This window comes from Homo sapiens, chromosome 3, assembly GCF_000001405.40.
Source record: "Homo sapiens chromosome 3, GRCh38.p14 Primary Assembly".
NCBI classification, from domain to species: Eukaryota; Metazoa; Chordata; class Mammalia; order Primates; family Hominidae; genus Homo; species Homo sapiens.
The window spans coordinates 43,266,217-43,842,932 of NC_000003.12; the positions used below are offsets into that span (position 1 = coordinate 43,266,217).

The window sequence follows — 576,716 nt, forward strand, 5'->3', positions numbered from 1 at the left end:
ATGTAGTGAACATGCTCAAACATACCTCCTTATGCCAAGGTGTGTGGGTTTCTTTAGAGGAGAAACCATGACACGCTGGAAGGTGGAATTGCTGGTAACGGAGGGCTGAGCATTTTGAATGTTAACAGCTCTTGCCCGCGATCCTTTGCACCTTCAGATTTAATCCCTTTGTTTGGGGGTTGATTCACACTAAGTCTGGAATTAAACGTTATGTTTTGGCATCAGAACTTCTGCTCCAAATATGTTCAAATTCACTTCCTCGCACTACTGGTAACAGCTGACATTTACTAACCTTTCTAAGCACTGCTCATGACTTCACTCATTTAATCCTCCACCTCAACAGTCCTTTGAAATATTTGAGGGTATTTGCATTACCCTCAGAATACAGATGCCAGCCTGAGGCCTTGACCAAGTTTGGACAGCAATGAAATAACAACCCAAGATTCAAAGTCAGTGTCTGCTGCTCTCCCTTGTTTGCTATTCAGAGTTCTCGGTAAGCCAGGGACCTGATCGGACTGAGGCATCTTAAATGTTGGTTTGAACCCACATATTTATAATGGACTTATCTCAGGAAATTACCAGTAGGATTTGCACTGTGTCAATCCTATCATATGTTTAAAATATGTACATCAGAGCTTTATCCAAGGCTTATGGAAGGTTTAATAGAGGTTGTAGAGGCAGAGACAGAAATTTCTGAGAAGTCATCATAAGCACTATTGAAAACAAAACGAAACGCAGGCAAACATTTTCCATCCATAGGTAAGAATGTGCCCAGGCCTCAGCATTCAATTTTCACCTTGTGAAGTTTCTCTGACATGAAACAAAAGGAAGCTGACCTCATCTACCTTCTCTGAATGGAGCTTTCTCATGGTTCTCTGGAGTTACATTCAATTCAATATATATTGAATTTAAAAACAGTCCCAGCCCTCAGTGCATCAGGATGCAACTGCACTCAGTCTTTTTATTTTTTTTCCTTTGACACTTTTTACAGAGAGAAAATGTGTGACTTTTTTGATGAGCAAACAGCCAAAGGTGTTTAGGAAAGGTCTGTCATTTTTCTGGTGGCCAGACACCCCAAACTAAATTCATTAACAGCTCTTCTGTTGGGAATTTTAAAATATTCTGTGACCTATATAAATTCCTTGTTATGTCGTCTACTAATATAAGAAAAGTAACTGACATACACTGTGGCTACAGATCAAGGAAGCAGCATGGAATCACAGGAAGGAGCTGGGAGATTGTCACCTCACCGTTGAAGACGTAGAAATCCATGTCCTATGCCCTGCTTCTACCCCTCCCATGAAATGTTCTTTGTTTTTTGTGAATAGTAACAGTTGCTTTTTGAACATTGATTCATTTTCTCTTTAGTTTGACATGTATGTGTCATTCAGTCAAGTGTTTCTGTATTTTCATAACTTCTAGAAAATATTAGAGGAACACCCGGACAGAGGAACAAGAGTTTGGCTGTGTTTTATGAACAACTAAGTATAATGAGTGCCATCAGCCACATGCTGGGCTGGTGACCCTAACCTCAAATTAATCAATTCACTTCCTTGCTTCTCAGTTTTCTTTCCCAAAATATCTAAATACATGACGCAGATTTGTGTCATTCATTCATGCCAGTATACACGACATTGGTTCATCCATATAATAAATATTCATGGAACCCTTACTCTGCGCCTTGCATCAATGAAAGGGGCTGGAGCTGCAATGGTAAACAAAATACATGAGATTCCTGTCCTCATAGAACTTAAATTGCAGAGCTATAGAAGCATTGCAGAGGCAAAAATTCTGTACCAGTCAAAAGCAACACATGCATCTGCTTACAGAGATTTCTTTTTTCCTCTATATCTTAAATCTACAGCTCTTGCATGTCTACACTGTGTACTGGTGCTTATTCTACAACACCTTGGCAGAAAATGAGCAGCAACCTCCTTGACAGAAAGATATGGCTTAGAGTTTTCATGTCGCCAGTGTTTAGGTTGATGGGGTAGCTGGCTCTGAGCCCTGAACATAGCCAAGAGTCCCTAGGCTTTCTCCTTTTCCAGGGCCTTTCAGCTGGGGCAGGTTATTGTGAATATCGAATAAAATGATAATGATGATGATTATGGAACTGATATTTTCCTACCAGAACTAACAATGGGTGAATCTGTTGAGAGGATACTTTAAACAATATTAATGATTCGAATGATCCAGTCTTGAGTTTATAGACATTTGCAGACAGTACATTTTATGTTCATTAGACCTCAATTGGTTTAGTCTAGTGACTTTTTCCCCTAGTTTATGACCAGAATTAGCAACTCCAGAGAGCTGAATTAGGCCCTTTGGTTGATTTCATTTAGAGTAGGGTTAGATATAGCTCACTGGTTATAAGGAATTATCCTGTTTGCAGTCTCAGTTAAGATTCGGGTATTTTAAGGCCCTTCCCTTGGATCTGAGCTTCCATAAATACTCCATCACCTTGAATAACTGAGAGTTTACTTTTGGGAAATATGGGGATTGTCATGAATAATCCACACCCATCCTCTTTATTGCAGATTGATATCTAGTAATTAGCATCAGGTACAGGCAATAGGCCCTTGTTGGGTGGGGCCCCAGTACAGATTAGGGATCTGACTTTAGTCATTTTCTGGATGAGTCAGGCTCCCATGTAGCATCAGGAGTGTGTAAATGTCAGAAAATAAGAGTTCAGCTCTTGCCAGCAACTTTTGTTCCTTTCCCCACTATCCACACCCCTCAATTTTCCTCCATTAAAAGAGGCAGACGTGGATTAGATGAGGAGGACAAGTCAAATGACCTCCCCCAGTCATTCCAGAGAAGGTGGCTTCTTAAAGAAAAAAGAAAAAAGGAGGGATGATGGATGCCTGTATAACTCATTGCACTTCTTATACCAAATCTTTTCACCACTTTCTGAAGACTATGGTTCCTCCCTTTCAACATTATTGACTTAAACCTTGTGGAGAAAAGTTTTGTTGTTGTTGTTGTTTGTTTGTTTGTTTTAAACACCTTAACAAGTAGGATAGTCTAAATGTAAGGTCTTAACTACTAGACTCTTGAATCTTGAAAGTCACTCATTCAACTACTTGGTATATTCACTGAAAAGTGTTTATTGAGTAGCTACCTTGTGTAAGTCACTGGGGATTCAAAGGTAAAAGACTTTCAGTCCCTGTCTTAGAGATGAGCTTACAAATTGGTGTAAAATTAAGAGATTATTGTAATAGCACATTGGAAGATCCATGACAGATGACTTGTGTTGTGTTATGGGAACGGAAGGTAGAAAATAGGCCACCCAATCCAGATGGAAGAGTGGAGGATGTGACACTGAAGCTAAGACCTGAGGGTCATGGAAGTAAGCAAGGAAGGTAGGAGATGGGCGTGTGGGTGTGTAACTTTAGAGGGCTACAAAATTGTGGTTTGTAACTTTAGGGGGCATCAGAAAAAAGATAGGTCTTTCCTGAAGGTGGGCTGGATGGAGTAGCCGAGTATGACCTCTGACCATAGCCTGGCTCGGAGTAACCAGCAAGGCTTGGAGAAAACCAAGGTTGTTTTCAGTCAGGAGTGGATTGTCAGGCACACAGTGTATGGCCATGACTTGGGGGCCAAAAGTCAAGAAACAAGTAAACCAAGTAATTTCCTGGTTTCTTTTCCTTGGTTCAGCAAATTCAAAGCTAGAGCAGAAATAAAGGAAGAGTGAATGGTTCTGAAAACACGAGTGCCAAGGATTTCGCTTTTATTATTATTATTAAAAACAATACTATGTTTTCTGTGTTATGTAACTACTTATAATCTCCCCTGCCTAAAACAATTTCAGTAATGTCTTCTAGAAGGATCCAAAACTATCATGGCAGAGAACACTGAGTTTGTTGTGAGAACTGGGGCTGGGGTGGGAGGCATTGAAAATGACACATTTGCATTGGTAGAGGAAGGATATTCCCATAAAGAAGACGACTTCTAGAATCAGCAATAAGTAGCATCTGGAATCAAAAGTAGCACTGGATTAGGAACCAGGAGTTATAGTTCTTGGGAATGGTTCTTATTCTAATGAATTGCATCATAGCTCAGGAACTTAACCCTTTAGGGTTTCAGTCTCTACAGATATAAAACATAATGAATTGGGTTCTGTTTATATATTCCCCAAATATGTATTGAGCACCTACTATGTGTTAACACCATCCTAGATGTGGGGAACGCAGAGAATTATAGGAATTGATTCTTGGTCCTTGGTAGGAGATGGGAGGACAGCTCACAGCCTGGTGGAAGAGGATGAATAAGCTGTTAAAAGTCCATGGGAAGGCCAGGCCCAGTGGCTCACGCCTGTAATCCCAGCACTCTGGGAGGCCGAGGCAGGCAGATCACTTGAGGCCAGGAGTTTGAGACCAGCCTGGTCAACATGGCTCGTCTCTACTAAAAATACAAGTTAGCCAGGCATAGTGGTGCATGCTTGTAATCCCAGCTACTCTGGAGGCTGAGGCAGGAGAATCACTTGAATCTGGGAAGCAGAGGTTGCAGTCAGCTGACCTTGAGCCACAGCACTCTACCCTGGGTGACAGAGCGAGACTCCATCTCAAACAAACAAACAAAAAACAGCAACAAAACAAAAGAAAAGATGTCAATGGGAAGAGCAAAGTGCTCTTGGGAATACATGGAGCAGAGGAGAAAACCATCCTGGGGAGTCCCACAGGTGGACAAGAACACGGATGTATGCTGGGCAAAAGGACTCGTAAAATCCTACGCTTTATAGGTACATAGTATTGCTTTATATCCTAGTTTTGTGAATATAGCATTTGTTTTAGCTTTTATGAAAATAACACTGTGAAGAAAGGAAATATAATTCAGGGGCTTTGACAGGATTTTTTTATTGCTTTTTCATTTCGCTGCTATTACCATCTAGAATACAGGAAGAAAAAATAATCACCAGTTAAAAAACTTTTTATACAAAATGTTCAGCTATGTATAAAAGTGGAGAAAAATTATAATAAACCCCTTTCTGTGTCACCCAATTTTGTTTCCTCCCTACTCTACCACACACAATATTTGCTGAAATATTTTAAAGCAAATTCCAGAAATCATTTCATGTCATCCGGAAATATTTAAATAAGTATCTCTATCCGATAATAACTTTGTAAAAATATAACTACACTACCATTATTATGGGACATAATACTCAGAACTTATTAAAATTGTCCTAATTAGCTCAAATAATATTTTTATTTAAATCAGTATCCAAACAAAAGCTAAATATGGTATTAGTTTTTTTTTTTATTTTATTTTATCTCTCTTTTTTTCTTTATTTTTTTTTTTGAGACCAGGCCTCACGTTGTCACCCAGGTTGGAGTGCAGTGGTATAATCTTGGCTCACTGCAGCCTCGACCTCCCAGGTTCAAGCAATCCTCCTGTCTCAGCCTCCCAAGTAACTGGGACTACAGGTGCACACCCCCACACCTGGCTAATTTTTTTAATACTTTGTAGAGATGGGGTCTTGCCATGTTGCCCAGGCTGGTCTCATACTCCTGAGCTCAAGCGATCTGCCTCTGCCTCCTAAAGTGCTGAGATTACAGGGGTGAGCCACCGCACCCAGCCTATTCTCTCATTTTTTGAGATAGGGTCTCACTCTGTCACCCAGGCTGGAGTGCAGAGGCACAATTACGGCTCACTGCAGCCTCAACCTCCCGTGCTCAATTGATCCTCCCAGTAGCTGAGCCTACAGGCACACATCACCATGCCTGGCTAATTTTTTTTTTTTTTTTGACATAGTCTTGCTCTGTCGCCCAGGCCAGAATGCGATAGTCTGATCTCAGCTCACTGCAACCTCTGTCTCCCGGGTTCAAGCAATTCTCCTGCCTCAGCACCCAGAGTAGCTAGGACTAAAGGTGCACAACACCACGTCGGGTTATTTTTTTTTGTATTTTTAGTAGAGACGAGGTTTCACCATATTGGCCAGGCTGGTCTCAAACTCCTGACCTCAAATGATCCGCCCACCTTGGCCTCCCAAAGTGCTGAGATTACAGGTGTGAGCCACCACATCAGGACTAATTTATGTATTTTTTTTGTAGAGTCAGGGTTTTGCCATGTTGTACAGGCTGATCTTGAACTCCTGAGAACAAGCAATTTGCCTGCTTGGACTCCCAAAATGCTGGGATTACAGGCTTGAGCCACTGCACCTGTCTTCTTTTTTAACTTAAGATTGAGGGGGTACATGTGCAGGTTTGTTACATGGGTATATTGCATGATGCTGAGGTTTGGGCTTCTAATGATCCCATCTCCCAAGTAGTGAACATAGTACCCAATAGGTAGTTTTTTTCAATCCTGGCTCCCCTCCCTCCATCCCCCTTTAGGAATCCTCAGTGTTCATTGTTCCTATCTTTGTGTCCATGTGTACCCAATAAACAATGTATTTTACTGAAAAGACTCTTAAGTCTCTTTTACTTTACAAGTCTTTCCCCTTCCACCTTCCCCCTTTTTATGCCATTCACATGAGGAGGGAGAGAAAGGAGTCATTTTTCCTGTAGAATATCTCACATGCTAAATTTATCTGATTGTTTCTTCTTGAAGTCATTTAGCTTGATCATCCATTTCTGGTAAACTGGATTCAATTCTTCTTAAAACAGTTTTTTGGCTAGAAAACTTAATAGGAGATGGTGTGTACCTTCTGATGTATCACATCCTAAGGGACATATCCGATTGTTCCATTTTTAGAGATGTAAAAATTGAGCAATGTGTTCAAGTGTTCTTAGCCTGATCCATCCATTATTAACAGTTCTCTGTCATCCTTTTACCTAATGGTTATTGATGGTCATTGACTAGATTCATTATTTCATTACATGCTGTGAAGTGGTGATTTTCTAGTTCTATCATTCCTTCTGTCTTTATTAGCTGGGATGCTTCCTTAAAGAACTTATCATCTCTTTGGTTACTCTGAAATACAGTTCATACAGGAAAGGCAGGAGAATTGCTTGACCTTTCCCTTTATGTATCCATTTTCAACAAATTTTAATTCATTGTAGGTTTTTTTAATGCTCAGATTATCCCCTCCTTGGCCAGTGGAAGGCCCTTCAACTTGGCTCCTGTGCTGTTTTGATCTGATCCCAATAGTCTCTGATACCTCCCGTGCTTTCAGGAACTAAAAGCATCCACAGTTTCTTTCTGAGGCATTAATTAGACTTGGAAAACCCTTGCTGTACTCCCTACCCCCACCCTTTTGCCTATCCATGACAAGTAATGGTTTATATTAGTTGTATCCATTAGGAATGCTTTCAGCTATAAGGAAGCATAATGAACAGAGTTCTCTATTTATTCACAGAACAAAACGTCTGAAGCAGGCAGCTGTTAGCATTAGTTCAGCCGCTCTTGATGTCCAGAGCCAGTGTGGCTGTGCTTCTCCCAGCCACTCCTTCATGGCTTCAACATGGCAGCTCCTATTCCAGGCATCATGCCCACCATCAGGGCAGGAGGACAGGGGAAGGCCAGAACCAGCTGCAGCTGTCCCTTTGTATGAGAAAAACAAAAGCTTTCCACAAACCCTTTCCCTTGCCCCACAGTTGAATTCCATCTGGATCTATTGGCTAGAACCAGATTCTATGGCCACCTCTATTTACAAAAAAGCATAGGAAAATGAGCAATTAGTTTTGCTGGTCTCTACAGTCCAGGCAAGGGAGTGGGGTTTGAGAGTGAATATAGGGCTACTGTTTCTGGGAGCCCTAATAATAAAACCAGGGTAAGGCAAGTAGATTCTGGGACCAAGACCAGATTCTGGTCTTGGTCCCAGAATCTACTTGCCTTACCCTGGTTTTGTTATTGTCAATGTTACATGTGTAACACTTCCTAATTTTGAAGCAGAGTAGAAAAGTTAAAGAGAATTGTGATCTGGAAATTAGTAAAGCTTTATTTTCAAGACCACCTAAGGAAGTAAGCATCAGCTGTTTTGACCTCCAGGCCCCAGTGCTTCAGCTCAGCTCTGTTCAGTTATTGGATGCCAAGTCCAATGGCTGGGTCTGCACTGTCCAGTGTCCCGTTTCCTCCTGTCTCTAAAGGGATGGATCAATCTCACCCTCATCAAAACACACACTTCATTTGAGCTACAGTGATTCCTCGTGATGGTGGAATACCTCATGGCCACAGTTTCACCAGAGGCTGTCCAGCCTTCACACTGTTTTGGTAAAGAGCAAGGCAAATGTTCAGCAGCACTCAGTACTGATGATAAAACACTAAGCTTATTCTGCACCAACTGATAAATGGCCACTGCCTGGAGCCCCCAAGTCCTTGGTTATCCCCGCTCCTCTTGGAAGTCCAGACAAGACCTCCTCTCAATCCAACAGCTAAGGGTGAAGGCCTGGCCTGGTGGGGACCCTAGGACTCTACTCTAGCCAGCACTAGGGCCATCTACTTTGTGTCCATCCATTTAGGGGTCATATGGCTCCAATTTTTAAAGTGTCTTGAATACTTTCCATGAGAAAGAAACCTTGTCACTATTCTTTCCTGTCATTTCTCTTGACCTTCCCTGTCTCAAGGACAAATGGGTAATTAATGATAACAAACTCAAGGAATGGAGGTGGATAATTTCATCACTGATAGTCTTGGTTTCTTCAAAGCTAATTCATAAATTTCTTATTAGAAAATTTGAGCTGCTCTGATACTGTTTTTTTTTTCCTTTAATATTCCTACTGCAAGTAAAAAAAGTCAGCCACAGAAGAACCCACTTGTATGATCCCATGTATATGAAGTTGAAGAAGAGGCAGCACTAATCTGTGTTGTAAGAAATCAGGTAGTGGTTACCCTGGTTGGGATACTCATGAGGAGGAAGCACAGAAGGCTTCTTGGGTGCTGGTTTTGCTCTTTTTTCATGATCTGAGTGTAGAGACTGATAGTCCATTAACCCAGTATCACCCTCCTCTTTTCTCCTTTCTATCAGAACGCTGATTTCCTTGTTGGAGCTGGGGTGGCATGTGATTGAGCTGAAAACTATATTTCCCCATCTTCTTTGGAAGTAGGGCTGGTCATCTGACACTCTTTTGGCCAATGAGATGAGATGCAAGTGAAAGTTCTTGATGGGACTTCCAGGAAATCTTCAGGTGGACAGGCTTTGTGGCCAGTGTCCTTCACCCTTCCCTAAGTACACTAAAGAATACATTGCCATCAGCCTTGGTCATCCCAAATGTCCATTTATGTGCTCATGTGTAAAAATCTCCCACGTGTTGCCTGTTCACTCATTCAACTAATACTGAGCACTTACTACCAGTTAGGTTGTGCTGATCAGGTGTTACGGATTCAGATGTTCCAAAGCCAGTGCATTAGTTCATTCTCACACTGCTACAAGAAATACTTGAGACTGGGAAATTTATAAAGAAAACAGGTTTCATTGGCTCATGGTTCTGCAGGCTGTACAGGAAGCATGATGGCTTCTGAGGAGGCCTCAGGAAACTTTCAATCATGGTGGAAGGCCCAGGGGAAGCAGGCATGTCTTACATGGCCGGAGCAGGAGGAAGAGAGACGGGGGAGGTGCTACACACTTTTAAACTGCCAGATCTCGTGTGAACTCTGTCAGGAGAACAGGACTATGGGGATGTGCTGAACCATTAGAAACCGCCCCCGTGATCCAATCACCTCCTACCAGGCCCCACCTCCAACTTTGGGGATTACAATTCGACATGAAATTTGGGTTTGGGTAGGGACACAAATCCAAACCATATCAGCCAGGCCTATAATTGGAGATGTAGGCCTGCAGTGAAGGACAAAAGCGGTGAACTGGAGGCCCTAGACCCTGGTAAACAAGGAGCACAGGGAGAGTGCTGCTCAGCTCTAGCAGATGTTAGAAATTCAAATCTCAAGTTGCAAGATCTTCCAATTTTTCAAGAGAAGCCAGAAATCTTGATTTTATTTTTCAAAATTAACTCTGCCAGGAGGTAGGACTTCTAGCTATGGCAGAGTCAAACTGGACAAAGTTGTCATATTAGTTTTCTATTGCTGCATAACAAATTACCACAAACAGCAGCTTCAATAACACACACTCATTACCTCATTTTCTGTAGGCCAAAATTCCAGGTAGACTCTACTGGGTCCTCTGCCTAGTGCTTCACAAGACTGAATTCAAAGTGTTGGCCAGACTGGTCTCTTATCTGGATGTTCTGAGAAAGAAATTGCTTCATTCAGGTTGTTGGAAGAATTCAATTTCTTGCAGCTATAGGACTGATGTCCTGTTTCCTGGCTGTTGGCTGGGAATCACTTAGCTTCTAGAAGCTGCACTCTGGTCCTTTGTATATGGCCCTCCATCTTCAAAGCCAGCCATGGAACATTTTTAATTCTTCTCATGCTTTGAATCTCTGACTTCCCCCTTCTTCCCACTAGCAGGAGAAATTCTCTGATTCTAAGGAGCTCACATGATTATATTAGGCCCATCAGATAATCTCCCTTTTCATATAAAATACAGGCGTACCTCATTTTATTGTGTTTCACTTGATTGCACTTCACAGACAATAGGTTTCTTACAAATTGAAGGTTTGTGGCAACCCATAATAGGTTTTTCATAAGTTGAAGGTTTGTGGCAACCCTGCATCTACCAACTCTATTGGCACCATTTTTCCAATAGCACGTGCTCACCTTGTGTCTCTGTGTCACATTTTCGTAATTCTCATGATGTTTCAAACTTTGCCATTATTACTTTATCTTTTATGGTGATCTATGGTCAGTGATCTTGATGTTACTATTGTAATTGTTTGGGGGCACCACACACAGTGCCTGTAGTAGACAGCAAACTTAATAAATGTGTGTCTTCTGACTGCTCTACCAACTAACCATTCCCCCATCTCTCTCCCTTTCCTCAGGCTTCCCTATTCCCTGAGAAAGAACGATACTGAAATTAGGCCAATTAATAACCCTACAGTGGTCTCCTAAGTGTTCAAGTGAAAGGAAGAGCGGCAATCTCTCACTTTAAATCAAAAGCTAGAAATGATTAAGCTTAGTGAGGAAGGCATATCAAGCTGAGACAGGCTGAAAGCTAGGCTTCTTGCACCTAACAGTTAGCCAAGTTGTGACTGCAAAGGAAAAGTTATTGAAGGAAATTAAAAGTGCTACTCCAGTGAATGCATGCATGATAAGAAACTGAAACAGCTTTATTGCTGATATGGTCAAAGTTTTAGTGGTCTGGATAGAAGATCAAACCAGCCACAATATTCCCTTAAGTCAAAGCCTAATTCAGAGCAAGGTCCTAACTCTCTTCAATTCTATGAAGGCCGAGACAGGTGAGGAAGCTGCAGAAGGAAGTTTGAAGCTACCAGAAGTTGGTTCATGAGGTTTTTTTTTTTTAAGCCATCTCCATAACAGTACAAGTGCTGATGGAGAAGCTACAGCAAGTTAGAAGATTTGGCAAAGATTATTGATGAAGCTGGTTACTTTAACAACAGATTTGCAATATAGAAGAGACAGCCTTTCATTGGAAGAAATTGCCATAGACATCATCCATTGTGCAACCCATGGATCAAGGAGTAATTTTTACTTTCAAGTCTTATTGTTTAAGAAGTATATTATGGAGCCTGGGCAATATAGGGAGACCTCATCAGCATGAAAAATAAAAATTAGCGGGGCATGGTGGCACATGCCTGTGGTCCCAGTTATTCAGGAGGCTGAGGCAGGAGGATCTCTTAAGTCTGGGAGGCCAAGGCTGCAGTGAGCCATGATCATGCCACTGCACTCCAGCCTGGTTGACAGAGCAAGACTCTGTCTCCCCTCAAAAAAGAAGAAGAAGGAGGAGGAGGAGGAGGAGAAGGAAGGAAGGAAGGAAGGAAGGAAGGAAGGAAGGAAAGAAAGAAAGAAAGAAAGAAAGAAAGAAAGAAAGAAAGAAAGAAAGAAAAAGAATATTTTGTAAGGCTATAGCTGCCATAGATAGTGATTTCTCTGGTGGAAATTGAAAACCTTCTAGAAAGGATTCACTATTTTAGATATCATTAAGAACATTCATATGGTCAAGCACAGTGGCTCATGCCTGTAATCCCAGCATTTTGGAGGCCAAGGAGGGAGGATCACATGAGCCCAGGAGTTTGAGACCAGCCTGGGCAACAGGGCAAGACCCCATCTCTACAAAAATTTTTTTAAAATTGCAAGATGTGGTGGCACGAGCCTGTGGTCCCAACTACTCGAGAGGCTAAGGCAAGAGGATCACTTGAGCCTAAGAGATCAAGGCTACAGTGAGCCTTGTTTGCACCAATGCACTCCAGCCTGGGTAACCAGAGCAAGACCCTGTACCAAAACAAAACAAAACAAAACAAAACAAAACAAGAAGAATATTCACGATTCATGGGAGGAGGTCAAAATATAGACATTAACAGGAGTTTGTGAGAAGTCGATTCCAACCCTCATGGATGACTTTGAGGGGTTAGAGACTTCAGTGGAGGAAGTCTCTTCAAATATGGTGGACACAGCCAGAGAATTAGAATCAGAAGTAGAGCCTGAAGAAGTGACTGAATTGCTATAATATCAAGATAAAACTTGAATGGATGAGGAGTTGCTTCTTATGGATGAGCAAAGAAGTGGTTTCTTAAAATGGAACCTACCCTGATGAAGATGCTGTTAATATTGTTGAAATGACAACAAAGGATTAGAATACAACATAAACTTAGTTAATAAAGCAGCAGCAGAGTCTGAGAGAATTGATTCCAATTTTGAAAGAAGTCCGACTGTGGGTATCACACACTCAAACGTCATCACCTGCTGCAGAGAATTCTTTCGTGAAAGCACGAGTCAACTGAAGAGACAAACTTCATTGTTGTCTTATTTTAAGAAATAGCCACAGCCACCCCAACCTTCAGCAACCACCAACCTGATCAGTAAGCAGCCATCAACATCGAGGCAAGACCCTCCATCAGCAAAAAGATTATAACTCACTGAAGGCTCAGATGATTGTTAGCAGTTTTTAGCATAAAGTGTTTTTAAATTAAGGTGTGTACATTTTTAAAGATATACACTTAATAGACTACAGTAGAGTGTAAACATAACTTCATATGCACTGGGAAACAAAAAAAGCTGTGTGACTCACTTTAATGAGGTGGTCTGGAACTGAACCTGCAATATCTGTGAGGTGTGCCAGTATTACATATCACAGGAGTGACATCTCATCATATATACAGGTTTCACCCAGACTCAGAGGGGTAGGGATTATACAAGGGCAAGGGTCATTGAGGTTCATTCTTAGAATTCTGCCTATCACAGTTTTCAAAAGCAATGATTTCTTTTTTGAAAATTTTTAAACATTTTAATTTTTGTAGAGATGGGATTTCACTATGTTGCCCAAGCTGATCTCAACCTCCTGGCCTCAAGTAATTCTCCCACCTCAGCCTTCCAAGTTGCATGGATTACAGCGTAAGCCACAGTGCCTGGCAAAAACAATGATTTCAGAACACTAGAAATAGACTAAAATCAAATGAACAAAACAAAACCGAAAAACGAAAAAAGAGAAATATTCGTTCATGAAGAAATTCTAAAACTTCAGATATTAATAGTGGGAGTATGTATTCCATTCCCCAGTCCAACCCTCAGCTCAGTTGGTGAGGTAGTGTTTACCAGGGGATGACTGGCTATGAAAACCAGTAGTGTTGTTTTGAAAGACAGCTCATTTGATTTGGAGTGGAGGGCACAAACCCACGCTCTGTGGTATTATCTGTAAAAGTAGTAAACATGGTAGGAAACAGAGGGGGAAAATACATAGCTTGGCTAGTCTGAGCCTGCAATCCTTGGTGTAAGGAATGAACCAGAAAAAATGTAAAGGGAAGAGCATGTAAAGAAGAGATCCATTGAAGGACTAGATAGATAAGCTTTCCTCACATCCCTGGCTGACTGGGAAGGTAAGCACATGTGCCAGGGAGACCTGAAAGGGTTTAGCAGAAAGTAAAAGCTGAAGTAGGCTTGAAAACTACCTTGCTTTTCAATTCATGCACAGATTCATCAGCAAAGTGTGGAAACCTTATGGGTTTGGACACAATGTCTGCCCGATCATTGGCTGACCATTAAGATATGCAGATACAGAGGCAACCATGGGGAAGCCAGACTAAAAAATATAACTAAGAACAAAACAACTGAGCAGAATCATGTGCTGCACATCATGAGGGAAGATTCTGCGGATTAAGTTCAGGCAAGCTACTAATGAAAGGGGGGGAAAGCTTTCAAAGGAGAAAATCAGAATCCAGAGCTGCTACAACATATAATTTTAAATGTCCAGTTTTTAATAAAAAATACGAGACATGGAAAGAAACAGGAAAATGGGACTCAAGATGAGGGGGAAAAAGCAACTATTAGAAACTGACTGGCCAGGCACGGTAGCTCATGCCTGTAATCCAAACACTTTGGGAGGCCAAGGCAGGTGGATCACCTGAGGTCAAGACCAGCCTGGCTAACGTGGTGAAATCCCGACTCTACTAAAAATACAAAATATTAGCTGGGCGTGGTGGCAAGCGCCTGTAATCCCAGCTACTCAGGAGGCCTAGGCAGGAGAATCGCTGGAACCTGGGAGACAGAGTTGCAGTGAGCCGAGATTGTGCCATTGCACTGCAGCCTGGGCAAGAAGAGTGAAATTCTGTCTCAAAAAAAAAAAGAGAAAAGAAACTGACTATACATATCATATTCATGAATTGAAAGACTCATTATTGTTAAGATGATAATTCTCCCCAGATTGATCTATTCATATAACATAATCTTCATCAAAATTTCAAAAAGTCAACAATTTTTTTTGTGGAAATTGACAAGCTGACCCTATAGTTTACACGGAAATGCAACGTGCCTAGAATAGTAAAACAATCTTGAAACAGAACACTATAGATGGAAGACTTACTCTACTCGTTTTCAAAACTTACTATATAACAATAGTAGTCAAGACTGGATCATAATGGTGTAAGAATAGCCATATAGATCAACAAAAATGAATAGAAAATCCTTACATTAAGTTGATTGCCAACAAATTGCCAAGGCAATTTAATTGGGAAAGGATACCGTTTTCAACAAATGATTCTGGGATGATTAAATATCCATAAGCAAAAATCAAATGAAAAAAAAAGCCCCATAGCCTCTAAACCTCTCATCATGAGTAAAAATAAATTCAAAATGGATCATAGACTTAAAGGCCAAACTTAAAACTATAAAACTTGAAAAGACCAGAGAAGAAAATCTTTGTGACCTTTGCTTAAGCAAAATTCTTAGATATGACACCAAACCAAGGATCATGAAAGAAAAATTGGACAAATTGGAATTCACCAAAATTCAGAACTTTATAACTTCTAAACACATCATTTTAAAAATGAAAAGACAGGCCACAGCCTGGGAGAAAATATTTGCAAATCACATTTCTAATTAAGGACTTATATCCAAAAAGCATAAAAAATTCTTACAACACAATAAGACAAACAACACAATTAAAAATGGGCAAAAGATTTGAAAAGCCCTTTTATCAAAGAAGATATATGAATGACCAAAAATCACATGGAAAGCTAAGGAACATCATTAGTCATTAGGGAAATGCAAATGAAAATCATGAGATACCACTATATATGTATTAGAATGGTAATAATCTAAAAGTCTAACAGTGCCAAGTGTTGGCAGGGATGTGGAAAAACTAGAACCCTCATACACTGTTGGTGGTAATGTAAAGTGGTACAGTCATTTCAGAAATAATTTGTCAGTTTCTTAAAATGTTAAGCATAGAGTTATTGCATGACCCCAAAATTCCACTCAGCAATGTACCCAAGAGAAACGAAAATATGTCCCCACTAAGAGTTTAAACAGTCATAGCAACAGTATCCATAATAGCAAAAATCTGGAAATAAATGAAATGTTTATCACTTGGATGGATAAAGAAAATCTAATATATCCATATAAAGGAATACTGTTCAGCAACAAAAAGGAATGAACTACTGATACATGCTAGATGGAAAAACATTATGCTACATGAAAGAAGTCAGACACAAAAGAGTACACATGGTATGATTCCATTTATATGACATTTCTAGAAAAACACAAATCTATAGAGACAGATAACAGATAGTATGTGTTGAGGGCTGAAAGCTGGAGTGGGATTGATTGCATGTGCACAGGAGAGACCTTTTGGGGTTGATAAAAAAATTTTTTTTTGAGATAGGGTCTCACTCTGTTGCCCAAGCTGGAGTGCAGGGGTGAGATTCCAGCTCACCGCAGCCTCGCCCTCCTGGGCTCAGGTGATCCTCCCACCTTAGCTTCCCAAGTAGCTGGGACCAAGGTGCATGCCCCCATGCCCAGCTAATGTTTTTCATTATTTTTGTGAAGACGGAGTCTCTCTGTGTTGCTCAGGTTGGTCTTGAATTCCTGGCCTGAAGTGATCCTCCCACCTCTGCCTCCCATAGTTTTGGGATTACAGGCGTGAGCCACCTCTCCCAAGCCAGATGAAAATATTTCAAAAGTGGATTGGGGCGATGGCTGCATAACTTTATAAATTTACTAAAAAACCATTGAATCGTCCACCTATTATTGGTGAATTTTATGGTATGCAGATTATATTCAATGAAACTGTTAAACAAAAGTATTAAATCTCCCAATTTAAAAATGTTCTCAACTAATTCAAATTCTTAAAGAACCTATGTGGGGAAAAACAATGCCACAAGTCTGTGGGTGAAAAGCCCTGGGACTGCCTATTTGCAACCTCAGTGCTAGGTGGCAGGAATAGAAATTTAAATAAAATACAATCCTTGTCCCCCCAGAGTTTAAGATCCAAAGGGAGAAAATGGAACAATAAAATTACAAAACTGTATGATACTATGAGTGGGAGGGTATGGGGGTCCCAGAGAACTCCTGGCTCTGACTGGAGTGGGACAGTTAGGAGTAGCACAGAGGATGTGACATGGGAGCTGGATTTTGATGGGTAAGTAGGAATTCAGGAAACTGCGGGTGTAGTAAGTGGAGAAAAGGAGTAGGTGACATTTCCAGACAGAAGGAACAGAATAGGCAAAGACTGGGAATTGTGAAAAGTCAATTCTCTTTGTGAGAACTGGGAAGGCTGGAGACAGGGTACACATGCAGAAAAGAAAGTGCAGGAGAGGAAGCCAGGGACCAGATCAGGAAGGGCTTGGTAGGCTGTATTGACGTTTTTAGATAAGGGATTTATCAGGATTTATTTGCTGAAAGAACAACATGGACATGCTTCTTTTGGCCTAAATTAGACTTTGCATATTTTGGCAAGATCATATTGCACACATTAAAAAATATTCATTAATATACTGCTTACTATATGCCAGCCTTTGTTCTAATACTTTATATAAACTCAATCTCATCAACTCTGGTTCTCAAACTCTAATCTGTCTCAGAATCACCTGCAAGTCTTAAAACAGAGAAATCAGAGTTTCTGATTCAGTAGGTCTGAGGTGGAACTGGAAAATCTGCATTTCAATCCAGTTCCCAGGAGAAGCTGATGCTGCTAGTCCAGGGAGCACACTTTGAGAACCACTGCTTTACATCAAACTTATAAGAAAGGTATTATTATCATCACTGTCTTTCTCATTTTACAGAAGAAACATATAGAAGGTTATGCAACTTTCCCAAAGCCATCTTGCTCTTAGCAGTAGAGATGGGGTTAAATGTCAATGTCTGTCCTATCTTCTAGTTCACTGGTTGCAAACAAGCAGAGTTAAGGACTGGCATTTCCAATTCTTGTTTGCAACTATCAGAAATATCTCTCTCTCACACACACACACACACACACACACACACACACACACACACAGGACCTTAACTGACATCTGAGATAAAAGAGTAGAAGATGTTAACTGATGCCCATAGGGTGGTGAAGGAGTCTTTGAGGAACTCTTTAGGTCATTCCAATTAAGTATTATTTTGATCCTACTGGGGTGAAGCCAGGATCTAGAAATGCACAAGTATAAATGTATGAAATAACTAGTTAAATATGTAAAAGGGAATGTTGTTAAATAAAATGTCACAACTCAAAATTGAACTGTGTATGAATATTCAATGTCTGTTGTTTTAAATACATTTATTTTAAAATTTGAAATAAATTACAAAAACTAACAATATCCAGAGAAGATAACCTTGTTACATATGCTGCTTTTGGGGTTCCAAAGATGAAAATGACAATTCTTTCATCAGTCTGCTCAATTTTCACATTTTGATCTAATTTGTGGCACCTCCCTGGTTTCCTTCCAATAAACAACATCTTCCTTAAACTGGTGGCATTATGTTATTTTTGAGATCTGAATCACAGAGACTGTAATACAAGCAAGCATGCTTCATCTTGTCGTTTTGTAGAATGCTGTACATCTAATTAAAGCTTCTTACAGGTCCATAAAAAGACCCAACATTAAAAAAGCAGTGTGTTGGAGAAAGCCCCAGGGCAGAGTGGAAAAGGAGTTTCTTCATTAACTATAAGCACATTTGCTTAAATTCCAACTTAAGTAATACTATTAATTTGTACTTGAATATCTTAAAATATTGCCGAAGCATAATCAAATCATGTCACCACATTTATGGTGTGGAACCAAAACTGGGTCATATTCTTGCCAGCAGCACTTCAGCTACCCAAGAAATACTGGGGATGAATAAATGATTTACCATGTGGCCAGTACTGCGTCCTTCTCTAGAAGAGTATTGCAGCCAACTTCATTTAAATCAATTTATTATTTTGCCCTTTTTCATTTGTTTTGCTCTTTTATGCCTTGTTTTCCTTAGAAAATTTATTCAAAACCTAGTTAAACAGCAGCAATATAAATACTTTATTTTTCAAGAGCTTATATATTATCGTCATTGTTCTGTAGTTACTGATATAACTCAGGGACTACAGACCCAGGGGTGGAGGCCTTCGACCACTGGAAATCCCTTGGGAGACCATTACAGTGGTATTTTCTCCCTTTAGTTGGCTACAGAGTTCCCTGAATAGTGATATCTCCCTGAGGAGAAAAGTGCATGGTCTTCCTGATTTCTAGCAACAAAAGGACAAATTCTACAAATCCAAGTTAGGAGCTCTTGCTTAATATGCTGCTACAGTTACGATTTCCATGTCAAAATGAGATGACTCTTTTATGGTCTTTTCAGGTCAGAGTGATCCCAGGTGGGACCCTAAGGCGCAGAGGCCTAATCTGAGGCTTTCCCTGGTGCTCTCCCACCACCTGATGCAAGGGTATTAGGGTAACTGGGAGTCCCCTTGATCAGAAAACCCTATGTTATTACCCTAAGAATCAAACTGTTTGCACCTCCCAACAATCCACTCCTGCTTCCCAATCATCTTCAGACATGCAAAGTTGATGCATAGAAGCTAAAAGGCTTTTGACATTTGCAGGTCAACAGAGATTTGCTAAAACCATCTAGATTTCTCTTCGCAGTCCAGTCAATTCAACCAAGCCTGCAGCATCTCCGCAGCTCTTCTGGCTTGTGTCCTTCCTTGCTAGGGGTCCTTTCTTGGGGAAGGGTGGACACAACGTGGGAACAGAAGGGGAAAAGCAGGTTGAAGAAATCTGGCGTCTGGTTTGTTGGTGTTCCCTTCCAGGAACCCTGAAGAGCTGGTCTCTATTGCATGCCATGCTTCCAGGGGTGGGAGTCGGGAGTCCCCTCCCACCCTCTGCGGCCATCCCTAAGCTCCCTTCCAGAGCAACCTGGCCTGGCGACCATACCACTGAACCATCAAGGGCTATGGTTAATGCCCGGCGTGTTTTGAATCTCTGACTTCACGTGCTTTGATGTGTCCCCACGACCGTTTACTTTTCTATGCTGTTGCCAGAGGCTGCCTAGCAGGGCCTGTGTCTCCCGCTGACCTTTAAGGCCAGCACTGCATTCAGATGTTGGGCTTTTCCAATTTTGCTTAAATAACAACAAAATCAACCGAATTTTTTCAAATTAGAGTCCCAGGGAGAAGAAACTACAGAGAAAAAAATCATATTATGTATATATATGTATATACATATGTGCATGTGTGTATGTATATGTATTTTTACAATTTTTTTATCCTTGTTTAAACCTGGGCGGGAACCAAAGAGTAAAGCGCGTGCGGCTCCCTGCCCCCTGCCGCCAAGACGCAGTCCTGTACAGACGCGGTCCCTTCCCTCCGATTTCCCCTGACAGCTCGCGCTACTTTTTCCCGGCCATTGTTCCGTGTCCCTGGTGCTTCCTCCTCCCCCGTCCTCCATCCTCCTTGGGCGCCTTGCCCGCTTTGTCCCGCCAGCCGCCTCAGCCCCGACTCGCCGGGGTCAGAAAGCCGCCAGGATGCCCTCCAGCAGCCCGCGCGCCGGCCGCAGGTGCGCGCCGCCCCGCCCTGCCCTTCCCGCGGCCCCGCCCCAGCGCTGACGTCACAGTGACGCGCAGCCCGCGCAGGCGCAGCTACCCGGCACCCCCTCCCCGCGGCCGGCAGCCCGCTCGGTATTATGATTAGCGCTGGGTGCGGGGTTTCGGCGGCCGGGAGGGAGTTGTCGGCGCCGCGGCCGCTGCGGACGGACGCTCGCCTGCCGGCTGAGGTAGGGGCGAGCGCGGAGCGCGGCGGGGCGCGGCGGCCGTAGGCAGGGGTGCGGGGCCGGCCTCCGCCGCCTCAGTAGCCTCCGCTGTTGCCGGGCTGGGCGCCCGGGCCGGGGCGCTCGCCGCAGGCGGAAAGTAAGTTGCGCTCTCGGCGCCGGCCGCAGCGCGCGGCCCGGGAGGACGCGGGGCCCGGGCTGCGGTGGCCCGGACCCCGCGGCGCGGCCTGGCGGCGGGGCGGCGGCGGGGCCCGGCGGGAGCCGTCACTGCGGCGGCGGCCGCGGTCGCCTGGAGGCCCTGCCCTTGCGGCCGCGGCGGGATTGCGGCACCTCGGAAGGCGCCCGCATCCCCGCGCCCCGCCCCGGAGCGGGCCGAGTGCGGCGCCCGCGGGGCCCCGCGCCCTGGGCGCTTGGTAGGGTGTGTGTTCTTTGAATGCGTTTTCCCCTTTCAGAAGACTGTAGAAATCCGGCCTCAGCAAAAGGGTTCCGTGGTCAAACTGCTTTACAATAGAGTGGGGATGTTGTCTGTAGAGAAAGGGCAAAGGGGTAAGGAAAGAGGAGCAGTGCCATTCCCGAGGGAGAGCTAGAATTTTTGCAGACTGGGAGACTGGGAAATCTACGTTCTTTTCCATAGTCATCGCCTGTTGATTTCTTTCTGGTCCATTTTACAGGGACCTTCCTGCCTTTTACTTGGACTTGGGTTGCAGGAAAGTGGCAGCCTTTTATCTTCGGGGTTCTTGGAGCTGTGCTATTTGTAACTGTTGGATCGCATACAGTCCAGTAGTTTCATAGGGAGTTTCAGGCTTTGGGGAGAATTTAGCAGTGGAGTTCCTAAATCTATAGAGGTCTGAGGATATGGGACCTTTCAAACTGTCATGTTACTTTCCACCCCCCTTCCCTTTAATTATGTGCATTCTTAAAGTCTTAGGAACCGTGGTAAAGTTGACTTAATGCCTTAAACATTTTGTCAGGTTTTAAGGTGAAGCATGGCTTGCAAGTGTTGGACATCCTGTTGAATCTCCACCAAGTTCCTATCAAACATGAAATGCCTGAGTTTGGGCTCCTTGTATGGGATTGGAGCACTATGTCCCAAACCAGTCTTTAACTTATCAGAATATATACAGCAGTGTACTTTAAAGCCCGGGTTGTCAAGGCTTATGTAATCAGTTTGTTAATTTATAATCTCGTTACATTGCTTTCCAGATTTATAAAATAATTCCCTTAAGGAAATCTGTCCTCAACGTCTGCTTAAATATTTCTCTTGGAATTGGATTCTTGAAGAGGAATGTACTGTACAAGTGATGATTAAAGCATACTAATTAGACAAGTTTCTTTTTTTAAAGAACACCAAATACCAAATTTTTAATCTGATTATCTGTGTAATTGTCCTTGAGAGGAGAACAGGTGGACATTCCCATTTTACAGAACTAGAAATGAGAGAAATTACATGACATTTCCAAGGTCACATATTGAAGCAGTGTAGAAAGTCAGGTGCACAGTGCTAACTTTTTATAATACTCTCATCCTGAAGGCTTTTCAGGCAGGAAACTTTCAGTGCCACCTTTCAATTTTTTTTTAAATTTGTATAATCAGTTTTTAATTGTTCATTTTGTGCACAAAAATTACTCTCACCGTATTTTTTAATAATTCTGAGTATTTTTTTCTGTTTTACTGCAGTAAGATCCATTAGTCTAAAACATGCTAGAACTCAGAAGTTGTACTAATTTTATTTTTCTAGACCAGAAGTATAGGTTGGGTCTTTATGGTTTAGATTTAATCACATAATCCTAAAAGAAAGGCTTTTAAATGTCCTTATTAAAATTGAAGGGCTTTCGTGATATTTTTACTGGTCACAGGAAATACTGTTCATCTGAACTTCACTGTGAGTACTTCCCTCATACAGAAAGTGAAACCAAATAGAAAAATATTTATTTCTGGAGATACTGAGCAGCCATGGTTCTAAGTACTGGTATAAATAAGACATGATTTCTTCCCTGTAGCAGCTTGTCTAATCCTAAGAGCTCTTTACACTGCCCAAGAAGAAAAGGGTACAAATGAACTTTCCATAGGCCAGAATCTTAGGAATTAAAAACCGTAGATGAGAAACTCTAGACTTAATGTAACTGCATCCCAGCTGTTTGCTTAAAGATAGAGTGTTTATAACTAAGATGCTTTAGTAAGAAAACTGTTATTCAGAATTTAGGTATTTCCCAGTGTGTATCTATGTGCAGGTAAACTTAGAACAACTTAGGTGGAAAAATTGAGTGGATCCTAGCAGTTCTGAAGATAAACTTAACCTTTGATCATTTATTCATGGAATGTTTGTGTGTCTCTTTTGGTGGCCCTAGGGTAGAGGGAGGGCAGCAGTAGAAAAGTGAATAAAAACCAGTTCCTGACTGTAGGTTCTTAGAAGCTACTGGGGAACACCAAGGTAAACAGTAACAGTACGAACAGATGAACTGTGGTGAGGCATAGGGAAAAACCTGCAGAAGCACAAGGATGGCGGCAGTGAACAACCTGACATGGAAATGCTTCACAGAGGAGGTGATGGTTAAACTGGTCTTGAAGAATAGGAAGAATTCCCAGGCAGAGAAAAAGGGAAAAGGCTCAGGGGGTTCAGGGAGGGTGAGAAGACAAGGTCAAGTGGTGGGTGGGAGAAGAACATAGATCCAAGTGGGTGAAAGGGAGTTGAGAAGGCTGAGACAATGCAACTGTTCTTTCCTTAAAGCATTTGAAAAGGAAGGAGGGAAATGGGGCAGTTGCTTTGGGGGATGGAGGAGAAGGATTTTGGTGAGGTGTTTGTTTTGTTTTGTTTTAACTTTGGGAAGAGCTGGTATAAAATTCCTCAGATTTAATGGCCTCACGAGTGAGCACTGGAACTGTGTTGTCTGCTCTGGATAATCCAGAGCTACGTCATTGATCCTCATCTGCTTTTCTGCACATCTGCTTTGGGTTGTGGCTCTGTGTCTCATGGGAAACCATTTCTTGCTGGTGGTAGGGAAGGAACCTGTCTAAAGAGGATTCCTGCTTTGCCCTCCCTGAACATTTATTTCTCTGCTGTCACTTCCAGAGCCTCCTGAGAGTCTGCTTTGGCATCCCCAGCATTTGGCCTCTGCTCAGGTAGGCTGTTCCATGGCAAATCAGGCCTCTTTCCCTTTCCTTTTGCTATTATGCCCCCTAGTCTGCTGCCATGTGGCTACTCAAAAGTTACTTCAGACTCAGAGATCATTAGTTGTTCATCTAACATGTTTTAAGTTTTGGAGTATCTTCAGGCCCAAAGCAAGATTAGGTCTATCTGCACATCTAAACACATACCCTCTTGACTAATATTTGCCTGGACCGTTTAATGTAGGTTATGACAAAAATGCTCCAGGAACCTGGATTACACAACATAACGGTGGTCAAATCGCAGCCTCACTGGGCCTCAATTTCTTAATTGTTGACCTGCAGTTATCTCTCTTAAACCCATAATACTGTCAGCTCTTTGAAGGCAGAGACTACTTCTTTGATCTGTACATTATCAGACCCAAGTAATGCCGGGTACATAGTCTGTACCAAGAAGTGTCTTGGTGAAGAAGGTAAAAAAATCTAATCTTTAATTTGTTGATTTTATCAGCTTGTTATGGAAACCACACCCTTTCTAATAAAGCTGGGTTGGATTTGAATTGTTTTTCAATCATACAATTTTAGAACTAGAAGCAAATCCTCTACTTTCTGCTAGCATGTTGTAGATGTTCCTGTCCTGAAAGTCCAGTCTGAGAGAATGGCATCACCAGCTACCACTCTCCGCTAGAGTCATTCTGGATTTCTCCCTTTGCTTAGCCTCCTGTGCATTGAGTTCTTGGATTCTACTTCCAAAATGTGTCTCCTCCACAACATCCTTATCATCACTGCCCATATACCAGCTGCCCTCATTTTTAAGTCTTTAAGTAATTTACCTGGAGACATTTTCAGTTGTCTGCTTACCTGTCTTCTAGCTCTATTCTCGCCCTTTCAGTCTGATCTTCACTTTGCTGCCAGAGTAATTTGTTAAACCATCATCTCTGATTGCCATTCTCCTGCTCAGGATTTTTCTTGAGCTCTTGTTTTTGGCTCTTTATGCTAGCCTTCATTTGTTCATTTAATAAAATATATCTGTATATTTTGAGTAGATGCTATACTTGGCAGACCCTGGGATAAAGAACTAAATAAAATGAACATGATCCTTATGTGAACTGAGCCTGTCATTTAGTTTAGTGGGGGACACAGATTATTAACCACACAGTCACACAAATAATTATATGACCTCACATTTGTGATAAGGGTCATAATGGCAAAGGACACAGTGCTGTGAGTGAGTATAGGGAGCTGTATGTGCATGGAGTTGGGGAGGGCAAGGGGATGGTCAGGAAGTCGTCCTTTAAGCTGGGCCCTAGAGCATGGGTAAGGGCTAGCCTAGACCTAAGAAGTAGAAATTGATGAATTATATGGAATACATGCCTGACCTTGTCCCCTGCGCTCTGCATATATTGTTGTCTGAGTCATACTAAACTTCCTTGGGCCTCTTTCCTGAAAAGCCTCTTCCTTACCGTTGCCAGTTTCAGTTCTTAGCTCAAACACACAAAATTTATTTCTCCAGAATGCTGTCTGTGGCATTCTCCAAGGCAGATTTAGGAGAAAAGAACACCTCTTTTTGCGTATCTGTTCCCGTAAGAGACTGTGAATAAGTTGAGACAGAGACCTTCCTAGTATCCAGTACAGGTGTTTAGGGGCCAGTTTGTTGGGCCAATAGAGGATGAGGTTACTGATAAGAAAATGAGATGGAGAACTATATATACAACCCCTTTCAAATACTGTAATCTCATGGGAGGGAGGCCAGTTCTAAAGTTAGGGGGATAAAATCCTTAGGTGATTTGTATTCTACTCACACCCTGCTAATATATATTATCCCATTTAACTTTCACAATAACTGTCCAAGGTGGTGATTATCTTTATTTTATCAAGACATGCCTTTTCATAGAAGTTGAGTAACTTGTTGGGCTGTAGATCCTGTGGTACTCTTTCCACTGTGCTGTCATGCCACTCTGCATATGTGCTTAATAAATGAATTCTGATCATTCCTGAAGTGTACCTCTATGGTGAAGATAATAAGAAAAGTTAACTATGTGGTACTTTGAAATGTGGAATCTTAGGACTGTTATCCTAGCTCCTCCTCTGATGTTCCCTCGCCCCCAGGCAACTCTTAACTGGGTGTAGGACCTGGACAAAGTGAGTTTGTAACCTCATTGGCTTGGCCCTGCTTTTTCATTTGTAAAATGGGTATCACTCTTAAGGAATTAAATGATATAATGTAAAAAGTGCAGTACATACATAGATTCCTAGAAATTAAAATCTGTTTTCTCATTTTGAGACCTGCATTCAAACAAAACTGGAATTCTAATGGCCAACTGAGGCAGCAAAAGACATTTTAAAAATTAGAAATAAGACAAAAATCCATGGTTTTGCTTTACTCGTTTCTGTATAAACCTGCTTAGGTTACTAATAGATTTTTAGTAGTATGTATATGGGTGATAACGAGAGAGATCTATTAAGCCACAACAAAAATGTAGTGTTTTATGGAACTTTGTAGTGAACAATGAACTTTTAAAATTTGTTTGAATTCTCTAATAAGCTTATTTCTGTGTTGCTTTCATGTTAATATGTAAAGGATTTTCCTCTTTCATTGAGGCTCTTTGATGAGAAGCTTTTCCTGTGCATTTTTTATTCTTTAATGACGCTTTGACTAAACTTAAGTATAATTCAAACACAGATATGTGGTGAATTAGTTAGTATGGCAAATTTTCCATTTGTTTTGTCCAGCACGGTTGCTTAAATGATGAGCCAGTAGGTATTCTTCAGAATCAGCTGTAGGTATTCTTCAGAATCAGCTGCCTCTCTTAAAATTTATCTGACTTCCACTCCCAAATCATCACTTCACCTAAACTGGTGTTCTTTCCTAAGCCAGCCAGCTGTAGGCACTCTTACTTTGTTTCTTGTTTACCCCACTTTCAGGAATGGTGTTCCTCTACTCCTGTTGAAGGATAAGCCCTGGTCTGTGGGCTGCACCAGTCCTTGGTGAGCCTGCCATCTATAGTGTCCTCTATTCTTCCTCTGACATGCCTCACCTAGGCTCACTTGTGTAATTATTTCTCTTTTTATATGGGGATACTATTTTCTTTTCTTTTTTTTAAGTACTGGGATACATGTACAGAATGTGCAGGTTTGTTACATAGATATACATGTGCCATGGTGGTTTGCTGAACTGTAGGTCCTGTTTTCCTAAATCATTTTTAAGATTTGAATGGACAGGGACTGTGTTGTGTCCTGTACAGTTAAGGCTCAAATTATTTGTTAATGAAAATGACTTAGTGTTTCTGTTATTCAGACTGAAGCAGTTGCATACCTTTCTTTTCTTTTTCTTTTTCTTCTTTTTTTGAGACAGGCTCTTGCTTTGTCTCCCAGGATGGAGTGCAGTGGCTGATCTCGGCTCACTACAGCATGGATTCTTGAGCTCCGGTGATCAGCCTGCCTCAGCTTCCCAAAGTGCTGGGGTTACATACAGGTGTGAGCCACCACGTTGGGCTGCATACCCTCTTTCTCAGAGGAAGTAAATATTTCATTGAATATGCCTTGTTTATTAACATTACATAAATAGGCATTAGATAGTATAGTACGCAGTGTATTTTCAGAAAAATTGGTGTATTTCATAGATCTCTTAATGGAAAAGTAAATGGAATGAATAATTATGTACAGAAAGTCAAAAATTGAGTAGTCTCTGCCTTTCCTGGAGTATGAAAGCAGCACATATGCACTGTCAAAAATTTTAAAAGAACAGAAAAGCATAAAGAGAAAAAATATCCTGTAATCTTACTAATTTAACATTTTAAGTTTTTAAAATATATACATTCATACAGATTATATGCTTTTTATGAAAGATTGGGACAGGCCAGGTATAGTGGCTCACCCCTTGTAATCCCAGCACCTCGGGAGGCCAAGGCAGGTGAATCACTTGAGGTCAGGAGGTCAAGACCAGCCTAGCCAATATGGCAAAACCCCATCTCTACTAAAAAAAAAAATTAAAATTAGCTGGGTGTGGTGGCATGTTCCTGTAATCCCAGTTACTTGGGAGGCTGAGGCAGGAGAATTGTTTGAACCTGGGAGGTTGAGGTTGCATTGAGCCAAGATTGTGCCACTGCAATCCAGCCTGTGTGACAGAGTGAGGCTCTGTCTCAAGAAAAAAAAAAAGATTGGAATTACATGCTGTGAAGTTTGGTATATACAATTTTTTTTAAACTTAACATTATGTTGTGAGACTTTCCCCATGAAATGTAGTAGCCTCAAAATATGGTAGCATACTGTTAACGTTGGGTATATTGTGTTTTATTTAACCATCTCCTTATTGTAGACCTTTAGATGATTTGATTTTCTTTTGCATGTATAAATATCACTGAACATTGTTGAATATAAATATTTGTCCTCACCTTTCTTTGAGACATGAATCTAGTAGTAAGTTTATAGTCAAGGATATTAATTATTTTAAGGCTTTTGAGACAGATTGAGTATCTCTTGTCTAAAATGCCTAGCATCAGAAGTGTTTTGAATTTTGTCAGATTTTGTAACATTTGCAATATACATAATGATGGGACCCAAGTCTAAACATGAAATTAATTTCTGTTTCATTTATACCTATACATATATGCTAAAGGTAATTTTATACCCCATTTTTAATAATTTTATGCATGAAACAAAGTTATTACTGCATTTCCTCTCAAAAACTAATAGAAACTGTGATTGGTCACATGAGGGTTTTTTTTAACTTGTGGTGTCTTGTTGGCACTGAAAGTTTCAGATTTTGGAGCATTTTGGATTTCGTATTTTCACCTTAGGGATGCTCAACCTGTACACATATTGCCAAATTGTTTTTCAGAAAGGTAGCTTGCTTGCAGTCCCACCAGTGTAAGAGAATTCCTGGAATGAGCCTGTCTTTGAGTCAAAGTCAGTGAAATGTTAGGTGCCAGTATTTTGGTTTATTGATTAGTTTTTTTTTTTTTCTGTTCCACAATTCTTTTTTTGACCATTTTTTAATGATCACTTTTATCAAAATATTAGGAGGAATAAAAAGATGGTAGGGAGTTAAAGTGAGTTTTGACAGTGTTAATAAAAGCTTTAGATCAGAGATTTAGATTATTAAAATTCTCCATAACTTAATATTCTGTTTTCCTGGGCACAATAAGTAATTGTGGGTTGGCTTTATTTATTTTGGAGTAATTTCTATACACCCAGCTTTTGTTTAAGTCATTACTTATTATGTGAACACTTAATGCTGGAGTTGTCACCATACTAATTTTTAAGTCCTACTTACACGTAGGCAGAAATGATGACATGCTTAGCATTTTTCATCACTTTGACCAAGAGGCAGAATCTGTTTAGGAATTTCATCTGTGTTGCTGGTCCAGGTCTTGTGGCTTGGATGTTAATCTCTTCCTCTCTACAAATACTAAGTACTGTACATCAGTTAATGATTTGCCTAACTCCTGAGTACATTCAGATTACTTGATATATGTTGGACTGCAGCTTGTTTTACTTAGAGCAAATAAAGATTACTTAAACCAGTACTTCAAGGATTCTGCATTGGCAACCAAATCATTGCCTCAAGAAACTGGAACAGGCTTCTCACCATGACATTCCTAGTCCCCTCAGCGGCCCCTAGCCCATCAAATTGATGAAAACGAAGAACATACTTTAGTAAGCAGCTACCTTGTCTTGGAAAATGCTTTCTTAGAGACTCAGGAGTACAAATTGCTGGAAAGAACATTTCTAATAATAAATGACTTTAATCTGTTAATTTGTAGATCCCATCTTGATTCCATCCAGTGATTGCAGACTGGTAACTGCATAACCACATAGTAATACAACCAATCCAGTGAAAAACTCTGAATTCTTTTACAACTTAGGGCCTATTGACCTGTTTATGGTTCTTATCTTTGGTTTATAGCTTATATTAATAACTCCTAGGAGGAGGCATGCTGTCCTTAAAAAGTGAAATATTGTTTACTTTTTTTTTGTTTTGAGACTGAGTCTCACTCTTTTGCTCAGGCTGGAGTGCAGTGGCGTGATCTCTGCTCACTGCAACCTCCACCTCCTGTGGTCAAGCGATTCTCCTGCCTCAGCCTTCCGAGTAGCTGGGACTACAGGCCCATGCCACCACGCCCAGCTAATTTTTGTATTTTTAATAGAGATGGGGTTTCAACATGTTGGCCAGGCTGGTCTCAAACTCCTGACCTCAAGTAATCTATCCGCTTTGGCCTCCCAAAATGCTGGATTACAGGTGTGAGCCACCACGCCTGGCCAAAATATTATTTACTTTGAATAAAGAAAACAGCAGTGGTGACTGCATGATAGGGTTGTGTTTATTTTGCTTGACTTAAAGGTTATTCCTGGAAGACTTAGTTTACTGTCTTCCTTTCAGCCTATACCATTTTTAAAATTTTAGCAGTAAAATCAGGTTGGTAATATCATTGAGAGAGTGTTAATTCCTTTACTTAAGTTGGTTTTTCTATAGATGTACAATTTGGTCTACTGTTTCTCAGGAAGGATTACAGTTTTCATTTCTTGGTATGTGTAAAATATACCAGATAATTTATATGTATGAGAAGCTTAAATGCAGTTTTAGTGTAGCTTTGCAAAAACTCAACTTTTAGTTGTTTGTATTAGATGGATATACTGGCATATATATATATATATATGTATATATATATATTTAAGCATTTAATATGTTTGAGAGGAATATTGGTCGTCTGATTTTGGAGGAAAACTTATATTCTAAATGAAATGTTTATTATAGATAAGCTATAGAAGTAGTACAATTTTTGTGCACAGCCCTTTTTGTTCAACTCCTCTACTTTCTCATGCCATGGATTGGTTCACAGTGGTATCCAGGCAGAGCTGCCTTTGTTGAGCATACTGTTTTGTCCCTACCTCTCTCTAAGAGGTGTGAGGAAGAGGCATTTGTTTGATGTACAGATGAGACTGCAATGGTGATGATGTTGATGAAAACCTAAAAGTGAGTTTTAACAAGAATAACAGGGTGAATTCCAAATTGATAGTAGGTTTAACAGAAGCTGGTTCTACAACTGTTTTCAGCAGCTTGCAAAACGTGTGTAGGGCCACCCACACTTCCTTCCTCTTCTCCAGCCACACCCACATGCTTCAGTTGCTTCTGCTGTCTTCAGTAGGAGAACATCAGTATATTCTTGCAGCACATAACAGTACTTGTTTCTCAGACATAAGTTTTTATATTATGAGCACTCTTGGCAAGTTGGCCTATTTCATTTAGGTCCAGCCTAGTTATATGCCTGTGCTAAATAAAAAGGTTGCTCTAGAATGGCCTATCTAGTGGTTGCTGTGTAAAGACATGTTATCTTAGCTGTATAGTCATTTAAAATATTGATCTAGAAGAACTTAGTGCATGGGAAAATGTTCAGTTTATAAAATAGAGGAAAAAGTAGTTATCAAACTTCATGTCGAAAATCTTAGCTTTGTAAAGAACTGTTAAGTATAGAGGATGTACACTCGGACCTGATGAGAAGTCATCATAGATGAGCGTATAGGTGATTTTTACTTTCTTCTTTGTGCTTTTATGCATTTTCTAAACTTTCTAAAGTGAAAGTCTTGTATTAACTTTTCCAGCTTGTTTTTTGGAGAGAAGTATTGTGAAAATAGTTACAAATCTCTTTTTACCCTGACATCCCCCCAAGCCCGTAAGTATTATCCCCATTTTATTTTTTAAAATTGTGTCTGGCCATATATTATGAATAGAAAATAATTTGAAAGAATCTATACCAAAATGTAAAGCGATGTTATCATAAAGGGTGGGATAATGGATTTTTTTTTCAAAATTCCTCCCCCCCTTTTTTACTAGTCTGTATGTTCTAATTGTAGTTTTCTCCTGAATTAAACAGATTTTTCTTTCATAATTGTTTTTGAGATTTTCTGTAAGAATATATTTGATGTGAAAAAATGTAAAGGAGTATTAAGTCCTTTTTGAAAAGCTAAATTTGATAGAAAATTATATTAATATCATTTTAAAAGCAAATACTTACATTTTGTGAGATATTTTATTGAAAAACCCCCAGTCTTTGATGCCTAACTAGAGACATTATTTCCTATACCTTACAGCACTCATTTTCAATTTATTTTAGGAAACTGAACAGCAGTTCAGTTTCTGAACTGGTCTATCTTATGAAAGCAAAAGAGAGATAATAGTTTGGTGAATTCATTCGCTTGAAGTAGGGTCAGCAACTGAAAGAATTTCTGCTTGGATGGTGGGAACGTCGTCTGTAACAATGATGGTGGTGGTGGTAGCTGGTATTTACAGAATGCTTACTCTGTGCCAGGCACTATTCTAAACACTTTACCTATATTAAGTCGTTTGATCCTCACCATATCTTATGAGATTGTTTTCTTATTACTAACATTTTCTAATGAAGAAACTGACCATACAGAGAGGTGAAGGTAACTTGCTGAGTTCCTTTGGCTAGTGATTGGTGAGCTGGGATTCAAATGCAGTTGTTGGTCTTTAGAACCAGTACTTATTACTGTACTACCGCACTGCTTTGCCACAGAGACTAGGGATGAAACAGGGGCTGCTGGAAAAAGAGAAGCAGGCAAGGATAGTGGAAGGAGCTACTATATCCCTCTTGGAGCTGAAGAACCAGTCAGGTAGGCATCCCAGGGTTCATCTGTCACTAGATATGGACCTGTGCCCATGGCTTTGCCAGCCCTGTGTGTGCTGCAGAACTGTTGCTCCACATTCCCTCATTCCTGGCAGGACACTTGCTTTCATATCCAGAGGTCAACCACCTTTCCTCGTCCTTTCACCTGTCCTATCTTGTTTCCTCCATTCCCTTGCACTCCTTTTCTCCCAAGTGCATTTGAACTTTACCTGGACACCTCTCACCATTAGTGTATAGTGTAAATTATCATGTTGGCATAATGTGAATGTTTAGGCCTCTCTGTTATTCATGTAATAGTTTATTTTCATGGGAAGACCTGCAAGGCTACCTTGGTCAGTATTCCCTCATTGTGCCATGAAGTTTGGATATAAGTGATTTGCTCACATTCCTTTTGTTTGTGGTGATAGTTTCTTTGTTACTATCAAGTGACAGTCCTCGGATGATGAAGGTGCTTTGTGTGATCCCTAATGCTGGCATCATAAGTGATTTCCACTTGCCTTCTAGAGGACAGTGTGTTGTAAAGCTTGCCGTCCTTGGCTGCTATAGCGTGAGGGTTTCATGAGCCTTTAGGGGCTCCTAGAGACTGGGTGGTTTTGGTGCCAGGCTGAGCATGATTGGAGCTAGAGACTGCTGCTTCACAGGCAAGTTAAGCCTCATTGTACCTACTATGCAGTTTCATGGGGAGGATTCAGTGAAATGTGAGTTCGGGGCCTGTTGCAAGAGGCATTTTAAAAATGGCAATTGTACTGTTGTTCATTATTATTATTATTTTTGAGATGGAGTCTCGCTTTGTCACCCAGGTTGGAGTGCAATGGCGCCATCTCGGCTCATTGCAACCTCCGCCTCCTGGGTTCAAGCAAGTCTCCTGCCTCAGTCTCCTGAGTAGCTGGGATTACAGGCGCCCGCCTCCACGCCTGGCTAATTTTTGTATTTTTAGTAGAGACGGGGTTTCACCATATTGGTCAGGCAAGTCTTGAGCTCCTGACCTCATGATCCACCTGTCTCGGCCTCCCAAAGTGCTGGGATTACAGGCGTGAGCCACCGCACCCGGCCTTGTTCATTATTATTTCTTCATTCCAGTGGAATAATTTTTCTGACCTGTCTACCTGGAACAATCTCTGTTCACTCTGAAATCCCTGTTTATTAAATTTCGCTTAAAGGAGTTGTAATTCACAGAAGGCAGAAGGATAATAGGAGACTGGGTTACTAAAGACAAATTTTACTATTTTTATACATGTGTCTAGATCCAGCCTTAGAGTATATACTTTGACTTTAAGCAAAATTCAAACAAATAGAACTAAACCTGTATCTTTTTCTTTATTTTCTTTTAGGAAAAAGAAGCAACTAACAAAACACTGTGATAATAAGGATTATTCAGTATGCAGTTTGCAGGGTATGTCTTGGAGACAGTACAAATTCACCTTTACTTTATATAAGCCACATCTTAACATTGGGCATTGATGTTCAGAATGACTTTTGGGAGCTGCAAGATCCTCAGAGATCAAAAAAAATGATTTAGTTACTTTGTACTCTAACTCAAAATGTACTTAATAGTAGGATTAGACAGTAGACTAGTGTTTAAAAAGATGTTCAGGAACAAGGATATTTTTCGTCTAAACTTTCAGTTAATCATTGTGTCCTGTTCTTAGCTATACAATTTAATTGTGGTTTCATAGACTATGGAAAAGGGGTGCTCATATAAAAAGTAAATTATTTGGTAGTAAGAGTGATTGTTTCACTATAGGGTACTCATTGTGAAGATACCAATTAGATTATTTCTATTTAATCTATAGCTTGCTATAGATTAAAAATCATTTCACTGTGCCCTCTTGCTGGCAAAGGTTTGGGAAGAGAAACATTAGGGTTTAATAGTACTTATCTCTAGGTGTCTGAGGCTCTGAAAAAAAAGCTTTTTCATTTATTTTTGTAATAAAACTTTTATTTTCAAAAATCAGATTCATTTATAAAATCTGATTTATATGTCACTTTCCAGGAACACATCTAAACTAAAATGATAGATGAAAAGAACAAAGTTATATAACTTGGGGGCAGCCTGAAGGAATGTGTTTTGAAAGCTAAAGTGGCATTTGCAAGCTTATGCAATAGCAACAGACTTGGGTGGAATTTTAAGCATAATTATTGCCCTTGTAATTAATTGAAGTTAAATATTTAAAGATAGTTTCCTGCCCCCCCCCCAGAGTTTTTATATTTGAAAATTAAATATACCCAAATTAAAATTTCTTTTGGGGAACTGCTGTCCAAATAAAGCAAGGTCTTTCAATTTGGATTTTCCTGTTAATCCTGTCATTAAAGTTATTAGTTCAGATGACAGGGATAATATACATATGGAAGAAATTTGCTTCCCCCCACACACACCTAGGCATTGTATCAGTTTCTTATTTAAAAATCTTAATAGTTTAAAAATCTTAATAGCAGGATTAATAGTTTTGGTTCTGAAATCAGTTTGCAGACACAGCGTAGCATAGTGTTTTAAAGCACGGACTTTGGTGTCAGACAGCCGTGGGTTTCAGTCCCAGCTCTTTTACACACTGGCCATTTGGCCTAGGCCAAGTTACTGTGCCTCAAAAGGGGGTTAATAATTCCTGTCTTTGAGGGGAATTGTGAGGATTGAATGAGGATAATGTGAAGTATTTGGTATGTGACTGGTGTGTAATACTCATTCAGTAAATGGTAGTGCTATTTATTATTACAATAATTACTAAAGTGCAAAAAATATATTAGTAAACATATTAACATTGACTTTTTGAACTTATAATTTAACATACATAAATTTTTTGAGGGGGTTCTAGGTATGCAATTCAGATCATTTCTGAAGTGGTATAAATATAAAAGTGACTTTATGCTTCTTTTATAGTTGGTATTTTAACTCTAAAAATAATATTATCCTAAATGGGGCATTGATTAGAGTGGCCAAATGTTTATAAACAATGTGGGCTTTGAAATGTATTAATTAGGTGTGAATCCTAGGTTTTGTAGTTAATGTCACTTGTACCTAGAGCAGCCTATTGCCTTAGCTATAAAAATGAGACCAGTGCTGACTGGCCAGGCACGGTGGCTCCAGCCTGTAATCCTTGTACTTTGGGAGGCCAAGGCAGGAGGATTGCATGAGGCCAAGAGTTCAAGACCAGCCTGAGCAACATAGCAAGACCCTGTCTCTAATAAAAATAAATAGCAGTTTTTAAAAATTAAAAAAAAACTTACCTATTATATGTCAAATTTCGTTTTTTGGGATATTTTTATCTAAGTGGACTCAATAATTAATGCTCTTAATATGTAACTGAAAATGTGAAACTGTATATTGAGAGCAGTAGAAAAAGCTTCGTCAAAGGGATAGATACTGACTAATGGGAGAGAGCTAGCCTTAGGAGGTTGCTATATTCCTTGTTGGATTTTGTTACTCAGTTCTATTAAATGTTGGTCAGAACAAAAGTGAGGGTTCAGCCTGTGAGATATAAAGTTGCATCTTGTTTAATTTTATACACGTTTGTTTTTCTGAGTCATTGTCATTTATAAATAGGAACCTATTTCTATTCATTTATTGTAAAAGTTGAAATTTTTAAGTACAGTACGAAATGTGGTTCTTAAAAACCAAATGATTTTTAAGACTTAAATCATCTGTAAGAATGCATGCCTGTTTACTCTTGGAATATAATCACGTTATGCTGGGTTGTGATTGACAGTTGGAAAACAATCATTAAAAATCAGCATAACTGCTGAGTACCAGTAAATTAACAAATATTTACTAAGTACCTACTACCATATACCTAGAACCCCCTCAAAACATTTATATAAATTCAATTATAAGTTTAAAAAGTCAATGTTAATATGTTTACTGATATGTTAAGCACCTACTATGTGCCAGGAGCTTATCCTAAACAGTAGTGATGCAAGAGCAAACAATTACCTCCTAAACATTTTGGAAAAAGTTGCATTTCAAAATTTAATAAGACAGTTTTGATTATATGCTATTTGTAACCACTGTTCTAGGTGTTGGGGGAAAGTAGAAGAAAAAAAAATAGAACCTTAGAATAGAAAATCCCTGAGAACCTGCTACTGTCAGGTTAGAGGAGATGGTGTACCCAAATACCTGTAGAATAAGACCACATAGAATAGAGGTGTCCCAAGGTGCTCTGGGGATATTGAGGAGAGAAGGTAATTCCAGCTGGGAGAGTTAGAGAAACCTTCACAGAATGGATTTTTTTTTTTTTTTTTGCACTTAAAGGAAGTGGTGTTGGTCTTGGGGAAACTGAAAAGTTGTTGGGTTTCTGTGCAAATGTTTATTCTTTGTGTTTTCCCTTGTCAACTGTTGCGTTATTTTTTAAGACACTAAAATTCCTTTTAGAAAATGTTTGTTTTTTAAACATGCTTATCAAACTTGCCAGTTTTCTTATTACTCACATCACCAAAAAATTGCTTCCAATGAACTAATTTTTTTTTCAGTTTGCAAAAACTTGATATGGTATTTAAATTCAGCCTTTGTAATATAAAGTCTAAATGTAAAAATAGGTTTTATTAATGACCCTGACTCATTTTTTATCTCAATTTATTTTCTTCAAGTTTCTCTTAAAATGAAAAAAACAAAAAATGAAGTGATTTTAAAGTTTGTGAAGAAAAGTCGCAGAAACTTAATTTTGTTTCTCTTCTTATTTTGTAGATATCCATGACGACATTGAAAATGAATTTTTTGTATTCACCAGATATTCTTATATGAGAAGATCTATTTTAAACAGTCTAAATATTTTTTCTTCTGTTGGACCAGCATGGCAGGATTTAAGCGAGGGTATGATGGAAAGATTGCTGGATTATATGATCTGGATAAAACCTTGGGTCGAGGCCATTTTGCCGTGGTTAAACTTGCCAGGCATGTCTTTACGGGTGAAAAGGTGGCAGTAAAAGTTATTGACAAGACAAAACTGGACACTCTAGCTACTGGTCATCTTTTCCAGGAAGTGAGATGCATGAAACTAGTGCAGCATCCTAACATCGTCCGCCTTTATGAAGTTATTGACACCCAGACCAAACTATATCTTATTCTAGAACTTGGGGATGGAGGAGATATGTTTGATTATATAATGAAACATGAGGAGGGTCTTAATGAAGACTTGGCCAAGAAGTATTTTGCTCAGATAGTTCATGCTATATCTTATTGCCATAAACTCCATGTGGTTCACAGAGACTTAAAACCAGAGAATGTAGTCTTCTTTGAAAAACAAGGTCTTGTAAAGTTGACAGACTTTGGGTTCAGCAACAAATTTCAACCAGGGAAGAAGCTCACTACAAGCTGTGGATCTCTTGCATATTCCGCTCCAGAAATTCTGCTTGGTGATGAGTATGATGCACCTGCAGTAGGTAGGTAACCTCGGTCCAGTATTTGGCCATTTGAATTCTGCCAGCTAGAGTTGGTCAGATCGGTTGTTTATCTAAAAATGATTTCTAGAGAATTTCTGTTAAATTGGCCTTAACTAGCAAATTGGGTTTCATAAATGCCATATATGCCTAAAGCTGGCATTTCGTTTATTTCAACCTTTAGATGGCAAATGTCTAAAGTATATTTGTGAGTACAAAGGAAAATGAGTAAGTTATCATTTAAAGTAATCTCTTTTCTGTTCATTGTCATTTTTTTCTTAAGGTCTGAATGCTTTTCCTCAGATTTTTCTTTTAGTGGCTCTCTTTAGCCATCTCCTCTCTGTGCATATCGTCTAACAATCATTGGAGACCCATATTGGAAAGGTACTGTGAATATTACAGTGCAATATAAAGAATTTGGGTATTAGAATCATTTATTAACTGTGAACTTGAACAAGTGCTTGACCTCTCTGCTTCATTTTTTATCCATAATATAATATTGAATCAGGTACAGGTGTAGCACTCCCATATTATCTTGTTTACTTTTCACAGCGACCCGTGGGGTTGTTATTGTCTATCTCATTGTTCAGAATAGGAAACTGACATACAGAGGCTTTCTGTATGGTGGATTCTGGAATTGTGGTACCTTTGGCATTCCTAACTACCTTCTTTCCCTCTCCACACACTTTGTGCTCTTTCACTTGTCAAGATTTATCTATTTGTGGTGAAAGTATTTACTGCCTTTCAGTTTGTGTCAACTTTGTCTCCTTGGGATTGTATTTGTTTTGAAGATCATGTAGGAATTTGTTCTTAATTTTTTTAAAGGATTTGTTGATCCGAAGGTGCAGTCAGCTTTTTAATTTGTTAATCTTGGAAAAAAATACATGCACATGATGTCAGATTCATATGTATGAGTATTCTGCTTGCATTTGTGGTAATTTGAAATGCAGGTTAAAGGATTAATGACAAAGGTGCACTTAACATTGAAGAGTGTTGATGTTATATTGAATACTCTGTACACCAAGACACTGATTTTCATGTTATGACTATCATGTTCTGGAAAAGAAAGGGTTAATGAGCAGTTTCTGCCTACTACAGATAACTAGACTTCACTGAAGTCTTTCATTAGAATATCTGAGCGGAGATTTTTGATTAATGGAGCCATTCTAATCAGACAGTGAAGCCAGGAATTTCCAGGAGAGGAAACACAAATGTCTACCCAAGAAAAAATCTTCACCCTCATTAGTGCAGATTTAATAAGAGTATCTTATTAAAAATAAAGTACTCTTTAAATCTATTAAAAATAAGATACTCTTTCATACTTTTCACATTGGGAAAAACTGAAGTCAGACAAAACTAAGTGTTGGTAAGACCATAGAATATCAGGAACTCTTATTTAGAAGACAGTTTGGCAATATCTGGTAAAGGTAAAGATGTACACATCTGATAACCTAGCAGTTCTCTCCTATATATGCACCTCAGAGTAGCTCTCACTTATGCATACAAGAGATTTTCAAAGAACGTTTTTAACAGCATTGTTGAATGTACAGCAGGGGAATAATTCGTTCAGTATTCATATTCTGTATACGGTGAAAATTAAACAATTTGCCAACATGATTGGATCTCACAAGCATACTTTTTAAGAGAAACAAAGCAAATTGATGAAGAGTACATATAACATTTATATACAATTTTTTTTTTTTTTTTTTTTGAGACAGAGTCTCGTTCTGTCACCCAGGCTGGAGTGCAGTGGTGCCCTGTCGGCTCTCTGCAAGCTCTGCCTCCTGGGTTCACACCATTCTCCTGCCTCAGCCTCCCGAGTAGCTGGGACTACCGGCCCCCTGCCACCACGCCTAGCTAATTTTTTTTTTATTTTTAGTAGAGACGGGGTTTCACCGTGTTAGCCAGGATGGTCTTGATCTCCTGACCTCGTGATCCACCCGCCTCAGCCTCCCAAAGTGCTGGGATTACAGGCATGAGCCACCGCACCCAGCCAACATTTATATAAAATTTTAAAACATACAAAGCAGTGTTATATATTGTTTAGGAGTACATGAACATGTAGTACATGTAGTAAACTCTGAAGAATGCATGAGAGCAAGATAGGTTACTTCTGAGGGGCAGGCATATCTGTAGGCTTTCAGCTGTATTGGTGATGTTTATTTTTGAAGTTGGGTGGTGGGTACACAGGAGTTCATTGTAATGTTCCTTTTTCTTCCCCCCTTATGTCTTAAATATTGCATAATAAAACTTTTAAAAAGCTATTAAAAAAGGAAAAGAAAACCACTTGGGAAGATGTTCACCAGTCTGATAAATGATTACCGTGTGTTGGTGAAGTAGGCTTGGGTGGAGTTCATAGGTAACTTTTTCATTTTCATTATTTATAGTTATTTCAATTTATATTGTGTGATGTGTGATTGAAATAAATATAGAATTGCTATTTTTAAAAAAAAGGACAGGTGTCTTTCTGTTAATCTACATTAGTTTATCATGCCAAAATTAGTCAGTGATTTTTCACAAATGTTTAGTAAAATGAGCATACACAAATATTAAAATCTGTCATTATATTGTGAGATGTTACTAAATAAAAAAACTTTGGTTCTTTTTTTTGAATAAGTGTTTTATAGTATACTGGTCCTCAGCATTGAGACTTAGCTGAGGAATTGTCTATTTTATTATTATTTTCAAAAGATCAGATTTGATTTTATCAACTATACTTTTTGTTTTAGATGTCATTTTTTTTCTTTCATCTTTATTCTTTCTAGGATCTTTGAGGTTTCCTATTTTTTAATAGCATCATGTATCAAAAGCTTATTTCTGTGTGTCTTGATTTCTAACAAATGGTTTATTAATGCTATTTAGAAGACAATTTGGCAATATCTGATGTGTACATCTTTAACTTTAATGCTATATGATGCCCTCTCCCACAATCCCTGATGACATTCTAGGGGTTTCACTCTGCAGTTGTCCTTGCTAAAATTTGTCTTTGGTTTCTTACTTAACTGAAAAGTTATTTAGAAAGGTGTTCCTTTTTAAAAATTCCAAATGGATAGATTTATTTTTCTCTTTAGTTGTCTGGTTTTTAACTTCTAATTTTAGTACATTGAAGTTAATTTATGCCCAATTGATTTCTGCTTCGGATACTATTTTTAGATTTTCTTTGTGGCTTGATACATGGTAATTCATACCATGGTGACTGTTCTTTATGTGATTAAAATATTTGTATACTTGGAGTTTTTATACATACTTAAGATTATGCATTATGCACCTTGTTCCTTTGTACCCTTACATGTTTTTATTCTGACCTGTCATTTTCTGAGAGAATAATGGTAGTCTTCTATTCTCATCTGTGAATTTTGTAATTTAACCATTTTTTGCTTTATACATGGTATTGTCAAGCTATAATTGACAATAAAGATATTAAAAGTTTCTAATATATTTTACATGATGAGTTATACCTTTTATCAATACGAAAGTATACTCCTTGATACATATTGCCTTAAATTCTGTTTTGTCATTGCTTTAGATTTATCCCTTTTAAACAAAGGCATACCTCATTTTATTGTGCATAACTTTATTGCACATCTCAGATCTTGCGGTTTTTTTGTTTATTTACAAATTGAAGGTTGCCGCAACCCTTCATCAAGCAAGTTTCTTGGCACCATTTTTGCAACAGCATATGCTGACATCATGCCTCTCTGTCACATTTTGGTAATTCTCAAAATATTTTAAACTTTGTCATTATTTATTTTTTATGGTGATCTGTGATCAGTGATCTTTAATGTTACTATTGTAGTTGTTTTGGGGTGCCAGACACAGCACCCAGATAAGACAGCAAACTTAACCAATAAATGTTGTATGTGTTCTGACTGTTTTACCTACCAGCCATTCCCCCATCTCTCTCTCTCTCTGTCTCTCTCTCTCTTCTTGGGCTTCCCTATTCTCTGAGATACAACAATATTGAAATTAGGCCAATTAATTACAGTGGCCTCTAAGTGTTCAAGTGAAAGGAAGAGTGGTACATCTCTCACTTTAAGTCAAATGCTGGAAATGATTAAGCTTATCGAGCAAGACATAGTGAGGCAAGATAGACTGAAAGCTAGGCTTCTTGCACCTAATAGCCAAGTTATGAATGCAAAAGAAAAGTTCTTGAAGGAAATTAAAAGTGCCACTCCAGTGAACACACGAATGGTAAGAAAGTGAAACAGCCTTATTGTTGATATGAAGAAAGTTTTAGTGGTGTGGGTAAAAGATCTAACTAGCCACAATATTCCCTTAAGCCAAAACCTAATCCAGAGCAAGGCCCTAACTCTCTTCAGTTCTCTGAGGGCTAAGAGAGGGGAGGAAGCTGCAGAGGAAAAGTTTGAAACTAGCAGAGTTTGATTCATGAGGTTTAAGGAAAGAAGCCATCTCCATAACATAAAAGTACAAGATGAAACAGCAAGTGCTAATGGAGAAGCTGCAGCAAGTTAGCCAGAAGATCTAGCTAAGATAATTGATGAAGCTGGCTCCACTGAACAACAGATTTTTGATGTAACTAAAACAGCCTTCTATTGGAAGAAGATCCCATGTAGGACTTTCATAGCTAGAGAGGAGAAGTCAATGCCTGGTTTCAAAGCCTCAAAAGGCAGGCTGACACTCTTTGTTATGGGTAAATGCAGCTGGCCACTTAAAGTTGAAGCCATGCTCATTGACCATTCAGAAAATCCTAGGGCCATTAAGAATTAAGCCAAATATACTCTACCTGTGCTCTATAAATGGAACAACAAAGCCTGAATGACAACACATCTGTTTACAGCATAGTTTACTGAATTTCTTAAGCCCACCATTTTAGACCTACTACTAAGAAAAAAACATTCCTTTTAAAATACTGCCACTCATTGACAATGCTCCTGGTCACCCAAGAGCTCTGATGGAGATGTACAAGGAAATTGATGTTGTTTTCATGCAGATAACACAGCATCCATTCTGCAGCCCGTGGATCAAGGAGTAATTTTGACTTCCAAGTCTTTACTATTTAAGAAATGCATCTTGTAAGGCTATGGCTGCCATTGGTAGTAATTCCTCCGATCCATCTGGGCAAAGTAAGTTGAAAACCTGGAAAGGATGCACCATTAAGTACATTTGTGACTCATGGGAGGAGGTCAGAATATCAGCATTAAGAGGAGTTTGGAAGAAGTTGATTCCAGCCCTCATGGATGACTTCGAGGGGTTCACAGTTTGTGGAGGAAATAACTGCATATGTGGTGGAAATAGGAAGAGAAATAGAAAGGGAGCCTGAAGATATGATTGAATTGCTGCAGTCTCTTGATAAAACTTGAATGGATGAGGAGTGGCTTCTTGTGGATGAGCAAAGAAAGTGTTTTTTTTTAGTTGTTGTTGTTTTATCTTAATTTTTTTAAATCCATGAATGCAGGTGAAGAAAGTGGTTTCTTGAGATGGATTCTATTAGTGAAGATGTGAATATTGTTGAAATGACAACAAAGGATTTAGACTATTATGTAAACTTACATAGTAAGTTTGATAAAGCAGTGGCAGGGTTTGAGAGAATTGACTTCAGTTTTGAAAGAGGTTCTACAGTTCTACTGTAGGTAAAATATGTCAAACAGTGTTGCATGCTAGAGATAAATCTTTCATGAAAGGAAGAATCAAATGATGCAGCAAACTTCATTCTTGTCTTATTTTAAGAAATAGCCACAGCCATGCCAACCTTCAGCAACCACCACCCTGATTAGTAAGCAGCCATCAACATCAAGGCAGGAACTTCCACCAGCAAAAAGATTATGCCTTGACTCATTGAAGGCTCATTTTTTAGAAATAAGGTTTTTTTTTTTTTTTATTCTTTGAGATAGGGACTCTCTCTGTAGCCCAGGCTGGAGTGTAGTGGCATGATCATAGTTCGTTGCAGACTTGAACTCCTGGGCTCAAGCAATCCTCGCACTTCAGCCTCCTGAGTAATTGGGACTACAGGCGTGCACCACCACATCCAGCTAATTTTTAAAGTTTTGTAAAGATAGAGTCTTACTATGTTGCCTGGGCTGGTCTTGATAAAGTTTTTTTTGTTGTTTGTTTGTTTTTTTAATTTTTTGCCCGTGACACAGCCCCGGGAGATTCTGAGAAAATGTGCCCCTCGTAAAGTATTTTTAAATTAAGGTATGTACATTATCTTTTATAGACATAATGCTGTTGCACATTTAATAGACTACGGTATAGTATAAACATAACTTTTTATGCACTGGGAAACAAAAAAATTTGTGTGTCTCGCTGTATTGCAACATTCGCTTTATTTCAGTGGTCTGGAACCGAACCCACAGTATCGCTGAGGTATGCCTGTGTATAGCTGTATTTCGTGTCTAATCTATGAATCAGTCTTTGAATAGGTGGATTTAATTTATTTATATTTATTATTACTGGAGTGTTTGGACTTGTCCTATCTTATTTTGTGGTTTTCATTTGCCTTATTATTTATTACCTTTACCCATATTTTGTTAAATTATTCAAGCTTTCTTTGCTCTTTCCCCAGTAGTGGTTTGCACGACATGTAATCTGTTTCTCTCTGTGTTGGCGTCCACCTTTAATGTCTAGAGTCAGACAGTATCTACATTATTTCTCCTACCCTACAAATAAGAATCCGTTTGTTTTTACTTCTTTTTTGGTTAATAACATTCTTATTTGCTTGTGTTTGTCTGTAATAAATACTTACTTTTTACTTAATTTTATGAATTTCTTGGCCTCCCTGTCCCTTTCTTGGATTATTTTTATTGTGCTTTGTTTTGTTTGAAACCCTTTCAGAGAGGATTTGTGAAAAATTCAAGTCCTTATGTGTCTAAAATGTCTTCACATTTTAATGATAATTTGGCTGGATATAGAAATATATATTCAAAATCATTTTTCTCCCAACTTTGAAGATACGTTTTTCACAGATACTTGTCTGTCATCTTTTTGCTTTTAAAGTTGTTGGTGAGAAGTCTGATGCAAGACTAATTTTCTTTGTAGAACTACATTTCATTGATTCGGTGGAGCATATTTTGTTTTTTTTATTTTAACAGTTCCGAAAGTGCTTCATTAAGCAGGTTTTCTTGGGTGCTGCTGCTTCTGTTTGATGAACTTGGTTCCTCTCTCTCATTGTACTCAATTTTTCCTACGTTCTTGGGGATGTTAGTTGTTTGTTCATCTCTGTTTTTGAGATTTCCAGATACCTTGTCTGTGAATATGGTGTCTGAGTACTCTAGTGATATGGGAGAGGAGCAGGGTCATACAGCTAACTGGGAAGCCCTGGTATCTGGTCTTACTATTTGTTAGGTTGTTAATATACCTCTTGGACACCATCCCTCTCTCTGTGTTCCTAATGTCCACAATAGAGAGGAACATCCTCAACTTGATAAAGACAATCTACAGAAAACCTGGAACACATGTCTGCGTGGACATGGTTGGGGCTAGTGTAGAATTATAAGGTAGGAAATTAGTCCTCAGTTAATCCTTCTAATGGTTGTCTGGGTGCAGTTCTTTCCTGTTTGCAGTGTGCCTCATCTAGAAAAGAGCACCACAGAAGCTCCCCCAGCTGGGTTTTGGGGCTCTGGCTTCCTCTTTCAGTCTGATCCTACCTGCCTTCTACTGTTTCTGTCGTATCTAGGGATTTGGGAAAAGGGAGGGTAGCTAGATCATGCTCATGCACTATTGATTCAGTCAGCTCTCTGGGCTTTCAAGAATGTGTATTAAGTTGATTTCACAGAGTCAGAAAGGATAGGGGGAAAAAGGATCTGTGTGAAAAATCCTGGAATCTCTCATTGCAGTCTGTGGAATTCCTGTGGTAGAGTGCAGTGCAGTGGTGTACACCTGGAGAGCTCATTGCTGCTTGTCACATCAGTTTATTCAGTGGAAGAAGAGACAAGGCAATGAACCTGTGCCTGCTGGGCTAAGACAGGAGTAATGTCTTTGCTCTGAGTGACCAGGCTCTGCTGAAACCGATGGATGTCTGGCTGCTTGTCCTGTGGGGTGGCCTGCTTGTAGTGAGGTTCCAAGTGAATTTCTTGGTAAGTAAAGGTTTTGTCAGAGCAGCATTAGGAAAGAACTTACTCTTTAAAAAATGATACTTTAAAATTTTCTTCATTTTAGAAACTCTAAAATGGGAAAATTGTTTCTTAAATAATAGATTCACAACTTTTCAATAGTTGTAAAACCCTGACATTATTTATGACCTTTTTCTACTTTCCTAAAAATTCTTATTTTCAAGTTAAAATGAGTTAAATTTGGTATTGGGAACTTCGCCATCTCACCTAAGGTTTGGAGTCTTCTAGGATGTTACAGATCTGGATTTAAAAACCCTTATTTTAGGCGTTTCCTAGTATACAGACTATTTCAAAGATGAAATATTCAGTCTCTGCATTAATTCTTACTACCAATTATGCAATAATCAATGAAAGCTGAATTACTTGAAACATGGCTCCATATGGATACAGTGCAAATGTTTGGATTTAGATTAAGTCTTGAATATAAACAAAAAGCCTATATACACTCTCTACAACATTTCTCATTTGCAGTTCAGCATTTAATGGAAATTGTTTAGAGTCATGGGGTGTGTCCTCACACATATTGGTGTGTAAAAAACTAGACATCTTTTCTTTATAAATCTGTATTTTGTCCTACATTAAAATATTACTCTTTGCCTGCTCTAAGTAAACAAGGAATAGAGAGGAACATCAACTTTATAAAGAGAATCTACAAAAACCCTACAGATAACATCCTACTTAATGGTGAAAGACTGAATGCTTTCATCCTAAGTTGAGAAACAAGGCAAGGATATACATATATCACTTTTACTCAACATAGTACTGAAAGTTATATAAAGATAGGAAAAGAAGAAATAAAACTGTTTCTGCTTCCAGATGACATGAATGTGTACATAGACAATCTCATGGAATCCACAGAAAAATTCCTAGAATATCAAATGAATTCTGCAATATCACAGAATATTAGATCAACACCAAATCAATCGCTTTTCTGTACTGATAATGAACATGTAGAGACTGAAATTTAAAGTCATGCCAAAGAAAGTGAAATACCTAGATACACATCTAACAGAACACATCTAACAAAAAAATAATGATAGAAATCAAAGAAGGCGTAAATAAATGGAGAGACATGTGTTCATGAATTGGAATAAACATACTACAGATGCCAGTCTTCCCCAAATGGATCTAGATGTTTAACATAATTCCTATCAAAACTCTGCAGGGGTTTTATAGACATAGACAACATTATTCTAAAATGTATCTGGAAAGGCAAAGAACCTAGAATAACTAAAACAATTATGAAAAGAATAACGAGAGAAATCACTACCACAGACACTCTGAAAAATAGTTTGACAGTTTCTTATAAAAGTAAATATGCTCTTATAAAACTAAATATGCAATTGCACTCCTGGGTGTTTGTCCCAGAGAAATGAATACCTGTATTCACAAAAATCTGTACATGGATGTTCATAGCAGTTTTATTTATAATAGCCATAAACTGGAAACAGCCCAGGTGTTATCCTTCAACATGTTAATTGTTATACTGTGGTGTATTCATACCATGGAATACTATGCAGCAATAAAAAGGAATAAACTATTGATACAACAACTTGGATGGATTTCAAGGGGCAACAACAATCATCTCAGGTTACATGCTATATAATTCCATTTATAAAATTCTCTTGATATAACAAAACTATAAAAATGGAGAACAGATTGGTGGCTGCCAGGAATTAGAGATCGTGGTGGGTGGTGTGCCTGTAAAAAGATAGCATGAAGGAGCCTTGTGGTGATGGAGCACTTCTGTGTCTGGCGGTTATAGAAATCTCCACATGTGATAAAAATTTCATAGAAACTACATACACAAATAAATACATGTGAAATGATGAAATCTGAATAAGCTCTGTGGAGTGTACCAATATCAGTTTCCTAGTTTTGATATTTTACTGTATTTAAGCACAATGTTACTATTGGGGGAAACTGGGTGAAGAATACATGAAACTTACCTTTCCATTTGTTTTGTTGGCCACTCTTGTGAATCTATAATTATTTCAAAATGAAAAGTTTGAATATAGATACATATTATTCATTAACTGGAAGGCAAGTATCCCAGTGTGAGTGTTTCTGGCTTATTGTGTAGTGTGGTTTTAGTTTTTAGCAGTAATGCCTGATGATGGTCTGGGAAAGAAGGTTGATGTGACAGAAACACAGTATATTTTGCAGTGTTCAAATGCATTCTAACAAATATCAGTCTTACGCTGGTATTTTTTATTTTTAAAAAATAAATATAAAACCAGATAATCAGCAGAAAAATTTCTCTACTGAGGGAGAGCATTTACCCCTCACCATGTTAAAAGTATGTACTTGTATTTTAGAGCACTGATTCTTAACTTTTTCTGATTCATAATGCCTTAAAATCCTCCATAATGAGGAAGGATATAGACATATCTTAGAATTGTGTTCTTAAGCATCTTTATTTATTTGGCTTAACTTACTACGTGTAAAGAACATTTTAAAATCCAGTATGCATTTAAAAATTGCTATCCCTGGTCTATCTGAAATGAATTGCCTTGTCTTGTGAAAAGGTAAATTAATAAAATATAAATTGAGACATTCTTTATAGCTATTAACTTACTGTTTCTTATCATTTGTATAATATGCCAGCTTTTGGAAATCTTGACATATTCAAGCCAAGAGTTGTACTTAAGACTGTCATTTCTTTCTGTCTACCCTAGTCTGTGATATAATAGCTCCTCAGTAGACTCTTTCCTATAAAAGAGTCTTTTAGAGAATTTTGGAAATGGGTGTCCACCAAAAGAATTGTGATTATAGCATTAAGTATAATGTTAAGATGTTTAAATATTTTTTAAAGGATCACTCCTGCTTGTAAGATAGTACAGCCTAAGTAAGCCGTAAAACCTTTTGATAGAACTTTGAACTATTTCAGAAGGACATAAATGAAGTCAGGCCTCGTAGTGTGTGCCTATAGCCCCAGCTACTCAAAAGGCTGAGGTGGGAAGATTGCTTGAGCCCAGGAGTTCAAGTCCAGCCTAGGCAACATAGACTCCATCTCTTAAAAAAAAATTTTTAAAAAAAGGTCATAAATGAATCAAATTTTCTCTTTGGTTTATAAATAATCTGCAATTATAGCTGGGTATGGTGGCACACACCTATAGTCCCAGCTACTCAGGAGGCTGAGACAGGAGGAAGACCACTTGAGCCCAGGAGTTCTAGGCTGTAGTGTATTATGCCGGTCGGTTGCCTGCACTAAGTTGGACATTAATATGGTGACCTCTTGGGAGCCAGGGTTACCACTAGGCTGCCTAAGGAGAGATGAGCTGGCCTAGTTTGGAAATGGAACAAGTTAAAACTCCTGTGTTGATCAATAGTGGGATAGTGCCTGGAAATAGCCACTGTGCTACAAGCCTGGGCAAGGTAGTGAGGCCCCATCTCTTAAAAAAAAATCTGCAATTATAAGTTGTACAGAAATCAATAACACCTTTATTTCAGATTCCAGAGATGCTATTAATGTATTTATTTTTACAGTCCTTCCCAAGTGGCACCAAATTTGAATGTGTAGTTTCATGTCCCATTTTAAGTCATTGTTTATTAGAAACAAATGTTTTAGTAACGTTTCAGTTTTTCAGAGGACCTTCTCTTCCCAGAGGCAGAATTTGTTTAACTTTTATATTACTTCCTCTTGTACTATTTACCATTTGGATATACAGGCCCTGATGAGTTCTAGATTAGAAGACGTTAGGCTTTTGTCACAGGGACTACTCCTGACTATCGAGTTTGGGATTATCTGCTTTAAAGGGATGATTTGTGCCTCTTCTATGGTTAGGGAAAGAAGTTTGATCTACTTTAAAGTAGCACCTCAGTAAGTTTTATTAAAAATAATACCTGCCTGGTTAAGTGTGCCCAGCACAAACTGCGTTGCAGCCTGGGGCCCAGGCATAGTCACCAGTGTAATATTAAATTGTCAAGAAACGAACAACGTATCCATAGAAATGTAGCACACACCTTCTGTCACCCAGCTGCCAAATGAAATGTCACATACTCTGAAAGATACTTTATACATCTATAATGTTATCACTTGTCATATAAAACGAGAAGGAAAGAATGAAAATCTTTTCCTAAGCTTCCTGAAATTTCACACGCCTATAAGAAACAAATATTTCTGAAACCACAATTAAAAATTGATCTGGCATAAACCCTCTGTAAATAAAAAGTATTTAGAATTAGTAAAGATTCTTGAGCATGAAATGTTTATGGGAGGTATTCTATAGGTACCATATAGGTGGGTTTTTCAGTCATTTAAAAGTATTTGAGCAGACTGAAAAATATGATAGAAATCATTTATATGTTTTTTATTTTCCCCACTGATTTTTAGCTGTGGTACTTATTATTCTCACTGTGTTATAAGGCTCAGATCAAACAAAATATGTTGATACAAATGTATAATTTATTCTAGTTTAGTGGTAGGGTAGGATTTAAACTGGTGGCTCTCAGTGGTCATCATCCATCAGTTTCACCTGGGGGAGATTTTTAAAAAATACCTATGTTGCCTGGGCCCCACCCCCAGAGATTGTGATTCACATTGACTTGGCTTAGGGTCATATTCAGAAGCTTCCATGCAATTATAATATGCATCCAGCCTTGCCTACTGCTGATTTTAACCTATAGAATCAAATATTTTTAGACATTAGTGGAAAAAGATATTTTCAACATTTTAAATTCTGATGTTCTTTAAAAATTGTTTTTAACTTCTTTAAAGAGTAAACAGGAATATTTCTTTTTTGATGTTGATAATTGGAGCTTAATTTTTTTTTTCTTCCCTGCCTCCCATTTTTAACCACTCTCTGCTCATTTAGGGATAAGTGAAAACCATGTTTTAGACCCCTTGGAAATTTTTTCTGATGTGTGTCCTCAGAACCAGTGTCTGGAACTTCAAGCTAGACCCCCCTCCCCACCCCCTTGGAAACTCCTCTGCATTGATTGCTTGTCCTTTCCTCTTCCCTGAGGAGCCCAGAGACCTTCCTGCCTGCTTCCTTTCCACTGCTGTTCCCTGGAGCTTCTGATTAGTGCCCCTGGTCCTGTGCAGGTCAGATTACCACACCGCCTCATTCCAACTCATTTTCTTGGGTTCATAGTACCTTTGCAGTTTTCTAAGGGCTCTTAGTGCTTTTAACTAGAAAGGGGTTTTTCGTTTGTTTGTTTGTTTTAAAAGGGTCCTTAGTGCCTCTTACTCCCTTCCTGTAAAATCCTGTGTAAAATGACAAAAGTGCACAATTGATCATTGTAAGTTCTAGTACATGAACAAAAACCAAAAGTTAATATTTATATAAATTTCAAAGCAGAACTCATACGCTGAATCTGGGTAGTTTGTCTGAACTTCCTAATGGGGCTGACTGGCATAAGTGTGTGTATTTTAGAAAGACAACAAGAGAAAGGAGGGATTTTAGGGGCAGGTTTTCTTTCCTTTGTTCTACCACAGTTCTCTGATGTGGAAAGTTCCAGATGAGAGGAGGATCTGGGGCTTTGTGCAAGAGTATGTCGGGAATTGCAGTGGGGAGCAGCTGTAAGGAGAGAATTCCTTGGGTCAGCAGACTGAGGTAGCAGTTTCAGGTAACCCTTACTCATAAGGAAAACAATGTTTACCCTTTCTTTGTACAATTCAAGTTGGATCATATTATTCCTCTGCTGAAAACTATTTAGAGACCTTCCATTTCAGTCTGAATCAAAACCACCATCCTCACTGTGGCCAACACAGCCCAAAAGATTGGCATCTCCATTTCTTCCCAGACTTTCCTCTCACTACCTTCCTGGTTGCTCCTTCGGCTCCAGCCACGCTGCCTCCTTGCTGTTAGGCACACTCCAAGCCCGGTCCTACCTCAGGGCCATCCATCTCCCTCCTCTGCCTAGCCACTCTTGCCCCTGATTTTCTTGCCCACATGTCACCCCTCAGTGAGGCCTCAGCTTCTTCTCCAGAGGTGTAGGGCCCCAGCACTGCCTGTTATCTTTCCCCACTTGACTTGCATCTCTGGGCTCTGTTACCTCCATTTGTGAAATGGGGTTCATAGTTCCTGCCTTTAGGATTATTGAGGGGATTAGATGAATGAATACATGTAAAGTACTTAGCATAACGCCAGACACAAAATTAGCCCTCAGTCCATCAGATGTCACTGTCTCAGTGCTGCTGCTTTGGGAAACGTCATGGGATGCTTTATGTTTCTATGGTGTTGCTGCTGTGGTCCCAGAGGGACACTTAACATTAGATCCTGGCCTTATTTTCCTTTCCTGCCTCTTTCTCAATGTGGGAGGAAGAGTATCCGAGGTACCCTTGTCCCCTTTGGAAATTTGTCCTCGGGAATTTCTGAAATGTTGGCTGCCGTGGGAAAATGGGGAGGAAGGGCAGGCCTGGGACCTTTGCTCCTGTGGTTTTCTCACATGTTTTTAGTTGTATTTAACTTTCAGAATGTTATGTTATTTGTATTTAGGGAATAGGTTAACTTCTAAAGTAGGGATTTTTCTTTCTTTTTTAAAATGTTAGATAAAAAAAAATGAAAGTCTTGGTGTTTATTTGATAGCAGGTTAGTTTCTTAGAACTTCAGAAGGGCTTTTCAAACCACTCAAAACAGTAGCTATTTTAGTACAAAAATACATATGGAAGCTGAATCAACTTACATTCACCTTAGGTCATAACATGGGAAACCTTTAGGGAGTTGAAAATATTAAATTTTCTTTTTTTTTTTTTTAAACTTTTTGAGGTAAGAAATGTATGCCTGTTGAAGAAGAAAGATAAGTTTGCAAGACAAAAAAATCAGCATTAGAGCAAACTTTCTAACACAAATTTGGAATTGTGTTATTCGCATTGCATGTTGCCGAACAGACTGAACTGTTAAAAGTTGTTTTAGCGTTTTAGAATGTACTAAAGAATCGAGTCCGGCGTGGTGGCTCATGCCTTTAATCGCAGCACTTTGGGAGGCCGAGGCAGGTGAATCACATGAAGCCAGGAGAGTTCGAGACCAGCCTGGCCAAGCAGATGAAACCCCATCTCTACTAAAAATACAAAAATTAGCCAGGCGTGGTAGCGCATGCATGTACTCCCAGCTACTCAGGAGGCTGAGGCAGGAGAATGACTTGAACCTGGGAGGTGGAGGTTGCAGTGAGCTGAGATCGTGCCACTGCACTCCAGCCTGGGCGACAAAGCGAGACTTTGTCTCAAAAAAAAAAAAAAAAAGAATCAGTTTGTTTGTTTATATGCAGGCTGCTATGCTTGATCACTCTCTTGTGCTCACTGAGATGGGCCAGGTGGGACTAGTTAGTGACCGGTCTCAGTTCCTGGAGAGTCCCTGTCCCAGCATGTTAGGAGGTTGCATGTGTGGTCATCAGGTTGATCTATTAGCCTTATATAGGGTTGTAATAAGAAAGTATTTCTAGTGTAGTGTAAACAGTGCCTAATTTAATATTTTTAAAATTTTAATTTAGAATTATTTTAAACTCTGAAACCTAAGAAAAAACATTACAAGTTCTCAGCCTTTGTAATACTGTATCTGGTAAGTCGGAAAACAAGACCTTTTAGAGTGAGACGCTCTTCGTAGATATATCGAAATCTCGGCACCTGGAATGCAGCCAGGCACAGAGTAGGCATACTATTTTGCTGGGTGTAAAAATAAAAGAGGGGCTGTGGATGGCTAAAAAAGGAGGATGATGAAGTTAGGAGAATGCATGCCCTGATTGCTCTTTCTCTTTGGAATTGGATGGGGCGGTGCCAAGCCTGCCTCACTCCAGATGGCTCACTTGTCCCCCTTGCTCAATAGTAAGGTCCTTGAGAGAGGGGACCATGTGTTTGTTTATATTTTGTCAGTGTCCTGTCACCTGGCAAACGTAACAAGCTCATAATATTTATTTAAATTAATGTTAACAGAGATGAACCAAGGAAATGAAGATTACATTAATTGTGGTCACCCTCTGTGGCTCTTCCCAATCTCTTTGCTGATGTCGTAATTCCTTTTCCTTGCCTTGTATCTGTTATATTTAATGAGTCCTAGACTCTTAGAGGACCCAGTGAAAGCTGTGATTCCTGTTTTCAGAGAGATACAAACATGCATTTTGGGTTAGTTTCAGAGGTGTTTATTGAACACTATGAAGCCCTTTTTTGGATCTGATCTTGCAAGCTTATGAGGTTGAGAAACAAGTGGACCCGCAACTATTTGGATGAACACAAACAGTTTTGAAATAAGCTTTGGAACATAAAATACACATGTAAAATAGTGTTCTTATTTTTGTGCCTTTGAATACGTGACTCATTCATTGCTGTTTTATATACTAGATCTCCCATTTTCCCTATTGTGTTTTAAATTTCATGGATATGACTTGAGTAGGAGATTGTAATGGAAAATTGGAGGTAAGGTTATAAATGGGTCTGTTTCCAAAGGAAACATCAAGTCATTGGGTACAGTATTCTTTTTATTTCCTAAAGTCAGACAGACTTGTAGATGTTTGGTATATTTTATATGGTTTTCTTAAAAACCCATTTTGTATAACAGAGTTCGTATGCGTCAACTCTCCACTGACATTTGGAGGCCCTTGTTAGGGTTTAAGAGAAACAACATGGATTGGGAGCTCCAGTAGGTGGAAGGAAGCCCCTGAGATGGTGTGACTGATTCATCACCACGTTCCAGGTTGTGATTCTCAGCTTTGTATTCAGTAGTGATTAGTTTCTAGAGGACTGAAACTGGCTTAACAAAGTGTTTTGTATATATACTAATGAATACACTAGAACACCAATCAGTTGATTTACAATGAGACGTATTAAATGTTAGTCAACGCCAAGCTTGTATTGTATCAGAGTAGCTGGGTTTTTTTTTTCCCCAAATTTACCTATTTTCAGAGTTTTAATAAGATATTCTACCAAAAAAGCCTGTTTATTAGTGCATAATGTAAGTTGATTAGGTTTAATCATTTTTAGGAACATTTGTGATCCATTGAAACTCCTGAGGTCACACTTTTAAGATTCTTATATGAATTTTTGCTTTAGATCTAGAAAGGGCTCTTCATGACTTTGAATTTTAGCTCATGTATTCCTGTTACTCCCAAAACTTTACAAACATGATTTTTTCAAGGTTTTTTTTTTTTTTTTTTAAGTTATTATAGCAGAACCTTCATTTGGCTGAAACCCATTATGTTCCATCTGGAGGCAGAAGATTCTCTTGGTTTTAGATTAGTTCTAGTTTTGTACTCAGTTATCAGTTTGTGAGGTGAGGTACCTTGCCCTGTATCCCATTCAAGGCTGTATTATCAGTGTCAGTAAACAACTTCATAAGAATTTCTTGGGTTTACCATCTAGCTTCAGTATCAAAATGAATTTATTAATTAGTAGAGGCAAGAATAGAGAGAGAACTTGAGTGTCCCCTGACTTTGTAACCTTTGACTCTTCCAGCTGTTGTCAGGAGAACAAAGGGGACAGCTTTTCTTATGGTAAGGAGTCTTTCCAAAATTGTTTTTATGTTACTTTATGTAAGATAAACAATCTTCAGAATCCTTAGCTATCCATGAATCTTACCAATTAGAGGACTGCCTATTGATCATTTACCAGTTTTTGAGTTGTCCTAAACCCAGGAGAGCACCAGGAGGCAAGCAAATAAAGACTCCTGGTAGATGAAATGGACTGTCCTAAGTGCATGTACAAAGCTCATGTATTTTGCTCGTAGCTGTCATTCAGGGTCTCACTCAGACCCTTATTTAGTTAATTTTACGTATAATTCTAGCAAGTTCAGTAAATTCGTATTTCCAGCTGTCAGCTGATAGGTAACAGGGACCTCCTAAAGTCAAGTGCCCTGACTGATAGCAGCAAGATGAGAAAGAATCATGAAATCATCATCAAAAACTTAAAAAACACGGTGTGCGCCTCTCCTTGCCACCTGAAGTCCGAGTGTTTAACAGTGCTTATGGGCACCTCTGGAGGTAAGGCGAGGCGCCTACTTACCATGGAAGCAGCTCTAAAAGGGGAATCTTTGATGGAAGATAAGATGGAGGCATCTTTTAAAGCCAGGTGGTTGTTACTTTCTGTGTGACTTAATGAGCAGGTGAATTTTGGCAAGTCCCAGGACACAAAGTGCGGTGGTGCTGTCTCACCTAGGTCCCTTCATTGCCAACTTTTTAGGTTTCATTATGATTATATCTCAGCACCTAGCACAGCGCCTGGCAAATAGTGCTGCCGCACATTTGTTGAATATACATATCAGTGTCTGCTTTGTGGCTTTTTGGCATAGAGACTGATGCCCCCAGGGGCACTGCTGTATCTTAGCATGGTTCTTCAGCTGGTCATTCTGAGTGATGCAGAAAAAAGAACAGGGTCTAATCATTTTAAATTCCTCTATTATTAGACAACATAAGAGGAAGAATTAATTAATTGACTGGAAAAATTCAACATTTGGAGAAGAAATGATTGATTTCTATGTATGTCTATTTCAAAATAAATTCCAGGTGAATTAAGGATTTGTATGTGAATAATTAAGAACAAAGTGAATATTCATATGATCTTGACCTTTCTAAGAAAGAGTCATAAGAAAAAGGGTAGTAGCTTTGATTACAGTTCGTGGATGTAGTACACATATTATTCGAAACAAAATTATAATGCAAACAAGTTGGGGCAATATTTGTAATATAGGAAATGGTTACTATTCTTAAGGTAGAAAGAGTTCTTACAAATCAATGACAAACTCCCCTATAGACAAATGAAAAGAAAATTTATTAAAGAAGTTATGTAACTAGCCAGTAAAAGAAGAAAAAGTTTAACCTTGCAAATAATTAGAGTATTCAGGACTTAGTAGAAAAGCTACAATGATAAAGACTGTATTGGTAGGCCGGGTGCAGTGGCTCATGCCTGTAATCCGAGCACTTTGGGAGGCCGAGGTGGGCAGATCATGAGGTCAGGAGATCGAGACCATCCTGGCTAACATGGTGAAACCCCGTCTCTACTAAAAATACAAAAAATTAGCTGGGAGTGGTGGTGGGTGCCTGTAGTCCCAGCTACTCAGGAGGCTGAGGCAGGAGAATGGCGTGAACCCGGGAGGCGGAGCTTACAGTGAGCCGAGACCGTGCCACTGCACTACAGCCTGCGCGACAGAGTAAGACTCCGTCTCAAAAAAAAAAAAAAAGACTGTATTGGCAAAGGGTAGACTGATAGATCAGTGAAATAGAATAGAAAGTCCATAAATAAACCTACACATATGTGGCCAGTTGATTTTCAACAAAGGTGCTAAAGCAATTCAATGGAGAAATGGCCGTTTTTTTCAGCAATGCTGTGGCAACAGTTGGATATCCATATGCAATAAAATGAACCTTGATCAGTACCTCACGCCATGTGTAAAAGCTCGATCTGTGTCATAGACATACATGTAAAATGAAAAACTATAAAACTTCTAGAATAAAACATAGGGGATCTTTGCAACCTTAGGTTAGGCAAAGATATTTTGTACAGTACCAAGAGCATGATCCAAAAAAGAAAAATATTGAATAATTCACCAGAAAAGACATAATATGGCATATAAGCACATGCAGATGTTCCACACCATTAGTCATTAGGGAAATGCAAGTTAAAACCACACCTATTAGAATAGCTAAAATTTTTAAAACTGACAATACCAAGTGCTGGCAAGGGTGTGAATGGAGCAATTGAAATGCTCATACATTTCTGGTGGGAATGTAAAATCGTATAACCAGTTAGAAAAATCATTTGGCAGTTTCTTAGAAAGATAAACATACACTTACCCAGCAATGGCCCAGCAAACTCACTCCTAGGTATTTACCCAAGAGAAATGAGAATTTATGTTTATACAAAAGCCTGTACACACTTTTTTTGTGACTTTATTCATAACTGTCCCAAACTGAAATAAATGGTGGAACATCTACACAATGGAATACTACTCAGCCATGAAAAATGGTGACCTATTGATGTGTACAACAACATGAGTGAATCTCAATGCATTATTGAGAAAAACCAGACTGCAAAACAGTCTGCATTATTGAGAAAAACAGAGACTACGTACTCTGTGACTCCATTTCTAGGCAAAACTTGCAAGGACACACAATAGCTGTGGTTGTCAGGGGCTGGGCTTGGGGAAGGGATGACTACACAGAGGCACAAAGGAAATTTTGGGGTAACACAGCTGCTCTGTATCTTGATTGTGGTAGTTATGTGACTGCATTTGTCAGAACTTGGAGAAATGCACCCTAAAAATGGTGAATTTTGTTGTATATAAATTATACCTTAAAGAAATTAGGGAAAAAATAATCAGGCCAGTATACATTGAAACAGATCTTTATAATTTTACCTAATAGGCTAATAGTAAGGATTATCTATGGTGTTGGTGAGGATGGGGCCCTCCCACAGGCTGCTAATAAATCTTACTGGCGTTAGGCCGGGCGTGGTGGCTCACGCCTGTAATCCGAGCACTTTGGGAGGCCAAGGCGGGTGGATCACAAGGTCAGGAGTTCAAGATCAGCCTGGCCAACATGGTGAAACCCCGTCTCTAATAAAAACTACAAAAATTAGCCAGGCCTGGTGGCACATGCCTGTGGTTCCGGCTACTCCGGAGGCTGAGGCAGAAGAATCGCTTGAACCTGGGATGTGGAGGTTGCAGTAAGCTGCGATCGTGTCACTGCACTCCAGCCTGGGTGATAGGGTGAGACTCTGTCTCAAAAAAAAAAAAAAAAAAGAATAAATCTTACTGGCATTAAATATGCACTGCTTTCATAATCTGAAAGAAGTAAGTGTTAATTTGAAAAACAGGAGATGTGTGGTTATATTTGAGAGAACTTTTCTAAACTTTTAATACGAAGGAAAATCTGAAAGTTATAATCCTACATGGAACCAACCAGGTTGTGTATTTATTGTAATTCCTAGAAAGATATACTGATTTTTTTAATACAGGAAAATAGGTTGCATACATTTTAAAACCACATGTCTAATTTAGGTGTTATGCATGGAGAACTAGCCAAAACAAACATTTCAAGAGCTAATATTTTGAATTTTGAAATTTGTTATATTAAATTTGCTATTTAAAGTTCATTTCTCTTTACTCTCAAATGAGGAAGTTAGTTTCCTGGCAAGCTTAAACATTTTAGAGAAACCTGCATAATGTATCTTCTGTTAAAGAACATACCTTGCTTGATTTTTATCCCCAGTGCCCAGAAAGCTTTGTTTCATTAAACTTTCTTTGCTTTTTGAAAGAGAACCCATTTTCTTAGCCTGCCATTTGCAGCAGGTGATTTTTATCAACTGGTGTTTTAATAGCTTGTATATTCATCTTATGTTAGCACACCTCAGCCTCACACAAAAGACTGTGTTTTTTGGTTTTGTTTTTTTTGTTTTTGAGACGGAGTCTCGCGCTTTCACCCAGGCTGGACTGCAGTGGCGCTGTCTTGGCTCACTGCAAGCTCTGCCTCCCGGGTTCACACCATTCTCCTGCCTCAGCCTCCTGAGTAGCTGGGATTATAGGTGCCCGCCACCGCGCCCGGCTAATTTTTTGTATTTTTAGTAGAGACAGGATTTCACTGTGTTAGCCAAGATGGTCTCGATCTCCTGACCTCGTGATCCACCCGCCTTGGCCTCCCAAAGTGCTGGGATTACAGGTGTGAGCCACCGTGCCCGGCCCAAAAGACTGTGTTTTTAACATCAACTTAAGAAAACATCAAAATACTCCACTAGCTGTCAAACTAAAACGTTTAGTTGATGGACACTCCAAATTTATAAAATGCTGATTCATATAGGTCTCTAATCTAGTTGCATTTGACTGACTAGACAAATAGAATTGGACATTTTTAGATGTGGTGCTAAATTTAAATGTTTCTTCTTTCTAGTTCGAAGTTAACCATATAATAAGCCTAAAAATTGCATTGCATTTGTCATAATCTTGTGGGAAATTTGAAATGTGAAATCACTGCTTGAAACTAAATTTAAAAAGCCACTCTGTATCCCTGGTGAAGCAGTTCTCCAATGGGTCCCCCCTTGGATGAGTATCCATATTGAAACTCAGCTAAGCAGCCATCAGAGGATTTGAACCAGGTCTCTCTGAAGCTTTAGGCCAGGCATGCTATTTTCATTAGGCCACACTGAAAGAAATCGCCCAAGTATGATGTTTTCGCCATCTTATCTTTCCGTTTTCATTTGTACTTTTCCTGAGTGGTACCAACAGCAGGTTTGTAAAATGATTTTATGAAGGAATGCTGAGTTGGAAGGGTGTCTGCTGCTTGTCTGGTTTGGATTTGTGTGAATGTGTGCAGTCCCACAATATGTGATTGATAACACTTTGACTTCTTGAACTTTTTCTGTTTTAACTTGAAAAAACAAGTTTGCACAGGGCCTTAAAAAGGTGACTGAAATAAACTGCAGCTTATCTTCCCTGATTTATCCCACCACAGTCTGCTCTGAGCACTTCTTAGTCTCCTTTTCTTCTTAGCTTTGTGTATGTGTGTGTGTGTGTAGGATTGGGAATAACCACCACCTTCCTCTGTACCCTAAAACTCTGCTTTAGCTGTCTTTTGAGGGGGCCCCACAATATTTGCAGAACTCTTTTGAAAAATTTCAGGTTTTCATTCAGCAAACTTGTGTTGAGCAGGCCCTGGCTGAGTGTAGACTAGGGCCTGCTCAACAGAAGGCCCTATTCTGTGCTCAAGGAGCTCCAAGTATTGGAGGGAAATAGAATATCTGTAATCACAGCCCATTGTAATGATGCTGAAATTGTTAGGTAGCCCAGGTTTCTGAGTTGGAGGGCAGTGTGGGAAGACCTTGGGGAAGATGAGGATCATTGGAGGATTTGAAGCACATCATAGAATTGGCAGTGCCTTCTTGATCTGGAAGTCAGAGGACCCTCAGAGTAGGGAGTCTGGGATGTCTCCTAAGTTTAGACTGTACCCACCAGGGTAGATGGGGAGAAATAAACTTGGGGGAAAAAAATGATAAGCTTAGTTTTAGCAGCATTGATTTTTGAAGTCCCCAAGGGACATTTAGATGAATTAAGATCTGGGAAAGGAGTGTTTTAAAGTAGGTATCAGATGATGGCATTCGTTCTTTCTAGGGGAAAAGGAAACATTTCCCTGTTAAATAATAAAACCTTGCTTCTAACTAGAGTATCGATAAAACCAGGAATACTAGACATATCAGAAAATAGATCTAAAAAACTTGTCCAAGTTCTTCATTCCTCTTCTGCTTCTTTCGTATGCTGTTAGTTCAGATGATCTGACAGTTTTCTACTTTTGGAATGCTTTCTAGTCATGTTCCTTAAAACTAACCACTGATCTTGTTTTACAAGAAAGAATCTTTAGTAACCAAAGCTCTACATGATTTTGAATGCAGACAAGTAGTTCTTCTGTGTAAATAGGAATTCAGATGGATAAACATGGGCAATTAGGTTTCTCAGTGTTGTACAAAAAGCAAAGGTCTTAGGTTTTATTATAGAACTCCTGGGACCTACACACTTCTGAAACAGTACTTGCTATTCTAAGAAAGCATTGCCTTCTACATTAGTGTTAGGTCATATGTCAGTGTCTTGTGACCGTAGTTGGAACTGAAAAGTGATTGCATAAATCCTGGCAGCTGTGAAGTGGTCTTGTAAAAGGTGCCCCTATTTTATCTGCTGTGGTTTTAGAACATTCTAGTTCTATTGCTTCTTTCATTATTTATGGCTATACTGATAAAAGAAAGCTGATAAAAGGAAAAAAATAGAGGTTTCTACCTAAAATCCTTCTTCTGGACTTCCCATTTTTATTATTTTCTAATCCTCCTCTTTTGTTGTATAGATAATTCAGTTTAGAAATGACTTTTTAGGAAACCTCTCAGTAGTCCTGAAGTCCCCTCCCCACCCTGTTGGCATTTGCTTTTCCTCAGATGAATGATTAGCATGTTCTTTTATTCTGTTTTGTTTTCATTTTGATCTTGAACTCTACCCCAACCCTAGAAATAGCATAATTCAGTTATATTATATAGACCTGCTGAGTGTTAGCCAGATGAGACTTCAGTGCTCATTTCTGTGACCTTATTTCCAGCTAGCTTGAAGGCAGCCAGTAAGGGGAACTTGTAACTCCCACCCTTTATATTATGAAAAACTTCATTATCTCTTTACTCCTTCCCATAGTTCCATGAGTTGGGTTTTTTTTTTTTAAACCAAGCCAATTACATTTATTAAATATTTCCTTTTTTTCATTTTTATTAACCAAGTGCCTATAGCTGGGTCTGAAATAAAAACATACACTTCAGATAGTTGTATCTATATGATATTTGATTCAGATGGTTGATGTTTGTTAACCCGTGGATCTTTAATATGAAGAGACAGTTCCATTAACATTTTTTGGAAATGATTATAATAAGGTCCCCTGTACATTTCGCTCCATTACACCCCCATCCCCCATTTACGGTTTCAGTGATCCCTTGCAGTCTTAGGATCTCAAGCTGAGGCTGTGGTCTATACCTTAGGAGTTTGTAGTTTTGTTAACACGGTTTTTTTTTTTTTCTTATGGAAAAAGATAATTTAAAATATTCTCTAAAATGAATGGTTTTTCTTTTTTCTTAAGAGATGGGGTCTGGCTATGTTTCCCAGGCTAGAGCACAATGGCTATTCACAGATGTGGTTTAGCACACTGTGGACTCAAATTCCTGGGTTCAAGTGATCCTCCCACCTTAGGCTTCCTGCTAGCTGGGACTGTAGGCATGCACCACTGTGCCTGGCTTAAAATGAATGTTATATTAAGACAGGTACCACTTCCCACCCCCATTTGTGGAGGAATATGGTGGATAATTTTTGTTGATGCCATTCTTAGTCCTATAATACCAGATGTCTAGTTCTGGGGACCCAAGCTCCTGAATCATCACCTTTTTTTAAAAAAAACCTGAATTACTAAGAATAAGAAGCTTTCCCTGTTTCTTCTCTCTCCCATCTCAAACTGTGTTGGCTTTGTGCCTGCTTGAACTTACCTACTGTCTGTTTCCCACATCTGTTTCACTAATTTCCACTGGAGCATCCTTAGTGGCTTGGGAGGCTTGTAAGGGCAAGGGCATCTCTTACTCATCTCTGTCTGCTATGCCAAGAACAGTGCCTGCCACAGATGAAGCAGGGCAGGGCAGCAGCAGCCACCTTTGAATGTTTTCTCTGTGCTGAATACTTAGCATGGATTCTGTTTTAATTCATTTAATGTCCACAGCAGCTTTACAAGAAAGTAGATTACTATTAGTACTTCCATTTTAAAGATTGGGAACACATTTTAAAATAATTTGGTTAAAGTCGTAGCGCTCTGTTGAGTGGCCTGTTTTTATCTCTTTCCTTTGGCCCTTGGGATGAAAAAGTAAAATTATTCAAAGACAAAAGTAAAGTAAGAAGAGAAATAAAAAGTCTGGAAAATGAGGTGGATGGATCATGAGGTCAGGGGATCGAGACCATCCTGGCTAACACAGTGAAACCTCGTCTCAACTAAAAATAGAAAAAATTAGCCGGGTGTGGTGGCGGGTGCCTGTAGTACTAGCTACTCGGGAGGCTAAGGCAGGAGAATGGCATGAACCTGGGAGGCAGAGCTTACAGTGAGCCGAGATCGCACCACTGCCCTCCAGCCTGGGTGACAGAGCGAGACTCCGTCTCAAAAAAAAAAAAAGTCTGGGAAATAAATATATGGAATAAATGGCCCCTTGAATAATCACATTGCCTCAGTGGGAGAGTCATTTGCCCTCTCTGAAACTTAGTTACCCTGCTGTTCTTTTCTAGTTTAAATGCTTCAAATTATGTCATTTAGCTTAGCCAACTACTTGACATAGAATTGTATTTCTAATTTTTTCAATCTTTTAGCATTTCTATATTTAGAAATTATTTGAGCCCTAACTGAAAACTGTGGGACTGTATATTTATGTTGCTTTTCTTCTTTTTTATTATTCTAATCATGTATCACATCATAACAAGCCGAGTGTGTTAAGGGGATTGGACAAATCATCCTGAAGAGAAAATTTCCAAATAATTGGACTTCTTGTTGTTTGTGAGGCTAATCTTTAACAGAAAAAGAAAGTTTTCTTCGGTCAAATAAGAATGTTGGGTAATTGTTAGTTGATATTTATATTATTCATTATATTTTTAAAACATTATTTTGAATAATTGCACTATCAGATATCCAGTTTGGCATGGACAAGAGGTAAAAAACCAAACTAGTTTATGTACAGTTATAGTATGAGATAGTAGTGGAAATAATGTCATTAAACTCATTTTATAAAAGTTGATGTTTTATAGGACTTATATGGAAAGATATGAATTTATTGTATTTCAAATACATATGTATTAGTGGTTAGGTATGATTATAAGTAGTCGCATTAAACATTGTCAATATTTGAACAATAGAAGAAAAAGTTTTTAACTACCTGGATGTTTATTGTTTATGTATTTTCATTGTCAGCCATTTAAAATCACCCCTTTTTTTTGCTGTGGAGGGATAGCCAAGTATATATTATTTTTTAAAACTTGGTAGGTTTCCCTCCTTGGATAATGGACATAGTTGGAAAGGTGGCATTTACTTTACAGTGAATTTCTAAAACATAACTTTTTGTAAATGAAGTGCACATTGCAATAAAGGGAGAATAATTGTAATTGCCACTTGTTCACAGTGGTGGCTTGGGAGTTGGGACAAGTGACCCAAAATAGCAGATTTGAGTGGTACAAAGAGGAGGATTTAAGTTAAACATAAACTATATAAATTTCCTTTAAAAAATCTTAATAAGGTACTACTTCGACTGGGGTTATAAATTCGTTTCACTGGCTATTTAAAGAATAGATGTGACTAGTCGCCATTATTAAGATATGTTTGATTTTTGAATGGGGATGGCTCTCTGGATTCCAAAGTCAGGGCAAAGAAATGACAGTGAATGGAGTGGACTCCTGAGTCAGCTTGCTGTCCTAGGGCAGATAATGCATGCATTCAAAAAGCAATGTCAGACCTCTTAGGGAGACTGCAGAGCCAAGGGTTTGGACTGAATGATCCATAGGTCCCTTTCATCTTCAATTACGTAAATGTTTAATTTCAGTCTGCTTTTTTCATCTGATTCATTAGTTTCCATCAGAGTATCCTTAGTAAAATTTATTGTACGTATTAAAAAATCACATTGTATGTAACTTTTGGGTTTCTGCCTTTGTTGCCAATCTTTGTTTAGTTTGAACCAAGGAAAAGATATTTTATTAAGTTTTAATTATCTTGGGAAATAACATGGAACCTACATTATTTTGGGTGTTTTAAGTTTAAATGGAAACAGCAGTTGAATGTTAACAGATGTGATGACAAAGGCCATGTGGTCTGCCCTTCCATTCTCTTTTAAGCCTTTTGTGGTCTAGAATACTTCTTGAATTCGTTTCTTATTATGTGAATGTTTATATTATCATGCCTGTTCTTTAGTTTCTGGAATGAATGAATGATTTGTGATGCCTTTCCTAAGTCCTTTTCATCTTAAAAATTTTTTTTCATCTGAACAAAAGATCATTTTCCCATATGATTGATGGGTTTGCTTTTTATTTAATGATGAAAGAGGTAAGGAGTTGTTTGTTACTGTCAGAGTTCGTCTAATGCTAGAGTTGAGAGGTCCTTAGATGTCAGCTAGCCCAGCCTTACCATTGGTGCAGAAATGCCTTATGCAAAATTTTAGACAGATGTTTGCCCTGCCTTTGCTGGAATACTTTTAGTGATGGATAACTCACTGCCTTTTCTGGTATTGTAACGGCTCCATTGAGTAGTTCCCCATTTTTTAGCTGAAATGTGTCTCTTAAGTAACCAAGTTTCATCCTCTGGAGTAATATATAACCAGTCTTTTTCCTGATTGACTATATTGATGGCCATGTTTCTTTCCTCCTTGAGCTTTAATTTTCTTGCGTATAAAATGACATGAGTTACATCACCTGGTTACCTCACTAGCGTTGAGGTAAAGAACAACTTGACATAATTGTGACCTTAGGCAAAATTCTTTTCCGGTCTCAGAGTATTAATATATTAGTTTTATTTCTGGTATATATTCTAATGGGAAAAATAGCAGTGTGTTGTCTGTTGGCTTGGGCACCTGGATACTTTTCAGTTGATATTATTGCTCTGTTACCAAAGGCATTAATTTGTCTCTTCATCGAACATTTATTGACCATTCACTGTGTACTAGCAATTACTGTAAAAACATTGAAGAAGATAGACACCTTCCCTGCCCTATTGGGGCTTCTTTTCCTTCATGGATGTTTGTACTTTGAGATATAAATGCTTTTGACTGCTCAAGATAAAATAATATTGTTAGCGCACTTTTAATGTTTTTGGTTTTCTAATTAGTCCAATATTTTAAAGTATGTCTTTGATTTATAGATATTTGGAGTCTGGGAGTGATCCTTTTCATGTTGGTGTGTGGGCAGCCGCCCTTTCAAGAAGCCAATGACAGTGAAACACTGACAATGATCATGGATTGCAAATATACAGTACCATCCCATGTGTCTAAAGAGTGTAAAGAGTAAGTAAAACAAAGTATGTGGAAACCTTAAGGACTCAGATTAAAACCAGAAGTTTTAATTCCATTAATATGTCAAGAAAATTTGAGAGGACTTCAAACATCCAAGCATCTGGGTTGATTTTAATTTTTGAATTTAATATTTCTGCTGTTGTTTCAGAGTGTTCGGTCGGCGGGGGTGGGGGTGGTTAGCCCCTGAATATGATCTGAAATTTAATATTAGAGTACAAAATGTATTCATCTATTTCTTATTCAAGAAATCTATTACATGCCTCTTCAACCTTCAGGAGTGGTGGTTATTTCACTTGAACTGAAGAAATACCATGGGAACTACCTTTCTCTGCATGAGCAAAAAGCAAGATCACCTGGAATTGTTTTAAGTTCCAGAGAAGAGTTAGGGCATTTTCTTTCCTGAATAGACCATCAACACACTATTTTAGGGTTTACATAGTATGTCTCATAATTTTCTTCACACACCTTCTGCTAATTGACTAAAGAGCTGTTTAGGTTTATGTGACTATGGGAAGCCAGCATAAAAAGTATACTCAATTATTTGGAATTTAAAGTAGTACATAGTACTATGATATGTGTAGTGAGAAATATAGTAATGGAATAGAACTGTTGGAAGTTCAGTATTGACATTTTAAGTGACATTTTTTAATGAGCTCAGCTGAGATTATAGCCACTACTTACAGGACTTTGCTGTAGAAACAGAGTTTTGAGTTTCTCCTATCAGCTGGTAAGAAGGAAATCTGATTGCCCAAGGACTTTTTTTCTCTAAATGAAGCCCCATCTCAGGTGGATGTTTAAGAACTTAGGTATTCAAGGCCGAGGCAGGCAGATCACAAGGTCAGGAGATCGAGACCATCCTGACTTACATGGTGAAACCCCGTCTCTACTAAAAATACAGAAAATTACCTGGGCGCCTGTAGTTCCAGCTACTCAGGAGGCTGAGGCGGGAGAATGGCGTGAACCCTGGAGGTGGAGCTTGCAGTGAGCCGAGATCGCGCCACTGCATTCCAGCCTGGGCGACAGAGCGAGACTCTGTCTCAAAAAAAAAAAAAAAAAAAAAAAAAAAAAGAACTTAGGTATTGAAACTCTGGATTCAAATATTGACTTCTCCATTTACTAATGATGTCAGAGTGGTAGAAACTACCATATAGGGTTATTGTGAAAATTAAGTGAATTAATATGTGTAAAGCTCTTAGCTCGGTCCTTAGCACATAGGAAACTATGAATATTGATGATGATTATTTTTATGACGTTACTGTTAACTATTCTCTACCCCAAGAAGCAGGGCAGTTGTCTGGGGGCATACGTTGTCTGCATGTTGGATGTTTGTGATGCATGTTGTAATTCAAGGAGTATTTCCACAGCTTCTACTGAAAAAGCTTATTTTTATATTGATATATATATCATTCAAATAAGTATACAATGTATATGTAGTAAAATGAGGGCCTGTGTACCCATTATCTAGCTTAAGAAATAGAACAGTTCCTAGTATCTTAGTAGCTGTCTGTGTCTCCCTCCTAGAAGGATTATTTTTAATAATTATTGAGGCTGGGCGCAGTGGCTCACACCTGTAATCCCAGCACTTAAGGAGGCCGAGACAGGCAGATCACAAGATCAGGAGTTCGAGACCAGCCTGATCAACATGGTGAAACCCTGTCTCTACTAAAAATACAAAACTTAGCCGGGCATGGTGGCTGGCGCCTGTAATCCCAGCTACTCAGGAGGCTGAGGCAGGAGAATCACTTGAACCCAGGAGGTGGAGGTTGCAGTGAGCTGAGATCATGCCACTGCACTCCAGCCTGGGCGACAGAGTGAGACTCTGTCTCAAAAAACTAATAATTATTATTGGGGCCAGGCATGGTGGCTCGTTCCTGTAATCTCAGCACTTTGGGAGGCCAAGATGGAAGGATCATTTGTGCCCAGGAGTTCAAGACCAGCCTGGGCAACATAGGGAGGCCCTGTCTCTACTAAACAAACAAGCAAAAAGAAAAATTAGCCAGTTACGGTGGCTCACGCCTGTGGTCTCAGCTACTGGAGAGGCTGAGGTGGGAGGATGGCATGGGCCTAGAGGGTCGAGGATACGGTGAGCTGCGATTGCACCACTGCACTCCAGTCTGGGTAACAGAGTAAGACCCTGTCTCAAAAAAAAAAAAAATTATTGGGACTATTTAGGTTTTTAAAATTTTTTCCTATTTCAGTTTTGCTAAGCTGTGTTTTTTAAGGGACATGTCTGCTTTATATAATTTTTCAAATGTATTAACCTCAAGTATTTATATTATCTTTTTTTTTTTTTGAGATGGAGTCTAGTGGTGTTCCCAGGCTGGAGTGCAGTGGCACAGTCTCGGCTCACTTCAGCCTCCACCTCCTGGGTTCAAGCGATTCTCCTGCTTCAGCCTCCCAGTTAGCTGGGACTAGAGGTGTGTGCCACCGTGCCCAGCTAATGTTTGTATTTTTAGTAAAGGCAAGGTTTTAACATGTTGGCCGGGATGGTCTCAATCTCTTAACCTCGTGATCCGCCTGCCTCGGCCTCCCAAAGTGCTGGGATTACAGGCATGAGCCACCACGCCCAGCCTATAATATCTTTTAGTTATATTTTTTAAGTCTATAAGAAGTGTGGATATATTGTCCTTTTTAATTTCAATAGTGATAATTTGTGCCTTATCTTTTTTTTGTCTTGATCAGTTTTGCCAGAAGTTTGTTATTTTATTAGTCTTTTTCTAAGAACTACCTTTTGCTTTTATTAACAATTATAATTTTTGTTTTATGTTTTATTAATTTTCTTTTCTCTTGTCTGTAGTATTTCGTGCCACTCACTTCCATGGGCTAATTCTGTTCTTCCTCTTTCTGTTGTTGGATACTTAGCTCACAAATTTCCCTTTTCTGTTGTAATAATTTAAGGGTATAAATTGCCTACTGATACCATTTTAGCTGCATCCCACTAGTTTTGATTTATAGTCCTTTTGTTATTCAGTTCTAATAAGTATTTTCTAGTTTGTGTTGATTTATTTCATGTGTGAGTTGTTTACAGGGGTGTTTTACATTTCCAAATGTATGGCGTTTTTCTAATTAGCTTTTTATTGATTTCTAACTTAATTGTGTTGTGGTCCAATAATAATAGCCTCTATGGTACCAGTGTTGTTTTTGTTTTTTTGTTTTTTCAAATTGCTGAGACTTGCTTATGGCCTAGCATAAGGTCTTTTTGTTCTGGAAAATAGTGTATATTTTCCAGTTTTGGAGTTCTGCATAAATCCTTAAGATCAAGCTTTTTTATTATGCTGTTCAAAATTATTTGCATCCTGTATGAGTTTTTCTTTCTCCTACTGGATCTATCAGTTACTGAGGTATTCTTCCACTGTGATGGTGGATTTGTTTTTTTTCTTGGAGCTCTGTCAGTTTTTGCTTTGAGTGTTTTGAGGTAATGTTATTAGGTGCAAACAAGTTGAAAAGTGTCGTATCTTCCCATTCTATCAATTTGTATCAATGAGGTAATGGCCCTCTTTAGTACTGCTTTTTTGCCTTAAAGTCAGTCTGTGTTGTCTAATTTCAGCCACACCAGTCTTCTGTTGGCTACCATTTGTGTGCTGTAGAGTTTTTCTTTCTTTTCTTAAACTTCCCATTGTCCTGGTTTTAAATACATCTTTTTTTAACAGGCTGGAGCCGAGTTTTTCTTTAATCCCATCTGATCATTTTTGTGTTTTAAATGGAGAGTTTATTCCATTTACATTTATTGTAGTCACTGATAGATGTAGATCTATTTATGCCATCTTTTTATATGTTTTATGTTTGTCCTACTTCAGTTTTTTTTTTCTTTTTACCCCATTCTTTGGAGTTGATGGAGGATTCCTTTCCTTTCCCTTCCCCTTCATTCTTTCTCTTTTTCTTTCTTTCTTCCCTCCCTCCCTTTCCTTCCTCCCCTCTCTCCTTCCCTTTCCTCCCCTCCTTACCCTCCCTCCACCCTCTCTCCCTTGCTCTCTCCCTCCCTTGCTCTCTCCCTCTGTCCGCCTTCCCTCCCTCTCTTTCTTTTCTTAGACAGGGTCTTGCTTTGTTGCCCAGGCTGGAATACAGTGGTAAAATCATACATAGCTCACTGCAGCCTTCAACTCCTGGGCTCAAGTGATTGTCCTGCCTCAGTCTCCTGAGTAGCTAGGACTACAGGTGTGTGCCACCATGCCTGGCTAATATTTAAACTTTTTGTAGAGACCGGGTCTCACTATGTTGCCCAGACTGTTCTTGAACTCATGGTCTCAAGAGATCCTCCAGCCTCTGCCTCCCGAAGTGCTGGGATTATAGACATGAGCTACCACACCCTGCCAAGGTTTTTCTTTTTCCCCTCATTTGACTTTCCCCCTGAATTAGCTAGGAAGTTATAGTCTGTTATTTTAGTGATTTTTCTACCTGTTTTAACACAGATACACATTTTTGTTTGTTTGTTTTGGTTTTGGTTTTTTTCGAGACGGAGTCTCGCTCTGTTGCCCAGGCCGGAGTGCAGTGGTGTGATCTCGGCTTGCTGCAAGCTCTGCCTCCCAGGTTCAAGTGATTCTCCTGCCTCAAGCCTCCCAAGTAGCTGAGACTACAGGCGCCCGCCATCACGCTTGGCTAATTTTTTGTATTTTTAGTAGAGACGGGTTTTCACCGTGTTAGCCAGGGTGGTCTCGATCTCCTGACCTCGTGATCCACCTGCCTGGGCCTCCCAAAGTGCTGGGATTACAGGCATGAGCCACCGCGCCTGGCCAAATATACATGTTTTTATACCTTTTTTTTCTATTTTTTTTGAGGTGGAGTCTCGATCTGTCGCCCAGGCTCGAGTGCAGTGACACTATCTTGGCTCACCGCAGCCTCCACCTCCCAAGTTCAAGTGATTCTCATGCCTCTGCCTCTGGAGTAGCTGGGATTACAGGCACACGCCACCACATCTGGCTAATTTTTTGTATTTTTAGTAGTGATGGGGTTTCGCATTTTGCCCAGGCTGGTCTCGAACTCCTTAGCTCAGGCAGTCCACCCGCCTCAGCCTCCCAAAGTGCTAGGATTACAGGCATGAACCACTGTGCCCAGGGGCCTCATGTTTTTATACTTAATTTAACAAAATTTATAGCTTATTCTTATTTTTTGGAGGGTGTCGGGGGAATGGTCTCACCCTGTCACCCAGGCTGGAATGCCTCAGTGCAATCATGGCTCACTACAGCCTTGACCTCTCAGCCTCCCAAGTAGCTGGGACCACAGGTGCAAGCCACCACACCTGGCTAATTTTTTTTTTAATTTTTTTGTAGAGATGGTGTATTAGTCCATTTCATACTGCTACAAAGAACTGCTGGGTAATTTATAGAGGAAAGAGATTTAATTGACTTGCAGTTCAGCATGGCTGGAGAGGCCTCAGGAAACACAGTCATGGCAGAAAGTGAAGGGGAAGCAAGGCACCTTCTTCACAAGGCAGCAGGAAGGAAAAGGAACTTAGGAGAAGCTACTGAACACTTATAGAACCATCACTATCAGAACAGCATGGGGAAACTGCCCCCATGATTCATTTACCTCCACCTGGTGTCTCTGTTGACACATGGGGATTATGGGGATTATAATTCAAAATTAGATTTGGGTGGGGACACAAAGCCTAATCATATCAGACAATGTCTGATATGTTGCCCAGGCTGGTCTGAGACTCCTGGGCTCAAGCAGTCCCTCCGCCTCAGCCTTCCAAAGTGCTGCGATGACGGGTATGAGCCACTGCGTCTGGCCTCTTTATTCTCTTCTTGAACAACACAAAATCTTTAGAATATTTTAACTACCATCCAATATTTTAATAACTTTTCAAATGCCACAAAGTAGATATGATTATCATTCTACACAGTTAAAAATTTCATATTTACCCAGATGCTTGACAGAAACTGTTTACCCTTCCAAGTGGAATCACACTATCCTGTCAAAATAAAATTGTTTAGAATTTGTTTGGATGAGCATATGTTGGTGATAAGCATTCTCAGTTTTTATTTGGAATGTCTTCATGTTATTTATGCTCCTAAAAGATGGTTTCATTGAGTATGGAATTCTAGATTGACAGTTATTTTCTCTCAGCTCATGGAAGATATTATTCCACTGTTTTCTGGCATCCATTGTTGCTGTTGAGAAGTCAGCTGTCCATCTTATCATCTTCTTGTCTCCACGTAGGTGTCCTGTCTTCACTTAGGCTGCTTTAAGATTTTCTATTTATTGTGCTTAGGATGTGTTAGGCTTAGTGGTTCAAGATGTGTGCTCTTTGATGAATTTTGGAAAATTCTCAGCCATTATCTTTTCAAATACAGTTTCTTCCTCATTTTCTCATTTCCCTCACTCTGTCCTCTTCTTTTTATAAAATTGTTTTGTATTTCCTAACGCAGTCTATTGATAGTTATTTCCTTAATTTTATCTTACATTAATTCTGTGTCTTTTTAAATTTTGTTTATTGATTTTGTTTTTAGTTACACTGATTATTTTTCATTTTTAGAAGCCCTATTTAGTTTTTTCTCAACTGCCTAGTAATTTTATGTATAGTAGCTTTATTTATAGTATAAAGTATCATCTTTAGTTCCCTGGCTATATTATTTTCAAGATTCTCTTTCATGTCTTAAACATATTTAACACAGTTACATTTTACATCTGAAAATTTCAGTATCTGAAGTATTCGCATTCTGATTTTGCTTGTGTTTCCTAGGTCTTGCTGTTGGTACCTTGTTTCTTTTTTGTTTTTGACTGATATTCTTTGTAATATTATTTGGAGAATTATTTGAGGCTGGTTTTAAGTTACATTCCTACAGGAAGGGTGGGTGTATTTACTTCTCTACTAGTTGCCTAGGAGTGCTTCCAGCTGAAAGCACTATAAATTAACTTCTGTGTACCACACAGATATCATTAGTTTGGAACACAGACTTGTGTGAGGACCAGCTTGTAGTTAGAAGATCTAAGTTGTTTCTCATTTTTCATTTATCCTTACACTGAAGCTGGAGTCCTAGCTCTTTGCAAGGGCTCTAGTTGTGCTGTCTACCTTCAGTAGGCCTTACACATTATATTCTGTTATATGCACCCAACATAGCTTGTAAAGCTGAAGCAGAAACAGGCCAAAGGCCAGCTTTGTCATTCATTTCGTAAGGGTTCTGTTTTACTTCATTTTTAGTTGCTGAGTGTTACTTATTTATTCTGCTAAAATGGTGCCTTTAAATAAAATAGTTTCCTAAAAATACATTACATGGGCCGGGCGCGGTGGCTCATGCCTGTAATCCCAGCACATTGGAAGGCCGAGGCGGGCGAATCACTAGGTCAGGAGATCAAGACCATCCTGGCCAACATAGTGAAACCCCGTCTCTACCAAAAATACAAAACTTAGCTGGGTGTGGTGGCACGTGCCTGTAGTCCCAGCTACTCAGGAGGCTGAGGCAGGAGAATTGCTTGAACCCAGGAGTTAGAGGTTGCAGTGAGCCAAGGTTGCACCACTGCACTCCAGCTTGGCAATGGAGTGGGACTCCATTTCCAAAATATATATATATATATATATATATATATATATATATATATATATATATATATATATGTTACATGGTATTTTAGTTGTTGTCATCAGAAGCATCATTCATTTTTTTCTGAAACAGAAGTGGGCTTGTATACTTTATTCTGTATGTCATTGCTGATCCTTGAATTTAATTCTGGTATGTCACTAAGCCAGCAGTTAATTCAAGAACAGATGTTGATACCTATAGTTAATTCTGGATGATAGGGAGCTCTTATTTGTGCATTTGGCTTATCAGCGTACCTGGAGGTTGTGATTTTTTATTTTATGACTGCAGTGGCACTAAATTTTTATTATTCCCATCTGCCCCACTGCCACCACTAGTGCACCTAATTTAATTGATGGTATAGGAAATCATTTTTGTTAATAAAATGATCCATCATTACTGATCCTTGCAAGCAGTTTGCTTTAACAATGGACTTACCTTCCTTTCCAGCCTAATCACACGGATGCTACAGAGAGATCCCAAGAGAAGGGCTTCTTTAGAAGAGATTGAAAATCATCCTTGGCTTCAGGGAGTGGACCCTTCACCAGCTACAAAGTATAACATTCCCCTTGTGTCATACAAAAATCTCTCGGAAGAGGAGCACAACAGCATCATTCAGCGCATGGTGCTTGGGGACATAGCGGATCGAGACGCCATTGTAGAGTACGTCAATGCCCGTCAGTACAGAGGGCCACAGGTTTAGGATTCTTGGAATGGGCTCTCTCTACTTAACACAGCCTTTGGACACCTGTGTAATAGATAAGAGTTCCCAGTTGGCAAGAGTTGTGTCATTTATCTCTAAAGTTCTTGGCCCAGGGCCTGACACAGGTTTTTTTTGGTGTTTTGGTTTTTATGCTAGTGAACAAGTAAGCCATTGCTGGGTGGTTTCAGTGAGTGCTGTGGCCTTTTCCCCATTCTATAGGGGTGGAATGAAACAGCTTGTTTTGTATCCCAGTATGTACCTTATCTGTGGCACTATTCTCATTCCTCTGTCTCCTGCCGGTCCCCACAGTGATAGGGAGAACAGTACCACCTGCCTAGAGTCCTCTAAGTCAGGAGTTGGTAAATGCTGCTGGCCACACATTTTTATAAGTGAAGTTTTATTGGGCCACAGCCATGCCCATTCATTTAAGTATTGTCAGTGGTTGCACTGTGCTATAATGGCAGAGTGGTTGTGGGAGAGACCACTTGGCCTACAAAGCCTGAAATATTTATTATCTGGCCCTTGAGAGCCCCTGCTGCAGCCACCTGGAGCCTGCAAGTTATACAAGTTGTTAATTACATCCTTTAAAACCAAAGCCAGTTGTTTTTTTGTTTTTGTTTTTTTTTTTTGAGATGGAGTCTCGCTCTGTCGCTCAGGCTGGAGTGCAGTGGCACAATCTTGGCTCACTGCAAGCTCCGCCTCCCGGGTTCACGCCATTCTCCTGCCTCAGCCTCCCAAGTAGCTGGGACTACAGGTGCCTGCAACCACGCCCGGCTAATTTTTTCTATTTTTTAGTAGAGACGGAGTTTCACTGTGTTAGCCAGGATGGTCTCGATCTCCTGACCTCGTGATCCGCCCGCCTTGGCCTCCCAAAGTGCTGGGATTACAGGTGTGAGCCACTGTGCCCAGCCCCAAAGCCAGATTTTAATAAACAGTTTGGAATCAAAGATAATACAGAGGAAAGAGGCATTTGCTTTTTTCTGATAATGATTAATTTCTATAAGAGGTCCTGACTGTAAAAACAAGGAATATTTCCACAAATTAAAGGTCAGAAGTTATTTAATTTGTTGAATGAAACAGTTGGGTATGTTCGAAAGAGAGTATGCTCTAGGAGGCAAAAAAGGGGCTCCCATCAGGAGGGCCCTTTCAGGATTTGATCCAGTTCCCTGACTTCGGGGAAGAGAAGCCTGTTGGCTGGACCTGCAGACCCCTGCTGTGTGTCTTCGTGCCACACACATGCCCACTGGGAGGCTCTGATCCCTGAGAAGGGCAGTGTCTGTATAAAGGACACTTTAGAGTGTTTTACATTACTGGAAAGAAAGGTTTATAAAAATAAACCCAGGTTCTTAATTTTGGTTTAAGCACAATTTTCTATAAGTTTCCAAATGTATTATGGTTCTTTACAGTATTGACTCACAGCTACTTAAATGACCTAAACATGTGGTGGAGACGGGACACTTGCTGTTTCTGCTACAGACACTGACTTTTGGAATGTGTAGAAAATGATTTTTCACTTTTGAGTGGGTAAAAGGCTGTTTGTATCTCTCTGAATTGGCCTTACGTTCTTAGCTTAAATAAATACATATATACATGTAGTAGTGTCATCTAGAACTACTTAATATAAATTCAATTATAAATCCAAAAGGTAGTGCAATTTAAATGGTTCAGGTGACTCCAGTTTGCCAGTTTGTTGGTTTCCCGATAGCTGGGTGAGCGTCTTGCTGTCCTCTCAGCTAGCCTCACTCCGTGCTTGCTGCTCACATCATGAGAAGCTGCTTGTTCTGAGGGTGACTCCTGAGTTCCAACACACACCTTTCTCTCACAATACATTTCCAAACCCAAGCCAACTCCTGTATTTAGTACTTGGCTGAAGAAACTAATAAGTCATTCTACCCTTGAATTTCACCTTGGATACTTCCTTTGTAATCTCATGCCTCAGCCTGCCCTGCCCCCATTAGTTGTGACCCCAGTGTACATTTTGAAAAATGGTGTCTCTTGCTTCTTTCCTAAGTGTTCATTGTGTGAGTATTTTCAGTAACTACAGAAAGTTTCTGAAAACGTAGTTACGTATTTCCTGGCCTTGTGGAATCCGCCAAAGCCAAAGCACACTCCTAGTATGTATGTCCTGTGACAGGTCAGCTACAAGAGAGTGGGCAGGGCTGTGGGCCTTGGTGGGCCTTGTGTCCCAGCACCGTGTCTAGCCAGACTAGGTACTCGGTGAACATTACTTTTTAAACGGATCAATGACTACATTGATTTTATTCAAAGCAATTGATGGTGACATGCTTTCAATTTCTTTAATAATTCTGTAGTGCCTAAATTGCCAGTAAATGCAGAGGGAGTATGAAAATAAAAACATTTGCTAAGTTTTCTGACTGATATTAGTACTTCAGTGCACATTCATGTAACACAGACTTCGTCTTCATGTACTTCTAGTGGAAGCAAGTAAACCACCTGAACAAATACAAACACTGTACACACAAATTCAAATTTTGAATAATGCGTGCACTTATCTTATGTGTCTAAAACTGACGTCTAACTCAGCTGCTGTTGGCATTTTGGATTTTTCTCTCATTTACGAAAAATCTTCATAAAAATATGAACATTTTTATGCAGTTGTTTTTAGAACTTTGAGTGACCTAAATAACTACTAGTTTGGTTTTTTTCTGGTTTGCATTTTTTGCATAATTTTAAAGATTCCAGCCATTGAATTTAACTTGCTTGTACTTTTAAAAATCAATTCTGCTTCTTGTAAAAAAACCTCCTGATATGGCTGACGTTTGCTCTCACCTTGTTTTCCTCAGAGCCCTGGAAACCAACAGGTATAACCATATCACAGCCACATACTTCCTGCTGGCTGAAAGGATCCTGAGAGAAAAGCAAGAGAAAGAAATACAGACCAGATCTGCAAGCCCGAGCAATATCAAGGCCCAGTTTAGGTGAGAAAAAAATCTTCACTGATTTTAGTAAGTTTAACGTTTTGAAATAGCGAACTTTTTTTTTTTTTTTTAATGCTTCCTAACTCTTTGGGGCAAGAGAGTACAAACAGTGATGACGGCCTCATTGGAGAGGCCACACACGGGCTCTTCAGGTGTACATGAGGGTCTGGGTTCCCTCGTCACCAGGGATGCCGTCCCCTTCTGGGCTCAGTGGGGACCGGGGCTGTGTCTGTTGGCATGGTCAGGAAAACATGTTTGGAGAAGCAGCCTCAAGCCAGAGTGTCTTGCTAGTTATTTTCATTAAATTCTTCCAAATCCAACATGTATTAATCTGTTATTTTCTTTAGTTTTTCATTCTAGGAACAAGGCTGAATTTTCCCTCAGTTATTTGAAGTAATTTTTAAAACTAAATAGAGTATTGCTATGCCACAGTGTTCTCTCAGGATTTCCGGGATTGGATAGTCAACATTAGCTAGTTGATTTCTTAGCTGCTTGACCTTGGGAGGTTGCTTAACCTCTCTATGACTTAGCTACCCGATCTGTAAAACAAAAGTAACAATGCTATTTACCTCATGGGGTTGTGGAGAGGAATGATGAATTAATATATGTAAAGCACTTAGAACCAGGGCTTTGTGTGTTTGCCATCACTGCTGGGAATATTTTACCACCATTGTCTTCAATAAAGTCATGAACGTGCTGCTCCCCAAGCCTTTTCTAACCCCCTCTCTCCTCCTCCTCCTCTCCCCCAGCCTTCCCACTTTGCTTTTCTGCCAGAGTAACTTTCCACTTAAAATCAAAGCATGGAAAGGGCTTACTTTTTTCATTATCATCATGAAATTTATTTCGAGTTTATGCACTCAGATAAAGTAACCCATGGAACTGTAGTTCGAAAACAGAAGAGTGCTGCTGATTCTGAGTAAATCTGTGTGTACCTCCAAGTATTTATGAATATATGTGTGTGAATATTATTGTGAATAATAATATTATGATTGTAAAAGATTAAGAAAGCCATTTCGATTTTAAGTTACTTGCAGTTGGCTCGCCATGTGAACTTTGTTGCTTGGGTGGAATGGCAGAGTAGGGGGAGGAAAACATTCCCAGCTTGCCAAACAGTAAAGATTTAGAAGTCTAGTTTAACTAGAACATGAATTTAGTAACTTTATTCATATCTTGGATGCATTCCTCTGTAATAAAAACTAGGCACACTGTCTAGTGTCTGCTTAGAAGAGGACTGAACCCAGGGAGTGAGGAAATTCTTGGGGATGAGATAAACCAGAGACTGATGCTCAGAGGTTACGGTCAACCTAGTCCTGACCTGAGCTCCCTGGCAAGAAAGAGTAACCCCAAGGCAGATCATCACTACTCGCCAGGTGCACCGAGACTGGAGCTACCACCAGGCTTCTGGAAGAGAATATTTAGATTTGAACTCTCTTCTATTCAGTGAAACATACCAGAACTCAGTCTAAAGCTGATTGTATATGTGAGACCAACATTAGCTATAAAGAAATAGTAGGCCAGGCACAGTGGTTCAACCCTTTGGGAGGCCAAGGTGGGAAGATCCTTTGAGCCCAGGAGTTCATGACTAGCCTGGGCAACATAGACCCTGTCTCTATAAAAATTAAAAATAAAAAAAATTTAAAAATACCAGAGCTTTCTGAACTGTTTTCCTTTTGCTGTCATGGAGACTCTGAAGTGGAGAAGCTATGAGCACCTTTTTTTCTATGGCACAGGGCCCACTGGCAGTGGCAGTGTCTCCTGACTTGCCTTCTCTTTGTTGTCACTGTAACGTTATCGACAAGACCCTGGACCTCCCTTGGTTCCATTGCTGGGTATGCCTTGTGGTCAGAATGACCTAGGAGGTAGAAACCTGGACTGAGTCAGGAGACTGTATTTAAAATGGCAACTAGCTGGGCAGGGATGGAGGAAGAAGGGTCAGGCCAGTGAGAACCACAGCCACAGAGAACAGATACATGCTCTGTGGCCAGTGGGTAGTCTGGAAGAATTTGTGACAGGCCAGTTGAGATGAGTGGTTAACAGGAGACTGATATCCAGTCTCCTAGCCGGGCTGGGTGTCTTCACAAGCAGTTCGGTAGGCAGAAAGAAACAGGGATTTGGCCTGCAGGTTCTGGAGTCCAGGGGCAGGGTCCTAGACCTGGAATTGAGGGAGAACACAGGGACTCCACTAGAGAATGAAGTCCCAGATGCCATCTCAAGAATGTAGGTATAAGATGTGGCTTAGCTGAAAGGAGTGGTGTTGGTACAGATAGGATCCTGCAGCAGTGAGGTGGTGTGGTATTGGGAGTTGTCAAATCAAGTAGCTTAAGGTTTCTTAAATTCTAGAACAGATTCTGTTTCAGATATAGTAGCACTAACTTTGTTAAAAATATGAATAATTGTAGGGCTGCCCCAGTACATTCGTATGGAAGAACATGAGGTCTGAGAGAAGGGCCTAGGCATTTAGAATTATTTCTAATTGAGAACTCTTAGGACTGACTGTGTCCGGGGCCTGTCTGCAGACTCCGGAGACTCTTCCTCCAGCCTGCCCTGTAGAGCCGAGGACAGCACTGTTGGAACTCTCTAGGGAGGAGCCAGATAGCAGGGTAGGCATCTCATAGACTGCACCCAGATAGTTCTGGAATGGAAAACCAAGAAGTTAACCCATAAGCAGGACGTGGCCACACAGTGTTAGTCATTGTTCGGTTATGACCACTTCAGAGAATACTGCTTCTTAGCTTCAAATTTAAATTTTTTTTTAATGACAGGTTTATTTTATTAAAGGGGAACCTGTGCAAAACAAAAGAAAACTTGCACATAGCAAGTCTAGTAGATATTCCACATACAGTGGCCACTGGTAAAATTTTGTTCCTGCTTTATTATTATAACTATATGACTATACCCCCCTGGGGAGAGAGGATAGTTGACAGTTCAGAGACGTTTATTCAGAATAGCAGCTAGAGAGCCTCATTTAAAAAATTCATCTTCTTTGGGTACCAAGCAGTATTCTTGTTACTTTGGCAACTCCAGCTCCAGGTTGGGAGATAAAATGAAAGTTTAAATAATGGTGAATTTTGTTATTCACTACTCTTGTATGGGCATTTAAAAATATACTTATTTAAGGCTGGCACGGTGGTGTGCGCCTATAGTCCCAGCTATTCGAGAGGCTGAAGTGGGAGGGTTGCTTGATATCCCAGGGGGTCAAGGCTGTAGTGAGCTGCATTCATGCCCTTGCACTCCAGCCTGAATAACAAAGAGTGAGACCCTGTCTCAAAAGCCAGATATTTATATTTAACTTAGTTTTTTTTAATTGGAGAAGAGATTTTTATATGTTTTTGTATGATGTATACGTGTTATAACTTTTTTAAAATTCAGATCCATTAAACTGTTTCCATTTCATTTTATAAACACCAAGTTCTTACCCCATGGTAAAATCAGGAGCCCTGGAAATTTCAGGTGAATTTTATTTGTAGTAATATACCTTTATGTGATCTAAGAACCAAAGAAACAAGACGTGGTGTTCAGGTTTTGCTTTGCCAATAACCTCCATGGGCTTCTAAAAAATGTTTAGTATAAAGCTTTTGTATAGAAAAGATGGAGTAGCTCTTTGCCCTATTTTCTTTTCTGACACCTGTGATGAAGTTTTCACTTGGCCAATAAGCCACAAACTGAACCATGTTTCAAAACCACATTTGCCCTTCTGGTGGCCTTGCTGATGTTTACAGGATGTTGAATGGGTTTGCAAGGCTGCTGCTTTTTTCTTTAAGTCTGTAGATTTTGTCCCAGTAAGTTCATTGTGATGTACTTTACTATCATCTGCATAATGATTATATGGCTTTTTTCCCCCCAATCTATCTGTTACATAGGCAGTCATGGCCAACCAAAATTGATGTACCCCAGGACCTTGAGGATGACCTCACGGCCACTCCTTTGTCCCACGCGACTGTCCCTCAGTCTCCTGCTCGGGCTGCTGACAGTGTCCTCAATGGCCACAGGAGCAAAGGCCTGTGTGACTCAGCTAAGAAAGATGACCTCCCTGAGTTGGCTGGACCAGCACTCTCTACGGTGCCACCCGCAAGCTTAAAACCCACAGCCAGTGGGCGGAAGTGTCTGTTCAGGGTGGAAGAAGATGAAGAGGAAGATGAGGAGGACAAGAAACCCATGTCCCTCTCAACACAAGTGGTTTTGCGCCGGAAGCCATCTGTAACCAACCGCCTGACATCCAGGAAGAGTGCGCCCGTCCTCAACCAGATCTTTGAGGAAGGGGAATCTGACGATGAGTTTGACATGGATGAGAATCTGCCTCCCAAGTTGAGCAGGTTAAAGATGAATATAGCTTCTCCAGGTACAGTTCACAAACGCTACCACCGGAGGAAAAGTCAGGGCCGGGGCTCCAGCTGCAGTAGTTCGGAGACCAGTGATGATGATTCTGAAAGCCGGCGGCGGCTCGATAAAGATAGCGGGTTCACCTACTCCTGGCACCGACGGGATAGCAGCGAGGGGCCCCCTGGCAGTGAGGGGGATGGCGGGGGCCAGAGCAAGCCAAGCAATGCCAGTGGAGGGGTGGACAAGGCCAGCCCCAGTGAGAACAATGCTGGTGGGGGCAGTCCCTCCAGCGGCTCGGGTGGCAACCCCACCAATACATCGGGTACCACACGCCGCTGTGCCGGCCCCAGCAACTCCATGCAGCTGGCCTCTCGCAGTGCTGGGGAGCTCGTTGAGAGCCTCAAACTCATGAGCCTCTGCCTCGGCTCCCAGCTTCATGGGAGCACCAAGTACATTATTGATCCACAGAATGGCTTGTCATTTTCCAGTGTGAAAGTCCAAGAGAAATCTACGTGGAAAATGTGCATTAGCTCCACAGGGAATGCAGGGCAGGTCCCTGCAGTGGGCGGCATAAAGTTTTTCTCTGACCACATGGCAGATACCACCACTGAATTGGAACGGATAAAGAGCAAGAACCTGAAAAATAACGTGCTGCAGCTACCTCTGTGCGAAAAGACCATCTCTGTGAACATCCAGCGGAACCCTAAGGAGGGGCTGCTGTGCGCATCCAGCCCAGCCAGCTGTTGCCATGTCATCTGACTGTGGCCCCATCTGGCCGCTAGCACGCTTCCTGCTCAGAGCAGTGAAGACCGGCTCACTTCACTGTTCCATTTGGTTTTACTATTTTAAAGTGGGCGTTAGGAGCAATTATTTATTACCTTTCCATTTGTTCGCCTGATGATGTGACAATGCATGGTCTTTGTGCATGCTGCTAGACACTTTTCTTTCCCAGCCGAAAAGCCTATTATGTAATTTTTACATTCATAATTTTAATGTGGATGATCAGGATTAAATCAAGATATATATCTGGAACCTCTTATAAATGGAGCACTTAGAAATTTGTTGTTCTGCACTTAACCTAGAGAGAGAAAAAATGCTTTTCTTTGTGAAAAATCTGAATTCCTGTCCTGACCTTCTGTGATGTGGAAACCCTAGGCTCTGAGACACACTCTCTGGTGTCTGAGACAGAACCAAAGCAATAACGTTGTGATGCCCACAGGCCTGGAGCCAGCTAGCGACCTTGTGCCGCCCAGCTGTCCATGGCCCGTGCAGAGCAGAGGACAGTGAGTGTCTGCACTGAGAACCTTAAACCACAGTTGAACATACCCACACCTGTTTGTCTTAAGCTATAGTGTAAAAACAAAGTTTGGGCTCTGAAAATTTAACTGAAAAAGATTTCCTTGTTTTTGTAATAGGTGAGATAAAGTACTTAGATTTATAAGGCAGCTTCCCCTGTAGTGATAAATTACAAGCAGACAATCTTATTTTGTAATGTGATGAAGTGATGATGTCTTAACTCTACTTAGAGAGTGTATGTCTGTCTAACAGAACAAAAAGATGCTCTGTGTAAATTCCTTCCTGTAGGGCACACTGCAGGATTTCCATGTAGATAGAAGAACTATAGGGCCTAGTACAGAAGGTGCACACAAATGTTGGCAAAGTCAAAACCCCATGAATTAAAACCTACTGGAATTTGGTTTTTAGGAGTTTGGTAATTAGATTATCTCTTTTGTTATTTTCATTCAGTTATATCCTTTGGCTCAGCTAGCTTTGAAATTGGCTGATGAAAAAATATACATAAAAGGGTAAAATTCACACATACAGCAAACAAAAATGCACAAAGCCTGCTTCGTAACTTTTTTTTCTGGAATTGTTTTTCACTTTGCCTTTTTCTGCCAAAACAATAATCAAAGAACTCTTGCTTTAACCTATTCCTGTACAAAGACTGTTTTTGACCAGATAATCATCTGTTGTGGCATTCTATCTTGTAGGACACTGTATATTGCAAATTGCTGATTATGGAAGGGGCCAGTTGCTGTTTTTTCATGCAGTGCCCTGGGAGTCTTAAAAGCAGTGCTTAGCAACATTGGTGATAGCATGTGGCTGGGACCCAGGGCCCTTCCCCACTCTTCAGCCCCGAGTCATGTGTCTGAGGTGACGGACTGAGACGCATCTGGTCCTGTAATTCAGAGAGTGGGCACATCACCAAAGAACTGCATTGCTGTGGTCACTGTTTCTTCAAGTACACACTGACTCTGCTACTTTAGGATAAATATATTTTACTCAGAACTCTGAATTTCACAGTATACTTACTAAACTAAGTAAAAATGATACTTAAAATACTTATTTTACTTTCTAGACCTAGGCTAGATGTTTTAAGCTACAGCTCTAGTTCATTGTGATATTTATAATTTGAAAGCTATGAGAATAGATGTGTGGGTGAAGCCATAGAACATATTTGCTTGAAATTCTTGAGCAGGGATCTTATAAAGGGCCAGAAATAAGATGTGTGGTTCACATAGATAGTGAGCGTAACATCTGTATTAAACATAGGAGAGAAGTTTATAAAGGGCATTGGCAATAAACTCTTTGTTGCAGCTGTTTTCCAAGCAGTGTAAATACTTTTTCCTGTGATTATGTATAGCCTTGGAATGGCACCTTTTAACTAACCCATATGTGTTTGGTTTCAATGGTTTTTTATATTCAGATGTATATATGGTGCTCACTTTAGGATCAGCAGTGTTGACCATTTATGCTGCATAGCTGTATTATAGCCTTATTAGTTGTGTGGTTGACCCTTGGGGTATACAAATGTCAGTCTGAGTGGTGTCTTACTCCTTTGTTTATAAGTGAATGATTGTGCATGTTTTGTATGTCATAGTATGTCGTCACATAAAAGGGAGGGAGCGAAAAACCATTACATTAAGATAATATTGGACCAAACTACTTACTTGCTCTAAACAGTTACTTGTACCCCTTAACCTGTCTTCAAAAGTTGCATATAGTTACAGTAGTGTATAAATTAAATATTGTGGAAAAACAGTCTTGTATTTTTCTGTATGTGTGTATATATATATAATTATGTACTTCTGGCAATTCTATCTGTATTTAAAGATGTGACAATCTTGACACCAATTTTAAGAATAGCTGTGAGACCGAATTAAAGATAATCCCTACCAAGTGAAAATTGATGTGTGTTAAGAGGGTACAGAATTATCAACTGATTTGGTCAGTTGCTTCCAATGCTGGTTGATTTCCCTCATTGTGTAAACATTGACAGGTATGTGACAAATGGGAAAAAAAATCCAAATAATAAAGTGACATATTGGTGTTCAGCAATATAAACCGTGTCCTGTGTTGTATTGCTTCTCATGAGTGTAGCTTTGTGTGATCCCACCTCAGTTAGACCCAGCCTTCTCCATGCCCTGTGCCTGCACCACCAGATTTGGCTGAAAAAGTACAGTCATTATTATGTTTAAACTCATGGCTACAAATCATAGGTGGGGCCAGGGTGCCCATTAAGTATACTTACTTTATTTCTCTATTTCATCTCCTTTCCTCACTCTGCTGGTCACCATGCTGCCTAATTGAATAAAGGGAAGCAATGAGAACTGCCACAAGTTCCCACCTCTGCCTTCCTCCCTTCCTTCATACACATTCACATGCTCTGCCCTTCCTCCTGTTACTGTGATTCCAAGGTCAGCTACTCTTACTCAGTTCTCACAACCATTACCATAATTGACTTTTACAACCCCCCCCCGCCCGCCAAAGAAATCTTGTGCCCTTTGGCATACTTTACCTTGTCCGCAACTCCCTTTACTCCAGCCTCATGCAACCACTTCCTGTGATCAATTTTCAATCCCATGTTAGAATTTGATGAATTGCTCACTTTCTTCCTTATGAACTTCCCATCTTTCAGTATCTCACTTCTGCCTTGCTGCTCTTCATGTCCACTGGTCCTTCCTCATTCTTCCAACCTCTAAATTTGGAATGTCCCAATGTTCAATTCTGGACCCCTGCTCTATCTGCAGTGACTCCTGATCTCAGTTAGTCTAGTATCTATATGCTGATAGAAGCCCAAAATATATTTAGCCCACATACCCTGGGAACACTGGATTTCAACTATCTATTTGACTTTTCTTCTTGGATGTGTCTGTGTGTCTACAGCATCTCAATTTTTACAAGTTCAAAACCCCTAATCTTTCCCCTCAAATCCTTTTACTAGCGCACCCATCTTAATAAATATCAACTCCTAGCCTTCAATAGTTTCATTCAAGCTGAAAATCTTGGTGTCATCCACTTTTTCATCCCAACATTCAGTTTATGAGCAAATCTTAACTTGCCTTTCACAGTTGACTCCTTCTCATTGCCACCACCACTACCACTCTAGTCCATGACACTCAACTGTAAATGCCTCTTAAAGGGTTTCCCTGCATTTGCCCTTGTCTTTCTCATTTATTTTCCACTTAGCAGTATGAGAGATCATTTTAAAGGCTAAATCATACCATGTTTTGAAACGTGTTTAGTTTCCAAATATTTGGGGTTTTCCCACATAGGTTTCTATAATTTTTAGTTTAATTCTATTTTTATCAGTGCATGCTTTCTATAGTTTAAATCTTTTGAAATTACTGAAACTTGTTTTATGGCCCAACATACGACCTATCTTGGTGAATGTTTCCTGAGTGCTTGGAAAGTGCTATTGGTGGAGTGTCCTATACATGTCAGTTCGTTCAAGTTGGTTGATAATGTTCAAGTTTTCTATATTCTTACTGATTTTCTGTCTCAATTATTGAGAGAGGAGTGTTGAAATCTCCAACTATAGTTGTGGATTTGTCTATTTCTCCTTTTAGTTCTAGCAGTGTTATTTTAGAAAATTTGAAGCTCTGTTGTTTGGTACATAAGCATTTAAGATTGTTACGTCATATCAATGAATTGATCCCTTTCCTCATGAAATGTTCCTTCTTTATGACTGGTAAACTATTTGTTCTGAAATCTACTTTGTGTGATAGTGATACAGTAACTCCAGCTTTTTTTTGACTTGTGAGAATATATCTTTTTCCATTCTTTACTGTTAACCTATTGTGTCTTTATGTTTAAAGTTTGTTTTTTGCAGATATCATATAGTTCGAGCTTGCTTTCTTATCCCATCAGCAAATGTCTGTCTTTGATTGAGGGTTTAGATGTATTACATTTAGTGTAATTGTCAATATGGTTGAGTTTAAACCTACCTAGTTTTCTATTTGTCTCGTCTGTTCTTTTTCCCTCTTTTGCTACCTTGTTTTGGTTTAACTGAGCACCTTTTGTTACTCCATTTTATCTCCGCTATTGGCTTATTGGCTGTAACTCTTGTTTTTCAGGGGGTGCTATAAGATTTGCAATACATGTATTTTATTATATCACAGTCTATCTTAATATATCACTTCATGTAGAATATAAAAACCTTACAACTGTATGCCTCTATTTTCCTCTTCCTGTTCCTTATACTACTGTTGTCATACATTTTATTTTTGTATATGTATAAATATTGTTTTAACTAGTTTTTAAGGGATTAAACAGGGGGGGGGGGAGTATTTTAGCTACATATTTGTCATTTGCAGCACTCTTCATTTCTTTGTGTAGATCCACAGTTTGGTTTTCCTTCTGCCTGTAGAACATTCTTTAACATTTCATATAATGCAGATCTGCTGGCATTACATTCTGTCAGCTTTTGTTTTGAAAAATTACTTTTCCTTTATGAAAGATATTATCATTGGGTATAAAAATTCTTGATTCATTTTTATTGCAATGCTGGACACTGAATTTTGCATTGTTGAATGCTGGAATTTTTTGTATTCGTGTGAGAAGTATTGGATTTCATTTTGGACTGCAGTTATTTAAAATCATTGGATCCTTCATGTCTCACTTTTAAACTGTTAGGGCAGATCCTGAGCAGTCTTCAGTCTAGGGCTAATTTGGCCCACTACTGAGGCAATACCTCTCTAGGGACTCTATTGAGGCTTTTCTACTCTGGCTGGTAGGAACATGAACTATTACCAGCCTTGGGTAAGTTCTGAGCATTGTTCAGCCTGCTGCTTTCCAGTGGTTCTTTCTCCAGCCTCAGGTAGTTTTCTCATAAGTACTGATCAGTACTCAACCAAAGACCACAGATTTTCTTTTGGAGCTTGCTCACTATCTGTGCAGCTCCCTCCTCTCTGCCCTGCACATTGATCTTGAACTTCAAACTACCTGCTCAACTCAACCAGACTATTTGGGCTTTCCCTCTCTGTGTTCTGGCAACTGCCTTTGGGCAGTGAGCTGGGGCATTCAACTCAGGGCTCACCTCATTTGCCTCCCTTCTCTCGGGGTGACAGCCCTATGCTGTCTGTTGCTCAATGTCTGGAAACTATTGCTCCATATATTTTGTTTGGTTTCCTAGTTGTTTAAGGCAAGAGGGTCAATCAAATTCCTCTAATTCTATCCTGGCCAGAAACAGCAGTCTAAATAGTGGGTCACTCCCCTGCTCAAAATCCTTCCATGGCTTTCCATCTCAGATTTAAAAGTTTAATCCTTGTGTGGTGGCCCACAAGGCCCTAGTGTGTCCTCTGCCCCAGTTATCACATCTGCTCCTCTCAACTTGCTCATTCAGCTCTGGCTGCAATAACCTCCTTGCTAGTCCTTGAACAGGCCAAACACAGGAGATGTCACACTTCGGGTGGTTATCAATCCATGGCCCTTCTGCCCCCTACAGCTGCTCAGCAGGGACGAGGTTTCTCAGACTTCTGGGATCTGGGGAGAGACAGATGAGAAGGGGAAATAGGATGTAGCCCTTTTTGAGCTATTAGGGCCTAAGGACATTGTGACTACCAGGGAGAGAGTCATATTTTTCAGGACGTCTGAATCCAGGACTAAGCACTTGCTGGACACCTCACTCTGAGCAAGGTGTTACAGATTGGCAAGTCGTCAGAAGAGAAAAAAATGAATCGTGGTTCTTGCCAGTTCATAATGCCCTTGGAGAAGAAAATGGTGATTTAAATTAGCACAAGTTGATGGATCAGAGGTGGTGATGTGTCTGCACAGCACCGCTATCAGGGTCAGGGAATTCGAAGAAGGGCGAAGCAGGGAGGAAGAATGCAGAGAGTGGAGAACTGAAGAGTGTGAGCAGGGCTCCAATCATCTGGAGGTCCCTGTGTGAGCCACAGGAGGTAGCAGTGGACTTTGCTGAGACAGCATTCATTTTGCTTCTTGATTCCTTTATCCTTTTACAAGGACTCCAAGGTTTCTGGATTAGAAGATGAAAAGAGTGGGGGTTAGGGTGGGGCCACTGGTAGAAACAGTCACTAAGGGGAACACCAGCATGAAGGTGGAAACAAGACTGAGTCAATGTCCTGCTGGCAGAGCTGGCTTCATGTGTGTATGTGACCTTTATACTCATTTGGGGGGCACCACACTTAGAAGAGTCCCACACTAAGTTTGATGCTCTGCTGTTGTTTTAAAATTCATTGCCACATGGCACATACTCTAAAATTGATCACACAGTTGGACATAAAACAATCGTCAGCAAATGCAAAAGAAGTGAAAACATACCAATGACTCTCTTGGACCATGGTGCAATAAAATTAGAAATCAAGACTAAGAAAATTGTTCAAAACCATAAGATTATACATGGAAATTAAATAACCTGCTCCTGAATGACTTTTGGATAAATAATAATGAAATTTAGGCAGAAATTAAGAAAGCTACCAGAAGACAAGAAATAACCAAAATCAGAGCTGAACTGAAGGAGATTGAGACACGAAAAACCATTCAAAAGATCGAATCCAGGCATTGTTTCTTTGGAAACATTAATAAAATAGACTGCTAGCTAGACTAATAAAGAGCAAAAGAGAGACAATCCAAATACACATAATTAGAAACAACAAAGAGGATATTACCACTGACCCCGCTGAAATGCAGATAACCATCAGAGAATATTATGAACACCTCTATGCACACAAACTAGAAAATCTAGAAGAAATGGATAAATTTCTCAATACATACATACACCCTCCTGAGACTGAACCAGGAAAAAACAATCCCTGAACAGACCAATAATGAGCTCTGAAATTGAATCAGTAATAAATAGCCTACCACCCCCAAAAAGCTCAGGACCAGACAGATTCACAGCCAAATTCTAGCAGATGTACAAAGATGAGCTGGCACCATTCTTACTAAAACTATTCTTAAAAATTGAGGAGGAAGGACTCCTTCCTAGCTCATTCTTTGAGGCCAGCATCATCCTGATAACAAAAACTAGCAGAGACTCAAGAAAACTTCAGGCCAATATCCTTGATGAACATTGATGCAAAAATCCTCAACAAAATGCTGGCAAGCCAAATCCAGCAGCACATCAAAAAGCTTATCCACCATGATCAAGTAGGCTTCATCCCCAGAATTCAAGGTTGGTTCAACATATGCAACTCAATAAATGTGACTCATCACATAAGCAGAAATAAAGACAGAGACCACATGATTATCTCAATAGATGCAGAAAAGGCTTTCAACAAAATTCAACATGCTTTCATGTTCAACTCTCTCAATAAACTAGGTATCGAAGGAACATACCTCAAAATAATCAGAGTCATCTGGCCGGGCATGGTGGCTCATGCCTGTAATCCCAGAACTTCGGGAGGCCACGGTTGGCGGATCATGAGGTCAGGAGTTCAAGACCAGCCTGGCCAACATGGTGAAACCCCGTCTCTACTAAAAATACAAAAATTAGCTGGGTTTGGTGGCACGTGCCTGTAGTCCCAGCTACCCGGGAGGGAGGCTGAGGCAGAAGAATTGCTTGAACCTGGGAGGCAGAGGCTGCAGTGAGTGGAGATCGTGCCATTGCACTCCAGCCTGGGCAACAGAATGAGACTCTATCTAAAAAATAATGATAATAATAATAAGAGCCATCTGTGACCAACCCATAGCCACATCATACTGAATGGACAAAAGCTGGAGCATTTCCCTTGAAAACTGGCACAAGACAAAGATGTCCTCTCTCACCACTCCTATTCAACATAGTATTAGAGGTCCTGGCCAGGGCAAGTCCTGGCAAGAGAAAGAAATAAAGGGCATCCAAATAAGAAGAGAGGAAGTCAAACTATCCTGTTTGCAGACACATGATTCTATATCTAGAAAACCCCGTAGTCTCAGCCCAAAAGCTCCTTCAGCTGATAAACAACTTTGGCAGTCTCAGGAAACAAAATTGATGTACAAAAATCACTAGCATTCCTATACATCAAGAATAGTCAAGCCAAGAGCTGAATCAGGAAGGCAATCCCATTCACAACTGCCACAAAAAGAATAAAATATCTAGGAATACAGCTGACCAGGAAGGTGAACCATCTCTACAATGAGAACTACAAAATACTGCTCAGAGGTTGCAGTGAGCCGAGATTGCACCACTGCACTCCAGCCTGGGCGACAGAGTGAGACTCCTTCTGAAACAAACAAACAAACAAACAAACAAAACACTGCTCAAAGAAATCTGAGATAACACCAACAAGTGGAAAAACATTTCATGCTCATAGATAGGAAGAATCAATATCATTAAAATGGCCATACTGTCCAATGCAATTTACAGGTTCAATGCTATTCCTATCAAAATACCAATGACCTTCTAAACAGAACTAGAAAAAACTATTTTGAAATTCTCATGGAACCAAAAAAGAGCCTGAATAGCCAAGGCAATTCTAAGCAAAAAGAACAATGCTGGAGGCATCATGCTACCTGCTTTCAAACTATATTACAAGGCCACAGTAACCAAGACAGCATGGTACTGGTATGAAAACAGACACACAGACCAATGGAACAGAATAGAGAGCCGAGAAATAAGTCTGCACACCTACAACCATCTGATCTTTGACAAAGCTGACAAAAACAAACAATGGGAACGGACCCCCTATTCAATAAATGGTACTGGGGTAACTGGTTAGCGATATGCAAACTGAAACTGGACCCCTTCCTTACATCATATACAAAAATCAACTCAAGACAGGTAAGAGACTTCAATGTAAAACCCAAAACTATAAAAAACCTGGAAGACAACATAGGCAATACCATTCTGGACACAGGAATGGGCAAAGATTCCATGACAAAAATGCCAAAAGCAATTGCAACAAAAACAAAAATGGACAAATGGGATCTAATTAAACTAATGAGCTTCTGCACAGCAGAAGAAACTGCCAACAGAGTAAACAGACAACCTACAGAATGGGAGAAAATTTTTGCAAACTATGCATCTGACAAAGGTCTAATATCCAGCATCTATAAGGAACTTAAATGTATAAGAAGAAAGCAACCCCATTAAAATGTGGGCAAAGGACATGAACAGACACATCTTGAAAGAAGACATACATGTGGCCAACAAGCATGTGAAGAAAAGCTCAACATTACTGATTATTAGAGAAATTCAAATCAAAACCATAATGAGATACCATTCTCACACCAGTCAGAATGGCTATTATTAAAAAGTCAAAACAGACGCTGGTGAGGTTGTGGAGAAAAAGGAACTCTTATACACTGTTGGTGGAAGTGTAAATTATTTCAGCCATTGTGGAAAGTACAATTCCTCAAAGAGCTAAAAACAGAACTATCAACATACCAAGGGGTATATACTTTTGATATATACCCAAAGGAATATAAATCGTTCTATCATAAAGAGACATGCACATTTATGTTCACTGTAGCACTATTCACAATAGCAAAGATATGGAATCAACCTAAATGCCCATCAATGATAGACTGGATAAAGAAAATGTGGTACATATACACCATGGAATACTACACAGCCATAAAGAAGAACAAGATCTTGTCTTTTGCTGCAATATGCATAGAGCTGGAGGCTGTTATCCTTAGCAAACTAACACAGGAACAGAAAACCAAATACCACAAGTCCTCACTTATAAGTGGGAGCTAAATGATGAGAACACATGGACACATAGAAGGGAACAACAGACACTGAGGCCTACCTGAAGGTGAAGGGTGGGATGAGGGAGAGGACAGGAAAAATAATAGATACTAGGCTTAATACCTGGGTGATGAAATAATCTGTACAACAAACCTCCATGACACCAGTTTTACCTATATGAGAAACCTGCACATGTACCTCTGAACTTAAAAGTTGAAAAATAAAATAAAATTTTGTTGTTGTTGTTGTTGACAGAGTCTCACTCTGCCAGGCTGGAGTGTGGTGGCACGATCTCAGCTCACTGCAATCTCCACCTCCTGGGCTCAAGTGATTCTCCCACCTCAGTCTCCTGAGTAGCTGGGAATACAGGCGTGCACCACCACACCCGGCTAATTTTTGTATTTTTAGTAAAGACGGGGTTTCACTATGTTGCCCAGGCTGGTATTGAACTCCTGACCTCAGGTGATCCACCCGCCTCTGCCTCTGAAAGTGCTGGAATTACAGGTGTGAGCCACTGCACCCAGCCTAAGATAAAATTCTTAATAATGTTTGAAAAAGGGCATTGCATTTTCATTTTGCACCTGTGGGTTCTGCACCTGGCCAAGGGATTCCTTTGTAGCTCTGTGCTCTGCAAGTATTGAGGAATGCTCTCACCCTTGAGAATGGGAGACTTTGGTGAGAGCTTAGGCCCAGAGAAGGCAGCAAAGGCCCGAGACAGAAGCCCAGGGACCACTCAAATGTGGAGGTGGGGAGTGAAGCCAGAGAGTGGGACACCAGCAGGTGAGCCTGAGAATTCTCATAAAGGCTGTGCAGCCTGTGAGCCAGAGGTCACCCTGAGGCCAAGGGGAATTTTAAAAAAACCTAGGAGTAGGTACTGTGGGGGCCTCTCTGGAAGTGTGAGGAGAGAGGTGGTTAGAACACAGGTGGGCACTCAAGAATGGAATGGAGGGTCTTGGAAATGGGAATTCTTTCCCTCTTAGCTACACTGCTCCTGCCCCTGGCTCTGCCTGGACACCTTCCCTTCCACAGCTCTCTCTAGCTCACCCATGCTGCTCTCAACCCGAAATTCTCGTTGCCTGTCCACTGACTCATGACTTGTGTGCCACGAAAAGAGTCTCAGAGGAGGGCCGGGCATGGTGGCTCATGCCTGTAATCCTAGCACTTTGGGAGGCCGAGGCGGGCCGATCACCTTAGGTCAGGGGTTCGAGACCAGCCTGGCTAATACGGTGAAACCCTGTCTCTACTAAAAATACAAAAATTAGCTGGGTGTGGTGGCAGGCGCCTGTAATGCCAACTACTTGGGAGGCTGAGGCAGGAGAATTGCTTGAACCCAGGAGGCGAAGGTTGCAGTGAGCCAAGATTGCACCACTGCATTCCAGCCTGGGCAACAGAGCAAGACTCCATCTAAAAAAAAAAAGACTGGGCACAGTGGCTCACGCCTGTAATCCCAGCACTTTGGGAGGCGGAGGCGGGTGGATCACGAGGTCAGATCAAAACCATCCTGGCTAACATGGTGAAACCCTGTCTCTACTAAAAAATAGAAAAAATTAGCCAGGCGTGGTGGCAGGCATCTGTAGTCCCAGCTACTCAGGAGGCTGACGCAGGAGAATGGCGCGAACCCAGGAGGCGGAGCTTGCAGTGAGCTGAGATCGTGCCACTGCACTCCAGCCTGGGCGACAGAGGGAGACTCCGTCTCAAAAAAAAAAAAAAAAAAAGTGTTTGGGCAAAAGAGGCATGGTGTGTGAACCTCTTCTCAAAGGCAGACTTCAGAGGCTTAAAAGCCAGAGAATGCAGAATTGTTATTTTGATGGAACCCCACAGAAAGGGATGGGCAGGGCAGGCTGTTGTTTGCATTTCATTTGCAGGGGGCAATGAGGCTCAGAAAAGAGTCTTGGCCAGGGATGCACTGTTTACCTGATCCTGGAGCCCACTCCTCAGGCTGCCCAGCTGGGTGGGGAGAGGTGTGAGAAGATGGCACTATCTCAACTTTGCCTTTGACCTTCTGGTAACAGAGGGCTGAGGAAAGCAATATTAAGGCAATTGACTATAGGAGTCCACTTTATACCACACTCAAGCTGTTGCATAACAGCATAACACATGTATATGCATCTTGTTACCTTTCTAACACCTGAACAAGTCAAAATTCCGTGACACATCTGGTCCTAAGAGATTGTAGGCATGTAGATGAAACTAGGTGAAGCCACTTCTTACACCTCATGATGAGGAACCATTCAGATTCAGGGGCTAAGACCTGGGCTCACAACATTTCCCAAAGAATTCCAGCTCTAGGTAGCTTCCCTGGTCTGGGTGGCCATTCCCTGGGACCAGCTGTCTGAGAGGAAATTGGAACTAGGCAAGAAGTGCCTCTCAGTCCCTAAGATGCCTTCTGTCCATTAGGAATCAATGTCATCAACATGTTTGTGCAAGAATTGCAGCAAAATCCTGCATCAGTGGACGTATTTTAGGTGGAGGCCTGCCACGTCACTGGATTCAGATTATTACTGCAAATCCCAGCCTGCATTCTTCCTTCTGTTGTGGTGCAAATGCCAGCAGCTACAGAGCCATTTATAGCTGGAGAGCAGCTCCTGCAGCAAACGGCTTACAAGGGCACCATGACCAGGCAGGCCACCCCAGTATGGTGGCAGAAGGGCGGGCAAGTCCCAGAAAACAGTCGTTTGTGCCACACTATTGCCCTCCCTGTCTTTATTGACCCCACTTGCTAGGACAAACTCTGGGTGCCAGTTTGTGGCCTTGTGTTCTGGGAAGGGGAGGTAGAGGTGACGGTGAGTTGCTCTTCAGTCTCCCTTAGGATGGAGACACCTTTGGTTTCTGTTTTCTGAGCCGGACAGTTATGTAAAGGGAGGTACATATCCACGTATCCACGTCTACCCTACTGTTGCCCTTCTGGTTAATTTTTCAGAAATATACAGTGATTTTCCTTGTATTGAGCACACATTAATTTGATGATTTGGCCAGAAGCTCTTCACACCTCAGCTGGTTGCCCAGGCCTGGGCCTTGGGAGACTTGGGGGTGCGTTTTCCTTTCTCCCACAGAGGGTCAGCTGGCCTGGATTTATTGAAGCTCTGCCTCCACTTCTTGCAGTGACTGCATCTATCCACCCCCTGGGCCGTGGGACTCTCCGGTGAAAACAGGAGGTAATAATGGGTGGGTGGGAATAATACAAGGGAAGGAGCCTCATAATCCATGTGCTCTGTGCCACTGTTTTCCCCTTTCACTGAAGAAATTCACCAGCACTATAAGATCTATCGAGGAGGCCACCTTTCTTGAGCCAAATGCAATCAGCGTGATCTGTGCCACAAACTTAGGGGACAAACTTCATCAGACCTCTCTTGTCTATCATGTGAGGCCCCCACATACCAATCAGCAGGAAGTCAAGGGTCTCCTCCCTGCTGAGTGGAGATTGCTGCCAACTCTGAATTGCCCAAGAATCTCCAAGGCTTACAGAGGATGGTGGGAGATGTCAGTCATCTAACGCCAGGTGGGGAAGAAACTGGTCTCTTGGGTCCCATACCTTGTTGCTCCTTTCTGTCCTGGATCCTGTTCAGGCCCAGGATGCTTGTGGCTCTAGATCCCTGGCAGCCCCATAGAAGCACCCCAGACCTGCCCCCATGGTGGCAAGTTGGCAGGGAAGGAGGCTGGCTCTGCAGGGGCCTTTAGCATCAGCTGCTCTTGGGCAGAAACCAGCAAGGCTCTTTAACCTGCTGTGGTTCTCGGATTTCAGCGTGCAACAGCATCCAATGCAAGCATTGTTAAAGATACAGATTCCTGGGCCAAACCATCACCATGTGGCTTCTCAGGCCTGGGTGGTGGCACTGGGCATCTGCATGGAACAAGGTCTAGGCGATGCTCTCCCAAGGTCTGTGGCCACACTCAGAGGAACGTGAGGCCCTGTTGCTGAGCCTGGCTCCAGCCACAAGGCCTTGATTTCAGGCTCCCTGCCCACCCTGGTGCAGGCCTTGACTGGGGCCCTGGGCTAGCGAACAAGACCTCCTAACTTTGACTCCTGGAGAGTTAGGAAGCGGCTCCCCACACCCTTCCACGGTGCCTACCTGACTGGTTCCCTTCCCAGGACCAGGAAAAGCATCTTCCTTCTCAAGTGGCTGTGGCCCATCTTGTGGTCGGGACAGAAGGGTGTTCCCAAGCCTGAGGACACAGCTCCCCTGGCTGTGTCCTGTTGGGCTTCCAGAGGTGCTGGAGGCTCCAGGTTCTGTCAGGTCCCTTGGATGGGGCGTAGAGGGCATGCAGGGAGGCCTGGAGCCTGGCAACCCTGTAGACTCAGCTACTGGCAAGAAGTTCACCAAGGCCCACACTGTCTGGCTGTTTATCAAGGCACTGGCCAGGCACTGTCCTTGCAGGGTCATGGGGTTCTTAAAACTTAGTAAGGACCAGTCTGGACCCTTCGGTCCTCAGTGTGTGGCCTTCGGCCTTCCTTCTTCCTGTTGCTACTTTTGTGCTGGAAGAAGGGCAGGAGCCACAGGGTTTGAGGCTGGGAACACGGGTCTCAGGTGCCGGGCAGAGCCTGTGTGGAAGCGGGGCTTGGCACAGATGGCAAAGGACAGATGTGGGTGGACATGGGCTGTGGAGAAATCACTTGAACCCTGCAAGCCTCAGGGTTCCTTTATTAAATGGGGACAACGTGAGGCAACAGTGACCCAGAGGGCTCTTGGCCATCCAGCTTTGCTGCAGGGCTGGTTGGCCATGAGCATTCGCTTCTTATTTGCTAGTGAAGCTGCTAAAATAAAGATTTGTTCTCAAGTCTGAGCTTTTGAGCTGCTGATGGGGAGTTTGGCAGTGTGGCCACCATGAGGGGGAAGGGTCCACTGCCTGATCCCCCTGCCCGGAGGCTGCAGCCCTGGGATGCTCTGGGGTTTCTGTTGGCCTCTGTGTGGGGCTTTAGTGCACTGGAGAGTGAGAGGAGCCGCCTGTGTGGAGTGGGACAGCCCTCCCCCATGGGGAGGGCACCTAGGAAATGTCACCAGCACAGGGCTCAACACGGTCTGCGCTGGTTGTGTGAAAGAGAAGAGTTGGGCTGTGAAGTGAATTGGGCCTGCGGCCAAACCCCCACTGGGGTCAAGTCCCAGTGACAATCTGTGGGACTTGGAGACAGCCTGTATCTCATGGCTTGAGGGAGGCAGGTTAGGGATGCATGCGACAGTCACGACCTCCCTGGCCACTTTTGAGGTGAGGCAGGAGCGCTCGGGCAGGGCTGTCTGCGCAGATACCGCAGGAGCCGCGGGGCACCTAGAGCCCGTCTGAGCAACTTGCAGGGGCGGGGGGCTCCCTGGGAACCCTTCTCCGAGGTCGCAGGTGGAACGGGCTTGCGCGTGAGAACGGGGCCTGGGCTTAACTCACTGGGGCCTCCCCCGGGTGGCCGAGGTTCTTTTCCCACGCCCTGCCCGACAGCTGCTCTCCAGCTGTCCTCCTTGGAAGCTGTCCAGTGCCGGGAGAGCTCTGGGCCTGGGATCCAAATACCTGGGTTCAGTCTCCTGTGGTTCCCTGGCGTGGGCCTCCCTCCTCTAAGCCATGAGGAGTTTGGACCCGGGTTCCGAAGCCTTTCCTACCTGCCCCTGTCCGTCCCTCAGGGGCCGCTGCAGTCTCAGCCTCCTGACTCTTGGCTGCTCTGTCTCTGGGCACTTTTCTTGGCCGGGCGCGGGGCTGGTACCTCCCAGCTCTTGGAAGCCATGGAGGAAGGCGGGCTGGAACCGTCGGGCGGGGGGCGGGGGGCGGGGGGAGTTCACCCTCTGGAGTCCTCAGGGGTGTCGGGGGAACTGGGTGGTCAAAGTGGGGAGGTTCTCTTGGGTAGGGTCACCAGGGGCCCCTAAGGCAGCACCGCCAGGGAGGGTGGGCCCGCAAGAGGCTCGTGGGGGGCGTGGTGGGGTTGGATCTGAGGCTGAGGTGAGGCCAGCAACGAGAGAACAGTGGGCGAGCCAGTGGCCAGAAGGGCTGGGGGATGAAGTGAGGTGCAGGGAAGGGGGTCCCCCAGGGTTCCAGGCGGGGACCGTGACCGCAGGGAATGGCTGTGTGAGGCCAGGGTGTGGGTGGGACGGCATCGGCCTAGATGTCTTCCTCAGTCCAACTTAGATGCGAGGGAGCTATAGAATGTGAAGCAGCAGACACGCTGTTCCTCTACCCCTACTCTTCCAACTATGCCATTGAGTCCTGAGCACCTGCGGCGTGCCAGATGGCACCCACGACAGGCCGGGGGATACAGAAGAGGAACTCGCCACAGCTCCAGCCAGCTAGAGCCTAGCAAACCGCGGCAACCTCCCCGTCCTGCCAATATCCCTTTTGACACAACCCAATTGGTTCCACATCCACCCTCCCCCGTGGCCTTGTGCCTGAGGTCTGGCCCCATTGGAGGGTCCCGTTCTCCCCTGTGCAGTGACTGGCTAAGGCTTAGTTAAGTGGTGTAGTTGTGCCCAATCAGACGCTGAGGAAGGGCAGATGGGCGGCTTCTGGGAAGGGCACAGTCACAGTGCTGGGAGGAGGCTACCTGGCTCTGCGGCACTGCAGGTGGCAAGTGATTTGGTGGCTTCACGTTCCGGGAATCCAGGACCCACTGGTTCACAACCAATTGCATTCATGCGACTGACTCCCAAAGCCGGGCTCTGGGGGATAGGGGGACACTAAGAGCTGGTGCCAAGAGCGCCATTTCAACCCTCTCCTTTCCCAGCAAACAGGCGCCCAGGCTGAAATGGAGTAAAGATCCTGGGTCTCAAGACTCAGGCCTATATTGGTGGCTGCCATTCACTGACATTTCCAAACATGAGCCTGTTCTAGAAACTGTCTGTCAAACACTGAACAACCGCCGAATAACAAGGCCCTGGAGTGGCTCATCCCATGTAAGGGCAGGGACAAAGCTCACTGACATGTGTCCACTCTGTAAAACAGAATGGGCTCACGGGACCAACACAAACACCCATGAAGGGGCAGACAGGGAGAGTCGGGACCTCCAAAGACAAGTGGTGCTTGAATTGGCTTGAGGAGGCTGCCCCATCTCTGAGGTGGAGGAGGGATCAAGATGCCCGACTCCTGAGGTGAGGGAAACAGGCCTCTGCCAACCAGGAAGCATGGCGGCCCTCCCCGCTCTTCACCTTCTCACCTTCTCCGGGTGGGCCAGGGCATCTGCTGCTGTCCGAGTGGAGGTGCCCACGGGTCTGTAGTGTCTTGGCTACAGCAGGACGGCCAGCGCTGGTGGGAAGGGCTGTATACGTGGGCAGCACTGGCCTACATGGCATTCTTGTGCCTGTGAATGCAGGGCAGTCCATGGACACAGCTAGGGAGGTGGGCAGCACCACTGGGCAAGGAGGGCCCTTTTCTCTGCAAGCCCAAGCCCAGGCCAGGGCACCAGGAGTGGCTGCTGGCCCTTGGCTTGGCACCATGGGTACACCCTGCATGTGAAAGCAGCCCTAGTGTCCCTGTAGGTGGGCACCACCAGCAGCAGTTCTCAAAAATGGCCCAGCCTTCAGCTACAAGCTTTGGTGCCTGGCCTCCAGCCAAGCCCCTCACCCTGGGCTCCTGATCTCACCGCTCCACCTTCAGTGACCTCACCAAGTGCTTCAGAAAAGGGAAGCCCATTGCGGTACCTATGTAGGCAGAAGGAGTCAGAGAGGTTGCCTTTAATAGCTCAGTTACTATTGTTTATGTTGATAAAGGGTCTGTTAATGTATTGCAAAAGAGAACCAGGAAAGAGGTCCAGTGTGGGAAGCACTGCCTTACTGTACCCCGCTCACTCTCAACTGAGGCTCCTGTGATGAGCACAGTGGGCACACACCCCATCCCCAACCTGTCCACGGGTCCCTGGGCCATGGTGGGGTTGGGAGTGACACTGCTATGAGGGGAACGTGGAGAGCTGGTGGCTCACTCATGGTGAGAGGCTCAAGGGCGGCAGTGGCTCTGCAGCAAAGTTGGCAGCTGGAGCAGCGTGTGGGGCCCGGGAAGGAACTGGGAAGGAGCAGACAGGGTGGGGCTGGGGGAACTGCCAAGGATCCCGAGCCAAGCCACTGCGAAACTGAGAAGGGTGCTTGCCACATGGGAGCCACTTCGTTTGGCTAAGCATTGGGTCTGGGTTCAGGAGCCACGATGCTGCCCCGGGTACCCCCCCTGCCACCGTGGCAGGTGTGGCACAGACACAGGCCTCTGCCAACAGGGCAGCTGGGCACGCTGGGCACTCAGGTTGCCTTCTCCTTCCCGCTTTCCATTGGTTCCTCCTTCAGGTTCTCGGTCACGAGCTTCATTTGCTGTTAAGAGAAAACAGGACACCAGGTGAGCCACAGAAGCCTAAGTAGTGGCCGAGGCCTCTGCTCTCTGTGGAAGCCTGGCCAGCGGCTTTGACCCCAGGGAAGTGGTGACTCTGATGCTGCCTGCAGCTTCCTGCAAGTCCCTGGGTCTGACTCTGAGGAGATGGGAGACAGTTGGTGTGGTGGAAATGCAATGTCGCACTGTGTGAGCCCAGACCAGCAGGGATTTTAAGGACACTGAAATGAGAAGCAGCTGGCGTCTCCTCCTCCCTGGATGGCCAGGATGAGGGGAATAGGCGGACAGGGCCTGAGAGAGGACGGGGCACAGGCTTGGGACCAAGTGCTTGCTTTGCCCCTGTGCTTTGAGCGACCCTGGCAGTTTGACCTCACTGAGCCGGAGTTTCCAAATCTGCAGTGAGAGCAATAGTGCCTATTTTGCAGGGTGGCTGCAAGTATTGTTGTCCATGAAGTCCCTGGCACAGAACAGATGCCCCAAATCATCAGATGTTTCTCACCAGCCTTTTGTCCCTAGTACAGCCACAGGACTTACACTCACCCCTCCGCCCCCATCCTCACTGGGAACAACCCATGAAGTCTCTGTGAGGGTGACGTCAAGATAGAGGTGCCCTCCTCGAGGGCAGGATGGGAGACTTCCAGGGAGGTGTCAGAAGGGAGAGCCTGTTCCCACAAGTCAGGCAGCGGCGTAGGGGACAGTTCTGCTGCTCCTACCTTCCCCTACCCCAGCCCTGAAGCTCCCAGTCACTTCGGTTTTATGGCTAGAAAACACCACTACAGCTCTGCCCTATTCGTTGAATAAATGAATAACTATAATACTGTGGAAGTTGGCTTCAAACAGATTTTTGATAACAGTGATTCACCTATGGAAAAACAAAACTCTGAGCGCAAACATGGCTGGTACCCCCAGTACCTGGCTACTCATCTTGAGAGCCCCAAGTGCCACCCAGGGCTGGAAGCAATACCATGCTCCCTGTGGCTTTCAGTGGGAGAAGCCCCTTTCACAGACTGTCAATCAAAAGTCCTTGTCTGCTGCTTTAATTTACCCTCCTAAGGATCCTTTAGATCTGCAGCACCTCAGGAAGGTGCTCTCAACTCCTGACCATTCTCATGTTTTCTGAGCCTGGCCTGTCTCCCACAGGGCGGCTCATGATGGCTCCTGGAAGCTGAGCCCTCTGCATTTGGCTTGGGGAGGGGACTGGCTGGCCCTTTCTTATCCAGGTCTAAGCAGGGCTTAGGAGATGGCTTTTGATGAGAAAGGGGGCTACGGAGAGTCAAGGTGACCAGTTTACCTGCGGTGGGGGTAAGAGGGTTCTTTCTGCAGGGGCCACAGCATTTCAGTAGGCCTGGAGTAGGGGGTAGACACACAAGTTAACACTGGCCCAGGGACATGCCCTGTCCAAATGACCCACCACTGCAAGATTTCTATAACCTTCATCCTGCCAGGGGGATAGAGATGGTTTAATAGTTCACAAACCTAGAAAGGCTGAACTGCTAGGCACTGTAAAAGTCTCCCCAGAGTTTTTTGCATCTGCTACCTCTTCCATTACTAACATTTCAGGTCTTCCCACAAGCCCATGCTGTTAACTACAGATATAAAATATCACCATAAATAAAAACTGTAATATTTCAGCCCAGGTTCACTGCAGACTCTTCTAGCTGTTATCATTTAATACTTGTAAGACTTTTAAAATGTCTTTTTTTTTTTTTTTCAAGAGCCAGGGTCTCACTTTGTTGCCCAGGCTGGAGTGCAGAGGCGTGATCACACTGCAACCTCGAACTCCTGGGCTCAAGGGATCCTCCTGCCTCAATTTCCCAAGTAGCTGGGACTACGGGCATGAGCCACTGTGTGCGGTAAATTTAACTAAACTAAAACAATAATGAAGACAGAACATTCCCCAGCTTGTCACGGAATCTTGCAGCCACATTTCCCTGGCATTCCACATGGGGAAGAAAATCAAAATGGGAGCATCTGAGGCTCCTTTCAAGGCATGGTGGCTGGAAGCCCCGTGAGGTCAGGCACAGAAGCATCCAGCAGCTCTCTGGGAGGGGCCCCCTGCTCCACAGTAGCCAGGGTGGATGGGCCTTCTCCTCCAAATGACCAAACCCAATGTGACTTTTGTCTCACTTCCTGGGGCTGCTTCTGGGGTGCCCCCCACTTGTCCTTATAACTGATGTGCCCATGAGGGGCTTCTTCAGGGCCACAGCCCCTTCTCTCAGGCCCAGGGTTGGGGGCTTCACCCAAGTTCAGGGAAGGAACTCGGAACCCACTTGGCTGGGTTCCTCCCACCTGCAGTGCCTGCCTTGCTCAGGGCAGCACCTAAGAGCCTGAGGATGTCCACGAGGTCACAAGGTCATCTGCACTGAACTGCACTACTGGTGGCAAAGGTAGAAAGAATGGCCAGGGACCCTACAGTCCTCCCTTGCCTCAGGCCAGGCAGGAGCCATTTGCACATTTCTGCTCTTTCCTTCACCTGTCCTGGAGCAAGGCTTCTTTTAAAGCCATGAATGACCAAGCCTCACTGGAGTGTTCTGTGATCCCCAAGTTGGGCCACGGCCATGGGATGTCTCAAGGCCAGCTTGGCAGCCAGGGGAACAGGAGGGGACAGGAAGGCTGTGCTCCCAGGGCCTCCACAGGGCAGTGGCAGACCAGGTGGTTTCCTTCCAAGGGCACTCTCCCTCCCAGGGCCATGGTATGGAGGGGGGCTCAGCTCGACTCCCTGGGTTGCCTGTGCCCACAATCCCCAGCTGGAAGACCCTAAGCCAATGGCAGAACCAGAAATTAAAACCTGCAGCTAAAGTCCAAAGAAAAACCCAAGCGATTTGGAGGAAATGAGCTGCAACAGCCCGCTTTCCTGAGACAAGCTAAGTTGTCATGAAATCAGTGGCTGACATTCACACCTTTTCTGTGTAAATGGGGCAGGCCTCTACCTCCCTTGGCTGCAAATGGAGTCAGAGCCACAGATACTCATTACCGGCTGGCTGGCCCTAAGATGGCTTCTCTTAGGTAAACCAATTGCTATCTACCACTCATGAGTCTGCAACCCTCAGTATGGGGGTCATGCGACGTACAACAGGAATATCCCATTTGTTTTCCAGGAGGGCTGTCCTCCTGGTGAAGAGGAGGCTGAGCCCTAACCACAGCCCTGGCCCAAGAGCACTTCCCACACCCTCCCCGATGGGGAAGTGGTGAGCACTGGCAGAAGTGATGTCAGGATCACAGAATTTATGATTAGGAAGGAACCCTGAAGAACAGTCAGTCTCATGGCCACTTAAGAATCCTGAGACCTGGTTAAATGCAGGCCCTGCAGTGGACCCCAGACTCTCTGAATTTTTAACGAGCCTTCGAGTTTTTCCACTGGCCACCCCAGGCTTGCAAGTCTCTGATTTGTTGTCTGTCACCTTTCACAAATAAGCGAGCTGGGGCCAGGAGGGGTGAAACAGATTTCTCCCAGGCCATACTGCAGGCTCTGGCTGCGTGGGCTGGGACGGTGCCTAGGCACCAGGCTGCCTCTGGCAGCTCAGTTCTTTGGCTTCTTCTCCTTAACAAACCTGGCTGGAGGGTGGGTGGGGTGGGAGGGAGCAACAATATCCCCTTAAAAAAAACCTGGCTTCTTTGGGGATCCTTAAATTAAAATCTTCATAAAAATATAAGCAAGATAATAGAGCTGACGACTTCTCCAAAAAAGTATCAAAATGGAGACAGAATGGAATTTTCCCCTAACTTGTGACTCATTAAAACACCCATGCTCCAAATTATTCTTTAAAAAGCACTGACTAATTTTTTGCATCATTATTAGTAATGATTATAATAGGAACCTAATCATTAAGTGTGTTGGCCAAATGCACAGCTTGACCTGAGGAAGACTGTGTGACCAGATCCCCTTGTCTCTGTGGAGAAGTACAGAAATACTTTCTGAGAATTGCAATGCTTCCCACAGACCTGGAATGGCCATGGTGGACTCCATAGACTTGTGATAACCATGGTGGACACCACGGACCTCAAATGGCCCCTTCTCCCTCCCAGCCTTGTAGCAGAGACTCCTTCTGGCTGAGCCCACAATAAACTTTAGGATCCTTCTATTCATAGCATTCAGGGAATCACTACCATTTGATTACATCTCCTGCTCAATTTGAAATCTACTAGCAACTACTCCATTACCCCTTCTCACCCCTGCCCCCCGTCCCAAACCAAGACCTACAGAAGGAATCTGTCTGGGGAGCCCTTGGCTGAAGGATAGAAAATCCCATGCGTCATCAGTTACTGTTCACTAGTGGCCTCACCGTCCATGTCCTCTGAGTGCAGGGTGCAGTGGCTGGGATACAGCCAGGCTGCTGGCCACATAGGGTGTCTAGGAATGGAGTTCTCAGGCCACTTCAGCCCAGCAGCAGCACCTGGTTCCCCCGAGCCACCCCAGCCTTGGGTGTGCAGGCCTGAGATGGAGCATCATGATCACCCATTCCTACTCCCCGACCCAAAGTCTGATTTAATGCACCTAAGTGTGGCCTGGGCACAGGGACTTTTCAAAGCTCCCCAACTGATTCTAACATGCAGCTGAGGTAGAGAGCCACTGCCTGAAACGAAGCCACCCTCCAAGTCTCCCTGAGAAGGGGAATGGCGGGGAAGAAGGGAGGATCAACTTCGAGCCTCCTCCACTCAAGCTGTGCACACACCCCTTATTCACACCTTGCAACCACAAGCAAGGGCTTCTCTACAGGTGTCACTGACATGGCCCTGGGGACTCACAAGGCTAGGCAGCTTATTGAGGACATGCAGCTAGAGTCAGGGCAAAAATCAAGCAACAGCCTGACAATTCAGACAAAAAAGGACAGTGGGGCTTCTGAAGCACCTATTTTCACAGACTTTTTATTTGTTATCTCTATTGAAAAGTTTACCTCAGTGTTCTGAAAATATCATAATATAATGATTAAAAAGTCCAAGCCTGTCTGGGCTTGGTGGTGCCATAAGGCTCTAAACAGCCACGACAGCAGTGAGTAGAGGGGCAGGAAGGTGCTTGCAGCAGCCTGTCAGGCGGTCCTGGAGGGAGTTACATCCACCTCTCCCTCTGATTGTTGCTTCATTTTAACACTTGACAAAATGTAAAAATGTAAGACTTGCAGGCAACCACAAGTGCCAGTGCTCCAGCTCCCACCTCCCACCCCAGCCAGCCTTTCTCCCAGTCATCCCCATCTCAGGAAGCAGTGCCACCACCAGCCAGCATCTCAGACCATGGAACTTCGGCCATCTCTGCGGATGCCTGCTCCCCCGGCCCAGCCCCTCTACCTGTCACACACGCACTGCTCCTGCCTCCCTCCTCAAGGCTGTGCCCCTGCCTGCACTGAGACGGCACCCCAGACCATCCCACTCTTGTCTCAAGGCAGCCCAAGCAGGGTTTTAAACGGGGGGCTGTAGTATGCCACTCCAAGGTCCCTACCATGCTGGGGACTACAGTTCACCCCTTCTTGTCTCTCATCCTTGTCCCCTGCTGCCCCGCAATCCAACCTTGGTTCTGCTCCAGCCACCAGCTCCCTCCACCCAGGCTTGCCTGCCCTGCCTGAGCTTTGCTGGCAACTCCTTTCTGCCACTCAGTCCTCAGCCTGTCTCCTCCTCATCCCTCTATTTCCTCCTCCCCCGTCACCATCCCATCCCTCTATTTCAATTGCTGCACTCCTCGCATTACCATCTGGTTTATTCATTGTTTGCAGATTTTTTTTCTGTCTTAAATGTTCTATCCTACCTGGTATGTGGTCTCCAGAGAGCAGGGCCATGACTAGACCCCAGGACCTATGACAGTGCCTGGCACTGAGTTGGTGCTCCATGAATACCGTGGAAGAGAGACCAGCTTGCAGCTTGCAGCCTGCAGTAGCAGCCAGAGAAATTCTAATTTAGCCAGTAACCTCAGTGTAATTCCGATGAACTTGTGAAGCCTCTTTTTTTCATGCGTATGAAAGAGAAAAGCCTCTTTTCTCATGTAACACATATTCAAGTTCTTGAAGTCAGCATCACTCTCTGGCCCACAAATTGGCCAATCCCATGTATGGGATCACAGAAAACACACCAGTAGGATGGGCTTTATGTCAGAAGCACCGGGTTTCAGGGTTCCCAGCAGCTACCTGCCCTGGTAACAATGCAGATTTGGGTCCCAGCCTAAGGTTTTGACTCAGAAGCTGGGTGAAGGGGTGGGTGGCAGAAATCATGGCTAGCAAGCTCAAGCTGGGTGAGGGTCAGGGGTGGAGTGACGGGCGAGTGTGACAGAAATCATGATTAGCAAGCTCAGATGTGGCTCTGGTGAAGCGGAAGGTGGTCTGCAGTTACAGCTGTGTGGGAGGAGCACGGTGCCAAATTATCAGCTTGGTCCCAGCTAGAAACAAAGACTCCGCCAAGAAAATCAAATCCCCATTCCAGAAAGGCTCCCGCTCACACAACAGGAGACATGTGAGGGAGTCTATGACACAGGCCATTAACTGCATGAGCTAACCGTGGGGTGGGTGGATGTCAGTTCAAAAGGGGAAACAAAGGTGTAATGTCTGTTTCTCAAATGATCTTTTGAGCCCTGCTTTCTCTGCACATCTGGGTTTCAGAGCAAAATTTCCCAAAACAGAAGTTAAAGGACTTTGAAAGGAGATATTTTGAGACTGCAAATTACTTCCCATGGAGAGTGAGGTGCCTATAGAAGCCAGAGGCTGGCTTTCCAGCCATCCCCAGGCACACACTCATTCTGACCGCTTCTGGAACAGGAAGCTAGTCATGTCTGATTAACTACAGCCACCTCCCAAATCTGGGAGTTGGAATCCTCACATACCAACCAACGCTACAGGCCATGAGGTTCCACAGGTGGCCAGAAAGAGCTGGATGCTAACACAAAATGACCAAGCAAAACTGACCCACCTCCCTGGGTCTGGGAAATGTCGTCAGAGGCAGCAAGCCCTCATCAGGGCTGCTCATCGCCTCTGTCCTTTCATGTTCTATCAGTGGACACTGATATTTTCTCCAAGTTATGGATACCCCAAATATACACGAAATCACCTAGTAACTAAACCAAGAGATCCTTCTGCAGAACCCCCAGGCTTCAGCATGGAGTGGACGCACCCATCTAGATGGTTCCTCCAGGCTGTGGGGCTCAGGTCCATGGGTCTGGGCATCAGTCCTATGCTTCCTAGGGTTCCCTGTGCCAGGTTCATGCCAATCTTGGCTACTTAACTCCCCATTTCCTGCATTTCTAATTGCTCTTGTACAGCAAAACCTCTTTTTAACCTCCTTTGTTGATATAACTTTTAATGTCTGTTATATTACCTGTGTGTAATTTAAATTCATAGTGCCCAACACTTACATCACATTGCACGCCAGGCACTGTTCTAAACACTATGCACATTTGATTTACTCCTCATAACCACCCTATGAGAGACATACCATTATGATTTTAAAGAAAAAACAGAGGCACATAAAGGTTGAGAAACTTGCACCAGGTTATAGCAGGTTTGAGCCCAGGCCGTCTGGCTCCAGAGCTGGCTCCTAACCTACAGGCTGCCCGGCCCCTACCCTGATGTTGGATCTAGACGTTTCATTTTTGTACTATAATAATATCACCCAACTATCCACTGGGGTCACCTGTGCTTTGAGATTCAGATTCAACTGGATCACACTTCTAATCCATGAGATCTTGCGAGTATCTCTGAATTATTGGTGTGGATCCAATTTTGTCTTGTCACACCTGGCTCAGATTTTCTGCTTCTGCTAAATCTCTGAAACCATGGCAGCCTGGCTCCAGATACACCAGGTTAACCCTATCTTGATCTGTATGCACACATTTTAGCAAGATATTAAAGAGTGCTTAAAACTTTAAGAACTGGCCGGGCGCGGTGGCTCACACCTGTAATCCCAGCACTTTGGGAGGCCGAGGTGGACACATGACTTGAAGTCAGGAGTTCAAGACCAGCCTAGCCAACATAGTGAAACTCCGTCTCTACTAAAAATACAAAAATTAGCTGGGCGTGGCGGCAGGCACCTGTAATCCCAGCTACTCAGGAGGCTGAGGCAGGAGAACCACATGAACCCGGGAGGCGGAGGGTGCAGTGAGCCGAGATTGCGCCACTACACTCCAGCCTGGGTGACAGAGTGAAACTCTGTCTCAAAAAAAAAACAAACAACAAAAAACTTTAAGAATCATTTTTTTGGGTGGGCGCAGTGGCTCATGCTGGTAATCCCAGCACTTTGGGAGGCCAAGGCAGGTGGATCACCTGAGGTCAGGAGTTTGAGACCAGCCTGGCCAACATGGTGAAACCCTGTCTCTACTAAAAATACAAAAAAAATAGACAGGCGTGGTGGCGGGCGCCTGTAATCCCAGCTACTCGGGAGGCTAGTGTAGGAGAATCGCTTGAACCCGAGAGGTGGAGGTGGCAGTGAGCCGAGAATGCACCATTGCACTCCAGCTTGGGTGACAAGAGGGAAACTCTGTCTCAGAAAAAGAGAATCAAGTTTTAAAAAATATCCAGAAGTCCTTGATGATTTTTTTTTTTAAAGAAAGGCTTCCAAAGGGAACAAGAATAAGAAAATGTGGAAACCACAGTGAGACAGTTGGCAAAATCACAAACGCTAGAGCAGCTGAAACTCAGATGCGGAGACACTTCCTTTAAACACAAATGATTTAGACCAGGTCTCCTACTCTCCTAGCTAAAAGAGGCAGGTGAATCCTTGAAGTCACAACTTCCTCAGAATCCTCAGGCAGGACTCCCTGGACTCCAGAGTCAGAGAGAGCAACAGGACAGTTTATTCCCCCCTTGTCCATGGCAAGCCACAGGAGCCTGGGGGAGAAGGTGTCTTCCTAGAACAGAAGCTCCTTGGGGGATGAATTTAATGCCATATAATATTTTTTGTTTGTTCATTTTTGTTTGTTTTTACAACTTTGTCACATTCAATATTTTTAATAAGTAAAAAACAGGCATGTGCTTTAAATATTATCCAACTTATTACCAACTGCACCCCATTAAAAGGTGTGACCTGGAGGAAAGAGAATGGAAGGAGCCCCTTGGTGGTTCATTGCTGTGTGTGCCCCAGATGTGTTCTGATGGCCTCTTGTCACCAACTGGCTGGTGATGGAGAGCTGCTGAAGAGCACCTCCAACAAAGAGCATGGCAAGAACCAGAAACCTCGATCCGCAAGGGACTGCAGTTTACTAAACACATAAAAGGGAGCAGAAACATTAATAAATTATTCAGGAACAAGAAAGGTTAAAATAAGCCATATCTCCTCCACTGGATGAAGAGAAAAAGCTAGTAACAGATGTTGCTTAAAAGGCTGAATTGAATGGACGGTTTTTTGAAACATCCTGATATGAGCATGGAGAACAGTGGGCTGGGGGTGTCCTGGGGACATCAACCAAGGGGACTAGAGCAGTGGCCTGAGGCTGAGACAGGGGCAGTATTTTGACACTTGTAAAGTAGAGGTATAATTATAAATAAAAAGAATCAAAGTCCCTAACATCAAAAGCAAACTATGACTAATCTTAAAGAAGTAATATAATTATATACGAAAGCTACAATTACTTCTGGAATGACCATCAACTATGTGTGTTATGGCAACATAGGTAAGAGGGCAACAAAGTGAGGAAGACATGGGAATGATGTTCCCAGATGGGAGGACCAAAAAGACAATGAAGGTGACACCAATTCTGAGAAAGGGGGAAATTTTCATATTTTTGCAAATAATAATGTAAAAATAACATGTAATCAGTTTGCCTCCAAATCACAGGGCAAAGAATGAAGTTTCTTTTTAAAATGACTTTGGCATGGCTCCTTTCTAGTTTCACTGTAACTAGATCTACAGGTGTGATGTTATTTTGCAAACAGAAATGCGAAGAGGAGATCTTCCACCCAGGTTCTGCTGTAATATGGCAGTGAGCTGTTTCAGATGCCAGCGAGGTCTACAATCTTCTTGTGTATTATCCTCAGCCCCATGATACTGACACATTCAGTGATGTTACTAGGACATTGTCCCAATTGTTCAGGTCATCTAGATGACCAAGAGCATCTGGTCTGGAGGAGACATTTCCTGGACAAGACTTACATAGCATGACTTCTTTTTTAAAACAATATTTAAATTACTTTTTTTTTGAGACAGGGTTTCACTCTGTCACCTAGGCTGGAGTGGAGTGCAGTGGCACAATCACAGCTCACTGCAGCCTGGACCTTCCGGGATCAGGTGATCCTCCCACCTCAGCCTTCTGAGTAGCTGGGAGGCTGGAGTGTGCCACTACACCCAGCTAATTTTTTGCATATTTTGTAGAGATGGGGTTTCACCATGTTGCCCAGGCTTGTCTTGAACTCCTGGTTCAAGTGATCTGCCTGCCTCGGCCTTCCAAAGCACTGGGATTACAGGTGTGAGCCCCCGCACAGGGCCCACAGCATCACTTCTTCAGGAAGGCTCTCCCTCCTCCTTGCCTGGGAGGAAGGGTGCCAAGTCCTTCAGGAATAACTACTTTCTGGTCTGGAAGCCCTTGGAGCCAAGGAGGGCGGCAGCATTGTTCTTTCACAAGCCAGAGAACCCCCTATGTTGTCATACAGGTCACCTGGGGCCCTTGGGAGATAAGACCCAGAGAGGTCTGTGACCATCCAAGGCCAAGATGACCATCTAGCCAGCCCTCATCTTTGATCTGAGGTTCCATGTTGATAGCTAGAGAGCCAGGGCTCAGGTTCAGGCCAGAAGAGGAGGCGTGGCCAGGCCAGTGGACACCAAGCACAAGTGGCTGTTCCAAAGAAACCCCCGCAGGCTCCTTCAGTGAAAGCCATGGCTAGGTGACATTTACAGATCCAGGAATTGAAGCCTTGACAGTTTGGTTAGATCAAGGAATGACACAAAAGTTTAAAAGCCCAAAGAATAGGAATAAACACTCTAGAAATCAAAGAGTCTCTAAAAGGACCCTGAACTGGGGTGGCACAGTGGTGGCCATCTGAGAAAAGATGCCTTGGTGATCAGAGGTAATCCAGTGTCCAGCCTCCCACTGCAGTCCCGACTCATGGAGTATGAGGGGACACAATTTCACTGTCGCATGAGAAAGAAACTCAGTTTAGAAAGTTAAAGGATGAAGTAAGAGCCTACTAAATGAAATGCAGGAGACAGTCCACTGCCCACATCAGTTTCAACACAACTTAGTAAATATTACTCTTAACTATAAAGGGAGAACAACCTTTAATCTAAGAAAACACTGCCAGTGGCCACAAGGAAAGTGAAAGTGGGATGAGTAGGAGCAGCTGCCAAAGGGTGAGCTCCTTCTCTGCCCAGAAAAGCTCTGCACCCACTTTCTGCACACCTAGGAAGGTAAAGGAGGCACCCAGGCATCAAAGGACCCCTGGTGGTGGCAGAGGGGATTGGTTCCATTCTTAAGAAACACTAAGGCCATCACCAAGGTGAAAACAGATCCTTATGAAATGCAGCCACAACTGCAGACCGCAGAGAAAGTATAAATGTTTCCCATCACCTTTACAATCTTTCCCAGGGCAGTTTTCCCCACATCTGAACACTGTATGGCCCTTTGATAAATGCAAATATCTATATCTTCTATAATGTCATTTAAAATTTCAATATTACTATTATGAGTAAAACAAAATTGATAATTACAACATTATGATTTTTAAAACTCTATATCCCCTCACTGTACAAGAGATTACCATGTACCCTTCCCCCCAGAGCAGGGCCCTGTTCCTGGCCAGTTGAGAAGGGCTACCCCTGGGTGATGACGGCTGTGAGTCATCAGAATTGCAGGCACTAGGCACCCCTTCTATAGAGCCTGGGTAAAGCTGGAGCCAGGGATGGTTGACTTGACTATGCTTGATTTTTGTGTAGGAACAACACAGTAAGTGTTAGGCAGGGATTCTAGCCTTTATTCACTTGACATCATTTTCCCTCAGAAAAGTTAATTTTTACTCATTCCCACCTAGAAACCTCAACAAGCAGGATTAATTACTGCTTCTTCCCAACACCTTTCATTTCACTTTAATTTTCCATTACCTATATCCCTTCCTGAGTGGCAGTCCCTGTAACCAATACTGATCACTAAATACAGGTTGATGAAAACATCATTGAACATTCCTCACTGCTATGCTACAGGATCCTGAGCACACACGGCAGCCAGTCAATATTTTCGCAAATCTAGAACTCAAGTGACACAATGCTGTCCCAGTTGGTGACAAAAGGCCATCAAAACACATCTTGGGATACATACAGCACTGAACTACCAACAGACTGTCTTTCTTTTTCCTCCAGGTTACATATTTTAGTCGGGTACTGTTAGTAATTAATTGGATAATATTTAAAGCATATGTTTTTTATTAAAAATATTGAATGTGCTTTTGCAATTGGAGAACTTAGAAGAAGTGAGGAGTGAGCCCTGAACCTGAAAATGGCAAATAGAAGGAAGGACTAACTTGCAGCTTCCACTCAGGCAAACAGAGCAGTGTGTGGAGGCCCACATCGTGAACTTTTGCTCCAAGAACTACTGCAGGAACATACCAGGAAAGCCAAGAGAATCCACAGACCCTTTAAAGGAGATGGACTGCCTCCAGGCTCTGTGGGACAGCCAGGAACTGTGAGTCTGCTTGCTTTCTCAGCTGGGAGGCATGTAGCCTAGAGAAAGTTCTCAGCCCTGGAAATAAACTCAGCGCTGTTGTGGGGGCACGGTGGGAGGGAGACTGGCCTTTTGGGCTGTGGGCTGCATAGGAGCTGGGTGAGGGCTGTGGCTGCCAGCTTTCCCCAACTTCCCTGATGACCTGTGTGATACAGCAGAGGCAAGGTTGTTTAACACCCCCAAAAGATCACACTAGCTCACCAGCAATGGATCCAAACCAAGATCAAATCTCTGAATTGCCAGAAAAAGAATTCAGAAGGTTGACTATTAAGCCAATCAAGGAGGCACCAGAGAAAGGCGAAGTCCAACTTAAATAAATAAAAAACAAAATGATGCAGGATATGAATGGAAAAATCTCCAGTGAAATAGATAGCATAAATAAAAAACCATCACAACTTCTGGAAATTAAGGATGCACTTAGAGAACTGCAAAATGCACTGGAAGTCTCAGCAACAGAATCGAACCAACAGAAGACAGAATTTCAGAGCTCAAAGACAAGGCTTTCAAATTAACCCCATCTGACAAAGAAAAAGAATTTAAAAAAATTAACAAAGCCTCCGAGAAGTTTGGGATTATGTTAAACAACCAAACCTAAGAATAATTGGTGTTCTCAAGGAAGAAGAGAAATCTAAAAGTTTGGAAAACATATTTGAGGGAATAATTGAGGAAAACTTCTCCAGCATTGCTAGAAATCTAACATCCAAATACAAGAAGCTCAAAGAACACCTGGGAAATACATCACAAAAAGATTATCACTTAGGGACATAGTCATCAGGCTATCTAAGGTCAAGATGAAGGAAAGAATCTTAAGAGCTGGGAGGCAAATACATCAGGTAACCTACAAAGGAACCTATCAGATTAACCTATCAGATTAACAGCAGATTTCTCATCAGAAACCCTACAAGCTAGAAGGGATTGGGGTCCTATCTTTAGCCTCCTTAAACAAAACAATTGGCCAAGAATTTTGTGTCTACCGAAACTAAGCTTCATAAATGAAGGAAAGATACAGTCTTTTTCAGACAAACAAATGCTGAGAGAATTCGCCACTACCAAGCCAGCACTATAAAAACTGCTAAAAGGAGCTCTAAATCTTGAAACAAATCCTCAAAATACACCAAAATAGAACCTCCTTAAAGTATAAATCTCACAGGACCTATAAAACACCACCACAATGAAAAAAACAAGGCATTCAGGCAACAAATAGCATGTTGAATAGAATAGTACCTCACATCTCAATACTAACTGTATTAATCCGTTCTCACGCTGCTATGAAGAAGTGCCCAAGACTGGATAATTTACAAAGAAAAGAGGTTTAATTAACTCACATTTACGCATGGCCCAGGAAACATACAATCATGGCGGAAGGGGAAGCAAATACGTCCTTCTTCACATGGTGGCAGGAGAGAGAAGCGCCGAGCAAAGGGGTACAAGCCCCTTATAAAACCATCAGATCTCATGAGAACTCACCCGCCACCATGAGAAGAACAGCATGAGGGTAACCGCCCCCATGATTAAAACAGCTCCCACTGGGCCCTCCCATGACACATGGGGATTATGGAAACTACAATTCAAGATGAGATCTGGGCCAGGACATGGTCAACCCATGTCACTAATGTTGAATGTAAATGGCCTAAATGCTTCACTTAAAAGATACAGAATGGCAGAAGGGAAAAGAATTCACCAACCAAGTATCTGCTGCTGCCTTCAGGAGACTCACCTGACACATAAGAACTCACATAAACTTAAGGTAAAGGGGTGGAAAAAGATATTCCATGAAAATGGACACCAAAAGCAAGCAGGAGTAGCCAGTCTTATATCAGACAAAACAAACTTTAAAACAACAACAGTTAAAAAGGACAAACAGGGACATGATATAATGATAAAAGAAATAGTCCAACCAGAAAATATCACAATCTTAAATATATATGCACCTAACACTAGAGCTCCCAAATTTATAAAACAATTACTCCTAGACCTAAGAAATGAAATAGACAGCAACACGATAATAGTGGGGGACTTCAATACTCCACTGACAGCACTAGACAGGTCATTAAGACAGAAAGTCAACAAAGAAACAACAGACTTAAACTATACCCTAGAACAAATGGACTTAACAGATATTTACAGAACATTCTACTCACAACTGCAGAATATACATTCTACTCATAAGCACATGGAACATTCTCCAAGATAGACCATACAACGGGCCACAAAACAAGTCTCAACAAATATAAGAAAATCGAAATTATGGCAAGTACTCTCTCAGACCACAGTGGAATAAAACTGGAAATCAACTCCAAAAGAAACCCTTGAAACCCTGCAAATACATGGAAATTAAATAGCCTGCTCCCAAATGATCATTGGGTCAACAATGAAATCAAGATGGAAATTAAAAAATTATTTGAACTGAATAATAGTGACACGACCTATCAAAACCTCTGGGATACAGCAAAGGCAGTGCGGATACAGCAAAGGTGGTGCTAAGAAGAACGTTCATGGCATTAAATGCCTACGTCACAAAGTCTGAAAGAGCACAAATAGACAATCTAAGGTCACATCTCAAGGAGCTAGACAAACAAGAACAAACCAAACCCAAACCCAACAGAAGAAAAGAAATAACCAAGATCAGGCCGGGCGCGGTGGCTCACGCCTGTAATCCCAGCACTTTGGGAGGCCGAGGCGGGCGGATCACGAGGTCAGGAGATCGAGACCACCCTGGCTAACACGGTGAAACCCCGTCTCTACTAAAAATACAAAAAATTAGCCGGGCGTGGTAGCGGGCGCCTGTAGTCCCAGCTACTCGGGAGGCTGAGGCAGGAGAATGGCGTGAACCCGGGAGGCGGAGCTTGCAGTGAGCCGAGATCGCGCCACTGCACTCCAGCCTGGGCGACAGAGCGAGACTCCGTCTCAAAAAAAAAAAAAAAGAAATAACCAAGATCAGAGCAGAACTAAATGAAACAAACAAACAAACAAAAACAATACAAAAGATAAATGAAACGAAAAGCTGGTTCTTTGAAAAGATAGACTAATGGATTAAGAAGAGAGAAGATCCAAATAAGCTTAATTAGAAACGAAACGGGAGATATTACAACCAATACCAAAGAAATACAAAAGATCATTCAGGCTACTATGAACACCTTTATGTGCATAAACTAGGAAACCTAGAGGAGACAGGTAAATTCCTGGAAATATACAACCCTCCTAGTTTAAACGAGGGAGAAATAGAAACTCTGAACAGACCAATAACAAGCAGTGAGATTGAAATGGTAATTAAAATGTTACCAACAAAAAAAAGAATCCAGGACTAGATGGATTCACAGCTGAATTCTATCAGACATTCAAAGAACTGGTAACAATCCTATTGACATTATTCCAAAAGATAGAGAAGGAGGGAATCCTCCCTAAATCATTCTATGAAGCCAGTATCATCCTAAGACCAAAACCAGGAAAGGACATAAAAAAAGAAAACTACAGACCAATATCCCTGATGAACATAGATGCAAAAATCCTCAACAAAATAGTAGCTAACGGAATACAACAGCATATCAAAAAGATAATCCATGGCCGGGTGCGGTGGCTCATGTCTGTAATCCCAGCACTTTGGGAGGCCAAGGCGGGCAGATCACGAGGTCAGGAGATCCAGACCATCCTGGCTAACATGGTGAAACACTGTCTCTACTAAAAATACAAAAAAATTAGCTGGGCATGGTGGCAGGTGCCTGTAGTCCCAGCTACTTAGGAGGCTGACACAGGAGAATGGCGTGAACATGGAAGGCAGAGCTTGCAGTGAGCCGAGACTGTGCCACTGCACTCCAGCCTGGGCAACAGAGCGAGACTCTGTCTCAAAAAAAAAAAAAAAAAAAAAGGATACTCCACCATGATCAAGTGGGTTCCATACCAGGGATGCAGGGATGGTTTAACATCTGCAAGTCAATAAATGTGATATACCACATAAACCAAATAAAAAACAAAAATCCCTGGTTTCATACCTGGGATGCAGGGATGATTTAACATTCACAAGTCAATAAATGTGATACACCACATAAACAGAATTAAAAACAAAAATCACATGATCATCTCAGTAGATGCAGAAAAAACATTTGACAAAATCCAGCGTCACTTTATTATTAAAACCCTCAGCAAAATCAGCATAGAAGGGACATACCCTAAGGTAATAAAAGCCATCCATGACAAACCACAGCCAACATTTTACTGAAAAGGGAAAAGTTGAAGGCATTACCCCTGGAACAAGACAAGGATGCCCACTTTCACTATTTCTATTCAGCATAGTACTGGAAGTCCTAGCCAGAGCAATCAGACAAGAGAAAGAAAGAAAGGGCATCCAAATCGGTAAAGAGGAAATCAAACTGCTGCTGTTTGCTGATGACACGATCATATACCTAAAAAACCCTAAAGACTCATCCAAAAAGTTCCTAGAACTGGTACATGAATTCGGCAAAGTTTCCAGATACAAAATTAATGTACACAAATCAGTAGCCCTGCTATATACCAACAGCGACCAAGCTGAGAATCAAATCAAGAACTCAACTTCTTTTAAAATAGCTTCAAAAAAAAAAAGAAAAGTAAAATACTTAGGAATATACCTAACCAAGGAGGTGAAAGACCTCTACAAGGAAAACTACAAAACACTGCTGAAAGAAATCACAGATGACACAAACAAATGGAAACACATCCCATGCTCATGGATGGGTAGAATCAATATTGTGAAAATGACCATACCACCAAAAGCAATCTACAAATTCAATGCAATTTCCATCAAAATAGTACCATCATTCTTCACAGAACTACAAAAAACAATCCTAAAATTCATATGGAATGAAAAAAGAGCCTGCATAGCCAAAGCAAGACTAAGCAAAAAGAACAAATCTTGAGGCATACATTACCCGACTTCAAACTATAAGGCCATCGTCACCAAAACAGCATGGTACTGGCATAAAAACAAGCATATAGACCAATCAAATAGAACACAGAATCCAGAAATAAAGCCAAATACTTACAGTCAACTGATTTTCGACAAAGCAAACAAAAACAAAGTGGGGAAGGACACCTTATTCAACAAATGGTGGTCGGATAATTGGTTAGCCACATGTAGAAGAATGAGACTGGATCTTCATCTCTCACTTTATACAAAAATCAACTCAAGATTAATCAAAGACTTAAATCTAAGACCTGAAACCATAAAGATTCTAGAAGATAACATCAGAAAAACCCTTCTAGACACTAGCTTAGGCAAAGACTTCATGACCAAGAACCCAAAAGCAAATGCAACAAAAATAAAGATAAATAGATGGGACTTAATTAAACTAAAAAGCTTCTGCACAGCAAAAGAAACAATCAGCAGAGTTAACAGACAACCCACAGAGTGGGAGAAAATCTTCATAATCTATATATACAACCAACAAAGGACTAATATCCAGAATCTACAAAGAATTCAAATCAGCAAGAAAAAAAACAATCCCATCAAAAAGTAGGCTAAGGACATGAACAGACAATTCTCAAAATAAGATGTACAAATGGACAACAAGCATATGAAAAAATGCTCAACATCATTAATGATCAGGGAAATGCAAACCAAAACCACAATGCAATATCTCCTACAAGAATGGCCATAATCAAAAAATAAAAAGTAATAAATGTTGGCATGAATACAGTGAAAAGGGAATACTTTTACACTGTTGGTGGGAATGTAAACTAGTACAACCACTATAGAAAACAGTGTGGAGATTCCTTAAATAACTAAAAATAGATCCACCCCAATCCAGCAATCCCACTACTAGGTATCTCCCCAGAGGAAAAGAAATTATTATACGAAAAAGATACTTGTAAATGCATGTTTATAGCAGCACAATTTGCAACTGCATAAATATGGAACCAGCCCAAATGCCCATCAACCAACGAGTGGATAAAGAAAATGTGGTGTATATACCATGGAATACTACTCAGCCATAAAAAGAAACGAAATAATGGCATCCGCAGCGACCTGGATGGAACTGGAGACCACTGGAGACATTAAGTAAGGTAACTCAGGAATGGAAAACCAAACATTGTATGTCCTCACTCATAACTGGGAGCTAAACTATGAGGAGGCAAAGGTGTAAGAATGACTTTGGGGACATGGGGGAAAGGATGGGGGGGAAGGATGGGAGGGGAGTGAGGGATAAAAGACTACACATTGGGTACAGTGTAGTGCTCAGGTGATGGGTGCACTAAAATCTCAGTAATTACCACTAAAGAACTTATTTATGTAACCAAACACCACCTGTCCCCCAAAAACATATTGAAATAAAAAAAATTAAATGTGACAAAGTTCTAAAACAAACAATACAACCAAACAAACAAAAATATTATACAACATTAAATTCATCCCCCAAGGAGCTTCTGTTCTAGGAAGACACCCTTCTCCCCCAGGCTCCTGTGGCTTGCCATGGACAAGGGGGGAATAAACTGTCCTGTTGCTCTCTCTGACTCTGGAGTCCAGGGAGTCCTGCCTGAGGATTCTGAGGAAGTTGTGATTTCAAGGATTCACCTGCCTCTTTTTAGCTAGGAGAGTAGGAGACCTGGTTTAAATCATTTTTGTTTGAAGGAAGTGCCTCTGCTTCTGGCTGATGGCCACTCCTCTCTTCCTGAAAGCAATCTGAGATAAAATACTTTAAAAAGAAGGAAGGAAAGAAGAAAGGAGGGAGAGGAGCAAGGAAGCAAAAGAGAAAGCAAGAAGGAAGGAAGAAGGAAGGGAAATAAAGAGGAAGAAAGGAGGAAAGGGGAAGGGAAAGGAAAGGGAAGGAAGGAAAGACATCTTGATAACTGAGGGAGTCTTGGCTTTGCATATGGAGCCAGCAACACCTGATCTGAGAAACTTAAATGTCCCCTCAAAATAGAGAAAAAGGGGACCTCACTGTGTGCTGGGTCTCTGCAGGTGGGCTCATTCTCATGCAAAGGTTTCTCTTCCTTGGTAGGAATTCAGGCTGCTCCATGGTGTCTGAGAAAACGGGCTTTTTGAAAGTTGTGTGTAGGTGTGTACGTGTGTGTGTGTGTGTGTGTGTGTGTGTGTGTGTGTGTGTCTCCAAATCAGCTACCTCTGGGAAGGAGGCAGGGAGAATGAGCAGGGGTCATGCCTGGGCTGCCCTGACAGCTCCTCAGTCCCAGCAACCCACATGCATCCCTGGACTCTACAGGTGGTCCTGCTGAGGGAAAGGGGGTTCAACCTGGAGAAAGCCGCCTATGAGTAAGGGTGGGGCTTTCCTAGGGGCAGGACTGAAGCCTGGGATCTCCACTGGGAGGACAGAGGGCCAATCTCGAAATGGGAAAGAGAATTAGGAACTTGAGGGTGCCCTGATGTGGTTGTTTTCTTCACTGGACTCTAGGAACCGTCATACAGTCATATGTCCCTTAACGATGGGACACGTTCTGAGAACTGTATTGTCAGGCAATTTTGTTGCACTGTCAACATCACAGAGTGCACTTATATGGACCTAGGTGACACAGCATACTACACTCCTAGGCTGCATGGTGTAGCCCACTGCTGCTAGGCTGCGAATCTGCCCAGCACGTTACTGTACTGAACACTATAGGTGACTATATGGGAAGTATCTGTGTATCTAAACATAGAAAAGTACAGTAATCATCATTGGGACCACCATCATATATGTGGTCCGTCATTGACCAAAACGTCGTCACACAGTGCGTGACTGCACTTGGTGTCCAGCTTTAAAGTCTCCCTTCTAGCTGTAATTGCCCCTTATCACTCCCATGTCTCCAGCCTCATCTTGGGGTGCTGGGCGGCAGGGAGAGCTTGAGGAGGGCAGGAGGGAGAGCACTGTCAGGTGGAGGTGATGGCTGAGATTTCTAGATCATGGTTTGTGGCAGAGGCCCTACACGCAGCTGGGAGCAGTCTATAGCTGGGGCTAAGTGAGGAGTAGACATGAGATCCCCTTTCCATTTTTCCCCAGATATTCTAAAGAAAGGTCTGTGAAGAGAGACGGCAGCTTCTGGGGCTATGTGAGGCATCACTGAACACCATAAACACTGTGGTTCTCAGTGGAAGCCATTTCAGGATCAACAGAGGTGTCAACGGCTCACTTCCAAGTGGCTGGTACTAGGCACTGCCCCTTCTGTGGGGGAGCTCCTCTGCTGAGGGAGTTCACAGGTGGCAGGACAGCCCCTTTCCTCTGATGGTTTGGTGCACCTGCCCTAGCAGAAGTCCCCGAGTGGCTAAGTCCTGTGGTCCACCCTGTGCTGGGCTTGTACCCCCAGGGAGAGGCTTCCTGTGGAGATCTGAGACTTGGTTTACATATACTAAGGCGACATGTCTGTGTTTTTCCAATTTCTTTTTTTCCTGACAATCCTAAATTGGATATTCACCTTTCTTAGAGGAATAGGTTATAATGGCACACAAAAAGAAATACATGCAGGAAGGCTTTATCTGTGAAAAGTAAATTACTTTTTCACAAACATGTGCACTCTAGGTTTTTGAGAGCAAAGAAATGAAAGACCCTGGTGTGATCAGAACACAGGGCCTGGATGCAGAAATTGGGGCATTTGTGACTAACAACCCCTGTGTACAGCCTTGTCAAACCACACCAGGTTCCTCCTGAGTGTGCAAGTGCTTCAGGAGAGAGCTGGCCTGTGGTGTGTGTGTCGGCATTGGTGGGCTGAGATAGGGTTTTGAGAACTGCAGTGATTATAGAGTTTCACTGGAATCAACCATGAACTCGGTCCCTGTTGGCAGCCAGCATTATGCACACACCCCAGCTGGCTATGAAGAGCGGCGCTCCCAGGGTGACAGGCTGTGGCCCTGGGAGATGGCATGTGTGAATGCATGCCCTTATCCCTGTGTTCCTGACCACATTCCGAAGGCTCTTTTGTTTTCTTACCAAGATAATGGAAATATAACTGCAGCTAGTTTCTTACTCTCTATGCAATATCATAGGCTCACACTTTGATCACCTAATGGATATTAAAAAGTTCTGATTTTTCCTAGGCTCTGAGAAAACTAAGAAAAACTTTAAGTACATGGGTGAACTTGGAAGATGTTTTTGGTTCTTTAGGTAAGACCAATATTACCAAACTTAGATATGTTACTGAAAAAAACTAATGTTTCTGAATTCACAAAGAGGATAAAGGCTAGAACCTAAAATGTTATGGTTCATTCTACACAGCACATTCAGAAGAGTATGCAAAATACTAAGAGAAGTAGTAAAACACATTTCACAAAATCACTATGGAAAGAAGCTAGTCCCAAATACTATCTTCATGCCAATTCCTCACTGCTTCTAAGTCTAAAGTTGCAGCTGTACTATATACTGAGAGCAGCAATGGCTTCTTTCTCTGTTCCCATCACACAAACCTTTTCAGAAACTGGAAAGTTCTATAAAGATGGCATCTAGCCCATGTTACTGGTACTCTTTGGAAGGGAGATCACAGTCACAGATTAGGTTAAACTGTTAGCTAGCATGATCCTGCTTAAACCATATGGCTGCAGACAAATGAACAAAAGTTGTGAAATCTAGAGTGTTAGAACTCTACCTCCTTGCTTTGCTTTTCAGAAACATGAGCTGATCCACCCAACAGGTGTTGAAGTAAATATGCCTTCAAATATTTAGTCCTTCATCTAACATTACTAGTGCTTTCTTATATGAAGCCAAGAACAGCAGAGAGCACAAGAGATAAGCTGTTTGCTAACAGGAAATCCCTTGGTAAAAGTTATAAAATATAGATGATTTTATCCTGCTACCCTGAAAGACCTCCAAGTCATTTTGTTAAAAGGACATGAAATAAATGTTTTAGGAGCTCATGGTCAGCTTTCAGTGGGTGATTCTGTGTTACCTAGCAAAGCCCACAGCTGATTCACAGTTAACTTGGATGGATCTAGGAGAAGAAAGCAAACCAATATTTCCGTAAGTCATTTCAGAGAAGTCAAACAAACAAGCTTGCACCAAATAAATAACCATGCAACTGTATTGGGTTGTGTTTATTTTATTGCCCTTTGAACCAAGCATTCCAGATAAGTATGTAGCAAAGCACATGGATAAATGCTCTTACTTATGTAAACCTGATTAAAAGGGCATGAAAACCAATGGAAAGGAAGATAAAGACATCCACAATGACTTAACAAAATAAGCTCAAGGATAAAAACTACCATTCTTATTTTCAAAAAGGAACTGGTATCAGTATCAAGACTTCCTCAGTGCCCTCGGAAAAGCCAGTCACTCCTATGCGTGTTCCGGGCTGGGAGGAAGTGATGGCTGACCACAGAGGAAAGCACGTACTAGACGGAAATGGAACAAAACAAAACAAAACAAAACAGCGGGTTGAGTCAGAGCCTAAAGGCCTTGACTCAATGAGAGGACAACTCTTTCCAAACAAAACCTTCATCAGGTACAAATGTGCATCACCAACAGTCATACGCAAGAAAGGAACTCTGCCAACAGTTTTTAAAGTCCTGGCATCCAGGGAAAGTTCTTCATTCTTAGGGAAGTAGGGTCTCACACGAACCCCACCTATGGTATTTAAAATGTGCTGAGGAATGTGCAGTCCCTGGGAGAGTGTGGGAGACACCCAAACTTCCAGCCACCAAACTGACACACCTGGACTGGACGTTGAGCCCACCACCTCTGGGTCTCCTCTCCCACTTCTCTACAGCTCCCTCCCCTCCTCCTTCCCCACTGCCCTTCTGGCTGGGAACCTTAGTGCAGAGCCACTGCACAGGCTGTGCAGGCAGCTCTGGGAAAATCACAGATGCCTCTCTTGGCTCTCACTCCCAACCTCTGTGCCCAGTACACTGAACAGTAGCAGGTTTTTTGTTTCAGGGTCCTCCCATTTGAGAGTTCTGTGGCTTTGCACAAACCCATGCATTCCTATCACTCTTTGAAGGCACAGTTCATGTGCCACATCTTCTATGAAGCCTCCTTAGCCCGCCACAGGTGCTCCATTCTGTGGTCCCACTGGGCTGCACCCCATGAGCAGAGGACCCAGTGTGGGAGCTGACATGGCCCTGTTTGTTGGTCTCCCCATATCTGAGATGTGGCACAAAATTGGGGGTGAGCCAGAAGACTTATGGGGAGGACTTATGTACAGTAACCACAAACAGATCTTTGAGGGGTCTCTTCTGCCCTTGGCTTCAAAATTAGACTCAAAAGTGCAACTAGCAATTTCAGATGCTCTATGAAGACAACTTTATGAGTAGAATGAGTGTATTCTCACGCAGTGTGTTCCTAACCTTGCTGATCAGTAATCAGAACGGATCTAAGGATAAAAATAAGTTTCTCAGGTCCCACTTGCAATTCTCATTTAGTAGGTCTGGGGAGGAGTATAAGAATTTCTTTTTCAAAATTTTAACTTTGACATTATCTTACAGAAAAAATTATAAGCATAGTAAAAAGGAGTCCTGAATACCCTCACTCAGATTTACCAATGGCTGACATTCACCCCATTTGCTTGATCACTCTCTCTGCAGCATGTTTTCTGAACTATCTGAGGGTAAGCTGCAGACATTATGCCCTTTTACAACCACTCATGTCAGCGTATATTTCTAAAACAAGGACTACAGGAGAATGTTCCCTAAATGATTTTGAAAGGTGAAGTGATAATCAGTTTCCTAGTTTATCAAACTTCTCAAACTGTATCAAAATGATAAAATTCAGAAAATATCAAAAACAGACGGGAAGTTCTAAAGTATTACTGCAGAACAATAAAGCTGCAACTGACTATTCTGAGGAAAAAAACATATAAGGATGAATGCATGAATTCTTTTGTTCATGAAACAAAAATTATTTCCATGAGTTGGAACAGAACACTACCATATAAGAAGTATTCAACTTTGCTGAATTTAGGGTTTATAGTAGGCAGCCTCTAAATGGCCCCAAGGATCCCTGTGCCTCCTGGGATTCACTCCTTTGTGGAATCCCCTACTCTTGAGTGTGGATTGCACCTAGTGACTCATTTCTAACCAACAGAATACAGTAAAAGCGACAGGCTCACTTCTGAGTTTACAGAGGCTATGGTTTCCATCTTGGGTGCACCTTCGCTCATTTGCTAGCTGTGATGGAAGCCATGTTGTGGGTGGCCCTGAGGAGAGGTCCCATAGTGGTGAGGAACTGGTATCTTCAGCCAGCAGCCAGGGGAGTGAGCCTGGAAATGGATCCTCCCTAAGGTGAGCCTTGAGATGCCTGCAGCCTCAGCCATCACCTTGACTGTGGCCTTGAGAGAGATCCTGAGTCAGAGGCACTGAAGTAAGCCATGTGTAGATTCAAAGAAACTGTGAGAGAGCAAATGTTTGTCATAAGCTGTGAAGTCTGGGGGTAATTTGTTACCTAGCAATAGATAATATGGGATGGGTGATATCTACCTAGATCTAAGATACTCTAGTATCACAAAAACTCATTTTAAGTAAAACTACACCTGATTTCATGGAGCTTCTGGTCAGTGGAGTAATAAAGTATCACAGGGTCCTCACCAGAGAGGCAGGAGGTGGGCCCTCTCCCTCCTGTCTCCTGATTATTTAACTTCTCTCTCTCAACTGAATCTTTCTCACTGACTTTAAAAAAAAATTTTATTGTTAAAATACAAGTACATAGTTTTTAAAAAGTCAAATCAAGCAGTATAAAAATACTGTGAAAAAAACATTTACCCACACTTTTATTCCCCAGTTCCCCATCTTAGCAGCAATTTTCTTGATCATTCTTTCAGTGTGTGTGGTTTAAAAAAATAAATATCAGTGTAGGATACCTCTGGAACATCTATCCTCTTGTTTTTAATACAAAGAATGGCAATAATATATCCTGTTCTGCATCTTGCAAAATCAGCCTGATAAATCATGGAGATGATCCCATATCAGGAACTGTAGAAAGCTCTTTTTATTTAGAATGGCTGCAATAATTCCATTGTATGGACAAGAGAATTCATTTAACCAGTGCTCTGAACCAGGCTATTTAGGTTGTTTTTAAACCATTGCTGCTCACACACGTGTGTTTATCCCCTTATATATATGTGAGTAAATCTAAGGGACAAATTCCTAGAATTCGGCTATTGCCCACTGGCTATTAAACATACACACTAGTTTCTCTTATTAAACCTACAAACAAAGCCCTCTTCTCCACTCCTCATCCCTGCTCACTCTTCAGTCGACATTCTATTTCTCTCCTCTCTTTTCCAGCCAAATGCATTTAAGTTGTCTATCCTGGTTGCTTTTTCAACTCTAGCTCCCCAAACCACTCCACATTGGCTCCTGGCCCTATTCATCCACTAAAATAGCTCCCTCTAGGGTCACCCGTGACCGCCATATTGTTAAATCCAAGGGGGCATTTCCTGGTCCTCATTTTGCTTAGTGCAACTGAGGAACTGAATTTTTAATCTGATTTAATTTGAACTAATTTAAATCCAAATAGGCACAGATGGCCACAGGCTACTGTGGACAGTGAGGCTCTATGTGCTCTCCCTGAGAGAGACCATGCACACCCATGGCCTCAGCCACATCTACATGCAGATCATGCACATGTCTTTATTCCAGCCCAGACTTTCCTCTGAATTCTACACTCACATAACCAATGCCTACCTCATATTTCCCTTGGATGTTAATAAATTAACAACACTAAATTCAAGATCATCTTCCGAAGCAAGGCTATCCTTCCATCAAGTGAAGTGCACAGCCATTCACCCCAGAGCATGGCTCTGGAGCCTCGGAAAACCAAGATTGGTTTTGATTGACTTGATCTCCTAATCATTTCTCAAATTTGTCTACTTCTCTACATTTTGACCACCTTCACATAAATCCATCACAGAAACTCCTGGAACCATCTTCTTACTGGTTTACTTATACCCTCTCTGGCCACATCCCCAATCTGTCTTTTTTGATGTAACCTAAACATAAATCTAAAGATGATACACGTACGCTCAAGCCCCTTCGGTGGCTTCCTGGGCTTTTGGGATAAAGGCAACAGCCCTGTGTGCAAGGCTCCTTCCTGCAAATCCCTGGCCAACTCTCCATAGCCCTCCTCTCTTTCCCTCCAGCCACACTGGTCTCCATGTCTCCTGCATTTACCATGGGCACATATTTTCATTTCTTTTTTATTCTTTTCCCAGTTTTCAACATTGCCTTTTGTAACTCTGGGATGTTACAAAAGGTGATGTTGGGAAGCAAGCAAGCAAAACCCTCCTGTTACCTACACCATGAAGGTTCCCCTTTCCAATCTCCTCCTCCAATGCTCAGAGACTTTGGTCTCTCTCTCTACCCCTAACCCCTCCATTTCCAGATCTTGGCCTTTTCCAGAGCAAGACAATGGCACCTCAAGACCCCCTCTACCTGCTGCCCAGCCCCTAATTTTTCTGCCCTATACATAAGCCTAGGAACTGAGCTAGGAGAGAATGAACACCCCTGGGGGTGGGAAAAGGCTGTGAACACTCACAGGGTATCATAACTTTTTTTTTCTGTCACTTCATTTGCATGAGAATTGGGGGAAGTTTAGGGTGGCTGGTAGGCCTGATAAGTGTTGGTAGATATGCTTTCACATCTTGGAAATCCGTGCTAATGAGACAACATCCTTCCTGTTTGGCCTCCCTGGAAGAGGGGCCTTAGACGTTGTCCCCCTCTGGTCCCTACCCCCAGGCATCACCACCTCTCATGGTCAGCAGCACATTTCCTGTGACCTGCCTATGATCTCTTCTTCTTGTACTAAGGCCTGGCAGGCAGCCACCCCTTGAAAAGTCCAGCTCTATCCTCTATGGGAAAACCTTCCTGTCATAAATATACCACCAGTAGCTCTGCATTTTTCTTTTTCCCTTGTGTCAAATTCTCCCACCCTCACCTCTTGACCCTAAGCCTCTTCAGGATATTTGTTTTCCTGGCTCCCTTCCTGAATTTTTTCCATCCTGCACAGGAATGTTTAATCTCCTCTAAAGAGTTAGAGCCTAGATCTTCTCTTCCAGTAAGAAGATGTAGAATTTATAGGAAACAGTGAAAACGACAACAACAACGCCCTTACACTTGCATTTAGTTTTCCCATTTTACAGAATCATTTCCCATGGTAGTGAAGAAACCTAAGCAGCCTATCTTGGCACAACTGAAAAACGCAACAGTGGTTAAGAGAAGGCCACCTTGAGCTGCCCCGGGTGGAGGGGTGGGGGTGCACTTTGAAGCCCTGATCTCTAATTCTCACAGTGTTCCCATTTACAGATGTAGTAACTGACATGGGCAAGGTCCTACCACTAATAAGCTTAGGTCTTAGGGTAAAAATCTAGGAGTGCTGCTTGGCTCCAAACCACTTTTCTTCCCAATTGCCTAAATTTCCATATCTTCTGGTATTCAAGAGAGGTCCACTCTTATGTGGCTTTTCGTAAAAAGTTTTCTTATTTTAGGAAACTATGATTTTGCTGGACTCTTTTGCTGCTTGGCTTTTTCTCCTAGTGAAGAAAGGGTACAAGGTAAGGGGGACTGAGGTGAGAGGGAAGAGGGTGGGTAGCTGAATTCTCTAATACAGTTCATCTCCAGCCCAGAGATGGTAATAATCAATGTTATTATCAGGTAATTATCAGGGTAATTATCAGTTTTTTAACAATCAGAGGACCCTAGGAAAGTTTTCTAGCAGATTCTCCTGCTTTTCTTTTAGCTTTCTCATTATATAGATGACAAGATTTGGAAGGGCAGAAGTTTTAAATTTTGATGAAGTGTCATTTATCGATTTGTGGATCATACGTTTATGGATCATACTTTAGGAATTGTAGCTGAGAAATCTTTGCCTAATGTAAGGTCTCAAATATTTTAATGTAAGATCTCAAATATTTTATCTTTTTTTCTGGAAGATTTAGAATTTTAGATTTTACATCTACGTCTATAATCCATTTTGGTATGATGTATGGGTCCATGTTCATTTTTTTGCACATGAATATCCAATTGTTCCAGAACCGTTTATTGAAAAGACTATTCTCTACTGCATGGTCTTTGCACTTTTGTCAAAAATCAGTAGTACATACATGTGTGAGGTTATCACCGAACTCTATTCTGCTCCGTTAATCTACACTATTCCCCCCTGTATAATAAGCTTTGAAATCAAGTAGTCTTCCAATTGTGTTCTTCTTTTTAAAAGCTTTGGCTATTCTAGGTCCTTTGCATTTCCATATGAATTTTAGAAGCAAGTTCATCAACTTCTACAAAAAAAAAAAAGCCTACTTAGATTCTTATTGGGATTATACTGAATCTATAGAACAGGGGTTGGCAAAATATTATTAAAAGGCTGGACGTAAATATTTGAGGCTTTTGGGCCATATAGTCTCTGTCACAATGACTCAACTTTCCCACTGGGGTGCAAAAGCAGCCACAGACAACCTGCAAATGACGACTTCTAGTTTCTGCAGATCCATCAGATTTTCTGTGCAGATGATCATGTCATTTGTGAGTAGACAGTTTTTTACTTCTTCCTTTCTATTCTGAATGCCTTTTATTAATTTATTTATTTATTTTTTTTTTTTGCTTGATGGCGCTGGCCAGAACATTCGGCATAATGTTGAAAAGAAGTGGTAGGAATAGACACCCTTTTATTGTTCCTTATACCAAGGGGAAAGCATTCAGTCTTTCATCACTAAGTATGACACCAGTTTTAGACTTTTCATAGATGCCCTTCATCAGGTTGAGGAAATTCCCAATTGCTGGATGATGTCCCATAGTTCACTAAAGCTCTTTTCATTTTTACAATTATTTTTTCTTTCTTCGCTTCACGTTTGATAAGGTTTTTTTTTTGAGATGGAGTCTCGCTCTGTCGCCCAGGCTGGAGTGCAGTGGCGCAATCTTGGCTCACTGCAACCTCCGCCTCCCAAGTTCATGCCATTCTCCTGCCTCAGCCTCCCAAGTAGCTGGGACTACAGGCGCCTGCCACCACACCCGGCTAATTTTTTGTATTTTTAGTAGAGACGGGGTTTCACCATGTTAGCCAGATGGTCTCGATCTCCTGACCTCGTGATCCACCCGCCTCAGCCTCCCAAAGTGCTGGGATTACAGGTATGAGCCACCGCACCCGGCCCATGTTTGATAAGTTTTATTGTTTTTTCTTTTTTTTCCCCCAGAGACAGGGCCTTGCTCTGTCGTCCAAGCTGGAATACAGGAGTGCAATCATAGCTCACTGTAGCTCACATAGCTCAGGAGCTCAAACTCCTGAGCTCCTCCTGCCTTCACCTCCTGAATAGCTAGGCCTAAAGTGTGCACCAGCATGCCAGGTCATTTTATTGCTGTGTCTTTAAGTTTACTAATTTTTTTCTTCTGCAATGTCTAATCTGCTGCTAATCCCATCCAGTGTATTTTTTTGTCTCAGGCATTGTAGTTTTTTTTTTTTTGAGATGGAGTTTCGCTCTTGTTGCCCATGCTGGAGTGCAAAGGCGTGATCTTGGCTCACTGCAACCTCTGCCTCCCTGGTTCAAGAGATTCTCCTGCCTCAGCCTCCCAAGTAGCTGGGATTACAAGCATGTGCCACCACACCCAGCTGATTTTGTATTTTTAGTAGAGACAGGGTTTCACCATGTTGGTCAGGCTGGTCTTGAACTCTTGACCTCAGGTAATCCACCTGCCTCAGCCTCCTAAAATGCTGAGATTACAGGTGTGAGCCACCCTGCCCAGCCCTGTAGTTTTTATCTTTAGAAGTCAGGTGTGCATCTTTTAAAAGTATTTGCATGTCTCCGTATAGTTTTTAAACATATGGAATACAGTTTTCATAACTGTATTAACGCCCTTGCTTGCTAATTCTGACAAGTATTTCAGCTTTGGGTCAGTTCTAATTGATCATGATTCTCCTCATCATGGGGCGGGGGGCGTATATTTATATTCCTGGGCTTTGTTCTAGGATACAGTTAAGTTAGAAGCAGTTCAATCCTCTTGGGTCTTGTTTTTATCATTTGTTAGGTGGGTTTAGAGCAGATCTCAGTCCACAACTTATTATTCCCTACTAACAGGGCAATACCTTTCTGAGTGTTTTACTCAACACCTCGTGTATTCCGATTTTCCTAATCAGGCTAGTAGGAATAACACTGTTCCCTCTGAGCCTCAGAGAGCTTCCTCAAATGCACATGCTCTGCTGAATAGTAAATGGAGCCCTCAGCAGATCTCTGGGGTTATCTCTCCTTGCAGCTCTGCTGTCTCTGGTACTCTGTCCTGTGAACTCTGGCTGCTGTGGCCTCCCCAGACTCTGCCTCTCAGTGGGGCAAACTGGGGCGAATGTAGAACTCAAATAGTCTCTCTTCTATCTCTATCTCTCAGAGATCACTGTCCTTCACTGCCTGATGTCCACTGTTGGAAAAACATTGATTCACGTATTTTGTCTGTTTTGGGGGGTTCTTTCTGGCATGAAGGGGTTTGGTCCCTGTTACTCCATCTTGACAGGAAGCAGGAGTTCCTTCATTTACTTTTGATCTTCAAAACTGTATGATATTTAAATCCAGGTTTTACAGATTGAGAAACTGGGATTCATGGACATATATTACCTTGGTCAAAGCCATATGGGAAATAAAAAGAAGAGGACTCTGGACTCCACAGTTGTCTCCCATATAATAAGGTATGGAGAGGGTTGTTTAGAACAAATAACAACAAATATTGATATGGCAACTTAACAACAAGGACTCTTAAGACTTGGCTAGTGGCTTTAACTTTTAAAAACTGTTTTCATGTCCATTTTATCTATTGTGGGATTTTGTACATGACATAGATTAATGTAGATTAATTTGAAGTTTTAGATTAATGTAAAGATTAATGTAAAGTTTTGATAAATTAGTAGGTAACAAAAAGTCTGTCATTAAAACTTTTTAAATAGTTAAAGTAATATATCGCTTTGTAAAAATTCAAATAATACAGGCATTATAGAGAATAAAGAGTGAATTTCCCTTTCACAGTCTAACCTTGGTCTCCTTCCTCATAGGTAACTTCTGTGAAGAGTTTGATATTTATTCTTTAGATACTTATTTTATTCATTCACCAGGCAAATATTGACTTGGCACACATGGGCCAGTAACTGCTGCAGTCTGCAAAGACAGAGACGGTCCCTGTTTTGGGGGAGCTTGCCTGCTTGTTACAATACTAATTTGATCTTCAATACAGTTGAGTGTGGGCATTGGAATCAAGCCACATGGGCTAAATTCTAGTTCCGCCTCTTTGAAATTGCATGTCCCTGAGAATTTCCTAATCTCTGTGCCTCAGTTACTTCATCTGTAAAATGGGGATAATAGTATCTATCTCATAGAGTTTTTTGAGAAAGGGTCTCACTCTGCCACCCAGGCTGGAGTGAAGTGGCTCAATCTTGGCTCACTGCAACCTCTGCCTTCTGGGCTGATGTGATCCTCCCACCTCAGTCTCCCAAGTAGCTGAACTACAGGCGTGCGACACCATGCCCAGCTAATTTTTGTATTTTTAGTAGAGATGGGGTTTCGCCATGTTGCCCAGGCTGGTCTCGAACTTCTGGGCTCAAGTGATCCACTCACCTCGAACTTCAAAAGTGCTGGGATTATAGGCGTAAGCCACCATGCCTGGACAGATAGTTCTTAAAAGGATGAAACTGATTTACATGCGAAACACTTAGAACAGTGTCTGAAGAGTTGCAAATACTCACTAAATGTTAGCTGTTACTATTATTATACAGCCTTGCCCATTCTATTATGAGTCATTTCTAACGAATCTATTTTGACAATCATGCTTTTAGTTGCCAATAACGCCTTTTTGTTCTCTGATCACTTCTTTTTCCTGTCAGCCTTTCATAATTTATGAATGCAATACTTTTTCAAATCTTTGTAAAGGTTTTTATTAGAATGTTCTCATTTTACTTTGCTGTTTCCTTGTGGGTCAGTTTTTCATTATGGTGTCTGTCTGTCTCTATTGGGGCTCTTCAAATATCTCATGATCCTTGGTGGTTTCTTCACATTTTAGAAACAAGGACTACATGGTTTCTGGTGGTCTACTTGCATTTGGGAAAGAAGGACCAGGTGATGAAAATGAGTAGCTTCCAGAGGTTTGCTCTGTCTTTGTCCCATCTCTCTTCTCCTTGCCCTCCCATCTGAATGGGGGCGCTCTGTGTACGTAGACTGCATATAACAGTCAATGTTTGTATTTAGGGCATATGAGCAAGTGGCAGGCAAATTATCTGCAGGCCTCATGAAGACCCACATCAGAAGAGCCCCCAGGGCACAGATGTAGCATCTTTCATCCCTGGGTACCATAGCCTTTCCTTGCATCCCCTTCTTATGGCTCATGGAAGTCCAGAATAACTTGGAGATCCCTCATAGTTCCAAAGCTCCTTCCCTAAGCTCCCACCCCAATTTTCCTCATTTTGGGGAAGTTAATGAACTGCCCAGGTGCTGGCCTGCTCCTGTTTCATTCCTGGCTGGAATGTCCTCCAATACAGGGAGTGCTCTCATCTCCCAACAGCTGGCTGTATCTAAAGAGGGTTGCAGCTTCTCTGCTCTAGTTCTCTGTCAACTCTTTCCTATTCTGCTTTCTATGTTACAAAAATTTCTCAAAATTATTTTTTGGTTGGCTGATGGCACTCTTTTATTTTCCAACATTTTTAATAGATGTATGCTTTTCTTTCATGTTTCCTTTTGTTTAAATATGGTTTTTGAAGAGGCAGAGGCAAGTGGGGTATGCTCAAGTTAGGAAGTCCTACTAGATGGTAATAAGTGTTAGGGATGTCTGACCCCCCTTTCCCATATAGTGTCCACTAGGTCAACTCCCAGAGATAGAATGCAGAACTAGACAAATCAGCAGGCCATCCAGCAATACTGGATGAAAGCCAGCTGGCTACATAGAGAAAGTCGACTGGCTGGGAAGCTTGGGAAGGTCCTCTGGCTTTCTGGGTCTCATTCCCCAACTGTGAAATACTGTGTCTTCAGAAGATCTTTTCTGATTGGGCATGGTGGCTCATACCTATATTCCCAACACTTTGGGAAGCTGAGCAGGAGAATTGCTTGAGCCCAGGAATTCGAAACCAGCCTGGGCAACATGGCAAAACTCTGTCTCTAAAAAACAAAAACAAAAACAAAATAGCCAGGCATGGTGGCGCACACCTGTATTTCCAACTACTTGGGAAGCTGAGGTGGGAGGATCACTTGGGCCCGGGAGTCTAAGGCTGCAGTGAGCCCTGATGGTGCCACTGAACTCCAGCCTGGGAGAGTGAGACCCTGTCTCAAAATAATAAACAAATAAATAAAATGACCTCTTCTGACTGTGGAATAGCATGGTTGTGTGTAAGGCTGGGGCACAGGCACAGTGAGATGAGGATGAGGGATTGAGGGATGCTATAAGCCACAGGTCAAGTAGGAACGTACTTTGTCAAGACGCAAGCCTATAGTCTGACGTGTCAAGAACTTTTTTTCCCTTCCGTTAATCCTCTTTCATGATGGACTTTAGTCTGCCTTTATCTGTTTCCTGGGAGAAAAGTATACATGTGTATGTATTTCCAGTATCTAGTCAGTACTTGGTAGTAGTACATTTTTAAAAGCTATATTGAGAGACTTCGCTTTTTCCTTTAAAGCATTAATACTCTTGGCCCCCAGCCTTTTGTTTTGTTTGATTTTTATTTCCTGTATCTTTTTTCCTAAGTAAGACAGAATGGCCACAGCATTTATGAAGGACGTGCTAGGGTGATGTACCAGAAACCAGCAGCAAACCCACACTTTCTGTCATGTGAACACTCATGATCCAAAGGAGAACACAGTTCATTTTAAAAAACAAAATAAACAACTCAAAAATTCCCTTGCAGGCTGAAGTTCTGTTATTAAATCACTCTATGTAAAGATACATTAAATTTTTTAAAAGGCGGGGGGGAAACGCCATAAAAATATGCTACAGAGACACTTCAAGAATAGATTCTTTGTTAATGGGCTTCTACTTATGCTTAGATTCTCTTATTAATTTTGATCTAGCTGCTTACACACAGTTTTAATTCATTCAGTCATTTCACAGACCAGTGGTTTCATGGTTCAATTTGTTTCAGGCAAAATGAACTATTATGAAATATCCCAAAGTATTTTCAAGTTGGAAAAATTAATGAATTAAAATCGGGACAATTCTACATGATTGCTTCTTTTGTTATAATTATAGAATGGAGCACTTTCCATATTTAAATATGTTCTGTGATAGGATAATAGGTGTAATAAATAAGATAAATATAAATATCTTCCCATATCTGCTCACTTTCCCCTGGCATTCTTTGGAGCATCCAAAAGCCATCACATTTTTAGATCCATGTTTAACTGATGTTTACTCTGTGGTCAATTATATGTCGGGCTCAGGCACATGCTATCTTCCTTCCTCTGTAGTCACTCAAGGGAGTGGGTGTCACCCTCTGCATTTTCCTGATGATGTGGTACAGCTCTGAGGGTCCCATGCCCAGGTTATAAGGAGGTGCTTTAGGCACAGTCCGGCTTGGGCACAGAGTCTGTAACATCCCCAGTGGGCTCTTCCTTCAATCCAGAGGCTGACAAACCTCGGTGACAACAGCTGGCCTCTGGCATGCCTGCTCACTCACTAGTTTTCCTCAAACCAAATGCACAAACACAAACAAAAAATGTAATTATCATAAATCCATAAAGTATTACTCTTCCCATTAAAAATCAGAAAAAATTTATGAAGACTTGAGGTTGGAAAGAATGACACCCTCAGCCCCTGCGCATGAGCTCCTTTAAGAAGTGGACATGGCTAACAGAGCTCGCTCCACATCACAGCCCCTCTGGGTCTCATCTTCTGCCCTCACCCTCAGACAGGACCACTTGCCTAGATGTGGTATTTATCATTCCCATGTTTCTTTCCCCTACATGTATTATGCCTAAATGATACATAATATTACTTTGCATATTTTAAAACATTATGTTCATTGTAGAGTTGCCTGCCCAGGGCTCCAGGGTGATCTGGCCACAGACACGATGGAGTGCTGATTCCCATGTCCTTGTGGGTTACTTCCCCAGCAGCCCTTACCCCTGTGTGCTGTAGAAATTCTATCACCTGGCTACAGGCTGAAGGAATCCTGGTCTTTTCCCAGGTCATCCCTTCTTCTGTGCCCTTGGTCCTGAGAGGTACCACACTGGCTCTTTTCAAAATGGCACCCTGCCCCACCAGCGACCCTTAGCCAGCCCAAGCTCAGGATATGTGACTATATTTACATGCTTTCCCTTCAAGCTGATTTTTAAAAACATGCCTTAGTGTCCCTATTAAAAACAACTGAACAGTAGACCACTGAAGTGGGCAGTAAATGCCCTACACCAAATAAACAGATTACCAAGACCGTACCATGGTCTGTTAAGGATTTCAGCTCTGCTTCAGGCAAAATATAGGAACATTTTGCCAGGAAGCATCATGCTGTGGCTGGTATTTATTTCGTCTTAAGGCAAAATGATGTTTGCTACCCCATCCCAGAAGCAAACACACTTTGCTCTGCCCTCCCACAGCAGGGCCTCTGAGCCTCAAATGCATCCTTCTCAGTGCTCAAGTCAGCTGTTAGATTATTTTTTCTTCCATTTGCTGTTCCAACCCTGAACACTGGACCTCACAAATAATGAGTGCTCAATGCAGGTAGAATCCTACACAGGATACAGCCACAGTTCCCAAACTATGCCCAGAGGCACCCCTGGGAACTGCAGCAAACTCACAGAGGTGCCACAGATATTTTAAATATTTGAGAAAAACACAGCAAAACTTGACATCTGTCAGAGAGAAACAGAACCCATAATTAGCCTTTCTCCTTCCTCCACACTGGAAGCTTTTGGTCTAATACCTAGTGAAGTGAAACTTACTGAGGGAAAATGGTTTGGACAGGAGGAACAAGAGAAAGATCATCTGGGCACATGAGGAGCTGGGGGGCTGGGCTGGGCCCATGTGGGTCCAACAGCAAGAGCTCAGGGCAGCAGGAGAAGGGCCGGCTACTCCAAGTCTATGGGAAAGAGAAAGGCAAATGTGGCCTATCACCAAATAGGGCTGGAAGCAGGGGAAAGCTGTGGAGCTGATGGATAGGATAACCCTGTGCCCCAGAAGATGGGAAGAAGCATTTTCCTGTACTTCACACCCTGACCTTATTCCAAATTCAAGACAAATGGAATAGTAATATTTTAGATTAGCCACACTTTATTTTAAATAGGCTTGGTCAGCTTACCTATAAGCTTAACTATAAATATCACCCGATTCCTACTGGAACATGTAATTTTCATTCCAAATAAATGATTTATAACAGAATCTTTCAACTTAATAAACATTCAGAGTACCTGTGGTGGACACACCCTAGGGTAAGTCCTAGGCCCTGCTCCCCCCACTACACAATGATTCCCATATCCTGGTAACCATACCTTGTATAACACCCTCCCCTCCTGGAGTATAAGCAGGGGCTGGGACTTGCTTCTCATCAACAGCATGTAGAAAAGAGGATGGTCACTCCCACAGTAGGTTATGTTATATGACAAGGGTGAAGAGATGTTTTCAGATGTAATTAAGGTCCCTATTCAGCTGACTTTAAGTTAACCAAAAAGGAGATTATCCATAGTGGGCCAGACTTAGTAAGTGAGCAGCCATTTAAAAGAGGGCCTCAGCTGTCCCTGAGGCCAGAGACTCTGAGCAGAGAGACTCTTTATAGGTGGCTTTGTATAAGTAAGTGTCATGCTGCGAGAGGACCTATGGAGAGGGATACATGGCAAGAAACTGCAGGTGGCCTCCAGGAGCTAAGGGAAGCCTCTGGATAATAACCAGCAAGAAAATGCCGAACACAGCCTTAAGGCCACAAGGAGATGAATTCCACTAACATCCTCAGAGAGCTTAAGGCAGAACTTTCTGCAGTTCAGCCTCTGATAAGACCAAAGCCCCAGCTGACATCTTAGATTGCAGCCTACTAAGACCCTGAGCAGGGGACCCAGTTAAGCTGTGTTGGAACTCTGGATCCACAGAAACTGCGAAATAACAAATGTGGACTGTTTTAACCCATCATATTTGTGGTAATTTGTTACAGAGCAACAGAAATCTAATACAGTGGCCAAGTATGATGGCTCATCCCTGTAATCCCAGCATTTTACAAGGCTGAGGTGGGAGAATAGCTTGAGCCCAGGAGTTTGAGACCAGTCTAGGCAACATAAAGAGACTCCATCTCTACAAAAAATAAAAAAAAATTAGCTGGGCATGGTGGTGTGCACCTGTGGTCTCAGGTACTCAGGAGGCTGAGATGGAAGATCATTTGAGCCCAGGAAGTTGAGGCTGCAATGAGCCACTGCATTCCATTCCATCCTGGGTGACAGAGCAAGAACCTGTCTCAAAAAAAAAAAAAAAAAAACCACCAAAAAACAGAAAGGAAAAGAAAAAAAAAGCAAAACTAATATAGTGTCAAGCTAGAAACTCTTTATGCTACATTCTTGATGTATACATGAAACATGATGAATACATGAAATAGTTGAGCAGAAATTAGTTACAAAACTTTTTACAGTTTGAAGTAAACACAAATTTAGAAAATGTTTAAGATCTGCACCGTAATTTTCATTGGCAAGTTGATCTAACATGTCCTTTTAATCTTAAACAAATCCAAATTCCTGTGTGTTGCCTAGCTTTTCTGGCAAATTATTCCTAGTTCTGCAGGATTTTGGTGACTTTTAAGAAATGCTACCCTTTGATAAACTGTAAACACCTGAGTCCCAAGCAATCCCATCTGGAGGAATTCTGGGGCAAGAGGGTGTTACATCTTAATTAGAGGAAGGACCCATGGATTCCTAAAGCAGTCCACGGGGAGGAGGGCAGAAGTGATGTGAGAATGGCCACTTGGGCCAGAAGTCCCACTGACCATCCATGAACTCACTGTGTTGTGACTCTGAAGACTCAAAGCTTTCTGTTAATTTATGAGAAACTGGCAAATTATTCAACTGTAGTTTTTTCCTTTTCTTCTTTCTTGAGACAGGGTCTCACTCCATCACCCAGGCTGGAGTGCAGTGGTGTGATCTCAGCTCACTGCAGCCATGCTTTCCCAGGCTCAAGCGATCCTCCCACCTCAGCTGAGACTAAAGGAGTGCACTATCACGCCCGGTTAATTTTTGTATTTTTTGTAGAGACGAGGTCTCACCATGTTGCCCAGGCTACTCTTGAACTCCTGGGCTCAAGTGATCTACCCACCTCAGTCTCCCAAAGTGCTGGGATTACAGGCGTGAGCCACTGCACCCAGCCTGTAGTTTTTTTCAAATAGCTAAAATTTCAACCTAAAATATATACTTATCATTGCCTAATTATTGACAAATGAATCTCATATTGCTAGATCTTTGTCTGCTCCTTTGCCAAAAGTAATTACCTACTTCTTTGAACCTGAAAAGAAAAACAATTTTCCTTTAATTTACTCCAAGTTGCATAGTAGTTAAGGTGAAATAATTATTTTAACCATTCTTGAAAGTATACTGTGAAAAGGAAGGGGAAAAAAAGGAAAGAAATCATCACCCCAGAGCTGGGCCCTATCAGTATGAAAGCAGGCTAACCACAGACCGCTACTGTGATGGACATAGACATGTCCACAATTCACAGTTCTAGAATGGAAGCTCCCAGGGCAGTGGGAAGAATCCCATCTGCATGGCAACCACTCCGTGCCATCTTCCAGCACCTCGGGAACAGGCCTCCAGGATGACGCCAGCCTCCACTCCTGTGGGGCTGTATCTTGAGCAGACTGTACATCATCCATGCTGAGTCAGAGCCTTCACAGCAGTCAAGGGAAATATCAAAAGCACAGGACGTGCAACTGTTCTCACTCACCACATTCAGCTCATTTACAAAACATCGAGCTATAAATATCATGACGACATTTTTTAGAGGCGCATTTTCAAGTGTTGTGAGCCAATACTGAAATAGGGGCAAAAAATAAGCCATCATCACCTATTTACTGATTCTAATTTTGAAACAACAGTCACATTCTTATTCTGCTAAAGTATGAGCACATGGAGAACTGCCTTCTGTACGCATATGACTGACAGAAACACCAGTTATGAATGGCTTACATGACGAATCACATGCCACCGATTCATGACAAAGCATGCAGAACTCACCATAAAGCAAACTGCTGCTTTCTACCCTAGTTACCCACAAAGCTGGACTGTTTCCTTTTAGAAAGTTAAAATTAGTTCACAACTCCATAGCAAAAAAGATGCCATGAACACTATGTTCCATTTACGACATTCTAAATTCCCTCTCCATCTTTGGAAATGGGCATTTTTACACAACAGTGCCAGTTGATCATATGACTATCAACTGAACACCTGAGAAAGTCACTAGGTTATTCCACCTGCAGTGTGCACGCTGAGTCTCGCAACAGAGATTTTTTTTTTTTTTTTGAGAGGGAATCTTGCTCTGTCACCCAGGCTGCAGTGCAGTGGCATGATCTTGGCTCACTGCAACCTCTGCCTCCCAGGTTCATGCGATTCTCCTGCCTCAGCCTCCCAAGTAGCTGGGACTACAGGCATGTGCCACCACACCCGGCTAATTTTTGTATTTTTAGTAGAGATAGAGTTTCACCATGTTTGCCAGGCTGGTCTGGAACTCTTGACCTCAAGTGATCCACCCACCTCGGCCTCCTAAAGTGCTGGGATTACATGCGTGAGCCACCATGCACAGCTGCAATGGAGATACTTTAGAGATCACCTGGTCCACCTTGTCCATTTAATGATGAGAATACCAAATCAAAAGTTACCAGACTTGCCCAAGCTTGCATGGCTTTTCTGTGCCAGCGCGCAGACTGGAATTCAGACCACAGATTCATGAACTCTCTGAATGCTAGTTAAACTCCCTTGACTTAAAGAGACTGCCAAATTGATCGCAGGTGCACTAACCCCAAATATGTTTCTCTCCCTAACCTGCACTTCTCTGACTCCCAGGGACAGGCAAGGCCTATCCCTTAGAATCTTTCCCTGGGATAACAGGGCTGCCTCAAGCAGCAGTGCATGTACCACCTTCCTTGGAAGTATAGATGCAAATATGGGATCACCAGGTCAAGGAGAATGATGTCACTTTTTAGTGCACACCCACCACAAGCTCGGTAACTAAGAGAACACAGAGAAGAAACGCTCTGGTTGTGGCCCAGAGATTACAATGGAGCATGACAAATGCCAACAAAGGACAGCCTCACCATGGTGGTGATCCATGAGGTGAGTCTTTAAAAGGAGGAGAAATTGTCCAGGAGGAAAAGTGGACAACAGGGAACCAGCAGGGTGAAGAGAATGTGCAAAGGCAAAAGAACACAGGGTGTTCTAGGAACAGGGTACAGTCCAGTGGCCAGAGCCCACGTGGGGCTTTGCAGGGGGATGAGGCTGCAAGCACAGCCACATGGAGGGGCTGGGGTTTCTCTTGAGTCATGCAGAGCTGCTAAAAAATTTTGAGCAGGACCATAACATTGAGTCATATTTGTATTTGGGATAGCAAGCTGTGGCAGCAAAAGGAAAACTGGAGTGGAGAGAAGAGAGAATGGAGGTAGGGAGATCAGTCAGAGGGTTGTGGTAGGAGTCCAGGGAGGAAAGGATGAGAGTGCATCAACATACTCCTAAGAAAGCCTCATTCAAAAAATACTGGTAGTCTAGATATCATGTGGAGTCTTAAGTTAGGTATCTGAATTCTTAACCCTGACAAAGAAAATCTAAAACTACAGCTTGTTACCATAATTAGCAGTTCTTGGTCATAGAGAGTTCTCAAATGATGTAAAAGAAGAATTTCAAATCTTTTAAAAGCAGATTAAAATATTAATTAATCTTAGAGATTTAAGTTTCATTATTCGTCCTTAAGATAATTTCTGAAATTTTTAAAGTACCAAATGAAAATAAGGACATAAGGGAAACCAGCAGCATATATTGTGATTTTGAAAATGGGTTTTTCAACTTAGAGCTTGCTCTTATATTTCACTTCCCGACCTGCTCCTTTCATACCGCCTTACATTTTACTTACTGCCCAAAGTACACAAAAGGTGCATAAAGATTGTCTGATGACTGAAGAAGCCAAACCTGCGATCTGAAACCTGGGAGGCCTCAGTGTTCTCTGACTTCATCGAAGAGACTGCAGTGGATGCCCTGCACTGAGCTCCGGATAGGATCACTCTCCTGCCAGCTTTTTACTTTTACTTTCTGGCTGGTGATTCGAGGATAGAACACTACAGTGTAAAAGTGTTTACCTTGGCCAGGCACAGTGGCTCACGTTTGTAATCCCAGCACTTTGGGAGACTGAGGCGGGTGGAACACTTGAGGTCAGGAATTCGAGATCAGCCTGGCCAACATGGTGAAACCCCGTCTCTACTAAAAATACACAAGATTAGCCTGGGTGTGGTGGCATGCACCTGTAGTCCCAGCTACTTGGGAGGCTGAGGTGGGAGAATACCTTGAACCCAGGAGAAAGAGGCTGCAGTGGGTCAAGATCATGCCACTGCACTCCAGCCTGGGCAAAAGAAACCCTGTCTCAAAAAAAAGAGTGCTGTACCTCTAGGTATTTTCTGACTAGTCATGACATCTGTGCAACACCAATATTTTCCTGCTTTCAGGGTACCTTAACCATGAACAGTACCTAAAGTTAATTTAAACACACACATTATCACTACCACTACTACCTCCACTGCCTAATCAAAAATCCAGCATTCATGGAGCAGAAATGAAAATGAAGGAATCTATGAAGCTGTGCCGTTAGGAAATAAAAGGAAGTGTCTGGGCACATGGGCTCATGCCTGTAATTCCAGCACTTTGGGAGGCCGAGGCGGGTGGATCACTTGAGTCCAGGTGTTCAAGATCAGCCTGGGCAACACGGCAAAACCCAGTCTCTAGAAAATATAGAAAAATTAGTCGGGCATGGCATGCATCTTTGGTCCCAGCTACTTGTGGGGTGAGGTGCTAGGATCGCTTGAGCCTGGGAAGCAGAGTTTGCAGTGAGCCAAGACTGCCCCACTGTACTCCAGCCTGGGTGACAGAACGACCCTGTTTCAATAAAAATAAGAAAAGAAAAAGAAACAAGAAACAAAAGGAAGCACTATTCTTACTCCTCTGTAACCAAGTCTATGTCTTTCAGAACCTTGTTTATCCAGATATAAAATACAGTTCATGTTACTTACAGCTAATTACCGCAAAGAACTGGAATGAATTTTTACCAGTTACTTTTAATAATAACAACAAAAGAACAACTATAACCAATGATAAGCATATGCATATTCCATGACTAAACTGCAATCAACCCATCTGGGGTTAATGTTGTGTTAACAAAATATAGTGTAAAGAAAAGGACCATCAAAGCTAAGGGTCTACGCAAGCGTTTTAAGGGGATTTAACTTTTTCTGACTTTTTATATTACATTTGAATATTGTTCTTTCTTTTTTCAGCAGTATTATTCCTGAAGACCCAAACTTTAAGAAAATTGTAAGGAGGATGTAGTGATTTGAGTCCTTCATTTGTGTTAAATGAGAAGTTGGGACTGTTTCTTCCCACTGAAATGGGATATCATGCCAATCGCTTTGGAAAATGAACGATAAAACGTATTACATTTTGTGAGATTACCTTTTTCTTCCCTTACGAAATCTTCCGTATTTAACATAAGATGACAGAAAGGTAAAACAAGAGAACAAGGATTTTGTACAAGTTTTGTTTAACTGTATTTTACTAAGAAGTTGTTGCAAAGATTTTCTCTATGTGATTTTATTTATTTTATTTATTTTTTAGAGACAGAGTCTCTCTGTCTCACCCAGGCTGGAGTACAGTGGTACAATTATAGCTCACGGCATCCTTGAATTCCCGGGCTTAAGAGATCCTCTTGCTTCAGCCTCCTCCCAAGTAGCTGGGACTATAGGTACGCCCTACCACACCTGGCTTCTATGTGATTTTAAATGTCCTATTACTGCCATTTAAAGAGTTTGTTTTAAAATATTATATTGGTCTTACTGGCCCTGTATCTGATTCTGCAAGGCAATACTATTTGAATTTAATTATCTAGATTGCAATGGAACCTTTTATGACTACAAAATTATGAGTTTTCTGTGTTTATATTTTCTTAAACAATAAGACATTCCAAGTCTGCAGCATAATAAACTATTTTGATGTGCTCTTAAAAACCATGAGAACACACGGATATACCTTTTCAACCAGGGTGCAATTTATGTAACTAGCAAGAAGTTAACATTACCAAGTCCATTCCAACTTACTCAGCCTCAGGGTATGTAACTGAACACTCAGAAAATCCATGCTAGCTCAAGGCATTTAGTTGCATGAGAAAATACACTTTGAATACAGTGCAGTATTTATGAATAAGATTTTCTGTGAATGTTTTCAGATGGAGAATATGATTCTAAGTGGTCTGAAGTATAACTTTTCTCTGATAATTCCTGAATAAACGACTGCAGTTCTGGTAACATGGCAAGCAGAAGATAGCACCTCCCTCACGGGCTTACCTATAAGAAAAGTTCCGTAATAGCAGAATGATAAGGTCCTTCCGCAAATCTCTGGTATGTGTACACTTTTTTTGTGCATTGAAAACCAAATTATTACCTCCATAATTATGTCTACAGCCTTAGGCATTATGTGTTTTGATTTGCTAGTATACATAAATGTAGTGACACTGTGAGGAACTGGTCATGGAAAATGGGACATGCACAAATACAGTATGATTAAAGAAGTTAATCAAGAATTTATTGGAAGCTACACTAAGAATCAGAGCAAGGCACAACCCACTCTGATATCATACTTAATATCATCTTTATGGTCCATAATTTTCCTGTAAGAGAAACTTGCCTCCCCATTTTCTTTACAGCCCTTCAAAAGCAGATCATCTGATTTTGACAACTATTTTGCAGCTGAGGGCTAATTACTCTTTGAGAGACATAACGTAAATGGGTACTCAATAGAAGCAGATGAAGTGAGATTTAATCCTTCAGAAGCCCAAGAGAATATTAGGAGAGTGGAGCTCAATTCTGAATAGACACTATATTTTTCTTTGGTTCTTTGTCCTTTAATCAAATCAATGGAAATGAAGCTGAAGTGCCTCTCAGAGCAGGGCTGGCAGGAGTCCTTCCACAGGGCTCCATGGTGCTGCTTCTCTCTCTGGAATGATGCCATTGTCATGGTGCTTACAACAATGGAAAACTCATACTTTAGCTACAAAAAAGCAGATGGTTTCAAGTCCAATGTAGGGCCATCTAAAAATGCCTCAGTCTGTATTTTGGGGCTCAGGAACAACTGCATTTTGGAGCTACTGTTTTGCAGAGAAATTAGTTTCAGGCGGAATAGCTGTGTGCTAACCAACCATTTCTTTCTGAGACTGTCACTGTGTTAGGATGTAATTAACTCACAAAGACTTAGTTTTTTTCCTCTCTCTACAGTTAAGCTGTTTGATTTGAGCTCCCTGTGCCTGTGGATAGGATAGGGCCTAAGTATCACAAAGGAGAAGTTAAAAAAAACATATTTATATATATAATATATATTTACATATTTTATATATTTGTAAATATATTATATATATGTATATATATATTATTTTAAACTGACAAGTCCAAATAATAAGGCTATCTGGATAGTTATAAATGGACATTTGATGGCTCAAATAAGATTCCTGAAGCTAGGAATAGAAAACAGCCAGGTCTTCAACCAAAAGTGAAAATCAAACCCCCTCTGCCCTCTCCTACAATGATGCCTAGCTTGGTACCCCTTAACCACCCTCTGACCAAGCACACAGGGCTTGACAGGCGTGTGTGGGGCAGTGGGACAAAGTGTTGATATCAGAGGCAGATCAGGAATGCCGATGCAGTCGGTTTTAGGAGAATGAGGAAAAGGAGGGGACTAGAGATAACTGCCAAGACCTGTGGCTGTTGACCATCCCAGGTGCCCACTCTGAGGGTGGCTGAACACACCGTTGCCTGCACTGCACTGGGCCAGCTGCTCTGGCGCATTCTCACACTTCCTCTACCAACCCTGCAAAGCTGTTCCCATTCCAGAGTGCGCCCTGGCACTTCCGAAGCAACTGCTCATCTCCATAGGTAGGGCTGCCTAAATCTTTGACATAACTTCTCGTTCACAGTCATTCTTTTTTGATCATATGAAAGAAACAAACTCTGTATTCCCTGTCTTGTTTGAACAATGGAAAGCATGTGTGCTATGATCTCAAAAAAAATCTTCTCTATGGTAGAGCAATATAAGAGCCTGTACTTGGAGATAAAACAATCTCGATGTGGCTGGGCACCGTGGCTCACGCCTGTAATCCCAGCACTTTGGGAGGCCGAGGCAGGAGGATCACTTGAGGTCAGGAGTTGGAGACCAGCCTGGCCGACATGGTGAAACCCCACCTGTACTAAAACCACAAAAATTAGCCAGGCATGGTGGCACACGCCTGTAGTCCCAGCTACTCAGGAGGACAAGGCAGGAGAATCACATGAACCCAGGAGGCGGAGGTTGCAGTGAGCCAAGGTTGCCCCACTTGCACTCCAGCCTGGGCAACAAAGCAAGATTCCATTTCAAAAAAAATCACAAAGTAGAAAAAACAATCTCTATGTGGCAGGAAACAGTTCTGCTTCTCAAAGCTCTGTCATCCTCTACTCTCTCTTCCTGTTTCTTCTCATCCTACTTTTTACTTCTCTCTGCCTGTGTCTATGGAAGAGGCCACAGGAGAGAATGGAGAGAAGTTCTCTCTTCCCCAGGCTGCATTTACTTTTTGATTCTAGTTCAATTTAAGAGCGACTCCTTGTTTGCCATTGATATAGTTTGGTTATTTGTCCCCACTCAAATCTTATGTTGAATTGTAATCCTGGTGGGGGTGTCTGGATCATGGGGGTAGATTTCTCATGAATGGTTTAGCACCATCCCTAATGGCTCGGTGCTGTCCTCCTGACAGTTCATTCTCACAAGATCTGGTTGTTTAAAAGTGTGTAGCACCTCCCGCTCCCTCTCAGTCCTGCTTGTGCCATATAAGATGCCTGTTCCTGCTTCACCTTCACCCAAGAGTAAAAGGTCCTTCAGGCCTCCCCAGAAGCCAACACCATGCTTCCTGTGTAGCCTGCAGAACCATGAGCCAATTAAACCTCTTTTCTTTATAAATTAACCAGTCTCAGGTATTTCCTTACAGCAATCCAAGAACAGCCTAACACAGCCATCTAGTATGTCAACATTTAAAAGTGAGTTAGTTTATGATCATCAACAGCGGCAGACCGTTTTCTTCAGAGAACAGTGACAAATTGACTGCACGGCTGAATCCGTAACAGGATCTGGATTAGATCTATTTTCACCTTGCCTGCTGTTACCAGGAAAGTAGCCTGCATGTCTCACAGGCCCCACCACAGTCAGCTGCACTAGAAGGGCTCTCTCAGGTCCATCTCCCCCTGCCTCCCCACAAGAGAAGGCAGCCTTCATGAGAGAAGTCATCCTCCACACACAGCTTCCCAGGCAGGAATTCTGGCTAACAGCACAGACCACAAGGACCGAGACCTTTCCAAGGAAGGGTTTGAGACAAGAGCTTTGAAGATTGGAAGATAGAACCACCAGAATAAAGAAAGGATGCATGAGCACCAGCAAAGATAAACAGAAGAAAAGGCAGGATATTTTGCTAAAAGGAAATGAAGAAAACAAATAGTAACACAAGCACACACACAAAAAGAAGGGCGTTCAGATAACATCAGTTCAAACAATGGCTACTCTGTGCAGTTAGTCCTTTTCCCTTTCAGAAAAACAGAATAAAAAGAAGACGAAAATGGGGAGAGAGCAGCAAAGAGAAAAGGAATAGTGACTGATACACAGACAAGATACTATACTTGCAGCTCAATTCTATATGTTTAATATTATTAATATTATTAGAAACTCTATGTTCTGATTTATTTCAAATCAACTGCTCAGTGTATTCTGGCATGAAAAGAGTAGATTTATCTTTCAAGCTTGAGTCCCAAAAGAGATATCCAACAGGAGCCTCATAATTTTTGAAGGAAGGCTACTGCTTGGTGACCTGATACCACTCTTCATTTCTAGAAATTCATTTAAAATCCAAATTAGTTTTGGCTAATTAGCCTTTCAAAACGACCTGTTTTTGGTTAAAATACAGTGGGATAGTAAATATTTTTAAGGACTCACAGGTTTGGGAGGGATCTGAGACTGCTTCTTGCCAGAAAGCACGTAATTTTCCAAAGAAAGTGGTTTCTTCTTTTCTGGAAGATCTCTAAGAATGGAGTATTAAAACCATCCATCTCTAAGCATGGAAATATTTTATATCCTGATGGTCCACAATTTCTTTGTTACACTCAATTAAGAATTTTGTGTTACTTATACCCATGTGCTCTGTTCATTCTGCATCTTCCTAATTGATATGGTAGAAAAGCCACAGACTTAAAGTCAATGACCTGGGCCTAACTACTTCCTCACCCTGTATGGTTGTTCCTGTCATTGTGCTTTTTTTTTTTTTTTTTTTTTTTTTGAGACAGGGTCTTACTCTGTCACCCAGGCTGCAGTGCAGTGGCATGATCTCGGCTCACTGCAACCTCCACCTCCTGGGTTCAAGAGATTCTCGTTCCTGAGCCTCCTGAGTAGCTGGGATTACAGGCATGCACCACCACACACGGCTCATTATTTTCTATTTTTAGTGGAAATGGGGTTTCACCATGCTGGCCAGGCTGGTCTTGAACTCCTGACCTCAAGTGATCTGCCCGCCTTGGCCTCCTCAAGTGCTGGGATTACAGGTGTAAGCCACCGTGCCCGGCTGTGCCCATTTTACAGAGGAAGAAACTGAGGCCGAGAGGTTTGGTAACTTGCCCAAGGTTACTTAGTAATGGTGAAAGCTGGTTTTTAAAGACATGTATACCTGATTCCAACAGCCATTTTATCAACACCAAGACACACAAAACACCCACCCTGCTCCTGGTGGATTTTGATTATGTCCTCAGCAAACCAAAATGCTTCACTCAAAAGCCAATGTTTTAGTACAGACTGTGAATAAAAATGACAGTTCTTATTTTTTCTTTCTTTCTTTCTTTTTTTTTTGAGATGTAGTCTTGCTCTGTCGCCCAGGCTGGAGTGCAGTGAGAGGCATGATCTAGGCTCACTGCAACCTCCACCTCCTGGGTTCAAGCAATTCTCCTGCCTCAGCCTCCCAAGTAGCTGGGATTACAGGTGCACAGCACCACGTCTGGCTAATTTTTGAATTTTTAGTAGAGACAGAGTTTCACCATGTTGGCCAGGCTGCTCACGAACTCCTGACCTCAAGTGATCCACCCGCCTCGGCCTCCCAAAGTGCTGGGATTACAGGCATGAGCCACCATGCCTAGCCAAAAAATGACAATTCTTTAGCGAGTTTCCCTGATTATAATTGTTAAATCACACATCATTCTCACAGAAGTGATCTGTGGACAGCTATCCTGGATAAAGTTTAAATAACCTAGACTGATGTTGTTAAAGATGGCTTTCCACAACTGACATTTTAAAAAGTGAACTCAGTCCAAGAAGTTAAAAAAAAAAAAAAAAGTCTACCTGGATTTATTCTATCTCTAATCAAAACAATATTTCTCACATATGAAAGTAGAGGGGTTGGAGCTGTATCTTCCAGACATTTGGCAGTTCATTTTCTCTTGTGCCTGTGACTAAAACCAGACTTGCAAATTTAAAATATGCCTATCTTTTTTCAGAAATATTCAAACAAAAAGTGTCTACAAATCTACGCATACACTGCTTAGAGCAACTTGGATGAAGACCTGGGGAGAATCCTGAGATCCATTTATTTTCCTAATAACAAATAATACAAGATTCTTTCCAAACTGGTTTGGGAGAGAGATCAAACGTTTAGTTATACCTCTTGATAACAGTTAGTTGGCAGATAGTAACTGCCTTGTAGAGTCTATCTAAAAGAATAGCCATCAAAAATAAAAATACAAAACTCAAAAATTTATGGGGGAAAATTCACTTGTTCTCAACCATATTTTTATTAATAGGAAAATACAACATGAAACAGAATTCTGAAAGGAAAAGGAGGAGAAGATGTATTTGTCAACTGAAATTCATAGTCCAGTGGCATTTTAGCAGGTCTGGTATTCTGCTTTTTGCTCTCCCACTACTTACTTGTGAGGCCTTGTTCACATAATTTTAGCTCATTTGTAAATGGAATTACCAAGGACATCTGGTTAAACACCCAGAAAACATGACATAGTCAGAACCCAATACCAAATCTGATTTCATGGTTACCCTGAAAATCCACAGGATCCCCCATCCATTCCCAGCCTCTTAATCCAACCAAGTTTAGAGATTATTGTCAATCATCAACCATTCTGGGGAGGCAAGTCCATTTGATCAATGCAATGGATCAAAAGACGAGTTATTTCAAACATCCACTCTGTGTACCTAACAATCGCCTCATTAACTTATTTATGCCAACAAAAACCCTTCTGGTGTCATTTCCAATTTCAATAGGATTTTAAAAGGAAGGTAAACTCTAATTTAGAACCCATGTGCCCAAAGCTGTGCTAGGCACCTTCACATAGTGATACAGGAGTTAAGAAGAAATTACTTAGGCAGATAGGGTACAGAAGTCCTCAGTAAGGTTTTCCTTTTAATGAAAAGCAGCTCCAAATCATTTTCTAACAAAGAGCAGCCTGTAAAGTCCAGCTGCAGACACAGACAGGCAAGCTGGGAACTTGCACGGGTGAATGCCAGAAGGAAAGAACTACCTGGGACTAGGCATATTCAAAATGGTGGCTCCATCTTCCGTTCTCTGCCAACCACATGTGTAGTAAGAAGGAGACAAGATGGCGCTGGCCAAGGGGAAAGTTTATTTGCATAATAACATTAGGGTGGGGCGACCAGCCTTCCCCACGGCTATGTAAACGTCACACCTGACTGAACCAATCTGTGAGCCCTACTTAAATCAGACACTGCCTCCTCAAGCCGGACTACAAAGTCCGGCGCATCCACTACCGGTTGCTCTTTTCCTCTCGGAAGTCCCCTCTCTTACTAGAGAGAGAGCTGTTTTCCTTTCTTTTTTTCTCTTTATTCTGCCCATTAAACTTCCACTCCTAAACTCCTCGCGTGTGTTCGTGTCCTAAATTTTCTTGGTGCAAGACGACGAACCCCAGGTATTTACCCCACACAATGTAGCTGCTTCAATAGTGCTTTTATTTAAAGTCAAACATAAACTGCTATATTGCGACCTGACAGGTCTATTCTTATAGGCTGTGCGAGGATTAATAAAGATAGTGGACTGCTAGTGCTCTATCAATGGCAAAATTAAATAAATGTTAAATATTATATTTCAGGTCACATGGAGGTTCAATTCCATACATGTCTCACCAAGGCTCCCTCCCTCAGCTCTAAGCTTATAGTCTATGGTCTAAAGAGCCTCAAGGATGGTTCGATAACAGCAATGATATCAAAGTCCAAAGAATTGTCTTGGATGTTAAACTGGAGGTACTAAGGTGGTAAAGAATTGTAAGGAAGGCCGGGCGCAGTGGCTCACGCCTGTAATCCCAGCACTTTGGGAGGCTGAGGCAGGCGGATCACAAGGTCAGGAGTTAAAGACTGGCCTGAGCAACATGGTGAAACTCCATCTCTACTAAAAATAAAAAAATTAGATGGGGGTGGTGGCAGGTGCCTGTAATCCCAGCTACTCAGGAGGCTGAGGCAGGGGAATCGTCTGAAACTGGGAGGCAGAAGTTGCAGTGAGCCAAGACAGTGCCATTGCACTCCAGCCTGGGTGACAGGGCGAGACTGTCTCAAAACAAAAACCAAACCAAAACAAACAAACAAAGAATTGGAAGGAAAACTTAGCCAAAGGGCTAGATCTTTATTGGTTGTTACTTATGCAGGGAGAGGTAGCTAAGAGAACATGGGACTTTAGGGCCAGAGACCTGGGTGTACAGCATGGGCTTTTTCAAAGTGCTGAGGGTCTGATTTTAGACAAATCACATATCCTTCTTAGTGACCAATTTCCTTTTCTTTTTCCATTTTATTATACAAAAGTAGAGAGAATAATGAACCCCAACTTACTCATCACCTGGCTTCAACAATGATTAACTCATAGCCAAACAGTTCATCTGTCACCCAGCCTCCCTTCCTGGATTGTTGATGCATTGGTTATCTATTACTGCGTAACAAATTATCCCAAAACTTAGTGGCTTAGAACAAGCATTTATTATCTCACACTTCCTGTGCGTCAGGAATTTGGAAGCAGCTGGGTGGCTCTGGCTCAGAGTCTCTCACAAAGCTATAGTCAGGATGTAGGCAGGAACTGCAGTCATTCAAAGGCTTAGAGCTAAGGCTAAAGAAGGGAATGGCAATAGGTCCCTAAGCCAAAACTGGCCTACAGCCTGTTCGGTAAACAAAGTTTACTGGAACATAGCCACGCTCTTTCATTTACGTATGTCTAAGACTGCTTTTGCATTACAGCAGCAGAACTATTAGCTGTGATAGAGACTGGATGGCCCACGTGCCTAAAGTATTTATTATCTGGCCCTTTACAGAAAAAGTTTGCCAACTCCTAGCCCAGAGAATCTGTTTCCAAGATCACTTGCTCCCATGGTTGTTGGCAATAAGCCATGTTCCTAGTCCTGTAGGCTTCTACACTGGCTGGCTGAGTGTCCTCACAACATGGCAGCTAGCTTCGCAAGAGGAAGAGTGATTCAAGAGGGAGAAGGCAGAAGCCATCATGTTGTTTAATGACCTGGCCTCAGAAGAAACATAACGTCATTTCTACAGTATTCTACTGATCACACAGAAAAATCAAGATACAAAGTGGGAGAGGACTCCACAAGGGCATAAATACTAGGCAGCAGGGATCACTGTAGAACATCGTAGAAGCTGACAACAACAGCTGGAGATCCATTCCTTAATCTGTAAAGTCAGAATTCCTAAAAAGATCATTTCTATAGAATTTTTCAACTCTAACATTGGACAATTATATGATGCAGAGAACTTCTGATATATTTTTGTGTTTCAATCATAGATGTATTCAATTAGTATTTGTTGCATTTTTTTTTTTTTTTGAGATGGAGTCTTGCTCTGTTGCCCAGGCTGGAGTGTGATCTTGGCTCAATGCAACCTCCGCCTCCCGGGTTCAAGCAATTCTCCTGCCTCAGCCTCCTCAGTAGCTGGGACTACAGCTGTGCACCACCATGGCTGGCTAATTCTTTGTATTTTTGTAGAGATGGGGTTTCACCATGTTGGCCAGGCTGGTCTTGAACTCCTGACCTCAAACAATCCACCCACCTCGGCCTCCCAAAGTGCTGGGATGACAGGCGTGAGCTACTGCACCCAGCTGTTGCTGAATTTTAATATCTGTATTTTCATTTTGAGTTACATATGGGTTCACTATATTACTATTTATGTTCTCATAAGCATTATTTCTTTATGAAGTGATTATTTTCCTTTAGGTAGTATTTAAAAGAGTTCTTAAATCCAAACATTTCTTGTTTTCTACATTCTATTCTTAAGAGAAAGAAACAAATGAGCAAACATGTTGTTCTTAGGGCTTTACTTTAAAAGTCTAAATTTCCTAGCCTATCAATCACTAATATATTTCAGCCCAGTTTCTCTATGTTTATTACATAATATAATATTCAGTCATATTCTTGAGATCCTATAGCATTGGAAATCAAGTAAAAAATATGCTGGGCACAGTGGCTCACGCCAGTAATCCCAACACTTTGAGAGGCTGAGGAGGGTGGATTGCTTGAGCCCAGGAGTTTGAGACCAGCCTGGGCAACATGATGAAACCCTGTCTCTACAAAAAATACAAAAATTAGCCCTTCATGGTGGCGCACACCTGTAGTCCCAGATACTCAGGAGGCTGAGGTGTGAGGATAGCTTGAGCCCAGGAGGTGCAGGTTGCAGGTTGCAGTGAGCTGTGAACATGCTACTGTACTCCAGCCTGGGCAACAGAGCCAGACCCTGTCTCAAAAAAGAAAAAGAAAAACAAAAACAAAAAGCAAAAGCAAAGGAAAAAGACAAAGAAAAAGAAAAGGAAAAAGAAAGGAAAGGAAAGGAATACTGTTTGTTACAGTAAACAAAAAATTTCCTATTTTAGCAGTTTACTAGTAATTAAAAACAAAGTTTTTTTTTAAGTGTGGTTTCCTACACTTTTGGTGTAGGAAAGTATATTAAATATTTAATAATGGTTTCCTGAATCTAATACCCAACTATAACACACACAGGATAATTTCAAAGTCAAAGGATTAGCACTTAATAGTTGAAAAAAGGCACAAAGGGATGGGGCTTTGACCTTAATGATGTTCACTTAATTAATGACTATTTCATTCAACGATTATAAATCTACATTTCTGGAGTAATCCTGCTTCCAAAAAGCTTCTTGTCTGGTAGTCATAGACCAGTATCTTTAAATTCGATGATGCCAACAGTATAATCTTTTAAAAAGAATTGGCCAGGGGCCAAGCACGGTGGCTCACACCTGTAATCCCAGCACTTTGGGAGGCCAAAATGGATGCATCACTTGAGGTCAAGAGTTTGAGACCAGCCTGGCCAACATGGCGAAACCCTGTCTCTACTAAAAATACAAAAATTAGCTGGGCATGGAGGCACACACCTGTAGTCCCAGCTACTCGGGAGGCTGAGGTGGGAGAATTGCTTGAACCCAGGAGGTGGAAGTTGCAGGGAACCCAGATTGCGCCACCACACTCCAGGGTAGATGACAGAGCAAGACTGTCTCAAGAAAAGAACTGGCCAGGGCTGGGAGCGGTGGCTCACACTTGTAATCCCAGCACTTTGGAAGGCCAATGTGGGTGAATTGCTTGAGCTCAGAAGATCTAGACCAGCCTGGGGAACATGGTGAAACTTTGTTTCTACAAAAAATAAAAATAATAATTAGCTGGGCATGGTGGTGCACACCTATAGTCCTAGCTACTTGGGGGACTGAGGCAGGAAGATCATTTGAGCCTGGGAGGTCGAGGCTGCAGTGAGCATGCATTCCACTGCATTCCAGCCTGGGTGACAAAGTGACATCCTGTCTCAAAAAATAAAGAAAAGAAAAGAACTGGGCATGGTGGCTCATACCTGTAATCCCAGCACTTTAGGAGGCCCAGGTGGGCAGATCACTTGAGCCCAGGAGTTCGAAACCAGCCTGGGCAACATGGCAAGACCCTGTCTCTACTATAAATATACAGAAAAATACAAAATATTAGAGAGGTGTGGTGGCTAACACTGGTAGTTCCAGCTACTTGGTAGGCTGAGGAAGCAGGATTGTTTGAGCCTGGAAGGTCAAGGCTGTAGTGAGCTGTGATCGTGCCACTGCACTCCAGCCTGAGTGACGGAGTAAGACCATGTCTCCAAAAAAAAAAGTTTTTTTATTGTGGTAAAATACGTGTAACATAAAATCTCTACCTCCCTCTTCATAACTTTTTCATCTAACAGTATAATCTTTTAATTTCCTAAAATATTTAATAAAAAGTAAATAAATGGATACATAAGCCAATCCTAGGCATTTACCTGCAAAAGAAGAGCTGCTCTCCCATATGTTGACCATCATGGCAATGCAATTATTAATCTAATACAGAATATGAGATTGGAACTCTAACTTTAAAAAAGAATACATCTTTTTTGTTGTTGTTGCTATTGTTGTTTTTTGAGATGGAGTCTCGCTCTGTCGCCCAGGCTGGAGTGCAGTGGTGAGATCTCAGCTCATTGCAACCTCTGCCTCACGGGTTCAAGCGACTCTCCTGCCTCAGCCTCCTGAGTAGCTGGGATTACAGGTGCGTGCCACCATGCCCGGCTAATTTTTGTATTTTCAGTAGAGACGGGGTTTCACCATGTTGGTCAGGCTGGTCTCAAACTCCTGACCTTGTGGTCCGCCTGCCTCAGCCTCCCAAAGTGCTGGGATTACAGGTGTTAGCCACCGCGCCCACCCTTTTTTGTTGTTTTTAAATATAGTTTTAAGCATTCTGATATCTCTAGAATTTATTATGAGGCAAGTTTTTTCTTTACCAATGCAAATACATTTGAATGACATCTGTGAAAATGGTCCCAAGCACACAGCCATCACTTCTACAGCATAGTGGCCCCAAGGCCTTTCTCTGTGGAATGGACCTGTGCCTCCAGGCCCCCTCTTACCACATTGCTTCCAATCTATCAATGGGGTGACTTGAAAAATGGTAAATTTTATTCCATTTCACAGCCTATTCAGTAGTTTTCATAAGAAAAAATAAATCTGCCTATGATTTGGCCATGTTTCTCACATCTACGGGGAATATTAAGATATATAAATTTTACAGTTTGCTTAGCAAACCAATGAGATAAGTAGTCACTTACATACATTGTTTACTGAGGAAGACAACGATCAGAAGAGCTGTAGTTTTATTTTACTGTCTGGATGCCTCTGTGCACTTTAAAGAAATTTTTCTCTAGTGAAAACATAAAATACAGGAGGAAAAAGTCTACCCATCAGTGATAAAAGGAGGATTGCTCCAGAGCCTGAATTAGTTTTCTAGCTAACAAGTACAAGTGCAAAGTACAAACTATTTTAGAATTCTTTCTTGCGTGATTTGGGGTTATTTTACAATCTTGGGGAGCTACTCTTGTTACTGATGTCAATCACAGTCAGATTTTTTTTGGAAAAAAAAAAAAAAGGATTTGAGCTTTATCAAGGCAAGGTATGTGGTCCTTCTAAAGTGTCCACATACAATTCTTCAGAATGCATTCTCTTCCCCAGTGATCCCAGAAAGGCACATGACCTGTTTCCATTTCTGCCAGAGTATCTATTTTAAGACTCTTTTTTTTGTCCAAGGACATCATTTGTCCTTATTTATTTAATATATTGGCTTGTGAATTACATGTGAGTCAACAAACTCAGTTTGATTAAGTGGATATTTATTCAGAGTCTATTGGGCGCCAGGCCCTATGCTGGGTGAGGGGACTCAGCAGTGAGTGAGTCATCACCTGGCCCTCGGGGACCTCGCAGCTCACAAGGGAGACTGAAACAGAACAAACTATAGTGGGGCAAATGAACAGAAATGGGCACCAGGCTCCTGTTACACAATGGGAAGAAGGCTTTCTCCAGGAGGTGGGGTCTGTGAAGCTGACTGCAGAGGGCAGGTATACTGGTGGTCAGAGTTACAAAGTAGGAGTGCTTGGGAATCTTGCTAGACCCAAAAGGTGCAAAGGAGCCAGTATTTATTTGTGCATTAATCATCTTTAAAGGAGGTTATCATTTTATCAATTGGAGAGAAATTTACTGTGCAAAAAATTACCTGCAAATGGCTAACAGACCCTACCGTGGAGAGCTGTTCTGAAGAGACACTGGCACATGCAAAAGGTTTAGAACAGTGCCTGGCTCATGTTCTCACACACTACATGTCAGCTGTTACTACCTCATTGTTATTACAGCCCAGCTGTGTTAGGTCATGAAAATAGGTGGGATTGCCACAAAGGTAGAATTCTGACTCTCCAGGCAAATCTGATGTTACGGTACCATTTTATCCTAGAATTCCTTGCTGGGTTCACCCAGCGAATGCATGAGTTGGTCCTCCTCCTCCCTCATCATCCTCATTCCCCCAACACACTGCTCCATAATGGGTCTTACTCACATTGCCTCATTCCAGCCTCATTCTGACTTTGCCCCATTTGAGTGTTGGGGGGACTCTAATACAGGAAGGTCAAGTCACTTCTCTGCAGCTACACAGGGCTGAAACCTCCTTTGCAAAAATCGTTGCAGTGAGAAAGTTATGACACTGAAAGGGATCTGATCTAACCAACTCCATCTTGCTTCCAACCTCTAAGCTAGCTGCCCTTGCTCATTCCTAGGCAAAGGCCGAACTAACTTTGGAAGAAACTTAGTTTATAGTTTAACTTTGAAACAAAGATGATTAACAGTCCTTTCCTGAAACAAACTCCTTTCTTGCCTGGGAGCCAGACCACCTTTATAAAACTAACAAATTAGCCACAAGACTTGCAACTTCCCCAGTTACTCCTGCAGATAACATGTAGAATCTAAGATCGGTCTTTTAAAATCTCTTTTCCAGTTTTTGCATTTCTGAGGACTGATGGCTCCACCAGATTCACCAACCAGTCCTGTGGCCCTCACCCAGGAACTGACTCAGCTGAAGAAGACAGCTTTGACTCACTGTGATTTCACCTCTGATCCAATTAGTCGGTACTCCCCATTCCCTGGCCCCCTACCCACCAAACTATCCTTGAAAAACTCTAGTCTGAATTTTTGGGGAGACTGATTTGAGTAATAATAAAACTGCTCTCATGTTCAACCTGCTCTGCATGAATTAAACTAGTTCTCTAGTGCAATTCTCCTGTCTTGATAAATTGGCTCTATCTGGGCAGCGGGCGAAATGAACCCTTTGGGTGGTGACAGGGCTGGAAGACAAACCTTCCAGTGAAAGAAGAAAGGGAGAGGCAGGCTCAGACAGGCCACCCAAATGATAGATATACCATAAACTTTGGTACTTTTTACTGGGCCTAGACCTGACTTGGGGCCCCAGGAAGTAGACCACCCCTTCCTAAGGACTGTGGCTATTGGCTTTGTTAGAGGCTAATTCTGTATTTGGATTTAACATTTCATTCTGAACTAGATGTTAGCAGATTAATATGTGATTACCTATTCAATAGTCAAATACTTTAGCACCTTAATTCTAGGCTGTAAAATTTTACAGTTTCCATTAAAAATGCTTATGTATTTACTGTAACTTTTTTTTTTTTTTTTTTTTTAAATAGAGATGAGGTCTTGCCATGTTGCCCAGGCTGGTCTCAAGCTATCTGTCTGCCTTGGTCTCCTAAAGTGCTAGGATTACAGACATGAGCCACTGTGCCCAGCCTCTATTTACCTTAACTTGAGAGCACAAATGGAGCGGGGGGAAGAAGTTCAGAAGTTCTTACGAAATGTTGAAAAAAACCTATTAAATTAGGTTAATATTTAACCTAATTTAACACTGAATACTTAAATATAAACCAAAAATAAAATCCTAAGCTGCTCAACTAACAGAACGGACCCCCTCCCCTGGGCCAAAGGGACCTCAGAGAATCCTGGAAAGCTGAATTCTCAGCCATGACAGGGAGGTTGGCAGGCCTCATTATACATTCTCCCTTTTGGAGTTTAGGTACAAATGACTACCACCAGCATTAACATTAAAATAGAGATCATTAGACTGTCAAAACAGACCCTTTGTGGCAGTAAGATAACAAATTGCAACCTGGCTGCAGTACAGCATCACATGACAGATAGCAGACCCCAAAGGAAATCAAATATTTTACCCCACAATATATTTCTTTGACGTATTTTGAAATGGTTCCACAATACTATCTCTTGTGGGGGAAATCTGCGTCTGTAGAGAATATCCATTAATACAGCCAGTCCTTTCCTGGATCTAGGAGAGATGAACCAAGAGTCTGATACCTCTTAAGGTCTGAAGAAACATTTACCATGTATCCCCTCTGAAGGGTGCTACCATCTACCCAACAAGAACCTTGGCTTCCACAAACCCCTTTATCTTAACTCAGGCATTTCCTTCTACTGCCTCCAGGTCTTTAGACAAAGCTTGACTCTTTCAACCAATTGCCAATTTGAATCCACCTATGACCTGTAAGCCCATCCCTCCCCCGCCTCCACACCTTTCACATCGCATCAATGTATACCTCACATGTATTTATTTATGTCTTTCTCTGTAACTTCTGTCTCCCTAAAATGCATAATGAAACCAAACTGTAACGTGACTGCCTTGGGCACTTTCTCAGGACCTCGAGACTGTTCCCTGGGACTATGGTCACTCATATTGGCTTAGAATAAACCTCTTTAAATATCTTACAGAGTTTGGTTTTTCCATTAACATAAATTAATTTAAATACACTTAACTCTAAAAAACAAAGACATTATTTGATAAGGCCTGGCCCAGTTGGCCTGTCTAGTTAAGGGTCCTACACCTAATTTGAGGCCCCTGAGAGCTATAATTAGTAGTGTCTCCTTAAAGTCCTTCTCTTGTTCATTTAACTGATTCCTGAGGCTGTTTTCTTTCTCAAAGGCTCTAGGCAGCCAGCCCTGCTCCCTGGCTTCTGTGTGTTCTGGGCTCCCAGGAGGGCTGACTGCCCAGAAGCAGGTTAAGTGGATGTTGTCCTTGTGCTCCAGGCCACGGAGTTATCAAATGGTTCCTGCATTAGAATCCTTTCTATTTTTAATTGGATCTTAAAATGACTGAGAGATGAATAAATCAATTTGAAGAGAAATAAAAGGGCATCACTAGGATGATATTTACTGTCTACAATTCTTTGTAAAGGTTTCAGCCAAATAAAGCCTAATCATTTGAAAATGCCCTATGCAAAGTAAACTATTTTATTTTCCTCAGTTTGCCTCCCACCTTCAAGTATGTCTAATTTGCCTATATATTTAGAAACACACATAGCTTCCTATTTGTACCAAAAAAGATCTGTTTTCAGTACATTTCCTTCCCACATTCATTTCAGCAATCCACCACCACTCCTCCTGTCACAAGCTGAGAAGAATAACTGAATCCACAGAGCATGTCTCCAAATGGGATCCAAGGACCCTGAATTAGAATCACTTGATGTGCTGGTTTAAAAAGGAGATTTCTTGGGCCTTCCCATAGACTGGGGAATCCAGTCTTTCATTTTATGAAAAAAAAATATATAAAAATAAAAAACTGAGGTGCGAAGAGGCCACCTGACTTGTCCACAGGTGGCACAAGGTGGCCTCAAACTTGCTTGTTCTTGGCACTCACCTGGCCATGCTTGGGAATCTATTTTTGCTGGGGGGTGGGGATTGATAAAAGTGGGGTGGAGACACAGGAGCATTTTAAAAAAAATGTAAGTCCCTGGGCGCCACCTTCGATTTAGGGAAGAAGAATCTTCAGGGCATAGGGTCTAAGTACATGTGTTTTTCACAAGGGTTTACATGTAAAATGCACAACCCTATTTAAGGACTGTCAAATTTCTCAATCATATTTTGCCCATAAAATGAGACTTGAGTTGAAAAGTAGCAATTAAGGTATAAATTAAACATAATAACTATCCATAAGTAATAATTTCTACTGATAAGCTTACTATCAATATCTGGTCACTTAATAGTGAGACTTCACCCAAATATGTTTTCAATAACTCAATTTCTGATCTGGTCCCACAAACTGACCAGGTTACCTGACAGAAGCTCTCTCTGCTTTTGTTACGTGGGAGGAGCCCAGTGAGTTGAGGCTACTCATAGTTACAAAGCAGATAGTTAAATGTCAGATTAAAGAAAAATGAGAAATCTATTCTCCATCCTAGAAATGGCACTAGTTCAGCAAGTGAACTGAAGTCATGGCCAGTTAATTTTTTGAGTTTCTGAAAAGGAGGTAACCTTTTGTACCTTATAGGACCTCCTGGGCAGTGAGACTAAACAGGAATTGTGATGAAAATGTTTGTCTCTCCTGGTTGGTGGCATAAACTTGGGTGGCCCATGTAGCAGTGTCAACCATGCAGCAAAGCCTTGAGTCAGCAAAAGAGAGTGAGAGGCGGTTGTTACATACGATATCTTTGGTCCAACTTTTACCCTGAACCTTTTTTTTTTTGAGACAGAGTCTCACTCTGTCACTCAGCCTGGAGTGCAGAGGCGTGATCTTGGCTCACTGCAACCTCCACCTTCGAGATTCAAGCGATTCTCGTGCCTCAGCCTCCCGAGTAGCTGGGATTACAGGTGTGTGCCACCATACCCAGCTAATTTTTGTATTTTTAGTAGAGACAGGGTTTCACCATGTTGGCTGGGCTGGTCTCGAACTCCTGACCTCAACTGATCCACCCACCTCGGTCTCCCAAAGTGCTGGGATTACAGGCGTGAACCACCACACCCAGCCAACCCTGAACCTTTAATTCTCAGATTGATAATTAAAAGAAAAAAATTTAGTGGAGACAGGGAGGGAGAATACTTCTTCTGGGTTTGCAAGGCCCTAAGAGAGCCTGACAACACTCATCATTGCTGTCTGCCCACTTGATGGATCAGAGACATTAGAGCTGCACATGTACAAATTTAAAAATCACCTTCAGGGCAAGCTATGAACGTTCTATTAGAAAGCATTCAATAAGTATACTGAATGGAACCTGTTAGACATCTGTCCCTTCAGAATCACCTTTTCTTACAAGGTGGTTTTAACCAGAGAATCAGATCTATGTCCTCAGGGGAAAAAAATCTCAAAGAGACATAACATATTTTAGATTTTTCTTCTTCTTTTTAAGTAATACAGGTTGAGCATCCCTAATCTGAAAATCTGAAATACCCCAAAATCCTGAAACTTTGTGAATGCAAAAAAAAAAAAAAAAAAAAAAGTCATTGAAGCATTTCAGATTTCAGATTTTCCCATTAGGAAGGCTCAGCAGTAAATACAATGCAACTATTCAAAAATCTGAAAAAAAAAATCCAAAATCTAAAACACTTCTGGTCCTAAGCACTTTGGATAAAGGATACTCAACTTGTATGAGAGAGGATTTTGGTCAGTGTTTCATTTCTCAAAGAAGATGAGCATAAATAAATTTGGAATTAGAGCTTTGCCTCACTGTCAGGTAAAGTGTACCTGAAGATATGGGAATCTAAGAGCTAAGATGACTTGAGAGGTCATTTAGCCATATCCATAGTAAACACATATCCATGACACCCTCAATGGCAAATATAACACTCCTGCATTTGGAGTTTTAGGTAAATGTATTTAGTAACATGAGACATACTAATAATATGTTGAATTTGGTGGTGGTGAGGGAGGTTCATAGGGAATGAGGTATAATTTCATTCTCTCAAGAAGAATCCTTTCCTTTTTAGACAAACAAGTAGTAACATGAAATCCTGAGTGATTTTTTCAAAATATCTTTTTTAAAAAAGCAAATTCATGGAATTTTATGGTATATACAGACCATAAAATTTACTGTATAGATATACCACGAAATCCTGAGTAACATGAAGCATGATTCTTCCTAGACCTGGAGTTAAGATATGTATGCACCAGCCAGGAAGTTGCCTGCCCCCATCTACAAAATGTCACCAGAAATGCAATCAATGGAGAAATCTGATTAACTAAAACTCTTCCAGAGACAAGGCTGTACATTCAGCTTTTTTTCTTACATACCTCATAAAGTTTTTAGATGCTTTATGCCCTCTCACGCATTTTTAAACTGACACCTAAAATCTTTTAGTCATAAATTCAATAGCTGCAAAAATGTAGGCAGTGTGTATGTGCATGCATAAGCATAGACAGATCTTTTTTAAAAAAGCAGGTTACTGGAATTTTATTGTATAGATATACAATAATTTACTTAACCATTCTCCTATTGAGGAATTTAGTTATCTCCAGATTTTTGCTAATAAAAATGTTTCAATGACTAAATTTTGGTACTCTTTTCAGATACAACCATTACCCTAGTAAGGTTTGTTTGGTGTTGGAGAGTAATTGAAATTAAATTCAACTGCAATTCGAGGAAGACTGAACCAATTTACACTTCTGTCAGTTATATATAAAAGAATGTCCATTTCCCAAATCCAGTGAGGACAGGCTATCATGACATAATCCAATAGAACATGCGAAATGTGGTATTTCACTGGTGTTTAAATTTATATTTCTTTCATTTTGAATGAGGTTGAGCATCTCTTCATATGCTTTCCTTTCATTACTGGACTGTCATTTTTTATAGATTTGTGGAAATTATTTTTTGAATTAAAGATATTGACTTTGTTATATATGAAAATATTTTTCCAGTTTGTCCAATTTATCTTTTGAGTTTGCTTATTTTTTGTCATACAGAAGTTTTCATTTTTCATGTATTTTACTTTATCTTTTTTTTTTTAATGATTTTTGGGTTTTGTGTCTTGATTAGGAAGGCATTTCCCACTAAAAGATACACCCAGACTTTTAATAGACTTCTTATGGTTTACATTTTTTACATTTAAATCTGTCAACCTTGAATTTTGTGGTGGTGGGGAGGTTCATAAGGAATGAGTTAAAATAAAGTATAATAATTTTCCCAAACAGCTGTTTGCCATCAAACTGTGTAACAAATAATCCTTCTTTTTTCCATTGACATAAAATATCACTTTTACCATAAATGAAATCCCCAGTTTTATTTGGGCCCATTTATGGACTCAATGCTCTCTATTCCACTGATTTTTCCATTTCTTCCCTAATTTAAAATGTATTTAATTATAATTATTGTACTATTCAGAATACATTTTAATATCTGACAAGAGTGAGAGTCCCCATTTTTCTTCTTTATCAGAAGTTTCCTTGCTATTCTCAGATGTTTATTTTGATATATTTGAATTGGTATTGGATATTTACAAGATTGAATCTTTTGATCCCAGTAAAGTTTAAAAAAAATTGTTCTATAAGTTATCTATATTGTTTCCATAAATTACCACCTAAGTTTTTACATTTTGGTTTCTTCTGTAAATGTGAATTTTTCATCAAAAATATTTTCAAACTGATTATTTCTTGTGAAAAGAAACACGATTTTAGATAAACTTTGTAACTTGCTTCCTTACCAAATTTTTTTATTTTTAATAATTTATTTTTAGCTATATAATCCTCTAATTTTCTTTTCTTTTTTTTTTTTTGAGACAAGGTCTCACTCTGTTACCCAGGCGGGAGTGCAGTGGCATGATCATGGCTCATTACAGCCTTGACCTTCTAGGCTCAAGCAATTCTCCCAGCTCAGCCTCCCAAGTAGCTGTTACTACAAGCGTGCACCACCATGCCTGGCTAATTTTTGTATTTTTTGTAGAGACGGGATTTCACCACGTTGCCCAGGTTGGTCTTAAACTCCTGGGCTCAAGGGATCTACCCACCTCAGCCTCCCAAAGTGCTGGGATTACAGGTGTGAGCCACTGCACCCAGCCTAATCCTCTGATTTTCAAGTAATGATAATCTTGCCTCTTCTACTTGAACTTATCTCTTCCTCTTATACAACTGCTTTGGTTAGTACCTCTAGAAGAATGCTAGCTGTCAGTGATGATGATGGATTTTCTGCCATTGCTGGGAATGCTCTGGAGTTTCATTATTGGGCATGATGCTGGGTTCCGGTTTACCATATAGACACACTGGCTAGCCCACATGCCAAAAGTGAACTTGCCCAACCTCTAGGAATGCAGGTAACTTAGTCTTGTCACCTACTGTGTGGCAAACATGAGCACAGCTATGGCTAGTGGGCCTGGGTTCATCCTCTTTTCCACATTCTTATCACAAGTCCTCTTCTGGAGTCACCCTGCCTCATCAGGGCAAGTATTGGTTTGATGTGGGGTTCTCCTGTCCGGCGCACTACCCTTGGAGCCCTCAGGCTTTGATCAAAGGGTCATCTTAGGTGGGTCCTCTTCACGTTCTTTTTTTCTCCCCACTCCCCAAATGTAAGAAGAAATATTTCTATGCATAGTGGTTTGGAGGCCAAAGAAGGAGTATGTGTCCAGGAGGTTCTGCCCAGAGCTTGTCCCCTCAGATGGCAATGCCTTACTGATTCTCTCATTTCTTAAATTCCTATGCAGCACTAAAGATAACAAGTGAGAGATACTCCAGGTGTCTAGGGATCTTCTGTCTACTCCCACTCTCCTACAAGCAGAAAATCACCAAAATGGTCAACTCCAGCATGGCTTTTTTTTTTTTTTTTTGTAGTCTCTGGTAGAATGTGGAAGTCACTGAGGCACAGTTTCTCCTTTCAGGGCAATTTTGCTGCTTCTACACACCTGATCTCATTCTGTCTCGCTCTCTGAAAGCTATTATTCAGGATTTTATTCATTCACTTCTCCTCACTTAATGTTTCAGTAGATGGCAAAACTGGAAGCTGTGGGGAGCTGCCCCAGGTTGATTCTTAGATGTCTGTCTTGTTCTTTTGCTGAATGCTAGCTCTATTCTTTATTTAACATTGCCTGAATATTTTTGTTTCTTTAGTTTAGTTATTTAAACCTATTTGTTGCTCATATTGTTAGGATTTTGGTTTTGTTATGTCATCCTGAACTGGAGTCCTCTGTATTCATTTAAACTGGTAACTTCAAGGCTGAAAAAAATGCTGAGACTGATTCTTCTGAATTATTTTTCCTGTCATTTGCTAAAGCAATACATACATTTTCAGGACAGCTGCTCTCACCTGCTGCTTGAGTGCCTCCAAAGACTCAAATTCCAGTCTGGCTAGTTTCATCTGGATATGCCGTGGCTTATCAGGTATGGCAAATGCAAGTATAAACTTTAAAGCCAGGAGTGCGTGCTGAAAACAAGAAAGAGTACATGTTGATGTGATACATCAGACCATATATGCAAGGAAATAAATTGATATCTAAGCAATCTAGGATTATTTATATTAATCTTGGGTAATTTCTAAGTATTGGCCTGTGAAGTATCAAAGACCAAGCAGGCCCATGAGTTGTACTGAGTGAGTCCACCCTGTTGTGGTACATTCAGTAATTACTGACTTTGCTTAATTCTTTTTTTTTTTTTTTTTTTTTTTTTTTTTTGAGACCGAGTTTCATTCTGTTGCCCAGGCTAGAGGAGTGCAGTGGCACGATCTTGGCTCACTGTAACCTCTGCCTCCCAGTTTCAAGTGATTCTCCTGCCTCAGCCTCCCGAGTGCACCATCACACCTAACTAATTTTTTTTGTATTTTTTAGTAGAGACGGGGGTTTCACCATGTTGGTCAGACTGGTCTCAAACTCCTGACCTCAGGTGATCCACCCACCTTGGCCTCCCAAAGTGCCGGGATTACAGGTGTTGAGCGACCACACCCAGCCAACTTTATTCTTTTTAAAACCAGGTATTCCTGTAAACTGATACCGTAAGGGTACCCTCAATGTTTTATAGAAAAATGGCTTATTCTGAAGTCTTCCACAAACTCTTTTCTAGAAACGCATCTTAGTATACAATATTTGTTGTCACTCCACTCTCTGCCCAATGTCCCTGTGCTGCACTTCAGTTTGAGTTACATGAAACGTACATGTATCTTAAAAATAAGGTGTCATGAATCCTCTAATCCCATAGCATTTGGTGCATTTTCTTTTATGATGTGATAATAAATAAAGATTAATTCAATGATTGTAACTTTATGCTGCTGACTCCATATATGGTAAGTACACAGACATTATAATATGGAAAACTTAAAACCTGGCTATTATTTTTCCTTCTCACACAAGCATCATAAAGAAGTCCTCTATAACATAATGATATGAGATGTATAATTAAGCCAATGGTATTGCTTCCCTTGGTAATCCCGCTGTTCAGATGTATAGGCTCAACCTACTGATACTTCTCCGAATCCAGATCATCTTGTGATCCAGAATCAACACCCACAGAAATCTAAGTGATCAAAGGATAAAGCTGCCTCTGTGGTGACAGCATGAGTTACTAAATATTAAAAGTTGTGAATTTTAAAAGAAATAATTAAAAGGCATTAAGAAAATCAATGAGAGAGATGGAACAGCCTTTAAGAAATGTTGCATTGAATTATTGACAGAAAAAGGACAGTTGAAAAAAATTAAATGAATTTCTTACTGTGATATTTCCAAAAGGAGAAATGAGGGATAAATAACAAGCAGATATCTCCTGGGAGAAGCATGAAATAGTGAAGGAAATCAGCATGATGCCAGAACAAGCAATAATTTAATCAGAAGACTTGAAAACCAGCAGAACCCCAGGACAGGCTAAGCAGTGGCTGGTATTAACAAGAGACAAAGAATAGACCAGGGACAGACAGCCTTCATGTAAATGTGACTGCCATGACCAAAGATGACACTGGAAGATACTGATTAAGGGTCTAGAGTAGGAAAACAAGTAGATAATACAGCATGGACCAGATGATACCCTATGTTGAAATTCTGAACTAACTGAATTAATAAAAACCTGGATATAATCTCCAAAGAATACATGAATAATTCAGAAAAGGCTATGCTGTACTGTTATTTCATTCCATTAGAGTACTGAGATATAATTTTATACAAGACAATCTCTTCAGTGGAAATATCAGACAAGAAGTACACAAATTAGTAGATAAAAATAAATCTTCCATGTATTTCAGAGTCTGTGTGGGCTTAAGTTGCCAGAGCCCTACATGACATGACAAAGTCATGGCCCCTTTCCATCTCTCCTAATAAATCTGTACCCATTTCCTCTTCCTCAGAGCCTTGGCAGGAATGAAAAAAACAAAATATCCTGCTGAGGAAGGACATGCTTCCCTTGGATGTAAGGCATCTGGAAGGTGTAAACTCTCGTTTGGGAACCAGGACTGGCTAACAGGTAACAGAACAAGTAGGTAACAGAACAAGGCTGCCCAGATTTTGCTGCTGTGGTTTCCATGCGAACTGTTCACAAAATTCTCATGAATTGAAAAAAGTTGGTATTGATTAGACAATATTAATCAAAACAGGATGCCATTTTAAACATTTGCATAGCAACATGCTTTTATGAGTAATTCTCTACAGTTTATTTTCCAAAAAATATAGCATCTTCACAATGGTTTTCTTTAGATGGTGGCACTATAGGCAGTCTATCTTTACTCTTTAATGGACATGAATTACTTTTATATGGGGGAAAAACTTATATAAAAAAGAACACAGGGATTCCTATAAATGAATTACATATGCCCTGCCACGCTCCTAAACTCACCTCGTCCTGATTGCTCATTTGCCCAGTAAACAGACAAAGCCAGACAATCTGCAGTTCAGAGAATGTGGCTTTTTAAACTGAAGTCCAAGAATATAAGAAGCTGGGCAAAGTGGGCTGGGTGCAGTGGCTCACGCCTGTAATCCCAGCACTTTGAGAGGCTGAGGTGGGTGGATCACTTGAGGTCAGGAGTTCAAGACCAGCCTGGACAACTTGGGGAAACCCCATCTCCACTAGAAATACAAAAATTAGCCAGGCATGGTGGCAGACATCTGTAATCCCAGCTACTTGGGAGGTTGAGGCAGGGGAATTGCTTGCACTTGGAAGGCGGAGGTTTCAGTGAGCTGAGATCGTGCCACTGCACTCCAGCCTGGGTGACAGAGCGAGACTCCATCTCAGAAAAAAAAAAAAAAAAGCTGGGCAAAGTGATCACTTTGTATTCATTCATTCTGCAAATATGTGGAAAGTACTTATGCAGGGCCAGAGTGCTCAGATGGAAGCCTTCATCAACTACTTCCTAACCTTCTCTAATCTGTCATACTGATTTTCTCCCCACTTTGCCAAACTACCAGAAATTTCACCAATTATAGGTTTATTTGCTTTAATACACATTTTCTATTAAAAGTGAAAGCATCAGTGGGAAGGTTAAGGAGCATCAACCATTCACAGATATTGGTTAATTACTTTAATTAGCTGTTGCTAGCAAGTTATTTCTTGCTATCCTCCACCCCTACCCCTACCCCTAGGCAAATAACAATGAATACTTGTGAGTGAGGTGGGAAGACAACACAGCAGAGATAGAATCAGCTTCAACAGCAGGGGACCTGCTTCAAGGAAGAGGTGTAAAGAGAAGCAGAAAGGAGCCAATATTGTCTCTATGGTCAGGAAAGGATATATTAGACCTTCCCCACCTCTACCCCAACTTTCTTAGGGTTTCTCTTACCCAGGATCCAGAATTCAAGTTAAGCATCATTAAGGAAGCTTTTGTGTTGTAGCCTGGAAGCCTAAATAACATTTATAGCCTCGTGTTTCAAAAGGTCAATTTTTTGGATATTATTTACATTTTCCATACAGCCACTCTGTTTCAAGGCTGGGAACTGCTTTATGCTAACTAATCTGAGAAAGAAAAAAAACCACAAAAAGCATTTTCATCATTTTTTCTTGTTTAAATAAAAGAAAATAAGATAAAATAGGAATCTATTCATATTTGAAGAAAAACACTCAAAATGAACAGAGGGGTGGAAGGAGCCTGTCTATGAAAAAAGAAGACATTTTATGCACCAGAATTGTGATTCTTCATCAACAATCTTCTTTTACAGTAAAACTCACAAAATTATATCCTAAACAAAGTAAAGGAGAAGAACAGTGAAGGTGGGGGGAGGGTAGGGTGAGGAGACGGGCAGAATTTTAAAACTAGCAAATACAAAGAAGTTGGCTCCCCACAAAAATATGCCTTAAAAAGTGATTATAGGGTGTCTGAGTTGGGAAAGGGAAAAAAAGTAACAGGACCAGAGAAAATTAGCACTCAGAAGCTAAATGTTTTCCAGTGCCAGCAGTAAAGTACTGCCCGCTCTGCTATTAGCACATTGCTCACCTTTGGTCACTGCAGGGTTGTCAAACCCTAGGACTCTCATGCCAGCTGCAAGGAGAGCCAGCAGAACCATTTTATTTTGCAAAAACTAGAAAACTTATGATATGATCCATAGTAGTAGCTGTGTTTTGTAGTAATATGTCCCCAACCCTGTCTCTAATGAAACAGAAAATGCAAATTAGAGTTGAATTCTTAGAATTCTGAAAAGCAGATCTGATTCCTACAATGGTATGTATGCAGAGTTACCTGTCTCCATTCAGATGGCAGCCACGACTGAACAAAAGGAGTGCCCTGAAAAAGGTATCCTCTGCTGATTACTAGACAAATTACATGCCAAATGCAAATTAATAAAAATGATTAATGGAGCAGAGATTGAAAAAAATGTTATGGAATTAGGCTCTTAAGAAAACAACCTCAGGGATTTTCATTTTAAGATGGCAGACCAAGCATGTACATCTACTTCTTCTACCTCCCAAAGGTCCCCTGAAATGACAGAAAGATGTATTCTAAAAGAAACAACACTGGAAAATAAGAGAAGTTGCCAGAACTTCTGAGGATAGTACCAAGGTAAAGGCAGGTACTCTCAAAGGAGCCTCAAAGAAGGCCCAATGTCAGATTTGACCCCACAAAGGAAAGGACTGAGCCAGGGAGTCTGCACCAAAGTGAATAAAGAACAGCCATCAGAGAAGCTGGGGTCATAGGGACCTTTCTCATGCCACCTTGAGAGGGAAAGAGAAAGTAGAATGTATACATCTAACTTTCTGTCTTTTCAGAGGACCGCCTGAGGGACTAGTTTCTGCCTTTTCTAAATTAGAGGGCATGTGAACTTAAAGGATATACTTTAAATGCCTAGGGAGTGCTGAGAATAATTAAGAGCTTGTCAGCTTGTAGCAGCACCAGAGAACTTGCAGTACGGCAGACAGATACCAGAGGCAGAAAGAAATTACAATCTCCTAAAAAAGAAGCTGGCAAGCCTTTTTAATCGGGAAATTAGATGCATAATCCCAGAGAAGACACACTACCAGAAAAGATTTGAGAGACTCTCTGATTCTCTAACTGGGCTGATTGGTGAAGGCCTTCCTTGTATAAAGCTAGTCTGTAATGACAGAGAGATGGCTGTTTTTCAGATGCCCAAATGCCAGCAAAAAACAAAAGGGCATCTGAAAAAAAAAAACAAAAAAAAACAAGGAAAAATGGCCCAAGCAAAGAAACACAATAATTCTTCAGAAGCTGACCCAAAAGAAATGAAGATCTGTGAATTGCCTGACAGAGAATTCAAATAACTGTCTTTAAAAAGCTCAGTGAGCTATAAGAGGTCACAGGCAACTAAATAAAATGAGGAAAACAATGCATGAACAGAAAGAGAATATATCAGCAATCAAATAGAAACTGTAAAAAAGAACCCAACAGAAATTCTGGAGCTGAAGAATAACTGAATTAACAAGTCACACCTAGGTATGATGGCTCACACTTGTAATCTCAGCACTTTGGGAGGCCAAGGTGGAGGATCATTTGAGACCAGGATTTGAGACTGGCCCAAGTAACATAGCAAGACCTTATCTCTACAAAAATAAAAATAAAAAATAAAAAACTTAGCTGGGTGTGGTGCCACATGCCTGATGTCCCAGCTACTTGGGAGACTGAGGCTGTAGGATTGCTTGAAACCAGGAATTTGAGGCTGGAGTGAGCTATTATCACACCACCACACTCCAGCCTGCTGACATGGCAGGGCCTTGTCTGTATTAAAAAAAAAAAAATTCAGCCAGGCATGGTGGCTCACGCCTGTAATCCCACTATTTTGGAAGGCTGAGGCAGGTGGATCACCTGAGGTTAGGAGTTCAAGACAAGCCTGACCAACATGGTGAAACCCCGTCTCTGCTAAAAATACAAAAAATTTAGCTGGGCGTGGTGGCAGCCACCTGTAATCCCAGCTACTTGGGAAGCTGATGCAGGAGAATTGCTTGAATCCAGGAGGCAAAGGTTGCAGTGAGCCGAGATGGTGCCACTGCAATCCAGCCTGGGCAACAAGAGTGAAACTCTGTCTTAAAAAAAAAAAAAATTCACTAATGAGGTTCAACAGCAGATTTGAACAAGCAGAAAAAAAGAATCAGTGAACTCAAAGATAGGTCATTGGAAATTATTGAGTCACAGGAGCAAAAACAACAAAAGAAGAAAAGTGAAGAAAGCTTAATGAAACAGCATCAATTGGACCAATTATGTATTATAAGAGTTCCAGAGGAGAAGAGACAGAAAGAAATGGGAACAGAACTTAATTTGAGGAAATAATAGCTGGAAACTTACCAAATCTGAAGAAATGTAAATCCAAATTCAAGAAGCTGAAAGGTGACTAAGATGAGCCCAAAGAGGCCTACACCAAGACACATTATAATCAAACTGTCAAAATCAAAGACAAAGAGAGTATCTTGAAAGCAGCAAGAGAAAAGTAATTTATCATGTACAAGGGAATTCCCAGATTATCAGCAGATTTCTCAGCAAGAAGATTGGGGGCCAGAAGAGAACAAGATGATATATTCAAAGTACTGAAAGAAAAAACTCCCAACCAAGAATTGTATACCTGGAAAAATCATCCTTCAAAAATGTAGGAGAGAAATAAAGACCTTTCAGATAAGCAAAACCTGAGGGATTTCATCACTACTACAACTGCCTTACACATAATGCTACAGGCATTCCTTCAAGCAGAAGCTCAAGGACACTAGATAGCAACACAACAGCATAAGAAAAAATAAACTCTCTGGTAAAGGTAAATATATAGACAAATAAAAAATCCTTTAATAATGCAATGGTGGTATATAAATCACTTTTAATTCTAGTATACACTTTAAAGATAAAAACATAAAACTAACTACAAAAGAATACCAATGGATCAAAAAATGTAATTTGTGGCTGGGTACTATGCCTATAATTCCAGCACTTTGAGAGGCCCAGGTGGGTGAATCATTGAGCCCCAGGAGTTTGAAACCAGCCTGGGCAACATGGTAAAACCCTGTCTCACAAAAAAAATACAGAATTTAGCCAGGCATGGTGGCCCATGCCTATAGTTCAAGCTACTCGGGAGGCTGGGGTGGGAGGATCACCTGAGCCCAGGGAAGTTGTGGTTGCAGTGACCTGTGATTGTGCCGCTCCATTCCAGCCTGAGTGACAGAGTGAGACCCTGTCTCAAAAAAGAAATAGTTATTTGTGACATTGATAATAAAAGTGGTGAGGGGAAAATGTAAACAAGAAGATTTTTTTGCATGCTACTGAAGTTTTTATCAGTTTAAACTATAAGATATTTTATGTAATCCCCATGATAACTACAAAGAAAATACCTGTAAAAAAACACAAAAAAGAAAATGAGAAAGGAATCAAAGCAAGTTCCTACAAAAAAAAATCAACAAAATACAAAGGAAGGCAGCAAGACAGAAAAAGTGCAGCAAAATAATTACAAGACATACTGAAAGCAATGAACAAAACGGCAATTGTAAGTCTGCTCTATCAGTAATTACTTTAAGTGTAAATGGGTTAAACTCCCTGATCAAAAGACATAGAGTGGCTGAATGGATTTTAAAAAAAACCAACAAGAAGAAGATCCAATTACCTGCAGATGTAAAGACATACATACAATGAAAGTGAAAGAATGAGGAAAAATGCTCATTTTCATTTACCATGAAAATGGCAACAAAAAGAGAGCCAGAATGACCATACTTACATCAGACAAAATAGACTTTAATTAACAAACTGTTATAAGAGACAAATGAGGATATTATGTAAAAACGAAAGGGCCAAATTATATAGAAAGATATAACAATTATAATTGTATATGCATCTAACATCAGAGTAACCAAATATATGAAACAAATATTGATGGAATTGAAGGGAGAAATGAACACTAATACCGTAATAGTAGGAGATTTCAATACTGCACTTCAATAATGGATAAAACAATCAGACATAAGATCAATAAGGAAACAGAGGACTTAACATCACAGACCAATTTAACTTAATAGATATATACAGAACACTCTACCCAGTAATAACAGAATAAACATTCTTCTCAAGTACATATAAAAGATTCTCCAGTACAGATCATACCTAAGGCCACAAAACAAGCCGTAACAAATTCAAGAAGACTGAAATCATACCAAGTATAATTTCTGACCAAAATGGAATGGAACTAGAAATCAAAAGCAAAAGGAAAGTGGAAAATTCACAAATTGTGGAAATTAACATTCTTGAACAACCAATGAGTCAAAAAAGACATCACAAAGGAAATTAGAAAATATCTTGAAGCAAATGAAAACAAAACCACAACATACCAAAACTTATGGGACATAGCAACGACAGTACTAAGAGAGAAGTTTATAGTGGTAAATGCTTACATTATAAAAAAAAGAAAGATCTCAAGTCAATAACTTGACTTTAACCTCAAGAAACTACAAAAAGAACAAACTAAAGTTAGCAGAAGAAAGGAAATAATAAAGATGAGAACAAAAATAAACAGACTAGAAAAACAACAGCAAAAAAAAAATCAACAAAAGTAAGAGTTGGTCTTTCGAAAAGATCAACAAAATTAACAAATCCTTAGCTAGACTAATGAAGAAAAGACTCATATACCAAAAATCAGAAATGTAAGAAGAAACATTACAATCGATGCCACAGAAATAAAATAGACTACTAAGAACAATTATACACCAATAAACTGGATAAACTAGAAATAAATGAATTCCTAGAAACATGCAACCTACCAAAACTGAATCATGAAGAAAAAAAATCTGAACAGAACTATACTAGTAAGGAGATTGAATCAGTAATAAAAAACCTACCAACAAAGAAAAGCCCAGGACCAGAGAGCTTCATGGGTGAATTCCACCAAACATTTAAAGAAGAATTACCACCAATACACCTCGAATTCTTCCAAAATACTGACAAGAAGGGAATACTTCCAGACTCATCTTATGAGGTCAATATCACTGTGATACCAAAACCAAAGACATAATTTAAAAAAGAAAACTATAGTCCAATATCCCTAATCAATATTGATGCAAATTCCTTAACAAAATACTAGCAAACCAAATTCAACAACACATTAAAAAAATTACGCAGCATGACCAAGTGGGATTTATTCTTGAACTACAAGGATGGAACAACATATGTAAACCAATCAACATAATACACCACACTAACAGAATGAAAGACAAACCACATTATTTCAATTGATGCAAAAAAAGTATACGACAAAATTCAATACCCTTTCATGATAAAAACACTCAACAAAGTAGGAGTAAAAAGAAATTACCTTAACATACTAAAGGTTATATATGAAAAAGCCTAGAGCTAACGTCATACCAAATGATGGAAAACTGAAAGCTTTCCCTCTAAGATCAGGAACATGGCGAGGAATGCTTAGTCTTGCCACTTCCTGTCAACAAAGTACTGGAAGTCCAGTACTTTCTTAATTGCCAGAGCAATTAAGAAAATAAATAAATAAAAATAAATAAAAGGTATCCAAATTGGAAAGTAGTAAAATTATATCTGTTTGTGGATTACATTATTTTAAATGTAGACAACCCTAATTCTACACACATACACACACACACACCCATTAGAACTAATAAATGAACTCAGCAGAATTGTAGAATACAAAATCAACACACAAAAATCAGTTACATTTCTATATACTAACAATGAACAATTTGAAAAGGAAATTGAGAACTCAATCATTTTTACAATAGCATCAAAAAGAATAAAAATACTAAAATACTTAGGGATAAATGTAACCAAGGAGATGAAAAGCGTGTACACTGAGACCACAAAACATTGCCACAAGAAATTGAATAAGACACAAATAAATGAAAAGACATTCTGTGTTCATGTGCTGTATTAGAACACTTAATATTGTTAAAACGTGTATATCACCCAAAGTGATCTATAGATTCAATGCAGTTTCTAACACAAAAGATTCTTAATCTCCAACAGGGTCAGCAAACTTCTTAAAAGGCCACGGAATAAATATTTTAGCCACACAGTCTCTGTCACAATTACTCAACTCTGCCATTCCTTGCAACATGAAAAGCAGAATATATAAACAAATGGGTGCAGCTGGGTGCCAATATAACTTTAATAATAGGCGGCAGGAGGATTTGGTCCTTTGGCTGGGGTTTGCCATCCTTTGGTATAGATTGTATAGAAAGACTGAAAACTCTATTTAATCAGTTAATTAACTCATATGAATTTGTTAAAAGATGAGAAAGCATCACAAAATGTGTGCCTCAATAACATAATGACTAGGACTCTTCTCTGGAGTTTAAAAGGAATTCTCTGGCAGTGTCTTCAGGCCCTATGCCCTGGTGGTCACCCTGAGAAGACGTCTTCAGGGCAGGGCTGTGTCTATGACCCAGCTCACCTTGCTCCACTCCAACCAAGCTCCATTCCTAGTGTGCTGAGGATCCACACAGGGAATGACAGGGAACCACTAATATCACAAAAGGCCTAGGCCTCTGGGCTGCCTGCATGGGTGACTTTCCAAGATCAGTCGAGTGAACAAGGAGTTGGTCTTAAAAGATGTACAGCAAACCCTTGAAGCTTTGCTGAAAAAACAACTCACAAAAAGCAGATTAACAGGAGAAAAGATGTGATATGGATTCAGTTAATGAGAACTCAGGGAAGTGACCAGCAGTTAATTGTTTTCTTCTTTGGTAGGTCTGGACTTTAGGCAGACAAGGGAACTTTAGAGAATCTAATGCTTTGGGAGAGACAGTATGGGGGAGATCAGGGAGACCTTGAGGCTCCCTTTTCAGTTCAGCATGTCAAAGTGCAGTATTTGGGGGTATTGGTTTCTGAGTCTCAATAAATATTAATAGCTGGAATCTAAAAGAAGTATACAGGGAAAAAAGGGAATATGTTAGAAGAGTCAAAACAATGAGAGAGGGAGAACTGCTCAGTATGAAAGCATGAAAAGTATTTTACTTCCTTCCTTCTTTTTTTTTTTTTTTTTTTTGACGGAGTTTCACTCTTGTTGCCCAGGCTGGAGTGCAATGGCACAGTCTCGGCTCACTGCAACCTCCACCTTCCAGGTTCCAACGATTCTCCTGCCTCAGCCTCCTGAGTAGCTGGGATTACAGGCATGCACCACCACGCCTGGCTAATTTTTTTGTATTTTTAGTAGAGACGGGTTTCACCATGTTGGCCAGGCGGGTCTCGAACTCCTGACCTCAAGTGATCCACCTGCCTCGGCCTCCCAAAGTGCTGGGATTACAGGCATGAGTCACTGCACCCGGATCCTTCTCTATTTCATCATTTAATAGAAAAGGTGATTGGGGGAAATATCAATTAGACCAAATTAATGCAAGAAAATAATCTAAAGGGTTACAGACAAATTAAATCATGTGTCTCATTGGCTCTTCTCTCTTAAAATATAATCTCCATTGTAGGGACCTGCTAATCAAGAGGCTTGTTGTAGTTGAGGGACACTGAATGATGGGGTTGTCATTTGTCCCTAGGGTGAGAAAGCTGGCTTTCAAGGCTTTGGCATGCCCTGTGTCACCAAAGAACACATCTTATACAGCTTAAAGCAATTTACATGTGTTAAAGTTTGTTTTCCTCTCATTCAGAGCCACATTTCATGCACAAAGCAGTTTCTAGAGCAGATCTGATGATGGTGAAAGGAAATAAAATCTGTAAGAGGGTTATGTGTGATTTGGAGCTTGCTTTGTTTTTTCAACAATTATTTTGATCACTTGACAAGTAAAAAAACCAAGGAACATATAAAAACTGTGTGCCCAGAAATATTCTCTAACTAAGGCCTACAAAGCAAAGTGATATCTTAAGATTATGATTTCATTCTACTATATACTTACTTCATTTACTTTAATTGTATCAAGTGAGAATTTAAGTCACAATAGAGAAATACACACTTGTAAACCTTAAACTGTTAGCTATAAGGCAGATGTGGTACCGCAGGGGCCACAGGAAAGTGGGTGGCTCTACAACAGTGCAAGGAGAACACACAATCGACCTCCTGTGGTCACCTGACACAGTCATGGCGAGGACGGCAGGGTGCAGGACACTCCAGGTGGCCTAAATATATGTCAGAGTTAGAATAAAAAGCAAGGCTCAACTATGTTAACTGCAAGAAATCCATCTTAAATAGAGGGATTCAGGTTAAAAGTTAAGAGATGCTGGGAGGCCAAGGCGGGCGGATCACTAGGTCAGGAGATCGAGACCATCCTGGCTAACACGGTGAAACCCCGTCTCTACTAAAAATACAAAAAATTAGCCAGGCCTGGTGACAGGTGCCTATAGTCCCAGCTACTCCGTGGGCTGAGGCAGGAAAATGGCATGAACCCGGGAGGAGGAGCTTGCAGTGAGCTGAGATTGCACCACTGCACTCCAGCCTGGGCTACAGAGTGAGACTTTGCCTCAAAAAAAAAAAAAAAAAAAAAAGTTAAGAGATGCACACAGATCTTGGTTTCTAATACCATTGTCCAAAACAAAGGAACCAGAGCTCCTTGGAAAAATGGCTGAGTCTAGGACCGCAGCAGGAAATATACAAGATGAGTCTTATCAGATAAAAACTAAGGAAATCTGAATAAAGCATGAACTTTAGTTAATAATATTAATAGTTGTTCACTAATTATAACAAGTGTACCATACCAGTGTTAGATGTTAAAAGTAGGGGAAACTAGCTATGGTGTATATGGGAACTATCAGTTCTAGCTTGTTAACTTTTCTGTAATCTAAAACTATCTTAAAATTAAAAACTTTATTTTAAAAAGACTTTTACTTTATCATATATATTTATCCCAAAATCACAGGTAAAACAATGAATAATTAAACTAGGATTCCAAACAAACCATCTAAAAACAACTCAGCAAAATCTGCTAAACCAGTTCTCAGGTTAAGGGTGAATATCCTGAAAATGACCTACATCTCCCAAATCTATGACCATGTTTCCTTACATTAGAAATATCATTGCCTACAACACAGGCAATGCATTTTTTTTTTGTATTTTTTGTTTTTGAGACGGGGTCTCACTCTGTCACCCAGGCTGTGTAGTGGCACTATCTCAGCTCACTACAACCTCTGCTTGCCGAGCTCAAGTGATCTTCCCACCTCAGCCTCCAGAGTAGCTGGGACTACAGGTGTGCACCACCATACCCAGCTAATATTTGTATTTTTTGTAGAGACGGGGTTTTGCCATGTTGCCCAGGCTGGTCTTGAACTCCTGAGCTCAAGCAATCTTCCCACAGCCTCCCAAAGAGCTGGGATTACAGAACACCAAACCCAGCCTTTGTTCTGTCAGGAGCTGTCCAAACACTGATGAGAGTAAAGACAAGAAGCCTGGCGGAGAGAGAAACGTATAGATATCACTGTGTGTAGAATTCTTAGAGTGGGTGATCACTTTGTGACCTCCACTGTCATCAGCTTCGGGGCCCAGGGTTCATGTCCCACATTTTATTGTGCCTTAGGGCCTAACAGAGCATGTGGATTCAGGAAGGAATGCTTCCCATCTTCTACTTCTCAGATTGCATTTAAATTTACTCCTTGTTGAACTTATCAGCAATAACTCAAGCTTCTCAGGTTTTGCTTTAATGTAACCTTTGATATCTTTGTCAGAGCAAGGGAAGTGGGAAAAATGTACAGAGGCAGTGGATATAGAAGAAAGGGGATGAAAGAAGTAAAGCCAACTGGCAAGTCTTTGCTCTGAGAGAGAGCAACTTCATACAATTGAACAGAGAGTTTGTAACAAAAAAGAGTTACAACTTTTTATAACTGCATATTTTTTTCAAAGATAACATTTTCTGTTCTCCGCTGATATATTTTCTTGAAGAAAATACTGGTTTATGGTTTATTACTTGTTATGTTCTTAAGATATGCTTGAGGCACACTACTGTCAGAAAAGTAAGGAGAAATTTGAACTACTTCTTTGAGAAAGTCAGGTTTTCACTAGGGAGACCCTCTCAGTTACAAAGTGACAATAACAATCAATTTTAACAACTCAGAACTTGCCATACCGAAAACACTCGAGGGAAGATGAATATTCATAGGTAGATAAAAATAATTTTTAAGGTTTAACAACAGCAAAAGCGATTTATCCTAGCTATTCTGAATTTATTATTAAAAAATGTATATACCTATATCTTTTTGAACTATAGTTTGAAGGTAATACAGTCACATGGTTAGGAAAAAAGGTATAAAGTGATACCCCTACCCCTGCCCTCATCTTCCCAATGCCCCACTGTGCCTCCTGCCCACATGTACAATCAGAATATATTAATATTTTCTCCATGTTTATATAAAAGGAGCATACAGAAATACTGTTCAGCATTTTCCTTTTTTGTATTTCCTAATATTAGAGATCTTTCCATATTAGTACCTAGACAGCACCCATACTTTATCGACCAGTGATGGACATTTACACTATTTCCAATATTTTTGTTATTAGTAAGGGTGCTGCAATAAATTTCCTCCAACATTTGTCATTTTGTGCACAGGCAAGTATATTTGTGGAATACATTCCCAAAGACAGAACTGCTCGGTCAAAGGATATACACAGTTGTAATATAAGTAGATTCTGTCAAATTGTTCCGTACATGGTATTAAGCACGCATGTACAATCAACAGCTGAATATGAGACTCCCTGGTCCTCCACAGCCTTGTCGACCCAAGGTGATATCCCTCTGGTGGATTTCTGCCAATCTGATAAGGTGACAATAGGTGTTTCAGTTTAGTTTCCACTTGCCTATCTTACTCTGAATGATGTTGAGCACCTATTCACACACTTAACCGCCATTTGCATTTTGCTTTTTTTGTAAACTTTCTGTTCATAATGAAAAGCATTTGAGAAGGTTGAGGGATTGGAGAAAAGGGAAGAAAGAAGAAGAAAGACACTGATTCCAGTTCTGTACAAGTACAAATAACTCATTTTTTGGCTTAAATTGGATCTATATATTAGAACATGTTAAATTCTAATGAAGTTCTACTATTTTTTATTGAGATTTTATTTTTAAAGCAGTTTTAGTTTTGTAGAAAAACTACACAGAAAGTAGAGAGTTGCTGTATACCTGTCATTCTCCCAGTTTCCCCTATTATTAAGGTCTAACATTTGTATTGTTCATCTGCTACAATTGATGTACCAATACTGATACTTTATTATCAACCAAGGCCCATAGTTTACATTAGGGTTCACTATACAGGTTTTCACAAATGCATTGTTATGGCTTGAATTTCTGTGTCCCCACAAATTCACATTTTGAAGTGCTAACCTCCAACACGATGGTTTTAGGAAGTAGGGTGCTAGGGAGGTAATTAGGTTTAGACAAGGTCATAAGGATGGAGCGACAATGATGGGATAGTGCCCAGATAAGAAATGGAAGACAGACCTAGAGCTTCCTCTGTCTACCACATGAGGATTCAAGAAGGCCTAAGAATCAAATCTGCCAGCATCTTAATCTTGGACTTCTCAACTTCCGGAAGCATGAAAAATAAATGCCATTTAGGCCACTTGGTCTGGTATTCTGTTATAGCAGCCTGAGCTGAGACATACATCATGTCATGTATCCACCATTACAGTATCATACATGATAGTTTTACTGCCCTAAAAACCCCTGTGGTTCACTTATTCATTCCACACTTCCTCCCTTGCATCTCTTCCCTCCCCCTCAACTCCCAGCTGCCACTGATCTTTTTACTGTCTCTATAGTTTTGTCTTTTCTAAAGTGTTATATATTTGGAATCATACAGTATATAGCCTTTTCAGACTGACTTCTTCCACTTAGGAACAGGCATTTAAGGTCCCTCCATGTCTTTTCATGGCTTGATAGCTCATTTCTTCTTAACAGTGATTATTATTCCCTCATATAGATGTACAACATAATTTTATCCAATCATCTACCGAAGGACATCTTGGTTGCTCCGAAGTTTGGACAATCATGAATAAAGCTGCTATAAACATCCATCTGCAGGTTTGTGTATGGACATAAGTTTTCAACCCATTTGGGTAAATACCAAGGAGCATGGCTGCTAAATCATATGGTAAAAGTATGCTTAGTTTTCTAAGAAACTGCCAAACTGTCCTCCAAAGTGGCTGTACCATTTTGCATTTGCACAGCAATGACTGAGCTATTGGATTGTTTGTTTATGGATTGTTTTCTTTCTTTCTTTCTTTCTTTCTTTTTTTTTTTTTTTGGAGACAGAGTCTTGTTCTGTCACCCAGGCTGGAGCGCAGTGGTGCGATCTCGGCTCATTGCAACTTCTGCCTCCCGGGTTCAAGTGATTCTCCTGCCTCAGCCTCCTTAGTAGCTGAGATTACAGGTACCCGCCACCATGCCATGACTGCCTAAGTTTTGTATTTTTAATAGAGACTGGGTTTCACCGTGTTAGCCAGGATGGTCTCTATCTCCTGACCTCAAGTGATCCACCCACCTTGGCCTCCCAAAATGTTGGGATTACAGGCGTGAGCCACCATGCCTGGCTGGGTTGTTTTCTCATTGTTGAGTTTCAAGAGTTTTTTTTGTATATTTTGGATACAAATCCTTTATCATTTACGTATTTTGCAAATATTTTCTCCCAGTTTTTGGCTTTTTTCATTCTCTTTTGCAGAGAATAACTTTTTAATTTTGAAGAAGTTTAACTTATAAATTATTTCTTTCAAGCTTTTGGAACTGAATTTAAAAAGTAATTAATTACTAAACCCTAGAACACCCAGATTTTCTCTTATCTTCCAGAAGTTTTATAGTTTTGTGTTTTACATTTAGGTTTCTGATCCATTTGGGATTAATTTTTGTTAAAGGTATAAGGTCCCTATCTAGATTCTTTTTTTTTTTTTTTTTTTTGTATGTGATGTCCAGTTGTTACAGCACCCTTTGTTGAAAGGACTATCCTTTCTCCATTGAATTGCCTTTGCCAATAGTAGATCTATTTTGGGGCTGTTTTGTTCCATTTATTTATTTGTCTATTCTTTCACCAATACCACAATGTCTTCATTACTGTAGCTTTACAGCAAGTTTCGAAGTTGGTTAGTGCCAGTCCTCTTTGTTTTTCTTCAGCATTGTGTTGGCTATTTTGGGTCTTTTGCCACTCCACATAAACAATAGAATCAGTCTGTCAATATACATAAAATAACTTGCTTGGATTTTGATGGAGATTGTGTTCAATGTACACATCAAGTTGAGAAAAACTGACATCTTAATAGAGAATCCTCCCATCCATAAACATGGGATATCTCTCCATTTATTTATATTTTCTTTGATTTCTGTCAGTAGAGTTTAGCAGTTTTTCTCATCTATATTTGTACATTTCTTTTTAGATTTACACCTAAGTACTGCATTTTTTTGGAGCTAATGTAAATGGTATTATGTTTTTAATTTCAAATTCCAAATGTTCACTGCAGGTATATGGGTAAGCAGTTGACTTTTATTCTACTAGTTTCTGCCATTGTTTTTAGAATAAAGTGGAAAAATATTTGAATTTTTTTTCTGGAATAAAGTAGAAAAAATATGAATATAATTTACAGCATGAAAAATCTGAGCCCTGACGGCTGTGAAAAATTATATATCAGCCAGGCACAGTGGCTCATGCCTGTAATCTCAGCACTTTGGGAGGGCGAGGTGGGCAGAAGACCTGAGGTCAGGAGTTTGAGACCAGCCTGGGCAACATAGTGAGACCCTATCTCTACTAAAAATACAAAAATTAGCCAGGCATGGTGGCGGACACCTGTAATCCCAGCTACTCGGGACGCTGAGGCAAGAGAATTGCTTGAACCCAGGAGGCGGAGGTTGCAGCGAGCTGAGATGGTGCCATTGCACTCCAGCCTGGACAACAAGAGTGAAATTCCATCTCAAAAAAAGAAAAATTACATATCTAGCTTTTCACCTATGCCAGAATTATATGTCTCAGATAATTCCCTGGTTATGATAAGGAAATCATATGTCAATAACTGTCATTTGCCACACACTTTTATAAATCAAGTGACAAACCTGAAATAAGATTCCTGAATATGATATTCAAGTCCACGTGAACTAAAGCCATAAGAAAGGTACCCTGCACTCTGGAAAATATTGATGAGAACATTTATGTCATCTTTTTGTAATGTAACAGATTACAGTTCAAAAAGTACTTCCTTCAAACTTTGGCAGAGTCCTGAAAAACTGCATTTTGGTCATAAGTTCCTTAAGCTTCTAATCCATTCACAGATGAATTTCTATAAATGGATTAGGTATCTGCCAAGTCCAGGCATTTTTTTCTGTTGCTTAGGCTTTATAATACAGCACTGATACCTTACATAGTCATAAAGTTAATGCCAATCTGATTAGAAGAAACTCCCTATTTTCAAAGTATATCACAGCACATATCTGAAGTTTATAATGTCGAGATTACTTTGAATCATGGTCCCTAAGCACATCCTTGCAGGAACAGTTGCTTAAGGAGTTGGACCTTGAGAGAGGCAACACTCAGAGTATAAGGGAACTTCAGAGAATGCTGGGACATGCTGCCGAGATGTCCCATCAGAACTGAAGGAATTATTCTCCCAGCTGCTGCAAGGGCTACTAGAAGACACACCTGAGCTGAAGAGAGCCACCTTGACCACACTCGCCTCTGTCTCCTGAGGCTGCTGTACCCACCGACTAGTCTATCGGGATGGAAAATAATAACCTGGCCATTCCAGCTTCAGAGCTCCCTATGAAATCAGCTGAGGCGTTGTTGCCCAACTTCTCCCTCTGTTCAATCGGCTTCCTTTCCCATCCCTTTCAAGTGTTGATTCTCAAGAGCTTTCTCTAACGAAAGTCCTGCACACTAGTCTCCATCTCAGAGTTTGGTTGCTGGGAAACCTGACCTGTGACAGTAATCAATTTTAAAATGAGGATTTTAAATCACCTTTTTTATGGCTTTGTCTAGGTGGTGGTGGTTAGGGATGAAGGGTGGGGATTAGGGGGTGGGTAGGAGGATTTGCAAAAGAAATACAAGACAATTTTTTTGCACACAAGGTGCAATTTAGCTGAGGAGTCCAAATACGCTTAGATAAGACTATAAAGTAATGTAAATGAAGTTTAAAGAACACCCAAGAACTTACACATTCAAATAACTGTGGTTCACTTAGCATTGAGTTTGAGAGGCTCTATGCTTACTCTAGGGAAATGGAATTGCAAAGTCACAAAAGATTTTTGGAACTCTTAGATATCTATCTAGTCACAGTGAGTAAGTGAAAATGGCTTTCTGTTGTTGGTTTTCTACTCCCAACTGTATGAGGCAGTTTGGCTACCGATAAACTCCCAAGATTTGGTATTAAATTATTTTTGGCTATTCTAAAGTCAAATCTACCCTCAAAGGCTAAAGATTAGTTACTAATAAAATAGGCCATAGAACAATTCTAACTTATTTATTTATTTAATCTTCTTGGATACCAATGTAGATCAATTCTAAAAGAATTAGAACACTCTCTAGGCTTGTAAATGTATTCTTGTTTTTAAAAAAACCAACAACACTTTATTGATTCACATACCATAGAATTCTCCCAATGAAAGTATATAATTCAATACCTTCTAGTATACTCAGAGTTTGTGCAACTATCACCACAATACATTTTAGGACATTTTCCTTGCACCCTCCAAAAAGCCTATGCCCCTTAATGGTCATTTTCCAATCCCTTATCTCCCGTAGGCAACCACCAGTCTACTTTCTGTATTAAAGTAGTTATTCTGGAAATTCCACATAAATGGAATCATACAGTATGTGGTCCTTTGTGATGGGCTTCCTTCACTTAGCACAGTGTTTTCAAGTTTCATCCATGTTGTGGCATGTATTACTAGTTCATTTCTTTTTATTGCCTAATAATATTCTATTGTATAAATAAACCACATTTCATTTATCCATTCATCAGTTGGTGGACATTTGGGTTGTTTCCATTTGAGGCTATCACGAATAATGCTGCTATGAATATTAATGTGCAAGTTTTTGTGCAGACATGTGTTTTAATTTCACTTGGGTATATACCTAGGAGTGGAACTGCTGGATCGCATAGTAACTCTATGGTTAACATTTAGTGGAACTGCTAAACCATTTTCCACAGTGGCTGTACCATTTCACATTCCCACCAGCAGTGTACAAGGGTTTCAGTTGCTCTACATCCTCACCAAATCTTGTTGTTATTATTTGCCTTTTTGTTTATATCTATGCTAATGAGTATAAAGTATTATCTTATAGTGGATTTGATCTGTAGTTCCCTGATGGCTAATGATGTAAATATCTTTCCATGTGCTTGCTGGCCACTTAAAAAATCTTCTTTGTAGAAATGTCTATTCGGATCCTTTGCCCATTTTTTAATTGGGTTAATTGTGAGTTTTAATAGTTCTTTAATTATTCTAGATACAAGTTCCTTCTCAGATATGTGATTTGCAAATATCTGCAACCTTTCTGTGGTGTCCTTCGAAGCACAAAAGGTTTCAGTTTTGATGAAGCCCAGTTTATCTTCTTTTCCCCCTTTTTTTTTTTTTTTTTGAGACGGAGTCTCGCTCTGTCTCCCAGGCTGGAGTGCAGTGGCGTGATCTTGGCTCACTTGCAAGCTCCACCACCCAGGTTCACGTCATTGTTCTGCCTCAGCCTCCCAAGTAGCTGGGACTACAGGCACCCGCCACTGTGCCCGGCTAATTTTCCGTATTTTTAGTACAGACGGGGTTTCACTGTGTTAGCCAGGATGGTCTCGATCTCCTGACCTCATGATATGCCCACCTCGGCCTCCCAAAGTGCTGGGATTACAGGCATGAGCCACCGCACCTGGCCTATCTTCTTTTTCTTTTATTGCTTGTGCTTTTGGTGTCATATCTAAGAACCACTGTTTAATTCAAAATCACAAAGATTTACATCCTTGTTTCTTCTTAAGAGTTTTCTAGTCTTGGCTTATACTTAGGTCTTTGATCTATTTTGAGTTATTTTTTGCATATAGTGTGGGGTAGGGATCCAATTTCATTTGTTTGCATATGGCTATCCAGTTGTCCCAGCACCATGTGCTGAAAAGATTATTCTTTCCTCATTCAATTATCTTGACACCCTTGTTGAACACTATATGTGAGAGTTTATTTCTGGCCTCTCAATTCTATTACATTGGTCTATAAGTCTGTCCTTATGCCGGTATTACATATTGTATCCTTCTTAAGGTGTCTGCTTATATGCATTCATTCATCAAATGCTCAGTAGGCAACTACCACATACCAGACACTCTCTAGGTGCTGTAGATTGGAACTAAAGCACAGCTGGAGCTTACCTTTTTAGAGAAGACATATAATTAAACTATTCATAAGTAACATACATAGTTTATGAAACAAAGAAGAGGAAGTTTTGGTAGTAGGACTAAAATGTAGACAGGATAGCCAGGGGAAGGTGACTCTCAATAAAGACCTGAAGGAAGGAAGCTGGGCAGGCTTTCTTCTGGGGGAAAAGCATGTTGGGTCAGGGGAAAGGCAAATGTAAAGGCCCTGAGGCAGTAGCCTGGCTGTTCAAGGAACACAGAGGAAGGCCTGTGTGTCTGGAATGGATTGCAAGAACGTTGAGAGGAGTTGATGATAAGGGCAGAGAGATAATCATGGGCCTGATTCTATAGGGTTTCAAAAGTCATAGTGAGGACATTGACTTTTATTTTAAATCAGATGGGAACCTGCTGGAGGTTTCTGGATGGAGAAGTGATGTGTAAGGTTATTAACAAAACCACTGTGGCTGCTGTGTTGAGACCAGACAAAAGCAGAAGGGTGGCCCAAGAACAGAGCCCAAGACTGTCTGGCCATCAGAGAGAGTGGGCAAGAAGCACACACAACAAAACACACACAAAAAAAGGGAGAGAGGAAGAGAGAAATGGAGGGGAGGAGACATGGAGGGAGGGAAGGAGGAAGAGATACTAAAGAAGAGTGGTCAGAAAGGCAGGAGGAAAAGCAAGTGATGTAGGGACCTGAAAATCAAATGAAAACAGTGTTTCCAGGAGAGAGGAGTCAGGTAAGGTGAGGCCTGAGAAAGGACCATGGCATTAGCAAGGTGCTGATCACCAGAGACCTTCAGAAGTGGTGTCTTGGTGGACTAATGGTTCAAAATAATATGAAAGAAGAAGAACTGGAGACAGTAAGCATGAACAATTTACACAAGTTTTGTTTAAAGACAAATGAGGCAGTAATTAGAGGGAAATGTAAGGCCAGGGTAGAAGAAATAACAGCATGTTTATGCACCGATGAGGATGATCCTATAGAAAGGGAAAAAGACAATGCAAGTGAGAGTGAGGGAGTCTCCTGGAGCCTGTGCTGGAGACATGTGAGAGAATAGAATCCAGCCCCTGAGTGTGGAGGTGTCCCTCATGGGGCGCAGATGTGGGCCATCTGCAGTGACAGGAGAAAAAGTCAAATACATGGGCACAAATGCATGCAAGTGGTGTAGCTGGCGGGAGTTTTCATGTAGTGCGCCCATTTTCTCAGTGAGGTAGGAAGCAAGGTCATGAGCCAAGAGCAAGGGAGGGAAGGAGGCACTGGAGGACTGAGGGAGGAGAAGGCATGAAACAGTCATGTGGAAGGGCAGGAGAGAGAATGACCATGGAAATACACATGCATGCCAAGCAGCATTGAGGGCTATTTGAGGTCAGTGATTAGGAATCTAAAGTGAGGCAGGCCATGAGTCAGAGGTATGACTGTGGAGGTGGGAGGCTGAGATCAGAAGGAAGACAGGTCAGTGGAGGAGAGGTCAAGGATGTCAGCAGCCATGGATGTGGAAGGAGTGACAGGTACGTGTATTAGAGAGGTTCTGCAGAGAGAGGGGGTGAGTCAGGCCCTTAAGTCCTTGAGGAATGGGGGGAAATGACCTGGGGTAAGCCAGGCTAGGTACTGTAAATCAACTAGTTAGCAGGATAGGAGGGCAGTCTTCCATCTCACAGATCCTTTCTGGGGCCAGCTAATTTAATTGTTCTGACTGGTTGATTATTTCTCCTTTCACCACCCTAAGAACCCCTCTCAAAACTTCACTGGGCTGGGCTGCATGTGTGATCTTTTCCTCAGGGTTTCTGAATAAACTACACTTAAAATTTTTCCAAACACCATCAGTCAAACAAACATTGGTTACAAACCTTTTTTTTTTCCAACAGATTCTGACACAAAGATGAATATATAAAGATATATAAAAATAAATTATAATATCCTGTGGTACATGACGCAGTATTTACTTGTTAGAGTAACATATTCCAGCACTGCTATTCTACAGCAAGTTCAATAAACAACAGGAGCAAAGACTTGCGTTAACTCTAATTTACGATGGGATAAAGAAAAGCAAAAAGAGTAACATTAAAAAACATTTAAGCACCTACTAGGTGATGAAATAATTTCTTTAAATAGAAATTGACATGCTACATTTGCCTACTCCTCAAATAACTTGGGCTGGCTCCCACCCTGGGAACCTGGGCTCAGCAGGTGAGCAGGTACGGCGGTCACCAACACCTGCACAGTCATTAGGAGGAAAGGAAAAGGACGCTACAAAAATAGAATCTTCAGACACTGCAGTGTATAATTAATGATACTCTCAGCTGCATTTTTGAGTGTCACCTTTTATACAAAATGTATATATTTTAAAGCTCCAGAAGTCCTATATTATACTGATGGCACTGAGTTTTGCCTTAAAGGTGCTAAAAATCTGCTAAACCTGGGCATTTTCTTCACCTGTGCTCTGAGGTAAGCTCTTGCACACATCCACAAAGAAGCAAACACAACGCTGTGCATCCTTATGTAGCTCTGGCTTTAGAAGCAAAGAGTTGTCCATCGGTAGGAAAATGGATAAGAAAACTTTGGTGTATTCAGAAGATGGATATCTACGTAGCAGTCAGAAGCAATGAACCAAATTCATACATAGCCACATAGACAGATATCATAAACACTGAGTGAAAAAGAATTAGAGATTCAGAGCCCAAAGCCATGCTCATTAATTACAACACACACAAACACCATAATTTAAATAAGTGAAAGGTGGAAGGGAAGGACATATATCAAATATACCATTGGTGCCTACAAAAGGGAGGGTCACAGATGCAGGAATTAATACAATTACAAAGGTGTCTGCGACATGAAGCAAAGAGTAGGATCATTTTAATTTTGTGTAATTGAGGCGGTAGTGGTCATGGGAAAAGTGGATAGCAGTGTTCTTATGAGTGAAACACAGTAAGTACGGATTTTTCATACTTACAACTTTCTTGTATTTGTTACTTGTAAATCTTGCTCCAGAGCCATCTATAATGTGCCATGACAATGCACCCAACAGTACATTACCATTCTATAAACTTAACATGTTTTGGCACAATCATTTCAATTTATGAATGGTATATAACAGAAACCAGAATAAAAATTGCCAAAAACTAAATTAGCTAATACTAAATCTAATGAAGAATAAAGCTTTGATTATGCTTTGAAATAAAGTCAGGGAGGAAACTAGATAAAAAAGACTCCTTTGGTATTGAACTTGACACTGTGGTTAATAACTTGGCACACAAAATGCCTCTTAGCAGATTGCTAAATACACATATCAAAGTTAACCCTGACAGTTAATAACCTGCTGCAGAAACATGCTTGTATTAGTCCATTTTCACACTGCTATGAAGAACTTCCCTGAGACTGGGTAATTTACAAAGGAAAGAGGTTTAACTGACTCACAGTTCTGCATGGCTGGGGAGGCCTCAGGAAACTTACAATCGTGGCAGAAGGTGAAGAGGAAGCAAGCACCTTTTTCAGAAGGCAGCAGGAGAGAGAAGGGAGCAAGAGAGGAACTATTGAAACACTTATAAAAACCACCAGATCTCATGAGAACTCACTCACTATCATGAGAACAGTATGGGGGAAACCACCCCCATGATTCAATCACCTCCCTCCCTCAACATGTGGGGATCACGGGTCCCTCCCTCAATATGTGGGAATTACAATTCAAGATGAGATTTGGGTGGGAACACAGAGCCAAACCTGCTTTACTTTAGAATACATGTATGTTTCCTATAGACTCCTAATTCATTACAAGCTTTTTGCTTGCCATCTCTAAACTACAAATTACTTTCTAAAATAAAATGAACTGCAAGGAGGAGATCAGTACCAGGTGGAAATCAAATTAACTAATGTGTTCTGAGGAGCTGCCACTTGAAATGCTCAGTGCAACATGGAGAGTTCTGCAGTGGTGTACCTGGGGCTTGAGGAGCTTGTAGTCTGATCAACCAAGATGCAAGGCCCCCAACCCATCCCCCACCCCCTACCCTGTTCCTATTCCTATAGGAGTTTGTGTGGGATCTTGGAATAATCACTTAAGTTTCTTTGTCTCCCTTTCATTGAGTGACACTGAGCTCCAGGCAACAAAGACAGTAGACAACCACATATTGGAAAAGGAGTCAGAACTCTCATTTTGTTCCTAGCTTGTTAACCTATAAAAGGGGAGATGACAATATATCCCCACTGTGCTATATATAATCTTTGTCATTTGTAAAAATTATTAAAACCCTGAAGGCTTGTTATAAATGCTGACCCCGGAGTCCTAGTCAAGAGACCCCCTGCAATGGAGACCACTGTGCAATAAGATCCTTATAGCACCCCACAGATGAATCTCCTTAAAGACAGACACACTTTATAAAAATCTGTTCTAAGAAGAAGTTTCACAAAGAATCCAGGATACCTGTTTTTTCCTTCTTGGAAGGATGTTTCTAGCAATAAGACCACCTTGCCCTGCAAAGTTTTTAAATTTAAGCTGAAATAATTTGATTTGCTCCATCAAATTCCTCCACATCCTCCTTTTACTTACCATAACAATAAAATATTCTGAAAATATTTCTACATAGGAAATATTTCTACAGGAATTCTCTTATGCATTACAAATTCCTATTAACATCAAATGAAGACACCATAGACAAGAAATGCAGAGAGCTTTCAATCTCCCATTAGGCTTAAACCGACTTCTTTTTTCTCTTTTTTACTTTAAGTTCTGGGATACATGTGCTGAACGTGCAGGTTTGTTATATAGGTATACATGTGCCATGGTGGTTTGCTGCACCTATCAACTCGTGATCTAGGTTTTAAGCTCTGCATACATTAGGGATTTGTCCTAACGCTCTCCCTCCCCTTTCCCCCTACCCCTGGACAGGCCCGGGTGTGTGATATTCCCCTCCCTGTGTCCATGTGTTCTCATTGTTCAGCTCCCACTTATGAGTGAGAATATGTGGTGTTTGGTTTTCTGTTCCTGTGTTAGTTTGCTGAGGATGATGATTAAACCTATTTCTTATACGCCACGAGCTTCCAAATCAATGTCTCTACAACAGTAAAACAAAGTCTCTGAGCCCCTTGAGTTATGTGTAACCAGGTGGAACATAAATATATGAGAAGAGAAAGGCAGCACTGTTTAATGCCATTAGGTGGGCTCTAAGAGCAATAGCTAGCTGCATGTGTCACTATCATAGGGTGGCACTTCTCAATTTTTTTTTCCTGACTCACTTTCTGTCCAACCACCACCACCCCACCTCCTGCCACTAAGTTGTTTTTATCTTTTGTTCTCTTCTTTCGGTAGCCACAACTTGCTCCAGGATTCGGTGTTGTTGAAGGAAAAGGACCAGTCAGTGCTCAGATTCCATTTCTACCTGATGCACTTCCCTAGTAAATGGAGGATAACCAAATTGAGCATCATCCAATTCAGTAAGTAACAAACAAGGTGGTATTATCAGAGAGAGGGCCACAGATAGTCTTCTGTGAAGAGGCTAAGGGTGAGGGAGGGCTTGCTGGCAATGAAACAAGGTTTCAGAGGTCTCACAGAAATATCTGCCAGTAGAAGAATGACTTGTGGAGAGGAAGGTCCAAGTGCGGAGTGAGGAGAACATGGCCAAGAGGTGACATGGCTAAGAGGCATGATGGAGCTGCCAGTTTCTCAGTGGGACCCTCCTGAGGAAGGTGCTTCCCACTGGCCCAGAGCTAGTGAGTGCTTCCTGCCAGTGCCTGTCTGGAGCTTCTGCTCAGGCCTCCAACCATTCAAGGGGGAAAGTGCTTTTTGGGCCTCAGATGGTAGGAGTTAGTGAGGGCTCGCCCATGGAAGGAGGGACTGAGCTCCAGGCTGGTGGGTTAGTTTTAACACTTCCACCATCATGGTGGAACTACATAGTTGGTACTACTGTTATCTCTATTTTAAAAAACAGGCACAGAGAAGTTAAACAAGTTACTCAGGGTCACAAACCAGTAAATGGCAGCATGGGATTAGGAATCAGGAAAATTATAAACTACTATATAAAGAAGTTAAAAAGAATGCTATGCATTGGTTTAGATGGGAGGTTGAAGATTTCCATTTATCTCTCATATCCATTTGGAGAGATCATCAAAAGAACAGCAAAGAAACAAAAAGGCATCCATAATAATGAGGGAAATGGGAAGAAGGCCATCAGCACATAGGAAAAGTCTGTAAATTTCTGGAAATCAGAAAATAAATCAAAGAGTATAGCATGATAAAACTGAGTGTAGAAAATTACAGCCTAGAACCCAGATGGAGGCAGGCTTTGGCTATGGAAAAAGCCAACCAGTACAGCAAAGCCTTGGAAAGGCTTTGTACCTGGACAATGCCCTCATAATGGTAGGAAGAGTGATATGGAAGTTCATCTCTCCCTATAATCCTATGTGCAAATGGCTGCAGCTAAGTAACTCTCAGATGCATACATACATGTGCCACACATGCACACACAAAATAGATCTTTACTAAACAAATTAAGTGAACTTTCTTGGGGTGGAAGGTAGGAGGACTAAGGGAGCTCAAAACACCTTCCACATTCTGGCATTGGGGGATGGGCAGTGTATTCTGCACCCTCCCCCTCTCCCCTTTGTCTTCTATCATAAAGCAAAGTCTTTGCCTCTTGGAAAACCTCACCCATATCATGAAGGCCTGAGCCAGCCATGCTACTGGCTAATTCTCAATATGAACAGATAGCCAAGACTCACCAAACACTTGAGAAAAGTCTTCATGAAGAAAATCAGACAGACACACAGCTATGCACATATACCCCATGGCAAAAAAGAAGAAAATGAATCCAGATGAAACAGATAATTCTGAGAACAGGAGAGAGGGTTTTTTTTAAAAAAAGGACAGCAGCCTCAGGGAGAACTAAGAAAATCCTGTATTCATACAACAAGAGCAGACACTCACAGAAAAGGAACAATTGAAAGCCAGAAAGAGTTCTTGGAAATTACCATATGATTGTCAAAATGAAAACTTCAATAGAAAAGCTGAGGAATCTAATCTAAGAATCTTTCATATAATAGAACTAAGAAGGGGCTAGAAAAAAAAAACAGGAAAAAATGAAGAAAATATTAAAAGTGTAAAAATCAGTAAAATAGAAATCAATCGATAGAAGAAAATCAATAAGAACAAACGTTTTTTAAAAAGATCAGTAAACTAAACCTCTAGCTAAACTAATTAAGAATAAAAGAAGAAAGACATAAATTACCAATATCAGGAATAAAAAAGGAGATATCATTAAATGTTCTATAGAAATTAAAACCATAACAAGAAAATAATGTGAACAACTTTATACCTGTAAGTTAAAAAACTTAGATGACATAAACAAATAAGGAACAAAATTACCAAAACTGACATAGGAAGAAACAGAACATCTGAATAGCTCCCTCTATCTATTAAAGATATTGAATTCATAACAGAAAATCTTCTCAGGCCCAGACAGTTTTATTGGGAAAGTATATAAAACATTTAAGGAATAAATATTATCAATTGATATGGTTTGGCTGTGTCCCCACCCGAATCTCATCTTGAATTCCCATGTGTTCTGGGAGGGACCCAGTGGGAGGTAACTGAATCACTGGAGCAAGTCATCCCTGTGGTGTTCTCATGTTAGTGAATAAGTCTCACAAGATATGATGGTTTAAAAAAGAGGAGTTCCCTGCACAAGCTCTCTCCCTTTGCCTGCTGCCATTCATGTAAGACGTGACTTGCTCTTCCTTGCCTTCTGCCATGATCATGAGGCTTCCTCAGCCATGTGGAACTGTAAGTCCAATTAAGCCTCCTTCTTTTATAAATTGCTCAATCTCGGGTATGTCTTTATCAACAGCATGAAAATGGACTAATACAGTAAACTGGTACCAGCAGAATGGGGCGCTGCTGAAAAGATACCCAAAAATGTGGAAGCAATTTTGGAACTGGGTAACAGGCAGAGGTTCGAACAGTTAGGAGGGCTTAGAAGATGATAGGAAAATGTGGGAAAGTTTGGAACTTCCTAGAGACTTGTTGAATGGCTTTGACAAAAATGCTGATAGTGATATGAACAATAAGGTCTAGGCTGAGGTGGACTCAGATGGAGATGAGAAACTTGTTGGGAAGTGGAGCAAAGGTGACTCTTGTTAGGCTTTAGCAAAGAGACTGGTGGCATTTTGCCCCTGCCCTAGAAATTCATTTAACTTTGAGCTTGAGAGAGTTGATTTAGGGTATTTGGTGGAAGAAATTTCTAAGCAGCAAAGCATTCAACAGGTGACTTGGGTGCTGTTGAAAGCATTCAGTATTTTGTTTGTTTGCTTTTCGAGAGAGAGGTTTGCTCTTGTCACCCAGGCTGGAGTGCAACGGTACGATCTTGGCTCACTGCAACCTCCGCCTCCCAGGTTCAAGTGATTCTCCTGCCCCAGCCTCCCAAGTTGCTGGGATTACAGGCACCCACCACCACACCTGGCTAATTTTTTGTATTTTTAGTAGAGATGGGGTTTTGCCATGTTGGTCAGGCTGGTCTCGAACTCCTGACCTCAGGTAATCCACCCACCTCGGCCTCCCAAAGTGGTGGGATTACAGGTGTTAAACCACCATACCAGGCCTAGCACTCATTTTTATAAGGGAAGCAGAGCATAAAAGTTTGGAAAATTTGCAGCCTGACAATGTGATAGAAAAGAAAATCCCATTTTCTGAGGAGAAATTCAAGCCAGCTACAGAAATTTGCATAAGTAATGAGGAGCTGAATGTTAATCCCCAAGACAATGGTGAAAATGTCTCCAGAGCATGTCAGATGGGAGGCAGCCCCTCCCATCACAGGCCAGGAGGCCTAGGAGGAAAAAGCGGTTTTGTGGGCCAGGCCCAGGGTACCCATGCTGAGTGCAGCCTAGGGACTTGGTGCCCTGTGTCCCAGCCACTCCAGCCGTGGCTGAAAGGGGCCAATGTAGAGCTCAGGCCATGGCTTCAGAGGGTGCAAGCCCCAAGCCTTGGCACCTTCCACGTGGTGTTGAGGCTGTGAGCACACAGAAGTCAAAAACTGAGGTTTGGGAGCCTCTGCCTAGATTTCAGAAGATCTATGGAAATGCCTCGATGTCCAGGCAGAAGTTTGCTGCAGGGGCGGGGCTCTCATGGAGAACCTTTGCTAGGGCACTGAGGAAGGGAAATGAGGGGTCAGAGCCCCCACACAGAGTCTCTACTGGAGCACTGTCTAATGGAGCTGTGAAAAGAGGGCCACTGTCCCCCAGACCTGAGAATGGCAGATCCACTGACAGCTTTCACTGTGCACCTGGAAAAGCTGCAGACACTTAACACCAGCCCCTGAAAGCAGCCAGGAGGGAGGCTGTACCCTGCAAAGCCACAGGAGCAGAGCTGCTCTTGCATCATCGTTACCTGGATGTGAGACATGGAGTCAAAGGAGATTTTGCTATGAAGAGAAAATAGCTTGTGGATTGAAAGCATTTATAATTAAAGCTTAAAACATGACCTAGATGCTTACATTATACAACCCCAGGTGCCACAAAAGTGTACTTATGCTCAATGCTAAGTACCTACCTCTTGCATTACCTGTATGTGAGACATGGAGTCAAAGGAGATCATTTTGGAGCTTTAAGATTTTACTGCCCTGCTGGATTTTGGACTTGCATGGGGCCTGTAGCCCCTTTGTTTTGGCAAATTTCTCCCATTTGGAATGGCTGTATTTACCCAATGCCTGTACCCCCACTGTATCTAGGAAGTAACTGACCTGCTTTTGATTTTAGAGACTCAGGTGGAAGGGACTTGCCTTGTCTTGGATGAGTGGACTGTGGACTTCTGAGTTAATGCTGAAATGAGCTAAGACTTTAGGGGACTGTTGGGAAAGCATGATTGGTTTTGAAATGAGAGGATGTGAGATTTGGGAGCAGTCAGGGACAGAATGATATGGTTTGGCTGTGTCCTTACCCAAATCTCATCTTGAATTCCCATGTGTTGTGGGAGGGACCCGGTGGGAGGTAACTGAATCATGGGGGCAAGTCTTTCCCATGCTGTTCTCGTGATAGTGAGTAAGTCTCATGAGGAGTTCCACGGCACAAGCTCTCTCTCTTTGCCTACTACCATCTATGTAAGACATGACTTGCTCTTCCTCGCCTTCCGCCATGATCATGAGGCTTCCTCAGCCATATTGAACTGTAAGTCCAATTAAACATCTTTCTTTTGTAAATTGCCCAATGTATGTTTTTATCAGCAACCTGAAAAAGGAATAATACATCAATCCTACACAGCCTCTCTCTGAAAAAAAAAGGAGGGGACATTCATGAGGACAGTATTATTCTGATACCAAAACCTGACAAAAACATTTCAAGAAAAGAACACCACAGACCAATATCTCTCATTGGTATAGACGTAAAATTCTTTAGCAAAATATTAGAACATCAAATCCAGCAATCTCTAATAAAATATGGCCAAGTGGGATATATTTCAGAAATGCAAAGTTGGGCTAGGCTTGGTGGCTCACATCTGTAATCCTAGCACTTCAGGAGGCCAAGGTGGGAGGATCACTTGAACTCAGGAGTTTGAGACCAACCTGGTCAACATAGCAAGACCCTGCAGCTACAAAAAATTAAAAAATTAGCCAGGCATGTTGGCACATGCCTATAGTCCCAGCAACTTGGGAGGCTGAGGTAGACAATCACTTGAGTCCAAGAGGTTGAGGTTGCAGTGAGCCATAACTGCCCCACTGCACTTCAGCCTAGGTGACAGACAGAGACCCCATATAAAAAAAAATGCAAGATTGGTTTTACATTAGAAAGTTATTTAATATAATTCAACACATTAACAGAATAAAGAAGAACAATGATCCATCATATCAATATATACAGAAAATTTTTGACAAACTTCAGTAGTCATTCAGGATAAAAAGTCTCAGTAAAATGGAAATAGAGGCAAATTTCCTCAATCTTAAAAAGATACTGAGAAAGAGAGTCACTAACATCATACTTAATGGTAAAAACTTAATTGCTTTTTCCTTAAAATCAGGAACAAAACAAGAATGATAACTTTTACTAGTTCTATTGAACATTCTGCTGGAGATCCTAACCAGTGCAATCAGGCAAGAAAAGTAAACAAAGAACCTATAGATTATAAATGAAGAAGATAATTTGTTTTTATTTGCAGATGATGTGGTCATGTACAGAGTAAATCCTAAGTTTTACCCCATATAAATAAAACTATTACTAATAAGCAAATTTTTCAAAGTTTCAGGATAAAAGGTCAACATAAAAAGCAATTTTCTTCCTGTCAGCTGTCTTGCATCACTTAACAATGGATATATATTCTGGGAAATGTGTCATTAGATGATTTTGTCATAGTGTAAACATCATAGACAGTATTTACACAAACCTAGACAGTCTACCACACCTAGGCCATGTGGTATAGCCCATTGCTCCTAGGCTACAAAAATGTACAGCATGTTACTATACTAAATACTGTCCCCAGCTGTAACACAATGGTAAATATTTGTGTATCTAAATATATATAAACATATAAAAGGTACAGTAAAAATGTGGTATTGTGAAACCCTGTCTCTACTAAAAATACAAAAATTAGCCAGGTATGGTGGCAGGCACCTGTAATCTCAGCTGCTTGGAGGCTGAGGCAAGAGAATCAATTTAACCTGGTAGGCAGAGGTTACAGTGAGCTGAGATCACACCACTGCACTCCAGCCTGGACAACAGGGTGAGACTTCATCTCAAAAATAAATAAATAAATAATCTTATGAGACCACTGTCATATATATGGTTCATTACTGATTGTAATGTTGTTATGCAGCACATGACTGTACCAGCAATTAAAATTGGAAATGGATATTTAGGGATGAATACAATATGTACAAATTCTGTCAAATAAATCTATAAAATATTGTTGTGAAAAATTAAAGAGGACCTAAATAAATGGAAAGATATACAAAGTTCATGAATTAGAACATTCAATATTGTTAAAATGTCAGTTTATCTTCTCCAAATCAATCTAATGAAATGCAGTCTCAAAAAGTTTTGTAGGAATCAGCAAATTGATTTTAAAATTCCTCTGGGAATGCAGAGAATCCAGAACGGCAAAACAACTTGAAAAAAGAACAAAGTTACAGGACTAACACTATCTGACATGAAGAGTTAAAACAACAGTAATTGGGCTGGGCATGGTAGCTCATGCCTGAAATCCCAGCACCCTTGGGAGGCTGAGGAGGGTGGATCATGAGGTCAGGAGATCAAGACCATCCCGGCCAACATGGTGAAACCCTGTCTCTACTAAAATACAAAAAATTAGCCAGGCGTGGTGGTGCGTGCCGGTAGTTCCAGCTACTCGGGAGGCTGAGGCAGGGGAATCGCTTGAACCCGGGAGGCAGAGGTGGCAGTGAGCCGAGATCACTGCACTGCACTCCAGCCTGGTGACAGAGCAAGACTCCATCTCAAAAAAAAAAAAAAAAAACAAACAAAAAAACCAGTAATCAACACATAAGAATATAGATATATAAATGGAATATAATAGAGTCCTGAAATTGAGACACACATATATGGCAAGATGAATGTAGACAAGGTGCGAAAGTAATCAATGAGAAAAAAGGGTCTTTTAAACAAACGACTAGAGTAACAACTGGATATTCATATAGGAAAACAATGAACCTTAACCTCTCTCTCATACTATAAACAAAAATTAACTTGAAATGGATCATAGGTATAAATGTAAAAGTTAAAACTGTAAAACTCATTGAAGAAAATCTTCAGGACCTTAGGGTAACCAAAGATTTTTCTGACAAGACATAAAAAAGCAATAATCACAAACACACAACGAGAAACTGTACTTTACCAAAAATTAAAAATTTGTCTTCAACACATTATGTTAAGTAAATGAAAAAGCACATCATACACTGGGGAAAATATCTGCAATATATGTATTATATTTGACAATTAACTTGTGTATTGAATATGTAAAGAATACATGAAACTCAATAATGAAAAGATGGTGCAACAAAAATGAGCATAAAACTTTAACAGAATGTTCACAAATAGTATGCTAATAAACACATGAAGAGATGTTCAACATCATTAGTTGCCAGGGAAATGCAAACTAAAATCACAATGAAATATCAATGCATCTATCAGAATGGCTAAAAAAACTAAAAACTGACAATGGCAAATATTTGCAAGGATTTAGAACAACTGGAACTCTCAATCATTGCTGGTTGAAGTTTATGTAAAATGTTAAAACCACTCTATAAAACAGTTAGAAAATTTCTTATAAAGTTAAATATATACTTATCATAAGACTCAGTCATTCCACTAAAGTATTTACCCAAGAGAAATAAAGACATATGCACATGAGAAATGGGTACAAGAATGTTCACTGCTGCCTCATTCATAACGGTAAAAATATGGAAACAACCCAAATGTTCATTAATGGGTGAATGGATAAGAAATCTATGGTATATTCATACAATGGAATAAATATTTAGCAATATAAAGCAACAAGCTACATGCAATGACATGGATGAATCTCAAAAGCATTATGCTAAATAAAAAGCCAGATATAAAGAATACTTACTATGTTATTCCATCTATATGAATTTCTGTAACAGGCCATTGTCATCTGTAGTGACAAGAAAGCACTTCAGTGACAGCCTGTGCTGGGGAGTAGAAGGGACTGATTGCAGAGGGGAGGAGGAAACTTTCCAGAGTGATAGAAATGTTCTAAATCTTCTTGTGGTGGTGATTTTGGATGTATACAATTGTTGAGACCTATCAAGCTGAACATTTAAAATGGGTCCTCTTTATTGTATGTAAATTATACTTCAAGAAAGCTGATGAAGAATAGTGCATAAGGTATAATGCAGTGATCCTTCCTTAACTCTTCTAATTTTAACTGCAACAGTAATAAATACAATGTCAGACAGAGAGATTCACAAACCAAATTGTAAAGACAATTAAAAGAAAATACAAACGAATTTAGAGTTTTCCAGTCAATTTATAGCTATGAAACTACATGGAAAAACACTGACACTTTATTTAGCTTTCATCACAGTGATGGAGTTCTTAGCATTGAGCATAAGTACTCTTTTGTGGTGCCTGGGGTTGTATAATGTGAGTATCTAGGTCATATTTTAAGCTTTAATTATAAATCCTTTCAATCCACAAGCTATTTTCCTTTCATAGCAAAATTACTTTCCTGCTTTGGCCATAATGTCTAATAATTTTTAGCAGTGATTTCTTATGTGTTTAAAAAATTGCTGTGGGCACAATGCTGGTAGGTGGGTAATCCTTAAGGATTTCACAAAGTGGTCTACTCTACAAGTTGGTTTCATAATTTCCACAACTATTTCAGTCACCATGGCATCCCCAGTGTGCAGCACAGTATTGACACATGGGCCCTTGGGAAATGCTGAAAGGCTTATCTCTGACCCAAAACACTTTCCTGTAACAGAAAGAGCCCTGGAAGGATGGAAGCTTCCTGTGAAGGAGTCAAAGAGTGACAGAGCAAAGGCTGCACCAGTGGAAGAACTGTCACCATATGCCTGGTATGTGTGCACATGGCTTTCTAGGACTGTACAAAAAAACAGTGAATTTTCGGGATTTCTGGAGCTCACATAAACTTTAAATGTAAATCAAGCTTTACAAAGTTCCCACAGCACCCAATGTTTCACCTGTTTTCATGAATGCATCCAGGCTTCAAACTAAACAATCTCAGCAGGTCAGACTGTGGTGGTGGTAACTCAAATCTCTTCCCTAAACATCTCAGTGGGTTTTCTTTTTTTTGTTTTCTTTTTTTTTTTTTTGAGACAGAGTCTCGCTCTGTTGCCCAGGCTGGAGTGCAGTAGTGCGATCTCGGCTCACTGCAACCTCCGCCTCCTGGGTTCAAGTGATTCTCCTGCCTCAGCCTCCCGAGTAGCTGGGGCTACAGCTGCATGCCACCAAGGCTGGCTAAGTTTTTGTACTTTTAGTAGAGACAGGGTTTCACTGTGTTAGCCAGGATGGTCTCAATCTCCTGACCTCGTGATCCACCCACCTCGGCCTCCCAAAGTACTGGGATTACAGGTGTGAGCCACCACGCCTGGCTGGATTTTCAATCCTACATCAATTAGCTGCTTTTTTTTTTTTTTTTTTTTTTGAGATGGAGTCTTGTCCTGTCACACAGGCTACAGTGCAATGGCACGATCTTGGCTCACTGCAACCTCCACCTCCCAGGTTCAAGCGATTCTCCTGCCTCAGCCTCCAGACTAGCTGGAATTACAGGCACACACAACCATGCCCGGCTAATTTTTTTTTTGTATCTTTAGTAGACATGGGGTTTCACCATGTTGGCCAGGCTGGTCTCAAACTCCTGACCTCGTGATCCACCCACCTTGGCCTCCCAAACTGCTGGGATTACAGGCGTGAGCCACCATGCCCGGCCTAATCAGCTGCTTTTAGTGATTTGCCCCGCGGACAATTCCTTCAGGTTTATATTGATTTCATCTCCTACTGATTCATCAAATTAACAGGACTTGAAGGCACATGACCTGTCAAGAATCTTTCACTATTCTCTTTTATAATATTCCAGGTCCTGTTCAGTTGTTTCATTAATTGCACTGTTAGGAGTGAAAATTCTAAAGGCTTCTGGAAGTGCCAAGAACCAGTGCTTTTACCTTTATAAATGAAGCTACCCTAAACAAGAGATGCATGGTGGTCATTGCACAGGTATCACAGTCAAAGGTTTCTTCTCCAGAACACCCCCACTAAGGAAGTCCATGGCCTTCAGTCTCCCATTATCCTTAAACATACTTCTATACTCAGTGTTTAATCTTCTTCTAATGACTAGAGTCTTTAAAAGTTTTTGTAGAGGTTCACATATGTCTGTATATATATTAATTCCACACACCCACAAACATATATTTTAAATATAATCCAGCTCTTTCTTAGATAGACAGGAAGCTCCACGAGGCAAGGAATTTGATCATCTGCTTTTGTGATGGCTAGTGCTGTCAGGAAACATTCTTGGACATACTGTGGGTAAACAGTCAATGTAAAGCTTAACAAATGCAGATGTTGCTGAACTTCAGAGAAGTATCAACAATTGGAGTTGTATTTTAAAAACTACATTCTACTTTATAACAGTTTTATTCATAATTGCCCAAACTGGAAGCAATTAGAATGTCTTTCAGTAAATAAATTGATAAACAAACTGTTGCATAGTTATATAATGACATATTACTCAGTGGTAAGAAGAAATGACCTATCAAACCATGAAAAGACATAGAGAAATCTTAAATGGATACTGCTAAGTAAAAGGAGCAGGTCTGAAAAGGCTACCTACTGAATGATTCCAACATTCTGGAAAAAGCAAAACTATAGAGACAGTGAAAAGATCAGAGGAACCTGTTTGGGCTATGGGGAGTATGGGAGATATATCGTAATTCTTTTGTTTTTGTTTTTTCTTTTTGAGACGGAGTCTCGTTCTGTCGCCCAGGCTGGAGTGCAGTGGCGCACTCTTGGCTCACTGCAAGCTCCGCCTCCGGGGTTCATGCTATTCTCCTGCCTCAGCCTCCTGAGTAGCTGGGACTACAGGCGCGCCTGGCTAATTTTTTGTATTTTTAGTAGAGACGGGGTTTCACCGTGGTCTCGATCTCCTGACCTCATGATCTGCCTGCCTCGGCCTGGTAATTATTTTATTTATTTATTTATTTATTTATTTATTTATGTATTTATTTATTTTGAGGCAGAGTTTCACTTTGTCATCCAGGCTGGAGTGCAGTAATGCAATCTTGGCATATTGTAGCCTCAACCTCCCGGGCTCAAGCAATCCTCTCACCTCAGCTTCCTGAGTAGCTGAGAGTACAGCCGCATCTCACCACACACACAGCTAATTTTGTGATTTTTATAGAGAGTGGTTTTTACCATGTTGCCAGGCTAATCTCAAGCTCCTGAACTCAAATGATCCACCTGCCTCTGATTCCCAAAGTGCTGGGATTACAGGTGTGCACCACCGCTCTTGGCCAATATATGGTAATTCTACGTTCTGCATAATTTTTCTATAAAACTAAGACTGCTCTAAAAAAATTAAGTTTATAAATTTATAAATTACATTGTAAATCAAGACTGTTTAATGTTACATCATTAAACAGATATAGTCTGGTTGTAGAATAATTTTCCATTAAAGTATTTTTAGAAGGATGCTATAATGATTTCTTCTCTTACATAACACTGCTGTGGTGACCCAGAAAATATTTAGAAAACACTTTCCCCCAGTTGGAAACCTATTTATAAAAACATCAAACACTCAACCCCAGTTTTAACTAACAGAAAAAGTATATCCAATTAAAACAGAAACATTAGGAAAAAAATCAAGTATAAATAAAAGATTTATTTTTTCCTTACTTGCTTGCCATAAAATATCTCTTATTTAGGAAGAGACAAAGTTTTAAAATTCAATGCTTAGGAAATGGAATATTCCTTGCAAGTCTAGATTTTCTATTCTTGATCCAAAACCTCATCATGTCCCTCTGCCGCAGAGGAGGAGTGTTCAGGGCGTCTGGGTGAACATCAAGGGTGTTAAATTCCACATGTAACCAGTTTTCTTGAAGACATTCCTACAAATGATACGCTCCCATAGGTACTCCCATATTATGATGAAATCCCAAGCTTCTAGACACAATTTCCAATATAATACAGTGACAGAGGAGCAAGTATTTAAAAAAGAAAGAAAAAGAAAACAAAGCAAGCTGGACATGCTACTCAAGAGGCTGAGGCAGGAGGATCACTTGAGCCCAGGAGTTTGAGGCTGCAGTAAGCCATGATAGTGCCACTGCACTCCAGCCTGAGTGACACAGTGAGACCCCATCCCTAAAAAAAATTTCTTTTTAAGAAAAGTGAAACAAAACATCATAGGAAACAATCAAATCCACACTGTGGAACAATCTACAGGCAAGCTGACCTTGCCTCTTCAAAAATCAATGTCATGGCTACTTTATCAGTGAAGATCACAAATAAATGGATGAAAAAAAGGTCAAATGTTTATGGCAGCTCTATTCAAAATCACAAAGGCTGGAAAAAAAATCAAAATATTCCTCTTCTACAGAATGGAAAAACAAGCTGTGGTATATCCACACGATAGTACACTACTCTGCAACAAAAAAGGAACAAACTATTGATAAATGCAATAACATGGATGAATCTCAAATGCATTATGCCAAGTGAAAAACAAACAGACTTAAGAGCCTATGTACTATATGATTCCATTTATATGATACTCTGAGAAAGGCAAAACTCGTAGGGAGAGAGAACAGATTAGTGGTTAAGGGTAGGGAGAGAGTTTGACAATGGAGGGAAATTTGGAAAGGAGGATGAAACTGTTCTATTTCTTAATTTTGATTATTATTACATGAATTAATACAAAAACACACAGGTCTTTACACCAAAAAGTATGACTTTTCCTGTATGTAAATTTTTTAAAAAACCCTTAAAATTTTTAAAATGAAAAAAAGTCACTGATATGGTGGGTAGGGGGAAAGGGTGATAGGACTGTTCAAGTTTAAAAGACACCAAAAAAGAGGGTCTGAAGTTATCACAGTGAGTTATCTCAGTTGATCGTTCATGGTCAGTTACAGATCGAACTCCTTGTTCCACTCTTTCCCCACCCTTCTCACTACTGCACTTGACTAGCCAAAAAAAAAGACAGAGAGAGAGACCAAAGAGGCATAACAACCAAATGCAATGAATTTTGACTGGCTCTTCCTATTTGACGTAGGAGGAAAAATTGCTATAAAAAAAATTTTTGGAAGACAATTGGGGAAATGTAAATATAGACCAGATTTTAGAGGAAATTATGAAATTCTTGTTAATTTTCATAATGTGATAATGGCAATGGGATTAAATAGGAGACTATCCTTATTCTTAGGAGATGTATGCTGAAATATTTAGGTAAATTGCCTTGATGTCTGCACCTTACTTTCAAGAAGTTCATTTTTTAAAAAGTTGTGTTTTTATCTGTATGGTCTGTATGTGCATGTATATACATAAAAATAAAGCAAATATAAGCAAAATGATAAATATGAATGACAACTACAGAATTTGGGTTAAAGGCATACAACTATTCACTGAACTTTTAGCATTTCTGTATATTTGAAAATTTCAAAGTAATAAGTGGAGAGAAATCATTCACAAAACTAATCTTGGCAAATCAGTGTGTTGTGAAATCCTCTCTGGAAGATTTTTGGTCCAAAATGTCTTTTTTTTTTATAGCTGTTTTCCTACTAGACAGAATCTAGTCAAAATTCATGCACAGCATTTGATTATGTCTCTCTGGTCTCTTTTAAACGTGATCAGTGCCCAGTATTGGATCTCTCATGACGAGACACTGTCCGCTTTGCTGGCCTGATTCCATGCCCAGCGCCGTCTACACTCTCCTCCTGGATGTCATAAGCCACGTTCTTCCTCACTGCTAGGCTCCTGCCACGTCACTCTACTTGCTCCCCTTGCCTACCATGATAAAGCTGGTCTGGAATGCTCTGAGCCCTACAGGCACAGTCAGAGAGAGCATGACCACCCCTGTGCTCTCAGTGCCACACGCGCCTCTCCCACATGCCACTGTCATTATTTGTTATCTGTTGACTTTTCTCATGTGTCAATTTACCAGAATGGTAGGAAAGAAATCCCATTCGCTCTTCTACCACTTTATGCCCAATACTGTTCCTAGACATGCTGAAGAAAATAGTTGATTTAACTGAAGGTTTCTCAACCTCAGCGTTTCTCAACCTCAGCACTGCTGACATTTTAGACTGGAAAATTCTTTGTTGTGGGGAGCTGCCCTGGACGTCATAGGATGTTCAGCAGCACTTCAACATTGAATAAATGAATGAATGATCCTGAGGTATTCTTAAACAAATGGCAATTATTGGGTGGGGTTGTGGGGAAGGCTATACAAAGAAAATTACAACCCCTGAAGATGGAGAGGTCTGGAGTCAGTGACAGAGGCCTGGTGATGACAGTGAGAGTGCAGCCCAAGTGACAACACAGCTGGGCTGAGGAGGGTTCAGAGCAAACACACACAGTCATTCATTCCTCCCAGCCAGCATGTGTATACAGTTTTGGAATGATCCAAAGAGCATTTTTATATTGTGTGCAACTGAGAGAAAGTGGTATAACAGAGGCCTTTTTGGTTTTGGTATAAAGCAATTTCAAGCAAAGGCAAAATGATGATTATTGATTTCCACCTAGGATATAAAGGGCTATATAAGACTGATTACACGTGGTCATACCACTTGCTGCAAGTTTCAGTACTTCCCCGCCCCCCCCAACCCCAATTTCTTCCTTTTTCACATTAGAAGATTGTCAGCTCACAAGAGAAAACTGATGGGCTCAGAGGACTTTATCAGGATTGATTATCAAAACTAATATGTTGTTTTTCCAAGTCGATAAAACATTGCAGAGCTCAAAGCAGGAGGAGCAACATTTCCCCAGAAAATGAGAGTTTTTCTTGCTGGCAGCTAAGCTTCTTGGTGGACAATAAACTAAAACAATCTCTCCTTGATTACATTTTTGACTTGTAAATGTTTTAAACTGGCTTAGCCAAAGCTCTCATTAAGAGACATATTCATTAACTTTGGTTGTCCATAATAAATTTGTATTTTAAAACAGCTCTTTGATGTTTAATTCAGAAAAATTAAAACAAACACTGTTTAAAAAGAATGAATGTATAAATAAGTCAAATGTCAACTATAATAAATCATCATTTAAAAATATGACCTTTAGTGGTATTTTAGAATGAATACATGTATTTGATTTTTATGTTTAAAGAAATTTGCATTTATGGTCATTACAGATTCAAGTTGCCACATAAAGAAATGCTGTTATCATGCAACAAAACAGATGGTCCCCAAAATCTTTCTAAGAAATCTATCTATCTAATCTAGTCAAGAGGGGAGTTTGAAGCTCAGTTTTCTCTCTGATTTTATTATCACTAATTATTTTGTAGAATTTTTTTTTGTCCTTTGGTTTTTAACTAGACATGATTATTTAAATATATAATCACTATAGTAGGAGAAAAGAAAGAAACACAGAAAAGCCAAAATAAATAAATTACCCAAATCTTAATAGCCAGAGAAAACTACTGGTGTTAACATTGGATTATATCTGCCCAGGCCATTTATACAAAAGCAAACATCTATATACATGCCTTTATAAGCTTTTCACTTAGCACTATGTCACGGCTGTCTTTCCAAGGATAAATACTTACATACAGTTTTATGTTTATAGTGGCAAGATATACCATTATAAGGATGGGTCAACATTTATTCAATTATCTAATGTTGGACATATAGCTCCTTCTCGGTCTTGAACCTTACACACAACATTAGCGTGAAGAACCTGTGAATTTTTTTTCTTACAGTTTCTCTCTTTGGTGTCATTCTTATAGTCAAGGTCTCCCCACCCAAAGATCAGATAAATATTCACCTATAATTCTTTCCAGTCCTTTTATGGTTTTAATTTGTTATATTCATATATTTAACTTGACTGAATTTCATTTCAGTGTGTACTTTAAAAAAGGGGAGGCTTTATCCACTCTCCCCAAATGGCTTGCCATTTGTCCCAGCAACATTTAATACCTAATCAATCATTTTTCTACTGGCAAAAAATGCCTATCACAAATTTGTGGGGGGGGTTCTTTGTTTTTGTTTTGTTTTGTTTTTGAGATGAAGTCTTGCTGTGTTGCCTAGGCTGGAGTGCAATGGCGCAACCTTGGCTCACTGCAACCTCTGCCTCCTGGGTTCAGGACAGTCTCCTGCATCAGCCTCCGGAGCAGCCGGGATTACAGGCATGTGCTACCACACCTGGCAAAGTTTTTTTTATTTTTTAGTAGAGATGGGGTTTCACCATGTTGGCCAGGCTGGTCTTGAACTCCTGACCTCGAGTGATCTGCCCACTTCAGCCTCCCAAAGTGCTGGGATTACAGGTGTGAACCACCACACCTGGCCTACAAATTTGTATGTATCTATACTTTTGACAGTTCATGGAATTTATGATCTGTTCTATTTATCTATTTATTCTGGTGCCATTATCATAATTTTTCAGTTATTGTGGCTTTATTTTCTTCAAAAATGTCCATGGCCATTATCTCATATTTATTCTATGTGATTTACTTCAGAATCATATATTTTGATACACTGTTTGCTCATATTGTCATTTTATAATGTTAACTAGTTTTACAGTATTTTTTTCTGGGTTTTACAGTATTTTTTTCTGTTAGCTTATCTACTTTCCCCCTAAAATTATCATGTATTTAATCATGTCTAAATAAAAACCAAAGGGGAACAGAAGAAAATTCCAAAAAATAATTGTTGGTAGACCTGAAGGTTGCCCCCAAGTTTTCAGTTTATCTTGGTGATATCCATGTACCCATTCTGTGAATGTTACTGAATCCTAAGGTAGAAAGAGTCTCTACCTCTTCTAGGCCTGCTTTTGATCTCCAATTAGTGGGGTCTGTAGTGGTCTACTAGCATTTGTTAAATTCATTTCTCATGTCATCCCACCAATTGTCTCAGGAAGGGAAGACATTGGCTGGTTCTTGGTGTCTTCCTGAAGTTGGTCTGTCCTTCATGTTATATCAGATAAAAACTTCTCAACACCTGTAGAATGCAACGGACACCACTTCCCTGCCAGCTCCCTGTTTTCTCCTTTTCCTTTTCTTGGTTTATGGAGTTTTCTCCTTACTTTCCTTTTTCTTTGTAGTTTTTATCGGTTTTTTCCCTTACTTCACCATCTTCCCAAGAAATCTTGAGTTAGATCACTTTGTGGAACTTAGTATGAGCAAGCTATACCACTAATAAACATTAAAATAATGAGATAGCCTAAGAGTAACTGCTCAAAGAAAATGAAGACTATCCCCGAATTCATGCATGACCATAGCATGTATTTTGAAAGAAGAAAGAAAACATAGCAAACCTTGCCAATCAATAAGCAATTTGCCGATCAATAAGTAATTTCCCTGTACTATTCAATGCAGGCAGATCTCCACAGTGGGCAGATACAAGAGTTTTTTTTTCTTTTACCATGGGTAAAATTTCTTTTATTTGAGAAAGTAATGTGTATACATAGTTTTAAAAAATAAAGACAAAGAATATACAGAAAAGATCTTCCATCCATTCCTGCTCTGCACCCCTCTACCATCTTTCAGTATTCTCCCTAGAGACAAGCCCTGTTATTTATCTACTGGTTTACAAATAGAGAAATCTTTCATTATCCCTCAAATTAAAACTGATCAGCATATTGAGATGATATGATGTTGAGAAGATACAGTATTATTGTAACTGTTAAGAAAAGCTAGAATAATATCAAAGGTATTGTAGTGGATAAAACTTAGGCAGATGCACAAAAAAGATGTACCACCTCTCCCTTTTTATTAATGAATATGAAAATAATTTATAAATTACTTACTCAAACAAACATTTACTGAGCATCTACCATATGCTAGGGACTGTCCTAAGTGGTATGGACAGAAAATGAAGCAAGACGTACTCCATCTATTACCTTCCATTTCATTTTATTAAGATAATTGTTAATAACAGCTGACGTGTTATATTTTAAGTGCTAAATCAAAATGTCATTGCATAAAAGTCATTTGCAAATCAAACGGAACAATCTGAGCACAGATCTAAAACTCGTAATGCTTCCTTGGATCCTGGACCATAATACTGTACTTGTGGTAAGCTCAGAGCAGGAGGGAATAGCCTGATGACAAATTACCCCTCATCTTAAATGTTCTAACATCCCCTATACTGTCAGTCGACCTTGGGTGTGTTCACACACAATAGCACACAGGAAGACGCGAAGGTGACGTGGCCTTCCTGTTTGGGCAAGGCATAATCTTAACATAGAAGGTGCCTGTTGCTCATTACGGGCAGAAAAAAGAGCCATTATCACTTACAATTGGACAGACCTCTTTGACTTTGGCAGGGGCCCGCCAACCTGCACACCAGAGGCACACATAGGGAGTGAGGGAGGAATGTTGAGAAGTGATTTCCCAATGGCCCATCTCTAAGGAAGTAGTCTCTGTTTTTTCAGTTCACACTTTACCACAATGCTTACCTTGTGCCAGGCCCTATTCTAAGTGCTTTTCATATATTTACTCATTTAATGCTCACAACAGCCCTATGAGGCAGAAACTACATTTATTCCCATTTGACAGATAAGGAAACTGAGGATCAGAGAGGTTACGTATCCTGGCCAAGGTCACAGAGTTAGTGAGCTGTCTATACAAGCCACATGGAGTGAGGTTCTGGAGATGGAAGTTGGGGTTAGTCAGAACAGATGCCTTAAAATGTCCTTGTCAAAGTTGCCTCTTCTATGCAAAATGATAATTCTGAAATCAGCAACCTAAAAAACAGCAGCCATCTATTATGACCTCACCACTGTGCTATGTGTTTTATAAATGAAAAGCCCAATCCTAACAAACCCTTTAAAGTAGGGACTTTAACCACCCATTTTATAGATTAAGAAATTAAGGTCTGGAAAGTAACTTCCCCTAGCTAGTGAGATCTGAAGCCAGGATCTTAGCTGTCTGACTCCAGGACCCATGCTTTTTTCATTTCACTGTAGTGACTATGTGTGAGTGAGAAATTCCAACATCATCACAATCAGAAAAATAGTGGCTCTGTCTACTCTGATGGTTTATGCTTGTGCTAACACAGGCTGTCCTCCTAGTGGGGAGAAGTCTTTGGCACAAGTAATTAATTTACATTAATGCTTAGCTCTCACTCCTATGTAGTATTCATATTTGACACAGTACAATTTTTCTCATTTTCAAACACAGATTATTCACACCATACATATGTAGCAGATAATTCAATAATAAATTGACTGTGATCAAACATTTGGCAAAAGCTTGAGAAGTCAAATAGTTTTTAAAAAGTCTGATATATCCTTAGACTTCCAAATTGTCTCCATTTTAAGGTTAGAGCATCTAAAAGCAAACCCAAGTACCTGTTTTATAATATTATAGCCCCCTACAGAAATGCCTCCACAAGTTAGGGCACTTTAGAAACTATAGTGAACCATCTGAATGGTTTTCTAAAACTATCCTTGAGGACATAGATTATTGTGTTAATCAAGGTTCCCTGATCCTTTTGTTTAATAACAGAAAAGAGGCACTACCTTTTCCTTTTCACTCGTGCATAGATTATTGTGTTAATCAAGGTTCCCTGATCCTTTTGTTTAATAACAGAAAAGAGGCACTACCTTTTCCTTTTCACTCGTGCTAACATGAAAATATAAGAGCAAGCATTAAGGCCTAATTGTATAAAAGCTGTATCATGTCTCATGTGGTAAAAACACACAGTCCCTGTTATCCCAGATGTTCTCTGAAAGTTTCTATACCTAATTATCCTATTTACATTTTAAACATTGTTGTTGCTTTCTTTTTCAAGTAGGTGAAGTTAGAAATAAAAAATAAATATTAAACTTTGATATATTTATTAATTCAGAAGTTGGTCAATCTAAAGTTCAATAATCTATGAAAAATTACCAAATTCACAGTACTCAACAATAAAAAAGAACCAGAGAAGTAAAGACCTCTAATGAAATGTGATTGGTACATCTGCCCTGAAGAGAGCTTTTTGAAAGGAAGGAAAGGAGGGAGGGAAAAAGGAAAGTTGAAGGCTGCAGACATTTCTAAGTGGATAGACTAAGTAGGAGAAAAGTTAATTACCAAATGGTTAAAGTCAAAGTGTAATACTGGGACCTGGAGACCTGGGAGACTTCTGGATTAAACAGATGAACTTACGTCTGCTCTCCCCTCCTTCTGAATCACCATAAAATGATAGCCCACAGTGCCTGGGCCTTGGAGAACCCCAGGAGATAGAGCCTAGGACCTCAGAACGGCTGCAGAAGGGCAGAAGACACTCCTTGACCCCTCTCTATCCTTCAAAGTCCCATCCCCTCTCTCATCCAGTGGAAGACACAAGACTTCCTATCAAGTGAGACTGAACTACAGGCAGCACCAGGGGCAGTAACACAATAATGAAAACGCCTTTCCACTAAAAGAGGAATTAGGAGGAAACAGAGACAAAGCAGAGATCAGAAGAAAAGTACAGAGGGATAATACTGCATTCATGAAATAAAGTACAGAATGCTATTTTCTAAAAGGAGGTGGGAACATTCAGAGAATAAAAAAGAGCTCTTGGATACTAAACTTATGATTGCTGACATTCAATAGAAGAATTGGGAAATACAGTTGAGAAAATCTCAAAATAGACAGAAGAACCCAAACAAACAAGGAGACACAAAAATAGGGGGAAAACATACAACAAATGGTAAGTCCAGAAAATGCAACAGAGGGCCAGAAATAAAGATAGAACATGGAGAAAAGATAATTCTCAAAGAAATAATTCAAGGATTTCACAGAACTGAAGAACAGGTGTCTGCAAGTGTTAAGTCCCTCTGATCGAGGAGACCACAAAGGCATATCATTGTGAAATGTCAGACACCAGGGATAAAGAGAAGACTGTGAAAGCTTCCAGAGAGAATGAACAGACCCCGTGTAAAGGATCAGGGGTCAGGCTGGCATTAGGCTCTCAACAGCAATGTTAGAGGCAATGGGTAATGTCTTCCAAATTTGGAGGGCAGATGGGCATAAAGATGTCTGCAGATATGCAAGATTCCAAACTATCTCTCATGAACCTGCCAAGATAAAGGAGGGGGTTACAAGAAAGGGGTGGTAAACGAGAAGCCAAGTGAATTCCCAAGAAGTTGGGAAGTGAGGACAGAAACCCTGCAGCCAGTCTGGAGGTGAACTGCCCAAATGGGAAGGGAACACCACAGTTCCAGAAATACCCTCTCCAAGGAAAACAACACAACACACTGAGAGGCTGTCTGGTGTGTTTAAGCACACTATGTTTAGGAAAGAATCAATGATAGGTACACAGAAACCAAACAAAGAAAAAACAAGGCCGTTTTCAACTCAATTATGCTTAAGGAAACATAATCATGGCACACTACGTACTTATCTACAAATACAATGTGCATAATAATACAACCACTACATTGTATTATTGTATAATAATTGTATAATAATACAATATACTAATTGTATAACAATACAATCACTGATTTAACCAAAAGTTGTGATGTGAAATTACACTGGCAAGATGGAACATAAAAACATTCATATTTTATAGTAGAGAGTCAATAAAACTGAAAGACATAGTATTTAGAAATATAGAGGTAAACAGCAGAAAAAGGGCTAAAAATTTGAGTCATATACTCTAGGAAATTGGGAAAGGGCAGAGACCCATTCTTTTGTTATTACTCTTAAAGGAATATTTGACCTTTAAAATTATTTATATGAATTACTTTTATAAAAACAAAATATGATTAGATAAAAAAGCTGAATTTGCTTGGTCAACTGTAAGTGAAAAAAATGAGTAAAATGTAGTTTTTAAATTATGCCAGGTACTAAGACTGATACTCAATTTGTGCCTATAAACCAAAAATAAAATTCTAAGCTCCCCATCTGACTGAGGGTCCTTCACTCAGCCAAGGGCATTCCAAAGCTAACCTGAAAAACTAGTTCAGGCCATGATGGGACATGGGGGGTTGAACATGCCTCATTATACCCTCCTCCCTTTGGAATTCAGGCCCAGCTGACCAGCATTAACATCAAAACAGAGACCTTAAGACTGACAGAAATGATAGGAAACATTTACAATCTATTATTTCTGAAGCCCACTATCTGGAGGCTTCATCTGCATGATAAAACCCTGGTCTCAACAATCACTTAATCTTAACCCAGACAGTCCCTTCTACTGATTTTCATGTTTTTAGATAATAACTCTTTCAACCAATTGCCAGTCAGAAAATCTTTTAATCCACCTATGACCTGGAAGCCAGAGGCTTTCCAAATCACACTAAAATGACAGTCCACAGTGCCTGAACCTCAGAGAACCTTTTGGACTAAACCAGTGTACATCTTGTATGTATTGATTGATGTCTTTTTTCTTTTTTTTTCTTTTTTTTTTTTTTTTTTGAGACAGAGTCTTGCTCTTGTCACCCAGGCTGGAGTGCAGTGGTGTGATCTCAGCTCACTGCAACCTTCGCCTCCTGGGTTTAAGTAATTCTCCTGCCTCAGCCTCCCGAGTAGCTGGGACTACAGGTGCGTGCCACCACCCCCAGCTAATTTTTTGTATTTTCAGTAGAGACAGGGTTTCGCCGTGTTAGCCAGGATGGTCTTGATCTCCTGACCTCGTGATCCGCCTGCCTTGGCCTCCCAAAGTGCTGGGATTATAGGTGTGAGCCACCGCCCCCAGCCAATTGATGTCTTATGTCTCCCTATAATGTATAAAACCAAGCTGTAGCCCAACTACCTTGGGCACATGTTCTCAGGATCTCCTGGGGCTGTGTCATGAGCCATTGGTCACTCATATTTGGCTCAGAATAAGTCTCTTCAAATACTTCACAGAGTTTGACTCTTTTCATTGACATGCCTTTAGAGAACCATGGGATCTCAGGATTGGAAGTGCCTGAACAATCATCTAATATGCCACCTGCTCCCCAGTGTGACACCTGCTATGTGAACTGTGAACAACTCTGCCCTTAGGAACTGCTCCCAACACAGTTATGCCCCCCAAAACACCATACCCAGGTAAACACACTAACCTTCCAATAGTCAAAGATGGCCAGGCATGACCCTGAAGCCTCTTCTCTGCTGAGTTCCTACTTCTACTTCTCTCTAGCTTCTGAGGGGCTCTCTCTGAGTCCCAGACTGTGTGACCAAAAAGGCCTTGGCCAATAGCTCCTAATCTCACATCCCTTCAATCTGGGAGAGCAGCCAGACCAAAACAGACTACTCTTTGAGGCAATTTCAAACCTTGCAAGGATGGGTTGCAGGGTGGAGCCTAGGCTGGGTGCTCATGTGCTCACCACTGGGCAGGGTACAGGGCAGGGTACAGGGCAGGGATGGGGACACAGTCCCCACCAGGAGCAAAGCTGTACCCTTGCAGTCAGCTGAGGGAGGAGGGCCAATCTCCAGGAGAAACTCATAATGGGTAGGCAATCCATGAAAAAGGCCATGGATCGTAAAGAAAGAGAATGTTTATTAAATTTGTCTCTTAAAAGATTCAATTTTTGGTCATGTTTAAGAATTAATGATATCTTCTCTAACTAATGATTTTATGCTATAAGCTTCCTGTGCTCTGGGACATGGATGGATGGTCAGCATCAAATGCCACAAGGCAGGAATTCAACAAGATGATCATTCGTTTTTAAGAAAATGTCTTTGTTTATTTCCTGTGGAAATAATGACTTCCTGCGTAACTCTAGCAAGAGTAAAAAAGATCTGCTTCCAGCCCTTAAACCTTTTACTCATAAGTTTAGTAATGGGACATTTTTATAGAGTTTTGGTGACCTTACAATTTTTGTCTTCAGGTGGTGTGTTTTTTGTTCTTTCCATTTGCATTGTAAAATGGTATCTCATCAGAGGAGCCAAGCTGCTAGAAATAGACTCAAAAGTAACAGTTCATGTCCATGCCTCTGGGGTAACACGTAACACTTGGTCTGGTTCCTAACCATGCAATAGACACAAAAGACTAAAATCAATTGCCTCAGCACCTCACATTGCTCAAAAGATTCGTAAGTCAACACTACCCACATGATTGATAAATGTTAACAGAAAAACAAAACTCTGTAAAATATCTCAAGAGGTTTATCCTGAGCCAATATGAGTGACCATGGCCCAGTGTTCAGTTTCAAGATGTCCTGAAACGGTGTGCTTGAGGTGGTTGGGTTAGTTTGGTTTTATACATTTTAGGGAGACAGAAGTTACAAGCAAAAACGTAAATCAATACATGGAAGGTGTACATTGGTTCATCCTAAAGAGGTAGGATACCTTGAAACAGGGGCTTACAGGTCATAGGTGGATTCCAACATTTTCTGATTAGCAATTGGTTGAAAGAATTAAGCTTTGTTTAAAGACAAAAGAAATGCCTGAGTTAAGTTAAGGAGGGCTGTGGACACCAAGGCTCTTTACTATTATTATTTGATACAGGGTCTCATTCTATTGCCCAGGCTGGAGTGCAGTGGTGCAATCACAACTCACTGCAGCCTCAACCTCCCAGACTCAATGATCCTCCCACCTCAGCCTCCCGAGTAGCTAGGGCTGCAGGCACACACCACTATGCCTGGGTTTTTTGTTTGTTTGTAGAGATGGGGTTTCACCATGTTGCCCAGGCTGGTCTCAATCTCCTGGGCTCAAGCGATCTGCCCACCTCAGCCTCCCAAAGTGCTGGGATTACAGGTGTGAGCTACAGCCCACTCAGCCTCCTAAAGTGCTGGGATTATGGGTGTGAGCTACAGAGGCCCAGCCAGACCAAGGTTCTTGTTATGCAGATGAAGCCTCCAGGTAGCAGCTTTCAGAGAACATAGATGGTAAATGTCTCTTTTCAGATCTTAAAGGTGACAAACTCATTTAATCTCCTCTAGATCCCAGAAAGACCTAGAAAGGGAAGGCTTGGCCACATTAATGGAGATATCTCTACAGATGCAAATTCCCCCCACAAGAGACAGTTTTGCAGGGTAATTTCAAAATATGTCAAAGAAATATATTTTTGGGGTAAAATATTTCTATCGCCTTCAGGGTCTGCTGTCATGTGATGCTACACCAGAATCAGTTTGGAATTTGCTATCTTATGTGCCACTCTTTGTGGCAACAAAGTCTATTTTATCAGTCTAATAATCTCTATTTCAATGTTAGTGCTAGTCAGTTGTGCCTAAACTCCAAAAGGGAGGGGGTATAACGAGGTATGTCTAACCTCTCTTCCCATCATGGCCAAGAACACAGTTTTTCAGGTTTCTCTGAGGTCTTCTTGGCCAAGAGAGGGTCCATTCAGTTGGTGGGGGGACTTAGGATTTTATTTTTGGTTTACATCATGGAGGCGGGGCTGTGTTCTCCGCCAACAGGCATGACCAATTGTCTAAGCATTTACAGTTTATGTCTTTTTTTTTTCACCGGGGCGTTCCTGAGTTTATTTGGGGCCCACCCAGGCAAGGGCCCTGCACCTAGAAGAAGGTGTTGGGCCTCTTGGTGGTGAGGCGTGGCTTGTGCTGACGGCTCAGGACCCGGTGGGGCAGCAGGAACTTGATCTTGGAGTCGTGGAACTGCTTGACAGCCGGCCGGCGGCACTTGCTGGCTGCGATCACCTCCACCTTCATCTGGTGGAGTGATCTGGATGGAGTGGGCCCTGGCGCGGTAGCACTGGGTGACAGCGCCTGCGGTGGTCAGGTACCGGTATTGCCGGTACATGTTGTAGGTGCAGCTCCGGGAGTCATAGTGAGAGGCAGGACTAGCTGCTGTTTGCCGCCCTTTGCCACCGTCGCAGACCCGCTGCTGACTTCCATACCTCCGGATCCGACAGGGTGTCCGCTGTGCTCCCCATCCAGGGAGGCGCCCATTGCCGCTCCTGATCGGGCTAAAGACTTGCCATTGTTCCTGCACGGGTTTGTCCTAATCCAGCTCAACACTAGTCACTGGGTTCCAAGGTTCTCTTCCGTGACCCACGACTTCTAATAGAGCTATAACACTCACCGCATGGCCCAAGATTGCATTCCTTGGAATCCGTGAGGCCAAGAACCCCAGGTCAGAGAAGACAAGGCTTGCCACCATCTTGGAAGCAGCCCGCCACCATCTTGGGAGCTCTGGGAGCAAGGACCCCCAGTAACATTAGCGCAGCCAGCTGTCGAAGTTCTTCACCCGCAGTGGGGGCTTCTCAAACACCTGCCCACAGTAGACAATCTCCCCTGAAGCCTTCTTTGTCTTTAACTGAGATACGAAGTACCAGAAGTGGGACCTGTTGACAAATGATTAGGCGCAAAGATTTGCATGTGGTAGTGGGGCAGTGTGTGGCATTCCGGGGTGTGCAGGCAGCGACCCACCACCTTGTACTCTCGTAGTGTGCCCAAGACCTTCATGGCGTCCTCTCCGCGCTCACCGCCACCCGCAAAAGGTACAGTTTATGTCTTTACAGTTAATTGCACTTGAAGAAAATAAAAATATTTTACCCCAAAGTATATTTCCTTGACACATTTTGAAATGGCTGCCACAGGGCCAGCAGACAGAAGTGGCCTTGCAAAGCTGTCTCTTGTTGGGCAAATTTGCATCTGTAGAGAATCTCCATTAATGCAGCCAGGGCTTCCCTTTCTAGGCCTTTCACAGATCTGGGAGAGATTGAGTCTGACACCTTTACAAGTCTGAAAAGACACGTTTACTATCTATTCTCTCTGAGGGCCTCTAGCTATGAGGCTTCATGTACATAACAAGGCCACTTTTGCTAGTCAAGCCTCCTTTATTCTCTCCCCTATAACCTGTCTTGCCATTAAAATCTGTTTTTGGTTCCATATGAACTTTAAAGTAGTTTTTTCCAATTCTGTGAAGAAAGGCATTGGTAGCTTGATGGGGATGGCATTGAATCTGTAAATTACCTTGGGCAGTATGGCCATTTTCACAATATTGATTCTTCCTACCCATGAGCATGGAATGTTCTTCCATTTGTTTGTATCCTCTTTTATTTCCTTGAGCAGTGGTTTGTAGTTCTCCTTGAAGAAGTCCTTCACATCCCTTGTAAGTTGGATTCCTAGGTATTTTATTCTCTTTGAAGCAATTGTGAATGGGAGTTCACTCCTGATTTGGCTCTCTGTCTGTTGTTGGTGTATAAGAATGCTTGTGATTTTTGTACATTGATTTTGTATCCTGAGACTTTGCTGAAGTTGCTTATCAGCTTAAGGAGATTTTGGGCTGAGACAATGGGGTTTTCTAGATATACAATCATGTCGTCTGCAAACAGGGACAATGTGACTTCCTCTTTTACTAATTGAATACCCTTTATTTCCTTCTCCTGCCTAATGGCCCTGGCCAGAACTTCCAACACTATGTTGAATAGGAGTGGTGAGAGAGGGCATCCCTGTCTTGTGCCAGTTTTCAAAGGGAATGCTTCCAGTTTTTGCCCATTCAGTATGATATTGGCTGTGGGTTTGTCATAGATAGCTCTTATTATTTTGAAATACGTCCCATCAATACCTAATTTATTGAGAGTTTTTAGCATGAAGGGTTGTTGAATTTTGTCAAAGGCTTTTTCTGCATCTATTGAGATAATCATGTGGTTTTTGTCTTTGGCTCTGTTTATATGCTGGATTACATTTATTGATTTGCGTATATTGAACCAGCCTTGCATCCCAGGGATGAAGCCCACTTGATCACGGTGGATAAGCTTTTTGATGTGCTGCTGGATTCGTTTTGCCAGTATTTTATTGAGGATTTTTGCATCAATGTTCATCAAGGATATTGGTCTAAAATTCTCTTTTTTGGTTGTGTCCCTGCCTGACTTTGGTATCAGAATGATGCTGGCCTCATAAAATGAGTTAGGGAGGATTCCCTCTTTTTCTATTGATTGGAATAGTTTCAGAAGGAATGGTACCAGTTCCTCCTTGTACTTCTGGTAGAATTCAGCTGTGAATCCATCTGGTCCTGGACTCTTTTTGGTTGGTAAGCTATTGATTATTGCCACAATTTCAGCTCCTGTTATTGGTCTATTCAGAGATTCAACTTCTTCCTGGTTTAGTCTTGGGAGAGTGTATGTGTCGAGGAATTTATCCATTTCTTCTAGATTTTCTAGTTTATTTGCGTAGAGGTGTTTGTAGTATTCTCTGAGGGTAGTTTGTATTTCTGTGGGATCGGTGGTGATATCCCCTTTATCATTTTTTATTGCATCTATTAGATTCTTCTCTCTTTTTTTCTTTATTAGTCTTGCTAGTGGTCTATCAATTTTGTTGATCCTTTCAAAAAACCAGCTCCTGGATTCATTAATTTTTCGAAGGGTTTTTTGTGTCTCTTGTGTCTCTATTTCCTTCAGTTCAAAAGTTCATATGGAACCAAAAAAGAGCCCGCATCGCCAAGTCAATCCTAAGCCAAAAGAACAAAGCTGGAGGCATCACACTACCTGACTTCAAACTATACTACAAGGCTACAGTAACCAAAACAGCATGGTACTGGTACCAAAACAGAGATATAGATCAATGGAACAGAACAGAGCCCTCACAAATAACGCCGCGTATCTACAACTATCTGATCTTTGAAAAACCTGACAAAAACAAGCAATGGGGAAAGGATTCCCTATTTAATAAATGGTGCTGGGAAAACTGGCTAGCCATATGTAGAAAGCTGAAACTGGATCCCTTCCTTACACCTTATACAAAAATCAATTCAAGATGGATTAAAGACTCAAACGTTAGACCTAAAACCATAAAAACCCTAGAAGAAAACCTAGGCATTACCATTCAGGACATAGGCATGGGCAAGGACTTCATGTCTAAAACACCAAAAGCAATGGCAACAAAAGACAAAATTGACAAATGGGATCTAATTAAACTAAAGAGCTTCTGCACAGCAAAAGAACCTACCATCAGAGTGAACAGGCAACCTACAAAATGGGAGAAAATTTTCGCAACCTACTCATCTGACAAAGGGCTAATATCCAGAATCTACAATGAACTCAAACAAATTTACAAGAAAAAAACAAACAACCCCATCAAAAAGTGGGCGAAGGACATGAACAGATACTTCTCAAAAGAAGACATTTATGCAGCCAAAAGACACATGAAAAAATGCTCATCATCACTGGCCATCAGAGAAATGCAAATCAAAACCACAATGAGATACCATCTCACACCAGTTAGAATGGCAATCATTAAAAAGTCAGGAAACAACAGGTGCTGGAGAGGATGTGGAGAAATAGGAACACTTTTACACTGTTGGTGGGACTGTAAACTAGTTCAACCATTGTGGAAGTTGGTGTGGCGATTCCTCAGGGATCTAGAACTGGAAATACCATTTGACCCAGCCATCCCATTACTGGGTATATACCCAAAGGACTATAAATCATGCTCCTATAAAGACACATGCACACATATGTTTATTGTGGCATTATTCACAATAGCAAAGACTTGGAACCAAGCCAAATGTCCAACAATGATAGACTGGATTAAGAAAATGTGGCACATATACACCATGGAATACTATGCAGCCATAAAAAATGATGAGTTCATGTCCTTTGTAGGGACATGGATGAAATTGGAAAACATCATTCTCAGTAAACTATCACAAGAACAAAAAACCAAACACCGCATATTCTCACGCATAGGTGGGAATTGAACAATGAGATCACCTGGACACAGGAAGGGGAATATCACACTCTGGGGACTGTTGTGGGGTGGGGGGAGGGGGGAGGGATAGCATTGGGAGATATACCTAATGCTAGATGAGGAGTTAGTGGGTGCAGTGCACCAGCATGGCACATGTATACATATGTAACTAACCTGCACAATGTGCACATGTACCCTAAAACTTAAAGTATAATAGTATAATAAAAAATAAAAATTAAAAAAAAATCTGTTTTTGGCCACTCTCTGAGCCTGCATTATTTTTATAACCTTAAGGTGGTATATAAGCTTCTGTACCTTACTGAGGGGTTGGATCTTCATTCTGAAAGTTCCCATGTACACGTTAAATAAATCCGCCTTTTCTCCTATTAATCTGCCTTTTGCAAGTTGATTTTTCAGTGAACCTTTAGAGGGCCAAGGGGAAAGCTCTCCCTTGGCCCTTAGGGTGACCAGTGAAGGAAGACACAAGGGGCACAAGAGGATGCAGCAAGTTTTCACAATAAGACTAGGAGATTACACAGTTAGACAGAATGAATTCGTCAATAATTTCATTTCAGGTGCTCAGAACATATAGTTCAATTAACTGGTATTGAAAGTGCATGGCAGAAAAAAATATTTCTCTTTTCTTTTCTTTGAGCTAGAAGACTAGTTTGCTACAAAACAGTCTCTTTGCCTGGTGAAAAAAACAAGGGGTAAAATTTAAAACCTGTTTTTTATCTCATGACCATTAGAGGCCCTGATTTAAGAAAAAAAAAACTATCTTACAAAAATCAACAACTATCTAAACATTTACAAATAAAAATCTCCTTTCACTGAAGAAGTATTCTGTTATAACGAATCACTGGAAAAGAATAAGCCTGTAACAGTATCCTTTGCATCAAAATAATGCCTTAAGGGTTCAGAAGTCCTTGAATATTATTTCTTCTGATCCTCACAGCAATTACATCAGGCCGTTCTCAACGTGATACATGGATGATGGAAAAACAGCCTGAAGTCAGAGAAGGCTTACGTAAAGTCACTCAGCTTATAGGAGACAGGGCTACAGCCAGGCTTTGACATTTAGCCCTGGCCTCCCTCTTTCTGATAAATCCAGTTTCCTTCCCCTTCTCAGATCTCCAACTACGCCACAACAAAAGTCTTGCATGGTGTGTGTGTTCCTCTCCTCTCTAAATATTCCCTCCTGTTGCAATAAGTTTCCAGCCTAAAAATGTGAAATTTAAAAACTTTTTATCTAAACACAAGTGAAATAAAAAGCAAAACAATGAGATAACCAAAAACCTGGCAACTTGGAAGAGGGGGAAGAAAAGTATTTTAGAGGACTCCTTTTAAAACAAGGTCATATTTTAAGATCATAATAGTGAAGATTAAAAACTCAGTAATACTCCACAGCCTTATTAATATAGAGCAGTAGGCATCATCACAGAACAGATACTTGCTATGTACTCAAACTGGTCTAGACCATAGAAAAAGATGGAAGGCTCCTCCTAATTCATTCTAAAAAGCCGGAACACACTTAATACCAAAGTATGACAAAGAAAAACAGAAACCAATTTCACTTACAAATATTGATGCAAAGATTCTAAATCAAGTACCGGCAAATAGAACCCAGAAGTGAATTTGTTACAGTAGGTAGTTAGTCAGGCATGAGGAGGGCAGAAGGGTGCTCCCAGCACCACCCCCACACACACACCTGGAATGTCAGGTGACCATCAGGTGATGGTCAGGCGGTTGCTGACTCTCTTTCTAAAATAATAATTGGCCACAGCCGGTGCCAGGGAAAGGCAGTCTCCTAATAGATAGAGAACACCTGAAACTGGTGAGCAGCAGCTTCCCGATAAGATCTCAGGAGTTGGACAAGTGGGCTCAGGCATGCATATTAAGAGGCAGAATGGCAGGGGGGCGGGGTTTAAATGGCATATGACCTTCCAGGGACATTTGACTGGTAAGGACCTCAAGTGAGCATGCGTACAACTCCAGTAAACACACTGTGCATGCTCATCTCCCAAGCACTAGTAGGCTGCTGTGCATGTGGACATCTCACCTCAAGCGAAGAATCAGAAGGAATCCAAGACCCTGGAAGTATGCCAACATACAAAACCCTAAGTCAGGCCAGACACAGTGGCCTCATGCCTGTAATCCCAGCACTTTGGGAGGCTGAGGCAGGCAGATGACTTGAGGTCAGAAGTTCGAGACCAGCCTGGCCAACATGGCGAAACCCCATCTCTACTAAAAATGCAAAAATTAGCCAGGCGTAGTGGCAGGCACCTGTAATCCCAGCTACTAAGGAGGCTGCGGCACGAGAATCGCTTGAACCAGGGAGGTGGGGGCTGCAGTGAGCCAAGATTGCGCCATTGCACTCCAGCCTGGGGGATAGAGTAAAACTCCATCTCCAAGAAAAAACAACAAACAACCCTTAAGTCAAAGGTCAAACTGCACACTCCATCTCACAAGTCACCTGCTTGGACCTCTTCCACCAAGTGTACTGTACTTCCTTTCATTCCCACTCTAAAGCTTTTTAGTAAACTTTAACTCCTGCTCTAAAACTTGCCTCGGTCTCTCCTTCTGCCTTACCCCTTGGTCAAATCCTTCTGAAGAGGCAAGAACTGAAGTTGCTGCAAACCCATATGGATTCACCACCAGTAACAAATTAACAGAAAAATATACAGAATATGATATAATATAATAATATAACATGGTTTATTTCAGGAATGCAGAGATAGCTTAAAATTAGCAACACTATCAACATAATTTATTACGTTTTTAAGTGAAAAGATAACCATAAATTAAAACATAAAGGTTGGAAGATGGCCAAATAGGAACAGCTCCGGTCTACAGCTCCCAGAGAGATCAAAGCAGAAGATGAGTGATTTCTGCATTTCCAACTGAGGTCACCAACCTCAAAGACCAAAGGTAGATAAAACCACAAAGATGGGGAGAAACCGAGCAGAAAGGCTGAAAATTCCAAAAACCAGAACACCTCAGAAAAAACCAGAGGCCTCAGAAATAACACCACACATCTACCACCATCTGATCTTTGACAAACCTGACACACACAAGCAGTGGAGAAAAGATTCCCTGTTTAATAAATGGTGTTGGGAAAACTGGCTAGCCATATGAAGAAAACTGAAACTGGACCCCTTCCTTACACCTTATACAAAAATCAACTCAAGATGGATCAAAGACTTAAACGTAAGACCTAGGACCAGAAAAATCCTAGAAGAAAACCTGTCCAATACCATTCAGGACATAGGCATGGGCAAAGACTTCATGTGTATAACACCAAAAGCAGTGGCAACAAAAGCCAAAATTGACAAATGGGATCTAATTAAACTAAAGAGCTTCTGCACAGCAAAATAAACTATCATCAGAGTCAACACGCAACCTACAGAATGGGAGAATATTTTTGCAATCTTTCCATCTGACAAAGGGCTAATATCCAGAATCTACAAAGAACTTAAATTTACAAGAAAAAGGCAAACAACCCCATCAAAAAATGGGCAAAGGATATGAACAGACACTTCTCAAAAAAAGACATTTATGCGGTGAACAGACATATGAAAAAATGCTAATCATCACTGGTCATTAGAGAAATGCAAATCAAAACCACAATGAGATACTATCTCATGCCAGTTAGAATGGTGGTCATTAAAAAGTCATGAAACAACAGATGCTGGACAGCCTGTGGAAAAATAAGTACACTTTTACACTGTCGGTGGGAGTGTAAATTAGTTCAACCATTGTGGAAGACAGTGTGGCGATTCCTCAAGGATCTAGAACTAGAAATACCATTTGACCCAGCCATCCCATTACTGGGCATATGCCCAAAGGATTACAAATCATTGTACTATAAAGACACATGCACATGTATGTTTATTACGGCACTATTCACAATAGCAAAGACTTGGAACCAACCCAAATGTCCATCAATGATAGACTGGATGAAGAAAATGTGGCACATATACACCATGGAATACTATGCAGCCATAAAAAAGGATGAGTTCATGTCCTTTGCAGGGAAAGGAAGCCATCGTTCTCAGTAAACTATCACAAGATCAGAAAACCAAACACCGTGTGTTCTCACTCATAAGTGGGAGTTGAACAATGAGAACACATGGACACAGGGAGGGCGACATCACACACCAGAGCCTGTGGGGCATGGGGGGCTAGGGGAGGGAAACCATTAGGAGAAACACCTAATGTAGGTGACAGGTTGATAGCACCATGGCACATTTATACCTACGTAACAAAAGTGCATGTTCTGCACATGTAACCCAGAACTTAAAGTATAATTTAAAAAAAAAAAATTGATGCTTCAAACAGTTGATAATGCCTGTTCTTCAGGACATCAGACAATTTATTTAATATGCCATTTATTTATTGAAAGTATTTAAAATAATGGCAACTAAACAGGCTACCACATTTCCACAAAAAAGGACCATTAGCTCTTGAATGAGGTAAGAAACACAATAAAAAATAATTTAAGGTTAAAAAAACATAAAGGTTAAAAAAGCACTTGCTATACAATAGTTATTCCCAATTAAGATAAACAAACAGAAAATGATCTAAAATAAAAGTAGAAAAATATACTTAAATAAAAATCATTTATTACAAACCCACAGCAAACAACTTAAGACACAAGTCTCATTCTGTCACCCAGGCTGGAGTGCAGTAGCATGATCACAGCTCACTGTAATCTCCAAATCCTGGATTCAGGTGATCCTCCTGCCTCAATCTCCTGAGTAGCTAGTACTACAGGCACATACCACCACACTAGGCTAATTTTCCATTTTTTCACAGAGATGGGGTCTTGCTTTGTTGTCTAGGCTAGTCTTGAACTCCTGGCATTAAGCAATCCTCCCACTTCTACCTCCCAAAGTGCTGGCATTACAGGCATAAGCCACCACTCCCAGCCTGCAAACAATTTATTACATGGTGAAATAATAAGGCTATCACTATTCAAGTAAAGACTAAGACAGAGATGTTTTCAATATTGTTTTTGAGGCCCTAGCTAATGCAATAAGAGCAAACATAAAATAATTAGTATAAGTGGCCAGACGTGGTGGCTCACGCCTGTAATCTCAGCACTTTGGGAGGCTGAGGCAGGCGGATCACCTGAAGTCAGGGGTTCGGGACCAGCCTGGCCAACATGGTGAAACCCCGTCTGTACTACAAATACAACATTGGCTGGGCATGGTGGCAGACGCCTGTAATCCCAGCTACTCAGGCGGCTGAGGCAGGAGAATTGCTTGAACCCAGGAGGCGGAGGTTGCAGTGAGCTGAGATTGCGCCATTGCACTCTAGCCTGGGCAACAAGAGCGAAACTCCATCTCAAAAAATAAAAAATAGAATGAATAAATAAATAAATAGTATGAGTATTAGCAGAAAAAAGAAAACATTATCCTCATTTGCAGCTATGAGTATGAACCCAAGAAAAACTAACAACCAATTATAACTAATAAGAGTGCTTAGTAGTTATGGGACATATTTTTCAAAAGCTCTTCTTTATAGCAGTAAGAACTAGTTAAAAATGAAGATTGATTAGAAAAATACTATTTACAAGAGAAATAAATGCAATGAATTACCAACGAAAAACAAGGAAAGTACAGAGCTTATGTGAAAGAACTAAAAAATTTTATTGAAGGATATGTAATAAGTCATTGACAGAGACAGTGAATACGTTTTTAGGAGGACAAACTCATCACAAAAGTGTTATTCCTTCCAAAATTCATATACAAATGTAACACAATTTCAATCAGGGCCTAATGAATTTTGTTGAAGCTGAACTAAGTAATTTTAAAGTTTATATAAAAAAAATAAAAGAATTATCAACAAATTTCTAGAGAAAAATTGTAGTAGGAAAATTTTTAGGAAAAATTTTGCCCTATCAAATACTAAAACTTACTATAACAACTATAATCAAAACAATATGGATTGGCTCAAAAACAGACAAAAAGGTCAGTGAAATAGAAGAGAATCTCAAAATAACGTGATAAAAGTAGGACTTTAGGTTACTGGAAAAGACGGTTTAATAAATGATATAAATGACTATTTCTTTGGAAAATATGAAGTTGGACTCCTACTTCAAAACAAAAATAATTTTAAAAAAACAAAAATAATTTCAAAATTAATTCAACATCTAAATGTAAATAAGACACATAGCAAACAAAATTCAAAACTCCACCAAGAAATTTTGAGGATTATTTGGAAGTCTTAAGCAAGACAAGACACCAGGAGAAACAAAGAAAAATATACACTTGGGTTATATAAAAAATGGAAAAAAGTATGTATGTGATATATGCCAGAGACAAAAAATACTAAACAACAGATAGAAGAAAATATTTGTAACATGTGACCAAAGAGTTAATATACTTAAAATACAAAATTCCTGCAAATTCACAAGAAGAAGATAAACCACACTCAAAAGAAAAATGAGCTTAAGTCATGTGTAGGCAGCTTCACAGATGAGGCATGGCAAGTGGCCATTGAACATAATAAGAAAGTATTCTTTCTCAATGCTGGTCAGGAAATTGAACCTAATGCCACCTCAGACAACATTTTGCCTATCCAATTTGTGAAAAAAAAATTTTTTTTTTTTGAGATGGAGTCTCACTCTGTCCCCCAGGCTGGAGAGCAGTGGCGCAATCTCGGCTCACTGCAACCTCTGCTCCTGGGTTCACACCATTCTCCTGCCTCAGCCTCCCGAGTAGCTGGGACTACAGGTGCCTGCCACCACACCTAGCTAACTTTTTTTGTATTTTTAGTAGAGACGGGGTTTCACCATGTTAGCCAGGATGGTCTCGATCTCCTGACCTCATGATCTGACCACCTTGGCCTCCCAAAGTGCTGGGATTACAGGCATGAGCCACCACGTCTGGCCAGGAAAAATATTTTTAAGAGCAAGTAGACAGTAAGGTATATGAAAATGGAGCTCTCATAAATAAGTTACCAGGACACTTTTGGGAAAATGATCTCACTGTACCTATTAAAAGTAGTGCCTACTCTTTGATCCAGCAATCCTGCTTTCAGGAATATATACTCTATTGAAAAAGGGTATGTGTATAGAAAAGTTACACTGGTGGTAACTCAAAATATCGGAAAACAATCAGAATGCCTACTGACAGGAGAAAAGCTGGACCATGTGGAATATTCTGTAGCCATTACAAAGAGCAAGGTATATATTTATTTACCTGTATATATTGACATATGCAACCCCATTGTAGCCATGACAAACATGGTACCCTAGTGGTCTATTCCTAAGGAGTGTCAAATTTCAGAAGCACAGATCAGAAACCAAAACCTAATTTAAGAACAATTCTATTCTTTTTTTTGAGGCGGGTTCTTGCTCTGTCACCCAGGCTTGAGCACAGTGGCACGATCTTGGCTCTCTGCAACCTCCATCTTCCAAGCTCAAGCAATCCTCCTACCTCAGCCTCCCGACTACTTGGCACTACAGGGGCACACCACAATACCCTGCTAATTTACATATATATATTTTTTGGGGGTGGGGGAGCAGGGGCAGAGACAAGGTTTCGTCATGTTGCCCAAGCTGGTTATTCTATTCTTTATTTACTTTTTGCATGGTACTTACCATGTCTCCCCCTTTCTTCCCACCAGTTTTCTCCACACTTCACCACTCTGAAGCTTATCCTTTGTCCCCCACCCCTGAACCACAGCACCCAACTAAACCAAGTCCAAACCAAAATTCAAATCCTCCTCTGATTTTTGTTCTCTTCTCCCTTTCTCCTTCCTGGTTCCTCAAGATGTACAGTGATGTAAGCTCCTTCCTGTTCCTGATGATGCACAGTGATTTAGGCCATGTCCTCCCCCAGCTATGGAATTTCCTATATTCATATACTGCATCCTTAAAGACAAAGAACAACCCTACTTGGCAGTATGGGGATAGGGGATGGGACTGGGTTAGCAATTGCAGAATTTTCTTTGGTAGATGGGATGAAGAGTACATATGTGAGCACTTTTTCTTATTCTGTCACATTTCGAAAGATTTTTGTGATTTTGAATTAAGTGCAGACAATAAACCTACTGGAGGGTAAATGTGTGAGTAATTCCTACTTCCTTACTCCACAGGAGGCACATGCAAACTTACCTAGCATACAAAAGTCAGCGTGTGCACAGAAGGAAATCTCTATAATCTTTATCTGGTTGTAATAAGCGAGTAATGCTTTTGTAATTAAGGAGAAAAGATAGAAAACTTTAATAGTTTACAAAACAAAGAAAAGTATCCCCTAGTCACATAACCCTGTCTCCTTACATGTTTCTTTTGCCTCCTCTTTCTTTGGGAGAACTGTCTTCAGAGTTTCAACCTCTGGCAAGCAGCACACACTTTCTGCTCTGTTTTTCCTGATTGCAGAAAACTCCAGTCCCAGAAAAGTAGAGAAAGGAACTCTCTTTCAGGCTTGTGTTCCCTCAGCAGGGTGGATCTAAGGCTAGTTAATGAATCCACCCTACTGAATCTTTGGGAAGCTGTTCCTAAGACAGACATCCTGAGGAGCCTAAGTCCCTGGAGTGAGGGAAGGGAGGGGCCCCTACCACCTCCCAGATGCCCTCTGCCCTCCTACAGAACCTTCCTATGCCTGTGGTTTGCATGGGGGAGGGAAGCAGCATGGAGGGGGATTTGTATATTTCTGTGATATATATTTACATATTTCTATGAAATAAAGATTTTTATTCTGTATTTCTATTAATTCACCTCAAATACAATATTTTTGATACTGTTTTTGCTGTGATATATGAAAGGAAAAGCCAGTACAAATTGAGCTACTCTAAACATGGACTTAAAAGACCTGAGAGTGGAACTCATGCATGTATCTTAATGGTGATGCTTAATTGTAATTTTGTTGCATCATCTCTGTACTTCTTATATGGAATGACTCATATACTGTGTTCCTATCAGAATAAATTCTCAGCTGTGAATCAAGCATTAATCTGGTAATTATTTTAAAAGGATGTAAGTAGCATCAAATTTTCTGTTCATGTATTTCTTTAAAAAGTATGAATCACTGAAGCCTTGTTCTGCACTACAAAGTGTGTATGTGCAGCAGGATAAGACTTGATGCTTGGTTTGGCCACTGACTGGCTGTTGGCAGGTACAGCAAGGAGACAGTGGGAGTTTTCCTGCCCACTTCTTGGGAAGCCACTGGCTGTTCTGACCTTGGATATTTCTAATGCCTCCCCAGAAGATGGGTGGTACTCAGCGGGCAAGCCAACTGCCCTCCACCCCTGCAAAATCCAGCTGATTGAGGGAAGAACTGTGTAGTAGGGCAGATGTGACCTAACCTGGGAGGACAATCCCTGATGGCAGTGTTACCTACCAATTGTGTCAATAGGAGAGACCTGCCCCCAGCATGTCCTAGAAAGTAACAGAAACTCTGATGGGATGGCATATGGAGGGAAGAGTAGGGAATAAACACCACCTCCCGTGGCTTTCAAAGCCTGCCTAAAAGATCCCAAGTCCAAAGCTTAGCACAGAGGAAACCCAGCCATTCCCTTCCCTCTACTTTGTAGTCTGGACTATGCAGCTTACTATAGCTGAGATTTACTGATGCTGTCCTTTGTTTTTCAAAAAATATAATCCTCCCTCTTATTCTTGCGCATCCCCAGGGAGAAGCAAAGAGCAGTCAAAATATGAATGGGACTGTCCTTTTCAGCAGGTAGGGTAAGAGGGGAATAAAAATCAGAAAAATAAGATATAACATTTCTTGTACTCAGTGCTATAAAATAATTTAATCCTTGCTATATGCATATAAGGTAAACACACATATATGATCGTTCATTGTCAAATGGTTCTGCAATGCGACAGTCTTGAGGCTGTGGTGCTTGGGCACTGGGGGTAAGTCCCCAGACCCGACTACCTGAGGTGGTGGTGAGTACTGAGGAAGAAGCTAAAAATCACACCAAAACCTGGGGATTACATTGAGCCTTCTCCACCACAGTTCCAGGGCTCATGTAGAGAAACCACTAGAGAGAGGGGCAGTTTGTCCCTGTTTGTCCTTGTTTTTCACGTGTCTTCAAATTTCTAACAATGGCACAGGCAAATGCAGAGTGAAAATAAACTCGGCAAGTATTTATCAAACGATACTTGTGATAGGGTACAGAGACCCTATCACAAAGAGTTTACAATCTTTTACAGTTGAGGAACCCAGTCATGAAACAAATATAAAACATTTCCACAGCCATGTACAGTCAAGTGTATAGTTCAAATGATATACCTCCATAGAAGTACACTGAATGCTCTAGATGGGGAAGTATTTACTAGGGAGGGTTTGGCAGAGGAAGTCTGTCTTAGATTGAGCATCAAAGGAAGTATAGGAAGTAGGCTGACAGGAGGAGCATTGAGCAGGGGAAGAGGGCATTTGCAAGGCACAGAAGCCAGGATCAGCAGCAGTACAAAAACTGGGTGCTAGAGAGGAAGTTCAGAAATGCAGGCAAACCACACTTCCCACTATTATTCTTTCAACAATCTAGGATACCAAAAACTGTAAGACACCGTAAGACACACCATTCTCCCATATACCACCAAGAAAAAAAAATACTGCCAATTAAATAATTAAAGAAAGTGTTCTTATTACCTAGAATTCTAATTTGAAGGGCTCTTTTTAAAACTTCTTTAGATAGATTTTTTTTTAATAATCACTCCTGTGCTACCTACAAAATATAAGCAAAATATAGGCTTGTTAATGTACTACTAGATTTTTTTTTTTTTTTGAGACAGAGTCTCACTCACTCTATCGCCCATGCTGGAGTGCAGTGGCGTGACCTCGGCTCACTGCAACCTCCGCCTCCTGGGTTCAAGCGATTCTCCTGTCTCAGCCTCCTGAGTAGCTGGGACTACAGGTGCATGCCACCACACCTAGCTGTTTTTTTGTTTTTTGTTTTTGGTATTTTTAGTAGAGACAGGGTTTCGTCATGTTGGCCGGGCTGCTCTTGAACTCCTGACCACAGGTGATCCACCTGCCCGGCCTCCCAAAGTGCTGGGATTAGAGGCGTGAGCCACTGCGCCCAGCCCCATGTACTACTAGATCTTTTAAACATTCAGAGTCCAAGACTTCTAAATCAAGTTTTATCTCAGAGTTGACAATGCACAAATTTTCCAATACAAAATCCTCTTATGTGGCCTCAGCAGTGTGGGTGATGCAGCAGTCCTTAAAACAGTGCTTCACCACTCTATCCAGGATTTCCTTCCAAGCAGCTGGCATCCATTTGCAAGCTTCCATGCTGGTGCTTTTTCTGATCTTATCAAAAGGGGTCAATGAAAGGTTTATAGCCCCACCCAGAATTCATTTTCTATACTGACTGAAACCATGAGGAGTTGCTGTTGCCAAATCACACTACCAGAAATGGCCCAGTGTTGACATTCAAATTTGTCCACATGTTGACGATGGCAGCTCCCTGATATCCACTGTAAAATACATTCAATTTCAGAGGTACTAAAATGTGGGAGAAGTTAACCTTAGGCTCAGTGAAATGTGGTGGTATGATCTCTTAAGCTTCTGTCCTAAGCTATAACTCTGCAGGTATTAAAAGTAAAACCAGTCTTGAATGTAATTGACTGAAATCACGATTTGCCTTTTCAACCCTGAGTGACACTTTAGTGCACAAACACAACCATTACAGAAATTATCCTAATAAATATCTTACTTTATCAGTGTATATACTCTGAATTGGGTTGGCATAATCTTAGAAGGTTTAGAAAGACTCCATAAGCTTTGACATCTACATGACTTCCTATAGCTCAACCTAGAATGGTGATCAACAACAACAACAACAAAAACGGAAGGCAGACCATCTTATAACACAGGTATGTAAGAGGGCTGGGGAGGGCGCTGTACGTACAGTTGAATCAACTCAAATCTCTCAGTGAAGAAATTAGTTGTATTCTGAAACAGAAGATGCCATCGTCCATTAGTATAGCTATGAAGAAATACCTGAGGCTGGGTAATCTATAAAGAAAAGAGGTTTATTTGTCTCATGATTTTTCAGGCTGTACAAGAAGCATGGCACCAGCATCTCCATCTGGTGGGAGCCTCAGGCTGCTTCCACTCATGATGGAAGGTGAAGGGGAGCCAGCTATGCAGTCACATGGCAAGAGAGGAAGCAAAGGGAGGGGAGGTACCAGGCTCTTTAACAACCAGCTCCAGCAGGAACTAACAGAGTGGGAAATCATTCGTTAGCACAAGGATGGCACCAAGCCATTCATGAGGGATCTGCCCGCATGACCCAAACACTGCCCATTAGGCACCACAACATTACAGATCATATTTCAACATGAGGTTTGGAGGGACAAACATCCAAACTATAGCAGGAAGTGTAAAATCTTATAAATTCCCAATACTTTAAAAAGACAATAAAACACAAAATGAAAAATCTAGAGAATCTGAAGCAGTGAAGGGGGTCTGAGAAATCATGAGGTCAAAGCTTCTTAGTAGAGAGGCAGAGGAAAGCAAAGGGAAGAGAGGTTGAAAGAGGCCAAAACACATTACCTGGATGCAATGAAGACTAAGATTGTTACCCTGACAAGAAAGACAGCTCATTATTCACTTTCTACTTTGCCACACAGCCCAGCATAATAATGTCCACACATGACTGATATTCTGCTGAATGGAACTAAATCTGTCCAGGGATTGGTGGAAAGAAATGTGGTGGAAGATGACAGTGAGTATTATGGAGAAGGGGAGGAGGATAGCCACAGACCCCAGCCAAGGAGCTATCAAAATGATCTGTCTCCAATTACTTCACCCACATCCTATTCTAAGCCACAGAGTACAAGAACACCAGTATCAACGATGGTCTCCGTTTGGTGATTTTCCACTTTTCTCCTTACCTCACACCCATAGGATGGCTACTATAAACAAACAAAACCAGAAAATAACAAGTGTTGGTGAGAATACGGAGAAATTGGAATCCTTGTGCATTGCTGGTGGAAATGTAAAATGGTACAACCACTATGCAAAACAGTATGGAAATTCCTCAAATAATTAAAAATAGAATTACCATATGATCCAGTAATTCCACTTCTGGGTATATATCTAAAAGAACTGAAACCAGCATCTTGAAGAGATACATGTATACCTATGTTTATAAAACATTATTCACAATAGCTGCTATAGTTTGTATATTTGTTCCCCCAAACCTCATGTTGAAATCTGATCCCTGATATTGGAGATGGTGCCTAGTGGACAGTGTTTGGGTCATGGGGGCAGATTCCTCATGAAAGGTTTGGTGCCATCCTTGCTGTAATGAGTGACTTCTCGCTCTATTAGTTCCTGCCAGAGCTGGTTGTCAGAAAGAGCCTGGCACCTCCCCGCTTCTCCTGCTTCCTCTCTCACCATGTGATCTCTACACACCAGCTCCCCTTCACCTTGCACCACAAGTGGAAACAGCCAGAGGCCCTCACCAGATGGAGATGCTTGTGTCACACTTCTTGTACAGCCTGCAGAACCATGAGCCAAATAAACCTCTTTTAAAAACAAGTTACCCAGCCTCAGGTATTCCTTTTATAACAACACAAATGAAGTAAAGCAACAGCTAAAAAGTGGATGCATCACAAGTGTTCACCAACAGATGAATGGATAAGCAAAATGCAGTATGTACGTGCAATGGAATATTATTCAGCCTTAAAAACTAAGGGAATTCTGACATGCTACAGCATGGATAAACCCTGAGGACATTATGGGAAATAGGCCAGTCACAAAAAGACAAGTACTATATGACTCCACTTATATCAGATACCTAGTATAGTCAAAATCATAAAGACAGAAAGTAGAAGGGCTGTTTCCAGGAGCTAGGTGGAGGGGATAATAGGGAGTTATTGTTTAATGGGTATAGAGTTTCTGTTTTACAAGATGAAAAGAATTATAGAGGTGGATGATTACTGTGGTTGCACATTATAAATGTATTTAATACCACTGAATTGTACACTTAAAATGGTCAAGACAGTAAATTTTGTATTATGTATATTTTACCACAATAAAAAAACTGGGAAAAAAGAAAAAATGCAAACTAAGGGAGAACACTACAGTTATGGATGTAGTGATCCAGTCATTGGTTAGAGAGATCCTTTTCTATAGGCAATAAAATCAAGCTGTTAAACATTACAGGTTTCAGAAATCAGAACAATATGGGCTCCCTCTAGTGGTTTAAAACACCTTTAAATACTCTCAGATACTGAAAGGAAGATTCTAATTTATTTTGATTTCTTGGTGATGGGTGGGGAGAGAGATCACCTAATTATTTTCTTATTGGGAAACCCAAGTCTCACAAGTAGATCACTACTAACATTCATCCCAATAGATGAGGAGAGGGGAGTAGGCCCATAGATCAAATGTGATGGCTCCAAAGCCACAAGGCAAGTTTATCTACTCCCTTCAGGATCCATCAGAAGCTTAAGCAGCCATGAATGAAGAGAAGGGGGCAGAGCTAAGCCATATGACAAGGAAGACAGCTCACTCCCCCTTTGACTAATATCGTTCTCTTTGTCCTATCACCATAACATAAAAAACGAATTTACTCATGTGGCTATGAAAACATCTCTGAAGAAACCAAATAAAATAGTTTCAAACAGGTTTCAGGCCAAGCCCAGCCTAAGTTTATAGGCTGCCTTGGCTGCTCTGACCGTTAAGATTTGTTTGAATTTCTCAGTGCTATCATACAAAGAGAGGTCTCATCACTTCACAGTCATTTATCCTATTAAAAACTGCATTCTAATCAGGTGATTTTTATGATTTGAAGGCTGAGAGAGGATTTTTTTTTTCACAGTATAGCAAATCTGAATAAGGCTGCCATTTGCACTGAAGCTTTCAGTCTTGTTATATAACACCTTGTTATATAAAGTGTTGGGGATTGGCTGGGTGTGGTGGCTCACACCTATAATCCTAGCATTTTGGGAGGCTGAGGCCAAGGCGGTGGATCACCTGAGGCCAGGAGTTCAAGACGAGCCTAGCCAACATGGTGAAACCCTGTCTCTACTAAAAATGCAAAAATTAGCCGGCACGGTGGCGGACACCTGTAATCCCAGCTACTCGGGATGCTGAGGCAGGAGAATCACTTGAACCCAGGAAGCGGAGGTTGCAGTGAGCTGAGATTGCACCACTGCACTCCAGCCCAGGCGACAAGTAAAACTCCGCCTCAAAAAATAAGTAGATAGGTAGGTAGGTAGGTAGGTAGATAGATAGATAGATAGATAGATAGATAGATAGATAGATAGATAAAAATAAAGCGTTGGGGATCTAAAGTGTGATCTACAGGTGAAAAAAAACCAGTGCAAATAAATCAAAGGCAAAGGAAAAGCATGAAATATCTCTGCTAAGAAATGTAAATAACAATTACGAAACAGATGGGCAATGTAATTGGTACCTAGCTGATTGCAACTGTAGCTATCTATAATGGCATAGTTTTCTGCCATTGCTAAGAGAGTTACTGTTCATAAAAAAAACAGATTAGTTTATGTAGTTTAGAGGAAAAAGCCTTTTCAACAAAATATCAGAGAAATGACAGAAATAATTATTTATTTATTTTTTTTTTGAGACAGAGTCTCACTCTGTCACCCAGGCTGAGGTACAGTGGCATGATCTCGGCTCACTGCAACCTCTGCCTCCTGGGTTCAAGGGATTCTCCTGCCTCAGCCTCCTTAGTAGCTGGATTACAGGCACATGCCACCATGCTTGGCTAATTTTTGTATTTTTAGTAGAGACAGGGTTTCAACATGTTAGCCAGGCTGGTCTTGAACTCCTGACCTCGTAATCCTCCCACCTCTGCCTCCCAAACTGTTGGGATTACAGGTGTGAGCCACTGTGCCCAGCAGAAAGAAAATTATTCTTGAATCCGTTTCTAAAAAATGTATCAACCAGTCCAAAGTTTCTTTCAAAGAAGATGGTAAAAATCTGAACAAAGTTCTTTTGAATTCTATTAAGTGCCATGAGAGTTGCTCTGATTTGCTTTACTAAAATTTAAGTAGAATGCATGAAAACAAAAGCAGCTTCTGGTATAGTATGAGATAGTGTTAGCATAAATAAAATGCCATCGAGTTTTTAAATACTATCTAAGTTCTATACTAAATAGCATGCCACTTACACTTGAAAATAAATGTAATTAAGTACAATGTTTATGGTAATTTCTATAAAATGTTGGGCATCAGATCCCCAGTTAGAATAAACATTTTCTGTCACATCACTTTTTCTATGAGAAAATAAGATTCAAATTAAAATTGTTTTAATTGTCAGAACATTTTTCTGCTGAGCATGAGGACTGTCTATAGGCTGGATTCCCCCAACACTATTTCACTAGTAAATCGACTAAGAAGCATGTGTTTTTCATGAGATGTCATCATCTACATGGGTTTACTCAGGTACCAGTGAAACCCACAATTATACCCCATCAAAGCCCTTTATGTGAGGCATGCTTCAAAACCTCAGTTGGCTTCCTTACTCATCAGGAATGATATAACACATTTTCTTCACGTGCTCTTTCCAGTAAGTCATCTTTCAGATCACAGAACCAAAACACTGTCATTTTGTGATAGATATTCCAGAGGAGGAGGTGACATACACATTCACGAAGTCAAGAAATGAAAAACTGTCAGCCAGTGGGTTTGAATTTGTTATTATTCTGCAGTTTTCACATCATTTATTTATGTTCAACTAAATAATATGGTCCCTAAGGGCAAAGATTATACTTTATTCTCCCTATAGGGCCAGGATATTATGAGTATGTATAATAGGGCTAAAAGATACTTGTGGAAGAAATTATTTTTATGTTTCAATCTGTAGCAGAGAGACATGTGCCTTGTTTCTCGGAACAGCTAAAAATGATAAAGGATTTAAGATGTAAATTATTAAAGAAACAAACAAAAAATATTTCCCCCAAATTCCGATGATGAATAAAATATGTTTAAGATATAGTGTTCCTGCAAAGCTATAATTTGGAATAAGTACACTTTAATGCATTTTACTCTATGTGTGTTAATCCTCACCTTTAAAATAAAGATATAATGCTCTTACAGTATTATCTAGGACTTATTTGACACAAATCATTCATAACGTCATCCTTGTCTCAGAAATGACAATTCCATTTGTGAAGTTGCTCAGGCCAAACCTGAGGGTCATCTGTGATGCCTCTCTTTTGTTACCCCTCACCTCCAACGTATTATCAAATCCTTTATTTTGCATTGAAAATCTATGCACAACCCAACCACTTTGGCTACCTCCACATTTCCTGCCCTGGTCCAAGACACCGTCTCTGTCCTAAGCCATTGCCATGACTTCCTACCTGGTCTCTCTGCCTTTGCTCATATCCTGTGCATTTTACAGTCAACAGAGTATCCAGAGGCCCCATTAACACATAAGTCAGACTCTGACTATCCATTCCTCTACTCAGAGCCCTCCGGCAGCTCCCATGCCACCCAGAGTTAAGCCAAATGACCTAAAAATCCCTGTGTGATCCTCTGCATCATATTTATGGACTCAAACTCCCATCACTCCCTGTGATCCAGCCACGAGTTTCTTTGCTGTTCCTTAATAGCCCAGGCCCACCCCTGGGCCTTTAGGGTGCTGTGCCTTCTGCCTGCACTGCTCTTCCTCCACTAGGTATCTGCATGGCTTTCCCATCACTCACTCCAGGTCTTAACCCAGAAATCATTCTCCCTAGGACATTTTCTCAGACCAACTTCCTTAAAACTATACCACCACCCCCACCGTGGTACTTCCTATCTCCCTTCCTCACCTTATTTTTCTCCTGAGTGGTTATTACTGATTAACATACTATACATTTCATCTCATTATCATCTATCTTCCCCCCTAAAATACACTCCACGAGTACAGAGGTTTTCCTTCCTTTTGTTCACTGCTGTATCCTCACTGCGAAGAAAAGTGTCTCGCATCAAGTAGGTGCTAATATATCTTTATTGAATTAACTGAATGAGTTCTAATTCCTACTTATTGGAAGATTCTAGAAGTCCTGTCAGTTTCATAAGAAAAAGGTGCTTTTTGTTAGCAGGTTTGGTATCATTATCTTTTTATCTACCCAAGAGTTGATAAGTACATTTCTCTCTGTATCCATACAGCAAGGAAAGTCACTGGGTACCTTCTTTCACTAGAGTCAGATACCACAAACAGAGGGATGTGAGAAATTTTCTGGACTGTCCTTCGTAGGAGACAGGGTGGGTTGTATTCTTCCCCTTCCCCTTCTTTACAGGAGGGAATAAGAAGTGTTCAGCGAGGCTCAGGGACCTACCACAGGTCCAGGCCATGTGGGAAGCTGGGGCACAATCCTCACCCAGGGCTGCTTCTTCAACTGGACACTTCAACATGCAGCTGGGTCAAGTGTGCAAGGCATCCCTCCCACAACCCCTGGTGCTGCTGGTCCCTGGAAGTTTAGAAGCAGACCAGTCAGCACTGCCTGGATGCCCTCATAGCTAGGACTGACCCCTTTACAAGGGACAAAAAAAAAAGGAAACACAGCAAACCTCTGATGGTGGCTGGACTGCAGGAGAGTCACTGGTAGGCCCAGTGACCAGGGACACTCAGGAAAGGCATATCTAAATCCTGATGGATGAGGGTAGCCTTTTCTTCTCATAACTGGAGAAAATAAATATACAAGCTCAGGGATTTTCTCTGTGGGTTCTAGGGGGCCGTTCTGTCACTATTAACTGTGATAAAAATGAAATGCCATCTGCACACGGGTCTGGTTTTGAAGAAAAAGGGGGAGATTGTATAGTTAGCATGTAACTGTTGAAGAGCATAAACAATTGCCAACAAATACTTGCAAAAAATGTCATCAAACAAAAAGGAAATGTTCTAGGTGTTTGTAAAAGGCAAGAGAAAAATGTGATGTTCCTTATTAAAGAACATTAAGAACACTGAAATAAAGTATAATTTTAATACTTTACAATATTTTTCACAATCAAGAAAAAGTTTATGTTGCTGAAGAGGGAGTAAAAGTCAAGGGGAAGAAGGTAGAGAATAAAAAAAGAATAAAAATAATTAAAACAGAAAAATGCTCTAATTCTATTGAAGGTACTTCTCCCTATTTTTCAAAAAAGACCAAACATTAAAAAGTCATGAAGAGACCTCATCAAAATTAAAAACTTTTCAAAGCTTATGTGAAGCTACAGACTGGGAAAAAATAGTTGCAAACCACATATCCAACAAAGGAGTACTACCTAGGATACAGAAATATTTTTTAAAACTCAACAACTAAAAAAATCATTAGAAAATGGGCAAAAACTTCAGCCATTGTGGAAGACAGTGTGGTGATTCCTCAAGGATCTAGAACCAGAAATACCATTTGACCCAGCAATCCCATTACTGGGCATATACCCAAAGGATTATAAATCATGCTGCCATAAAGACACATGCACATGTATGTTTACTGCAGCACTATTCACAATAGCGAAGACTTGGAACCAACCCAAATGTCCATCAATGATAGACTGGATTAAGAAAATGTGGCACATATACACCATGGAATACTATGCAGCCATAAAAAATGATGAGTTCATGTCCTTTGTGGGGACATGGATGAAGCTGGGAACCATCATTCTGAGCAAACTATCGCAAGGACAAAAAACCAAACACCGCATGTTCTCACTCATACGTGGGAATTGAACAATGAGAACACCTGGACACAGGAAGGGGAACATCACACACCGGGGCCTGTTGTGGGGTAGGGGGAGGCGGGAGGGATAGCATTAGGAGATATACCTAATGTAAATGACGAGTTAATGGGTGTAGCACACCAACATGGCACATGTATACATATGTAACAAACCTGCACGTTGTGCACATGTACCCTATAACTTAAAGTATAATAAAAAAAAAAAAAAGAAAAGAAAAAAAGAAATCTACAAAGAAAAAAAGAAGAAAGAAAATGTGGCACATATACATCATGGAATACTATGCAGCCATAGAAAAGGATGAATTCATGTCCTTTGTAGGGACACGGATGAAGCTGGAAACCATCATTCTGAGCAAACTATTGCAAGGACAGAAAACCAAACACCGCATGTTCTCAGTCATACATGGGAATTGAACAATGAGAACACTTGGACACAGGGTGGGGAACATCACACAACGGGGCCTGTTGTGGGGTGGAGGGAGGGGAGAGGGATAGCATTAGGAGATATACCTAATGTAAATAATGAGTTAACGGGTGCAGCACACCAACATGGCACATGTACACGTATGTAACAAACCTGCACGTTGTGCACATGTACCCTAGAACTTAAATTTAAAAAAAAAGAAATAAAATGGGCAAAAACATAGACATTTCACTGAAGAGGATTCAGCAATGGCAAATAAGCACTTGAAAAGTTGTTCAGCATCATTAGCCATCAGGAAAATACAAATTAAAACTACAATGCAATATGACTACATACCCATCAGAATGGCTAAAATAAAAATTAGTGATAGCACCAAATTCTGGCAAGGATATGGAGAAACTAGATCACTCACACATTGCTGGTGGGAATATAAAATGGTAAAACCACTCTGGAAAACAGTTTGGCAGTTTCTTATAAAACTCAACATGCAATTACCATTCAACCCAGCAATGTTACCTTTGAACATTAATCCCAGAGAAAGAAAAACTTATGTTAATACAAAAACCAGTACTAAAATGTTCATAGCAACTTTATTTGTAATAGCCAAAAACAGGAATCAGACCAGATGTCCTTCAGTGGGTGAATGTTTAAACAAATTGTGGTATATATATACCATAGATAATAATCAGCAATAAAAAGGAATAAGCTACTGGTATACACATATATTGAATGAATCTCCAGGGAACTGTGCTGAAGGAAAAAGTCAACCCCAAAAGGTTATACACTGTATGATTACATTTATATAACATTTTTGAGAGACAAAATTTTGGAGACAGAGAACAGATTTTGGTGATCATCAGGGGTAAGGAATTGGGGTGGGTGAGGGGTCCCATGGTAATGGAGCAGTCCTGTATTTTGATGGTGGTGGTAGATACATGAACCTATACATGTGACAAAACTGTATAGAACTAAACACAAGGCCAGGCACAGTGGCTCAAGCCTGTAATCCTAGCACTGTCGGAGGCCAAGGCGGATCACCTGAGGTCAGGAGTTTGAGACCAGCCTGGCCAACATGGTGAAACCCCGTCTCTACTAAAAATACAAAAAGTTAGCCAGGCGTGGTGATGCATGCCTGTAATCCTGCCTACTGGGGAGGCTGAGGGAGGAGAATTGCTTGAACCCAGGAGGCAGAAGTTGCAGTGAGCCGAGATTGTGCCATTGCACTCCAGCCTAGGAGATAATAGTGAAACTCTGTCTCAAAAAAAAAAAAAAAAGAACTAAACACAAATACACACACACAAGTACAGGTAAAACTGGGGAAATCTGAATTAGATCAGTGGATTGTATCATTGTAAATATACTGGTTGTGACACAGCTCTACAGTTCTACAAAATATCACCATCCAGGAAACTAGGTAACAGGTACACAAAATCTCTGTGTATTATTTCTTACAACTGCATATGAATCTCCAATTATCTCAATAAACATTTAAATTTTAAAAAAATCATGGAGACATTATGGCCCCTTCTCCCACATCCCTGAGACCTAACTGAATATACCACTGTGTACAAAGAAGTGAGTGAGCTTGGCAGCCAAAAAATGCATTTGGTTCAACTGATGCTTAATTAAACCCATCAAATTTACATAGACACTCTCTAACAGTCCTCTTACTGAGTCAGCCAGGGTTTACATTCTGTATGCTATTCATATCTCCAGCTACAGTTGAAAAAACGATATTTTAAAATAGTAGGACACAATCATATTTAGTTTTAGTATAATCATACTGTTCTCAAGGTGTCAAAAATTACCCGTTTATCCCAATTCACAGTTTAATTAAAATTGTTAAAAAGCAAGATAGTATAGTTTGATTAATGTGTCCAATTAGTGAATTTTTATAAGCAACATTCAAAATTTCATGCTCTTTATGATTTCATTTTTAAAGACGATCGTTTTAAGTCAATTAATGCAAAAAGAGATAATGCCAATAAAATAATGGACTGCAACATGCACAAAATAAAAAGTATTATTATATTTCCAACCTAATTTATTTATACATTATGGTTGTTTTAGCTTTTTTATTGCTGCTCTAGTAACACAAATTAGATTTTTTTAAAATTCACAAAATATAGTCCATATATCAATGTATTTATTGACTTCACAATATCTGCAAAATCTCAGAAAAACGTTTTAGCAATGTCCTAGCTCTAGGCTGACATTTCCAATTCTATTTAGTCCTAGAGTGGAGTCTGCATAAACTGTTCCATATTAAATTAACGTCTAACATCCCATCCCTATCTCTGACTGAAAATAATCTTTTATAAAATAAACTTAAGCATCTTTCTTCACGTGTAAATCATGACTGTGGATAAACAGAGTCAAGCAGAGCCCATTCGTTTGTTTTTCTGCTTATGTCTGTTAGTCATTGCCCTTCATTCCTTGTAGCTCCCACCTTAGTACCCCACTTTTAGTTTTAGGATATACAGCCTGAACTGGCCCTGCTACCTAAGAGGATCAGAGAGTCATGTCTGTAGTCTGGCAAGAACATGACCTGTAAGCTTCTCTCAAGAGAGAAAATGCTTGCTTGAATTCAGAAACCACTTACAAAGCATACAGGGGCTCTCTATTGTGAGATGAAATCATGCCTGTGGGGTAAGAGTGTAGATTTTTACCTACATTAAAACAAGAGCACTGGCTCCAGGCAGCCCTCAGGGCACTGCCTTGCTCCAAGGTGTTTTCCTGAGCAATGCACACACAGGACAATGAGGTCCATGGTACAAGGGCCAAATTCTAAAGCAGCAGAGTCTTGTCATCTAAACCCAGGCAATCAGGCAATCACAAGCTCCCCACTGTGCTTTTGGACAGCCCAGGCTGTAAGCTGGGGTGGGAGTGTGGAGAAGGGTGGGAGCCCCGGATGTGGGGACTTTTACCAGGACAAGTACCAGATGCAGCCCATGATCTCTCACTATGTCAATGCATGATTCTATCATATTTAGCTCCTGTCACCCAACTAGCAAGTGTCTTCTGGGAAGGTGCCCACTCTCTCACCATTTTGTATTTTCCAGCACTGAGAACAACTCTAGGCACAGAAGAAAAGCAAGGTAACATGAGAGAGCAATATCTCAGGGACCAGTCAGACATGAGAGAGAATCCCAACTCTGCCTTTGTCACTTAATAAACACTCATATAATTAATGCACACTGTGCACTATTCTGTGCATTATTTTAAAATAATGACTTACGCTTCATAACAATGTTATGACGTGGTACTATTATTAGGCATTATTTTGCAAAATTAAGACCTGAGGCACAGAGAGACTCAGTAATTTGCCCAAAGTGTGAGTGGGCCACAACGCTAGCAGTAGAGGTCATGAGGAGTTGTCAGATTCTGGATATATTACGTTTTGCAGTGGTGTGAACAAGAATCTTGGACTAGAGGTTGCAGAGAGATAAGTCAAGGATGACTCCAAAGTTTCTGGCCTTAGCAACTATAAAGATGAAGTCACTAATTATAGAAATTGAAAAAAATGTTATTTTCATTCTTCTTACATCCTTATTAGAAATATCCTAACAGACCACTTCCACCAAGATGAAGTAACCCTTCCACCCGAAACAACAACCAAAAAACAAGACAAACTTTATAAAATAACACTTTCAAGACACTGGACATCAGGCAGTGAAGAACTGTGGTTCCTGATGGAAAAGAAGCAGGGTGAGCCTACAGCTGCTACTTACTGCCTAGACAAAGTCTCCAGGCCACAGTGCAGGGAGAAAACGTCAGGATGAGCACAGCAGACTTTCTGAGTCATGATGAGAATCCAGGGACAACATGGCACCAGCTGTTTGCAGGAAAACAAAAGAAGACAGAGCTGCAGAGCAACAGATAGCTCAGGAGGTCTGCAGGTGATCTCCCTCAAGTTTTCAGTAGAGGTCTTACCAGCACACGTATGTGAGGAAACTATCTGAGGTCCGGGAAAGCAACATCAGACCAGGTTGGAAGAAACAGAGCTCTGTTCACACAGGACTGAGAACAGTGTCTGTCACCACCAGCCAGACCAGAAAATCTAACTCAGGGTCACCAGAGAGAGTGTTTGGAAGAGTCTTGACTCAGTACTGGGAAATGATTACGAAGGAGGAGAAAAATGGAAGTAAACTATTGTATGGTTCTTATACTATGTTGTATGTGAAGTGGTATAATATCTTGAGGGTAAACTTTGTAAAATAAAGATGTATACTATAAACCCTAAAGTAACCACTAAAACAACAAAACAAAAAGTTGTTGCCAATCATCAAAAAAGGAAAAATATGGAATTTCACTCACACACAAACACACACTTCTATGAATTTTTTTTTCTTTTGAGACGGAGTCTCACTCTCTCGCCCAGGCTGGAGTGCAGTGGCATGATCTCCACTCACTGCAAGCTCCACCTCCAAGGGTTCACGCCATTCTCCTGCCTCAGCCTCCTGAGTAGCTAGGACTACAGGCGCCTGCCACCACGCCCAGCTAATTTTTTGTATTTTTAGCAGAGACAGGGTTTCACCATGTTAGCCAGGATGGTCTTGATCTCCTGACCTTGTGATCCGCCTGCCTTGGCCTCCCAAAGTGCTGGGATTACAGGCATTGAGCCACCGTGCCCAGCCACACACTTCTATGATTTAAAAGAAGGAAGAAAAGGGAAGAAATGACAGATCAGGCAAATAAATAATAAAAATACCTACGTATTATTTGCTATTTTTAAATATTTAATATTAATATTAAATATTATTTTGTTTGCTATTATTTATAACATAGATGTTTGCTGTTTTTCTATTTTTGCTTGCTATTTTTATTTTGTTTGCTATATTAGAAATAGCATATTATAATTTATATAATTTATTACATTATAAATAATTGCAAACAAAATTAAAATTGCAAGCAAAAATAGAAAAAATAGCAAACACATAAATAGCAATATGATACACTTTAATCATATCAATAATCAGATTAAATATAAATGCCATAACGCCCCAATTAAAAAGGTTGAGCTTGTCAGATTGGATAAAAATACAAGACCTAATGATATGTTGCCAAAAGAAAACACACTTGAAATATATAGACACAAATAGGTTCAAAGTAAATGAACCTATGGATGTAAAAAGTCATATTGTGCTAACACAAATCAACAAAAAGCTGACTTAGTATTAGATAAAGTAGATTTCAAAGCAAAGAATATTACATCCGGGATAAAGAGATTATATCATAAAAAGGTCAATCCATGAAGATGATGAAACAATTATATACCAAATGACAGAGCTTCAAAAAAAAGAAGCAAAAAGTGATAGAACTGCAGGGAGAAACAGACAAAGCCACAATTATAACGGAAAATTTCAATACTGTTCTCAAAAATTAATAGAAAAAGTAGACAAAAAAAGCAGTAAGGATACAGAAAGCCTGAATAAAACTATCAGCCAACTTGACCTAATTGTCATTTATGGAACATTCTACCCAACAATACCAGAATACCCATTCTTTTCAGATGCACATGGAACATTTGCCAAGATAGCCCATATTATGGGACATTAAATAAGTCTCAATAAATTTAAAAGTACTCAAATCAGACAAAATGTTTTCTCTGACTACAATGTAATTAAATTAGAAATCAGTAGCAAAAAGATATTTGGAAAATCCCAGTATCTGGAAACTAACATACTTCTAAATAACACATGGGTCAAAGAAGAAATCAAAAGAAGAATGAAAAAGTATTTTGCACTGAGTAAAAATGAAAACACTTGCCAGAATATGTGGGATGCACTAAAACACTATGTAGCAGGAAATTTTATCTCAATTCCATCTTCAGGAACTAGAAAAACAAAAGCAAATAAAAGAAACAATAAAGAACAGAGCAGAAAGCAAAGAAATAGAAAATAGTAAAACAATACAGAAAATCAATAAAGTCCAAAGTTTCACTGATTTTTCAGAAGATCTATAAATGTGATGGTTAATTTTACATGTCAACTTGACTGAGCCATGGGTGCCAGGATAATTGATTAAACATTATTTCTGGCTGTGTCTATGAGGGTGTTGCTGGATGAAATTAGTATTTGAATCCATAGACTGAATAAAGCAAAAACCTCCCTCAATGTGGGTGAGCCTCATCCAATCCACTGAAGGCCTGAATAGAATAAAAGGCTGGGTAAGAAAGAATTCTCTCTACCTGTCTTCTCCTGCCTTTGGGTAGCCCAGCACTCACATCATGGGCTCTCCTGGTTCTTGGGTCTCCAGACTAGGACTGGAATGACACCATTGTCTCTCCTGGGTATCCAGCTTGTCAAGTGTGGATCTTGAGTTGGGGCTTGGCCTCCATAACTGCATGAACCAATTCCCTATAATAAATCTCATTTTATATAATCTATTGGTTCTATTTTTCTGGAGAACCTAGAGAAATACAATAAACTTCTAGCCAGATTGATGAGTAAGAAGAAAAGATACAAATTACCAATATCAAGAATAGGAAAGGTGACATCACTGGTGATAGAGAAAATAAAAGCACAGCTGATGAGTTGTAGCTGAAGCTATAATCTAGCCCTAGAATCAATGGACACAATCGAGATAACTTCTTTGCTTCGTATTGCTAAGAACTTGCCCCTTTTCTAAAACCATAAGCTGTAAATACCCCAGCCTGGGGCAAGGTTTCCTTCTGACTACTGAATATACCCTGACTATCTTCCCTCAGGAAGTACAATGAAGAGTAAACTTAAGGAATCTACTCCTGCCTTCTGAGCAGAATCAAGGGCACATGCAAAACTGCCTCTTCTGCTCTCCTGGTTCTCAAAACGACGTAGAGAGGCATTATCATTCTCTTCGTGATCTGAGATATTTCACATATAGATCACGACCTTACATTAGCAACACCCCAATTGAGCACCAACCATGTGCTCAGTACTGTGACCTGGGACTGGGGTAATGCCAACTCTGAATACAGCATGGATCCTGCTCTCAAAGAACTGATCAACTAGGGGAGAGTGAATACACAGTAAAGGAATGGATGAAACTTCAACATGTTATGGGAGCATATTAATTAATCATTAACGCTAAACAGAGAGACCAGGGAAAACTGAGGGAAAGGTGATGCCTGAACTAGACTTTGAAGAACAAGGGATCCTCTGAAGAGCAGAAATTGGATGGGAGAAAATTCCAGGCCAAAGAAAACTCCAGGCAAAGACACAAAAGCAGGAAAATGTAAAACACAGCTATGCCTATAATACAGTATGCATGTTGAAAGCGTAGGGCGAAGGGAGACTAGGGACGAAAGACAGATAAGAGGAGATTACAGAGGACCTTGAATCCCTTGTTAAGGAGGCTGGACTTTATTTTGTAAGAAAAGGAAACCAGCAAAGGCTTTTTCAGCTTGCAAGGGATATAGTCAGAACCGTGCTTCACACATATTAGACTGGAGAGAAAGAAACTGAAGTCAAGGATAGTAGTGAGGTGCTTACTGAAATACTCCAAATAAGACATGACAGCAGTGGCCTGGTGCAAGGCTGATAGCACCTTAGAATGGTGGGGATTGAAGGAGTAGGCATTCTGGAGGCAGAATAAGCAGGTGGGAGAGAAAAGAGATCTCCAAAGGAAAAGAGCACAGCTGAAAATGTTCCACAGTTTCAACGTGAGTAACATGAAAATAATGTTCCTATTTGTTGAGATTATAAAACAGAGTAGGAAGGAAGCACAGGGGTAGGGCTCCAGGGAGGTGACATGCCTTCTTCTGAATGGCTGAGATAGTGGTATTTATGGAATGGCCATGGGGACATGTCTTCAGGAAGCCAGAAGGCCAGGGCCAGCAGGGAGATGCATAGATTTATGAGTCGGCTGCACAGGCAGGAGAGCTATGCTATAAGAACAGCTACCATGCTGTAATTACATCAAGCTTAAGCCCAGGCCTCTGTAGGAATTAACTAATCAGTACATTTTTTTCAGTATCCAATCAAGTTTTTATAATCTAATCTCTTGTAAACATTCAATGTTTTACACAAAACAATTTTATTGAATGTCAAGATTATATGAATTTGATAAATATTCAAACATTTGTAACCTAAAGCAAATTTTTTCTAGTTTTTATATTAGTAATATCCAGTTGTGTTTAGCTTAATTATACCTACAGTGCTGCTTGAACTATCTGAGGTGAAGGACCAATTTTTAAATTCCCAGTCCATTATGGTCCTACTGTCCTATGGACTGAATGCCCCCTTGCCCTCAACAAATTCATGTTAAAGCTGTAACCCCCAATGTGGCTGTATTTGGAGACAGGGCCTACAAGAAGGTAATTAAAGTTGAAAGGGGTCATAAGGGTGGGGCCATGATATGATAGGACTATCATCCTTACATGAAGAGATACCAGTGAGCTCACATACTCATTCTCTTTGAGTACACACAAAGAATTGGTCATGTTAGGATATAGCAAGATGGTGGCCATCTAAAAGCTAGGAAAAAAGGTCTCAGAATGGAACCTACCCTGTTGGCACCTTGCTTGGATTTTTGTTCTTTAAGCTACCCAGTCTGTGTTATTGTGCAAACTAATGCATACTACGTGTGACCAAAATGAGCTTGCATCTCATGCAGATCATCATACAAATTGAGCACTACCCTAATTGGTTTACCTTGGTTAACAGGATAAGCCCACTGATTGTGTGCTTAAATACTGCAGCAGCATCAAACTGCCTTAGGAGTTTGTAAACACCTTCCATTTCTGTGCTTATCTGATTGTGGGCTGGTAAAAAATACTTTGTGGACTAACACCAGTCTGCAGATCACACTTTGTCCAGCACCAGTTTACAGTCTTTCTGTGATTGTTTTGTGAAAAAATGCAACATTTAGCTTAAGCACATAACTCAAAGGCAGGAATTTTAAACACACGTATGCTGCAGAGTGAGGGGAATAATACAGAAGCTCAGTCCTATCCTATCTGGGCAAGTGTTGTGGGAAGTCAGGAACCCTGAACGGAGGGACCTGCTGAAGCTGTGACAGAAGAACATAAATTGTGAAGATTTCATGGACATTTATTAGTTACCCAAATTAATACTTTTATAATTTCTTACACCTGTCTTTACTACAATCTCTGAACATAAATTGTGGAGATTTCATGGACATTTATCACTCCCCCAATCAACACTCTTATAATTTCCTATGCCTGTCTTTAATCTCTTAATCCCATCATCTTCGTAAATTGAGGATGTATGTCGCCTCAGGATCCTGTGATGATTGCGTTATCTGCACAAATTGTTTGTAGAGCATGTGTGTTTGAACAATATGAAATCTGGGCATCCAAAAGGAACAGGATGGCTGCGATTTTCAGGGAACAAGGGAGATAACCATGGGGCCTGACTGCCTGAGGGGCTGGACAGAACAGTCATATTTCTCTTCTTACAAAAGCAAATAGGAGAAATATCACTGAATTCTTTCTCTCAGCAAGGAACAGCCCTGAGAAAGAGAATGCTTTCCTAGGGGGAGGTCTCTAAAATGGCCGCTCTAGGAATGTCTGTCTTATATGTCGATAAGGGATGAAATAAGCCCCGGTCTCCTGTAGTGCCCCCAGGCCTATTAGGATTAGGAAATTCCTGCCTAGTAAATTTTAGTCAGACCGGTTGTCTGCTCTCAAACCCTGTCTCCTGATAAGATGCTATCAATGATAATGCGTGTCCAGTGGGACATGAAACTTCATCAGCAATTCTAATTTCGCCCTGGTCCTGTGATCTCGCTCTGCCCCCATTTGCCTTGTGATATTTTATTGCCCTTGAAGCATGTGATCTCTCTGACCCACACCCTATTCGTACACCCCTCCCCTTTTGAAATCCATAATAAAAACTTGCTGGTTTTGCGGCTCAGGGGGCATCATGGAACCTGCTGACATGTGATGTCTCCCCCGGACACCCAGCTTTAAAATTTCTCTCTTTTGTACTCTTTTCCTTTATTTCTCAGACCAGCCAACACTTAGGGAAAATAGAAAAGAACCTACGTTGAAATATCAGGGGCTGGTTCCCCCAGTAGGCAAGATCCCTCAAGACATTGCAGAAAGCAGTTTCTTAAAAATTAACAGCATTGTGCCTTATTTATAACATCCCCTGTATTCTGTTTCCCTTTAGCTCTTCCATCAGTCTCTGTAATCATATCCACAGAGCACATTACATACAATTAGATTACAAACTCACCGCTGGAGCACACTACTTCTTTTTCAATTGAGAATATATATCAATTCACAAAACAGATGCCCTCAAGATACTCTAACTAAGATGGACAAGCAAATTTATTCTTGTGATCCTGCCACTGAGGGGAGAATCCTCTGGTTGCAATGGGGCACCGTCCAACTTTCTGATGTCCATTCCAGAGGATCTTTGATGGAATCTAATTCATACATTTGGTTTCATTTGGAGCCATTACTTGTTTGCTTGTTTGTCCTCCTATAAGGTAGTGTTCACTCATTTTCAAAAGCTTCATCCAACTAGCCTCTACATCAAGTATGAGAACCATGCTTATCCCTTCACTCATATGAGGGCAGACCAGAGATCAGGAGAGATCATCATGGTCTCGGGCCAGGATCATGCTGATACACAGGTAGGTTACAAGATCACGGGGCATATTTTTTGCAAGCAAGATTGCTGTGAAGTTAACTTTGTTGGCTGAACTTTACATTTTTCTTATGTCCAAGGAAAAGAAGTGTTATTTGTCTTGTTTCTTTTCAGTTCTTGTAACTGTAGGGCTTAATGAGGGAGAGCTAATACAGGACAGAATTTCAGAATGTAGAGGTCCACAGGAATAACCAATGGCAACCTCCTTGTAGCAGAGATGGCTATCTATTCACCTAAATCATCTCCTCTTTATTCTGGGCACAGAGCTGGACCACATTTCCCAGCTTCCCAGTGACCATATGGTCTCCTGATACCCACATGGCTGACTTCCACAACCAGTGAAATGTGAGTTGGAGTTATATGTGCCCCTTCCTGGCCTGGTCCATACAACTTTCCTTCTTGCCATCTTCCATATCCTCCTCCCCAGCTCTTACTTTTAGGTCATTAATCCAGTTTTAGTTGATTTTTGTATATAGTGTATGTTAGTCTATTCAGGCTGCTATAAACAAAATGCCATATACTTGATAGCTTATAAACAACAGAAATTTATTTCTCACAGTACCAGAGGCTGGGAAGTCCAAGATTAAGGTGCTGGCAAATTTGGTGTCTGATAATTAACACAACACTGGTGATTAGGTTTCAACATATGAATTTTAGGGGGATAGAAACAGACCACAGCATGGAGTCCAAACTTCATCCTTTTACATGTGGATATCCAGCTGTTTGCACCATTTGTTGAAAAGACTATTCTTCCCCCAATGAATTGTCGTGGAACTCTTGTTGAAAATCAATTGACCATAAAATGTGAAGGTTGATTTCTGGCCTCTCAATTTGAGTACACTGATCTACATGTACATTCTTTTTATTTATTTATTATTTTACTACATGGGCATTCTTATGCTACTATGATTACTGTAGTTTTGAAATTTGGAAATGTGAGTGCGTGTACTATTTTCTTTATTTCAAGATTGTTTTAGCTATTCTGGGTTCCTTGCATTTCCATATGAATTATAGGATCAACTTGTAATTTTTGAAAATAAGTCAGCTAGGATTTAAAATAGGGATTGTGTTGGATCTATAGATCAATTGGAGAAGTACTACCATGTTAATATTTAGTCTTCCATTTTTTTCTTTTTGATGCTACAATAAATGGAATTGTGTTCTTAATTTCATATTTAGTCTGCTTATTGCTAATGTATAGAAATACAATTCATTTTTGTACATTGTTCTTGTCTCTTGTAACCTGAACTCATTTATTCGTCTGAATTGTTTTTAATGGATTCCTTAGGATTTTCTATTTACAAGAGCACATCACCTGCAAAGAGAAATAGTTTTACTTCTTCCTTTCCAATCGACATGCATTTTATTTTCTTATCTACTTCCCTTGGCTAGAACTTCCTGGACAATGCTAAATAAAACTGGTAAGTGGTAAGGGGAGGTACCCTTTTTCTTGTTCCCAATCTTAGAGAAAAAGAAAACATTCAGCCTTTTACCATTAAGTATGATGTTAACTGCAGGTTTTGCACACACATCACTTATCAGGTTGAAAACAAGGCATAAATTTTAAAATGCTGCTGTCAAGCCTTTAATGGTATTTACAGGGAAGCCTTATGTTTGAGAGCTGAGTCTGGCCATAAAATGATAAATAGTAGAGAACCCCAATCTCTTACTTCTAGGAAAAATGATAATCACAGAAATGGAACTTTACTTAACTGATCAAGATGCTCTTGAGACAAATGATATAGTTGAGATGCTCCAGACATATGAAAAGATGCTCAACATCAGTAATCACTGGGGAAATGCAAATCAAAACCACAAGGAGGTACTACTTCACATCCACTAGGTTAGCTATAATTTAGAAAATGGAAAATGAAGTGTTGACGAGAATATGGAGAAACTGAAACCCTCGTACGTTGCTGATGGGAAAGCAAAATGGCACAGCTGCTACGGAAAACAGTTTGGAAGTTTCTCAAAAAATTAAACACAGAATTATCATATGACCCAGTGATTCTACTCCTGGGTATATACTCACAAGAATTGAAAGCAGGGACTCAGATATTTGTATGCCAATATTCACTGCAGTATTATTTACATTTGTACTAAAATAGCCAAAAGGTGGAAATAACCCAAGAGTCCATCAACAGAAGAATGAATTCAGTATATGCATACAATGACATATTATTTAGCCATAAAAAGGAATGAGGTTCTGATACATACTATAACATGGGTAAGACTTAAAAACATAATGCTAAGTGAAATAAGCCAGACACAAAGGGACAAATAAATGTATTATTTTCTTTACATGAAATGTCTAGAACAGGCAACATCACAGAGACAGAAAGTAAAGCAGAAGTTGCCAGGGACTAGGGGAAGGGGGAAATGGAGAGTCATTGCCTGCTGCGTACAGAATTTCTGTTTGGGGTAATGAAAAAGTTTTGGAAATTGATAGTGGTGATGACTGCACAATGCTGTGACTATAATTAATGTGACTAAATTACACACTCAATATAATTAAAATTGCAAATTATGTTATTATATTTTACCATGATAAAAAAATACATTAAAAAAAAGCTCTACAGCTATTTCTGCATCTACACTTTCACCATTCTTTATGATCATAGCAATATTCTGGTGTTCTTTTCTAGGAAAACCCTGTGACTTTCATCATGTCATTGCATATATAGCACAAGATCCTCCTAAGTCTTGTGACTATTCATTTACCTACAAACCAAGAGCTTCATACAACTTTATGCATTAGGGATCTGTCATTTCACTGCAGTTTAATATAGACAACTGTGTTCTGCTCTCTGTCTTTGAAAGTATTGATGCTGGAAATGTAACTGAATCAAGCAGGGTTTTTACTTGCAAGCCACAAATACCAATTCTGGTGTATCTGGGCAAAGAAGAGGTTGGTTAAAAGGTTATCAGGTAGTTCACGTACCCTCTAAAAGGTCTAAAGAACCAGGCTGAGCAGTCATACAGTGAGGAGCAATGTCCAAAGTCATATCTAGAGCTGGTTCAGCAATGATGCCAGGCTGCACACAGGCACAACACCATTGGCATAGCACTGCCACAGCTACTGTCAGCTGAGTGGATTCTGCATGGTACCTGCCTCTTGGGGTCCAAAAGCTTACAGTTCAAAGTTTAGGGTAAAAAATTATTACTGGCTCAATATAGATCATGTGCCCACGTCCATACCCCAGAAGCAAGGGAGGCTGGAAAGGGAGTACCTGCATTATCAGCTTCTATAGTGGGAGGGGGCATCTGCCATGAGGTCAGAGATTCTCTGGACACAGGAAAGAGGTTTATGTGTTCAGTGATAAAACAGGATGACTCATGTATATTACACCAGTCTTTCAGGCAAACCAATATTCAAACCTGTCAACTTAAGCTAAGTATGCCTGAAAAGGGGGTTCTCAGCAGAGGAAACAGCACAGCCTACAATACCAAGTAAGCAAGAGCTCATTCCATTGGAGGAGTCACATGAGCTGAGTATTATTAAAGTGGAGAGAGGAGAGCAGCGGAAAGAGCTGCATGATTTCATGAAGGGCCTCGAAAACTACACTAAAATCTGGGCTTTAATCCTGAAAATGGTAGAGAGGCAGTAAAGGCTTTTAAGGAAGGAGTAAGATCAGATTTCTGTTTCAGAATAATCATTTTAGCAGCAGAATGGATTAGAGAGCACCAAGACTGGGGAGCCTGGATGCCAGTTAAGAACATGCTATGCTGTAGCAACTCAGAAAAGGAATAATGAGGGCTTACCCTAAGGCTACACACAAGGCACTGAGTGGAGAAGAAATGGGTTAGATGAAACAACCACCTGGACAGTAGCTGTTTGAGTGTGAGGAGTGAGGATGACTAACCCCAAGTTCTGGTTATGACTAGATGGATGGTGGTAGATGAACTCAGCTTTGGACTGCTCAATTTGAGATCACTGGGAGACATTCAAGTGAAAGCAACGAAGGTAAATACATACACAATACACATGTAGATGTCCAATGGGCACTGTTAGGCGTAAAGGTAACGCAAGCCATGGAGTAGACAAGCTCACCCAGGGGCTACAGAGGAAGTCATGGGGTAGATGAGCTCATCCAGGGACTACAGTGGAAGCTGTGGAGTAGATGAGCTCATCCAGAGACTAGAGTGTAAGCCATGGAGTAGATGAGCTCATCCAGGGGCTACAGTGGAGGTGGAAGTCATGGGGTAAACAAGCTCACCCAGGGGCCACAGTGGAAGCCATGGGGTAGATAAGCTCACCTAGGGGCTACACCTGGAGTAGATGAGCACAGGGGCTACAGTGGAAGCCACGGAGATGAGCAGATGAGTTTAACCAATGATTGAATGAAGAAGAAGAGGATTGGGAAGGAACCTTAAGAAAGAATAGCCCAGGAAGAAGCTCAGGAACAGGCTTAAGGAGGAATAGCCAAAGAGGTAGGAAGAAAACCAGGAAACGAATCCCTCATAGAAGGAATGACTTTCTAGAATAACTGAGTCATTTGCTTCAAACAAGCATTGTGCTTGGTTGGGGGAAATATTCAAAGAAAATTTTAGGCAACAGTTTTGTCAAGTTTCCAACTCAATTCCTTTTAACTCCCCCTACCCTACCTTTCCCATGTAGATCCTGAGAGCTGTCTATAAGTGGTAATTGCAGCATGCCTGCAACAGTTCCTGCATTTACAGTCCACCCCACAGCAGTAATCTGGCCTGGCCCTAGAGACCAGGAAGGTTTCCTCAAGATGCTTCCTTCCCTCCCCAAGTACCCTGTGCAATGATTATGTGTTGCACAGTTGGGGCAGGTGAGAAAGGGGGAAGGAAAGGGAACATGGATTTACTGATGCAGATGATTCACTGAACTGGGTTTCTAGTCCACCCAACTGCCCACTGGGCTCCTCTTGCCTGTTTCACAGGTACCTTAGACTCAGCGGGACAATGAACACATCTGGGCTCTTCTGCCAAAACACAGATCTCTTCCAGCATCCTTTATCTCAATAACTGGCCCTCCTCCAGTACCCAAGCCAGAAACCTACAGTCACTCATGATATTTCCTCTCCCCTAACACACAGTGTATCCAACACAGCACCAAGAACTCTGAATACTGCTTCCAGTACATGCCTCTCCAGAAGAGTCACTGCCTGTCCTGTTCCAATCTACCAGGATCCTTCCCTAGAACCACTGCAGTTACCACCTAACTCACTGACTCTTCCAACCCCTCTTAAACATTCTCCATGCTGGGTATGAGTGAGAACCATCCTCCAAGTTGAGCAAGACAAGGGTTGTTTTGGTTTTACAAACTGCAAATGTGTTGAGGTCATCACCACAGCCATACTCTTACCCCCCACCGACCAATGACTGCCCAGGGCTCTTAAGTGAGAAAAAGGTATCCTCAATGTGGCCTGTGCAGCCAGGTCATCTGGCCTCTGTGTCCTCTCTAGCCTCACCTCACATTCTTTCCTGCATCTTCATAGCTCTGGGACTCCATGGTCCCTGGGCAGGCTATCCTCTCTGCCCAAAGCATTCCCTCCACAGTCCCTCATCCCCATCTCTCACTTCAGGCTCCATTTTACTGGATACTTCTCCTTAAAAACACCTTTCAGACTCCGGACAAGGTCATGTTCCCCTACTCTAAACTCAATCCTTTTACATCTATCTGCATGACTATCTGGTGCTTTGTGTTCATGCTAGATAAAGCTCCAGTGCCAACAACCATTCCTGCTTCTGCTCAGCCTTAGCACAAGGTGTGAGCACCCAAGTATCTGCTAAGTGAGCACCCCCACGAGGCACAGTTAACCCCATGGTCAGAGGCCAGTGAACTTCCCTTCTCATCACCACAAAGTACTTTCACCATAATTAGTGGGAAGAAGTAATGTAAATGGGATAGAGTTATTAGGCAGGGAAAGATGTTTTGTCTCTCTTCTTTCCTCTTTCTAAGTTCCTAAAATAAGCTTGCAAGTGGTGGTGAAGGGAGCTGATGCATTTTCAAAGAGCGGTGGCCCAGTTTTCAAATTTGTTCCTCTCCATTGTGAGTTTTCCTCCTTCTGTTTTCAATATCAAAATGCCTCAATTTATGAGAAATCTAATGACAGTTGGTCACTTCAAACCTCAGATTTTCTGGAAATCATTCCTTCTAAATCCAAGGGTCTGCTGCCACTGTAGTGTACCAACAACATCGCTCCACTTTGGATTTATTTAGTTGTTTTGCAACAGAGTCATTATTCTATCTTCAAATGACAACATTTAATATATTCTAGCATATTCACATAATATACTTAGAAAGTATTAAGTAAAAAAGTCATTAAATGCAGTACACTTAGAGAAATAAAAGCACTTGAATGATGAAAATGATGAAACCTTAAAAAGGCTGCCAACTTACTTCTTTAGTCAGGGACATGACTAACATATGGACTGTAAAATTACCTTTCCCATTTTAGATTCACTTTCAGAATTAGCAACATGTTAATTGTCCTGTGCAGCCACCAAATCTTTAAATATCTTTATATTTTATTAATCTCTCTAATCAACCATCATTTTGACAAGTTCCTCACTGGATTTAGATATGCAACATGTATGATTATTTTTGTAACACTAGAAACAGGGCCTCTGTGGAGTCTTGTGGCTCTCTGCCAGCCACGGAGAAGCGTCAGCATGCATGCCCACACGGCAACACAGAGGATTAACTGACCAGGGAAACAACTGCTAAAAGAGCACCAGAGTTGGGAAACAATTTCAACATCCTGAGACGATTGAAAATATATCAAGAGAATGTATAGTATAACATATACAGAATTTAAAGAGGCAAAACTAAATGGCAATTGATGTCAGGAAAGTGGTTATTTTGGGTTGGTGGTGACTAGGAAGAGCATGAAGGGGCTTCTGGTAAAACGTCCTATGTCTTATGAATATGTTCACTTCTTGACACTTCATTCAGCCTAACATTCATAACCAGTATCTGTATCTATGCTACACCTTAACAAGCAATTCCTTAAAATATTTTGAATATTTACTTAAGATAGCCTATAAATAATATAGAATATAGCATCTATATTCTTATTTTAGCCCTACTTTAATCAGTAACAGCAGAGGTCCCTTAAGTTCTCTTAGGGTCTAAAATAATCTCTAGTCTACTGGTTGACCTCAACAATAATGAAAAACAGTATATATTTATAAAATACACACATACATATGTGTGTGTATACATATATATACACACACACATATGGTACATACAATGGTACATATATATATATGGTACATACAATGGATGTAAAACACACACACACACACACACACACACAGCATGCTTCTATTTAGTGGCTTGGGGCAAAGTTACACAAGATTTAAATCATAGATTTATGGACTCATCTGTGTAAACTGATTTCTGGGAAAGATTTTCACATTGTGTCCAATGGCTGTTTGTATATTTATACTAATTCTATTTCAAAATGCCCCTTATCCAATTAAACTATTACAACATATCCAGCATGCTCCTTACAGATGACATATTAGAGGTTTACCATTATGTTAACAAGAATAGATTTTGTAATGAACTAGGTATAAATCAAAATAAGTATGATAATTCAAATAATATAAAATAAAATATGCTGCACACTAAACAGAAGATGAAGTACTCTTTAGTTCATATATAAATATATTTAAATTGCCTGAACACACCAAAATGAATTCAATTTTTTCTAGATATAATAACATTATTACAGAGTTCTGGGTTCTCATAGGACAATGGAGCCGTCTAAATCCAAATCTCTCCATATATACTCAAAACCAAAAACAAACAGATCAATAGGAAGAGAAGACAAACTAACCATTCCTCATACCTACAACATTAACTAGGAGATAAGCAATGGCATGAACTTCGTGTTACATGAAAATAGGGAAATAAACATCCAAATCCAGCAAGACTAGCTCCAAAGCCCACACCTAAGTGGCAAGTCAAGTCAGACACTATGAAAGAGAGGGAAATAGAGATCTAGCGATATTGGAACACAGATAAAATCACCCCCAGAAAAAGAAATTTTCACTAAGAAAAGGTCTGTGAACTGCTAGATCAGAGAGTTTCTAGAGAATCAAAAGGATAGTGCTTGAAAATGCACAGAATCAGATGTGGTAGTTTTAGGAAGGCACCATTTTGAGGGAAGGATGGGGAGGAAAGATTTACGGAAGGCTCAGGTATCTCCTGGAGGCTGAAGATTATCGGAAAGAAGAAAGCAAAAGGTAGAAATTAACAGTCCTAAAGACACAAGAACAATACTCACACCTCTCACTACCAAGAAGATACTCGTTAAAAGAAACAACATTTTACTATACCAGCAGAAAAGAGTGCTCTCAAACTAAAAAAACTCAGTAAGCTACCCAAAAACTCCTTATTCTTTCCAACAAGAGCTACTATTGCTAGTCTAGGAAAATTTCAAAATGAAAAAAACGAAAAAAAAAAGCAGATAACATCTGTACAAGGTTACTATGAAAATAAAACAGACATTGAGAATCAAAGTATTTCCATTTTTGATTTTGTTCCTCAACAACATGAAAGCAAACAAAAACCAAACAAAACATAACCAGATGAAAGTTATAACTCAATAATCAAACCTGAATTAAATAACCTTAAATAAGCATTTAAGAACATGAAAAAAAACTTCAGATAAGAAGTACAAAAACTCAGATCAAAAATATCTAACAAATGAACAAAATGGAAGATATGAAATGAAAGTGGCTAAATTCAGTAAAGAAAAGGAAGAAGAGAACAAAATCATCTTAGAAATAGTGATAAATTACAAAATGGCAAGGGGGAAACTACCCAAATGAAAATATAATAAGGGACACTGAAGAAAAGCTTGAAAAACTAAGAGGACAAAAATAAAAGAAAAATATGTGTCAAAATGAAAAAAATGACAAGGAAGACAGGCAAAGAAGATCCAACATATAGCTGGAGACTCAGAAGAAAAAAACAGCAGAACACAATATTAAAAACTGTAACTTACCAGCCTGGGCAACATGGCAAAACCCCATCTCTACAAAAAATACAAAAATCAGCTGAGCATGGTGGTGTGTGCCTGTTAGTCCCAGCTACTCAGGAGGCTGAGATGGGAGGACTGCTTCAGCCCTGAAGGTGGAGGTTGCAGTGAGCTGGACTGCATCACTGTACTCCAGCCTGGGCAACAGAGTGAGATCCTGTCTCAAAAAAAACCCACATAAACAAACAAAAAAACCCTGTAATTTAAGAAAATGTTCCAGAAACAAAAGAAAGCCTGAAACCACATTTGAAAGGGCCCATGTGTATCTGTGATCTGAACCAATCAACTCTAAGACATATGCCTATAAAATAATTACACTAATATTAAACACTTGGTCCTCCAAACAAAATGACCAAGTCACTTGCTAAAGGAAGGAAAGCAGATTCACATCAGAGTTTGACAGCAACAATGCAAGACAACAGTGGAGGGGCATTTTCAAGAAATTTCAAGAACTTTGAACCTTTTGAACCAAAGTATTTTAAAATCCAGCCAAGCTGTCCTTCAAGTATACATGTTATAGAACCTAATATGGAACTTATGTTCAAGAACTTGAGAACTCTTCTTGAGAAATCTTTTGCCACTCAAAGTGGGGTTCATGGCCCACAGCATCTATACCATTTGGGATTTTTTTAGGAGTGGGAATCTAGGCCCTGCCCAAGAGGTCCAGGTGATGAGTATGCTCATTATTGTTTGAGAACTGCTATACTGAAGAACACGTTTCATAGAACAAAGGGGAAAAGGAAAACTTTGGCAAGATGACTGATGGCAAGCAACAAAAAGATTTAAACCTATCTAGAACTAAAAAACATATATGTAAATGGTAAACATTCTGACAAAGTAGAAATAGTACAACTGAAATAATGAGAGCAGAAGAGAAAAGGGAGAAAGCAGAATACATAAATTGTCAAGTAGATAATACATAATAAAGGATATTATTTTAAACTGACAAACCAAACAGTAGAAATCTAAGTAAAAACAAAGGAAATTAGGATATTATAGAATATAAAACTATAGAGGTATAAAACTAACTTTCCTAAATACTTGCTCCCTACCAAGGAAAGAAACATGGTAAATATAACATAATACCAGAGTATATATAACATAAAATAATATGATAAAGTTGAGACCAAACATATTCTGCATCTCAATTAATGCAAATGAGCTTAAGACACTAATCAAAAGAAAAATACCTGACACTTTCTTGCAAAACTAAACCCAATTCTATGCTGTATACAAGAGACACACTTAGAGTGATTCAGAAAGGCGAAAACTGAAGATATACTAAGGAAAAATAGAAATTAAGAAGATAGGGGATGCAATCCTATTATCAAAGTGGAATTAAGGTCCAAAAGCATTAAAGAAATATTTTTATAACCTCAAAGATCACAATTAAAAATGAAAATGTAGCAGTTATAAATTCCTATGCACCAAATAACACAGTAACTACATTTATAAATCACAAACTACAACAGATGCTTTCTAACAGGAATACGCTATTGAATAGACTTTAACAACACTCTTAAACCAAAACAAGTGAACGAAAAGTAAGCAGTAATTTAAAAGATCTACACGTTATGTTTAACAGGATAGAGGTTATATAGGTTATATATTTCTTATATAAAACATATAGCCTATATATTATATATATTTTATATATGGTATATATAAACTATAAAGGTTTTCTATATATGCATACACAGATATATAATAGGTATGTAGTAGTCTCCTTATCCGCAGTTTCACTTTCCACAGTTTCAGATACCCGTGGTCAACTGCAGTCCAAAAATATCATAGTATTTTGAGAGACAGAGAAAGAAAGAGACCCCACATTCACATAACTTTTATTAAAGCAGTATTTTGAGAGAGAGACCCCATGTTCACATAACTTTTATTAAAGTATATTATAATGATTGTTCTACTATTGTTGTTAATATCTTACTGTCTCTAATTTATCAATTAAACTTTATCATAGGTATGTATATATAAGAAAAAACAGTGTATACAGGGTTCAATACTATCTATTGCTTCAGGCATCCACTGGGAGTCTTGGAACCATCCTTTGCAGATAAGCTGGGACTAATGTGTGTGTGTGTGTGTATGTGTGTGTGTACAAATAAAACATTACACTGATAAGAGAGGATATACCTTCTCCTTGGGCACACACAGAATATTCAAAAACCTAATCCTATGTTAGGTCATAGAAAAAGTGTTGATATCAAAAGGCATGTTATGTATGTAAAAGGCCAAACTTGGGTATTCTTTTAACTAAAACCTGTGTAATATGACTAATAAACTCTAGGCAAAAAGACAAAAAATAAGTCTGTGGTCACTAGCAGAAGTATTCTAACTTTCAAGTATGTCTACATGCTGTAGAGCTAATATTTCAACTATTTTGAAGACAAAACAAAATGACAGATCTTCAAGAACCAACCTACATTTTTAAGCAAATTATTTTACTTTGGAGAAATGTTTTTAACAATCTTTAAATTACACGTTCTGGCTTAATCTTTATCTAAAGAATTCACCAAGATCTATGTCATCTTAATAGTGGCTTATAAATTATTCCAGCTTTTTCAAATTATTTTGTGAGAATAAAGGTAAAATAAGGGATTCTCATGACTCAGATAAAGTTCTCTATCTTCTAATGTCTATGGAAGAGTCTTTTCTTGCATCAACATTTTAAAATATGAAATGAAAAGCTACTATGCTGCATTTTAGGTTTCTTATTGGTATAAAAAATAAATATATAGGTCTCTAAAATAAAAATGTGTGATCTGACGATTTGTCATTTACATGGTAATTAAAGCATAATCATGAGGCCGGGCGCAGTGGCTCACACCTGTAATCTCAGCACTTTGGGAGGCTGAGGTGGGCAGATCACTTCAGGTCAGGAGTTCGAGACCAGCCTAGCTAACATGGTGAAACCCCATCTCTACTAAAATATACAAAAATTAGCCAGGCGTGGTAGTGAGCACCTGTAGTCCCAGCTACTCAGGAGGCTGAGGCAGGAGGATCACCTGAGCCCAGGAGGCGGAGGTTGCAGTGAGCCGAGATTGGGCCATCGGCCACTGCACTCCAACCTGGTGACAGAACAAGACCCTGTCTCAAAAAAAAAAAAACAAAACCCATAGTCATGAAAGAGCCAAGAGCATTGTCACAAGCTCAGTGATGCTTCACCCAACAAACTTAAACCCTCTTCACTCAGTCACCCCGTCCACATTGCCAAGCAGCATCCTGCTGATTCATCTGCCAGCCCTATGTATGACATCAACTGTACCTTGCCAACAAGGAGAAGAGCTGAATCACAAGCAGCTAGGATGAAAGTCTCAAATATTCCCCTAAAGCTCTTAGTAATGCAAAAGGATAAAGGTCCCATAGTCAAAAGGACAGAGGACTCAGACTGTCTAAATAAAGAGGCAATAGTCACTGATGCTCTGATAATTGCAAATGCTATGCCTTCGCTTAAACTTCTCACGTTTAATGGCTTAAAATTCTTTCCAAAGATTAGGGGAGAAAAAGCCATCATCGCTGCCTTGCCATCCTTGCTCAGTTTAGAACTAATTTTATACTAAATATGAAAACACAGGTAGGTGTATACATGCAGGGAGGAGTAGATAGAAAGAAATAATCTGACTAGGTCATTGGAAATCCCAATTTTCATAAAGGAGGCTATACAACTGTTCATCCAGTATAATACTGATTCCTTAATGACTTCCACAGATGTATCTTTATTTGCAGAGATACATAAAATTCTCAAAACAAAATTAAATTGTTTTTTATATCATATAATAAAATTGACTGGTGTATTGTTTTATGAATTTTAATGCACGTATAGTTTCATATAACCACCACCACAATCAGGTACAGAACAGTTTCATCACCCACCAAAAATCTCTCAAGCTATATCTTTATAGTTAGATGAAGCAAAATTAATTTTAATTCATATTATTTTAATGCTTTTTCCCATAAAAGAGTAATGCAAAACAACAACAGCAATCTCCCCAAAACATCTAGGAATCTCCAACCCAGAGATTCAAATACAAAGTGATATGGTAAGGTTTCAGTCTAAGTGAGGAGGGGAATTCATGTAAAGCACATGCCCTGTTCTAAAGGCAAGATTCTTTACTTGGTCATCCCTGTTCTGCATGGCACAAACGTTCTCTATACTCTCTGTCTTTGTGTCCTCTATGGCAAAGCCAGGACCTAAATCCAGGAGAAGCTCAATAATACCTCCCCTTGCTTCCAGGCATGATAGAGCCCAAGACTTCATCAAAATAGTCGGTAAAGACTCAAACAAGAAATGAGCTGTTAGCAGAAAAAAAATGGTAGCACATTTCAGATGATGGAAGTGAGAAGCATGTTGTCAAGTGAAACCAAGAAAGCTGACGGATATGTAAGGGTTGGAGAGAAAAGCTGATTTAGCAAAAGCAGGAATGAGAAAGGAGCCAAAAACAGGAAGGTTAAGGCAATTTCATTCAAAGAACCATATCACTGAGGCTAAGCCATGCCCCTGCCTCCAAGTATCTCTCCTCGAAATAAATTATTTGAAGTAGAATTTGTAGGCCAAAAAGTATACTTATATCACATGTAAGTTTTATGCAGCTTATTAAAAAAACACTCGAAAGCTCCCTAATCCAATGCATTTTTGTTGAGTTATTCTACTAACAGATTCTTATTCCATAGTTCCACAATTATCTATTTAAACAAGCTTTGGCCTTAGTAACAGTAAAGAAATTCATTCTTATTTTAAAAACTTTAATAAATGCACAAATAGACAGCTCCTTAGCTTTGACCCCAGTCCAGTACCAGTACTATCCTTGGCAAAAAGCAGGACAAAAATATTTGTTATTCATAAGCAGTTCTTGCTTTTGCTAAATGATGGTGAAACTGATCCAAATCTGAAATAATAAGCACACCAATCATTGTACTTCAACCTGTCATTTATTCATGATGGAAGAATTTCTCTTATTCTGAAAAGGTCAAACTGCTTTGTAAAATACCATTCAAGTCATAAATTCCAAAGTTCAATAGCATCAGAGGTCATCTTACACATGGATTCCTTTACATTGAAAATTTTGTTAATTGCCAATAGCATTCTTATTTGTACTAAACAACTAAGTGTAAAACAAATTAACTAAATTCTGCTTATGAATTAATGCTTATTTACATACACTTGTATACTTGTTTATCTGCACATTAAATATGCCTGGAAGCAAACATAAGAAACCAATCACACTGGCTGCCTCCACAGAAGGGAATTTGTTGACTGGGAGACAGGAGAGGGTTCTTATCACTGTGTTTTTGAGCCTTTTGAGTTTTGAATCATGTAAATGCATTATTACCCAGAGAATAAGTACATAAAATTTAAATAAAGAAGATAATTATTTATGTAAGAGAATACCTTTCTAGTTTGCACATGCTGTCAGCTAATAACAAAAATGAAACTATCAAAAGACATGAGGCAGGCCACCACTGTCCACATGGGAGGTATATATGGGAAATAATTATTTCTCTAAAAATTTGATTAAATGTTACATTTTAGAAGACAAAGAGCTGAGTAGAAATGCTTGAGAATGGTTCTTTCTCCCAATGATTGAAATGGCCATCTGAATGCCTTCTGTTTTCAGAACTCTGTTCACGTGTATGTGAGCATGTGTGTGTGCATGTGAACGTGCGCGCATGAGAGAGAGCGCGCAAGAGAGAACGGGAGACAGAGAGAAAGAGAGAGAGAAGGGGGTTGGGGGGAGGGAGGGAGGAGCAGCCATGTCTCTGTAGAACATAATTCCCTGACTCAGACAACACTCCTGACAACACCAATACACAGAGCCAAAGGGTGAAAGCCACCTCTCTGCAGAAAAGTCCTGCACCCCGACCCACTGTCCCAATGTCCACCTGGAAACAGACAGTAAGGCAGTGGAGCATGACAGCTTGAGAGTCAGGATGGGAGCAACACAGCAGGCACTGCTCCTGCTCAGTAGCTTGAATGTTATCCAAACCCAACAACTGTCTTAAGGAGGAGAGAACCATATATGTAATTACAGTGCTGCAAACCAGTACAGGTCAAAGCACTACTTGTTAGCAGCCCATGAACAAGAGATGACTTGTACCAGAATGTAAATCAACTGTGTCACTAAGCACACTCAGAGCTCTGCTAACTTTTTTTTCCTATATGTAGATTTTTTTCTTTTTTTTTTTTTGAGACAGAGTCTTATTCTGTCACCCAGGCTGGAGTGCAGTGGCACAATCTCAGCTCACTGTAACCTTCGCCTCCCAGGTTCAAGCGATTCTTGTGCCTCAGCCTCTAGAGTAGCTGGCATTACAGGAGTGCACCACCACACCCGGCTAATTTTTGTATTTTTAGTAGAGATAGGTTTTTGCCATGTTGGCCAGGCTGGTCTCAAACAAGTAATCTGCCTGCCTTGGCCTCCCAAAGCTCTGGGATTACAGAAGTAAACCACCATACCTAGACATTCTTTTTTTTTTTTTTTTTTTTTGAAGGGGGGAAGAGGTCTCGCTCTGTCACCAGGCTGGAGTACAATGGTGCCATCTTGGCTCACTGAAACCTCTGCCTCCAGGGTTCAAGCGATTCTCCTGCCTCACCCTCCTGAGTAGCTGGGACTACAGGCACGTGCCACCATATCCAGCTAATTTTTGTATTTTTAGTAGAGACGGGATTTCAACATGTTGGCCAGAATGGTCTCGATCTCTTGACCTCGTGATCCACCTGCTTTGGCCTCCCAAAGTGCTGGGATTACAGACATGAGCCACAGCGCCTGGCCTCCTAGACATTCTTAAGGAAGGAAGCAGGATGTTGATTTATATTTTAGTATGAGCTCCTTATTTTACTGTGAACTACTAACAGTTCTCAGACCAGCACAGTGTGGGCCACAGTTAGAGTAGCACTGTGAGTATAAATGACAGTAAATTTTAGTAACACAGTGACAAAGACAACCAGGAGAAAAATCCTGAAAATCCAAATTCCATTAATCTCAGCTACTGTGTAAACTAGTAACTATGATATCAGTTGATAAAGGCTTTAAAGATTAAGTCTCTTTAAGTCTTCCCAAAGACTTTAAAGATTATAAAACTCTCCTGAAGAGGAATGAATAAGCAGGACTTGGCACCCTAGTTTTGAAAGTCTGTTGTCCCTCATTTTAAAGCATAAAAACTATAAGATAAGTACTGACAAATGTTTGTTATCCAATTGACAAATTAACTTTCACTTGGACCATAATCACATACTTATTAGTCTTTTGTATTTTAAAAACGCTTCTTCAGCTTAAACTCTTAAAAAGTTTCTTGGCTTAGGATACTTTGTAGATTATTTAAACATTCCTGATAAAAGTAAAACACAAAAGTAAATGTAACATTCCAAGTTGTTTAAAATGCTTCTTTCAATTTGAAATTATTTCTTTAAAAAGTACCAAATACAAACTTTATATTTATTAATGATTCCACTGATATCAACTGTGATCCCTCACTCATTAGAGCACTAGAATTCTCAATCACTCCCAGTGTGCCACTTCCTATTGCCCTTCTGCAAATCCTGATGATTCTAGAAGCACATGAATACCCTGTGCCCTCAAAACGGTTAGCAGCAGTAGCATATTACTTTCTACATAGTCATTTGCATTTATGGACATGACCTACATTTTGAAAGAGTGTTAAAACATAAAACAATAGATCATTTTTGTTCTTAAGTTTGATCAGTGAATTCTCAAATGTATGAGAATGATGCCTCACCTCATTAATTTCCTCTCATCAGCAAAACAATACTCAAGATGAGCAGCTCCTTTAATGGTAAAATGGAGTTCTGGGGCTCAAAGAAAGAAAAGCTTAAAAGCCCTCTTCTTTTGTTCCTTTCAGCAATATGCCTAAAAATTCAATTATAAAATCTTATTTGGTGTTTGAAAGGAGCCATTTACTATATAAAATCAAATTTTAGATTAACTGGTTTTCGGTTGCCTTGTTCTTAATTTTGAAAAAGAAAAAAAATCTACTTTTTTCATCTTGTAAACATGTCCTAAGCCACAAAAGATTTTCTAAAGCATTTTTTCAACAAGTTTTTATACATTTTAAAATTTACCTTTTAACTTAAATAGAAAATCACTCATCTTGGTGTATAGCACTTTCAGTTTTAATAAATGCACCCAGCTGTGAAACCATCACCATAATCAAGATACAGAACAATTTCATCACTCAAAAAAAAAAAAAAAAAAAAAGCCCTCACCTTTCACCTTACTCTGAGTCCTTGGCAACCATCCTCGGTTAAGTTTTAATGTCCAAACGTAGACTAGATGTATATTACAGCAATCTCCGGGACAAATTTAATAGCAAAGAGAAGACAATGCCAAGAGCTCTACCTGTCATCTTGCTCATATGTCCTTCCTACACACTCAGTGGGTAAGAGGCTTATAGGCTGTGGAAGAATATCATTGGTCTATCAGAGAGCTCCTCTTTCCTTGGGTTTCCTTTTCCAGCATAAAAGAATATCAACAAACTGTATTCTTTCTACTCATATCCCACCTCCTTTTTGCTGTGAAATATTCCCTCAACCTGAGTTCCTTGTGCACCAGTGACCACATCACAGGCTTAATTATTAGCACAGATGGTGCCAATTAGTTCTGTGTGAAGTGCTGAAATGGAAAGGATAATAGAAGCATTACAAGCTTCCTAAAAATGGTCACAGCTGGGGCCCAATGATGACAGCTTGGGGGCAACCATATCTTTACATTCTGCAGCTCACCTTCCACCTCCTGCTCCATCCACCAGAGCAGAACCATGATCTCAGGCTCAGAGCAGGCATACTTTATAAACCACACACACACACACACACACACACACACACACACACACACGTAACTAATATACGTCAGATAGGAAGAAATTTTCTTAGAAAGTAACCAATATTCAAAAACCTTTCTTTTCTGTTCATTGTTCTTAATATCCTTAGAAATAGTCGATTTCAGTAACATAACATAATGGGACTGGGAACACATTTTATTAGTTAGGAGGAAATTATAGTAGTAGTATTAACATCTTACATCTGTAAGCACCCTGGAGTCCACAAACCACCGTCACATAGTTTCTAATTTAATCCAGTCTTAGCCACATGGCACCCTGGAGGACTACAAAAGAAACTAAAGACCCTCTGAAGCTTTTAAGCTACAGACTAAAAAGGGTGGGGGGACAGAAGTAACAAGACATAAGAACAAATACAACATATCAAAATAACTAGAAACATTAAGATCTGGTCAAATTTATACCATTTCACCAAACCCAAAATACATAAATGTCTATGATACTAAAAAATGATAGTTAGACCTGGCCCTATTTTTGATATAAAATTTCAGTATAAAAAAAACAGCTAAGTGTTTCTAAAAGTGAAATTTGACGTAGCATACTAACACAGCATTTTGAGTTTGGGGTATTGTTAATGTGGGAAACCATTCCTAAAGAAATGGGTTATTGAACAGGGTCTACACATTGACAAATATGAATTTAAGAACAGCATTTTAACTGAGGAAAAAAAATAAGAAAAGAGGTATCAAAAACTGTACTGAAATGATCTTGCTTGTGAGTCCAGCTCTTCCAAAAGAAGGGTGAATTTATTTTCTTTGTATCTCCAGCACTGACTAGAAATTCAGAAAAAATTTTTAAAACGGAAATAAAACAAGTTATGTGAAAATACAGAAGGATACCTTAAAGAACAGGTTTTTTTAACAACAATTACTATGGCAGCTTTGTAATTCTGGCAGAAGAAAAAAACTGTAACGATGGCAGGCATAAAGAACTGGGATCTAACCCACAGGACTGAAGAAACGGAAAAAATGAGGTGGATTTGAGAACAATCAAGAGGAGAAGCTGAGGCAGACTCCAGCTGGTCTTTTGGACTTGAGGGTGGTTGGACCAGAGACAGGAGAGGCTAGATGCAGAGGGGGATGCAGGATGGAGAACGGCCTGCTGTCTACACACACAGGGGCAGGTGCTTCATAGACAAGAACTGTTTCAGCTTCCTCAACCCAACGAAGAGGCTGCTCCTGGTAAGGAGAGGATTGGAAGTTCAATCTCACAATAAGAAGATACAGTAAATTCAATCCACAATCTATTCATTTTTAGAGATCACTGGAATGGCCAAGTAGAATTTATGTTAGTGAATGAAAATGAATACTGCAGTCATGACTTTGAAAGTGTTTTTTAAAATACCATTTTGGAATAAAATGTAAATGGGCTATAAAGTTTTCATCATGACCTTAGAGCCCTCCATCAGTTTCCCCATCCATTACCTCTTATCCCCCAATTCATACTCTCCACTCTCCCTAAGAAAACCTACAGTCTCTTATTTCACCCCTCCTGCTCCCTCCTGGTACTGGAGCTGCCCCCACATTCCACTTTTTCAACGGGTCCCCTGCCACACAGAGCCACCTCAAATGTATTCCCATTAGATTTGAGACTGCTCAACACACAACTCAATATTGCAAAGAACAGGGGTTTCTTATGTGTTGCAAGTCTATTTTCAACTTTCTAAAGCAACACTTGCTTTCCAACCTAGAAAAAAAAAATAAAACCAAACGTGCTTTTTTATCTCCCCATTAAAATAGATAGGAAGTCAGAGAAAGAGGGTCAGTTTGACTCTGGATCAGTTCAGGCATCTGAAAGGAAAGTTAACTGTCATGCAAGAATGAGGTTAGCAAGCAGGTCCCAGAGGAGGGTGACGCACCTAGCAGGTCTGTTGTTGAGAGCGGGAAGCACAGGCTGGGGTGCAGTAGGAGACAGCAGAGGGAGCAGGTAATTGACAGAAGGTCTTGAAAGCATGAAATGAGAAGAGACAAGAGCAACAGTCCTCAAAGATGAATAACCCAAATCAGTTTTTTGTTTGTGGATATCTGAAGTATTTACATTTGAATATGGATACATATGATGTTCTGTGATTTCACTTTAAACAAAATAATGATGCCAGACTTTGAAATTATGGCTTAAGAGTACAGAGAAGCTGTTGAATTTTCTAATGCTTACCTCCTTTCAGACAATTGTTTTCTGAAAACAACTCTATTCTGAGTGTAAAACGATCTCTTGCAGAGGGGTGAGACTTGCCTTCTCCTAAACTTTCTTAGGCAAGAAACAGGTTAGGTTACCCACTGTAAGACCTTAAAAAATTGCAATGTAATCTGCAAAAACTGGATGTTAACTAAGTCATATTTAAACAGATTATACATTAACCATCAATTCCAAGGGCATTGGGTTTTTCAACAAAACAAGTATTTCCCATTACTTGACAAACTTAAAATCCTAATTTAGCACTCCCAAGGAACAGAAGCCCATTTAGATGACACAATTGGGGCCAATAATTCCTTCGTTAATCAAAACAGCTAAAATGCAGAATCATACAAAATGCATATATTCATTTTGTTTTAGCAAACATTTAAATGTACACTAATTTGCAAATCTTTTGCTGTAGAGCTAGGGCCCTTCCTCTGAGTAGGATCCAGTGATGGACTGTCTCACTCTCTGCTGCGCCTAAATAACACCTATAAGACAATGTCTAAGATGCCCAGGTTTGTTTTCTTTAAAGGAGAGTGAAAACTTAAAGACACTTGTGAAGCAATGTAAAAACAGAATCTGGCTGTCCATATTCTGATGATTTTTCCCTAATCTTTTATAATTGTCTCATCTTTATTCAATCTGACAGCAATTTGTCTTTATGAAGTCTTTCCAAAGGTTTTCATAGAAATGATGGCTCTATTTTAGCACACACTTTTCATCATTCTCCATTCCATTTCATTAAATTATGCCAATTACAGTAACAAGAATACCACACATAAACAGATTTGGGAACAAAATGCCTCTTGGTGAGCCATAAACTCAGTGAGTGGACATCTTCCCCATCATCCTCACACCAATGCCCACTCAGCAGGCCAACAGAGCCTGCACTAGTCAGGGCACTGTTAGGAGGGAATGGAGAGAGCTGGGTTAACAGGGGAAGGAGGTGAAGAAAGAGGCCTCCTATTGCACTGAAATGTATCTCTTGCATAATTCTGTCTGTGAGCATTCCTGAAGCCAGGGATGTATCATAGTAATGCCTAGCATATTTTAGCACATAATAAATATGTATTCAATGTAAGCATTTGATTTGACTAATTATTCCCACAACATTAGGAGAACACAGAGCAATGTTTTATCCAGATAACAGCTAAAGAGCCCATGGAAAGACTAGTAAATTCCAAGATTATCACAGGAATAAAGGAAACAAGAGGAGGAAGAAAAAAAACCCAGTTCCATAATTCTATTCAAAAGCACCCTAATCCAAAAATAAAAAACCAACCCAACTCATGCTCAACAATGGGAAATGGTGACCAGATTAGTAACTTAGTTTGTTGTGGGCTCCTTTGTAGGCTAAGTTTTAAACTGAATTCTCAGAACTTAATCAAACCTTTCAATTAGGTGAAGAGACTTCTATGACAACAGATTGTTTTTCAGAAACAATGACAATAATAGCTAACAAAACTAAACACTTAATCTTGCCAGGCACTGTACTAAACATACTGCATGCATTTATTCATTTAATCCTCCTAAGTTTGTAGAAGTAGGTACTCATTTGAAGACACAGAGCTAGTCAGTGGTGTAGCCAGGATTTGAACCCAGAACCTATGTTCTCAACCACTATACCATACTGCCCAATATAGTTTGCCTTTTCTTATAAATGATATAATTTTAATATTTTACTTAAGGGTTTTCTTAGTATACTTCTCAAAGGTACATTATCAAAGTCCTTATAATTATAAATTAATTCTTAAGTAATTGGCACTAACTATATGTACACTGAATAAAAAAACTATATATGACTCATTCATTAATTAATAAACGTTTAACAAGCAGTTACTTAATCACTTGAAAACAAAGAGTTAAAGTAACTCTACTGAGTTACTTTATGAAGCTTCTCAGTTACTGAGGCTTCATCATATGCTGTCCTTGCTCATGCTCTCAGGAAGCTCGATCTGGTAATGGAGCCACGTGATTGTCATACAGTTTTAGTAAATGATAACAGTGACTTTCACAAAGGGTCCTAGGTTATCCAAGGATGGAATGGAAGCCAGGGGAAGTGAAGGGGAAGGAGACTAACAAACATCTGGCATTCGACTAACGCATTTCTTCTGTAAGCCATGGACACCCATGTGAGGGCCACAGCGGAAGAGAAATATGATCAGAGTTTCATTTAGGAATAACCACTCCAGCAGTAGAGAGCATGGGCCAAAGGAGGAAAAGCAGGAAAGCCAGAAGGCTTTCCTTCTGTAAAAAAGATCTGCTGTAAAAGTTTAGGTGAGAGCTCCTGAACTGTATGCTTTAAATAAGGGAATTGTATGGTGTGTGAGTTATGCTCACCACAGCTGTTTTAAAAAGTATGTCTAGATGAGAAATGGTAAGAACATGAACTCAGTGACAAGGGAGAGAGCCGAAACAAATATTCAGAAGTCAGAATCAGCAAGTCTTGATGAGGGATGAATGAGAGGGAGGGAGGGCTAGGCTGAGGCGTGGAAGTAAGATCAGCAGAGAGAAGAAAACAGCCATGCCACAGATAGAAGGTACGTAAGAGAGGGAGATAAACATGTAAGCAGCAAACTGTAACACAGACGGAACCAATGCAATGCTATGATGGAGAGCCTGGCCCATGACAACAAATCTAGAGCTGACAGAGTCATATGAACTAATTGCTGAAAGAGGAACTCATTAACAACAGTGGTGCTATAAACTGTTATCAATTTTCCACTTCCTCCTCTGCATCAAACATGGTGCCTGACACTTCTTGTGTACACTACCAATGTCTCCATTTTATATCCAAGGAAACTGAGACTCAAAGATTAAAAGGAAATGCTGGGATTCTAATTCAGTTACCACCAGACTTTGACACCCCAAGCTACCTCTATGCTGTGACACTACCTGCTTAACCAAATAATCATGAAAATGATAATAAAGATAACGAAAGTTTCATTCTGATACTAAGCTGGTTAGAACTGCAGCTCACATCCCCTGTGCCTTGACCAAGTACTCAGCCCTGTGTTTGGCATTTCACATATACAACCTCATCTATGCCTCGCCTTGTGAGAGTGGTAACAAGACCTGCAAATTAGTAAGCACCTGCTCAATACCAGACACATAATCAGAGTTATACATGTGTTATTTCTACTCTTTAGAACACTCATGCAAGGGAGGCTGCACTGGCCTCACTCTGAAGTCAAGGGAATGGGCTCACAAGACAAGGTGATACCCTAAGAGGCAGTATAGGGATAGAATCCACATTTGTATAGTTTCAAATATCTATAAATCTCTCTCTCTTCTCTCCCTCTGTTTCTCTCTCTCCTTCCCTCCCTCTCTCTTAGTTGAGAGAGAGGAAGAACACATGTGTGACAAAATGTTCAAAATCAGTGAATCCTGATAAAGAATATATAGGAATTATCTGTATAATGCTTGCAACTTTCAAATCTGAAACTAGGAAAATAAAGCCTGTGAGTCAGGGCACAAAAGAACCTGGAAAGGCTCAGTTCATTCTCAGAGGATACTTCTGGTATTACAGATAAGACTCAATTCTGCTTCTTTTCTTTTCTTTTTTATTTTTTTGAGACGGAGTCTCGCTCTGTCACCCAGGCTGGAGTGCAGTGGCCGGATCTCAGCTCACTGCAAGCTCTGCCTCCCGAATTCACGACATTCTCCTGCTTCAGCCTCCCAGTAGCTGGGACTACAGGCGCCCGCCACAGCGCCCGCTAATTTTTTTGTATTTTTAGTAGAGACGGGGTTTCACCGTGTTAGCCAGGATGGTCTTGATCTCCTGACCTGTGATCTGCCCGCTTCGGCCTCCCAAAGTGCTAGGATTACAGGCGTGAGCTACTGCGCCCGGCCTCAATTCTGCTTCTAAGCAGCTGCTGGCAGATGGAGAGGGGGTGCCACATGAAAACTTATTTTTTAAAAGAAACTGTAATTAAATGATATTTTTTAAACCACGAATTAAACATGCATGGTACAGGCAGGCTTGGTGGTCACCAGGCCCTAAACATTAGAAATGCAGTGTAATTTCTGGGATGAGTAGTTAACTCGTCTTCACCTTAGAAAAAGAACCAAATTTAGTAGGTAAATTGTCAGTAATTCAACATGTCTGATAGGTACATCTTGCCAAGTTTAGAATTAAAACTGTCAATTAATTTAGAATTAAAACTGTCATTACTAAAATGAAGTATTATCTAAGATTTAATATTTGGAAGATATCAGGCCATTTCTATTTTTTAGAAATTGGAGACATACATAATTCTGCAGGTAAAGTAGTAATCTTTTGCTAAAAATTACATCAAAAAAGCAAACTAAGTTTGCCTCAAAAAGAAGGATGATAATTACTTAAGGGAAATTATTTGAATATTGATTTAATCTTGAGAGCTGAACTTTATGACACCGCCAGTATTTATTTTTAACCCACAAAAAATGGCATTTTCACATGTTTTCATCTATTACATTGGTAGGCTATTCTCTGGTTCAGTCTACAAAAATTTCTTTATTTTGCAAATGAAAGTAGTGTTCAAGTGTCATCAATTTTTAAAGGCAACACTAGATGGCAGTAAATACACAAAAGTTGTGACAAATGACACAGTTCTCATAATACAGCAGTGATCATTTTTGCCTTTACTCAGTTTCATCTGTACTAAATCAAGCTTTAAAAAAAAATGAAGAATCAGGGCTGGGTATGGTGGTTCACACCTGTAATCCCAGCACTTTGGGAGGCTGAGGCAGGCAGATCACTTGAGGTCAGGAGTTCGAGATCAGCCTGGCCAAAATGGTGAAACCCCGTCTCTACTAAAAATACAAATATTAGCCAAGCGTGGTGGTGTGCACCTGTAATCCCAGCTACTCAGGAGGCTGAGCCATGAGAATTGCTTGAACCCAGGAGGCAGAGGATGCAGTGAGCCAAGATTGTGCCACTGCACTCCAGCCTGGGTGACAGAGCAAGACTCTGTCTGAAATAAAAAAAAAAAAAAAAAAAAAGAATCAGAAACCTGCGTAAAAAATAAAGTGACCTGGCTTTGGAAATGTGATCCAGAAAAGCAATAGAAACTATCAATTCATCCAATTTTAAATTTTGAGAACATTAACACTCAACATCAACTTTATAAAATTGTTACATTTTCTAAGTCGTGTTTGTTCTGTTAACAAATTCTAATCATGTAAATGTATCTAGATATTTATTTGGTTAATTAATTTGGAAAAAAAGCATCTTAAATTGCTTTTTCCATCAAGACGTTAAAAATTTATGAGAATTTTTATATATTTATAGACTATGGCATTTTTTGAGTTAGTAAAATTTCTGCTCTTATAGGGGCCATGAATAAACATATGAAAGTATAGCATGCTGTTAATTTAATATGCTACTAGCAAAACTTTTTTAAATCAATAAGAACATTATGTAGACTCCAGTAAAAAATTCTATTTTAACGTTAATTTTAAGATTTAATTTCCTTATTTGAAAAGATTTTCAGATAAAAGAGAAAAATCTTATAAACAGAAACATGTTAATTGACCCAATGATGGTTTTTTTTTGTTTGTTTGTTTGTTTTTTTTTTAGACAGAGTCTCTCTCTGTCGCCCAGGCTGGAGCGCAGTGGCGCAATCTCGGCTTACCATAACCTCTGCCTCAAGCGATTCCCCTGCCTCAGTCTCCCGAGTAGCTGGGATTACAGGCACGCACCACCATGCCCGGCTAATTTTTGTATTTTTAGTACAGACGGGGTTTCATCATGTTGACCAGGCTGGTCTCGAACTCCTGACCTCAGGTGATCTGCCCACCTCGGCCTCCTAAAGTGCTGAGATTACAGGCATGAGCCACCGTGCCCGACCCCACTGATAGTTTTGATGAACATTCTGTAACATTCTTTTTTTCCAGCTTTATAGAGGTATAACTGACAAATAAAAATTGAAATATATTTAAGTTATACAACATATTTTGAAATATGTATATCCTATGAAATGATTAGCAAAATTAATCTAATTATCATATCTATCACCTCACATAGTTACCTTGTAAAATTCAGAATTAGAATTTTAACATGATTTTACAAACTGAATGGTAGCAAACCAAAAATTTGTATTTTCTATTCTATTTGTAAATGTTACACTTTTTGGATTCATTACAAGACCAGATGGCATTCAGCTGAGGTCTCAGCAACACTAGAATAGCATTGGTAAATTTCTAATTTTTTGGCTATTTTAAACAGCTTGAGCTTGGTTTTGTCCTGACACACAAAATTTTCTATTGAGAAACCAAAGCTAGGGCCCTCTCAAATGTATGAAAGTCAATAAGGTATAAACAAAACAAATATTCAAATACACACTGTGACAGAAAGAGAGGACCCATCTGTGCCAATATAATCCAACTTCTGATCGATAGTTAACATTTTAAAATATCATAAAATAAATAGCCATAGCTTACTGCAAGCACATTGACATAAATACACACTGAAACAGCCAAAACAATCTTGAGAAAGAAGAACAAAGTTAGTAGTCTCACACCTCCTGATTTCAAAACATACTACAAAGCTATGGAAATCAAGAGTATGGTACTGGCATAAAAACAGAAACACTGACCAATGGAATAAAGAGCCCAGAAATAAACTGTATACACAGTCAAATGATTTTGCAAACTTTGCATATACAGTCAAATGATTTTCAACAAGGGTGCCAAGACCACGCATTAGAGAAAAGACAATCTTTTCAACAAATGGTGCTGGGAAAACTGGACATCCACATGCAAAAGAAATACAAGTTATAAAAACAACCAAATGAAAATTATAGAACTGAAAAATGCAGTAATAGAAATTAAAAAAAAAAACACACCTCAGTATATGGGCTCAATAGTAGTGTGGACATATAGAAGATGTTGAAACAGTGAACTTGAAAATACATCAACAGAATTCACCTAATGTGAATAACAGAAAACAGGCTGACAAAAATTGAACAGGGCCTTAGGGACCTGTGGGAAAATACAAAAGACCCAAGATTCATATGAAAATCCCAGGAGAAGAGAGAGAGTGGGGCTGAAAGAGTACTTGAAGAAATAACGGCTATAAAGTTCCTTAATTTGGTTAAAGACACAAACCCACAGATCTAAGAAGCTGAGCATGCCCCAAATGGAATAAACTCCCAAAAAGCTACACTAAGGCCCATTATGATTAAACTTTCAAAAATTAAAGATACAGGGAAAAAAATCTTAAAAGCAGCCAGAGAAAAAAGGATCCATTAACTACAGGCGAACACCAATTGGAATGATATATTTCTCTTCTGAGACCATTGAGACTAGAAGGAAATACCAAAATGTTTTTCATATGCTGAAAGAAAAAGACTATCATCCATGAATTCTATGTCCAGCAAAACTATACTTAAGAATGAAAGAGAAAAAAAGTTTTCAGATGAAGAAAAAATTAAGAGAATTTGTTGCTAGCAGACTGACCCTTTAAAAATTGGCTAACAAAAGTTATTACAACAGAAAGGAAAATGCATTTGTTTCTCAGGGTTGCCAGAACAAAGTTATCACAAACTATTATAGATGGCTTAAAACAGCAGGACTGTATTTTCTCATAGTCTGGAGGCTAGAAGTCCAAAATCAAGATGTTGGCAGGGCTATGATCCCCCTGAAACCTGCAGGGAGCCTTCTTTGATGCTTCCTGGCTTCTTCCTAGCCTTCCTTGATGCTTCTTACTTTGCCAGTTTAGACAATGACAATTAAAACAGCTGTTTTTATACAATGTGAAGAGACAATAAATAAATAAATAAGAGGAGGCATAATGGTTAGAACCTAGAGGGTAACAGCCAAGTATCCCTAGAATGTGCAGATTAAGTGAATCGAGTGAGGATTAGACTAGCAAAACCATCCTGTTTAACACGAGACTAGCCACCTGCAGAACAGTATTTATAGGCCAGTAAGTCTCCCGAATTAAGTAAGAAGAACCAGGCCCTCAATATGTGATTAAGGTATCACTAAATACAAAAGAAAGCAGTAGGCTAATCAATGGTAATATATTGAGCCAGCCAGGAATCTAGAGAAAGTGAGGGCAAAAATCAAGATGTAGACTGTAATGAGCTCATCCAGCATTGCTCAGAAGCTAGCGATGGACACCAAGAGCTGGCTCATGAGAGAGCTCTGCTCTGTGTGGAGGTAGGGATGGTTTTCAGGTTTTCTGCGTATTTCAGGATATTACACCACTCCTGCTCTTGTTCTAAATTTACCAAGAAATCTTCTAATAACCAATCCACCTTCACTTTAACATCCACTGTTACGGTATTGGTAAAGTATCTTTTTATTGTAAATTAACCACCTGGCTTTCTGGTCAATCCCTTGTAAGTTTCATGAGTTTTAAGTTTCAGTCAGTCCCAAAAGCCTTTAATTAACTCTGAGTATACTGGCAAAGACAAATTTTTAGATCTGTGAAGTGAAGTGCCATATTCTAAATCAAGAAAGCACACTACAAGCCTAGCCAGCTGGTCTCTCCCTGTCAAAGGTAACTCTGTCTTGTTTTCTCACTTCCACAGGTCATAAATCAGCCTTGCAAATAGCTCTCCAAAATTCTATTCAACTTACAAAATTCAAAATAGACTACTTGTATCTGTCAGGGCCATTTTCTTTTCCCTCCCACTCACTGCTGTCTAAAATCATTCTCCAAAATGCATATTCCACATATAGCATCTATCATGAACACAGATTCCTACCAAATACAATAAGAGCCAAAAAGAGCAAAGCAGAATATATTTCTTTAGCCAACACTGGAAATGTGCAAGTTCATGATTTCCTTTCCTCTGGTCAGCCCTGAGTCCTAAGGCCTTAAGTATATGAAACACCATTCAGGATCCTCCTAAGTTCTGCTTTTATAGAGTTCCATAACTGTTTTGTTTTTAAAATATCTAAAAATGAAAGGTGGTTACAATATTCTTGACAACTATAATTACAAGCAACAAAAAAAATTCCTACAAATTATTCCATTTACATTTGGTTAGTGCTTAATTTCCAAGATGTTACAGGGATCCATATTCTGAAACATGATAAAAGAAAAACGTAAAAAGAGCACAGACAGCCTGCTTGGGCTTTGCATGTGAAATTATCTATCGTCCTACAAATTACATTTTGAAGTTTGAGAGTGTTTCACAATGAATTTCACACCTGTAGCAAATGAGACTTAAGTCATTATCAAAAAGTGTTTTTAGGATTTGCTTAAGAAAGTAGAACTGTCTTTTCTCTAAAATAGACTAAAAATACATATTAAATGTATGGAATTTGATTTTGAATAGGATTTTTTTTTTAAGGGACAGTGTCTCGCTCTGTTGCCCAGGCTGGAGTGCAATGGTGCCATCATAGCTCACTGTAACCTTGAACTCTAGGGCTCAGTCAATCCTCCTGCCTCAGCCTCCCAAATAGCTAGGACTACAAGAATGAACCAAATTACAGTACCAAATTACATCAGGTACCAAATTACCATCAGGTACCAAATTACATCAGGTAATTTTTAAATTTTTTGTGGAGACAGGGTCTTATGTTACCCAGGTCTTGAACTCCTGGCCTTATGTCATCCTTCTGCCTTGGCTTGGGTGCTGGGATTACAGACGTGAGCCATGGCACCTGATCCTCAAATAGGATTTACCTACTTAGCACTGGGCAGGCCAGCATAATAGTGGAAAAGTCACTTCCTGTTTGCATTGTGGTGACAGTTTTTCATACTTGGGCAATAACCATGAATACACAGCCTGAATCCTCATGTTTTCTATTACTTGAACTGTTTTTGCTTTCTTACCAGTAAATCCATATTGCTCAATTGTCAGTCATGGACAGCCCGAGACAGCACTGCTTTGGAATAGAGAAACGTAATATGGATACTGCTTAAAATAAGTTTAAATCTTTACTTACCTCCACTGCTACTACAATCAAAATGAGGTCTGCTTTTGATTCTGGAAAGACTGCATTCACTTGTGGTGACATTCCAATCAGCGCACAGTTAGTGACCACAGATATAACACTCATCGTTTCAAAAGCCAACTAAAAGAAAAAAGAATGGAAATTAAAAATTGCAATGACTGCTTCCATATTTCCTCATCCTTTTTCATGTTATCTAAAAATCAAGGAAAATGTCTTACCCTAGTTCTAAACATTCCAAGTACATTTTAAATTTTTTTCTCTGTCATGGTATGATTTTTTTAGCTGAAAAAAAAGCCATACTGTTAGGCAGTATTTTAGATACTTTTGGCATGAATATCCCAAAGCAGTATGTTCTATCTTCCTAATTGGAGGCAGCCCTGGACCTGAATTGGGAATACTGTTAAAGTTACTCTACTCACATCTAAGGGGAATCTAAAGTAGGGCTGCCAGGGAAAAATGTTTCACATTAAAAAACAGGTAAGATTTCAAACAGAACTTATGTTGTGAAACCATCCTTCTACTTTGACATCACACACCACATCTGACTCAGCTATAACCAGCTTTATAATCAAGGCACCAGTGATAAATGGTGATCCTTTTCTAGCATCATTTAGCAAATCAAATGTAGAACTTTAGAAAAATATAGATGCTAGGCCCCACTGAGACCTACTAGACAAACTGGTCCAGCATTCCCTGAAGGAGACTTTGGTGCATACTGCCAAGGATGGATGGAGAAATGTTGTGACCATTGCTCTTTTTTTCTTTAATACAAAGTATATGGTGATCACCACTTAATAATTTACCCATTAATTCCAAGAAACACAAGTACTATTAGAAACATTAATTTTAAAAGAAGCAAAACAAAAGATGACTGAATCCAAACTTAATATGAATACATTTTGTCCCATGGAGAACTTCTGCCATCTTACAATTTAGAAATCTTTGTGTAGTCTGATTATTTTTCCACAGTTTTCTTCATAAGAAATCTAAGACTGTCTTTACTTTAGTTTAAAATTTCTATTTATTTACTTTTGATTATATTCTCATGGCTTAAAAATAAAAAATTCTAAGTACATAGTGAAGAGTGTCTTTTTCCCTTGTCCCCTTTTCTTCCACTTCGCAGCTCCCATTCTCCCTAGAAGACAACCACTATTTGCAATTTCTTATGTATTCTTCCAGACAGTTTGTATGCAAAATAAGCATATTGAATATATACACTCTTTCCTACTCCCTTTTCAGCATACTACATACTGTCAGGCCCCTTGCTTTAGTCATTTAAAGTGTCTTGAGGGACTTTCTGTGTCAATACTAAAAGAGCTCCCTCATTCTTTGCCACACTGCTTCTGCATTTTATTACATGGACGTATCAGAATTTATGTAACCATTTTCTTATTGGTGGGCATTTAGTTGCTATTACAAACAGTGCTACAATTGGTGATCTTATAAGTACATCATTTAACAAATGTGGAATTAGGCTAAATTCTGGAAAGTGAAATGGCTGAGTCAAAGGGGACATGCATTTGTAATTTTGATAGATAAATACGAAGCTGCACTCCATGGGTTGACCAGCTCATGCTTCCACCAGCAGCATATGACAGTGCCTGGCTTCCTGAACTTGCAATATGTTTGTAACTAAACTTTCAGGTTTTTTTTAAAATCACCTATATTGAGTTATAATTTACATATAATAAACTGCATGCATTTAAGGTATATACTTCATTACCTTTTGATAGGTGTATTTACCTGTGAAACCACCACCACCACAAACAAGACACAGGACATTTCCATTTCCCCCAAAAGATTCCTCATGACCTTGCAATTCAGCCCTCTCTTTACACCTGTGTCCAAACAAAATATGATCTGCTTTTTGTCAATATAGATTTGTTTGCATATTCCAAAATCACATATACATTTAAGATTGCTATGTCTTCCTGGTAATTTGACACTTTTATCATCATAGAATGGTCCTCTCTGGCAATTTTTGCACAGATGTCTATTTTATCTGATACTAATATAGTCATTCCTTCTTTCTTTTGATTAATATTTCCATATATATCTTTTTCTATTCTTTTACTTTAAACCTACCTAAATCATATTTGACTTGAGATTCTTAGAGACAGCATATACTTCAGTCATGTGTTTTAATCCACTCTCCCAATCTCTGTCTTTAATTGTTGTTTGACCATTTACAGGTAATGTAGTTATTGATATGTTAGGATGTACGGCTGGTCATTTCCTTGTTTTCTGTTTGTTCCCTGTTTTTCATTTCTCTGCTTTCTTTTTCCTGTCTTACTGTGGTTTACTTGAACATTTTTCAGAATTCCATTTTGGTTTATCTATAATGTTCCTGAGTATATCTTTTGTGTAATGTTTTTAGTGGTTGCTCTAGGTATTATATATCCGTAACTTATCACATTCTACTTGTGTCATCTTTTATCAGTTTGAGTGAAGCACAGAAACCTTACCTCCCTCTACCATCTGTTATTTATAATATACTTGTCTTGATATAGGGAAAAGAATCAGACAGTGTATCTTGTCTACATAGGTTGGGTATAGTGGCTCATGCCTGTAATCCTAGCACTTTGGAAGGCCAAGGTGGTAGGATCATTTGAGGCCAACCTGGTCAACATAGTGGGAGCCCATGCCTACAAAAAATAAAAAAATAAAAAAAATTTTTTTCTACATATATTTAGAATCATTGGACAGTATTATAAGTTTTGCTTCAACCATCAAACATAACATAGAAAACTCAATAAGAGAAGAAAAGTCTATTTTGTTTACTAATATTTTTGGTTACCATGTTTTTTCTTCTACAGGTTCCCAGATTTCTTCTTTCATAATTCCTTAGTTAAGAGAACTTCCTATAGCTATTCTCTTAGGATAGGTGTACTGGCAACAAATTCTCTTAGTTCGCCTGCATCTGAAAGTGTCTTGCTTTTTCCTTCATTTCTGAAAAATATTATCTCTGGATATATATATATATATATATATATATATATATGTATGTATGTATGTATGTATGTATGTATGTATGTATGTATATGTGTGTATTTTATATATATACACACACTATTTTCTTTTTGAGATGGAGCTTTGCTCTTGTCACCCAGGCTGGAGTGGAATGGCGCAATCTCAGCACACTGCAACCCCTGCCTCCCAGGTTCAAGCAATTCTCCTGCCTCAGCCTCTCAAGTAGCTGGGATTATGGGCACCCACAACCACACCCAGCTAATTTTTGTATTTTTGGTAGAGATGGGGTTTCACCATGTTGGTCAGGCTAGTCTCAAACTTCTGACCTCAGGTGATCCACCTGCCTCAGCCTCCCAAAGTGCTGGGATTACAGGCATGAGCCGCTGCACCCAGCCAGGATTCTATATTGACAATACTTTAAGGACCTGAAAAATATTTTGCCACTTTCTTCTGGCCTCCATAGCTTCCAATAAGAAATTGCCTGTCATTCTAATTGTTTTCCCCCTATAGGTAAGATGTTATTTCTCTTTTGATGCTCTTGAAATGCTGTCTTTAGCTTTCAAGTGTTTACGATGTGTGTTGGCAAGGATTTCTTTGGTTTATCTTGTTTGGGGTTCACAATGCTTCTTGAATCTGCAGTTTTGGGTCTCTTGCCACATTTAAAAAGTTCTTAGCCGTTATTTATTCAAGTACTTTTTGGGCCCCTCCCTCTTTCTTCTCTCCTTCTGTAACTCCAGTGACATGAATGTTAGCTCTTTTTTATACCCCCACAGGTCCCTGAGGCTATGTTTGTGCTTACAGAATATTTTCTCTCTGTTGTTCAGACTGGATAATTTCTCTCTTTTTTTTTTTTTTTGAGATGGAGTCCCACACTGTTGCTCGGGCTGGAGTGCAGTGGCGCAATCCAGCTCACTTCAACTTCTGCCTCCCAGGTTCAAGTGATTCTCCTGCCTCAGCCTCCCAAGTAGCTGGGATTATAAGTGCCCACCACCACGCCCAGCTAATTTTTTGTATTTTTAGTAGAGATGGGGTTTCACCACGTTGGCCAGGCTGGTCTCGAACTTCTGACCTCATGATCTGCCTGCCTTGGCCTCCCAAAGTGCTGGGATTACAGGCGTGAGCCACAGCACCCAGCTGATAATTTCTTTTATTCTATTTTCCAGTTTCTGATTCTTTCCTCTATCCCTTCCATTCTGCTGTTGCACTCATTCAGTGAGCTTTTTATTTCAATTATGGTATTTGTCACTTCTAAAATATCAATGTGATTCTCTTTTATATCTTCCATCTCTTTGCTGAGATATCCTAATTCTGTTTTTTCATTTGTTTCAGATATGGTCATAATTACTCATTGAAACTTTTATATAAGGCTGTTTTAAAATCTCTGTCCAATATTTCTAACCTGTGTCACCTTGGTAGTGGCATCTGCTGACTGTCTTTTCTCATTAAGCTTGATTTCTTCCTGGTTCTTTCTATGATGAGTGATTTTTCTTTTTTTTTTTTTTTTTCTTTTTTTGAGATGGAGTGTCGCTCTGTCACCCAGGCTGGAGTGTAATGATATGGTCTCAGCTCACTGCAATCTCTGCCTCTCGGCTTCAAGTGATTCTTCTGCCTCAGCCTCCTGAGTAGCTGGGATTACAGGCGCCCAGCAGCATGCTGGCTAATTTTTGTATTTTTAGTAGAGATGGGGTTTCACCATGTTGGCCAGGCTGGTCTCGAACTCCTGACCTCAGGTAATCCGCCTGCCTCAACCTCCCAAAGTGCTGGGATTACAGGTGTGAGCCACCATACCTGGTCTGATCAGTGATTTTTTAAATAGAAACCTGGACATGTTAGGAGAGATAAGATTCTATATCTCATTTAAACCTTCTGTTTTAGTTGATTTCTCTGACACCATTCCAGCAAGGGAAGAGGGGATAACGCCTTATTACTACCAGGTAGAGGTAGAAGTCCAGGTTCCCCATGTAGAAACCACTGGCATCCAGGGGGGATTCCTCATTATTGCTGGGCAAGGATGGGTGCTCTGCTTCCCACTAGACCTCTACTGATTCTTCCTTCAGGGAGAGAAGGACAGGTGCCTCATATATGTTCCCATGTGGCCTCCACTGTGCAGGGTTGTGGTGAAACTCCTTATATTCCACTAGGCTTCCTCTGAGACCACCCCAGGACTAGAAAACTAGACTAGCAAAAACTAAAAAAGGAGTCTCATTACTGCCAGATAGGAGCAGAAGTCTAGGCTCCCCATGTGGCTTCCACTGACACTGTAGCAGAGAGGGTCTCATTAATACTGGCTGAGATGAAGTCTTAGCTGGCTACTTTCCCAGAAGATTGTCAGAGTTTCACATCTAAAAGGGGTCTTAGAAATTATATTTATCTCCCCTAACCCCCAATTTTAAAAACAAGAAAAGTGAAGCTAGACAAAGTTAATGGTTATCCAAGGCCACACAGCTAGTTTGTAGCCAAACAAACAAATTCAGTTTTCCTAAATCTCTCTGTAGGGCTTACTTTTTAATTTTTTTTCCCTGTCATAACACCTCGTATTTTTATTTTTTAAAGGAATAATTTTTTTCTCAAACAATTACCTGCCACACACCAATATTGGCTGAAGGTTCTGAGAATGGACGTTTGAAGACCCTGCACATTTTTAAGGCATCTGAATTTACTTCAGTGAAGTTATTTAACACAGCAAAGGCAGCTGCTAATGGGTAAACACAGGAGAAAAGGCTCACATAACCAAACTGCAGGAATAACTCCAAGTAATCATCAAAGGTGCCCTGAAAATATAAACAAGCATGCATTATTTTAATATCATACAATAGGAATATCCTTTTGCAATACTAATCAAAGCTGTGGCCTCTAACTATTCAAAAAAACCTCAAAGAGTTTCCCCACCATACACCAGTGTTTCTCCAACTTCTGACACCCTCAGGCTTCATGATCATCCCACACACATGCAATAATAATTTCAGTTTAAGAAAAGTATTCATCACAATATTTTAAAGCAATCATAAGCATTAATATTTTCAAATTAATAAACATTATTATTATCGCATCTCTGAATCAGTCTTTCACTAAGATATGCATATTAGGCTCAGTATTAGTGTAAGTCAGAGTCCACTTCCAGTCAGTTTTTCTTATTTTATATTTTACTAAATAGAAAATCTCAAACACAACAATAGGGTATTGGGAATGGCAAAAGGTGCTTCTTCCAGATGTTCTGGATATCTGAATCAAGTATGAACCACCGATTCTGAGTCTCACTGGCTATTTTCGAGGTTCACCAGAAAGTACCACTAAACACATAAACCTCAGAACTGGCAGGTTACATGCTCAACTTGGGATTCAAGGGCGAGCAGTTTCTAAATAACTTGGTTGGTTGCATTTGGCTCTAGATGGTATGTTCTCATGTTGTGTTGCAGCATCTAGTTATGGTTCTTAAATATACCCAGTGACATTGCATCAATCTCTTTCTCTGAAGGATGAATAAATCAAGAGTTGGGAAAAGAGTAAAAATCTTAGCAATCAAGCCATTTTTACCACATTCAGTCTTAAGAAATCCTGATACCCTATGCTCAGCATTCAAAATTGCACTGTTTCAGGCTGTAAAGATCAAGCCTGTGCAGAGATGTGCAGGCAGTTTTTCTCAGGTGTGCTATTGGGAAGCCTCTGAAAATCATGCAAAGGCCTTCTTGGAGTTATTAGTGTATAGCACCAGGGGAGCCCTTTCCAAACACAGCAGCGTGCTCCACACTCTGTGTTTCCCCACACTCTGTGTTTCCATCTCTCGGGGTGATTCTGAGTGATGATAGCTACACGTTAACACTGTATCAGCACCTTTTACACTTCTGAGTGCTTTTGAGCCAAGAAATTTAGCAAACCAAGGACATAATCCAACAGCAAGAAGGAAAAAAAATGAAAATTCAACAAAGAAAACACATACACACACTAAGAATATATTAACCAAGACACAATCTACCCTATTCTCTCTTTTTGTTGGACCATGCTATCAACACTCAGCTGAGAAGTTTTAAACTGATAAAATGTTATTTACTAAAAACACGGAACAAACATAACACACAATGGTGAGAAGATAAAAAAATCAGAAATAAGATAAAGATTCCTGTGATAATTACTTCTATTCAAATTGTATTGAACATACCAGTAAGCCTAGTAGATAATAAAAAGGGTAAAAACTGAAGGAAGAAAGAAAATGGTCATTATTTATAGCTCAAATTACTGTCTATGTAGAAAATCCAACAAAATCTATAGAAAATGTTTTGGAAATAACAGGAGAGTTCAGCAAAATTGTGGGTAAAAGATATAAAAATTAACAGCATTCCCATATGCCAGCAACAAACAATTAGAAATTGTATTTTTAAAGAGATACTATTTATAAAAAGGAAAAGGAAAGTTTCAAAAGTATTGACCCACAGATAATTTATTCATTATAAAATGAAGGAAAAAAAAAAACACTGTGCAATCTGCCTTTTACCAAGCCAACCGAATGATCAAACAAGGTGACCCCACAAAATGGGCAACCAGACGTCAACACATCCTGATGGGGTACAATGGTGGTATACTTCCAAAATCATTTCACTCAAATCTTATGAGAAATAAGATCAAACAATAGATTTACAAAAGCCAATTCCTTGAAAAACGGCAAGGAGGTTGTTCTAGAGCTGTAGTTTTCAAGCTTTTTTGGTCTTAAGGAGCCCTAAACTCTTAAAAATTATTGAGGACATTAAAGACATTTTGTTTGGCCAGGCGCAGTGGCTCACGCCTGTAATTCCAGCACTTTGGGAGGCCGAGGCGGGTGGATCACGAGGTCAGGAGATTGAGACCATCCTGGCTAACATGGTGAAAACCTGTCTCTACTAAAAATACAAAAAATTAGCCGGGCATGGTGGCAGGCACCTGTAGTCCCAGCTATTTGGGAGGCTGAGGCAGGAGAATGGTATAAACCTGGGAGGCGGAGCTTGCAGTGAGCCAAGATCGCACCACTGCACTCCAGCCTGGGCAACAGAGCGAGACTCTGTCTCAAAAAAAAAAAAAAAAAAAAAAGACGTTTTGTTTATGTGAGTTTATCTAGTTGATGCTTTGATGCTTACCATATTATTAATTAAAACTGAGAAATTAGGTCAGGCATGGTGGCTCATCCCAACACTTTGGGAGGCCAAGGTGGGAGAACTGCTTAAATCCAGGAGTTCAAGACCAGCCTGGGCAACACAGTGAGAGCCCATCTCTACAAAAAATACAAAAATAAGCCAGGCATGATGGTACATGCCTGTAGTCCCAGCTACTCAGGAGGCTGAGGTAGAAGGATCGCTTGAGCCTGGGAGGTTGAGGTTGCAGTGAGCCACTATTGCCACCACTGCCCTCCAACCTGTGTGACAAAGTGAGACCCTGTCTCACCAGAAAAAAAAAAAAAAAAAGCTGAGAAATTTTAAAGATCTTCCATTAATACATTTAAATAATAACATATTAACATAAATGTCTTTTGAAAAATAATTACATTTCAAAAAATGTTAATGCAGACTGGCACTTTTTACATTTCTGGCAAACCTCTGTAATGTATCATTTAGTAGAAGGCAGTTCATTTACTGTGCAGCAATATGATGTTCTACTTGGAATAGTCGTCATGAAAATTCAGCCTCACCCAGCTATGCAGTTGGATATGAGTGGGCAGTTCACAGGAAAAGGACAGCAGAGGACAGTGAAGATCTAGGAAGCAACACAGCTTAGTCCTGGGCTGGTGGAACAGCAATCAGGAGACCCAGGGGATTACCATGGGTGGGAATATTACAGAGAATTTCTTTTTATATATTGACTCTATCCTGCATTTTCTAAGTTTTCTACAGGGAGTGAGAAAGTATTACTTTTATAGTAATGTTTTTAAAGTTTCGGCCAAATTGCTTTTTCCCAAAGCTTGGCAACATTATTTTAGACTCACATATAACAGTCAGGATGAGCTTACAGAAAATACAGTTCTAAATTCATTGATTTCAATTAGGAGAAAAATGGACCCAGAAGAAAGGATTCATGCATAGGAAACAATCATCTAGAATAAATGTGATCCAAAAGTATCCCCGCCTCCAAATACATGGAGAGAACTGAAATGGCAAATATCCAACATCACTCCAGTGGAGACGGTGAAAAAGAAACCTGTAAGAGATCAGGAGTGGGAAATGGCCAGATCACGCAGAACCCTGCAGGTCCAAAAAGGAGTGGCACTGTAAACCCTAGAGTTCAGTCACAGACCCAGAGCCTGAGAGAGAAATCAATATATTATTTCCTTTACTTCACATCAGAGAACCTGTGGTGTATAACAGAAAGATTCTGAATTGGGAAGGCAAGGTCTTGAACCTTCTTTCTGATTTAGTCACCAAATAATTAATGACATAGAGCTTCATTTGCTTATTTTTGACATGGGAATAGCCATGCCTCCCTCACCGTCCTTCATAAAGGTTTTGTCAGATACCCTGAAATGTCAAAAGAGGTAAGATCTGAGATTTTGGCAGTGTCACATCACTGGCATACAGTTCTTAGATAAATTAGAATTGCTCAGATGAGGACTGTACTAAAAACCATTCACTGAGCCAGGGGCAAAGCAGGAGAAACCCATCTTCAGAAGATTATGAATCGTGTTTTGGGTACTTCAGGAGATAATGTTGTTTGCCCAAACTATTTCAGAGAAAAAGAACAGCTGAAAGCAGATTCTAATTGATTATAGAAAGAGAAGTAGGAAACTAAAGACAACAATATGGAGAATTATTGCAGAAAACTGTGAGGGGAAGGAAAGACAGGATAAAAACAGCAGAAGATGTGAAGAGTTTGCTTAGTTCAAAATAGGCAAGTTGCTGACTTGGTGGAGCAGTTAGGAGGAGAAGAAGTAGATACAAGAGTACCAGGTGATGGCTGGTGACAGAAGGCCTCCAAAGATGAGGGGGGATGGAATGAGAGTACAGGGGATGGACTGCTGGTGCAGTTTCTATAAGACAGTGAAAAAAGGAAAAGAAATGTGGCCAAGAATACCACCCCCAAGCATAGGCAAGGAAAGGATCCTGACATAATGGGAACTTTTATCCCATAGTAAAATGACATAATTTAACTTTTATCCCATAGTAAGCTAGCACTCAACCAATCCAGAAAGGACAGCTCCACACTTGTGCCCACATGCTCCTTCTCTTTAATTCTTCCTCTGTGAGACAGAGTAGGTGTGTGTCTTTTCTCTATGCTTCATATATAAATATAAACAATGTTACTGTTCAAAGTTTACTATGTGTTTATACTTTGAATCATCTCCCTCAAACACAGCAATGACAGAAGGGGCTAGGATCTGTATCCTATGGGGAGGAGAACCAAGAGCACCCTCTCCCCTGGAGTGTAACTGGAGCCAGGCTTGCTGAGCAAAACCAGGGGTTGGGACAATGCTCCCTGCCCTTCAAAGGAGGCTTTAAAAAAGCTACAACTGCTGCCTGGTAACTACAGCTATGTCAACAGCATGCCACCTACTGGCTCTGTGACCAGATCTATAAAATCCTCATCACCACCACAAGATGGGAGCTCTGGGCTACAAACACCTGGTTCTGGATGAGGGGCTTGGAGGCTCAGTGGGGGCAACTGCAAAAAATAAGGCAGAAGTGAGCAGAGAGAAAAAGACAAAGTCCTACTCAACATGAACATACAAATTCCTAAGCACATGAGAAAAATTATGAAAGTCAGTCAAGACACTCAAAAATCAGGAGATAAACTCATTCAAGATGAAAAACAAGACTATGAAAGTTTCACAATAATGGGCTCTCAGTAAATGACCCACTGAAGGATCTATTTCACCAGAAAGAATACTGTAGCAACAAGGAAGGTGCAGGATGTTAAGAAACAATGGCCTAAAAAAAATGTGAAATATAGAAACAGTGAATGTAGTCAGAGCTCAATAAAAGTTGGCTGAACACATAGATTTTATGAGCTAGACCTTTCAAATATTAAAAGTGTAAATCTCTAATGATCTGCTTGTAGTTCCTAAAAGTAATTCAGAAAGTCTCTGTCTTAAAAGAACTGTTTTATATTTATACAATAGCACTAATGTAAACTAAAATTCAATCTTCAGATTGGCATTCCATTGTTCATCAATGAGTCTCTATCTTTTGTTTGTGCAGCCATCATTTTCCATGAGTTTGAAGTGTCAAGAGCGAGCAATGCTGCTGCCTCTTCAGGGACCATCTCTCCCGTTCTGTCATCTCTGGGGCAACTATTCTACCCTGCTCTCCGCAAAGCAAAGCAGTCATGTAATTCTCCAAATTTGCCCTTTGGTGTCATTATGCGTAACTTTAGATTTCAGACAGCAGTGCTTCAATGCAAAGTTCTATCCCTTTCACTTTAAAGTGGTTCATGATGAGGAAACTGACTGGAAAGCACTTCTAGAATAGTCACATCTGAGATCATGAATGTATAACATTTGTTGAACTCAGTGCATGGCTATTATTCACTCTCAGTAAATGTTTAATTCAGCAATATTCCAACTTACCAAATAAGTTCCCATTTCTTTTTCCAGGATGACTTGTTCATATAATGTAGCATCAATGTCTGCCTTTAAAGCCTGCACCTTCCTCTTCACCCGCACACCATGCTTCCTTTGGAGCCAATAAGGAAGAAAAGATTCCATAATTTGGTTGAGGATCTGGGAGGTAATTAGGAGAGTGGCCAAGCTCTAAAGAGAAGCACACAAATCACATTTTGGGAATACAGCTTAATAAAACTATAGCATTTGTATAAATTATATATAAATTAAACTACAGTATTTATAGCATAAATACAATTATGCAACAAATAAAATGGAATCTTCAATAAATAGCATACTATTGTGTTATAAAAACTAGTATTAGAAAAGCTAGGTGTTAGAATGGTGTTTCTAATTTATGGTTTTTCACATGAAAGACCAAGATTAAAAGATAAATAAGATTATAATACAAATAATGTTATAATAAGAAACAAACTGGTCAATTAAACAGTCCCAACACAAGGAAATAATAAATGTTTGAGAGGATGGATATGTTAACTACCCTGATCTGACTGCGATACATTTTATGTATTAAAACATCACCAAGTACTTCATGAATATGTACAATTATTTGTCAATTCTACAACTTTAAAAAAAGAATCATTACAAAAATGAATTAACTTGCAATTGTGTTCTTCGACATTTCATCCTGACTGCAACATATAAATCTAAATGATGTTGCCAACTCTGGATAAAAAAAGTTTGGCTAAATTCTTTTTTAAAGAATTTAAATTATACCACTAATACATACCCTCACTACAAAAATAAAACAGAAAAAAAATCCACATATTTACAGTCAACTGATTTTCTATAAAGGCACTAAGAATGTATATTGAGGCAGGGTGCAGTGGCTCATGCCTGTAATCCCAGTACTTTGAGAGGCCAAGGCGGGCAGATCACCTGAGATGGAAAGTTTGAGGCCGGGCACAGTGGCTCACACCTGTAATCCCAGCACTTTGGGAGGCCGAGGCGGGCAGATCACGAGGTCAGGAGATCGAGACCATCCTGGCTAACACGGTGAAATCCTGTCTCTACTAAAAATACAAAAAGTTAGCCGGGCATGGTGGCACGTGCCTGTAGTCCCAGCTACTCAGGAAGCTGAGGCAGGAGAATGGCGTGAACCCAGGAGGCGGAGCTTGCAGTAAGCCAAGATCGCGCCACTGCACTCCAGCCTGGGCGGCAGAACGAGGCTCTGTCTCAAACAAAAAAAAAAAAAAAAGAAGTTTGAGACCAGCCTGGCCAACATGGTGAAACCCCACCTCTACTAAAAATACAAAAATTAGCCAGGCGTGGTGGCGCACATCTGTAATCCCAGCTACTTGGGAGGCTGAGGTACAAGAAACGCTTGAACCTAGGAGGTAGAGGCTGCAGTGAGCCAAGGCTGTGCCACTGCACTCCAGCCTGGGCAACAGAGTGAGACTCCATCTAAAAAAAAAAAAGAAGAATGTATATTGGAGAAAAAACACCCTCTTCAATAAATGGTGCTGGGAAAACCAGGTATCTATATGCAGAAGAATGAAACTAGACCCCTCTCTATCACCACAAACAAAAGTCAACTCAAAATGGATTAAAGATCTAAACATAAGACCCAAAACTATAAAACTACTAGAAGAAAACATAGGGGAAATACTACAGGACATTGGTCTAAGCAAAGTTCCCACCATTTTATGGCTAGGACCTAAAAAGCACAGGCAACAAAACCAAAAATAGACAACTGTGACTATATTAAAGAAAAAAGTTTCTGCACAGCAAAGGAAACAACACAGTGAAGAGACAATCTGTTGAATGGGAGAAAAGATCTGCAGACTACTCATCTGACAAGGAACTAATACCTAGAATACCAGAATATACAAGGAACTCAAACAATACCAAAAATACAAATAATCCCATTAAAGTAGGCAAAAGACATGAATAGACATTTCTCTAAAGAAGACATTTACATAGCCACAGGTATATGAAAAAATACTCAACACCACTCATCATCAGGGACATGCAAATCAAAGCCACAATGAGATATCATCCTACTCCAAATAGAATTGCTATTATTAAAAAGACCCAAAAAATCCAGATGCTGACAAGAACGTGCAACAAAGGGAACTCTTATACACTGTTGTTGGTAGAAATGGAAATTGATACAGACATTATATAAAAGAGTATGGCGAGAGGTTTTTTTTTTTTTTTTTTTGAGACATCTAAAAAAAAACCTGAAAATAGAACAACCATAGAATCCAGCATTCTGACTACTGGGTATTTATCCAAAGGAAAAGAAATGAGCATATCAAACGGACACCTGCACCCCCATGTTTACTGCAGCACTATTTGTAACAATAAAGAAACAGAATCAACCTCAGTGTCTATCAACAGATGAATAGATAAGGAAAATGTGGTATATATACACAATGGAATACTAGTTGGCCATAAAAAAGACTGAAATTCTGTCAATTGCAGCAACACGGATGGAACTGGAGGTCATTATGTTAAGTGAAATAAGCCGGGCACAGAAAGACAAATATCACAGGCTCCCACTCACACTTGGGAGCTAAAAAAGTTGATCTCATAGAGATAGAGTGGGACGACGGTTACCAGAGGCTGGGTGGGTGTGTGTTGGGGAGAGGAGGATAAAGAGAAGCTGATCGAGAGGTACAAACATACAATTAGAGAGAAGAAATAAGTTCTAACATATGAGAGCAGAGTAGGGTGATTATGGTTAACAATAATGTATTGTATGCTCCCAACATATAGAAATGATAAATACTCGAGATGATAGATACTCTAAATACCTTGATTGATCATTACACATTTTTTTTTTTGAGACACGGTCTCACTTTGCAGTGCAGTGGCGTGATCACAGTTCACTGCAGCCTGGAGCTCCCAGGCTCAGACAATCCTCCCACCTCAGTCTCCCAGGTAGCTGAGACTACAGGCAAGTGCTACCACACCCAGGTAACTTTTTGTATATTTGGTAGAGACAGGATTTTGCCACGTTGCCCAGGTTGGTCTTGAACTCCTGGGCTCAAGCAATCTGCCTGCCTCAGCCTCCTAAAGTGCTGGGATTACAGGTATGAGCCATTATGCCCGGCCTTCATTACACATTTTATGAATGTAACAAAACAGCATATGTACCCCATAAAAATGTACAACTATGTATGTATTATTAAAAAAAAAATAGAAAAAAAGAGCCACCCATAATTACACAACCATGACAAAACCACTGCTACTTCTTGGGATATTTCTTTCCAATCATATATAAAAATAAAACTATAATTATCCTATATGGATACACTTTGTTTACTGCTTTTCTCACTTAATATGTTTGAGCATTTTCCCGTATCATTAAAAATTCTTTTTTACTTGGCCTGTACACTGCTGTTGAATTAACTATTACTCCCAATTTTGGCTATTATAATGCTGGTGCTTGGATATCTATGTACATGAATCTTTGCTCCTCTCTGAAGATTTACTAGGGATGAGTTAAGTTTCTTGGCAAAGCTATCAAGAGAGCTGGTTTCCAGAGATGTATCAATCTCCACTTTTCTCAGATAGATATGAATGTTTCCATCACACCCCACCTTTGCTGGTATTACAACTGTTTTTTTAAGCGGTCCTCCTCCATTCCCCTATCTTCTGCTAAGTAAAGGAGACTCTCTAAAGCAGAAGAAATGAGAAGTCACATCCAACTAATACACTATTACATGGGACCACTGTTACATGTACATCCAACTCATCAATTCCAAATGTACTACTTTAAACTTTCTCTATTTTGAAAAATAATTTTTAACAAGTGGAGTCTAGCCTTTGAGACTGCTCACCAACAATCTCAGAATATTAAAACTGGGAAAAAACAGCCATTTACTTATAACTGGTTCAAATATAAAAAGGAGAATTTAGAAATCAATAATTTGTTCTTAATTTATTATTCATTGGTATTATGTGATCCAGAAATGACAACACACCAAAATAAATGTCAGACACTTTAGAAAAGATACAGCACTGCATAGGATCCACTGGTCTCTAAAGTTTAACAACTTATTAACTTAAAAATTAAATTTGCGAGACCTAAGGTTACACCAATCATCCCCATCCAAGGCACACAAAACAGTTCAGTTAATGAATACTATATTTTTGCTGTTAGAGTTGCTTACAAGCTTTGAGGTGAACTATATAATTGATTTTACTGCCCTATACTTAATTTTTCAGGTTGGTTAGGTTCAACTCATTTCAGTTGAGCATAATACACAATGCCATTCCTAATAATTTTTTATTTAGAATTTGGCTTAAAAACATACAAAATTTAAAAGATTTTATTTGTAAAAATAATTTGAAGGCAATTACAGCATCTAAAGATAGAAAACCACCTCTATGACCTAAAAAATTGGTATTTTTCTGTTATTTTTACTTACCTGGCGCAAAAGCTTCATATCTTTCAAGACAAAGGCAATATAGAAGAGTGAGGCAAAGCAATTGAGGAAGTTGAACTGCCAAAAAAAAAAAAAAAAAAGATAAGTGTTAAGCACTGCTTTAGAGTACTTTACTACAACTGTAATGCAGCATTTAAAAATGTAATGGGAGCGGGGAGGAGCCAAGAGGGCCGAATAGGAACAGCTCCAGTCTACAGCTCCCAGCCTGAGCGACGCAGAAGACGGGTGATTTCTGCATTTACATCTGAGGTACCGGGTTCATCTCACTAGGGAGTGCCAGACAGTGGACGCAGGTCAGTGGGTGCGCGCACCGTGTGCGAGCCGAAGCAGGGCAAGGCATTGCCTCCCTTGGGAAGCGCAAGGGGTCAGGGAGTTCCCTTTCTGAGTCAAAGAAAGGGGTGACGGACGGCACCTGGAAAATCGGGTCACTCCCACCAGAATACTGCGCTTTTCCGACGGGCTTAAAAAATGGCGCACCACGAGATTATATCCTGCACCTGGCTCGGAGGGTCCTACGCCCACGGAGTCTCGCTGATTGCTAGCACAGCAGTCTGAGATCAAACTGCAAGGCGGCAGCGAGGCTGGGGGAGGGGCGCCCGCCATTGCCCAGGCTTGATTAGGTAAACAAAGCAGCTGGGAAGCTCGAACTGGGTGGAGCCCACCACAGCTGAAGGAGGCCTGCCTGCCTCTGTAGGCTCCACCTCTGGGGGCAGGGCACAGACAAACAAAAAGACAGCAGTAACCTCTGCAGACTTAAATATCCCTGTCTGACAGCTTGGAAGAGAGCAGTGGTTCTCCCAGCACGCAGCTGGAGATATGAGAATGGGCAGACTGCCTCTTCAAGTGGGTCCCTGACCCCTGACCCCCGAGCAGCCTAACTGGGAGGCACCCCCCAGCAGGGGTACACTGACACCTCACACGGCAGGGTATTCCAACAGACCTGAAGCTGAGGGTCCTGTCTGTTAGAAGGAAAACTAACAAACAGAAAGGACATCCACACCAAAAACCCATCTGTACATCACCATCATCAAAGACCAAAAGTAGATAAAACCACAAAGATGGGGAAAAACCTGAACAGAAAAACTGGAAACTCTAAAAAGCAGAGCGCCTCTCCTCCTCCAAAGGAACGCAGTTCCTCAGCAACGGAACAAAGCTGGATGGAGAATAACTTTGACGAGCTGAGAGAAGAAGGCTTCAGACGATCAAATTACTCTGAGCTACGGGAGGACATTCAAACCAAAGGCAAAGAAGTTGAAAACTTTGAAAAAAATTCAGAAGAATCTATAACTAGAATAACCAATACAGAGAAGTGCTTAAAGGAGCTGATGGAGCTGAAAACCAAGGCTCGAGAACTACGTGAAGAATGCAGAAGCCTCAGGAGCTGATGCAATCAACTGGAAGAAAGGGTATCGGCAATGGAAGATGAAATGAATGAAATGAAGTGAGAAGGGAAGTTTAGAGAAAAAAGAATAAAAAGAAATGAGCAAAGCCTCCAAGAAATATGGGACTATGTGAAAAGACCAAATCTACATCTGATTGGTGTACCTAAAAGTGATGGGGAGAATGGAACCAAGTTGGAAAACACTCTGCAGGATATTATCCAGGAGAACTTCCCCAATCTAGCAAGGCAGGCCAACGTTCAGATTCAGGAAATACAGAGAACGCCACAAAGATACTCCTCGAGAAGAGCAACTCCAAGACACATAATTGTCAGATTCACCAAAGTTGATATGAAGGAAAAAATGTTAAGGGCAGCCACAGAGAAAGGTCGGGTTACCCTTAAAGGGAAGCCCATCAGACTAACAGCAGATCTCTCGGCAGAAACTCTACAAGCCAGAAGAGAGTGGGGGCCAATATTCAACATTCTTAAAGAAAAGAATTTTCAACCCAGAATTTCATATCCAGACAAACTAAGCTTCATAAGTGAAGGAGAAATAAAATACTTTATAGACAAGCAAATGCTGAGAGATTTTGTCACCACCAGGCCTGCCTTACAAGAGCTCCTGAAGGAAGCACTAAACATGGAAAGGAACAACTGGTACCAGCCACTGCAAAATCATGCCAAAATGTAAAGACCATCGAGACTAGGAAGAAACTGCATCAACTAACGAGCAAACTAACCAGCTAACATCATAATGACAGGATCAAATTCACACATAACAATATTAACTTTAAATGTAAATGGACTAAATGCTCCAATTAAAAGACACAGACGGGCAAACTGGATAAAGACTCAAGACCCATCAGTGTGCTGTATTCAGGAAACCCATCTCACGTGCAGAGACACCCACAGGCTCAAAATAAAAGGATGGAGGAAGATCTACCAAGCCAATGGAAAACAAAAAAAGGCAGGGGTTGCAATCCTAGTCTCTGATAAAACAGACTTTAAACCAACAAAGATCAAAAGAGACAAAGAAGGCCATTACATAATGGTAAAGGGATCAATTCGACAAGAAGAGCTAACTATCCTAAATATATATGCACCCAATACAGGAGCACCAAGATTCATAAAGCAAATCCTTAGAGACCTACAAAGAGACTTAAGACTCCCACACATTAATAATGGGAGACTTTAACACCCTACTGTCAACATTAGACAGATCAACGAGACAGAAAGTCAACAAGGATACCCAGGAATTGAACTCAGCTCTGCACCAAGTGGACCTAATAGACATCTACAGAACTCTCCACCCCATATCAACAGAATATACATTTTTATCAGCACCACACCACACCTATTCCAAAATTGACCACATAGTTGGAAGTAAAGCACTCCTCAGCAAATGTAAAAGAACAGAAATTATAACAAACTATCTCTCAGACCACAGTGCAATCAAACTAGAACTCAGGATTAAGAATCTCACTCAAAACCGCTCAACTACATGGAAACTGAACAACCTGCTCCTGAATGACTACTGGGTACATAACGAAATGAAGGCAGAAATAAAGATGTTCTTTGAAACCAACGAGAACAAAGACACAACATACCAGAATCTCTGGGGCGCATTCAAAGCAGTGTGTAGAGGGAAATTTATAGCACTAAATGCCCACAAGAGAAAGCAGGAAAGATCCAAAATTGACACCCTAACATCACAATTAAAAGAACTAGAAAAGCAAGAGCAAACACATTCAAAAGCTAGCAGAAGGCAAGAAATAACTAAAATCAGAGCAGAACTGAAGGAGATAGAGACACAAAAAACCCTTCAAAAAATGAATGAATCCAGGAGCTGGTTTTTTGAAAGGATCAACAAAATTGATAGACCGCTAGCAAGACTAATAAAGAAAAAAAGAGAGAAGAATCAAATAGACGCAATAAAAAATGATAAAGGGGATATCACCACCGATCCCACAGAAATACAAACTACCATCAGAGAATACTACAAACACCTCTACGCAAATAAACTAGAAAATCTAGAAGAAATGGATAAATTCCTCGACACATACACTCTCCCAAGACTAAACCAAGAAGAAGTTGAATCTCTGAATAGACCAATAACAGGAGCTGAAATTGTGGCAATAATCAATAGCTTACCAACCAAAAAGAGTCCAGGACCAGATGGATTCACAGCCGAATTCTACCAGAGGTACAAGGAGGAACTGGTACCATTCCTTCTGAAACTATTCCAATCAATAGAAAAAGAGGGAATCCTCCCTAACTCATTTTATGAGGCCAGCATCATTCTGATACCAAAGTCGGGCAGAGACACAACCAAAAAAGAGAATTTTAGACCAATATCCTTGATGAACATTGATGCAAAAATCCTCAATAAAATACTGGCAAAACGAATCCAGCAGCACATCAAAAAGCTTATCCACCATGATCAAGTGGGCTTCATCCCTGGGATGCAAGGCTGGTTCAATATACGCAAATCAATAAATGTAATCCAGCATATAAACAGAGCCAAAGACAAAAACCACATGATTATCTCAATAGATGCAGAAAAAGCCTTTGACAAAATTCAACAAACCTTCATGCTAAAAACTCTCAATAAATTAGGTATTGATGGGATGTATTTCAAAATAATAAGAGCTATCTATGACAAACCCACAGCCAATATCATACTGAATGGGCAAAAACTGGAAGCATTCCCTTTGAAAACTGGCACAAGACAGGGATGCCCTCTCTCACCACTCCTATTCAACATAGTGTTGGAAGTTCTGGCCAGGGCAATTAGGCAGGAGAAGGAAATAAAGGGTATTCAATTAGGAAAAGAGGAAGTCAAATTGTCCCTGTTTGCAGATGACATGATTGTATATCTAGAAAACCCCATTGTCTCAGCCCAAAATCTCCTTAAGCTGATAAGCAACTTCAGCAAAGTCTCAGGATACAAAATCAATGTACAAAAATCACAAGCATTCTTATACACCAACAACAGACAGAGAGCCAAATCAGGAGTGAACTCCCATTCACAATTGCTTCAAAGAGAATAAAATACCTAGGAATCCAACTTACAAGGGATGTGAAGGACCTCTTCAAGGAGAACTACAAACCACTGCTCAAGGAAATAAAAGAGGATACAAACAAATGGAAGAACATTCCATGCTCATGGGTAGGAAGAATCAATATTGTGAAAATGGCCATACTGCCCAAGGTAATTTACAGATTCAATGCCATCCCCATCAAGCTACCAATGACTTTCTTCACAGAATTGGAAAAAACTACTTTAAAGTTCATATGGAACCAAAAAAGAGCCCGCATCGCCAAGGCAACCCTAAGCCAAAAGAACAAAGCTGGAGGCATCACACTACCTGACTTCAAACTATACTACAAGGCTACAGTCACCAAAACAGCATGGTACTGGTACCAAAACAGAGATATAGATCAATGGAACAGAACAGAGCCCTCACAAATAACGCCGCATATCTACAACTATCTGATCTTTGACAAACCTCACAAAAACAAGCAATGGGGAAGGGATTCCCTATTTAATAAATGGTGCTGGGAAAACTGGCTAGCCATATGTAGAAAGCTGAAACTGGATCCCTTCCTTACACCTTATACAAAAATCAATTCAAGATGGATTAAAGACTTAAACGTTAGACCTAAAACCATAAAAACCCTAGAAGAAAACCTAGGCATTACCATTCAGGACATAGGCATGGGCAAGGACTTCATGTCTAAAACACCAAAAGCAATGGCAACAAAAGACAAAATTGACAAATGGGATCTAATTAAACTAAAGAGCTTCTGCACAGCAAAAGAAACTACCATCAGAGTGAACAGGCAACCTACAAAATGGGAGAAAATTTTCGCAACCTACTCATCTGACAAAGGGCTAATATCCAGAATCTACAATGAACTCCAACAAATTTACAAGAAAAAAACAAACAACCCCATCAAAAAGTGGGCGAAGGACATGAACAGATACTTCTCAAAAGAAGACATTTACGCAGCCAAAAAACACATGAAAAAATGCTCATCATCACTGGCCATCAGAGAAATGCAAATCAAAACCACAATGAGATACCATCTCACACCAGTTAGAATGGCAATCATTAAAAAGTCAGGAAACAACAGGTGCTAGAGAGGATGTGGAGAAATAGGAACACTTTTACACTGTTGGTGGGACTGTAAACTAGTTCAACCATTGTGGAAGTCAGTGTGGCGACTCCTCAGGGATCTAGAACTGGAAATACCATTTGACCCAGCCATCCCATTACTGAGTATATACCCAAAGGACTATAAATCATGCTGCTATAAAGACACATGCACACGTATGTTTATTGCGGCATTATTCACAATAGCAAAGACTTGGAACCAACCCAAATGTCCAACAATGATAGACTGGATTAAGAAAATGTGGCACATATACACCATGGAATACTACGCAGCCAGAAAAAATGATGAGTTCATGTCCTTTGTAGGGACATGGATGAAACTGGAAATCATCATTCTCAGTAAACTATCGCAAGAACAAAAAACCAAACACTGCATATTCTCACTCATAGGTGGGAACTGAACAATGAGATCACATGGACACAGGAAGGGGAATATCACACTCTGGGGACTGTTGTGGGGTGGGGGCAGGGGGGAGGGATAGCATTGGGAGATATACCTAATGCTAGATGACGAGTTAGTGGGTGCAGCGCACCAGCATGGCACATGTATACATATGTAACTAACCTGCACAATGTGCACATGTACCCTAAAACTTAAAGTATAAAAAAAAAAAAGAAGTATTTTCCTACATTAAAAAAAAAAAAAAAAGAAAAATGTAATGGGAGACTTCCAGTCTAAATGAAATGGTAAAGACTTGTTTCTCCCCATGTCTCCTTATTAAATAAACAAACTCTGGAAATAACAAACAAGGCAACCAAAGGAGAACTCTGAAAGGTGCTTAAAGGAAGACGAGATGGTTTAGGACCCCAGAGCTGAAGGAACAGCACAGCACGTGCACACCTTAAGTTCCCCCACCCAACAGAAGGAGGAGACCAAGGCCTGACATTTCCCAACCCCAACCTACCACCCAGGTAGCCCAAGTAGGCTCATTCCTCCCACATTTGAATAGGAATCCTGTCAGTGCCAGGGGAGCCCTGCTAAATTGGCAAGGGGAAATCAATCAGGACCCCCCCACCAACAATAAGTTTCCTGGGGAAGTGCTCTTCTTCCTTGCTGGGCCTGGGACTCCCCTGCTCCACAGAGAGATCCCAGGATGGCCAGGCAGCACTGGCAAGAAGGACCCTATCACAGCAAGCCTATGCCTGGAAACCTCATCAAAAGTAAGTGGGGCAGATGGGTGGCACTGGCAAGGGGGCCCCTGCCACAAGGGCCTGATATAAGAGGCCTCTTCATGCCTATGTACCTGAGATTCTCTCTATCGCAGAGAGACAGCAGGTAACTGGGAGGCTATAACAACCAGTCTGGCCTGGGAAGCATCTTTGTCACCATAAGCATGAACTCCCCTGCCCTGCCAGATACACAGAAGCAGGCTGGGTGAAGGGGATTACCAATCAAGGGGATCCTGCCACAAAAAGTGCCATCTCTTCCAGGAGTTCCCTGCTCAAGAACCTATAGCTTACTTCCTGCACCAATGGGTTTCCTTTCTGCCTCCCAGCCCCCATGCTGACTACTTCCAACCCAGTAGCATCACTTAGACAAAGGCTGCTATGTGTACAGGTGTGAGTGCTTAATTACTGCGGAGATGGGGAGTCATTCTAGAAAGTGAGCAGTAAGATCAACACGACCGCAGGACAGGGGTGCTAAGTTAGAGCAGAAGTTGAAAAGCAAAAGCCTGGGAAGGCTAAGAAACACCATCCCCTTAAGATTAAAAAGGAAGAGAGAGGCCTAAGAAGCACCGTGGAGGAAGAAGACTTTAACCAACGGCTTTTTTTTTTTTTTACAAGGAAGTTACCTAACTGTATCTGGCATCATCAGAGAATAATAAAGTCTCATAAATAACTGAATTCTTTAAGACAAACAATGTTTTTACCTCTGAGGGAAAAAGCTCCTCCTGTTATATAACCTTTTCGAATGAACTTTTTAATGTATCCCATATTCCTTTACTTTCTTACACAGAGGGCACAGAACAGAACTTCCTAGCTGATTTAGCACCAACATTTTAAGTATCAGCCATTTCACGGTGTGAAGGAGGCCTTCGAAGCCTTTTGGATATGTAGGGCTACTTTTCCCTTTCCTATTGCCCAATTGTTGAATTCTTATCTCTTATGACAGCTTTTCATTTCCTTACCTGTTCTTTCTCTGTAGGTTTGCCTACTTCCAGAAATCTAAACACCCTCATGATGGTGATTTCTGATTTTTTAAGGACCGAAAAACCAGATAGATAAACTTCTTAGAATGATTTCTACAGCTAGAACAGAGATTCTAAAAGAGGGCCTGCATCCTTCTCTTGGGAGTAAAGTACACGGACTGTGTTAAATCAATTCCAGTTGAAAGTTCAGATGATTCTTCAGGTAACTTTCTTGATTCTCACTTATGTTACAGATGACTGAGGTAAACCCCCGATAAATGAGGTGTTTTCAAGCTGGTACTTCTTTATTATTTATAATAATGGTAGAAAGAGGCACGACATGTCAGCTTTTAACAAACAGCAAGCAGGTTACATACTGCTTTCTCTCTGTCTCTTTCCTCCCACCTGTCAAAACATGCTGGGAACCTTTTGAACTTTGGAAATCTAACAAAAAAAATTTTTTTTAATGTAATATTCCATCACTAAACAGGTTGTGGTGACAGGAAGGATTGCTAAATAGCAAAACATTCAAAGAAATCACCAAAAGGAAAAGAATAGAAACATATCTAAAAAGTGGGTTAGTTTTGTTGTTATTGTTGTTGTTTTTGTTTTTTGAGACAGGGTCTCGCTCTGTCACCCAGGCTGGAGTGCAGTGGTGCAATCTCGGCTCACTGCAACCCCCGCCTCCTGGGTTCAAGCGATTCTCCTGCCTCAGTCACCCCAGTAGCTGGGATTACAGGTGCCACCATACCCGGTGAATTTTTTTTGTATTTTATGGTAGAGACAGGTTTTCACTGTGCTAGCCAGGCTGGTCTCAAACTCCCGGCCTCAAGTGATCCACCTGCCTCAAGCTTCCCAAAGTGCTGGGATTACAGGCATGTGCTACCGTGTCTGGCCCGTTAGTTTCCTTTCTTTCTTTTTTTTTTTTTTGAGACAGAGTCTCGCTCTGTCACCCAAGCTGGAGTGCAATGGTACCATCTTGGCTCACTGCAACCTCCACCTCCTGAGTTCAAGCGATTCTCCTGCCTCAGCTTCCCAAGTAGCTGGGATTACAGGCCTGCGTCATCATAGCCAGCTAATTTTTCTATTTTTAGTAGAGACAGGGTTTCACCATGTTGGCCAGGCTGGTCTCGAACTCTTGATCCACCAGCATAGGCCTTCCAAAGTGCTGAGATTACAGGTATGAACCACCACACCTGGCCTAGTTTTTAAATAACTGGAAATTGGCTATAATACTAACTCCTATATTTTGAAGTCTTACATCACATGCACATTTGTAATAAGGCTACTGAACACAGAGGTACACATATTTATTAATCAATCCTTGCCTATTTGCACAAAATATATTGATATCTTAGATTAGAAGCAACTCTTCATATTTGTATTCCTATATATTATGTAGTATATACCAGTTTCATAAAATGGATTTGTACATAAACGCTGTACTTACCACTAAAACTTTCAGAATTAGATGGTTCTGATAGGCAGATTCCAATCTGTGATTCTCTAAAACATTAAAACACACAGGTAACTTCTCAGTAAGAAAACAATACGAAAGCACTGTTATGAGGTAAAGTGAGTTGCATTGAGGGCGGAGATGTCCAACATCAGAGCCTCAGTCAGTAAATGTACTAGGCTGTCAATCACAGCTATGCCTTACCACCAAGAGCATCAAACAGGGACACATTTTTCAGGGTACTGCAATAGCACTGTAGTCTGAAATTATTTTTTAAATTACTGCTACAAAGAAATTTGGGAAGTGCTGGCAAACAATCCTACAGACAGCCACCCAAAGACCCTGTATAAGAAGTAATAGTGAAAACTAATAATAGTAACCTCTAGAGAAGAGGGCAATAAATAAAGTTTTCTGTAAATAAAGTTCTGTAAGTAAAGTTTCATGTGGCTTACAAGGGTTAACTTGAAAGGAAACTCAAATTTCTATCTTCACCTAGAAAAGGTAATACTGCATAGATCCCAAAACAGCAAGATAAAATGACAAAAAGGAAGATTCTGAAGAGAAGTGTCATCTTACACATAGAGTGTTGGACTGACCTATATTTGAACACCAACTCAGCTACTCAGCCACTGCCTAACCTTGGGTAAGTTACTTAACCTCCTGATACTCAGCCTTATTCCCTCAAAACAAGGCTGACCATCTTCCTCCCAGGGTCACTCTCAGGATCAGAAATAATATAAAACTTTAGCCTAGTATTAGCACAAGGAAAGTACTTGATAAATGACAGCTGATATTGTCATACAACTAATAAAAATAATTTAAATCATCTTTTTTTTTTTGTGAGACGGAGTCTTGCTCTGTCGCCCAGACTAGACTGCAGTGGCACGATCTCGGCTCACTGCAACCTCTGCCTCCTGGATTCAAGTGATTCTCCTGCCTCAGCCTCCTGAGTAGTTGGGACTACAGGCGTGTGCCACCACGCCCAGCTAAATTTTTTTATTTTTAGTAGAGACGGGGTTTCACCATATTGGCCAGGCTGGTCTCGAACTCCTGAACTTGTGATCTGCCCACCTCAGCCTCCCAAAGTGCTGGGATTCCAGGCGTGAGCCACTGCGTCTGGCCCCTAAAACATATTTATGTCCCATAAAGTTAAGGCTTTGACTTCTTCCTAGGGAATAATATAGCGAATTTGTTCATTGGTTTGAATGAATAAATAAAGAGTCAATGGCCTATCAAGACCATTTTCAACTTATAACCAAGTTCCTTTTTTACCACAGATACATCCATAAACACCTGCCTTCAATGAACTCAACAGCAGTCCTCAGTGCCTCACACCAACTAGACACTCCATTTTAGGAAACTGGTCATAGTTGATTCAGCTGAGTATCATGAAGACATTTTTTTTTTCTTTCTTCTGTGGCTCTAGCCAGTGAAACAATTTCAATCTATTTTACCCTCGGCATGAAACACAATGTTATGTATTAGGAGCACAAGCTTTGGAAAGATAGGTCTGAATTAGTCTAGCTCCACTATTTGCTGTCTGAACCTCATTAAGCATCAGTTATCTTTATCCATAAAAGGGTGAAATAACTTCTACTTCACGGTACCCTTGAGAAGGTGATGGTGAGATACTGTGAATAAAGTGCTTAGCAGGGCACCTAGAACATAGTAATTAACACATAATAAATGAGAGTTACGATAACCATGGCATGGAGATCATCAGTGTTCACAAAGCTGATAAATTTTTCCTTATGTCTCTATAATGAGCCAAGAGCAACATCTATTTTCTCTGCAAGGTAGCAGCTATGTGAATCCCATGATCTAGGCAACATTTCTTACAGGCAAGTAAGACGTGAATATAAAGCCTCAAGTCTTACCCCATGAAGTTAAAAACTCGGCAGCATATCGATAGAGACGATTCATGATCTCAATCACAATGGCATAGATGATGCTGGGCACATACAACAGGACACTGGTCCACTCAGACCCGCTGTTCTCATGTAGACCCAAGGCCCAAACCTCCATGTCGAAGTAAATCATCATGACATACAGTGAGAAATAGAGGCAGAGGCACACGAATGGCAGGGAGACCAGGTAAATGCGCAACTGTCTCTTGTAGCTGGGGTACAGAGGCTCCTCCTTCCCAGTGATGGAATTGATACCCAAGACACCATGAAATCCTGGCCGGGGCTCCTCAAACTTTCTCTTCATGAGCAGTGTCCCCCACCTGTAGGTCATGTTGGCACAGCCACGCTTCCACAGTTCCAGAATCACCGTGGACCAGATGAGGTTGAACGAGGCAAAGATCACGTACTTGTCATAGTCTTCCCACACAAACAAGTAGTAAGGTAACCCAATGACAGCCATGGGGATTAATGCAAAAGTGAAATACTCCAAAAATCCAAAGTACAGAGCAATTGTTTCCCCAAAGTAGCCACGAATACTGTCTATAGTGGAAACAAAGAAAGAACATAAGTATAGACTACCAAACACTTTAAAAAATCATTTCAAGTACGCTTATTCATTTTTTAGTTAAGTGGGGATCATTCAACCCTCACTTCCCAAACAGCGTGTGGTGGTAAATCTACCCTCCATGCAGTATAAAGACCCTGCTTGTCTGCATGGCAGGTCCAACATTTCCCCCAGGTTAGGGGCCAGGCCTTAGCTGGGGGGTGTGCTCCGCCAGGTGCCTGGACTCTGTTTCCCCTCACCTGATGGATACCTTCTTCCCAAAGGAAAACTCATCTTGTAGCTTACCCAAAATCTCCAAGGTCCTAATTTAAGTTCAGCCATGTCCACTGAACATTAATTTGGGGGTTTAATTTATGCTCCCCACTTTTCTCCCACTTAGTGTTATAAATGTTCTTTTTGACGAAGACTCCCCATCCACAAAATTCTGCTCTTCCCTACCCAGAGACATAAACTTTCATCAATGTGTTATGGAAGATTTTTCAATACACTAAAGAAAAATTATTCAAAAGCACAAAACAGGATTCTACACATAAACTTCCAGAACAGCCATGGAACACATTTATCAACACTTTCATATATGCACTGGGCAGAAGAAGGTCCAAGCAACATGACTGCTAATGTTCTGTGAACTCAACACAAGCTAAATGACTCTAGAGGGGTCACCAACACTGCATCCTTTGCCAGCCTCATCCACATGGGGAGTGCTTGGATCATAAGAGCATCTTGTACCAGGACCAGGGTGGGAAGCAGGGGGTGAGAGGAAGTGTGACAGTTGGTGTTATTATTTCTTAGTTAATAATACACAGTTAACATATTTTTCTTAAGATAATTTGAGCAGTCTACAAAAATGAGTTAGAATGAACTGAGATAGGCTATTTTCTCCTATCCTTAATTCTTCCCCCTAACCCAAGAGCAAATGAAAACAGTAGGTATGATTTCACCTCAAATTTAAATCAGGTTAAAGAACATCCGATCATTTCTTTTTAAAAGATGCTCATGACACTTGGCTCCACAGCAGATGACCTTCCCCTTTCAATCTCAAGGAGCCTCAAGATCCACCTATGTCCCAGATGCTATCACCAGTCTCAGTCCCCAGCGACCCCAAATCCACTACCACCCCATGCCTAGCCTTCACCATCGACTCACTTTCTCCCCTTACTTTCTAAGAAGTAGCTAACAGAGGCCGGGAGCAGTGGCTCACACCTATAATCCCAGCACTTTGGGAGGCCAAGGCGGGCGAATCACCTGAGGTCAGGAGTTCAAGACCAGCCTGGCCAACATGGGGAAACCCCGTCTCTACCAAAAATACAAAAATTAGCCGGGCATGGTGGTGTGTACCTGTAGTCCCAGCTACTCAGGAGGCTGAGGCAGGAAAATCACTTGAACCTGGGAAGTGGAGATTGCAGTGAACTGAGATCACACCATTGCACTCCGGCATGGGCCACAGAGCAAGACTCCATCTCAAAAAAAAAAAAAAAAAAAAAAAAAAAAAGGAGTAGCTAACAGATAGTCACTTTACAAGTCCTAGAGGCAATATTCAAATTTCCTGCCACTTAAATGCCAAAACAAAGTTAAACAGTTGTTAAGTGTAATATAAAATGACTATTGTATGACCTGGAATTAACAATAACAAAACTTTTCCTTTCAGAGAATATAAACAAAATTCAAAATGTAATTTAGGGTTTGATCTTACAACAATTTTTGTTTGGTAAAACATTATATAATAGTTGTTTTCAGAAATAGAAAACAGAAAGAAAATTATTTTAGGATACCATTAAACAAAACCAAAAGGAAAATGTCCTTTAAAGAAAAAAAAATGATAGTAATGCAAAGGTGAAATCTACCAGCTTAAAAAACATAACCAGACTAAAATATTTGAACATCCATATTGACAAAATTTTAAATAATGTCCAGCACATACCAAATAAATTAATAATTATTCTTATAATTATATTCAAAGAAAATTGACAGATCCAGTAATGCATGCCAAGGTAATTACAAATCACCTCAAAAGATGTTTGGCCTGCTAGTTGCCCTAAGTGTGGCATAGCTTGTTTCATTCTAAATAACTGGCTCCTCAAAAATAGAAATTTTCAAATACAAAATAGTCATTTATAGTCAAACTAAATTCTTATTAAAACTTGTCTGAGGCTGGGCACGGTGGCTCACACCTGTAATTCCAGCACTTTGGGAGGCCAAGGTGGGTGGATCACCTAAGGTCAGGAGTTCGAAACTAGCCTGGCCAACATGGTGAAACCCCATCTCTACCAAAAATACAAAAAATTAGCCAGGCATGGTGGCACATGCCTGTAATCCCAGCTACATGGGAGGCTGAGGCAGGAGAATTGCTTCAACCTGGGAGGTGGAGGTTGCAGTGAGGTGAGATTGTACCATTGCACTCTAGCCTGGGCAACAAGAGTGAAACTCCATCTCAAAACAAAAACTAAAACAAAAACAAAAAAACTTGTTTGGTTCCAACTCTGACACACATTCAGGAAGGCCACTCTGAACTGTCTGTGTTGTTGGTGAAGGGTAGTAAAAGCCTGTGATTCCACTGATCTATGGTAGTATTAGAACATCAAAAAATGCAAGGCACAATAGCTCAGACCCATAATCCCAACACTTTGGGAGCCCAAGGCACAAGGATCGCTTGAGCATGAGTTCAAGATCAGCCTGAGCAACACGGCAAAACCCCGTCTTTACAAAAAATTAGCTGGGGATGGTGGTGCACGCCTGTGATCTCAGCTACTCAGAAGGCTGAGATGGGAGGATTGATTAAGTCTGGAAGGTCAAGGCTGCAGTAAGCTGTGATCATCCCACTGCACTCCAGCCTGTGACATAGTGAGACCCTATCTCAAAAAAAAAAAAAAAAAAGTTTAAAAAAAGAAAAAAGGGGTCATCTAACCTATCTTATTCCCTCCATCAAAATGTTTTCCCACATGTAGCTGGTGATCCCTGCCCAGTAGAGCACTAAATATCTGCCCAAGGGAGCTGACTCCACTGCTAGATCGTAACTTTTCATCAGAGGCCTTCCTCTTCTTTAAGAGAACAAGTACTGACACATACCTATGGGCTGATACTTCAAAGCAAACCGAGTGTACCAGGTGTCCTCAAGCTTCTTCAGGGCTTCACTGTCATGCAGTGGAAACACCTGAATCACGATGCCAGACGTGAGCAATCTTCTCACTGCACAGGGAAAATGTGCCAAACTGCATGAAATGGACTGGAGATTGTGCATGATACGCTTCAGCAAATACTATAAGGACACTCCACAGAGGAGTACAACGCAAAGGTCAATGTCATACTGCCTACTCCAAACCTGTATATTCTTTCATTTTTCAGAATGTAAATATCTTTACTATTCTCTTTGACTATGAAGCAAAAAAGTAAATATAAAATTTTAAACCATATAGAAGTGTAAAAATTAAGACTATGAGAGGCCCGTTAGTCTCTCTTTCCCCTTGAAAATAACCACTGTAAAAAGCAATATAGTGTATAACCAGACATAAAAATATATCCATATATATTTTAAGAACAAAAATAAAATCATTTTATACACACTATGTTGTTTCATAATCTTTTCTCATGTAGTAGTATACAGTGAATATTTTTTGATGCCAGTAAAAATAGAATATGAAATGTCCTTTTAACAATACCATAATATTCCCTTGTATGAAATGCTGTAATTCAACTAATCTTCTATTTAAAAATATGTTTCCTTTTGCTATTGTAAATAATGCTAAAATTTGTACAAATACCTTTCCCTACCTGTCTACTATTTCCTTAGTAAATATACTTAGAGGGGGAACTGCTAGGTCCAAGGGCATAGTATTTTAATATTTGATACATATTATAAAATTGTCTCCAGAAAAAATTTACCAATCTGTCCTTCCACTACAGTGAAGGTAAGAAAATGTTCAGTTCTTTTCATTCTTGTTGATACAGAGTATTTTCAATCCTTTTCATCTCTTCTAATCTGATAACAAAAGCTTACACTCACAAATAGCAAATAACAAAATCAAATTAAGACTTCCTACTTTTAGCAGTCATTTGACTAGTATGGTTTGAACACTCATGCATATATCTGGAAGAGACAAATGAATTTAACCAAAGACCGTATCTCCCAGCAATATTAAATGAAAATTTGGAATTCTGTCATCCACAGTAATTACTTAGAATGACTCAGTGGGTGGAGAAGAGTGTCTTCAGATCTTTAAGAGGAAGTGTGTTCTGTAGATATGGAGAACTCAAATGCAGTGCCTTGTGCCATATTTGGGGAGATGGAATATTTTCCACATGAGTTCCTAATACAGTCTCTTACTAAGAATATGGTTGCTTATAAAATGAAATTTGGCCAGGCACAGTGACTCACACCCATAATTCCAGCACTTTAGGAGGCTGAGGCGGAGTATTGCTTGAGGTCAGGAGTTCAAAACCAGCCCAGGTACCATCACAAGACCTCCATCTCTACAAAAAATTTAAAAATTAGCTGAGCGTGGTGGTGAGTAGCTAGCCTGTAGTCCTAGCTACTCAGGAGGCTGAGGTGGGAGGATGGCTGGAGTCCAGGAGTTCAAGGCTACAGTGAGCTATGATAATGCCACTGCAGTCCGGCCTGGGCAACAGAGCAAGACCTCATCTCGAAAAAAAAAAAGAAAAAAAAAAAAGATAAAATTTGCATTAAGAAAGGATGCTTTGCTGTTTTCATCCATTGATAAGTTTTGAGCTTCTTTAAGGTTTATCAGCTCAAGTCTTCAGAGAGCTACCTCTCTTATCTCTTATCTACCTGTTACCAGAGACAGATGATAAAAATATCAGGCATAAAACCCCTTATTGAGGACTGGCAAATAAATGTCTGCAGTGTGGAATAGAAACACAAAGTTTTTGGCTGGGCGCGGTGGCTCACACCTGTAATCCCAGCACTTTGGGAGGCCAAGGCGGGTGGATCACAAGGTCAGGAGATCGAGACCATCCTGCCGAACACCGTGAAACCCCATCTCTACTAAAAATACAAAAAAATTAGCCGGGCGTGGTGGCGGGCGCCTGTAGTCCCAGCTACTCGGGAAGCTGAGACAGGAGAATGGCATGAACCCAGGAGGCAGAGCTTGCAGTGAGATCACACCATTGCACTCCAGCCTGGGTGACAGAGCGAGACTCCGTCTCAAAAAAAAAAAGAAACACAAAGTTTTCAGTGTAGAAACACTACATAGAGACAATGTATTCTTAGGACAGGTCCCCATCATAAAATCTTCAGAGTAACTTAAAAGTAAACCCAACTTCTTAGACATGAAAAAGAAAAAGATAATCAAGAGATATCTGGTACTAACAATAGGAAAAGTCTGAAAAAAAAGATTCTTCATATATGTTTCTTCCCACAATTATATTTTCATAAGTTACACGAGGAGAAAAGTTTTTAAAAGCTAGGTTTGTGATAAAATTCTCCTTCATGATTGTAAAAAAGTATATACTCAAAGTATCAGTAACTAGGGTAAAAAGACATGGTTGAAGTTACTCAGCCTCTGGTACTGTCGAATCCATTTTTTAATATTTTAATTCTAACATGGTTCAGTGGATTTTTCTTCAGCTTAGAAGAGTTAGAGTTGATCACACATGACTGTTCTGATTCTTATTCCTTATTTGGGGATGTACAGGCTACAGCTGATTCCTTCTTCCTATCACTACTCTTGTAAATTACTACATCAAGTTTTTTAACGGAACTGACTTACAGCATATAAATTATTTTACTATTTCTAAGTTCTCTTTACAAAGATGACTCCATTCTACTGTAGAAGACTTCCCAGGCAGGCATAAAAACCAGTTTCTAAAAATAGGACTGTGAACTGAAGACTCAGAGAGAATATAAAGCTGCAGGTCCTAAATTACTGATCTTCTCTTCATCAGTGCCAAAGTCATGGTTCTGTTTTCAGCTTCTAAAAATAGAAGTTTGCTTTTTGGTTTTTTTTTTTTAATCCTTCAAACTTCTCATGTCAGTTAAGAATGTAATTACTAGGAAGGAGCCTTACCTTCAAAGGAAACCATGATGCCATGTGGGCCTATTTAAAGAAAGCAAAAACTTAAGCCAGATTCCTTCCTTCAAGAGTGCTGAATGATCTCTTATCAAGTACTGGGGATATGGCTGTAATAGCCATTGAACCGTGAGCCAAACAAATCAAAATCTAGTTTAAGAGAGACTATCAGTAATGTAGTTTACAGTAGGACCCTCCAAATTAACTAATGCAATAACAATACTAACACAGTACTGCTTCTGTCTTTGGTTTATGTGATGTGTTTACTTCAAAAGTAAAAGCAAAATCCCTCTCATAACGCCTTACAGCATTTCTGTGGGACAGAGAGGAGCAGGTCATGCTACCTCCGATCCAGCAGGGGGTGATAAGCACAGATGCCCGCAGGAAGTGGTGGCCAGCAGCCTTTGCACGATGAAGACAGTCCCTGTCCCCACAGCTGCTGCTGCACCTAGTACTCTAACTCTAGCACTCAGGTGTGAACAGATCACTTTTGTCTTAATAAAGAAAACAGTATCTTTCTTAAAGAAAATGCTATCATAAGGTTCTAAAAGAATATCTATATAATATTAAAGACATAATATATGTGCCAGGTGGTCCCATCAATCAAAACATGATAATCATCCAATAGACATTTTGAGACACAGCTTTGATCTAAATCAAGTAATATCCCTTAGGATATGGTTAAAATGTTAAGAAACCTTGGATCCCTTAAAAACTCCTCTTTCTAAAACTCTTTCATTAGGTTATTTGCATGATGATTGACTGTTAAGCACTAGGAGAAGGCAGAGTCTGAGGGCATGAAAAGATCTTAGACCACATGAAAACAGGAAATGAATGGCTGTCAAGATGAATGCTTGAGGACTAAGACACATGTAGCCAATTACTAATTCTCCATGTTGCTTGTCATGTGGTGGAATGAGGGGGAACCCCAATATGCATGTAAGGAACATGGCTGTGCTTTGGTTGAGGATAGCCCAAGGTAAACATCCAGAGTGACTCAGCAAGTTTAGAGCACAGGCATATAACTCCACTTGTTATCATAGCCATGTAGCCATAATGTGGCTTTAATAGATGGACAGTGGGAAGCCAGGACACGGCTCGGCTCACTCATACCCAGAGAGAGAGTTAGGCTGCTGACCCTGAAGGGAGAGCCGACCACGCAGCTGTGTATGGGAGCCACCGGACTAAGCAGCTGAGACAGGGCGAACAGTGTGAGAGAGCTAGTGTAAGTAAGCTGCTGATGAGAGAGCTGCTGAATAAAACTACCTTTCACCTGCCTACGGACCCCCTTCAGCTATCGGCTCATCCACCCACTCCCTTTGGACCTCAGCATGAGCTGGAACCTGACCCCAAGCATAACATTTGGCATAGTCATGGACCTACAATGCACATCTCACAGCGCCATCTAACTGCTTCGAAATCATGTTTACGTGACAAAACTTGGTATCTACTTAATGAAAGCGTTCTATCAAAACACAACATTACAGCAAGCAGCAAGCAACTTTACACGCGTGTGTAAAATGAAAATCAAATTAAACGTAAGATCTGGGGAGTGTTTCTCATGAAAGCCCTGGCCACCTTTCAGTCTTGAGGGGTATCACATTGGGCAGACTAAAGCCTCTCCTCTCAATTAGCCTCAAAGAGACTGCCCAGGGGAGCAGCTGCCTTCAAGTAAGATGAAAATAGCTTTTCCTCTTATTTCTATGGTTTAACTTAATGAAAATCTAGTATTTAAGTTACTCTAAGTTTTATTAGTTCTAAAATTTGCACTCTGAAAATAGGTCATAGTTTTAATTATGCATATACCACTTTTCTTCAACCAAGTATTATAAAATTAAAATGATGCAAAAAACACAGCAGTTTAAGGATCACACTCTCAAAGGCATAAAAGAACAGAATAATGCAGCATTTAAAATCCCAGGGTTGACAACTTAATTCTTATCTCAAATAGTATAAAAATCTTTCCAATGACCATGATCAAAATGATTTTATTGTATTCATATTTAGTACCAAAACGGAAGGAAAGGGAAGGGAGAAGAGAGGAAGAAAGGAAAAAAAACAACCTTTGTTTACAAAAGCCTCATCCTGCCAGCAAGAAAGTTATTTCTATTATTGCTTCAGGATACCAGACTGGCTACCTACACAGTTAGAGAAATCCATTTACATATTTCCTTGAAGGTTTTCATTCATCTTAAAATTTCTCTCTTTGAAGCAACTGGAAGCATTTGAAAAACTGCTGCTCCATTATCCCATCTGATCAAAGAGCACACACACTCTTTTCTCAGTCCCAACCACATCCAAGAGAATGTACCTGTGCAGAAACTCACAGGTGGAAGCCGTGATTTCCACATTATCAATGTGGATGAAAAGGGAGAAACAGAATGCTTACGTTAGCAATCAGGACTGTGCCCCAGTCTGCTTTGTATTTTATTGGATGCAGTACCCAGCTGTGTCTGAAAACATGCCTTCCCACTAGGAGATTAAGAAAGATTCAAAAATTTTGGGACAGTATCAAACAACTGCTTAACTACAGAATGTGGAAATCCTGGTTACAAATAGTGGCAGAAAGATACCTCTGCCCTGTTCTTGTTCATGATGCCAAATTAAAAACAAAAGGAAACAAGAAACATAAAAAGAAATCCCTAACTTTGATGCAAGTATGAAAAAACAAACTAAAATTCCAAATCACAAACTATAAAAAGAGGCCTGGAAAATCAGCCCTGGGTAAACTAAGAGCACCCATGCTTCTGCAAACCTGGGCCAAGCACACAAAGGGCAAGGCTCTCCTGGAACTGGGGATGGTAAACCACAGTCCCCTTGCTCAGAATGCAGGCAATGAGGGTGCGTGACAGACACCTGGAGTACGTCTGCTCCCTGCCTGGCACCATAGCCAGATAAGAGGCCAGGTTGGAGGAAGAAGAGCAAGTCTGCCATGTTGGAAGAGTGACCTGCTGGGACCAAAGGATGGAAGGTAACTAGCTGTGGAGCTGTGGGTCTTGGTGGGCCAAAGACAGGCCTAAATGCCAAACACAAAATCCCTGCAAGAACAGGGCTCCATGGAGGTTCTTTTCAGGGACTAAAATGGCTCAAGGAGAACGCACTGCCAGGTAAAATCTGAGCTTCTCACTACCACAGTTCCCTGCTGGAAGCCCCTAGGACCCTTCTCTCTCCCACACACACTTTCTTCTAAAAATGGCCAGTCCAGGAAAAATAAGGGTTCATTAAAACATAAGTAATAAAAAATAAGTAATAATCACAAAGAAAACTGGCATCGAGCTATGCAAAAATACTGCCTGGAAAAAAGGGAAAAACCAAAAATACTACAAGAAAAAATATATAAACAAAAGTCAAAGAACAAACAGCAGAAAATTATAGCATCCAGCAACAAAAAACCATGAAATTCTTCATGAAATTTAAGAAATTCATGCAAACATTCCATCTTTGAAATTAAAACTCAAAGAGGACCTCTGAGAGCTGAAGGAGAGAGCTCAGAGAAGCAATGCAAGAGAAAAATAAATCTGTTACAGATTCAAAGTCATGATAAAAGCAACAAAAAAAGGAAAGACTGAAAATACAATCGGGAAACTGGCAGACAAGCCTAAGAAAAGTATGTAAGAACAAAGACTTGAAAATACTACAAAGAATATGTAAGAGCCCACATATATAAAATTGGCACCCCTCAAGATGAGAACAGAGCAAACACAACCAAATAACTCTTCAAAGATAACTGAAGAAATTTTTCCTGAAATCATGGTAATCCTTACCCTGTATACTGAAAGAACATTATGTCCAACCAAAAAAAAATTTGATAAAAAATAACGTCAAGACATATGCAGATAACTGGAAATGCAGACAAATAAGAACAAGAGTGCCTACATTCAAACTTCCTGATACCTCCTAAAAGCCATACAGATCAACAAGGAGAGCAAGTAAAAGTACCTATAACATATGCCTACAGCACAACCCAGAGACAGGGGAGACTGCAACATGTAAGCCAGGCAATAAAGAACCAAGACCTGGAAGAGATCTGGGCCACAGTCTAGAATGGTGCAGGAAGTCCCAGCAGGAGCTGCACAGAGAAACGGGGAGGCCAGGGGAGTCCATATGGTGTAGGAACCCAGATAACACCAATGAGGACTCATCACCCTCCTTCAGGAGAAGGCCCCACACCAAGTGGGAACTTCCAAGAACAAGTCTGGGACCTGACGGATCATAGCTCTGACAGCAGCAAGGGCTGAAGGGAAGGGTTGGAAAGTACACAGAACAAGAGGCAAGCTGACCGTAAAGCACTGCTTCTGGGAAATGCAAAGGGAAGTGTCTAGAAAAGTAATAGACTTTGGGGGTAGCAGCTTATGGGGAAGGAAAGGAAGTTAAAACATGATTAAGAGTCCTACTGAATCAAGATCCGACATCCCATAAGATCTCCTGCTAATGGGTGACACAGTAATATCCTCAATATTTAAACGTTAATGAGAAAAATTTTTTTAATCAAGAAAAAAAAAGCAAGCACAAATAAGACAAGGGAAAAATACCATTAAAACAGGAGTTTAAAAGATGCTGAGAGAAATTTGTACAAATCAACTCACATAAATTTGAAAACCTATGTGATAAAATGGAAACTTTTCTAGGAAAATATAATTTACCCAAACTGACCCCAGTAGTGATAGAAAGTCTAAACAAACCAATTTCCATAGAACACTTAGAGAAAACTGTCCAAAAACCTAATCCACAAACAAACATCAGAACCAGATGGTTTCATATAGAAATTCTAACATACTTTTAAAACAGATTAGATTTTGACTACACATAGTAATAGAACAAAAAAGAAAACAGAAAATCTTAAACTTCATCCAGAACTTGTATTGTTAATATTAAAATTAGCATGCCTTACAAGCTATTTTATGTAAATTGTAAAATAAAGCAAATTAGTAATTACGGTAATGTTATTAAGAATCAATATTTTCAATATGAGTAAAAAGATACAAATATAAACCAAAGAAATTAAGTAATAGCCTATACTGTTAAATTTGAATTGACTATATCAATATAAATTCATGATTTTCAAAAATATATATCCTAGCCTTTTCCATTGAAATGGGAAAAAAGATGGCATAGCCTATATAAAAGATATTTTAAGCACACAAAAAAGCAATTTCAACATAAAATGTAACATCAACTATGATAACATAGCACAAAATATGTCATTTATTTAAGTTTACTTAGTAAATATTTTACTTAGTATAAATTTACTTAGTAAAAAAAAAAAAAATCCTCAGATTAGAGTGCAAAGCAAAATCCGACTATATCCTGATATAAGAGACCCACATAAAATGATACTGAAAGGGGCTGAAAGTAAAAGGCTGGGCAAAAACATTCTAACAGATGCAAACTAAAATAAGGCAAGAACCACAAGACAAGGCTGAATTCAGCAACAACAAAACATTAAGCAAGATGAGGAATAATATTTCATAATGATAAAAGGTGCAATAGACAATAAAAATCTATCCAAGATCTTTATGCAGCCAAAACATAGCTACAAAATTCATAAAACAAAGGTAAAAGAAAATACGAAGAACAAATTGGCAGGAACATAATGAAATTCTCATGGTTGTTACAGAGATCTAGAGCTATGATGGATCAAGAAAACAAAGTACAAGGGACACAAGAACTACATGACAAAATTAACAATGTATACGTAATATAAATTAACTGTCAAATACTACAAAAAAGAAATCTAAGTACTCATGTCATATGAATACTGATGCAAAAATAATGAAATATTAAATGGAAGTCAGCAGGAAAATAGATAATATAAGCAAGTATGGTTCACCATGGGAATAAATGAATGAGTTAATATTAGGAATTCTATTAACATCGGTTGCCATATTTATAATGTCAGGGGTTATAAAAAAATAGTCTTCACAGATGTCATTAATATAATGACATCTTAATAAAGATGTCATTATACACAAAAACTTCTTAATAAAGTAGAAGAAATGAATGTTTTCTAAACACGATAAAAATTACCTAGTCAAATGCCAACATCATGCTGAATGCTCAATATAACATGCATTCCTTTATGAACTGAAGCAATCGGCTGGGCGCAGTGGCTCACACCTGTAATCCCAGCACTTTGGGAGGCTGAGGCGGGTGGATCATCTGAGGTCAGGAGTTCAAGACCACCCTGGGCAACATGGTGAAACCTAAGACAGTAGAATTGCTTGAACCTGGGAGGCGGAGGTTGCAGTGAGCCAAGATCATGTCACTGCACTCCAGCCTGGGCAACAGAGCAAGACTCTGTCTCAAATAAATAAATAAATACATAAATTAATTGAAGCAATCACTATAGAGAGCAATTTGGCAGTATCTACTCTAAAAGATGCATATACCTTTGATCTAACAATTTCACTTCTGGGAATTTTCCTACTTTATTTTTAATGAAAACATTGAAGGAAAACAATTAGATGTTCATCAATATGAAGACATCTATATGATGGAATACTACATGGCCTAGAAAAGGAATGAGTTAGGCTTAATTTGGTATTCTACAATAATGATCAAAATATATTGTTAAATAAAAAAGCAAGGTCCAAAATGGTATGCACAATATACTCCCCATTTGTCTGAACATGTCTTCTCTTGAACAGAATTTCTCTAAGGTTATATAATAGGGAGGGAACAAAGGGATTTGGAACATGGGACAGGAAAGAGACAACTTATCATTGTCTAAATTTTTGTACTATTTGAATTTTCATCATATACATGTATTATTTTTTAAATTGACAGAAACTAATGGAAAATAAACACAAAAATTGTAAGATGCTTGGGAGAAGTATTTTCCTGCCATATGTTATACAAATTGAAAAGAATCATTTAGATGTCCACAGTACAGATGATAAACCCTGTTTTCATTGGAACTCTGAATACAGTTCACAGTAGGCTAGAATAAATACTACATCTTACTTACAAATAAAGTAAAAATAATAATTTATCCTAAGAAAATACTCTAAAATGCAAGAAGGTCGAGAAAGATTAGAATTTGAAAAAGCTCTGTCAAAAGTAAGGCACAATTCTGAACACAAAAGAGTAAGTTAGGAAGGAAGTTAGAGAGTTAGGAAGCTAGAGAGGCAAATAAAAGAAAATCTCAGAAGGCCTTCTATTCCCCATCATGTCTAAGGAAATCAGGAAGACCAGAGAAGATACAGCATCACCTAAGAAGAATTCTTGCCAAAAATTTTTCCAGTTTTCAGGAAAAACAGAGGATAGGGGAACAATGAGAAAACGATCTAAGAGACAAATGGCATGGTCTCTTCAGCAAGTTGATGCCATGAGGGAAAAAATGGAAAAGAGAAACTATTCTATATTAAAAGAGACAGACATAACCAAACAACATGGGTTAACCTAGACTGGATCTCAGTTTGAGCAAACAAGCTCTAAAATATATTTGGTGACAACTGGGAAAATGTGAATATGAACTGGTTCTTGGGCATCTGTCTGCCTGTGACAGATAGGACTAGCTGGATTTCCTAGGCCGACTAAGAATTCCTAAGCCTAGCTATGAAGGTGACCACACCCACCTTTAAACATGGGGCTTGTAACTCAACTCACACCCAACCCATCAGTTAGTAAAGAGGGCTCACTAAAATACCAATTAGGCTAAAAGCAGGAGGTAAAGAAATAGTCAAATCATCTGTCGCCTGAGAGCACAGGGGGAGGGACAATGATCGGGATATAAACCCAGGCATTTGAGCAGGGAGCGGCAACCCCCTTTGGGTCCCCTGCCATCATATGGTAGCTCTGTTTTCACTCTATTAAATCTTGCAACTGCACATTCTTCTGGTCCGTGTTTGCTCCGGCTCAAGCTGAGCTTTTGCTCACCATCCACCACTGCTGTTCGCCGCAGTTGCAGACCCACCATTGACTTCCATCCCTCCAGATCAGGCAGGGTGTCCGCTGCGCTTCTGGTCCAGTGAGGCACCCATTGCCACTCCCAATTGGGCTAGAAGCTCGCCATTGTTCCTGTGCAGCTAAGTGCCCAGGTTCATCCTAATGGAGCTGAACACTAGTTGCTGGGTTCCACGGTTCTCTTCCATGACTCACGGCTTATAATAGAGCTATAACACTCACTGCATGGCCCAAGGATCCATTCCTTGGAATCCGTGAGGCTCCCCAGGTCAGAGAACAAAAGACTTGCCCCCACCTTGGGAGCAGCCTGCCCCCATCCTGGGAGCTCTAAGAACAAAGATCCACCAGTAGCACCTGGATGAAGATTGGAAGGTGGTATTACACTATTAAAAGTAAACCATGAGAGGTTCCAAGATGGCCGAATAGGAAAAGCTCCAGTCTACAGCTCCCAGCATGAGCGGCACAGAAGAGAGGTGACTTCTGCATTTCCAACTGAGGTACCAGGTTCATCTCACTGGGGCTCGTTGGACGGTGGGTGCAGGACAGTGGGTGCAGCGCACGGACAGAGCCGAAGCAGGGCGAGGAATCACCTCACCCAGGAAGCACAAGGGGTCGGGGAATTCCCTTTCCTAGCCAAGGGAAGCCGTGACAGATGGCACCTGGAAAATTGGGTCACCCTGACCCTAACACTGCACTTTTCCAATGGTCTTAGCAAACGGCACACCAGGAGATTATATCCTGTGCCTGGCTCAGAGGGTCCCACGCCCACGGAGCCTTGCTCACTGCTAGCACAGCAGTCTGAGATCGAACTGCAAGGCAGCAGCAAGGCTGGGGGAGGGGCGCCCGCCATTGCTGAAGCTTGAGTAGGTAAACAAAGCAGCCTGGAAGCTCGAACTGGGTGGAGCCGACCACAGCTCAAGGAGGCCTGCCAGCCTCTGTAGACTCCACCTCTGGGGGCAGGGCATAGCTGAACAAAAGGCAGCAGAAACTTCTGCAGACTTAAACGTCCCTGTCTGACAGCTTTGAAGAGAGTAGTGGTTCTCCCAGCACGCAGCTGGAGATCTGAGAACGGACAGACTGCCTCCTCAAGTGGGTCCCTGACCACCGAGTAGCCTAACTGGGAGGCAACTCCCAGTCGGGGCCAACTGACACCTCGTATGGCTGGGTGCCCCTCTGAGACAAAGCTTCCAGAGGAACGATCAGGCTGCAACATTTGCCATTCTGCAATATTTGCAGTTCTGCAGCCTCCGCTGGTGGTACCCAGGCAAACAGGGTCTGGAGTGGACCTCCAGCAAACTCCAGCAGACCTGCAGCTGAGGGTCCTCACTGTTAGAAGGAAAACTAACAAACAGAAAGACATTCACACCAAAACCCCATCTGTACATCACCATGATCAAAGACCAAAGATAGATAAAATCATAAAGATGGAGAGAAACCAGAGCAGAAAAGCTGAAAATTCTAAAAATCAGAGCACCTCTTCTCCTCCAAAGAAATGCAGCTCCTCGCCAGCAACAGAACAAAGCTGCACAGAGAATGACTTTGACGAGTTGAGAGAAGAAGGCTTCAGAAGATGGGTAATAACGAACTTCTCCGAGCTAAAGGAGGATGTTGGAACCCATCGCAAACAAGCTAAAAACTTTCAAAAAAGATAGGACGAATGTCTAACTAGAATAAATAGCATAGAGAAGAGAAGACCTTAAATGACCTGATAGAGCTGAAAACCATGGCACAAGAATTACGTGATGCATGCACAAGCTTCAGTAGCTGATTTGATCAACTGGAAGAAAGGGTATCAGTGATTGAAGATCAAATGAATGAAATGAAGCAAGAAGAGAAGTTTAGAGAAAAAAGAGTAAAAAGAAAAGAACAAATCCTCCAAAACATATGGGACTATGTGAAAAGACCAAATCTACATCTGATTGCTGTACCTGAAAGTGACGGAGAGAATGGAAACAAGTTGGAAACACTCTTCAGGATATTATCCAAGAGAACTTCCCCAACCTAGCAAGGCAGGCCAACATTCAAATACAGGAAATACAGAGAACGCCACAAAGATACTCCTCAAGAAGAGCAACTCCAAGACACATAATTGTTAGATTCACCAAAGTTGAAATGAAGGAAAAAATGTTAAGGGTAGACAGAGAGAAAGGTCGGGTTACCCACAAAGGGAAGTCCATCAGACTAACAGCAGATCTCTCAGCAGAAACTCTACAAGCCAGAAGAGAGTGGGGGCCAATATTCAACATTCTTAAAGAAAAGAATTTTCAACCCAGAATTTCATATCCAGACAAACTAAGCTTCATAAGTGAAGGACAAATAAAATACTTTACAGACGAGCAAATGCTGAAAGATTTTGTCACCACCAGGCCTGCCCTAAAAGGGCTCCTGAAGGAAGCACTAAACATGGATTGGAACAACCGGTACCAGCCACTGCAAAAAACATGCCCAACTGTAAAGACCATCGAGGCTAGGAAGAAACTGCATCAACTAACGAGCAAACTAACCAGCTAACATCATAATGACAGGATCAAATTCACACATAACAATATTAACCTTAAATGTAAATGGGCTAAATGCTCCAATTAAAAGACACAGACTGGCAAATTGGATAAAGAGTCGAGACCCATCAGTATGCTGTATTCAGGAGACCCATCTCACATGCAGAGACACACATAGGCTCAAAATAAAGGGATGGAGGAGGATCTACCAAGCAAATGGAAAACAAAAACAAGCAGGGGTTGCAATCCTAGTCTCTGATAAAACAGACTTTAAACCAACAAAGATCAGAAGAGACAAAGAAGGCCATTACATAATGGTAAAGGGATCAATTCAACAAGAAGAGCTAACTATCCTAAATATATATGCACCCAATACAGGAGCACCCAGATTCATAAAGCAAATCCTTAGAGACCTACAAAGAGACTTAGACTCCCACACAATAATAATGGGAGACTTTAATACCCCACTGTCAACATTAGACAGATCCACGAGACAGAAAGTTAACAAGGATATCCAGCAATTGAACTCAGCTCTCCACCAAGCGGACCTAATAGACATCTACAGAACTCTCCACCCCAAATCAACAGAATATACATTCTTCTCAGCACCACATCACACTTATTCCAAAATTGACCACATAGTCGGAAGTAAAGTACTCCTCAGCAAATGAAAAAGAACAGAAATTATAAAAAACTGTCTCTCAGACCACAGTGCAATCAAACTAGAACTCAGGATTAAGAAACTCACTCAGAACTGCTCAGCTACATAGAAACTGAACAACCTGCTCCTGAATGACTACTGGGTACAAAATGAAATGAAGGCAGAAACAAAGGTGTTCTCTGAAACCAATGAGAATAAAGACACAACATACCAGAATCTCTGGGACACATTTAAAGCAGTGTGTAGAAGGAAATTTATAGCACTAAATGCCCACAAGAGAAAGCAGGAAAAGATCTAAAATTGACACCCTAACATCACAATTAAAAGAACTAGAGAAGCAAGAGCAAACACATGCAAAAGCTAGCAGAAGGCAAGAAATAACTAAGATCAGAGCAGAACTGAAGGAGATAGAGACACAAAAAACCCTTCAAAAAATCAATGAATCCAGGAGCTGGTTTTTTGAAAAGATCAACAAAATTGATAGACCGCTAGCAAGACTAATAAAGAAGAAAAGAGAGAAGAATCAAATAGACACAATAAAAAATGATAAAGGGGATATCACCACCGATCCCACAGAAATACAAATTACCATCAGAGAATACTATGAACAACTCTACGCAAATAAACTAGAAAATCTAGAAGAAATGGATAAATTCCTGGACACATACACCCTCCCAAGACTAAACCAGGAAGAAGGTGAATCCCTGAATAGACCAATAACAGACTCTGAAATTGAGGCAACAATTAAGAGACTACCAACCAAAAAAAGTCCAGGACCAGACAGATTCACAGCCGAATTCTACCAGAGGTACAAAGAGGAGCTGGCACCATTCCTTCTGAAACTATTCCAATCAATAGAAAAAGAGGGAATCCTCCCTAACTCATTTTATGAGGCCAGCATCATCCTGATACCAAAGCCTGGCAGAGACACAACAAAAAAAGAGAATTTTAGATCAATATCCCTGATGAACATAAATGCAAAAATCCTCAACAAAATAATGGCAAAGTGAATCCAGCAGCACATCAAAAAGCTTATCCACCATGATCAAGTGGGCTTCATCCCTGGGATGCAAGGATGGTTCAACATGCCAATCAATAAACATAATCCATCGTATAAACAGAACCAAAGACAAAAACCACATGATTATCTCAGTAGATGCAGAAAAGGCCTTCGAGAAAATTCAACAGCGCTTCATGCTAAAAACTCTCAATAAATTAGGTACTGATGGGATGTATCTCAAAATAATAAGAGCTATTTATGACAAACCCACAGCCAATATCATACTGAATGGGCAAAAACTGTAAGTATTCCCTTTGAAAACTGGCCCAAGAGAGGAATGCCCTCTCTCACTGCTCCTATTCAACATAGTGTTGGAAGTTCTGGCCAGGGCAATCAGGCAGGAGAAAGAAATAAAGGGTATTCAATTAGGAAAAGAGGAAGTCAAATTGTCCCTGTTTGTAGATAACATGACTGTATATTTAGAAAACCCCATCGTCTCAGCCAAAAATCTCCTTAAGCTGATAAGCAACTTCAGCAAAGTCTCAGGATACAATATCAATGTGCAAAAATCACAAGCATTCCTATACAGCAATAACAGAGAAACAGAGAGCCAAATCATGAGTGAACTCCCATTCACAGTTGCTTCAAAGAAAATAAAAAACCTAGGAATACAACTTACAAGGGATGTGAAGGACCTCTTCAAGGAGAATTACAAACCACTGCTCAATGAAATAAAAGGGGACACAAACAAATGGAAGAACATTCCATGCTCATGGATAGGAAGAATCAATATCGTGAAAATAGCCATACTGCCCGAGGTAATTTATAGATTCAATGCCATCCCCATCAAGCTACCAATGACTTTCTTCACAGAATTGGAAAAAACTACTTTAAAGTTCATATGGAACCAAAAAAGAACCCGCATTGCCAAGACAATCCTAAGCCAAAAGAACAAAGCTGGAGGCATCACGCTACCTGACTTCAAACTATACTACAAAGCTACAGTAACCAAAACAGCATGGTACTGGTACCAAAACAGAAATATAGACCAATGGAACAGAACAGAGCCCTCAGAAATAATGCCACACACCTACAACCATCTGACCTTTGACAAACCTGACAAAAACAAGAAATAGGGAAAGGATTCCCTATTTAATAAATGGTGCTGGGAAAACTGGCCAGCCATATATAGAAAGCTGAAACTGTACCCCTTCCTTACACCTTATACAAAAATTAATTCAAGATGGATTAAAGACTTAATGTCAGACCGAAAACCATTAAAAACCCTAGAAGAAAACCTAGGCAATACCATTCAGGACATAGGCATGGGCAAGGACTTCCTGTCTAAAACACCAAAAGCAATGGCAACAAAAGCCAAAATTGACAAATGGGATCTAATTAAACCAAAGAGCTTCTGCACAGCAAAAGAAATTACCATCAGAGTGAACAGGCAACCCACAGAATGGGAGAAAATTTTTGCAATCTATCCATCTGACAAAGGGCTAATATCCAGAATCTACAAAGAACTTAAACAAATTTACAAGAAAAAATCAAACAACCCCATCGAAAAGTGGGCAAAGGATATGAACAGACATTTCTCAAAAGAAGACATTTATGCAGCCAACAGACACATGAAAAAATGCTCATCATCACTGGCCATCAGAGAAATGCAAATCAAAACCACAATGAGATACCATCTCACACCAGTTAAAATGGTGATCATTAAAAAGTCAGGAAACAACAGGTGCTGGAGAGGATGTGGAGAAATAGGAACACTTTTACACTGTTGGTGGGACGGTAAACTAGTTCAACCATTGTGGAAGACAGTGGCGATTCCTCAAGGATCTAGAACTAGAAATACCATTTGACCCAGCCATCCCATTACTAGGTATATACCCGAAGGATTATAAATCATGCTGCTATAAAGACACATGCACACGTATGTTTATTGTGGCACTATTCACAATAGCAAAGACTTGGAACCATCCCAAATGTCTATCAGTGATAGACTGGATTAAGAAAATGTGGCACATATACACCATGGAATACTATGCAGCCATAAAAAATGATGAGTTCATGTCCTTTGTAGGGACATGGATGAAGCTGGAAACCATCATTCTCAGCAAACTATCGCAAGGACAGAAAACCAAACACCGCATGTTCTCACTCATAGATGGGAGGTGAACAATGAGAACACATGGACACAGGAAGAGGAACATCACACACCGGGGCCTGTTGTAGGGTGGGGGCATGGGGGAGGGATAGCATTAGGAGATATACCTAATGTAAATGATGAGTTAATGGGTGCAGCACACCAACGTGGCACATGTATACATATGTAACAAACTGGCACATTGTGCACATGTACCCTAGAACTTAAAGTATAATAATAATAAATAAAAAATTTTTAAAAAGTAAACATGTGGTCCCAGCTACTGGGGAGGCTAAGGCAGGAGATTATTTGAGCCCAGGAGATGGAGGCCACAGTGAGCCATGTTCACACCACTGCACTCCATTCTGAGTGACAGAGCAAGACTGTCTCAAAAAAACAAACAAAACAACAACAACAACAAAAAAAACAGACTAGGGGACACAGAAGCTTACATGTTTAAAGTGTCTTTTAGGCAGCAAAAATGTTCTGAAGCTTTGCCACTATCTGGGTTTGAAGCAAACTTGGAATTATGCATTGTAGTAAACTTTCATTCTGCAAACTAGTATCTTCATTAAAATGAAATCACACAAAACCAAAATGTTGCAAAATTCTAATTTGCATACCCAGTGAGATCAGAGGAAATGGAAAGAGTGCTCCAGGAAAACACCATGTCTTCCCTTTTATATTCCTCCACAGATTTTCATGTACAATGTTAGGGCATAAAGTAAACTTTGCTCATTTTAATTGAGTAATATGTATATGTATACACACTGGATTTTAAGCTAACTGTATGGTATGAGACCTTGATAAATAAGTAGTCAACAATATAAAACAAACATATTGATTTAAAGATGCAATATACTGAGGTTCCAAAGGGAAAAGATATGTTCATAAAAATACAAGTTATTGTAAGTTTGTGTAAGTTCTTCTGTAAGAGGGAAAAAAGGCATCTATAATTTGCTATTTATGTCTATTAAGAAAAAGACTGGTTGACATAATGACTTACACAATGATTTTCCTGGATACAACTTTGCCTGAGGGTAACCAGGGATCATTTTTTCATCTTTAGCTCTAAGATTTTCAAGTTCATGTTTGATAATGAATTGACATTCTGCCATTGTCAGGAAATCATCATTGTTATCTAAAATAAAACAGAAATTACCAGATTTTAGTAATAATCAAAATAAAAATATTCCAATTACCTGAGATTACAGAAATAATGGTATAAACAATAAGCAATTAACATAAGAAGTAATCAAAGTATGAAGCTGGTAAATTAAATAGAACATAAAGCTCCTTAGATATTTTATAAGAATAAAAAAATTCTGTTATGCCTTCACGTAATACAATTCTACAATAATCATTTTAATACTTATATTAGAAACATTCAAGAAGCATATAATTGATCTCATTTAGTACCAATGAGCAGAAAGCAGTATGTTCTTTTATTCTAATAATGCATTAAACTTATTAACGTATTATTATGTTAAACCAGGGATGGAATTGAAGAAGTTTGCCTATATGGCAAATTATCCTCCTTCAAACTCTCAAGCCCATTCCATTCCCTTCTGCAGTCAAACATCCCTTCTACTAATGAGAGAGAAGAAAGTCTTTTAAGAAAATGTTGTTGCTATTTGACAGGTGAAACCTCTTAAATAAGGTAAATTTCCTCTTGAACATTTATTCACTCAGGTATAAAAATCTAGAGTAAGTGAATCCAAAGAAGTCTAATCACATCTTCTAACTCTGAAAGCCCTGGCAGGGATCAGTTTGATTCTGAAGCCAAGCTCCCATCCTGTTATCATATCCACCCTGGCTTTCCCAGTTCTTTCCTGAAAATATTCTCTACTAGAACCTGCTTTGGGGCCAGTATAGAACCAACGACCCTATCACATTCAGCAGGAGCCAGAAAATTCAGGAAATGAGGTTTCTAAGGTACTGAACTACTACTGTATTTCTTATTATTATAAAATTTTTCTAATAAATATTCACATGTGATTATTTGTAGAAAATAATCTCTACTTATGAGATGCAACTTTTTATAGTTAATTTCTTTTTACATGATTGTTTTCTTGTAGAGTTAGAAAATATAATACTTGGCCAGGCGCGGTGGCTCATGCCTGTAATCTCAGCACTTTGGGAGGCCGAGGCAGGCAGAACACGAGGTCAGGAGATCGAAATCATCCTGGCTAACACGGTGAAACCCCGTCTCTATTAAAAATACAAAAAAATTAGCCAGGTGTGGTGGCGGGCGCCTGTAGTCCCAGCTCCTTGGGAGGCTGAGGCAGGAGAATGGCGTGAACCCGAGAGGCGGAGCTTGCAGTGAGCCGAGATAGCACCACTGCACTCCAGCCTGGGCGACAGAGCGAGACTCTGTCTCAAAAAAAAAAAAAAGAAAATATAATACTTTTTTTGGTGTATTTTGTTGACTTAGAATTGATTGGTGACAATCATTCTGCTTTCAAAAAAAAGGATTTTTCTGTATCAAGCTACTGAATACTCAAATTATAAGAATTAGAATAGAATAATATAAGTAAGTTACATGTGTTCCTCTAATTTGTGTTCATCCAGGGGAGGCAAAGGATGGCAACAGGCCAAATCCAGCCTGCCACATGGTTTTATAAATACAGTTTTATTGAACACAGCCTCGCCCATTCATTTACTTATGGTCTATGGCTGCTTTTTTGCTTCACAATGGCAGTGTTGAGTAATTGCAGCAGAGACCACACGGACTGCAAAACCTAAAATATTTACTATTTGACCCTTTACTGAAAAAAGTTTGCTGATCCCTGATCTATTCATCATAAACTTCTTTTTGATAAATGGATTCTAACAGAGACAAAGAACTTAGGGCTTACCATCAAAACCTTTGAAGTTCTGTCTGGTTCTGTATGTGAAGGCTCTCATGGTGTTATCATTGCACTCTTTTACCAATCCCACTGCTTCTGCCCCTAGTAACATTCTAATCTTGGAGGCACCAACAAGATATAAGTTCTGATTTTCTAGTGTTTCTTGTTCATATTTATTTAACAATGGTCTAAACAACAACTGGGCACCTTCAAAAACAAAAGATAAGCACAATCTTAGACAAACATAAAAGTTTCAAAACTAAAAACTTTCTAAATAAATATAATGTTTCTAGTCTGGTAGAAGAAAAAGAAATTATATTAGCAATTTAAATCCATCTTCCAAGTAAATAACATAAGTACATTAGGGATGGCAGTTCTTTATAGTTTTTCAATAAATGGAAAAACTGAAAAATGTACCACTAAGTAGCCTGCCACTTATTCAAATGAGAAGTAGATGAGACGAGAATTCAATATTTCCGAGCTCTAGGTATAAAAGTGCACCAAATAAAAATATAGAACAAAGATTGCAGTTTAATATAAATAGACGAAAATTTAAGAAAATTAATTTGGAACAAAATGTTTCAGTAAAAAGAAAAACCAAAAATGTAATACAATTACACTGGACTATAACAGATTTTGTGAATGTTAAATACTAAATAACAAAAAGCAATATAACTTTTCAGTGATTTTTCCCATAAATTTCTATGTTCTATTTGGTTTAATAATTTTCTGAAATAAGTTACCAAACATAAAGAGATATCATGATTTGATAATGTACATATAATTATTACTTAAAAGATTATAAAGAAAAAAGATTATTTCTACCTACATCAATTTTTGTTTGTTTTTGAGACAGGGTCTCACTCTATTGCCCAGGTTGGAGTACGGTGGCACGATCTTGGCTCACTGCAACCTCCACCTGCCAGGTTCAGGAGATCCTCCCACCTTTGCCTCTCGAGTAGCTGGGACTACAGGTGTGTGCCACTACACCAAGCTATTTTTTGTAGAGGCAGGGTTTCACCATGTTGCCCAGGCTGGTCTTGAACTCCTGAGCTCAAGAGATTCACCCGCTTTGGCCTCCCAAGTGCTGGGATTACAGGCATGAGCCACAGCGCCCGGCCTCAAACTTTTAAAGGTACATTTATTTCTTTACTATTTACCCTCTAGAGATGGTTGACAGGAATTACGAAAATATTAATCAGATGATAACAGGATCATGAGCAGAATTTATATTTCTTTTATCAAATGGATTAATATATTAAGACACTATCATCTAGGTAATTTATAGTAAAGCTATTAAAGACTTTAGTAAAAGGTATATTCAATTTACAGAAAATACCAATGGCTCTTAAATATAAGATCCTTAACCTCACTCATATTAAGACAAATGTAAAAACTATACCAATATGCTGTTTCTCACTTCTCACACTGCAAAGATGGAAAGTTTGGTAATAGGTTGGTGAGCGTGGTAGCCGTGAAGGTACCCCACTCCACCAGCTCTCCCTTCAAGACAATCTGCTTTGAAGAACAGGGTTGACCGCCAGGCTCCTGGTGCCACACCTTAAGATCCTTCCCCCAGCTGCTTCCAGCCATCAGCTGGGCACGGAGGGGACACCTGAAACAAGGCCATTCCTGCACAACGTTAAGTTTCCTTTAAAGGGCAACTTTAAGCCTGGCTGTTAGTTTCTCCGAACTGGGCTGTGGTCTGAGGCTCTTCCTACTCAATTCTCCTTCCTTTCCTCTCTCCTTTCCCAAGTGTCAAATTGACAAAGTCTGAAGGCTCTCTAGACCCACTCTTGCCCCCTCCTCCTTCTTTCCACAAATATTTCTCTCAATAAACTTCTTGTTCATCAAATCCCATCTCTTGTTTGGAAGACCCAAATAGGCACAGTGAGTGTGTGGGGAAAGGCATCCCAGCCATTTTTAGTGGAATAGAAACTGGCATAACCTTTTTTTATTAATTAATTAATTTATTTATTTTGAGACAGTGTCTCACTCTGTCGCCCAGGCTAGAGTGCAATGGTGCAATATTGGCTCACTGCAACCTCCACCTCTGGGTTCAAGTGATTCTCCTGCTTCCGTCTCCCAAATAACTGAGATACAGGCACACACAACCACATCCAGCTAATTTTTATATTTTTAGTAGAGATGGGGTTTCACTGTGTTAGCCAGGCTGGTCTCAAACTCCTGACCTCAAGTGATCCGCCCGCCTTGGCCTCCCAAAGTGCTGGGATTACAGGCATAAGCCACTATGCCTGGCCTGGTATAACCTTTATGAAGAACTATTTGTCAACATTTTGTTTTGAAAAAGAGCATTTTTCTCAGATGTTTGGTGATCTTTCATTACATGTTCATGTTTACGAAAGAGGCTCTGTGAGGCTAAATGGAACTTCTGAGGGCTTATATGGAGCTCATCAAGGATGGCCTTTAATGTAAGGTCTTCCTCCCCTCCATTAACCTTTCCCTTTCAAATTGTTCAGATGACTCCTTTGTTATTTGTTTTCATGTCATCAAATAACATGCTTATAGAGCTATTTCTTGATTTTTCAGTTTTAAGCATTGAAGATGAGGATTTTTAGCTCCCTTTCTTTCTTCACCATTTCCATTCATCATTCCCATCACCTATTCTCACAGTATGGTTAAGTCATCCTTTGGTTTCAAGTCAGTAGGTGATTATGACTACATGTTATTTAGAGCTAAGCCTTACAGTATGCTATGATTTTCCTTTGTCATACTTTCCATTTTCCCAAAAGTTGCTGTCTTATCATTTGCATAGTTTATTATGTACCTATCTATAATACAAACCCCCAAGTTCTCTGCCAACTGTCTCTCTCCTTGATCCACTGACATAAAAGATAACCTATCAACATCATCTTCTTGGAGAACTCTTTCTTCACTCTGCCCTCACACCTCACTTTTCTTTGTTCTCTTTCTAGAACTCCTTTTATTCAGATGTGTACCTCATGAACTAGTCCTTTAATTTTCTTATTATTTGTTCTCATATTTTCCAATTCTTTACCTTTTTGCTCTTCTTTCTTGGAGGCTTGTCTCAATATTATCTTCTAATAATTTTACTGAGTGCTTTTTTCCTAAAGGATTTTTATAATATCCTATTCTTGATTTATAGATGTTATATCTTTTCGTAACTCTGAGTGCTGCGATGTTTATTATCTTTTGGTTTTCTTCTTCTGAATAGTCTGTTGCTTTTATCTGTTTAGTTTTAGATTTCTCTTTCATGTTAGGAATTGTTCTCAGATGTTTGGTGATCTTTTATTACATGTTCACGTTTAAGAAAGGGGCTGTATGAGTCTAAACAGAAGTTCTGAGGGCTTAGATGGAGCTCATCAAGGATGGCCTTTAATGCAAGGCAGTCTTGTCAAATAATCTTCCGTTAGCAACCCCCTGATTTCTGCACCTTTCGTTATTTTGTCTTAAGCTGGTCAGGTTCTCCAAAGAAAGATTGTCCAATCTGCTTCCTACAAGGTGTGAATCTTGTTGTTAATATTTTGGAAACTGAATTAGGTATGTGAGTGGTGGAGTAGGGGAAAGGGGAATGGTATTCAGTATCTTATTTTCAGTACAGAATCTGTGCCTTCAACTGTGCATAGATTTCTATGCCAAAAACCATGCATCTGACCATCTCCAGAGAATAAACCTCAAGTCTTCTGCTGGGGTTGTAGAATATGGAAGAGATTCAAGGATCTATTTATTTTTATTTTAATTGGCATATAATAATAGTATATATTCATGAAGTACATAGTAGTGCTTCAATACCTATAATGTAGCGTGCTCAGATCAGGGTAGTTAGCATACCCATCATCTCAAACATTTATCATTTCTTTGTGTTGGGAACATTCAATATCCTCCTTCTAGCTATTTGAAACTCTGTATCATTTCTTATATGGATCTCAAACACTTATCTTTTCTTCTTGGTCCTACTTTTATCCCCACCTCCATAGATCCAGTGTCCCTAATTCCTGAGTCATTGTGGGTATTGTGCAGAGTAAACCAAATTGCATCTCAACTTCCTTCCCTGTCAGCTTAACTTTTGGCTTTCTCAAATCTGACAAGTCAATAACTATTCAGCCGCCTGTTTCCTAGCTTCCAATTTTTGCTGCTCTTGTATCTTCTTTTTTTTTTTTGGTCCATGTGACTTCGGTCTTTTATATATTTTTTAACCATTTTATTATTATTGTCAATTTAACAGGAGGTTGGAAGATAATCAAAGTAAACATGAGTATAAATCTACTCCCTTCACCTGGAAGATGCAGAACACTTTTTTGGAAAGATTTTTTATGATCGCCCAAAAAGTGTGGAAAGATGCCCATCCCTTCCCTGTGTGTCTCTGAAGGCACACAATCAGCAAAAAGATGGCTGGGAATACACTGGAATCTTTCACACTGAAACACTACATAGTTCCTAAATCACAAAAATTTTAAAGAACAGACTTAAGTTCAGTGAAATGCTCACATTTCAGCAAGCAAATACTCCTGCTTTTAAGTTTCCTTCTGGTTCAACTGTTTGAAAAAAATTTTAATTCCACTTTGATTCCAATTTTATTCTTAAGAAATAACTTCAGTTTATAGTAACAGTTTTTTTTTTAAAGAGTCTAAGTCTAGTTCAGTGTTCAGAGACTGTGCAGACTAAGGTGTTGTTTTGTATAGTTTACAAAATACTTGCTCATGTAAAACACTAAAACACCCGCTGCTTTCTCACCCAGACTGGGAACCCATGTCACCTGTCAAGAGAAAGCTAAACCTTGGCATCTTAAGTCATTCCTTGCCACTGAAGAAAGTACTGCCATAGTGTCATCTAACCCTTTCCTTTCCTTTTACAGTAAGTATACACGATTCATTTGTTCATGCCATGCACTGCTTTGTGACAGCTCTTCCATGTACTTTTCTTTATTTTGAATTTCTTTCTACCCTGATGGTAACAACTTTGCAGGAAGAGACCATATTTATCTCTCCCTTAGCACCATAACTGGCACATAAAGAGCATACAATAGATACTTGTCCATTCATTTGACAAATATTTTTTAAGCACCTACTATGCACCAAACAGTGTGGTAGGCATACTATTTAGAGCTGTGAAGAAAACCACTCATGCTGCTTTCAGTTTAATGGGAACTTAAAGCCTCCTGTTGATTTAGGACCTCCTTTCAAGTCCCAGATAGATAATAAAAGGCAAAAAATTTAACATTAGTAAATAAAATATATCAACGAAAATTATAAAACACATTTGCAAATACATTTTTAGTGACTGAGCATACAGTGTGGGAGGCTGAGCATACAGTGTGGGAGGCCAGACTAAGTCTGAGCAGTGACTATTTTACTCACCTCCATCTTTTTTTTTAGCTATAATTCTGTTTTTCAGCCATTCTTTGGTTTCTTCTTTGACATCCTGAGCAAGTTCTATGACCACCAAAGGTGTGAAAGAACTCTCAGAAGTATCCAAAGCTGATAAGGTCACTTTCATCTTTGACAAATCTGCGGAAAATTAAAATAAAGAGTGAAAATGGGTTGTTATTATGGCAAAGAGAAATATGCTATAGACTTCATTTTCTCCCAATTATACCTAATTCTGGCTTCCAAGATAAAAGCAAATTTCTCGTGATTCAGATGGGTTATATGACAGACTCAACCAATGGTTCAAAGTACATGTGTGAGCCAAGCTTTGGAAAGAACGCCATCCTTTTCTATAAGCAGCTCAGAATGCAGCAGAATAGACATTTGTGTAAATGAAGGATAACGATGTAAAATGTGCTCTCACACAAGCGGAATAAGAAAGTATTTTCAAAGAATGTGACATCTGAACAGGATTCAGAGGAATGAGTAGCAGTTTGCCAGATACACAATGAGAGGTATCCTAAGTAGACAAAATTATATTTCCCTAGAAAATAATGATGAAAAAACAGCCAAGAGGCTTAGAGAAATACAAATGTTTAGGTATGGTGGGAACATTAACTTTGTGTAGGAGGAAAGAAGGGTGGGAATGAGCTGGTATCCAACTAGGGTCCCAGATTACAAAGGAAATGGGCTTTGTCTAACATACAATGGGAGTCACCAATTCATTATGAGCAGAGAACTGATGTAGTCGGTAGGGAGCTATTACAGATCACAAAGAGTCAGCCTAGAGTGTGGGAGGCCAGTTAGGGGGCCATTAAAGGAGTCTAGAAAAAGCTGATACTGGTCTGAACAATGACAATGAAGAGGAAAGGATAGCTCGGGGTTAAATCTATAGAAGCAGACAACTGGACTGAATATAACTACTAAAAAAAAAAAAGACAGAAAAAGAAAACTGTTAGTGGGTAATGGGTAGTCAAGGTGTAATTATATGGAACTCTCTACAGTACCCATCTCAGCTAGGCAGAACCACTACTATACATTTCCTCCAAAACTACACATCCTCAAAGTGACACATTAACTATGAACACAAGCCAAGACTTCCACTTCCAGGACAGCAGATTAAAGGGTTCAAACTCTTCTGCTGAAGACAACTAGACAATATACACCCACACTCACATACATATATATGTGCATATATATGTGACATCAGAAGTGGAAAATTCCACACGTAAGTACTTAGCACAAAGTTGATCTCACGCACAAAATTATTTAAAATATTATATAAAATTACTTTTAGGCTATGTGTACAAAGTGCATTTGAAACATAAATTTCATGTTTAGCCTTGGGTCCCATTCCCAAGAGATCTCATTATATAAATGCAAATATTCCAAAATGTGAAAAAATCCAAAATGTGAAACACTATTGGTCCCAGCATTTTGGATAAAGAATATGTGACCTGTATTTTTAAAAATTTGTGAATAACAAAAAGCCAACTAAGCTGGACATGGTGGCTTACACCTGTAATCCCAGCTATTTTGGAGACTGAGCCTGGAGGATCACTTGAGCCCAGGAGTTCAAGACCAGCCTGGGCAACATAGCAAGACCCTGTCTAAAAAAAAAAAACAAAACAAACAAACAAAAAAAAAACCAAGGCAATGGGAAATAATGGAGTCCAGAAAGCTAAGCACTTGCAACCAGTTTCTCTGGGGCCTCTGCTGAGAGGGTGAGACACTAAGCAGGGCTTCTGTTGGCCATGGGAGGCTAGGGGACAAAACATGTAATTAGTAGAGAACCCACCAAGGAAGACAGTCAGATAAAATCCCCACTTTGAACTGGGATCTGAAAAGGCTACATTCTAAACATAATAGTGAAGGAGAATTAGATCACCCCGATAGGAACTAAATTCTAGGTTTGCATCATCTCAATCAGGAGAAAAGTTACTACGTATGAAAATGAAAAATAGTAACAAGCAATAGAAACAAACACATAATAGATCCAAATAATGTAAGTGAAAGGACTTTAAAATAATGATCATATATTCAAAGAACTAAAAGACAAGATTGATAATTTTGGCAAAGAACTGAAAATTATTTTTAATGGAAATTCTAGAATTTAAAAATATGAGTCAAAATTAAGAACCCAAGGAAGGCTTTATAGAAAATCAGACAAAGCTAAAGATAAAAACCATTGAATGATAACACAGGCACAAAGAAAATATCTACAATTGAGCCCTGAGGACAAAAAATGAAGAAAACACGTAAAAAGAGTAAAAGACAAGGAACTACAAGGAACTAAAAGGGGGAGGTATTAGAGTACAAACAATATCTGAAGAGACTGACCAAGAATTTCCCAAAGCTGACAAAATATACCAAGGCACAGATTTAAGAATCTCTATATACCTCCATCAAGATAAATAAAAAGAAAAAGCACAGTAAAACATCAGAAAAGCCAAGAGAGAGAAAATTCTTAAAGCAGAAAAATAAAGACAAAGTACCTTGAAGGGCAATAATTAGACTGAAAGAGTATCTTCAGTGTCCCAAGAGAATATTATGGCTACTCCAAAATTATGTACCTGGTCAAAATATGCCTCAAGAATAAAAGACAAATAAAGCCATTTTCAAACATACAAAAATTGACCCTGAGACAGGGTCTCACTCTTTTGCCCAGGCTGGAGTACAGTAGTAGCATGTGCCACCATTCCCAGCTAATTTTTGTATTTTTTGTAGAGACAGGGTTTTGCCATGTTGCCCAGGCTCATCTCGAACTCTTGGGCTCGAGTGATCCTTTAGCCTTGGCCTCCCCAAATTGCTGGGACTTCAGCTTCAGGTATAAGCCACTGCACATGGCCTTTGTTTTGTTTTGTTTTGTTTTTAGACAGGGTCTTGCTCTGTCACCCAGGCTAGTCTGGAGTACAGCGGTGTGATCGTGGCTCACTGCAGCCTCAAACTCTGGGGCCCAAGCAATCCTCCCACTTCAACCTTCCAAGTAGCTGGGACCACAGGTGCGTGCCATGACACCCAGCTAATTTTTTCATTTTTGTAGAGATGGGGTCTCCCTATGTTGTCCAGGCTGGTCTCAAACTACTGAGCTCAAGCAGTTCTCCCTCCTCAGCTTCCCAAAGTGCTGGGATTGCAGGTGTGAGCCATGTGCCTGGCCAAGAGTGTTAAGACAGAAGGAAATGATTGCAAATGATCTGGCATCTGGAACATAGCAATCTTATATTTAGTGAACAGACAGCTTTTGTAATATAGGAACTCCCCTACCGCCTTTTAAATTTAATTTCCTCTTTACTAAATTTCTCTTTTGTTGAATTTCTCACTACATATAAGACACTGTATTGGTACCTAAATACACAATTCTATGTAATCTTCCTAAAGTCCTATAATTTATACTTTAAAAACCAAGAGGAAAATTGAATGAAGAAGTTACTTTGTTAAGCTCATAGTAAGCAAGAAGTTCGTTTCCCATGATACACAGCTTAAAACTAGAGAAAATAGAGTCATTAGAGATATCCAAATTCTGTATGTTTTTTCCTACTAAATGAAATCTTCATTTTGAATTATCTACCATACAACTCTGTTGAAGATGAGCTAAACAGTTCAAGATAAAATGACAAAGTGAAACCATATTACAGAATCTTCTGACCTAAAGCAAAATTAAATGTATAAAACAAGTAAAACAGTGCCCAAATATTAATAACAAAAAATAGCAGCCAAAAAGTAAACCTCAAGCCAAAATCATGACCAAGTGAAGACAACACCAACAATGAACTGATAACAAAGGATCCTTCTAACAATTTGGAGAATTCCAACCATTTACGGTCATACATCACTTAATGACAAAGACAGTTCTGAGAAATGGGCAGTTTCACTGTTGTGGAAACATCATAGAGTGTACTCATACAAACCTAGATGGCATAACCTATTACATACCTAGGCTATACAGTATAGGTATGTATAGGTTTGTAGCCTTATTACTCCAAGGCCACAAACCTATACAGCATGTTACTGCACTGAATCCTGTAGGCAATTGTAACACAATAATATGTATTTGTATATCTAAACATAGAAAAAGTACAGTGAAAATACAGTATAAAATATTTAAAAATGAATACACCTGTATAGGGTATTTACCATGAATGGAGCTTGCAGGACTGGAAGTTGCTCTGGGTGAGTCAGTGAGTGAGTGGTTAGTGAATGTGAAGGCCTAAGACATTATTGTATACTACTGTAGACTTTATAAAACACTGTACATTTAGGCTATACTAAATATATTTTAAAAAGTTTTCTTCACTTTATAAACTTTTTGATTTTTTTGACTTCTGTAATAACACAGTAAGATACAAACACATTGTACAGCTGTACAAAAATATTTTATTTATATATTTATTCTAGAAGCCATTTTCTATTTAAATTTTTTAAACTTTTTTTTAAAAACTAAGACACAAATACATTAACCTAGATCTACACAGGGTCAGGATCATCAATATCACTGTCTTCCACCTCCACGTCTTGTCTCACAGAAAGGTCTTCAGAGGCAGTAACACACATGGAGCTGTCATCTCCTATAACAATGCCTTCTTCTGGAATACCTCCTGAAGGACCTGCCTGAGGCTGTTTTATGGTTAACTTTTTTTTCAATATAAGGAGGAGTACACTCTAAAATAATGATTAAGAGTATAGTATAGTAAATACATAAACCAGTAAAAGTGGGTTCATTACCATTGTCAGGTATTATGTACTATACATAATTATATGTGCTACTTTTATGCAACTGGCAGCGCAGTAGGTTTGTTTACACCGGCATCACCACAAACACATGAATACTGTGTTACACTACGATGTCAGCAGGTGACACGAATTTCTCAGCTCTGTTATAATTTTATGGAACCAACATATATGCAGTCTGTTGTTGACCAAAATGTCATTATCCAATACATGACTGTACATGCATGTGTCTGCAAATTAATCTTTATCACACTGTCAGGCACAGAAAAACAGCTAGATATTTTAGTAGATTGCTGAATTAGACTTCAATGAACTCTAGAAGTATACCAGTTTTATTTTATGAATACTAAATATCAGTAATCCTCAATAATTTATTTAATGGGCAATTAATAAGTAGTCCTTTCCAATCTGTAAAAATGAAAGCCTATGAAATTGTATCCTATTGACTGAAATGAACCCCAAAAGAACCTGCATTTTTAGGATAACTTCAGGAGAGTATCAAGAGAATCTTCAAGACCTTGTCTAAGGTTTCTTGTCTAGTTCTCTACCCAATCCTTTTTCCTTGGTTCCTGTGGCAGAAATTTGAGCTATCCTCTGAAATCCACTCTCCCTTTCTTTGTCTAAGTACACGGCTAGGCTACATTTTCCACACAGTTGGAGTTAGGTGAGCATGAGACTAAATTCGAGACAATAGTATGTGAGCAGAAGTACTCACAACTCCAGATCAAGGCTTTTAAGGGAGTGCTTCTATCTCTCCTCAATGTTTTATTTCCCTTTCCATGGGCCACTGAGATACTGGGGAGATACAAGACAGGGAAGTATGGCTTCCTAAATCAGAAGGGAGTTGAGCCACCTACCAATCCAGAATACCTGCCTTGAACAGTTACATGAGTGAGAAATCTATTATGTTTGAGCCTATTACATATGTCAGGATTTAAACAATACAGCAGTCTAGCTTACTCTGATTAATAGTATACAATCCCTCTGTCTTGTTTTGTTCTAGTGATTTGGACTTTGGTTAATTATGTCTAACTATTAGAATTGATTAAGAGCTTGATCTCTGGAGACAGACAGACATAAATTCAAATTCAATTCATGACCTCTCAGTTATGTGACCTTATGCAATTTATTTATCCTCTTCTGTAAAGTGGGATTAATAAAAGTACATGCCACAGTGAATGGTGTGAAAGGAAATGAGAGACATGTACAGCACAGTGCTTGCCACATAGCAGGCATGCAACAAATGGTAACCTTTTTATTACTGGCTACTAGTATAAATAGAATATTAAAACTCTGGAATTAAACTCTCTTCAGAGAAATTCTAGTCAACTCTGATCAAGTTTCCAGCTCTAACCAGCAAGAACAAATATGATAAGGCTGATAGTAAAATAAGTAGCCATAGGGTAGAGGTAGTCTACCTAGTGTGTCAAAGATATTCTTGTTGGAATAGCCCAAACTTGCTGTTAAAAAATATTAATAACACTTTTAGATGCACAAAAAACAAAACACTTCCATTTAAATTCAAAGTTATCATAGACTCTTTCCTTGGTTTCCAGAATGCTTTCTTACCTTGATTCTCTCCCTACCTCTAGAATCTCCTTTTCCTTCTGGCTTCCCCACCACTATCTGCAAAAATATGCCCAAATCATTCCTCCTTTAAGTGCAGTGGAATAAAGAAAATTAAATATTTTATATATATATATATATATATATATATATATATATATATATATATGCCCAAGAAACAATCTCAAGACTTTTGCCTTCTTTCTGTATTATTTCTCCCTCTAAACCCTCTTTCTTTCTCTTAAATTCAAACTCTAACCTGTGTTGCTGTCTTTGCAATCTGTCTCTAGTTTTGTCTTCTAAGCTGAGCTCCCTCAGGAGTTTCCAACACTGTTATCTCACTAAAACTTGTCTCAATAAAACCAAAACTAAACATACACTTCTCCCCAGCCTCAGCTTCCTTCCCAGTTTCCCTGCCTTTCTCAGGGATACCACCTTCAGCTCTGTTACCAAGCTTGCAAAATAGTGGAGCCAAGCTGGAGACATACAAATGGAGTCAGTCACTTAAGGCTTAAAGGCCTTGCTCTAAAGTGTTTTTCAGGTGACCCTGTCTAACCCAGTGATTCTCAACCAGGGCAATTTTCAGACTTTGGACTTACTTATTCTAACTGTGCACTTCATACAAGCTTTAATGACTCCAAAGTATAAAGGTAAATCAAACTCAAGGGAACAATCACAAAGGAGTGGCCAACACTGCATAACATCTTTCTTTTCTTCAGTAGAAATCATAATCTTGCAGCAATCTGATTAAACAGATTCAGGATATCTGGCTTGAACCATTCAACTTTTTTTTTCCTCTAACAGAGCTTAGGTTTTGTCAGGGGCAAAAAAGGCCTTCTAAGTGAATGTTGGATTAAAATTATACTCCCGGCTGGGCACGGTGGCTCACGCCTATAATCCCAACACTTTGGGAGGCAGAGGTGGGTAGATCACCTGAGGTCAGGAGTTCGAGACCAGCCTGGCCAACATGGTGGAACCTTGTCTCTACTAAAAATACAAAAATTAGCCAGGCGTGGTGGCACACGCCTGTAATCCCAGCTACTCGGGAGGCTGAAGCAAGAGAATTGCTTGAACCTGGGAGGTGGAGGTTGCAGTGAGCCAAGGTCACACCACTGCACTCCAGCCTGGGTGACAGACAAAGCAAGACTCTGTCTCAAAAAAAAAAAAAATCAAGTTATACTCCAAATGTATCAGGAATGCTATTGAAAGATACCAGCCAAATCAATATTCAACATGCTAGGTTCAATGAAGGAAATCAGATCAAGACAAAATCTAGTGGTCACCTCCAAATAGCTAATAATGCAGTCAGAACACTTAATGCATAAAAATTTTGGACCAGGCAATGGGGGACACATGTTCTACAAAAGGAACAATGTGTAAAATCAGTGAAGCAAGAATAAAGACAGCATGGGAAAAGAACAATAAGAAGACTGGCCTGACCAGAGCAGAGGGGCTACATTTTATTAGATGCAGCCATTTAAGGATAACAAATGCTATAGTTTACATCTGATCCAATGGCCAGTACGTTCTTGTAGGTTTCTGAGCAGAGGATTTTGTGTCAGAGTAATACAAATCTCAGTAAGTAAATCTATTGGGCGAGAATATGGGTATACTTTGTGGTATTCTTTTAACTCTCCTGACTGAAATTTTTCATAATAAAAAGCTGGTGGGGGCGAATATTAACCTACTAGTAGAATACAGAGGCTGAGTTCATCACCTTCAAAATGGAAATATCAAATACAATAAACACTTATCATGTGCTTACTATGAGCCAGGCCATGAGAGTCAAAAGGTACAAAGGTAAATAAAGTCTACACCTTGCTTTTGAGGAGCCCTTAGTCTAGTAGCAGAAGCAAGCATGCATCAAATTATTCTAACACATGGGCTAAGTACAGTAGCAGGAACCCAAAAAGTAGGTGTAGCCTCAGGAGAGGGCACTGTCTGGGAAGGGATGATGGGAGCCACACAGCGTTCAACTTAGACTAGATACACAGAAAACCCCAAGGTTTCCAATCTTGGATATGGGAAGAATAACTATGCGTGAAAAAAATAGCAAAGTTGGAAAGAATGTCTAGTTTAAGGGAACAATAAAGTGTTCCGCAGAGTATCTGGGGACACGCATCAAAGGTCAACGTTTTTGAACATTTATGCATTGTTCAATGTGAGTAATAAAAGGACAACCTTATTCATAATAACCAGATCATAAAACAATTTTGCTGAGACACTAAAAGCAGGTTTCCATTCTAAACATGTATATGAGCACTATCTACAAACTCATATATTATTTGCTCACTGATTATTCTCATTTGAGATACTTTATGCCTTTCATTATGCAAGGCACAACCTTAACAGTATTTGCAATATGACAGACAAATTTCACTATCCCTGATATACAAAGAGTCCTTACAAATCAACAACAGAAAATAAAAAAACATAAAAATACAACTCATAAAAGAAATATGCCAAGACACATTTGAAAAGATGTCCAGAGTCACCAATTTTAAAAATGCAAAGTAACAATAAGATACTTTTCCCTTTTCAAATCAGCTGAAGCTAAAAAATGGAAAGAACCCAGTTTGGGGATAGGTGTAGAAAATCTACCATTTTCACGCATTGCTGACAGATGTCATAATTTGATATCACATTTCCAGAAAGCAGAGAGGCAGCAAGAAAAATAATATTAAACGTTCATACTCTTCAACATAACAATGCTATTTCTAAGAATTTATCCCAAATTCTTAGAAGAAAACTAAACTATATATATATATATATATATATATATATATAGGTTCATTACAGTTTTTTATGGAATTTATCTCAAAAAGATAATTAAGCCAAATATGCATGTAAAAGTTCATTACAGATTTTTATTTATGCATTTATGGCAAAAAACAACTTAATATTTCAATGTCCATCAACAAGAAATTGGCTAAAGTCTGGTACAAGAATACAATAGAACCATTAATACTGAGATACAGACCCAACTATATTTATTAACATGGAGAGATTTCCTGACACATTGTAAGGTAAAAAATGTAAAGTATGATCATATAAATATACATAATAAATAAACAGTAATATCAAAATAACACCAGCTATCATTTGCTAATGATTTACCACATGCAAATGTACACTGTAGCCCAGTGTACATTTTTATGTGAATTAATCCTCACCCCTTGAAGAAGAAACTTTAATGCTACCATTTTACCAAAGAGAAAACTTAGGTGAAAGAGATTAAATAGACTGTCCAATATCTTGCAGTAGCAAACAGGGGAGCTGGGACTCACAACCAGACAGCCTGACACCAAAGTCCACATCCTGAAGCATGTGTATATGCACACATCAAGCTATTGTGTGTGTGTGTGTCTGTTTACGTGAATAAAAGCTGCATCAATGGCTACTCAGATATATTTCTCCAAGTTGTTCTTCCTAGGTAGTAGCATTTGGGATAATTTTTATTTTATTATTTACTTTTTTTAATTTGATTTTTAATGAGTGGGTATTTTTTATAATCAGAAAAAAAGTGGCTCTATATTTGTAAAATAGTATAGAAGCCTCACATTTTCAACAGCAAATGTAAAATACACACTTCAGTTAAAGCCAAATTTCATATATATATGTGTATATATTTTTTGTTTTTTGTTTTTTTTTTCTTGAGACGGAGTCTCATTCTGCTGCCCAGGCTGGAGTGCAGTGGCGCAATCTCGGCTCACTGCAACCTCCGCCTCCTGGGTTCAAGCGATTCTCCTGCCTCAGCCTCCCGAGTAGCTGGGACTACAGGGGCATGCCACCACGCCCAGCTAAGTTTTTGTATTTTTAGTAGAGACAGGGTTTCACCGTGTTAGCCAGGATGGTCTCGATCTCCTGACCTTGTGATCCGCCCGCCTCGGCCTCCAAAAGTGCTGGGATTACAGGTGTGAGCCACCGCGCCCGGCTACCAAATGGCATTTTTTAACTATATGATACAAGATATTTTGCTTTTCTTCACCAGATTAAAAGCATGCCAACCTTATATAAAAGCTACCTAGATTTAAAATGTGGTTTGTTCTGAGGAAAGGTCACATACTCAACAGTATGTGAAATAAAAGGATCCGTACATAAGCATATCATCTTCCATCCCGCACCTATCCAGGAGACTGCAAAGCTTCAGAGAGCTGGACAATGATAGACTCTTTAAGAGGGGAAGGAATCTTAGAGATCAGTTAAGCCCTCGCTATCATGTTACTCAGAAAGCCCTCGCTATCATGTTACTCAGACCCAAAGTCACACCACCGGTGTGGCAGAAGCAGAACTGGAATCCAATGCTCTTTGAACAACACCATGCCATCAGAAGACAACCTTTTGTTTTTTTCTTTTTGTGAACTTACCAGCCAATAAAGTCAAAGCCCATATTATGCCCTCATCATCAAAAAATAACACTAGCCTTGCTACAATCATGCAGGTGCATGCTGCAGCTCAATAATAACCTCAAGACCAATACAAGTGCTGGCATTGCCTGGATTCTGCTTTAAGCAATGAGAATCATGTAGGTAGAGGGAAGACAGGCTGCTGGGCTTTTTTAGTGCAAGCTGGTAAGCCTAGCCCCTTTAAGGCTCCAGGACATAAGATGCTCTTGGAGCTTTGAACACTGCAGTGACACGGTCCACAGTAAGAACCAGCTCTGCTCCTCTTGTGCCCATTTTCAGTCACTCTACACTTGTGCCAGCCGTTATGCCACAGTGCACATACAGGCCAGCTTACTTAAGCTGTCTCTTCTTTCTGTCCCTGAAGTTCCATCCAGGGGTGCTCTCTGCTCAGGAAATGTCTGTCCCCATATGGTAATCCCACCTGGGTAGGTCCACTCCTCAGGGAATTGCCTGTATAGTAAAACCTCTGGGGATCCCCTCTCTTTGGGTTATTCCTGCCCCTCTCTGTGTTTTTTCATGCAGCAGGGTTATGGATGTGACAGACTTTCATCTTGCAGTTCCCTGGCCAGGCTTGCTCCAGTCTCTCTTCTCTAATTAGCTGGCTCAATGACGTAAATATCAAGTGTAAGGTGTAAAGCGGTGGAAACAAGAAGCCTCATGGCAGCCTTGGCCTAAACTGAGTTCTGGAATCTACTTTTACCAGAGGGTCTTAATGGGAACTTGCTCTACCATTACCAAGCATACGAGATGAAAAAATGGAAACAAAATACCAGACAGGGACATGAAGGCTTTAAGTCTTCCTGCAGGTGTAGCACAAACCTTATGGTTCCAGTTGGGGCCAATCTAAAAACAATGATTTGACCATACAGACTTCCTGGGCACCAGAGGGTAGAATGATTTCTGTATTGCAGCCAATATCCTCCTTTGATCGGGACTCTCAGCCAGGACAGCAGCCAGGCTGATTATAAGGCACAGAGCAGCCAGGTTCCACACAGACCCTGGGGCGTGGGATTATGAGACAGCGATCCCAAATTGTGTTCTTTATCATGTGTCGAATTGCACACAGGGTCAAAGAGAGACCTACAAATAAGTTAAATTCATGTGGCTTTTACATTAACAACTGGATCACTGGCCCACAAGAGGTAAAGTCTGACCATTGTGGTCAAGATGTAGAGAAACACACTGTGAGTTCACCATGGAGAGGTCAGGGGAGTGTGTGGAGAGTGGGGAGTTATTTTAACAAGGATCAGGAAAAGAATAATGGATTCTTTATTCTGGGGATTATTCTTTTCCTGAATTTGGGTAAAGAAAAAAAAAGTCAATGGAATTATCACAAACTCAAAGGTTAAGAAGGAAATGCATAACACTGTCTTCAGGAATCACCTTATTCCAGATTCAAAGAGAAACAGGAACGAAAAGTATTCTCAGTTATGAAGCAGATTAGGAAACACTTCAGTAAGAGAAAAATGAAGGACCGCACTGCTCAAGCTGGAAGATGAGAGGAATCTCCATAGGACAAAAGTTGCAATTTTAATGGCCAGGCTAAAAGAGGGCCAGGCCAACTCCAGAGGACCCGAGATGCAGAGACACTACTTACCTACAGGCAGGCAGTTAATGGTGAGAGCAATTGTGGGAGCCTCCCTCCTTGTACCTAGGGCAGCTGCCTTGGGGAGTTACACAGATGTAGACAGACGTGAGAATGGAGAATCAGCCCCGCATACACCCATCCTTACTATAACAGTTTCTCAGTAACACAGATAACTTAGGGAAGCTGGTGAGGACCACTCCCTGAGGGAACTCCATGCCCTTAAGATTCCACAGGAAGGTACAGGAGAGGTGAGACACAGGATACTGAAGACAGTCCTGCCACAACAGCCCAGGCCGGATTAGATGCTGCACTAACCTCTGCACACAATCACTCAACTGAGTCTAGCCATGGAAGCACCAGTGAGGAAAACAAGAATATTTCCTCCTCTCACTCATGCCTCCATCTACTCTCATTACCCCAGATACTGCCAAGAGTTTGCTTGTTTTGGCTAGAATAATGTCAGAAATATACTGTGGCATCTCAGTAGAAATGCTCTAGAGGCTGTGAGGTGGCCCTGGGCTGAAGAAGTTCCCAAGACACAGACCTTTAAAACTGGGACAAGTTGATCACACTTGGTAAAGAGTAAAGGCCATTACTCTTTCCTCCAAAAGACCCAGGGACTGGAGTCAGCATCTGGCACTCTGTTTTTGAAAGATTCCCACTGCCAATTCATAGACTAATAAAAGAGATAATAAGCATGGATTACTCAGATCATGCTTTCTAGTCTGTAACTCCCAGAAGATTTAGAAATGGCATATAAAAGTAATTAAAAGGCACCTTATTAGTTATACGTCTTTTTTTTTTTCTTTGAGGCAGAGTCTCGCTCTGTCGCCCAGGCTGGAGTGCAGTGGAGCAATCTCTGCTCACTGCAAGCTCCGCCTCCCGGGTTCACGCCATTCTCCTGCCTCAGCCTCCCGAGTAGCTGGAACTACAGGCATCCGCCACCATGCTCGGCTAATTTTTTTTTGTATTTTTAGTGGAGACGGGGTTTCACCGTGTTAGCCAAGATGGTCTTGATCTCCTGACCTCGTGATCCGCCTGCCTCGGCCTCCCAAAGTGCTGGGATTACAGGCGTGAGCCACCGTGCCCAGCTATGGTTATACATCTTAATCAAACAGTAGTCTATTCATATAGAAAAGGAAGATAAATATCCCCTTCTAAGGGATAGGTTTTGGATATGAATTCAGGGGAGGTGTGTGCTTTCTAGCAGGCCTGCTTCACTTTACAGGTCTGCACCAGGTCATCCTGTTTAGGAGGATGCTCAGGTTAAAAGAGGCTAAGGACATATGACGACTAAATACAGTGTAGGATCTCAGACTGGATCCTAAATATTAGTGGGACAATTAGTGAAATTTGAATAAGGTCTGTAGATTACACTAATAGAATTGTATCAATGTCAATTTTCTGGTTTCAACAATTGCACCATCGTCATCTAAGATGTTCACATCTGGGGAAGCTAGGTGAAGGGCATAAGGAAATTTGTACTATTTTTGCAACTTTTTGTAAATCTAAAATTATTTCAAAACAAGAAACTTTTTAAAAAGAGCCTCTTCCAGGGGCTGGGCACAGTAGCTGAGGCTTGTAATCCCAGCACTTTGGGAGTCCATGGGGGGTGGATCTATTGAGCTCAGGAGTTCAAGACCAGCCTGGGCAACATGGCGAAACCCTGTCTCTACAATAAATACAAAAAAAAAGAAAAAAAAAATTAGCTGGATACGGTGAAGCTCTCGCCTGTAGTCCCAGCTACCCAGGAGGCTGAGATGGGAGGATCACCTGACCCCAGAGGTCAAGGCTGCAGTGAGCTGTGACTGCACCACTGCACGCACTGCAGTTTGGGCAACAGAGTGAGACCTTGTCCAAAAAAAAAAAAAAAAAAAATCCTCTTCCACCCAAAATTCCGTAATTTCCTAACACATACACACAAAAACTCATACACATTAAAAATAACAGTTTTGGATTCACACATGACATGAGATTTATTGTGAGCTTTTAACCATTAAAACAAAGGTTTACTGCTTATAAAAACAGAAGGCTAGAGACAATTTAACTGACAGATGAGAAAAAGGCTTAGTACAGCTCTCATGCAAGCCATGACAAATATATCCATTTGAGGAACACTGATTTTTCACCTCCAAGCACAGTACTAGGCACATAACTAAAACTCTAATATTTAAAAAAAGAATGAATCCACATGATGAATGATTATACAAGCATTTTCAAAGATGTTTAAGAAGAATTTGATCCACAAAAATGCTAAGTGAGAAAATGTAAGGTGGAAAGAAAAAGCAAAAGTATGAAGTAATATAACAATATTACCCCAATTAGGTAACAATACTACCCTAATTTTGTGTACATTCATATACACAAAAATACAAAAATTAGGAAGAAATGCATCAAAATGTTATTACATGTGGCAAAACTACAGATTTTAATTTTCATCCTTATAATTTTCTCTGTCTTCCAAGTTGTCTACAATGAAAAAAGTTGGCCAGCACAGTGGCTCACGTCTGTAATCCCAGCACTTTGGGAGGCCGAGGTGGGAGGATTACCTGAGGTCAGGAGTTCAAGACCAGCCTGGCCAACATGGTGGAACCCCATCTCTACTAAAAACACAAAAATTAGCCGGGCATGGTGGCAGGCGCCTATAATCCCAGCTACTCGGGAGAATCGCTTGAACCCGAGAGGCGGAGGTTGCAGTGAGCAGACATTGTGCCACTGCACTCCAGCCTGAGCGACAGAGCAAGACTCCGTCTCAAAAAAAACAAAAAGAAAAAAGTTTCAGTGGGTTTAAGTGCATTTACACACTTCAATTTATCAAGACTTTTCTATGCCCTTCCATTATTTTAGATCTTTCAAATTTCATTCATCTGCAACTCTACGATTCTTTCAGCAACAGCTGTTCAGAACAGATGATTTACTTTCCATAGCGAATTTTAAACTGTTTATCATGCAGAATGGGCCCTTAGAAAACATCTAGTCCTCTAGATTTGTATGACTTTAAATTAAAAGTAGACACTACAAAGTGGATTTAACCGCTTTAAACCCCACAGGATTAGATTTAAACTCCGCAGGATTTAAGGCAATATGATACAACTGTGTCTTGAGTCTGAATAAACCTCAGCTGCACTTTTTAAGTCTGGGATCTCCATACACCGTCCTGCTGGAATATAAGGTTTTACAGAAGGCAGCGCACACCAATGCTGGTGCTGTGAAGGCACCCACAAAATCAGACGCTGCCTATAGGGGAGAACCCCATTCCATCCACGTTTCTCAGGTGTCCCAGGCACTAGCCAGACAGGTATCTATTATTTAAACTGTACAGTATGTCCCAGTCAAAAGCCTGGAAACTCAGTCACCTCGATGTGAGCATTATCCTGCAAGCCCGCTCCGGCCAAACCTGCTTGGAGACAGCCTAGTCCGCCCTGATCCCCGGACTGCCCGGGAAGCAAGAACCCCGGGACCCGCGAGCTGACCCTTCTAAAAACCACCCTTCACTCCGCTCCGCCGACCACCCCACTCACTGCCTCCTTCCCCAAAGCGCTGAGGCCCCCAACATCCTCCATCCTGACTTCACCAGCCCCAAATTTCCGCCTCACCGCCTTTCTCTCAGGACTCAAACCCTCGCCCCAGACCCATAATCCCCTCCACAAACCTCTCCCCTCCCCTGCGACCGCCGCTCCCCGCAACACCTTCACTCGTCCCTGCCCCCACAGCCCCCGCGCCCATCCTGGTCCCACTTCCCATCCCCAGGGGTGCTGGCACCGGGAGGCGGCCCGGGAACGCAGGGCGGCGACCAGGCGGAGCTCCTGGAGCCTGCAGCGGCCGGGGCTCTGTGGCTGCAAGGGGCCGGGCTCTGCTGCGGACAGCTGGGGGGTCCGAGGTGCCCTCCCCGACTCACCAGCCGCCGCAGCGCTCCACGTCTTCGGAGGCGGGTCCGAGAGCCGGCGAGAACCGGAGGCCGGGCGAAAGAGTGCTCGGTGCGGGGGGCGGGCCAGGCCAGTGGGGCGGGCGCCGCCGAGCGCTGGGCGTGGCGGACGCGGCGGGGCCTAGATGCGGTCACACGCAGGGGGGCGGGGCCGCGGCGGGAGAGGCGGGGCCTCACTGGGCGGTAGCTCCGGGAGGGGCGGAACTGCGGTGGGAGGGGCGGGGCCTCACTGGGCGATCGTAGTGGACGAGAACCTAGACTGGAACCGGTCCGAAGAAAAAAAGGCAGCCCTCATTGGGCTGTCGCCTGGAACAGGAGACCAGGCCGGGAGAAAGGGAGGGGCGTGCCTAACGTACTGTACCACCCATCGAAATCCGGACGGCAGCGGGAGAGGCGCGGCCGAGAAGGCAGAGGCCTGGTTGGGCTGTCACTCCGAGCCGGGGCGGCATGTGGCTGGGCTCTCCAACCGCGAGCGGTCGGGGCAGGGGAAAGGAATACGCCCCTTCACATTTCCCTCTTCCATCTCTTAAAGACCAGAACCTAATTTTCTGGTCACTTTCAGGTATAAGAACAAGTCTCATTTTAACTGTAGCTCACTTTCAAGTTGTGAAAAACGCAGATCCTTTTATAATTAAAACCTAACATCCAACCACAGCCAAATCCCAAAACCCTTGCTCCTCCTAGAAATCGCCAGACACCTTTCCACCTCCAGGCTCAGAGTCTGCCCCAGCCATTCCTTCTGCCCAGAAAGCTCTTCCCTCGGTTGGCTGCTTGGCTCACTTCCTCACCTCCCTCAGTGTTTGCTGGGCTCTCACTTTCTCCCTGAGGCCCTTTCTGACCATCCTACTTAATACCTGTTCTCATCTGCTCCTCACCCCACCATTTCCTTACCTGCTCTCCTATTTCTTCTGTCCACCACACTTTTTGACTTTTTGTTGTTGTTGTTTTGAGATAGAGCCTCGCAATGTCACCCAGGCTGGAGTGCAGTGGCGCAGTCTCGGCTCACTGCAACCTCCGCCTCCCGGGTTCAAGCGATTCTCCTGCCTCAGCCTCCTGAGTAGCTGGGATTACAGGCGCGCACCATCATGCCCAGCTAATTTTTGTATTTTTTGTAGAGACAGGGTTTCACTATGTTGGCCAGGCTGGTCTAGAACTCCTGACCTCAGGTGATCCGCCTGCCTCGGTTTCCCAAAGTGCTGGGATTACAGGCGTGAGCCACCGCGCCCTGCCGGCTTTAAGTGTTTTTAGTTACCCAGGGTCTACCACAGTCTGAAAATAGGTGAGGCCAGAACAATAAGATATTTGGAGAGAGAGAGAGAGACCATATTCACCTTTTATTACAGTCTATTTTTATAATTGTTCTATTTTATTATTATTCATTGTTGTTAATCCCTTACTGTACCTAATTTATAAATGAAACTTTATCATAGTATGTATGTATGTGTAGGAAAAAACATAGTATACATAGAGTTTTATACTATCCTCAGTTTCAAGCATCCACTGTGGATCTTGGAATGTATCTCCCACAGATAATGGAGGATTACCAGCCCCAATGTTTAGAACAGTGTTAGGTCCATAGCAGACAAGCAATAATTCTGAAATGAAAAATTTAAAAAATGAATGAACACTTTCTGCCTCCATACATCCAGCTTTGGCCAGATCAATGCCTCAACAAACTGCAGTGCGGAGAAGGCTGGTCTGTTCTTTACTCCCCACCCTTCTCTGGGTCTTCCAGGTTCCAGGCAGGAGGCAGGGAAACTAAAAGAAAGGAGCAGAAGACTCGTTACTTGGTAGGAGCAGTTTGTCATTCTTTCTAGTCCTCCGATGCTATCATGGCAGCTCACAACATTATTAACCAGTTTTTGTGCAGCTATCTTTTTGTAGGTCCTGTGTGGTTATGTTCAGAAGTTCTCTCTTTCTTCTGAAAATCAGGACAAATTATTTATGAACTTCAATAAGTTTAGACATGAATTACTCCTTAGACTTTTGTTTTTAAATTGTACTCTTCTTATCTTCTCATCCTAGAACGCACGGCCATCCTCCATATAATTTCATTTTCTTATATTTATGTGGCTGGAGGAATTAGGAAGAAAAATGAATGGAAATATAAAAGTCATTTTCTCTTGTATAATCTTATTTCATCTCCACAATTAACAAATTAAAACTTTCTGTTAAGTATAGCAAATTGTTGGACAGCATAAATGGCAAACCTGAGTTAATGACATAGATCCCTATATAGTAGTCCCCCTTAGCCACATTTCAATACCCCCACTGGATGCCTGAAACCACAGATAGTACTGAACCCTGTATATATTATGTTTTTTCGACCTGATAGCCTAGATGGCTGCTAAGTGACCAAAAGGTATGTAGCATTGATATAGTTTGGATCTGTGTCCTCACTTAAATCTCATGCTGAATTGTAATCTCCAGTATTGGGGGTGGGGCCTGGTGCAAGGTGATTGGATCATGGGGGTAGATTTCTCATGAATGGTTTAGCACCATCCCCTTGGTGCTGTCCTCGAAATAGTGAGAGACTTTTCACAAGATCTGGCTGTTTAAAAGTGTGTGGCATCTTGCTCTCTCTCTGTTGCTCCTGCTCTCGCCATGTGATATGCCTGCTCCCCCTTTGCTGTCTGCCATGATTTTAAGTTTCCTGAGGCCTTCCCAGAAGCCAAGCAGATGCCAGCATCATGCTTCCTGTACAGCCTGAAAAACCAGAGCCAATTAAACCTCTTTGCTTTATAAATTACCCAGTCTCAGTTATTTCTTTATAGCAATATGAGAATGGACTAATACAAGGACCTACAGTATGGACACACCAGACAAAGAGATGATTCACATCGCAGGAGGGATGGAGTAGGACAGGCGGAGATTTCATCACGATACTCAGAATGGCACACAATTTAAAACTTATGCAATGTTTATTTCTGGAATTTTCCATGCAATGTTTTCTGACCTCAGTTGACTGAAGGTAATTGAAACCATGGAAAGAGAAACTGTGGCTAAGGAGAACTACTGTATCAATTACCTATGACTGCATGTCAAACAATTACACAGAATTAGGGATTCCTTTCTCCACTTGTCTCTCTTTGGGTATTTCCTCCATGTTCTCTCTGGCTTCCAAGAGTCCCTTTTCCCAACTCCTCTGTCCAGAAGGACAGGTTTTCTCTCAGGTGACTGTGTCACCATACCACTGCAGGGCAGCTCCCAGACAGGGAATGGCTTCAGGGAAACGGAGGGAGAGAAAAAAAGGAATCAGCAGTTTCCACCACTTTCTCTAGCTTGCAGCAGACTTTTTTCCTGGTCCTGTGGCTACATGGTCCGGCTTCTCTCGGACATTTTGCTGATAGTGTCTGGTTGACAATTCCCTATTCATCTGTCCTCAGATCAAAGCCAAGAGGTAAAGGAGAAAAAAATAAAAACAAGACTCTCACTACTACTCTATCTGTCTTTCTTCAGGCTTTGAGTTCCCTGCCATCATGATCCACCTGCTATTATTTACTTTTCAGAGTCCTTGGGTAGTTGTTCTTTACATTTTATCTAGAGGTTTTAGTAGTGATCAATCAGTAGCAGACATGGGCAGCAGTGGACTTACTCTATTTTGGTCAGAAATGGAACTCATCAATCTAGTAGATGAAAAAACATTTTAAGTCGTATTTTTCTTATGAAGAGTGAGTTCGAGAGCATCTTCTCAGGTTAAAGAGACATTTGTCTTTCATTTTCTGTGAATTATCTATTTATTTGTATTGTCTAATTTTCTACTATGTATAGAAACTCTTTATATAATAGAACAGTCCTTTTTCTTAGATATGAATGTCAAAACTTTTCCTCAGTTTGTCACGTCCTTTGATTTATCTTATGCTACTTTGTTTTTGTTTTTGTTTATTGGCCGTGAAAACTTCTATTTCTAACTGGTCAATTTTACCAGGCTTTTCTTTTACTACGTACTACTTCTGGGTTGCATCGTACTTAGAAAGACCTCCACCTCTCTCTCTCTTCAATTACTTTTTTTTTTTTTTAACGGGTCTAGCTCTGTTCCCCAGGCTAGAGTGCAGTGGCATGATCTAGGCTCACTGCAACTTCCGCCTCACGGGTTCAAATGCTTCTCCTGCCTCAGCCTCCCAAGAAGCTGGGACTACAGGCATAAGCCACCACACCCAACTAATTTTTGTATCTTTATTAGAGACAGGGTTTCACCATGTTGGTCAGGCTGGTCTCGAACTCTTGACCTCAAGTGACCCACCCACCTCGGCCTCTCAAAGGGCTGGGATTACAGGCATGAGCCACCATGCCTGGCCCAATTACTTTTTAAATTCTTCCATGGTTTCTTGTTTACATCTCATGATGTTATGTTCTTCACTTTTTTTTTTTTTTTTTGAGACTGAGTCTCGCTGTATCGCCCAGGCTGGAGTACAGTGGTGTACTCCTGGCTCACTGCAACCTCTGCCTCCCAGGTTCAAGCAATTCTCATGCATGCCTCAGCCTCCCGAGTAGCTGGGATTACAGGCATGTGCCACCACACCCGGCTAATTTTTGTATTTTTTTAGTAGAGACTGTGTTTCACCATGTTGGCCAGGCTGCTTTTGAACTCCTGACCTCAAGTGATCTGCCCACCTTGGCCTCCCAAAGTGCTGGGATTACAGGCATGAGCCACCATGCCCAGCCATGTTCTTTACTTTTAAAATTTGACCAATCAGGAATTTATTTTGATTTGAGGTAAATGGAGTGGATCCAACTTTATATCTTGATAGCTACACATTTTTCCAACCCCATTTCATTAATAATCCGTATTTCCCCTACTGATTTTAAATGCCACCATTATCATATACTAAATTTCCTTCCCTATTTATGAACTTTCTATTCTGTCTTATTAATCTGTTGGTTTATCTCTGTACCAGAATCATAAGATTTTAATTTTTGAATCTTCATAATACTTCATTCTCTCTCTTTAAACTCTACAATACAATCAGAAAAGTCAACCCACCCACCCACCCAGCAGTTCCTGTATTTCTCATTCCCTTCATAACCACCTACAATAGCAGCCATTGAAGACTCACTGTCAGTAAATTGTTCATCCAAGGTGACCATGTACTTTCACTGTTCATCCAAGGTGATAATTTACATAATTTTTCTTCTGTATGCTTAGATTCATAGCATCCCATTTTCCACTAAGTGACAAGGCCACCATCCACCATTGTCTTCAAACCCAGCCAGTACCAGATTCCCAGTTTCAGGGTTTGATTTCTGCAACCACTTCCAATACCAAACTTGTCAGTCAAATTTCAGTACAGAAAACAGAAATCACTGTGTGTATTTTACACAGGAAGATATTTAATAAAGAGAACTAAGTTCTTACCAAATCGGTGGAAGGCCTGGAGAAACAGCTCTGGGCTGGACATCTTGGAGTGAACAACTCTACTGGGCCAGTCTACCAAGGAAGCTGCTGGGTCTGAGGCCACTGGAGCCAGGCTAGGCCTGGCACCAAGGCCATGGCCTGAATGTGGACACCTTAATCTGTGATCTAGGGATTTCTGAGTTTGATCAAGAAGCTGCCACAGTCACTACTGCTTCTTAACACCCAGGAAGCTGAAGAATAAGGACTGAAACTTGTGACAAAGAAGCCACAACCTTCCTATTCAGGGGAGGTGTCCAAAGCCACAGGAGGATGGTTTCCTAACCTCCACCTGCCTGATACCAAGATAGTGCATCTAACTGGAGAGCCTGAAGTTGTTTTTAGGACTCCGACCTCTAATACCTCTTTACATAAATCTTGCTCGTTTCTTATAGAGTTTATTTCTAGGCAATTTATCTTTCTAATTGCTAAAGAAACTGTTGTTTCTTCCATTATATCTTCTGATTAGTTGCTGCACATATATATATATATCATTAATTTTGGTATATTAATATTATACTCAGAATAAAATCTCATAGTTTATAGTAGTTGGGTTTTTTGTTTGTTTGTTTGTTTATGTGACAGAGTGTTGCTCTGTCACCAGGCTGGAGTGCAGTGGCGCTATCTAGGCTTACCACAATCTCCGTCTCCCAGATACAGGCGATTCTCCTGCCTCAGCCTCCTGAGTAGCTGGGACTACAGGTGTGCATAGTAGTTGGTTCTTTTAGGATTTCCAAGTTTACAGTCATATAATATAAAGATAATAATTATTTTTCCTCCTTTCTTGTCTTGTTTCTGGTATTAAGAATATGTTTTTGGTGTTTACTCAGCAAGGAGGTGTTGCGGGAAGTCAGGGACCCCAAACGGAGGGACCGACTGAAGCCATGGCAGAAGAACATGGATTGTGAAGATTTCATGGACATTTATTAGTTCCCCAAATTAATACTTTTATAATTTCTTATGCCTGTCTTTACTGCAATCTGTAAACATAAATTGTGAAGATTTCATGGACACTTATCACTTCCCCAGTCAATACCCTTGTGATTTCCTATGCCTGTCTTTACTTTAATTTCTTAATCCTGTCAGCCGAGGAGGATGTATGTCGCCTCAGGACCCTGTGATAATTGCCTTAACTGCACAAATTGTAGAGCATATGTGTTTAAACAATATGAAATCTGGGCACCTTGAAAAAAGAACAGGATAACAGCAATGTTTAGGAAACAAGAGAGATAACCTTAAACTCTGACTGCTGGTGAGCCGGGCGGAACAGAGACATATTTCTCTTCTTTCAAAAGCAAATGGAAGAAATATCCCTGAATTCTTTTTCTCAGCAAGAAACATCCCTGGGAAAGAGAATATGCACTTAGGGGTAGGTCTATAGATGGCCCCCCCGGGTGTGGCCGTCTTCTATGGTCAAGGCTGTAGGGGTGAAATAGACCCCAGTCTCCCATAGCGCTCCCAGGCTCATTTGGAAGAGGAAATTCCCACCTAATAAATTTTGGTCAGACCGGTTGCTCTCAAAACCCTGTCTCCTGATAAGATGTTATCAATGACAATGGTGCCCGAAACTTCATTAGCAATTTTAATTTCGCCCCAGTCCTGTGGTCCTGTGATCTCGCCCTGCCTCCATTTTGCCTTGTCATATTCTATTACCTTGTGAAGTACGTGATCTCTGTGACCCACACCTATTCGCACACTCCCTCCCCTTTTGAAAGTCCCTAATAAAAACTTGCTGGTTTTGCGGCTTGTGGGGCATCACGGAACCTACCAACATGTGATGTCTCCCCCGGACACCCAGCTTTAAAATTTCTCTCTTTTGTACTCTGTCCCTTTATTTCTCAAACCAGCCAATGCTTAGGGAAAATAGAAAAGAACCTATGTGACTATCGGGGCAGGTTCCCCGATAAGGAGGAGATTGACTTTGGATTTGAGATAAACATATTTTATAATTAAGTAAGAATTGATCAATTCTTATTTTGTTGAAATTCTTTACCTATTAGGATGAATGCTGGATTTTATTACATGCCTTTTCATCATCTATGAAGATAGTCATGTGATTTGTTTTTCTTAGTAATTGTGAGTTTTGTTAATAGGTTTCCTTATTTAGCCTTTATTCTAAGAGAAATGAGTCACTGGGGAATTCTGAGCAGATGAGAGACATTATTCAGAATTAAATATTAACAGAATCACTCAGGCTTCTGTGTTGAGATACACAGCAGAGACACAAGGATGGAAGCTGGCTGTTGCAATCTTTGAGACAAGAGATGGATTGATTGTACCAGGGTGGTAGCAGTGGAACTGATGAGAAGTAGTTGGATTTTAGAAATATTTTGAAGGTAGAAGTTTCAGGAATTGATGACATATGAGATGTAAAGTATGAGAGAAAGAGGAGTCAATTGATAACTGAGGTAGGGAAAACTATAGGAAAATCAGATTTGGGAGAAATTCAGGAGCCCTGCGATGGATATTCTTGGGTTTGAGATGCCTTTTGGAAATCTGAGTCAGTAAATAGGCCTCTGACATTCAGGAGAGATGCCAAAGCTAGAGATAAGAATTTGCAAGTTATCAACAGAAAATGATATTTGATGCTATGAGACTGGATGAACTCACCAGAGTTGTGAGTGCAGTTATAGAAGGGAAGAGGACCAAGGACAGAGCCTCAATCATTAACTCCAATAGTAAGAAGTTGAGAGAAGAGAAAATAGCAAAGGAACTTGGGAAAGACTGGCCAATGAGATGCAAGGTAAACCCAGAGAATGGGGAAGGGCAGTGTCTCAGAAGCAAACAAACAATCTGAATTAAAGAGGAGTTCTGCCATATGTTGATGCTAGATCAAGTAAGATAAGAACTGAAAAAATAAAATGACAGCACTAGGATGAACATATTTGTCCTATCAATTATTATAAATCTAAAATCTAAATACTAAATCTAAATACTAAAACTAAAATCTAAATACTAAAATCATTTGTGAATAAAGATATTGAAACTGGATGAATTAAAACTCAGCTCTGTACTCTACATGAGAGACACACCTAAAACAAATTGATTCAAAAAGTTTTAAAATAAAAGATGGGCAAAGACACACCAGGCAAATATAAACACCAATAAAGCCAAGATTCTGATAAAGTTAAATTCAGAGGGAAAAAAAAGCCTATTAAACAAAAGAGAGAAGGGGAGTTTAGAATGTTAAGGTGCAGACTTCACAATGACATAACCTCCTATGAGTATATATGCCCCAAGTAACATTGCTGCCCCTCAAATGCACCCAGATGCCCCTGCTTTGGAGCCTTGGCAGTGGTTGTTACCTCTGCCTGGAATACTGTCCCCCAGAGCACAAGTAACTCATTCATTTCCCTAAGACTGCTCAAAACGTTATTTTCTCAATGAATCCTATTGTGACCTCCATATTTAAAATTGTAACTTATTCTGTCTAATTCTTTTAAACTCTATTTTGCACATTGTTTTTGTTCCTGCTCTTCACATCTCTTGCTGAGTGTTCTTTAGTGTCTGTTCTTTCATGGACTGCTTCCAGTTTTTTCTTTATTTCTTTGATGCCTTTTTTTTCCCCTTTCACTTCTTTTTGAAGTGCTACCAGCTCGTGTTTGATCGGTTGTCTCACTTTCCCTCACGTGAGCTACCTGCAAGAGGTATATGTTAGTAGAGCCCAGTTTCCTGGCTGGAAGGAGTTTGACTGATGGTTCAAGACTGAGTGAGTGAATTGTTTTAGTCTTTACTTCTCCCAAGCCAAAAACTAGGCAGCTGGAAGGCTGCTGTCAGTGCGGTCTTCTCTCCATGTTTACTGGCAGACTGCTTCCTGCAAATAAATGAATTGTCTGCATCTTCATTCAGTTCTGTCCTCCACATGTTGCTCTTCTGGTTAGGATCTGGCTTTGTGACCTTCTCCCACAAGCCCTTTAATTTGTAGTGTGCACCAGCCTCATTTGAGATCTGCAACCCCTTCTCCAGCTTTTCTACTAACCCTCACTGCCTTGATACCACTCCCACATTTTGTATGGTTTTGAGTTTGAGATATCTCCTTGTTTTGCAAAGGTGGGGTTTTCATTTCTGTTCCTCAGTTGGCCTTATTACTGCTGAGTGGTTTCTAAGAGAAAGGAGGAATGCTTATAGTATCCACCCTTCTCAAACCAGAGTTGCCAACTGATTTTCTATAAATTAGGGTTTTACTATTAGCAAAAGCCAAGTTAGGTGTTCCAGCTACTAAAAGGTCTTCAGACTTGGCATAAACATAGTGCTTTTTTTTTCTTTCTGAGATTTGTTTAAAAATATTCTCATTGTATGAGAGGGACCCACTAGATAACCTCTGGGTCCCCTTCAGCTTGGAAATTCCATGATTCTACATAACACACCCAACTTACCTCAATGAATGTAGAGAACCCATTATTTTCTATGGCAAAAGAAAGTGCTTATAAAAAAAAAAAAAGAAGAAAGAAAAGAAAAAAAAAGAAAGTTACAGGCTGGGTACAGTGGCTCACACCTGTAATCCCAGCACTTTGGGAGGCCAAGGCGGGTGGATCACCTGAGGTCAGGAGTTCAAGACCAGACTGGCCAACATGGTGAAACCCCGTCTCTACTAAAAATATAGAGCGTGGTGGTGGGCGCCTATAATCCCAGCTACTTGGGAGGCTGAGGCAGGAGAATTGCTTGAACCCAGGAGACAGAGGTTGCAGTGAGCCAACACGATGCCACTGCAGTGCAGCCTCGGTGACAGAGTGAGACTCTGTCTCAAAAAAAAAAAAAAAAGAAAGTAAGTTACAAAATTGTAATTATCTCCTTCAGAATATGATACAGAGTTCAGTACTTAAGAAAATTGTTTTGAATTAAATTGACGGTGCTGGTTATTTTCTGTTTGTCCACATCTACCCTCTACCCTTCTCCACCCTCCTCTGTGCCCTAGGAGGCTGGCCTCTATGGATGTGTCAGTAGGCTTCCTTGTCTTCTGGTTCCTGATTGGGTTCAGTTAATGGGAGCACTGGCAGGAGACTAGAGAGAGGTAAGAGAGTGAGGTCAGAGTATTTGTTCCTTGGCTACCTCTGTGCTGAGTCATGGCAAGCTGGCCATGTCCCTCAGTGGAAGGCCATAGCTCTAGTCAGGCAGCCCTTTCCATATAGTGGAGTAACTGCTTCCGCTCCTTGCCCTTCAGGCCTAGAACGGTAATGACTCAATTATTACTAGCTTCAGGGTGCACCACCATCCCTCATGGTTTCCCTAAACTTTGCTCACACATTTGTGAATAGTCTCTTTTTAAAACTCCACTCAAATTACCAAATTGGAGTATGCCATCTGTTTCCTGCCAGGACTGTGACTGATGCATTGGACATGTTTTGCTGCCCTAAATATATTCCAGCATCTCCATGCAGCACTACACAGTTTCTATAATAGACTTGACTGCCATCCTAAACTCTTCCCAACATGACTCAGATTTTAATGGAGGTAATTCACGATTTGATTTTTCATGTTTGGACAGCCTTCATAAGGCAGATATGACATAATGAAAATAGTTTAGATGTGAACATTTAGCTTCTAGTAGGCAATGAATAAAAAGTCTATACAAAGAGCAGTGGTGGTAAATAGAATTAATATTCTGATTATAAAAAATTCTATTTAAATATAACAGCAACCTTTAGATCAAATCAATTATAGTCAGGTATTTCGCATCACGTTTAAAATGCCTCAACATATCAAGTAGAAATAAAATGAAGAGAAAAAGAACTTTACATTTTTGCTGAAGACATTTTTGATGTTTTCTATTTTGAAATAAAAAACGTAAATTTATTTTCACGTATTAAAAGACCTATCTCGTCCCCCCGGAAAGAAATATTAGGTTGGTGCAAAAGTTATTGCGGTTTTTGCCATTGAGAGTAATGGTAAAAACCACAATAACTTTTGCATCAATATAATATATAAACTGTTTCCATCCTCCCTGTAGTGTTGAATACAAGTTAGAGTAGATGAAATACCACATACATATTTTGAATATCTTGGGGAAAATGTTGTTTTATTTCCACTGTGTTTTTACTGGAAACCTACAACATAATGACCATTTGACATCTGCCAAATAATCAAAGACACTATTTGGCTCACAGTGCCATTTCAGTTCCTTGTCTTAGCAGGGAAGAGGCTAAATGGCTAATGGGTCTTTTCTGTGTCTTCTGTGTATGTAATACATTCCTAGAATAAAGCCATTGAAGTAATAGAATTCCTCTATGAAATTACTCACCTGAGGAGAACTGTTCATTCTAAATTTAGATTTTGATGAATATAGATATTTTAACTATCAGATTCTGAATCATGAGTGTCAAGAACTACAAAGGGGTTGAAATTTTACCACATGTATGAGCTAATAATAAGTTAGCCTGTCACAGTTTCATGGTTGTTGACAGAAGACACAAGACTCCTGGGTCAGAGACAAAGGACATTATTACTCGTTGTGTAGCAGTCAGCATGGGCTTCATATTTGTGTCAGTTCTCCTTACTCCTCAAGTCCCATGGGAACATGTGGAAGAGCCTGGGTGGATTCTACACAATCAATAAATTTGCATCGTAGCTAAAAAAAAAAAAACTCAGACTTTTAACCCTGGTCTTTTCAAGGGACTGTTAGCAAACCTGCTCAACCTGAGGGAAACATTATCTTTCTTATCATGGACAGCAAAAAAAAAAAAAAAAAAAATCTGCCACTATCTTCAAGACCGTCTGCTACACAAACATCTTCCAAAAGATATTTAATAATTTGAAACAAAGGATGTCAGTGCCTTTACTCAGAAGATGGGCAGACACACAAAAGACCCATGCAGAATTATCTCCCAACAATTAGGAGTAGCCTTGCCACCATCACAACTCATGAGTTTTCCCAGCAGAAGTATACTCTACAGCCTACACAGGTAACTGAACTTCAGAGTTACACAACTTAGTAAGAGAACGATTGCTAGATTTCCTTTTTACATGTCTTTTAATAATTAAAAAAAATAAGATAGGTATAATACAAGCACTTAGTATAAAAATAAAAGACTATTAAGAGTGTAGGCAGTGAAAAGTAGGTGTCTTTCCCCGTCTCCCAACCACCCAGTCTTTCTCCCCAGAGTAAACAAGCTTATTTTAAATGTCCTGGATATATATACTACTTATATATAAATGTTACATATGATATAGATTGTTGGGGTGGTGGTATGTGTATGTATACTCATGTCTTCCCCCTACCTGAAATTCTTGTCCTACACATATCTCCACCCTCTAGAAGCAATTAATATTAAGGCAGGTGCAAAATCTAAAACAAGAAGCACTTAAGTTTCATCCAGTGCCTTTCGGAATTCTTGCATTTCTTCATTTATTCCCATCTGGTGACCATCCTGGAAGACTTAAGGATAGGTATATCATGATCCTTGCCCTCACTGAGCTCACACCTGTGTTGGGGAGTAAGGCATCTACACACATAAATATAAGATAAAGAATGATTAGCACAGGCAATCAGAGGAGGGATAAACTACTTGAAGCTAGAGGGCCTCGTGAGAGGATTGATGGCAGATGTGGTATGTGAGCTGGTCTGATGAAAGGAGATGTGGTCCTGTGGCATGTGTGAATTAGGCAGCAGGTGGGAAGTGGAATAGTCAGGCATTCCAGGAAGAAGGAAGACATGAGCAGATGTATAGAGGCAGGAAAGCATGGTGTGGACTAAGGACACAAGGAGAAGTCCATGGAGCTGGGGCAGAAGGATGATGAGGAAAGGAGGGAGGGAGGGGTCATTGATGCAAAAGGGCCTCAAATGCAATGTTACTGCCAGTTATGTCTTTCTTGGGAATATGTGCAGCAGCATGATCTTCTTTGGTCCTAATGCAAAAGAACAAGGATACTGAGCCCACATGTAACAGCCTACACATCATTTAGGACACTCATAGCCGGAATCCATCTCTTCAAGCACAGACTGCAAAACATTCAGAGCTAAATTTGAGTACCAGAACCCTCTGTGATGTCAAATGCTAATCGTCTGAACTCTGGGTCACCATGAACAACACTTCAAGTCCTCGTTCATGTATCCTAGACTTAAACAAAAATCCCTCCATCTGGCCATATAACCTATAGATGTTACACTGACTGCTATTCAAGTATTCTCTAGTAAACACAAGTTCATGGCTGAAGATGAATTGTGACTTTTATAAAGTAAATATAGTCCTTTATCTATGTGATGAAATAGACAATGGTAATGTTTTAAAGGTCTTTGACTTAATCTGACATTATAGTTTTGGTTTCTTTAGTTCGTATAATCTGGTAAGCTCTGATCTTTTTTTTTTTTTTTTCTGAGACGGAGTCTCGCTCTTTTACCAGACTGGAGTGCAGTGGTGAGATCTTGGCTCACTGCAACCTCCGCCTTCTGGGTTCAAGCAATTCTCCTGCCTTAGCCTCCCAAGTAGCTGGGACTACAGACGCGCACCCACCATGCCCAGCTAATTTTTTTGTATTTTAGTAAAGATGGGGTTTCACCTTGTTGGCCAGGATGGTCTCGATAGCCTGACCTCATGATCCACCCGCCTAGGCCTCCCAAAGTGCTGGGATTACAGGCGTAGCCACCATGCCCGGCCCAGCTCTGATATCTTCTCTTTGAGTGGTCCAATGTGTCAGACGTTAGCATTTTTATATGGTGAATTCTTATATGGTGAATCCTTAACAAACAAGTAAAAAAAACAAAAAAAAACAAAAAAAACCCAAAAAACAGAGTTGTCCTAGTGTAGGTTTCCCCGGAAGCAGACCCTGAAACAAAGATTCAAGTGCAAGCTGTTTATTTGAAGGGAGAGCCTAGGAGACATAGGTAGGGGAGTGAAGAAGAGAGATGGAAAGGAAGGCAGCCAGTGAAGGGTATGTTGTCAAGAAGGCTGCTGCTGTGGTTGACTCCAGCAACCAGCATAGGAGACACCTGCACATCAGTGTCAGTGAGGGAGCTGGTTGAGGACTGCTGGCCAAGGGAGGTTAATTTTTCTGGCACTTCTGGTGGCCATTTCTGTGAGTAGCAAGGACTCCTGCCACCAGAACAGCCCTCAGGTAAGGAGATGCACACACTGGCAGTTGACATCAGGTTAGCTGGAGAGTCCAGGGAGGATAACAGGGGGCCTCTGGCAGCATCTGCTACAAAGGTCATTTCAGGGCCGAGAGAGTCTTTTGGCTCATATTTCACATTCACAAGTTTTAAGTTGAAACACCATCTCTGAGGGTACAGAAGTAGTTACAGAGCTATACAGAGAGGATTGAAAGAAGACATCCTTCAAAACAACTTTAAACTTGTGTCTCATTAACAGACCACAGTAGTAATAATTATACACAATGAATTTAATATTTCTCACAAATCCTTTATCTTGTAATTTGTACAATATATTGTCATATATTTTTGTGTTTAATAGACGTTCTTTGTTAAATGTGGATGTTGAAAGTATCTAGCATTTAAATTTGTTGTAAACCTGAATTGATATTTCTTTATTTTTTAAAATATATTGGGAGTCTCAAAAACTGAAAAACACCTGGTCTCTGTCACCACTAAAAAGGCCCCATTTAGCCTGGTGCAGTGGCTCAGGCCTATAATCCCAGCACTTTGGGAGGCCAAGGCGAGTGGATCCTTGAGCCCTGGAATTCAAAACCAGCCTGGGCAAAATGATGAGACTCTGTCTCCACAAATAAATAAATAAAAGTTAGCCAGGCAGACGTGGTGGTGCATGCCTGCAGTCCCCGCTAGCAGGAAGGCTGTGGTGGGAGGATCAATTGAGCCTGGGAGGTGGAAGCTGAAGTGAGCTGTGTTTGCACCACTGCACTCCAGCCTGGGTGACAGAGTGAGACCCTGTCTCAAAAAAACAAACAAAAAGCTGGGTGCGGTGGCTCACACCTGTAATTCCAGCACTTTGGGAGGCCAAGGTGGGCAGATCACCTGAGGTCAGGAGTTCAAGACCAGCCTGGCCAACATGGTGAAACCCGGTCTCTACTAAAAATACAAAAATTAGCTGGGCTTGGGGGCGCATGCCTGTAATCCCAGCCACTCGGGAGATTGAGGCAAGAGGATCACTTGAACCTGGGAAGCGGAGGCTGCAAATGAGCCGAGATGGCGCCACTGCACTCCAGCCTGGGCAACAGAGCGAGACTCCATCTCAAAACAAACAAACAAACAAACAAACAAACGCCCCAATTAAAAACAATAGCATCACGGAGAATTAGGACCAAAATTTAGAAGAAGAATAAAACAGCCCAAGAGACAGCGTCAGGGCATTTTTTTTTTTCACCTACTAGATAAAGAAGCAGTAGGGCAGTGCACATCGTTCCTGTGCAGAGCTATTTCTTCTTGAGCTTCACAGCACTTTGTGTACAGAAATGAAGAATGATGCCCAGAAACTCCACTTTGTAGAACTAAGCAGATTGAGCCAGTTGATCCAGGAACCTCTCTCAAATCTTGCTTTTTATCTTTTGTCTTAAAGAAAACAAATTATGAGGCAAAAAGTAACCATTGTTGGAGGATAAATCAGAAAGTTGTCATTTTCCCTTTTAGAACTAGTGGGATTTACTACCTGTTCTGAATACAGTATAAGAATATAATGGGCAGCAATGAATGAGTAATCATAAAAATATCCAAAGCAGAATTCCATCGAGTTTTAAAAATTGTTTCCTTCATAAAGCATAAAGGAAATGTGCATATTTATCTTCAAATACAAGCAGATTAAATTGAGATACGTCGTTTAATTGAACTATAAGTTAAAAATTCTTAATGAGATCATCTTGTGAAAACCTAAACTCTACATTATTCCTCCTGAAAATCTGCCTTCTCCAGACAGAAATGTATAAATGGTCATTGACTAACCAGGCTATAAACTGCTCATTTGTAAGGATAACCTTCGAACTTGCATTACAATTGAAGAGATGAATAATTTTCACAAGTAAGAAATAGATATTTTTGTTGAAATTATGCAATTTATATTAATCCTCTTGATCACAATTTACAAAAAGTTAAGAAGAGAAGCTTTTTTGAGATGTTTTTATGGTGTTAATAAAAATAATACAAATTGGAAATTTTGTATTATAATTACCCCTATTAAAGCATGTGTCATTTCACTGGGATTTTTAGTCTTCAGAATCAAGCAATAAATGCATATAATGTTGGCTATTCAGTCTGCTCAATGGGATATAGATGGGATATTGTGACAAATCTTTTTTCTACCTATTTGTGAAAAATGAAATGTTTAGTAAGTATTTTTTAAAGGGTAAAAATACTTTAACTCACAAGTAGCCAGAGAGCAGCTAGAGGTTTGTGAAACGGTGGTCAAGGGCCTGATTCCCAGCACTCACTGGGTAGGAAGTTACACACCTGCTGTACAGCGAGACAAGTCGTTGCCACAGGAGTTTGCAGTTGCACCACAGCGCCATCAAGTGAAGGGGTGAGAAAGGTGACTCTCAACAATTATTAATACTCAAGGTAGGTACCACTCCTGTTGAACATATTGCTCCCAGATATAGCAGCCTAAAAACCACAGAGTCATTATGTCACTCAGTTTCTGACAGGAATGTGGGAGTGGCTTAGCTGAGTGGTTCTGGCTCAGAATTGATCCTGAGGTTGTGGTCAAGATGTCACCTGCAGTCATCTGAAGGCTTGACTCAGGCTGGAGGGTCTGCCTCTAAGGTGGCTCCCTCACATGACTGCAGGCAGTCTCAGTTCCCCACCAGATAGATCTCTCCACCAGGCTGCTCACCCGTCCTCAGGACATGGCATGGGCTTCCTGCAGAGGGAGGGCTCAGAGAGAGAGAGCGAGCAAGCAGGAAGCTGTAATACCTGGGAATCACCTACTCTCCAAAGTCACACACCATCATTTCTGTGTTGTTCTAGTTGTTAGAAGCACATCACTAGGTCCAGCCCACATTCCAGGGGAGAGGAATTAGCCTTCATCTTTTGAAAGGGGCGTCAAAGAATTTCACATTTTAAGTCATCGCAGTGCAGCCAGCCCAGAGATCAGATGACTCAGCCAGTTTGCCCTCACTAGATCTAGAGGGCTCCCGTCCACACCCTTGCTAGGTGTTTACAGTGCATTTCTAGCACTAATGTTTAAGACATAGATCCAAATGCCACACAACTAAAATAAGTTGAAGAATCAATTTGTGATGAAAATACAGACAATTCTGGCTGGGTGCAGTGGCTCACGCCTGTAATCCCAGCACTCTGGGAGGCCGAGGTGGGCGGATCACGAGGTCAGGAGATTGAGACCATCCTGGCCAACATAGTGAAACTCCGTCTCTACTAAAATACAAAAATTAGCTGGGCGTGGTGGTGCATGCCTGTAATCCCAGCTCTGTAATCCCAGCTACTCAGGAGGCTGAGGCAGGAGAATCCCTTGAACCAGGGAGTCGGAGGTTGCAGTGAGCTGAGATCGCACCACAGCACTCCAGCCTGGCGACAGAGTAAGACTCCATCTCAGAAAAAAAAAAAAAAGAAAGAAAGAAAAAGAAAATGTAGACAATTCTGCCTTTTTAGAAAGTAGGACCTGGCACAATAGTATACTTTCAGATATGAGCCTGTTTGGATGGCACCCCAGTTCATTCAGAGAATGTCTCCAGCATTATTTTGTCTTAGCACAACCAGCTGAACTCACTGGAGTGTCGCTAGCCTAAGCAAGCCTAGTCCTGAGAGTCGGGGTTGCAGAAGATGTATGTTAGGGTGAAAGTGGGGTGGTAAAGGAAGAGGACACAGAGTAGGTCTGAAAACAGTGTTCTGGACAATCATTCCAAAATGAACCACTCTACAAAGCTTTACTTGAAGGATTGATATTTAAACACATCAGTCATTAGATGTCTTTATATTTAATGGGTTTCAATTTCACAAGACCTCTCATTGCTGGTTGTGTGCTTTGAGGGAACAGGGAAGAAAAGGTTAAAAAATATACCCCCAGCTTATAATGTGGAAAGAGTTTACTTGAAGCTGCACCACTCAACCAAGTCCATTCTGTTGTTTCTAAACCAACAAAAAGCATGGTGAAGAGAAGGCATCTGGTGGATATTGGCTGAATTTTTTTAAAAACAACTGGCTAGCAGGGCAAAGCATCAACCCTGGCCAGTGGAGAACTTGCCATCTTTGCCTGGCACTACTTCATTCCACTCCTCCCTGACCCCAGTCAGCAGGTACTCCTTCCTCCCAGGCCTTTGCACAGGAATCATGCAAACTGGAACCCATCCCATGCACTAAAAAGATTCTGGAAGTTTCATTTCTAATGTTCCTATTTTCTCACCATGTAGCAAAAAAGCAGAAGAGCACACACTCCCAAATAAAATGGTGAATTCTTTTACTAGCAGTATTCTACTGAACAGAACTCTTTTAAAATGCATTTTTCCATTGCCACATTACAGTGATAATTAATATTCATAATAATGACCTTGAAGGTCTCTCAGAGTCTGAGGAACCTAATGAATAATTAAGAGAATGAAATGGTTTTCAATAAGATTTCATGCTTAGTGCTTTTTGTATTCTAATACTTTTGATAGATTGTCATGGTTGATTGTCTAATTCCCCAGTCATGCGAGTAAACAGAGAATTTAATGTGTTTCAAGGGGACTTCCATGGTAAGTTATTTGCAAGCATATTAAACCAAAATCTGAAGTGCATTAAAAATCCTCAGCCAACGCTAGCATACACGCAGGCTGCCACATGAATTGCAGCTATAGGGAGCTATGGCTAGCTGGAACCACTCAGAATCCATCCTTTTCCTTCTAGATAGAAAAAGAAAATAATTATTGGAACTAAGGATAATTATACATAAAATTATATACCAAAATATTGTTCTTATAGTTGAGGATTCATTTGTTGCTCTTATTCATTGTCATATGTTTAAAGAATTTGACACAAGATTGATATCAAAAAATTATCTGGATTGGGGGTTCCTTTCCTATTCCTGGTGCCACTTCATGCTGTAATAAACTCTCACTCTTGTTTCTTTCTTGTTACCCCTGTTATGGTAGACATATCACTCTACTTGGAGAAAATTCCAAATCACTGTTTACAGTAGAAGAAAAATCCAATACCTATATTCGGCAGTTGAAAGACCAAGATCCCAAAAGGTGATATGACTTATACAAAGCTACATAGCAAGTTAGTTATAGAGCCCAATGAGAACCTGTGTTTCCCAACTCCCAAGCAAAGGCCTTTGTGCAACATCCATTGCCACACCAAAGCCAATAACTGCTAATGAAAGTTCTCCACCCATTGCAGCCACGGAAACTGAAAAAACTACTGAGAAATGTTATTTCAACAAATGCATTTGACTTATAAGGTTGAAGTACCATATATTCTATTGAAAATGTCTGAATTGAAAGGATTTAAGTCACTTTAAGCAGAAAATTAGAGCACACATGGCACTGTCTATTTTTAGGATCTCTGAGTCTCAGGCACAGGCATTTTAGTAATTTAGATCTTTACATGAGTGCTCCTCCAAGTTTTGTTTCATCTTCAGAATGGAGGCCATGTCATCAAGCGAGTGTGGGAAGCTTGAGCTCATTCTACAGGAGGTTATGCCAGGTGCAGGAAAAGGGATTGCTTGGTGTAATAATTAGATCCTTACCACCTACCCACCCACCCACATACAGACATACACAGATACACACACACAGCTGAGCCATTTGAAAATAAACTGTAGACTCATGCCATTTCATTGCTAAATATTTCAACATGCATTTCCTAATAAGGACATTCTCCTTACTGGTGAGAAATGATATTTCGATGCCAAGATCAAGGGGCAAGGTATGTTAATTGACACAAGGGTATCATTGCTTCAAAGCCCTTTCAGTGAACAGATCCAGGAATGACAAATACACTTTTAAAAGGTTATTTAATGTGAATTTCTCAATGCAAATTTAACCTTACAGTGTTTTATTTTAAGTTCTTTGACTTAATAGTTGTTTTTGCCTCTCTTTTCTGTTACACTGAAAGTTTTGGTTTGTAATAATATAGTGTTTCTTTCCTCCTAATTCAGAATTGTACACTTGTTTTCTCCTAGTTCAGAATTATAATACTATATAAATAATAAATTACTGACTGAAATTTAAGATTTCCTTCTATTCATTTATCCTTAGATCAAATCCATTATGAGTGTATAATTAAAGTACTGAAATAATTCTGTTCTTTGTATAGCTGTGGTTGCCACATTTGAAATAAAGTTAAGCTCATTGGTCCCAATTGTTTTCCATTTTAGGATTTTACTTTTGTCTTTTTTATTTGAATTTTTTAAATATATAAAACATTTATGTGGTCCCAAAGTTAAAAAATACACGAAAAGGTAACCAAACCCACAGAAGTTTCACTCCTAACCCTCTCCCTTCACTTCATTCCCCCCACCTCCTATAGGTAATTATTTTTATTGCTTCTTTTTGCAAATATAGGCGAATACCTAAATATATTCTTATTCCTCCTTTTTCCCCCTTACACACAAAATATAGCATACTATACTAACTTTTTAAATCTAAAAATATATTCTGGAGATTGTTTCAATTCACAGACATTTTTTTTTTTCTGTGTTTTATGATGCCTGGTCGCCAATTCATGTATGTACTGCAGTTTATTTACAGCCTCTCTTGTTGGTGGATGTTTAGATTATTTCTAATCTTTTGCTACTGCAAACAATGTTGTGTTACATAACCTTGTGCAAATGTTACTGATTATTTGTAGAGATGTATTTTCTTTTCTTTTTTCTTTTTTTTTTTTTGAGACGGAGTCTTGCTCTGTTGCCCAGGCTGGAGTGCAGTGGCGCAATCTCGGCTCACTGCAAGCTCCGCCTCCCGGGTTCACGCCATTCTCCTAACTCAGCCTCCCGAGTAGCTGGGACTACAGGCACCCGCCACGACGCCCGGCTAATTTTTTGTATTTTTAGTAGAGACGGGGTTTCACCGTGTTAGCCAGGGTGGTCTCGATCTCCTGACGTCATGATCCACCCGCCTCGGCCTCCCAAAGTGCTGGGATTACAGGGTTGAGCCACCGCGCCCTGCCTGAGATGTATTTTCAAGGTAGATTCCTAGAAACGAGATTGCTGGGTGAAAGGTTAGCACATATGTAATTTTGCTCAATTTTGCCAAATCCCCATCCATAGGGTTTGTTCCATTTTGCATTTCCACTCTCAGTAGAGTATGTTATAAAATGTTTGGATCCAGAAGAATTCTAATTTGCATTTCTCTTATTGTAAGGGAAATTGGGCGTCATTTCATATGTGTAGGGAGTGACTTGCATTTCTTTTCGCTCTGTTCTCACATTTCTCTCTTTTCATGACTTTTGCCCATATTTTTATGCAATTTTGGAGCTTATCCATTGTTAAAAGCTTTTCATGTACTTGTCCTCATCTTTTCTTTTTTTTTTTTTTTTTTTAGATGGAGTCTCGCTCTGTCGCCTAGGCTGGAGTGCAGTGGCGCAATCTCGGCTCACTGCAAGCTCTGCCTCCTGGGTTCACACCATTCTCCTGCCTCAGCCTCCTGAGTAGCTCGGACTACAGGCACCCGCCACCACGCCCAGCTAATTTTTTTGTATTTTTAGTAGAGACGGGGTTTCACTGTGTTAGCCAGGATGGTCTCAATCTCCTAACCTCATGATCCGCCCGCCTTGATCTCCCAAAGTGCTGGGATTACATGCGTGAGCCACCGCTGAGATAACTTGAAATTGGTCTCTCCTGGTCTGTCATTTGTTTTTTGACCTTGCTTCTTGTATTTTGTTTGTTTTAGGTAGTAAAGTTCACCAATCTTTCCCTGATTTTTTTGTTTGTTTGTTTGTTTGTTTGTTTTTGCTGAATGTTGAAAAGGCTTTCCGTGTCCCCAGGTTATAAAGTAATTCACCTGTGCCAAACCTCCTTGATTGCACATTGTATATTTGGATCTCTGGTCCATTTGGGATTTATTTTAGTGTGAGGTTTAGATTCACTCCATCCTTTTTCAGGTGGCTTTCTATTTGTCCCAACACTATGTATTTAAAAGCCCAGTTTTTCCTCAGGAAATAACTTGATTTAGTTTTAGACTTTAACTTGCTGTAATGCAGCACACAGAGACAAAGAAGCAAACATGGGGGTGGGAGGGTGAGAAATGAGATCAAGGAGTAGACTTGGTTACTCTGCCATAGAGTAGAACTGCTCCCTCCCTCCCTGGAACAGAGAGGAACAATGCACGCACAGTGTGTCTGTGCTGTCCTCCACTGGCCTCTCCAGATCCAAGATCTGGCCTACCTGGCCTGCTCTCCTCCACAAGGCTCACCTCTGTGGATGACATCACTCAGTAGCCTTGCCCCTGGCTTTTGATTGGGTTTACTCTGATGGGGGACTGTCACACTGCCAGGAGATCTGAGCACAAGATAAGAGAAACTGGATTCCCTTTGGCAGGTGCTGCAGTGTGCTCTCCATAACCACCTCTTCAATGGGTCAGCCACCCTTCTGGTTGCAGCTCTTGCTGACTTCTGATAGGCCCTTCCTCCCACTTGCCCTTCAGGCCTGGGCGGTAACACCTTCCCATTGGTGCTGGCACCCTGGGTGTTTCACTGCCCTCAGTTGCTTCCTCAACCTGTCTGCACCTCTGTAAAGAGGCCCTCTTGAACCCTTTTCAGGTATGCCTTCTTGTTCATTGAGTGTGCAGCCTGTGTCCTGCCAGAACCTGGCTGATACCAACGACATCACAAATACATACCAATCCATCTGTCAAAAAGGTAGGCAATATGGCTGTACTCCACCAATCCTAAATTTAAAAATTTACAAAGCCAATAAACAGTCAAGGAGGCCACATCTCATTTAGAGATCTTCAGTGATTCAACTTGATTATTCATTATTTATCTTGATTATCCTCCTTATTCACTATGCAAGGCTCTGGTCTAATTTGTGGTTGGCTTCAGAAAGCAAACGCATCTCAAAGATTTAAGGTTGAAATCCCAGCACTTTGGGAGGCTGAGGTGGGCGGAGCACAAGGTCAAGAGATTGAGACCATCCTGGCCAACATGGTGAAACCCCACCTCTACTAAAAATACAAAAATTAGCTAGGCATGGTAGTAGGTGCCTGTAATCCCAGCTACTCAGGAGACTGAGGCAGGAGACTCGCTTGAACTCAGGAGGCAGAGGTTGTAGTGAGCTGAGATCGTGCCACTGCACTCCAGCCTGGCGACAGAGTGAGACTCCGTCTCAAAAAAAAAAAAAAAAAATTTAAGGTTGAACTCCTCCTAGGGATATTAAAGAGAATATTCTCTGCCTCTGAAGACAATTCCACTAAAAACATTTCTAAAATATTTCAAGCTAGTATTCTTTCTGAAGTGATTGCTTTGAAGTCGGACATGTGCATGTGCAGGCTGTGCTATGTTTGCTTAAAATAAAATAAAAAATAACCCTGCTCCCATTACTCCCAGTCAAGCCCCTAGAGCTATTTCCTGGGCACATTTATTTACTCTGATAGCTCTGCACTTAGCTTTTCAAAGGCTCTGGCAAAGTTATTTAAGTATCTCTGCCTGGTGTTTTTTATTTTTATTTTTTTGAGATGGGGTCTGTCACCCAGGTTGGAGTGCAGTGACACGATCTGGGCTCACTGCAGCCTCCACCTCCCAAGCTCAAGCGATCCTCCTACCTCAGCCTCCCGAGTAACTGGGACTGCAGGCACGCACCACCACACCTGGCTAATTTTTTGTATTTTTGGTAAAAAGGGGTTTTGCCATGTTGCCCAGGCTGGTCTCAAACTCCTAAACTCAGGCAATCCACCCGCCTCAGTCTCCCAAAGTGTTGGGATTACAGGCATGAGCCACTGCGCCTGGCCTCTACCTGTTTTAAGTAGCTTAGTTGACTAGTGGAAAACGTCTGTGGGAAGTTTCTTATTTTTCTGCAGAGTCATGTTCAAAGTTATAGATTAGCTTGTTTTAGTATGTAAATTTTAGTTGTTTTACTCTGATACAATGTGAAAACAAAAGATTCGAGGAGTTCTAATTCCCATGCTTCTAAGAGGGGACTCTTTCCACTTCCCTATTTTGAGCAGGGATGATGAGGAGGAGGGAGAGTAGACCAAGGGCACACTTCTGCCTGCTACCTGTCCTGATCCTTGTATATGCTCATTGTAACAGCATGTGTGGCTGAGATTGTGAATTCGTCTTTGAGTTAGAGAACTAAGATAACAAATTTATGGTGGAAGGAGCCTTAGAAGACAGAGCCATGGTTATGGTCATGCTGAGTCAGTAGTCTCTACTTTTTGTTTGTTTGTTTTTGAGACGGAGTCTTGCTCTGATGCCCAGGCTGGAGTGCAGTGGTGCAATCCTGACTCACTGCAACTTCCACCTCAGCCTCCTGAGTGGCTGGGATTACACGTGCCTGCCACCACACCACGCCCAGTTAATTTTTGTATTTTAGTAGAGACAAGGTTTCACCATGTTGGCCAAGCTGGTCTTGAACTCCTGACCTCAGGTGATCTGCCTGCCTCAGCCTCCCAAAATGCTGGGATTACAGGTGTGAGCCACCACACCTGGCCTCTTCTTTCTTTACATAGACTCATATGACTGTTTACTTCTAGTTCGGTTCTAAAATGAGAAATTTGTGCTGGTCACACAAACTGTCCCTTTCAAGTATTATGGAGTCATCCCTGAAGGTGGGGGTACAACATCTGGAAGGTAAAGACTGGCTTGTTGTGAAAAGCGGGAAAGAAAAGCACCCTCCCTTCCCAAAGAAGAAAATTCTCTTCGACCTTCCAACTGTTAAGGTCTGGAAGTCTGCCATTGGAGTATGATTCCTTTGATTTATGGGTCCAGTCCAGAAGACTGGATGTATTAGTGTGGATTCTTCAAAGAACCAGAACCAAAAAGATATGTGTATATATGTGTGTGTGTGTGTGTGTGTGTGTGTGTGTGTGTGTGTATTCTATACCCATAGATAAATAGATAGATAAGAGATTTATTATGGGAATTGATTCACATGATTATGGAGGGTGAGAAATCTCATGATCTGCTGTCTGCAAGTTGGAGAATTAGGAAAGCCAGTGGTGTGTGTTGGGGAGTTGGGGGAGCGCTGGTATAAGCCCCAGAGTCTGAAGGCTTGAGAACCTGGGGCTTAGATGTCCGAGGGCAGAAGATGGCTGTCTCAGCTCCAGAAGAGAGAGTGAATTCACCCTCCTCCCACAGTTTTATTCTCTCTAGGCCCTCAACGGCTTGGGTGATGCCCACACACCTTGGTGAGAGCAAATTCCTCTCTACTCAGACTACTGATTCAAATGTTAATCTCTTCTGGAAACATCCTCTCAGGCACACCCAGAAATAATGTTTAACCAGCTTTCTGGATATCCTTTAACCCAGTGAAGTTAAGACATAAAATTAACCATCATATTACACTACTCTGTATTCGAAGTATTCAAATCCTTTTACTGTCTAATTCTAATTACTTTTCAGCCATATCCCCATGGGCTCTGGAAGGAGACAGATTGCAGAGTTTAGGATTCTGATGCAATCACTTAACAGTAGTGTGACATAGATAGACTAAACCTTTCTGGGTTTCAGTTACTTCATTTGTAAAGGGGTAACAATAGCTCAGAATTCATAGGTTTATGTAGGGATTAAACAAGTTTAAATACATGAACAGTGATTAGCATAGCTGTGGCCTCAACTACTACTATTACCATTAAAGGCCCTCATCTCTCTACTTTGGCTGTCGTGCCCAACTCATTGTTACATTCTTTCTTCACCTCTCTCAAGGGAACCAACCTCCATCTAGGTTACTTGTTACAGCCAGGCTGAAGCCCAGGAGACCTTCTCTTACCTATCCAAGTTTCCAGAATCTCACCCTCCTCTGGGCTCCTCACGTATAAAGTTTTATACTTTATTCACATAAATACAAAATAAAAATGCATTCATTAACTTTTCAACCTGAATTTCTAACCTTGAGGCAGGTCAGACTAGCTTAAATCCAGGGAAGACAAACATTTGGAGGTGGAAAATTTCATCTTCTGCCAATGGGCAGGGAGAAAGTGGCCCTGTTACAGGAAAGAGGTCTGGATCCAAACCCCAAGAGAGGGTTCTTGGATCTTGCCAAGAAAGAGTTCAGGGCGAGTCCATAGAGTAAAGTGAAAGCAAGTCTATTAAGAAAGTAGAGGAATAAAATAATGGCTACTCTATAGACAGAGTAGCCCCAAGGGCTGCTGCTTGCCCATTTTTATGGTTATTCATTGATTATATGCTAAACAAGGAGATTATTCATGCCTCCCCTTTTTAGACCATACAGGGTAATTTCTTGACATTGCCATGGCACTTGTAAACTGTCATGGTGCTGGTGGGAGTGTAGCGGTGAGGGTGATCGATCGGAGGTCACTCTCGTGGCCTTCTTGGTTTTGGTGGGTTTTAGCCCGCTTTTTTTTTTTTTTTTTTTTTAAGATGGAGTCTGGCTCTGTCGCCCAGGCTGGAGTGCAGTGGCGTGATCTTGCCTCACTGCAAGCTCCGCTTCCCGGGTTCACGCCATTCTTCTGCCTCAGCCTCCCGAGTAGCTGGAACTATAGGCGCCCACCACCACGTCCGGCTAATTTTTTTGTATTTTTAGTAGAGACGGGGTTTCATCGTGTTAGCCAGGATAGTCTCCATCTCCTGACCTCGTGATCCGCCCATCTTGGCCTCCCAAAGTGCTGGGATTACAGGCGTGAGCCACGGCGCCCAGCCTTAGCTGGCTTCTTTACTGCAACCTGTTTTATCAGCAAGGTCTTTATGACCTCTATCTTGTGCTGACCTCCTATCTCATCCTGTGATTTAGAATCCCTTAACTGTCTGGGAATGCAACCCAGTAGGTCTCAGCCTTATTTTACCCAGCCCCTATTCAAGATGAAGTTGCTCTGGTTCAAACACCTGTGACAGCCCCACTGAGTCAGGAACCATGTAGGTTCATGTCTTGGCTCCAGAGATATTGTATAAATAACTGCTTTACATTTGACTTTACTCTTCCATAAAATGGGGTTATGTTTTGTTTACCTCACAGATTATTTACTGTGATAATTAAATAAGAATCCTTTTATATTAACGTAAGTACAAAATGTAGCCTTAAAAACATTAAATAACATATACTGATTATAGCTGCTTTTGTTTCCACTCATGAGATTCCATGTAAGAGCAGGAACCATAACTGTCTAGGGTTAAGGGAAACACTAAGCTGAAACTTGAGTGTCCTGTCACACTTGCTGAATGAATAGTGTGAATTCATTGGTTATTTATATGGGGGAGAATTATCTAACCCTCCCTTGGCCACCTAACACAGAACAGCTCTAGGTGGCAGTAAGCAGGGAGGTGTAAGAGTTAGAGATCACAGCACACTCAAGATTTGAGCAAAGTGAAAGTAGATAGGCATTAGAAAAAGTAACTAATGCCCTCAAATCATATAGCTAATAGGAGACAGAGTTGGGATCCAAACTCAGGCTAAGCCGAGGTCCCGTGACCTCAGCTATTGTGCTAATTAGTGAAACGGATGAGTTCCCTGACCCCCCTTGCAGGACGTGCGACAGGGGTGTGGCTTGTCTGTTCAGTCACCACTGCTGCTCAAATCCCTTATGGGATGGGGAGCATGCAGACAAACAGGTGCAGGAGCCAGGTACTGGGCTCTGGCCCCACAGCAGTGTCCAGGGGTCGGAGGCTGTGACTCCCTGAGCCCAAGAGGGTGTGTGCTACAGTGCACTCTTTTAGCCTTGCTGTCCCATGTACGGCGTAAGTGTTAACAAGTTCAGTGGACCCTCTGCCTTTTTGCAAGCGTCTTTTTGCAGAGGGCCAGTGTGACAGCTTTCTGTATCCCAAGCTCTTGTCCAGTGTCCCAGAAGAATCAGGTGACACACGGACTTGAAGGATGGTGAATGTGGGGGTTTTATTGAGTGGTGGAGGTGGCTCTCCATGGGATGGATGGGGAGCTATAAAGGGGATAGAATTGGGAAGATGATCTTCCCCTGGAGTTTGGCCATCCAGCGGCCAATTCTTCGACTGTCCCTGGCTGAACTCCTCCCAGTGTTCCTTCTCTTGGTAGGTAAAAGCATTTATGGGTGTAAGATAAGAAAAATAAGAGGTAGTTGAAAGGAAACTTCTCTGAAAACCGAGAAAAACCATTAAGTTACTGAGCAAAATGATCAAGGATATCAAGTCTGGTGTCCTTTTTGGGTAGTTAGAAAAAGAAAACACAGGAAATAAAACTAAGAAATAACATGCAGTAACCTGATTTTTTTAAATCATAAAGAGTCACAGAAAAAGATGCAATCAGCAATTATTTTGCATAAGTTAGAAAAAACAACTTCAATAAAAAGCAAGACTATTACCAAAGGATTTCTGGGTCAGGATTAGAGCAGAGCTTAGGGAAAAGCACACATACAAGAATTAAAGTACTGAATCATTTTTTTCCAGTTTTTAGGCTGTTTTGAACATTTCCCCATAGCCCTAAATAATTATCTTAAGCCAGCTGCTGTGTTCTGTTTGTGTTCATTCAACTTTTAAAATTTCCTGTCTGATAAATTGTGTGTTGTACTAACATTAATGTAATAAATGAACAATTTGCTAACTCTGAAAGAAGTCAAAGGCTTCAAACACACTTGCGGAAGTTATATTTATATTAACAGATACCTATGTTAATTTCCTTTCATAAGGAGCACAATAGCATCCTCCTTGAGGAAGCACCTTTTGATAAAATTAATAATAATATGCTCATCACATCATTTATTTCTTGCCCTCTCGTGTGCCAGCAAGTACATGTTCCTTTCAATTAATCTGTTACTTATACAAAAGCTGTTTTCCAAAAACTGTTTCTTTTGGGGGAGGGCAGTAAAATTAGGTGAAATAATGGATGAGAAATTTGAACAAAGTTTAGGATAAAAACACTATTCATAACACCTTTCAAAAAATGTCATTCAGTTCTATTCAACCCAAGTCTACAAATAATTAATAAATATCTACTGTGTGTCCTACACTGTTCTCACTTTTACAAAGCTTTTAATAGTGTACAGAAGAAAAACCTACACAAAATGATTAGAAGAACAAGATAAAAGGATATATAATCTTACGCCATAAAGACACACCGTAAAACTACAGAATTCCTCCTCTGAGAACAGCTGCTGTGTTTAATTGTGCAGTACAAATGTAGTCTACACAGTATTGAAAGGGATGCTGTTCCCGTGGTACATGTGGAAGAGTTTTTGGAAGATAGAAGTAAAGTGTCTTAAAAAAAGAGGGAGTATTTTTTTCTAGCTAGCACAGAGATGCCATGGGGGTTAGTGGCAGTCCTGGCAAAATCATTTGAATGTGGAAAAGATGATGAATTCCTTAAGAGCAGAATTTTTCTCTTATTTAGCCTTGTCCAAACAGGTTTCTGGAAGTCTTAACTCATTGGATTTTAAATGTGAAAAACATTTAAGATTTTTCCAATCATGCCTTCAACCATTCTATGTTGAATCTTCCTTGCCTGGCCCTTAATAACATCAGGGGCAGGTTCTATTTTGTACCAGTGTTTTTTAGTGATTAATACTTAGTTCAATCAAGTTCAAAACTTAAATTTAATATCCGATTCAAATAAGTTATTTCCTCCTACAATACAGTCTAGGGTTGGTTGTAGCAAGACCATTTCCCCATCTTCTTCTGGTTCTACTCCTCTAGGGTTGGGGGCCGGGAGTAATAAGGAAGATAGCATTTCTTACAAAGCAGAGTTCCTTTTTAAAGAAGATCTAAATTAACAGAAATATATTCCATGTTCTTGGGTCAGAGGATTTAATATTGTCAAGATGGCAATATCCCCAAATAGACCAACAGATTCAATGCAATCTATCAGAATCTTGGCCGCCTTTTTTTTTTTTCAGAAATTGATAAGCTGATCCTAACATTCATATGGAAATGCAGGGGGTCCATAATAGCCAACTATTTTGAAAAAGAAGAACAAAGGTAGGGGGCTTACATACCCTGATTTCCAAACTTACTACAAACATATAGTAATCAAAACAGTGTGGCACTTGCTGGCATAAGGATAGATATATATTAATACATCAATGGGATAGAATTGAGAATCCAGAAATAAATCCTTACATTAATGGTCAACTGATTTTCAACAAGAGTGACAAGATAATTTGATGAGAGAAAGAACAGTCTTTTCAACAAACAGTGCTCAGACAACTGAATGTTCACAAGCAAAAGAATAAAGTTGGACCACTGCTTAATGCCATACATGAAAATTAGCACAAAATAAATCATAGATTTAAATATAATCATTTTAGGGTGATAAAAATATTCTAAAATTAGATAATGGTGATGGTTGTATAACTCCATAAATAAAACTAAACCACTGGATAGTACACCTTAAGTGGGTGGATTTTAAGGTTTATAAGTTATAGCTCAATAAAATTTAAAAGGACTTAAATGAGTTACTAGAAGAAAGTATAGTTGAATATTTACATAACTTAGAATCAAATAAGGCCTTTCAAAGCATGTTATCAAGGCAAAATATAAAACATAATTTATATACTTGATTATAAATTATTTTTATAATTTCTATATTAAAAATACTGTTAATAAAATTTTACAATAAATACCATAGTGTTAATAACATCATTAATATAGAGAGAGTATTTAAAATCAGTAAGAAAATTATCAATGCCAGGCCGGGTGTGGTGGCTCATACCTGTAATCCCAGCACCTTGGGAGGCCGAGGTGGGCGGATCATGAGGTCAGAAGATTGAGACCATCCTGGCCAACATGGTGAAACCCCATCTCTACTAAAAATACAAAAAAAAAAATTAGCTGAGCATGGTGGCACATGCCTGTAGTCCCAGCTACTTTGGAGGCTGAGGCAGGAGAATCACTTGAACCCGGGAGGTACAAGTTGCAGTGAGCCAAGATCACACCACTGCACTCCAGCCTGGTGACAGAGCAAGACTCCGTCTCAAAAAGAAAAAAAAAGAAAATTATCAACACCCTAATATAGAAATAGGTAAAGGACATGAACAGACAATTCATAATATAAGAAACAGAACTGGCCAAGAAACACATATAAAAGTATTCAGATTAATGGATAGTTAAAGAAATGCCAATTGAAGCACCATGAAACACCTCTTTCCAACCACTATATTGGTAAAGATTTGAAAGAAGTAAAATACACATGGCTGCATAGGTGGGAAAATAGGATTCTTATATGCTTCTGGTGTGAGTACAACTTGGAACAACTATGCTGAAGGCAATTTGGGAATATAAATCAAATGCTTAAAAATATGTAAATACTTTGAATAATCATCTTACTAGAATTATATCCCAACAAATAATATGAGAGATATTCAAAAGAATGTGTACAAGGTTATATATTCTTATGAATTCTTGTGAAAAGTTAGAAACAACCTAAGTCTCTAATAATAGGTGATTAGATAAATAAATCATCAATAAATAGAATACCGTCTAGCTATTAAAATTGTTGGGAAGGATACTAGAGTGCCTACCCAGCATCTGTTCTCTCTTTCCGCATACCTAGAACCCCATGAAGTCCCCAGACTCAGAAGAATCTGAGCCCCTCTATCCCTTCGGACAGAAGTTGCTTGAATGAATAAGTGGTTAATGGTTAAGCCTAACACTTAATACATGTCAGTGAGATGCAAAGAGCAGTTTGCTGGGGTTTTTTTTTTTTTTGCAACTTCTGGAAGCATCACCTCCTTTTTCTGGCCCTTGTCACACCTGGATATGAGGCCTAGACTTGCATCTCCAATGTGTCTGAAGATGAAACTGACACCAGGGAAGGGCAGAGAAGACAGAATTACAGGAAAATGGAGCCAGAGCCACCAGCTCTGAAGATACTCTTCTTTGGACTTCAAACTATAAACCTGTTCATTTCATTATCACCTGAGCTGGATTGAGAGGGACATTCTGGAATTTGCCAACACAGGTTACATGGAGGGTTACTCTGTCCCTGCATGCTTCACAAAAAGAAGAAAGGGAAAAAATCCCAATAGGATGGAAATAGGAAATGGCTTTAATTTTTCTTCCTATGTCTTTGAAATACTCTGTTGGGTCTCCTTTTCCGACCCCTAGATAACATCTCAGACAGACACTATAGTTTTTTGATGGGGATAGAATTCAGAGGGTATATAATCTTTAATGGGAAAAATAATCAATTCTTTATTTTCACTGACCTCTAACTGAGAGTTAACATTACCTACATCAGAAAATGTTGCAGTGGAGGTCCCCTGGATTAAGGTCTCCAACAAACTACAAATGCTTCTCATTAAAGAGCAAGCATTAGATGCTTGCCATAATGAAATGCTATTGATAGCCAAAATGTGATGAGAGAACTAGTAACACAACCAAACCCAGTTTGGTGAAAAGCTCTTTGCCCCTTTCCTTCTACTCCTCTCTTCTACCACTCTGACTTCTCCAGCCAGAAGATGGACAAGAGAAGAGAAGTGGTCATCCTCACTGCATCCCCACTGCTAGGCTGGTCAGAGCAGGCAGTGATCAGTCAGAATGGATGACTGCCATAAACAACCAGTGCACTGGACTGGTGAAAAAATTGGCCCTACCTCTGACTTTACTCCATGGGCTACAGTCCTTGGATTTTGTACCTTATGTTTATATGTTCACACATATCAGTTTTCTCTAAGCAAAAGCATTTAAAAAGTTACAACTTGAAGTACCAGGGATGAAGGATGCTACCTTGGTCACTGACTTTATCTTTCTTAGAAGCAAAATATAGGTGTTAGATTAATTCCATAAAGCACAGGGATCACAGACTCTGTAATACTCTCTTTAAATCAGAAAAGCTTCTAACAATCATTTTCCTTTTACACGTATACACAGTAAAACTAGAGGGAAATTTCTTTTAATGTCACATGATTCCAAGAAAAGCAAGGGCCTTTCACTCTTTACAGGTAATAGCCAAAGTGTGTCCGGAATTGGTGGGTTCTTGGTCTCACTGACTTCAAGAATGAAGCCGTGGACCCTCGCGGTGAGTGTTACAGCTCTTAAGGTGGCGCGTCTGGAGCTTGTTCCTTCTGATGTTCGGATGTGTTTGGAGTTTCTTCCTTCTGGTGGGTTCGTGGTCTCGCTGGCTCAGGAGTGAAGCTGCAGACCTTGGCGGTGAGTGTTACAGCTCATAAAAGCAGCGTGGACCCAAAGAGTGAGCAGTAGCAAGATTTATTGCAAAGAGCGAAAGAACAAAGCTTCTACAGTGTGGGAGGGGACCCAAGCGGGTTGCCACTGCTGGCTGGGGCAGCCTGCTTTTATTCTCTTATGTGGCCCCACCCATGTCCTGCTGATTGGTAGAGCAGAGTGGTCTGTTTTGACAGGGTGCTGATTGGTGCGTTTACAATCCCTGAGCTAGACATAAAGGTTCTCCACCTCCCCATCAGATCAGTTAGATACAGAGTATGGACACAAAGGTTCTCCAAGGCCCCACCAGAGCAGCTAGATAGAGTGTTGATTGGTGCATTCACAAACCCTGAGCTAGACACAGGGTGCTGATTGGTGTGTTTACAAACCTTGAGCTAGATACAGAGTGCCGATTGGTGTATTTACAATCCCTGAGCTAGACATAAAGGTTCTCCACGTCCCCACCAGAGCAGCTAGATACAGTGTCCATTGGTGCATTCACAAACCCTGAGCTAGACACAGGGTGCTGATTGGTGTGTTTACAAACCTTGAGCTAGATACAGAGTGCCGATTGGTGTATTTACAATCCCTGAGCTAGACATAAAGGTTCTCCACGTCCCCACCAGAGCAGCTAGATACAGTGTCCATTGGTGCATTCACAAACCCTGAGCTAGACACAGGGTGCTGATTGGTGTGTTTACAAACCTTGAGCTAGATACAGAATGCCAACTGGTGTATTTACAATCCCTGAGCTAGACATAAAGGTTCTTCACCTCCCCACCAGAGCAGCTAGATACAGAGTGTCAATTGGTGCATTCACAAACCCTGAGCTAGACACAGGGTGCTGATTGGTGTGTTTACAAACCTTGAGCTAGATACAGAGTGCTGATTGGTGTACTTACAATCCCTGAGCTAGACATAAAGGTTCTCCACGTCCCCACCAGACTCAGGAGCCCAGCTGGCTTCACCCAGTGGATCCCGCACAGGGGCTGCAGGTGGAGCTGCCTGCCAGTCCTGTGCCGTGCGCTCGCACTCCTCAGCCCTTGGGTGGTTGATGGGACTGGGCGCCATGGAGCAGGGGGTGGTACTCGTCGGGGAGGCTCGGGCCGCACAGGAGCCCATGGAGGGGGTGGGAGGCTCAGGCATGGCGGGCTGCAGGTAGCGAGCCCTGCCCTGCGGGAAGGCAGCTAAGGCCTGGTGAGAAATCGAGCACAGAGCCGGTGGGCTAGCACTGCTGGGGTACCCAGTACACCCTCCGCAGCCGCTGGCCCGGATGCTAAGTCCCTCATTGCCCGGGGCAGCAGGGCCGGCCGGCTGCTCTGAGTGTGGGGCCCGCCAAGCCCACGCCCACCTGGAACTCCAGCTGGCCCTCAAGTGCTGCACACAGCCCGGGTTCCTGCTCGCGCCTCTCCCTCCACACCTCCCTGCAAGCTAAGGGAGTGGGCTCCGGCCTTGGCCAGCCCAGAAAGGGGCTCCCACAGTGCAGCGGTGGGCTGAAGGGCTCCTCAAGTGCCGCCAAAGTGGGAGCCCAGGCAGAGGAGGCGCTGAGAGCGAGCAAGGGCTGTGAGGACTGCCAGCACGCTGTCACCTCTCAAAAGCATTTAAATTTTTACCAGTGTTTTCTTGTGAACAAAAACTTTAGAAGGGAATAAACTCTTCATCCAAAAATAAATGAATGTTTCAATTCTAACAATGATTAGATGCAACTCACATGAAGAAATGTGACAATAATCATTAGGGGATCCTTTTCCTGTCTTCTCCAAGGAGCTCTAAGAAGCTTGAAACTTCTATTTTTGTTTATTTGTTTTTGTAAGGACAGGGATCTCCAGGAATAAAGTCTGGGAGTAGCAATGCTCCCAACAACCTACTAGTCTGAAGAAGGCAGGGGCAATAATGACATCAATTGTACATTCCCCAAATTCTATGTATAAAGCAGAGGCTTCAATTTCCATTGGCCCATGTTGATCCCAAATGGAGGTCATGTTGTAGGAGTACGCAGTGACTATCACCGGGCTGGAGCTTCTTTGCATCTACTTCCCTTTCCTATAGGCCCCTCAGTTCCATTTATTAGTTTTACCTTTAAATCGTTGGATTGCATCTTATGGGACAGTCACTGAAGTTCTCTGCCTAGCTAAAGGGAAGGCATTTGACCCAAGTTAAAGCAATCATTTGCTCCCTTCTTGGAATATGAATCTTGAACTGAGGAATAAAGAGACAGAAAACTAGTTTAATCAATCTGACTGGCGGCATCTGCCCATATACTTCTTGCTATGAGATGTCTTTCTAGGCCCCAGGATAGCCTTTGTTCTGGCCCTGTTATCCAGCCTCCTAGCCATTCTGTCACCCCTGATATCCTTCAGGTATATTTTTTCTTGTTTAAGATGGCCAGAGGAACTTACTACAGATTATGCCAAAGAACCAAACTGAAACAGAAACCTTCAGTGCCTCCCAAATTCCATCTTTGAAAGCAGCTATGTTTTTATTTATTGTGTGGAAAAACTTAAAGATCTCAAAAAGTTATATAGCCCTTAATTCTTTCTTTTAAGATGTGTATTCCGTCTGGATGGCTTAATATTTTTTTCCTAGGGTTATAAATAAATATTTTAAAACATTAAACTTGAGTTTTCTTCTTTGTCTTTTCCCAGCTAGTCCTCCCTTCACTCAGGTAAAACCCACTGCAGGAGCACACATCTGCTGCCATTTAAACAGTCTTTGAAAATAATATGAAATAATTACAACAGTACAAGTTATTGGAAATATCAGCTTAAAATTGCTTCTTTAGAGAAATTAAACAATCAAAATTTATGTATCTTAAAGAAGTATTTTTAAGGGCCATTGAAATGGATAGGTCATCGAGAAAGGCCATAATCTAATATAAAAAAAATTCAAACAGATCTTTGTCACAGAGCAAATCATCGAAGAATAAGCATTAGCATGGTTCAGTACATTGTAGTATCTGTGGATAATGGGATATTCTACAGCAATGAATGTGACCATCTACAAGGAACTGCAATCATAAGGATGAATATGGTGTGAAAGAAGCCAGACACCAAAGTTTATATTATTATTATTATTATTATTATTATTTTTTGAGATGGAGTCTCGCACTGTTGCCCGGGCTGGAGTGCAGTGGTGCGATCTCAGCTCACTGCAACCTCTGCCTCCTGGGTTCAAGCGATTCTCCTGCCTCAGCCTCCTGAGTAGCTGGGATTACAGTCACCTGCCAACAGCCCAGCTAATTTTTTGTATTTTTAGTAGAGACGGGATTTCACCACGTTGGCCAGGCTTGTCTTGAACTTCAGACTTCATGATTCGCCCACCTTGGCCACCCAAAGTGCTGGGACCACAGGCATTAGCCACCACACCCAGCCAGTTTATGTTCTTTATGAATCTTTATGTAAGGTTCAAGACGAGGCCAAACTAAACTATGGTATTAGAAGTTAAGAGAGTAGTTAACTTTAGAGAGGTGCAGTAGTGATTGAGTGGGGTTCTATAAAGGTCTTTGGGGTGCTGGAATAGTCTATTTCTTGACCTGGGTGGTAGTTGTGTTATATTTTATTATAAAGCATTAAGTTGAATATTTATATTTTGTGCACTTTTCTGTATATGTATTTTAATGGAAAAAAGTTAAGTATGAGGGGAAAAGGCAGTATCTTCTTTTCTTGGTTTTAAAGAAAAATCCTGGTCATTTCCAAGATGGCTGAATAGGTACAGCTCTGGTCTACAGCTCCCAGCGAGATGGGATGCAAAAGACAGGTGATTTCTGCATTTCCAACTGAGGTACCTGGTTCATCTCACTGGGACTGGTTGGACAGTGGGTGCAGCCCATGGAGGGTGAGCCAAAGTAGGGTGGGGCGTCACCTCACCCGAGAAGTGCAAGGGGTCGGGGCATTTCCCTTTCCTAGCCAAGGGAAGCTGTGAGTGACTGTACCTGGAGGAATGATACACTTCTTCCCAAATACTGTGCTTTTCCCATGGTCTCTGCAACCAGCAGACCAGGAGATCCCCTCCCGTGCCTGGCTCGGTGGGTCCCACGCCCACGGAGCCTTGCTTGCTGCTAACACAGCAGTCTGAGATCAACCTGGGACACAGGAGCTTGGTGGGGGGAGGGGCACCCGCCATTGCTGAGGCTTCAGTAGGTGGTTCTATGCTCACATTGTAAACAAAGTGGTAGGGAAGCTGGAACTGGGCGGGGCCCACTGCAGCTCAGCAAGGCCTACTGCCTCTCTAGATTCCACCTATGGGGGCAGGGCATATCTGAACAAAAGGCAGCAAACAGCTTCTCCAGACTTAAACGCCCCTGCCTGACAGCTCTGAAGAGAGCAGTGGTTCTCCCATCATGGTGTTCGAGCTCCAGTAACGGACTAAACTGCCTCCTCAAGTGGGTCCCTGACCCCCATGTAGCCTGACTGGAAGATGCCTCCCAGTAGGGGCCGACAAACACCTCATACAACCAGATGCCCCTCTGGGACAAAGCTTTAAGAGGAAGGATCAGGCAGCAATATTTGCTGTTCTGCAGCCTCTGCTGGTGATACCCAGGCAAACAGGGTCTGGAGTGGACATCCAGCAGATGTCCACAGGACTCCGACAGACCTGCGGCTGAGGGGCCTGTCTGTTAGAAGGAAAACTAACAAACAGAAAGGAATAGCATCAACATCAACAAAAGGGACATCCACACCAAAACCCCATCTGTAGGTCACCAACATCAAAGATCAAAGGTAGATAAAACCACAAAGATGGGGAGAAACCAGAGCAGAAAGGCTGAAAATTCCCAAAACCAGAATGACTCTTCTGTTCCAAAGGAACACAACTCCTCGCCAGCAAGAGAACAAAACTGGATGGAGAATGAGTTTGATGAGTTGACAGAAGTAGGCTTCAGAAGGTTGGTAATAACAAACTTCTCCAAGCTAAAGGAGCATGTTCTAAAACATCACATGCAAGTTAAAAACCTTGAAAAAAGGTTAGATCAAGCTAACTAGAAAAATAAGTGAAGAGAAGAGCTTAAATGACCTGATGGAGCTGAAAACCACAGTACTAGAACTTCGTGAAGCATACACAAGCTTCAATAGCCTATTCGATCAAGCAGAAGAAAGGATATCAGTGATTGAAGATCAAACTAATGAAATAAAGCAAGAAGACAAGATTAGAGAAAAGAGAGTGAAAAGAAACGAACAAAGCTTCCAAGACATATGGGACTATGTGAAAAGACCAAATCTATGTTTGATTGGTGTACCTGAAAGTGTTAGGGAGAACGGAACCAAGTTAGAAAACACTCTGGCTGGGCGCAGTGGCTCACGCCTGTAATCCCAGCACTTTGGGAGGCCAAGGCTGGCGGATCACGTGAGGTCAGGAGTTTGAGACCTGCCTGACCAACATGGAGAAACCCTGTCTCTACTAAAACTACAAAATTAGCCGGGCGTGGTGGTGCATGCCTGTAATCCTAGCTACTCAGGACGCCAAGGCAGGAGAATCACTTGAACCCAGGAGACGGAGGTTGCGTTGAGCCGAGATCATGTCATTGCACTCTAGCCTGGGCAACAAGGGTGAAACTCCATCTCAAAAACAATAAAAAGAAAACACTCTTCAGGATATTATCCAGGAGAACTTCCCCAACCTAGCAAGGCAGGCCAATGTTCAAATTCAGGATATACAGAGACCACTACAAAGATGCTCCTCGAGAAGAGCAACCCCAAGAAACATAATTGTCAGATTCACCAAGGTTGAAATGAAGGAAAAAAATGTTAAGAACAGTCAGAGAGAAAGATTGGGTTACCCACAAAGGGAAGCCCATCAGACTAACAGCAGATCTCTCTGCAGAAACCCTACAAGCCAGAAGAGAGTGGGGGCCAATATTCAACATTCTTAAAGAAAAGAATTTTCAACCCAGGATTTCATATCCAGCCCAACTAAGCTTCATAAGTGAAGGAGAAATAAAATGCTTTACAGACGAGCAAATGCTGAAAGATTTTGTCATCACCAGGCCTGCCTTACAAGAGCTCCTGAAGGAAGCACTAAACATGGATAGGAACAACCAGTACCAGCCACTGCAAAAACATGCCAAATTGTAAAGATCACTGATGCTATGAAGAAACTGCATCAATTAATGGGCAAAATAACCAGCTAGCATCATAATGACAGGATCAATTTCACACATAACAATATTAACCTTAAATGTAAATGGCCTAAATGCCCCAATTAAAAGACACAGACTGGCAAATTGGATAAAGAGTCAAGACCCATAGGTGTGCTGTATTTAGGAGATCCATTTCACATGCAAAGACACACATAGGCTCAAAACAAAGGGATGGGGGACGATCTACCAAACAAATGGAAAGCAAAAAAAAGCAGGGGTTGCAATTCTGGTCTCTGATAAAATAGACTTTAAACCAACAAAGATCAAAAGAGACAAAGAAGGCCATTACATAAAGGCAAAGGAATCAATTTATCAAGAAGAGCTAACTATCCTAAATATATATGCAACCAATACAGTTGCACACAGATTCATAAAACAAGTTCTTAGAGACCTACAAAGAGACTTAGATTCCCACACAATAATAATGGGAGACTGTAACACCCCACTGTCAATATTAGACAGATCAACGAGACAGAAAACTAACAAGGATATCCAGGACTTCAACTCAGATCTGCACCAAGCGGACCTAATAGACATCTACAAAACTCTCCATCCCAAAACAACAGAATATACATTCTTCTCAGCACTACGTCGCACTTATTCTAAAAGTGACCACATAATTGGAAGTAAAACACTCCTTAGCAAATGTAAAAGAACAGAAATCACAACAAAGTGTCTCTCAGACCACAGTTCAATCAAATTAGAACTCAGGATTAAGAATCTCACTCAAAACTGTACAACTACATGGAAACTGAACAACCTGCTCCTGAATGACTATTGGGTACATAACAAAATGAAGGCAGAAATAAAAATGTTCTTTGAAACCAATGAGAACAAAGACACAACGTACCAGAATCTCTGGGACACATTTAAAGCAGCAGTGTGTAGAGGGAAATTGATACTACTAAATGCCCACAAAAGAAAGCAAGAGAGATCTAAAATCAACACCCTAACATCACAATTAACACTACTAGAGAAGAAAGAGCAAACAAATTCAACAGCTAGCAGAAGACAAGAAATAACTAAGATCACAGCAGAACTGAAGGAGATAGAGACACAAAAAAATAAATGAATCCAAGAGCTGATTTTTTGAAAAGATCAACAAAATAGACCGCTACCAAGACTAGTGAAGAAAAGAGAGAAGAATCAAATAGATGCAATAAAAAATGATAAAGGGGATATCACCACCAATCCCACAGAGATACAAACTACCACCAGAGAATACTATAGACACCTCTGCGCAAATAAACTAGAAAAACTAGAAGAAATGGATAAATTTCTCGACACATACACCCTCCCAAGACTAAACCAGGAAGAAGTTGAAGCTCTGAACAGACCAATAACAGGTTCTGAAATTGAGGCAATAATTAACAGCCTACCAACCAAAAAAAGTTCAAGACCAGACAGATTCACAGCTGAATTCTACCAGAGGTACAAAGAGGAGCTGGTACCATTCCTTCTGAAACTATTCCAATCAATAGAAAAAGAGGGAATCCTCCCTAACTCATTTTATGAGGCCAGCATCATCCTGATATGAAAGCCTGGCAGAGACACAACAAAAAAAGAGAATTTTAGGCCAATATCCCTGATGAACATTGATGCGAAAATCCTCAATAAAATGCTGGCAAACCGAATCCAGTAGCACATCAAAAAGCTTATCCACCATGATCAAGTGGGCTTCATCCCTGGGATGCAAGACTGGTTCAACATATGCAAATCAATAAACGTAATCCATCACATAAACAGAACCAACAACAAAAACCACGATTATCTTAATAGATGCAGAAAAGGCCTTCAACAAAATTCAAGAGCCTTTCATGCTAAAAACTCTCAATAAACTAGGTATCAATGGAACATATCTCAACATAATAAGAGCTAATTATGACAAACCCACAGCCAATATCATACTGAATGGGCAAAAACTGGAAGCATTCCCTTTGAAAACTGGCACAAGACAGGGATGCCCTCTCTCACCACTCCTATTCAACATAGTATTGGAAGTTCTGGCCAGGGCAATCAGGCAAGAGAAAGCAATAAAGGTTTTCAAATAGGAAGAGTGGAATTCAAATTGTCTCTGTTTGCAGATGACATAATGGTATGCTCAGAAAAACCCCATCATCTCAGCCCAAAATCTCCTTAAGCTGATAAGCAACTTCAGCAGTACCAGGATACAAAATCAATGCGCAAAAATCACAAGCATTCCTATACACCAGTAACAGAGAGCCAAATCATGAGTGAACTCCCATTCACAATTGCTACTAAGAGAATAAAATACCTAAGAATACAACTTACAAGAGATGTGAAGGACCTCTTCAAGAAGAACTACAAACCACTGCTCAAGGAAATAAGAGAGGACACAAACAAATGGAAAAACATCCCATGCTCATGGATAGGAAGAATCAATATCATGAAAACGGCCTTACTGCCCAAAGTAATTTATAGATTCAATGCTATCCCCATCAAGCTACCACTGACTTTCTTCAAAGAATTGGAAAAACTACTTTAAATTTCATATGGAACCAAAAAAGAGCTCACATAGCCAAGACAATCCTGGGCAAGAAGAACAACGCTGGAGGCATTACACTACCTTACTTCAAACTATAGTACAAGGCTACAGTAACCAAAACAGCATGGTATTGGTACCAAAACAGATATATAGACCAGTAGAACAGAACGGAGTCCTCAGAAATAACACCACACATCTACCACCATCTGATCTTTGACAAACCTGACACACACAAGCAATGGGGAAAAGATTCCCTATTTAATAAGTGGTGTTGGGAAAACTGGCTAGCCATATGCAGAAAACTGAAACTGGACCCCTTCCTTACACCTTATATAAAAATCAACTCAAGATGGATCAAAGACTAAAACATAAGACCTAGGGCCATAAAAATCCTAGAAGAAAACCTGGGCAATACCATTCAGGACACAGGCATGGGCAAAGACTTCACATCTAAAACACCAAAAGCAATGGCAACAAAGGCCAAAATTGACAAATGGGATCTAATTAAACTAAAGAGCTTCTGCACAGCAACAGAAACTATCATCAGAGTGAACAGGCAACCTACAGAATGGGAGAAAATTTTTGCAATCTATCCATCTGACAACGGGCTAATATCCAGAATCTACAAAGAACTTAAATTTACAAGAAAAAAGCAAACAAGCCCATCAAAAAATGGGCAAAGGATATGAACAGACCCTTCTCAAAAGAAGATATTTATGCAGACAACAGACATATGAAAAAATGCTAATCATCAATGGTCATTAGAGAAGTGCAAATCAAAACCACAATGAGATACTATCTCACCCCAGTTAGAATGGCGATCATTAAAAAGTCAGGAAACAACAGATGCTGGAGAGGTTGTGGAAAAATAGGAATGCTTTTACACTGTTGGGAGTGTAAATTAGTTCAACCATTGTGGAAGACAGTGTGGCAATTCCTCACGGATCTAAAACTAGAAATATCATGTGAACCAGCAATCCCATTACTGGGTATATACCCAAAGGATTACAAATCATTCTACGATAAAGACACATGCACATGTATGTTTACTGTGGCACTATTAACAATAGCAAAGACTTGGAACCAACCCAAATGTCTATCAATGATAGACTGGATTAAGAAAATGTGGCACATATACACCATGGAATACTATGCAGGCATAAAAAAGGATGAGTTCATGTCTTTGCAGGGACATGGATGAAGCTGGAAACCATCATTCTCAGCAAACTATCACAAGATCAGAAAACCAGACATCACATGTTCTTACTCGTAAGGGGGAGTTGAACAATGAGAACACATGGACACAGGGAGGGGAACATCACACACCAGGGCCTGTGGGGGGTGGGCGGTTAAGGGAGGGATAACATTAGGAGAAATACCTAATGTAGGTGACAGGTTGATGGGTGCAGCAAACCACCATGGCACGTGTATACCTATGTAACAAAACTGCACGTTCTGCACATGTAACCGAGAACTTAACATATATAATTTAAAAAAAAGAGAAAAATCTTGGTCATCTAGCATTGGTGATCTTAAGGCACTTATTATGGAGAACTCAAGTTTGCCTTCTTTACTGTTCTCTTGCCTTCCTTTTCATTTACCTTCCTCTCTGTCAACACCTTTCTAAAAACATATTGCTCCTGCTCAAGAACACAATATGAGTAATTCGCAAAATCTTCAGGATTCACTGGTTGGTCGTAGCTCTGACTTTGAGATCCAATTAGCTAGTTTAAATGTAATTATATTATTCAACCAGTTATTTGTGAGTGAAGTTGAATAATGCTCTCATTGTATGCAACGCCAGGAACTGATGGTTGTATGAAATGTTCAATTTAACATTTCCCAACTTGGTGGTGTTTAATTATACAATTATAAAGAGGTTTCAGCATGTGCTTTTATGTTAGGTATTTGTTTTTGTTTTCAATACACTTTTATTTTAATAACTCCAAAGGAGCTACAGAACGTGCAGATGACAAAAAATATATTAATGTAATTTTAAGTCATTTACATGTTAAGGAACATTTAAATTTAAAATAATACTATATTTCTGTCATATCTTCAAGGATTTTAATTCAAACCCTGATTTGTATGCTATTCAACGTACAAACACTGGTTTTGAAATAAAACCTATATTTCAAGCTTTAAAGAATAATTCAAAAGAAGTACTTAATGTCCCTTTGTTTTCTTTCTCTCAAGAGAATAAAAAGTCTCCCACTTGAATAAAGGCTAAATTACAGTGATGATTCAAACAACTGGAAAAGAAGAGATTAAGAATTACAGTTACATGGAGTATGAATTATCTCATTCTGGATTGGGGGAATTGAATTTTTAACTAAACCTCGTAATTAGTTTTCTGTAAGTTGTTAAAATAGCTAAAAATTAATGTAAGAGACCTAATTTTTTCTTGTTTGGGGATTTAGCCAGTATTCTATACATTTTCTTTAGAGTGATAATTGCTTTCTTGTCATTTGTTTTCAAGAAATAAAGATGATTATAATTACACTGACAAGATACTCAAGATGGGAAAGACTATATCTATATATCTATCAATCAATCATAGATATCTATCAATATTCTCAGTCCATTCTGTCTCAGACTATTCCTGCTTCTATAGTAAAATAGATGGGTAATTTATAAATAATAGAAATTTATTTCTCACAGTTCTGGGGGCTGAGAAGTCTAAGATCAGGGTGCCAGCAGATTTGCCATCTGTTAAGGGCTTGCTCCCTTCTAAGAGAGCTCTTGGGTGGCTCTTCTTGCTGCATCCTCACATGGAGAAAAGCCTGAATGCTGTGTCTTCACATGGCAGAATGGCAAATCATCACATTGTACACCTTAAATATATACAGTTTTTAATTTTAGTAGGGTATATGATTTGATTAATGTTAGCATGGTATATCTTTCTCCATCCATTTATTTTTAATCTACATGTGTAATTATATTTAAAGTGAAATTTATTGAAGGGAACATATAGTTGGATCTTGTTTTTTGACCCTTTCTTGTTTTTTAATCCTCATGCATTAAAATACAATGCATGTTTTTTTTTTTTTTTTTTTTTTTTTTGTCTTTTCTTGAGACAGAGTCTCGCTCTGTCACCCAGGCTGGAGTGCAGTGGGGCAATCTTGGCTCACTGCAAACTTTGCCTCCTGGGTTCAAGCAATTCTCCTGCCTCAGCCTCCTGAGTAGCTGGAATTACAGGCGTGTGCCACCATGCCCAGCTAATTTTTGCATTTTTAGTAGAGACAGGGTTTCACCATATTGGTCAGGCTAGTCTCAAACTGCTGACCTCATGATACGCTCATGTCAGCCTCCCAAAGTGCTGGGATTACACGCGTGGGCCACTGCACCCAGCCCAATCCATGTAATTTAATTTGTGTAGTTACACTATTGTTTTTTAAAATTTTTTGATTTGTATTTCAATAGCTTTGGGGGTACAGGTGGTTTTTTCTTACATAGGTAAGTTCTTTAGTGGTGATTTCTGAGATTTTAGGGCACTCGCCACCTGAGCAGTATACACTGTACCCAATATGTAGTCTTTTATCCCTCATCCCACTCCTGACCTTCCCTGCACCCTAAGTTCCCAAAGCCCATTGTATTATTCTTATGCCTTTGCATCCTCATAGCTTAGCTCTCACTTATAAATGAGAACATATGATATTTGGTTTTCTACTGCTGAGTTACTTCACTTAAAATTATGGCCTCCAGCTCTATCCAAGTTGCTGCAAAAGACATTATTTTGTTCCTTTTTATTCCTGACTGGTATCCCATGGTGTATATATACACTGCATTTTCTTTATCCGCTCATGGGTTGATGGGCACTTAGGTTGGTTCTACATCTTTACAATTGCCAATCATGGAGAAACATGTGTGTGTAAGTATCTTTTTATATAATGACTTATTTTCCTTTGGGTAGATACCCAGTAGTGGGATTGCTAGATCAAAAGGTAGTTCTTTTAGTTCTTTAAGGAATCTCCATGCTGTTTTTCATAGTTGTACTAATTTACATTCCCACCAGTCGGGTAAAACTGTTCCCTTTTCACCACATCCACACCAACGTCTATTGTTTTTTGACTTTTTTATTATGCCCATTCTTGCAGGAGTAAGGTGGTATCTCGTTGTGGTTTTAATTTGCATTTCCCTGATGATGAGTGATGTTGAGCATTTTTTAATATGTTTGTTGGCTGTTTGTATATCTTCTCTTGAGAATTGTCTATTCATGTCCTTAGCCCACATTTTTATGGGATTGTTTTTTTTTTCTTGCTGATTTGAGTTTCTTGTAGATTCTGGATATTAGTTCTTCGTTAGATGCAAATTTTGTGAATGTTTTCTCTCACTCTGTGGGCTGTTTGTTCTGCTGATTATTTCTTTTGCTGTGCAGAAGCATTTTAGTCTAATTAGGTTCCATTTTTTAATTTTTGTTTTTGTTGCATTTGCTTTGGGGGTCTTAGCCATGAATTCTTTGCCTAAGCCAGTGTCTAGAAGAGTTTTTTCTGATGTTATCTTCTAGAACTCTTACTGTTTTAGGTCTTAGATTTAAGTCTTTGATCCATCTTGAGTTGATTTTTGTATACGGTAATAGATGGGGATCTAGTTTCATTCTTCTGCATGTGGCTTGCCAATTTTCTCAGTACCGTTTATTGAACAGGGCATCCTTTCCCCAATTTGTGTTTTTGTATGCTTTGTTGAAGATCAGTTGGCTGTAAGTATTTGTCCTTATTTCTGGGTTCTCTATAGATCATTGATGTTTAACATCATTATTGATATACCTAGATTAATATCTAGTATAGTTGGTACTGTTTTCTATTTGTTGTTCTTTTCTTTGTTCCTGTTTTTATATTCCATACTTTTTTTCGCTATTTTAATTGAGCATTAATTACATTTACATAATTGCATTTTATCTTCTAAGCATATCAATTGTACTTCTTTAAAAACATTATTTTAGTTGTTGCCCAAGAGTTTGTAATGTACATTTATAACTAATCCAAGTGTTCTATAGTCCTATGATTAGGTCTTGGTCTTTTGATGAGTCTATGCCCCTGGACTGCAACCTTCACCAGTGCTTCTCAGTTTTTTTTCCTCCCTTAGGTGGGACTGGAAGGCTGAAGCAAGCTGGAGTTGTGTATTTCCCTTCCCCCAGGTCAATTAGTCTCTGGAAAAACCCCAGGAGATTAGGCTCTGATAAAATAGTTTCTCCTGAGGAAAGGCCTTATTAAAAGGAACAGAATCCTCCAGTGTATTGCAAAATGGTTCCTTTTCCCTGCTGATGGAGACATGAGGGAATATGTCACCAATATTCTCTGTGAGAATCTGGTAGCATTCCTGGAGGTAAAACTCATGAAAATGTGAGGGCCCCCCATGAATGGTCTCCCTGGAGTTTTTAACTCAGAATTGTTCACATTGAGTCTCCAGCAATTTGTCAATTACAGTTCAGGTTTTCCTACTCTGATTCCTGCAGAGGTTTCTGCTCCTAGGTTTCTGGTCTGGTTAAGTTGTGATTTTCTGTATTTGCTGCCTATTTTTTCAATTATGGGGGCAGCAGTTTGCCCTGTGAATTCACTTCTCTGATGGAGCTAAAAAGAGTTGATTTTTCAGATTATTCAGCTTTTTATTTGATGTTTGGATGGAGTGGCAACTTCTAAGATCTTTATATTTTGGACCGGAAACCAGAAGTCTTTTTAGTTTTTATTTATTTATTTATTTATTTATTTAGAAATGGAGTTTTTGCTCATCGCCCAGGCCAGAGTGCAGTGGCACTATCTCGGCTCACTTCCACCTCCACCTCCTGAGTTCAAGCAGTTCTCCTGTCTCAGCTCCCAAGTAGCTGGGACTACAGGTGCCCGCCACCACGCCTGGCTAATTTTTGTATTTTTAGTAGAGACGGGGTTTCACCATGTTGGCCAGGATGGTCTCGATCTCCTGACCTCATGATCCACCCGCCTAGGCCTCCCAAAGTGCTGGGATTACAGGCATGAGCCACCGCGCCCAGCTTTTTAGTTTATTTTTAAATAAAATTCTATGGTCTAAATCTAGAGATTGGCCAGGCATGGTGGCTCACACCTGTAATCCCGGCACTTTGGGAGGCTAAGGTAGGAAGATTGCTTGAGCTCAGGAGTTCGTGACAAGCCTGGGCAACATAGTGAGATCCCATCTCTACAAATAAATACATAAGTAAATAAATTAGCTAGTCATGGTGGCACATGCCTGTAGTCCCAGACGCTCAGGAGGCTGAGGTGGGAGGATTGCTTGCGCCTGGGAGGATGAGGCTGGGTGACAGAGCAAGACCCTTTCTTAAATAAATAAATAAATAAATAAATAAATAAAATAATAAATCTGGAGATCATTTCTAATTTCATAATAGGTTGGGAGATTTATGCTTAAGAGTCTTAATTTTTTAAAAATCAGAATTTGGTGGTATTTTTACATAATGTTTATATGACTAGGATGAAGTTGATTTCCAAGTTTCCAATTAGGGTGAAAAGTAGTCCTTATAATCCAATATTCATGACAAGTGCAACAGGACAAAAAGAGTGGATTCAACGTTCTTATATCCAAATGGTCCTAGTGTATAACTAATTTACAAATTTATTTGATAGCTGAGGGGTCAGTTCTAATTTACTAGTCATAGCATTACTTAGATGGGCTGGTTGACAATGGAACTGGATGGTGACATTTGCATTTTGGCACTAAAGTAGATCTATGGCTGGTAGCACAGTGGTTACTGTTCCATACTAGAGCCAACAAAATTAGTCTTGTCAGTTTCATAGACAGCCACACTGCTAACTCTTTCAACTGCCCTACAACAGATGCAAACCCATTATCACTGCTAGAAACGCAACTCCTGGAGTGTGCCTAAGCAAAGCAAGTGTGTGGTGAGACAGCATTTATCAACCCACCACCAACTCATGGGATAGTCACTGCCATCATGCTAGAGCATATGATATACTCAAGCAAAGAAACAGAGAAAAGACCCCTTATGTCCTGCTACCATCTCTCTGTATAATTGTTGGTAAGTAATAGAACCTCTCTATTCTCTGATTTCCCATTTATATGATGGAAATAATATTAACTATTAAGAATGATGTAAAGATCAATGGACTTAATTAGGTAGAATTTTGAATTCCTTGCAGGTGTTATTTAAACCTGGACTACAACTTGGTCAACAAAAAAAGTTTATTTGGTCCCCACAGTGTGTGGATTATAACATAGTTCTGAGTACTTTTAGGAATTATAAAGGAATTAGAGGCCACATCTCTATTCTCATGGAATTATTATACTCCATGTAAGACAGGACTAATCCCAGTCAAAGCTGATAAGCACACCGACAAAAATATTACCAACTGCCGCCGCTGATAAGGACTCTGTTGATCCTCCAATGGTGCATGCCCGGGTTTAGGTGTAGTGAACTGGAAGCTCTAGGAGACTCAAGGAAGAAAACATAGGCTTAAAGGATGGGTTCCCTACTGAAGGTTCAATTATTTTGGAAAACCATTTAGCACAAACTCATGCTACTGTATAATTTTTGTTTTAAAGGTCTGATACTGAAAAAATTTTTACAATAAAAATGAAACAGTTTAGTATAACTACAGGTGTTATCATGATAACTATAATTTGTGTCTACATAAACCTTTCCACCAAGAAAAGAACACACATATATACAAATGATGGTTTAAATGTCTAGTTTTAGGAGACTAAGAAGTTAACAATACAAAAGTAACAGCAATATGTATACTGCATATGCTACTGAACCTGACAGAAAGATATTCAATAGCCCATTTCCCCCACCTGCAGCATAAGAAATTACATTAAATAAGAGACTTCACTAAGGAGAGAGTAGCTAAGCAACACCTTCAAATCTCAAAGGAGAGTTTTTCAAAAGCCCTAAATTTAGCTATTACATACATTCATCAGCACAGCTAAAAAGTCTTTATAAACTAATTTGCAGCATCCAATAAAATAAAAATTCAGAGGAGGGTTTATTGTGCAGCTGAAATTCTTGAAGCTCAAATATATCTGTTATGCTGCTGCAAGTCATCTTCCTGTTGCATGACTGCTGGGAATGTCTAATCCATTACTTTCCACAAAAGAGTACCTTTTTGTCTCTTCAAAATTTGCTTGATTACCTGGATGGCACTTATGCATGTGTGTTCATTATGATTTGTGACAATCATTACGATTTGTGCTGCATACTTCAACTAACAAGAAAACAGTCCTGGTGTGGTGGTTCACGCCTGTAATCCCAGCACTTTGGGAGGCCAAGGTGGGAGGATCACTTGAGCCCAGGAGTTCTAGACCAGCCTGGGCAACATAGTGAGACTCCGTCTCAACAAAAAATTAAAAGAAATAAGTAAATTAACCGGGCCTGGTGCATGCCTGCTCTCCCAGCTAGTTGGGACACTGAGGTGGGAGGATCGCTTGAGCCTGGGAGGTCGAGGCTGCAGTGAGATGTAATTGCACCACTGCACTCCAGACTGGGTGACAGAGCGAAACCCTGCCTTAAAAATTAAAAAACAAACAAACAAACAAAAAACACCTTATTTCAGATGCACTTTCATAAATCATTATCATACTTTAGTCTAATAAACAGGTCTCTATCTTTCAAATGCTTAAAACGTGTATCCCCATCTGTGCACCTTCATCAAGTTATTACACCTTTGTCATCCATTTCTTTGTGTATTTTTAGTTTACTTGTGTTATTCACTTTTCCCTGTGAAACCTTAAGTTTTTTACCTGCCGACTCCTTTGTAACTTTCCTACATTGATTTAAAGTAGACAGTGGTATATTTATAAATCAGCTTTCAAGAAAAACAAAAAAGCCCTGATTTGAAGTGATTGACAATTTCTGTGGTATAAATACTCTCAATTTCAAAGTTCCAAGGTTTAATATCCAGCTCAAGAAATTCCTGAATATTTGACAATCAGCTCTCATGAACAGAGAAAAGTCTGCTCTAGCCATGTAGGTAAACAGTACGATTACTAGTTTTGCACTGACTTAGAAGAGTATTTTCACTAACTGCTCATTCACTTACACCATCATAAAGTTTTTCCAGCTGTGTGCATAGACAATCATGACATATTTCAGTGTGGAATCAATGATGGGTGAAAATTCTTCCCTCTATGCATCCCTGCAGAGCTAAGGCTAAATAAGCCAATTTGCTGAATTACTTAGAACCAAGTATTTATTGCTTCACAAACAGATTAGTTCCCACTTGTCAGAAAATGTAATAGAGCCAAGATGCCAATTGGTGTTTGTTTTCTGCCACAAGTGCAGACTAAACAGAATGGATATTCAGTAAGCCGTATTCAACTGAAGGATGCATTTTCAAAACGGGATGGGGGAGAATAAACAGGCAACATTAATGTCAGAGGAAATTATGGGTATGAACTTTTTTTCTGCTTCTGTATAAACCTGACCCTGCTACAAATGTTCAGTGGCATAAATAATGACAATAGATGGATTTTGCTCTTGGAAACTCTAATACAGAAAGGCAACTGACATTTTTCAACTTCAACATTTTGGAGGGCAATGCTTTTCCTGATTTATGGGGATGCCTATTATTTTGCCATGGATTTACCAGGAAAAAACAACCAGAAGAAAAATAAAAGTTTGAAGATCTGAAATAGAGTAGAAAAATATCTTTTTTAAAAAAACACTGATTCTACTGAAAATAAAAATTCATGGCTCTTCTATTGTATTAAATGAAATAGAAGGCAGAGGAAAAGAACACTATTAAAATTCTCTCCCCAAATCATCGCGACTTTAAATTTTCTGGGGCTGGGGAACATGACTGGAAATTGAATGGTAGTTCCTCTGGGCTCTTCCTTTACTCTTTCTTCTCTGCCCCTACCCCCAATGACACTAGAACTTGAAATTGTACAATCAGATAAAAGCCTGTTCTATGGCTTCCTTCTCAGTTTAATAAGTCAGAAAAGTCACATACGTCCAGAAAAGTATGTGAAGGACATCAGAATGGGAGCTGGTATAAGCTTGGGGATTATTTCAAGGGTCATGACTAATTTTTGATCACATGTTAATGGGAAGATTTAGCCCTGTTGTACTTCATGTGTGGGATATTCACCCACATGTCTACCTTCATGTGTGGGATATTCACCCATGAATTTTTAATCATGGAATTTCCCTCTGTCACCTAGGCTGGAGAGCAGTGGCATAATCATAGCTCACTGTAATGTTGAACTTCTGGGCTCAAGTGATCTTCCCTCCTTATCCTCCAGAGTAGCTGGGACTATAGGCATGCATCACCATACACAGCTAATTGTTTACTTATTTTTATTTTTTCGTAGAGATGAGGTCTCACTATGTTGTCCAGGCTGGTCTGAAACTCCTAGCCTCAAGTATTCTTCCTGCCTCTGCCTCACAAGTAGCTGAGATTACAGGCACCCATCACCATGCCTGGCCACGGGAGTGTAGACTTTTTGATGAAAGTTTTCCTGAGGTGACTGCCTCCTATAATCATAGTATAAAAACCAACAAGTTATGACCTCATCATTCTCAACACTTAAGACATATTTCATGCTTAGCCTTAAATAGAAATGAAAACAAATGTCACAGTTTGGGTTCTCTAAGAAGCAGTCCCTGAGACAAAGTTTAATGTTCAGGAGTGCTCTTGCAATCAACACCTGTGGGAAGGAAGGGAGAAAGAGGGACTGGGTAGAGAGGAAGTTGAACTGTGATATAGGTTTGACAGACTCAGCCACAGGGAGTTCTGGAGCAGAAATGGCTCAAAAGGATCATCCCAGTTTGAGTCAGAGTGGCTGGTCTTTTATGTCCCTGCCTCTATCCATCCATCCATCATTAGATGTGAGCCTCTCCTAGAAGGGCATGACCTTGGTGAGACGGCTTTCCATAGTGATGTGTTCCTGGAAGGGATTAAAAGCTGAAAGCTGTTCCATCAAAATACCCACTGCAGCTGGGGCAATAAATCCTTCCTTGAAGGGAAATTTGAACACCACATCTCTGTGTCAACAGCAATGAGTCTCCTTAACCTGAAAAATATCGATCATGTTTTACACATCTCACATACTAAATAAGAGCATAAGAGTCTACCTACTAATACATTCAAAATGATTTAAGAACTATTGTTTTTCCAATATATGGTGTTGGAACAATTGGATATCCATAAGCAAAAACAAAAACAAAACCTCGACCTAAACATCTCACTTCCATAAAAATTAACTCAAAGTAGATCATGGATTTAAACATCATGTGTAAAATCATAAAACTTTTAGAAAAAAACATAGGAGAAACACAGGATCCTCAAGACCTCAAGCTAGGCAAAGAGTTCTCAGACTTGATAGCAAAAGCATAATCCATTTTTAGAAATCAATAAATAGGATTTTATCAAATTAAAAACTTTTACTGTGCAAAAGTATGTGCCATATGAAGAGGATGAAAAGATAAGCTACAGATGTCAGGAAGTATTTGCAAACTACATACCTGACAAAGGACTGGTATCTACAGAATATAAAGAATTCTCAAAACTCAACAGTTAGAAAATGAGCAAAATATATGAATTGATACCTCATTTTGAAAATGATATACAGAGGGCAAAACATCACATGAAAAGATGTTCAACATCACCAGCCATCAGGGAAATGCAAATTAAAGTCACAATGGGACATTGTGACTTTAATCACTACACACCCATCACTACACACCCATCAGAATGGCTAAAATAAAAAAGCCATCAGAATGGCTAAAATAAAAAACAGAGACAACACCAAAGGCTGGCAAGGAAGTGGAGAAACTAGGTTGATCACACTTTGCTGGTAGGAATATATGGTACAGCTACTCTGGAAAATAGTTTGGTGACTTTTAAAAAACAAAACATGCAACTATTATATGACCCAGCAATTGTACTCTTTGACATTTATCACAGAGAAACTAAAACTTGGAATCACACAAAAACCTGTACATAAATGTTTTTGGCAGCTTTATTTGTAATAGCTGAAAACTGGAAACAACTCAGATGTCCTGCATCAGATAACTGATTAAACAAACTATGGGTATATTAAACCGTGTAATACTACTCTGCAAGAAAAAGGAATTAACTATGTTTATGTACAACAATTTTAATCTCCAAATAATTATGCTGGGAGAAAAGTCAATTGCAAGAGGTTAAATATAGGCCAAGTATGGTGGCTCAGGCCTGTAATCCCAATGCTTTGGGAGGCGAGGTGAGAGGATCACTTGAGCCTGGGAGTTTGACACCAGCCTGGACAACAAAGTGAGACCCTGTATGTACAAAAAAAAGAAAAAAAAAATAGCTAGGCATGGTGGTAAGCATGTGGTCCCAGGTACACAGAGGTTGAGCCAGGAGGATTGTTTAAGCATAGATGATCAAGGCCGTACTGAGCCAGGTTTGCACCTGCACTCCAGCCTGGGAGACAGAGTGAGACCCTGTCTCAAAAAAAAAATGTTTTTAAGTCATATTCTATTCTATAATGATTCTATTTAGGTAACTTTCTTGGAATGACAAAATTATAGGAATAGATTAGTTGTTGGGTTGTATGTGCAGGAGGGAAGTGGGTGTGGCTGTAAAAGGGCAACAAGAGGGATCTTGTCGTGATGGAAATGTTCCACATATGTATTGTTTCAGTGTCAATGTCCTGGTTGGGACATTGTAATATCATTTTGCAAAATGTTACCACAAGGGGAAGTTGGTAAAGGGTACATGGGAGCTCTCTGTATTATTCTTACAACTGCATGTGAATCTGCAATTCTCTCAATATAAATAGTCTAAAAAAAGACTTTGTGAAAAAAATCTTGAATTAAATTAACCAGATAATTTTTTTTTTTTACTTCCCGCTTTCTAAGTACATGGCCTTGATTCTAGTACAGTCAAGGCACACATCAGCCTGAGAAAGGGGGATGATTTCTATAAAAGGAATGCAAAACAAAATTAACAAACTACAGTACAACAGCTAATATTCAATTTCTGTCATTGAAACTATGATTTACGTTCTATCAAAAAGATACAGGCACTACCATGTTCATCACAGCACTATTCACAATAGCAAAGACACGGAATGAACCCAGCTGCCCATCAACAGTGGACTGGACAAAGAAAATGCGGTACACATACACCATGGAATACTATGCAGCCCCAAAAAGAATGAAATCACGTCCCTTGCAGCAGCATGGATGCAGGTGGAAGCCATCTTCCTAAGGGAATGAATCAACACAGAAACAGAAAACCAAATACTGCATGTTCCCACTCATAAGTGGGAGCTCACGCCTGTAATCCCAGCACTTTGGGAGGCTGAGGTGGGCAGATCTCCTGAGGTCAGGAGTTTGAGACCAGCCTGGCCAACATGGTGAAACCCAGTCTCTTCTAAAAGTACAAAAAACAAATTAGCCAGGTGAACCACATAATTTAGTAGATGAAATAGTGGCATTACACATTGGTGGGATAAGGAGTTATCAATGCATCGTGTGAAGGTGATTTGATGATCTATTGCTACCTAACAAACTACTTCAAAATATAGTGGCTTAAAACCATCACCATTTTATTTTCTCACAATTCTGTGGGTCAGTAATTCAAGCTAATCTGGGCAGACATTAATCCACACAATACTGGTTGGGGCCATTCACTCAGCTGCATTCAGGTGGTGGGCGGGCTGGGAATTCAAAGCCTTCACTCATAAGTCTGGTGCCTTGGTGCTCTGCACATGGTTTCTCTCTCCACATGGCTAGCAAGGCTTCCTTACAGCATGGTGGTCTCAGGGTAGTCAGACTTTTGCCATAGTATTTGACTTAGGAGAGGGAATAGATGAATTGGTGAACTCTGGAGCAACAGATTCTTAAGTTTCAGCATTGGAAATGACACAGCATCACTTCTGCCACATGCTTTTGGTCAAAACAAGTCACAAGTTCAGACTCAAGGGAAGGAAAAACAAACACTAATCAACATGAGGGGCCCTGAGGGGCCAATTAATTAACTACAGATGTGCCTTGACCTACCATGGGGTTATTTCCTGATAAACCCACTGTAAGTTGAAAATACTGTTAAATTCCAAGTGCATTTAATACACCTAACCTACCTAACATCATAGCTTAGCCTACCTTAAATGTCCTGAGCACTCTTACATTAGCCTACTGTTATGCAAAACCATCTAATACAAGGTCTATTTTATAATAAAGTCTTAAATATTTCATGCCATCTATTGAATAATGCAGTAAGAGTAAAAAACAGAATGGCTGTATGGGCATTCGAACGGTTTCTACTGAATGTGTATTGCTTTCATATCATTGCAATAAGGGAAGAGACCACCCCTCATATTGTCTTATCCCCACTTTCTGCCTCCAAAGAAAGAAGTAAAAACTAAAAGGCAGAAATGAAATCCACAGGCAGACAGCCCAGCGCCACACCCTGGGCCTGGTAGTTAAAGATCGACCCCTGACCTAACAGGTTATGTTATCTATAGATTCCAGACATTGTATGGGAAAGCACTGTGAAAACCCATCCTGTCCTGTTCCATTCTGATTACCGGTGCATGCAGCCCGCAGTCACATACCCCCTGCTTGCTCAATCGATCAGGACCATCTCACATGAACCCCTTTAGAGTTGTGAGCCTTTAAAAGGGACAGAACTGCTCACTTGGGGAGCTCGGCTCTTGAGACAGGAATCTTCGAATGCCCCTGGCCGAATAAACCCCTTCCTTCTTTAACTCCATGTCTGAGGAGTTTTGTCTCTGGCTCATACTCCTACAGTAAAGTCATAAAATTGTAATTTGAGCCATTATAAGTTGGGGACTGTATTTGTAAAATACTTTTCTTTATGGAAAATATTTTAAAAATTACACATTCAATTAAAAAAGGAGATATTAAGCTATTCAGATTTTCTATTTCATCTTGCCAGTTTTAGTAAGTTATGCTTTCTAAAGATTTTTTTGATACTGTGGGAGGGTGGAGCCAAGATGGCTGAATAGGAACAGCTGCAGTCTACAGCTCCCAGCATGAGTGACGCAGAAGACGGGTGATTTCTGCATTTCCAACTGAGGTACCGGGTTTATCGCACTGGGGAGTGTCGGACAGTGGGTGCAGGACAGTGGGTGCAGTGCACCAAGTGTGAGCCGAAGCAGGGCGAGGCATCGCCTCACCTGGGAAGCGCAAGGGGTCAGGGAATTCCCTTTCCTAGTCAAAGAAAGGGGTGACAGATGGCACCTGAAAAATCGGGTCACTCCCACCCTAATACTGCACTTTTCCAATGGTCTTAGCAAACGGCACACCAGGAGATTATATCCCGTGCATGGCTCGGAGGGTCCTACGCCCACGGAGCCTCGCTGATTGCTAGCACGGCAGTCTGAGATCAAACTGCAAGGCAGCAGCGAGGCTAGGGGAGGGGTGCCTGCCATTGCCGAGGCTTGAGTAGGTAAACAAAGCAGCTGGGAAGCTCGAACTGGGTAGAGCCCACCACAGCTCAAGGAAGCCTGCCAGCCTCTGTAGACTCCACCTCTGGGGGCAGGGCATAGCCAAACAAAAGGCAGCAGAAAACTCTGCAGACTTAAATGTCCCTGTCTGACAGCTTTGAAGAGAGTAGTGGTTCTCCCAGCACACAGCTGGAGATCTGAGAACGGACAGACTGCCTCCTCAAGTGGGTCCCTGACCCTCGAGTAGCCTAACTGGGAGGCATCCCCCAGTAGGGGCAGACTGTCACTTCACACGGCCGGGTACTCCTCTGAGACAAAACTTCCAGAAGAATGATCAGGCAGCAACATTTACTGTTCACCAGTATCTGCTGTTCTGCAGCCTCCACTGGTGATACCCAGGCAAACAGGGTCTGGAGTGGACCTCCAGCAAACTCCAACAGACCTGCAGCTGAGGGTCCTGTTAGAAGGAAAACTAACAAACAGAAAGCACATCCACACCAAAATCCCATCTGTACGTCACCATCATCAAAGACCAAAGGTAGATAAAACCACAAAGATGGGGAAAAAACAGAGAAGAAAAACTGGAAACTCTAAAAATCAGAGTGCCTCTCCTCCTCCAAAGGAACACAGCTCCTCACCAGCAACGGAACAAAGCTGGACAGAGAATGACTTTGACGAGTTGAGAGAAGAAGACTTCAGATGATCAAACTACTCCGAGCTAAAGGAGGAAGTTCGAACCCATGGCAAAGAAGTTAAAAACCTTGAAAAAAAATTAGACGAATGGCTAACTAGAATAACCAATGCAGAGGAGTCCTTAAAGGACCTGATGGAGCTGAAAACCATGGCACGAGAACTATGTGACGAATGCACAAGCCTCAGTAGCCAATTTGATCAACTGGAAGAAAGGGTATCAGTGATTGAAGATCAAATGAATGAAATGAAGCAAGAAGAGAAGTTTAGAGAAAAAAGAATAAAAAGAAACAAAGCCTCCAAGAAATATGGGACTATGTGAAAAGACCAAATCTACGTCTGATTGCTGTACCTGAAAGTGACGGGAAGAATGGAACCAAGTTGGAAAACACTCGGCAGGATATTATCCAGGAGAACTTCCCCAGTCTAGCAAGGCAGGCCAATATTCAAATTCAGGAAATACAGAGACCACCACAAAGATACTCCTCGAGAAGAGCAACTCCAAGACACATATTTGTCACATTCACCAAAGTCGAAATGAAGGAAAAAATGTTAAGGGCAGCCAGAGAGAAAGGTCGGGTTACCCACAAAGGGAAGCCCATCAGATTAACAGCTGATCTCTTGGCAGAAACTCTACAAGCCAGAAGAGAGTGGGGGCCAATATTCAACATTCTTAAAAGAATTTTCAACCCAATATTTCATATCCAGCCAAACTAAGCTTCATAAGTGAAGGACAAATAAAATCCTTTACAGACAAGCAAATGCTGAGAGATTTTGTCACCACCAGGCCTGCCCTAAAAGAGCTCCTGAAGGAAGCACTAAACATGGAAAGGAACAACTGGTACCAGCCGCTGCAAAAACATGCCAAATTGTAAAGACCATCGAGGCTAGGAGGAAACTGCATCAACTAACGAGCAAAATAACCATCTAACATCATAATGACAGGATCAAATTCACACATAACAATATTAACCTTAAATGTAAATGGGCTAAATGCTCCAATTAAAAGACACAGACTGGCAAACTGGATAAAGACTCAAGACCCATCAGTGTATTATATTCGGGAAACCCATCTCACATGCAGAGACACACATAGGCTCAAAATAAAGGGATGGAGGAAGATCTACCAAGCAAATGGAAAACAAAAAAAGGCCGGGGCTGCAATCCTAGTCTCTGATAAAACAGACTTTAAACCAACAAAGATCAGAAGAGACAAAGAAGGCCATTACATAATGGTAAAGGGATCAATTCAACAAGAAGAGCTAACTATCCTAAATATATATGCACCCAATACAGGAGCACCCAGATTCATAAAGCAAGTCCTCAGAGACCTACAAAGAGACTTAGACTCCCACACAATAATAATGGGAGACTTTTACACCCACCGTCAACATTAGACAGATCAACGAGACAGAAAGTAAACAAGGATATCCAGGAATTGAACTCAGCTCTGCACCAAGCGAACCTAATAGACATCTACAGAACTCTCCACCCCAAAATCAACAGAATATACATTCTTTTCAGCACCATACCACACCTATTCCAAAATTGACCACATAGTTGGAAGTAAAGCACTCCTCAGCAAATGTAAAAGAACAGAAATTATAACAAACTGTCTCTCAGACCACAGTGCAATCAAACTAGAACTCAGGATTAAGAAACTCACTCAAAACCGCTCAACTACGTGGAAACTGAACAACCTGCTCCTGAATGACTACTGGGTACATAACGAAATGAAGGCAGAAATAAAGATGGTCTTTGAAACCAATGAGAACAAAGACACAACATACAAGAACTTCTGGGACACATTCAAAGCAGTGTGTAGAGGGAAATTTATAGCACTAAATGCCCACAAGAGAAAGCAGGAAAGATCTAAAATTGACACCCTAACATCACAATTAAAAGAAATAGAGAAGCAAGAGCAAACACATTCAAAAGCTAGCAGAAGGCAAGAAATAACTATGACCAGAGCCGAACTGAAGGAAATAGAGACACAAAAAACCCTTCAAAAAATCAATGAATCCAGGAGCTAGTTTTTTGAAAAGATCAACAAAATTGATAGACCGCTAGCAAGACTAATAAAGAAGAAAAGAGAGAAGAATCAAATAGATGCCACAAAAAATGATAAAGGGGATATCACCACTGATCCCACAGAAATACAAACAACCATCAGAGAATAATATAAACACCCGTATGCAAATAAACTAGAAAATCTAGAAGAAATTGATAAATTCCTCAACACATACACCCTCCCAAGACTAAACCAGGAAGAAGTTGAATCTCTGAATAGACCAATAATAGGCTCTGAAGTTGAGGCAACAATTAATAGCTTACCAACCAAAAAAAGTTCAGGACCAGATGGATTCACAGCCGAATTCTACCAGAGGTACAAGGAGGAACTGGTACCATTCCTTCTGAAACTATTCCAATCAATAGAAAAAGAGGGAATCCTCCCTAACTCATTTTATGAGGCCAGCATCATCCTGATACCAAAGCCTGGCAGAGACACAACAAAAAAAGAGAAATTTAGACCAATATCTCTGATGAACATTGATCCAAAAATCCTCAATAAAATACTGGCAAACCGAATCCAGCAGCACATCAAAAAGCTTATCCACCATGATCAAGTGGGCTTCATCCCTGGGATGGAAGGCTAGTTCAACATACGCAAATCAATAAACATAATCCAGCATATAAACAGAACCAACGACAAAAAACACATGATTATCTCAATAGATGCAGAAAAGGCCTTTGACAAAATTCAACAACACTTCATGCTAAAAACTCTCAATAAATTAGGTATTGACGGGACATATCTCAAAATAATAAGAGCTATCTATGACAAATCCACAGCCAATATCATACTGAATGGGCAAAAACTGGAAGCATTCCCTTTGAAAACTGGCACAAGACAGGGATGCCGTCTCTCACCACTCCTATTCAACACAGTGTTGGAAGTTCTGGCCAGGGCAATCAGGCAGGAGAAGGAAATAAAGGGTATTCAATTAGGAAAAGAGGAAGTCTAATTGTCCCTGTTTGCAGATGACATGATTGTATATCTAGAAAACCCCATCATCTCAGCCCAAAATCTCCTTAAGCTGATAAGCAACTTCAGCAAGGTCTCAAGATATAAAATCAATGTGCAAAAATCACAAGCAATCTTATACACCAATAACAGACAAACTGAGAGCCAAATCATGAGTGAATTACCATTCACAATTGCTTCAAAGAGAATAAAATACCTAGGTCCAACTTACAAAGGACATGAAGGACCTCTTCAAGGAGGACTACAAACCACTGCTCAATGAAACAAAAGAGGATACAAACAAATGGAAGAACATTCCATGCTCATGGCTAGGAAGAATCAATATCATGAAAATGGCCATACTGCCCGAGGTAATTTATAGATTCAATGCCATCCCCATCAAGCTACCAATGACTTTCTTCACAGAATTGGAAAAAAATACTTTAAAGTTCATATGGAACCAAAAAAGAGCCTGCATTGCCAAGTCAATCCTGAGACAAAAGAACAAAGCTGGAGGCATCATGCTACCTGACCTCAAACTATACTACAAGGCTACAGTAACCAAAACAGCATGGTACTGGTACCAAAACAGAGATATAGACCAATGGAACAGAACAGAGCCCTCAGAAATAATACCACACATCTACAACCATCTGATCTTTGACAAACCTGACAAAAACAAGAAATGGGGAAAGGATTCCCTATTTAAAAAATGGTGCTGGGAAAACTGGCTAGCCATATGTAGAAAGCTGAAACTGGAACCCTTCCTTACACCTTATACAAAAATTAATTCAAGATGGATTAAAGACTTAAATGTTAGACCTAAAACCATAAAAACCCTAGAAGAAAACCTAGGCAATAGCATTCAGGACATAGTCATGGACAAGGACTTCATGTCTAAAACACCGAAAGCAACAGCAACAAAAGCCAAAATTGACAAATGGGATCTAGTTAAACTAAAGAGCTTCCACACAGCAAAAAAAACTACCATTAGAGTGAACAGGCAACCCACAGAATGGGAGAAAATTTTTGCAATCTACTCATCTGACAAAGGGCTAATATCCAGAATCTACAATGAACTCCAACAAATTTACAAGAAAAAAACAAACAACCCCATCAAAAAGTGGGTGAAGGATATGGACAGACAATTCTCAAAAGAAGACATTTATGCAGCCAAAAGACACATGAAAAAATGCTCATCATCACTGGTTATCAGAGAAATGCAAATCAAAGCTAAAATGAAATACCATCTCACACCAGTTAGAATGGCAATCATTAAAAAGTCAGGAAACAACAGGTGCTAGAGAGGATGTGGAGAAATAGGAACACTTTTACACTGTTGGTGGGACTGTAAACTCGTTCAACCATTGTGGAAGTCAGTGTGGTGATTCCTCAGGGATCTAGAAGTAGAAATACCATTTGACCCAGCCATCCCATTACTAGGTATATACCCATAGGATTATAAAACATGCTGCTGTAAAGACACATGCACACGTATGTTTATTGTGGCACTATTCACAATAGCAAAGACTTGGAACCAACCCAAATGTTCAACAATGATAGACTGGATTAAGAAAATGTGGCACATATACACCATGGAATACTATGCAGCCATAAAAAATGATGAGTTCATGTCCTTTGTAGGGACATGGATGAAGCTGGAAACCATCATTCTCAGCAAACTATTGCAAGGACAAAAAACCAAACACCGCATGTTCTCACTCATAGGTGGGAATTTAACAATGAGAACACATGGATGCAGGAAGGGGAACATCACACACCGGGGCCTGTTGTGGGGTCGGGGGCATGGGGAGGGATAGCATTAGGAGATATATCTAATGTTAAACGAAGAGTTAATGGGTGCAGCACACCAACATGGCACATGTATACATATGTAACAAACCTGCACGTTGTGCACATGTACCCTAAAACTTAAAGTATAATAAAGAGAAAAAAAATAAAGATTGTTTATTTTATCTAAGTCATCAAATTTATTGGCATAAAGCCATTTGTAGTATTCGCCTTACTATCTTTTGAATATGTTGGTAAGATCTCTAGTGACATCTTCTTTTCCATTTCTGATATTGTTCATTTTTATTTTCTTTTTCTTCTTATCAGGTATCCAGGCATTTATCAATTTTATTAATCCCAAGGAACCAACTTTTGTATATTTCATGGATTTTGCTTTTTCCACATATCAATATGCTCTGGAGTACTTCCATATTAGTATATATACATCTACCTCATTTTTCTTAATTGCTGCCATAGTATTCCATATTATGGAGGTACTAGACTTTATTTAATCATAAGCATTCTTATTAATGTCTTTCTTTTTTTTGACATTAGACTACTGAAGCAAACATCTTTTTATGTGTCTCTATGTGCACATGAGAAAGGTCAGACCCCCAGAAGTTAAATTCCTGGGCCACAGAGTATCTTAATTTTACATTTTAAAACAGATCTCCCAAACTGCTTTCCAAATGGCTGTGCCAATTTGCACTTCCACCAAATGGGTAGGGACATTCCCCACTGATTCATGGCCTTGCCAATATTTAGCAGCATCAGCCTTTTTTATTGATGAGCGAATTGATCACTGATGAGTCTGAGCATCTTGCAGCTGTTTATGGCTTGAGGGTTTTCTCCTCTGAAAAGGCTTTTTTCATCACTTTCTATTTTTTAAAATATATTGAAGATATTAAAGCCTTGGTTTCTTAACATGTTCAAAAAAGATTTTCTAATCTGTTCCATCTTTTGCAGTTTTATTGTGCCTTTTTTCACACGATGTCTTAGATTTTGATGTGGCTAAATTAATCACTCTTTTCCTTTATGACCTGGCGTTTGTGTCCCACTGAAGAAGGTCTTTTATTCTGGTTCTGAGAGTTCAATTAACGCTCATCAGTTAATCAGAATCTCTTGTCTCTGGAGGGCAGCTCTACCACTGAGTTCCAGGATCCAGCCCCCAGGGCACCATGCTCCTCTTCCTCATTCCTCCATTCAACTATGCGGAGCTCTCAACCTCTCATGCCTTACTCCAGACTTTCATATCTGTCAATCCTCTCCCGTCCCTACCCCACCCCATACACACCTTAAAAACAACTTGGAACCACAGAATACTAGAAGGGACCTCAAGAATTGTTTAGTCTAAAACTTTTATTCTTTTTTTTTGGAGACAGGGTCTCACTCTGTCATCCAGCCTGGGGTACAGTGACATGATCACAGCTTACTGCAGCCTTGCCCTCCCTGGGCTCAAAGGATCCTCCCACCTCAGCCTCCCAAGTAGCTGAGGCCAAAGGCACATGCCATTACACCCAGCTAATTTTTCACTTTTGGTAGAGATGGGGTCTTGCCACGTTGCCCAAGCTGGTCCTGAACTCCTGGGCTCAAGCGATCCACCCATCTTGGCCTCCCAAACTGCTAGGATGACAGGCGTGAGTCACCACACCCAGCCCAAACTCTCATCTTTATAGATGAGGATTAAGAGATGTAGACCTTGCTGTCCAGTATGGTAGCTACTAGCCACGTATGGCTTCTAAATTTTAACTTAATTAAAATTCAAAATTCAGTCACACTAGCCAAATTTCAGATCCTCCACAACCACATGTAGCTAATGGCTACTGTATCAGAGAGTGTGGGTCTAGAACATTTCCATCATTACAGAATGTTCTAACAGACAGGGTTGCTCTAGAGCTCATTACTTAAAGGGTAGTCTGCTGATTGGCAGTAGGAACACAGGCATAACTAGGAGCTAGTTAGAAATAGAGATCTCAGGTTCTACCTCAGACCTACAGAGTCAGAATCTACAATTCAACATGATCCACAGAAGTCTGCATGCAAATTAGAGTCCAAGAAGCCCTAAAGTCATGTGATTTTTTTTTTTTTTTTGAGAAGTCACTACAGCTGATTGATGTTCAGGCCCTTCCCTTGACCCAGCTACCACTTTCCCTTATCATCCTGTGTCCTTCTTATTATCTCCCTGCCACATTTGCTTTCTCAATATGTTTTATTACAGCATTTCTTTATAAACATTTACAGGCTGGGCATGGTGGCTTACGCCTATAATCCCAACACTCTGGGAGGTCAGGAGTTTGAGACCGGCCTGGGCAACACAGTGAGACCTGTCTCTACCAAAACCAAAAAATATTTACAAAGCAGCCAGGCCATTGAAGCCCTCATAAAACATCCCCTTCTCCATGCCCTCACTCTCATTCTGGTTTGTAAGTGCTTGCTTGGCAGGCTTGTGATAAAGGCCCAGGCCCCTGTGATGGTTGTGGTATTGCTCAGCACTTTGCCTGGGGAACTACTATTGGAGGGCTGGAAATTAAAGCCAACCTGAAACCCAGTGGGGCACCAGTCATCAACCAAGTGTATGGCACACTTGGTCTTGGTGGGACAATGGCAGCATTCAGTCTTTAGGCTACAACCCTGGGGCAGAACATGCAGAGCAAGCTCTGTACTTGCTTTGGTCAGTGTCATATCTGGCCATCTGATTGGAGAGTACAAAGTAGGTACTGGCGATCTCCAAATGTAAGCACTGCTCAACCAGGTAATTGGTTAGTAGGTCACAAAAAGGAAGTTAATTTGGAGGTAGGGGACCAAGCTGGCCTTAAACTCTGAGAGGTCTGCTTTCAGGGTACCATCAAAGTTCAGGGAGGTAGTGATGGAGGAAGTCTGGTCCAAGCAGTGGTTAAAGTATGTGGGGCCCTGGGGGTATAGGTTGCAATGACATGTGTTGGTCCATTGTCTCCCAAGAAGACACAGTCCAAGGGTTCCAGGGTGGCACGGTGGTCAGGATAGAGTTGTAGGGTTCCACCATTGCTGGCAACACCCAGGGGATAGGTGGATGGCCAATTCTAGCTTGGATTTCTTGCCATTGTTGAAGATGACTCCATCAGCAGCAAGGTGAAGCTAGAACAGAGCTACTCCCAGAGTTGAGGAAGATCATGAAGTCCTGTAGTCCTATGCACTGCTTGTCAGTTTCTGCATAAACTCTAGTATTGGATCAATGGTCTCTTTCTCTCTTTTTTTCTTTCTTTTCTTTTTTTGTGACTGTGCAGCAGGCACAGGCATCTTTGAGAGCAGACTCCAGGTCCATAAAGACCAAAGCGCTACAGGAGTTGCTGCAAAATCCTAAGGTTTCATTACTGGACTCAGTACCACTGGGCTTGCACTGTGTTCCAGGCGGTAGGGTCTTCAACAGACACTCTGAGAGGTGGGATTGTAGGGCATCAGTTTCTGCAGACACACTACAAGTGTCTGGCAACACTATTGTGGAGGCTAAAGTAACTCCATCTCAGATGCTAATCCACAATGTTGATTTCTGAGTAACCCCAGTTTTGGGAAGGCCTCCAAGTTTTCTACTTTATCTATTGTTCCTTGTATAAGAGCATGTGACAGGCTGTTCTTACATTGTTATAAAGAAATACAGCTGGGCGCGGTGGCTCATGCCTGTGATCCCAGCACTTTGGGAGGCAGTGGAGGGAGGATCATTTGAGGTCACGAGTTCAAGACCAGCCTGGCCAACATGGTGAAACCCCATCTCTACTAAAAATACAAAAAATTAGCTGGGCGTGGTGGCGGGTGCCTGGAATCCCAGCTACTCAGGAGGCTGAGGCAGGAGAATTGCTTGAACCTGGGAGGTGCAGGTCATAGAGAGCCAAGATCATGCCACTGCACTCCAGCCAGGGCAACAGAGTGAAACTCCGTCTTAGAAAAAAAAAAAAAAAGAATTACCTGGGACTGGGTAATTTATAAAGAAAGGTTAATTGGCTCATGGTTCTGCAGGCTATACAGGTGCTGGTATCAGCTTGGCTTCTGGAAAGGCCACAGGGAGCATTTACTCACGGCAGAGGGCAAAGCGGGAGCAGGCATCTTACATGACTAGAGCAGGAGCAAGAGAGTGAGGGGTAGGTGCCATACACTTTTAAACAACCAGATCTCACAAGAACTTACTATTGCAAGGACAGCATTAAGGGGATAGTGCCAAATCATTCATGAGAAATTCACCCCCAGAATCTAATCACCACCCATCAAACCCCACCTCTAACACTGGAGATCACAATTCAACATGAGATTTAGAGAGGACAACACCCAAATTGTATCAGAGCACATACTTACCTACCTGCCCTTAGGTCAAAACAACCTTAGTCTGGGAGGGTAACAGCACAGAGATTTACCTGTCTTGCTGCTGTCCAAGACCATGCTTCTGTCCGTAAGTTCCCTAATAAATCACCTTTTGCTGACAAGCTGGATTTGTCTCCTTCATTCTTTAGTTTCTCAGCTCCTTCTGTATTTGGAGGTCACTTTGAATATACGGCCCTTTCATGAAACAACCAGGAATTCCTGTAAAAATGTTTTTTATATGTTCTGGTCTTCCCTAAAATATTTTATGAATTAGATCAAACACAATAAAAAATGTATTAGTTATTACTATGCCTAAGAGATTATAAGTGGCTTTCCCCCCTCTAAATTACAGAAGACACCATTCCTATCCTAGAGGACTTTCTCGTGTAGTTGGAAAGATATTCGATAATGTTTATTTAAAAGCTGTAACAATTACACAAGGCTGAGAACCTGAGAGCTAGATGGGTGATAAAGACAGGTTTACAGTGGGGCTCAGAGGAGAGAAAAAGAGGGAGGAGAGTCAGGGAAGGAGAACAATGAACTGAGTCTAAAATAAAGGTTAATATATTCGCGTAGGATCTATCAAAACAGGAGCAGTATTTCAACCCATTGTTTTCAAGCACCTAGAACAAAGTGAGCCCATAGTAGACACACACCAAACATAAATGGATGAGTAGTAGTGGGTGGCAGAATTCCAAAAGCAGGTTGCACCTGATTGCTAAAAGGCTTGAAAACAGGTCAAGAAATACTGCTATTTAGGTTAGTCATTTCACCTCAATAACTCGAAGTACCTAAACATAGACTTTTTTTTTTTTTTTTGAGACGGAGTTTCGTTCTTGTTGCCCAGGCTGGAGTGCAATGGTGCGATCTCGGCTCACCGCAACCTCCGCCTCCCGAGTTCAAGCGATTCTCCTACCTCAGGCTCCCGAGTAGCTGGAATTACAGGTATGCGCCACCGCGCCCGGCTAATTTTGTATTTTTAATAGAGACGGGGTTTCTTCAGCTCAGGCTGGTCTCCAACTCCCGACCTCAGAAAATCCGCCCGCCTTGGCCGCCCAAAGTGCTGGGATTACAGGCCTGAGCCACCGCGCCCGGCCAACACCGACTCTTTTCACCCTCCCAGGTATCTAGAGAGTCGAGTGGGAGGGAAATTGCTGGCTCTGGCCACTACAGTAACATCAGCACCTAGAGCAGTGCTCAACTGACTGAAGGCTCCTGTGAGTCGCCCTCTCCCCCTGGCCCCCCAACCCGCGGGGAAAGGCTGGCGGGACGCCACACAGCACCTCGATTACGCCATTTCATTTGCCACTGCACCATCTATCGGACACTAGCTAGGCTCTTCCAGGACCGGACGCACCTCCGTCCCCAAGGTGCCACCTGACAGCCAACACCGACGGGGTGATGCATGAATACAGTCATTATTCAAATTAGCTAAAACACCTAACTCATTCGGGTGAGTCTCGCCAGTCCCTCTGGGCTGACTGTCCCGCCCCGCGCTTACACCCGGGAGCGTCGGGCGGGAGAACTAGTGCATGCTGGCTGGGGATGGCGGACGCAAAGCCGGAGGCAAGGCCGCGCACGCGCAAACGCGGGCGCGCCGCCGGGCCGTGCTAGTGCGCGGAAGACGCATGCGCTGGCGGCCTGCGCCGCCTTAAGTGCCGCGCCAGCCCGGGGCGGCCCAGTCGGCCTGTCAGCCGGCTTCGAGATAAGTCCCGGCGCTTGCGCGGCGGCGGCTATGGCGGCGGAGGAGGAGGAGGTGGACTCTGCCGACACCGGAGAGAGGTAAGCGCAGCCGGCAGGGGGCTTCGTGTGTCTCCGGCGCGCACCCTCCGCGCGGGCCGGGTTAGGGCCCAGCGGGCAGCACCAAGGAGTCGCCGCCCGCCTGGCGACGACGGGCGGCTTCCTCGACCCTCCCCGGCATGAGTCCGCGCGGCGCCCAGAGGCGTCCCGGCGCCGCTCTGCCTGGGAGAGGCTCCCCTCAGCGTCGGGGCCCCGAGGTGTCTGAGCCGGACTCCGGCCGCGCCGGGAGGCCGCCTTGACCCCGCGCGGAGGGTCCGCCCCGTTGTTGTATAAGCCACCCCGCGGGCCGGCGACGGAGCTGGCCGCGGCGGCCGCACCGGCTCGGGCTCTGCCAAGGGACCCGGCCTGCCCCAATGCCGCCGGCGGGCGGTGCCCGGTCGACCCTGCACCTGACTGCGAGGCGCGGGAAATGACCGGGTCTGTCAGCCTCCCATCGCGGCTTCCGTCTACAGGTACTACCTGTGCTCTGTCCAGCCTCAGCCACTGGACGATCCTTCCCGTAGCCGTAGGAAGGGGCGGCGCTTCCTTGGAGGGGATATTAGAGGCCCGAATTCGCCCGGGAAGCGGCGGGAGGGCGGGGGTGCCGGGAAGGAGGGAGGGGAGAAGGAGTGAGGGAAGTGGGTGTATGGCTGTGAGTTTCAGATACTTCATAGAAAGAAAGTTAGCCCTTAAGATAGAGATACACGTTCAAATGTCATAATTCATCTTTCGGATGAAGGTCTTTGGCTTGCAAGCTCCACTGTCCCTTATTTGTTTGCGCTTCTGGGATTATTCTGGCTTTACTGGCGAAGTGTGTGTTGCATGTGCCTTAGAAGAACACACATAATGTATAGGAAACTGTGGAAGTTGGAGGGCAGATGTCTAATGTGAAACTTTTTTATATACAGGTATAGTGAGTTTATTCTTTTCTACACCTAAATGACTTCTTGCACTTGTTAGTAGAAGAATAGTAGTTAATGAGTGGAATAATTAAATTGTTATGGAGGTTATTGCCTTGTTTCTCAAGGCCTGTCGTTTGTATTGGAAAGTAAACTTCCCCCATATATATTTAATTTTTTGACGTCGGTTCTACTTCAGACGTCTGGAGAAATTTGCCTAGGAAACATAACCTAAATGATAGAATATGGAGTACCATGAAGACAGGGATATTTGGAAAGATGTCATGGGGAAAAATTGTGAAATATTAGAAAGGAAGTTATTCTCTTGAGTTTTGTTTATTTGTTGAGGTTTGTTGATGAACTTCCTCGTTGCACTGAGGTGAAATGTTGAATGTCATGTGGACGCAAGTAGGAACGTAATTGGTAGGTTGTGTTCTCATCTTGTTTGTCACAACATTTTTGACTCTTGACACTACTTTCAGGTGGACTATTTGGTTTTGATGTAGTGGGGCCTTGGAGTCCAGGACACAATCGTGAAAGGGTTTTATGGCTTGGAGTGATGGTTGGAGGTCATTGGAGGTAGATGATTAAAAAATCCTTAGCAGCTGATCAGCCATAGTTTCTAGACAGAAGTGGGCTTCGCTGGTATTCTTGGCAATATGCTTTAGCAGTGTCCAGTGACTATCCCCAGAAGTGATCCTGTTAAATCCAAGGTTGCCCCTGTGTGCTGGGTATTATTGTTCCCATTTTGCAGTTGAAACTGCCACTGTAAAGGCTGCTAACAGCCTGCCAGCAAGTAGCAGGGCTGGATTGGAACCCTTTGTGGAACCCTTTGAGGTGTCTGGATTTAATCTAAGGTGCTTACCCTGTATCCCTGCTGCCTGTCACTGGAATTGGGACTCATGTGGGATGTTTGGCTCTTGTTTGAATACAGTTCCCTACCCTTAAGACATTTGAGGTTTAGATAGGGAGATAACATTAACAAAGGAAAGTTATAAAATGGTCATCTGATGGCTTTTTGGAGAATATGATTCTTGTCCTTTGCTTTGTGGCACTTAGTGAAGACAGGCATACTGGGATCCATTTTGCTTTCAACATCCAACCCCTTTCAGTTGCAATACAGTTGAGAAAGCTAAATGTAATGAGAGTAGAGTAGACTTCTGTGAATTGCTTTAAGTTGTCCTAGAGAATGATTTAGTGTCAATTGAGTTGAGAGAAAGCTGTCACAGAATTGCTCAGTTGCAGGGTAGACCATAAAAGAGGTGATTTGCAGTTGTGTGCTGGAGTTGATTTGTACCAGCAAGCCATTGCTAAATTTTCAGGAATTTTGCCAACGGTTGGCAGCTTGAAATTGGCCATGGTGGGAGTATTTACACCACGGAAATCATCAAATGCTATAAATAAGGTATAAATAAGGGATTTTTCTCTCCCCTCCCTGCTTCAGTTTGTTTGCCAGCTCCCCACTGGGTTTACATTAGACTGTGAATGTAGGTCTTTGCCTTGGAGATAGGAGAGTGGATTTCTCTATCTAATCTTTTTAAAAACTGGCAAGATATGTGCCTTTCTCTCTGCTGCCTTCTCTCCTTCCCAAACCTTTGCCACCTGATATCTTAAAAATCACAAAACTTTTCACTGCCACATCCCAATGGCCTTCTAGTTTTTTTCAGTACTTCTTCTTGGGTCCTTTTTGGTGTTTGTTACTGTAATGATAGCTACTACTTTTTGAAACTCTTATTAGACATTCTAGGTCTTAATGACATTTTGCCTTTTATCTTACCTTACCTGACCAACAATAACTTTTATTAGTTTCTCCTCTTTTTTTTTTTTTTGCATTCTCTAAATGTAGTCATTTTCCAAGATTCTGTCATCATCCTTGTTTTTATTTTTCATCTTGTTTACTCAAACGTGAACTGTCTTGTCTGTGGAGATGACTCAGATCTCATTTTCTTTCTGGAGCCCTCTTCTGTACTCTGGTAATGTTTCTAATTGTCAGATGTTTGTGCCTGATTCCTCAAATTTAACATGTCCAGACCATGATCTTATTTTTACCTTCCTGCTCCTAAACTAAACGATATAAAAAGCTTAGTTCTGGCCGGGCGCCGTGGTTCACGCCTGTAATCCTAGCACTTTGGGGTAACACCGTGAAACCCCGTCTGTATTAAAAATACAAAAAAATTAGCCGGGCAAGGTGGCGGCGCCTGTAGTCCCAGCTACTCGGGAGGCTGAGGCAGGAGAATGGCGTGAACCCAGGAGGCGGAGCTTGCAGTGAGCCGAGATCGTGCCACTGCACTCCAGCCTGGGCGACAGAGCAAGACTCCGTCTCAAAAAAAAAAAAAAAAAAAAAGCTCAGTTCTTCCTCTTGAAACATTATATTGGCTTAATCATTGCCTTGACTAATTGTTAGATTATTAGTTTAATCTCATGGTTCTGTAATTCCCACTCCTGATTGTGAGTTACTAAAAAAAATCATATGGAGAGGTGATTTTATTAAAACTGATTATTCAGTTGAGACCTAGGATTTTTAGTTTTATTCTCTTTATTATCTAGTGAATGAACTTATTTTAGAACTGATGCAAAGAAATGTCACTGACTTGTTAAGTAGAGTACACCTGTGGCTTCTTCAAGTGTGTTTGATAATGAGGTCATATAAGTGACTCTAAAATGGTTTGTTTACTGTGTGAAGGAAGGTAGGAAACAATGGGGAGATACGTGTTACCAGCACATGGCTTGTCTAAAACACTTATACTACCAATCTGAGTCTTTAAAAGTTACAGGTTGGGGGGGGAGGGGCAGTTAAAACAGTATTAATTAATGTGTTAACATATATTAGAGGGCCTGGATTGTCATTGATCTAATAGTGATAATTTGAATCACTTAAGTATCATTTATCCAAAATAAAATGGCATGTTAGTCACTTAAATTGTAGCTGTATGAGACCATATTCTTTTTTTTTTGTTTGTTTTCCAGAGACAGGTTCTTGCTCTGTCACCCAGGCTGGAGTGCAGTGGCACAATCATGGCTCACTGCAGCCTCAACCTCCTGGGCTCAAGCAATCCTGCCACCTCAGCAACTTGCCCCCCAGCCCCTGTATTCCACCCCCCCAAGGTTGCTGGGACTATAGGCATGTGCCAGGCGGCTGGGACTACAGGCATGTGCCAGGCAGCTGGTCTTGACCTCCTGACTGAGCTCAAGCAATCCTCCCACCTCAGCCTCCCAAAGTACGCTTTTTTCTTTTCTTTTTCTCTTTCCCAAGAATAGGATTTAAAAAGTCAATTCCCAAGAAAGGTCTTTATTTACCCAAGTGTTATAATTTCCAATTTGGATGTTTTTAGTCATTGGTTGAGGAAGTATCTCAGATAAATATAAATGTAAATATAAATAAATGTATATATTCATACCTGTAATTCATTTGGATATTTATAATAAAAATCAAAGCCTCATGGTTTCTTTAAATGAGATAGAGAGCTGTGCTTAGGTTTATCAAGAGCAATAAGTTTATGTGATTTTTCTCTCTCAACTACTAGAATAGGAATGGAGGCCATTTTAAACAAAATTTTAATATAATGAAATCCTCTTTACTTATAACCTAATTAGAAATATTAAGTGGCCAAGAGTGTATGGAAACTGGCCAGATTTCTGCATATTTTCTTCAGAATACTTCGAAACCTCTTTCACTGTTTCATAATGTTTATAGATTGTGCAATTCAGGTTTAGTAATACTGTAGATAGACAGATGTGTTAAAGAACAAAACAGAGATTACCAGGAAACTTAAGTGTTGATAGTATGGAGTATAAGTATGACATAATATTTTTTTAGAAGGATTACGTAAAAAGTTAATGGAAAAAGTGGTGTCTATCTCTCACTCAGGATACTTAAAGTCAGATTCTTAGGTAAAATATACTCTATTAATATGTTAAGCACATCTTACTTGGCTTTCCTTAGAATTGTCACCTCTGATGTGATCTTTTATAACTTTTCTTACTCAAAAGTCTGCTCACTAAAAAGATTCTTAGTTTGCACTACAATGGTTGTAAAACAAGAATCCTTTCTTTTTTTGTTTTTGTTTCTGTGATTAGATGCTTTAGGGCTTATATCCTTTGCCTTGCTAATAAGGTAAGTGCCCAACTGATGGGGCTGTGTAGAAAACTTTTTGGCTTGCATTGGTAAGCTTTCCCCATGTCATAGATGCTTACTATTAGAAAGCTATAGTTCCTGTGGTGAATGACTTCTCTTTGTATTACAGTTGACACTTTGGTCACTGTTGAATTTAGGCCTCAGTGATGGATGATAGTGTTTATTGCTTGTCTCCTTAAATAAAATAGAGAAGTTAGGTTTTGCTTTTCTATTTATTTTCCAAAGCTATGAGGAAGAGGCATTGAATCTAGTTTACTGTTTTATAGGTGGGCTGTGTGAATTTAATTTTTGCCTTGAATTTTGTGACCTCAGAAGAATGGCAGAATATCTGACAAGCTTCAGTCCTGTGTCCTTAGTTCCAGTCTTCTATATACTAAACCTAGGAATGCTGAGCAACACTGAATGGCATAGGATACCACTGGGGAGGGGGCAAAGGGTCTCTTTGAAGGTGAGATTAATTTATCCCGAAGACAGGAGGTAGAGTTGGATGGGTAAGTTTTAAAGGGTTGAAGCAATAGAGGTTGCAAGGTAAGGTATGAGACCTTTGAACAAACAGGAATCAACTAAAGGGTGGAAAAGATAAGGCCCTTGCTTTTTACTCATTGGAAATGTTCCTTGAAGCCTATTATGTATATAACACTTAATCCTGTAGAGTGTCTCAAAGAAGCAGAGGATAGTTTCTGTAAAACATTTAATCATCTGGTTAAAGTGAAACTGGACAGAAGCATTATCAGGGCTTAGGGGAAGAGTGCTATCTTTACAATTCCATTAAGAGTAAAAATATCTTGCTATGTTTTGTTAAATATATATTTTTCTGTTAGAAAAAAACCCACTTTAAAAAATCACCTGTTTTGATGAAAATGCTTCTGTGAAAACCTGAAGAGAGTTGGTGCCTCTTCTTATGGTTGAAGATCCCTACTTTTTAATGTAAGCTTACAAACATGAAAACATGTTTTGCCCCTTCTCTGAGTTGAGCTGGTCACTAGAAGGCAAATCCATGGACAGACAGTCCCATTGTTTGAAAGCTGGTTTTGTGGTAAGTGGTAAGTTGGTGGAGGTAGGCATGATTCTTCCATTACAGGCTGGTATGTAACTTTTTAAACACTGGTGCTTTGTACATAGTAGGTATTCAGTGTCTGAATTATTTTTTGAGTGTCGTTTTTTAAAAAAGTATCCTTTTTTAATGCAAAGAATGCATTTGTGTTTTCTTTGCCCCAGTTTGTCTGTGATATCAACTGGAGCAATAGTAGCTTATACTTCATTTCACTGTAATTTTTTTTAATTGACCTCTGATTCTCTCTGGCAAATAATTGTGATATGGTTCGAGGGATGTTTGTTTAAGACAATGGATGAGATTGAGTTGTAAGTAATTTCTTGTTGGTACTAGTTCATATTTTTATGGTTAAATATAGACCTAATGGCTGGTCAAGGACAAAAGAGCTTCACCTTTAACCTCTAAAAATCATGAGTTCTTTTATTTTAATGGCCTGTGTATTAGTCCATTCTCATGCTGCTATAAAGAACTACCTGAGACTGGGTAATTTATAAGAGCTGTGCAAAGCCATAGAGACATGTAATCATATGAAATTTTGAGAGATATGAAGTACTGGAAAAAGTACAATATATGAAAAGAAAAGATGGGATGGAGGTAGGCTGTGGATGGATTGCAAAGTACCTTCTGTGCAGGTCCAGGAAAATATAGACTTATCCTGTAGGTAATGGGCAACCCTTCAGACATTTTAAGGAAGGTAGTCATTTGAGAAAAAAGCACTTTGGAGTGGCTCAGAATCAAACTTACTTACTTACTAGCTGTATACCCTTGGACTTGGTGCTTAACATTTCTGAACTTCAGTTTTTACATCTATGAAATGGGGATAATTTGGACTGAGAATCCCCTGGATTGTGAGTGACTTAATCACTCAGCAAACATTATTGATTGAGTACCTGTTATACGTAATATCCAGATAAATTCTACAGGGAAGGGAAATATAGTAGGATGAACCTACAAAGGTAAGAAAAGCTAGATGTTGGTACACAACCCTTCCAAAACTTAGCACATTTTCCTCTCACACCTATTCTTACTCTTGTGTTGTCTGTCATTATAGTGGTAACCTAAGAGAGACGCCTGGGAATCCTTATTATAACTTCTTTATCTCCAACCAGTTATCAAATCCAACCTGTTTTCCTTTTAAATATTCTTTGACTACATCTTCTTGTCTCTATCCCTGTTGCCAAAGCCTTGGATTGGGCCCTTACCTCTCATCTGGACTCTGCAGTAGTTCACTTTTCCTCTTCTAATTCATTTCTTTTTCATCAGAAAGTTCTCATTTTAAATAATACCAGCCATGCACCGAGCCCTTGCTAACTGTCAAATGACTACTGAAGCTCTGCATTATGTCAGGTTATTACAGTAAGCTTTTGGTTTGTGACTGCCAGGCCAGGAGTTGAGGCTTACCCTCTCTTTTGTTGGCTACAAGCAAAGTATGTCAACTGCAGCCTCCCCATGCCTTTCCTCACTAGCTGCCTCAGATCTGCTTCCTTGTTCTTTGTTGTGCTGTCTTCTGATGGATGCTTTGGTCGTTCTGTTCATCTACTGTTTGCTGAAACCCAAAGCTTTTTTGTACTTCTATTAACAGTTAACCAGTTCACCCTAAGGAGATTGTACGCAGACCAGCCTCCCACATTTGTGTTAGGGGTATGTTACTACTCATATGAGATTTGAAGCCTTCTTTTTCCCCAAAAAATGGTCGATCTCAGATTTTAATAAGGTGCCCCTTTTCTCAACCCCCATAGAGGTACCTTTTATATTCACTGTGAAACTGTCATTCAAATGAATCTACTCCTGGTCTTTAACTTTTTTTGCACTTCTACCCCAATAAGAGGCTGTCTTGCAGTGGGGAGGAATGCATTTTTTGTGTTTTCTTGTTCTTCCCATTTTATCCTCTTTTTGCTTATTTGGAATCTGACTATCCATGAATAAGATGGACTTTGAGATCTACTTGTAAGTACACAGGCTGAAGTTGAATATCTGTATCCCAGTACTTACCACCATGCTTTGTGCATGTTAGGTCACTTTTGTCACACATAGCTTTACCATCACACAGGTAGTAAATTTCCTGTGCTGCCTTTCTTCTGTGCATGTGACAATTGGTAGTTGAGAAGAGCATGAACTCACCTATTTGTTATTTTGTTTTTGGTGCTCTAGGTCAGGATGGCTAACTGGTTGGCTCCCCACATGGTGCCCTACGTCTATATCACACCTTAAAGAAGCTGAAGAGAAGATGTTAAAATGTAAGGCTTTCTTCTTGTAAGTTAAATGAGCTGTGTACTAAGATAGGTCCAATATATCTCATTGCCCTGAAACTGGAGGTAAGATTCTGTGGTGTGTTCATTGTTGGCAAAATAACTTTTTTCCTTTTCCTTGTCATTAGAAAGTACAGAAATGAATGTCGGGGGCTGGCAGGTAGGAGTTCTAAAACTTTTTGGTCTTGGGCCCCTGTTATACTCTTAAATTAGTAAGGACCCCAAGGAGATTTGTTTATGGGCTTATTATCAATATTTATCATTTCTAATACAATTAGAAATTAAAATTGAATAATCAAAAATGTTAATTTATTAATTTCTTTAAAAATAATAGTAAACCCATTACAGATTAAAATAAATAAAATTTGTACCAAAAAAAGAAAAAAAATACTTTCCAAACATTGTTTACATGTTTACAAATGTCTTTAATGTCTAGCTTGACATAAGGTTGCTGCTTCTGCTTTCAGTCTGATGGGTAATCACATATGTGACTTCTGGAAGACTACTTTATACCTATTAGAGAATGAGAGTGAAAAATAGAAAGTCTTAGTATTATGATGAAAATAGTTTTGACTTCCTGGATCTCCTCGAAGAGTCTCAGGGACACCCCCCCTGACTCTGCTTGAGACTATGCTTTGAGAACAGATTCTAGGTGTTTCAGAGCAAGCAGCCTTGTATAGTGGAAGTACTAGACTGGACCCAGGTAACTTGGTCTAGGCCCAGATCTGCCACTAGGTGGTTACAAGATCTTGGACAAGTCACTTTGCTCAGCTTCTCATTTCTTATAAAATGAAGGGGTAGGATTCTTATAAAATGAATGGGTCCATAGAATTCCTTCTAGTTCTAGCATTCTAGGATTCTATATTTATAGTGGTGTGGAAGCCCCTTTTTTTTCCTTCTTATGAGCACTAAAATTTACCCAAACTTGTACCATCAGGGCATTCCAAGGTATCTGTGGGTGTAGTTCTAAGTAGTGGTACTTATTGTGCAATTTTGTTCTGCTGATTCTACTTAAAGGAGTGGATTAGGTAGTACCATTCATATTCATGTGTTATTTTTGTATGTAGGTGCAGATGTTTGTACATGCCTGTTTTTCATTCTCTTTACCACTAATGAATTTGTTTGTGCATTTGAATGATTCAGGAGTAAGTGACCATAACTGGATATATCCTTAGGAAGGGATAATTAGCCATCTTTCATGAATTTTTTTTTTTTTTTGAGATGGAGCCTTGCTCTGTTACCCAAGCTGGAGTGCAGTGGCACAATCTCAGCTCACTGCAACCTCTGCCTCCTGGGTTCAAGCAATTCTCCTGCCTCAGCCTCCCAAGTAGCTGGGATTACAGGCACCTGCCACCATACCCAGCTAATTTTTGTATTTTTAGTAGAGATGGGGTTTCGCCATGTTGACCAGGCTAGTCTTGAACTCCTGACCTCAGGTGATCCACCTGCCTCGGCCTCCCAAAGTGCTGGGATTACAGGCATGAGCTACCACGCCCAGTTATTACATGGATTTTTAACATGATAATGAACTTCTATTCCATATACTTGGGTAAACTTGCTCTCTACAAAACTAAGAAAGATGTCATTGTGATTTACCAAAATAAAAAAATTCTTATCAGGAGGTAAAAAAGGGGTGCTAGATTCTCAATTCATGCATTTAACAGACATAATGATTCCCTTCCTTTTGGTTCTAGGGATGCAAATAGGAATGTGAATTGGTCTCTGCTTTAGTGTCAGACATGAAAGTAAGCTACGGTGGAGTGAGTTCTCTAATAGTTATACAGATGGTTTTTATGGGAATACACAGACGTATGTGTTCAAAATGCTGAAGTGGTTTGGCTTGGCACTTAAGCCAAAGCAGCCCCTTTTCTAAACTAGTGGTATTTCCCCCAACTTGAGGGCTTGTGCTCCATTAATATTCTGAATGAATGTTAGGTTTCTTCTTTGCTGCCACTATGTGGATACAAAACATGATATTATTTCTTTGGTTAAAAGGCAGAAACTCCTGTTTCTTCAGTGTCTTGTTTACTGTATATGAATATGCATAAATAATTAAGGGGTATATCAAAAATGCAGCTGTTCAGTTGATAGTTAAATATAAATGATTTCAAATTTAATTTCATTTTTAGGCAATTTTTGGGAGTGTTTAAAGTATTTAGTTCCACAACATTAAAGGTAAAAAAGAGTTTTGGTCTATAAAATTGTGACTATTTGCTTTTTCTAGGAGATTACTAGAGTTGGACCCAAGTTACCTGGTGTGTCATGCTGAGGAGTTCCTACAATACTTTGTCAACCTTTTTTTGAAATGACTTAAGGTTTCACTTACATGTTTAACATAGATACCAGTAATCCTTCCCTAAATTCATGACTACTTTTTAAGGAAAAATGATGCCTTTAAGCCTGACTTCAACTCAAAGTTAACCAAAGAATACCACCTTGAAATTGTAGAACACCTGACAGTATTCTACAAATTCTCTGCAAAGCTAGAGACCTTAAAATAATGGGTTCGGTAACCACTAAGTTCCTTTTCACTTCTAGGAGTATAATACCCTCATTTGACAGATGTGGAAAGAAGTTAGAAGGTAATATGACTTGCCAAAGACCTTGATCACAGGTTACTTGAGGTTTGTCTGAGGTAGGTCTTCCCCTTTAGGTGTAAAACATGGTCATTTAGGATTATTTACTTCAATAAAATGTGTACTTTTTAAAAATAGCTGACAATACAAGCTAAAATCATGAGATTGGATACTAGATGATTTGTAATTTTTGGTTGCTCTGAGAATACTTCCCTTCTCAGAAGTAATAAAATGAAACAGAATTTCTCTTTTATGTTTTCATTAGGTGTGCCTTGCACATACAAAAAAGAACCTGTTCGTATATCTAATGGAAATAAAATATGGACACTGAAGTTCTCTCATAATATTTCAAATAAGACTCCACTTGTCCTTCTCCATGGTTTTGGAGGAGGTCTTGGGCTCTGGGCACTGAATTTTGGAGATCTTTGCACCAACAGACCTGTCTATGCTTTTGACCTATTGGGTTTTGGACGAAGTAGTAGACCCAGGTTTGACAGTGATGCAGAAGAAGTGGAGAATCAGTTTGTGGAATCCATTGAAGAGTGGAGATGTGCCCTAGGATTGGACAAAATGATCTTGCTTGGGCACAACCTAGGTGGATTCTTGGCTGCTGCTTACTCGCTGAAGTACCCATCAAGGTAAGTGGTGGTGACAGAAGAGAGGGATTATAACTGTGCTTCCAAGTACCAGACTCTAGTTCCCATCTTTGGTGGTTGTTAGTGTCTGAGCCACAAGGCAGACATTCTCTTAAAGGACCCTATAGACCACACCACAACTGATGACCAATATAGTAGCTGAAATAATCATGTCAGATCTTCCTATTACACGTACTACATGTTAATAGGCTTGGGAAAGGGGTTTCTATTTGTTAAGCTTAGAATTGTAGAAACTTTAATGTATAATTTTAAGCCACAAGTAAAAATTATTTATTATTATTATCATTAAACCTATGAATCCAGCAGGCTTCGTCTAATGTTTTCTAAGTTATAGTAAGCTGTAAGGGGAAACCAGAAGGTTAGAAGATGTAGGTACTAGTGCTAGCTCTATGACTTAGAGCAAATCACTTAACCTCTAACCTTTAGTTTTCTTTTACCTAAACTATAGAAAATACAACTTCATAGCATATATCCCAGGGTTTTTTATTATACCATACCCTAACCTTTCTCATTATAAAACATTGAATTAATGAACATTTGCTTCAAAGTCTTTCTAGCATCATCTCCTTTCTTTAACTTTTTTTTTTTTTAAGAGATAGAAGCTCGCTCTGTCACCCAGGCTGGAGTGCAGTGACATGATCTCGGCTCACTGCAGCCTCCGCCTCCCAGGCCCAAGCAATTCTTCTGCCTCAGCCTTTGAATAGCTGTGACTACAGGTGCATGCCACCACACTCAGCTAATTTTTGTAGTTTTAGTAGAGATGGGGTTTCGCCATGTTCGCCAGGCTGGTCTCAAACTCCTGACCTCAAGTGATCCACCCCCCTCGGCCTCCCAAAGTGCTGGGATGACAGACCTGAGCCACTGCACCCAGCCCCTTTACGTTATTTTTAAATGCTATTTACTGTCATTCATGTTACTACTCTGAGAGAGGGTCACATTTAAGTGCTAAGAAAACAGGAGAAAAACTCATCTTTGTTTTGATCATCTTTTGGAAAGAAACAACAAAAAATGAATACAGCATTTTTGTGTTGCCAGTGTATTTTTCCATTGGACTGATTTTTAAATCCAAAATTGCAACTGATTTTGACTTTGAGGTCCGTGAGTGAGACATGGGATGATGGTCATTTCAGAGTGCCTGTATGTACCTATAAGATCTCCCCATTGCATAACTCTGGGTGTGTGTTCAACACAGAATTTGATGTGTGAAGCAGCAGCCCTGTGTACCTGAGGTTCTCTTCCTCTGGAACAGCCACTTTTTCTCTATAGACTCTTTATCTAAACTTTAGCATTTACACCTGATTTTTCTGATCTCATGGTCCTATATGTGCTAGACAATAATAGTCCTGTCAACTGGCGGACCTGTTCTTTAAAAAGAAATGCAAATTTTCTTCTCCTGGTTGGCATTTTGGGGTTACTTTCTTTATTTTCTTTTTTTTTTTTTTTTTTTTTTGAGCCGGAGTCTCACTCGGTCGCCCAGGCTGGAGTGCAGTGGCGCGGTATCTCGGCTCACCGCAACCTCCGTCTCCCAGGTTCAAGCAATTCTCCTGCCTCAGCCTCCCGAGTAGTTGGGATTACAGGAGCCCGCCACCACACTGGCTAATTTTTGTATTTTTAGTAGAGACAGGGTTTCACCATGTTGGCCAGGCTGGTCTCAAACTCTTGACCTCAGGAGATCCGCCTGCCTTGGCCTCCCAAAGTGTTGGGATTACAGGCATGAGCCACCGCACCCGCTGGTGTTACTTTCTTTTATTGTGTCCTACTCTTAGTGACAAACACCTATTTGCATTTATGGTGAAAGGAGAAGGAAGTAGATGCTTTTCTGGTACAAGTCAACAGGGCTATTTGTGGGAGTTGAACTTCCTTTGTTTTTTATCAGGTATGTATTATGTCTGTGTCTGTCTTGTGGTATTTATTCTCTGAAGATGTGACATGGAACTCTGCAGGCTAGACCTTGGTCATTAAACCCTAAGTCTTAGAATCCTGACCCTTCATAGCTCTCTACTGATAAGGTCAGTTGGCAAGAGTTTCATTTGCAATTGTGAACTGCTCTAAAGAAATAGGGGGCTTCAGGGATTCAGAAGGGAATCAACACTTTAAAAACATTATAAAAGAGAATAGCAAAAGGTATCTAAAAACAAAGCTAGTGATTCCTGCATTGGACTAATAATATTTTAGAAAATGGTTTTTGAATGTTTGTGTCTAATGCTAGAAATAAAACTAGAGTACTGTCTCAGGACCAAGAATCATAAGTAGTAGCAGTAGATGGATATGAGAATGCTTGAAATAATTAGCCTGTCTAAATTTGGCTGGTTGCCAACAAAATTTTGAACTGTACAGAGTGTATTGAATATTCAAGCTTATATTCTTAACTGCATAAAACTTAAATTATTAAATACAGGTTAATTTCAAAATAATGATGTTTTCTGGATTTTCAGATATCTCAAATCATGATTATGTCCAGTCAGTCAGAACACCATGGTTGGCACATAGTGGCTGCCTAGTAAATATTTCTTGAATAGGTGATTTTGAAAAAGAGAATTATAAGCTAAGTTCACCTTTTAGCTAACAATTTTATGTTCTTTTCTCTGTTCTTCTCTTTGCATTTTGCATAGAAGTATCAAGAGATAAGAGCTGGTCATGTCATATCTTTCTAATTTATTTTTGGGAGAAAAATTAGTTTCAGATATGCAAGCATAAGCAGGCAAAGATTTCAGTTTTATGCCTTTTGCCCAGTTAGTCTACATCTTGAGTTAGTATAGCATAAAAACAAGTTACCGTGGAAATAAAGAGATCATTCTGTGTGTATGTGTGAGAGAAAGGTATTAGTGAGAATGTTTCTTCTAACATTTACACACACACACGTATATACATAACATACATGAATATTTTACAGAATTAAGCAAATTGACCAGCCATTTAAACCAACAACTTTAGTTAGTTTAGAAGTGTGTTAAATCTACTAAATAAAAGTAAAATTTTATAGTTTACTTTTTCCCTGTTCTAATAGACCAGATAATACCCCATTGTAGCATATAATATAGGAAGACTGGAATTAACAATCTCACGGGCTTCCCCTTCTCCCTAGCTTTTTTCCTTCATTGCTTTTCAGGATGGCTTCCCTGGAAGCACTTCTCTTTAAATGGAGAGGACAGGGAAAAATGAGTATCTCTTGTCTTTTCTGCAAGGTGCATCGTCTCCTTTGGTGCCCTTTGGTCTTGCTGTCCACGTTTATTTATATTACTAATAATGTTGCTCATATTTGTTAACTTTTTATTAAAAAGAATTTTTTTCTGCTTGGTCCTGGTTGGGCAAATTTGTACAAATTTACATAGATGATCTGATAGTTAATATAGTTCGATAGACTCACAGATCCAAACATTAAACAGGATTAAACAGGACTGAGTACTGTTAAGTGTTCACCATTATAGCAAACCTCATATTAAGTTATGTTTAGTGTTTGGTGTGTCTTGAAGTTGGCATTCCCACTAAGCAGATGGGGTGGTTGTCAGGGTTGCCTTCTGTGTGATGTGGAATGTTTCACCTAAGCTGGAGAAGCTTCTTTGCAGCACACACACGTTTTCTCTGGTGCAATAGAGCAGTCCGCTTGGTATCAACAAACAGGTACTGAACTACATACTCGTGCTCATCCAGCTTGCTTTTGATCCAGTAGCATTTTTATTATGCTGTCATGATATTCAAATGAATCTTTGAGTTTCAGAAAGACTTTTGGTGGGCGTGGGGGGAGCGGTAAGAGGAGGGAAAAAGTGGTCTGGAGATCAAATGAAATTCAGATCTTTTCTTACACTCACTGTGCCTCTTTTGTCTCTCTCTCTTTTTTCGATAATGGACTTTGAGAATGTTACCTTTTTTTTTTTTCTTAGAGATGGGGTCTTACTCTGTTGCACAGTTTGGAGTGCAGTGGCGCAATCATAGCTCACTGCAGCCTTGACCTCTTACACTCAACAAACCTCCCGTGTAGCTAGTACTACAGGTGTGCCACCATGCCTGGGTAATTTTTAAAGTTTTGTGTAGAGATGGGGGTTTCACTTTGTTGCCCAGGCCAATGTCAAACTCCTGGCCTCGAATGATCCTCCTGCCTCCAAAACTGCCGGGATTACAGGCATGAGACACCGTGCTCAGCTGATAATGTTATTTTATTCTTTGCTTCCTCAGGTGTTGCAAATATAATCTTTATTTTTTTCTTTTAAGTAAAATGACAGCTCCTTACTTTCCGTTTTATGCATGGAGGGAAAAAACACAAAAACAACGTTGTTTTATTTGTTGGGACTTAGTGTTCCAAGCCATAACTACTTCAGTCCTTGTCTTTTATGGGCAGCTCCATTCTTCCATTCGTTACTTTTATAGGACAGTTTGAAGAGAAGAATGAAAAGGCCTAGTTTAATGCACTTGTTTAAGAAGGATTCTTACTCTAAAGAACAAATAAAAGCTGATCAATTTTTGCCAACTTTTGGATTACAGGCGTGAGCCACTGCACCTGGCCCGGTTTTTTCTTTTAATTTTCCTTTCCTTCTGGCCCCTGCTGCTCAGTACCCCATTAAAAAAACTATCTGTATTTTAAAGATATTTGTTATAAACTACGGAAAAGGAGATTATAGAAACTTTAACTTAGAAAGTGTTTAGCAAAGAGATCTATTCCAAGTTAGATTAGAATAAGTTTTCACTAGTCTTTATTTCTCTAGTAAAAGGTTTTTAAATAATTTTATCTTGAATACTTTTCTTTTGCCTGGCTCTGTCTTCTGATTGTACAGAACTGAGCTGAGCAATTTTTGTTGGCCCTCTGCTGTTCTAGGAAAAGCTGTTCTACTTGATTCGAAGTTGGAGATATTTAGTTTGTTGTTCTCTGGGCATTCCCTTTTCTCTCACCAATGGCTTGGAGCCAATGGGAAATACCTGGGGCCAACTTCATTTTGCAAATGCCTCCTTTGTGCATTGACTAGAGTTCTTTCTGATTATTTTCCTTAGATTCACTTACACATTTTGATTCTAGGTCTAATTGTTCTCCTTTCTTTTTTTTTCCCCCGAGACAGTGTCTTGCTCTGTTGCCCTGGCTGCAGTGCAGTGGCACCATCTCGGCTCACTGCAACCTCCGCCTCCTGGGTTCAAGTGATTCTCGTGCCTCAGCTTCCCGAGTAGCTGGGATTACAGGTGTGCACCACCATGTCTGGCTATTTTTTTGTATTTTTTGTAGAGACAGGGTTTCGCCGTGTTGGCCAGGTTAATCTTGAACCTCTTGCCTCAAGTGATCCACCTGCCTTGGCCTCCCAAGGTGTTGGGATTACAGGCATGAGCTACCACGCCTGACCTGATTATTGTTCTTGTTGCATTATTTCTGACTGGTGGCTGTCTTTAAATCTCATGAAGGTCAGGCTTATCTACCCTTGTTAGCATTTAGAGCAAGTGAAATCAGGTCCTAGTGTGTTGGTACAGGTGTTGTCCACTGCTTTGCCCTTAAGGATGTACTCTGCTCACCATCTTCAAACTCAAGGCCAATTCTAATGACTAACATTAAGAAGAATGCCTTTGTATATTTCAAAACTGATGAGCTGTTCTGTTGTTCCTGCTCTGCTGGTTCTTTGTTTTTCTTGTGGTTTAAACCAGTCTCTGGTTCTTGACAAGGATGTCTAATAGGATGACTCACATGTGCTATCTGGTTGGACCCATTCTTTACCCTAGATGTGAACTAACAATCCCAGCAGGGAACCCTCTCTGGAATATTAAAGAGTAGGGTTTAGCTAATTATAATAATTTAGATGTACATTAAAACCCAGTAACTCCTATCAAGTGAGGAGATAATATTTTTACTAAAAGCGGAGGTTAGAAGATAGCCTGGGACCTTGGTCTGGTGCAACATTGCAGTCACCTGTGATCAAGCTCTTCTGAAGAATAAATACCTGTCTTTCCATGTTCCCGGGAATAAATTCTACTCTTGTAGTCTTCCTATTCTTGCTACTGTAACTAGCTTACATTTACTGAATACTTACTATTCGATGGCCACCAACCTGAGTGCTTTGCATGGTCTATCTTATTTAAAATTCTTAAAACCAAAAATAAGGAACAATTATTTTCTGGGGTCTTTACATGTAGTAGAAGCAGATGATATATAACTACAGTTAACTATAGTTTAGATGTTGTAGAGTTTTAAAAAATTATGTTCAAACTTTTTTTACTATAGCCCTTCTATATTGTTTGGAATAGAAAAATACAATTGTATCACCCCACAAAACTTGTTTCAGACACCCATGCACATATACATTAATACAATTTTGTGGCCGGTATTCAATGCTTATGATTTATTTTTCTGTTCCAAACAGTATAATTTTATTTTAAAAAAGACTAGACTGGTTCTTGACCATCTAAATGGATTTTGTTACCGAATAATAAGATTAATAAATAGCAGTGATGTTCTGATGTCATCTGGGGGACCAGAAAAATCCAGCTGGATATGCTTATGCTATGATTATACTTTATAAAATTTGTATATCCTTAATAGACTAGGACTAAAAGAAAATGTGGAAAAGCATATTAATCCAAATGTTTACCAAGCATCTGCCATGTGCTAAGCCTCATGCTAGGTTATGAAGACATAGAATTGAGCAATTGTAGGGACAGTAGAATTGAGCAATTGTAGGGACAGTAGAATTGAGCAATTGTAGGCACGGTTCACTCCTTTTCAAAAAGAAACAAAAAGATCATCTGCCTTAGTATATATACTTTGCATAATTTGTTAAACTGGCATTTTCACCTAGGGATGAAATTTTGAAGATCATATTTAAAAGGCAAGCCAGAACTAAGGCAAAAACAGTCACTTACCTACAGACAGATGAGACTTCTGTCAAGTTTTCCTTTGTCCTACCTGTTTTTGGGTTAGCAGGTCAGAAAGAGCTTAGAGCAAGATCCATTAACAAATTTGTGACAAAAATTTAACTAAATTGTTTAGGGTAGGGTATGTTTTAATAAAGAGTTCATTTTTCTCTTTGGGAGATAAGTCAGTAGTGAATAATAGTGGCTGTTTCTTAACATGAATCTTTGCTGCTTTCAACTAGGTGGCTGTCTCATTAGTTCTACTCATACCCCTGTTAGGCCTCTTCCTTCCCCTACCCCAGATCTTATTGTGGGCTATAATTAAAGGAATTTAGGGCCGGGCACAGTGGCTCAGGCCCATAATCCCAGCACTGTGGGAGGCCAAGGTGGGCAGATCACGAGGTCAGGAGTTCGAGACCAGCCTGAGCAACATGGTAAAACCCCATCTCTACTAAAAATACAAAAATTAGCCAGGCGTGGTAGTGTGTGCCTGTAATCCCAGCTACTCAGGAGACTGAGGCAGGAGAATCACTTGAACCTGGGAGGCGGAGGTTGAAGTGAACTGAGATTGTGTCACTGCACTCCAGCCTGGGCGACAGAGTGAGACTCCATCTCAAAACAAATAAAAATAAAAAGGAATTTAGGAGGTGGTCAAAATATAAGAGTTAGTCTTTGCCATTAAAAAACAAAGCAAAACACTCATTTCTAACCTCTTTCTGATACACTATTAGAAAATGTTCTCATATGAAATTTTTAGGCTGTGAAGGCATACTTCATAATTAAATGAAACTCATTTATCACATATCTTCATACATCTCTATGGTTATATTCTACATATGTTAATGCTATGAAGTTTGGAGTATAATATTAGGACTGGCCTTGAGAGTTGATAAAGGTTAAGTTTTACCTTTACTAATATGTCTCTCTTATGTTGATTAGCCTATTTTTAGAAAATAAAGCCTTCTGCCCAATTCCTTGTCGGCATCTGCTGGTATGCTGGGGTAGAGAAATGTGGGTTTCAGCCCTAGTTCTGTGTTAACTAATGTTATGTACCGGAGCAGGTCATGTAGTACATCTCAGCTTCCTTCTTATCTAAGATGATTGCACCCAATATTCTCCAAGGTACCATAGAGCTCTGTGCACCAAAGCTTTCTGTCTGGAAAGAAAACAGTCACAGTATGGACCTGTTACTAACTTATTCTTATGCATGCTGACAACAATAATAGAATAGATTTTATATGAAGAATAATACCATCTGTGCCCATGTTTTAGATTCTTTACCTTTCTGTTTCAGTTATAACTTAGGAAAGGGACTTTAGAGTCATTGTCAGTTATCCTTGGGAGATTTTTGGCTGGCATTTCTTGGCTGGCTTGGTTACAGTTGAACATTGTATTGTATCAGAAGGATCTTTGTACTTTGTTTGGAATCTTTATGATGTTTAAAGCATGATGCAGCTATGTGGAAGTACTGCTGATAGTTCTGGTTTTCCTTCATTGGGAAGAAGTTTCATAAGATGGAAAAATTAAAATGATTAACAATATGAAATAATTGTATATGAAGTTCTACTGAATATTTTCTATCTCTTGGTCAATGAAAAAGAAAATTGGGAAAGAATTGAAAACAGAATCTAATGTCAGTATAGCGTGATATCATGGATAAGGTAGATAGACTTGTTCCTTTTCAACAATTCTAGAATCCTGAACTAGGGAGTGTTTTCAGTCCACGTTACGTTATCCTCATGTTTATGAAAAGTTAATTTAAAGTACTTTTGAACCCGCTTTAAGTCCTTAACTTCACTTACATTTTTAGGATGGTTGATTCATAGGAGATAACTGTTGTTGGTATCTGAGGCTATTTTATAAGAATGTGATATTGATCTTTAGCCATTTTTGCAGTGTCAACCTAGACATACATGGAACCATTGGATTTTTCTGAGTGGCCAGTGATCTACATCATCTGCCAGAGTGTAACTTAAATAACAAATGCCCTTTTTTCTTTTTCTCAAGAAACACACAGTTCTGTACTCTATATATCTTTTATTATTCACATTTAGATATATTAAAAATAAAGCCCTCTTTCTACCATACACCTCTTAGATCCTACTGAATCTCAAAAGTTTACACAGAATAAGAGCATGATACGATCTATTTAGCACTAATCTTTAACGTGAAGGTTTTTGAAGGTGGTTCATTCTACCTTTATTTTATAAATCATGTTAGCTCTTTATAGTCTTAGGGTGATTTTACCAAATGAACTTAAATATATTCTTTCCCCCAACAGGGTTAATCATCTCATTTTAGTGGAGCCTTGGGGTTTCCCTGAACGACCAGACCTTGCTGATCAAGACAGACCAATTCCAGTTTGGATCAGAGCCTTGGGAGCAGCATTGACTCCCTTTAACCCTTTAGCTGGCCTAAGGATTGCAGGACCCTTTGGTGAGTGCTTATGTTCTAGGAAAGCAAAATGTTTGTAAGTTATGAGAAGAGCAGAATTCACTATTGTTAGTCAAAATCTTAAAAACAAACAAGAAAACCCTGAACCCTTACTTTTTCTCCTCTTCCTCTAATAAGTACCATGTCTTGCACAAAGACGAATGCAACTAGGTTCTTCTCCTCAAAGGAGAGTCTTTATATTGTAAACATTGTGAATAATTAGCAAAGCAGAAAAGGAGGGAATGCTGAGGATAAGGTTAGTCAGTCCTCAACACTCTAAAAAAAGCCAGGCAAGCAGAGTGTTTTGGGGAGTATATAAGGACCTCTGCTAGTCCAGGGCCTGGGAGAAGTGTAGCATGTTGCCCTGCTGGTGAGCACTGGAGAGCGTTTGGCCAATTGATGATACCATTTGGTACCATAAAACCTGATTTGATTGACCCTGGGGATAACAGGTACCACCACACTCACAGATTCTTCCCTTATCCATGTCAGAGTGTTGGAAAGATAAAGTTATTTTTTCCACAACATTTTGGGGACTCCTGATATATATTTCTGGTCATATTTTGAGGCACCAGTGTTTAGTCCCTGATTGACTTTTATTTGACTCTCAGCAGTTCTGTCTCAGCCCCATAGCCATGGGAATTTCCTTCCCTCATTGTCACAGATAATGATGTTCTGAACTTCTGCCTTTCCCCCGTACAACTTGTATGAATTTGGAGTACTTTTAGTTGTAAGTAACTGAATACCCAAGAGGCTTAAACTAGAAGGACTTTTATTATTTCCTTAATAAGCAATCTGGAGATAGGTTTTAGCACTTGTTCTGGTTGCTTGCTCATTGATGTTAGGGTTTGGGTCTGTGTCTGTGATTTTCTTGACTTTTTTCCTCACGGTGGTTTGATGCCTGCCATAGCATTAAGCATCATCTCACAAATCAGCGCCCTGAGCAAAAAGAAATAAAAGCACGAAAAATGGTCCTTCTCTCCATAATGCTTTGTCAGGGAAGAAAGTCCTCTCTGGAAGGCTCCACCTGACCTCTGCTTATGACTCGGCCCACTCCTAGTCCTTCCACCAGCAAAGAAGAAATTTCTGTGATGCACCAATCATGATTTGTTTCCAGGGCCTGCTTTCCTGGGCATGTTGCTGCCTAATTGATACTATAGAAAAGATGCGTTCTAACCAGGTGCTGTGGCTCACACCTGTAATACCAGCACTTTGGGAGGCTGAGGTAGGCAGATCACTTGAGGCCAGGCTTTGAGACAAGCCCGGCCAACATGACAAAACCCCATCTCTACTAAAAATACAAAAAAATTAGCCAGGCATAGTGGCACACACCTGTAATCCCAGCTACTCAGGAGAGGAGGCTGAGACATGAGAATTACTCAAACCTGGGAGGTGGAGGTTGTGGCGAGCCAAGATCGCACCACTATTCTCCAGCCTGGGCAACAGTGCAAGACCCTGTCTCAAAAAAAAAAAAAAAAAAAAGGAAAAGAAAAGAAAAAAGAAAAGATGGGTTCTGTTAGTGAGAAAAGAGAAGAGGCATGGGGGTGTGGAGGAGGTTGTGGGATTAACTGTCATGCAGGTGACTGTAAATGCTGTTCCCTTCTGCCCAACCCTGACCCCTCCTGCCCTAGTGCCTTCTGTTTGGATTGGGAGAGCAGTGGGACTGCAGGACTTAGAGGAGGATATGGGGGTTGAATTGGTGACCACACTTTATTGCTTCAGTGCTCACAGATGGCACATTTTGCCCACCTGCAGTCTTTCAGCCCTCCCCAGTAGAGCCACTCCTTACTATGCCTGGTCCTTCTCTGGTAAACTACTTAAGAGCTTCATTTAGTCTTTATAGTCCTGAAATATAAATAGATTTTACTAGAACACAGGTACAAAAATAACAATTATGGGAAAAGTAAAGTATGAAGAGAAATTAGGAGACAGTGATGGGCAAGGGAGGACACCTAGGAGAGGCTCTTTAATGCCATGCCCTCAGCCTGCCATTATTGCTTGCACTTGGGGGTGGGGAGGTGATGTAGAATCAATTGCATGACAGAATTTCTTGGTGGAGCTGTATAATTCATCAGAGATGGGAAGAGAGGGCCAGTAGAGAAGTAAAGCCTTGCTGGAGTCATGGGGTAGTGGTAGCAGAAAGGGAGACCAGTCAGTCTCTGGGGCCTCAGAATAGAAAAGTGTGACTAGAAGAAAGCTTCTGCTCTTCATCCTCTTTCCCTTGTGGGCCTTGCCCTGGGCTTTTTCTTTTCTTTTCTTTCTTTCTTTCTTTTTTTCTTTTTTTTTTTTTTTGAGACGGAGTCTCGCTCTGTCGCCCAGGTTAGAGTGCAGTGGCGCGATCTTGGCTCACTACAACCTCCACCTCCCAGGTTCAAGTGATTCTCCTGCCTCAGCCTCCTGAGTTGCTGGGATTACAGGTGCACGCCACCACGCCCGGCTAATTTTTGTATTTTTAGTAGAGACAGGGTTTCACCGTGTTGGTCAGGCTGGTCTCGAACTCCTGACCTTGTGATCCGCCCACCTCGGTCTCCCAAAGTGCTGGGATTACAGGCTTGAGCCATCACGCCTGGGTGTCCTCGGCTTTTTCTAGAGTGGGGCTGTGGGCGCCACCAGGGATAACCTTAGCAGGGAGTCTCGCTAGTGTCCCAAGAAGAAGCTGAATTTATTTTCACACAGAAATAATTATGTATACCAGTTTACTTCATTTAGAAGTTAATGTGTTATAATTATGGAAGAAATACAAGTTATTACATTAATTTTTACGTACGAGCTACTCGCCACGTTTAAAGAATTTATTTACCTACAAAAGTGCCTTCTAACTTACATGTTTTTGAGGCCCTAAAGTACATCTGCAAGTCAAAATACAATACTCTTTACTTCTTATATTAATATTTCCTTGGGGAACTTTAGGAGGACAGCTATCAGAATGTGTGCTTTTTCCCACCTACAATATATATTTGAATACATATATATATGTGTGCATATAACACTCATTACACAGACAAGCACTAAAACTTTCTATATTATTTAGTTGATAAGTTAACTATAATTTAAAACATGCATTTTTTAAATTTCCTGTTAAATAGGTTTAAGTCTAGTGCAGCGTTTAAGGCCTGATTTCAAACGAAAGTATTCTTCAATGTTCGAAGACGATACTGTGACAGAATACATCTACCACTGTAATGTGCAGACTCCAAGGTGAGGGTTAGGATTCTCAATTCACTCTGTGTGTGTGTGTGTGTGTGTGTGTGTGTGTGTGTTTGTGTGTGTTTTAGACTATTTTTTTTAAAACTATTTATTTATTTATTTATTCATTCAATACGGGGTTTCGCTCTTGTCACCCAGGCTGGAGGGCAATGGTGCGATCTTGGCTCACCACAACCTCCGCGTCCTGGGTTCAAGCAATTCTCCTGCTTCAGCCTCCTGAGTAGCTGGGATTACAGGCATGTGCCACCACGCCCGGCTAATTATTTTGTATTTTTAGTAGAGACGGGGTTTCTCCATGTTGGTCAGGCTGGTCTTGAACTTCTGACCCCAGGTCATCTGCCCGCCTCTGCCTCCCAAAATGTTGGGATTACAGGTGTGAGCCACCGTGCCCGGCCTTTGTTTAAAATATATCAGTGGTCCAGAAGATTTGTATCAGTAGTTAAATGACTGAATTTAAAAGGACAAGTGTCTAATACATTTTATTTTACTCATCTATTCTTAGAGTACCCACTGTATAAAACATTGTGCTGAGTTCTGATGGGGGATTAAGAAGTAACATGTTCACTCTTCCCTCAAAGTTCTCATGAACATGTTGAGAAAGTCTTGGTCTTGGGCATCTCCAAGAGATGGTTTGAGTTGAGAGTTGAAGAATTTCACATAAAGAAGTATTTCCCAAACTGAGTATGAATGTTTCAAAAAAAGAAAAAAGGGTGCTGGATTAAACAAAAGTAAATGATTGTCTATACTATGAATCCTCTTAGAACCTTTACTATACCGAAGGGTATTGAATCTCCCAAGTGAATGGGAGATGCTATGTGTATTTTTCAAGTTCATTTGATGATTGTACTCCTGAACAACTCTAAAGATCTGTAGGTCAGCATTAGAAATGCAGCTGCAGAGGGTGAGGAGTAAGTGAGGGATTCTGCATGTATTTTGACAGTGATTAGAAGGAGAGAGAGAGAATGGGGCATAGTAGCAGAGGGAGCAAGAGGGCCAAATGTATGTTTTAAAAATATGACTTATGGATGTTGGGTGAAAAGTACCAGTGGAGAAAACAGAGCCTGAAGATAGTGGGGGGCTAGGAGGAGGCCGAATGATAAGGCCCTAGAGTTTCTAGGAAGAGCATCAAGAATAGAGTGCAAAGATGAGAGCTGCAGTTCTCATGCTATGTTGTGTACTGGAATTATTGGGGGTGCTTGTTGAAATGTGACTCCTGAGGTTTGTTTCTAAGACTAATATTAGCATTTCTGGGCTGCATCTCTAACAAATACTCTGGTGATTCTGTATAGGTGAACTATGGAGCACACTTTAAGACAGAGAAGTGGTATCTCATCCTTTCTAAGACTGAGGTTTGGATGAAAGGCTAAGAGGCGAGATGCAGAGACAGCCTCCCTCTCTTTTATTTCCTCCCTCACTTTTGGCAGAAAATATGTACACCTACTTTATTAAAAAGATTGAGGCCATGGTAGCTATTTATAGGTAGCTGTAGCCTCAGTCTTTTTAATAAAGTAGGTTAGAGGTTCTCTGCCAAGAGTGAGGGAGGCTAGAGGTTCAAGGTCTTCAAGAGATTGAGGTTTTGTGAATTGCTAGGCAGTCAGGTTTGGTGGATTAGGTCTACACACTTCCAACAGTTTTTTTTAGGGGTCTTCCCCGGGAACATCATTCATTTTCCTGCATGGCGTAAGTTTTACTCTTCACGTACTCTTATTTCATGATTACATGTGTTCGTGTAGTCCTAGTTTGTTACTTTGATTGTAGTGAGACTTGAATTCTTCATAAAAGGCAAGTTAGAATGATGTCTGGTTTTGTAAGAATAGCAGAAGGGACCAGGCGTGGTACTCACGCCTGTAATCCCAGCACTTTGGGAGGCCGAGGCGGGCAGATCACAAGGTCAGGAGTTTGAGACCAGCCTGACCAACATGGTGAAACCCCGTCTCTACTGAAAATACAAAAATTAGCTGGGCATGGTGGTGCGTGCCTGTAATCCCAGCTACTCAGGAGGCTGAGGCAGGAGAATTGCTTGAACCCGGGAGGCAGAGGCTGCAGTGAGCTGAGACTGTGCGTGCAGCTGCACTCCAGCCTAGGCAACAGAGCTAGACTCCATCTCAAAAAAAACAAAAAAAACAAAAAAAAAAAATGAATAGCAGAAGTGACAGCAAGATAGACCTATCCTGAGAGCTTGCAAGAATATATTGTCTGAGTTTCTTCTTAACTTGGTAATGGTTTTAGCATTGCAGGTGAAACGCTGGTGCCATGAACCTGGGGATAAGCTACCTTCTACATCAGTTTAAATAAGGACAAAAAAACATATTTTTAACTATCTCCACAATAAATAATTTAATGATAGAAAATTAGGGTTGTACATTTTGGTTTACAAGAAAACTTTTTTAAAAATCAGCTGGAGTATACAACAGCCTTGCTTATCTAACAGTGATCTGTGAGATTTGTTCCTTACACTGTCTCATAAATTATTTTCTATTTAAGCTGAGGTTTTTCTTAGGTGCTGGAAAAGCTAAATATGAATGTGTTTTGATAGAAGTGACAGTGCAATGCATACTCATTCCCAAAAATCATACATCGTGATTTTCTCCTTGCCGTTAAAGTGGTGAGACAGCTTTCAAGAATATGACTATTCCTTATGGATGGGCAAAAAGGCCAATGCTCCAGCGAATTGGTAAAATGCACCCTGACATTCCAGTTTCAGTGATCTTTGGCGCCCGATCCTGCATAGATGGCAATTCTGGCACCAGCATCCAGTCCTTACGACCACATTCATATGTGAAGACAATAGTAAGTGTGTGGCTTGATTTGGGTTTTTAGGTATAGGTGAGGTCCGTTTTATTATCTCCCTTAAAAGAGGTTTTAGGTCATCCTCGTGTTGCAGGTCATCTGAGCCATACCTGCAGCCTCAGTCGGGGACGTGATACCACCTGTGATGGGTGCAGGGTTTGGCCTGCACACATCTTCATGTCCAAACCGTGAACTACCTTTCTGAATGACTTTTCCTGTCCCTAGAGCCACAGCATTAGGAGAGATGGACAGAGGGATTGGTCCAGTAGCACTTCAAGTAATTCCCACCTCACAAGGCAGCACACTCTCACTTTTTTCAGTTTCTCTGTTGGCACTTTTATTAGTGGTCAATTTAGTGTTTTTTGCATATTAAAATTTTATTGAGATTCAGTAGATTTTTCTATTCTCAGATCCTTTTAATGGATATACTTAATAGTTACTATAGATTATTGTTATTTTTTAATCACGTGTTTTATTTAAATACAGTGGCTCTCACTTTTATTACTAAGTGTCTTTGCTTATATATCATTCTGTTTTATTAAATGCTTTTACTCACTAACTGTCTGAATGCTTTTCCTTATCCAGGCTATTCTTGGGGCAGGACATTATGTATATGCAGATCAACCAGAAGAATTCAACCAGAAAGTAAAGGAGATCTGCGACACTGTGGACTGAACACACTGAAGCTCTGATGGGAAAACCTGGTGACTGATATAGTTGTTCAGCAATAATTCATAGTCTGTGATGAAGAGTAGTGAATACAACACACAACCAGGCAGCCTTCTTGACTATACTTTGCACATGTTTTCTTTAGGAATTCACTCACACATTTAAACCAGTTAGTGCCTTCTAGAAGAATGGCTTTCCTTTCTCCTACACAAAATTGAAATATACAAGTCTCTAAATATAATACCTTTAAATAAAAGGTTATTTGTCCCTCTGATGTACTGAAAAACTGTAATTTTTCAGCTGAAAATTTTTTAATCTAACTTTGCTAGTTATTTTTATATTGCAATCTATATTACCAATTTAGGAAGTGATTTCTGAGTCTCTTACACTGTAAAGGTGCACTTTATTTTCTTTGTCTTCCCCATCATGTATTTATTGTGTCTTGATAACTGATATTAATCTAAATTCAATGTGTTTTTATGTAAAAATTTGTCAGTTGTTTAGAATATTTCACTTTGTTTTTGAAACGGAGTGACAAGGCAGATTTTTGGTTAGAGGACGGGAGTTGATCACTATCATTACTTTTTCTAGTTTACCTGTTTTTTATATTTAAGGCTGCTAAGCCATGTTCAGCATTTTAAATGTGGTCTATCCTGACATACAGTGTATAACAACATAACTCCTTGGAACCTCCTATGTGTGGTATAATTCTACTCTTCCAAGGAACATGACTTCAATACTTTCAGTGATTCAGGTACTGAAAAGCCTTACCTAAAAGGCTGTTCTTTGTTTCCCCCTTTCATACTATTCTTTTCCATGACCCAGGATGCAGCAAATGAAACAGATTTCTTCTCTTAAGGGGATATTAAGACTGTTACTTCCTAGTAAGCCAAGTAATACCATATTTTTATTAACATCTAACTTTTGTAGATGGGTGCTAAAATTGCATACATTTTAACCACTAAAATAGAAAAACAAGTGGTGCTATTATGTCTCATGGCACCAGAAATGAGCTAGCACTTGGGTTTGTTGTTGCTGTTGTTTATTAAGAGTATTGTGTTAATTAAATCATTACATACTTGAAGTTATATTACAAAAATTCTAGAAGGTTGATTGAACTATTTTTTTAGGAACTACCATCAAGTGTAGCATTTTCTTGCAGTTTTAAAATGAGGAAAACTTCTTTGAAACTGTGAAATGCTCCATGTGGTAACTGGCTGCTGAGAAAACCCTTCACCAAAAAAATAAATAAAAATTGAATAGGATTGTCATCAAGAAGGCATCTTTCGCTAACGTTGCTTGTCTAGGAGAAAGGTAGCTATGTAAATAAAAACAGTGAACTAGAGCAAATAGTGGTTTAATGGTTTTGTTATTGCATTTTTAAAATGGTTAATTAGGGAATTTGTAGTTGTTAGGAAATGTAAGGTTGTGTCACTGTTGATTAACTGCCAGAAAGACTGAATGTTCTATTTTCAACATTTCTCCCCTATAAAAGAATAGACAAATTATACTGAAGCATGATATAAACATCTTCCCAATGAACAATTTGTCTCACTTGTCAGATTAACTAGGTTAGTGCAGGAAGCAACATGAGCGCCAAGATGTGTTGTCTGATTTCTCTACCTTAAGAACAATAATAGTCTTTTTAGTTAGTATTTTGGATGGCCAGGTTTCAAACCTGTATGTGGTACAAATAATTTGGGTAATATTTTTGTATTTTTGTTTTACACACTCTCTAATCTCAATTATCCTTTGCTGGGAGAATGACAGGTTTCACTTATACAGGAAGGTTTTTGCACAGGAAATTTGGTCCCAGCCCTTGGAAGGAAGAAGTTCCTTCGTTTACTTAGTGAATGGAGTTTCTGGCCGCAGATGTGCCAAGTGATTGAAGAAAGATATACCCCAATATCAAGTGATAATTTATTTTCCTACAGACTGAATTTGCTTTATTTGAAAGATGTTGTAACTCTTTTTAAAGTTAGATTTTACCCTGAGGTATAGTATATGTAATTTTGTGAAGATTGAGCTGGAAGGGAAGTTCACAATCCTCACATTTAAAAAAATATAGTGGGTGCTAAATGTTTTCTTAAAAATCTAGTACAGCATTTGATCTTTGTTATGCACAGCATACTTTTATTTTACAGAATAAATTTTCCTGTGATAGTCACAACAAGACAGCTGTATAGTTTCTTGAGTCTTTTGTATGGACCAGTCTCTGTATAATAGTTAACTACAGGACTGTGGATCCAGCAAATGTTCAGTAAATGCTGCTGTTGTTCTTAGGGAAGGCTACTCTGGGTGTTGTGGCCGCCATACATGGCTTTACCTGGGTCCATGCATTCCCTTAAGATGACTTCTGTTTTCTTCTTTTTTCTTCTGATTTTCCAAAAAAAAAAAAGCCTTGCCTAAGGTTGGTTTTAGAATATGATTTGCAGAACACTTTTGAAATGTCTTCATTCATATATGTAATATATATTTATACTTAAAGGGCCATACGCGATTTCAATAAAACAAGAAGTACTGGAAAGAATAAACAAAAATAGCCAGAAGATGCCTAGAAAAGAACAATGTGGAAGGAGGGATAACCCTATTAAATATTATAACATAATGTTTACAATATGAGAAAGTCTAGGAATTTAGTACATGATAAAGCATCTCATTCAGAGAAAAAGGCTTTAAAAATGGTGTTGAGAGAAGTGTGGTTAACCATTTGGAAAAAAAAATAAAATTGAATCGATTTCTCACAGGATACACAGGATAAAATCTGAATAGAACAAAGACCCAATTTTTAAAATGAAACCCTCTTTCTAACTAGAAGAAAACATAGATGAATTATTGTATAATCTGACAGTGAGAAAAACTTTCCTAGGACTGAAAATTCAGAAGCAATAAAAAGAGAAGTCTATAGAAGAATTTTCAGCCAGATGGAATGGCTCATGGCTGTAATCCCAGCATTTTGGGAGGCTGAGGCAGAAGGACTGCTTGAGACCAGGAATTCAAAACCAACCTGGGCAACCTAGTAGGACTGGCTCTACCAAAAAAAAAAAAAAAAAAAAATTAAGTACCTGGCCTGGGTTCCACCTACTTGGGAGGCTGAGGTAGGAGGACTGTGAGCCCAGGAGTTTGAGGATGCAGTAAGCCACTGCACTCCAGCCTGGGTGACAGAGAAGAAAAAAGATTTTTTTGGATAGCTGAAAATATTTGCAGCATTTATCACAGAGGGCTAATTGTAGCCCTATATATGAAGAATTTTAAACTATGAGAAGAACCCGAAGAATAGGCAAAAGGATGTGAACAGACAGTTAACAGAAAATAGAATGCAAATGGTCTTTAAACATACAAGGATATGCATAAAAAGACAAATGCAAAATAAAATAAAATAATGGAAATACCTTTCTTACCTGTGAGATTGGGGAAAATCCAAGTTAGGCAATGCACTCTGTTGAGACAATAGGGAAACAGGCACTCCAAAAATTACAAATCCCTGTGGATGGTATTTGTTAACTAGCAAAGTTAAATGAGTATATCCTTCAACCTGGCAGACCCAGTTCTAAGAATCCATATGAGATGCACTTGCAAGAATATGAAATAGTATATGCACAAAGATCTTGATTACAGCACTGTTTCTAATAGCTACAGACTGGAAGCCAGCCAAATCTCCATTGATAGGGAATTGATGGAAGGAACTAGGGTATATCTATACAATGGGATACTACACAGCTGTAGAAAGGACTGCGAACTATTTTTGTAGTTCTGGTCTGGAGAAATCTCCAGAATATAGGAAATGAAAAATGTAAAGCACAGAAGAGAATGTATGGTGTGCTGTCTGTTGTATAACGAAGAGACAAATGGAAAAAATATGTATTTGCTTTTTTTGTAAAGCAATAGAAGAATTAGTTATACCAATAACTAATAAAATGATCTCCTTGTTAGTGGTGGTAGGGAGCTAGACAAGGATGGCAACTATTTCTGTATCTTACATACCTTTTATTTTGAGGCCCTGTCAATGTTTTATATAATAAACATTTTTTGAAAAGGCAACTCTTAAAACTAAAACAAACTTAACAGTCTGTCAAGTTGGTGATATAACCCCACAGAAGACTTACTTCAAGTGACTTGAAAACTTAGTATTTTGTCTGTACTTTGCTAATGGAATATATCCTACAGACCAAACAACCACAAATAAATCTTAAACTGCATTCAGTAGTTTTATTTTTAGCAATGATATTGGTAGTGTCATTTGGGTATTTATGTGTGTTAAAACAAATATTTACTTGTGTCATTGGAATCAAGAGCCAAGATTTTCAGCAGAGGAGAAAAGAGACACAAGAATATAATAAAGAATCGTATGATTTATTTTTATTTCTGAAAAATACGTATTGCATAGCTTTGTTCACTGAAAAGGCCTAGAAATAATCACAGCTCAATAGTAAGGCCAGCCCTCGTACCCAGACTGTCCCACTAAATGGGGGCAGGCAAAGGACAAGATGAGTCTGGAATATTTTGTGTCAGAAAGCAAGGCAGCAAACAGAGTAAGGTCATGTCAAAAGGACCCAGGAGCTAACTTGAAGGGGTTTCCATTGGCCAAAGATGGGTTAAATGTGAGCATCAGAAAGAATAATGTGTTGAAACATGAAATATATAAAACGGCCATGAGATCATAATGCTATTTTAAAAACTCATTGGTCACTTTTGGAGGTTACTAGGGCACCAATTCAATATTTTGAAAATTGTTCATGGGAAAAATGAATCATTTATCCCAACTTCTTTGTGTATCAAGTTACCCTGATAAGGGAAAGTTCTTCATGTAAGAATCATAGGTAAATATGAGAGGAATAAGATTAGGAAATCGCCATTTTGCCACCTCTAATGAAGGAACAGATCCAGCTGCTAAAAGCATGAAATGAAAAGTTGATGAGAAGCATTTATTTGGTGGCTTAGGTTCATAAAATCTGAACCTGATGTTCAATCTTAGTATTACTGAAAAAGGAACAATGAGACATGCTTCTGTTGTGTTGCAATAGCAACAACCCAACACACCATGTTGAATTATGATGAATTACTGCCTAAGACAAATGAAATTGAGCCTGAATCTAATCAAGCCTCTACATCTAATAAGTAAAAACACACAGGAGATTGAAAAGCACGTTAATATGCTAAATCTAGAATGTGGGAAATTCCATAGGACAGAAATTCCAGTTTCTTCAACAAATTGAAGCTGCAAAATAAAAGTGTTAATAGGACTTTAAGACTTAGAGAAACTTAAAGGACCTTGTTTGGATCTTTATTTGAACAAAACAAAAAGACATTTTTGAAGCAATTAGAAAAGAGTTTATAATGGACTGGGTATCAGATGATATTAAGGAGTTATTTTATTGAGTGAAATAATAGTATAGTGACTTTTTTAAAAGCCCTTACCTTTAGGAGTACATAGTGTAGTATTCATGGTTGAGATTTTAACTAGGATTTACCTGGAATTACTCCAGGAGAAAAAGTCAGTTGTCAGAAAATAGATAAAATGAGCAGAGTGTTATGTTGAAGCTGGGTGACAGACACACAGGGGCTTATGTACGGTCTATGCTATTTCTTCTACTTGTATGCATGTTTAGAATTTCCATAGTAGAACTTTAAAGAATAAAAAATAGGAAAAGAGATTGGATAATGCCAGTATGGATAACTCTTTCTAGGCATAAAGAAAGCAGAAAGTGGGTAATAGCTGGAGGGAACCCTTGTGAATAACGCAGCAGAAAGCAGGAAAACATGATGCAGGAGAGCACAGTTGGGGTGATGTATCAGCAAGGCTAAGGGCAAATAGGAACTCTCATATACTGTCGGTGGGCTGTAATAGGTGCAACCCCTTTGACAAGTCATTTCACAATACTGTATATGGCAAAATTGTTAAGTGCTTCACACCACTGACAGCAATTTTGTTTCCAGGTTTCTATCCCACAGATACTCCAGCTTCAATATGCAAAGACATCTACAAGATGTTCATTGCAATATGGTAATATTAGAAGTCACAAATCAAACACATAACTGATTAAATTATGCTACATTCATATGCTGGAGTACTATGCAGCCTTAAAGACTGAGGTAGATCTCTATATAAGTGGCAATATGGAAAATTTCCAAAATATCCTTAATGGAAAACAAAACTACCAAAATGCAGAATATTTCTTGTATATATTCACACACATATGTAAATATATACATGCATACAGAATAGTGTGTCTACAAAGTTACATAAAGATACACTTAACACACACACACCCGTATATATGTATAGACATTTTGAGGAGGATAAATATATACATGGGTTTGTCAACAGTGGTTGGCTTTGGAGAAGGACAATTCTTCCTGTTGGATATGCTTTTGTAAATGTTGGATCCTTATATATTCATTATATTTTAATGAAAACTGTAAAATATAGAAAAATCTTGGTTAGTATGAAATAGGTAAGAAAATAACTAAAAGGTCTTACTGTGCTGTTGTCTGTGTGTGGATGTGCAGATCCAGATTAGGGGAAGTAGGACAGGTGTTGAATGTATGGCAGGTTGTGAGTCTCCGTAATTTAAGTATTGGAAATAGAGCTATAAAGCTGTAACTGGTCTGTCTCTTCTCCCTAACTAAGAAACACAGCCCCAATACAAAACTGCCCTTTTTATTTTTCCTTTTGCTTAAACTTGTTGAAAGGGGCAACTGAATTAGAATATCTACTTCTCTATATCTCTCTGTATATTAAGCTCTGCCTCTCTCTTGCCATCTCATGTGCACCATTATATCTCTCCTGCTGTTTTCTCTGAAATAATTCCTTAATTTTTAAAAATGTTATATTAAGTTAGAACTAGTTAGCGTTTATTTGCCTGTTTGCTGTCTGTAGCCTGGCTTAATTAGATTAGCTCCAAGATTTAAAAATTTAAAACAGTCTTACCAAGTAGTTTTCTAAGTGACATGGACAAGGAATGTTATTCTACCATGTATTTTAATCCTTAAAAAATGTTCTGTATGTTCACTTAAAGATTAGAAGGTTTCCATAAGGTGCCCATTGTTTGAAAATTTAGAATAACCCCATCCTACTTTTTAAAAAATTAAAATATTGTGTTCATCTGCAAGAGGGGTCACTTGGCTAACAGATGTGAAGGCTGAGAGTTCTTAAGCTGGTTTGCCACATTGTATGATTCTGGACAGTGTCTCCAGGACAGGTCTGAAAACCTGAACAACTGGCCTGTCTCCTCCTTCAAAGAAATAGAAATATTAGTCACAATGACCAGGGTGGGAGACAAGTGCATTGTTTATCAGGTTCATTAAGGGCTGTTTCCTAGTTTTTTTTTTTGTTTTTTTGTTTTTTTGGTTTTTTGTTTGAGGCAGAGTCTCCCTCTGTTGCCCAGGCTGGAGTGCAGTGGATCTCGGCTCACTGCAAGCTCCGCCTCCTGGGTTCATGCCATTCTCCTGCCTCAGCCTCCCAAGTAGCTGGGACTATAGGCGCCCACCACCATGCTCGGCTAATTTTTGTATTTTTAGTAGAGACAGGGTTTCACCGTGTTAGCCAGGATGGTCTCAATCTCCTGACCTCGTGATCCGGCCACCTTGGCCTCCCAAAGTGCTGGGATTATAGGTGTGAGCCACCGCACCAGGCCTGTTTCCTAGTTTTTAACCTGCGAATGTTTTTATAATTGGAAGTCACAGCAATGGAAATGATGAAATGTTGAGGCCAAGATACCAGACACGAATGACTGGTATTTCACCTTCCTATGCCAACCAGCTTACCATATTTCTGTCGGGACTTAGGAATGTCCCAACCGATCTTTAACATATATCTGTTCAAGACTTGAAAATGCTGTTTTCCATGGGGTAGGAGGGGCACCAGGGTCAGGGGATATGGAGAGAAAAAGATGGCAGAGGAGGGAAGCCAGGCATTGAGGACAACACCATGAAAGGACTGGACTCTCGTGCTGGCCTGCAGGAGACTGCTGAGGGACAGCTGTCCTGTCTGTATGGCGTCTTCCTTATCAAAGTTTCAGTGATGATCTGAAGGAGGGAGCATCTTTGTGATGCACAATGACCTCTTAGCTTCACTTGGCCAGCACCAAAGATGCCAGCAACTGACAGCCAAAATCAGAACACCACATCCTCAAGTGCAGTCTGTTTCGGCAAACATCTGAGCATGAGATGTGGATTGTGCCAACTCACAGAGCATTGAGGCTCAAACTCTAGTGTGCCTGAGTCATCAAGGCTGCTTGTTGCAAATGCAGACTTGAGGCATTACCCCCAAGAGATTCTAATTCTGCAGATGTGTGGGTGGGGCCTGGGAATCTACATTTTAACAAGCACTCCTGTCCTCAATGTCTGACACGGGAGTGTTCAATTGTTTCATTTTGTGGTTTATCGGGCAGTTCATTTGGTTGGAGTTTAACTACATATGCTGTCTTTTGGTGGCACTTGAACTCTCAGTTTAATTATTAATACTTTATCCTTAGCTGCAGAAATTTGGGGAGAGATTATATCCAGATTTTGGGGCGCCCTCTCTGGCTCTCCTTTCTAGGACTCCTCCCTCATTTTGCAGTGGTTGTGGCTGCCCTGAACTCTGCATTCTGGTTCTTGAAGCCAGAAGGGCTGTTGGTTTTCTACCACAGCTCTCCCCACCTTGGAACCCTGAGTTGCCTTCCCTCAGACTGAAAGCTATAAAAATGCTGGTCTCTATTTCAAATGTTAACTCCCTTCCTGAGTCTCTTTGCTTGTGTTCATTCTCTAGTGTCTTCAGGTGGTGGTTTCTTGATATTGGCCACTTTATAGTTATCAGCAGGTGGGTTAGTCCCCATTGGACCTTATTCTACTGTACTGGAAGCAGAACTCCTGGATCACAGACTTTGAGAATAAGTCTTTTCCAGTGTCCCTCAAGACTTGGCTAGGTGGAAGTTTACCATGCTGAAAGAATGCTTACATTTTGTTTCTGTACTTTACCATCAGCCTTCTGTGGCCACATCTAGCAATCTATAGATATTTCACTTTACTCTAGAAGTGTAAATGAGAATTAGCCAATGCAGGAAAAAATGGTGTTGTATTTGTACTACTGTTTTTTGTTTGTTTGTTTGTTTGTTTTGAGGCAGAGTTTCGCTCTTGTTGCCAAGGCTGGAGTGCAATATGCAATCTCAGCTCACTGCAACCTCCAGCTCCCGGGTTCAAGCAGTTCTCCTGCTTCCGCCTCCCTAGTAGCTGGGGCTATAGGCATGCGCCACCATGCCTGGCTAATTTTTGTATTTTTAGTAGAAACAGGGTTTTGCCATGTTGATCAGGCTGGTCTTGAACTCCTGACCTCAGGTAATCAGCCCGCCTCGGCCTCCCAAAGTGCTAGTAGTACAGGCGTGAGCCACCGCACCTGGCCGTATTTGTACTACTTTTAAAGAATGAGGCCCCAAATGTAGCTGGAATGAAAATGTTTGCAATCAGCATCTTGTCTGGAAACCACCATTTCTGTCTCATCTATGAGACAGCTTCCTTGTAAGCCCTTCTCTCTTTGACTTTCGCTGACCTCACCGGCCTTGCTCTGCCCACCAGTGGCTCCAGAGCTTGCAACATTTTGTTGGCCCATTGTTCCTGAGGACTCGGTCCTCTCTGGGATTGAATTCACATTTATGGTTGGAGCCATGCTGATTCATTGTAATCTAATAGCCCTAGTGCTGTGCTGAAAATTTTTACTATGCCAACAAAAGCAACATGGCAAAATTCTTGAAAAATGCCAAATTCTCTTAAATTGGGAAAATCAGTGTTCTAACAAATTCAGATAGTAAAGTACCCTAATATTCTGCATCACTTAAAACGCCAGGGCACCAACTATGGGATAAGATTGATGAACAAGTCAGCAACAATCTTGAGTAATGAGTGTTTTTAAACTTCTACATTGCTGATGAAAACTATTCATGGTTCTCTAAAGCTAACCCATAAATAACTCTTTAAGAGGTGATGTTCCTGATATGCTTCCTCCACACCTCCACTCTCCAAAAAATGATAAAGGAGGAATTTGGAAATAATGAGATGACACCAATCAGGGCTTATTTACTACCCAGAGACTGATGAAGTGGGACCTGGAATTCTGAGCATTACTGTTATGTGACTGTTAATTACCGCTGTGATGTCTGCCTCATTGTTCATTAATCTTTGACCGTGGGGACAGGAGCCAACCATTAAGTAAATCAGGTATCACACACATACCTATTAAACAACCTCCACTAACAGAGATAGATCTGAGAACTAAGGAAGAAAGAACAAGGCCTGAGCGCCTAGAGTGGACACCAGTGAGCCTTACACGTAAAGCCTGCGTGCTTCCTGGTTGCCAGAAAGACTCAGAGGCCCTCCCTCAGCATTTAAGCAGTGGGCATTCTCACTGCACTTCCAAATTGCTCTTTTTAATCTGCTGAGTGGATTAGAATCCCATGTAAAAGTAAGGATTTCCTGGTTTCTAACATGTTTGCTGGGAGAGAGACTTAGCAAGGAGTAACAAAGAATAAGCTGGTGTATTTTCAAATATGAGCTTTTAAAGTTTTTGTGGTGACTCTAACCATAACAGCCTGAGACAGAGGTCCCAGGAGATCCCTCCTTGTGGAAAAGCAGTAGTTCTCTTCCCCAGAAAGGACTGGGGTCAAAGGATGCACAACAGTAACGACTTTGTGGTGAGGTTGGCAGAGAATATACGATGGGGAGCTTGATGTGTGAGAAGTGGAAAGAAGGTCATCTTGGATGATTGGAGGACAACATCCCGCAAACGACAACAGGGAAAGCACAGTACTTTTACAAAAGGCTCCGCAAATATCTCATCCTTACCATCTGTTCCTTGTGCCTTATAAGATTTTTGGATTTCATCCTAAGAGTAACACGCATTTATGGGGAGACTGAGGGATAGGACTGGGTAAATTTGAGATATATCTCCAAAAACCATCTTCATTTTACCAAAGAGAAAAATGAAGCCCAGAGAGGTTAAGTGACTTGCCCAGGATCATACAGCTAATGAGTAGTCAGGAAAATATTCTCTTTAGAGTTCTTTGTATTTCTTTCTTCATAGTGTTGCCAAATATAAATAATAGTGTAGGGTTGGCCTGCCATGTGTTGGAGTGGGCAGGATCTTTGGTGTGACAAAGGTAGATAATTTGTCTAGCCAAGTTTTGAGATATCACAAAGCTACCAGTGCCTTAGCCAGGCAGAAGTTATATTCAGAATGATTACAAGTTGCTCTATGATAGAAGGTGCTCAAATAAATGTTAGTATAGGCCAGCACTGTATTCTATGCTACAGGGATTCCAGAAATGAAAATTAGTAAGGTGTAGACTCCTTTCTACTGGGTCATAAGCTATTTAGGAGTCTGTTTCTGTCTATGGTTCCTTTGTGTGCTCTTGTTAACTATACTGCAAAGTAAACATATTGTATTGTTGCAGAGGGGGAGAGATTGCATCTGGCCTGGGAGATCAGGAAAGCTGAAGCAGGAGGTGGCATTTGAAATGAAATACTTAGAAGCTGGTGATTAAATTCTGTTCATCTTTTATAAGAAATGACATTTATGGAACACTTATTGCATGCTTTGAGCTTTGCAACAATCTTTCATTTAATCCTTCTAACAACTCAGTGGGAAAGGTACACTTATTTCACAGAGGAGGAACCGAAGGCTCAGTTAACTTATTGGAGCAATGCCATTGGTGCCACACCTGGATGGCCTTGCTGGGCCAGCTTCTCTTGGTGTTGGCTGCCAACTAGTTCACACCAGCCTTCTCCTGAGGAATGCTCTTGGCTGATGAGAGCACTCATACCTGGAGAAGTAATCTGGAAGGGAAAGTCAAGGAAACCTTGCTGACTAAGTAGACAGTATGAAAAACACTGGTGAGAGACTTTGGACTTCCTGGATCTGTCTTCCATCTAATAGATATTCCAGAAAGAGAGACTTTAAGGTTTTCTTTTTTGTTTTAATGGAGAATAGAAAATAATCCCTTTTTTTTTTTTTTTTTTTTTTTTGAGACGGGATCTTCCCCTGTCTCCGAGGCTGGAATACGGTGGTGCGATCAAAGCTCACTGCAGCCTTGAACTCCTAGGCTCATCATGCAGTCTTCCCTCAGCCTCCTGAGTAGCTAGGACCATAGGCACATGTCACCACATCTGGCTAATTTTTCTTACTTTTTGGAGAAATGAAGTCTTGCTATTTTACCCAGGCTGGTCTTGAACTCTTGGGCTCAATGATTCTCCTGTCTCAGCCTCCCAAAATGTTGAGATTGCAGGCATGAGCCACTGCGCCTGGCCTAATCCATTTGTTTGTTTTTTTGTTTGTTTGTTTGTTTTTTGAGACGGAGTCTCGATCTGTTGCCCAGGCTGGAGTGCAGTGGAGCAATCTTGGGTCACTGCAACCTCTGCCTCCTGGGTTCAAGCAATTCTCCTGCCTTAGCCTCCTGAGTAGCTGCGACTACAGGTGCATGCCAACACGCCTGGCTAATTTTTTGTATTTTTAATAGAGACAGGGTTTCACCATGTTAGCCACGGTGGTCTCGATCTCCTGACCTCGTGATCCACCTGCCTCGGCCTCCCAAAGTGCTGGGATTACAGGCGTGAGCCACTGCGCCCGGCCCTAATCCATTTTTTTTAAAGTGAATTTCCTTGTGGCCCCAGGTGGTGAGCAACAATAGTGGGAGAAAGTTCACACACAGATATCACCTAGTATAATTTCAACCTCCTAAGAATTCCAAGGATCGTTCGCTAAAGCTAAGGTGAAAATTCTACATATTGCCAGAGGAGACATAGAAAGTTTCAACAGACTGGCACTCAATGGTTTATCTTCCAAATGGGAACTATCTCCAAAGTGCTAAATTTTTATGAAGGAAGATGATTTTGAATTTAGAATTCTATATTCTGTTTACTATCTTTAAGAGTGAGAACAAAATAACAGTGTTCTTGAACATGCAAACACTCAGACAACACTGCATACATAATTTTGGGGGCCCAATGCATAATAAAAGCGTGGGGCTGCTTGTTGAAAGATTTAAGAGTTTGGGCCGGGTGCGGTGGCTCACACCTGTAATCCCAGCAGTTTGGGAGGCCAAGGCAGGCGGATCACCTGAGGTCGGGAGTTCACAACCAGCCTGACCAACATGGAGAAACCCCGTCTCTACTAAAAATACAAAAATTAGCCGGGTGTGGTGGCGCATGCCTGTAATCCCAACTACTCAGGAGGCTGAGGCAGGAGAATCGCTTGAACCCGGGAGACGGGAGGTTGTGGTGAGCTGAGATCGTGCCATTGCACTCCAGTCTGGGTAAGAAGAGTGAAACTCCGTCTCAATAAATAAATAAATAAATAAAAATTAAAATTAAAAATTAAGAATTTCAGGATGGCAACTGCAGAGCATTAAAATAAGTGTGGGACCCCTCTGAATGCAGCGCCCCATGCAGTTGCACAGCTCATGTGCCCAGGAAGCTGAGAAAACTCACCACCCATGAAGTCTTCTGGAAAAAAGAAAGCATTTAATTCAAAAAAGTGGTGAGTGCGAGACAAAACAAAAAATGATCCCAGTAAAACATAAAAAAAATTATTGTCTTTAATATTCTTTATGAAGCTTAATGATTTTTAGAATACCATTAAGAATAGAGGGGAGGGCTTGGCACGGTGGCTCATGCTTGTAATTCCAGCACTGTGGAAGGCCGAGGTGGGTGGATAACTTGAGATCAAGAGTTCAAGACCAGCCTGGCCAACATGATGAAACCTTGTCTCTACTAAAAATACAAAAATTAGCCGGCAGGGTGGCACGTGCCTGTAATTCCAGCTACTTGGGAGGCTGAGGCAGGAGACTCGCTTGAACCTGGGAGTTGGAGGTTGCAGTGAAACGAGATTGCACCACTGCACTCCAGCCTGAGTGAGGAAGCAAAATCTGTGTCTCAAAAACAAAACAAAACAAACAGAATAGAGGGGAGATGTGTACTTAAAAATCATACACATTAAAATTTGATAATTTCAACAACAGGAAAGAGATGGTCAAGAAGTAAGAGAAAAGTAAAATGCAAGCTTAAAGTCTTGTTAGACTTGGGCAGGGGATGTTTAAATACTGATTAATTAGAACTAATTGTATTTTTAAAAATTAATTTTAAATATGTAAAGGTAAGCACAATATTTAAAGGTAACTGCAAAATTAGTGACTTACCCAACACACATTTATAATCTCATGGTTTCTGCGGATGAAGAATTCAGACATGGCTGAGCTAGGTCCTCTGCTTCAAGATCTTTGCATGGCCGCAGTCAAGATGGTAGCCAGGGCTGGGGTCTCAAGGCTGGAGTCAAGGTGATGGCCAGGGCTGGGCTTCCTCTTTGAGTGAGGAAGGACATGCTTTCCAAGCTCATGTGGTTGTTGGGATTTGGTTCCCTCCAGCTGATGGATTGAGGGCCGTAGTTGGTAGCTGTCCATCTGCTGAAGGCCACCTTCAGTTTGTTTCCACGTGAACCTCCTCAACATGGCCACTTCCTTCATCAAAGCATGTAAACCAAGAAGGCAGTGGAGAGTCTAACAAGACAGCAGTTACAACCTTGTGCAGTGTAATCATGGAAGTGACATCCCGCGGTCTTTGCTGGATTCTGATGGTTAGAAGGAAGTCACAGGTTTCATCCACACTCAGGAGCAGAGGAACTCTCAAGGGTGTGAGCACCAGGAGACTGGGATCCCTGGGGGCTGTCTTAGAGCTTACTCACTACCACACTCATTCATAATAAGGCCTGTCAGACAAGGGAGACTTGGTCATACACCTGAGTTATATAAATCCTCATCCAGTCTCCCTATGGTTGACAAGGTGTCTTGCTCATAAGCGTCAGTACCTGGTGTCAGGTGCTCTCATATAATCAATCACTGTTTGTTGAATGAACATGAATTGCTACAAATAAAAGCAGTTTTGAAAAAACAGTTTGGCGCCATTAACAGGTTGTTTTTAATTTGCATTGTAAAATGGGTTTGGCAGTTTTGCATATTAAAAGGTCAAAATGTTATGCCATGAAAGATAAAACAAGAGCTTAAACATTCCAGAACAAAATTTTCCACAGGATGCCCTTGTGTTTGCCTTTCACATCTGGATTGTTGTCATAGTCCTGCCATTCGCAGTAATTTACATTTGAGTCACATTTCTCTCTTGAGGAGTAAATATAGTACAGTACTTCCCTTTAAATGTCCTTTACTCAAGGAGAAAAACGTATTTGGGGTACATATTTTCACAACCATCCTGGCATAAATTTTAAAATCTGTGTGCAAATGGGTGGTGATTGCATCATGTTAGGTTGCTCAGAGAATGTCTTTAAGATGACATGATTGAGAATTGATTCATTAACACTGTTACTATTTTTTCAGAGCTCATTCCGCAAAACCATGTCTGAGAGCCAGGAAGTCTGGATTCTTGTCCCAGTGCCCCAACCAATGAGCTGAGTGGCCTTGGCAAGTCACCCAGTCTGCACCAGTTTTCTTGTCTGTGGAATGCTGGGCTTGGATGAATAGTAATTCAAGGATCTCTCCCTCTGCAGTGTGCTTTCTGGTGACCATGAATGGATGCTGTCAGTAGATGCCTTGGTGCTCTTTACGGTGCTGGTGCAACTACCCCCAACTGTCAGGAAGATGTCCCCTAGTGGCTTATAGCTGTCTCCTCTGCAGAATTGCCCTTGGCCAAACAGCTGCTTCCTCACCTGGGAGATCACACCCCTGCAGCCGATGATTGACTGACACGTGGGTGCAGAAAGCCTGCCCTCTTGCCTCCAGGTGGGACCCAGTCTGTGGTGCAATTTGTGTTCCTGGGCACCTGTGGGACTGGCTGAAGTTAAACTTCAGATTAAACTACATCCTTAATTAGCTCTTTCCCTCACTCCAGCCTATTTCTCTCTCCTCGCGTTTCTTGAGAGCCCCCAAAACCCAATATATAAGAATTCTTTTCTTAGGCTTTGCTACTAGAGACCCTGATCCAAGAAAGTCACCTTAAAAGGAAGGGCTTATGGGTATGGGATTTCTTGAATTTTCCGGAGGGTGTAAGGTCATCATGAAAATAGGGGATGGTGAGGTGTAAAAACAGAGAGGAAGCCTTAAACCAGGGATGTCCAACCTTCTGGCTTCCCTGGGTCACGCTGGAAGAAGCATTATTATCTTGGGCTACACATAAAATACACTTAACACTAACGATATCTGATGAGCTAAAAGAAAAATGCAAAAAAATCTAATAATGCTTTAAGAAGGCTTAAAAATTTGTTTTGGGCTGTATTCAAAGTCATACTGGGCTGAATGTGGCCTGCAGCCATGGATTGGAGAAGCTTGCCTTAAACTGAAGCACTGGATATATTTGAATAAATATGCAGTCTTTAGTTTCTAGAAAATTTAGTTTGCATTTGATGTGATGCTGAAACCTCTAAGTAGAAACACCTGCTCATGTCCGGCCCAGAGTGAGTACTCACTGAATAATTATTGAACCAAATCATGCTGAATTTCTAAAATGGGGCCTAGAATTCCTGAAGATGTTTGATTGTAGGAGAGAAGAGTTTGGGGGCACAAAGGAGAGAAAGTATTAGGTTGGTGCAAAAGTAAATGCGGTTTTGGCCATTACTTTTAATGGCCAAAACCACAATTGTTTATATACTATAAAGAGAAGTCTGGGCTGAAGGCTCACTCTGTCCCAACTCCTCTAGGAAGTATGATGGAGATCGGGACCAGGGGTAGGCAATGATCTGAGGTCAATCTTAGCAGGTATGTCTAGACCGCAGGTGCCAGCATTCTGGTAGGTTTGGAAACCCCTCTTCTCTACTCCCAGCCACCTCCCACCATGCTGGTAAACTTGATGGAGGAGGCAGCTCCCTGCTCTCAGCAGCTCTCCTGGGTCCAGCTCCCTGCCTTTCTCAGTGTCTGGGGAATGAGAACAAGTGCTCTCATTGTCCCATAGGGACAAGGCCAGGGCTTCGCTAACCTGGTACCTGGTGTGCTGGGATTTATGGTTCAAAATGAAACACTCTGCATTCCCCTCACCCACACTGCTTCATCCATACCCAGCCTTCTCAGTGGTTCTCCTCCCACCTGACTTTTGGACTTGTAGTTATTTTGTGTCTCCTTATCCCCTCACTAATGAGTGGCCAGAGAAAGCTCAGAGGGGCTAGTTCTGGATTTTTCAGAACAAGGGATGGGAGTCATGGCAAGGAATTGAGATGCTGGGCCAAAGAACAGAAGTCTCCACCCCTATGCCAGCCCTGGGTGCTCTGTGGACTTGAGGTCAGCTGTGGCCTGCCCTGAGCTGGAGGCCTCTCCTGTTAGTTTTACATGAGGGGCCCCATGGGCAGAGAGGCTCATCACCCGAGTAAAGGTGACACAGGCTGCGGGAGGCAGGGCCTGCAGTGGAGAATGTGGCCTCCCAGGCCTGGTCACGCCTTCAGAAGTGTGAGGGTTTTCTAGGGTGAGAGTTGATGTTCCTAACTTTAGCCTTCAGCTCTCGGGGAGGCCCTTATGACCACACACATCTGTCAAAAATACCCTGTCCACCTCCCAAGCCTATCAGGGATCCCTGGCCTCATCCTCACAATGGGATGGGGAGGAGGCTTGATGGTAAGTTGGGAGATGGGAAAGGAGAGAGGAAGAAGATAAAGGAAATGAAGACGACAATCACTGAGTGGGTGATGGCTGCATGCCACCTGCATTCTCGTGACCCCTCTCCTCTGACCTGCTCAACAACCCCGGGAGTCAGAAATCACCTCCCAGACCTCAGTTTCTCCACACATTAAGATGTACTGAATAACCACCTGAGGGTCTCATAGGCCATTTCACTGATGTTCGCAACACCCCATGAGGCGTGCTGTTATCATCCCCATGAGGAGACAGAGCCTGGAAAGGTTGATTTGCAAAGAGGTGAAAGCCTGCCACAAATCTAGGTATGTCTGACCTCCTTGGCGATTTTGGAGCTTTGGGGATGGTACAGGTTGGGGCTTTGGACAACCAGATAAAAGAATAAAGATGCTGGATCCCTTCCATTTAGAGCTGGGGTTGGCCCACATTTTCTGTAAAAGGCCAGATAGTAAGTATTTTAGGCTTTGCAGGCCATATGGACCCTGATGGAACTACTCAACTCTGCTGTTGCAGTGTAAAAGCAGCCAGATGTAAATGAATGGGTGTGGCTTTATGCCAATAAAACTTTATTTACAAAACCATGTGGCCAGCCTGTGAGTCAGAATTTGCTGACCTATGGTATAGACACATGACGTAAATGGGTCAGAAGGGTTTTGGGCGAGACAAATGAGAAGGATTAAGGTTATCAGAGCACTGCATCGTTTATCTCAGTCTGTATAAATGGTGTCACCCTGGAATGATGCAGTACACAGACTGCAAAACCATACGTTGTAGTCTTGAGAGTGAGATAAAAAGAAAACAAGCCTCACAACCTAGACTGTCCTCTCTGGGAATGGTTAAGTGCTAGGACTCTGGTTTTTGGTGGGGTGACAGATTGAGAAATAGCTTCAGAAAAGAAAGTGGGAGGGCCACTTGCCTGCCCAAAGGTATCACGCTCCAGGATAATCAGCTTCTCAGTGGTTATCAGAAGAATGAAGGGTTATGTGATATCCTATTCCCAGAGGGTGAGGAAGGCAGACCACCTAATGACCTGGCCCCGTGGAATTTGGCCTCCCTGCTTCGTGGCACTTATTCAGCAGTGCTCCACTGTGGAAGCAGGGTGTGGCTGGGTCTGGCATTAAGTAGTGACAGCCCTCTGGGGCAGAACCACACATCTAAGAATGGACTAAGCCAGTCACAAGTCTCACTTCTTTGGAACTCCATTCCAGGGTTCCCAGAGCAGTTGGGAACACCGTTCTGTAATCAAACTGAGTTCACCTTTGGGCACCAGCTGCTCCCACAGACCAAGGGCAGGACAAAGTACAGAAAATAGATTGAAGCAAAGTACAGAAAAGAGATTGAAGCAGGTGCTGCTTTCTGTGAATTTGATCCAGACTGGGAAAAAAAAAAAAGATGGAAAACTCATTTCTCTGAAAAGCTCCATCTGTTGGCAAAAACCATCATCAGAAGTTCTGCTCTGGACAGGGGAGCTTGCCCAGCAAATACTGGGACAGGAGTGCCATGCTCCGAAGTTGGGCACTAAATGAGGCAAGGCTGGAGAAATGGACTTGGAGCGAGAAGGGATATGCCAGTGAGAGCCTAAGGGAGGTATCAGCGGGATATGTAAAAAGCCACTGCTTTGGAAGGGTCTGGCCTGCTCAGCTGGGTCATGTGCATCACCTATCAAAATACCCAGGCCCAGGTCCAATGAATACAGCAGCATCTCCACCTGCTGCTTTTAAAATTCCTGATTGATCTTGGCTCTGGAGCTGGGGACCCATTATACCACAATAGCATTCACACTGCTCACCCAGAAACTTAAGCACACTTCTCATCTCTTGTTGTGACTCCAGCCTCTGAATTGGGCTGTAGTATTCTTAGGAGCTGAATGAGTTGCTCAAGAAAGTTTATGAATTGAATCCCACCAGGGAAGAGTAACCAAAGATAATTTTCTAAAAAAAATCTCCCAGTGGGCAGAGGTTGCAGTGAGCAGAGATCGCGCCATTGCACTCCAGCCTGGCGACAGAGCAAGACTCCATCTCAAAAAAAAAAAAAAATCTCTAGAAAAAGAAGCCCTTTTGCAGGTTCTGAGACCTGTTCAGGTAGCCTGCTCTCTGGAGATGGAGGAACGCAGTGGATTGCAGGTTTCTAAAACTGGTAGCAGAATGACATTTGAGGCCTTGTTAAAACTTCTGAGGCCTGGTCTTCTAAATTAGACTCTCTTGGACTGAAGGCCAGGAATCTGTATTTGACAAGTTTCCTGGGTTACCTGGATATGCAGCCTGGTTTGGGAACCCTGGCCTGGGGACCTCCCAAGATTTTTGTTGGCCCTAGGGCAGAGCTGATGTAACTACTGCCCCAATTGTGCCCAGGTTTCTGTTTGTTTTGTTTTGTTTTGTTTGCTTGGCTGTGCTAAAGCCCAGAGAGGGAGACAGGGAGCTAAGGATTAGGACATGGCTTCTGCCTTCACAGATCCCCAGCGTAATGTTTAAATCATGGTACCAGCTATGATTTAGGGCAGCCATTGTGCCCTCCTTAGCGACATACAGATGGTTAGAGAAACCAGCCCTTGAATGGCAAAGCAGGAGAGTGACTAAGAGTTGTACTAGTGACTTTTTTTTACTTTTATTTATTTTTTTTCTGAGACAGAGTCTCGCTCTGTCACCCAGGCTGGAGTACAGTGGCACTATCTCAGCTCACTGCAACCTCCGCCTCCCGGGTTCAAGCAATTCTCCTGCCTCAGCCTCCTGAGTAGCTAGGATTACAAGCGTGTACCACCACGCCCGGTAATTTTTGTATTTTTAGTACAGATGGGGTTTCACCATATTGGCCAGGCTGGTCTCAAACTCCTGACCTCATGATCTGCCTGCCTTGGCCTCCCAAAGTGCTGGGATTATAGGCATGAGCTGCTGTGCCCGGCCAGTACTAGTGACTTTTTAAAAAAAATTGATGCTGGTGAAAATTCAACAGAGCTGCACTTGCCACTCTCAAACTCAATTGGTATAATGGATCATTTGTTTATTTCTGTATGTGTTTCAAACTCTATCAGCAAAGCCACAAAGTATACAGAGAAAGAGATAGAAAAGAAAATTAAGCTTCAAATGGAAGAATAAGGAAATATGCTGAAATATGAAGTGAATATGGTGCTTAAGTAAGTGTGCAAGGATAGAATAATTGTAACTCATATTCTAGTGGTCAATACTGGGATCATATGAAATACATAAGTAGACATACAAACTAGAAATACATTTTAGTTTAAAATGAAAAATGTGGGCCGGGCGCGGTGGCTCACGCCTGTAATCCCAGCACTTTGGGAGGCTGAGGCGGGTGGATCACGAAGTCAGGAGGTCGAGACCATCCTGGCTAACATGGTGAAACCCCGTCTCTACTAAAAATACAAAAAATTAGCCAGGCGTGGTGGTGGGCACCTGTAGTCCCAGCTACTTGGGAGGCCGAGACAGGAGAATGGCGTGAACCCAGGAGGCAGAGCTTGCAGTGAGCCGAGATTGCACCACTGTACTCCAGCCTGGGTGACAGAGCGAGACTCTCTCTCAAAAAAAAAAAAAAAAAAAATTAATAATAATAATAATAATAATAATAATAAATAAATAAAGTAAATAAAATAAAATGAAAAATGTGGTAATGGAAAGAGATGATTAGATCTACAACAAAGGAGTCAAGTCACTCAGGTGGAGCATTTTAAAAAAACCAAGTTATAGGATTATTCAATGTTTGGTAGAAGTACCCAGTGAGACCATCTGGGCCTGCAAGATTTCTTTTTGGGGAGCTTTTAAATTACAAATTCAACTTCTTTAATGGTTAAATAGTCCTATAACCATTAAATAAATTTAATTCAAATTTGAAAACCTCCTGAAAAATAAATCTCTTGTTTTCAACTCTGACCTGTAAAGAACTTGAAAATTGTTACTCCTGTCCTCAAAGAAGATAAAAGCCCCTTCCCCCCCACCAAAAACTAAAAATCAATGACATTTTTTGGACCCATTGAATAACTGAGGTCACAGGGCTAACTGCCACTTCAAAATCTGGAGAGGTAGGCAAATCCACAGATCTTAGCTGAGATCTGTTTCCCTGGAGCAGAAGCTGCTGGAGGCACTCTGGTAGGAATGCTTACATGGTGATTTAAAGGAATTGCTGGAGGCTGAGTGTGGGCAAGCATGAGAGTGGGAAATTTTGGGGGCAGCAGTTTTAGATGGGGGGGCCATAGTTCTGTGGGTTTTATCTTTAGGGACCCCATCATCTCATGATGAAGAATCAAGAAATATCCCATCCATCCTGGCTCTGGCAAGGGGAAGGAAAAGTAACCATTGTGGAATACACCCAGTGTGTTCTCCATAGCAAAGGAGAGTACTCCAGGAAAAATTTCACCAGAGCCTTAGGCTCATCTGGAGGATGGGGCCTTTCCCACTCTGCACACATTGGCCTTCCCAACTCCTCTAAGGGCCTAAGGGCAGGGTGGGTTGGGGTGGGGGAAGCAGGTGTTCCCTCCCCAATACCTTATCACCATACTAGCAGTTTCCAGTATAATAATAGTAATAATAATAGTGGATTATAGCTGAAAGGGCCACAAGACAGACTCTATCTAGAGTGGTCCTTGGGAAAGCCAAAAGACAACAGGGGGGTCAAAACAAGGACATTGGAGAAGCAAAGCCTCTGGTGCCTCTGGCTTACCTGTGAAGTCCTGTTCCAAGAGTAAGAACACTGGCTCCCATCACCCATCATCAATCCACTTAACCATTCAGTTCCAATATAGACGTAAAGCAGTATCAGCATTGTTAACCTGCATGGTCTGGAGTGAAAGGATCAAGGTTGGTCAGATTCCTGTGCTCAAGAATTTGAACTGAGAAATGGAAAGAATGACACAGTTGATGGAAGCTGAAGGTGAAAGAAGCCAAGGGGTAGGATGGGGGCCATGATGGGTCAGATGGGCCACTCAAGTTACAAGTAAAGAAGAGTCCTTGTGTAGACTAGAGATGTGATTGGAGAGGGAAAGTGTGAGCCAGTCATGCTCAGAGGCCAGGGCAGACTCAGGGAGAGATTGAGTCCTTTTGATGGCAGATTACTGGTGTGAAGGGGCAGGTTCTTGCTGCTGAGGTGCCCCAAGCTGCTGTGACTGGAGCAGGACTGAGTGACCTCGAGAACTTGGCTGGATTCTGGTGTTCCCTGCACCCTCGCAAGGTGCTTGTTACTATGATGGCTACTATGCATGCTTATAACACACTCCCCTACAACCCCCCCCCGCCCACACACACACACCACACACCCTCGAGGAAACTCAACCCAAACTCTGAGCCTGTAAACCAGCCAGAAAAGTTCTGATGGAATAGGTGACACACGCAATTTTGGAAAGATTGATTTTGAGATGTCTCTTTACACAGGACATCAGGAGGCAGTTGGTCAGGAACTAAGGAGAGAGGCATGGGCTGGATATCAAGACCTGGGCATCATTAGGAAGAGGGTGGCAGTGACACACAGCAGGAGGGAAGACCACAGCATAGGGAGCAGCATGGATTGAGGGGAGCCGAGGCCCAGGCTGCAGCTCCAGGGAGCCTCTGTTCTTGGTGGCCAGCTTTGGAAATGGAAGAGCAGTGGAGATGGAAGCATTTTATTCAGCGAGGTAGGATAGGTGGAGAACTGGGAGAAACCACAGAAAGAGAGAATTTCAAGAGCAGGGGCGTCCACTGTTGTCAAATAGCAACACTAGCACACAACAAAATATAATCCATGATAAAGATAGCAATAAATTGGCCGGGCACAGTGGCTCATGCCTGCAACCCCAACACTTTGGGAGGCCAAGGTGCATAGATCACCTGAGGTCAGGAGTTCAAGACTAGCCTGGCCAACATGGTGAAATCCCATCTCTACTAAAAATACAAAATTAGCTGGGCATGGTGGCGCATGCCTGTAATCCCAGCTACTCAGGGGACTGAGGTGGGAGAATCACTTGAACGCGGGAGGCAGAGGTTGCAGTGTGCCATTGCATTCCAGCCTGGGCAACAAGAGCGAAACTCCATCTCAAAAAATAAATAAATAAATAAATAAATAAAAGGCAATAAATCACTGTGGAAATTAAACTATTGTTCAACGAATGGTGTTAGGACACTGATTAGCTATTTGAGGAAAAAAGCCAATTGAGAGTTTCCACTTTCTGCTGTATACCAAAGTACATTTCAAGTGAATCAGAAAATTAAATGGTCACCTGTTTCATCTTGCCTGTTTTTGGTTCTTTATATTTTTATGTTTACTTTTTACTTTTTATTTATTTTTTTAGAGACAGCCTTGCTCTGTCACACTGGGTGGAGTGCAGTGGTGTGATCATAGCTCACCACAGCCTCTAACTCCTGGGTTCAAGCAATCTTCCTGCCTCAGCTTCCCAAGTAGCTGGGACTACAGGCATGCACCACCAAGCCTGGCTCATTTTTTAACTTTTTGTAGGGACAGGATCTCGCTATGTTCCCTAGGCTGGCCTCAATCTCCTGGGCTTCTCCTGCCTTGGTCTCCAAAAGTGCTGGGATTACAGGTGTGAGCCACGTCACCAGTTCTTTGTATTTCAAATTGAAGTTTTGGGTTATGTTTTTATGTGGACTGTTGTTGTTTGGTTTATTTCAATTGAAAGGAAAAGATCAATAGATAAAGCTACATAAACTACTGTCCATGCACCAAAAGCATCATATGCAAAATTAAGAGGCAAAAGGTAAACTGGAGCAAAATGCTTTTCATGTATATAATAGACAAAGGGCTATGTGCTTAGTAAATAAAGGACTCATATCCACAAGACAGGAGTAACACTGAGAATCCAGAGATAATGTGGGCAAAGAATACAAATAGGCAAAAATAGACATGAAAATGCTCAAGACAGTTGAGGGAAAATGTTCAAGTTCATGAGCGATCAGAGAAAAGCAAATTAAACCAATGAACTAGATTTTCTAAATTCTTGCCAAACTGACTGGAGCACAGACACTCTCTGGTGGCCACGTGACACTGTTACATCCTTTCTAGAAGGCAATTTGGCAGCTGATATCAAGAAACTTAAAAACTTGTATGCCCTTTCACTCAGTAACACAGGGCAGTTTCAATTCTAGGAAACTTCCCTAAGAAAATAAACATCATTGGGGTCAAAGATTCATATGCCAAGATGTTTGTCTCAGCAGTATAGTAATAGGGAAAGAATAGAACATGCTAAATGTTGACGAGTAGAGACAATTTATGGTACACGTTAAAATGAGTGTTAAAGATTCATTAAAATTATGCATAGAAAGAGTTTTTAGTGGTATGATAAAGTGCTTGTGATGCAATGTTAAGGGGAAAAAGAATACGCATTTCCATAAGTCACATATTTTCACCTCTGCTTTAAGAAAAAGATCAAAAAGAAATATACAAATTATTAAGAGTTTATGTCTAGGTGGTAGCTGGTAGGGTGATTGGAAAATATAGATAAGTATTTTTACAACTAGAATTTCAACGACATTCATTTCTATATTGTTGACTTCTAAAAATCTTTTCTGAGCTTAAAAACCTTTTTTTCTATAAAAGTAAATCAACTCAATGAAAGTTAATTAACTTGAACAATGTGTTGAAATAATTAAACTGATAAGAAAACTCATTGAATTTTTAAAAAGCACTAAGTCTGCTGTGATTATATAAATTCTATGTACAGAGAAAATTATTTTAGTGATGAGAGGAAAAGGAGACAGGAATGGACAATTAGCCTATGTAGAAATGTGTGTGTGTGTGTGTGTGTGAGAGAGAGAGAGAGACAGAGAAAGAGAGAGAATTAGTGTGATTCATTTATGAATACATATCAGAAAACAATACTTTCTCCATTTTTCTATTCTTTTAAAAATATTTTAAACACAGAAAAATTTAGAGAATTGTAGAATTATATAACCCATTCCTAGAGTTAATAAATGTTAGCATTCTGTCATATTCAGTTTATTTTTTAGGAAATAAACATTACAGAAACATTTGAATTCCCTGCTTCACCCCCACGCCTCCCCCCACAACCAGTTGGTTCTCTCCTCCCCTGCCTCCTGCCATATCACACCTCCTTTGTTGGTTCACTGCGTTTGAACTTATGAGAGAAAAAGCTGTCAGAGCTCCTTGCATTTGTGCATGCAGCACAGCAGGGCCTTCAGAGCTGCCCTCCCAACACGGCCTGTCCAAGCAGACTCAGCCTGGCCAGGTAGGTCCCTCATTCGCTAAGGCTAGCGAGATCCCCTGACTATGGCCCTCCAAAGGCACCTCCACTCACCCAGGGGTCCTGGGAACTCTCCCTGCTCCGCCCCATAGGCTGGGTAGCCTGGAAGAGTCTTGCCACTGGGCAGTCTCTTCTTTGGTACCAGAGGTCTTGGCTGTGAGCCATAGTCCCTTCTGGCTTGAGATTAGTATGGTAGGTGGCATCTCCTGGACCCCTCCACCCCTGCAGCCTGTTATTCTAATCTTCCCCCCACCCTTTTTTTTTTTTTTTTTGTCTTTCACAGCCAACTCTGAGAAGTGGTTTTCCACATTTCTTCCTTTGGGAATTGAAAGCGTTGGGGAAGCACAGGCATGAGGAACAGTGAAGAGCAGGAGCTCTTACAGTCTGTCTGCTGGGGGGTTTAATTCACTATCTCCTGCCAGGCTCATTTGTCCATGCATCAAATACTTAATGAGCCTCCACTCTACGGGAAGCACTGCTGTGGGCTTGGGTGATACCATGTTGAGCAGACACAGACTCAGTTCCTGTCTGTATTAGTTTTCCTTTGCTTCTGTAACAAATTACTACAAACTTGAGGCTTACAAAAACACAAATTTGTTGTATTATAGTTCTAGAGGCCAGACGTCTAAAATCAAGGTGCCAGCAAGGCTGGTTCCTTCTGGAGGCTTCAGAGAATGATTTGTTTCTTGGCCCCTTCCAGCTTCTGGAGGCTGCCTGCATCCCTTGGCTTGTGGCCCCTTCCTTCATTTTCAATGTGCCTCACTCCAACCTCTGGTTCTGTCATGTCTCTTTTTTCTAATGTCTGACTCTCTTGTGTGCCACCTATAAGGCCCCTTATGATTACAGTGGGCCTACTGAGATAATCCAGGAAAATTTCCACATCTTAAGATCCTTCACTTAATCCCACCCGCAAAGTCCCTTTTGCGTGGAAGGTAACATATTCACTAGTTGTGGGGATTTGGACCTGGACACTTTTGGGGGTGCATTATTCTGCCTATGACACCATCCCCACAGCAGTTTTCACTTATGTGATTAGTTGTTAAACAAGTCACTGCAAATGCAAGGAGGAGAGGCAGCAGCTTGGCAGGGAGCTCAGAGGCTGCCCCCAGGAAATGACTTGCTCAGGACCTGGAGACTGAGGAAGATGTGACAGACACAGAGGGAAGAGAGGGGTAATTCACACAGTGGGCACAGCAGGCGGCAGGATAGGGAAGACAGGTGGCAGGACAGGACGAGGTGAGGACAGGGACTCTCTGACATTTGTGGGTTGGTAGGAAAGACAGGAGGAAAGAGGAGCCTGAAATGAGGCAATGGAAAGGCAGAGGCCAGAGAGCCTAGATTAGGTAATTTGGTTCAGGATTCTTTTCTTAATGTCAATTGGAGAGTGTAATCAGGGATCACAGACTGGCTTGTTTTTTGAAAGTTTCCTCTGGCTGCATTGTGTTAAGAAGACCCTGGTGAAGGGATTCTGACCGTGGCCAAAATGACAACGTAACTTCCCCCCAAAGATGTCCAGGCCTGAATCTCTGGAGCCTGTGCCTGTTATGTTACATGGCAAGGGGGAATTCAGATAGCAGAAGGAGTTAAGGTTTCTAACCAGCTGACCTTAAATGGGATAGTACCCTGGATAATCTAGGTGGGCCAGTGTAATCACAAGGGGCCTTAAATGTGGAAGAGAAAGGCAGGAGAGTCAATGTCACATTGATGTGATGTGAGAAAGACCTGACAGGTTACTGCTGGCTTTGAAGATGGAGGGGCCCATAAGCCAAGGAGTATAGGCAGTCTCTAGAACAGCGGTCCCCATCCTTTTTGGCACCAGGGATCAGTTTTGGGGAAGACAATTTTTCCATGGATGGTGTGGGGAGGGGAATGGTTTTGGAATGATTCAAGAATATCATATTTATTGTACACTTTATTTCTATAATTATTACATTATAATATATAATGAAGTAATTATACAAGTCACCATAATGTAGAATCAATGGGAACCCTGAGCTTGTTTTCCTTCAACTAGATGGTCAGCTAGATGGTCCCATCTGGGGGTGATGGGAGTGACAGATCATCAGGCATTAGATTCTTATAAGGAGTACCCAACCTAGATCCCTTACATGCATTCACAGTTCACAGTAGGGTTCATGCTCCTATGAGAATCTAATGCCCCACTAATCTGAAAGGAAGTGGAGCTCAGGCAGTAATGCAAGTGATGGGGAGTGGCTGTAAACACAGTTGAAGCTTCTCTTGGTTGCCTGCTGCTCACCTCCTGCTGTGCAGCCTGGTCCTAATAGGCCACGGACCAGTACCTGTCTGTGGTCCCGGGATTGGGGACCCCTGCTCTAGAAGCTGGAAAAGGTAAGGAAACAGATTCTCTCCTTGAGCCTCCAGAAAGGAACACAGCCCTGTGGATGCTTTGATTTTAGTCCCATGAGATCCGTTGTGGACTTCTTAACTCCAGCACTATAAGATGATGGATTCATGTTGCTGTGTTCATTTGTTACAGCAGCAGTAAGAAACTTATCCAGCTTGGAAGTTCAGGGGGCTATTGGGGATTTAAATTGGGAGCAAGGAACAGAGGTAGGGAGACTTGGTCAATTGCTCTTTTAGAGATCTTGCCCCTGGGATGTGGGGAGCAGGACAGATGCTTTGAAAAAGGGGGCTCTGACCGGGCGCCTGTAATCCCAGCACTTTGGGAGGCCAAGGCGGGCAGATCACGAGGTCAGGAGTTTGAGACAAGCCTGGCTAACATAGCGAAACCCCGTCTCTATTAAAAATACAAAAAAAATTAGTCAGGCACGGTGGCGGGAGCCTGTAGTCCCAGCTACTCGGGAGGCTGAGGAAGGAGAATGGCGTGAACCCGGGAGATGGAGCTTGCAGTGAGCCGAGATTATGCCACTGCAGTCCGGCCTGGGTGAAAGAGCGAGACTCTGTCTCAAAAAAAAAAAAAAAAAAAAAAGAAAAAAGAAAAAGGGGGCTCTGCCAAACAGCCCTAGGTGAGGGAGGAGCTGGGCCCTGGGGAGCTGAGAGAAATGAGGGTAAAGAATGTGCGTTTGTAGAGAATAAAGAATAAGAAGGTCTTGGCCACCTCATGGAGGGTGGGGACGAGAGGCAGGAGAGGAGGAGAAAGGCACGCACCGTATCCAGGGCCCGCTATGTCCTCAGTTCATAGAGTCTTTATGTCTCATTTCACAGACAAGGAAATAGAGGCTTAGAAGCAGAAATCAAGTGACAAGCTCAGGCCACAGGGCTGAACAACGATGATGTGAATATTCAAGCTCCTGTTGGTTTGGAGAGGCAGATACGGTCCTGCCAAGAGCATCAGCTCCACAGGTAGTGTCAAAACATTATGGGTTTGTGTGGTGGACACAGAGCTGCACTGCCCAGCTCCCCTTCAGGAAGGCACAGTGGCCAGCTGCGGGCGTGCAGTCAGCTGCTGGTTGTAAGCTCTTTCCTGTGTACCTTGCCCAAGGTTACACCCCCAGGGAGTCTGTATCCAACCCCTTAGGAGCCAGGGTGTGAGAGTCTGGCCACTTGGACCAAATGTGGATACTGCCAGGCGAGCCTGCTCCAGGCCCTTGGCTGACCATGGCTGTGTGGGGCCTGAGTCACAGATTGGCGTCTTCCTCAGCTCATCCTGCCCCGCCAGGATTGACCCCTATTAAACTCAGCCTCTGCTTCGAGGAACCTAACCTGCAAGAGTAGCAGAGCAAGTCTTTGGATAGATAAGACAGTCTTTGGAGAGAAGGAGGCCTCAGTGGAGGGCTGAGGGGGCTATGCTTTGCATTCTAGGTAATGTTTTCTCCAAGCTGCTTTTATTTTTGGTACAGAAAAATGAGACAGGGTCCTCCCCATGTTTAAAGCTTCTTTTGGTTTTCATTTTCTCTGCTTTGGAGTTGAGATGTGGGTGATTGCATGTGTCTGGCTGAGTGAGAAGCAGTGCTCCTGAGCCTGATGGCCAGGAATTCCTGGGAACTTGGTGTCCTTCTCCTCTGGCTGAGCCACGCCCAGGTTCATCTTCAAATCTGGCTGGCTGTGCATCTCACCTCCCTCACTCTCCAGCCCCCAACTGCCTGCATGTCATACTGAAAGCAGCAGAGGGCTGGCAGAGGATACCACGTGGCTGCCTGATTCATTTCCAAGAGGGAAACCGACATTATCCATTCAAAGGGCAGAGGGAGCCATTGTTTACAGGAGCCTTTCCTCCTCCATCCTGGCTTCACCTTCTGGGAAAAGTGGGGACGCTCCACCTGCGCAGCAGCTTGTGGTAGGGTGGAGGGGGCTTGGGAGCCACAGTGGACCCCCCACAAGCCCTCTACCAAGGACCACGTGACAACAGGGATATGCACATTAACCCAAATTATTTGTCTACTTCAATCCCTGAACACTTTGTGTATCAGAAATTCTCTTAAAGATAAAGTGAGGTCTTTTTATTAACAGAGGTCAGAATGCAGGAGAGAAGAGGGATGGGGAGCCAGTCAGAGAAAGGAGCGCAGGCCTTCTCTACTCAGCCCAACCTGCAGGCTCCTCAGTGATCCCGGTTATACCGCCTGTATATGCGTATGCAGTCTTGTGCTAGGAAGTGGCTGAAGCCTCTGTTCTGTAGTCTCTGCTGATTTCTGTGTTGTAAACATTTCCCCCACAGCTGATATCAGGCTATCCAGGAGACGTCACTGAGCACAGAGTAAGGAGGAGCTGGGCAGTAGCCCCCATCAGGGAGGATTCCACCATCAAGACACAATAGATACCAGACCCTTAAGAGCATAGAAGACAGTAAGACGCAGTAAAATAATTAAGAAGTGATGAGTTTGGGTATTTATTACCTTTGTTTTTAATATAATTTATTTAATTGTAAGTTTATGAAATTTAATTTTACAATGGCTGTGTTTAACCACTGGTTCACAACGTTTCTGATCATTTAATAAGTGACTTTCACGGGCCAGTGATGAGCCTACGGCACTGCACTCCAGCCACTCAGCAACTCCATGTCCCCTCATATCTATCATCCTAAATGCCACAAGGGGTGAGTCTGTGGGCTCAGCTACAGTGTGGCTTCCCTTACCTCCACCCTCTGCTCCCAGCCTACCCTCTCTCTCGCAGTGTCTCCGAGGGAACTGCAGATGAACTTTACTTCCTGGAGGGAGTGAGCATAATGTAGTGGAAAGGGTTTTTCAAGTCTGCCATTCACTTAGAATGACGTTGGGTGAGTTACTTAACTAGTCTGAGCCTTGGTCTCTCAATCTCTAAAATGGGGTAATAGGAGTTACTTCATAGGGTTACTATGCTTTTGATAGGGATTGTTAACTATATCCCAATATCTATGCCTCCCCCACCCCCCCCCCACCATTTACAGAGCAGTAGAATTTTTAGCTGAACAAATACTGTGTGGATTGAAGACTGTGCTTCCCAGCCTCTATGGCAGCTAGAGAAAGAAGTTCTTTTTTTTTTTTTTTTTTTTTTTTTGAGATGGGGTCTCATTCTTTCACCCAGGCTGGAGTGCAATCGTATGATCTTGGCTCAATGTACCTTCCACCTCCTGGGCTCAAGAGACTCCCCCACCTCAGCCTCCCAAGTAGCTGGGACCACAGGCATGCACCACCATGCCTGGCTAATTAGATAAATAAATAAATTCTGCTTATTGGGATAAAAGTGGAAGTGATGTGTGCAATACCCAGGCCATACCCTTGAAAGGTAAGAACATGCTTCCCTTTCCAGTGTTCTCTCTTTCTGCTGGCTGGAATGCTGATGTGATTCTAGGAGTAGAAGCTGCTATCTGGGCCGGGCACGGTGGTTCATGCCTGTAATCCCAGCACTTTGGGAGGCCAGGGCAGGAGGATCACTTGAGGTCATGAGTTTGAGAACAGCCTGGCCAACATGGTGAAACCTTGTCTCTACTAAAAATACAAAAATTAGCCAGGCATGGTGGTGAGCACCGCTAGTCCCGGCTACTCAGGAGGCTGAGGCAGGAGAATTGCTCGAATCCAGGAGGCGGAGGCTGCAGTAAGCCGAGATCGTGCCACTGCACTCCAGCCTGGGTGACAGAGGGAGACTCCGTCTCAAAAAAAAAAAAACAACAACAACAAAAGAGAAGTTGCCATCTGGACCATGAGGGAGAAGCCTCATGCTGAGTGGCAGAGGAACCAGGTACTAGGAGCCTTGGTCTGATAATCATGCGGTTACCTTACCAGCCCTGGTCTACCTACTCAGCTTTTTATAAGTGGCAGAAATGGTATTAAGCCTTCATAATTTTGAGTTTTTTTTTTCATTTTTGTATTGTAGTGAAATATGCATAACACAGAATTTACCATTTTAAGCAATTTTTAAGCATGCAATTCAGTAGAACTAAGTACATTTACAATGTTGTGTGACCATCATCATGATCTGTTTCCAGAATAGGTTTTTCCCATCTCAAACAGAAACTCTGTATCCATTAAATAACAACTCCATATTTTACCCTCTTCCAGCCCCAGATAATCCCTATCTTACTTTCTGTCTCTATGAATTTGACTATTCTAGGTACATACAAGTGGAATCATACAATTTTTGTCTTTTGTGACTGGCTTCTTTCATTTAGCGTGATGCCTTCATGGTTCACCCATGTTGTAGCATGTGTCAGAATCACTTTCCTTTTTAAGGCTGAATAATATTCCATTGTATGAATGTATCACATTTGCTTATCCATTCATTGGTCAATGGACACTTGGGTTGTTTCCACATTTTTGGCTACTGTGAATAATGCTGCTATGAGCATTGGTGTACAAGTGATTTTGAGTCTTTTTGTTAAAGCAGTGGAAACAATATACTAACTAACACTGGTCTTAAATAATGCACACAGTGTTGTTGCAGTGCCTGGCATATATTTCCTCTCTTTGCTCTTTTTTTCTTTTTTTTCTGGAGAGTAAATCAAGGGATGTGGTAAAGAAAAGTTTGGGATGAAACCAGTGGCTGGCTCAGACCAGCTCACAAAAGCCAATGGTTACATTTTCAGTAAATTTGAGAGCTGGGTGTTAAACTCATGTTGACTTGAAATTGGCCATGGTGGGGGTATTTACACTATGGTAATTGGCAAACAATATAAATCGGGGTTTTTTTTGGTTTCTGAGAGAGCTGGTTGTTAAACATTATGAGCACCTCCCTGGAGAAAAACCTTCTTTTGCTGGAGGCCCACAAGACTTTGTTATAATTCCATCTTAGGTGGAGGAGGCTGTGAAAATTTTGTTAATTATGTTGTTTATGGGTGAGCATTGTTGTATGTGAGGTTTATGAAGTAGACATTTATTTGTGCATGTATGTATGTATCCTTTCTGAAAATTACCTAAGGTCATGGCAGAGAGGAGACTAGCTAGACATGTTTGCTGTGTGTTGAGGGCTAGGAGAGTGCTTCATGTTGAGATGGCTGCTGATAAGTGGAGCCTCCATCAGCCTGGGGACCCCTGAATGATAAGAATTCACAGAAGCCCCAGCTGCCCTGTGGTGGACGGGTAGCACGAACAAGAAACGCGCCTTTGTTATTTTAAGCCAGTGAGGTGTTGAAGTTGTTTGTTCTGCATCATAATCTAGTTTATCCTGACAGATACATCCCCCAAGTGGAGATGTCTGGTAGGTAGCTGCATATATAAAAAGAGTGTACTAGACTCCATGTAAACGGCATTTAAATCCATGGGATTAGTTGAGCTCTATAAATGGAAAAGAAAAGCGGTCCAAAGACAGAGCTCCGGGGGTTCATCTATGTGTAAATGTTAGAGGGATGAGGAGGAACCAGAGAAAGAGTGAGAAGGGGTAATTGGCTAGTGGGAGGGGGAAGGCCAAGAATGTGGGGTGCTGGAAGCCAAGTGAAGAAAGGATCAGACAGGAGGAAGGAGAAATTTACAGAATGGTTGGGAGTGTAAGTTAAGGCCTGAGAGTCATCTTGGCACCAGCAAAGGGGAGGTTTCTGGGGACTTGCGAGGGGCCAGGGTACAGGCTGACTGCCATTAACTTACTGATACTCTCAACCATTCAGTACATTTACAAAAGATTGGAAGGAGGAGAGCTAGAGAGAGGGCACATAAGCCTTCCTAGGACTCTGATGCAAAGGAATGACAGAGGAGGCAACACCTGGAGAAGGACGTGGGGGCAACAGAGGGCTTGGGGAGAATTGCTGGAGCTGTTGAGCGAGAGGGAATACGGGACCTAGGGCAAAGGAGTTTCCCATAGCTGGCAAGGTCCATCTCCAGGAACAGGAGTGAGGGGAGAACGGAGACACAGAGCTCAGAGGATGGGGGAAAGCAGGTGGGCGCCTGTGCAATGCCTCCTCCATGTAATGGGAAGCTCGTCACCAGAGGGAGGCTGTGAGGCTCTGAGGGAAGAGAGAGGCAGCAAAGGCAGAAAGCCCCTGGACAGGGTGGGGCCTGTGATAGGCAGACCTCTGGGGGGCTGCTGCCCCTGCTCCCACTCCCCATGTGGGCAGCTGTCCAGCTGCTTTCTGCCCCACCAGCCTCAGGGAAAGAAGATCTCAGAAGGCAGAAAGGCAAGGGTAAAGGGTAAGGCTGGCCTGGAAATCCTTCCCTGCTGGCTATCTGCCGCCAGGTAGAAGTAGGCCGCCAGGTAGAAGTAGCCCACCTGTCCACCAGCCAGTCAGCGAGCAGACCTCCATCTTCTTTATTAAACACCTTCTAAGCTCCTGACACTGAGTGGTTGCTGGGTATATTAAAGTACTGTCTTTCCTACTAGACTCACTGCTGTGTCATGTGACTGGAGCTCAGTTGGCAATGAGACTCTGAAGGAGGAGCAAGTCTTTCTGCCTAAGAGGTGAAGGCAGAACTTTGTAGGAGTTGGCATTAACAAGTCAGCAGTTTTTTTTTTTTCTTTGTTTTGAGACAGAGTCTTGCTTTGTCACCCAGGCTGGAGTGCAGTGGTGCGATCACGGCTCACTGCCATCTCTGCCTCCCAGGTTCAAGTGATTCTTGTGCCTCAGCCTCCTGAGTAGCTGAGATTACAGATGTGTGCCACCATACTTGGCTAATTTTTTGTATTTTTAGTAGAGATGGGGTTTCACCATGTTGGACAGGCTGGTCTTGAACTCCTGGCCTCAAGCAATCCACCCACCTCAGCCTCCCAAAGTTCTGGGTTACAGGCGTGAGCCACCGTGCCCTGCACAAATCAGCAGTTTTTCGTTTTGTTTTGTTTTTCTCGGAAGAAGACCAGAAGGGCATTCCTGCAGAGAGAATAACATCGGCCAAGGCACCCAGGTGTGAAGGTTTCAGCCTGCTGGCCTTACCTGCTGTAGAAGAGGCTCCCAGTGCAAATAAGTCTTTGTAGCTGTCAGGAGAAGGTTTCTATGGAGAAGAATATTATTCAGGAAGCCTAAGGGGGCTTGATGGACAAGGACACAGGGAAGTGTCCCAGGGTGAGAGGGAGACCAGAAAATGGACCCTTTGGTTATGGTAGGCCCATGTTCACTGAACTGAATTGTTCAAAATCCAACTCTAATGTCTGTGATGGGGACCCTGCAGGGGCACCCTCCTTTAAGTCAGTAGTCAGAAGCTGAGCTTAGTCACTAAATTGGCAGTGTCACCTCTGGAAGGGACAGCTGTAGTATTTAAGTCACATGTGAGCCATCACATTCCTGAGTTATTCAATCACAAGAAAATTGATATCTCAAATCTGCAGAGGAGAGGAAATGAGCTAATATTTCTTGGGGGCTCTTTGAAATAGCAGATAACATACTAAGTACTTTGGCATTTTCTCCCTTAAGCCAACACCTTCGCTTCTTGTACATGTTGTATCTATTAAGAAATAGGGGCTCAAAGATGTGCTGCACAACTGACACAGAGCCAAGGTGGCCAACTAACAAACCTGTGCTCATTCCCAAATGGCATGAACCCAAACATCTGTGGAGGCCAAGCGAACATCAGCTCAGGTGTGATGATAAAGGGCAACTGAGCCTCCCCTTAATTAGAGGGAGTGACAGGGGGACTGTGTGCCTCATGGGAGTATAAGCCCAATCTTTCTGTACCTTTTAGCTTTTCCAAAGAAGCCAGAAATCTGGATTTTGAATGAAGTTTCCCATGTCTGAAGTATAATTACTTAAAACACTGTGCTGCCCAAACAAGACACATTGATGGGTTAGCCCCCAGCTGTGAGTTGCCATATTCCAAGTGTCCTAGTTGGGATTGCATTTAGCTGTGTGTGACACATTCCTGCTAGGGTAGTGCAAGCACAAAGGAATTTGTCTTCTCCCATAACGAGAGGTCTCAGGAGGTAGTACAGGGCTGACGTGAGCTCTGCAATGCTGCTGTCATTGTCCCAGCTGTGTTCATCTTTCTGCTCCATTCTCTTGAGTGGGAACAGCAAACAAAATACAGTTAGCCATCTGTGTCCATGGGCTCCGTATCTACAAATTCAACCAGGATGAAAAATATTTGGAAAAAAATAATGCAAATAAAAAACCAATGGAGTGTAACAACTCTTCAAATAGTATTTACATTGTATTAGGTACTACTATAAGTAATTTAGAGATGATTTAAAGTACAGGGGAGGATGTATATAAGGTATCTGCAAATACTACTCTGTTTTCTATCAGGGGCTTGAGGAGAAATCTGCAGATTTTAGTTTTCAAGGAGGTTCTGGAACCAATCTCCTGCAGATATCGAGAGAGGACTGTACTCAGCGTGTGTAAGCAAGGCAAGATCAGGGATCTGTCTGGTTGAAGTTTGCTTGCATTGCTCTTGGTGCAGACCTCCACCAGTGAAGTAAATCTGTAGAGGTACCTGCTGTGGGAAGAAGCCATTGTCCCCTCTGAGGGGTGCTTTCTTCTGAGTTGGCATGAGCAAAGAGGAACTTAGAACCTGGCTTTAGCTCTGCAAGTGAAAATTTCCTCCAAGTAAAATAAGAAAGAGTCTACATTCTTCTCTTACTGAAGCCAATCTAGAATGTCCTCTTCCCTCCCCTGATCTCTAGCTCATCTCACCCAGGTGCAACTTTCACATTCTTTCCATAAAAATTCTCTGGATTGATAAAAAATCAATCTACCTGAGCTGGATGAGAGATGAAACCATCCCTTGATATAAAGATGGTTTGAAGTAGAAGGAAAACCTCCCTGTGCAGGGGTGAGGCTGGGTTGGAAGAGAGTTGGAGGCTAGGGAAGTGTTGAGTGAAGGTCCTTCCTGGGACTCATGGACTTCAGCATTTCCAGGGAGACAAGGTGAGTGGAGTTTCAGGCATACCCTAGAGTGTGTTCTTTTCTACCTGCAATATTCATGAACAAGAACACTATTTTATTTTTCCTGTTCTAGGGAAAATTCTCCCAAATGGTGAGATAGGGAGAAAAGCCCTCCTCCTCCCTCTGGCCTCCACCCAGGCTCAGGTTTTTTGTTTCAGCTGCAAGGGCTGTGGCTGGTATCTTTTCCCCTTCTCTCGGTGAGTGGGAGGAGCTGCAGAATATGTTAATTCACACACATCAAAGATACACAAAGACCCAAATGACTGCAGAAAAGAGAACAACAGGATGCACAGAGCCTTAGCCTAATCAGTTAACTTACATTCTTTGCATAGAGGTTTGGAAGAAAAAATAATTACCAGGCTAAGGAAAGCCTTCCTAGCTTCCAAAATTCCAATGACTTTCTCCACCAGGATTATGCTGGGATGTGGCAGAGGGCACACCAGAGTCTGTAGGGCTTCCACGCAGGATATTCAAGTCTCAGGTGGTCGGCAGGCACAGCTTTCACAGCCAGGCCTTGCTTGGGACTCGGCCCCCGAGCATTGGTGAGAATTCTATTTAGGTCTTCCGTCTTTGCACATTTATTATTACTGGTTCTGGTGGGGTGGTTCTCTTTGAGGCAGTTTACACCGTGAACCTGAGTTGAACTCAGGCTCTGGCACTTACAACCAAGTGACCTCGCAGGTCTGTTTTCCCAGAAGCAGACCACTAGATAAACCTTTGCACGAAAGTGTTTCATTGCAGAATACTCCTAGGAAAATACAATAGGGGGACAGGAGAGTGGGGCCAGGAAGGGAAGGAGGCCAGGCAGGGTGCAAAGGGGCAGCATCGAACACAGTCCCATAGAAGGAGGAGGAAAGGCTCCCACTTGGCTCAATTCTGGTGGAGCTCTGGGGTCAGTGGAGACCACACCTGAGTGTGCCTGTCAAAGGCAAGGGAGCTAGAAACATTTATAGCCCTGCACCCAACAGTCTAAGGTTCAGGGCTTACCTGGCACACCTAAATTCCCAAGGACCCCAGACTCTTGTGGGTAGGCAAAGTAGACCCTGGTAGTCAGAGGCAGCTGTTCTCAAAAGTGACAGAAGCCAGGCACATGGGAGTTGTTGTTCACAACACTTGGGCAGTGGCTGAATCTGCTACAAGTGACCTCAAGCAGTTGACTTAGTCCGTAAGACCCATGTGAAAAACGGGGATTATAATGTACCCTCTTCACAGGATTGATGTAAGATCAAATAAGATGATACATAAATGTAAAGCACCCTGACAATTACTGCTCAGACATGGTGAACTCTCACTAAATAATACTATGATTATGCCGAACAATGGCACAAATTTAACTTCTGGATCTGTAGCCTATTAAGTCAACCCACCTTTCTCCTGTCCCCATGAAAGGCATGGCTACTCCATCCTGAAGGACCCTTGCCTTGTCATCCTTGTTGGGGCTGAAATCCTGGTAGCCATCATCAATCTACCTGAGCTGGATGGGAAGTGAAACCATTTACCTGCTCTGAAGTGGAAGGAAACCCTCCCTGTGCAGGTGGCCCGGTTCCTGCTCCCTGAGCCCTTCAGCATGGCTGTTCCTACCTGCCAGTGTGGCTCCTTCAAAGGGTTCCATGCTGAGAGGCTGGCTGCTCATTTTGAAGATGTGGATACCACTCAGATATTTTTGGAACTTGACTTTAAAGCCTGTCTAGTTCATGGAACAGCAACGTCAATCACTTTTTACTGAGCATGTACTACGTGCCACACATTCTACCAAAGGCTTGCTAGGCAATAGTTACTTAATGTTCACAGTACCCTGGGAGGTAGGTGCCACTATCTCCATTTAAAGATTTCCCCTCAGGGATACTGAAGTTGGAGGTCTTAAGAAGCTTCCTTAAAGTCACACACTCAGGAAGAGGCATCTTGTCTACCTCCTTAGCCCACGTTTGGAGTCATGTGCAATTAATCCACTCACTCCTTAAACCTATGCATTCCCATTTGTGCGTATCGAATTTTATAATTATTTCTAATCTGCCTCTAAGATTTAATAGAGGTTAAGCTTTCTATGTGAGCTCACTCTTTCTTTCCTTCTTCTTCTCCTTCTTCCTCTTCCTCTTCCTCCTCTTCTTCTTCTTTTGTTGCTTTAATAAAAGTGTTTAAAATAGCAGTTACCAGAGCTGCTGTTTTCTCTGCCTCTTTCGCCACCAGCCCACTGCCCTCATCACTGATGTTTATCTCGTGAGACCTAGGCCCCAGTTCTTTGCATTTAGAGGAGACAGCCCACAGTCCTGCAGATCTGAGATCTTGCAGCCTTTTTGCAATGACTCTCAGTTCTTACATCTTACATGAGAGTCATAATCCTAGGTCAAAGGTCAGTTCTTACAACTTTCAGTGAGAGTCATAATCCTAGGTCAAAGGTTTTTGGACTCCTTCCTCTCTTAGAGCTCTTCTGCAAATGATTCTTATTTGTGCTCAGCCAAATGTGCCTGTCCTGAAGGAGACAGGTACAGGGAAAAGAACAATGACTGCTTCTGCCTTGCTTGGCCCCCTGGAAGTGCAAAAAAGCTTAAGGTGTCACCAGCTCTGCAGTCCACACCAGCCTCTTCCTTGCCAGTTAATGGCATCTGTTCACCAACCAGCAGCAACCAGCTCATACCTCAGCCATTCTCCTTTCTTTTCTGCATTCTGAACACCAAGTGCAGAGACTCTGCACTTTTTCCATCTTCTGCACATGATATTTTCACAATGTACCAAAGTTCATTGTGGGCAGAGACTGTGTCTTAGTAAACACTATAAGAAACAGTGTATAAAGCACCAAGACAAAATTAAAAAAAAAAAGAAAAAAGAAGAACTAAGATATGGGCCCTACCTATCTGGAAGCCAGGTTTGCTGACCAAAGAACTCCCCCTGTGCCAGAGAGACAAGTCAACAGTGATGCTTGTGGAATTCTCTGGTCCCACCATGTTCCTGATTATCCACAAGAATCCTCCCCTTCAGTAGCAGCTGTGGAAGGGGGCCCATGCTGCCATGTAACCTTGGATGAAGTTTGCTCTGGATTAAGGGGCTGTTCTGGAGATTTATCAACCTCACCCCCTTCCAAATGGAAAGTGTTTTTGAACTTGCCTTGCTTGAATTGCATTATTGTATTTAGGATGTGTTAGTGAGGACTGTTGTTACAATCAGGTTGCAAAATTATGAGGAGGAAACACAAGGCTTGACTGTTACAGAACCAGGGAGAAACAGATTCCACTGGAGATTGTGGACTCTGAGAAAAATGGTTAACAAGGTCATCTCTGGGTGTAGTCACACAGCTGTGACTGTGGGTGTCTCTCACGGGTAAGTGCATGTTTGCACTTTTAGATCTTGGTAAATGCAGGATCCTTTAAAAATGTGCTATGAGAAGAAGGATGTGTGAGCCTGGCAGGCACAGAAGTGGAATGAGTGCACAGGTTTCCTGGCCCGGTCTGCCTCGGCCACTTCCAAAGAAGTTGCCTTGCCCACAGAACAAAAATAGAACAATCAGCCTTTACCTTCAACAATTGAAACCAAGGATGCAGATGTCGCAGGTGACTGGTGTGAAGCCAGGAGCCTTGTTACAGAGGCCTGGGTGAGGTGAGCCAGCAGGGTAGGAGGGCCAGGGGAGGAGGGAGGAGAGGAGAGTGCTATTTGGCTTTCTGAGGGCCTTTTTTCCCTGTAGTGGTGGAGCTGCCTCTCTTCCTGCTGTTTTTCCTGGGCAGCTCCTTCCTTCCCATAAACTCCCCTTCCTGACCAGTAAGAGGGCTTCTGATTCTTGTAACCCCTGACTAGGGCAAATGCCGGCCAGCTTGACCTTCCAGGCTTTCTCCACCCTCTCCACCAAAGGCATGTCCATAAATGCTTCAAATTCCTGAGTGCAGGGACTGTGGTGCTTCACCCTCATCCTCGCCTCGCAGACTGTCCTGGGTCTGGCTCATAGCAGGAGTCCCATGGCTGGTGAACAAACCGTGACTCTCTGGAGCCACATCATTCTTCCTGTAAATCAGCTGCCACCTGACCAAGGCCCAGAATAGTCCAGGCCCATGTCATCCCGAGCACTCTTGTGTGGAAAACAATGAGCCACAGAGGTGCAGAGGCAGTTCACCCACTGCTGAGTGTGCTGAATTCTGGCCTCCGTTGAATGTGTGCTGATGACACATGCCATCTTTTAAAGCTTGTAGAGCCCCCTATTGTCCACAGGTACAAACACAAAGCATTCTGATCACCCTGCAAAGCAAAATGAACCCAGGAGTGGGTGTCATAACTGGATCCTAGAAGCAGAACTCCCCAGTGGGTGTGAGGACCAGTAGCCTCAGAATCTCCTGGGGGATTGGTAGAAATGCACATTCTTGGGCTTCCCCTGAGACCTGCTGGATCAGAATATGCATTTCAACAAGATCTGCTCCCACTTCATCCCCATTATTTACTTGCATGTTAAAGTCTGAGAGGTGCTCATTCAGAAACACATTCAGCTTCATAAACAATATTTCTAAAGTTCTAGATACTTTTCATGTTAAGAAGAAAGAGTAGCACCCCCATGCTCATGCCCATGACAGAAGGGGGTGCCATGTGGTCGTTCAGAGTGTGAGCCTGGCTTCAGAGCCCACTGCATGACCTGGGTGGCCTCCTAACTTCCCTTAGATTCAGTTTCCTTATCTGTAAAATGAAAATAAAAGCAGGAACTACCCCAGAAAACTGCTGTAGGGATTAAATGAGAATATACATATTTAAATAGCTTAGGACTAGGTCCTTACTACATGTGCGCTACTATTATTTTGCATCATCAAAATAGTTGCCATTTAGTAAGTGTTTGCTGTGTGTTAAATACTGTGCTAAGCACTTCATACCACACATGGAGGTATTATTGTCTTCCTACTGAAGAGGAAACAGAAGGTCAGAGTGGATCAGGATCTTGGACTGAGATCTTGGCTCTCGAAGGCTAGCCGTGCTCTTACCCCCTAAGTCATGTCACCTGTTGAGGTCTATGGTATAGCTACAAAGGGGCCAACCAAAGAGGGAACCCATTTCTGTATGTTACGTTAAGACACAATGTGACACAAAGTAACTCACAAATTGCCTGTGTATATCCTTTGCCAGTTTTTATTTCCTCTTTGCTTTGTATTATTCCATCCATGTGAAACACCATCAACAATGCCAGGCCCTTTGTAAGTATTCAATAAATATTAGCCATTATTTGGAGGAGTTCTCTATGTATTCTTTATACCAATCCGTTTTCAGTTACATCCATTTCAAATATCTTCTCCCAGTATGTGGCTTATCATTTTTTACATAGTGTTTATTGCACAAAGGCTTTAAATTCTAATATTGCCAGATTTATCCTTTTTTTTTTAAGGTTTGTGTTTTGCATGTCTTAATTAAGAAATTTTTACCCCATGGTCATAAAGATACTTTTCTATGTTATCATCTAATGTTTTAAAATGTTACTTTTCTCATTTAAGTCTGTTTTTAAAAGCACCCCCGCCGCCACCCTTTCAAATGTGTTTGGAATATGTCCTTACATATGTATATAATCTTGTAAAATACATACATCTGCCTTGTGTCTGTTTTTAATTTACATAATGGAATTTTGCTACAAATCTCATTCCGTTTCCTACTTTTCCTACGCCACATGTTGCTCTATAGATTCTGTGTTTGCTTCTAAGTGCATTGTCACAGTTTACTTATCCATTTCCCTACTGAAAGATACCAGACTGCCTCCAACTCCCCAACAGAAAAACAGTGCAATATACCACCTGGTACTTTGTGAGAACTTCCATGGGACTGATGTGCTCAGGGTGGATTTGTTAGGTGTTGAAGCCAGTCAATGGATTCTGAATTTTGTTAAATGTTGTCAGAAAGATCTCCAGAGAGGTGGTTCCACCTTATATCTCCTAGCAGTATAGGTCCTCACTTACCCACATTTCTAACTTTTGCCCTTCCTGTGGATAGAAGAGCACATCTCATTTGAATTTCAATTCCTCAGATCACTGCTGATCTGGAGCTTCTCCTCCCATACTTGTTGGCCATTTGGTCACTTCTCCTGTGCATTGCCTGATGACCACTCTCTATTTCCTGTTGAATTTTTGTCATTGTTGATTTGTAGTAGACACATACTTGACAGTCTAGATAGTCATCCTTGGATTTTTGATGCTGCTGATACCTCCTCACTGTTTCATATTAGCTAAGAATTTCTTTCTGTGTCCTTCACTAAACAAACATGCCATACACACACACACACACACACACACACACACACACACACACAGTCAAAACTGTTAGCCGAGCACATACTATGTGCTGACACCACTAGGTACTTGTCTTAGTTTGGGTCCTTGTGAAGCTAATCTTGAGGCAAAGATATTGGTGTAAGTGGTTTATGTGGGCAGTGAAAGTAACACCTTAGGGAAGTGGGGAAGTGACCTACAGAAGGGAGGTGAGCCAATAAATGGTGTGTTATGAAACAAGTTACCACTGTAGGTGACAACCTTAATTCTGCTGTAGAATTCTGGGAGCCAGTGTAGAACTTGCCACTTAGAGTCAAGTGTTTACATCCCAGCTCTGTCAGTCATTACTTTGGGGGACTGGGAGGGTGTTAAATACCCAGCACTTCAGGCTTACTGCTGAGGCAGCAAACTGGGCTCTAGCAGCAAAGAAAGGTCTCAGGCAAAGCAATGTGGGTGCCTGCAGTCCCCAACCACCCCACCAGGCAGGCTCTGAGATGATGAGGGCGAGGGGACATGGGCAGGGCACCAAGAAGGCTAGCGCTCGGGCTTTATGTGCATTATCTTGAACCCAGAAGTCAAACAAAAAATAAAACACAAAACAAAAAACCAAAGCTCTGATAGCTTATGAGGTATGATTATGCCCATTTTTCAGGTGTGAAATTGAGGGTTGGAGAGGTGAGGTAAATTGCATGAAGTTAGTGGCAGAGCAGTGATTCAAACAAAGAATGTGCATCAGAGCTGCCTGGGAGAGTTTATAGAAGGCAGAGTCTAGGTCTGGGATGAGCTCAGACTACATTTGAGCTCGGTCTACATTTTAATCACGTGTTTGATATAGGTATCTATGTTAGTTATCTATTTCTGTGTGACAAAGTACATCATTACTTGGCAGCTTAGAACAAAAAATGATTATCTCACACAGTTTCTGAGGGTCAGGAATCCAGCGTGGCTTCCCTGGGTGGTTCTGGCTCAAGGTCTCTCACAGCATTGGAATCAAGTTATTGGTCAATCCATTTTCAAGTATGTTCCTCCCTGCTGTTGGTGACGGAACCATTCACTATCTCGACTGTAGTGGCAGATATATGAACCTCCATAGGTGATAAAAACATAGAACTCAGCCAGGCGTGGTGGCTCAAGCCTGTAATCCCAGCACTTTGGAGGGTTAGACAGGGAGGATTGCTTGAATCCAGGAGTTTGAGACTAGCCTGGGCAACATGGTGAAACCCCATCTCTCCAAAAAAAAAAAAAAAAACCCCAAAATTAGCCAGATGTGGTCTCGGCTACAAGGGAGGCTGAGGTGGGAGGATCACTTGAGAATAGGTGGTCGAGGCTGCAGTGAGCCTTGATTGCACCACTGCACTCCAGCCTGGGTGACAGAGCAAGACCCTGTTTCAGAAAAATAAATAAATTAATTAATAAATTAATTAAACAACACACACAGACACAAAGACAGAGAGAGAGAGAGAGAGAGAGAATGCCCAGGACATGTGCAACTGGGGAAATCTGAACAAGGGCCATGGTTTGTGTCAATGCCAGTCTCTTGGTTGTGATATTTTACTACAGTTTTGCAAGATCTTAACATTGAGTGAACCCAGGTAAAGAGTACACCAGGTCTCTCTGTTTTACATCTTACAATTGCATGTGGATCTATAATTATCTCAAAATAAAAAGTTCAAATTAGAAGAAAAGATTTAGGCAAGAATGTTCAGAGCAGCTTCGTTCATAATCACCTTGTTAAAACCACCCCCAAGCCCATAAAACTGAAGAATGAATAAATAAATTGAGGTATATTTGCACAATGGAACCATTTACAAAAATGAACATGAATGAAGCACAACTATATGCACCATGAATAAATCTCACAAACATAATGTTGAGTGAAAGAAGCCAGACACAAAAGAGTATGCACAGTCTATTTATATAAATACAAAACCAGGCAGAAGTAGTCTATGCTCTTGGGAATCAGTGGAATCATTACCACTGGGGTAGTACTAACCAGAAGCAGGCATGAGAAAGAGCTTCTGGGGCCCTGGTGATGTTCCCTTTTTTCATCTGGGTGCTGGTTACATAGGTGTGTCATGTTTGGGAAATTTACCAAGTGCGCGATTATATATGCACTTCTCTGTACGGGTGCTCAATAAAAGTTTAAAAAAGTTTAAGATGTAACATATTAATACCCAGTTTTGAGTGCTATGTGCCAGGCCTTTTCCCAGGCATTTTACATGGAATGTGTCATTTACATTTTTGACCAAGTTTCTAGTATTTATTCCCATTTACAGATGAGAAAACTGTGGTTAAGAGAAGTTGTATTCTAGGGCCACCTGGCTGCCCTATGAGGGACCCATACGTCACCAATGCTCTCAGTCACCTTGGGGTTCATAGATAAGGCCAAGTCATTAGTAACTTCATTGAAAATGGACCTCTTCACTCAGCAACAAATGATTGTCCTGGTAACACCAATCATGGCTCTTTGCCCAAGTAAGGGGGAACCCCTGCAAAGAACACTTGTGAAACTCGAGCACTTTATCTTTTTCTGAAAGCCAGGGCAGGCCTATGGTAGGGGATGAACTGTTAATTGGTAAACACTGTAATTAAGTGGGGAGGCCTCAATTTAAGCCATCAGAATTGTAGTTGACCATGAAAGTGTGAAAAGAACCATGATTAATGAACTTGCTAATAGTCTTTTCCTGTTAATGACATTCTTTTATGTTTTAGTAGGAGCACATGTGGTGATTGCAAATCAGTGAGTACGCAAACCAATGTAACTTTTCCCTTAGCTGAGTTTGGTTTCTGTCCTGGAGTCCCATTCTGCCTGGTGGTGAAAAACTGAATTTTAGTCAATTCAAGGCTTTTTCTCTTCCCCCCTGTCCCTAGGCTAAAATGCCAGGGGAGAGGGTATGTAGCATGGTGGTTAGGGGGCATCTGGTTCCTGATTGTCATCTGTCCACCCTGGTATCAACTGGGATGACATCCTCTTAGTGTGACAATGCATGCTGGCTTTTTGCCACACTAACATCTGCTGTGACATCCTGTCCCTCCATAGCCTCTGGTCTTCCTTGCATCCACTGCTGCATTCCTCTTGTCTTGGCCACCAGTTCCCCTTGTCGCTTCTTTCAGTGCCTTCTCAGGGGGAATGAGGGCTACTTGGCCATACTGACTGTACTGGATACAGTTGGTGGCCCAAACCCCTTCTTCTGGCCTGTGCACTTTTGCCCCAGCAGCTTGAATATTGAAAGCTAAGCGGTCACACCTGCTTGCCTCAAGAATTGTCCTTGGCCAATGGGTGGTGCTGCATCTGGAAGGGGGCATTTAGGTCTTTCCCTTAGGGCAGCATAAAGCTAATGATGGACTGATGAGAACCTACAAAAGGCCAGACCCCTTGCCTTCAGGTGGGAGCCATTCAATGGTGCAATTCGTGCTCCTGACCTCCACGTGGGATCAGGCTGCAGCCAGATTCCAGCTGGGACCGCATCCTGGCCTGGCTCCTTGTGCTGACCTTCCTTGCTTCCCTCACTTTTGGGGTAGTTCTCCTAAAGCACCTCCTGGATAAATGACTTCCACAAGCATCTCCATCTTAATCTTCACTTTAGGGAGCTTAGGCACTGTCCCACCCCATGGGGCAGGGGATGCAGGGAACTCTAGGCTGTGAGTCCTCACTGCATAGATGCACCCTGAGCCAGGCCAGCATGTATGTGTGTGGGGGAAGGGGTACAGGGGTGGGAGGGAGGTTGTTCTCTGAGAAGTTTGCTGCCTTCCAACCTTCTCTTGGAGGTGAGGCACAGATTCCTTCAACACTTGAATCCCCACAGCTCTCAAAGGGTTTCTATCAGGCAGAGTGCCTTCCCTGCAAGTGAGAAAATGTAACATGAGCCAGCTTAAATCATTTCTGAACCACTCAGCTGTAACCCAGGGATTGAGTAAGAGTCAGGGCTAACCTAGTCTGTATCTGAGCTCTGCCTCCCCCCTCGACAGTTCTTTTTGCTTTACTCTCTTCCAGGTATTGGCATCGTCTTCTGTCCAAGCAGATGTGCGGCCCAGAGTGCCAAAGTCATTGCATCTTACAGCTCATGTTCAAGAGAAGACAGACAGAACTGATTCTGGAAGCTCTTCTGGCAGAGTAAAGAAAACTTCCCAAAAAGCTGCTGACAAATTTTGCCTTCAATCTCTGGGGCCTAAATTTGGCCACGTGCCCATTTCTGACCCAATCTGGCCCAGCCCTGGAGCTGGTGTGGGATCTGCTTCCCTTCCCAATACATGGGATCTTTGTGAAAGGGAAAGGGAACAATAGCATCCTCCTGGAAATGAAGGAGGAGGTGAGCACCATGCAGGGTGCACAGTCAACAATGCCCATGCCTGACTTTGTTGTCCAGTGGACTAGGGTGGGGAGCAGGGCACAGGAGGCCTTCCCAGGGAATCCTTCTCAGGGTCAATATTGGCAATTTCATGCTGCTCAACCAAATGCTGCCAAGATGCTCTTCAGAATGGCTAGACACATTTCCACTCTAACTGATAGCTTCAGGATCCCTATTTTTTCTCATATTCACCAGCACTTGGTATTACTTATTGTTTTAGGGTCTCCAGAGAGACAGAGCTAATAGGATATACATACAGATATAGGAAAGAGGATTTATTAGGAGAACTGGCTCATGTGATCACGGAGGCTGAGAAGTCCCATGTTGGACCATCTGTAAGCTGGAGAACCAGGGAAGCCAGTAGTGTTGCTCAGTCCAAGTCTAAAGGCCTCAAAACCAAGGTGTGATTCTCAGTCCAAAGCCAAAGGCCCAAGAACGTGAGGGGCCGCTGGTATAAATCCTGGAGTCCCAAGGCTAAAGGCCCGAGAACCTGAGGGACCACCAGTGTAAGTCCTGGAGTCCCAAGGCCATAGAGTCTGGAATTATGATATCTAAGGGCAGAAGGAGCAGAGAATCCCCAGCTCTAGGAGAGAAAGGAGAAATCCTATACCCTCTTTTTTTGTTCTATTCCAGCCCCCAGCAGATTGGATGGTGCTGACCACATGAGGGCAGATCTTCCTCACTCAGTCCATTGACTCACACACCAGTCTCCTCCATAGGCACCCTCCCATACACAACCAGAAGTCATCTTTACAAGTAATGCTTTACTAGTTCTCTAAGTATTCCTCACACTTACTTTTCCAATGTTTAAAGACCTGATAGGCATTAAAAGAATCTCAATATTGCTTCAATTTGCACTCTTCTAAATTCTGGCAAGATTAGTCATTTCATCAGGTATTAGTTAGCCAGCTCATTTCCTGTCCAGCAAATTGGCTATTCATAGCCTTTGCCAATTTTTCTAGTGAGTTTCCTACCCATTTCCCTTGTAGTCTAGATCAGGAGTTGACACAGGTTTTTTTTTTTTTTTTTTTTTTTTTTGGTTGGTTTTGTTTTTTGTAAAGGGCTAGATATTAAATATTCTAAGCTATGAAGGTCATATTGTCTCTGCTGATGTAGCACAAAAGCAGCTATAGACATAAATGTATAAATGAATGGGCATGGATGTATTCCAATAAAACTTTATTTATTTATTTTTAGTTACAAACACAGGTGACCAATTGGATTTGGCCCTGTGGGCTGTAGTTTGCCAGCTCTTATTATAGATATTATCTTTTGGCTTTAGACAACGCAAAATCTGCTCCAAGTCTTCACCTATCTGTTTTCTTTGTCTAAAGCATTCTTTTAAAAAAATTCTTAATTTTGATATAGTCAGATTTGCCCAGTTTTCATCCGAGGGTTATGTTTTTGAATTATGTTAAGACACCCTTCTCATCCCAACAACACAAAGATATTCCCCTCCTTCCTTCCTATTAACTCTTTATTTCTGTTGGCTTTCACATAGCGAGGTCTTGGATCTGTTAGGTGTTTGCATTTGTATGTGATGGAAGATGTGGCTTTATTCTTCTCCCTGTAGTGAACTATTCTCCTCACACCAGCAGCCAAACCATCCTTTCTCCACAGATTTGTAGCAGATGAAACCTTTAATTTGAAAAAAGAAAGGATATGTGGTTAGGCTTACCTATGCGACCAAATGCTGTTCTATAGTGCTTGCCTGCTCACCAAGTCCCAGCTCTTTTCTGGTCCCCCAACATGCCCAGGGCTTTGTGGTCTCAGAAACATCAACAGGCTCTTCCCTGGTGCATGGCGGGCCCTTCCTCATCCTTCAGGTCTCACTCCAAGTATCAACTCCTTGCAGATGTCTTACCTGAACACCCTCTCATTTACTCTGTTACTTAACCCAATTGGAAATTATCATTTGCATTTGTTTACTTGTTTATTATCCACCTTTCCCTATTAGATTGTGAGTTTCATCAGGCAGAGCTGGGGCTGAGGGCAGAGACTGGAACTGCGTTATTGGTTGGTCACTGCCTCCCTCGTGCCTGGCATACGGCAGACTTGAATTAAAGATTCCTGGAAAAACAGAACAAATGAGCAAGTTTAATTGATTTTTCAGAGGCAATGGGTCATTAGATCGCCCTGGCATTGTCTAATAAATTCTCCTACCCTCTTTGACAACGTACAGAATTAGAATTAAGGTTTGTCCTTCAACCCCACCCCACTCAACACCTTTATCATTTGATAAAACATCTCAGTAGCTTGAGTGTATTTATCACACCTGCATTTATTCACAGTTCGATCTGAGAGCCCTTGTTAACTCCCTTAAAATATCTGATTGAATTTCATGTGGAAGCGAATGCCACAGATTAAATATATGTTGTGTTAAGAAGCTTCCCGTTTTATCACAGCCTGTGCACTGCCAGAAAAGCATTCTGCATGTTAATTAAGATAGCTGGGGGATTTTTTAAAGACTTCTTTTTCTCCCTTTAACTTTATAATGCATTCAGGGGAAGGGAACTAAGGCAACTATTTGCAAAGCTGTAAAAATCAGTGTCGAGTCAGATGGGTTGTGGGATCCCAGGGAGCTTCAGTGACGGGCCAGGGCACTGTCTGTGCATGTCAGCAGCAGGCTGAGTCTAGGAGCCGGCTGTGAAGGAGCTTGGAGAGGCTGAAGGGAGGAAGTTCTGACTTCTGACTTTAGTAGGAACAGTGCCCTTCTGGCTAAGGCTGGAATTTTGCCCAGGGAACAGTTAAGTAAGAGGTGGGGTGGGAAGTGATCAAATCCAAGAATCAAAGTGGACAAGATGAATTTGGATATGGAGAATGGAGAAATCTGACCTTCCTCCCAATTAGAATGTCAGTGTAGCCAGGACTGTGTGGCAAGACCAAGAGGGGGCTGCAGATGCCTGCTTTAGCTGCTGCTAAGATGCCAGCACATTGGCCCTGCTAATGGGCCCAAATTCAGAAGTGACATGAATAAAACATGGATTCTGAAGTTCTTCAGACCTGGATTAAAATCCTGGCTTAGACACTTGTCACTTACTAGATCTCATTTTCCTCACCTGTGAGATGTGCATAGGGACACTGCTAGGTTCAGAGACCCTGGGTACAGCTGGCACATGGCAGGCTGTTAGCATATGGCACTTACTGCTGTTACATAAGAACCTGTGTCCACCTCCTGCTGTCAGGCACTTTGCAGCACCCAGCTGTTTGGTCACCTTTTCACCTCCCTTCACCTCTGTTCTAGTCTTGGCTCACCCTTCAAATACAACTGGCCCCTTACGTCGGGTGACCTAGAGAGTAGTCCCTGCCACTTGCACAATCCCAGTAAGCTCTAGTTAGGAAAATACCCTCATCCAAGTAGTTCCAGAATAACACTGCTGTTTGTTTGGGACTCCCTGACCCATAGCTTAGGAATCATGCATGCGCTGGGGTGACACTAAGAGCAACAAGATGTCCATCGGGAACCACTGCAGTTCCTCCGCCTCCCTTGGCACCGTGCCCTGGGACTGAGTTTGATTGCAGCGCCTTTCCCAGCTGTGACCAGCAGGGGGCGGCTCCTCTCTCTCGTGTCCCTTTCCAGTATCCTGGTAGGGTTCGTTCCCTCCCCAGCCCACTCAGGCCTCCTCCCGGGCTCCGCCTCTCGGGCTCCCTGAGACACGGCCCCGGCTCCTTCCGCCTTCCTTGGAGGAGGCTTGCAGACCTGCAGGGCGGGGCCTGACTGAGAGCGGGGCGGGATCTCCTTCCGGGCTGGGGAACAGATGCCCTGGCGTCCTTGGCACTGGGTTGGCTGGTCCCTCTCCGTCCTGGCTCCATTCCAAGCACGGCAGGCCCCGGGAGGGGCCCAGGCTGCTCCTTTTTCCAGCCAGGACAGAAAAGCATCAAGGAACTCTCGGTCATGAGACACGCCCGTCAGAGAGGAGGCACATTCCAGGAATGACATATGCCCTGAAATGTCATATGCTCTGAGGAGGTGACACTCCCCAATGGGTGACACAGCCCACAAAGGGGACATGGCCCACAAAGAGGTGACATGACCCACAGGGGTCACATGCTCCACAGAGGTGACATACTCCACAGAGGTGACCTGGCCCACAAAGGTGACATGGCCCACAGAGGTGACACAAGCCACAGAGGTGACACAGACCACAGAGGTGACACACTCCACAGAGGTGACACAGGCCACAGAGGTGACACACTCCACAGAGGTGACCTGGCCCACAGAGGTGACATGCTCCACAGAGGTGGTATGCTTCACAAAGGTGATATGGCCCTCAGGGACACACTCCACAGAGATGATCCGGTGCACAGAGGTGACATACTTCACAGAGGCAACCCGGCCCACACAACAACTGTGTCTCAACCATACTAGACACCTCAGGTATCAGAACCTTTCCATGGCACAGCAGGCCATGGAGCAGGCACTGCAGTGTTCGCCCTACAAACCCGGCGACTCAGTTCCAAGACCCTGCAGTCCAGAGAGCAGCTCAGAGGCAACGGGCCGAGGCCAGCCCAGCCGTTTTGCCTAAAGGTGGCTGCCAACCCTGGGGCCCTCAGCCTGGGCCTCCTGTGTCTCTGACCTCCTGCCTATAGAAGTCTGTTGCTCTTGCAAGGCCAGTAGGTAGACAGAGACAAGCATCAGTGAGAGGAAGAGTCATTTATGATTTATGAATAATGAACTAATTTAATCCTGGGTTTCTCTTGTGCCTCCCATTTAGTAATTTGTTCCATTTCTTAATGGCTCGAGTTCTTTATCAGGCTGTGACAGAGGCGAGTGGTGAGTCATCACACTGGGGATCAGGAGGGTGACCTAGATATTGGCACTGGGAAAGCAGTCCTGAGAGACGAGCATCAGCTCCACCCTCCACTCCCTCTCCACTGTGGGCAGCTCTGCGTTGGCACAGCTCCTATCTCTGCATCAAAGTGGCAGGAAGAGGTGGCCGTTCAGTGGAGGTGGGTGTGGCTGGGGCTTGTCTGAAGCTGTGGTTCCACAGCAAGCCCCTTGCTTGTGCTTAGATTGGACATCAGGGGAGAAGATGGAGAAGACTGGGGTCTAGCCCCACTACACAGCTGCATTGAGAGGGAGACAAGACTTTGGCGTCAGGCCACTTGGGCTAAAATCCTGGCTGCCACCTCTGTCTTTGTGACCCTGGGTGCATTGCTTTACCGCTCAGAGCCAAGAAAAGATGCTTCCAACAGTGAAGGCTGTCACCTCTATCCTCACGCTGCTGTCTGGTTTCTTGAACCTGTTATTTCTTTTCTTTTTATTACACACAAGTATATTGAGGCTTTGGAAGGTTAAACACCTTAACGAAGAGAGCAGGAGAGTGGTCTGTGTACAGAGGAGGGGAGAGTGGAACCTGAGAAGGCCTGGAATCAGGACCCCAGGGTGGACCCTTGAGGGCCAGCTTTGCCTTGCCTCCTCCGTGTCATCTTGCATGGCATCTGGCCCCAAAGTGCCCTCACACAGGAGCAGGCAGGGGGGCAGCAGGGGGCTGGTCAGACAGCAGCAGCCACTGAGAGCACAAGGAAGGACTAAAGCCAGCAGGTAGGTGGGGAGAAGAAGTGTGGGCAGCTGTAGGAGGCATCTGTCATGTATTTGCATAGTTAGCCCACCCTGTTGGCGTTTATCCTGTGAAGCAATGGTTATTGTGCCCACTTTACAGGCAGATACACTTGGGACAGAGGAGTCAAAGAATTGCCTAAGCAGCACAGCTGGTGCGGGGTGGAATCTGCCTTCTTCCAGCCTCTTCTCTAAATGCCGTCCCACTGCCTCTTGCCAGTCCCAGTTCTGATAGGTGTGGGTGTGTGAGGCCACCTGCTCTGTGATGATGGGTGTCCTCTTCCTCTTCTAGTGCTTGGTGGTCTACAGATCGTTGCCAAGTACATCAGCCCCTCTGATTCTCACAGTATTCCCGGGAGATGAGTATGAACAAGGATTATGAAAGAGTGAGAGTGACAGAGAGAGAAAGAGACAGAGACAGAGAGATAGATTAATATTAAAGTATAATATACAAACAGGTGTGCATATTATAAGTGCACAGGTCTCTGGATATTCATAAAGACTATTATTTAACTTCATTTTACTAAAAGAAAACTTAGGTTTAATGATGTGATATTCTGAAGTCTGTTTATGTGTCAAGCAATGGAGGCAGTATTCCAGATTACATCTCTTAATGTCCATGATTTGAAATGGATTTTTAAAATATTTAAAGTTTTGATTTTGATTTCTTTTGAGAGCAATATAATTTAATGGAAAATGGCAATGCCTTTATCTTATTAAGTTCATTACCACAAGTGGTTATATGAGAGGGAAATCAGGTGCTTTAAGCCATCCGCTCTTCTGTATTAAAACTCTTTATTTGGGGAATGAGAGTTCTACTGAAGTGTCTTAAGTAAAATTTGATTAAACTTAAGTAAAATTTGTTTAAAACTTGCAAGATGAACTTCATGGTTAAAGTCTAAAGTTTGCAGATTCAGAAAGACTTGAGGAAGGAACAGTGTACTTGAATTTTTTTTTGTAACATTTAATTAGTAGTGCATTGTTTACATCAACACTTTGTGGAATATTTTGGAGACTCAACAAAGCCTTCTTAAGGGTGGCCTGATCCTCGGCTTCCAAGTCTGTTTTTTAGCAGTGAAATGGCTTTCTTGTTCCCACATTTCAAAAAGAGGAAAACATTTCTGTCAGTTAAGCGAAGGGAGAGAGGAAGGTCTCACAATTGTGGTCGTGGTCAGGGGCGGAGACCTCTCCCCTTAGGATGCTCTACTTTTCTCCCTAGGGGGAGGTGACTGGGAGGGGACCTTTCTTCCAAGGTTTGGGAAACCTGGTAGATTCCTGCCTCTCTGGATGCTTTAATGGGGTCCCTGTGTGAAAGCAGGGGCTGGGGGTGTGTTACAAAGTCCCTTCCAATTCCATGAGAGCAGAATTTAGGGCAATTAGAAATTATCCCACCTGAGTCATCTTTCCCCTTCAAAGTGGTGTCTGAGGACTTTCTCAATTGACTCTGGAACAGGAGCAGAAAAACCCAATCAATTAGCCAATATCCAGTGACTGAGATGGACTGTCTCTGTCTGGGAATCGCTGGGGAAGCAGAGCCTGGAAAGGAGATTCATCTGGCAGGGGAGGGAAGATGAACGCTAAGGACTGGGAGAGCTGGACCAGTCAAGCTGAATTGGGCCTGACCCCCCAGTCCCACTCATAGTTAGACTCCAGACTCCAGACTCCAGACCCCAGGCAGTCACTTGAGAGGTCCAGCAGCTATGGCATGACAGGCAGTGGCCAGAGGAATTGCTCTCTGCCCCAGCCAGGCGGGAGCTTGCTCTGCCAGCAAAACCTGCAAGTCATCCTGCTGTAGCTGCCGGCCTGCAGAGACCAGCCCTGGTGGCAAGGAGGAGGTGTGAGGAGGAGGGAGCCTCTGGCAGCTTTTTGTTTCAGGCTAGAACTTTCTAGCAAGGCTTCAGAGCTGTCTGACCCACCTGCTGACTTATTCTCCCCTGCATTCCACTCCCCAAAGGCCACATCCGTCACACGCTGGCTTCCCCAGCCCAGGCATTCTCTCCTCGTGACATTGAGGCTGTGGAATTGTCCCTCCCTCCCTGGATCCCTGAGAACCCAGGAAGCCCACTTTCCCTCAATCACAGGCACATGGAGAGAATGAATTTCGTTTGGTTCATGTAAAGTTGGCTGGGTGATTTTGTTATTTTACTGGAACTAGTTGCCCACCTTTAAAAACTGGGAACTTTCACATATAAGCCCAGACTTCCTGCTTCTCTTGAAAGCCACTCTGGTGACACCGGGCCTGAGTCCCCATGTCGTCATGGAGGGGGTGTGCCATCTCTAGTGGCAACAGTTCTCACCTCTTCCATTTCTTGTGCCCCATTTATATGCCTCGCCCTCTTGGCCACAGAGTTAGTGCAAGCTCATCCTGGCACCTACAGAGGTGGAGAGCAGAGTGGGTGGTGTTCTGCCCCTGGACCACCTCCCCAGGGGACTGTGGGACTTCGTCTGCCTCCATAGCATCTGAGCCTGATCACCATCATGGCCCTTCCCATTTGTATTGAAATGATCCACTTTTTCCATGAGGATTATGGCCATTTATGGGCATTGGTTTAAATCTCCTTCCTCTCGCCTGGGGTCAGTTCATCTAATCACTTTTGGAGATGAATTTGGGGAAGTGATTCTCCACCTCCAAGACCCAAGGAAGGCTAAGTGGATCCAATGATTTTATTTCATTTTGAAGATGAAGAAACTGAGTCTCAGAGTGGTGTGTGGCATAGCTGACCTCTGCTAAGGAAGATCCTCCAGTGTGTGGCCTCCCTCTAGGTCACTGTCTACCCCAGGGTGGGCAACGGCATCCTTCAGGCAGGGGCTCTGGTGGGGGAGCCATAGTGGGAGAGTCCCTGGGTTGCCAGTTCCTATAGAAAGGCACATCACCGGCCGGGCGCGGTGGCTCACGCCTGTAATCCCAGCACTTTGGGAGGCCGAGGAGGGCGGATCACGAAGTCAGGAGATCGAGACAATTCTGGCTAACACGGTGAAACCCCGTCTCTACTAAAAATACAAAAAATTAGCCGGGCGAGGTGGCGGGCACCTCTAGTCCCAGCTACTCGGGAGGCTGAGGCAGGAGAATGGCGTGAACGCCGGGGGCGGAGCCTGCAGTGAGCCGAGATCGAGCCGCTGAACTCCAGCCTGGGAGACAGCGAGACTCCATCTCAAAAAAAAAAAAAAAAAAAAGTAAAAAAAGAGAAAGGCACATCACCCCTAGAGTGTTCTTCTCAGAGGGCCCACGTGGAGGATGCTGCCTGGCAGCCTGAGGGCAACAATCCAGCAGGTGAGCCCATGCCCTGCTCTGCCATCCATGCTCTCCCCTGAAAGGGGGCTCTGTGGAAGAGCCAGGTCCGCTGCACTCACCATCATTTCCAGTTGAGTGCCGTAACTAGGAGCTGTTCCCTCTGCAGGCAGGGGAATGCCAAGTGGGCCAGGAAAGCACAGTCAGTGGAGGAGGTGAAGAACTGTTTGAAAAAACTTCTTTCTCCAGCTTCCTCTTCAGCATATTCAGAAAGCTGCCTTCAGTGCCCTGTGGCTAGAAGGCAGGCTTTATAGCTCTGGGTACGTGTTGGGGTCCTCTTGGCTGGCATAGGTTTATAGCAAGAATTACTGGCCTTTGGAAGGGGTCAGAGAAGGGCTCCTGAGGACTTTAGTCTTGAAGCATGAGTTTGCAAGCCCAGGGGCTGGTGTGTGTCAGGGTGGTGGGGGGTATGTTTTGGTTAGGGGGATAGGTCTTGTCCTCAGGAAGACGAGGCTTGAGCTGTCTCCAAGTGAGCTCCACATGTGCTCTGTGTAGGGTAGAATTCCTGCCTCAGTAGCAGTGGTTGACCAGTTGTCCCAATAACAGGACACTCCATGTATTGGGAAAATTTAAAGGGGTTTTTAGCTCTGCCTCATTATTTTCTAACTGTGGAGCATCAAAAAGCCCAGAACCTCACTGTAAAGTGGGGATAATAACTCTTGCCCTCCCTGTCCTTCCATTTCATTGTGACTTCAAGTGAGAGGGTATTCATGGTGTGAAGATGTTTTGCAAGTTGTCAAGAGCCTTGCCGGGGAATAAGGTACAAGCTGAAAGCCCAACCCCTCCATCTCCATCCTCTGAAGCTCAGCTGGCCTGGTGGGGAGGTGGCCTTCTCTTGGAACTATCTGTCCAGCCCTATTTTCATGTACTCCACAGTGGGAATGTCAGACTTAGAGCTCTCATTGGAGGCAACAGGAAGCCGCCCATCTTCCCAGAGTATTGCATGCGCTGGAAGACTTGGGAGAAATCATGGTTTTTATATTAAAATAAACACTCATATATGATTATGTGCAATGCAAAGGTTCATGAATTTTAATGTTAAAGCAGGAGCAAAGAAATGTGCTTGTGGAGGGATGAGAGATGGAGGCTGCTTCCTGAGAGGACTCAGGGGGCTTCAACATTGTCTTCTGCCATTAAAGGTGTATTAGTGAAACATGTGAGAAACACTCTCATGGTGAGGAGGCACTGTGCTGGCCTCTGCAGGAGGAGAAGCAATGTTGAGGAGAGGGGACTGGCCCTGAGGGAACTCCACAAAGGGCAGCTTCCTTACCAGGCTATATGGGAGCACAGATAAAGGTACCAGAGGAAAGAGAGCTCATGACTGGCTGGAGGGATGGAGGTGATCGAAGGAGACTTCCTGGAGGAGGAGGAGAGATTTCAGGAGCTCACACACACATACTCAGAAGTGCAAGTCATGCTTCGTGACTGGCAGGAGAATCAGACCCGGGCCCAGGGTATGGAGAGAGGGGATGTGGAAGATGTGGCTGGGACCCCTGATGGGGAATTAGGATGAATACATCAGGTCTTTGGAGTCCTGGAAATCATTTGAGAAGTGAAGTGATTTGGTCAAAGGGTTGCTTTAGGGTGATTAATTTCATGTTGGTGACAATTTCTAGGTTTTTTTTTTTTGCATGTATAGTTGTTCAGATAAGATAGTCTTTCAACGTGTTTCTCCTACCAGAAAAGACAAGATCCCCCTGAAAGAAATATTCTTGGGGCCAGGCACAGTGGCTCATGCTTGTAATCCCAGCACTTTGGGAGGCCAAGGTGGGTGGATCATGAGGTCAGGAGATCGAGACCAGCCTGGCCAACATGGTGAAACACCATCTGTACTAAAAATACAAAAATTAGCTGGGTGTGGTGGTGCGTGCCTGTAATCCCAACTACGTGGGAGGCTGAGGCAGGAGAATCACTTGTACCCGGGAGGAAGAGGTTGCAGTGAGCCAAGATTATGCCACTGCACTCCAGCCTGGGCGACAGAGCAAGCCTCCATTTCAAAAATAAATAAATAAATAAATATTCTCTTAGCTCAAACTGTAGCCAATATTTCACAACAATCAGGCTACTCAGATGAGGAGCTGTGGCCCAGAGGGGTCATGGGCCTTGCCTTGTGTAGCCCTGTGAATTAGAGCAGGTATTGAATAACAAGAGTCACAGATCACTGGGGCAGATAGGTTCTGGCACGTTCTCCAGAAAGGTGGGCACCATGTACATCCCAAAGTATTACCATAAGACATCATGTTTCTCTTCATGCATGAACTCAGCCCACAGATTCCAAAAGCTGAACAGACAGGAAAGGCAATAACCCCTGTCATTACTGCTTTTGGAGGGATTTGACCTCTCAGATCCTCTAGATCAGCAAGACTTCACATTAGATTTCAGGTCTTGCTGAAGAATTCTATCTGCCCCACACCTGAGCACTTGTCTGGTCTTTCCACTCAGAACAGAGTTCAAGGTAGAATCTACAGCCAGCAGGATCCCCAGCAGAGAAGAGCAAGGGCTTCCTAATTAGAGCGATTGTTAAAGACTCCCAGGGGGATACTCCCAGATAAGTTAACAAATTAACAGCAAGGACAGCCTGGAGGTGGTGGGGGCAGAGAGACGTGATTTGAGTTTCTCCCCATTGCTTTTGCAGCCCAAGATTAGACCAGATGGAAGTGCTTGATGTTTTGACCAGCCTTCTTAAACTTCAACAAATATGCAAATCACACGGTGATCTTGATAAAATGCAGATGCAGATTCAGTGGGATGGGATGTGGTCAGGGATTCTATCTTTTGCACAAGCTCCCAGGTAATGCCAGTGCTCCACAAACCAATTTGTGCAGTACAGGTTGGACAACACCATCCCGTGTGTGTTTTCCTAAAGGGAAGATGCTACCCTCTGGAGTGGCCTAACCTGAATACCACTGCTTCCAGCCACTCCCTTTTAGACCTCTCCAGTAAAAATTATCTCCAGCCATCCTACAGACATTTATTAGGCACTTACTATATGCTGTACTCAATGCCAGCTCTAGAGATTCAGAAATGACAGAAACAGCTTCTATCTTGTGGGATTTTACGACGGAGTGTATATGGTGAGGGTGGGCAGGTGATGAGTTGGGCAAACAGGCAATCGAGCAGAGAGTGACCAAGGTGGTAATGGGGCACCACAGGGGCCCAGAGGAGGTCACTTCTCAGCCTGAGATTGAGATCAGGAGGTAGGAAAATCAGGAGGCCCTATCAGGAGTGAGTGGCTCAGGCTTGGAGGGAGAGAATGCATTAGTTAGATGGGTAGGATGTAGTGGTGGGAGGAGGGAGGCAGAAAAGCAAGGAAAATAAGATGTTTTCAGGCCTCAAGAAATAAAGAAGCTCCAAGGGTCAGGGAATTACAAGCCACTCAGCTAGAGCCTGTGGTGCTTGGGAGATATGGTGAGCAGGTGGCCCCATGATCCCCTCCTCTTGGTGCTCATACCTTTGAATAATCCCCTCCCCTTGAGTGTGGGCAGGACCTATGACTCACTTCTTTTTTATTTTACTTTTTCTGAGACAGAGTCTCACTCTTGTCACCCAGGCTGGAGTGCAATGGTGCATATTGATTGACTGCAACCTCTGCCTTCCAGGTTCAAGGGATTCTCCTGCCTCAGCCTCCTGAGTAGCTAGGATTGCAGGTGCACACCACCATGCTTGGCTAATTTTTGTATTTTTAGTAGAGACAGGGTTTCACCATGTTGGTCAGACTGGTCTCGAACTCCTGACCTCAAGTGATCTGCCTGCCTCAGCCTTCCAAAGTGCTGGGATTACAGGTGTGAGCCACCATACCCGGCTGACTCATTCTAACTAATGGAAAATGGCAAAGGCACTCAGATGTCACTCTTGTAATCATGTTAGCAAGACTGCCTTACTAGCTGGGTTGCTTTAGAGAGGGTTTGAAGAAGTAAGGGGCTGTGTTGGAAGGCCCATGTCATAGGTAGTTGGGGACCAGCTCAAACCAACAGCCAGAAAGAACCTGGGGCCCTCGTTCCTGCAATTCCAATGAAATAAATTCTGACAACAACCTGGGTGAACTTGGAAGCAGATTCTTTCACAGATGAGCCTTCAGATGAAAACCTAACTTGGATGACACCTTGACTGAAGCCTTGTGAGATCCTAAACAGAGGACCCATCTAAGCTGTGACCAGATTCCTGATCTACAGATCATGTGAGATAATACGTTTTCTTGTTTTAAGCTGTAAATTTTCTGTTAATTTGTTATGCAGGATTGAAAATGAATATAGGAGGTGATATTGGAAGTTGCAGAAGGGCTATGCCACAAAGGGCTGAAGTGAAGTCTTTGGGTTTTACTAGATTTGGTAGGGGAAGGCATTGGAGATTGTGTTATTGGGAGGTAGCATTATCAGATTAATCTAGGTGGAGAATGGATTGGAGAGGGGATAGTGGGATTGAGAGGGAGGTGGAAGACTAGCCAGAAGCCTGTGGATGCATCCAGGTTGGAAATGATGCTGTCTTGATGATGTGGTTTGGATATTTGTCTCCTCCAAACCTCACATCAAAATTTGATCCCCAGTGTTTGAGGCAGGGCCTAATAGGAGATGTTTGGGTCATGGGAGCAGATCCCTTATGAATGGCTTGTTGCCCTTTTCATGGTAATGAGTGGATTCCCACTCTATTAGTTCACATGAGTTGTTTAAAAGAACCTGGTGCTTCCTTCCTCTCCCCTTCTCTGTCCTCTTCTCTTGCCATGTGAAATGCTGGCTCCCTTTCTCCTTCTGCCATGAGTGAAGGATACTGGCTTCATGCTTCTTGTACAGCCTGCAAAACTGTTAGACAAATAAACCTCTTTTCTTTATAAATTACCCAATCACAGGTTGTTCCTTTAGTAACACAAATGGAATAAGACATCAGCCAATAGTAGGGTGGAGGCAAGATCAAACACAAGATACAGGAGGTGAGATTGACAGGGCTTGAGACTACCTTGGCATGTGATCTCGGATACCCAACCAGCCTTTTCTTGGCATAGCTGACTTTTCTCCTGCTATGTGGATAGAAGGGTCCCAGGGCCTTCAGGCTGGCTCTCCAGCCCTGTCTTTTGTCAGCAGGTCCCTGTCGGGTAGAACTGGAACTTACAAAGGGAGGGGCCTGGGATTGGGCATGTGCTGCCTCCTGGCTGGCCCACAGCTCCCTGATAGGGCAAGCCACAGGAAAGTAATAATCTTTGGAGGATGCAACATAAAACTTCCTGTCCCGAATCTCTCCTTCAATGGTCTGCCATGGCTGACCAGCTTAACCATATATCCTGTTTCCTAGCAGCTAGATATGACCATGTGACTAAGGTCTAGTCAATAGGAAATGAAGGGAATTGATTTGCACACACTTTGGGTCATCCCATTTGATGGGAAAGGGAGTGTCTTCTTTCCTCTCTTACCCTTCCTGCTGGCTATACAGGGGAGCCATGTTTGATCATGAGGACAAGGGGAATACCTAGGAATGGCAGAGCAGCAAGACAGAAGGAGCCCAGGCTTTAGTGACTTTGCAGAGCAGAGCCCTCATACAGCTGGGACTTTTATATGAGCAAGATATATACCTCTAGTTCATTGAAGCACCTATCATTTTTGTATCTCTGTTATATACATCCTCACCTATATCCTGGCCAAAACAAAGGTAATGTAATAAGTCATTGTCGAAGATGAATATCTCAGTGTGAGCTGTATCTTTTCTCATTCACTTAACAATTATTTTTTCCTGACTTCCTTATGCCAGGCAATGAGTCAGTTGTGGGAGATAGAATTTAGAACAGACACAGTCCTTCAGGAATAAGGACTATAATATTGGAGTAGAAAGGATATATGACAATCAGGGATGATCGCATATGTGCTTAAGAAAAATCTGGGCGGCTGGGCGCAGTGGCTCACACCTGTAATCCCAGCACTTTGGGAGGCCAAGGTGGGCAGATCATGAGGTCAGTAAATTGAGACCATCCTGGCTAACATGGTGAAACCCCGTCTCTACTAAAAATACAAAAAATTAGCCGGGCGTGGTGGCAGGCGCCTGTAGTCCCAGCTACTCAGGAGGCTGAGGCAGGAGAATGGCGTGAGCCCAGGATGCGGAGGTTGCAGTGAGCCAAGATCGCACCACTGCACTCCAGCCTGGGCGACAGAGCGAGACTCTGTCTCAAAAAAAAAAAAAAAGAAAAAAGAAAAATCTGACTCACAATGGACATGCAGTATGAATGAGAGAAAATCCTTCATTCTTTAAGTCATTGAGATTTGTTATTGCAGCATCATTTAGTCTACCCTGACTAAAACAAAGGCCTTTACATGATGTAGATACTAATACGAAGGACTTTACATTCATCTTTTGCATGATTTTCTGTATTTATGCAAATACAGATTTTTTTTTGTATTTTGTATTTGCATAAATACAGAAATTCATGCACAAGGTGATGGCCAGGATCAAGGAAGCCAAAAAAAAAAAAAAAGCTGGAATGAAGTGAAGAGATAATTTAGAAGATGGAATCACCAGGACTTGGGAATGGATCATGTGGCTATAAGGAAGAGAGAGAAGTTGATGGTATTTAGATAGTTTTCTGGGTAGGTGATACCACTCATGGATACAGGTGCCATGGGCACATGCCAAATTCAGAGACTCAGGGTGATTAAATGTTGATACAGCAGGGAGGGGGAGTGTTAGAGAGAGATTGGCCTAGAAACCACTAGAAACTGGTAACCTAGGGTAGGGGGCAGGTAAGGATTTAGCATTGAGAGCTTTGCTAGAGGGGCTGAAATCTTGAAGACACACCTGCTCCAGGCTTCATACTCTATATTGCATTATTGACCCTGCTGCCAGAGTAACAATGAAAAATCTCAGATCTGGCCACACTAGTCTGCTCAAAGCCTTTCAGTGGCTCCCCATGGCTCTCAGGACATGTTCAAACTCCCTGACACAGTTTACAAGGTTCTGTGGACCTGCCTACCTCTCCAGAATTTCCCATGCTTCTTTGCTGGCATAATCTTTAACTTATTCTCTAAGACATAGCACCTCCCCAAATCTTTCCTCTGCCCAGCCCCCTCCATCAGGGTAGATACCCCTCTAGGGAGTCCCACAGCCTCCCATCCACTGTGTGAGGATCTGTTTACTTGCCCATTGTCCCCCAACAGACTGTGTGTGGCTTTTGCATTGTGAAACTTGAGGCTTGGCTTGGTGCCTGCTCCAGCACTGAAGCAATGAGTGAGTGAAGAAATGAATCTTGAGTGAAGGGCTGCATGAAGCTGGAGACACCTAAAACTGAGGGGAAGGAGACTGTTCACCAAACAATTTTGCTGAGAGCCTGCCTGGAATGTACCAGGATTCTGATGAGATAGAGAGCAAGAAACATCTCCCTGGTGAGGCTCTCCCTACCCTGCTCCAAGCCTTGTGTCCTTGTCTCCCTGCCCTCCAAGACCCTCCTGTTCTCAGTCACTGTTGAGGTTTCTGTAAACTTACTTACAGGAGGGTGGGGAGTTGCAGGGTGGCCAAGACATCACTCCCAGGAGTGCAAAGCTGCCAAGACCCTGGACGAGGACCCAAGGCCCAGGTTCCCTTCTCTCTTCTTCTGCTAAGTCCTTGGGCTTCACAGAACCTCCATGGGCTTTATGATGGAACAGTCTGGGGTTGGACTTGGTTTTTCTGCTCTTGGAGGCAAAGCAGTGACCCTGCCTGGGGACACCTGGACAGTGGCCTCATTCCCTGGAAGGCTGGCTCCTCTGAGGTAGGGTTATGGTTCCTGACTGGGCCTGGGAGGGTGTGACAGCCCTTGCCAAACTCTTGGGGACAATGCTGACTTAGGGCCAGTGACAGGAGGGGGATGTTTCAGTGCAAGGAAGGAGTGCCTGGGCACCCCCAGGGATAAGGAAAGAGTCACCTCCTCACAGTCTGGTGGCAATAGCCTAGCGGGGGAACCATGTGACAGGAACCACATCTGGGGCTGTCTGGGCATATGGGAGGAGCTCTCATGGCACTCAGTCTGAGGGGCCAGGAAGGAAGATCGTTGGGGTTGAAGGGGAGAGGAGTGAAGCATGGACCCTCAGCCTGGAGGCACACAGCAGTCTCTGTCCAGGCCCAGTGTCCATCTGTGACCAGAACCCACCATTACCCACAGGCTGGTGAGGTCAGAGAGGCTCCAACTACAGTAAATGGGGGAAGATGAAAATGGGCAGGAGAGAAGAAGGAAGGCACCTGCAGAGGAAAGGGAGCGGCTCCCTTCTTTCTCCTGGGCCCATCTTAGCTATAGGAGCCTACTTTGTCAAGACTCATCATCAGCTGGATAAGAGAAAAGAGCTGAGTCAAGGAGTGGGAGGGGAGGAGATGAGGGGCACAGAGGAACCACATGCCACACCATCTGGCCCCCATACCTCTCTTTTCTCTCCCTAGCTTGTGCCATCTCCACTGGGGCCCCTTTGTAGTGAGCTCCCCACAGAAGTGCCTTTTCTGCTTTGGGCTCCTAATGCAGCATCTCTCATCCCCTCTTTCATCCCCACTCAGGGTTGCAGCTAGAAACTGGTGGCTGGGAGCTGGGGCCTTCCTGAGCGGGGCAGAGCATAAGAGCGACAGGGATGTGCCCTGGCACTTTCTACAGCCACCCTTACTCCTGACTCTTGTTACACTTTCCCAGGCTGTCTGCAAGAGTATTCATGACAATTCATCAATAATCATAAGTCAAGCTCTATGCATATCTGTTAATTAACTCATAAATATCTGCTAAGTGCCTGCTGTATTCCCAGCACCCCACAAATGCTTGGATAGACTGATGCACAAAGCAGAGGCAGAGCCTGCTCTCAAGGAGGGAGCTGAGTATGAGATGTGGAAATAGATGCTTAGCAGATATTCACACAAGTAAATACACAGTGACAAATTGAGATAAAACGCCACAAAGGAAAACTAGAGGGTGCTTCAAGAGAGGATGCCAGATGGTCAGTTTCAGCTTGGAGGGATGAGTGACATGGCAGAGATCTCGGAGGATGGGAAATTTGTGCTGAGACCTAGAGGAAGAGGAGGAGCTGACCAAGGGAAGATGGAGGCTGTTAGGGGAGAGGGTGCATTGGGTGTGGAGGCCCCAAGATGAAGGAAGCTTGGGGTGGTGTGAGGAACCCCAACAGGCAGGTGTGGCTGGAGGTGGGACCAATTGGATCAGTGAGATGGCAGGTGGGGAAGGAGGCTTGAGAGTATTCAAGTCTGGCTCCACACCCACGGTCTTTACTCCGGCCAGGTTCACACCCAGTGGGCACAGCTGCAAGCTGGCACCAGGTGCACTGGGTGAGAGGTCCCTGTGCCTGTTCTACTGTCCTCCAGAGCAGAACACAGCTAGCCTGACTCCACCTTGAGTGCTGTGTTCTTCTCTGAGGGAACTGGGAAGCAGGGAGCTCTGAGTGCCGGGAACTGCAGGCCATTGTTACATACACACTGTTTTGTGGTTCTATTATCATACCCAGTGATGGTGCCTTGGGAAGGCCAAGGAAGGAGCATGCTAATGAGACTGGGCTTGCTGGTGTGGATTTAGCCCCACCCAGGTAGTCCACCACACCACCTGTACTGAGAGGGAATAAATAAAGAATAACCGTGGAGCTTTCTGGGCCAGCCCGTGCTGAGCTGGGCGAGGCCTGCACTGACATACCTCCCAGTGCTCCCCTGACCCTGTCCAGGGTGAAGATGATGCTGGAATACAGAAACAGATGAATATAGCATTTGCTTTCCTTGAGATTTTCTGTATCCCAAGCATTCTGCCAAGTGCTTGTGGTGGATTATTACCATCATGGTCCCCAGCAAAGCACACCCACTGTTATCCAGGCCCATGCGCAATCCCTGCCCACATGGGCTCTAGACTTGGTCACGTTACTTGCTTTGACTAATGGGTCATCAGCCAGTGTGATGCAAGCAAAGGCTTGGTAGGCTCTTGTGCATTGAGGCTTTCCCTCCTGGAGCCCAGCAGCCGTGTAAAGGATTCTGACCAAGGCAACTCTGCCAACAGCTTGTCAGACGCCAGACCTGTAAGTCAGGACATTTTGGACCACCCAGGCCCAGTCCAACCTCAGGTGAATAAAGCTTCATGAGCTTCACAGGCAAGACCAACAGAAGAGCCACCCAGCTGAGACCAGCCCAAACTACAGAACTGGAGTAAAAGATGATTGTTTTAAGCAACCAAATTTTCAGGTGGTTTGTTAAACAACAGCAGTTAATTGATGCAGTGCCTAAGAAATATTCGTGTTCCCATTTAGTGGGCACAGCAGTCCTGGGAGGAAAGCATTTTTCTGCCTGCTAAGTGGATCCTGATACTGAGGAAATATCTAACCAAGGTCATGGGATGAGTTAGTGGCAACCCAGTCGGGTCTGTCTCTACAGCTTCCACACTGGATCTTTCCATCACTCCAAAGATGAGGTGGCAGAGTCAGTCACTAATTTTCAGCAAATGTGGGGGAAGCAGGTCTGCCTTTATCTTGCATTGCTTGTGTAAACCCCAATGTCAGCTGAGGCTGCGCAGCTTCACTCCCATCCTGGGGACCACCCTTGAAGCCTGGTTCAAGATTTCGAGAAATTCTTGTACTCTGTGCTCCCTGCTCTGTCTCAGTGACTCTTTTGTTACCTTCACCCTTATTTTTATCCATCACAAAGCACAACTCCTTCTTGATTCTATTCCCAAAGCAACCACAAGCACAAGGCGGTTGCTTATAACAGAACCTTTACTAACGATTTGTGGACTGGGAAGAGCCTTGTTAAACACTGCTCTCAATAGCTCCACGTCAGCATCAGGCATCCTGTCTCTAACCAGCGATTTCTCACGGCTGCTTCATCCCACTTCACACTATGAGTGTGTCATCTCCCTTCCAGTCCCACTCTCTGCTCCTCCTCCTGCCCGCACCGCAGTCCTGTCTCTCCCTGTCACTCCCTCCTTATTCCCAAACACAGCTCCAAGCCAATTGACACTCAGACCACCCAAGGGCTTTGTGTTAAACCAGAGGCTTCCCTTCCGAGAAGATAGTTGTGGTTTTAAGTAGCAAAATATCTCCCCAACCCATCATACACATTTATGTGCTCAGAGCTCAGAGAAGGCACTTCAGAGGACAAATGTCTCCTTATACTTCATGACTGAAGCCCAGAGCCCAGAGTGACAGGATGACTTGCTATAGTTTTCCAACTGTTGTCAAAGCTAGGGCAGAAAGTCAGAGTCCTCTCCACTGAGCAGACAGAAACATGTGAAAGTGCCCAGGTGTGTGGGGCACCATGGGAGTAACCTGGGGCTCTCTGCCACCCTGCTGGGCATGGGCCCCCAAGGTGAACTGCACAAACATGCTGACCCGTGCTGTTCTCCTCCCCAGCCCCACTCCAGCCCTGTGGTCCCCACGGTAATGCACACGTGCCCAGCCCATAAATATCTTATTTTGTGTTCCTGCCAGCCCCTACTAATAGGGCTAATGCTTCCTGAGGAGCAGCCCAAAGCTGCATTAGTCACAGATGTTTGATTGATTTAAAACAAAGGGCCTGACCACCAACCTCTCTCTATAGTTTCTCTTCCTGCCACTTTGCTTGCAGGGTTATCTCTGAAATGCAATTAAGGGGCTTAAAAGTACATTTTCAGGAAGACGTAGAATTGATGAGGGGAGCTGGCCCCTGTGGGTGCCTCCAGATTATTCCAGTCCAGGGAAGGGAGCTGGACCTGCCTGGAGCTGAGTCCACACCACCGAAGTTTTGAGTCTCCAAGGCAAAATCTGCCCCAAGGGGCCCTGAGAGGGTTGGTAGAAGGAGCTGCCTTCAGTGGAGCTGCTGCCACTTCCTCGGTCCTGTGCTTTTGAAGGTCCAGCACCCTTGGCCTGGGTGAGCCCTCTGGGAGGGAGCTGGGGCTGCAGGCTTGGAGACTGACTGGACCAAGCCTGGTGAGTTTGGGGTTCCTGCTCCCTAAAAGGGTAGAGGGGCCAAGCGCTGTGACACTGGTGGGTACCATCTCGGACTAGAGTCCTTTTCCCCAGAAGTCTCAGTGGTGTCATCCTATAGCAACTGCTCTCCTTGAACATGCTGCTGGGGCCAATGCCATATTTCCCAGGCTCCCATGACTTAAGCTTCCCTCAGCTATGCAGGGTCAGCTCTGAGGGTCCGTCCAAACCAGCAGAGTGAGCTGTGCCTGTGGGAGCGAGAGGATGAGACAACCACAGGGCCAGCTCAGATGTTTTCTGCAAATATTTTGTAAACCTCTGCTGAGTACCAGGTACGTGCAAGGCAGTGTGGAGGTGAAAACATGGAGTAGTGATGTCATAATTGAGTAGGAGCCACAGGCAGCCCCAAACCACAGTGCACGGGAGCAGGGGAGATGTGCTGGGGGTAGAGATGGGGCGGTGGCTCCAGCAGGGGCCAAGAACTGCTGGCCCATTAGAGCTGCTGCAACTCACAGGGAACACCATGGGAAGGAGAAAAAGATATTTAGCAGAATTTCTTTCAAAGAGAGATTTGCACAGCTGGGAGGAATAGTCTGAGATAGTGTGGGTTGGAGAATACTCAAGGGCCAGTGCAGGTAACAACAGAGGACCGCTGAAGGGCGCCTGCTTTGCCAAGTGCTGTGTTGAGTTGGGAGCTGGTGCTGACACACTGGGGCCACCAGTATAGGCTGTCGGCAACCTGCATCCTCAGCCCCTTCCACATCACCCCCCAGTGTTGAACAAACAGTTTGAAAAGGTCAGGTTTTAAGGGACCCCACATTTTTAGCCTGTGTAGGCTGTAATCTTATCCAAATTCCATTCTGGCAGCACAGAGATGGGAACAAGATCACCTTCTGCTGAGGTCCCAGAGAGAGGTTCATTGTGGACATATCGCTGCAGCTGGGTCTGGAAGAATGGGTCAGGGGTTGAGAGATGGAAGTGGAAAGTCTTTCTGATAAAGACATAAAGGAAAAAGTGAAAATTTGTGGAGCGGGTATGGGTAACACTCGATATTTGGTTTGCTGAAGCATGATGGGTGAGTGAGTTAGAAGAGTAGGTGGGAGACAAATGGTGAGGGATTTCAATGTCTTGCTGAGAAGTTTTGGGATCTACTTGGTAGGCAGTGGTGCACCATAGAAGATTCTAGGGCCATGGGAGAGGCAGTCAGAAATAGGCTTCTGAAAGATTACCCTGGTTGGAAATGGGGAGAGAATGTAGATATTTTCAGCAGCAGAAGTCAGCAGCTCCTTTGGGCTCCTGAAGGGAAAACTGATCTTAATTTCTATAGAAAATGTATCAGTGGCACAAGACCCCCTGGCCACCAGGCCTGGTGCTCACCTGCTTCAAACACATCTTTCACCCCTTTATGCCTTTATCCCTCTGGGATCTTCCAGATGATGACTGCCTTCCCAGCCAACCAGCCCTGCTTCTTTGAGGAGTGCATGCTATTCAGCCACCCCTCTCTGCTGTCATCTGCTGAACTTCCAGGCCCTTCCTTCATTCATCCATGACTGGCAACCTGGGTTCCACTCCCTGTCCTGCCCGAAGTTCTATCTTTCTCCTGGGAGATGTCTGTATTCTCATGGATGATCATCCAACTCCCAGGCCTGCCAGCATCTCCACCTTGCCAGTAATGATCTCCTTGGTTCCTTCCAGCCACCTCCTAGCCACACCCTGGAACTCATCCTCACTAAAGCCTCATAATTCTGAAGACATTAAACCTAACCCTCCTCTGTATTTTTTTTTTTTTTTTTTTTGAGATGGAGTCTCACTTTGTCACCCAGGCTGGAGTGCAGTGGCATGATCCCGGCTCCCTGCAACCTCTGCCTCCCGGGTTCAAGTGATTCTCCTTCCTTGGCCTCCGAGTGGCTAGGATTATAGGTGCATGCCACCATGCCCGGCTAATTTTTGTATTTTTAGTAGAGATGGGGTTTCACCATGTTGGCCAGGCTGGTCTCGAACTCCTGACCTCAAGTGATCCACCAACCTCGGCCTCCCAAAGTGCTGGGATTACAGACATGAGCCACCACAACCGGCCCCTCCTCTGTATCTTACTCCAGGGCTCAGTGAGCTGGGGCCTACAGGCTGACTGTTTTGTGAGTAAAGTTTTATTGGCACACAGTCTGCCCATGCAGGTACTGTCTACAGCTGCTCTCTTGCTGCAACTGCAGAGCCTAGTAGTTGTGACAGAGACAGTGTGACCCCAAAGCCTAAAACATTCACTGCCTGGCCCTCTGCAGAAAGAGTCTCCAGCCCCTGTCTTACTCCATCAGCTCTCTCCTTTCTTTCTCTCCTCCTTATCCAACACAGGCTCATGATTTCAACACCTCTTTCTGGCATTACCGCCCATGTGGCCCCTCTTGGGGAGCCCACCTGCTCACTTTCTCTTCCCCTGCCTGAGAGCAGCTGGGGGCTGCTGGAGAAATGTACACAACAGGGCAGGTTGATTCCATCACAAACTCTTGATTACCAGCCTCAACAGGACCCTCAGCATTCCTAGAAACCCTCCTATTTTCTTGGGGCATCTCACTCTCACACAAATTATTTCAACCTTCTCTAGAAACTTCACATTTCTGACCTACCTCTCCCTGCTTCTTTTCCAGCAGGTGGCCTGGCCGACCCCATTACAGACATGTGAAGACATCAGTGAGGACTCACCCCTCTTCCTCTTTTTTTTTCAGACAGAGTCTTGCTCTTGTCGCCCAGGCTAGAGTGCAGAGGTGCAATCTCAGCTCACTGCAACCTCTGCCTCCCAGGTTCAAGCAATTCTCCTGTCTCAATCTCCCAATTAGCTGGGATTACAGATGCACGCCACCACGCCCTGCTAATTTTTATAGTTTTGGTAGAGACAGGGTTTTACCATGTTGGCCAGGCTGGTCTCAAACTCCTGACCTCATGGTCTGCCTACCTCGGCCTCCCAAAGTGCTGGGATTACAGGCATGAGCCACCGTGCCTGGCCTCACCGCTCTTCTTGACAGCAAACCCAGAAGCTTGCCTGTACTCACCCCTCTGCTCTCTCGCTCTCCACGTGAAAAAACTGAAGAGTTCCTCTGCCTCCAGTTGGCAACCCAATGCCTCCTGCCTCCCTAGGACATTTACCCCATCCTAGCTTAGGTGCCCCTAAAGAAGGCCCTGAGATGTGGACTTGGGTAATCCCTGGAAGTTTAGGGAGAAAGTAGAGGAAGTGAAGCAGGGAAGGGAGAGAAAGAGTAGCCAGTAAAGAGTAGTTGATACATGACCTAAAACTAGGGGCAAGTGGGGCTCAGCGCCCTTTGGGGACCCTCTGGGAGACTGCAGGGAGCACAGCTTTGAAGCATCCTGCTTGAGGACAGGGAGGCTGAGGCACTGACCCACCTAATTCCACCCCACACGCTTGAGGGTTGCTTGGGGACATCAACCCCTGCATTTCCAGGCTGCACATCACAGGCAAGCAAGCTCCCCAGGGGCCAGAGGAGGCATTGGGAGAGGCATGAAGACAGACGGATACACCCTGGTGTTTGCCAGAAACTGGCTGCTGCTGCAGGGCTCTCATGAGGGCTGTGGGCGCCCACCTCTCTGTGCATGCCCCTGGAGCCTTTCCCTCATTTGTAAATACTGCCACTGTTCTTCTATTTAAATACGGTTCTCTCCCACCACACTCTTCTTCCCCACTCTTCCCTCTGTGTCCTCCCTTCACAATCGAACTAATTAGAAATGAGAGCTGTGCTCACTGACCCCATTTTCTCTCTCCTGCTGGTACTTCAGCCCACTTTGGCCTGGCTTCTCCCCTTCATTTAGACATAGGTGCTCTCCTGAGTTTCACGTTGCCCAGTCCAAGGTCCAAGGGACATTTCTCAACTCTCAATGCGCATGGTACTTCAGTACCATGCAGCGCTTTGACCATCTCCACCTTCCGGACACACTCCCTTGGAGCCCACACCATCACCTACTTCTAGGCTTGCCTTTGGTGATGTCTTTTCTGACAGCGTGGGGTCTTTTGGGTGGGCACATAGGCCTGCAAAGGAGACAATGTCCTTCTAGGCTTCCTCTCCTTCTAGCACCCATCCAGGACCGCAGCTCGAAGTTCCACCACAAAAAAAGGGATGACTCACACACTGTTTTGTGAGGCTTAGATCTTTCCAACTACCTATTTGACATTTTCTCTTGGAAATCTCAAAGGCATTTCAGAGGTCAAACTGGACACGTGATTCCCCCAGCCCCCACCCAAACTATAGCAGGACCTTTCCCCATCTTAGTGAACTGCAATTTATCCATCCAGTTGCAAATGTCAGAGACATCCTTGATGTTTTCTTCTGCCTCCTCCAAATGCTGGTGTTGTCCAGTCCATCCCTTGGATTGGATGACTTTACCTTCTAAATGTTTCTTGTGTTGGCTCTGACTCTTCATCACAGGCACATGAGTCCCAGCTGCTCTTCCCTTGCCCAGCTGCTCTTCTCCTTTGCCCTGGGTGCTTGCTACCATCTCTGGACTGGTGAGCTTGTGTCCTGTCTGACTCCCTTCTGGTCCTCTTTGCCATGGTCCTCACATTGCAATCAGGGGGATCTTTTCACAATGGGAAATGAATTATGTCCACCTCTGCTTACAGCCCAGCTTGTCTTCCCACTGTTCCCCTCAACACAAACTTTGAGACCCTGCAGAGCCTGGCCACCATCTGTCATGTCCCACACATTCACCCCTTCCCTCTGAATGCAGTGGTCTGCATTCAGCACCCACCACCAGACCTTTGTCCATGCTGGGTCCTCTGTCTGGAATGTTCCTTCTTCTTGTCCCTTGTTAGTTCTTACTTCACTTTCTGATCAGAACTCAGTCATCACTTCCCGAGGTCGCATTCCCTGAGGTGGACTCTTACGGCATCACAGAGATGATTTTATATTCAATTCATGCTTATCCCTGCAGTGGACTGTGAGCAAGGGGCATGTCCGATTTGGGTCCCTGTTGGACCCTCAGTGTCTAGCACAGTATTTGGCCACTGTGGGCACTAAATCAATATCCACTGAATGAGTGACTCCATAAGACACTGATCTAATCCAGTGGCATTTGGGATAGGGTCAGTTTATTGAGCAGAAAATCAATGGTTCCTAATGAAAGGATTGGGGCAGATGTCAGAATCTCCTTGACAGGATTTTCAAAATAGCCCTTGCCAATTGCTTCATCTCTATCCCCAAGATTCCTTCTTGAGGGAACAGGGTGAATTTTTTATTCCTTTCCCTCATGGGGGAAAGAAACTATGTGAACTTTAAAGCCATTTGATTGGCAGTAGAGTCCTTGGAAGACCAAGGCTTTGGCACCACACTGTCCTGGGTTTGAGCCCTAGCTTTGCCTTTTATCAGGCCTCTTTGAACCTTAGTTTTCCACTGTGTGAATTAGGGATCAGAGCACCTATCCCTTAGGGTTGCTATGAGGAAAATCCTGGGCATCTGATGCTGCCTGATGAACTTTGTGTGGGGTTGCTCCTCTCCTGGACTCAAAGTTAGCAGTTAGAAAGTCACTTCTTTCAATGTCCTTTTTCCAGATTTTCATTCTCTTCATTATTCCTTGAACAAGGATGTTCAAGACCTGGAAAGCTTTATTTCAACTTCCCTCTCTTGTCCTTCCTGGGTCTTACTGTGGTCTGTCTGCCATTCTGCAGGGCCTCCAGAGAAGAAGGTTGAAAAGATGAGGTTGTTCTATCGTCAGAGGTTTTTGCTAACCATACAATTGAGTTTAGTGGAGTGATTCATGGACATGCATTTACAGCTGAAGTTGTAGATCTGTTTTTAGAAATTATTAGCAGGCATTAAACAAAAACAGGCTTAATTAATAATTCACCAGAAAAAAAGATATGGTGCAATATCCCGCAATAGTAATCTTTAGTGCTGGAATAAGTATTCCATTTATTTGAGTTGTTTTTTTACTTCCTTTCACCATAACAAAGACCCAAATCCTCTGTAAAATGAAAGAGAGGCAGGTCTTACAGAACGTATTTATCAGCTCAGGAAGGTCTGATTCTGCCTCTAGAGTCCCCAGAAATGCAGAACAAATTCTTGGTGCCAATATTCAGAAATAAAGTGGAACCATTAGAGGCAAAAATAGGGCATGGGGTCAGTGTTTCTGATAAAATATAAGCCTCTGCTGTTTAAGCCTCTGCTTTGCTTTAGCTTCAAGGCCTCATAAACTCACAGATGTATCAGTTCCTGTTGGCACCCCACCCACACTCCTAAGGCCCACTCTGAAGGTCCCTGTAGGCAGCACCTCCTTTCTGGCTCTTCCTGCCTGAAGGCTTTCTCGAGCTTCAGAGCAGCCTTGGCACAAAAGTACCAGGAATGTAATGCTCCCTCCCAGTGGCAGCTCTCCACCACCAAGGGGAGGGACTGAGTAGGTGAACCTCACAGCTTCCCTGTTCTTCTACAGGACAGCACTGAGCAGGGTTCTGCACTCACTCAAAAATCTCCACACGGCCTGGAAACAACTTGCTCATTAAGGAACCCTTTTTGGGCTTTCCTCTCTTCTTTCCCTTGCTTTCCCACAAATAAACTGCTTGCACCCAAGTTCTTATCTCAAGTTTTGCTGGGATGATGGGGAAGTGAGATCGGGAAGGGAGGAAAGCTAACAAAAGTGTGCTAAGGGGCAATTTATATCCAAAGCATGGAAGGCTCCATCCTGCTGGGGACCCTGTGCCATACTGAAGGAAACCTGCCACAGAATTCTCCCCATGCAGGAGCAGGAGGCTGGAGCCTTTATCTACCAACTCCAGTCCCTAACTGATTGAGGCATGACCCCAGGGCATTATGTCTCCCTCCTCCACAACCCCATTGATCTGACCAAGCTCCTTGTGCCAGAAAAAGTCCTGGAGCAGAGGAGAGAGACACAATGCCAGAGGTGGGAAGGTATCAGAATGTGGGAAACCATCTCAAGCAGCTGCTGAGAATTCAGGTGTCTACCCGAATATAGGGAGTGCTTCAGGTGCCCTCCCCTGGTTTAATCAGTGTGGCTATAGAGGTGGGGGCAGGGCATGAGAAGCAGAGTGGAGATGCAATGTAGAATGTGGCCACCTGTGTGTGAGGAACTGTATCCTCTGCAGGGACAGGTGTGGTATAGCTGAACCTGGATCACCAGCCCCAGTATAAACTGAAACGTCCAGGACCTGGAACATGAGGCTGAAGAGCAGCAACCAGGGTGAATGCACAGACTGAACACAGAAGATGAGACGGCTTTCAGGGGCCCATGCCTCCCTACACATTTGGAAAGCGGGCAGTCTTTCTCTGGTGACCTCCCCTCTTTCTCAGAAGTCCTCTTGGGCTGTAGCAGCCCCTCCCCAGCCTCTAGTGCCCTCCGCATGGCCCCTGGTTGTCCGGAGTCTTGATTCGCAGAGCAGTGTCCCGTTCCACAGCTGATCTCTCTTTCCGAATAGATGTTTCCCAGCTCTCAAAATTCACTCCCCTTCCCCAGACCTGTCATCCAGAGAAAGGTCACTGGCTGCAGAAGGTGAGCTAGGTCATGAATTCATACTGAATTATGCAAAGCTGGTGACCTCAAAGCTCTCTTGGGAGATATTTGTAGTTTAAAAGGGAAACCTGTGAACCCAAAGGAGACAGGAAAGCTTGCAAACAAGTGTTACAGTTAAACACATAAACACAAACAAATAAAAAAAACCAAAAAGTCCTTTAAAAAGTTTGCTATGGTATGCTTCCCTGCAGCATACCATAGCAAGGAAGACAAGCTCTGAAACAAGGCTCCTGGGGGCCAAAGCTTAGTGGCACCCCCTCCCCACAAACCACACATAATACTTAATATTAGCGTGAACCCCAGCAAATTACTTAACTTCTCTATGCCTCAGTTTTCTCATTGCAGGATGAGCTAATAAGACACCTCATAGGATTGAGGTGAGGATTAAATAAATTAATCAGCCAAAGGCCTTACAGTTGCACCTGGGACACAGGCAAAGCTCAATAAGTGTCAGCCATTATTACTTCATTACTTTCTGGTTTTTCAAGAGACCAGAAAGAGTGGATCTTCTCTCTGACTTGAGGCTGGATCATAACAGACTTGATGATAAAACAACCCAACAGGCAACATTTCAGGGGAAATCTGTTCCAACCTTGAGGGCTTCTGGGCAGTGAGAATGACTCAAACCTGAGCAATGCTTCTGGGCCTCTGATTTCACGGTGTCTCTGAGTTGCAACAGCAAGCAGACCTTGGAGATGCCACCTTCACAGACATGGTGGGGAGGGGACCAGCTTCTTCCTGTTTCCCTGTCATGTAGGCAGCTGAAGAGGGACTCAGAGGCCCTCAGTCCAACCCACCCCTCAGATGATGTTCTCAAAGTCTATCCAATGTTCAGATCTGAGATTCAGCAAGAAATTGCCAAATAAAGCTGACCAGATGGACTCAGGTGTGGTGGGATGCCCAATGTTTAACCTCATTGGTGTGCACATGTAGATACCTCTCTGTACACATATGATGATGGATAACAGTCTTTGGAAAGTAATCTTGTTGTTCCTTGCTTTTCTCCTCTCCATTCTGCTCCATGTGCAGCATCCCTGCCCCCATTAACTATCAAGTCATTGGTTTCAGAAGGTCCCCAAGAGGGCGACTGCAGGGCCATGGTGATGGTAAATCTGGCACATTAATTGTACATTCCAGCCCATTAATCAGCAATTATACTTGAAGTTTCCAAGTATTTCAAAGATGAATTACAATGTAATATACAGTTTTCTTTTTGAGGGGCCTGAGGAAAGGAGAACCCAGTCTCCTGCTCAAAGACAGAAAAGATAATTACCTTGGGATTTTAAGATTTCTGCTTTGTACTTAACTGCTTAGTACTTGCCATGAGTTTATGACTTGGGTTGCAACATGCTCCCTTCTGTACAATGATCAACCGGCCCCAAGTGTGATAATGGGCTGCCCCAGGGTTTCCAGGTTGTCCCAGGGACAGAGCCACCTTCTTGTTCTGAAGGATAGAGCAAAGGGAACTCTACGTGGGTCTCAAGTTCCTGTTTGAGAACAGGAGGAGGAAATTAGTGGCCCTATATGTTCAAATTGTTCCTTATAAAGAATAAAGGTGAAGTCACGGACTTGCAATCCTGTAGTCTCAATAGATTAGTAATTACGAAGTTTTATTCAGATGCTGATGTGTGTGCATCTTCCAGGACAGAGAGGTAAGGGATTATGATAATCCCACCCCAGACTGACCAGGTCTGGTCTCAGAAAGGTGAGAGACAGCTGGAGCAGAGAGAAGTGTCCACAGACTGAAAATGGTTAGTGGTTAAAAGCCTGTTTCGGACTCGAGAGGACATGGCTCATTCTAGGTCAGGTTCCCAGGAACCAGACTCTGAGATGGAGACTGGCACACAATGAATTTATTGGGAGTTAATTAGGATCAACCTCTGTTGAGGGACAAGGGAGAAAAGCAGCAGTCGGTGGAGGAGAAGTCGGGCTGTGTGTGATGCAGCTGCCATGGAGACCTCAGCTGGTCCTACAGCTGAGCCCTGGAGTTGTCTCAGTTGAAGCAAGATGCCCCAAGAATAGGGTATGACATTGGGTGAGGCCTCTTCCTTTGGCCAAGGGCAGTTCCTGGAGAGGGACTCAGCTGTGAGTCAGCAGCTGTGGCAATATCAGCACAGTACTGTGCCCCAGTACGGAAGGGAGATCTGAACAATGCATCATAGCATCCCATAACACATTACAGGTGTTAGGGGCTGAATCGTTTCTCCTCCCCACTGCTCCCTGCCGGAAAAAACAAAAAACAAAAAACAAAAAAAACCCTTATAGGTTAAAGCCCTAACCCACAATGTGACTATATTCGGAGATGAGGCTTTTAGGGAGATAATTAAGGTTAAATGAGATAAAAGTGGATACCTAATCTCATAGAATTAGGATCCTTATAAGAAGAGGAAGAGATGGCAGAGAGTTCTTTCTTTGAGCGAGCCCCAAGGAAAGGCCATGTGAGGACACTAAAAGGGTGGCTGTCTGCAAACCAGGAAGAGAGGTCTCATCAGAAACCAACCCTGACGCCTTGATCTTAGACCTCTAGAACGGTGAGAAAATAAATGTTTAAGCCACCTAGTCTGTAGTATTTTGTTGTGGCAGCCCAAGCAGACTAATACAACAGGTGGATTAATATTCACCGACACCCCAAAGCCCTCCCCATAGCGGGATTACATTCCCACCCTTTTGAAGTCAAGCATGACCATATAATTTGACTTAGTTGATGCAACATGAACAGAAGGGATATGTGTAGACCATGGTTACAAGGCAACATTATTAATTGGAACATTTCATACCTTGACTAGAGGTGAATGCCATGAAGATTCATCTCTTATTTCAGTAAGACAGTTCAAGCCAATTCCAGTCGTGCTGAAGTTAACCTTCACAGCACAATGATCTTGAAGTTTATAAAGAAGGGTATATATCCAAGAATAATCTAAAAATAAAAACAATAGTTGTACTTGCCTTGCGTAACAGTAAAATATGCTACAAAACTCCTGTTGTCAAAAGAGTATGGTGATAGCAGAATAAAGAAGCTAGAAATATATCCCAGCATATATTGGAATTTAATATACAGAACAGGTATTATTTAGATTGGATAAGAAAATGATGCTTTCTTTGATAAATTAGAATGATACAACTGGCTATCCATCAGAAAGGAAATAAAGTTGGACCGTACATTACACCTCATGCAAAAATAAATTTCAGATGTATTGAAGACTGAAACATAAAACACAAAATAATAAAACTTCCATTCCCAGCCAAGATGAAGTAGATTAATTTCTCCTAAGTCCTCCTTCTTTCAACTAAAAAGCCCTGGACATAACACAACAAATGAGCATAGGAAGACTCTGAAAGGTAGGAAAAACACAGGCTGTCTAATAATCTCTGTGCTTTGATTCCCTTCTGGTGAGCTTCTGGGTGGAAGTGGAGGTGGCGCTCCAATTCTCCTGCAGGCAGCTGATCTATTCCCCACTTAGAGAAAGTTGGTAACTCCAATTCCGCTCTGGGACTGAGAGAGGAGCTGATTTTCCATCCTTCACCCAGTAGAGGTAGGCAGTGCTCTAATGCCCCTGCCTGGGCAATGTCAAAAGGGTCCCGTGGTGAGATGATCCGCTGTCCTCATCCAGCAATGCTTGACTTAAAGAGGTGGTGCCAGGCAAGGCTTGTCCCCACTATCTTTTATCCTTTCCCCCTGGTGTCAGCAGCCCAAGAGAAAACTGAACCTCCACACCCATCTGGCCTCATGAAGTGGAGTGAGTGGTGGGAGATAGGACTCTGTTCCCCCCATCTCCTCTCCTGGTGCCTGTCAGGCCCAGTGGGGTACCGAACTTACACAGCTACTTAACGGCAATGAGGTGGTATCAGTGGGTACCCCACTTTCACTAAGAAGCTCTAGTGGGGCCAAGGGGCAAGCTGAACCTCTACCTCACCTTTCTGCAATGAGCGAGGATCAGTGCTCTACTTTTGCTGAGGTAATGTCAGTGCAGCCCAAAGAAGGGCTCTGTATGCTACACCTCAATATGTGGACTGCCTGCTAAAAACAGAATTAAATAGGGTCCAGAGTCTCAGAATATCCCAAAGGCCCAGAATACAATAGAAAAATCACTCATAACACCAAGAATCAGGAAAATCTCAACTTGAATGAAAAAAAAAATCAACAGACATCAATACTGAGATGAATTAGATGCTGGGATTATCTGGTAAGAATTTTAAAGCAGCCATCATGAAAATACATCAAGTTTTAACAAATTCTCATAAGACAACTTTAAAAATAGGCATTCTCAGCGAAGGAATAGACATTACAAAAAAAGAACCAAAAAGGAATTATAGAACTAAAAAATACAACAAATAAAATTAAAAATAAAATTATAAAAATTCTAGAGGAAATTTTAGGTGAACATATGTTTAACTTTGAAAAGTCTGTTTTAACTAGACAGAAAGCCCAGAAACTTAAAGCTGTTTTGTTAAATTTGTATGGTACCCACAGATAATGTTATAGTTAATGGTGAAATACTGAAAGCATTCTCCCTAAGATCAGGAATTAGACAAGGATGTCTGCTGTCACCACCTCTATTTAACATTATACTGGAGGTGCTAGCTAGGACAATTTGGTAAGGAAAAAAATTAAAAGAAATCCAGATTAAAAGAAAGAGGTTAAAACTATATTTTTTTGCAGAGGATATGATCTTATATATAGAAAATCCTAAAGAGTAAAAAAGTTAGAACTAATAAATGAGTTTTAAAAGGTTGCAAGATACAAGACCAATATACAAAAATCAACTAAATTTCTATACACCAGCAATGAACAATCTGAGAATGGCATTGGGCAAAAAATAATAATAATAATAAAATAAATAAATAAAAAATAAAAAAATCCAATATACACAAGCATTAAAAATAATAAATACAGATGATCCTCCACTTACAATGGGGTTACATCCTGCTAAACCCATTACAAGTTGAAAATATCGTAAGTCAAAAATGTGTGGCTGACTGGGAGGTGCCCAGCATTGTGAGAGAAGTACAGTTTCTAGTAAATGCATATTGCTTTCACACCATCGTAAAGTCAAAAAATTTGTGAGTTGAACCATCATAAGCTGAGGACCGTCTGTACTTAGGAATAAATTTAACAAAAAAGTGCAAGCCTTGAATTCTAAAAACTGCAAACGATTGTTGAAAGAAATTAAAGAAAACCTAAATCAATAGAAAGACTTCCCATGTTCATGGATCAGAAGACATATAATGTATTGTTAAGATAATAATACTGCCTGAATTGATGTACAGATTAAATATAATCCTTATCAAAATTCAGGTTGCGCTATGTGCAGAAATTGACAAGCTTATTTTAAAATTCACATGGAAATACAAGGGACCGAAAATAGCCAAAACAATCTCGAAAAAGAACAAAGTTTCTAATTTCAAAACATACTACAGTGTTATAGTAATTAAGACAGTGTAGTACTGTCACAAGAGAGACATATAGATCCATGGAATTGAATTGAGATCCAAGAAATAAAAGTTCTTACATTATGGTCAATTGATTTTCCACACTACTGGCCTTAATCCTCTCCCTTTTCCCCTCATCCCACTACCCTGTTGAGTAAGGAACTGAACCTCCACTCCTAACTGGAATCAGTGAAGCAGAAATGCAAGACAATTACATGGGAAAAGAATAGTCTTTTCAACAAATGTTGCTGGGACAACTGGATATCCATATGCAAAAGAATGAATTTGGACCCCTATCTCAACTCACATAGAAAACTTAACTCAAAATGGATCCTATACCTATATATAAGAGGCAAAACTATAAAACTCTTAGGACAAAACATAAATTAAAACTTCATGACCTTGGATTCAGCAGTGGTTACTTAGATACGACACTAAAAGCACAAGCAACAAAAGAAAAAATAAACGAATTGGCCTACATCAAAACAAAAATGCTTGTGCTTCAAAGGACACCATCAAGACAATTAAAACACAACCCACAGAATGGGAATTTTTTTTTGCAGATTATATACCTGATAAGCGACCTGTATCCAGATTATATAAAGAACTCTTGCAACTCAACAATAAAAAGACAAATAAGCCAATTTTTAAATGGACAAAGGATCTCTGAATAGACATTTCTCCAAAGAAGACATATAAATGGCCAATAAGCACATGAAAAGATACTCAACATCATTAGTCATTAGGGAAATGCTGATAAAAATCACAATAAGATACCACTTCATACCTGTTAGGATGGGTATAATAAAAAAGGCAGATCATAACAAGTATTGGTGAGGATATGGAGAAATTGAAACCCTCATACATTAGGAACGTGAAATGGTGCAGCTGCTTTGGAAAAGAGTCTGTCAGTTTCTCAAACGTTAAACACGGAGTTACCCTAGGGCCTAACAATCTCACTCCTAGGTATAAGCCCTAGATAAATAAAAACATAATCACAGAAGATGTACATGAATGTTCATGGCAATGTTATTCATACTGCCAAAAAGTAGAAGCAACTGAAGTTGTGCATGAATATTCTTAGCAGAATTACTTGTAACAGCCCAAAAGTGGAAACAAGCCAAGAATGTTTTTTAATTTTTTTTTGTTATATTTTAAGTTCTAGGGTACATGTGCACAATGTGCAGGTTTGTTGCATATGTATACATGTGCCATGTAGGTGTGCTGCACCCATTAACTCTTCATTTACATTAGGTATATCTCCTAATGCTATCCCTACCCTCTCCCCTCAACCCATGACAGGCCCTGGTGTGTGATGTTCCCCATCCTGTGTCCAAGTGTTCTCATTGTTCAATTCCCACCTATGAGTGAGAACATGCGGTGTTTGGTTTTCTGTCCTTGTGATAGTTTGCTCAGAATGATGGTTTCCAGCTTCATCCATGTCCCTACAAAGGACATGAACTCATCATTTTTTATGGCTGCATAGTATTCCATGGTGTATATGTGCCACATTTTCTTAATCCAGTCTATCATTGATGGACATTTGGGTTGGTTCCAAGTCTTTGCTATTGTGAATAGTGCCACAATGAACATACGTGTGCATGTATCTTTATAGCAGCATGATTTATAATCCTTTGGGTACATACCCAGTAATGGGATGGCTGGGTCAAATGGTATTTCTAGTTATAGATCCTTGAGGAATCGCCACACTGTCTTCCACAATGGTTGAACTAGTTGACAGTCCCACCAACAGTGTAAAAGTGTTCCTATTTCTCCACATCCTCTCCAGCACCTGTTGTTTCCTGACTTTTTAATGATCACCATTCTAACTGGTGTGAGATGGCATCTCATTGTGGTTTTGATTTGCATTTCTCTGATGGCCAGTGATGATGAGCATTTTTTCATGTATCTGTTGGCTGCATAAATGTCTTTTGAGAAGCATCTGTTCATATCCTTCAGCCACTTTTTGATGGGGTTATTTGATTTTTTCTTGTAAATTTGTTTAAGCTCTTTGTAGATTCTGGATATTAGCCCTTTGTCATATGGGTAGATTGCAAAAATTTTCTCCCATGCTGTAGGTTGCCTGTTCACTCTGATGGTAGTTTCTTTTGCTGTGCAGAAGCTCTTTAGTTTAATTAGATCCCATTTCTCAATTTCAGCTTTTGTTGTCATTGCTTTTTGTGTTTTAGTCATGAAGTCCTTGTCCATGCCTATGTCCTGAATGGTATTGCCTAGGTTTTCTTCTAGGATTTTTATGGTTTTAGGTCTAACATTTAAGTCTTTAATCCATCTTAAGTTAATTTTTGTATAAGGTGTAAGGAAGGGATCCAGTTTCAGCTTTCTACATATAGCTAGTCAGTTTTCCCAGCACCATTTATTAAATAGGAAATCCTTTCTCCATTTCTTGTTTTTGTAAGGTTTGTCAAAGACCAGATGGTTGTAGATGTGTGGTATTATTTCTGAGGGCTCTGTTCTGTTCCATTGATCTACATCTCTGTTTTGGTACCAGCACCATGCTGTTTTGGTTACTGTAGCCTTGTAGTATAGTTTCAAGTCAGGGAGCATGATGCCTCCAGCTTTGTTCTTTTGGCTTAGGATTGTCTTGGCAATGAGAGCTCTTTTGTGGTTCCATATGAACTTTAAAGCAGTTTTTTCCAATTCTGTGAAGAAAGTCATTGGTAGCTTGATGGGGATGGCATTGAATCTATAAATAACCTTGGGCAGTATGGCCATTTTCACGATATTGATTCTTCCTATCCATGAGCATGGAGTGTTCTTCCATTTGTTTGTGTCCTCTTTTATTTCATTGAGCAGTGGTTTGTAGTTCTCCTTGAAGAGGTCCTTCACATCCCTTGTAAGCTGGATTCCTAGGTATTTTATTCTCTTTGAAGCAGTTGTGAATGGGAGTTCACTCATGATTTGACTCTCTGTCTGTTATTGGTGTATAGGAATGCCTGTGATTTTTGCACATTGATTTTGTATCCTGAGACTTTGCTGAAGTTGCCTATCAGCTTAAGGAGATTTTGGGCTGAGACGATGGGGTTTTCTAAATATACAATCATGTCATCTGCAAACAGGGACAATTTGACTTCCTCTTTTCCTAATTGAATACCCTTTATTTCTTTCTCCTGCCTGATTGCCCTGGCCAGAACTTCCAACACTATGTTGAATAGGAGTGGTGAGAGAGGGCATCCCTGTCTTTGGCCAGTTTTCAAAGGGAATGCTTCTGGTTTTTGTCCATTCAGTATGATATTGGCTTTGGGTTTGTCATAAATAGCTATTATTTTGAGATATGTCCCATCAATACCCCGTTCATTGAGAGTTTTTAGCATGAAGGGCTGTTGAATTTTGTCAAAGACCTTTTCTGCATCTATTGAGATAATCATGTGTTTTTTGTCTTTGGTTCTGTTTATATGCTGGATTACATTTATTGATTTCCGTACATTGAACCAGCCTTGCATCCCAGGGATGAAGCCAATTTGATCATGGTGGATAAGTTTTTTGATGTGCCGCTGGATTTGGTTTGCCAGTGTTTTATTGAGGATTTTCGCATCGATGTTCATCAGGGATATTGGTCTAAAATTCTCTTTTTTTGTTGTGTCTCTGCCAGGCTTTGGTATCAGGATGATGCTGGCCTCATAAAATGAGTTAGGGAGGATTCCCTCTTTTTCTATTGATTGGAATAGTTTCAGAAGGAATGGTACCAGCTCCTCTTTGTACCTCTGGTAGAATTCTGCTGTGAATCTGTCTGGTCCTGGACTTTTTTTGGTTGGTAGGCTATTAATTATTGCCTCAATTTCAGAGGCTGTTATTGGTCTATTCAGGGATTCAGCTTCTTCCTGGTTTAGTGTTGGGAGGGTGGCTGTGTCCAGGAATTTATCAATTTCTTCTAGATTTTCTAGTTTATTTGCATACAGGTGTTTATAGTATTCTCTGATGGTAGTTTGTATTTCTGTGGGATCAGTGGTGATATCCCCTTTATCATTTTTTATTGTGTCTATTTGATTCTTCTCTCTTTTCTTCTTTATTAGTCTTGCTAGCGGTATATCAATTTTGTTGATCTTTTCAAAAAGCAGCTCCTGGATTCATTGATTTTTTGAAGGACTTTTTGTGTCTCTATCTCCTTCAGTTCTGCTCTGATCTTAGTTATTTCTTGCCTTCTGCTAGCTTTTGAATGTGTTTGCTCTTGCTTCTCTAGTTCTTTTAATTGTGATGTTAGGGTGTCAGTTTTAGATCTCTCTTGCTTTCTCTTTTGGGCATTTAGTGCTATAAATTTTCCTCTACACACTGCTTTAAATGTGTCCCAGAGATTCTGGTATGTGTATCTTTGTTCTGATTGGTTTCAAAGAACATCTTTATTTCTGCCTTCATTTCATTATGTACCCAGTAGTCATTCAGGGGCAGGTTGTTCAGTTTCCATGTAGTTGAGCAGTGTTCAGTGAGTTTCTTAATCCTGAGTTCTAGTTTGACTGCTCTGTGGTCTGAGAGACAGTTTGTTATAATTTCTGTTCTTTTACACTTGCTGAGGAGTGCTTTACTTCCAACTATGTGGTCAATTTTGGAATAAGTGGTATGTGGTGCTGAGAAGAATGTATATTCTGTTGATTTGGGGTGAAGAGTTCTGTAGATGTCCATTAGGTCCGCTTGGTACAGAGCTGAGTTCAATTCCTGGATATCCTTGTTAACTTTCTGTCTCATTGATCAATCTAATATTGACAGTGGGGTGTTAAAGTCTCCCATTATTATTGTGTGGGAGTCCAAGTCTCTTTGTAGGTCTCTAAGGACTTGCTTTATGAATCTCAGTGCTCCTGTATTGGGTGCATATATATTTAGGATAGTTAGCTCTTCTTGTTGAATTGATCCCTTTACCATTGTGAAATGGCCTTCTTTGTTTCTTTTGATCTTTGTTGGTTTAAAGTCTGTTTTATCAGAGACTAGGATTGCAACCCCTGCTTGTTTTTGTTTTCCATTTGCTGGGTAGATCTTCCTCCATCCCTTTATTTTGAGCCTATGTGTGTCTCTGCATGTGAGATGGGTCTCCCGAATACAGCACACTGATGGATCTTGACTCTCTATCCAATTTGCCAGTCTGTGTCTTATAATTGGGGCATTTAGCCCATTTACATTTAAGGTTATATTGTTATGTGTGAATTTGATCCTGTCATTATGATGTTAGCTGGTTATTTTGCTCGTTACTTGATGCAGTTTCTTCCTAGCATTGATGGTCTTTACAATTTGGCGTGTTTTTGCAGTGGCTGGTACCAGTTGTTCCTTTCCATGTTTAATGCTTCCTTTAGGAGTTCTCATAAGGCAGGTCTGGTGGTGACAAAATCTCTCAGCATTTGCTTGTCTGAAAATGATTTTTTTTCTCCTTCATTTATGAAGCTTAGTTTGACTGGATATGAAATTCTGGGTTGAAAATTCTTTTCTTTAAGAATGTTGAATATTGGCCCCCACTCTCTTCTGGCTTGTAGAGTTTCTGCCGAGAGATCTGCTGTTGGTCTGATGGGCTTCCCTTTGTGGGTAACCTGACCTTTCTCTCTGGCTCCCCTTAACATTTTTTCCTTCATTTCAACTTTGGTGAATCTGACAATTATGTGTCTCAGAGTTGCTCTTCTCGAGGAGTATCTTTGTGGCGTTCTCTGTATTTCCTGAATCTGAATGTTGGCCTGCCTCTCTAGGTTGGGGAAGTTCTCCTGGATAATATCCTTAAGAGTGTTTTCCAACTTGGTTATATTCTTCCTGTCACTTTCAGGTACAGCAATCAGATGTAGATTTGGTCTTTTCACATAGTCCCATATGTTTTGGAGGATTTGTTCTTTTCTTTTTACTCTTTCTTCTCTAAACTTCTCTTCTTCCTTCATTTTATTCATTTGATCTTCAATCACTGATACCCTTTCTTCCACTTGATTGAGTCGGCTACTGAAGCTTGTGCATGCATCACGTAGTTCTCGTGCCATGGTTTTCAGCTCCATCAGGTCATTTAAGGTCTTCTCTATGCTGTTTATTCTAGTTAGCCATTCATCTAATCTTTTTTCAAGGTTTTTAGCTTCTTTGCAATGGGTTCGAACATCCTTCTTTAGCTTGGAGAAGTTTGTTATTGCCGATTGTCTGAAGCCTTCTTCTCTCAACTTGTCAAAGTCATTCTCTGTCCAGCTTTGTTCCTCTGCTGGCGAGGAGCTGCATTTCTTTGGAGGAGAGGAGGCACTCTGATTTTTAGAATTTTCAGCTCACATTTCAATACTAACATTGACAACATTAACATTGACAGTACTAACATTAACAACGCATGGAACTTACTCCAAGATAGACCATATGATAGGCCATAAAATGAGCCTCATTAAATTTAAGAAAATTGAAATTATATCAAGCACTCTTTCAGACCACAGTTGAATAAAACTGGAAATCAACTCCAAAAGGGATCTTCAAAACCATGCAAATACATGGAAATTAAATAACCTGCTCCTGAATGAGCACTGGGTGAAAAACGAAATCAAGATGGAAACTGAAAAATTCTTAGAACTGAACCACAATAATGACCCAATCTATCAAGACCTCTGGGATACAGCAAAGGCAGTGCTAAGAGGAAAGTTCATAGCCCTAAATGTCTACATCAAAAAGACTAAAAAAGTACAAACTGACATCTAAGGTCACACCTCAAGGAACTAAAGAAACAAGAACAAACCAAACCCAAACCCAAACCCAGCAGAAGAAAGGAAATAACCAAGATCAGAGCAGAACTAAATGAGATTGAAACAAAAAAATACAAAAGATAAATAAAACAGAAAGCTAGTTCTTTGAAAAGATAAATAAAATTGATAGCCCATTGGCAAGATTAACCAAGAAAAGAAGAGAGAAAATCCAAATAACTTCACTAAGAAATGAAACGTAAGATATTACAACTGACACCACTAAAATACAAAAGATCATTCAAGGCTACTGTGAACACCTTTACACACGTAAACTATAAAGCCTAGAGGAGATGGATAAATTCTTGGAAAAACACAATCCTCCTAGCTTAAATCAGGAAGAACTGGATATCCTGAACAGACCAATAACAAACAACCAGATTGAAGTGGTAATTAAAAAATTACCAACAAAAAAAGTCCAGGACCAGATGGATTCACAGCAGAATTCTACCAGACATTCAAAGAAGAATTGGTACCAATCCTTTTGACAGTATTCCACAAGATAGAGAGAGAAGGAACCCTCCCTAATTCATTCTATGAAGCCAGCATCACCCTACTACCAAAACCAGAGAGGACGTAACCAAAAAAGAAAACTACAGACAGCTATCCTTGAACATAGATGCTAAAATCCTTAACAAAATACTTGCTAACCAAATCAAACAACATGTCAAAAAGATAATCCACCATGATCAAGTGGGTTTCATACCAGGGATACAGGGATGGTTTAACATATGCAAGTAAATAAACATGATACACCACATAAGCAGAATTAAAAACAAAAATCACATGATCACTTCAATAGATGCAGAAAAAGCATTCGACAAAATCCAGCATCCCTTTATGATTAAAACTCTCAGCAAAATTGGCATATAAGGGACATACTTAATGTAATAAAAGCCATCTATGACAAACCCACAGCTAACATAATACTGAATGGGGAAAAGTTGAAAGCATTCCCTCTGAGAGCTGGAACAAGACAAGGATGCCCACTCTCACCACTCCTCTTCGACATAGTACTGGAAGTCCTAGCCAGAGCAATCAGAAAAGAGACAAAAATAAAGGGCATCCAAATCGGTAAAGAGGAAGTCAAACTGTTACTGTTCGCTGACGATATGATTGTTTACCTTGAAAACCCTACAGACTCCTCCTCCAGAAAGCTCCTATATCTGATAAAATAATTCAGCAAAGTTTCCATATACAAGATTAATGTACACAAATCAGTAGCTCTTCTATACACCAACAACAACCAAGCAGAGAACCAAATCAAGAATTCAACCCCTTTTACAAGAGCTGGAAAAAAAACCCACACACACAAAAAAGGAATATACCTAACCAAGGAGTCGAAAGACCTCTACAAGGAAAGCTGCAAAACACTGCTGAAAGAAATCATAGACGACACAAACAAATGGAAACATACCCTATGCTCATGGATAGGTAGAATCAATATTGTGAAAACGCCCATACTGCCAAAAGCAGTCTACAAATTCAATGCAATCCCCATCAAAATACCACTAACATTCTTCACAGAATTAAAAAAAAACGATTCTGAAATTCATATGGAACCAAAAAAGAGCCCACATACCCAAAGTAAGACTAAGCAAAAAGAACAAATTTGGAAGCATCACACTGCCTGATTTCAAACTATACTATGAGGTCATAGTGGTACTGGTACAAAAATAGGCATATATACCAGTAGAACGGAATAGAGAACCCGGAAATAAACCCGAATACTTACAACCAACTGATCTTCGACAAAGCAAACAAAACCATAAAGTAGGGAAAGGACACCCTTTTCAACAAATGGTGTTGGGATAATTGGCTAGCCACATGTAGGAGAATTAAACTGGATCCTCATCTCTCACCTTGTACAAAAATCAACTCAAGATGGATTAAGGACTTAAACCTAAGACCTGAAACTATAAAAATTCTAAAAGATAACATTGGAAAAACCCTTCTAGACATTGGCTTAGGCAAGGATTTCATGACCATGAACCCAAAAGCAAATGCAATAAAAACAAAAATAAATAGCTGGGACCTAATTAAACTAAAGAGCTTTTGCACAGCAAAAGAGTAAACAGACAACACACAGAGTGGGAGAAAATCTTCACAATCTATACATCTGACAAAGGACTAATAACCAGAATCTACAATGAACTCAAACAAATCAGTAAGAAAAAAAATAAACAATCCCATCAAAAAGTGGGCTAAGGGCATGAATAGTCAATTCTCAAAAGAAGATACACAAATGGCCAACAAACGTGAAAAAATTGCTCAACATCACTAATGAATGATCAGGGAAATGCAAATCAAAACCACAATGCAATACCACCTCACTCCTGCAAGAATGACCATAATCAAAAAATCAAAAAACAGTAGATATATGGTGGTGAACAGGGAACAATTTGACACTGCTGGTGGGAATGTAAACTAGTACAGCCACTATGGAAAACAGTGTGGAGATTCCGTAAAGAACTAAAAGTAGAACTACCATTTGATCCAGCAATCCCACTACTGGGTATCTACCCAGAAGAAAAGAAGTCATTATTCAAAAAAGATACTTACATATGTATGTTTATAGCAGCACAATTCACAATTGCAAAATCGTGGAACCACCCCAAATGCCCATCAATCGACGAGTGGATAAAGAACCTGTGATATATATATATATATGATGAATATATATATATGATGAATATATGTATATGATGGAATATATATATGATGGAATATATATTATATATATATGATGGAATATATATTATATATATGATGGAATATATATTATATATATGATGGAATATATATTATATATATGATGGAATATATATATATATGATGGAATATATATATATATATGATGGAATACCATGCAGCCATAAAAAGGAGTGAATTAACAGCATTTGCAGTGACCTGGGTGAGATTGGAGACTATTATTCTAAGTGAAGTAACTCAGGAATGGAAATCCAAACATCATATGTTCTCACTGATATGAGGACACAGAGGTGTAAGAATGATGCAGTGGACTTTGGGGACTTGAGAGGAAGAGCAGGGGTGGACAAGGGACAGAAGACTACAAATATGGTGCAGTGTATACTGCTCAGGTGATGGGTGCACCAAAATCTCGCAAATCACCACTAAAGAACTTACTTATGTAACCAAATACTACCTGTACCCCAATAACTTATGGAAAAATTAAAATTAAAATTAAAATTAAAAAATAAAACCACAAAGTTAAAAAAAAAAAGAATTGTGACAGTTGTTTTGAAAAGCAATTCTGGAAATATTTATTAAAATTTAAAATGTACATACTATTTGATGCACATTATCTTTCTGAGGACTCTATCCCATAAAAATACAAGCAGCAGTTTGTATAAAGACATTTATATATTTCAAAATTTACATACAACAGCTGGGCACAGTGACTCACACCTGTAATCCCAGCACTTTGGGAGGCCGAGGTGGGTGGACCACTTGAGGTCAGGAGTTCAAAACCAGTTTGGCTACCATGGTGGGTGAAATCCCATCTCTACTAAAAGTACAAAAATTAGTCAGGCTTGGTGGTGGGTGCATGTAATCCCAGCTACTCAGGAGGCTGACACAGGAGAATTGCTTGAACCCAGGAGGCAGAGGTTGCAGTGAGCCAAGATTGCGCCACTGCACTCCAGCCTGGGCAACAGAGCAAGACTCCATCTCAAAAAAAAAAAAAAAAAAATTTACATACAACATAAAAGGGGAAATTAATCAATGCCCAATAATAGGGAAGTGGTATTTCCTAGTTTTTTATTATTTGAATAATACAGCTGTATTATAGAATAATGCACAATCTTACAACGAATGGCATATATTTATTTGAGAAATTTCCATGGTGTGTTGTTAGGTAATAAAGCAAAATGTAAAAATGTTACATGTGAAAACATTTTTGTAAAACCAATTATGATGCCCAAGTCCTCTTCTTATAGGGCCACTGTTTTACAAGATGAATATAAAGACGTGGAGTTTGTGGGTCATCCTTTCTGGTCTTTACAATGACTGATGATGCCAGACTGCCTCTCCTGACTCTCGGGGATGCTGCACACCTTCAGTTGGGTGGATTGGCTCCCCTGGTTACTTTTACTACAAGACGGTAATTTGTATCCTTGGCCCATTTGGCCGCAAGGTTGCTTGCCTGTGGTTTTTAACTCATGTTGTTTTGGGGGACAGAACCTCATATCAGGCAGAGAGAGGTCTTGAAAGGGTATTGGTCCATTGCCCCAATCATATAGCCATCAGTCCTTCATGCCAGAGGCTCTGCTGTTATTGGAGCTGATGCTGTCTAGGTGCCTCCTCATGACATTAAGGGCCCTCTGCAGCCCAGCCTTGGCTCACTTTTCCAGCCTTCTCGCATCTCTTCTTTCCACCCCCATGCTTCAGCTAATGGAACCAGGCCATTGGCCCAGTGTTTGGCACCCATGCTTTTACTCAAGAAGCTGTTTCCTCCACCTGGAATGCCTGCCCATCCCTTCCCATTCCTACCTGTCCAAATATGACCTAATTGATGACAGGACTCACTTCCTGCCTTTTATGACAGCACATGGCTTCTTGCCCCTGCCGGACTGACAGGCATTTGGGGAGAAATAAACACAAACCTGTATCTTCTTCTCAAGTTTTTCACAGGGGGCTTTGCTCAGAGTGGGAATTTGAAAAGTATTTGGCATGTCTCCCCTGTTGTCTGGGACAGGGGTGGTCAGGAGCCTCTCAGCTCTAGGACCAGAGGAGGGAGGTGAATAATCCCATCATCCAGTAGTGAGGAGGTGGCGGAATTTAGCAGTGAGAGCTGCTCAATGGACAGCTCTTACCTTAGGCTGAGAACTGCTGCAAGACAGCAGTGAGGGGACAGGATAGAAGGGTATGGGAAGACACGCAGGCTGAACTTGGGGGTCTGAGCTTGTGGGCTGGACTAGGCATGCTGGATTTCATCCTGGAATGAGATTTAGTCCAGCTCATCCCCTAGAGTGCTGAGAGCTTGGGCCCCTGGTAAAGCCACTGCTCACCTCCAGCTTTAGGCTTAGGATTAGTCAAGATGATTAAATGAGTAGCCAAGTGTTTTTGTAAGGAACAAATGCTTTTCAACAGAAGAGAATATAAAGATCAACTGTTGTAGACTTTCCTCTCTTCAGTGCATGGCTAGCAGGTCTCCTTCTCCTGGAAGTCACTGCAGAAGGCCTTTGTCCTCTGCTTGAGGCTGTGGTGGGACTTTTGCTTTTACTGAGCATGGTATCAAGTGCCCACAGTTTGTTTATCCCTTACCACAATCCAATGAAGTCAGGGATTACCCCAGTTCTCAGATGAGAAAATTGAGTCTCACTCAACATTGGACTATTTGTAACCTTCAGACTCAGAGGACCAGAGGAATCTGTAGAGGAGTGAGAGGTCGCATGTTCATGCTGTTCATCCTAGAAACTGTAGGAATGATCAAAGTTCCTTTCATTGGCCTCTTTTCTACCAGCAACCTTACAGAAATTGTGTTGACTCTCATTACCATCTGCCATTATGCATTTGATTAAAAAACACAACAACACTTCACAACACAATCCCTTAGGGTTCTGGGAATTTACAAAAGCATGAATTAATTTAATTTTGCTGAAGTAACGACATTGTTAAAATAGATCAAATGTCCATATAAGATAATGGGTACTTTTGCATGAACTCGACCATCAGCTTCCTAATTATCTGGTTGGATATACAACAATGTATTCGTCTCAATCCCTGTGATTGGACACTTAGGTTCCACTATTTATTTTATTATTTTAAACACCTCAATAGTGAACATCTTTGTGCATATGACCTTTTGAAGTATTTCAGAAGATTTCCTTAGAAGAAATTCCCAGAGGTGGATTTAATGGGTCAAAGCATCTTGGTTGATATTGCAAAACTGCTTTTCAAAAAGGTTTCATGATGTCTGTGGCCACCAGATGTGACTTCCAGGCAATTTTCTGGGAGAAACCCTCCATAATCAGTCAAGCATATCTGCCAAGGGGGATCTTACTGCTGCAGTGAAGTGGGGCATGGAAAAGGGTGTTCTGGAAGGACTCCCTTTCCTTCTTACGGTGGCAGGAATGGGCCCTGTTGCCTTGAACTGCTTGTATGATGCCTGGAAAAGCCTGATTAGGATGGCCATCCCTGGTGAGATGCTTCAAGGGGATTCAGGTGGAGAGGAGGCATTTGGAATAGGTGACCTCTGAGGCTCCTTCCAACTTTGGAATCCTGGTTTGAGGATCAAACAAGATTTATAACAGTTTGGTCAAAAGAATGTGACTGCCCAACTTTTAAAAGTAGGTTATGTAAATAAATTATCAAAATCATGGTTCCATTATAAGCCCTGCAATAACTCAGGATTTCTTTCCCAAGTGTTCTGAGGCCACCGCAGTGGATGTTAATATATTTCTCCAAGGTTCAGTCCCATTCTGCTTCTCCCTCCATGTTAATGATCTGTAGCCTTCTTCGTTGGCAGGATGTGGAGCCCTGGCATTAGCAGGGCAACCCCTTTCAATGTCACTCAGTCCACACACTCCAGCAGCTGGCATGGGAGCTGGTAGACAGTCTACACACCAAGATGGAATAAATGGGGCAATCCCTTCTTAAGAAGAGTGCATCCCAGCTGCCTCAGTCAGGAAGGAAGCCTTTCTCTCTTCCTCAATCCTTCACGCTTCCCACTATCAGGACATGGCCCCTCTATTTATGATCTTGGAGTCATCTCCTTTGTCCTTCCTTCTTCAGAATCTATCCGTCACCAAGCCGCGTCTGCTCTACCTCAAACTAAACACCAGTCCAACCATGCTTTCCTTCTCCACCTTGGGCAAAGCCACTATCACTTCTTGCCTGGAGGGCCAGAGCCACCCTCTAATTTGTCTCCCCACCTCTTCTCTATCTCCTCACCAACCCAATATGCACTCTGAGGCCTGAGAGGGCTTTTTGAAAGGCAAATCAAATCATGGCACTCCCCTGCCAAACCCCACCATAAAGAATCCTAATTTCAAACTAACGTTGGAACTGGAAGATAAATCAACTCTATTCAAAATCATGACTCATTTTGCCTTGACAGCACTCATTCTGGACTAATAAGATTTCTTCTTACTCCCCCCTCCCTGCCACTCTCCCTTTCTTCCTGGCTTCTCTGTCTTTTCTTCCCTTCTCTCCTTTCCTCTCTTCTTTTTCTTCCTTTCCCTCTCATTCATCCACCACATTCATTCCTTCTTTCATTCACTCATTCAATCATTCTGTTTTGTTTTCAACCCTGAATGTCATCCTTCATTTCCTGTCCTGAGATCTGGACTAGAACAAGACAGGAAATGTAAGGAAGACCCTAAATTTATTCTTCACAGTGGATTTGACTCTCCCAATAGCTGCAGTGAATAGGTTCCTTGCCATCCTGTTCAGACCCTCTGCCTTATTGGGGAGTCAGCCCTGTTTCATAGTCAGGGCCCACCTGGAGAATTGAGATCCTGGAACCAGACAACAAGACCCCAGCCTCTTAAGGCAGCCCTTGGCAGTTGCATCAAAGTGGAGGATCAGACTGATTAAATCGATCAAGTGTGAAGTGCCGTTACTTGCTCTGAGGCTCCATTTAGCACCACAGTACTGGGTTTCAGCAAAGAGAAAATCTGGAATCGATACTGCTATCATTTCACAAAATTACAGTATTGTGTACTGAAAATGAGCCATAAATCAACTTCAGGCTTCACTTGCCAGAGCAAACAGCTTTCCTGTGAGAATGACAACGCCTTGGAACCAGAGGGTCCAGGCCTTCCCCATGGTTATTTTCCCACCTGGGAATGCAGATGATCTGGAGAGAGGATTCCCCATTGCACCACAAGGAGCAGGGTTCATCAGTAGGCTTGGATGCCTTGGAAGAGCAGCCTGACTGAAATGCAACAAACCTCCTGAATCTCCCAAGCCCAGCCAAGCAGAAACTGCTGCAGACGAAATTGGGAGAGTCTGGCCTCTGAGGTCACCCCAGCCCATTCACATGCCCTAATTTCCTTCTTTCGAGTTTGGCCTCTCTTGGCAAGCTGAAACTTTCTCACCTGTAGATTTCAGTCCCAGGAGTTGGCTGGGAGATTGGTAGAGGGAATACTTTGTTGTCTGGGAGGCTCCCAGGTATGGAACTCCTGACCCTGCACCACACAGAGTTGCCTGAAAGCCTTCCTCTCTTCTCTTTTGCTTCCTGTCTGACATGTGTTTACAAAAGGCCAGTGTTCTGGGCACTTCTTTCCTGGCTACACTTGGCACACCACCTTTCCTTCATGGAAATTGTGGGCATGAGGGTCAGAGGTTATCAGACACACCAGTCCAAGTACCTTGAAATGAACCAGGCTGCCCTGCCTAGGGATGTCCTGACCCAATATCCACTGTATGTGTCTTGGGCCACCTTTTTGCTGCCCCACAAAATTGTAATTGCTGAAGGGCACGGACGATGCCCTCTACATTTTATTCTCTTTCCTAGTCCGTAGTGCAAAATGCCAAAATACGTAACTACTAAGATTGAGAACTAAATATATTCCATCATTTTCTGATTGCCACGATAAAATGGGAAAATAAATCCAGGTTATATAATTCCGATTATCTGGGTTTTTATCTGCAGCTAAATTCTCAATGGAATTTATTTTGAAGGGTACTTACATAAGGGACATTGGAAAGTATAAAGAAAAAAATCTTCAACATGGTTTTTATGAAAGATTAAGATATACTATTGATAAGCTATACCACTTACCCTAGATGGGCTTATTTCTTCATCAATAAGTAGGAACAGTAATAAAAACAAACTTACTGACAGGGTTGGGGTATCATAGTATTTTGTGAACATAGAGGAGTATCATGTTAAGATGGCAGAGTGCCATGTGGGCACCATAATCATCTCTATGTGGACTTGCTCAGAATCACACGTATAGCGAGCTCCAGCTGGGACGAAGCTCCTTCAGGTTGCTCCCCAAGGTCCTCATGTTCTTGTCCACCACCTTGTGCAGTCTACAGGGATCACTCCTGGCCTGCCTCCTGTTGGGGCTTGTCTGCCTTGTGGAGGTCTACCCGAATTTTTCAGGCACCTCCTACAGACTTCTCTTTTACTTTAACCATGGGGCACATGGGCTTCTGTTTGAAGAAAGATAATTATGGGCTCATCATTGGGGAGGACTTTTCCAAGACGAATCTCACAGTGATCATGAGAGAGAATTTTCAAGACCTGAAGAAAGGCATGAATACCCAGGATCAAAAGTCACACTGACTTAGATGCAGGATTAAAAAAAAAAAAATTCTGCCTGAATACGTTAGAGCGAAACTGCAGAATAAACAATAAAGCAAAAAGCTATCCAAGAGACAAGACAACTTTCCAAAACAACAAGAATTAGATCTACATCTAGTTTCATTTTTACAGTTGGATTTTCTACCATGAACAATCGGATTGCTAGAAGACACAGTCAACATACACATACAGTCAAGACTGAATATTAGGAAGGCTTCTTCTTACATCTGTTAAGAAATCCCCAGTGGAGTGCATAAAGGGGCAATTTCTTGCTTCTCTGTCATTGCCAAAGGTGTTGTCCTTTGCTGGTGGATATTTTAAGGCAGGCCTGTGAATGCTTCTTAAGTGATCCTCGGAGAGCTTTTCTCAATTGGTGAAAAAGTAAAATGTCCGCTGTTGGTGAAGATGTGGGAAAATGAGCTGTCTCACTGGTGGTGGGAATGTAATATGAACAGCCTTTTGGAGGCATTTTGGCTCCTAACCTCTGCACCCAAAGTTCTACTTCCTGGTACCCACCCTACACAGACACACATGAGCACAAAGCTGTCTGCACGGTACAAGGAAAGTCACTGCAACTTTCTTTGTAATTGCAATGGATTGTAATAGCAAAATATCTATTTTCTAGTAATGGCAAAAAATGACTATTAGCTAATAGGGAACTCAAACTCATCAGATAATGTTATAAAACCTCAATACAACAGGATGCTCTGCAGCTGCTAACATAAATGAAGTAGATCTATAGATGCTAACATGGAAAGACATCCATAATATACTGTTCTGTGAAAAAAAGGAAGTTGAAGATCAGGATATGCAGAGTGACCCTATTTCAAAAGTGTATATGCATATGCATATGCATATGCATATGTATATGTGGGGTGTGTGTGTGTGTCTACTTAGAAATTCAAGAAGCCAATAAAACACACCAAACTATGGTTACCTCAAGGTCATGAGTCTCGGATGTAGGACCTGCTTTCAATTTTTACTTTATATACTTCTGCACTACTTGCTTTATTTAGTAATTTTAAAAAGCCAATAAAGGGACAACTAGCAAACCTCAACCAGCAAACTTCTCCCTGTGTGTTTGTTCTACTTACTAACATCTTTGGTCTTCAGGTGTCTCATCTACATTTGGGCCAAACAAGAATGGTCATATTCAAATGTTTCTTAGTCTCTTTTTTCCAATAGAAATTTTTATTCCTGATTAAATGTTATGTGAAATCCCAACGTATAAGACAGATAAAAGTAGGACTGCTGTATCAGTCAATGGCTAGTCTAGAAAATAGGAACCACTCCAGGAATTTCAAACAAAGGGAGTTTAACACAAGCAACAAGGGAAAGTGTCAACCCAGAGATTAACCTAACAGGAAGCTGGTGCCATCAGTGGGTCACCCAGGGGAAGCCAGAACCACAGTGAGCTGGAGCCACAAAGTAGATGCAGCCTCCCCTGGAGATGCCACTGAGGCAGAGAGGAGGTGAAAATGAGAAGTGGTGATGCAAGACAGAGCAGGGCCAGGGTGGGGAAGGCTGTGAGAGCAAACAGGCATGTGGCCAATGCAGATGCTCTCCTGGCTGTGTCCTCTCATCCCATGCAGCATGTCTTGGAGCACAATTTCACAGCACTGGAAGATATGCATGATACCTATCGTTCCACGGCTTACTTGCCCCTTTTGAGAATGGAATAGCATCACAATGATGCTTAGTGGTGCTTGTCCTTGTTCCAAACCAAATCTAAAGGCCATTGGAAAGTAGAAAAACTGTTTCTAAAAAGTATATGCTTCTTTCAATTTTACTTATGTGCCCCTCTGTGTTTTCTCTTTCCATTCCAGTTAGTACATCCTTCTTACCTTGAGTGCTCAGAGCTCCTCCTTCCAGTGCCCTGCCAACACGAGAGCACCCAAGCAGCAGCCTTACATGCTGAAAGTATCTCTTTCTTCAACCTCCTCCACTCCACAATGCATTAAAATTCCATTTTCTAAGCAAGAGGTCTCCTCTGGCAATATGGAGCAGAGAGAGCCTGGCATGGGCATTGAGACCCCTGAGACCCCTAAACGAGCTGGTTCTGCCACTCTGCACCTGTGTGCTGCAGCTGACCTGGGACCTGTCCTTCAATGCTGGCATGACTCTGTCCCACCTGTATGTCTGTCCATACTCTTGCCAGTGCATTGTCTTCTCCACTCTTGGGCCTTGGCTCACAGAGTCCCTGGTAAGGGGATATTTGAGGAGATATGACCCAGTGGCTCTGAGGACCCATGATTAAGTCAGCTTCTCTGTGTGTCATGCTCTGACTTCATGCACCAACAAACTCACTCTTGTGAGTCAACCTCCACCTTGTGCTTCCAGGAACTGAGGAGGTAGAAACAATTACTGAGCCCTGGTGTTGTCCCCTTGGGGCCAGTTTTTACTTGTCACTCTGTCTTGTGCCTTGTGCTGCGACTTTTCTCTTCTTCCCTCCTCCAAGACTGCAGAATGTCCTCAAATGGCTCTTAAGTCCCGAAAATGGAAAGATGCATATCTGGAACACCAGGTTAGTGCTGCTTAATGACATTAATGCTACACAAGAGTTTCTGTGCATTTCCACTCTGAAAGTTGGCCACACTGAGCCACTCAAAGTCCCCTGAACACAGACAAAATCTCTTTGTCTATGACTTTGTGAGTTTGGTTCCTTCCACTCCCTATCCTTCCTTCCAGCCTCCACTTATATCTACCAGCCCATAAATCCACCACTGTATAGTCAGAATCATATTTGTTGAAGGGATAGATGAATAATACCACAACTACTGGCCCTGCCCCTCTCCTTCCCTTTTATACAAGCTGAAACATACTTTTTAACTTTTAAGTTCAGGGGTACAAGTGCAGGTTTGTTATATAGGTAAACTTGTGCCATGGGGATTTGTTGTACAGATGATTTCATCACCCAGGTATTAAGCCTAGTACTCATTAGTTATTTTTCCTTATCCTCTCCCTACTCCCACCCTGAATCCTCTGTTAGGTTAGACCCCAGTGTCTGTTGTTCTTCTCTATGTATTCATGTGTTCTCATCATTTAGCACCCACCTATAAGTGAGATACATGAGGTATTTGGTTTTCTGTCACTGCGTTAGTTTGCTAAGGACAATGGACTCCAGCTCCATCCATGTTTCTGCAAATGACATGATCTTGTTCTTTTTTTATGACTGTGTAGTACTCCACAGTGTATAGGTACCATATTTTCTTTATCCAATCTGCCATTGATGGGCATTTAGGTTGATTCTATGTTTTTGCTATTCTGAATAGTGCTGCAATGAACATAAGTGTGCATGTGTCTTTATGGTAGAATGATTTATATTCCTTTGGGTATATACCCAGTAATGGGTTACAGGGTTGAATGGTCACTCTATTTTTAGTTCTTTGAGGAATTGCCACACTGCTTTCCACAATGGTTGAACTAATTTACACTCCCACCAATGGTGAATAAGCATTCCCTTTTCTCTGCAACCTTGCCAAAATTTTTAATTTTTTTTGACTTTTTATAATAGCTATTCTGATTGGTGTGAGATGGTATCTCATTGTGGTTTTGGTTTGCATTTCTCTAATGATCCATGATGTTGAGCTTTTTTGCATATGCTTGTTGGCTGTATGTATGTCTTCTTTTGAAAACTGTCTGTTCATGTCATTTGGCCACTTTTTAAGGGGGTTGCTTTTTTCCTGTAAATTTAAGTTCCTTATAGATGCTGGATATTAAAACTTTGTCAGAGGCATAGTTTGGAAAAATTCTCTCCCATTCTGTAGGTTGTCTGTTTACTCTGCTGATAGTTTCTTTTGCTGTGAAGAAGCTCTTTAGTTTAATTAGATCCCATTTGTCATTTTTTGCTTTTGTTGCAATTGCTTTTGGCATCTTTGTCATGAAATCTTTGCCCATTCCTAGGTCCAGAATGGTATTGCCTAGGTTGTCTTCCAGGGTTTCTATAGTTTTGGGTTTTACATTTAAGTCTTTAATCCATGTTCAGTTGATTTTTGTATATGGTGTAAGGAATGGGTCTAGTTTTAATCTTCTGCATGTGGCTAGCCAGTTATCTTAGCACCATTTATTGAATAGGGAGTCCTTTCCTCATTGCTTGTTTTTGTCAGCTTTGCCAGAGATCAGATGGTTGTAGGTGTGAGGCCTTATTTGTGGGCTCTCTATTCTGTTCCATTAGTCTATGTGTCTGTTTTTGTACCAGTACTATGCAGTTTTGGTATAGCCCTTTAGCATAGTTTGAAGTTGGGTAGCATGATGTCTCCAGCTTTGTTACTTTTGCTTAGGGTTGCCTTGGCTATTTGGGCTCTTTTTTGGTTCTATATGAATTTTAAGATAGCTTATTCTAGTTCTGTGAAGAATGTCATTGGTAGTTTGATAGGAATAGCAATTGAATCTATAAATTGCTTTAGACAGTAAGGCCATTTTAATGATATTGCTTCTGCCTATCCATGAGCATGGAATGTTTTTTCCATTTGTTGGTGTCATCTCTGATTCCTGTGAGCAGTGTTTTGTAATTCTCATTGTAGATAGCGTTTGTCTCCCTGGTTAGCTATATTCTTAGGTATTTTATTCTTTTTGTGGCAATTGTGAATGGAATTGCCTTCCTCTAGGCTTGACTGTTGGAGTATGGGAATGCTAGCAATTTTTTTTATGTTGATTTTGTATCCTGAGACTTGCTGAGCTTGTTTATCAAAAGCTGAAACTTCCTTAAGGCAAGTGACAAGGGTAAAAGTTTAGGGAACATCAAAGCTTTGGATCCAACTTTCTGTGGCCTCTTTGTCATCTCTGCCTGGGTTGGAAAATGAGGTCTGAAGAAGAGTTGGAATTGAACACTTATCTTGTCCAGGCTCTAGGAAATCTCCAACATTTTTTAGTCTTGTCTTATTTCAGTTACTGCCATTTCATTTGCTGCCTGTCTAGACAATCAGTTCTTTCCACCAGGGGATCCTTTAGATTACAAGAACTGGAGCTCATACCTACAGGGATTTAAAGATACAGATATTGGACAGGCCACATAAAAAGAGAAAACGGAGTGTTCAGCCCTGTGGAAATTTGTAGGTGTCATTTACCCAGGATCTCTCTCATTTCTCCCCTTCTTGCCAAAGATAGTGCCCCCTATTCTGGTTTTCTACCCCACAGATTCCCCTGGCCTTGACCCACTCCCCATTGCTGATCCATGATGTGGCCCATGTAGGAAGCCCCAGGGATGCTTGGTGGCCTGTGTTTCTTTCCTTCCTTTGGTTTCCCAGGCCATCTGGGAATGTGCCGGCAGAGCAGCAACACAAAGGTCATGGAATTAGATATCTTCCAAGCACCCCCACCCCTGAGTGTAGCTGTAGGAAAGCCATGGGAAGCGGGCCTATCTTCTGGCTTGGGCTGTGCTTTTTGACACTAGTCGGTTAGAGAAATCTTAGGCCATTTGAAGACTAAAATAATAACTATTATTTCAAAGACTGACAGTTACTGTCTTATTCTTCCCCACTCCTGCTCTTGCAGACCCTTCATTCCCTGAGATGGATGGAGAGAGGAGGCAGTCATGCCAACCTCCAAGAATCTTTCAAGAGTTGTCCACTAGAGATCGAGACGCTGATGGGGAGGATTGTTTACTCCACCGGTGGCTTGTTCCTCAGGTCCCCCTGCAAGGATGGCTTGTCGCCTTGGCATGCCGGGCTGCTCCACATACACCCATGTTTGGGCATCCTCCTCACCTTCTAAGTCTGGCCATGTGCAGCCCAGGGGATTCGCAGGTGCGGTCAGGATGGAGACAAGGTGCTTTCCTTCTTGATGCTCATGACAGTATTGACAAATATTCCCTTCTAGTCCCTCCTGGTTCTTGGTTCTGAGGCCAGGGACAAGACAGTAAATTTCCCAGAGACTCATTTTTCCTATCCTTACAAGGGGTGTCCCAGGAGCACCCATCTGAAAGGGCATCTGTGAGCACCAAAAAAGACATTTATAGGAAAATATAAACCATAGATCAGTGAAGCTCAAAGTATGGTCTGTGGCCCCTAGGGGTTCCTGAAATCTTTTGAAGGGTCTGAGAGATTTTTGTTTGTTTGTTTTGAGACAGGGTCTCTCTCTGTCGCCCAGGCTGGAGTGCAGTGGTGCAATTACAGCTCACTGCAGCCTTGATCTTCTGGGCTCAAGCGATCCTCCCACCTCACCCTCAAAAGAAACTGGGACTACAGGCACATGCCACCATACCGGGCTAGTTTTTGTTTGTTTGTTTGTTTTAAAGATGGGGTCTCCTTATATTGCCCAGGCTGGTCTCAAGCTTCTGGGTTCAAGCTCCCACCTCAGCTTCCCAAAGTGCCGATTACAGGTGTGAGCCACTGTGCCTGGCCAAAAGCAATTATTGTAATAACCATAAGACTTCATTTACCTTTTTTCACTGAGTTGATGTTTGCACTGATGGTACACAAGTAAGAGTAGGTGACGCTCCTGGTGCCTTAACATGAAGTGAGGCAGTGGTACCAAACTGTGCACGTGGTCGTTGTATTCTTCCCCTCCTTGAACTTGCAGGAAAAGGATGCCAGTGGAAATTTAGGATATCTTTGATGAACCAGTAAAAATTATTGATTTTATTGAAACACAATTCCTGAGTATGTGTCTTTTAAGTACTCTATGTGATGAAATGGGAAGTACACATAAAGCACTTACGCTGCATACTGAAATGCAATGCTCATCCTGAGGAAAAGCAATTGTGTGATTATTTTAGTTGTGAGATGAACCAGCCACTTTTTTCACAGAACACAATATTTAATTAAATTAACTAATTATAGAGTTAGGTATTTGGCAGACATTTTCTCTCTAATTCAGCAAGTATGTCATTTTAAGGAAAATAACTGATGGTATTTGTTACCACTGATAACATTTAAGCTTTCAAGCAAAAATTAGACTTTGGAAAATTTGTATTTGCCTTTCTGAGCTTGACAGTGTCCCGATGCTTAAATACTTTTCTCAAAAGACTGGCAATGATATTAACATATGTGGTTTTTTTGATACTGCATATCCATCAATGCATACCAATGAAATGTTTCAACATTTGGAAAATCTGCATAACCAATTTAACCAATATTTTCCAAATAACCAATGCATGATGCTACAAAATTAACCCTGGATAAAAGAGCCATTTAAGATGGAAGATTTTAATATAACAGTATATGATTTTAATGTTAGATTAATTCAATTTTTATGTAACAGAATGTTTAAAATTTATTGATATAATTTTAGATTCCACATCGATTTGTTATAAATGAACAAACTATAATGTGTTGAGTTTTAGTATAATACCGAAGAATAGCTACTGTTTTGTGAAAAGGCTATTTTAATACTTCTGTCTTTTCCAACTACATTTCTACTTCAAATCAGACATTAAAGAGCTTTGCAAAAATGTAAAATAATATCACTCTTCTCATTATATTCTTTTGTTTTAAAAAATATAGTCTTTTATTTATTTTTTTTAATAAGGCGGGGGTCTCATCATTTTGCCCAGGCTGGTCTTGAACTCCTGGGCTCAAGCAATCCTCCCACCTTGGCTTCCAAAAGTGCCGGGATTACAGGTATAAGCAACTGTGCCCAGCCCCCAAATATAATATTTTTATAAAAATACTATTTTACATTAACATGGAATGGTTTTATTATTGTTATTTTAAAATAAACCAGGAAAATAAATATATTTTAAAAATTTCTTAGCTTCAATTTCTAACATGGTAAATATCCATGGTTATAGCTGATATTAAAAATGCTCTTTGAAGACCTTAAGAAATGTTAAATGTAATGTTTCTGACACTGAAAGTTTGAGAACCACTGCCATGGGACACAGTATAAATTTCAGATTATTTAAAAAAAATCACTGTTTCTTCTCCAGTTCCCCAAATAGGTTTCTAATGGGAGACAGCCTAGAGCTCCTACTCTCATAGACACTGTCTCAGAGCCCCAGCTTTCCTTCACTAAAGCAAGGCTGAGAAGAACTTCTCTCAGATTTGAGGGTTCAAAAAATCCACCAAACCTTTCTTACAAAAGTATATGGTCTTAAAGACATATTTCTTATATGTGCCAAAAAATATAGTCATGAAGATGCATTCCTTAGATTTATTTAAAAATTTTTCTTAGCAGATCATGAGATCTGCTCTGGTCCACCCACAAGCATAGGAGTCATTCCATTTTGTAGCACGTGAGTTTCCAAGCCACCATCATGGGCTCAGGGCTTGTCTTCAAAAAGAATATGAATTGAGTGTGGCTGTTCCTCCCTATATCTTCATTATGACTATGCTGGATAAATTGCTTGGCCTGCCCTTCCTCCGCTCCACTTTTCTGGGAGCCTCTCCCCACCTCTTTTCCTATGTGCATGGTTACTTATGGGAGCAATTTTTAACACATGACCCTGCACTTTGCCACAGTTGATTGGCCAGAGCATGTCTGTGAATTTTGGCTATAGGATCCAGAGAGCTAAATTAGTTTCATTCCACTTTTAGCTAAAACTACAGCACATAAAGCTTTAGAGCCTTTATTCTCCATGTTTTTTGTCACATTGACTGAGAAGTAAGGGAAGCCAGTCTGCACCAAAAGATGGGAATGAAGAAGACATGCAGAAAAGCCAGCATGAGAGAAGAAAGAGTAGTGTTCTGCATCCCAGCCCTGGGTTGCAATTTTTCCTGAGGCCCACCCATATCTCTACCTTTCCCATGGTTTGGCTACTGTATGCTTCCAGGCTTCTGTGCATCTTCCAGTGCCCACTCCACCACTCTCCTAACTCACTTTCTGTTGGTTGTTTGTTTATTTGCTTAAGCAAGTCTGAGTTTCTCACCAGTATTAGAGACTTCTCTCTTAGTAGGCTCAGCATCACACATCATCAGAAAGTAAAGTAATTTCCCATCCCAAGTGGGTGACAGGTGACTTTGCATTTGACAGTGATAGTGAATCAATTATCCTGGGCTCAAGTAGAACATATTAGTGTATGAGTGTGTGTGAATGTGTGTATGTGTGTGTGCACAGGTGTGCTTAGGCTGATGCTACCTGACTCCACATGATAAAGCCCTTGGTGGCAGGAAAATGTAACCATCCTAGAACTTTCAAAGGAATCACATTGTTCCCTGTTGCTTATGAAATTCAGACTAATGAGTGGATAGATGAAGACTGGTTTTCCAGATAGCTTCTATCATCTTTTTATGCTTTCACACAAATACTATTTTCAGAGCCTTTACTGAGTAATGCAAGACTATTCAATGGCCATACAACTGGGTAGTTCAGAGTTCTTAACCTGAAGTATAATAATAGAATTCAGAGAGTCTGTGAACATGCATGGGGAAAAATGACCTCCTTATCTTCACTAATCTCTAACAGAAAATTAGCATTTTCCTCAATATTTCATGTAGGTAGAAAACCGCAGCTGTATTAGCAAGACCCACTTATAGAAATTACAGATACTTCCATATTAATTAAAGTGTTACTGATATCTTCAAAAGTTATTTGTTCATCATATTTTAAATTTTTGCTAGCTATTAAACCCACTACCAGATTCTATTATTTCACACACACATTCCTCTATCAAAAATGTCAATATTTTGGTAACTATTTCTACTTAATTGGTATATTTTGTTTTATGCAGTTAAAAACATTATTCTGATAATGTATGATATAATTCATCCAGGGGTTCTTTTTCAAAAAAACAATTTCAACTTTTATTTTAGATTCAGGGGGCACATGTACGGGTTCGTTACATTTGTATATTGCATGATGCTGAGGTTTGGGGTACCTGGTACCCAGGTAGTGAGCACAGTACTCAATAGGTGGTTTCTCAGCCCTTTCCCTTTTCCCCGCTTTTGAAGTACCCAGTGTCTATTGTTGCCATCTTTATGTCCATGGGTACCCAATGTTTAGCTCCCACTTATAAGTGAGAACATGCAGTCATGCAGTCTTTGGTTTTCTGTTCCTGCTTTAATTTGTTTAGGCTAATGATATCCAGCTACATCCATGTTGCAAAGGACGTGATTTCATTCTTTTTTATGGCTGCATAGTATTCTATGCTGTATATGTACTACATTTTGTTTATCCAGTCCACTGTTGATGGGCACCTATATTGATTCCATGTCTTTGCTATTGTGAATAGTGCTGCAGTGAACATACATGTGCATGTGTCTTTTTGGTAGAACAATTTAGCTTCCTCTTCCTATAGAGGTTCTGTGACACCAAAACAAACAAACAAAAAAACAAAAAAATACAGCTAAGAACTCCCGGTTTATTTACCTTCTTGGAAGAAGAATTAATACACAAGAAGCAGAAATCTGGTAAAAAAAAATACTACAAATATGACTTTACTGCTCCATAGGACAAGTTTTAATAATAATATTCTTCTAGTTATCTATTGCTGGATAATAAGACAGTCTGAGGTATAGTGCCTTAAAACAACAAAAATTATTTGCTTCAATTTAGGCATGCCTCGGGTGTCAATGTCTTCTCTCCGCTCCTTGTGGTAGCAACTCAGGGAGCTTGACTGTAGCTGAGGGACCCACTTCCAGATGACTCTCTCGCCTGGCTGGTGGGTTGGTGCTGGTGACTGACTGAGAGCTCAGGGAAACTGTCAGCTGGGAGCTTCCTGCCTCCCTAGCTGGCCCCCTCCACTGATCACTGGGCTCCTAACTGCATGCTGTCTGTATTCCAAAGAGTATTTGAGGTATTGGATGTCACCAGTCTCTTAAGACTTGAGCCTGGAAATTAGGGCAGTGTCCCTCCCACAATATTTTCTTGTTTAAGCAGTCAAGGGGCATAAGAGAGAGTTATTTTTACTATTCTCTTTACTTTTTAGTATAATTGAAATTTTCCATTAAAAAAATTATAACATCAATCTCATTTTGGTAACATCTCTAGGGTGACTGGTAGGGATGTAAATACATTCTAGAAGAGCATGTGAGTAAGCCAGTCGTCAAAAAGTTTTCCCAAATACCCACTAACAATGAGCTCAAAATTCAAAATTACAAAATTCATAAGGAATCAAGATATCAAGATTGAGTTAGTTGAAAAAACAAATAGCAGAACTGAATCTCCCAATTACTTTTAGATGATGGAATAATTAGATATAGAACATAAAGTATTTTTAAAATATTTTTAAAATTAAAGATGGAATAGAAAACATGAGAGAGGAATACTATGCTGTGAAAAATTCCTCTCATATTTGAGAAATGAAACAAAGAGAATTTCTAGAAATTCAAGATATGACCATTGAAATTAATTTCTCAGTAGATAAGGTAAATCAGAGATTAAACACAGCTAAAGAGAGAACTGATAAATTGAAAGACAGATGAGGCAAGAACACAGTACTGAGAGACAGATAGAAAATATGAAATAAGTTAAGAGACACAAAACAGTCTAATATACAGTTAAGAGACACAAAAAAGTCTAATATACACCTTATGAGAAAGTCTAATATATACCTACTTTTAATTCCAGAGAAAGGAAAGCTACCAGAGCAGAGAAAACACTCAAAGAGATAAAACAGGGAATTTTCCAAAGTTGATGAAAGAAATAGACCCTAAGATTTAGGAAGTGCAATTAAATTACATAGGAAACTCTGAAAAAGTAGTCAATTCCAAAGATAAAACAAAAAATTTAAAATCAAGCAAAGGGAAAGAATGGATTACCTACAAAGAATTACTATTAGATTGATCATAGATTCTGCACTAATAGCAATAAGAACAAAAGATAATGAAATACTATCTTCAAAGTATTGAGAAAAAAATTATTAACATGGTGTTTTAAACTACCTTAACCTATGACAAAACACAAGGGTGGAATAAAAACATTTATAAACTAACAAAAACAGAGGAATTTATTTTCTAGAGAACTGAACTTAAGAAACATCTAAAGGATGTCATTTTTGTAGGGAAATTGAATAGAATGGAGAACTAAGCTACAATGCAGAATGGTGCTTAATGAGCTGGAAAACCCAGGACTTCCAGGTGTGGTTGTACAGGGGTGCCACATCTGGGGGTGCCAGTTGCTCCGTACACAGTGTAGCTTCTATGTTTATTATGTATTCTGTTACTGTGTGGTATATGTATAGTACTGAATGAATGTTACTTTCCACAGATGGAAATAAAGTGTTTTGAAAGAGAAACACCTTTTCCCAATTTGCACAAAAATGCTATATGGGTTAGCAGCAGCTCAGCAGAAACATGTGGGTAAAGCTAAACAAATATTGACTTTATAGTACAACAGCAATAGAGGTAATAATTTTTAGTACAAAAGAGAGACAAGGAGGAAAATGCTGGATAAAAATAACTTTTAAGAAGGGACAGGTTGTTAGATTAAAAACATTCTAAGGTCCTTCTGTTGTTCTGGAGTAGAGAGATTTGTAAAGGTTGTCTGTTTAAAAAATAGGAAACATTTTTATATGAAGCATTTTAGAATAGGGCAGAAGCTCTAGTGTGCAGATTGCACATGCACTGTTAGGGCAGACACCTGCACCTGCTTACTTACCACTTAAAGGACACAGGATGAAGCATAGAGGTCTGCATCCAACTCCTGAGAAGGCAGGGAGACACAGATGAGCTCTCCACCTGGAGCTGCATCTGCCAGGGCTCCCCACCCTCCCCCAAAGCCTCCCTGTCGCTGCTTTGAATCAGGCCCACTGAGCTTCTTTAGCTCCTGGAACAGAGTCTCCTCCAGTGGCTCTGGGGGCAGCTGTCCAGGGGCTCTCGCAACCTCTGGACCCAACTGGCTGCCCAGAGGGCCAAGGGGTCAGTAACTGCAGCCCATCCCTAGTGAAACGCAGCATGCCATTTAGGAGGCTCTGCGTGAACCAGAGCTACTCACAAAAAATGAAATGTTCTAAAAAACCAGACTGTTTAGCACCAAAGTTACAGAAGTTTGCATACATATGTAATTTATTTGACATTTAAAAATATGGAAAACATTGCTATATATTGCTTATGGATATATCTACCTGTAGAAAAATATAAGGACATACATGGAATTGATTAACAAAATTTAGGATAGTGATTATTGCTAAAAATATGGGAGGAAAAGTGATTGAGAAGAGGTAAACACAGACCTTCAATTGTATTTGCAACATTTTACCACTTATATGTAGTGATGGGTGCATGTATAGTCATTAGATTATTCTCTATGCTTTTTTGTCTACTTGAAATATTTCGTAATAAATTAAGGTGGATATGAGTCTTCAGATTGGAAAAGCTCATCACATACCAAGCCATGTAGATAATAATATATTGACAACTGCACACACACATCATAATGGAATGGAGGATCATCAAAGATAGAAAAACCTAAGCACTATAAGAGGGTAATTGAGAAAGAGAGAAGCAAAACCAAATAATATTAGGCTTAAAAGGGATAAAACTTTAGATGTAGAATTTTAAAAATATTTTGAGAATGAATAAATGTATTTATTCTAATAATTTTGTAAATTATCAGCAATTAAAAAGTATTAATAGACTCAAACAGGAATTAAAATATTTAATCAACCAATGAAAAAATTGAAATGGATAGCCTAAGATTCCTTGAAGGTTTAGAAAATGCATATGATACCTTTGGAAGTGGGGAGGTTTCGAGATTATAAACAACATTGATTCAAAGATTATAACATATATTTTACTAGCAGTATAATCCTGGTATGAAAAATAGTCAAAGATAATACAAGGAAATAAAATTATATACCAAATTCACTTATAAACTCCAATGTAAAAATCCTAAGCAAAATATTAGTAAAGCCAATCCTCTAGATATTGCAGTATCATGAGGCTCACCCTTCATTTACTGCCTCCCCGGTCTTACTCATCTTGTTTGATAGCAGCTCCATCTTGCCACATTTTTTCAGGCCAAAGACCTTGGAACCATCCCTGACTCCTCTTTTTCTCTCATGCCCAAGATCCTCTTCTTTTATTTTCCAGAAGAGATTCTGTTGAGTTGGTGTTAATTCTTCTTTAAATGTTTGGTAAAATTCTCCACTGAAACCACTGGAGACAATGGGCATGATGATTATTTTGGGAGAGCATTTAAATTATGAATTCAAGGCCAGGTACAATGGCTTATGTCTGTTATCCCACCACTTTGGGATGCCAAGGCAGGAGGATCACTTCAGCCCAGGAGTTTGAGACCAGCCTGGGCAACCTGATGAAGCCCCGTCTCTACAAAAAAATACAAAAAAATTAGCCGAGCATGGTAGCACATACCTGTAGTCCCAGCCACTAGGGAGGCTGAGGTGGGAGACTTGTTTGAGCCTTGGAGGTCAAGGCTGCAGTGAGCTGTGAGAATGCCATTGCACTCCAATCTGGGTGACAGAGTGAGACCCTGTCTCAAAAAAAATTATGAATTCAAAATTCTAATGGTTTCATACAGGTTATTGTGGTTTTCAAGAAAGTCCATTTCTTCCAAGTTGTCAAATGTATTAGCATAAGTCTATTTATAATATTTGTATTACAAATACAAATATTACAATGTAATATTTGTAATATTCCCTTATTGCATTCGTCTGTTTTCACACTGCTATAAAAGACTGCTTGAGACTGGATAATTTATAAAGAAAAGCAGTTTAATTGACTCATAGTTTCAAATGGCTGGGGAGGCCTCAGGAAACTTACAATCGTGGTGGAAGGTGAAGGGGAAGCAAAACATGTCTTACATGGTGAAAGGAGGGAGTGAGGAAATGCCACACACTTTTAAACCATCAGATTTCATGAGAACTCACTCACTATCATGAGAACAGCATGGGGGGAAACCATCCCTATGATCCAATCACCTCCCACCAGGTTCCTCCCTCAAAGCATGTGAATTACAATTTGAGATGAGATTTGGGTGGGCACACAGAGCCAAACCATATCACTTATTTTTCATTTCTTTAGGATCTATAGTGATAGCTCTTGTTATTTTCCCCGGTGTTAGTAATCCGTGTCTTCTTTTTATTTTGCCAATCTTGCTAGATATTTTTTCAAAGAACCACCTATTAGTTTTATTGATTTTTCTCTATTGTTTTCTCTCTTATATACAGCACATATATAACTTGTTTTTTAAAAAAAACTCATTGGAGATCTTTTATCTTTTGATAAGTAAATATATCTTATTACATTTTCTTTATATGATAGAAGAGTTTGGACATATCACTGTGTGTCATGCTCTCTGTTTTTATCATTCACTAAATGGTCTATAGTCTCTTCATTTTGCTCATGTGCATGAGTGTTGTCCTTCTAATAATTTGGGAAGTTTGGATTTAATCTATTTTTAAAATTTTTTTTCTAATGACGCTATGAAAACTACCTTGTAGTTTTATATGATAAGTTTATTTTTAAGAGATCCCTTCTAGGTAGGGTTTACTTATTTCCCAATATGACATATGAGTAATTGTCACACTTATACTTTTCTGTACCTTCCTTATGGTGGAGTCCATCCACCACTAGGGTTGCATTAATTATGTTACTATTTTTGGTTGTCTTACTTGTTTATTTTGCATAATTTAAATATCACACAGACACCTTTATTAGTTAGCTTGTTACATATAATGTGTTGATGGACTGTGCTCTGTGAAATTTGAAGAAACTGAGGTGCTTACACTATTGTGCACCACTGAATCTTAATTAACCTCCACCACTCAATTTTCATCAGTAATATTATTTCATAGTATCATGGTTTCTAATATTTATATTCTGTTCTGTAATGATCATTTCCCTAGTTTAGCCTTAGTTCTATATGTAAATGGGTTCAATGCTTACAAGCCGTCCTTTTACCCTGGCTTTTTCATTTGTCTCTTAAAAGGCTGATTTATTAAACAAGGCATTATTCCCTAATTCTTGTATGTTTGATCATGATTTTGTGTGACATTTACTCTTGAGTGACATCTTTGCTGGAATAAATTCATGATTATATTTTCTTTCCTCGATGACTTCGTGAACATTTGTCCACTCTCTTCTAATATTGAATATTGTGTGGACAAGTGTAAGGCAAAGCTGATTCTCCTTCTACCTGCTGACTCCATGAATATATATGTGTACATACACACATAAATATCTCCTATAATATTTTATGCATGTGTATGGGTGTGTGTTCTATAAACTAATAAGACCTTTCTTTACCTTTTAAGTCTAGTAAATTTGTTAGAATATGTATTAGGGCTGATCACACTTTACCATTTTCCCTTCAGATACAATCAAAAAAGTGAAATTAAATCAGCAAAATGAAATAGAATACAGTTGTGAAAAGACTCAAAATAAATGAAAGATATAGAAGACAAAGAAGCACCAACACATGCATAATTAATATGCTTTTATTTTTTATTTTTATTTATTTATTTATTTATTTTGAGATGGAGTCTTGCTCTGTCACCTACGCTGGAGTGCAGTGGCACCATCTCGGCTTACTGCAAACTCCGCCTCCTGGGTTCAAGTGATTCTCCTGCCTCAGCCTCCCAAGTAGCTGGAATTACAGGCGCACTCCACCATGCCAGGCTAATTTTTGTGTTTTTAGAAGAGACAGGGTTTCACCATGTTGATCAGGCTGGTCTCGAACTCCCAACCTCGTGATCCGCCCACCTCAGCCTCCCAAAGTGTTGGGATTAGAGGCGTGAGCCACTGCCCCCAGCCAGTAATGTGCTTTTAAAAAGAGACTAGAAAAATATAACAAAATATTCAAAGTTATAATAGGAGAAAACTTTACTGCATTGGAGGAACATTTGAATGTGGAGATTAAAAACCTTTGCTACACTCACTTATCCCTGTGTTTCACAATAGTCCATCTTTTTTGTTTCTAATTTTATTTTGTAACACTTTTGTTTTTTCTGAGATATGCTAGATGACTTTTCATCTTTTAATGTTGCCAAATCACTCCTTCTTTGTATGCTTATTTTTCTTCTTTGAGCTTTTTAAAAATTATAGCTTTATATATGTTTATTTTGCTTTACATAGAGAAGTATTGATTAATCATTTTCTAATGCTTTATTGCATGTTTTCAGGCATGAATTATTTATCTGCTTTTTTGTTTGTCATTTTTGTTTCATTATTTTATTCTTGTGGCACCTTTAAATGGGTCCTGTGCTATTTCTTTTTATATTATTACTCTTTTTTTAATGAAGGCTAGCTACTTAATAAAGTCTCAACAAGCCCCCATTGCCCACAGCAATGACCAGTTCAGGAATACATCTTTGTACTAGTTTCCCTTCCTACCTATTACCTCCTTCCGTGTTCCTTATGCCTGTCTCCTGGACTGACTTCCCAAATGAAGCCACCTGAATGCAAAATTTTGTCTTAGGCTTTCATTTACCCATCGGCCCATTGTTGTAGGCGTTGCGCAGTGTGTGGAGAAGGGATCAGAGAAATAAGCTGGGTCAGAAGCCATCTTGAATTTGGATGGATGGTCTCTAAATACTTCCTCACCAACACTGCCCAGAGGGAATGGATTTGCTTCAAGTTAGCCAGAAGTCCTCCTGTCTCAGGTTGAAGGTCCATACATTTCTTGCAATGATCAACAGTTCTTATCTTTGCTTGATTGGTATCATCAAATTCAGGGCTGCTTTTTACTTTTCATCCCCTACCCTATCCCACTAACAGCCTGCTTTTTGCAGAAGTAGTGTGTGTGAGTTAACACCTCATGGAGCAATATCAGACTAACGGAAATAGAAGCTGATGGATAAATGCTATCCTCTTCCATTCCTCAGGCACACCAATTCCAAAGCACATTCTATATGGCTCCTGAGAAAGTCTGAGCAGGCCCCAGTTACCCACAACAATGACCAATTCAGGAATATGTCTTTGTACAAGTTCCCCTTCCTATCCATTTCTTCCTCCCCTGTTTCCTATGCCTGTCCCTTGGGTAACTTCCCAAATTAAGCCACCTGAATACAAACTTTTCTCTTAGGTTTCTTTTTTTCTTTTTTTTTTTTTCCAGATAGCAGCTCTTCTTTAAGAGTGTGGTTTGAGGTTTTGGCTGGTTTTTGTTTTCTTTCATCAAAAATGTCGTTTTCTTTTCTGTCTTCATTTTCCCTGTTGTTTGTATTTGGTTTAAGAGGAGAAGCAGACATGCTGATGCCTCCATGTTTTAATTATTATTGTTTTAAAAATCTTGGCCAGCTTGTATATCTCTGAATTCTCTATCTGTAAGGAAGTAAATCAAGTCCTGTGCTTTCTAGATTGCCATGCCTTAAACCAGCCTGCAATGTTTTCTTCCTCTTCTGTGGTGTCTTTATGAAGTCCCTGAGCATACAAAGGCAACATTCCTAAGCAATTCAAGTCATTGCTAAATCACTACATTTAGGAGTCATGTATTCCTTTCTCTGTATCTGTCTTTCTCATACACAAATGAAAATAGAATGCACATTAGCACACTAACGGCACATGGAAACGCAGTAACCCATTTTCGTTTGCAGCCTCCCCTTGAGTATCATCCAAGATCAAAGACATAGCTTTCTTGAAGGTGTTTTGTTTTTTGTTTTTTGTTTTGTTTTGTTTCTTAATTAAATCAGGCTTTGACCTTTCAAAACATTTGAATTATTTTCACCTAGGTATTTGCATTGGGAGGCATAAATGGCTTTTCTATAGTCCAGAGCAGACTTGGCCCTAGTCATGCTCTGACCTGTCTCTGGGAAGCATATTTTCTGGCCAGCTGCACCTTACTCTGGTACCTACTCTCAACATAGCATTTGTGAACCAACTCCCGGCCTAGGTTTCAGCCCCTCTAAGGGTAGAAAGCAAAGACTGGGACTCTTGTGAACATCCACTACCATGGGATGAAGGGAAAAGTCTTTGCCTCAGTGAGTAGGAAATGGCTTAGTTTGGGAATTCTTAGGCGAGAAGTGATCACGAGCTCTTCAGCTACCCAGTTTGGAAACCAGTGAATCCATATGTCTGGGGTATACTGAGATCCCATGATACAGAGATGACTGTCTGAGTCTTTTGTTTTATGCTTTAATAAGTGGGGAAGACTAAGGAGGCCTGTTGTCATGGGCAGTGGTTGCTCTTGTCACACAGTGCACAGAAAACTATTAGAAGAGATGATTCTCCACCTACATCTCATCGGCTTTGTGCCTATCCTTGCCTCTTCTGCACCTCATGGAAAGCAGGGTGGATAAGAAGCTACAGCTGGGACCTTTTCTGCAGCCCTGTCAGCCCCTTCCTGCATGTAGATTGAGGCCTGTGTCAATACTTAGTTTTTGCCCTGTGTGGGAATATATTCCTTAGGTCTCCAGCACACCTGAGATTCTCTACAAGGATCAGGGATATGTATTTGGTTGTCACTGCCTCTATGGAGGTGAAATCCACACTCAACATCCTTGGGGCTGGTGGGCATGGTGATTAGGGGTGGGAGTCTGGGTTGGACTACCTGGGTTAGAATCTTGGCTCCACCACTTGCTTCCTGTGCAATGTGTAAATTACTTCCTCTTATGTCTGTTTCCTTTTCAGTAAGGTGAAAATAACATTAATAATGCCACCTCATAGGATTGTTGTAAATTAAATGAGATAATCTGTGCATAAAGCACAAAGACTGGCATGTAGTAAGTGTTCCATAAATTTTAGTTGTTTTTATTATTGCTATCAATCATCATGATTATCTGAGTGCAGAGTAATTGTGTGTGTGTGTGAGAGAGAGAGAGAGACAGAGAGAATGAGAGAAACTGATTATTTGCAACTCAACACGGGGGCTAAGGCAGCATTTCAAGGCACCTTGTTGAGGCAGGATAGAGGCCAACGGAGGCTTTTGTAGAGAAATGAGGCTTGAGATGTTAGGAAATGTTGGAGAAGCAGAGAGCTGCACACTCAGACCCATATGTTGCCAAAAACTTCAACATTGCCCACCTGTTTGTATGATTTATAAGGAAAATGAAGTCTTTGTTTTCACTGCTATCTCCCCTACCTGCTCTACACACCTTCCTTTGCAGTCTGAGGGCTGTGTGTGTGCATGCATGTGTGTGCACACCCTTGAGGAGTGGGACTGGAAGCAGTGAATGGATGGTTGTGAACAACCCTAGCAAATCTCCAACAGAGACTCTCCCCACAGCTGGTGGACAGAGAACAAAAGGACAACAATAATGGGGGGTGGGGTGGAGCCAAGTTGTACTTGGACTTTGGTTTTGTGACCAATTATAAACTGGAAACATCATAGACTTCATTCATTCCATCTCCCCAGCAGGAGCAGATTGAGGTTATTGGTCTCAGCGTGTTGCAGATGTCTCCTCAGCATCTCAAATGGCAATAGGCTCAAATTACCTGTGTAATTTTCTTTTCTTTTCTTTTCTTTCTTTCTTTTTCTTTCTTTCTTTCCTTTCTTTTTCTTTCTCTTTCTTTCTTTCTTTCTTTCTTCCTTCCTTCCTTCTTTTTTCTTTCTTTCTTTCTTTCTTTTTCTTTCTCTTTTCTCTTCTTTTTTTTCTTTCTTTTTGACAGGGTATTGCTCTGTTGTGATCATGACTTACTGAAGCCTTGACCTCCCAGGCCCAAGCAATCCTCCCACCTCAGCCTCCCGAGTAGCTGAGATTACAGGTGTGTACCCCTACACCTGGCTAATTTGGTTAATTTTTTTGTAGAAATAAGGGTCTCACTATGTTGCCCAGGCTGGTCTTGAACTCCTGGGCTCAAGCAATCCTCTGGTCTCAGCTTCCCAAAGTGCTGGGATTACAGGCATGAGTCACCATGTTTGGCCTCACTTTCAAGTAGGAACCTTTTCCTGAGGAAAGCAGTGAAAAGGTGGAGAAAGTGATTGTGCCATTGTGGAGGAAGTTGGGCTGGTATTGAGTCTGAAGTATCTAATATTGGTCTCCACCTTGATCATCTTCACTTCTCTTGTCCAGGGCACTTGTCCCTGCCACTGTCCTCTGTGTAAGATGCTGCCTTGCTGGGTTTTGGGGGACAAACTTCTACCCTCACTGTGACTGCTGGGTGTTAGGTGTCCTCAGTAGATTGCCACAGAGGTGTCGCTGCCCCCCCGTGACTAACATCCAACACTGAGGCCCATGGACTTCTCCTTGGATTATTGTCCACCTCCCACATTTTTTCTTAATCAATTCCCACTCACTTATTGGGTCCCAGCCAAATAACCTTTCTAGTTAAAGCCTCCCTGCCCCCCAGACTAGTGAAGGCCTCTTTGGTATACACTCTCCTATCACTCTGCATTCTCTTTCATGGCATTTATCACAATAGTAATTACTCAATTATTTGTGTCATGCATAGTCTGATTACTCCATAAGGCCATAAAGTGTCATGAAGGTAGGGAGTCTGTTGACCCCTGAGGTGTCCTGAAGACTTAAACACAGTGCCTGGTTCATAACACCTGCTCAATGAATACATGTTCACTAAATAGCTGAAAGAACCCTTTTGGGATTATCCTCCAAAGCAGGGTTTTGATATCAGATATGAGGGTCTCACTATGTTGCCCAGGTTGGTCTTGAACTCCTGGGCTCAAGCAATCCTCCTGTCTCGTCCAGGAGTTGCGGTTTTAGGAACACATGTGCACTGCTTTCATATGCCTGTAAGACAAGCCTGGAGGGTTGGTTTTAACTACTTAAATCACCAATTGGTATTAATTCAATCTAATTAAATATCAGACTGATAGACCATATCAGCAATATACCCATCAACCAGCTCACCCATTATGCTTTAAAATTCTGCCAAAAACTTCCTAGGAATGATGGTTAAATGAAGTCACAATGATGCAAAATGGAACCATGAAAACACACGTTTTTTTATTAGCCACAACAGGGAGCATACAGATGAAAAATACTCCTGAGGCTGGAATTCAGTGTCTTCCAGACTTTGTCAGCCATCCTGCAAATGCCAGAAACACAGAAAAAGATGTATGTACTGTAGCCTCCCAGTTGGTGTTTCTGTCTTCATTCTCTTCCTCAATCGTACTCATAGTCTTTCATCATTAATTCCCTGGTTGTATTAATTTCCTACTGCTGCTGTAACAACTTACCACAAAACTGATGGCTCAAAACAACAGAAATTTATTCTCTCATAGCTCTAAAACCCAAAAAGTTCAAAATCAGTTTCACTGGGCCAAAATCAAGATATCAGAAAGGCCATGCTCCTTCCAGAGGCTCTAGGAGAGAATCTGTTTTCTTGCCTTTTCCAGTTTCTAGATGCTGCTCACATTGTTTGACTCATGGTGACTCTCTATTTTCAAAGCCAGCAATGGTCAGTCAAATCTTTCTCATGCCACATCACTATGACATTGGCTCTTCTGCCTCCCTCTTCCACATTTAAAGGAAACTTGTGATTACATTGGGACTAGCCAGATAACCAAAGATAATTTCCTTATTTTAAGGTAAATTAATTGGCAATCTTAATTCCATTTGCAACTCCAATTCCTCTTTGCCATATAACATAACATATCCATAGGTTTCAGGGATCAGCACGTGGACATCTTTGGGTGACTATTATTTTGCCTACCACACCAACTTAAGTCTCACTTATTCCGAAAATAAAAAATAAAATTACTAAACTTAAAATTTTAAAAAAATCCATGGATGTGTTAAATGAAATATTAAACACAGTTGAAGCTAGAGTAAGTTAATTTGAAAACATATTTGAAGAAATCATATCTGTAAATTCTGGATAAAGAAGTAAAAAATTATATACATCACATGAGGGCCAAGAAAAAGTTGTAATGAATATCTAATAGGGGTTCCAGAAGGAGATAATAGAGTGAACTGGAGAGAGGTAAAGTTCCTTGAGAGAATAGTTGAGACTAACCCTCAAATTCAGGAAATCCAATGAATCCCAAGCATAAATCAGAAGAATTCATCATCTAGACACATCAAAGTGTAGATAATCTGCTTTCTCTCTTTTAAGATATTTTTCTTTCTTTTTCTTTTTTTGATGTTCTACAAAATTAAGGAACAACAATTAGACTGACAACTAACTTCTCAGCAGCAACAATGGAAGCTAGAAGAAAGTGGAAAGCTCTGTGTATTCAGAAGGAAAATAACTGTCAACCTAGAACTTTATGCTCAGAAAAAAACTGCCTTTCAATAATGAGAGATAAGTAGCCATTTATATATAAGAGAATATATTCTATCTCTCATTGAAAGAAGTTTGGAGAGATATTCTTAAGGAAGATGAGAATTGATTCCAGAAGGTAGGTCTGAGGTACAAGACAGAATGATGATTAAATAAATTGATAAATGTGTAGGTAAATATAAGTAATCATTGGTGTATGCAATAATAATAATATCTAATTTATTGAGTTAAAAAACAAAAAAGGATAGAATTAAAATATTGGACAGTAGCAGAATTGATGTGGTAAGAAGAGGTCATCTATGGATGATAGTTAAATCATTTTTAAATTGCTTGAAAGATGAGGCAGCTCAAACCTGAAATTTCAGGTTCTCAGCTGCACCTGCTACTGCCTCTAGGTGGCATGGAAACCCAACTCCTCCATTTCCCAGGTTGCCCTCACTCCTCACCTGGTCTCCTCAGCAACAGATGCTACTGACTTAGTTTCATGACCGCATGCCTTGATAGTTTCTCCTCTGAGTCTGCTCAAAATACCATTCCCAAGGACAGAAAGCTGTTGGTTCTCTTTGCTTGGTAACTGTGAGGATAGAATTCTTATACCCTAGGGGAAACTGTGGATGTCAAACTTCAAGGCAGGTCAGGAATGAACTTTGCATGGCCAGAAAGAGTATACCAAGGAGGTTCCAGAGAATAGGCCGCTTCCTTTCCTATGTTTGTATAACCAATAGCACCTGGTTTGTGAAGTAGCCAGTGAGCTCATACACACTTCCAAACACTCACTGGCTTGATTACTGGGCCCTATCCCTGCTCCTCTTCCCACAAAAGAGGCCTCTCCTGGACTCAAAAGACCATTTTCCTGGCCATGGTGCTGCTGTCACCACATTCTCCTTCTCATGATCTGCTCCCTCTGTGCACATCCACTGTCCTGACTGCTGCTGGAAGGAGTCTCTTGGCTGCTACCCAATGTGAGACTCCTTGAGGGATAGATGGTCATTCTTCAAGCCACAGTTGCCTTTGCCCAACATTCCCATTGTCACACTCCCCGGGGGACACATTTTACTTCCAGGTGGGCTCTCTGTTCTTGGGGGGAGTAAAGGGGCTTGGCCCCTCCAAGCAGGCCAGACATCTGTCTCTGTGGTAAGCTAGCATGGCCATCATTTTCTTTCTATTTTTCCTTTTCTCTGTGGGCATCAATGTCAGTAGGTGGGGTTGGATCTGCTCCTTGGAGCCAGCCGTTACAGATTTGATGAGGAGGAGGCAGGAGGTTTCTTTAAGCCCTGTGGCTGAACTCAATTTTACCAGGGAGCCCTGTGCTGATGAAGCCAGTAGCAGATTCTGGCCCTTATTAAAGTGATGTTCCTTCCCATTTGTGTGTTGGATCCAGCATCCTAGAGGGAGAGGAGCAGAAGATGGCAGCATGGGGAGTAAATGCTACCAAACCTGTTCAGAATTCAGGCTTTGAAGTCAGAAATCCTGGCCCCTTCCCTGTGAGGTGTACAGCTATGAGCAAGATACTTAACTTCTCTACGTGTCAGTTTCTCCTGATTTTGAAAGCAAACATTAGTGTTGTTGTAAGGGTTAAATGAGTTAGAGTATGTAAAATGCTCAGTACTTTGTATGATTCATTATTAGGATTCCCAAAATCAGATTTTGTAACATTTTAGCCAGTATTTACAGCAATCAGTCTTCTATGAATCAATCCACATGGGTTTACTTTTTCCTCCAACTATGACTGAGAAAATTTAAGTTCTGAATCCAGAGACACTGATGACAAGTAAAATAAGAGTTCAGAAAGTAATGGGGTGAGAGTTTTACTAGACCCAGATACACTAGCAGAATTTCAAGGAGTAGGAAGAAGAAGAGGGGGCATTCCAGGCAGCAGAAACATTGTGTGCAAAGGTGTGGAGGCAGGAAGGGCTGCTCGGAGCCATGAACAGACCTCTCTGGCTCAGGAGAAGGGCTAAGGGAGAGACAGGATTGAATGGCAAGCATGGGGCTGGCTTATGCAGAGGTCTGAAAACCAGGGAGCAGAGTGCAAGCCCTCTGCAAGGGCTACACAACAAGCAATAGCAGGTTCCTTAGTGAGGAAAAGATGAAGAGTAGATGCTGCTGGTGCCTTGTCCATATCTCCTTGTCCTACTGGACTTCAAAGTTCTCTGGTTGCAGGAGTGTGCTGGCCCACAGATGTTCCAGAGAGCTAATACCCACACGTGATTCTCAACTAGCGAGGGATGGGGTTTGGTGATAAATACCCCAGCTTCCTCACCCCATTGGAGGGACCATTTTGAGGTACGTCTCAGAGTCTCTCTGGAGTCCCCAACAGAATGGGGCCCTCATTGCCTACAGTTATTACCTACTCTTTACCACTCCTTTGATTGGCTTCTCTTCCTTCCCCATCTCATTTCCCCACTTCTTTACTCACTTCCTGGAATCATCTCTCAAATGAACAGCTTGCGCCCAAATGCTTATCTTGAGTCTGCTTTGGGGGAACCCAAATTAAGACAATGAATGTGCATTTGGAAACAATTTGCCTGATGGTGTTTATAGGAGGGGCTGGAAGACCTGCTTGTATAGAATGGTTTGGATTTGTCCCAACAGATGGTCTCCTGTTGACTGTCCTCTGTATCAAGAAAACCATGAAAAGTAAACTCCAAGTATTTATTTTATGAGGAAGTACAATAAGACAACAACAGAGTGGGTTCCAGTTCCAAACCAAGAAATATGTGTGAGGTGTTGCTGGGAAGGCCCCAGAATCTCTCTCTCTCTCTCTGCCTCCCTTTCCTGTTCAGAGAAAATTAGTCCATCTGTCATTTATGCCATGCCATGAGCCCTGCACTGGGGCTCAGGGTATAAATCCTTGTCTCTAAGGGTTCATGATCCCACAGTCTAGACTGATGACAGCAACTTACTCATGACAAAAGCTCTGCCAGGCCAGAAGTCATTGTAGACTCTGGAGGCCTTTGGCATTCTGAGGTGAAAAGTCAGTGGCACAGGCTTCTCAGGGCATCCCACTGTGGAGGGAGAAAAATGCAAGTACAACAGAATTTACTTCATTTCTCTTTGGTGGGATAGGCCTCCTGCCCCACTGCATCAGAGGCTCTTTCTGGTACCCAGAGAGCCCCTTGCCAAAGTGTTGGGGATGAGAGATGGCCCACAACATGCTGGCTAGATGGGTTCCTGAGTAGCCCAGCCAGAAGGTAGCAAGAAGGAGGGAGCCAGTGGAAATTTTCAGGAGGAGCAGAGGGAGTGGGGAAAGGGAAAGACAAGGCTTCCAAAAAAATTTGTACTTTGTATATCAAACTCCTCTTCTTGTATCCAGGAGGTGTGAATCTCTCCTTGGCAGTCTCAGATGAGCGCCTGGTTTCACCTGTGAGAATGAGAGTCTGTGGTGCACACACGACACCTGCACTTATCACATGGGTTCCAGTTAGGAGGAAAGGTGTGCACTTCTTATGTCACTGCAAATGGGGGCTGCTTCTTCTTAAGTCTTCTAGCCCCCTCTTCTCATTTCTCAGTCTGTCCCAGGCCAGGGCAAGTGCTCTCCTTGTGTGGCCAGAGCACATTGCATGCCCTTCCATTCCAGCTTTTTGTCACTCTATAACTGCCTGTCCATGCTCCCCACTCATCCAAGTCCCTTTGAAAGCAGAAACTGCACCAGTCAGCTATTGCTGCAATAATGCTACATAACAAATCACCCCCCTGAAGTTCAGTGCTTAAAACAATCTTTTTTTTTTTTTTTGGTCTCAGTTTTGCGGGACAGCTAGGCTTGGCTTCAAACTGTAGGTCGAATCCAGGTCTGCTCCACATGTCTCCCATCCTCCTCAGACCAGTGGCTACCTGGAGCATGGTTTTCTCATAGTGAATGGCAGGAGCTAAAGAGGAGCCCACCCATGCAGGCACTTCTGAAGCCTCTGGTCACATCACATCCACTCACATCCTGTTGACCAAGCAGGTCTCATGGCCATGCCCCAAGTCAGGGAGTCAATGAAGTACCTTATACCCAAGATAGAGGGGAGGGGAGTGAGGATGAGCTGAACAAAATCCAACCCCTCACAGGGGCCATGGAGTGTGTATTTTGGAAGCCCCAGTATTTCACATGAGACCTGCCACATGATAGGTATTTAGTAAATAATGAATGAATGAGTGAATGAATGAAGACAAGCAAGAGTTGTGTTCTTTTTGCTACAGGTAATAAGGATATGGTACCTCACAGAATCCTGTCACAGAGAGATGGTATTAAATGAAAATAAGAGCTTAGTCTAAAGA

At 41.1% G+C, this 576,716-nt stretch overlaps 3 protein-coding genes, 1 long non-coding RNA gene and 3 pseudogenes across 42 annotated transcripts, besides 24 other annotated features; 3 read left to right on the forward strand and 4 right to left on the reverse strand.

Moving 5' to 3' along the window:
• Positions 20,064-20,564: an enhancer, noted in NCBI's record as "H3K27ac hESC enhancer chr3:43327772-43328272 (GRCh37/hg19 assembly coordinates)". NCBI's record gives its function as "activates a minimal SCP1, AML or CMV promoter by ChIP-STARR-seq in naive H9 embryonic stem cells {active_cell/tissue: H9 hESC(naive)}" and the evidence as "EXISTENCE:reporter gene assay evidence [ECO:0000049][PMID:30033119]".
• Positions 20,064-20,568: a biological region, named in NCBI's record as "H3K27ac hESC enhancer GRCh37_chr3:43327772-43328272".
• Positions 20,169-20,568: a silencer, noted in NCBI's record as "silent region_14254". NCBI's record gives its function as "represses an Ori minimal core promoter by ATAC-STARR-seq in GM12878 lymphoblastoid cells {active_cell/tissue: GM12878}" and the evidence as "EXISTENCE:reporter gene assay evidence [ECO:0000049][PMID:35858748]".
• On the forward strand, positions 20,324-84,927 carry SNRK (SNF related kinase). Of its 7 annotated transcripts, XM_005265245.4 has the most exons (8): positions 20,324-20,459; positions 23,524-23,573; positions 33,538-33,599; positions 36,882-37,576; positions 65,953-66,094; positions 74,071-74,283; positions 77,128-77,262; positions 81,123-84,927. In XM_005265245.4, the coding sequence occupies exons 4-8, from the start codon at positions 36,988-36,990 to the stop codon at positions 82,339-82,341; spliced, it is 2,298 nt and encodes a 765-aa protein (XP_005265302.1). In that variant the 5' UTR covers positions 20,324-20,459; positions 23,524-23,573; positions 33,538-33,599; positions 36,882-36,987; the 3' UTR covers positions 82,342-84,927. The 7 variants fall into 7 exon arrangements, with proteins under 7 accessions (XP_005265302.1, XP_047304352.1, NP_060189.3 ...); XM_047448396.1 differs by lacking the exon at positions 23,524-23,573 and having other exon boundaries at positions 20,324-20,592; NM_017719.5 differs by lacking the exon at positions 23,524-23,573.
• Positions 20,809-20,858: a silencer, noted in NCBI's record as "silent region_14255". NCBI's record gives its function as "represses an Ori minimal core promoter by ATAC-STARR-seq in GM12878 lymphoblastoid cells {active_cell/tissue: GM12878}" and the evidence as "EXISTENCE:reporter gene assay evidence [ECO:0000049][PMID:35858748]".
• Positions 23,270-23,497: a silencer, noted in NCBI's record as "fragment chr3:43330978-43331205 (GRCh37/hg19 assembly coordinates)". NCBI's record gives its function as "represses an EF-1alpha promoter that drives an FKBP-Casp9 reporter gene in an ReSE screen in both phorbol 12-myristate 13-acetate-treated (for megakaryocytic differentiation) and untreated K562 erythroleukemia cells {active_cell/tissue: K562 | K562(+PMA)}" and the evidence as "EXISTENCE:reporter gene assay evidence [ECO:0000049][PMID:32094911]".
• Positions 48,735-49,039, forward strand: RN7SL517P (RNA, 7SL, cytoplasmic 517, pseudogene; annotated as a pseudogene).
• Positions 59,887-60,087: a silencer, noted in NCBI's record as "peak4622 fragment used in MPRA reporter construct". NCBI's record gives its function as "represses an SCP1 promoter by STARR-seq MPRAs in K562 erythroleukemia cells {active_cell/tissue: K562}" and the evidence as "EXISTENCE:reporter gene assay evidence [ECO:0000049][PMID:32103011]".
• Positions 80,703-85,746, reverse strand: SNRK-AS1 (SNRK antisense RNA 1). The gene is made up of 3 exons (NR_046757.1): positions 85,382-85,746; positions 85,115-85,165; positions 80,703-83,761 (listed from the first exon to the last, which is right to left on the reverse strand). It is a non-coding gene; the product is annotated as an SNRK antisense RNA 1 (long non-coding RNA).
• ANO10 (anoctamin 10) lies at positions 99,632-425,378 on the reverse strand. 25 transcript variants are annotated; one of them, NM_001346464.2, is made up of 14 exons: positions 355,693-355,795; positions 339,498-339,647; positions 334,168-334,365; positions 332,316-332,450; positions 314,137-314,256; positions 310,476-311,045; positions 308,593-308,648; positions 299,437-299,511; positions 295,004-295,186; positions 289,062-289,253; positions 285,256-285,372; positions 283,504-283,632; positions 166,395-166,511; positions 99,632-100,758 (listed from the first exon to the last, which is right to left on the reverse strand). In NM_001346464.2, exons 2-14 carry the CDS (start codon positions 339,634-339,636, stop codon positions 100,690-100,692), a joined length of 2,100 nt encoding a protein of 699 aa, NP_001333393.1. In that variant the 5' UTR covers positions 339,637-339,647; positions 355,693-355,795; the 3' UTR covers positions 99,632-100,689. The 25 variants fall into 25 exon arrangements, with proteins under 25 accessions (NP_001333393.1, NP_001333396.1, NP_001333397.1 ...); NM_001346467.2 differs by having other exon boundaries at positions 355,557-355,795; XM_011533885.4 differs by lacking the exon at positions 99,632-100,758 and adding an exon at positions 246,689-246,792 and having other exon boundaries at positions 166,401-166,511.
• Positions 103,215-103,715: an enhancer, noted in NCBI's record as "H3K4me1 hESC enhancer chr3:43410923-43411423 (GRCh37/hg19 assembly coordinates)". NCBI's record gives its function as "activates a minimal SCP1, AML or CMV promoter by ChIP-STARR-seq in naive H9 embryonic stem cells {active_cell/tissue: H9 hESC(naive)}" and the evidence as "EXISTENCE:reporter gene assay evidence [ECO:0000049][PMID:30033119]".
• Positions 105,343-105,924: an enhancer, noted in NCBI's record as "H3K27ac-H3K4me1 hESC enhancer chr3:43413051-43413632 (GRCh37/hg19 assembly coordinates)". NCBI's record gives its function as "activates a minimal SCP1, AML or CMV promoter by ChIP-STARR-seq in naive H9 embryonic stem cells {active_cell/tissue: H9 hESC(naive)}" and the evidence as "EXISTENCE:reporter gene assay evidence [ECO:0000049][PMID:30033119]".
• Positions 111,961-112,255: a silencer, noted in NCBI's record as "tiled region #1625; HepG2 Repressive non-DNase unmatched - State 13:Ctcf". NCBI's record gives its function as "represses a minimal TATA promoter and a strong SV40 promoter by Sharpr-MPRA in HepG2 cells {active_cell/tissue: HepG2}" and the evidence as "EXISTENCE:reporter gene assay evidence [ECO:0000049][PMID:27701403]".
• Positions 188,867-190,066: an enhancer, noted in NCBI's record as "P300/CBP strongly-dependent group 1 enhancer chr3:43496575-43497774 (GRCh37/hg19 assembly coordinates)". NCBI's record gives its function as "activates an origin of replication core promoter dependent on BRD2, BRD4, P300/CBP, MED14 and CDK7 cofactors, with strong dependence on P300/CBP, by STARR-seq in HCT116 cells {active_cell/tissue: HCT116}" and the evidence as "EXISTENCE:reporter gene assay evidence [ECO:0000049][PMID:35650434]".
• Positions 188,941-189,235: an enhancer, noted in NCBI's record as "tiled region #3370; HepG2 Activating DNase matched - State 9:DNaseU, and K562 Activating DNase unmatched - State 8:EnhW". NCBI's record gives its function as "activates a minimal TATA promoter and a strong SV40 promoter by Sharpr-MPRA in HepG2 cells, with weak activation in K562 cells {active_cell/tissue: HepG2 | K562}" and the evidence as "EXISTENCE:reporter gene assay evidence [ECO:0000049][PMID:27701403]".
• Positions 212,531-213,103: an enhancer, noted in NCBI's record as "OCT4-NANOG hESC enhancer chr3:43520239-43520811 (GRCh37/hg19 assembly coordinates)". NCBI's record gives its function as "activates a minimal SCP1, AML or CMV promoter by ChIP-STARR-seq in primed H9 embryonic stem cells {active_cell/tissue: H9 hESC(primed)}" and the evidence as "EXISTENCE:reporter gene assay evidence [ECO:0000049][PMID:30033119]".
• On the reverse strand, positions 218,703-219,700 carry RPL18AP9 (ribosomal protein L18a pseudogene 9; annotated as a pseudogene).
• Positions 224,644-225,144: an enhancer, noted in NCBI's record as "H3K27ac hESC enhancer chr3:43532352-43532852 (GRCh37/hg19 assembly coordinates)". NCBI's record gives its function as "activates a minimal SCP1, AML or CMV promoter by ChIP-STARR-seq in naive H9 embryonic stem cells {active_cell/tissue: H9 hESC(naive)}" and the evidence as "EXISTENCE:reporter gene assay evidence [ECO:0000049][PMID:30033119]".
• Positions 269,930-270,864: an enhancer, noted in NCBI's record as "OCT4-NANOG hESC enhancer chr3:43577638-43578572 (GRCh37/hg19 assembly coordinates)". NCBI's record gives its function as "activates a minimal SCP1, AML or CMV promoter by ChIP-STARR-seq in primed H9 embryonic stem cells {active_cell/tissue: H9 hESC(primed)}" and the evidence as "EXISTENCE:reporter gene assay evidence [ECO:0000049][PMID:30033119]".
• Positions 299,320-300,042: an enhancer, noted in NCBI's record as "NANOG-H3K27ac-H3K4me1 hESC enhancer chr3:43607028-43607750 (GRCh37/hg19 assembly coordinates)". NCBI's record gives its function as "activates a minimal SCP1, AML or CMV promoter by ChIP-STARR-seq in naive and primed H9 embryonic stem cells {active_cell/tissue: H9 hESC(naive and primed)}" and the evidence as "EXISTENCE:reporter gene assay evidence [ECO:0000049][PMID:30033119]".
• Positions 355,509-356,008: a silencer, noted in NCBI's record as "silent region_14256". NCBI's record gives its function as "represses an Ori minimal core promoter by ATAC-STARR-seq in GM12878 lymphoblastoid cells {active_cell/tissue: GM12878}" and the evidence as "EXISTENCE:reporter gene assay evidence [ECO:0000049][PMID:35858748]".
• Positions 356,064-356,716: an enhancer, noted in NCBI's record as "H3K27ac-H3K4me1 hESC enhancer chr3:43663772-43664424 (GRCh37/hg19 assembly coordinates)". NCBI's record gives its function as "activates a minimal SCP1, AML or CMV promoter by ChIP-STARR-seq in naive H9 embryonic stem cells {active_cell/tissue: H9 hESC(naive)}" and the evidence as "EXISTENCE:reporter gene assay evidence [ECO:0000049][PMID:30033119]".
• Positions 356,717-357,369: an enhancer, noted in NCBI's record as "H3K27ac-H3K4me1 hESC enhancer chr3:43664425-43665077 (GRCh37/hg19 assembly coordinates)". NCBI's record gives its function as "activates a minimal SCP1, AML or CMV promoter by ChIP-STARR-seq in naive H9 embryonic stem cells {active_cell/tissue: H9 hESC(naive)}" and the evidence as "EXISTENCE:reporter gene assay evidence [ECO:0000049][PMID:30033119]".
• TUBAP3 (tubulin alpha pseudogene 3) lies at positions 421,066-421,934 on the reverse strand (annotated as a pseudogene).
• On the forward strand, positions 424,654-468,155 carry ABHD5 (abhydrolase domain containing 5, lysophosphatidic acid acyltransferase). 9 transcript variants are annotated; one of them, XR_007095689.1, is made up of 9 exons: positions 424,654-424,823; positions 433,060-433,145; positions 435,999-436,371; positions 445,493-445,647; positions 448,731-448,842; positions 451,455-451,641; positions 452,227-452,345; positions 467,664-467,747; positions 467,834-468,155. XR_007095689.1 is itself a non-coding variant. In XM_047448243.1 (8 exons), the coding sequence occupies exons 1-7, from the start codon at positions 424,777-424,779 to the stop codon at positions 452,314-452,316; spliced, it is 1,050 nt and encodes a 349-aa protein (XP_047304199.1). In that variant the 5' UTR covers positions 424,654-424,776; the 3' UTR covers positions 452,317-452,345; positions 467,664-468,155. The 9 variants fall into 9 exon arrangements, 5 of the variants coding, with proteins under 5 accessions (XP_047304199.1, NP_001352579.1, NP_001342115.1 ...); XM_047448243.1 differs by having other exon boundaries at positions 467,664-468,155; NM_001355186.2 differs by lacking the exon at positions 467,664-467,747 and having other exon boundaries at positions 424,722-424,823.
• Positions 424,894-425,373: a silencer, noted in NCBI's record as "silent region_14257". NCBI's record gives its function as "represses an Ori minimal core promoter by ATAC-STARR-seq in GM12878 lymphoblastoid cells {active_cell/tissue: GM12878}" and the evidence as "EXISTENCE:reporter gene assay evidence [ECO:0000049][PMID:35858748]".
• Positions 436,982-437,126: a silencer, noted in NCBI's record as "fragment chr3:43744690-43744834 (GRCh37/hg19 assembly coordinates)". NCBI's record gives its function as "represses an EF-1alpha promoter that drives an FKBP-Casp9 reporter gene in an ReSE screen in phorbol 12-myristate 13-acetate-treated (for megakaryocytic differentiation) K562 erythroleukemia cells {active_cell/tissue: K562(+PMA)}" and the evidence as "EXISTENCE:reporter gene assay evidence [ECO:0000049][PMID:32094911]".
• Positions 487,029-488,228: an enhancer, noted in NCBI's record as "P300/CBP strongly-dependent group 1 enhancer chr3:43794737-43795936 (GRCh37/hg19 assembly coordinates)". NCBI's record gives its function as "activates an origin of replication core promoter dependent on BRD2, BRD4, P300/CBP, MED14 and CDK7 cofactors, with strong dependence on P300/CBP, by STARR-seq in HCT116 cells {active_cell/tissue: HCT116}" and the evidence as "EXISTENCE:reporter gene assay evidence [ECO:0000049][PMID:35650434]".
• Positions 503,311-503,490: a silencer, noted in NCBI's record as "silent region_14258". NCBI's record gives its function as "represses an Ori minimal core promoter by ATAC-STARR-seq in GM12878 lymphoblastoid cells {active_cell/tissue: GM12878}" and the evidence as "EXISTENCE:reporter gene assay evidence [ECO:0000049][PMID:35858748]".
• Positions 504,249-504,748: an enhancer, noted in NCBI's record as "H3K4me1 hESC enhancer chr3:43811957-43812456 (GRCh37/hg19 assembly coordinates)". NCBI's record gives its function as "activates a minimal SCP1, AML or CMV promoter by ChIP-STARR-seq in naive H9 embryonic stem cells {active_cell/tissue: H9 hESC(naive)}" and the evidence as "EXISTENCE:reporter gene assay evidence [ECO:0000049][PMID:30033119]".
• Positions 507,115-507,641: an enhancer, noted in NCBI's record as "H3K4me1 hESC enhancer chr3:43814823-43815349 (GRCh37/hg19 assembly coordinates)". NCBI's record gives its function as "activates a minimal SCP1, AML or CMV promoter by ChIP-STARR-seq in naive H9 embryonic stem cells {active_cell/tissue: H9 hESC(naive)}" and the evidence as "EXISTENCE:reporter gene assay evidence [ECO:0000049][PMID:30033119]".

Bases quoted from the DNA above. Each gene is read 5' to 3' on its own strand.
- ABHD5 (XM_047448243.1), top strand. From the start codon at position 424,777: ATGGCGGCGGAGGAGGAGGAGGTGGACTCTGCCGACACCGGAGAGAG. The intron at 424,824-433,059 runs GTAAGCGCAGCC...TTGGTGCTCTAG, and splicing joins TCTGCCGACACCGGAGAGAG to GTCAGGATGGCTAACTGGTT. The intron at 451,642-452,226 runs GTAAGTGTGTGG...TTCCTTATCCAG, and splicing joins ATTCATATGTGAAGACAATA to GCTATTCTTGGGGCAGGACA.
- SNRK (XM_047448396.1), top strand. From the start codon at position 36,988: ATGGCAGGATTTAAGCGAGGGTATGATGGAAAGATTGCTGGATTATAT. The intron at 37,577-65,952 runs GTAGGTAACCTC...TTTGATTTATAG, and splicing joins GTATGATGCACCTGCAGTAG to ATATTTGGAGTCTGGGAGTG. The intron at 74,284-77,127 runs GTACGTCAATGC...TGTTTTCCTCAG, and splicing joins GATCGAGACGCCATTGTAGA to AGCCCTGGAAACCAACAGGT.
- ANO10 (NM_001346464.2), bottom strand. From the start codon at position 339,636: ATGAAAGTGACCTTATCAGCTTTGGATACTTCTGAGAGTTCTTTCACA. The intron at 314,257-332,315 runs GTAAGTCATTAT...TTCCCTGTGCAG, and splicing joins GTATCCAGGAAAATCATTGT to TGAGAAGATTGCTCACGTCT. The intron at 295,187-299,436 runs GTAAGTAAAAAT...GCTTCTCTTTAG, and splicing joins ATATGAAGCTTTTGCGCCAG to AGCTTGGCCACTCTCCTAAT.